Genomic DNA, 576,716 nt, shown 5'->3' with positions numbered 1-576,716 from the left:
GCAAAGCACAAACAAGCAAGTAAGATGTAGTCAGGTAGTAATGATAATGTTTAAAATAGGATAATGGGATAAAATAAATATGAGAGTAGGGAGGGCTACTTCAGATAGTGCAATGGGGGAGAAGATCCCTAAGAAGATGACATTTACACTGAAAGGATCCAACCCTCTCTTCTGAGGGAAGAGTGATCTGGGTGAAGTCTACGACAAACACAAAGGTCCTGAGGCAGAAACTAGCCTTGTGAGCAGTGTGGCTGGAACAGGGAGAATGAAAGGTCAGCGGGGCAGGAGAGGACCGGCCTACCAACTAGGCCACAGTATGGAGTTTGGATTTTGCAATAAAGGCAATTGAAGTTTGGGAGGGTTTTAAGCATAGCAATGATATCTGATTAATGTTTGTTAAGATCCCTTTGACCGCTGCGTCAAAACTAGATTCACTGGAGAGATGGGATTGATGGCTATCCCACTAGAAATAATAAAGATTTAGACAAAGATGGGAGAAAGGTTGTCATGATTTTTTCTATTGAAGTATAGTTGACACATGATGTGACATTAGTTTCAGTGATTGAACTTCCCTGTGTGTTATGCTATGCTCACTACCATCTGTCACCATACAGCACTGTTGCAATACCGCTGATTATGTTCCCTAGGCTGTGCCTTTTATCCCTGTGACATTCATTCCATAAACTGGACCTTGTGCCTCCCACTCTCCTTCCCCCTCTTTTCCCATCCCCACCTTCCCTTCAGGTTGTCATTTTTTTTTTTTACCCTTACCTGCACGTGATAATCTCTTTCCCCTATACATTCAATCTATTTACTTTTAACTTGAACTGAATCTTTTATTTTGTTTCATTATTTACAAACCCAAATTAGAATAGAAACTACGGTACGGAGTTAGATATTTGACCAATTAACTCTGCTTGGTTTTAAAGCTAGGTATTTAAATTGGGCATTGGTAAACACCCTTAAGCTATTTTAATTTGGAACGCACTTGTGAGATCCTTCTGTTTATGCTTAAATTCCAATTTGCCACCTAGTAAAACTTTCCATTACAACCTTCTTCTAGACTGATGCACACCAAAAATTCCCATGACATTGGTACCCCCATTAAACAGTTGTCCATCTACTTTCAAAAGTATGGCTACCTGGGAAAATAAACCTCTGTTCTATGTAAGCCACTGTGGTCTGGTCTCTGAACCTTGTCGCCACTCACAATCCTAATTGATATCATCTGTCTTGAACACTGTTCAGACATGTCTCTACCTGCTCCCACTCTGAAGAACAGTCAGTGACATATGGTGGGGACTTTCCAGAGCTCTGCCAGACACTATTTCAAGGCTTTCACACATTTACAAGGCAGCAGGTGACACCTGGGAAGACTCTGGGCATTTTCAATTCCTCCTCTTCAACTATTTCCTCACTTGTTGTCAGATTTCACATCTCACCAACAAAGCTTATTATTCAAGGTGGATAAACTCCTCCAGGTGAAGTGAGAATATCTTGACCTTTCTCTGTGAAGCCTTCCTGGAAGCTTAAACAGTGTTGCTAATGGATGATGAGATGATCTACCATGTACTTGGTTCCCATAGATTTCTTAGGTTTATGTGAACAAGTCTTCTCTCTGACCTTGGTAGTTGGCTGGGCCAAGGAGATATAAACCAAATGAAAACACCAATGAACTCGTAGTTTCTTCGTAAGCCAGGGGGTTCTTTGGGGATAAGGGATTGTTTGATTATTTAGTTTCTTTCTTTCTTTTATTTTTTTTTAAAGAAAGTCTTTTTTTTTTTTTTAAACCTTTATTTATTACTTCTTAGAGACAGAGCATGAGCGGGGGAGGGGCAGAGAGAGAGAAAGGGAGACACAGAATCAGAAGCAGGCTCCAGGCTCTGAGCTGTCAGCACAGAGCCAGATGCGGGGCTTGAACTCACAAACTGGTCAGATCATGACCTGAGCGGAAGTCGGACACTCAACCAACTGAGCTACCCAGGTGCCCCTTGTTTGATTATTTAGTACAAGATTTTTTAAAATAGAAGATTTTAGAGCCAACAAAGATCCTACAGGCCATCCAGTCATTTGAAAGATGGAAAATGTAGAGTAGAACATTTAATTTATTTCCTATGATTGTGGAGCTATGTAATTGCAATGCCAAGGCAAGGCAATCTCATGAATATATAGTATCTGTTATGTACTAGGAACCATAGTAGGTTTTATACACATGTTCATCTTATTTAATCCTCCCCATATCTTAGAAAACTAATGTGACTTAGAAAACTATGATGCTAGTGTCACCATATTACACATGGGGAAACTGAAGCCCAGGAAGCTGAAGTAACTTGCCCAGAATTATGAAATCTTCAGATTATATAGTAGATTATATTATTATTTGTAAATATTCACTTACCTCTCCCCATAGTGAAGTGTCTTTCCATACACCATAGATGTTGAGTTTGGCCATTTGACTTGCTTTGGCCAGTGGAACATCAGCAAATATGGCATAAGTCGTCCAAGAAAAAAATTTAAATGTGATTGCTTGGTTCAGTTTGGTTTCTTGCTCCTGTGTCCTCTGCTCTGAGGAGTCATGCCCCAATGGTTCCTTACCTGCTAGCCTGAGTCCTAGAATAAGAAATGGACTTGAACCCTACCACTTTCTGCAGAAGAGCTATAACAACTGACCTGCAGCCACTACCATGTAACATGAAAGAAAAGAAAGGAAGGAAGGAAGGAAAGAAGGAAGGAAGGAAGGAAGGAAAAGAAATGCTTTTGGAAGCCACTGAGACCTGGGGGCTGTATGTTACACAGCATGACCTAGGAAAAGCTACTGAATCCAGATAGATAGAACCAGAGCCCATACCCAGGCCCCTCAACCTCCAAACTCTATACCTTTTTTTCCACCACATGTTCTTGTCTATCCACACCAGTATTTTTTGGCCTCAGGCAGTAGGTGCTGATTTTTCCGACCCATGTTTTTAAGCCCTCTGCTTTCTAGCTCTCAAGACATTTCCTTTTATCATTTTCCTTAGATTCAAATCCTGCTCTTGCAGAAACCCTGCCATCAGCTTTCATCAAATGATGGACCTTCCTAGATCACAAAGAAAAAAAGGCTATCATGCATGAACTCCTTCACCTTCTCTCCTACATTTCCAGATTAGTTATAGCATGGTTAATCCTTTCTCCTTGCCTCTCAGCTCTATGGAAAAGCTATTCTATTTCTTGCCCAAGGCTGACCTCTCCACTATTCTCTTAATCCTCCTCCAGAATCTCACTGCAGGGATAATCTCCTCTTTCTTGTTTCTTGGCTTCTTTTCCTTCTTTTCCCTCTCTGCATTTTTTTTTTCCCTGTCAGCCTACAAACATACAAGTCTCCCTCTTTTTTCTAAAACAAGACGAAGACTCTTCCCTGATCTTTTCCTCTTCTCAGGCTACTTTTCTATTTCTCACCTTCCTTTGACACCAAAATCCTGAACAGAATTGACTCCCTCAGTAATTTCCCTTCCTCACCATCTTTGTTTCCTTGTCACCAGATCACTCAGCCGCCCACCGACTTCCAGATTCTGCTCACACTGCTGTGGTGAAACTGCCTGTGAAGAGCACATCAATGGCTTCCTGACTGTCAAAGTCAATGATATCTGGCCAGTCTTTGGATCACCTTTTAGGGTTGACAGATAAAATACAAAATCCCAGTTAAATCTAATATTTGGGACATTTATATATCCTAAAAAACTTGTTTATCTGAAATGCAAAGTTAAATGGGTGCCCTATATTTTTCATTACTAAATCTGACAACTGTAGTCACTTGCCTCTCTTTCAATTTTATCTTGATGGCCAGAAGTCTCAAAGATTTCATCGATTCCCACTCTGTCCTTTGGTGTCACATAAACTCGATATATATATTTTTTATTCTGTTCCCTCCTCCCCATCCCATTATCACTGTTCTAGTTCATATTCTCATCATTGCTTATCTAGACAGGTATAGTGGCTTCCTCCTGCCCATTTCTCTATCTTCTGGTCTTGCAACCTCTCCTGGCCATACTCTGCTCTGCAGCCAAAGCAATCTATTCATTTCCAGGTATCCTTTCTCTTACCTAATAATACAGTTGGCTCCCGTTGTTCATAGGATAAATCCAAACTCCTTAATATGATATTCAAAGATCTTCAGAATATTATTTCACTCTATTCTTTCACCTTGACCTCCTGACACATGCTACTCATGTACATACATAATGCGGACATTATAGCCACAGTGGATGACTCATTATTCCTTAGTCACAACCTGTCCTTTATTTGTCATGTATTTCCTTGACAAATATTACAAAAAAAAAATTTGCCATCCCTTCTAACCCAACAGTCTTATGCCTCCTTCCCTACACACATACTCGGTTTCCCTAAAAAAGTTTTACATACCTTGCAAAGACCAGTTGAAATGTCATCTCTTCTGTAGAAGCTCCCCTGATTCCCTCCAAAAGGTGTTTTCCCTGGATAATGTGGCACATGGTAGTTTCTAGTTCAGATTTGTCAATGAGTGGGTGAGTTTTCTAAAATAAGTTCATATAAATGAATCCATCTTATCTGACTCTTAAATAGCAAAGAGAATTTGTTCCACTAACAACTACTAGATACTTGGTCTTAGCACTCATGATTAGATGGCAATAAAGAATATATAGTTTAATGTAAACTGAGGGGGGTGATTTGCCTCTATCTTCTGTCACCCCAAGTTGCTGAGTTGAATTGACTGCTCTGGCTAACTGAGAAAATGTCCCTTTCATTCTGTCTAGCTCCACAGGTGCACTGCCTAAAGCTATCAATTTGGTCAAAGAGGGCAACCACCCAAGGCATTAAATCGCAGGATGATAAATGGGGTCCATTCTTGGGCCAACACCTTAATCAGTTAGTAATGCCCTCCTAAAGTGCTATATTGAGACAAATTCTAAAACTACATCCAGATTTATGGAAAAAGAGTGGCGTGACTGATTAGTTTTGGCTTCCATGGACCTGGAAAAATAAGTAGCACTTACATCATAATTTTGCCATCTTATCAAAGGTATTTGAATAGTTGCAATCCCATTCTGCAGTCAACAAGTAAGCTTCAATAGTTATGCTTTTAATGTGAAAATGAATTTATTTGCCTAAAATCTTAGTGATATTTACATTTCCTTTACGTGGCATTTTTGTTTATTAGAATTTATAGCTCTGATGAAGAATATATGATTAGAATATTTAATTTAAAGAAAATCAACAAATACTTTTTGAGCATACAGCGTTAGGTAAAGAAGCATGAAATATAATCTCTGCCTTCAAGGAAATCACTATCTGGATGGGAAGACAAGCTATGAACCCACTAAAAGGTTTCTTAAAAAATTATATGAGTTAAAATAACAGTACAAATGAAAATGTAAACCACTGCTTGGTTAATCACCAAACAAGCACTTTGAATTAGAGCGAGGGAGAGAGCTTGAAGATATTTGTTCCAGCCTTAATCACTCCTATCATTTGAAAAAAATGATTGGTGAACTTGAGTCCTTTCTAGAAAATGTAAGATGTGCCATGCACAACCTGTATCTGTGAGATGTAAGCACATACCTGTGAGCAACAGTAGGCTAATAAAGAGATTCTACTTTAAACAGATTGCTGTTTGCTGCTGGTAATGGCTAATTTAGATTTCTTTTTCCACTCAAGAGTTTCTCACTGGTTAGTCTTTTTGGTGGATATTTGCTGTGTTCTGACACTTCGTCACCACATCACTACATGTCCCTTGGTTTTTCATATAGTGATATATATATGGGGCCCCCTACTTTCTACTCCAGGGGTAGAACTTGGGTCCTGACACCTAGGTCTAAGCCAGCTCCATTCCTTGGTCACAGTAATTTGTTCAGGATAGACATGTGACTCACATCAAATTAATCGGGTTCAGTGAAAGTTCATTGAGAGACTTCGCTTGCAAGGCCAAGAAGAAGGAGGCGTTCACACTTGCCCATCAGGCTTGAACTTGAGAGGCTGTACTTGCTCCATCTCCCTTGCCATCACTCAAAGCCTAAGAATGGAGGCACCACTCTTAGAAGAGGGTTGCCAGGTCAAGAGTCAGGATTCTCATACCATCCATCTTTTGTATTGAATCCAGCTGCGCCTGAAGCAAGATTCAACCTTGGAATTTTCAATTATGTATACCAATCAAGTCCCTTTTCTTGCTTAATCCATTGCAAGTTGAGTTTCTCTCATTTATAACCAAGAATCCTGGGGCATCTGGGTGGCTCAGCCAGTTAAGTGTCTGAGTCTTGGTTTCAGCTCAGGTCATGATCTCACAGTTTGTGAGTTCAAGTCCCGCGTCGGGCTCCGTGCTGATAGTGCAGAGACTGCTTGGGATTCTCTCTCTTCCTCTCTCTCTGCCCTTCCCTCACTGAGATTCTCTCTCTCAAAAATAAACATTAAATTAAAAAAAATATATATAACCAAGAACCCTTAATGTTAACATCCTTAGCCTCACTTCAATATAACATCTTGAATATAACAGCAACACACTTCTCACACTACTCCCTTTTATATATTCTTCCTAAAGTTTGCTCATCCACTAACTTACTCAATTCCCATCACATTTTTCTGAGGTAGAATAGGACAAGCATTATTGATCCCAGTTGATAGAAACATTGACTTTAGCCCAAAGAGGCTGAGTTACTGACACTCCCAGTGGAATCCCCAAATTAAAACAAAATTCCCTGGACTAGAGTCCAGGTCTTCTGATTCATAACCCAGGATCTTTTGCTAAATCTTCACCTTTCCCGAGTTTTCTCCCCCTTTTTATTTCCTTTTGCACCTGAGAGTTTTGTAGTATTCTTCTCGGAATTGTGATTCTTGGTTTGATTTTGGTAGAAGAGAAACATTTTCTCTGTTGAAAAATCTTACAGAGGTTGTTGCAGGACCAATATTTTGTTGATCAGGACTTCTCCACCCAGAAAATTGCCCCTGTTAAGGGGTAATTACAAACCTATCTGATGCAGCTTAATCTGTAATGGTAATTGATGATGATGGTGGTGGTGGTGGTGAAAATGATGATGACATGGCATTGGAACGAGGAACATCTCCAAATGGGTAGCAGTGTCTGAGGAACCAAGATCCAGAGACTGACCACATTTGCAACTGGCATTGACCACCTCTGACAACTCTTTGTCCTTAGCAGCTTTCAGCCTGGAAGTCACCCTTTGTGCTAAATTAAGATGTTCTCAGGCTGAGTGATGGAGTGTAGCATCGCTGGAAATCAGACCCCCAGGTGCTGGAAGCCACTGGAGCCTGGCACATAGGCAGAGCCATTTGGCAGTACAATGTCCCCCTTGGGGAGCAAACTGGAAGCAAAATAAATGAATTTGACAGTATGTGCTGTTGCCAAGCATGAAAATGTTTCCCATAAGCAATCACTTGCAAGACAGTAAGAGAATTCTGTCCTCTAAAGAAGGGGTCTCCAGTAGGAAGAGTAGAACCCCCTAGTGGATCTCAGGGTTTTCCTAAGTAGATCTTAGATAACAGAGTGTCTCATCCTTCAGCTTCTTGACACTGAGAGCTAATTCACCTCTAAACCAACAGAAACCACCACCCACCCCATTTCCCCCTTCCTCCAAACTTTGATAGGTGTCCCATAGGGAGGTTAATTCAACCCCTTCTTCTGGGCCTCTTGGGAATCCTAACTCAAGACCTCTGCATTTCCCTCAAGCACCTCCCACACCTCCTTCTATCCATCCCAAATCTTCATGGATTAGTATTTACTATGCCCAAAACACTGACATCACATAGTTTATAAAGGCAATCTTATTATTTTTAAGACGATTTGCCGTAGTCATCTTCAAATTGGCTACGAACGCTCAATTCATTCATTTCTTCAACAAAAATTTATTCAGCATCTACTGTGTGCAAAGCACCATCATTTCAGCAATTGAGAGTTCCAGCTATGACAGGATCACTGTCATAACACAGTACTCAACCCATGAATTGGCACACAACAGCATTCAATAAACATTTGCCAAATAAACAGATAAGAGAATTTAAATAAATTGAACATAAGCTCCAGAAGCTTGCAGAAAGTGCCCTGCCATATAACACTGAAGAAGAGTATCACTAACATCCCTCTCCACTCTAAAATTCTATGAATCCACAGTTCTAAGCTTTGGTTAGAAAACATAGACATCACAACGTTAAATGAAAGAGCAGGAGATACCCCAGAGTATTCAATAATAAGGCCCATATGAGAAACATCACTGAAAGTGCTAGGGACACCTGGGTGGCACAGTCAGTTGAGCATCCAACTGCAGTTCAGGTCATGATCTCGCAGTTCATGGGTTTGAGTCCTGTGTCAGGCTCTGTGCTGGCAGCTCAGAGCCTGGAGCCTGCTTTGGATTCTGTGTCTTGCTCTCTGTTTCTGTCCCTCCCCCATTCGCACTCACTCTGTGTTTCTCTCTCTCAAAAATAAATAAACATTAAAAAATATAAAAATAAAAAAAGAAAGTTTTAGAAGTGGTCTGGGGAGGGCGAGATCTCTGCAGCCTGGGGAAGTAAGTTAGGGAAGAATATGTGGAAGAGATGGGACTTTTCACAAGACCTTGAGGAAAGGGGTGTTCAGTACAGGCACAGAGTAGGGAAAGCTGGAATTTACTCAAATGGAATCAAAGAGCCCAGGCTCTAGGGGTCCCAAGGGCACAGAGCTTTCTAACTGAGAAGAAAAAAAAGCTAAAATGGATGTAACTGTTCTACAAGTGGGAAGCATTGTTCTACTTACCTTATTAAATATCTTTGCAAACATTCAACATTATTAATTGAGCACCTAATATATGCCAGGCACTCTCCTTAGATGCTAGGGATACTGCAATGAACAAAATAGACAAACCGCATGCCTTCATGGAGCCCCCATTCTAGTGGGGAAGGCAGATAATGTGTAAAATACAGATTTAGTGGGCTGGATGGTGCTAAGTACTATGGAGAAAAAAAAATGGGGTGCCTGGGTGGCTCAGTCAATTAAGCATCCGACTTTGGCTCGGGTCATGATTTCAGTTTGTGAGTTCAAGCCCCATATCAGGCTCTGTGCTGACAGCTCAGAGCCTGGAGCCTGCTTCACATTCTGTGTCTCCCTCTCTCTCTGCCCCCCGACCCCACCACTCGCACTCTGTCTTTCTCTCTCTCAAAAACAAATAAACATGAAAGAAAGAAAGAAAGAAAGAAAGAAAGAAAGAAAGAAAGAAAGAAAGAAAGAAAGAAGAAAGAAAGAAAAAGAAAGCAAGCAGGCAAGCCAAGAGCAGGGATGGATGCCTTGGAATGCTTGGAATAGAATGGAGGTAATAATCTTCAATAAAGTAGTCAGAAAGGCCACGCTGAGAACACAATATTTGAATAAAGACTGAAGGAAGTGAGGAGTAAGACTTACAGGTGAAAAGCATTGCCAACAGAGAAAACAAGTGCAAAGGCCCTGAGGTAGAATATGTCTTGTGTGTATGAGAAACAGCAAAGAGGCCAGTTGGCTGGAGCTAAGGGAGGGAGGGAAAGATTAATCACAGAGAAGTTCCAAGAGGTAACATGGGCCAGATTAAGAGGGACTCGGGTGATTACGGTGAACTTTATTTTGTTTTGTTTTACTGTGGTGAACTTTGAACCTCAGTTTGACTCATGAGCTACCTTCCATCTATACTTTTTTACAAAGGACAGAACTGAAGATCAGAGAGGTGCTGTGACTTGCCCAGGATTGTCAAGCTAACAGGGAGCAAAGACAAGGTTCAAACCCAGGCCTACCTGGCCTCTTCCACTTCACCTGCTCTCAACCTCCACTCTGTCTTCATGATCCTTCCATGCACACGTGTGTGCACACTCACACACACCCCACCCCTTTCAGTTCTGAAACACACCAAACTCTTCCTTGCTCAGTGCCTTCATACGTGCTGTTCCCGCTGACTAGAATGCTCCCTACCTGTACATCTACTGTACTCTATCTGAGCAGTACGTCTTTTGGGCCTCAGTTCCAATTTAGCAACCCCAGACAGGCCTTCCCTGATCCTCTAATGTAAAATGACTCCTTCCCCCGGTACCCTCTCTTTCAAAGCCCCAGTCTTCCCTTCCTTCATAACTGCGTATTTATTTCTGTGTTAGTTTAACTTTCATCCCTCCTCCCAGATGATGTCTGTACCCAGTGCCCAGCCCGGCGCCTGGCACGTGGGAGACACTCAACAAACATCTATTGCATAAATGAGAACAGCAAAAGGGTAAAGAAGATGAAGGAGGAAGCACCCAGAGAGGTTTCCCGGCATTTCTGGCAAAGAAACTCCAAAGGCCGCAGAGAGAGATTCAGGGTTATCTGTGGACCTGGCTGCTTCCTCCTCAATGTTGGAATGAGATGCTGCAGCCCGTGTCTGGCTGCTCCACTATCTAATACATTCACCACGTGACTCACCCCACCAGCAGCCTCTGGAATGAACGTTATTTGGAGTAATTGGACAAGCACTTAGAAAATGCTAAGGTTTATTTTTAAATGTGATTAGGACCTGTCTCTTGCTTTCCGGAAAATCACGTGCGCTCCTCAGAGATACAAAATACTCACAATCGTTAAGCGCTCTTAAAACTGACTTTTTTATCTTGTCTTTACAATAAACTTGCTGAGTTGATTTAGGGCAGAGCATAACCATCCCCATGTGACTGATAGAAAAACTGACACTGAGGGGCAATTAAATGCACCATCTGAGGCCAAATAAATGGTCGGTGGCAGAGTTAGGGGCTGGTCTCTTTAAACCAGACAGCAGCTGCGGCCATCCCTCTCCCTATAAATTGCGAATCCCTCGACCCATGCAAATAATGCAGATCTTTCCCCAAACAGAAAAATAATCTAGAAAAAGGGAGCCACTGCCTTCTTGATTTTGGTGTTTTATGTGGCAGCAGGGCAACCAATCGTTCTAACTAGGCCACGGGAAGCCTGTTTCTCTTTAAGAACCCATTAGCAAGCTGGCAAAATCTCATCCCATTACCATGTAAATAAATAAGGATAAATTTTCCCACCTCAGCTTCCCCGTGCCCAACCAAAGCTCTCCCCCTTGCACATTTTTGATAACCTGCTCGTTCTGGAATACCTCGCAATTAAAGATAGCATGCACTGGCAGTCAATAATTCATCACGGAGGAGAAAAAAGGATGAGATAATTAACATTCTCTGGCTGGCTTTGGCTAGGAAATAGCTTAGTAAGCACAAGGACATTTTTTGGGCCATTTCCATCACGAGGGTAGAATAAATAAAATGGATCCTTTCGTGCTCTGAACCTGAAGAATCCTCGTTGGGCTGGTTGGCCCCAGGGCTCGGCTGAGTTGGGTTCAGACTCTGCATAGATGGCCCAGCAAGCTGCCAGCAGGTGCGGCCCAGGGGCTGGGGCAGGTGGGTGTGTTACGAGAGGTGGGCAGAGGGTGTTTCCAAGCTGTTGCTTCTTAAGCTTCTAGCCCACACCCCAAGTTTCAACTTTTCAGTGAACTGCTCTTTGACCTCTAACTTTTTTCTCCTCTGCTCTCCTTTATCAGAGGGATGCAACCTGAGCCTTCCTTACTTTGTCTTTCTGTAAAATGGGAAATATAATGCATAACAGAAAGGGTTATTGAGGATTGAACCATCATCTTTATCATCCTCCTCGTCATTATCATCACTAGACTTTATGAATCGCTTATGATGTGTCAGGGTTTACGCAGCACTAAATGTATTCTATTTGCATTATTGCATTTGATGCCCAGTGGGATAAATGGTCCCTCTTTGAACCTCAGACAAAGTAAGATGGAAATAGAGATTTTAAAATTCTGTGTCACACAGTGGGAAATAAACTAATGAAACACATAACCCCAAGGGGGATGGGGCAGGCAGTTGGAGAGGATTTGGATATATTTATGTACGACAGAGCCATAAATGGGTGCTGGGATATACCTAACCTTTATGGCTGACGTCAGGAGGAAATGGTTTCTCTGTCTCTTACCCAAGATCAAGGGTGGGTACAACATGACTGTGCCCTCTGGGTGCCCATCCCATGGGACCTCTGTTGGCAGCAGAGTATCAGCCTGCATGGACCATGGGTCTGTCCCAGTATGGCAATTCCTATATTTTATGTTGTTATGATTCTTAAGATAAAAAAATTTTGTGCAGCTCTGGCTCTGGTTTCTATGCTGATCCACTGACCACTAGCCTGATCTCTTTGTTCTCTCTAAATTCTATTTTCTTGATCCAAGTAGTGAAATTTCAGTGGCAATTTACTACAGCAAGTCAGAAAGGAATTGTCCTAAAATGTCTGAACACTTTAACCAGTAGATTCAAAGTTCCTACTTTGTAGATTCATTCCTACTTACACACCTGTCTCTGCCTTCTTCCCATTACGCGAGGCAGAAAGATCCTCCTCCTCCAATCCAAGGCTGATCCCCACTGGCCCTCGGAATCCCACCACCAACACATGCCTCCTAAGAGACCTGATCTCATCCTAAACTCCCCCTCCATCCAGACTTTGATCATCCTCCAGCCTCCCAGCTGAGTCCTTCCCAGAAACAACTAACCTTATTCATGTCTCTCTCTCTCTCGTTAAAAAAAAAGTCCTCCCTTAATCCCCCATCCTTTTCTGACTACTGTCTTATCTCTTTCCCCATCAAAGCCAATGATCTAAGAAAGTAGTCTTCCATGTGTTTCCAGCTCCTCACTTATTTCTCCCTGCAAACAGGCTGGTTCAGTCCTGCTCAGCCTCTGAAACTGCTCTCATCAAGACTATATACACTGTTGACCATCAAATCCAACAGGCACTTTCTGTCACCTTATGGATCACTCTGTGGGGGTTGACAGAGATAGCTTCCTTCTTGAAACTCTACCCTTGGATTTTCCATCACTAGATTTCCTCCTATTTCTCCAGGTCCACCTTCTCATTTTCCTTCAAAGTTTTCTTCTGTATTGGGCCCTCTCCAGGCTGTTCTCTCCCACTCCACACTCCCTGGCTAGGACATCCAATGGGATCATCCAGCCCCCCGACCAGTGACTCTCCATCCAGTCCATGTCTGCGTCCTGGATGTTCTCTCCTGCACATCCCCACCTGGATATCCCCCAGCCTCTTGCATTAGTTTCCTATTTCCACAAACATAATAGTTTAAAACACCACAAGCTTATTATCCAAAATCAATCTCAGTGGGCTAAAATCAAGATGGCGGCAGGATGGCATCAGATGTCCCTTTTGGAGGCTTCATGAGAGAATCCATTTTCTTGTCCATTTCAGCTTTGAAAGCTGCCTGCATTCCTTGGCTTATGGCCCGTCACCACTCCAACTTCTGCTTCTGTGGTTACATCTCCTACTCTGATTCTGACCCTCCTACCTCCCTTTTTTGAGGACCCTTGTGATTGCTGCATTGGTCTACCCAGATAATCCAGAGTAATCTCCCCATCTCCAAATTCTTAAATAACTCACATCTGCAAAGTCTTTTTGCCACATAATGTAACATAATCATAGGTTCTGGAAGTTAGGATGTGGATATCTTTGGGTAGCCATTATTCTGGCCATCACACCCCTCAAACTCACCATGTCCAAACCTCTTGCATACCAAGATGCCTCTGTTTTGCTGATAAACCATCATCTGCCCCACAGGGCCAGCCAGAAGTGTGGCATTGTCCTTGACTTTTTCTTTTCTCTCATCCTTACATCCGATTAATAAGTCAATCCTATCTCCCACCTAAATTCACTTCTCTCCACCCCTACTACTGGTACCTTGGTTTGAGCCACCATCACTTCTAATCTGGATTATTACCACTTTAGAGGTTCACTGGGAATTGGTAGTTGTTCCATGTGTTAAAGGCAAAGAGAACAAGAGGAGGATGGCAGAGATGAGGCTGGAAGGTAAGCGAAGAAAGATAGATCGCGAGGGGCCTAATAGTTGCATTAAGGAACATGGATCTTATCCTGGTAATAGTGGTGGTGGGGGTTGAGGGGAACTTTATGATTTTCAAGAAAATTAATATTTGTGTTTTCAAGAGAACACTCTGTGGACAGCAACTGGAGGCAAGAATGGCAGTGAAGAGCTTGTGGAAAGATGTCCATAGCATACTATATTCTTTCAAATGTGTATAATCCATAAACATGGGTAGTAAACATTTTAAAGAACATAAACCAAATGTTAGCAGCTGTTATTTCTAGATAATAGAATCACAAGAGGATGTTTTTCTTACTCTTAATTGCTCTGTAATGAACATGGATGATAGCAATAGCTATGTCTCATTTCCTCTGCACCCTAATATTGGTCAGCAATAAGTCCATCCAGTCAGTCACATTAGTCCTTGCAAATGGATGCTAGGCTGAGTATATACATTATCTCTGAGTATGCATTATCTCTGTCCCTACTTTTACAGAAAACAGGCTCAGAGAGGTGGTATAGTTGATCCGACTTAAATCCTTTTAATGTGTTGCCTCTCTTGGGTAACAAACACCAGTAAAGCAACTAGAAGCCCTGGTTTCAAAGTCAGAGTCTGGTGTCTCATCCGTGTGGCCATTTAATAGCTGTGGAGCAGGAGTTTCTTAATTTCTGTGAGTCTTGGTTTCTCTTATCCGAAAATTGGGTGTCTTAATAGTACCTGCCTCCCAGGTTAATGTGAGTGAGGATCCAGTGAGATATTGCATGTGCAAAGCTTAGAACACTGCTTGGCAAATCGTGCTCAGTTAATGTTAGCAGCTGCTAGTATTATCACTATTATTACTATTACTATTATTATCCCACTGTAATAGCACTGTATTACATATAGTTCTTTAATTTGGAGAGGAATAAGGGCAAAGACTTTTTCCTAGGATATATTAAACCATGCTGGTTCTGAGTTCCACAGGAGTGGAGATACCGCCCTAATGATCTTGGTATTGTCAGCACCTAGCAGAGCAGATGCTAATTTGGACAAATGAGTATGTAGATGAATAGGTGGACGGGCAGAGACAAATAGTCAGGTGGGAGGTAAATAAATGAGTGTATTACTGATGGGTGGATGTGGGGAGAGAGGACCTGAAGTGACTCAGTATGTCAACTGGCTGGATGGGAAAGCAGGTTGTTGATTGGAGGAGCAGAAAGGTAGATGAATGATGGTATGGGTGAGTGGATGGTTGGATGGATGGATGGGAGGAAGAGAGGGTCGTAAGTGACTTAGCTGTGAGTAAATGCTTGGATGGATGGGAAGGCTGGTGGTTACAAGGAGGAGCACACCGCTGGATGCACGATGTGGTGCGATGGGTGGATGGATGGATGGATGGATGGATGGATGGTTGGATGGATGGATGGGTGGATGGATGGATGGTTGGATGTTTGGATGGATGGGTGGATGGATGGATGGATGGATGGTTGGATGGATGGATGGGTGGATGGATGGTTGGATGGATGGATGGGTGGATGGATGGATGGGTGGATGGTTGGATGGATGGATGGATGGGTGGGTGGGTGGATGGATGGATGGATGGGAAGAAGGGTCTTAAATGACTTAGGGTGTGAACGAATGCCTGGATGGATGGGCTGCTAGTAGGGCAGGTGAGTGGATGGACTGATAATGGACAGAGGCACGGATGGCTGCCTTCTGTTTTGTTTTGTTTTGTTTTGTTTTGTTTTGTTTTGTTTTCCCTCTTCACCGCAGCCCACCTTTCCCCAGTTCCAAGGCCCCAGAGTCACACAGACCGATCGCGCCAGGGCGCCACCCCCCCCCCCCCCCAGGGGTAAGCGACCCCGGAAAGCTCCCGGGCAGCCAGGCAGCTCTGAAGGCCTGGGGAGTCTGGCGGCGGCGCTGGGACCAAGGGGCGCGGGGCCAGGGTCGCCACCCCTGCACCGGCCTAGCTCTGGGTGAGCGCTGGGCTCTTCTGCATTGACGTCGCCGGCGGCAGGGCCCCAGGCTCTCGGGAGCCGCGGTGTGACGCTGCACATCCAACGCGGCTGCTAAAAAAAGGGCGGTGACTCACTGCCGGCCGCGGAAACTTCCAGGAGCGGGGGCTGCGCAGGGCGGGGGTGGTGGCCAGTGGCGGCGGCGCCCGGGGCGCCAGGCAGCGGCCAGGTGTATCTCGAAAGCAAAACGGCCAGACCGTGAGCACGGGGTTGGAGGGGAGGGGAGCCCAGGAGTTCCCGAGGGCCGCGCCAGCTCCCAAGGCTCCGCCCGACCGCCAGGCCCGGGTGCCACCGCTCAGAGTCAGAGCCAGCCCTAGTCAGGATGAAGAGCTCTGCGTGGCAGGTAGCAAAGTGGCGGGTGGCTCACACTGGGTGCTCTGCTCTATGTCCTAACTCGCTGTGGATCTTAACTCACTTAACTCTCAAAATCCCGCTTTGCAGATCTAAGGCTGGAGAGGGAAAGGGACTTGCTAGAGGTGATACAGCTGGTATGACCAAGTGTCTCAATATATGAAATACAATTGTAAGTTGACAATGTAGAACCCCTGCTCCGTGCCCAGGCCTGTGCTGGTGACACAGAGAGGGATGAAAATGGTCCCTGCTGGCAATGGAAAGGGCTCCAGAAGTGTTTACTGGGGAGACCTCAGTTCCATCCCCCTCCCCCCGCCCCCAAACATCTCTCAGTCCTACTCTGGGCAGAGAATAGTGGCAAGGGGGCAGAATGAAGGTTACAAAGGTGACTTGAGGCAGATTTAATGCATTCATCCACCAGGTAGTTATTAAGCACCTACTAAGTACTGGGTAAGCAAAGTAAACCTGACTGGTCTGTGTGCCTTCATGGAGCATGTGCTCTGTAGGGAAAATGGGGAAAGGAGGAGTGAGAAGTGCTCAAGGGACACAGTATGGAGAGGGAGCAGCCACCTAACCCAGGCAATCAAGGAAGGCTTCCTGATGGAAGCAGCCTTGGTACCAAGGTGGGAGGATAATTAGAAATTGGGCATATGGAGAGGGGGAGGGAAGAGCATTGCAATATAAGAACAGCTCATGCCTAAGCCCAGAAGTGTGAGATTATGGTAGGTTTGAAGGACTGAAGAACATTATGTACACCTGCAACAGTGAGGGCAAAGGAGGAATGAAGAACGGTGGGGAACAGGTGAGGAACAGGACATGAGAGCCAGGTCTGGAAGGGGAACAAGTTAAGGACTCGGGGCTTAGCCAGAGGGCAGACCAGCTAACAACTCAGCACACCACAAGAAACAGAGTGAAATCAGTTCTGTTTGTACCAGAGGACAGGATGGACGCCATGCGGGTAAGAAAGGAACACCAAGGAAGGCTTCATGGTGGAGGAGGTGGTTAACATGGGCCTGGTTGATAGATTTTCTGTTCAAAGGAAAAGGAGAGAGAGAGAAAGAGGAACAGTCTGGGAAGTGCCATGCATGGCACAGAACCTCATCCAGGCTCTGTTATAGACCCTCTTGAAAGGTTAGGGAGATGCCCATGAGACTAAGGCCAATGCAGCATCATTTCTAGGGCCTGGGGTGGGATGAAGTGGCCCTCTTTGAGCCCCATGGGAACAGAAGACACATCCCTGGTCCTTAACAGGCTGCCATTCATTGGTGTCAGCAACCGGAAAACAGAATTGTTTAATTCTTCAACGATATGCATGAAGCAACTGTATGTCAGGTTCTGTGATGGGCACTAGAAATCCACTGGAGAACAAAAGCAGACATGTTGCTCACTCTCATGAAGACTAATTCTGGGAGGGAAAATGCTAATTTTTTTTTTTAAAACCCAAAGAAATAAATAAAAAAGACCCAGGCATAGGTATGTGGCACTATGAGAAGGCAGCAGAGGATTGCTCTACTCTGGACAGCCTGGGCAGGAATCATTAACAATGTGACAAGTGAGCCTGGCTGTGAAAGATGAGAAGTAGATAACAAGGTAGAGATGGGAGGGAAGATTGATCCAGGTAGAGGGACCAGTGCATGCAAACCCTGCTCTGGGGGAAAGTCGGGTGACTGACATGGAGAATGAGGGGAAGCTTGGTTCAAAATAAAGCTGATCAGCAGTTTTTTAGACCACCATACCAACTGGGGATTGTATCCTAGAAACAACGGAAGGTGTTGAAGTATCTAGAATGGGCAAAATTGGGAGCAGAACACTCCAGGTGCTCTGGGTACACAGAGAACCAGGGAAGAAACAGATTCTTCATCTACTGACATTGCTCTTTACTCACCTCACCTCATTTAACTGTGACCATAACTCTGCAAGGTTCTCATCTCCATTATCGTAAGGAGACACCTGAGGCTCAGAGAAGGTAAGTGGTTTGCCCATGTCCACAGCTTGTTCAGTGGACCAAATGAAAGTCTCTATAATCCCATATTCTTTCTAATGTGGATGAGATTAGAAGGTAGGGCCGGAAGTTAGTGCAGAGTAGGATTTGGATAGCCAGAAAGGAGGTAAAGAGACTTTTACCAGGGGGCAAGAAGTCACGAGCCATGTACACATGAGACTAAAAATGGCCTAAGAAGTAACGTAGGAACTGCTCTACACAGAATATAATGCAGAAAACGCAAGGGGGCGGGGAGAGATCAGAAGGAAATATACAAAAAGATTGCTCTCTCTGAGGATTATGGGTAATTTTTATTTTTAAATTTTTGCTTGACTATGTTTTCTAAATTTTCCATAAGGAGTAGCTGTGTTTGTGTATGTGTGTGTGCGTGTGTGTGTGTGTGTATAAATAGAGAGAGTAGCAGTTATATTTTAGGGGGATCAGGTAAGCTTTTTTCAGTTCTTGCAGGCAATATTTACATCATATTAATTTTTTCATCCCCCTTGGAACTGTGAATTCACCTGCAGTTGCCTTCACAAGCCATAGTACCCACACCCTCACCCTACCTGTAGTCAGAGCCAACAAATTCCTTGGCAAGTTTTAATTAAGCTCTTTCAGTGTGTCCACCCCGCATAGGCTTGATGGGGGAATAGATACAAGAGCAGTATAAACCAGGGCCCCTTGCCAGAGCAAATATTTTGATACTGAATGATTTGGCTGCATCTAAGCAGGCGAGACCTGAGAACACTCACTCGCAAGGCTGCCTCTGCTAACCAAATGGCACAGCATACTATGATGTTATAATATTAGGTTCTTAATCATGGAAACACTGGCGTCTGTTTCAGCGGAAGCTTCCTCCCAGATGGTGCATCCTACTGTTTTTGTCGTCTGGAACAGTGTGAGGTTTCTTAAATGGCTATACGCTTCCAAATCATCTTCCACACAATGGCAGCCTGTTAATTAAGTGGTCCCTTTGTGATTGCATTTGATAAATATGAGATGAGAAGGGTTTATCGAGCTGTGAAGAAAAAAGCAAGGCACAGCAACAGGAAGAAGCTCCGGCGGGTGGAAAGGCCTTTGTGTGGGCGTCGTCCAGGGAGCTTCAAGGGAATTGGGGACAGCTTTGCAGGCACAGAAAGGAGAAGGCTGGGATTCACTCAGACCACACGCTGAGACGTCTGCCTAGTGGATGGCCAGCCAGATGCACATGGTGTGTGAGGCACTTTGTGGCAGAGGCGGGCAGGGAGGTGGAAGCCTTCCAGTTCTTTCTGAGTTGACTGATGTGAGGTTGTCAGTCACACTGCCAGGCGCTGTTTTGACTTCACTCATCAAGATTTGCACTGTGCAGCTCCAAAAAAGGTATCTGCTTTGAAAGTAGTGTTCTGCATTCTTGGAGCAGATGACTGGTGACAACATCCAATTAAATAGAAACGCTTGGCCGGGGAACTTGACTTGGAGGGTTGGTGAAGTTTCAGGTCTAACTTGTTAAACTTGGCCTTCCTCAAATACTGGACAACTTTCTCCAAAAACAGCACTTCAGGGAATCAAACCTAATTATAAGTGGCATCTTCAATTGGACATAGATCTCCATCAGCCACCTTCCTGCCTCGGGAAAGGCGTACATCAACCCCAGGCTAGAGAAAAGGATCTGTGATACCTGATGACTTCTTTGTCTTTCCCACTGGTTCAATCCTATTTCAGCCATTCATGCGATGAATATCTACGAGGCATTTACAGGGAGGAAGGCACATATCTGCGGAGGTGACGACTGGGCTGATGTGATTCTGTGAACCACTTGAGGGCAGAGGCTTTGGCTTTATCTTCATACTTCCGACACCTAGCAGAGTGCCTGCTGCCTGGTAGGTGCTCAGTAAAGGTTTGCTGAATGACTGCGTGAATGGATACTATTTGCCACACTCTCCTGTACTTAATACTGTTCTAGATCTTTTTTAATTCCCTCCTCCTGCTGTCAGTCAAGCTTATTTTTCTGACTCTGGTGGCTGTTGAGAACAGCTGTGTCTCAACTTTTGCTCTGTAGTGCTTCATGTACTCGGAAATTGTTAATAACTCACCTCTCAGCCTTCACTCCTCCAGCTCCCTCTGCTCTTCCTGTGGCATCAGTATCTGCTCCTGGTCACCTATAATAAGAAAAGTAATTTGTTTTGGCGTCTAATAGTCCTTTACAGCTTGCAAAGCTTTTCACTTGTTAAAGTATGGTTTCAAGGGCTGTGGAAGAGCCACTAATAAGCCTCAACATCACACAGTCTGCACCCCCCAAATACCACCCCTCACCCCACTCCTCCTCCCACCTTAAAGCCCAGCATCAGCAGCTTTACCTTGCATTCCACCATCAAAATAGGATTTGGACAGCACCTCCCTAAAACAGGGATCACATTGACGTTCACATTTGTTTACACTATAGTGTCAATTATACCACATCCTGGGCTGAAGGTGGGTTTACAGTCCAGAGGAAAACTGGAAAAACCACGGGAAAGCCCAGAAACTTTGCCCCCGGGCCAGACCTGCACAGCAACACATCTCTAACCATAGCTGAGAGGTTCAGCAGTTACTGACATATTATTATTGTTATTGTTACTTACTATGATTACAAAGACTGCTAGTGTTACCATTAGCATGTTTCTAGCATCTAAACACTAGGCCAGCAGATTTCAGCTTCCTTCTTGAAACGTAAGCTAGGCTCTTGATTATTATTTCACAGCTATTCATGAACTAGGCTGATCCTTTTATTTTAATTTATTTTAAGTATCAACAGATATTCTCTTAAAATATTCCCAGGCTGTATCAAAGGTAGAGGGTTTTTTAATTTTATTTATTTATTTATTTTCTTGCTTATTTATTTATTTTTGAGAGAGAGAGAGAGAGAGAGAGAGTGAGCAGGAGAGGAGCAGAGAGAGGTGGACAGAGGATCCAAAGAGGACTCTGTGCGGACAGCACAGAGCCCCATGCGGGGCTCAAACCCATGAACCGTGAGATCATGACCTGAGCCAAAGGCAGATACTTAACTGACTGAGCTAGCCAGGCTCCCCAAAGGCAAAGGTTTTGATGGCTGGTAAATTTGGTGGCTGCCCAATGGAGACACTTTTGCTTCCTGTCTTTTAACCATTTTCTTCTCCTTCCCAGGCATGGGAGAGCCTCGGTTTGGCAACTGACTTCCAGGGGACATTGTGAAAGCTGATTGACTCTTGGTCACGTGTTGCAGTGATGAGCCGGTAGCATCCTTGACTCTGAGCACCTCCCTCCCCCTACTGGGAGGTTACCCCACTTGTTCTTCACCATCATGGCCACCACTGGACCCTAGTGTCTCATTTCACACTACAGGCTCCCCCTGTAAAATAAAATTGATAAGAGGTTTTCTCACTGGTCAGATGCTCCTGCCTCCCATCCATTACTCAGTCTACTCGCCTGGCTTCTGATCTCCTACCTTCTGAATTTTGTGTACTTCTTGCCTCCTTGCCTGTGGTCTGTTGGCATCTCTCCAGGTGCTTCTGTGGTACATGCTGCCCTTTTGTCCGATTACCCCTTGCTTCCTTCCTGGTCTCCACAAGCCATGATGATCATGGCCCCCACAAAACAAATAGCAAAAATACAAAGCCATCACTTCCCTGACATCCCTTGAGAAGACAGAGCGGAGAAGTCTGGCTGTAGATTGCTGGATAAGAAATGGGTCACAACCTGCCCTCTAATAGGGCCTTGCTCATCCTAGTTATTCCAGTTCATGCCTAAGCACTTCCTACTCTCTGACACTTGTTTTTGTTCTGACTGGCCTTGCTGGTAAGATGGAAGACATTGAATGGCAAATAGCAAACCCGTAAGAGAACTGGAGTGCTCAGCTTCACCCCTCAGACTCGCTCCCAAGAAGGCATCGTCTCCTCCAGAAGCATGAAAGAGAATGTTACTGTTTTTGTTTCAGTAGACTTGACTTTTTAGAGCAGTTTTAAGTTCACAGCAAAATTGAGCAAAGTGCAAAAGGTTCCCATAGACCCCACACATGCACAATCATCCTTACCATCAACATCTCCCACCAGAGCAGTACGTTTGTTATCGCACATGAACCTACATGGACACATCATTATCACCAAAGTCTATAGTTTACCTTCTCGGTACTGTACTTTCTATGGGGTTTGACACATACACTGATATGCATCCACCATTGCACTACTGTGCAGAATAGTTTCAGTGCCCAAAAATTTCTTTGTGCTCTGCCTGTTTATCCCTCCCGCCCCCCAACCCCTAGAACACACCGACCTTTTCGTGGTCTCCATAGTTTTGCCTTTTTCAAAATCTCATATAACTGGAATCATACAGTATGTAGCCTTTTCAGATTGGCTTCTCTCACTTAGTAATATACGTTTAAGGCTCTCTGTGTCTTTCCATGATTGGTAGCTCACTTCTTTCTAGCACTGAATATTGTTCTGTCATCTGGATATAACACAGTTTATAGATTCATTCACCTACTGAAAGACATCTCAGTTGTTGCCAAGTTTGGCAATTATAAATAAAGTTGCTATAAATATCCATGGGGAATGTTGTTTTTAATTATATATATATATATATATATATATATATATATATATATTTTTATCAAGGATGACTTCTTGATGAACAGGGAGATATCACGTTACAACAAATATATGTGGCTCAGTATGTAGAATACATAGCCAACCCAAGACTTCCCAAACAGCTGTCATCAAATTCTCTCTAGAAAATCACTTAAAGAGCTTTTAAAAGACATAGATTTTTGAACCCCACTCCCAAAGACCAGTCCAGTAGGCCAGGAAAATCACCAGGTTTAAGGAACCCAGGCTTTAACCTCCAAAAGGAAGGAAGCAATGGAAAGTTAAAGTCTTGTTTGTACCGGGAAGATCATGCACAATGAGGAGGTTGGAGTCTAACATCCAAAACTCATTTGATGGAGACATTTTGTTCTTCTCTAAGCCTCTTGGGGAAATGACTTGGTGACTAAAAGAATTGTTGATATGTGCTATCCTCTCCCATTAAAAGGAGCTAAAAAAGCCCTGGGCACCAAGATGTGAACTATTTCCTTCAGGGTAGAATAGAGCCACTAAAAATAGCCTTGGAAAATAAGGAGTTGTAGAGGTTCAACAAGGAAAACAAATCAGAAATAAATTTGGCACCAAGAAAGAAAGGAGGAGAAAGAGACAAACTCTCACAGACAGTAGGGAGAAAGCGGCTATTAGCTTGGGTACATAAAAGCAGGTACATTTTTCCCACCCACAGAGCTGCTGGCTGGCATTCCTGCAGTGTAAATCAGTCCCTCCGGAGCAAAGGAAGATGAGTCAGAGAGTCAGCCAGGACAGGCTAGGTTATGCCAGGGTAACAAACAACCCCCCAAATCTCAGAGGCTTAACCACACAAAGGTTGTTTCTCACTTGCATTATCTGTCCAGTGTGTGTTTAGTGGAGGCTCTGCTCCTTGAAATCGCTGAGGGCTCCAGGCTGACAGACGCTTCATCACCAGTTATGGTTCCAGGACCACTATGCTAGGGATCAGGGGTGCTGCTCTGTCTGGCACTGAGAAGTAAATGGATCGGCTGGGGATGATGCAAGCACTTTCACTCACTCCCCACTGGCCAAAGCAAGGCATATGACCTGCCTGTGTTCCAGTGAAAAAAGGCAGTGAAATTATACTCTGTGTCTAGGAGGTGGAGAATGAGAACAGGTGTAACAGCTCTGCTGGCTGCTATATCCGATAGAGAAGCTGAGGGTGAGAGATGGTGGAGGAAAAAGGCTCCTTTGCAACCACCAGTTAGCGGTTGGGATTCATCTCTCTCCTTACCATTCAACAGGAGCAGGCCCATCCAATGCCCCTGAGGGTATCTCAGGTTTTGTTTCCTGCCTGCAAGGAAAGAGACAGCTTGGTGATGAACTGAACCCTGGAGTCATGCCAACCCCCCCCCCCCCCATGTCTGGAACCTACCAGTCGTGTGACCTTAGGCAAGTTATTTAATCTCTCGGGCCCTCACTTTTCTTAGCTGTCTAAGATGGATGACAACAGTGCCTACCTCACAGAGTTGTTGTGGGGCTTAAATGAGATTAGTCAAGAAAAGAGCTCCAGGCCACAGCTGCTCAAACTGGGCTGTGCCAGTAAACCACTCAAGGAGCTTGTTAACGTGCATTTCTGATTCAGAGGTCTGGGGTGAGACCTGAGATCCTACCCTTCTTTTCTTTCTTTTCTTTCTTCCTAAAGAGGAAAAAAGAGAGAGGCGCCTGGGTGGCTCAGTCGGCTGAGCGTCCGGCTTCGGCTCAGGTCATGATCTTACGGTTTGTGAGTTCGAGCCCCGTGTCAGGCTCTGTGCTGACAGCTCAGAGCCTGGAGCCTGATTTGGATTCTGTGTCTCCCTCTCTCTGCCCCTCCGCTACTCGTGCCATGTCTCTCTCTGTCTCTCATAAATAAATAAATAAATAAATAAATAAATAAAGTTTTAAACATAGGAATGTGCCACTCTAACTGTGCCCAGCCTCCACACGAAGCTTCTCATCACACGGGAAGATCTGAAGCAGCATAAGTGGGCAATTTCTTGAAAAAAAAAAAAAAAAAAAGGTGGGGGGGAGGGGCAGAGAGAGAGGAAGAGAGATAATCTTAGGTAGTCTCTGTGAGCAGCACAGAGCCCAACCTCACGACCCTGAGATCATGACCTAAGCCAAAATCAAGAGTGGGATGCTCAACCGACTGAGCCACCAAGGAACCCCTGAAATCCTGTATTTCTTATAAGCTCCCAGGTGATGCTGACGTTGCTGGTTCATGGGCCAATATTAAGTAGAGCACACAGTGCCCATCTGTGGCAGACTATACGTATTCTTAAAACTGAATTGAGAGATTCTGAAGGTTCTCCTGCCCTTGCCCTCAATGAATAAAAACTACAGCTGCTGGTTAATGCAAATATTGTGTCTGATGCTTCGAGGGACAAATGTACTATGGAAGTCTTGTGGCTGATAGAGCAAGAGCTAGAATCAGGAGGCCTGGGTTTGTATCCAAGCTCTGCCACTCAGCAGCTCTGTAGTTTGGACAACTCATGGAAACTATCTGAACTTCTATACCTACATCTGTAAATGAGCATAATAATACAGACCCACCATCCCTCACCTGCAATTCTACAATCCAAAGAGCTCTGAAAAACACAAGTTTCTTCACCAAGTTTGGCATACATTGATATGGCAGCAAAAACTGATCTATATTGACATGAGGCTATTTATAGCCTTTGTTATCCCTCTTTTATGGTTGTTTCTCCATTTCATCACAGAAATATGAATGTGTTTGGTAACAAGATGCTGCCACAGACCCTGCTGAGGATGTTAGATAACATAGAGCAGGTGAACCATGTTACCTTTCTAACAACTAAAATATTCTGAATTCTGAAACACACCTGGCTTCAAGGGTTTTAGAGGAGAAGCTATGGACCTGAAGTCCCTCTTTCTCCAGTAGTTGAAGGGAATAAGGAAAACAATGCATGTGAAACACCTAATACCATACCTAACACACAGTCATTGTCAGTGCTCAACAAAGAGTAGTTACTACTGAAATTATTGCTCCCAGTTCTTTCTGTGAACAGAGGGGAAGGGAATGTGGGAGGCAGTGCCTGTGCACCCCCTAGAGATAGACAGCACAATACTAAGTTTGTCCTTATGTTGTCAGCCCCTTGATCTGTCTTCTGCTTTCTCCTAAAAAAGAAAAAAAAAGTGCCTGGAATTGAATATATACAGTGAGAGTGTAGACAGGGAGAGTGAACAAAAGCAAGACTCAGGCCAGTGGAAAGGGTTCTCCCCTGTGCCTACAAAAGCAGCCCAGCAGGAACTCAGAGAGCAGCCAGGGACATCTGCTTTCCTTGAGGCCTCTTTGAATATACTGTTGAAGAGTCTCACTTGAGTGAAGCACTCAGAGGAAGGGAGGAAATGGGATCTCCAGTCCTTACCCTTGGGGGAACTCCAGGATTCCCAGGGCTTGGCTTTCTTATGTAAAAATTGGGTGGTCTTGCAGTCCTTGCTCTGACTGCCTGATTGTAGGGGACACATTAAAAACATCACAAATGTGAATGCACTTTGAAAGGGAAAATCTGTGTTTCAGGTAGACTATAATTATTCATTTGACTACACGCAGGAGATCGGTAAGAGGACTGACATCACACAGGGAACCCTGGTTAGCTCGTTCTTTAATCAAACTTCTGTTGTCAACTCTGATGGCGTTGTCCCTTGCACTTGGCTCCCTCACCTTTGCCAGAGCCATTTGTGCTTGTCAATTAAGGCCAGCGTGATTCAGCTTTCACGAGATGCAAATTAACTGAGCTGCTTCAGCCCCACCATCACATACAGACTACTGAAATCAAGGCTTTCGGATAACAGATACAAACAGGACACAGATTTGAGAATTTCTCCTTCCCACTTCTTTCTTTCGCTAGGTCTGCAGACTTTTGGGCTTTCTTGCTGTCTTCATGTCCCAGGTTGAGAGCACTGGCTTTGGGTTCAGATCAGAGTGAGAACCAATCCAGACTCCCCTGCTGCTTCGCTGTCGTTTGACATGTCACTGAACTCCTTGGGTCTCAGTGTGTTCGTCTTTAAAATGGGGATAATTAGAGCTACAGGGCATGGGTTGTTGTCAAGTTTAGGTATATAAATAGAATGTTAAATTTAAATTCCTATTGTCTCTAAGATTCAGTTAACGCTTTCACACTCAGTACCATAAAAGGTAAGTGCCCCTATATGCTAAACAGAGGTGCTAGTTCTCTGGGGAAGACTTAATAACCTATAGGGTAGCAGGACCTGTACAGCAAGAATAACTGATTGACAAGCAATGAAAGAGAAGACTGGAGGTTCAAAGGTGTGGGAATTGTCTAGAAAGGTTTCTTGTTGCATGTCCCCTCCCGAGCTCAGGGATAAGCACAGAGAAGTGTCCCTTCACAAGACAAATGTGTTGAAGGAGGGGTGAGTGTAGTCAAAAGAAACAGTCACAGAGACTGGGAATGCCTGGAAGAAGTGAAGGCAAGCATCTCACACCTGGCCAGGTCTTCACAAAGGTGCAGAATGGCAGGACCAATGCTATCCTGGGACTAAGGCCAAAGCAGTGAGAGGGCTGCTGGGATAGGATGGCATGCCTTTGGTGGCATCCATGACTACAGAGGTTGGTCATTACAAAAGACTAGAGGGGGGTGGAGTCACATGCCACAGTAGAGCCAGGATATAGGACCTGGTAGGGAAAAGCCAGCCCACCCGTCGGGCAAGGCAAGAACACAGGAGTTTTTCCAGGGGCTATGGGGATGCTGCAGAAGCCAGAGGGGCCTAAGCCCTCATTGGTGGGCCCCCAGTAGAAAGATGCTTTTGAGCAGACAACAGGGCAAGAGCTAAGAATGTTACAAGAGGTCTGCTTCAGTGTTCAGTCTGGACCTCTGAGAATTTGCAAGTATATGCATAAGAGCCACCAAGTGCACACCTGCCAAACAGAGCACTGATGGCCAATTCAGTCCCATAAGAGGGTCCCTTTTTCCTTAATCCCCCAGCCCCATCTCTGAAGAAGCCAGCCAGCCACAGGAACAGGAAAGAACATTAAGAACAAGTGAAAGAAGAGACCACCCCCCATCCCCACTGCATGTCCCTCTAGCCTGAGTTCAGGGTGCAGGCACTCTGAATGAGAGGGGATATTGAAGTTTTTAGTATAGCCTTGAGGGGACCATTAATACCTGAGTTGAGTGTGAATAACCAGAGCAGTACCTGTTTTTATAACCTAAACTGATTAGAAAACAGGGGATAGATCTGTCCAAGATGCCACCAGGGGGATGGCAAGGGGTCTGTAGCGTGGTCAGGAGCACTGCATCTGGAGGGCAAAAGAAATCCACTTCCTGTTAGTGCCCCCCCACCCCGAGTTCAGCCCACTTGATAAACTGGGTACAAATATCAAGTGCTTAACCCAGGTACTCGACTCAGCTGTCGGAGGACAACAATTCTTACTAGTACCTTTATCTTACTATCCACTGCTAACTGATTTAGCCCTTCTAGTCAATGCACAGAAATACAATATACTTAGTAAATGAGAGGATGGAAAGATTTCTTACCCTGTTTTTAAAAACTATTAAAGCTGCTGTCTTCACAGGAGAATTCAGAACCGTCTTCGGAAACAGGCCGCCATGCGGTCTGTCGATACACTGTAATTGAGACCTGCAAGGGCCCTTCTCACACCTCAGAACATTAAGGTGATGTTGTGTCTGCCACTGGCTCCAGTCACAGGGAGGGAGCGTAAGGTTGCTGGTGTGGCTTATTATCTTCCAGACGTCTGCTTAAGGTGTCCCCTCGGAACAGAGTCCCCAGCATGTTGAGAAATCTTCCTGTCATTGCCCACCGTCAAAATCTTCCCACTCTAGAGCTCATTTCTCCCTGCTCCTGCTCCCTGCTTATCTAGAATGCCTGAGAAACCAAGCCATTCACTGACATAACTTCAAGAGGCCAAGGGCCTGGATGCGAATCCTTGTTCTGTCATTTAGTCTCTGGGTTCCCCGTGCAGTTCCTTTCCTCTCACCTGGCTTCTGCATTCCCATCCGTAACATAGGAATGGTACCACCTGCCCAATTTCCCTCACAGGGCTACTCAATTGTAGTTGTGGATGTCGAAGGGCCTGGAAAGCTTTAAGGCGCCATAGAAATGATTATTAAGATGCTCAGGAGTGTAATGTCCTCATTCTTTCAACCTAGATAACACTGTATGAATAGGTTAGACTTCAGTGGACCTCAGAGATGGGAATCCTAGAAATGTGATGGGGTCAGTATAATACCCATTTTTGACAAACTATACTCTGTCCCACTAATTAAGGATCCAATCATGCTGCTCATATGAAAATCCCCCTAGACTCAGTGCTTGATCTGGCCTACTCTAGAATCTGCCCAAACTTTGTTGTTGTTGTTGTTTTTACCAAAAACAACAACAAAACAAAACAAAACAAACAAAACAAACAAAAAAATTATCAAAATAGGAGGCTTCTTTGGAACGTTCTCCCCCTTCCCTGTCAACATTGCCCGGGGTTGGGCACTCAGTGCCCCCAAAGCAGTTAATATTGTGGCTCAGCTGAGCCCTTCCTTGAGGTAAAGAAATGCCGTTTATTTGATGCCCCAGTGCGAATCCCCTTGTATGCCGATCTGGTCAGACTCACCTGTGCAGCACTCCACGCTGGACCAGAATGTCCTGAGGAGAAGCCTTTGTCCTCAGTGTTGACAAGCAACGCGATATCTCGAGCCAAGAAAAACATTTCCATCGGCCCCCAAGAGGTAACGTCCAAGTCCAGTGTGGCTCCAGACTGAATCGAGCAATTAAATCCACATCTGCCCTTGCCCCAAACCTCAAGAATGCTAACATCTTACATGTGTCAAGAGGGTTATTTATGAAACTATTTGCTTGTCAGCCCCAGGAGGACATTCTGTACTTTTTTGCTGGAATACTGTATATTTATGAACCATGGCTCGAAAACTAACTTTGGCAGGAATATTTATCAGAGAAACATTCTATCAGCCCCACGCAAAGCACAGCCTGTATTCAGTCACCGTCACACGGTGGCTGGGCAGGGTCCTGGTAGAGAGCTAGTCTGTGGCTGCCTGCTGCAAGAATGAATTCCAGATGTGTGCTTCTTCAGGGAAAGGATTTCAATTTCAGATAGGAGGTTTCTTTCTCTTTCTCTCTTTCATTCACCTCTATTCCCCCATTTTCAATCTCGAGTAATTAGCCTTGAACATTTATCACTGCAGTCTATTTGTTGCCTCCTGCATTTGACGCTTTAGTGCCCACTGCCCTGACCTTGTAAAGTTGCCCGGTTTGGAGAACTAGCCTTCTGATCGTCTAGTTTCGGTCTGGTTATCTGTGCCCAGTGTGTGACACATAGAAAGGCAGTTGGTTAGAGAACAAAGGGCTTGGTGTAATGTGGGACAGACTCTAATCTGGGACAGTAAAATACTCAAAAGGAACTGTTGACATCAGCCGTCCCCAAGACTGCACCCATGGAGTTAGTATACCTCCAACGTGTCCCCATGGTCCGCTTCATCAGCCAACAGAGTCTTCTGCTGACAGGAATGCTGAGCCTGTCCAGCATCACACTGGATTTCTTGCTCTCTCTTGAGCTTGGGCAATGAACTTATAATTCATTTCTTGTCTCTCTTCAGGATTGAAGGGTTCAAGGTGGGAGTGGTCTGTGAGTGTATTTTTTCCAGTGACAGATAAAGGTACATGTATCCAGAGACCTAGAGAGACCCAGAGTAACAGAGGGCTCTTCGCACTCAGAAGGCGACATGTGTGATTGATCCTTATAGGTCTCTACAATTTTTTCCTGTAGCTTTAATACGTATATTTTTCTTCTTAAAAGCCCCTGAGCCCTGATTAAAGGCTTATTCCTTAAAGTCTTGATCTCTAATGATACACCTAGTACGTATACTTAGAGATAAAGTAAAATTCTTTGGCTAGTTTCCCAACCATGCCACATAGTAGCAATACTAAATTATTATCGTTATTGCCATTTATTTGGCATTTAACACACTCTACTTCCGATTCTTAGAAATTGCAAAGATGTTATCATTCCTATTTTACAGGTAAAAAAAGAAAAAAAAAAAAAAGCTGAGACATGGAGAGGTTAAGTAGTTTCCTGACAGCCACATGGTTGATTACAAGTGGAACTGGTATCTGAGCCCAGAATGTGCCGGCTCTTTGATGGGAGAGAAGAGAAAAGAGATAAGGAATTAAAGGAAGGAGAGAGGAGAAAACTTGAAGCATAAAACAGAACCATCAACTCTGGGAAGTTTGGTGTTGTTTTACCCCAAGCTGCCCTTCCAGCCCCAGTTGACTTCCTCGAGGGATGCTGGCTGCCTGGAGGCCACGTGCCTGTGTGGAGGGCCCCAGTGTGGATACCCAAGGGGTCTCCCATGGAGACCTCAGGTCATCTTTGGGCTTTCTGGCAATGGAGACTATCAGCAGATCCTACATGGGCTTGTTCAGGGCCAAATCAGGAATCTCAAATCCCTGAAAACTTCTGGGGCTGGTCACTAGGACTCAAACTCCCCCAAATGTCTCTCCGTGCCAAAGTCAGGGCACAGAAATAAACTGTTTCTTTACTGGCTCCTCTCCTGCCCCAGCCTACCTTAGCCCACCCCACCCAAAGCTGGCACCTTGCCAGCAGGGAGCAATGCCTCCTGGGAGAGCAGGGTCACTGGGGCCTCAGGCCACAGTCTGGGCTCTGGAGGCTGTGGGAGGGCCCCCAGGGGTGTTAGGGCAGCCTGGACTATAAATCCCAGGCCTGGGTATGGGCACAGAGCCAGCAAACTCACTTAGTGGTGGACAGGGAGGCAGAACCGCTCTAGGAAAGGCCTTAGGCAGCCTCCAGAACTTGGTGGGAGGGGGCTTTACCTAACTTCATGCAAATATGATTTATTTCATGGAGTCACCAGCACCACATTTCTGTGGTGTAATGTGGGACAGACTCTAATCTGGGACAGTAAAATACTCAAAAGGAACTGTTGACATCAGCCTTTGGTGTAATGTGGGACAGACTCTATGAATTTGAAGGCATCCTTATGAATTTGAAGAAAGATTGCATGATTGTGTCACAAACACTCCATCCATAAAGTTATGCCTTAGGCCTGTTCTAATCCTTATTCTGCTGATGTGTGAATTTAGGCATATCTCTTAGCACCTGAAAAGTGGAAAGAACACTTTATAATCTAATAATCTAATAAAGAGTAAAAGATAGAAGTTGTGCATTTCAACTCTTGATTCAGACAATTTCCTTCACTTCATGGATATATGGGGCTTTGGATGAGTTACTTAATCTCAGTTTCCTAGTCCTAAAATGGAAATAATGATTCCACAGGGGCATTGTGAAGATAAACTAGAACATGAATCTAAACAGATTTGAACCTGGCATATAAATGCTCAATAAGTGAGCTTTCAAAAATTCATTTAAATTCCTAGAGACAAAATAAAACCATGGGAATGAGAATGTGCTTGAAACCTTGTATATTAATGTGAGGGATCATGAGTACCTATATACAAACAGGTAAATTAAGTTCAGAAGTGTTGCCACATTTGGCCAAGATGCATAACCAGGCACCAGTGGTTCGGGGAATGAACTCACATTGGAGATTATAAGAAATCTTCTCCCCGGCTGCTTATATTAAAGGGAGAGGGGGGCAGGTGGAGGAGCTCAAGGGAAGGATACACTGGCTTGGGCTGGTCAACGACAATGTTGGTACTATTAGACCTTCCCAGGAGGATGAGGCCTCCAGAACGTATCTTTGCCAAGCATCCAATGGCCCTCCCTTGCTTAAGGCCAAGAGGTCTCCAAGTTGGGAGGGATGAGTTTTCCAGATTTGGACTCCAACCCAGCTAGTGGGTGCCGGTGGGAAGAGTTTCTGCATTAAAGACTGAGAATCCTACGCCCAAATCCTCTCTTAGTCACTTCTTCTCTGACTTTGGGCAACTTACTGACCCTCTTTGAACCTCAGTTTCCCCAGGCTCTCAGGTATGGATAATGAACGCCTACATTTGACGGGTTTTGTAGGAATTAAAAGAAGTAACTTGTAGGTGCTGCACTTACTAAGTGCCTTACTTCTCCTTCCTGCACACCTAAGTGAAATGGGCCATTGGACAAATCCTGTAAAACAAGAGAGCCCTCCACCTTTATTAATGCCTTAATGGCTGAGTACTAAATACTGGAGACACAGGGTCAACTTCCTGTCAGGATGGCAGTGAGGCAAGAAGCCCTACCCCTTCAGCATTAGAAATGTCAGCCTAAATATTATTTTTAGTTTTTAATAAAATACATTGGTTGAAAATCAAGAAAGAAAATTTCTAGGTGTCAGGAAGAAAGAGAGAAGACAAAATTTTTTTCAAATGAAAAGAAATTATTTATTCACTCATTCAAAAATATGTCTTAGAGGTAGGTATTGTGTGCAAAATGGTGCTAGGGATATAGCAGGGTGCAAAGACAATGAAAATCCTACCCTCATGGAGGGAACATTGTTTTTTTTTTCAAATTTTTATTTAAATTCTAGTTAGTTAATATACAGTGAAATACTGGTTTCAGGAGTAGAATTTAAGGATTCATCACTTACATACATAAATACCCAGTGCTCATCACAGGTGTCCTCCCTCAACTAGCCCATCCCCCACCCACCTCCCTCCGTCAACCCTGTTTGTTCTCTCTCTTTTTTTAATGTTTATTTATTTATTTTCTTTTTTGAGAGAGAGAGAGTACAAGCGGGTGAGGGGCAGAGAGAGAGGGAGAAAAGGCACAAGCAGACTCTGTGCTCTCAGCACATGGAGCCTGACATGGGGCTCAATCTCACAAACCATGGGATCATGACCTGAGCCAAAATCAAGAGTCAGACACTCAACTGACTGAGCCACCCAGGCACCCCTGTTCTCTATCTTTAAGAGGGTCTCATGGTTTGTTTTCCTCTCTCTTTTTTTCCCCTCCTCCCATATGTTCATCTGTTTTGTTTCTTAAATGCCACATATGAGTGAAATCATATGATACTTGTCTTTCTCTGACTGACTTACTTCACTGAGCATAATACATTCCAGCTCCATCCACATCATTGCGAATGGCAATATTTCATTCTTTCTGATGGCTGAGTAATGATCCATTTTATATATATATATATATATATATATATATATATATATACCATATCTTCTTTATTCATTCATCAGTAGATGGATGTTGGGGCTCTCTCCATAGTTTGGTTACTATTGATAATGCTGCTATAAACATCAAGGTGCATGTACCCCTTTGAATCTGTATTTTTTTTATCCTTTGGGTAAATACCTAGTATTGCAATTGCTGGATCATAGTGTAGCTCTATTTTTAACTTTTTGAGGAACCTCCATACTGTTTTCCAGAGTGGCTGCATCAGCTTTCATTTCCACCAACAGTGCAAGAGGGTTCCCTCATTTATGCATCCTGCCCAACATCTGTTGTTTCCTGTGCTGTTAATTTCAGCCATTATGACAGGTGTGAGGTGGTATCTCATTGTGGTTTTGATGATGTGATGTTGAGCATCTTTTCATGTGTCTGTTAACCATCTGGAAGACACAATTCTTTAGGTATCTCTCCTGTCACAAGGAGAACGAAGCCCTAGGCTTGGGTCTGCCTGAGGAGCTATGGAAGCCCATGTCTACCCAGAACAATGACCTCAGGACTAGGAAAAATGCTCAATCAGCAAAGAGTCACGATGCCTGGTATGCCACTTTTCCAGAAGCAGGAAAGTAGACTTGTACACTCTAGCAAGATTATTCCTAAAGTATCCAGAAAATCCTTTTACCCAGAACCCCACACTCTGCTGCTTTCATTTAATGCAGGTTTCTTCATGTATGTCAGGAAATGACTATGCTGACTATTCCTTTTCTACATAGTCAGAGTGTTTAGCTATTTTTTCTTTTCTGCATTACTCACCTCCTTTGGAATGGAAATGGAGACCCCCTGGGGGCAGGATGAAACAATCTGTGGTTTTAAGGGATCATACGCTTCTCTCTAGTGTATCACTAAAGACTATTTACAAGGGAGGGAAATGGAGACAAAGGTTTTGGGGATGGAAAGCATAAACGAAAGTCACAGAAGGGAAATGGAAGGGGATCATCATACGACAGCTTTGGTGTGGAGAAGGGGTTGTTCACCTGGGAAGGGGACAGTAAACACGGGAGGACACTGCAAAGGGTCCTGCCCCATTTGAGTCATGCTGAATCAGCCAGCCCTCACACGATCTGAGGACACAATGCTGTTGTCTGAGCCTTGAAAGAAGGAGTATTAGAGTGAGCAAAAAGGTCTGATTATTAGGGCCATATGGATATGGGATATAAAGAGCAAGTCATTCCTCAGAATATGTTTCTATCAAGGAGAAAACTACAAAAGCTTACTAATAAGAATGTTGCCTTCAGGTTCATGAAAATGCCCCCAGCTTCAATCTCCAGTTGATAAAGAAATTTCCAAGTCATTGGTATTGAGAGCGGAATAATGAAAATGAAATAAAATACACAGCTTTGAACCCTAGCTGTACCATTTATTAGCAACATGGCACAAGCATGCCACTTCTTACTTCTGAACCTCAGTTTCTTCACCTATGAAATGGGAATGATAATAATACCCACTTCTTTAGGAACATTGTGAGAAAGAAACGAGGTCATGCACTTGAGCATTTACTAAGACAAGTGATGGCTCACCACATGCCCTAGATAAATAGTTGAGGTTCAGATTATGATTCTTATTATTAAGTCAGGATCAAGGCTATTTTCCTAACATGCCCATCAGCTGTTCTGTGACCTGAGACGACTTTACTTTGCAAATCTGAGTTTGCAGATAGAGCGGGCATGTGTATATGAGCTCTAGTTCAAGACAATGTGGGAGTGAATTCCCAGATCTGCTGTTTGCCAAAGGAATCAGTTGGGACCTACAATGTCACTTCACTGAGCCTCATTTTTTCATCTGTAAAATGGAAATTATGACATAGCCAACTCTCAGAAAAGATTTATTATTGTTAATATTCATAAGGCAGGGTCCTTCCTCTGCTCAGCTTCCCCTTGGTGGCCTCTAAAGGGAATAACCACCACCCTCACGGCAGGGATTTCGCACTCAGTAGTTTCGAAGCCTGCAGGCAGACTACAAACCGTGAGCAAAGGTGTGGAGTCTCTCATTTGTACATCCTGGATTCATTACTCATTTTCCAGGTCAAGAATTCCAGATAAAATGTTTCAGCCTTCATCTGCAGACCAATAAAAATATGGCGCGGATCCACAGCGCCTTCATAAACTGCACACTGCCACCAGAATAAAAAGTACAAGGAGACGTCCAGAGTGGGGGACAGATACGATGAAGGTGCCTTCATTAGAAAAAGCACATACTCCTCAAGTTCACAAGAATATCCCTCCAGTGAATGTAAAACTGAAAGCAGATCAACATTTGATAACAGTCAAGCCCCTGAAGCCACCCCCAGAACTCCCAGCGGAAGAGGCCTCGTGTCATATGTGCCTCAAGAGCACCGGGTACTCAGCAGTGTGGTGGCATGGAAACCCTGTGCTCCAGGAAGCAGTTTGGTCCTGATGCCAAGGCAGTTTCCGATGAAAAGATCCAACTCAGAGGCACTTGGGTGGCTCAGTCGGTTAAGCGAACAACTCTTGATTCCAGCTCAGGTCACGATCTTAGGACTCGTGAGACTGAGCCCCACTTCAGGCTCTGCACTGACACAGTGGAGCCTGCTTGGGATGCTCTCTCTCTCTCTCTCTCTCTCTCTCTCTCTCTCCCACCCCTCTCTTTCTCAAATAAATAAATAAAGCTTAAAAAAAAAATAAAAGATCCAAATCATTGTTACTGTACTTAAAGTATACTTAAAGATGAGAAAGTGTTTTCATTAAACTATATTTTAAATACCAAACAAGAAGGAGGAGAAGGAGAGAGGTTTCCCCCTTTCTCACTGTTCTTTGTACCTTTTTCTCCTTCCACCATGAGAGGGGGCACAATAAACCTCATAAACCCATTAAAACCATGTCCCGTACTAGGGACCCATCCAAACAACACTCAGGTTCTAATATTCGAATGGCATCGCCATGGTTGCTGCCTCAGAGCCACCCCACAATTCCCCTTTCTTACAGGGACAGCCCAAATGTTGGCAGCTGAAACATAATGAATGGTATTAGGGGCAATGAGAAAAAGCTGCCCCGAAATTACCTAAGGGTAAAATAATCCTGCAAAAACAACCCTAGCTAATTGTCCAGAAAGGAGAAGCTTTGTCTTCATACCTACTTCTCCCATCCCTTTTGAAATCCCTTTCAGAAAGATAGAGATATAAATATAGATTAGAGCTCAAATACATGGCAAGTGAATCAAAATATTTAAAGGGATGGATCTCTGATTCATACACCTCTGGTTACAACTCCTAATTGCTCCTTCCATGGTTAGTGGGCCTCTCCAGCAAAGCTGGGAAATTTAGAAGCTCCCAATGTGGCAGCCAGGTTCAGAAGTCCAGACTCATGCTTGGAGCCCCAGAGGCTGAAGAAGTAGTATGAACATGTTTATGGGGATGTTTGGAGACTTGGGAGTATTAAACCCAGAGAACAGGGAAGTCAGACTAAATAGTGGTTTAGAACCAGATGGTGAGGGAAGAGAGACCTGATATCAATTCCACCACTTATTGTGTAGAAAATGATTGGACTTCTCTAAGGCCCAGGCTCCCCACCCATGAAATCTCATGGGGCTATTGAGAGAATTAAATTAGAGTGTGGATATAAGCCATTAGCACAGGCCTGGCACAGAGTAAGTGCTCTATAATTTATTCATCCAACATGTGTTCAGCCAACAAATAAATAGTGACTTGATATTTTGAATGGAAATCTTGGGCCCAGAGGAGGCAGTGCTTGCCCAAGCTTACTCATTCCGTCCTTAGAACTCAGAGGCCCCAACCTCTGGGACAGTGCTGTTTCCCTGACCTGGGCGGCATAGTCTCTATCACCCATCCAACCCCAGGACTGGTCTCATCATGGGGAATCAAGACTGCACTATTTTAGAAGCAGTCACTAACAGGGCATGATCTTTGAGAAACCATGAAACCCAGGTGCCCCGGGATGCCTCCCTAATGGATTCTCCTATCCTCCCTCCTGATCTGAAGTTCCCCATTTTCTGTGGATTAGGCAATAGGGTAAAAAAAGACTAACAATTCCTGAATCCCATTATGTGCCAAATACCATTCTTGGCACGTTAAATATATCTTCTTGTTTATTCCTTGTAACACCTCTATGAGGTAAGTATTTTTGTCCCCAGTCTGCAGGTGAAAAAACTGAGGCACAGAAATGATAAGTGTTTGGGTTAACTGCCCCCACTGCCCAAAAACTGTTGAAGCCCTAACTCCCAGGACCCCAGAATGTGACCTTATTTGGAAACAGAGTCATTGGGAATGTAATTAGGTAAGTAAGATGAGGTCATTAAAGTGGGCCCTAATCCAATATGACTGGTATCCTTATAAAAAGGGGACATTTGGACATAGAGGCATGCCCAGAAGGAGAACGCCATGTAAAGATGAAGGCCGAGACTGGGTGAAGTATCTACAAGCCAAGAACGCTAAAGATTGCCAGCAAACCACCAGAAGCCAGGGGAGAGGCATGGAACAGATTCTCCCTTACAGTCCCAGAAGGAGCCAACCCTGCAAACATCTTGATCTTAGACTTCTAGCCTCTAGAACTGTGACATAATAAAGGTCTGTTGTTTAAACTACTAGTTTGGGATACTTTGTTACAAAAGCCCTAGCAAATTAATATAGTGACTGACTGTGGACCCACCTTGCCAGGCATTGTTCAAGCCAGAAACCTGGGGGTCATTACTGATTCCTCGCCCTCCCTCACCCACCCATCTGAACCAGCATCAAGCTGTACTGATGCTTTTCCTCCTTAATATTTCTAATTCATTACCTCTTCCCATCTCCATTACCACTGCCACCTTCATCCCTCAGCTGGATCACCACAATCACCTTACACCAGGTTTCCCTAAATCTTGCCCTATCCCAACCCAAATCCATTTTCTTCACTGTAGCCAGTGTAATCTTCACCAAATAAATCAGATCTCACCATTCCCCTGCTTAAGGAGGCTTGCAACGACTTCTCAGTCCTCTTGGGATAAAACCTAAACTTTTTCCTAGGCCAGTAATCTTAGTCTGTCACAATCCTACTCATGGTATCTTTGATCTCTGTGTTCCATAGAGATTCACCTTACTTTTAGTTATTTGAATTCATCAAGTCCTTCATTATCTCATGGTCTTTGCACATGCTGGTCCTTATGCTTGGCATGCTTCGCCACCTGCCCACCACCCACATTTTCCATCCTGCTAACTCTGACATAGCCTTCGGCTCACAACCTAAGAGACTCCTCAAAGAGGTCTTCCCTGACCATCATTCCCGTCTAGATTGTTTCTACCTTGTCATTCTCTGACTGGGCACCATGTTCTTTTTCTTCAAAGACCTTACTATAATTTGTATCTGTGTATTATTTAATGTATTATTTAATGCTTCCCAAGGGGGCTTTATAAGAATAGAAACCCATTATATCCCCAGTGCTTATTACACAGTACCTGGAATATTGTTGGCACTCAATAAATATTGCTTGAATGAATTAATGAAAGTTAGCACTGGCATTCAAGCCAGGTCCTATAGGATTCTGAGGCTCTTCCACCATAGGACCCAGGAAATTGCCTCTTAAAACATGGTTAAAATTAACCTAGTATATTATTTGTGCTTCTGATTTGTACAGTAGCTTGATTTACCATACCCTTCTATTATTTTTAATTAAAAATAACTATAAAAACTGGATTAAATTCAAAGACCAAAGAAGAGTCTATTGGATGGTACCAGAGAACAGCCAAGGCAGCCAGAACTGGCACAAGATATCAGAGGAAAGAGACTTCTAGAGAAATGAGCCCGACATTTTGCTCTACTTTCCACATTAAGCAGTTTGCTGCATCCTAAGCTGGATGGGAGTGACAAGCCAGGAAACCCGGCAGAAGGCAGCTGGTCAGAAGCTAAAAACCTAGCTCTCACAGAGTTGGAGAGACAGGGGTGGGGTTCAGAGGGAGCCCTGGTGAAAGCGCCAGGCTCTCCGTTAAGATCAAGAATAAGAAACACCTGGAAATAGGCTAACTCTCATTAACTCTCTTCTCCATCCCTGGTTGGATAGGCAGGATCTGTTCCTCCTATAACTGCTGGTTAAAAGAAAACAAAGTTTTCCCCGGAGAAAGATGACATCATTGAGAACCTCCAGAATTTCTCACACACTAAGTCCAGCACTTCCTTATTGCAGGCCTGGGAAGGCTGTCATCTTCAAAGAAGACAATGTGAATTCCTTGGACAGGCCCAGGCAGATCCCAGGGGCAGAGCACAGGGTGAGGAGAAGGATGGCAGGTGACAAGAGAAAGCTGGCAATTTGAGGTTGTCAACAGAGCTCAGTGGCCTGGAATCTCACTCTGAAGACAGAAAGCTGCCTGCTGGGCAAGCAGCACACAGACTTATGCAGAACCTATCCAAAGAGCATGCAAAGCAAATGTCAGCAAAGGAATGACTTCCCTCTAGACCAGTGATGAAACTGGCTGAAAGTTATTAGAATAATGTAATACTACAGTTGGAAGGGCCCTTAAAATTTGTCTAAGCCCAGCCTTTAATTTTGCTTTCTTATTTAAAAAAATTTTTTAAATTTATTTATTTTGAGAGAGAGAGAGCATGAGCGAGGAGAGGTAGAAAAAAGGAGCGAGAACTCCAAGCAGTCTCCTCACTCCTAGCACAGAGCAAACTGTGAGATCATGACCTGAGTTGAAACCAAGATTTGGACGCTTAACCGACTGAGCCACCCAGGCGCCCCTAAATTTTTTGCTTTAATGAGAAAGGTCCTGAAGCCCCAAGATGGAAAATGATCCTCCTACAACCAAACACAATAAATGGGATCCTTTTTGAACACAGACACCTGGGTTGCCCATCCAACCAGACTCCCTCCCACCTCACTGAAGCTCTGATTTCAGACGACTCTAGTCAGCAGCCCATCAACACTACTAACAGCTTCCACAAGACTATAAATGTCATGTTAGACATCAGATGATAAATGCCTTATCTCCTCAGCGAAGAGAGCCCTGATGGGGAAATACAATGGGATTCCCATGGAATTAAATTCTTTATCTCCCCCAAGAACACCACAACAATTTCCCATTTACAGTGTTTTCCTAATAAATACAAAGGAAATAATAATTCACTCCTATTATTTAAAATAGTCATGATGTCCTGGCTTTTATAAAGCCACGTGGGGCAGGATGTTTTCTATCAAGTAGCAGCTGGGCCTTTGAAAAGCACAAAGCTGGTGCTTCCATCTGTGTTGTTACCTTGAAAATAGAAATGGAGTTTCAGAGCCTGGGAAAAGGGCTGCTGATGAGGTGGCAAGAGGGCCAGCTTCTATTCCTTGCTTTGGTACTCTCTGGTCTGGATGCTTTGGGCAAATCCCTTATGCTCCAAATAATGCAAACTACTTGTAGAGTTCTGAGCTAAGAGCTGACAAGCTTCCTCTCTTGTCACCTTCACAATCTCCTGAGGTAGGGACTGAGGATATGGCAGCTCACAGGGCTTTTGACTTGCTTAGGGCCATAGAACTGGTATGACAGCAGGGACTCAAACTCAGGTACAGGGCATTTGGTTCTAGAGTCAGAATCTTTTTTGCTGTGTTATGCTATGTTTGTTTTTGTTTGCTTTTATCAATGTCTTGTTGCCTTAGCTTTCTCATGTGCACGCAACCCTAGTGTCAGCTGAAGCCACAACCATCCCGCAGACATCTAAAGAACCTTGACTCAAACATCTCCTTATCTACTACTGCCTGCTGCAGACCATAGTGTCTCCAAGTCCTCAAAGGCATGCCTTATCATGGGTATCTCTGACTTAGGTCGATAAGTACTGCCCCTATCCATCCCACACCAACATTCCCAGGTGAGAAACTCAGATCCTATGCATCTAAGCAAGAAAAAAAAAGGAAAATTCTACTAGGAGCCCATGAGTTTAATGACTTTAAATATTTATTTATTTTTGAGAAAGAGAGAGAGGGCATGAGCAGAGGAGGGTCAGAGAGAGAGGGGCACAGAGGATCCAAAGTGGGCTCCATGTTGATGATGTGGGGCTCAAACTCACAGACCATGAGATTATAACCTGAGCCGATGTCAAACACTTAACTAACTGAGCCACCCAAGTGTCCCAGGGGTATAGCGACTTTAAAAACAATTTGAGAGGTCACAGAAGGAGTCGTAGCCCACAGTTCAGCCTCACCCTCACTCCACCCCATCAGGTCAACTCTCTCGACTTTTCTCTCTCTTTCCCAGACGCCCTCTAAAATATCTATATTACAGCAGTTCCGGCCCTTTCTCAAAGACCTTGATGTTGGCCAACATTCATGTCAAGGCAGACATATCCAACCAAGCATCATCATCTCAGTAATGTCAGAGTTTCTCTAAACGGGAGTCTCGGGAATGTGCTAAGAACACAAATCTTTTTCTATACATAACATGCAAAATGAAAGGAGTTAAGAGAAGTTAAAGGTGCTCGAGCTGGATTCTCTGAACCCAACAGACCGTGAACGATTCTCAAAATTTCCAAAAGCTAAATACTGTGCATTTATCTACAATGAAGGTACATACAATGCCAGGTATCCTTGTCTTGAGCTAGAATTATACCAGCTCTATGTGGGATCTGTGGTTTTCTCATCTGATCAAAACCTCCGGTAGACAACTATCTATGTTTCTAATTAATTAAAACAACTCTCATAGATCCTGCATAGATCTTTTATCACCTAATGTTTGTTCATTCACTCATTCACTGAATATTTATTGATCCCTTTTTCTCTGCCAGCCTCAGGTATTAAGTGGTAAATAAGGTGATGTGCCTGCCTTCAAGATGATGACAGACAGTAAACCAACTTACATAATAGTGTTAGAGAGTGACTTGGGGACTTAGAATTTGGGGATACAAGCCTGAGGAAGTCCTCTGTTCAAACCCAGCCTGAAGATTTCTAATTATTCCCACACGTCTTTCTGCAACAGTTTTAACCTGTTCCAACCAAGAATGCGTGCCCAGGTGAGAATTAGTGTGGGTCTTCATTGCATTATGGACATGAGAATGTTTTTGGGGGGGATACATGGCACTACTTCAGCAAATGCTATAGACGACACAGTTATACTGCTCATTCAGTATCTGATTTGCGGACAATACAGCTTGGAATTTAATTTAGACCTGGGTGCCAAAGTCTCTTCCACAGAAAAGGAAGGGGGTCGAGGGAGATGGCTTGGAAAGAGCAAAGTTCCTCCAAGTTCCTTGCTCATGCTTTAATCCCCACAGAAGCACAATTAACCAGGCGGCCCCTTAGTGCTGCTTTCATCACCCTCACTCAGAGACAAGGCTTCTATGGGCACAATCAAGTGCTTTCAACACTTAAGTCATGGCTTTTCAGTGAATGTAGCTTGTCCATTTCCATTTCATTCAGAACACGAGGGAAAGAGATTGCTCTTTGGCAAGTGGATAGGAAGTGGGGGGCGGGAGGGGGGGAGACTCAAGACCAGAGAGAATCTGTATTCCAAGAGCATGTATGTAACTCTGCCAAGATGTTTAAATATACCAACTGTGAACAGCCTTTTAAGATTTCATAGACCCATGGAAGGTAGAGTTGCAGAGGATCTTAGAGATCTAGGAATCCAATTCTGTGCATTGACATAGGGGAAACTGAGTCCTAAAAGGCAAAAGTGCTCTTTCTAAGGCCACATGGTTACTTGCAAAGAGTCAGGACTAGAACCCTGACCTTTTTGGCCAGTGCCCTTCCTGTCACACCAGACTGTTTCCATATTCCCTTTCTTCACTTACCCTCTTCCATGTTTTTATAAATCTGTTCCAGCCTGTAGAATCCTCCCTTTCTTACTGACCCAAATATCCTCTAATTTTCAAATAATTATCCTCTATTCCATGGCTCCAAGAAGGTAACCCAGTTCCATCACCACCAACCCAAGAGAATCTTCCATGGGGAACTGGGGCCTCTCAAGAAGCTGAAGTCTCTGAACATCCCACAGCCTGCTGTCTTCTGGTATACTCTGCTCATAATATATTCTTTGAGCTTATCAAAGTAATTTGTAACTTCTGTAAGAGTTCGGTTCAAAGAGCGCATTTTTGACAAGCTTCTGAGGACATTCTGCTCATCTCTGAACCAGTCCTGTAGCCACAGGAATGTGACACTCCGTTTGGTCAGGCCTGGGTCACATGACTCCCTGAACAGCTCTACATGGCTACATGGCAGAAATGACTATAGTACTGGATTCTTTAATACCACGTTTTTATTGGAGAATATGCCAAACAGCTCTTAAAAGCACGTTGGAGTGTGGAGTGGCAACTCCAGCAAGAAAATCCAGGATGTGTTGCCAGGAAAAGAGGAAATGGATGTTGGGGAGAGAAGAGAAATGGAAACCCATCACAGGCAATGTTCTCCCATCGTTTCATGTGTATAAACCTTGCTTTTCCAAATCAATTTTAAGTTCTTTGAGGGTGAAATCAGAGTTCAGTATCTAATCACCATGCAATACATTCTTATTGAGCAGCTAAAACCAAACATTTATTGGGCACCCACAGAGAACAAGATGTTATAATGCTTGCGGGGGTGGGTCTTAAAGATTAGACATTGCCTCAGATTTCAGACTTCAGTTTAGTGCAGCAAATGTATCCTGAATATGTACCATGTGCCAAGCATGGTGCTAGTGCTGAGGATACGAAGTTGAATAAAATATAATCCTTGCCAGTCATCCAATGGGAGCAAGAATGGTAATATCATCAATCACTGAGTGTCTATAATGTGCCTGTATTCCACCTACCTTAATCTTGAATCTTAGCATAACCCATGCAACGTATTTTAGTGTGATTGTACATAGACCAAGAGAATGACATCTGAAACATGACAGTCAAGGTTGGAGGCTAAATAAAGTGTTAAAAATGTCCAAAGTCACACTGCTAATATGTGGGAGTGGGGAATTCTGGTTGCAAGGTGGCTCCATTACTCTGCTCATTTAGATATATAGACATTTACATAGTGGGGGAAACAGAAAAGGCAAGTTCACTGCAGAAGCACTTTTCACAATCTCTCCTTTTTGAAGTATTCTAAAAGTCCTTAAGACCTTATTGCTCACCACCACACACACACACACACACACACACACACACACTCACACTCACACACACACCTTAAATTTTACTTTTGAATACATTGCGTCTTCAACCCTTTATGAATTATAAAACCATTCAACCATTAGAGGAGCTCAGTGACAGATAAATACAATGTGTTAGAATTACCATTTTGGTCATAATTCTTTTTTTTCCCCTTTAATGGAGCATACTCTTTGTGGCCACCGAACACTACTTCGGGTTGATTAAGCTCTTAGTATTTAATAAGTTTCAGTAGGAAATGAGCAGAATTATTACAGTATTTTGAATAATGAGCTATTAATGTATTTTTAATGACCAAGATGTTCTGACAAGAAACTTGTTGATTTTTGTCACTGTAACCTTATTGGGAAAAGATCTACATGCAGACTGGATGTTGTCTTATTATGTGAAATGGCCTAATGTTTTAGCATATTCGGAGCACTCTTTCAGAAGCCAGCTTGATTTAGGGACGCTGTCACAGAACGAGGAAAGAGTGGAGAGATGAGAATTGAGTATGAGCTGTAACATTTTTATAGTATTCCAACCATAAACAAATATATTTCCTACAGGGATTTCACTCTGTCTCTTTTGTTCTTTGCTTGTTAGTAGCTATTAACCCATTTTACAGATGGGCAAAGTGGAAAGGCTTGTCCTGTGTTTTTGTTTTCTCTCTCTCTCTCTCTCTCTCTCTCTCTCTCTCAACTAGAAAGGTTATTTTTGTCTGGGTCGGACTTTCAGCAAATCACAGACAGTTCACTGTTTTTTTTTTCTGTTTTTTGTTTTTTGTTTTTTGTTTTAGTAGAGAGATTATATAACCTCTCTGGGTCTTGGTTTCTTCATCTGTTAAATGGAGATAATAAGGTGCATTTGTTTCAGGATGTCACAAGAACCACAGAGAGAATTCATGTAAAGCACCACTATTCCCCAGACCAAGTCAATTAATGTCCCCTGCCAAAGATACTACTCTTTGCAAAAAGTTGGTCTTTTACAAGCCTCTAATATCCTATTTGGTTTGCGAGTTCCCTGAGGTCAAGGACTGTATCTTATCCATTTTCCTTTTGAGTTTTTGCATTTAGCACAGCATTGAGCACAGAGCAGGTGATCAATAAATATCTGTCAAAGATTCCCTCCAAGGTGCCCTCTAGCCCTTACTTGCTATGACTACTTCCAACAGACTTCTCAAGGACATACAGAAGGTAAATCTATACCTGGAGTCATCTGCTTCTTTTGCAGAATCAAGGCCCAAGAAACCCAGGCTTCAAGTTAGGCATGAAATTGGCTCATTCAATGATCATTCACTATGATATCAAAACTTTTCAATTCCATGGTGATAATGAATTGAATTATAAGAAATCTATAGTTAGACATCATCTTTCCAACAAACTGTAACTGCAAATGCTTCCTGGGACAAATTTGAAAAGTAATGTTAAGGAGAGTTGACTCAAAAAGAGAAGAAAGAAGGCAAGTATCTGTGTATTTGTAGGTAGCGTTTTATTTTAGATGTCATTTTTGGTAACTAAGTCGACTGGGATATTTAAGGTAAAGAAGAGTAAGGAAAGGAAAGACTATTTGTCATCTAATAGAACCTTGATGATGAGGAGGAGGATGAGGATGATGAGGATGGTGATGATAGTAGCCATTTTTTGAGCAATTACTATGCAGGTAGTATGTTGATCAGTTTATATTCACTGTTTGATTTCATCATCACAGTAGTAAGAGGCAAGTGTTGCTGTTCCCATTGTATAGATAAGAGGAATTAAAATACCTTGACTAAGTCAGTAATCAGTAACTAGTAGAGGCAGAATGTGAACCTAGTTCTGATGACTTAAAAATAGCATATTTAACCAATTCTCTAGCCCAGTCCTCAGCTTCTCCCTTCTTCTAATGCAAACAATAAATTAAATACTAATTTAGCCAGAAAGTAAAGTTATTACTATATGTTAGGGGAATGAGGAAAACCCTATACTCTACAGACAGATTTACATAGCAATACTAATAACAATTGCTAGGGCTTTATCAAGGGCTAAGTATGGCCAGAAATTTTAGACAGAGACATTACAGGTATTTTCTCTTACCTACAACTCCGAAAAGAAGGTATAAAAGTCCTATTTTACACATGAGGAAACTAAAGCTCATGCCACAAAAACAACCCCCTCCAGTTCCTGGAGGTAATAAATGGCAAAGAGCAGATCTGGAATATAGATCACGCTTTTTCCTTGGACCTCCACTGTGCCAATATTACACCCGGAAAATCCCTTATTATATAGAAAGAGTGGTTGAGGACAAGCTATGGAAAGAACATAATAATTCAGCTTGCTTTTCAAGGTCTGAAAGTCAGGATGGTTTGTTTTGTTTTGTTTTGTTTTGTTTCTGTTTTTAAGAAAATATTCAAAAGCATCTCTCAAATGTTTGGGATTTGGGTAAGGAATGCCCAAACATACTTGTTCCCTTGAGAGTGCTTTTCTCTGTCTACTAAAACCTCCATGTCATTTTAGGCAAAATTTAATCCATATGTTTCTGATTCACATCCTTAAACATATCACCATGGTTTGTAGCACCCATTTGAAGTTTATGACTTTTGGAGTTGCTCCGGACTACTTGTCTATAAAGCAGTTAGTTACACTCCCCATAAGGGCAAGGACTTGGCCTTCAGAGAAAAGGGGATGTGCTCCAAAACCCAAGGCTCTTGTGGTTTCCAAACCTGGCTGGTGTCTAGAAGCTTCAGCCCGGTGACACTTTGTCCACTGCCTAGAATTAGACTTTGCTTCATCTCTCTTTCCTCCAGTACTATGTTCAAAACACAATATAGTGTTTCCATCTCATTTTTCTCTCCCTAAATTATTTTTAACAGCATTGAAATTGATTGCATACATAAGAGAAATGCTTTTTTAATATATAAAGAATTGCAACTATATTACAAAATAAAACATTGTCACGTTCTTTCAAGTTTTCTTCCAATTCTTTTTTATATGTATTCATGAATTTTTAGACAGCTGTGATCAAAGTGGAGATATGATTTTATATCATGCAAATTTCGTTAATCACAAATATGGTTGCTACTTGGTCTTAATTGTTTTTAATGTCTGCATTGTATGCCATTGACTTGACGTCCCATAGCATAAGTTCAGGAGTTTTAGATTCTTTCATATAGTTTGAGACACATGCATAAAGAGTTAATACAGGCTTCCAGTTATGGAATAAATAAGCCACGAGGATAAAAGGTATAGCATAGAGAATAGAGCAAATGGTGTTGTAATAGAGTCATATGGTGACAGGAAACAGATACACTTATGGTGAACATACCATAACATATAGAGTGGTTAAATCACTATATTATACACCAGAAACTAATGTAACATTGTGTATCAACTATACTCAAATTAAAAAAAAAATTTTTTTTAAGAGCCAAGAAAAAAAGTTAATTCAGAGTTCCATTTCTGGTATGGCAAATTAAACTCCTAGCAGACTGACCATCCTGAAAAATAACAGCTATAAACTCTGGAGACTGCATGTACAAACAACTATCAGTAGGTGAAACAAAAACAGGAATATTCTGGAGGAAGATCAAAGTTTGCAACAAGGGACCAGCACCAAGAAGAGTTTCCACTTTTGTAACTTCAGCTTAGGTGAGACCACAGGAGTGGTGTATGTACCCTGAAGCAGCTAAAACTCCAAAGAACCCCCCCCCCATCTTGTTAGCCTGAAAGGACAGAAACTAGGCAAGAACAGCTGGTAGATGGTGAAGAAAATAAATAGGGGGGCCTTGGCGACTTAGTGGGTTGAGCGTTCGACTCTTGATTTCGGCTCAGGTCATGATCACACGTCGGGCTCAGTGCTGAGCACGGAGTCTGCATAGGATTCTCTCTCTCCTTCTGCCCCTCTCCCCTGCCTGTGCTCTCTTTCTCTCAAAAAAAAAAAAATATTTTTTTGAAAAACAAAGTTAGGAAAGAGAAGGTCAGAGAAGGGGTGCCCCCCAAACTCTGTGTAAAAACCCTGCCCTGTCCCAGGCATGCACTAAGCAGATGCATAGCATCTTGTGACTGAACTGAACCAAGAGCACAGGCAAGAATTTGCACTGTGGGTTTAACTGACTTAATGGACAGCTGAAACAGAAATATCTACACTCGGGGGATATGACAGACTCCACAGTCTTCACGATGCAGTGTTTGTAATATCCAGGATATGATTCAAAATTACTCAACAAATGAAAAACCAGGAAAAACATATTTTGAATCAAAAAAGCAATGCTAAAGGTAAGCAGGAGCATTTCAAAGTGACAAAGGGTCACGTCATCAAGACACCACGGTAATTTTAAATACATAAATGTTTGCTTCTAAAATTCAAAATGCACGAAGCAAAAATTGATGGAAAACTCCACTTTCTTACTTTTTTTTATTGCTTTAATGTTTATTTTTGAGAGAGAGAGAGTAGGGGAGGGGCAGAGAGAGAGGGAGGCACAGAATCTGAAGCAGGTTCCAGGCTCCATGCTGTCAGCACAGTCCAACATGGGGCTCGAACCCACCAACCGCGCATGAGACAATGACCTGAGCTGAAAGACCGAGGCTTAATCTACTGAGCCTCAAGATCATGACCCTTGCCAAAGTCTGAGGCTTAATCGACTGAACCACCCAAGTGCCCCATCCACTTTCTTACTAACAGATAGAGCTAAGCAGGTGCTATAGGGAGGCCCCCCCAAATATCACTGGCTTAAACATAAAGCTACTTGTTGCTTCACCCTCCCCCGGGAGGAGTGCTTTTATTCCCATGGTGCATGAAGGCTCACCACATCCCTGCTCCCTGCAGTGAGAAGAAATGGAGAGGGAGAACACATCTTCCCTTTAAGAGCATAACCAGAAGTTGTACCCATGTTTCTGCTCACATCTCATTGATCAGAATTTAGCCACGTGGATACTCACAGAGGCAAAGAAGACAGAATATAACATCTGTATTCTCTGTAGCCAAATGCCCAGCCATTCTCTACTACTAGAGAAGAAAAAACAAGAATATCAGGATACGGCTGGAAGTCTCAGATACACCCGATCTTCATGATGTCTTTACTTGTATTTTTTTTAAAAATTTATTTATTTTTGAGAGAGAGAGCACAAGCAGGGAAGGGACAGAGAGAGGAGGGGGTGGACAGAAGATCCAAAGAGGGTTCTGTGCTGACAGCAGCGAGCTTGATGCAGGGCTCAAGCTCACGGGCTGAAGTCAGACACTCAACCGACTGAGCCACCCAGGCGTCCTGACATCTTCACTTGCAGCAGGAAGGAGTTCTTTGAACTACCACAATAAGAGGTTGTCATGTCGGAAGATCCTAGATCTTAAATCCCAAGAGACTTTAGGGGATCTGCACGTGTAGCTCCCACTTTGGGTTTGAAAGGCAGAACCACATTTCACAGGCCCCCTCAAAAGCCTCAGGAGGATGTCTGGCTTGCTCACTTTGCCTCCTCAGTGCCTAGAACAGAACCTGACATATAATAGAGGTTCAATAAAATGTGTTGAATAAATGTATACATGTGTCTTGACTTCATTTCCTCATTGTTTGGGAATTTCTGGGTCTGTTCCACTGAAAACATGAGTTAGAAGTCATTTGGGGCCTGATTTGACAAGGAATGTTAGGAATTTGCTGAAGCAACTTAAGAGCTTTGAGAAAGTGGGCAGAGCAAAAGGGAAGGATCTCAACCCCCAATCAGAAGAGCCTTCAGGTAAACCCTGAGCAGTCTTGTCCCTTCCTTCACAAGTGTCCATGGTGTGATTGCAGGCCCTCTCATCCAAACGTGTCTTCCCGACTGGCTGTGCAGAAGCCTGAAATTCTGCCACTCCGTATTCCTTTAGGTTAATTGGACCCCCTGTTATAAAGTAAGCAAGCTATTTGAGAGGTCACTATGACCCATTAGACCACTGCTTACTAACAACACCTTTCCAGAAGATGATTCCATCAGGTTATATATAAGCAAGCAGGGACAATGGGAAGCCATTTTTTTTTTTAACTTCGGGGACATGCCCAGATCATGAGGAGTTGCCAGAAGTGCAGACCAAAGTGAGGAGAGAAGGTGAACAGACCAGCCCAGCCAAGAGGCAGCTTAAGGACACTGGCCCAGGGATGCTGGGGGGGGGGGGGGGGGGAGCGGGGGAACAAGAGCCCTGGGATCACAGGTATGGCTCCCCCCTAACTTCCCAGATGGTAGCAGGTGCTAGAGAAAGTTTTGTTGAAGAGGTCGGCAAGGTATAATATTTACTGAATCACTTAACTTAATGAACACTTACCACATGCTTACTATGTGCCAGGCACCATTCTAAGTGCTTAACAAATATTAACTTGAATTTAACCAGCACAACGGCCTTGTCAGAAGAGTTTGTCAGAGTTTGAGAGCCAACTGCACCAGTTTTTGGCTGTGTGACCTTGGGCCGGTGACTCATGCCTTCTGAGGCTCATTTTTAATCCTCAATAAAAGGAATACCACAGTGAAAGTACCTCGGAGTCATAGTGAAGAACTATTAAGCTAAGAGCCATAAAGGCACGTTATAGACTGTGAAATGTCTTGCAAATCATGACTATTATTATAAGTAAGCCTAGAATGGCTCAGGCTCTGGAACAAATGATAGCCACAAAAAGTCAGCCTCATGGTACCCACGATTGCCGTCATTTTTTACATGCCCTGTGGACTCTGGAATTGCATGACTTCGGTCAAGACCCCGTTCCCAACGCATTAGCAGCATGACTTCAGGCAAGCTGCTTTCTCTCTCAGTGATTCGTGTTCTCTTCTATAAAACTAGAGCTAATAATAGAGTCTACTTCATAGATTGGTTATGAAAACTTTAAAAAGTTGATGAAAATAAGGTCCTCAGGACAGTGACCTGGAGTAAACGCCTCATAAATGGTACACCTCTGTTCTCTTAAGCCTCACAGTATTATGAAGTAAATATTACTGATCCTGTTGTCCTTAATTTCCAGAGGGAAAAGTAGAGGGACAGGAAGGTGGGATCACTTGCCCAAGGCCACATACCCAGGGAGTGATGAAGCTGGGGTTCCTGCCCAGGTCTGTGTGACTTGGGTATTTTTGTGGTCGCGTAAGCAAATGTTCTCACTGTCTATGATGGCACACCAGAAATGCCCAAGGGAATTCTTGAGCCAAAGAAAAAAGAATTAGATGACAACAACGTGGATGGAGCTACAGAGTACCATGCTAAGCGAAGTAAGTCAGAGAAAGACAAATACCACATGACTTCACTCATATGTGGAATTTAAGAAACAAAATAAATGAGCAAAGGGAAAAAACGAAGACGGGTGCACAAACCAAGAAACAGACTCTTAACTATAGAGAACACACTGATGGTTACCAGAGGGGAGGTGGGCAGGGCAGTGGGGGAAATGGGTGATGGGTATTGGGGAGGGCACTCGTTGTGATGAGCACCAGGTGTGGTATGGAAGTGATGCGTCACTAAATCCTACACCTGAAACTAACACTATACTGTGTTAACCAACTGGAATTTAAATAAAAACTTGGAAAGAAAAAGAAAAAAGAATTAGAAAGCTAGATAAGAAAGAGAGGTGACAAGTACCTGACTTCCCCTTACGTGCTAAGTTGTTGCAAAAGGGAAACACAAACTTTCAAACGTAAGTGCTGGAAACTGGAGAGGTTCCCGGAAGCCACCTGATCCCACCTCCTGCCCAGTACAGGCATGGCTCAGCCTGACAGATTAGGAACCAAGCTCATCTCCCCTCTGTCTTGGACCATGACCCAAACCTCGCAATTGGAGACAATGGAGTTCCAGCCCATAGCATGTGAATGGAAGGAATGTGTCCTTCTTCCAGGCATGGCCTCTAGTTACCTCTTCCCCTAACTACTTGATGCTGTTGAGCATGCGGACCTAAAAAAAACACATATTGAAGATGATGAAACCACAAGATGAAAGGGGCCTCAATCCCTGAACCACTTTCTAGAGAAAGCTGCCTTTCCATCAGAAATACCCAGCTGAGATGTTACATAAGGAAAAAATAACTCTTTCATGATTGAGCCATTATATAGTTTGGGTCTGTTGGTCACAGCAGCCAGCATAACATGAACCAGTGCAGGGAAGAGGAGGGGGGGTTTTCTAGCATCCTGACTATCAGACACCCAGCCTCTGCCTAAGCCCTTCCAGTGGTAGGGAATTTATTTCTTCCCGAAGTATTCATTCACTCTTTGTTCCGGCGAGAGCTACTATGTGCCGGGCCCCGTGTTAGGATGAACAGGGCACAAAGATCTCTGCCCTTGTGAAGCTTACTGTCCAGACTTGTAGGCAGAAAATAAACAAGTAAGCAGGCAGTAAGAGTGACATGTATTGAATTTGGTAAGTAACTTGCAGGAGGTGAACAGAGTAACTGGGCAGAGGATCAAACTGAAATGGGGGCCACGGGGAGTTGTTCGTGGAAGTCTTCACCAAGGAGGTGACTGAGATAAGACACAACAATCGGCAGACATCCCCGATTGCTTAAAAAAAAAGAGTTGGGTCTGGGACGTCTGGGGTGGCTCAGTTAAGTGCCCACTTCTTGGTTTTGGCTCAGGTCATGATCTCACGTTTTGTGAGATAGAGCCCCACATTAGGCTGTGTGCTGCCGGTGTGGAGCCTGCTTGGGATTCTCTCTCTCCCTCTGTCTCTTTCTCTCTGTGCCACCCCTGCTCTCTCTCTCTCTCTCTCTCTCTCTCTCTCTCTCAAAATAAGTAAATAAACTTTAAAAAAAATAATTGGGTCTGTTGTGGTTTTGCTTATATGAGCAGGAAAAGGTGCTCCACCTCTGGTCCTAATTATAAAGTCTGGAGTCCCGGAGAAGTCTATTTTTTTCCCCATTTCCAACTGACAGCTTCTCTAACATCCAGCATTTGCAGACAGCTGTCATCTCTCTCCTGCCCCCCCGGAGTCCCTCCTCCCTGCTGGCTCCCTCAAGCAGCCCCCACAGGATTTGGGGGTATCAAAAGTTACCTGCGGCAGGTATTAAAAAAACAGCAAGTGGCTGGCAGCCAAGATCCATGAATGAGAGGGTCCCAGAGACCCTGTGGGCCCTCCAGGCATCCTGGGGATAACTGGTGCCACTCCAGGGCCGTTACTTGTCATCTCCCTGGGGCCCGCCTGCTAACTCCTGGCTCGCGTCAGGCGTTGATTCTCTGACATTGTGAAGGGCCAGGCGGGGTTAGAGCCTTCAAGGACTCCCGCTGGAAGCCTTCTCTGTCTCTCTCTTAAAACAATTTATTTTTTCAATGTTGAAACCACATCCCTCCCCCCTGGTTTGAACACCAAAACAGACCCAGCTGTCCCCGACACCGGACCGAAACCGCAGGCATTTGGCTGGAGAGCCAAACAGGCGGCAGGATTTGCTACTCAGTCTTGCTCCTCCAGATCCCTGCCAAGCTCCACTCAGGAGGCAGGGAGGCCATGTCCTGCAAAGGCTGAGCCTTCCCCTTGCCAGAATGAACCAGGGCAACAAGTCTGCCCTGCCCTCCAGGGAGCCCACAGGAACCAGCAGCTGTGGATGCCCGGCTCCTGGGGCTTCTGACTGAGCTGACACCCACCCCCTGCCCCACCCCCACCACAAATGGTACCCCCCGGCCTCTGGGGGGAGGGGGGAGGCTCCTGGACAATCAAAGAGACTGAGGCCCTAGACCCAGACACAGTGTTGAAACTGTTTGCCTGCTGGGTCTGGAGATTAAAAACAACTGCTGCTCCTTGCTTTCTCACACTTTCCACTGAGGTCACTTGGGGCAAGACCGAGTGGAGTCTTCCAGAGGGTGTGGCTGCATCAGGGAAGCAAACAGCGGTGCTGTAAGCACAGGACACACTCTGCCCAGCCCCCTCTCTGGCAGGGAGGTCAGAGCAGAACCATACCTCCAGCAAGACGGGCCTCCTGCGGCCTTCAAGCCACTTTACCTGCTTCTTGGGGTCTCTTCCACTCAGCCTGACCTGTAGATATGGTTGTCCTTTCTCCCCTGCACACCGCCTCACTCCAGTGCTTGGAGGGGCTCACTCCTCACGCAAGTTCAGGGTCAGCCCTGAGAGTGAGCCCCCCTTAATTTTTGCACCCCATGCACCTCGTTCACCTCCCCCAACTCCGGGTTTTGTACTGGCCACCCAGATTTGGCTTCCATGAAGTTCCCTGAGGAAACATTTTACTTCTTTGATCTCTCTCATCCCCCTCTCCATTGGAAAGAACTATAAATGGCTGCATACTCCTGTGCAAAAGAAAAAAAAAACAAAAAATCTAATCCAGCTTGAAGAGCGAGAGCTTTGTTTGGTTGATTTTTTAGCCAGACGGTCCTTTATTTTGTTGTTGTTGTTGTTGTTGCTGTTGTTGTTGCCTGGGCTTAAAATTCAGAAGAGTACAAATGAATAAAAAACTCACATTTCCGGCTTGTCCTGAAAACACAAAGAATCTGGTCCTCTGGCTGGAGCAGAGCCACTGGGGCCCTTTCAGGCCCTCTGGACTTGGCCTGCACCCTCTCTCTCTCTCCAGCCCATCACAGCCCCACCTGTGCCAATTCACCATTTATATTACCTGCTCAGCCCCCATAGGCATTTGAGGTTGCAGTCTTTGGTCTAAAGACACATTATGGGGGGGCACCTAGGTGGCTGAGTCAGTTGAGCGTCCGGCTTCAGTCCAGGTCATGATCTCACAGTTCGTGAATTTGAGCCCTGCATCAGTCTCTCTGCTGTCAGCACAGAGCCCGCTTCGGGTCCTCTGTCCCCCATCTCTCTGCCCCTGCCCTGCTGGTTCTCTCTCTCTCTCAAAATAAATAAATAAATTTAAAAAAATAACAGAGTAGCTCGTCTCTGATGGTGCAGTTTCTGGCACCAGCAACTGGCCAGGTTGGGAAACTGGGGTGGGGAGAGAGAAAGGGGAGATGTCCTGATGTCCTTGAAAGCAGGCCATGGAAGCAGGTCCCCATCCCACCAGCCAGGGTGCATGAAGGATTGGAACCTGCAGTTTGGAGGAAGAAACATGTTGTGTAACAGCATCAGAAGAGCTGCTGGGATCAAGGGCCTCACATTTCGACGAAAACAGCACTGACCAAGGCCCCAGAGGCCAGCCTGGCTACCCGACATTTGCCCCCGACTCCTGTGTGATGTTGAATACAACTCGGGAGCTTCATGCTCCTTGGCTTTTATTAAGGACAGTCGGGCTGCATTATTTGGAAGGTCCCTCCCAGCTCTAGCTCTCTTGAATGTAATGTTCCTCTTCTCCCATGGAATTATTCTGGTAAAAAAAAAGAATCTGAGAACATTATTCAGCCCAGCTTAGAAGAGTGATTACATGAAGATCAGAAACCACATTTCACTGATAGTATGGAACTTTGCAACTGCTTCAGTGCCCTATTCATCCTTTCATGATTTCTCAGATTCTGCTGAGAAAATACACTGAGAGGAACTCAGACAATAGCCTGACTCAACACCCTCTTGCCATAACAATCACTTGTCTGCCTGAGAATTCACTAGGTGTGAAATCTAGTTTGCTAAAGACTAGATCTCTACCTTGAAGACCCCTGGGGGGAAGAAAGCTCCCTGTCCATGCTGGGGAGGCAATCAGAATGGAATCGAATGCAACAGACATCGACAGATATCCAGGCAGTACTCTGTGCAGTGTGAACTGTGGGAAGAAATCAGGAAATACAACCAGAGGTCAAGCCCAGTCCTTGTCCTCAAGGAGAATACAGCAGGGCAGAAGGCTTAACACACTGCCCACAGAATCCAAATGTACAACAGAGTAGACAAAAGTCTATCAGCGTTAGAGAGTGCTAACAGGAGTCACAAAAGGAAGGAGTTACCTAAGCCTAAGGAAGTGAAATGTAGACAGGTAGTGAAGGATGAAGAGTTAAGGATGAACATCTACCAAGGATGAAAGCTTCCTCTCACCTGCCATTGCCCTAGACACTGGGATGTAGGGGCTAACAGGACAGATAGGAGTCCTGCTTTCTTGGCCCTTACTTCCTAGTGGGGAACATCGACAAGTACACAAACACATAGGATAATATCATATATTGTTAGTACTATGAAGAATATTAAGTGAAATGATTACCATAGACAGCAACTATGAGATGGACAGGGACGACCTCTCTGAGGAAGCATTGCGTCGTGACCTGGGGAAGAGCACCCCAAGTCATCTGCAGACATTGCACATTGCCAAATATCCCTAGGGGGGCAAAAGTGCCCCCGGATGAGAAGTGAGAGACACCCTACTATAGCTCACACCATAAGGTTAGTGGGGCTAATGGGTTTTTCCCAACCCAAGAATCCTACATCCAAAATGGTTTTAGCCACAATATCAGGACCAACATGACTTGGTCCCCTACAGAGAAAAGAAAGGTGCCCTCTTGCAAATTGTTGTTTTCCCTCCATATTCTCTGGCATTCCCAGGCTCCTTCCATAGCCCCCCATTCTCCGCTTGAGTGATTAATATGGAGTAGGGGGCAGAGTGTGATGGAGGCTAGTATTGGGTGGGATAGTCCATCCTAGGGCTATTGGCCCCCAGTCAAAGGGCAGGACAATAGCTCTAATTTGCTCTTTTTAATTCTGAGACTACCCTCCTACAATACAGGCTGGATAGACGTGAGAGCATCAGGAATTTGTGGCAATCACCCTTGTTTAAGGTCAATTTTTCATAGCTCCTTTTACCTATGTCTTTATTTCTATTGTGTTCTGTAAAGATGACTAGAGAGGAAAAGAAGATATGATTTGACTCAACAGCTACAAATCGAGCACCTACCATTGTCTCCACTACACCAGTCTTTCCCATGGACACGATGGAATAGAATCCCCAAGTGCTTTTGAGGAACTCCAAGCCCAGGGTAAAGCTGGTCTGGGTTCACATGAGACCCCAGAAAGGACAGGCTGCAGGGAACACTGAGGCCAGACCCTCAAGGGCCTTGAACTCCAGTCTAAGGAATTTTAACTTCATCTTAGAAGGTAGAGACGATAGGGAGCCATGGAAGACTCTGAAAGCAGTGAAGTGTCGCTGTGAGATGTGTGCTGGGGGCCAGGCAGGGAACAAACATTTCTACAGGAGAAGAGTGAACAGTCCAAGGACTTGGGCCTCTTATTCAATACTGAGGAGCTATGGGGTTAATTACCTGCAGCAGAACGGACCTCTTCACCCTGCATTTTATCCCAACCCTGTTTCTCAGCTGCTGTTTGGAGTATCTCAGCATGAGGGGCACAGGGGTGGGAGCCAGGAGCCTCCTTGGGGAAACAAGCATGATCCAGCAGTTTCGACATTGCTCAAGACAAATGCTTGCCCCCAAAGGGTCACAGTGCCTTTCCTCTGAAGGGAGTAGGAGATAAGGCTGCCTCAGCGTGGCTCAGAAAACAGATCCAGCCTTGGCAGTACTTGAGAGCATTTTGGAAAGTTCGGACCAGGTTTTGTTTTGTTTTGTTCACAGGCCCTTAGAGTAAAATGCAGAAATCGCCTCTGTGGGCTGAGAGCCCCTCTGGCTCCCCAGCTCCCACGAGCTGCCGAGCTGCCGAGGCCCTTGCCTGGCCCACCAGCCCACCCCGCATCAGCGTGATGTCTTTTTCCCAAAGCTGAGCCTACCTACCACAGAGGGACCAGCGCTCACGCTCACCGGGTCAGCTGCAGGCAAAGGGGCGGGGTGACTGGAGGCTGCTCTTTTCTCTGCCCGCCAAGCACCCACTGCCTTGCACCTATGTTTTCTCGGGTAGACATCCAGCTCTTCCCACGGGTGGCTTCTTTTTCAGGAGAGTCTCTCCTCTACCATGAACTAACTCTATGACCGTGGGAAGGGTCCCTTCCTCAGTCTGAGCCTCAGTTTGCTCATTAGTAAAAGGGGGATGCCCTGCCTGTTTTCTAGAGTCACTGAGGGGATTAAATCAGTTCACGAGCCCCCCAGTATCTTGTGATGGGCACATCAGTGGAAGGTCTTACAATGATACAGAAATGACTCACACAGTCAGAGGCTGGAGCCCTGCCTGGTGGGGCAGCAAGCACCCAGGAGGTCTCTGCAAATAGGTTCAAGCAACAGGTGTCTGTACTGGGAGCAGCTCCGTACCTGCCAACTCCACTGGCAAAACTTGCTCTTGGCTCTTCCCACAGAGAGAGGTCACATTCCATGGCCCGGCAGCCCGACACAAGGAAACAGCCCTGCCCAGCCACACTGGAAAGTGAACATCCAAGGGGCTCCATTTATTTATAAAGGTTTACAAGCCTCGAAGTTCTCTTGTTTGCTGCCAAGGCGAGAAAACAGGGGAAGAAGGAGACGGGGTCCAAGGGAAGCATGGAGACTCTCCTTGTTCTGAGCTGTTAAACAGAGGCACTGTCTCCTCTGGCTGAAGCCACTAGCTTTCCCTACAGGCCAGCTAGTGCCCTGCTGTGTTTGTAGGAGTCTGACTGAAAAGGAGCCGGAAGCCACATTCCAGGGCTCTTGTTACATCAGCTATAGTAGTTCCTAGACATGTCGTAACAAAGTATCACAAACTGGGTGGCTTAGAGCAACAGGAACTTACTGTTGCACAGCTCTGGATTCTAGAGGTCCACAATCAAGGCGGCAGCACGGCCATGTTCCCTCTGAAATGTATGAGAAAGGTCCTCCCTGGTCTCTTTCAGCTTCTCATAGCCCCAGATGTTCCTCAGCTTGTGTTGTCATACCTTCAAACTCTGCCTCCGCCTTCACCTGGCTTTCTCCCTGTGTCTTCACAGCATCTTCCATCTACGAGCATCTGTGTTCAAATTCCCCCTTATTACAAGGACACAAGTCATTTTGGATTAGGGCTCCCCTAAGGACCTCATTTTTACTTGGTTGCTTCCATAAAGGCTCCAAGTAAGATCACATCCTGAGGTACTGGGGATTAATATGTTTTACAGGGTCACAATTTGACCATAATGCCTGCCATCCTCCCTCTGTGTATCTGGTATGAAAAAAAAAAAAAGTGCAAAGATCTGGCTTTGAGTCCCAGTTCTGCACATAATCGGCTTCTTGGTTTTGATGAATGATTTTCAACGTGGTTACTCATCTTGACGACTTGGGGAAAAGATTAAGTGAGATCACAGAAATCACTAACTTTATAGTTTGAAATGACCTCTGAGATCATCCAACGTTTCCCAAAATGCTCACAAGAGTATTGACCCTACAAAATAATTTTAGGATAACAATGGGGAATGGTGCTATGAGTCCTTCTCAAGAGATTCTCTGTGTATTAGCAGGACAAAACCCCGGAGAAGTCCTGCAGTAAAACAAAACAAAACAAAACAACAACAAAAAAAAACCCACAAAAAAACAAAAACAAAAACAAACTTTTTGTCCCAGCATCTCCCAAACTCATTTCACCATGGATCCCTGTTATTTGGGTAATCCCTGGTAACACACTCTTGACAATGATCCACACTTGAGAAATGTTCGTCTTTAATATTTCTTGTTCATTAGAAAACCAGGAGTCAGGGATGGCTGGGTGGCTCAGTTCAGACTCTTGACCTCGTCTCAGGTCATGATTTCAGGGTTCATGGGATCAAGACCTGCATGGGGCTCTGCACTGTCAGCATGGAGCCTGCTTGGGTTTCTCTCTCCCTTTCTCTCTCTGCCCCTTCCCCACTCACATGCATGCTCGCTTGCTCTCTCTCTTTCTCTCTCTCTCTCTCTCAAAAAAAAAAAAAAATTGAATAGACTTAAAAAAAAGAAAAGAAAAGAAAAGAAAACCAGAAGTTAGACTTCAATCACCTTCAACATAAACTACCTGTTCCCAAATCTTCATCTCATGCACAGCTTTGAGAGGAACCCAAAGTGAGACAGATCTTTGTTTCCCAGAATAAAAATGGCTTCACTGTTATTTAAAAACTTTTCAAAATTTATTTTTAATACTATGTACTCATTAGTAAATTTTCCAACAACACAGGAAAGAATAAGGAAGGTAAGTAAAACTTACTTTAGACCTTCCCACCCCAAAATAACCAGCTAACATGAGATCTTTATTACTTCTGTCGCCTTTTGATTGCACACAGAGGTGATGGGTCTCAGGAATGGGGATAGGAGCTGGTCTCAGAACCAGTGAGCTCAAAAGCATGTCCTAAAGTTAGTTCTTGTTCAAATTTTATGCAAGTCCCTTGGCCTCCTTGTGCCTCAGCCTCCCCTTGCCCCTTTAGGGGAAAATGTGTCAATGGCAGAGCCCAAAGACTGGTAATATTAATGACTGTCATTTATTCCATGCCTGCTAGGTGCACACAATATTATATTACATGTTACTGCATCCAAGAAATTAACCTAATCTCCATACCTACCCAAGGAGGCAGGTAAGACCACTGAGGCTATGCGAGCAACTTGATTAAGGTCTTACAGCTGCCAGCAGCAACAGGGTTAGAGTTTGAACCCTGGAGTTCTCTGCATAGCCATGACCCTATGACTCTGTGCACCACATGTTACAGACATCACTCATGTTTTCTCACGTCTCAGTTCCTGTTAAACGCCCTTGTTATATCTGGGATAATTTCAGCCCAAATAAATTCAGATAAAATGCATCCCATTTCTCCAAGGTAGAACCTAGAAAAATCAAATAAAATTCCAGCCTCTCCTGCAACATGGATGAGGGCACGTGTCTCCGATTCTGCCAATCAGGCACAGCCCTATGAACTTCAGTTCTGAAGAGAGCAACTCAAGGAAAGAGACTTTCCAAGAGATGTATTTGGCTGGCAAGAATGCTGGCGACGGGTCTGACTTTTGGGGTGACAGAGTTTGCATGGTTGAGATGTGGCACAGTGGCAGTAGTGTCTCCTTCGAGGGCATGATGAGACAACAGCAGGTACAGCGGTCCTCATCATGGCGGCTCTATGGAGTGTGACATTCATCGTTCCTGGAAACTGAGCCTTGAGCCTGGCCGTCCAATCTGCCTAACAACTCAAAGACCGCCTAATATCCTTTTGATGACTAACTTCTCTGCCCAATTAGCCAGAGTGCACTTCTGTTGCTTGCTATCAGAAACCCTGACTGATAGGTGCCGCATCAGTGTGAGACCTACCTCTCAAGACACAGAACCCTAAAGGCTTTATGTGTCTACAAAGTAATGAACAGAGCTAGTCACTTTCTGAGAGATTTGATTAAAGTACACAAAACAAATTCATTTTGATCCCAAAGGCAACTTGTGGGCAAAGTTGTACAAGCTGGTTTAAGCGATACCAATCCTATTCCCCACCAATGGTAAACTCTCCAGTTCACATTGTATTTTGTTCCTGGAGTCTAGGTGTCAGAAGCCACGGGATACTCAATTTGTCCTGAATGAGTCTTCTGAAAGAAGTGTAATTGAAATCATATTTGTCCTTTAATCCAACAGTCCTCAAACTTTGTTCTCATAAAGTTAGAGATTAGAGCAGTGGCTCTTTACACTCTGAAAAATAGTGAGGACCCAGGGGCACCTGGGTGGGTCAGTTAGTTACATGTCTGACTTCAGCTCAGGTCATGATCTCAACGGTTTGTGAGTTCAACCCCCATGTCGGGTGCTACACTGACATCATGGGGCCTGCTTGAGATTCTCTCTCCTTCTCTCTCTCTGCCCCTGCTCACGCTCTCTCTCTCAAAAATAAATAAATGAACATTAAAACACACACACACACACACACACACACAAATAATATTACCACAAGGTATTTAGCAGATACTGATTAAAAAAAAAACAAAAACACAAAACTGAGGACCCAAATATCTTTTGTCTATGTAGGTTGTGTCTATCCATACTTAATATATTCTAAATTAAATCTAAAAAATATTGAATTTTTTATTTATAAATTCATTTTCAAAAATAATAAAAACATTACATGTTAACATAAGTAACACATTTTTGGAAAATACTGTATTTTCTAAACAGCAACAAAAAAGTTAGTAGGAAGAGTAACATTGTTTGACATTTCTGCAAATCTCTTTAATTGTCTGGCTTAATAGATGACAGCTGGATTTGCCTAGTTCCTTCCACTCTTAGCCTGTTGCATGTCACGTGCCATGCAGACTCTAGAAAATCACACCATACACTTATGAGAGAATGAGAATGGGAGAGAAAACATCATGTTAACATTATTATGAAAATAGTTTTGACCTCAACAACCTCTTGAAAAGATCTCAGGAATCACTAGGCAATCCCAGACTGCAATTTGAGGACCACTGCTCTAATCTCTCTAAACCTTTTCATACCTTACATCCCTAGGTTTCAAATCCAGGATGCAACTGATTCACGTGACAGGTCATTTTTACATCCTGTCAACCTAACAATGTGGTCCCATTCTTCAGAATTATTTTATTCACTAGTCCACAATCTTTCCCTTTTTATTTTTTAAGTTGATTTATTTATCTTGAGAGAGAGAGTGAGAGAGAGAGAGAGCATGAGCAGGGGAGGGGCAGAGAGAGAGAGAGGGACAGAAGCCCAACCGACTCCATGCTGTCAGTGCAAAGCCCAATGCAGAGCTCGAACCCACAAACTGTGAGATCATGATCTGAGCTGAAATCCAGACACTTAACCTACTGAGCCACCCAGGTGCCCCCACAACGTTTCTATATTGAGGTATAACTGATTATTAAAGCTCTGCTCAAGAAGTCAGGAAGCCTGCTTCTGCTGCTAACTGACTTGGATAGGTCAGTTGTCCCCTCTCTGGGCCTTAGTTCTACACTTGCTGAATAGATACTTGTTTGCTTCATAAGACCACTTAAAGATAAAATTGGGTAGTAAACATGAAAATGCTTTGAACACGTCTATGTAATACTATACAATTTTTATAGTATTTTAATACTATTTTAATACAATTTTAAATGAATGTATTATTTGGGATGCTTTGGGCTGTCAGTAATATGACTCAAATAAGCTTGAATTATTGACTCATTGAACTGAAAGTCTAGAAGTGGCATGAGTCTCAGGCATGGTTTGATCCAGAGGTTCTTGAAGGAGTCTGAGCTCTGACTCATGTTTTCTGCCATTCTCTCAGCTCTGTCTTATACGGTTTCAGTGTCAGCTAGAACCCCTCCTGTGAGTAGTAATGGTCACTGGACTTCTAGTCCCACCATCTTATGTTACACCACCTGAGGTGAAAGAAAATGTCAATTCCAAACACTTCCATGAAAGAGAGAGAAACTTCCTATCTCCGAAGTCCTCAGCAAATGTCTCCTCTTGGGTCCAAAGTGAAGTGCTCACCTCTGAACCAATTGCCAAAGTCTGGTTAATAAAATAAGCTGATTGGCACAATCTAATCAATGTCCATCCTGGAGCTTGGGGTAGGATGACTCACCTAAACCACTTGGCTTAGAAATTCTACATTCTGTTAAGAAATAGGAAGGTAGGAATAGCTGTTTGGAAGGCAATCAGTGAATGTGCAATACAACATCACAGATCTGCATTTGTTGACCAAGGAAGATGATCACAACATACTATACAGTAAAAAATTAAAGACTGTGTCTACTATCACCCCATCTTACAAAATAGATATGTGTGTGTATGTGTGTGTGCATGTGTATACATACTATATATGGGGCGGTGTATATATGCTTAGCGATAATGACTGAGGGATGGAATTATGGGGACCTATGCACTTCTGCTTGTTTACTCGTTTTTTGTGCTCTAGCTTTTATATAATAGAAGGTAAAATGGCAGTACAGGAAAATGTCTAAGATCCTGTAAAGATGTGAAACACAACCACTGGCCATCCCATTCTCCACTCCTATGAGTCTTCCATTCTGGAACCTCAGGTTGACCTCAGCTACTGAGAGGTGTGTCACCTAATGGAGCCCTGGATAAAGGGCTGAACCAGCCTCAAGAAACTTCTCCCATCTGTGTACACTTTGTTTCAACACCCCTAAAGAATCACAAAACCAGAATCTCTTGACAGAAAGCAGAAAGAACAGAAAGCAGTCTATTTTCATTCATATGCAATTCTAATTTTCACTGGATCTCACCCCTCTCCTCCCCCTCTCCCCAAGCCCTCCATGAGCTCCCATGACCTCATCATGATATTTAGAATAATAGTCTTTTCCCACAGGTCATCAGCTTCTAAAATAAATATATTTCCATCAACGGAAGCGCACAGTCACCGAAATTATTATACCTCGGTTCAGAGTCACAAGCTCATTAGAGACTGATTATTGTGCTTTTCCAAAAAGAATGGCAGCGGAAGAAGCCGGATGATTCTTTCTTATGTAACTAGGGAAAGAGATGCATAGGCAGATTAATGCCTAAAGCAGCCTTTGGAAGAAGTGGCAAGAGAGCCAATAGGTAAGAAAATAAGGGAACAGCAAGAAAAACCCCATTAACGTCTTGGTAAGACAAGACGTTAGTGGCCTCTGAATAGCCCTGGAAGACACCAACAGCAGCGAGGCAGCGTGGTCACAAGGAAGAAAATTCAACCCTCCACTGTCTCCTTATCCGTCTTCCTGGCAGCCATTATTAATCCATCCCAGAATCCCCTCCCAGTGAGCCCAGATATGCCAGAGAAACAGCACCACGCTCCAAGCAGCCACTCCCCATTTATCAATGAGCACATGAAGCTATCTGTCATCCCTGGGCTAACGATTTCTAAAATGCCCATAGAATTCTGACACTCTGATTTCCTTTAGCTGACCCAGGCCTACTTCATTTGTTAGATGCTCACACCTGGCATTTAACAATCAGTCATAACTTTATTAAAATCATCACAAAACAATTAATACTTACTGTGTGCTTATCTTTGAGAGGACATTGCAACAGTGGTGACATGTCTGACTTTAGATGTCAGAAGAACTGTCATGTGCAAGAGACAGGCAATGTATTCTGTGTGACACCAAGAGATGGGACTTGGGCCACTCGGTGCAGGTTACAGGAAGATTAATGGTGGTGTTTGCAAGGCCATGGGCTGACCTATAAGAGAGCATTTCTCTATCTCTGGAAATATTGCAGGCAAGGTGGGCTCAGCCATGGCCCGGGGGGGAGGGGGAGGCTGTAGAACACAAATCACAAGGCCAAACCTCTACAAGGGTCAGACAGGTAATATAATTATGTGAGGACCCTATAATAAATGTATATACCTATATATTAGGTATATTATATACCTATAATAAATGTAGGACGTGGTAAGGTTGATAATGACCAGAGAACACATGTCTGGTCTGATGGGGGAAGCCACCAGGCTGCACCAAAAGTTGTCCTGTGTTTACCTCCCAACCCTCCAAGTGTCCTATATTTTTTCATATGAGCCTCCCTCTTGTTGTTTCCCTAGTAGGCAATTAGCAGTGTCTATCACAGATGCTTGATAATGAGAAGATGGTATAAGTGGTGGGACAAGATGCCATGGGAACACAGAGAAAAGAGAGGTGCGATGGGGTTGATGGGGACCTTCTGGAGGATACGGCATTAGCTCTGGACTCTGAAGGAGGTTGGAGTGCAACATGCAGAGGTAAAAAGGAAGGGCCCTCCAGGCAGGAAAATAGCATGAACAAAGGCACTGGGGTAAGAAAATATTGGAGCAGAGGGAACAAGAAGAAGGAAACTGCAGGCATGGGTCCCAGGCTGATCACAAAAGTGCTGAGATGCTTTGTCAGGGAACTTGGGCTTTAGGATGCAGTTTAGGGGCCTTTACACTGCTCCCCACTCTTCAGCTTTCCCATAGCAACCCTCCTGGTCTCTTGCCTCCCTCCTATTCATCGCTGCCCTGGAAGTGGACGGGAAACAGGCACAACTCATCAGGGGGTTTGGAAGGGGAAATGGGTGTGGTGGCTCAGTGCCTATGGACATGCCTGCCCACAGAGCACCTGTACTGTGGCCTGCTCCCACCACAGTTTCAGAGGCAAAGGTCCTCTCCACAAAGAGGCACATGGTGATCCTACTACACCTACAACCAGATAATTCAGCCTAATCTGGGGATGGAAGTGCTAGAAAACCTATTGGTCAGTACAGCTCAAAGTTACATTCTCCAAACAGCCTCATCGAGAAGAAAGGCAAGTTTTTGATCCTCACTTGCCTGATTCCTCAAATGGTCTAGAACTCAGGCTTGCAATGAAGTTGGAGACAAAATATGACCAACCTTCTCAAGCCCCAACAGCAAACCCCTCCCCAGATCTACTGAATCTCAGAGGTTGAAACCCAAGTATCTGTCTTTTGAAAAGATTTCCAAAATGTTTCTGATACATAGTCCTGGTTAAAAATTCCTGACCTAAGTACTGGGGAGCCATTGAAGGTTTGTGAGCAGGAGACATATGGCAGAGATCGAGAGTTGCCTACTCAGGTATCGTATCTCTTATCATCCTTGTTAACAAAACCTCAAATTTTACTTAGAGTAGAAATGTGCCTCCCAAAAGAATTACATTTCCCAGGCTTCCTTGAGGATAGATACAGCCATGTGACTAAGTACTAGCCAGTGAAACGGAGGCAGAAATATTGTGATGATAGCTTCTGGGAAACTTTCTTGAAAGGTGGCTGGCATGGGCCCTCTTTTCAATCATATGTTTCACCTCTTTTTCTAAACTTCTGCCTCAAATTACGGATGTGATGGCTAGAACTCTAGCTGTCATCTTAGACCTTGGGTACAATGGCCATACCCATAGCCTATCATCTAAATGCTTGAAGAAACCTGAGCCTGGGTTGCCATGGAACCATCATACCAGAGAAAGAAATAAAGTCCTATCTTGTTCAAGCCTCTGTTGTTTTTAGTTTTCTGTCATCTTCTGCTGAACTTAATCCTAACTGGTACTGAAGGAATATGAACCTGAACATATTTTAATCACATCACTCCCTGTACTGAGTATATTTAAATTAATCAATCAATAAATTAAGGGCCTATGATGTGCCAGGCCCTGGGAACAAAACGAGGGACAAAGCAGACTACGCCTTGCTGTCTTATTGATTACTATCTATTGGAGGATGTAGGTGATAATTAAGTAAATAAATAATAATTACAAACTGTAAGAAGAGCAATAAAGGAAATAAATATGGTGCTGAGATAAGAAATGGGGGAGGGGGCAGTGCTCCAAAGACCTGTAGGAGATGTGGTAGTCAAACAAGCCTCTCTGAGGAGGAGATATTTAAACAGAGACCTGAAGAATGAAAGGGAACCAGCCCTGTGAACTGAGGGAGGAGACTTGCAGATAGAGGAAATGGTGTATGCAAAGGCCCTGGGGCATATGCAAAGACCCTGGCCTGAAAAAGAAATTGAAAGCAGACCAGGGTAGCCTGTCCACCATTGGAGCAAAGACAATGATTCTCACAGCAACTGATACTGACCCATTGACAAGAGGGATAAATCTACTTGAACTTGTCCCCTGCAAGCCCTCGTTTTAACATTTTACACCTTATGTGAAATAACTTTCTGAGTATAATGGATACCTCTGTGAAGCCAAATGGCATGAGTTCATGGCCAAAAGGGAGGGGCAAACCAGCTTTCGTATATTGCCGAGCTGAGGCTGGTAGTGGAAAAACAGATGGCTTTCCTGTTGGGAAATAAACTTTCAAGGAGACAAGAATATGTCCTTTGAGTTTCTTCATGAGCCCACAATGCTCTGCTTTCTTAGCCAAACACTGCACACCCCAGGAACCTCCAGATCCCAAATATTAGCAGCTTTCAGGCATTTCCACTGGAAGCACAGTACACAATGACAGCTTTTCAGAAGGGATGGGAAATTTAAAAAAAAAAAAAAAAAAAAAGCAGGTGCAGTGCTCGTTAGAAGGAAGAATGGTCAAAGAATCAAAATTTCCTGGCAGTTTCTCCACATCAAGTTGCTCATATGACCTCAAGCCAAGAATTAAGTGAAGGTTACTTTTAAAAGCAAGCTGAAGCTCCCAAGGCATTGGTCCTCAACCCGGTGAAGCTGGGAGCACCGGGGCCTTTGCTTCCAATGTAAACAGTGGGCCTGTCTCCAAAGATTTGAATGAAGTCAGTCATGGATAGGACCCAGAGATCTGCCTTTTCAACAGGCACCAGGTGTTTCTCCATCACTGAGAAACACCACCCGCCTTGGGTTGGAGGAATGGGCAGTTAGGAAGAGGGAGCAGGACGAGTAGAAAGTCAGAGGTTCAGAGACTCCTCGGAAGTCTGCACAATTCTGAGCTGCATTCACATTGGGCTGGGATCACACCTTGCTCAAAACCTCAGGCTCCTCACTTCCCCCTCAGCCCTCCCTCTGATCGCTGCTAATACCCTCAACCATCTGCCATAGCCTCCTGGCAAAACCCCAGCCCTGAATTAACCCAACTTCCTGCCACCCCAAGCAGCTACCTCACTTTGACTAAAAAAGAAGACACAGACAAGGCTGACTAGTCTTACTCTAACTTTCAGGCCACAAACCTCCAATCCCCACTGATCACCCAACTAAGGCCAATGCAAGGGATCGCATTGCTTCTCTCCTATTCAGGGACCTTGCTGACACCTTTTTCCCTGTGTGTTCCTATGTGACCAGCCTTTCCTTCTTCACTGGACCATTCCCTAGGCCTGCAGCCTCATTGCAATATGTCCCATTGCCCTGGCACCCGCATCTGCCTCCGCCTCCAGCAACTGCCATCTTTCCTGTCTCCCCTAGGGCAAACCTCTCGAAAAAGTTGTCTCTGCTCGCCACCTTCAATCCCTGCCCATGCATCGTCCTTGTCATCCTCTTCAGCCAGGCTTCCAGCTCTCCATTCTGCAGAAACATCTCCCCCAGAGGTATCTAGACACCTCCATGTCACCAACCCAATGGGTGGCCAGTCCCTAGCCCTCACTCGCAAGTGTTCCTTGAACCACCAGAAGCATGTGGCACAACTGACCACCTCTCCTTTTATTTTCACTAGGCATCAGGGCCCCCATTCTCCCCTGGGGTTTCTATCAACTCTGCACCTCCTTCTCTATTTCTTTTACTGCTGCATCCTTCTGACCTCTCTGTTGGGAGACCCCCAGGGGCTCTGCTTTGTGCCCTCTCCTCTCCAACTTCTCTCCTCGCTCTCTGGATGATCTCCCCCAGTCCTGTGGCTTTAAATACCATCCATATGCTCGCTCCCAAACTTGTGTCTCCTGCTCCAGCATTTCCTTCGAATTTCAGACTTGGATTATCTACAGACTTGGATTATCTAACGTCTCACTCAACACCGCCTCTTAATGCCTTTTAGGCATTTCAAATGTAAAATGTCCAAAGCAGAATTCTTGATTTTCTTCCCTGACTCTCATTTAAAAAAAAAAAAAAAAAAAAAAACTCCTCCTGCCGTGCTTTCTTGTAGCCCAAATGGCACCCCACTCACCCAGGTTCTCAAGTTGAAAACATGTCACCCTCGACACGTCTCCTCCCCTCACAATCCACACGCAGTCCACCAGCAAGTCCTGTTGGCTCCAAGAGCAAGACATGGCCCAAACCTGACCACTTTCAGTGCCTCCACCCGACCCCATAGGCTACACCATCACCCCTCCCTCGGACAACAGCAGGAGCCTCAACTCCTCTCTCTGCCTCCACCCCTGCCCAGGCCCCCAGGGCCTGTTCACACAACAGCCAGAAGGGTCTCCTCCAGCACTGAGTCAGATCGTGTCATTTCCTTGACCAAAGCCTTCCAACCTTTTCTGATCACACTTGGAATAAAGTCCAGGGGTGCCTGGGTGGCTCAGTCGATTCACCATCCGACTTCAGCTCAGGTCATGATCTCATGGTTCTCAGGTTCAAGTCCCACGTCAGGCTCTGTGCTGGCAGCTCAAAGCCTGGAACCTACTTCAGATTCTGTGTCTCCCTCGCTCTCCGCTCCTCCCCCGCTCACACTCTGTCTGTCTGTCTGTCTGTCTCTCTCTCTCAAAAATAAGCATTAAAAAATTTAAAAAAAAAAATCCAAACCTTTAGTGGGAACAACTAGCCCACACGCAAGGCCCGACCTGCCTCATCAACCTCCTTGTTTTCCACAATCCTTGCTTTCTCGGCTCCAGCCTCAGCCCTTCTTTCGGTTCTTCAGGCAGCCCCGCTCATTCCGCTTCAGAGGCTTTGCCCTCACTGGTCCCTCTGGCAGAAAGTCTTTCCTCTCAGCTGTTCCACAGCTCACCCCTGCACTTCGTGTTTCAGCACAGATGTTACTGCCACAGAGGGCCTTCTCCCCACCCCACTCTCTTCTCCTTCACCTTGCTTTAATTTTCTTCATAACACCTACAATGACCTGTGGTGAGGTGAAGAGTGGCCCCCAAAAGTAACACCCTAAACCCTGGAGCCTGTGAATATGTCATGTTATGGGGCAAAAGGGACTTTGCAGGTGGGATGGAGAATCTTGAAATACTGGGATTACCCTAGATTATCCAAGTGGGCCCAATGTAAACACAAGGATCCTCGTAAGAGGGAGGCAGGAGAGTTGGAGTCAGAGAAGGAGCTCTGACGGCAGAAGCAGAGGTCTGAGTGAAAGCGGAAGGAATAAGCCAAGGAATTGGAGCAGCCTCTAGAAGCTGGAAAAGGTGAGGACACATGTTCTCTCTTAGAGCCTGTTAGGGAAACACACTTCTGCCAATACCTTGATTTTAACCCAGTAACGCCCATGCCAGACTTCTGACCTCCAGAACTATAAAAGAATAACTTTGGGTTTTTTAAGCCACTAAATACATGGTAATTTGTTACAGCAGCAACAGGAAACTGACACACTAAGCGAAGTTATACTGAACGTTGTTCGTTTATGTACATGTATCTCCCCACAAAGTGTGCACTTCATGAGGACAGGGATTTAGTTTGTTCTTTGCAGTATTCCCAGCACCTGAAAGTCTCAGCCAGCATCCATAATATTTACTGAGTGAATGTGCAACCAATCTGAATTGGTCTTCCTGTTTTCAGTGATGAAGGAGAAAGAAGGAAGCTTGGAATTAGAAGCCACTAAGGGCACTCCAAAGTCTCCAACTGTACTGAAAGCACACTATCAAGTCATATAGTCTTGGAGTTCATGCAGGTGTCCTTTTCATCTCTGGGATTAGATGAATCCATAATCTTTCTGCCCCTGCTCTTGTTGTATCTGAGCTCATTAAATTCCTTTGGTGCAATTTCAACCTCTCACATTGCAGGCGCTACTTATCCCACCATCAGTACCCACCTATGATGGCATGTGGCAGTTCTGGCTAAGTTAGTAACTATGAACTAAGAATTTGAAGTGGCTTTTGTAACACCCAAGAATATTAACATCAAATGCTACTTTTCTTTTTCAACGGCTGCTTCTACCTCTAGAATAAGAGGAGATGCATCCAGAAGCATTTAACAGAAATGGGTTCCAGCTCTGTGCTCAGGAATTTTCTACCACTTGCATTGTATTTCTTGCTCAGGAGGCTCACTGATGGCATTTAGCTCCTCCACTGATATGTCTGAGAGATAAATGGGTAAATAACATTGTAATTCACCACATGGAGAATCATAGACTATAACTGCACTGCACATATCATATCATAGCTATCAAGGACTCTTTGTGAGCTATAGGTAACCCTACTCAAAGTATCTACCCACGGAATAGGAGGTATTGGCTCGCATAAGTGATAGGTCCTGCAGGACTGCTAACTTCAGGCATGGTGTCATGGCCCTTGGAACCTGGTCCCTCTCCAGCTCTTGGCTCTACTCTCCTTCATGATTTCTCCATTCTCAAGTTCATCATGGTGTCAAGAGGCTTATCCTTTTCTGGCACATATTTTTCCTGCTTCAAACCCAAATGGAAAAGAGAGCCATGCTTCTTGCTCAACAAATGTCTTTGGCCAGAAGTAAGTCACATGCCCACCCTAGCCCATCACTGTAGCCAGAGGGGCAAGAGGTCAGACCTGAATCCCACAGCCTCATCCAGGAAGCCAAGGATGAAGTCAACATCATTTTACCCAAAACACATAAATTGGGAGTAGACTTTTTGTCAGGAGTTCTTAGAGTAAACTCAGGTATAATAACCAAAAGAAGGGAGAATAGAAGCTTGCTAACAGAACAAAGACCTCCTGTAAACATCTCGGACCCATTTTCCATTGGGTTACTCAGTTCTTGCTAGGTTCCCCCAAGGACGGGGAGCTCACTACCTTGTGAGAGTGACCTACTCAACTTTTTGTGCTAAACTTTTAGAAAAATCATCCCTGTATCAGGTCACATGTACCTTCCACAGGCTATCTGACCTCATTCCTGCAACAATACAGAAGGAGAAAATCCAGGCACATTACAGCCCTTTAGATACTCAAAGACAATTTTTGTAATCCTCTCAAGCTCCCATTCTACAGGCAAAACATCCCAGTTCCGTCAACTGTTCTAATGGCATTTCACCCTCCTCCTTGTGGGCTCTGACTTGTCAACACCCCTCTCGAATTAGAGCAAAGCCATCACATCCATCTATTCTGACACTACAGAGTGGAATCATAGCTCACGTAGGAAGTGAGCAAACCCTGAATGCCACCTAAATTACCCTTGAAAAGAGGTGTCACTTTGGAGAACAGCATTATCACCTCTCAGGAAACCAACACCTACAGTTTTCCGCCAATGCTAGAACAGATCATGCTGCTTGATCACAAATCAATTGCTTGCACTTTAATACGTGGTATTTGTACTTTGTACCTATATAGAACAGAGTCAGACTTAGTACAGGCAAGTAGTCATACTTTGAGAGACACAAAGGAGATGAAACTAGCAAAGTGAATATAACAAATCCCAGCTCTTACTCAACTGAGGCACACACACTCACTGAATGGCAGGGCAGGCAAAGCTTCCACGTAATTTAAGTTTCTCTCTCTCATACTCTCAGTCTATATCTTTCCTGCCTTCTCTCTTTTTCCCTCCCTCCCTCTATAGTTGTGCTGCCCCATCAGAGTCCATAGACTTGAAATTAGATTTCACTAGATTTCCATTAATAAAATCTCAAATTATTAGCCACACCATATTTTTAGCAGTCATTTTATGTTAGCTCATATTAGACTTACTCTCAACCAACTTCCAGGATATACAATCTTTTAGCAGAAGGACAATTATCAGGTCACACCTTCCTAATCTGTTTATGTAATTGGTTCTTGAAATCTCAACACTGTACCTTAACATTTACTCCTGTTCAATTTCATCTTGTGGATTTTACCCATGATTCTTACCTACGATGATTTGGGGATCCCAATTCCATCACACCATGCATTCGTTACCCTTCCCAGGTTAATATCAGGGACAGATATGACGAACTCTCGTTCAACCCAAATGTGGCTAGAAGCATTAGACCAAATGGGGGAAGCCTGAGTGCAAAGCCCTGAGGCAAACCAGGAACCTCTTCGTTCATACGTGCCAGGTACAGTGGCTCACCCAGCAAAAAAATGGACCATCCTTGTCACATATCCCATCTCATCCAAAAGAGACGCTACCAAAGTTCTGCTGAAGCCCAGCTCACTGTGATTGTCAGTCCCCAGAGCCACCGGTCTCATCACACCTCTAAAACCAGCTGAGACAAATCTGGCGAGAACCAGGCTGAATCACAGCAACCTCTCTTTAATCCAAATGCTCATCACTGTCTTTGCAAAAACACATTCTAGAATTTTGCTGTCAATTGCAAACAAGTGGAGCCTATCACCTCTTTTTCATTAAGTTCCATTAAAAAAATCAGTGGTCCAAAGTTCCATTCGGGAGGAAACCAGGACTACGAGAGCTTGGATATGTTCTAGGAGAAAATGAGAAAGGCCAAAGCCGGAGCTGAAGGAAGTACGATATCATCTAGTCTGTGGCAGACTGTACTGTTGTTCCCAAGGATCCCCAGCAAAAGGATTAGACATCTTCATCCTCGCCATGCGACTGGCAGTGCCCTCCCATGGGAGGAGTACACTTCCCTGTCCCGTTAGCGTGAGGCTTGGTCGTAAGGCTTGCTTTGGACGATGGGATGTGAGCAGACACGACGTAGGCCCTGTTCCAGCAGAAATTTTCAGAGCCACTATGTAACTCAGAGTGTGCCTCCTCCAGGGCTACCCTTCCACCCCAGCCCCCTGCGACACACAGCCTCACCTCAATCAGGCCCGTCACAAGGGGCAGGGGTGCCTCCAAGACTCTCCCTTTTAAAACGGACTAGGCCTTGAGGCCTGCCTTCCTCGGATCCCCTTGGTTCATTTCCGCCAGTATAATTACTTCGTCAGGGCTCATGGGATGCTGGAAGGAAAGAGCTTGATGTAGATCCGGCACCAGCCCTGGGTAAGTGGATTTCGTATTTACTAGCAAGGAGCTTCCTGGAACGGGCCAGGAGACGGGGCTATTTTGATCCAGGCAGGCGGCAAATCACAGCAGACAGCTGCCCACCCCTCCTACTGTCAGGCTGCCCTGTGAGATGTTCTCACTCTCCACAGTCCTGCTGCTGCTCCTACAGAATGTCACCCTAACTCTGCGAGGTTCCAACAGAGCCGGGTTCCGTGACTCGCTTGCATAATGTCCGCTGCGTCCCCTCCTGTTTGCACTTTCCTTCTGCCTGGAGTTAAAGAAACCAGAAGTAGAAGGAATTCATTTCTAGTGCTCATCTGGCCCAGTACCCTTCTCGTATAGCAAGGCTGAGGCACAGAGTAGCTAAAAGACATGCCCAAAGTGAGCAGTTAGGGGCAGTAGCCCAAGCTTGTGGGCCCCAAGTTCAGGATGCTTTCCGTTTTATAATGAAGTGTCAACAACAGCTCAGAGCTGGAAACCAGCTATGTCTGCACAAATTTCTATGGTGTCAGTAACACACACGGAATTTATAAACATACATATGCATGTTCTTTTTAAAATTACAAAGAGAATCATACTTGTGTTTCTGCAACTTGTTTTTGTTTTGTTTTTCACTTACAAATGTTTTAAACGCCTTTCTTCCACCATAATTACAGCTAGATCTACCTCCTTGTAAATTCCTGGTCTCCCTGCTTCAGTTCTTGCCTTCTCATCATCCCTGCTGAACACAGCAGTCCGAATCATCTTTTTAGAACGTAAATCAGATTCTATTACCTCCAGACTTAAAAACCTTCAGTGGCCTCCCATTACTCTTAAAACAAAGGCCAAACTGCCCAATCCGATCCCTGAGGCCTTATGTGTCTCCCTTCCAGGCCTCACCTGGCAGCCACACAGACATTGTGTAGTTCCTTAAAGGCACTGGGCTCCTGCCCCCACCTTGGGGTCTTCTAGAATGTTCTTCCCTTTCATTGAAACACCCCCATTCATGCACATACATGTATACACATGCATACATATGCATGCGTGCTCACATTTGCACATGTATTCACACACACACACGCACGTGCACCTCATCTAGTCTTAAAACTCAGCTCAAACATCACTTCCTCTGTTTCCTGCCCACCCCTCCACTTCCAGCCTGCTCTGGACTGTACCAGATACATTACTACTCACCCTTTCCTTTCAGTCTTTACCCAGGTGTATAATATATATATATATATATATATATATATATATATATATATGTATTTGTGGAATTATCTGATGAATATATAATATATATAATACTATATATATTCTCCCCTGTGAAGTGGTAAGGTCCACGGGCGGAGTCAAGGCCAGCTTTGTACATCATTGTATCCTCCACACTTACCTCAGTACCTAACAAATAGTAGGTATTTATGGACTGAATGAATAAATGGAAATGTCAAAGTAGAGGCTTGTGCAAGTTCTGTAACGGAAATATTGTCGCCGGAAAAGATGTGTCTGCACCTTGGAATCAAGAAGGCAAGTACAAATTGCAGGCCTCCGATGCAAGTTTGAAAGAAATAGCACCTTCTTTATGTTTTTAAAATCAGTTAATTTCGTCCTCCGAGCCCTCAATCTGCCAGGCTGGAGATGAGGGACTCCAGAGTACAGCACCCCTAGCCCCTCGACTCCTAATGTGAATACAAACAGTTGGATGCCATGATGCCCTGGAAACAGAGAAAGGATCCATAGTGTTCAGTCTGTCATGGGAACCACTGAGGTCTTCAAGGTGCACCCCTGAGGTGACTCCCTGATACAAGGCAGCCCGGCTTGCTCTCCTCATCCTGTGTTCCACAGAACCCCAGCGCCACCCAGCTCTCCAGTCCCAGGCTCCTGCCTTTCTGGGCGCGCCAGGTCGTCTTCCGCACGAGGTCTCCCCATCTCCTTAGGGAGTTGCCACAGAAAGGCGTACCGGTTCATCCCCAGGAGACTCACTCATCTCCTCCCTTTTCTCCTCCCCAAAGGACACCTCATGGTATCTCTTCACAAGATGCAGATGAGCTGTGGGCTGCAGGCTGCTTCTGTTGACAGGAAGCCCTGAAGCAAGAAGCCCCAAAGGGCCAAACTACCTGCTTAAAACGAAGAGGAAGAAGAGAATTGAGGAAGTTCAAAAACAAATTAATGTTCCAATAAATCATCTTGCCTCACAAATCACTTTGATGACTTACACGCCCCCACTTCCTGCCTCAGCCTGAGCCAACTGTCATTTGCAAGAAGGTTCTGATCACTGGGGCTGGGACCTTGGGTGGAAGAGGAGGGGTGGAGCAGGGCAAGGGGGGCAGTAAGGATCTGAGGAAAGGGAGAGATTTGAAGAGGGACTGGGATGGTACTAAAAAGTCTGAGAGGCAGGAGGTGGGGCATCTGGTGGCACATTTCCCAAAGCCCACATTAGGAGACTGCCCCCCAGAGACCGTCACAACCCCACCTCTCCCCCTTGTACTGCTTTAAGGCACTCTTCTGAGACCTTTGTCATAGAAATGCTTTCACCTCCAGGCAAATTCAACTCCAGGGAAGACAAGAACAGGACTCTTCCACAAGATGAGACGTGGGTGGCAGGTAGAACTAGCCCTCCCAGTATAGGACTGTGAGGTGGAACAGACCACAGGCCAGCTCCTTGACAAGCAATCAACCAGAAGGATCTTCTCACCCCATGGAATAGCACAGAAAGCCCCTGCCGACCTGAAATGCACCAAATGGGGAGATTCTTCCCAATAACCTATGGCCTCTGAGCAGTCAGAAGACAAGCCAAGGGGTGGACTGTGAGACCATGCCCTGAAGATGAAAGGGTTAGTCAGACTCCCGGGAGCCTGGGTGATCACATCCAAAAAGCTCTCACCTAAGCTCTCTGTTCTCTCTGGCAGCTCCCAGCCTTCCTAGGAAGGTCTGCCCAGCTCCCAGTCTGGCACCAGCTCTTGGGCAAACCACAGGAGGCTGGGATGACTTATGTCCTTAGCTGATCTGTGGCAGCCACTCAGTTGGCTCATGCCTCCAAGGCAGAAAATTCCTCCCCTAGTTCATTGGCACTGGTGTCTGCCAAGAGGCTGGGAAGGGGCATGCTCTGGCCTTCTGCAGGGCTCTGCCTGGCATCTGAGCCCAGACTCAGGCTGTGGTCAATGGAGCCACTGATTTCACGGGACCTCAAGCTCAGTCCAAGACATCATCTGAGGTAGAGTATCTCCTTACTACTGGCCTTTCGGGGCCGGAAATCTCCCATCAGGATCCTGATGGTGATAAGTGAGGTGATTCTAAGAGGCTCACCTCACCTTGTCCTAGACAGAGATAAGAACCCAGAAGACTAAACACCAATGCCTATGTCGGCCCTCAGTAAATGCTCAGAGTGTATGAATAACTGAGGAGAATACATGGCTTCATATCAGTAAATGGTAATAATCTGGGTGCCTAGGTGCCTCAGTCGGTTAAGCCTATGACTCTTGATTTCAGCTCAGATCATGATCTCACATTTTATGGGTTCAATTCCCAAGTCGGGCTCTGTGCTGATGGTACAGAGCTTTCTTAGGATTCTCTCTCTCCCTCTCTCTCTGCCTCTCTCTCATTATCTCTCTCAAAATAAATAAATAAATAAACTTTAAGAAAGGAATGGTAATGATCTACACTGTTCCAGAACTATTTTCTGTGCTGTGAGGGCTACAAAAGTAGTTGTGGATACTGCTTAGGTGAAGAAACCAAGCTCATGCAATAAGTGATGTTCATTCAGTAAACATTTACCAAGCACCTACTCTGATAGGTCAAGACAACATCTGTGACCAAGAAGACGTGGCTGCCTCCACAGAGCTTACACTGTCATGAAAATAACAACAACAAAAAAAAAAATAGAGTAATTTATAATAAAGTGTAATGCATTTTCCCAAGTGCTGTGAAATGCAAAAAGAAAGGAGCTTCATTGGAACATACTATTCAAGAAAAGGCTACCAGGGGGAGGCAGAAGGAAGAAGAGGAGGGAAGACAGCAGCCATGTCACGAAGGCTTGGAGCACAGGCCATAGGTGGACAGACTAGCTCAGAAGCAGGTGCAAACACGGGCACGACCAGCGCCTCACATTCAAATCTCAGCTCCATTACCTGCTATTGTTCGATTCTGGATACTTTCGCATTTGGAGCCTGAGTTTCATCCTCTGTGATAAGATGGTGATAATAATAATACCCTCTCACAGGGTGGCTGGGAGAATTCGATGAGATAAGTAATGCAAGGAAAGATCTTAGCGGAGTAAGTCTCAATATGCTCTAATATTGTTATTATTGCAAGAGCTCAGCTGAGGCTGATTCCAAGTCATCCTGACGGAACAGTCAGGGGACTTGCTGACAGGCTGTGTCTGGATAATCGAGGAGAAAGAACCAGCAACAGTTCTCTCATCACTGATGAACAGTGTGTTAACTGCAGCAAGCCCCGAATTACAACAGAACGCCTGGGCTTGACTCCAGGCTCTGACATTTCGTAGCAGGATAACTCTGGAAAGCCACGTGAGGCTCTGAGCCTCAGTTTTCACATCTGTACAAGGGAGATATTATTGACTGCTCTGTGCGCCTCACAGGGTGGCGGTACTGCAGAGCAAGCAAAAAGTGGGTGTGAAAGTCCTTTAGTCAGATTATAAAGTGCTCCTGATGTGAGACTTATTATTATCCTGAAGGATCTAGCTTGGGGAACCAGAAGTGTATAATTTGGACTTAATCGCCAACACAGAAAAGAAAGTTTTAGATTTTTTTTTCATCTTTTATCTGCTTCTAAAGTTTCTAAAACTGTGCTCCTCAAACATTTTTTTTAAGGGAAAGAGGTCAATTTAAATTTTTTTACTGTTTATTTATTTTTGAGAGAGAGAGAGAGGCAGAGAGAGAGGGAGACACAGGATCCGAAGCAGGCTCCAGGCTCTGAGCTGTCAGCACAGAGCCCGACATGGGGCCAGACCCCATGAACTGCAAGATCATGACCTGAGCCAAAGTCGAACGCTCAACCGACTGAGCCACCCAGGCACCCCTAAATTTTTTTACTGTTTATTTATTTTTGACAGAGAGAGAGAGAGGCAGAGAGAGAAGGAGACACAGAATCTGAAGCAGGCTCCAGGCTCCAACACAGCCCGACACGGGGCTCAGACTCCTGAATGGTGGGATCATGACCTGAGCTGAAGTCATATGCTTAACCGACTGAGCCACCCAGGGGTCCCCATGTTTTTCAAACTTGACTGTGTCTACAACTCACCTGGGGAGCTCAGTAAGTGCAGAGTCTGATTCAGTCTAAGGTAAGGCCTGAGTTCCTGTATCTCAAACAGTGGTTTGCTGCCACTGGCCTGAGGACCACACTTTGAGTCACAGGGTTCTCTGGAAGACCACGCAGGCAAAGTGGTCTCTTCCCTCTGTGTGAGCTGACAGCATAATCTAAGGAAGAGGTGGGACCCTGTGAGTGTCCGGAATCCACAGCTGTCAGGAGCCCACCAGCCATCCATCCTCTACTGACAACCACTCCATGGGGTTTGCTGAGAGTCAAGCACCATTCTAAATGCTTGACAAATATCTACTCATATAATCCCCACGATATCTCTACGTGATAGGTACTCTTTTGGCCTCTGTTTTACAGATAAGGAAACTAAGGCCCAGAGAGGTTAAATGCTTTTCCCGAGGTCACACAGCCCATGATCTTCATACCTCCAACTCCAGAGTTGAGCCCAGAGCACAGGGTAATAAAACACAGCGTAGTCTATGACCAGCTGCCCCTCCAAATCACAGAGCAGAAGTATAGCTGTTGATGTATCATCCACTCCTGAAGGCTGGTTACAGCTGAGTCATTCAATAGTAGCGGCCTAAAGAAAGAGTCCCGGATCTGCCCCGGTTCCTGCCTTGCCCGACGTTCCTCTCCCTTCCATTCTCTGAGCTGCCCAGGATCTGTCCAATAAATGCCTTCCCTCTGCATATCACGGGGCTTAACAGCTTTGGCACTGAGGCCAGACTGCCTGGCTTCAAACCCTGGCTTCACCACCTACTAGTTACCTCACTGCTCCAAGGCTCCCTTTTCTCATCTCTAAAATGGGGCTGATAATAATGGCAACCCCAGAGAGTGACTGAGAGTATTAAAGGTGACCATGCATGTTGAGCACTTAGTGCAATGCCTCATCCACAGCATGGGTTCCATACCTATTCCTGGTATGATTATTAAGGCATGAGTAAGAACCAGCCCGCAGTCCCCATACTGTGAAATCAGCCTGTCACACTACAGCTACCTGACCCCTTTCCTCAGATGCTGTGAGAGCCACCCAGGTGTGAGGCCTCAGCCAGTGGGAATGAGCTGGACTTCTGGCAGGAAGTTCCAGGCCTTCCACCTGCCAGCCACATTCGACATCTCTTAGAAAGTGCAAAATGTGTCACATTTATGGAGGCTCTTTATCGCACATCAGGGAAGCGCTTTGCACAAATGTTTGAACCAACTTTTCATGACTCTGGCCCCGGGCCTGCTATGAGTCAGCCTTGCAGTCCCCACTCAGTTCCACGGAGATGGTCCCGAGACAGAGACAACGGTCTCCCTCACTGCCTGCCTCCCATGCCCTCCTCCCATTCCCACCTGCTGTCACCTGCCATCGCCCTGAATCACCCAGGAACCTAGGATGAAAGAGAGAGGTGCTGAGTGACGGGAATGACAATTGCCAGGGAGCCACTCTGGCCCTCAAATCCTCCAGGATTTGTTAACTGCTATTAAAAAGATACTCCAAGTCATTACTGCAACATTATGGGGACTTAGCTGATTACAGCTAATCTCGGACTCCCTTTGTGTTTCTAATGGAGGAGAGCTGCTTCATGTGAAAAATCCCATTTTGTGCCTTTCTTCTAAAATTTAGTTTAAGAAAAATAGGGGCAAAATGTGATATTCAGCCATTGAAAATGAGCAAGATAAGGGTTGAGGTACAGAGCAAGTGAATCACAAAATAGAACTTTTTCAGTCGGGTAGACATGAGAAATGACAGGCACCCAGGGTAAGTTAAGGAGCAAAAGATATTGAATTCCTTGGTGAGCAAAGGTCCCCTTTTGATTCTCTTTTATGCCCTCTGATTCCATCAGTCAGAAACTCCCCTTTAGAGCTTTAACACCCTCTGACAAGGGTACTCTCCCTTTTTTCGACAAAGGGGGGGCCGGTGCACAGTGACAGGCAACATAGCACAACCTACTCGGGCTACAATCCCAGGTAAGGCACACACTGACTCCAGGACCATAAGCGAGTTCACCAACCTCTCTGTGGCTCGGTTTCTTCATCTGTCAAATGGGGGTAATGACAGTCCCCGTGTCATAGAGTTACCATGGGGATTGAATGAGTAACTTCATGGGAAGCAGGCTTGGCCCAGAGCCCTTGGCTGATGTGAGCTCCCATCACTTGGCAGCTTATGGTATCTGACTGAAATGTAATAGCTTTGTTCTCATTGTACTTATTTTTAAGGCTCTCTGTTGGTTGGGAGACACATTTTGGTTTGCCATTTTTAATAGCAATAGAAAACGTATTTGTAAAAGAGATGTACTTAACAGGCAGCCAAAAATAGTATACCAACAGGAAAACAGACATATGAGGCTGTAAGACAATTGTGGGAAGTGATACTTGAGAGACTGAATTTTGGGAAGCCCGGTCCAGTCTAATCCATTGATATTACAGGTGAAGATTCGAAGCCAAGAGGAAAAGTGACATGCCTGAGGTCACACAACAAACTGGCAGCAGAATCCAGGACCCTAACTCCCAGCCAAGTGTTTTACTCAACACACTATATTCAGGTCACTAGGCTGATAGTATCTTATGAAAGAACAAATTAAAAAGGCACCTTGGGAGCCCTGGAACTGGGGCCATTATTATGGAAAGCCTCAGCTATGACGAACCACTTTGCTTAAATAAATAAATAAACAAACAAACAAACGGAACTAGTATGATTTTCAGAGCTTTCAAAGAATTCAGGCAGGATGCAAAAACAACTCAGAACCCAGAATACCGTTTTCATTGGATCATGTGTAATAAGATATGCCTTTGGGTTCCTATTTTTCTTTTTCTTGTAAAAACATACTCCGTCTAAGGTAGAAAATACTGTAATGATTTTTCTTCTATAAAAGCAGAAAGGGCAGGCCAGGGAGCATTTGTCTCATTGGTGAACAAAGGCTGAATTTACATGGTCTAGTGTAACCGCAGCATAACAAGGTTACATCACAAGGGGAAAGTCAGTCCAGTGGCAATTGGAGAGCAAAAACCAAATTGCTTCCCAGCCCTGGTCTGAGTGGTTACCGGCTCTAAAACTGAACCATGAACTCCCAACCCTCCTTATCCTTTCTCTTTAGTAGGCAGGCCTGGGATTCTTTTAATTTCCAACTTCCTTTGACACTGATTACATGCCAATGCTCTAGAGACCAGGGGATCGGCTTCATTCTATCAGTAGGACTGAATAACCCCCTCCACCCACACCCACTGCGACTGAACTTCTCTGCCTCTGAAAAGGTCCTTCCTTCACTTTAGGAAGATCAAACTTACATCTTATGAATAGAATCTGGAGCAAAGATGAGGAGTTTGAGGTAACCAGAAAAAAGAATCTCCCTAGGAGTGCATTCTTCAATGAATATGAGTGTCCTCCAGGCATACTGTCTAACCATGACTCTACCAGGATCACAACCCAAACATCTTCAAGGGCCAGGGAGGTCATAGAAGTGACAGAAGCAGGGGATAAGGGAGACCTGAAAAGGCTGTGTGTGCTTCTCTACAAGGACACAGCAACTCAGCTCCCATCACCTGTTGCTCTCTGATGTGGGCCCAGTGTTGCCAGATCTTTTCAATACTGAAGAGAAGCCAGGAATCTAGATTTTTATGAAATGTTTTCTGATTTTTAAGTGTCGATGACTAATTTGCTTTTTTCTAAAGTTCAGTGTGGGCTCAACACAAGCATCTGAGCAGCAGATCCAGCCTGCAGGCACCCCTGCTCTCTGTCCTTTCCTTAGGCCACCTCATTCCTTCCAGAGCCTTAAGCACAAAGCATGAGCAGTGACTCCATAGGCCACACTCCTGCCCGGTCCTCACCAGTGCTCTAGATCTGCATTTCTCAGCTCAGGCCCTCCTCCTGTGTTTTTGTTGGCTTGTTTCTTTTGGACCAACATTTAAGGCATGGATGAAGAAGGCAATTAAGGAAAGAGAAAAAGAGAACCCAGTCAGTGGCATCCAACATGGCAGACGTCAGGATGGTCTTTTGTTCTTCCTTATAACCCCAACCCTGAACACAGTGTATGGTACACAGTAAGTGCTTAATAAATGTTAATGACTGGATGACAAAATGAAGGAATGAACTGGAGGAAAATGGAGTCACTGTGTTGTCCTTAAGGAATAATGACCAGGGTCCAAAGCAGAAATTACCAACCCCTATAATATGATCAGGGATGAAAAGAATGGAGCTTATGAAGTCAGAGGTCAGACTAGGGGAGAAAAGAAAGACAGAAAATTTTAAATCCCATAGCCTGAGTCAAAACTGAGATATATCATTTGGCACAGAAAGCCTGGATTTGAGTCATTGCTCTGCTAATTAGTAGCCATGCAATTTGGAGAAGTCATGGAACCCCACTGGGTCTTGATTTCTACATCTAGACATGGGGGCCAAGATTTATCTAGCTCCTGGAGGTGACTTGGGGATCAAATGAAATAATGGATTTTAAAATGTTTCTGTAAACTGAAAAATACCCCAGACATGGGAGAGGGGGGCAGAGGAGTCAAGTCACGTAGAAGATGATGAGTCAGAAGGACAGTGCAGAGCCAACATGTTTCTTGGGCTGTCTGCATCATTTAACGTGTCAAGACGGCTGTTGGCTTAGCTCTTGGCTTGAGTCATCCTGATTAACAGGTGCCTGGCCAGCCAGGAGTTTGACTGCAAGCTGATTGGATGACTGAGTGGGGAGGAGCTCCTGAACTTGGCTAAGGACTGGGAAAATCTAAGACGGCAGCCAAAAGAGAAAGCAACCTTCCCTGTCCAGCCCAAGGATGACTGGGTCATCTATGAAACTCATCCTACAGTCTGTCTCCCAGGGTACACATGGAACAATTCTTTCAGGGTCTCAGTGTTGATGAAGAGGGCACTCCAACAAACAAGCTCATTCAAAGTGTGAATTGTTTATGTTCATAACATGCAAGTTTACACAGATCCACTAACAAAAATTACATCTGGCAACCACTTCTAAACAATTACAGTAACTGTGGTTTTAAGAAGTGAGCAAGATAATAAAATAGAGCAGCCATCCTCAAGCCTGCTGAGAATCTCTCCTTGACCCCAACGACTGGAAGCTAGATAAATGGTTAAGACTGTGAACTCTGGAGATGAATAGACCTGGTTCAGATCCTAGCCCTATCACATTGGGCCACTTACTTTTCTCTGACTCTGTTTCCCCTGGAGTAAAATGGGAATGATAAGAGTAGCTACTTTTGAGAGACTTCGTTAGGTTTAAAGGAGGTGATCTTTTCAAGGGACTGAGCACAGTGGTTCTCTCAGAAAGAGCAGTCTAACAGTGGTAGACAGCATGTTTACTTGGATAGCCACTTTGCAATTCTATTTTATATCTAGTTCCTTTCTCACTGGGATCTGGGGGATTTGAGACTGTTAAAGGTGGAAGCACCATTTAATTAAGACTTGAGGACAGAGGGTTTTTTCCTTGGAGCAGAGGGTATCCTGCAAGTACATAAGAAGCTCTTTGGGGAGACAAAAAGGATCCCCAATTACTAAAGCTCTAGGCCACCCAAGAGCTCTTCAACTAGAATAGCTCCGTTTTGATCTAATTTTGTACACTGGAGCTCCTTGTAGGATTTTGCTGGATGAAAAGCTTTTCCTAGTAAAAGTAATTCAACCTCTTCATTATACAAAGAGAAAAGCTGAGACCCAGAGAAAAGTGACTTGCCCAAGGATACTTGTGACTATGTAATAGACACAGGACTGGCTTTTATGTCTCCGTTTGTTCAGCATAAATAACAATTAGTCTGGATTATTAGTTCTTAGATAATTAATGCCCCCAATGCAACTATTCTGTCCTTAATGAGATCAAGAGTTACACTCAGTCAAATACGCTCCTTTTCCTTTGAGACATGGGCTAAAAAGACATTATTTCACATCCTGAGAGAAGGGGAATCTCACTTAAGCATATATACCTTGTGCCTGCAATCTGCAACCCACACAAAGACCTTTACCCTCTGTTGCTTTGCTTTGTCTTTTATTTCCAAACAAGCAAAAGAGCAAACGAAGCCAAATTAAAAAGAGACAGGAGAGAAATCAGGAGGAAGTGAGAAAGCAGAAAGCATAGAATCCCAAATTAGAAGAGTTCTGGACATATACGGTGTCTAGCCCCCCAGGAACACCACTAAATTATCATCATTCCGTCCTCGTGTGCATCCTCAGAGCCAACAGCTGACTGAGTGTCTGAGCCAGGCCCTGTGCCAAGCACTTTGCACATGTTGTCTCATATGAATCTCTCAAGAACCCTATGAGGTATCATTATTCCCATTATAGAGGTGAGGAAAGAAGTACAGAAAGAATTAAGTAAACAGCACAAGATCACAAGACGGGGGCGGAGTCCAAATTAGAATCCACATCAGTGCAACTCCAAAGTTCTTGCTCTTAACTGTGGTATAAAGTGGATTCTCCCTACGGCTACATGAAACTTACACAAAGTCAGCTGGATATGTTCAAACAAGCAAGGAAGCAAAACAACCAGAGAGAGAGAAGTCATCCAATAGTATAGGTGGTTTGGGCTGTCCTTTTAACCACTGACCGTGGACCCCAAGGTGAGTGTCAGATAGAAGCTGTGCTCTGATGGTCAGCCCACTGCCACCTTTTATAGCATCATCACCACTGCACACAGAGCGACTCTAGATACACTTTTTCATTTCATCCAAAAGTAAGTCAGCTGTGACATCTGAGGCACCAAGAAGCAGAAATGGTCCAGCCAAATTCCTGGGGGAAAATGATTGTGTTTTGACTCTTTCAAACTCCAACAAAGGCAAGTCCTTCCGAGAGATGTTCAAGGGGAATTTCTACCACGCCCAATTTTTCTCCTTGTGTGCTCATTTTAGGACCCAGTTCCCTTAGAAGTTATTCCTCCTGTCACTAGACCAACAGAAAGCCTGATGGAAGGCAGGAGCTTCTGGTCCCCACTATGCCACCAACTCGGAGGGAGATGCCTCCTCACTGTCTGTCAAAGTTTAGAGTAAGCTGATCACTGAGGAGCCAAATGATGAAGACAGCTGGACCTGGTGTTTGGGGCTGGCCTCTGAAGACTGCAGGAACTGAGTTAAACCAAGTTGAGCTGTACAAGGGGACTGTCCAGACCCTCAGGAGATTCCAGGTCTCACACCATGGACACCCATCAACCCCACCCCCCAGGATCTCCATACTGTTTGGCAGCTGGGCTGGGCCTCTTCTTAGCTCAATGGCGGAAGGGGATAGCTTCTCGGCCTGGAGGCACTGTTGTAGCTGGGCTGGGGCTCAGATTTTGGCCTGAGGAAACGAAGACAGGCTGCAGAGCCCCTCTCCATCCACTTTAGCCCCTCCACTGCTCCAGCAACTGGCCGCCTGCTAGTTCATAACCTCGCTGACAGAAGAGGTGGGAGAGCCAAGAGAAGGAAAGAAATCCTTTCCAGCCGACTAGGATCTGAGCTGTTGAATCCAGAAGTTTATTTTATTAAAAATAAAAAGGGAAAGGAAAAAAACTTGACCAAGGATGGTTATAGGGCGTCTGTGCTGCCTGGTGAAAGATGAGGACTTCCTCTCTAAGACAGTGGTTTTGTCTTCATCATGCCAAACAACCAGCACTTTGGCTTTGTTTTCGTTAAACGAATTGACCCGTTTTATTTAAACAAATAGATCAATTGTTTGAGTGCCAGGCAACAGAGACTTCATATTCTCCTGCAACTTAGCAAAGTTTCTCACATAACAGTTTTGCACTCCTGACTGGGCTGATGAAACATACAACTTAATCAGCCAGCACCATGAGCCAAGGTGACTGCTGAAGGAGAAAGTCCAACACAACAGCCTATGTGTAATGAAGGTCCAAGCCCGTGCAGCTCAGGGGAAAACAATGCCCTTTGGCACTGGCTTCTTTAAGTGGCTACATCCTCTCCCAGCAGAGTTTCACTTGCAAATACCAAGAGGAACCAGAAGACAATTCTAGACCATTCTGCTGCTGACACTGTACTTTGTTTTTTTTTTTTGGTTTAAGTTTCTATTTACTTTGAGAGAGAGATAGAGAACAAGCAGGGGAGGTGTAGAGAGAGAGGGAGGCAGAATCCCAAGCAGACTCCCTACTGTCAGCATGGAGCCTGATGAGGGGTTTGAACCCATGAACCGTGAGATCATGACCTGAACCGAAGTCAAGAGTCGGACACTTAACTGACTGAGCCACCCAGGCACCCTGGCACTGCACTTTGGAACACAACACCCGATACTCCCTGACTTCTGTGGTCTGCCTGCTGGAGAGGATCCCCTACCCCTAATCAGATGTGCTCTGCAGACCAGCCTTCTTAAGGAACCAAGCCCCTCTCTGTCTCCAAAGTCTAAGGCAGGTATGCATTTGCTACTGGTATACTTATTCTTTAGTTTTAGGAAGTAATGTGTGTATGTTTGCATGTGTATATGTGTGTACACGCATACATGTATGGTTAATATTAATAATAATATTATATCTAGCTTGTACATGTGAATTGTAATACAACCTAACCTTCATCACCTATTGCCTTGTTTTGATTCTCAAACTAGTTCATGGATAAGTTTCTTCTTCTCTTATCAGGCTAGGAATATCTCTTGTCTCTCTAAATCTAGAAAATTCCAGTGGATCTTAAAGAAGAGGTCTTAAAGTTTTCTTTTCCCATCCAATGCTTAGCTCCCTGTCACAGTGCCCAGTATGGGACCAGTTCCTAGTTGGTACTCAGTAAATATCTGGCAACTTAATCAGGAAGTTGGTTAAAGGCTGATGGGGGCTTACCCTGATCAAAGGCAGCTTCAGATCCTTGGCTCTGCTTCCTTGACTAAACTAGAGCCACAGGGACCATCATTATCAGCTAACAAACACACACAGACACACACACACACACACACACACGTAATTAATTGAAAGCTTCACAAACACAGGTTGGAGTATCTTCCCTTTCCCAGGGCAGACCCTGAGTCAAGGACTCAAGGGCAGTGGTCCATTTGGGAAGTGTTCCCAGGAAGCACCCACAGGGGACTGGGAGAGTAAGATGAAAGGGAAGGCAGCCAAAAGAAGACGTGTTAATGAGCAACTGAATCATATTCCCAACGGGGACCTCTGGGAAAAGATGGAGAGCATGCCTCAGAGTTGCCCCCACCCAAGGGGTATTTTCTACCAACTCCCATCTGTGAATTGAAGTCTTCTCCTGCAGTATCAATCCCCACACTGCCCTGCTCACCGGCTGAGTGTGCACCTGCAGCCCAAGAAAGCCCTGAGGCAGAGTCACAGGTACGTGCAATAAGAAGAGAAGCTAGGGAGCAAGGGAAGGATGAGCCTGGGCAGGTAGGAATGGGGCATTGGTGACAGCTGGTACAATTGGACCCCCCCACCCAGTGCCTGTAGGAGTGCCTGACACACAACTGATGCTCAAAAACAATATTGCACAAATGAATGCATTTATTCTATTGGTTTTATGAAACTTTTTTTTTCAAAGAAAACACTTTCTTCAAAAGAAACCTTATGAGCAAAGTTCAGGATGTAAAAGATTAAAGAGGAGTTGCTTGATTTAAGGACCAAATCCCCATCACTCCCCCACTATATATACACAGTTGTGAGGAACATCGAGGGTGCCTCCTAGCACAAGGTGGAAAGCCCCAGTTTAACTTATCCTCCTCATTTTATAGATGGGACTACTGAGGTGCCATGTACTCTGGTGACACCATGAGTTAGTGCCAGAAGCCAAAGGCAGCCAGAAGAGCTGATCAAAGGGGTGGGGGCCACCCTGAGCATTGGCTGGGTGACAGCAGGACCCTCCTCTGGAAACACCTGGGAAAGCCTTGCTGAGGGCTGGGATACTCTTCCCACAAGACTGGGGATAGGGAAAGGGGAATGATCTGCTGCAAAGTCATGATACCTGGACAGTCTCCAAGAACACAGTGATTAAGTCAGTTGTCATTCACATCCCCTCACTCCAGACCAAATGTTAGCAACCAAGGGGGATGTCAGCACTTTGCATTATTGCCATTGTCGAATCTGCTTTCCACTGCTACCAGAAAAACTGTCACCTCGGACAGGCAGACCCTGTTCTCCCATGCAAAATTTGGTCCCCTCCTCCCTGAGAAGGTGTGCCAAGTAAACACATCTTGAAGGGGTAACCAGGAGCAAAAATCCTGAAGAACTTAACAGGACAAGTTTGTGCTAAAAAGCCAAATTTGAGGCCACTAAACTGGAATGAACTCATAGGTTGGACAGAGAGAAAGAAATTGAGATGTGGAAGGAAAGAGTTCAGCATTGGCTTCCAAGAGGTTTTGGATCTCCTGTGGCAAAGTTTGGATCCATGCATGGCGCCCACCGCTCTGAGTCTAGGTCTCTCGTTGCCAACACTAAAAACTCCCAGCTCAGCCACTTGCCTTCCAGTCTTGATATCAGCCTGAAAACCAGGTGGACAGCCAAAGCCACCTACCAGATTTATGAGTGTAAGTGGGAAATCCCTCTTCCTTAGTCTCTCAAGGACCCAGGCCTTCCTTCTGTTGGCAGGAATGCTTCAGTATGAACCCCATCTCAGTCTATTCTCCAACGAGGAAAATTCAATGGGTCGTTCCAACCAGGGAAACTTGCCTAAACTCCTCACTTTCATACAGGAAAATCTGAGGCCCAAAGAAGGAGAAGTGACATGCCTAACATCTCAGGGTTACTTAATAGAATATCTACAACTAAAATACCAGTTTCTTCTAACTCCTAGACCAGGGCTCTTTTTTCTATACTAATTTGGAAGGCAATCTACATTTTCCCTTTAGCCCTGCTTTTCCTTTTCTTTTCTCTTCGATGGATTGATTGATTGATTGATTGACTGATATATAGCTCTGGGCCTGGCCCATAAACTCTCATCAAATCTTTGTTGTATAAAGGATTGTATGAATATATGAATGAATCTCCCCTCTGAAGGAAAGCTTAGGACTTGATTTAAACACCCATTTTTAGACCTTCTAAATAGTGCAAACAAGCATGTTGGGCAAACCACATTCCTGAGAGAAGTTGAGGTTGCTGGATGGAAGTACGATACGGTTCAGAGTTCCACATTAGAGGGAGTGATGGAGAGTCGGCACCATTTGGCAGCCATTATGAACACCACTGAGGCCGCACCTCCAGGAAGGGTTCTCAGATCCCCACCCCGCCCCGGCTGGTGGCCCCAGGCTGGGAGAGGTCCATCAAAAGCTTGCCTCGTGGCAAGCCTGAAATTATTTCCAGTGCTAAAACTCTGCAATTCAGTACACCAATTGACTAAAAATTAGGAGATCTCTGCTACCGTCTATGATCATGTCTACACCCTGAAAACACTTAGCCTGATAAGGTGATTTAGGTTATTTTGATCCAAAACAGCCACAGTGATTCCACCTAAGAGAAGTCTCCAGACATCAGTCTGTCTCCATTGCAGCCTGAGCTTGCCTTTCTTTGGCTCTAGCTACTTATCATTAGCACTAGAGCATTGCAAAGCAAACAGTAGGCTTTATCTTTGTTTATTTAAATTTTGCTATTCACTAGCCATTCTTTTCTTTTCAATAAAGTAGACTCACTGTAAACACACTTTTTTTTCCCAAACAACACAGACGTTAACCATGAAGAAAATTAAAAAAAAAAAAAATCATCACTAATGTTTTTATGAGCATCTTTCCTTTCATGTCTGACTCCATCATCCAATATTTCCACCTCATCCTGGTGTTTCCAGTCTCCCAGAACTACCTTCCTCTGAGCCTTTTAAATTACCTCATTTAATACTTATGACATCCCTTCAACTTGGCAATTATTATCCCCATGTTACAGATTGGAAACTGAGGCTCAGAGAGGTTGTGACCTGCCCAAGGGCACACAGCTAATAAGCAAAGAGTTGGGTTCAAATCCAAGTTTGCCTTATTCCAAAATTCAAGACTAAAAACATAAAGTGACCATTTTTTATACCTTTACTATGTACCAGACACTGTGCTAAGTGCTTTATGTATACAGTATCTCAGACCTTTATAGCAAATTGATAAAGTAGACTTTATTCTGTTGTTGGGAAATCTAAGGCAAAGAGGGGTTAAATGACTTGCCCAGAATCACACAGCTGGTAAAAGGTGGAGCCAAGAAACAAATTTAGGATTTCCGCCTCCTAAGTCCGTGCTCTCAACCAGGAAACTGCACGGTACTCTCCATGCCACCGATCGAGACAGATTTACACAGGTATGGAGTCAGACTCTACACACTGTCTTCTGTAACTTGTTTTTCTCTTAGGTAAGGGTAGTGGGATTTCAATCTTTGCCTTTAAACTTGAAACGGCATGGCCCAGTCCTACCCCACCTACCCACTCCCACCCCCTGTGGCTCTCATACCCGACCACAGCCCTCCCCCGGCAGCTCACCCCAACTACATTGCCCTCAGTCACTCCCCAGCCCCCACCACTGGTCTCATCTTCAGACTGTCCTCTTACACTTATGACTTAAACCAGGAACTGCATAGGGATCCACTCATCCAGACCTCTGGATTCAAACAAGCCCTCCTCCCGTGATGTGGCTACTTTGACTACTGCAGTGAAGCACCTTGTCCCCATCCCACCTGCTATCTGGTTCTCAAACCCGGAACACCAGCCCTTGCTGTGCGAGCACTGGCCACCTTCCCTAGACTGGCTCTGGCTCAGCAACAGCCATTCCATCAGATAACCTCCAAATTCCCTGCAGTGAAGAATAACATCCAATGTTAACACGTCCACTTCAATAAGCGGATGAGAGTTTCTCGGTAAATTCACACGAACTACTCTACCCTGAGGTAGAATTCTGTCCCTCTCTCTGCTTGAGGCACTCTCGCTGTGTGGCTTTGGACCTGTCACTTCAGCTCTCTGTCAGAAGTTTCTTTATCTGTCAAACAACAGGTAGAAACAGATGGTCCCCATCCCCTGAAAACTCTGAAATGCTACTATCCTATGATTTTTTAAATGACAGGTCTGGTAGATATTACTCCCATCAGTGTTTTTGTCCAGTTATTAACCAAACTAATGAGACCATTTGTACAATCCAACTAAAAAGTTCAGTTTGGGAGAGAAGGGAAGAATCAGGGTGATTGGACATTCCAAGACATCACTGGGGCCAAACGATGTTGATGGTCATGTGCGGGCAATGGTGAAACGAAATCAGGCAGATCTTCACATAAATGGGGTGCGCTTTGGCATAAAGAAGCACTTTTGGTGAGTAGGAAACTTATCTATCTGAAGCCAAGATAAAAATCTACTTTCTGAAAATGTTTTGTTTTGTTTTGTTTTGTTTTGTTTTTTAAGTTTGGCTCAATCACTTGTTTTTCTCTGTTCCTTATGTAATCTTGTGGGATGAGGCATCAGAAAGTCATAAATCATTCATGGGGCTCTGGGAAAAAAAATCACTCATGCAAAGCAGATACAACTTAAAATGAGAGAAGTTTTTGCATGAAACCCCCCAAAAAACGTAACTCATACGGTTCGTAGCCCCTGCTGCTCACTAATCCCATAATCGGTCTTTGGCTTGGTCACTTATTTCTGGCCTCTTATTGTTCTTCATTTTAAACAGAAACTAACGTAAAGATATAGCTTGTCACAACTGTACGGCATTTTTCCAGGAGTCTTAGAAAAGACGTTGTAGTTGTGGCCTTTGCAGGGCTGACTGAAGCTGGCAGATTTTACTCCCTGCTTAAAGAAGTCAAGCGAGCCCTTTGTCCAAAAATCTCTTTTTCAATATGCCAGTCAATGTTTTCCATAATTCTTATGGGTTAATTAAGTTCCCTTGGTAAAATATAACTCTTTCCCAAAACCCACATTAAAAAAAAAAAAAAAAGTAGTCCCTACCAGCTAATTCCCAAATACTAATGCCTTAAACCTTAGCTTTATAATTTCTAATATGGCAGCTAGATGTGATGAGGTTTCTAATAAGCAAGCAAATTTGGGTGGTTTTTTTTTAGACTTCTTTCATACTCATTAACTCATTCAAGGTTCTCAGAAGTAGCAAGGACATGTATGCGTTCATTCATTAATTCAGTCCTACAACAAACTTTATTGACTGCCAAGCATATGCTAAGGTGCTAAAGATACAGACAAGATAACATCCCTTGCCCTCAGGCCAGTCATGGTATATGCGGTGACAGACATGTAAAAATCATCAGAGGGAGACAAACCGAAATGAATATGACCCTAAAAAGTGAAATCCTTTGCCCTAAGTCAAAGAACTGGAAAGTTCCAGAGCAGAAATTTCCTCCTAGGTCTCCTAAGGCTAAATTCAGATTACTCTCAAAGAAATCCTATAGCTTCTTGTAAACGGACACATTTTGTTGGGACAAAGTGAAGGAAAGAAAGCTCTCAAACTGAGGTCCTGCCTCTTAGAAGAATACTCTGAGTTAATTACCTTAGGAACAAGCAAAACTGGGAAAAAATTCTCAGCAGAACAAGTGAGGGAAGCATTCCCATTGGTCAAGGTCACAATGTCTCCCAGTCAGCCCTGAGATTATGTCCAACCTAGCACAGTGTCTGGCATTGGGTTAGTCCTCAAAAAATGTTTATTTGTTCTCTTTTCAATTAATTCAAACTAGTCTATGCTAGCGTGGCTATGTTACCAAATGACAGACAGTTGCTCCCCCTCCCCTACAAAACTCTTGAGATCTCGGTAACATTGCCTTGAACCCCCCGTTCCGCAGTGTGAGAAAGGCTTAAGCCTTCCTCAAGATCTTTGCTTTTTCCTGGTATTAAGAATCTTACCATCTGATTCACTGTTACCATCATACCAGCATGTCTAAAGGCACAGTCTTCTCCCCATTTTCAAAGAGAAATCTATTTTTGTCAACCATTTGCTATGCTTTCCAAGAATCCACTGAAGATCAGACAGTTCTGGAGATAGTGATACCGTGCACAACCCAGCACAGCTGTTTCACCATCTCACTGGTTCTACCACTGCCTCTCTCTCCCTTTCTCCTATTTCCCTCTTCCTTTCCAGAGCAAAAAGTTCTTCCTCTTTGCTTAGGTATACTGTCTACCCAGAGTATCAGCTTCTACTGTAAGTGGGCCTATCAAGTGTTCCCCCCCACCACCAAGGTGAGAATCTCTTCAGAAAGAATTCTCTAAGACAACAAAAATGTTCTACCTCTCATTTTACCCAAAACTGAAATCAAAGATGTAGACCATTGCCCACTGTTTTTGATATTTCCTGGGGCCACATGATGAAAGGTGGCAGAGTTCCTATCATAGTCTAGCTCCTCAGTGCTCTCCTGGCTCAGTCTGAGGACTGAGCATACCCACCTGCCTTTGGTTCTCTGGCACCACATGATTCTTGTACTCTGAGTGTGACATAATATTTTCTGGATCTGTGGCAATAAGCAAAAGAAAAAAATTATTAAACACCTACTGTGTACAAAGCACTTTGCTACAGACTGGAGAGAATAAAGAATCATGGCCTCTGCCCTCAAAGAATTCATAAGCTGAGCTCTGGCACAAACTTACCATGTATTCTTAGGAAGTTGACAACTTCTAAGGTTCCATTTCCTCATCTATGAAATGGTGATGTTATAATGCCTAATTGCAAAGGGTAAATAAACAATACACACATACATGTACACATACATGTACACATGTACACATATACACATGCACATATACATACACATAAGACAAAACGTGTAAAGTGCTTAGTTTGACACATGACTAGCAATAATAATAAATGGAAGGCAAAAACATAAATCAATACTGATTGCTAAATGAAGCAAGAAAACATACATAATATAAGGTTGACTTAAATGAGTTTTATAGAAAAGATACCAAGTGCTAGGGTGGTATGTGGGAGGGAAAGTCTCATTCTAGCTGAAAGGATTGAGAACGACTATTCAGAGTGGATAGAAGTCAAGCTGAGAGTGCAGAATTAGCAGGATTTGGACAAAAGGTCTTGGGGAGTTTCTACAAGGAGTTGATAATCAGTGTTAAAGAGCTGTATATTTCTTGTAATATTTTAGTCTTGAAGGATAACGACGTTGGCTTCTACCAGTTTAGGTGAGAAGCTTTGTAGCTGTCTTCAGAAATGATTTGGTTGATAGAACTCTTCAAAGCTTTATGGCTAAACCTCTACCTGACCCCTGGGAAGTCTATGGGTGGCATAGAACTATAAGACTGAAAGATTATGTAAACCAGTACTCATCAGATATCTCAACTGTTATGGTACAATATCCTTCTCCAAAAGTCATCTAATTATCAGTTTGCATACTTCCAACAACAAGAAGTTCATGCCAATACAATTTTGGCCACAATTAACATATTGAAAAGAACCATATGTAGGGAAACACAGCAGATATATGGAGATCATGATAAGGACATAGTCTCCAGAAAATACAAAGTTTAAAAGAAATCTGCATTTTGTTACTAATTTGACCATGAGCAAGCCACTCAATTTTTCTGGGCCTCAGAATACCTCTCACACTGCTTATAGCTCTAATGTCCTAAAACATTTGATCAAAAAAGTAATGCAAGTAAAATATCATATTGTAGAGAAAATCAGCTGATGTCAAACATGCAGAACTATTTTGAGACTTTTCAACTATAAAATAAAGAGATTTTTATTACCACTGTGAAATTACTCAGTTTCAGTTCAACAAGCAGCACATCCGTCTCTATGGATATGGAGATGAGTAACCCCACCTTACCTACCCCACCCTGCACTAACCATGCCTGAGAAATCTTGTATCCAGATATGGATACCACGGTTTAATAGGGTTACCAACACGCTCTGGCTTAGCAAGAAGCTGGAACTATTACTAGAATGGAAGCTGTCATCTAATTGGAAACTCTTCTCAGAGGTATGTGGAAAGGACTAAAATTCTATTAAACTGCTGAGGGTAGAACATATACCCACAAGTAGAAATAGCATGGAAATGGATTTCAGTGTCATGTAAGGAAGAGCATCCCAGTGGTTAGAGTTGTCCAGTTAGAAAAGTTACTGAGCCTCCATTGCCAGAAATGTTGCAGAAGGATCTGAAGAACCAACTCTCAGAATAGCTATTGCAGACATTATTGCATGGGCTAGGAGGTGAGCCCAGAAAATGTATACATGTCCTCACAGTTCTGAGTACCAAGGCCCCTCCATACACAGTAATATTTACCATGATTCATTTATTTATCTGACAAATGTTTAGTGACTGGTCTTGACTTTGGGACCAGCATGGCTGGGTTGAAATTTCAACTCTGCCAGTTTCTCATTCTGTTTCCTCACCTATAATATGGGAATAATAAAAGTTCCTGCTCACAGAGTTGTTCTGAAGATGAAAGTAAATGATTTATGTAATGTACTTTTGAACAGTGTTTGACACATGACACACATTTAATTAATATTAGACATTAGTAGCAGTGGTATGTCAGGCACTGAGCTAGACATTAGGTCACCAGGTTAAGAAACACACGAATCCTACCTTTCTGGAGTTTAAAGGCAGCCAGGAGGTGGGAGAGTATAAAAGATATTAAACTAAAAGTCACCAGAAAAATATAAATATAGCTTCAAACTATGATATTTGCTCTAAAGGGAAAAAAGAGGATGCCATGACAACATATGACAGAGGAGAGACTTATTTAGATTGGAAGCTGCAGGAAAGAGTTCTTTGAGGAATCGATATTTAAGCTAAGTTGCAATACATATGTATCCCAGCACTAGTGGTTTAAAGGGGGGCCCTGATGCCTGACTTCATTTTAGTCAACAGAGAAATGAAGCCAGCTATCTGCAAGGGTAGACAGGAGTCACCTGTCAATTCGAGTCTCAATTTTTGCATCAGCCTCAGATTAAGCAGTGTAAGTGTAGACAGGATTTCTTTGCTTTAGCTAGTTTCCATTTGATTTTTCTCTGAAATCTATAAACTCATCAGTGTATCCATCCATCCATCCATCCATCCATCCATCTTTACATCCATCCATCCACCCATCCATCTATTTATCTTTGGGGGATTCAATGATATGTAGTCCCCAGCCTCAAGGAACTTGTGTAAGGGGGGCTTGTATATGCACAAGTCTCTATAAGCAAAGACATGTTACCAAGGTGGAGGGAAATATTATGGAAGTTGAAGAAGCTAGAAATTCAACACAGATGAAAGGATGAAGGGAAAAATTTTGGGAAGGATGCCATGTTGAAGCATGTTAAGGAAGTTTAAGCAAAGTGAATTTGAAGGAATCAAATCTTAGCATTTGGGTTTGAAAATCATGCATAAGCAAAAAAAAAAAAATCATGGCTAAATGATGGTCATCAGGGACCATGTTGGAGAATGGCATACTGTCTCTCAAAAAATCCAATATAGTCAGTGTTTTCTCTAGTCCTGAAATCAGTTTCTGTTGCTTCAACTGATCATCAAGTGAATTTGTGAGTTTGCTTTGAGGTACCATATTGTATTTTAAAAAAAGGAATGCTTAAATGTTGGACTCACACTTAAAAGTGTGAGGTCCATGGGCGAGAAGAGTAGGAGCAGTCACTGCCATGCCTCCTGCATCCTCCATTTACCTACATCCACCACTTACCATGTGGAAAGGGGGCAGAGCTAGCAGTACCTTGACTATTAGCTCACTCTTTTTCTGCCCCTGTCAATCTGACAATTTGCCTATCTCTTGTTATTTTTGCCAAATAGTTAAATTCGCATTCATGAAATAGAAATAGGATGCATATCCAATGTAACATGACCTGAAGTCAGCAAAGAGCTGAGCTCTCAAGAAATAGCTCAGTGAAACGATACAGCCAAAAGTTGGGTCTTTATTAGTTTCCTAGGGATGCTGTTACAAACCACCATAAACTGAGTGACTTAAAACAATAGAAATGTACTTTCTCACAGTTCTGGAAGCCGGAAGTCCAAATCAAGGTGTCAATGGACCTCATTCCCCCTGGAGATTGTGGGGGAATTATGTTTTTGTCTTTTCCAGCTTCTGGTGGTTCCCACATCCTTGACTTGTGGTGAGACAGCTCCAATCTCCACCTCTGCCTTTGAGTGGCCATCTTCCCAGTATCTTTATGTCTCAAACCTCCCTCTCCCTTTTCTTAAAAGGACACCAGTCATTGGATTTAGGGCTCACTTGAAATCCAAGGTGATCTCATCTTGAGATCCTTAACTAACATCCTCAAAGAACTCATTTCCAAGTAAGTCACTTGCCTAGGTACCTGGGGTTAAAACTTTGACATATCTTTTGGTTGCCAGCATTCATCCCACTATAGGGTTTAAGAAAGAGTAATAAAAGTGGGTTGAAGCTCTATTTTGACAAACTTCGTATGTTAATTTCAAACATCTTTGAGGGTCTAGTTTTTTGCAGAACTATGATGTTGACAATCTTTATTTCCACAACTATCTAAATACCTTACAGTGTAGGTCCCCTCCTCTGCCTCACTACCACTATCTGACACCCCAAAGTCCTCCTCCTCTTACTTTAGTTATTCATCAGATCCCTGCAGTACAAGCCTTGGCATACTTCCATCATCTTCTTTTCCATGTCCTAATAAAAATTCCAATCCTATATTCCATCCTCTACATGAGTGATGGTTAATCAACTAAAATAATCTTTATTAAGGCACTGGCTCATCTACATTGTTAAAACCTATACACATAGCCTTTAAAATGTGATCATGTTAATACTAGCTCTCTGTGGAGATACACCTGCTGCTAGATACATCTGAAGCTGATAAAGAAGGAAGAAATGCCCTTCTCCTTGTCCTGAGATCTCCCACCATTGGCTAAACCCAACTAGAAGCCAGCCAACACAGGAACCTGGGAACAGCAACTAGCAGACATCTGCTCCTTTGACACAGAACAGAAGAGGAAGGAGAAGACATGGATCTGAGGACAAGCAGGTCCAGGACCAGCCTTATAATTATCATCCCCACTTTACAGAGTAGGACATGGAGTTCAGCAAAGGTTATTAATTTCCCACAGTCACACAGCTAGAAAGTATTAGTGTGGATTTTGAATCCAATCTATCCAAATCCAAAGCACGAGGGCTTGCTATGCTCATTCTCACTACCATCATGGACATTTCAGTTGCTTTGTCCAACTGCCTTGGTCAGAAGATAGCTTGGGTTTCTGAGGGCCTGTTTCTCGGCTATCACATCAGCAAGAGGACCTTCTCTGGGTTTGAGATTTGGATTTTGTGAAGGATATAGATCTCCATTCAAGGAAGAACTCACCACGCCCCCTGCTGCAAGTGCTATCAGCTCAGCTGCAGAGAGCCACTCTGCTCAAGACAATACCCTTCCCTGGCAGCCCATATCCAGTGACTGATAAAGGCTCAATCCTTTTGGCCCACTTGCAGGACAATGGGAACAAGTATGACGGGTCAGCCTTTCCCACTTCTCAGGCCTCTCCTTCCTACAGGTGTTGATCCGTAACACCAAACCCTGTCTCCACACCTGCTTCTAGAGAACCCAATCTGTGACAGGCTTTGCTGTTATTAACATGCTCATTGTGGCCCACAACCCCTCAATCTACACATACTAGTTGATGATGCAGCAACATCCATCATAGTGGAAACAGTGGGTGGTGATGTCACCTCTTTTCCTCCTCTTAGACATTATATGCCCTCACTAAGATGTTTCCGGTTAAACTGACAAGCAAGTGGAGATACTATCAGATGGTGAGGTATTTGGTCATCTTCTTGGTGATCATCCTTTGCTGGTTCCTCCAGGATGAAACACCAGGGAAGTGTTTGATCCAAAGGTCTGAGGAAACACAACCATCAACTCTTTAACCTCACTTCCTATTCCTTATGCAGAGGGCAGGAAATGTCTTCTGAGCCAGTTACTTGATGGCATTCCTTAGCACTTCTGGGATATTGGGGTCTACCTAGAAGTAGCCAAGGTTGGGCTCTGCCTTTCTGCAGAATTTCCTTCTGAAGAACCCAGAATGCTTGGAGAAGTGCTCTTCTCTGATTTCTGACTGCCAGCCACCTTCAGTTATGGTAAAGGCCTGGAGCTTGAAGGAGCTCCCAGAACCAATCAAGTCCACCTCTCTGCTCTTGAAAAAAAGATGCCTGTCTCCAATACATCCACATTTTTTCCCTTTAAAATGAAAGAAATTCCCTGTTTTGTTGGTTTTCAAATCAAACAGAAATGAGCTACAGGGGCTCTGTAGGATTGGGGCTGACCTCCCCCACATACTGTTTTCTTCCTTGCCAACTAATTCTTGCCCTTAACCTTCTTAAGTGTCAGCACAGCACCTATTATTCATGGCTTCATTGACATTTCTTCTCAGTCCCCGAAGCTGGTGGTGACTCATCCTCCCTTGTCATCAGGAGGGCATCACTGGGCTGTACGCAGTACGGTGCATGAAGTTCATGTTAGCTCTTCTCTGATGCCTTTCAACAAAGGCTCTCTAAAACTTTTTAATTTGATGACCTAAAGGCAAACATGAAGATTTCCAATTTTACAGCCTGTGGACTTAAATTAAACAACCTACTTGGGTCACACAGGGGCCGGGACTCACGTTGCTCTTGTGGAGCAGAGTCACCAGGTCCATGGAAAGTCAGTTTAGCAAATATCTAAAATGTCCGTATCCATCCAGGCCTTCCCTAGGGAGGGAGTGTTTGACTTACCCACCCCCTGAAATGCTCTGAGCATGGAAGGGGAATCGTCCTTCAATGCAAGCCTCTTTCTGCAGACAGGGTCCCTGGGTTTTCCACGGGATATTCTTATTTTGCTGAAAAGGACGGTGCACTTATTGGACTAAGTAGCACTGAGAAGGCTTGCTCCCAGACAGAATGTGTTTCTCCACAGCACTCGCCGAGTCTTCTAGGATAGCAGTCTTCTAGAAGGCTGCATCCAACTTCCTAGCCTCCTGTCTGTTTAGTGGAACAGATTCTCCTCACCCCCATTTTTAGAACTTGAATAACAGTGATGCTCAAATAAGAAAAGGGGGCCTTTGGCAACGGGACTTGGTTGAAAAGTGACAGCAACCCTTTCTGTAAAAATCACACCCGGGACCTATGTGAAGAAAAGGTTTAACACACAGGGTAAAGGTTTGTTGTCTTATAGATGTTCCACCTTAACAGCAGGCCACAGTTGTCACCTTTGCCCTCCCTTCCCCCATCCTTTATTTCCCACCCCTGTATCACCCAAGCGCATAGCCACAGCCCCACTCAGCACAACATCTGAAAGAAGTCATTGACAATCCACACTTGAGCTCAAGGCCAGAAAGAGATGGTACTCTGGGGTTCACACCATGGCACAAATATATGACTTATGGACTATACCTAGTACTCAGATGCATTGGTTTGGTCCATTCAGTATCTTCCTTTAAAATTTAAATGCACAGGGGGTCCCTGGATGGCTCAGTCAGCTAAGTGTCCAACTCTTGATTTCAGCTCAGGTCATGACCTCACTGTTTGTGAGATTGACTCCCACATTGAGTTCTGTCCTGACATCGTGGAGCCTGCTTGGGATTCTTTCTCTCTCTTCCCCTCCTCTGCTCATGCACTCTCTTTCTCACTCCACCGTTCTCAAAATAAATAAATAAACTTTAAAATTTAAGTGCACATATAAAACGAAGAGATTTCACATAAAAATGCAGTTTTCTAATTTCTCTTGAACAATAAGAACATCTTGCTACACGATGCTAGCATTCTTGTAAAACCGCCCCTTTACAAGAAGCACTCACTCACCAATTTGCTTCTCTCATACCAGGCCACGTTCACCTTTCTATATTCCTGCCTTGGTCCCTGCAGGCATTCAAGTTTGAGTCCCTTGGGTTAAGTCAGAGGAGAGAAAGGAAAGAGAAAGTCAAATGAAGAGAAGTTTCCCTGATGTCTTAGTTCAAATGCTTTCTGATACGGGTAACAATATCCGACTAAATTTGCTTAAACAATAAGGACTTGTAATACTTTAACAGAAAGTCTACAAGTTGGCAGTTAGATGCAGGGTTAGATCTGTAGCTCAACAATTTCAAGTCTCTGTGCTCTTGGCTCTTGACTTTTTCCTCATGATGGCAAGATAGCTGCCACAGCTTCAAGCACCACGTCTTACCCAATACCATACAAAAGAAAGAAAAGAGAGACCACTGTTTGTCCTCATATATCTCTCTCTTATCAAAGAGCCAAATCTTTTTAGATGATTTTAAGAGAATTTGCCTCAGGTCCCATTGATTGGAGGTAAACCACATGACCACACCTACACCAATAATTGGAAAATGGGAATAGAATGGTCACGTTTGAGTGAGACCAAACATGGCTCGTGCCTGGACCTAATGGAGGGGTCCACCTTAGCACAATGTTGCCCACACAGATATGCTAAAAAGGAAGATTGGGAGAATAGTAGATATTTGTAATACTTACTACCTATGAAAGGTGTGGCCATCCAGGGCACCCCAAAATTCTTCTATACAGGTCCCATATCAACTGGGATGCTAGGGAAGAACTGAAATGTGTCTAAGCACCATTGGCCACTCTGGTGTGTAGTGTCTTTAGACGTTGTAAGAGAAGACTGGAATGCAATGCAAAGGACTATTGGTCCCTTCTTCTGGACTCTGTGTATGCCCAGCTGACAGTAAGTTCATTACCTTATGAACCCCACCACCACTATTTTCCACCATCTTTGCCTGGTCCGTGGAGGGCAGCTTCCCATACTGACTCAGTCCCAGAATTTGCTCTCCAGGTTTTCTTCCCCCTAAGGGGTACATAAAAAGGAGAACCCCTTGGGAGCCAGTCTGGGAATCAATCCTGCAGCTAGAAGGGCAGTTCATCCAGTTAAAACTCTTTCCCAGAGGGACTGATGATGTGGCTTCTGGGATGGAAACCTCAGGTCATAAATCAAGGCTTATGGTCCCTCGTCACCTCCTTGGATCACTCAGTCCCAGGCAACCTCAGAGCCACAGACCCTGAGAAACGGTAGCAAATAAAGCTTTATCTCCTGGTCCTATGTGCCCTCCCCACTTATAACCCACTCTGCTAAGCTTGAAAGGCTGGGCAATGCTGATGGCCCAGAAGGCCCTGGGACAATAGGAAGACCCTGTTGAAGTCCCTTCCTCTCCATTGCACCAGATCAAAATGTCATGCAGGAGCTGGGTCTGAGGGAGTCCTTCACACCCTCTGGCTGTGAGGCATCCAACCTATGTCCAATAACACATCAATTAGCAAATTTCAAAAACCAAGAAAGAAAATAATTATTTTCATACTCTATTTTGACATCAAGCTCTCTAGTCTTCTTCTAAACATGTTCAAATTTTTTTTTTCTTATGGGATTGTCCTGATGGCCAACCCTGAGCAGCCACTAGGACAGGGGTCATGAGAACAAATATCAATTATCATAATCACCATTTTATTGACTACCTATTGTGCAACAGGCACCATCCTAAGCACTTTATACCCATCGTCTCACTTAATGCTCTCAATAGGCCTTTGAGGCAGGTACCGTTTCTGACCTCATTTGATAAGTGAGGAACCCAAAGCTCAAAAGGAAGGTGCAACTCCCCCAAGCCAATAAGCCACAGGGTCTGGTTCAAATGCTTGGGCTTTTAATAATGTCTACATTATTCAGTCAGTCTAGGAAATGACGTTTTAATGGTGGCTGCAGTAACTACTCTTTATCTCAAGAATAAGGATGGACATTATACCATTAAGATGATTGTCCTCCACTTCCTGACTGTTTCTTCTCTCCCCATACTCACTTCCTGCTCTCCCTTACCCTCTGACCTCCCCTGGGAATAGTTCAAAACTCAACTGCTGGGTTTGGCGCTCTCTACCTTAGACAGGCAGGTTCTGGTTTCTCCAGCTTGATCCCTTCAGGCCCTAAGAATCAGAGGTAGAAACCAATGGGACCAAGGGTCAGGCAAGTCTCAGGCAACGCTGACATGTTAGAAAGGTCAAGACCAGCAGTAGAGTCCAAAGAAGAATAGCAGCTTATACCCAAACCATGTTCAGGGCCAGGGGCCAGGGGAGGGTCAAAGGCCAAGAGAAAGAACACAGGGTCTGCACTGGGCAACTGGTCTCTGGTCCAGGGGATCTCCTGCCCCAGGTAGGAACAAGGGTCCAGGCACACATGTGAGCCAAATGAGAGCCTGGGGAGCTGAGGAGAACTCACACTCAAGCAAGAGGGCTTTGAAGTAAGGGGCCAATAGAAAAAACCATCCCAGGCAGTCTTGGCAGGGGGCAGTCAACTGAAGTGTTATTGGCTGATAATAACGTGAAATCCATTCCTCCCCGGTAGCATATATCACAGTGAAGTAACATGCTTGCACTATCTCTAATACTTAGCACAGCCCCCAAAACAGTAGGTATCCGTGAGCCCCCATTTTACAGATGAGCAGACTGAGGCTTGGAGAGATTAGGTGACTTGCCCAAGGTCTTTTAGAAGAAGAGGCAACATTGGAGCCCTGGGCTTCTGGGCTCCCTAGAAAATGTTGTTTCCTTTCTAGCATGCATCTTACCCAAGAACTGTAACTGGGGCCCTCAAATACTGGGAAATTAAAGAGGCCATGCCTGCAACCAGTTGTCAACTAAGATCTAGGTACTGCCTGTATGTCAGGCAGTGTACCCAGTGCTAGGGATGCAACAGTAGATGAGACACAGAGTCTGCATTAAAAAAACTCACTGCTCCACCCCTATCCCCAACCAGACTTTGCCACTGTCCCTCTTACCCAGCAAACAGCCAGCTGCCTCTCTCCACCCCCTCTCTCCAGAAGGTAGGTTGAGTCTAGCATTGCATTTTCCCCATACCTCTTGCTCTGCTCATTACAGACACCACATTGTTGACAGAGGCAGAACCACTGGGCCAGCAGATTACACTGTATCATTATGAATCTAAACTGCATCCTCCGTGACCAATGGCCTCTCCAGGCCCAGAGAGGTTTCTGTTTGTTTGGAACTGGGAGGATTTGCTGGGATTAGCATAGAGATTGCCTGTGCACTGGGGAAGGGGGCCCAGCGGCAGTGGATGGACCAGCTAGAATACAATCTGTTCAACTCCTCCCAGCAAACAGCAGCCCTGGAGTGACACAGCGCTTCTCTGCTCGGCAGCAACAGGCGCCTGCCTCTAAGACAGTTCAATGGTGGGAATGACATCTTTTGGTTATCTTATCATTCTCCATCGCTGAAGCTCCTTAGGAATGACTTCAGCCCCTTCTCCAGCAGTTGGGGCTATAAATAAAGATTCCCCAGGGATGCTGAATTCTGCCCTTCATCCCAACTGCCTCTGTGACTCATCCCACAGGCGGATGGATTCCTCTTCTATCTTCTTGATTACAGGGAGGGGGAAGTGAAAGTCTGTGCCTCTGGGTTTGTGTGTGTGTGTGTGTGTGTGTGTGTAGATGTGCACGGTCATGCTTGTGTGCATGCTTTGTGCATTTGCTTAGGTGCAGTCTGTGTGCATGTGTGCCTCTGCATGAAATTCTTTGTGGACAAGTGTCTACCTGTGATTCACTATTTAATTTTAAAGGGTAGACAAGAAATGCATTCTCGTATAGGTTTTAGCTTCGGGACTGTTAGCTAAGACTCCATATTAAATCACCTCTACTAGTATTTATAAAGGCCCTTCTTTGTTCACAGCCCTATGCTAAGCAAGAAATAAGACATAAGAAATAATTTGCATATCGTCTTCATGGACTATATAGCTGCTTAAAGCAAATAAAATCCCTGAAGAGGAAGCAGCAAGTGAGAAAACAGCATTTCATGGGGGGGAAAAAAGCCTCACCTGTAACAGAAGAATCAAGAGAATACTCATTTACTGAGTCCTTTCTCTGTGCCAGACATTTACTAAGTGCCATATAATTTATTCTTCACAACAACAAAGAGAGTTTCTTATCCTAATTTTCACAGATGAGAAAACAGCCCTAGAGAAGTTAAATAATTTGCTTGAAATCATGCAAACCTAAAGGTCCAAGGTAAAATTACAATCTAGAGCTTTGGGGCAGAATCTTAGAAGTTATACAATCTAAACCATCATCTAATGTTTGCATCTACCTACAAAATCCCCCAAAACTGGTCATTTGGCCCCTTTGTAGGAGAAACTCAACTCTTAAGACAATCTGTTGCATCTTTAAACAGTGCCAAACTGCTGCAAAATTCTCCCCAATGTTCAGTTCCAACCTACCCCTCCTCATTCCCCTCTCCCCACTGGAACTCTCTTATGCCCTCTGGGGCTAACAAAGCAAGTCTAATTCCTCTTCCTATCACTTCTCTTCAAGTAAAGGATGACAGTCATCATGCTGTTTCCTCACTGAGCTGGACCTTTCAGCCATTCCACACTTGAAATAATTTTCAATCCCTAAATATTTGTTCATCACTGTGTCCATGCTGGTATCCACAGTGCTGACACATTTAGGTTAAGTAAACATCAGTTGAGTGAATAAAGAGACGAACAAGCTCTTTCAGCATAGGTGGTGCCATGACTTGTTTCATTAAGTCTTTTGTCTTAATTGAGCATTGCCTGATTGCCAAGAACAGAGCCTATTCTGGCTAGTCCAAGTGAAAATTCAGGTTTGATGGAAGGATCCAAGGGACTCTAAAGAAAAGCTAAGTGTAGGAAGGTTAGAGGGCCTTGTGGACTGAGAACAATATCAGAAAGCTCTCTCACTCTCACTCTCTTTTTCTCTCTCTTTCTCTCTCTCTCCCTCTCCTCCCTTGTGTTTTCTGCTGTCGACCTTCTCTTTGTGTGTCTGCTATGTTCTTCTCATGGCATACTGGTTTCTTCTATTGCTCATGGCCCAACATCGTCACTGTCCCAGAGCCATATTCCCATACGGCTCCATATCGATCAACATCTAAATGACAAGGACTCTGGGTTCCAGTAGAGAGGAACTTACTGGTCACACCTGGGTCAAGGGGCCACTTCTAAACCAATCAGAGATGGTTGACAGGCATCAGAGAGGGATCACCTAGTGCAAACATGGATCCTTCAGCACCTCTTTAGCAAATTTTCCAAGAATCTGTTAGAAAGGAGGGAAGGTTCTTTGCATAAGGAACATGGGTGAATAGAAACGCTGACCTCTCTTGTACCCCTTTAAGTACCAGTACTATAAATTGATCTGAAACGTTCTCAGAAGATGAGCTTCTCTAAGGATTCTGTCAAAGAAGCATTTTATCCTTAAGAAGTCCAAACATGGGCTCTAGGGACTAGGAGATTTCATAACTTCTTGCACTTCTGTATGTCTGTTTTGGGGCCATGGAGCCCTGAAAAGCCTTCCAGGTGGCCATAGGTGACCTGGAGAGAGCTCAAGATTCCTTCCTGCAGGAAAATGTTCTACTAGAGTTGTTAGTGGCTCCGTAGCACATTGTCAGTGATCTGGGCCATCTTAGAAAATACAGATCTAATCAGCAAGTGCTGAACAGATAAACAACCCATTTTTTTCCCTGTATACACAGAGAAGATGTGTGTGTGTGTGTGTGTGTGTTTGTGTGTGTGTGTGTGTAATGATGAGGGCTATGGTTAGCAGAAGACTGGAAGAAAGGGGAATGTGACTTTTTTTGTTAGAAAAAAATTAAAATTGACTGAACGGTAGATTGGAAAGTTCCTTAGAGATCACTTTGCAATCTGGTCATCAAACTATGTTCCTCAGACCTCTATAGTTCCCCAGAAGTACTTCAAAAACAAACAACAAAAAAGAGGTAACAGGAAAGATTGAGTGGTCAGATTTCCACCACCACTACCACCACCTGGCCCACTTCTGGCAACCAGAGCTATTCTGTTCTTAGTATGATATGTTGGGTTTCTGTATGTTATTTCACTCTTTCATAGGTGAAGAAAATGACTACAGAGAGGTGGAATGACTGGCTCATTGTCACATGGCCAGGTAGAACCTGAGTTGGGCTAGTTCCTAGCTGTGGTGACTCCCAGAGCCTTCTTTCTGTTGGCATGGCTCATATTGAGACAAGAAGGAGAGCGATAATTTTTGACAAGGATACGTATCATGACAGCTAACCATCTGTGTCTTCCACCTGCAGCTAAGTGCCAACCATTCATTCCTGACACATTTCCATTGCCCAACAGCCCAAACATACAGCTGTGCTTGGTAGTTCTCAAGCAGCAGAACAGTGATGGACTCATAGCTTCAGGGCTCAAGCCCCCTAAATGGCCAAACTCACTCCTCTGGTGTCTGTCTATTTTGCAATTAGCTAATTCATAAAGGGACCCTGTAACAGTTAGGGTAATTTAATTGCAATCAACAGAACCCAACTCTAACTAGCTTGTAAGAGAGACTGAGTGAGACCATTGAAGAGTTCTCCAAGCAACAAAGTCAAGGCACCATGGCTGGAATGAATGAAGGTCAATCAATCTATCCAACATGTGAAGTCCTGGAAAAGGGAGACACAAAGATAAGGTCAGTTCACATGACCACCTCCTTAGTGACCACTGAAGTTCTCTTGTGCAGCTGCTGGTTCCAGGCTTTCTGGGCCATTATACTTATTGCTCTCCTTGAGCCAAGTCTTAGATAGCATTGATCCAGGAGTCACAGACTCTCTAGCTCACAAATGGCTGTGGTCTTTCTCCCCTTTCCCAGATCTGATTCTCATCATGCTTCCACCACCCCAAAATCATAAGAGCAAACTCTTATCAGACTCTGAAGCCAAGTCTCCTTATGTTCTCAGCATCCTGTAGCGTAGGGTTATGATTCTTTTATTTGACTCACATGTATAATTTCTTACCATGTCTTCTCTTCTAGGAACTTGGGGGAGGTTTCCTGGGAACAAGATAGAGGGAAAGATGTCAAATGTATAGCATCCAAAATTATCCCCTTTCTTTGACAGGCCATTCAAAAACTGGACTCAAACTTAGAATCTTTGTTCTCCATCTCATTTCAAGAATTTTAGCCTACAGACAACAGTCAGCTCCAACATACTGCTTCACTGGCTCTCCAAGAAGGCCAATGGGGACTTTACACAAACAGAGTCTCTGCATCAGAGTCCCTGCCACAGACACAAATTAGACCCACCCCATGGACTTTGCGGCAAAAACACTTAAACACATAACCTCCAAAGTCATTTCTAGCTCTAAGGGTCCATGATTCCCTGATGAAGCAAAGGGAATTTATTTCTAAGAAGAGGGTGATGAACATCCTACTCAATGAACCATAATTCACTCTGCCAGATCCTGGAGACATTCTGGCTGATCATTGAGAGTGCTCCCATGGTACTGAATTTCTGCCATTTTCCTGGGAGTTTATGACATCAGAGACCAAGGTCTGATCTGACCCTTGGAGGAAAAATGTAATCTAAACTATGAGGCAATAGACCCATGGCTACCCTCAGAACTAAGCACATCATTTTCTGGTTGACTTAGGCCAATTGACTAGCAGATGAGGGGTTGATGATGGTTGATTGAACTGACCACTCATAACACAGAAATGGTCTATGCCATCCATTCACAACAAGTGGCCTTCTTTGTGACCAAAAGTCAAGAATAAATTAAATTAAAAAGAAAGAAATTCAATTATGCATGTGGAACTAAACTGTGCTTTGGGGTGAAGGAGCTAAAAAAATTGGTTATGCCATATAACTGAGGAATATTTTCCCAACCGCCAAATGATAAGTCATTATGTTTTGGGTTGTTTCTCCAAAATGGGAATAATTTTTCACCAAGCCGTCCACATGGGTCCTTCTTTAAAAAAGAAAGAAAAATGTGTTAGCCATACAATTTGTGACCACTAGAAATATTCAAATCTGCCACTCTTCAATCCAGAATAGTATTTGAGGTGGGCTTGCCATGTTAAGGAGAGGAAGGATTCCCAGGCATGTTCCTAAAGTAGAAAAAGACAGATGCTTTGGCACATAAGCAACTGAATCGTCAGCTCAGTTACACAACTTACTGTTATGAGTGACAGATGCTGGGATCTCGAAATCAATTTCCTTTGGCTCATTCTTAGTAGCTCTGTATACCTGGAGTGTTTGGCTTGAGGTGTTTCTGGCTGGAGAATGAAAGTTGGAAGCAGAAATACTACATTTCAGTTGCCCTGTCATCACAAGAGGCAGAGACCAAAACTTAGCACAGCACACACTGACAATGCTGAGTAAGATCAGATTCATGACTTTCAGAACACAAAAGAGACTGGGATAGCTAGCCAGTAATCCAAAGCAGAAACTGATGAGAAAGACAGTAATAATAAAAATAACAGTGAACTGTATTGATTGTAGAAATTTCAGTCAGATGCCTAACCAGCATCTATATTTCCCTTCTTCTTTCCTAAAACAACCTCAATTTTGTTCAGCCCTCCAACTTCCCTCCTTGCAGCTTCTATACTCCTGACTACGCTCCTTAACTCCCAGGTGATGCCATCAGTTAATTGTTTCTTACAGTAATTAGTCAGGACAGGCATGTGACCCAATTCTGGCCAATGAAACATAAACAGAAGTTCGCTGATGGGATTGGGAAAAAAATTTTGTTTCAAATAGAGTCACAGTTCACTGACACATCTAGATAGTGCCCGTTCTATTGCCAGCTTGATCGTGGAGCCAAAATTTAGGATCATAAAACAGAAATATGAAAGGAACCACGTTCTTGAGGACGTCACTGAAGAACTAATTTAACCAACTTTGAAGACATTCTCTCCCCGAACTTCTGGTTACATGAGCTGTCACACTTCCTTTTAAAGCCACTCTGAGCTGGAAGTTCAATTACAGCCCAAAACATCTCAAGTTAGAGAATGCTTACCATGTGCCAGTCACTGTGCTTAGTACCCTGCAAGAATTATTTCCCTTAATCCTTGTGGCAACTCGGTGAGATAAATATTATCATCCTCTCATTCTATAGTTGAGAAAATGAAGTCTTGCAGAGATTAAATAATGTGTTCAAATCAGTTGGTAAGTGATGGAGACTAGATTCAGAATTTAAGCTGTTCAACCCCAAGGCCTACACTTTTAATCTCCATGCTATACAATTCAGAAAAGGGAAAAACTTGTTCCAAAGTACCAAATGTCAGTATCATTCAGGGATTGAAAGTGACATCCAGTGCTTCTTCAATGCTCATATGGACGGTGATGATTTCAGAGATCAGAAGCTAGTGTGGTCTCTGCTACCACCATTTAACCAAGACATCCCTTCTCATGGGACCTGCAGTCTGGTTTAAATGACTGACCCTTCTCTCTAATCATTGGCCACATTCTCTGGCTCTTTATGCTCATCTCCCTTCCACATTTTTCTTCATTTCTGCCTTTTTAGCTCACTAATTGACTTTTTGCAGCCATTGAAGAGAGACATGTGATTCTCCTGGAAAATCCCCCATGGCTGGGGCAAGATCATTGCAGTGAGAAGTTCTCATCAGCAAGGAAATTAGGCTGTCTGTTGGGGGTGTGGAGGATGAGTTGGCAGGTTTCCTATGTTAATTGGTTTCAGTCTTGATTCAGTGGGTCCCCCAAGCCAGGTGATAGCTCAACAGTACCCAGCAGTTGCAGGCATGGGAGGATGGCAAACACTTGAAGCTGCTTCAAGCTAAGGGAGCTTTCACCAGGAGCTTTACCATAGGGGCCACACAGGCCTTGTTGTGTCTTTGAGTAAGGGGACAGACTAATGATGGCAATGTCATCATGCTAATAAGACAAACAGGAGTGAGGAGCCCACCCTTGCATTGTGTTCAGGAAGTGAGAAGGTAGTAGGATGTCATTTATGAGGATGATCTTGTAATTAAGCAGATGTGGGTTTGACTCCAAGTTTAGTTACTTGTTAGCTGACAAATGCAAAAAAAGTGAGTAATAAAACTTTCCAAAACCTCAGTTTTCTCATCTATTAATAACAAGGGTAAGATGGTTGTAAGAATTAGAAGTGCTGCACATTATTCCTGACACACAGTAAATGTTCAATGCTTTGAAGATAATGATTTTGGCTATAAAGATAATGACGGTAATGATGAAAAATTGAATAGAGAACATGTGTTAATTCTCATGGTCAAAGTTTCCTTCTTAAGGACAACTCCAGATAGACCCCAGACTTATTCAGAGACACTTTCTGCTTCTATTCTGCCCCATGCCCCTACATTTCTTCCTTCCATAAAGAAAGCACAAATCAGTGCACTTGAGCTTTACCTAAACAACCAACTGTCTCTAGTGTGGCTGGCTACAAAGATGATTTCTTAAAGTGTCAAGCTGTGTTAATGGTTGAAACCCACCTCATCTCAGTAGAGCCAATTAGTCAGGCTACATACAGCATTGGAAAAGGTGAACCCACATAGATATGGTTAGTTTCAAGAGGGAATGTTGGTTACAAGGTAACTGAGCCTCAGTATTCAAAGCTATGGCAATTGTCTTATCAGGTTCATGGTGAAAAGATTTGGACCATCCTTATTAAAATATCTCCTCAGGATTCTATTTCCATTTGCCATTGAGTCTTGTATGGTTTTCCCTTGGCCAAAATATGTATGTCTTATCTGACATGATTTTAGGAAAGATTTGTACTCAGGTTCCCTACATCTATTGGTAGAAGTAAAGCCATGTGCAGACTATCATATAAGCAATGCAGGAGCATCATATTTAATTGGCTTCAGTTCACCTACTTGTTGTGCCTGGATGTGTAAAGCTAAAAAATATAGAAAAGGTGATCTAATGCAGAATTATAATTTTGCTCCATGGAACCCTAGAGGTGTGGTGAGACACTACCAAAGGTTTGAGGACACAGGAGCACTGGAAATGCCCACCCCTAACTTCAATCAGAGCATTTATTTCTGTTTTCCATATTTGGCTTCCACATAATTTTACTTAAAACTTACACACACACACAGTTTAGAAATCACCCTCCTGATTGAATCCAATCATATTTTAGGAGAGGAAACTGCAGCCCAGAGAAGTCAACTGACTTCCCCCAAGGTTGCACAGCTAGCTACTAATGGAATCCAGACCAGAATTCCAGACTTAAAGATCAGCACTCTTGCCTAAGGAAAGCTATTGAAGCATTGTCCTGCAAACATGCACTTCCAATCTTCATGATTGTCACTGTAAACATCAACAAACCTACTGTCACACACTTGCCTAAGAGTGCATGGTGCTGTATTTGGCCCCTTGAAGCTTAGGGGGCAGAGGGTGGGGATAATATCATGGAAGGCTTCCTGGAGAGCTAAAGTCTGAACAAAGTTTTGAACAGTGCATATGAGTTTACCAGATGGAAAAGGCAAGAAATGGCAGCATTCCAAACATTGAAGCTCTTTGATATTGAGAATATTATAAATGTCAGGCATATTGTTCTTACCAAATTACCATATGTATCAGTCAGAGTCCAGTCAGGAAACAGGAAGCACATTAGTATTTCAAACACAAGGGATTTAATCCAAGGAACTAGTTACAAAGTGTTGGAAGTGCTAAAAGAACAAAAAAAGGAAAGGGAGGTTAGCCAGAGACTAGGAGTCACAGAAAGCAGCTACTTCTCAGAGGGACAGACATGATAATGTGTTATCATCCAAGTCCAAGAATGCACTTAGGACTATACCACTGGAGGTGCCAGAAAGGGTGATAAAGCACCAAGGAGGGTCTACTGGGGCTGTACTGAACCAACAAGGAGGACTCTCCCAGACCAGTGCTGAACTATTGTGGCTGAACTGTTAGAGGTGCAGTCACCCCAGAAGATCCCACAGGAAATGGCGAGAGATAGAGAACGTGCCTTCCCACCTCCTTCCAACTTCCAGCTTCCTACCAGTGCTTTGCATTGGCCAAACCTACCAAGGGAGACTGGGATCCATGGTTTGCAGGGGTCCAGGCCCTGTGATGCACAGTAGAACACTAAAGTGCAAGAATGGTGCTGATAATAAGCAATCAGATAACCAGTACATCACATTTTCTAAATGTAAGGATCTTGCCAGCAACTTCCCCATAGTTCTCAAATTCAAAGTGTGTTCTCCTTCTCCCCCACAAACGCAAACTGACACACGGCTGTATCCTCAATAACGACAAGGCTTAGAACCCAGTGGTGGGCATTTATAATTGTTTGTCTGCCCAGTACCTGAAGCCTCTTTCTCCATGGGGGGAATTCTCCATTGTACAAAGATGAAACTCTAGATCCTTGATTTCCCAGCTTCCCCTGCAGCTAAAAGGTGGCACATGACACAGGATCCTCCAATCAGGTACATCTGCTCTTGGACTTGAGTGCCAGTAACCCAAAGTAGAGACAGGGAGGTTTCATCCTGATGAAGAAGTGGCTATATCGAGTTTCCAAGGTCTATAATAGTAGCCAGTGGTTGCATCTCGGGTACAGTAACATCCAACTTCTAGTGGCTATGGAACTGTGCCTTTACTGAACTCATTCTGTCATGTGATCTGGCCTTTATTTCCTACCCTTGCTAGGCATTCTGAGAACTAACCAAATTTCTTCAATAATTTCATTTTCTGCTTCAGCCACCTAGAATAATTGTCTATTGCTTGCAACCAAGAATCCTGGCTAGCATAAACTCCTTCATTGTTTTCTGACCAGAGAATTTATATCTTGAGTCCAACACTTATCACTGTCCAAGGGTTTTAGGGAATTTTATCTCCTACAATATCCAAGAGAAATAGGCAATGGTAGGTAAGTAGGCTCTGGCATAAAACCCTCCAGAAGTCCTGAGGAGCTGGGCTATTCTTCCAGCCTCCAGCATCCAGAGGTGTAAGAACATACTATCTTCAGCCATGATGATCTTGTGGAAGAGTTCCTTGTCTCTGGGACAAAACTCAATGGCAGAGTCAGGTCATCTTCCTGCCTCTCCCACAAAAACATTCCATCCAGGAAGTGTTTATCTCTAGTGCATCTCCTGCCCTCTCCCAGGCCAACTACAGTCAGAAATGATTGACCTCTCCCCCTTTGCAGTTTTGGAACCTCCAACCTCCTTGCAATATGAGCCAAGGATTTCTGAAGGGTAGTATACTTGCCCTGCCCCTCCTATTCTAAATCATCGTCTATTTAATTAGTCATCTACTACCGCATAATAAATCACCTCAAAACTTCATGACTTAAAACGACAATAATTATTTATTGCCTCTCATGGTTTCCGGGATCAGGAATCAAGTCAAGACACAGTAGGAATGGTTTATTTCTGCTTCACAGTGTTTGGCGGCCTCAGCTAGAAAACTCAAAGACTGGAGGCCGCACTCACCTGAGGGCTCATTCACTCAAATGTTGGGTGATAGAAGCTGGCTGTAGGCTGGGGTCTAGCTGGGGCCATTGGCTTAAATAGTCCCACTCATGGCTGCTCCATGGCTCAGGCTTTCTTCAACATGGTGGCTGGGTTCCAAGAGCCAGGTCTTCTACAGTCTATTGCCTTCTACAGTCTAAACTGGGAAGTCACATGGTATCACTTCCACCACATCCTGTTGGGCCAGGAAGTTATAAAGATCCATCCTGTTTCGTGAAGAGGGAACAGAGACCCCATCTCTTCATGCAGGAGTATCCATGTCACATTGTAAGACAAGCTTGTGGATTGGGAGATATACTGATGTGGCCATCTTGGGAAAATAGTTTCTGCCCCAGTCACCTTCAGTAATCCCCAAGTTAAGAAGGTCTCTTTCAACTCATTCCCTTCGGATCATGCAACAACCCACTCTGCACCTGTCCTTCTAAGTATACCCACCCTCAGTGAGTACAGAATGCCCTATGCCTACCCACCTTCTAAGAGGGGGACTGCATTCAGTGAGTCCCAGAGGGTCTTCTGAATCCTTCTCCTGAAGAAAAAGAAAGGCAAATGTCATTTTAATGTGTTACACACGTGAACCTGAAGCTCTTAATTTCTAGAACTCCTTAGAGCTCTACACTGCATTAGAGTTCACATTGTGCTTTTGCTTTCATAGATTCATTTAATCATAAACTCCAAGACAACTTTTCTGATGAAAAAAGTGAGTAGGAGCACCTGGGTGGCTCAGTCAGTTAAGCGCCAGACTCTTGATTTCGACTCAGGTCATGACCCCAGGGTCATGGGATCAAGTCCTGTATAGCTCCATGATGGGCTCCATGCTGGGCATGGATCCTGCTTAAGATTCTTTCTCTCTCTCCCTCCCCCATCTCTCTCTCTCCCTCTCTCTCCTACTCATTCTCTCTAAAATAAAAATATATATAAAAATACATTTTTAGGGGCGCCTGGGTGGCGCAGTCGGTTAAGCGTCCGACTTCAGCCAGGTCACGATCTCACGGTCCGTGAGTTCGAGCCCCGCGTCAGGCTCTGGGCTGATGGCTCGGAGCCTGGAGCCTGTTTCCGATTCTGTGTCTCCCTCTCTCACTGCCCCTCCCCCATTCATGCTCTGTCTCTCTCTGTCCCAAAAATAAAAAATAAAAAAAAGTTGAAAAAAAAATACATTTTTAAAAAGTCTTTAAAAGAAAACAAATTTGAGTTAGCGATACTAAAACCCAAATTGGGTTCCAAAGGGAGCCAAAAATAGTAGCTATCCTTTGAAGATGCTTAGTTTGTTCCAGTCACTGAACTATGACCTTTAGAGATATTATTTAACTTGATCAATTAACCAAATTGATTAATCCAACACATGTTTTTGAGTATGTACCACGGTCTCCTGGAGCTTATCTTCTTTGAGGTGTATGCTACTAGAGCCAGGAGTAAAGCCAGCTCCGTGGGATTCCCAAGCCTGACACATTGACCACAAAGCCGTAGAACCCCATGCTGGTAACATAGACCCCATGCTTGGGTCTTCCGTGACCCAAGGGGCTTGTGCCAGGTGTTCGCAGGTTCCGCTCAGGCCACAGGGCTCAGCAGGTAGAGCTAAGAGTTTAGTCCATCTTGGTGATCTGCAGAGACAACTCAGAGGAGGGAAATGGAGAAGTTCTAACAGGCTCAGGCTCAGTAGAAAAGACACCGGTCAGGCTTGGGTTTCAATCCCAGCTCCACCACTTACTAACTGTGTGACCTTGGATGAATTAGTCCCTCAATTAAAGACAAATTAAGGAGAAAGATCGTTTTACATCAATTCAGGTCAAATTTTGCTACAAAAGATGCAAGTTTATGTCAAAAATAAACTGATGAGTGCCAATGTATTTTTTTTAACGGTCCATTTTCAGGGCATTTGGAATTTCAGAATTATGCAGGAGGATAGTAAACAAGATGATTTTAAATAGTGATATGGGCAATGAAGACAATCCAAGAGGGAAATGCAGTCCAGAGTGAGGTAGGGACACAGCAGCTCAGGTAAGATGCACACTCATCTAAAGTCCCCTGCAGGTGCCACCACACACATCATCTCCCGTCACCCTCTCGCTTCCTGAGAGGTAATGTTGTCACTTCCATTTTGCAGACAAGGAATGGGAGAACTGGTACCATTAAGAACATTATTCTAGAGATGCCTGGCTGGCTCAACCAGTAGAGCATTTGACTCTTGATCTCAGGGTTGTGAGTTCGAGCCCCCACGTTGGGTGTGGAGCCTATTAAAAGAAAAGAAAAAGAAAGAGCCTCATTCTAGGCCAGCATTTCCAAAACCTCCACAAACAAGTATGATACATGGTTTTACCACATACACTCATACCACTCTGCTTGTTCTTAAGCTCTTCTTTTAATTATACCAGATTTTTAAACTATATAAATTTATTTTTAAAAGAAGCATTATCAAACCACCAGAAAAGGAAAAAATAGTATCTTTGTAGTACATGTAAAACACAAAGCTCTTAACAGTGCTCGGTATTTGCCGCAGCACCATGTAAGCATTGTCTATGTGGATTATGATTTGAGAAATGCTGACCTAGGCCAACACATGGGCCCAGCCCAAGTCCAATTCTCTTTCTCCCCCCTGGCACTGCCCTTCTAGGCCAGAATGGCAGCTAGGACCAATGAGACCCATTTCACTGACTCATCACATCTCAGAACCAATGGGACCTTCGCCTTCCTAGGGATGTGTCCAGAATGGACTCTGAGGGTCGAAGACGTGCCACCAGGCACGTGCTAAGTGCTTTACCAATAGTGTCTTGCTGAAGCTTCACAACCCTGGGGTAGATGCCACTATTACCTCTGTTTCACAGAAGAGGACACCAAGACAAGGGGAGGCCAAGTTCCCATAGCTACCAGAGGCAAAGCTGGAATTCGAACTCAAGTCTCGGGCCTCCAGAGCTTGCCCTTGGTAGTTACAGTCCCAACCTTCCCTAATGTCATCCCCATCCTCCCTCAGGCATTCCAGAGCGCTCTCCTGCACGTCTGCACTAAAATCCTGACACAGTTCACAGTTTGTGAGTGCTACACATGTGTCTTCCTCACCCACCAAGCTATGAGCTCCTAAAAGACACAGCCCATTTTTTAATGCTCCCAGAAGACTATAAGATCGATAAAAGCAGGGATCACTTCTGTCTTGTGCAACTCTGTGTTCCTTTCACATAGTGCAGTGTCTGATACCCACAGGTGCTCAGTAACTACTCATTGAATGAGTGAATGGACAATTGGACACAAGGATGGCTGGATGTCCACCCATGAATCTGGTGTCTCGGCACCCAACACAGTGCTTGGCACATAGAAGGATCTCAGTAAAGATTTGTGGAATCAGTAAAAGACACTCCTGTTACTTGAAGATTAAGCACTACTAAGATTTTATAATTCTGTTTTCTAGAATTGAATGCATTTTAAATGGGCATTCTCCTGCCGAAGTAAATAAATAAGCAAACAAGCACCACTAGACAAAGGAAGAAGAGAGAACACTTCCCAATTCAGTTACTCAAGATCAGTGGAGACAAATGTAAAACATTAAAAGCCTTGGATCTGAAACCAAACCTGAGCCGGAAAGGAGTCATCTTTTCAGCGACATGTTTCCACAAGAATGCTCGCCGTAATTCCCAGATCGTGCATCAGTTCCCCAGAGACTGATGGCTCCGACCAATTTTAAGTGATTAAATGTGTTCCTGGAATTCTCAAGTGTTCCTTCTGACTCAGATGGAAGGTGTGTGCTTGGGGAAGAAAGGACACATCTGACGATTTATTATTCAGTAAATGTGGGTGTGGAAGGGCGTGGAGACAAGGCAGGGGCACCACGAGTCCCTTATTTTGCAGGGTTTGAAAACGTAATATGATATGAAACCAAGTGCATATTGAAGAGCACATTAAGTCCTCTGTCAAATCCATTCTTGTTTTACGATGTGATCATCTCAGGGTAACAGACTCATCAGCCTCGCTCCGCTGGGATCTTAAATGTAACCACCCCCTCGACAAAATTCTCAAGGGCAAAGAGCACTGCCTGGCACAGGGCAAGAAAAGCTTCTTATTTCTCCAAGTCACCACTACAGAAGGATACAGGACTGTTGGGTGTATTCAGTGAGATCATGGACAAAACACCTAACTCAGAGTCAGGCACATCAGAATCCAAGAATTCCCTTCTGCGATCATAAAAGAGCTCCACGGAAGAATTCTGTCCAGGTCCCAAATAATTATTTACATAGTATGAGGCAATTTAGAAATTGCCTGCATTTCTTTCCTTTCATTTTTTTACTCCTCAGCAACACTTTAAGGCCAATGGGCAATGGCTGTATTGTCTCCATGCAGCTGAAAAGGAAATCAAGGCTCAGCCAATCAAGCCACTGACCCAAAGTCACACAGCAAGGAGGTAGGAGAGCTGGAATGGAAAGGCAGCTTTTGGGACTCTCAGAGCTATTCCCCCGGACTCCTCTGCCTCTCTTACTGGCATATTTGGCTTTATTTTGAACCAGCCACATGCATGGAGCAAGTGGGTTGTTACTGAAGCAGATTTTTAAAAAAAATTTCTGCCCAAAACATGTTTCCTCCAATGGCCTTCCAAGGACCTGAAATCCCTATCCACCTCTCTTCAAGGTCAAGTACCAACACACAACCCTTCACAGACTTGTCCCATTAGGGTCTTCAAGAGAACCCAGGACTGACTCTGTTGGTGGACATTTGAGTCAAGATTTTGCTTCCAGACTCCCAGGACCTTCATCTTTAAAATGAAGAGTCTAGATCACATGATCTTCAAAGTCCCCTCCCGCAGGGACATTCTCTGTCACTCTGATCTAAGCAGGCGTCTTAGGAGTTTGGCCACCTCTTCCTTGTCCACTCATAAAAGGCCCAATATCAGAATAAGGACAAGGGGCACTGGCGCCTGAAAAGAAATGTTCCTGCCAGAGTCTGGCATGCCTGAGAACTAGGGGCTGGAACAGCTCCTGACTCCAATGCCATTAAGCTAATAACGCTCCCCGCCCCTTCCTGCTCCCTCCCCGTCTCCTTGCTCAGCCTGGCAAGGCTGGCAAAGCACAGGCAGAGAAGTCCTGGGCAAGACTGGTCTGTGGTATCTCTGTTGGCTCTGCCTATGACCACACTCAACAAAACCAGTTGTCCTGGTACCTGTGACCCTGCCAAATGCGTTTGGCTGCTTCTGGATTGCCAGGGAGAACCGCTGAACTACGGCCCCTTCTGGCCTCTGCCACAGCCACCACCCTACAAGTTCACTGCTTTCCTCAGAAAACAGACAGGGGACAGAGAAAGAGAGAGACAGAGACAGAGAGAGAGGTTTGGGAAGGGAGAGAGAAAAGACATAGTGACACAGGAGGTAACCATAAGGCCTAAGGACAGAGAGAATTATCCCCTGGATTTAAAAAAAAAGTTTTTTTAATGTTTATTTATATGATAGAGGGAGAGAGCACAGGCACAAGCAGGGGAGGGGCAGAGAGACTTGGAGACAGAATCTGAAGCAACCTCCAGGCTCTGCACTGTCAGCACAGAGCCCAATGCGGGGCTCAAACCCACGAGCAGAGCAGTGAGATCATGACCTGAGCCAAAGTCGGAAGCTGAACTGACTGAGCCACCCAGATGCGCCTATTCCCTGGATTTTAAAAGCCACTGAAGGGGCGCCTGAGTGGCTCAGTAGGTTAAGCATCCGACTCTTGGTTTCAGCTCAGGTCAAAATTTCACGCTTCCTGGGACAGAGCCCCTGCTTGGGATTCTCTGTCTCCCTCTCTCCACCCTCCCCGATTCATGCTGCCTCTGTCTCTCTCAAAACAAATAAACTTAAAAAATAAATAAATAAATAAATAAAAGCCACTGGATCATGGAACTTGATTCCCAGAAGGGGTGTATGTGTGTCCCCGAGTGTGTGTGTGTGTGTGTGTGTGTGTGTGTGTGTGTAACAACTGAAACTCTGAGAAACATCTAATTCTTAAAAATATTTAGTGGTTTATATCTCTGACTTATTTTCATAACCTAGGGGTTAGATCAAGAATATAAACATTAGGGGCTGTTAGCACCTCAGACATATGTTTAGAGATTCCAACGGTGATTTTTAAATATTTATTTATTTATTTATTTATTTATATTTATTTATTTTGAGAGAAAGCAAGCATGAGTGGGGAAGGGGCAGAGAGAGAAGAAGAGAGAGAATCCCAGCATAGAGCCCTATATGGGGCTCAAAGCCATGAACCCAACCATGAGAGCCAAAACCAAGAGTCAGCTGCTTAACTGACTGAGCCACCCAGATGCCCCAATATTTTGTTATTGTTTTAAATTACTACTTATTGACTGTTTGCAAGACAGCCATCACTATCTAAGAGTTTTACTTACATTATCTCATTTAATCCTTAAAATATTCTTTGGAATTATCATGGCAATATTGACTGCTTGTTTTGGGGGGGAGGAGTTTCCTCACTATCTGATGCTAGTATCAATGAATAGAAACTAAGGTAGAGTCTTGGGAGGGGGATCATTATGAAGACAAATTTGAGCTACTCATTTTAGTTCAGAAAGGAAAATAAGTATTAGCCCAAGTGCCAGCTACAATTGAAAACTGATAATAACCTAGAGGCTGGGGTTGAAAAAGATTCTGAGATTAAGTCTGAACTTAGTGGGAAAGAGTGACATGATTGACAGACAATGCCTGTCATGGGATCTGGAGAGAGAAGTGTCACCACATGTGACAAGTATTTGCCATCCCTGGTAAAGAACAAATTCCAGATCTATTCTCCTGTGTAAGACCCCTGTGTATGCACAGCTCTAGACAGCACCGTTTATATAGATTTTTATGTAACTGGAACCCCTGGAATTGTGCGGTCCATAACCTGCACAACTGTACCTGGCAGCTCTGCCCCTATTATCTCTCATGGAGACAGAAGCTGAGGTAGGAGATGATGACCTGGCCTGTAAAGATGGATCCTTAAAGGGCACGTTCTTTAGTGCAAAGAGCTCCAAATGGGAATTAAAGAGCCCGTGGCTCTGCTCTTAACTTGTTGTGTGTCCTGGGGCAGCTCTTCTCCTTTTCTGGATTTCAGTTTTATAGCTAATGAAATGAGCTGTTTAGACCACAGAGTCCCTGAAATCCCTGCCAAATATGTATGTTGTGAATTTTGCTGATTTTGCCACCCAACATTTTCCCCTCTTGTGACATCATAGCCCAATTTTGTTTGGGGGAGCTGACCTCCCTACTCTCAACTTTTAAGCTTTATTCCAGTTGTGAGCACATTACTAAACTAAACCAAGCAGTGCATCTCATCCATTCCTTAACCCCCACCCACAGTGACTGGTTCAGAGTTGGGCCTATAATGCAAACAGGGTCAGTGAGACTCAAGTCCAGAGAATTTTTTAAACTGGCACAGACGTGGGCTTTATCTTTTCTACTGGATGGAAACCTGGAAGGATGTAGCCCCAAGAAGTGTTGCGAGAACATGAAGGGAAACCCTGTTTAAAAATAAACCCCTTAAGAAAGAAGCAATTTTTTTAAAATGGAGAAATTGTATTCTGGTTGTACTGTTTGAGCCCTGTATCAAGTTTCACCTGAAGCCAGACATTCTCTGACATGAACCAATGAATTCTTTGTGTCTAAGTAGTCTGGCATGGACTTGTCACTAAAAGAATCCTAACTAAAAATGTCTGAATTCATGAATCTATAGCGTGAGTTTTGCACCCTCTAACTCTGGCCAAAACTGGTTTTGGTATCACTAACGAGCCCAACAGAAATGGGAAGTCTGCATGATGCTGGGAGATGCTCAATATGCCTTCCAAATTCCATCTAAGTGCTTCTCCCACACACACCACACACACACAATGGGACTGGAGGAATGAAACAAGTTATTACCATGCTTTCCAAGAATTTCCCTTCCAAGTGAGTGCTCCCATCAAAGCAGTTAACCGGGGAGGGAGGCTGTGGATTTATTTCTTAATGTCAAAAACGCTTCTAGTACTCTTTTCTGAAGTCGTCCAGATCCAGTTTGCAAAACCTCCTAATGAGAACACTTTAGATCAAAATTATAACAAACCTTCATTGACCACCTATTAGGCGTAAGGGGTTATGACAAGCCCTGGGAGATGAGAAACAATAGCAAAAACATTTACAAGTCAGCAGGAGAAAATAAGGCAGATGCCCAATCCATCCAAACATTGCATTCCTGCTGGCTCATAAGAATAGTTTTCAAGTGGTAAGTGGTTTTCTAGGCAAACCCTTCTGGTTTTTCTCTCCATCCATCCCATTTTGGATCCTTATGTGCTCTGGTGAATACCTGTGAGGCACCTCTTTTCAGAGAACTGGCACTTCCCTCATCCGTATGGTCACCATGGAAGTCACCCCAGAAGAATGTGATACCCCTCCCCTTCCCCTGGCAAAGGTTGATGGCCCTGGGCTAGTCACCTACCCAATCTGAGCCAATCACAGAACCCATTGCTTAGCAACAGCCAGCTGGCCCAGAGGTGAGCCTCTGGTGACCCACGCAGACTTGTCTGAACCCTTCTTTGGGAGTTTGGAGACAAGATGGAAGGAGCCAGGCTTTTTGTGGCTGTCTATATTCTAAGATGTAAAAATTAGGATTTTTTGTGTGGTTGTGTTTCTCATGATGTGATGTGAAAAGAGGTTTCATCCTGTAAAAAGAAACAAAGATGAGATATGGTATATGAGAATTTATCCAAAGGATCTTAAACCCCTGGTTCCATTTGCTACTGAAGCCCAGGTACCTGCCAGGTTTTGAATTGCTTATTATACTCAATTCACTTATAATAAATTTCTGTTTTTGCGTAAGCTAGTTGCAGCTGGTTTTCTATCAGCTAGAACAAAGGGTCCCTACAAACATGTGGGCCTGATAGGTCTGGTGTCTGGTTCCGGTTTAAGTCCAGCCAGCCAGCCAGATTTGGTCCCCTCCCTAATTCCTGCATTTGGACCTTCATGCTTGTAAGCATTGAGTCCCCCTCCAACTTGATGCCTTCCAGGCTCTCAGGTAGGGCTTCTCCACCATCATCCCAGCCCGTAAAATCCACTCTGAGTCCCCTGCAAAGGGAGGAGAATAAGACAAGAAATTCCCAAGAAACTACCACACCCAGCTAAGGGTATGGACTGTGCTAGGGCTATATCCAAGGTGTGGTAGGAGCACGGAGGAGGAAAGAACAAGCAAATCTGGCTACAAGGACTGGGATGGGGGGAGGGGTGGGGGAGGTCCTACAGGGACTTAGCAAACCCTCAAAGGCTGGGTGGGATTTTAATAGGTGGAAAAGATTGGGATTATTATTGTGAAAGCAGTTTAGAAAGAAACAAAAGAAACTAAAGAAACAAAATGGGCCAAAATTTTGTGGGAAAATGGATAAATACAACTTTAGTGGAGCTCTAAATAAAAAAGCCTCCCATCTTGATTCCAGATTTGGATCCAATTGACTTTCCCCTTTCAAAATTATTTATTTTTTAGGAGAGGAGGACAGCTGATTATATGTCTATTTTAAAAAGGAAAAAAAAACCTTCAAAAACTATGGAAAATTATTCAATCACCTATAATTTCTCCACTTGCTTGATATAATCCCAACTAATATATTTGTATGTATATTTGTTATCTCTTTTGAAATCACTAAACATTTGTATATTATAAAAGCAGACTTTAACTATTTGTATAGCTTGGCATCTTGGTTTTTTTCACTTTCAATGTTTTTGGAAAGATTATAATTTTTTAATGCTTATTTGTTTTATTTCAGAGAGAGAGAGAGCACGACACAGGTCGGGGATGAGCAAAGAGAAGGAAAGAGAAACACAGGACTCAATCTCACAAATTAACCAAGAGGTCATGACCTGAGCCAAGATCAAGGGTCAGTTGCAGGGCGCCTGGGTGTCTGTCAGTTAACTGTCAGACTCTAGATTACGGCTCAGGTCATGACCTCCCGGTTTGTGAGTTCAAACCCTGTACCTGGCCCCATCCTGGCAGTGTGGAGTCAGCTTGGGATTTTCTCTCTCCTCTCTATCCCACTGCTCACTCTCTCTCAAAACAAATAAATAAATTTTAGGGGCACCTGGGTGGCTCAGTGGGTTAAGCGTCCGACTTTGGCTCAGGTCGTGATTTTGCAGTCCATGGGTTTGAGCCCCAAGTCGGACTCTGTGCTGACAACTGGGATCCTGGAGCCCACTTCGGATTCTGTATCTCCCTCTCTCTCTGCCCTTCCCTCGCTAGCTCGCTCTCTCTTTCTCTCTCTCTCTCAAAAATAAATAAACATTAAAAATAATAATAATAATAAACTTTAAAAAAAAGAATCAGTAGCTTAACTGCCAGAGCCACCCAGGTGGTACCCCTGGAAAGTCTACCATTAAATATATACTATATCATGATTTTACATCATTGTCCTTTCAGTGGTTGCATGGCTGTAACCATGTAGATGTACTCTAATGCTTCATTCAATTCCCAGTTAGCAGACATTTAGAATGCTTCTAAGTAGGTATGAGCATGTGTATATATGTGAATTTGTGTTTATATCAAAACTGTGATCAACAGATCTTTGTGAATTTGCTTATTTTCTTTTTTTTAATTTTTTTTAATGTTTATTTTTGAGAGAGAGAGAGAGAGAGAGAGAGCAAGAGCTAGGGAGGAGCAGAGAGAGAGACACACACAGAATTAGAAGCAGGCTCCAGGCTCTGAGCTGTCAGCACGACTCGGGGCTCGAACTCACGAATTTCAAGGTCATGACCTGAGCCAAAGTTGGACGCTTAATCAACTGAGCCACCCACGTACCCCTTGTTTGTTTATTTTCTTAAGGTAGATTCCAAGAAGTGGAATTGCTATGTTAAAGAATACACATTTTCAAGTGTTTTGACATCTATTGTCAAACACCCTTTAGAAATGTGCCAATTTACATGCCTACCAACACTGTATGAGATGATCGATTTTCCCTCCCCCTTTTCAGAATTTTCATACTTAGTTTTATTCCTAGCTGCCCAATAGGTAAAAACTAGATATTGTTGTTATGTAATTTATACTTATTACTACACAGATTTGTATATGATCATTGATTACCCCTATATTTTACTTAAGATTTATCCATTCATGTTCCCTTCACATTTTTATTTGGATGTTATTCATCTTTTCTTGATTGATCTATAAAGATTTTTTGAATATCTAGAATATTATCTATTATTCATATAAGTTGAAAATGTTTTTAATATATCCTTTGTGTTTTAACTTGATAATGTAGGAAGATTTGTTGTAAGTTCCACATCTTTATTTCTATTTGTACTCATTTCTTTTGTGATTTTTGATGTTGATTGTTAAAAATAATTTCCCTAACCCTAAAAGCTAAAAATATGCACCTATACTTTCTTCTAATATTTTTTTGATTTTTTTAATGTTTATTTATTTTTGAGAGAGAGAGACAGAACACGAGTGGGGGAGGAGCAGAGAGAGAGGGAGACACAGAATCCAAAGCAGGCTCCAGGTTCTGAGCTGTCAGCACAGAGTCCGATGCAGGGCTTGAACTCACAAACCGCAAGATCATGACCTGAGCAGAAGTGGGACGCCCAACCGACTGAGCCACCCAGGCACCCCTCTTCTAATATTTTTATGATTTAGATATTTACACTTAAATCCCTAATTATCTGGAGTGTATATTTTATGGGAGGTAGAAGTAAGGTTCCGACTTTATTTTTTTTCCAAATATCCAAAATCGACACTTGTGAAAAATGGAAATGTCACTTTTACTACATATTCATTCTTATGCAGAGTTGGATTTGGTTTTAGATGATCCGTTCTAGTCCGATGATCTGCCAGTCTAACCCTCTGCCAGTCACATTGTCAAGCACTTTAATCTGGTAGGGAAATTCCCTCCACATAACCTCTTTTTCCCAATTTTCTTGGCTATTCTTAAGCATTTACTCTTCCAAAAGCACTTTGGAATAATTTGTTAAATTCCCTCCAAATCTCATTGATATCTTTTTTATGTAATTGCCTTAAATTAATAGGTTTAACCGTGGGACATTGACATCATTACAATACTTCCAGAAGCATAATACAGCTTTCCATTTATTCAAGTCTCCTTCCACGCTGCTCACGGAATTTTTGTCATTTTCTCCATAGAGGTCCTATACATTTCTTGTTAAAGTTATTCCTGGGTATTACATATTCAGTTGCTATTGTGAGTGAAATCTCTTTTCTATTATATTTTATAGCATGTTCATGCTGGCAGAGAGCAAGTCATTGATATGTGTGTATAATATATATACATGTGTATTTATATATTTATGTATTTATGCTATTGGATCTGTCTGGTGAAGCAGGAGCCAAAGAAGTGATGAACCTTTACCATTAATAGCCCCCAAGAAAGACAGAGGGAAAGATGTCCTAACTTCTGTCTCTCTCCCTGAAGCCATGCCCCCCACTGACCAAACCCAGCTGGAAGCCAGATGACAAGGGAGCCTGGGAGCTGCAGCCTGGAAGATGGGATGTCAGCCCCCTGCCATATGAAACAGCACAGGGGAAGTCATGGGGGCATCTGGGACAGACCAGAGCTAGGTACCTTCTTAGGACTCCTGAATCTAAAAATCACATCTGCTCTCAGATAATGATTGTTTCACTCCGCCGTGATGGAAGCAAGAATGTGCATTGGTTGGAGAACAATATTGAAAGAGGAGGAAAAGATAGTTTTAATTGAATTATTGAAACAAGCTTATCGCCTGCCAAGGTTACCACTCTGAAGTACAAAACCTACATTTGGACGTACTGGCATGATTTTTAACTAGGTACCTGAATGTAGAAATATTTACTATGTAAAATACATGTGTTATTCCAACAGGCTCCCAAGGAGTGGAGATCAAAGATGGTTCACTCTACAATAACCCAGTGAAATCTTGTTCTTCTCCCTTGTGCCTTAGAGCTGCGTGCTCACCTTTGTCAGGGGGAAAAGTGAGATGTCTCCGCATCCCCCCTTCCTCCAGCACCAGCCAAGTAGGCCAAATAGAGTCCCAATAGGAACAATACTTTAAAAATAAATAAAGGCTTGCTAAATACCAGCATGAACTAATGAGCCTGCTGTAAAATGTCATTTCAGCTCTGTAACATTCAACTGTCTTAAAATCATCCAGATGTTACCTTGAAAAAAAATTCCAAAACCTTTCTAGAAGCTTCTTGAGGGATTTCAAGTTTTTCTCAGCTTTCCTTAGCACCTAGTAGATGCTAAAAGATTGAAGTGAAGTTGAACCTACTTAAATACAAATGGTTGGCATGCTAACTCTTGAGACCCCTCCCCCACACACACACTTTAACATCCTATCCTGGTGACAGCTCCCTGGTCCAGAGTTTATTCTCCTTGCTTGGCCAATAGCATTGTTGATGGCAGAGTCTGTGCTTTCTCCATGTTTGCATTCCCCACATGATCTAACATAGCCTGGCACCAAGCTCAACCAACGTTCATGAAATAAATAAAGGGCAGGTAGAATAGGGCCTCGGTGTCCCTGTCTATAAAATGGGAGCCTTGAACATCTGCCTTCTCAACAGTCTGCATGATGGAGCAATTCCTCTCAGTCTCTCTGGCTGTGGGAGGTGAGCAGTGGGGGTTTTCCCTCCTTCCGTGCCACCCACATGTGTCTGTTCCCCTCCCGATGACTCACCGAGGAGCCAGACACCATCGCTTTCGGACAGAACATGTCAGGTACTTGCTTAGGAACGGCAGGCCATAAATCTGTGCTGCGTCCCCTGTGGTTACCTAGGGAACACTGGGGCACAGCCAGGAAGGGGGATGCTACAGACAGAGAGGGCTCTGGCCAGTGTCCCAGCCCTCTCAGCGACAGCCCAGCGGCCACTTCCCAGTCTCCAGTCTGGAATCAGTGTCCTGTCCCCTGCAGAGGGCAGAGGTGGCCCCCAGCCAAGAGGCCCAGAAAAGCACCAAGACCCCCCTACCAAACGTTTGAAGAAGCAGAAGGGATCAGTTAGCAAAATGACTGTGACAGCAGTTAGGACAGCTGGAATCTGGTCTCGCATCTCAGTCCTTCACCATTACACAATCATGGCACATCCCTCTTCCTCTCCCTGTGTGTGTGAAGATTAAATGAAACAATATATTAAACTGTTTGGCGTAAGTCCCGACCACAGCAAACAGTTAATAGAGGCAGCTCTAAGTTTAATCATTATTATTGGTATCAGTTGTACTAGTGGTGGTATATTATCCTCACTGTGGTCTCCCAAGTATTATCCCATTTTACAGATGTGGAACCTGGGTTCAGAGAGATCAAGCGACTTGTTCAAAAGTCCCAGTAAGAATTGGATCCACCGGTGACAGACAGCTAGCTACTCTAATGTACGGGAATTATTCTGGTGACTCCTGTGGGAATGTGTGAGGACAGATGACATCACTCAGTCCCATTCCTCTCCACACCCAGACAGGTGCCCTCCCTGTGGTCACAGGAAGTCTGGACCACCTCCACACCCTGCACCAAACCTCAATCCTCTCATCTTCAAATCCTGTGCCGAGAGGGTCCTCGAGCTCTCATTGACTCTGACAGGGTCAGGGTCTCCACCTCTAGAGCCGTAGGGGAGTGTAAGTCTGGGTCTGGGAGGTGGGGAGCTCAGGACAGCTCTGGGTACAGGGGAGAAGTTGAACAGAGGCTCGGGGCCCACACAAGATGCACTCAGCTGTGCATGCATGCACGGATGTGTGGGGCGGGGGGCATGTGTGTGCACACCGGCACATGCATGTGTGTGTGTGAGTGTGAAGTCTAGAAAACATTTGCCAGTACACCTGCAGTGAGGTTCTCTCTGGACAGTGGAATAAAGGGTGATTTCCCTTTTGTCTTCTGTACCTTCCCATAGTTTTACCATAAGAACAATTCACTTCGATAATTTTTTTAAAAACTATTTCCTTCTGTTTAGGGATTAAATAATACAAATAATATATAGTTATATTAAGTAGATTTATTTTTAAAGAGTATTGGGCTAGACTTTAGAGGACTCAGTCCTGGTTCTAGCTCTGAGCGACCACAGTCACATCATTTGTCTGGCCTTGGTTTCCTCATCTGTGAAATGAGGGCAGTGCCATACAACCTTTCCAGGCCCTTCCAGCTCTGTTTCTGAATGTCTCCCTTCTTCTGTGTACATCCAGCAGGCAGATCAGCTGTGTTCTAGCTGGGATCAGCTTGAATACAAAGAGGATAATTGTTTCTAAATAGATGTCCATTCTGAATGCAAATGGGCATGCTTATGGAGTTGAGAAAATTTTCTTCAGGGGCACCTAGGTGGCTCAGTCAGTTAAGCGTCCGACTTCAGCTGAGGTCATGATCTCACAGTTCGTGGATTTGAGTCCTGTGTCCGGCTCTGTGCTGATAGCTCAGAGCCTGGATCCTGCTTCAGATTCTGTGTCCACTACCTTTCTCTTTGCCCCTCCCCCACACATGTCTCCTCTCTCTCTCTCTCTCTCTCTCTCTCTCAAAAATAAACATTAAAAAAAATTTTTTTTAAGAAAAACTTTCTTCACAAGTTCAATCTGCTCCCCAGAGCCCAAAAGAGGGTACCCGTACTCAGTGGAGACCAGCTAGCCTACTGAGCCACGGAAAATCTCTTCCTCCCTTAGAAGGAAGAAGAACTAACATTACTGAGTGGTCTTACTATGCGTCAGACCCAATACAAAGTGCATTACACAGTCTAATTTAAACTCCTAGCACTCGTGGTTACAACATTTGGGCAGCAAGCAACTAGGTACTGAAGTGTTAATTACCACACTGTCATTAAATGCTAGTTTGAGACCCACCTCCCCATAAAGACCCTTAACGGTAAGAAATGCTCTTTATTCATCCAGGACCTCACTTCACACCTACTGGATCAAAATATCTGGGGCTGGGACCCAGGAATCTGCATTTGAAGGCTCACTCTAGATGACTCAAGCCCAGTAAAGATTGAGCATCACTGGCTGTCTAGGCAAACCTTTGCCTGCTCTGTGGCTCCATATTTCTTCCTTTCAAAATTTCTAGGCTTCCAACAGAGCAGCAGCAGGAAGGGGTAAATTGGGCAGTCCCCCAGACTAAGCAAAAGAACATTTCTAAAGTTTTCAGTTGTCAATAAAAGTATGAACTTTTATACCTGGAGCTGGTCCAGCTGTTTTAAGTTCTCCAGCTTCATTTGAGAGAAAACAGCTCTAGAACGATACCTTTTTTTTTTTTTTTCTCCTTTCCACTGCTCCACTCAAACGCCGAGATTTAATTGAAAATATGTATTCACTGGAGTTTGTTTCCGGCCCTCTTCCCACCTTCTCTTCTTCCCTTTCTCATGGATCTGGTCCTTTCTGCAGTATCGAGGGCAGGTGGAGGTTCATATGGGTCCCCCTTCCTTCCCTGCCTTTCTAGGGCACAAATGGTCAGCCTCTGATGTGTTGGTTTATAGCCTATGAACCTCTTCGGTCTGATACACAAGGAAAATTCCTGTTGACACTAATTGTATCAGTGGCCAAGAATTATAGGCCAAGAGCCTGCTGTCCTGCCTGCTGGCAAGCTGATTCCCTTTCCTTCTGCACAGCAAGCTCATGGGGCCAATGGCCTGCCACTCCCCACTCCCCGATCCCACCAGTACCCTCTCTGGCTTAGTCTCCAACATCTCCAGGAGTTCTCTGCATGAAGAAATATTTCCAGCAAGCCCTGTTCTGGGTGTGGTACAGTTACTTCCAGAAGCTGCATCTCAAAGGCCAGATACAATATTTCCACCTACCTGATAGGCTTCTTGTGTTAAGGTGAGATGGGGCATGTAAAGCCTGTAACACAAGCCTACCACACAGTAATTTCTCAACAAGTGATAGCTACTGTTATTTACATTATTGTTACTTTTCCAGCCACTGTTTGTTCAATGCGACGTGTATCAGAAAAGAAACAAAAAGGAATTAGTTATAGCAATTGGCAAATGATGGTTTGAAAGTATCACTGAGAGATCAGCTAGGAAAATCTGTACCTAAATACTTCGGGTACTGAGAGATCTGGTGTTTTTTTTTTTTTTTTTTAAGATGACGCAAAATATCAATAATAACTAATATTGATTGGGAGTTTTCTAGATGCCAAAGTCTCATTTAATCCTTATAATAATTTGATAGGATAAAGACTATTAAAATCCCCATTTTACAGATAAACAGATGGAAGCTTAAATAAATGAAGTAAATTTGCCCAAGGTCACAAAGCTAAGAAGTGGCAAAAACTAGAATTTGATCTGATGTTTAATAAGCTACTCCCTGAGAGGCATCTGGGTGGCTCAGTTGGTCGAGTGTCTGACTCGTGATTTTGGCTCATGTCTTGTTCCCAGGATCGTAGGATCAAGTCCCACATCGGGCTCTGTACTGAGCTCCGTGGAGCATGCTTAAGATTCTCTCTCTCACTGCCCCCCCCCACCCTGCCCCTCTCTCCTACTCTCTCTCTCTCTCTCTCTCAAATTAAAAAAAAAAAAAAAAGATTATTATTTTTTAAAAAAATTAATGTTTGTTTATTTTTGAGACAGATACAGAGCACAAGCTGGGAAGGGGCAGAGAGAGAGGGAGACACAGAATCTGAAGCAGGCTCCAGGCTCTGAGCTGTCAGCACAGAGCCCGACGTGGGGCTCCAACTCACAAACCGCAAGATCATGACCTGAGCCAAAGTCAGATGTCACTGAGCCACTCAGGCGCCCCCACAAAAAACCAATTATTATAAAAAATATAAAATAAAATAAGCTACTTCCTGAGGTTTAACTGGCATCTATCATGCTCTTTAACATCTATATATTCTCTCTCTCTCTCTCTCTCTCTCACCAACAGTTGGTTGCCATCATGGGATTAATAACATAACCTTCTCAGTCCTTAAAGACAATGATTAAATCAGGTTTCCCACCCTTTCACTTGGAAGAATTAAGACTCAAGCTCGAGCTCACTTGAGATTCCCAAGGAGTTAGGAGAGATGTAGTCCTTAAATCCAACCCCAGAAGAGGGCCCATGCTTGTATTGTGTGGTAACACATGGCCCAAAAATCTTCTGCCTCTCTAGATCTATGTCCCTGGCCCATGGAGGTTTGCCCAGAAACTCCTGTAGTTTTGCTTAGCAGTGAGGTCAGCTTGCAGCTAAATTTGGGTTATCTGGGAGGTGAAAAATATCAACTCTGAGTCAAACTGCCTCTGATCTAATCCCATCTCTGAGCAATCTGAAGCAAGTTTATTGTGTCTCTTATCCTCAGTTTTCTCATCTGTAAATTGGAGCCAACAATGTCTTCCCCAAAAGTGTTGTTTGGAGAATTAAATGAGATGATGCCTGTGAATTAGCTTGGCACATGCTTGGTACAGAACTGTACTCATGGTTAATTAAAATAGGGCCATAAGAATAACGCAATGTTTACCTTAAAATGGATAGCACTCCAGGGGCGCCTGGGTGGCTCAGTCGGTTGAGCGTCCGACTTCGGCCCGGGTCACGATCTCGCGGTCCGTGAGTTCGAGCCCCGCGTCGGGCTCTGGGCTGATGGCTCAGAGCCTGGAGCCTGCTTCGATTCTGTGTCTCCCTCTCTCTCTGCCCCTCCCCCGTTCATGCTCTGTCTCTCTCTGTCTCAAAAATAAATAAACATTAAAAAAAAAAAAATGGATAGCACTCCAAAGGGCTAGAAGATATTTGGAAGCCCCTCCAGAAACTTGCAATCCATACCATGTGGTTCCCATCTAGAAGTTTCTACAAAATCTTCCCCATACCCTACTCACAAGCACTTACTAGAGCAGTCCCACAAAAGGAAAAAACAAAAACAAAAAGAAGGTCCCTCCTCTTTCTCCCTTCATCTTTTCAGGACTCCTGAGGCAACCTTCCAAATTTGTCAGTTTGGCGTCCAGTAAATAGCTAAGAAACGCTGGGCATTTCCTGTCCCGGCATTCTTCAGTACATGGCAGAGATAGGCAAAGAAAACTGCCTCTTTCTCACACTCCTGTCTCCTTTGCCATGCCCATGGAACCCATAGTGATGCCACACCTCTATCCTAAATATGCCCACCTCACCCCTGGGCCCCACACTGCCACCTCTGTCAGAAAATGGAAGTGGAAGGCAGAAATCGCCCTCTGACATCACATTCTTGCCTTGCTCCCCAGGGGCCGGGTCTGTCCTTTCCAAAGCTGAGCTCTAATACCAGATACAATTTTTAGATGCCCCCAAGGAAAAATGTTCTCACCACTTCCTTTAGACCTTTCTGAACTTGGTGGTCACCGCAAGTGAAAATCCCCCAAAAAAGGTTGGATGCTTTGGTTCAAACAGCACAAAAGAGGAGAAGAATGGAGACCTATGCCATGTATTTATTTGTTTCCTTATTTAACTCACATTCATGTTCAATGTCAAACACAATTCTCTGTGCGTCGTTAGATACACATTCCCATTATTCATCTTAGACCATGAGCTCTGGGAAGACAGGATAAGGTCAGCGTCTACTCATTTTACTCAGTTCAAGTTTTGCTCCTTGATGAAAAGTAAAACCCTGGGTTAGTTCTGTTGCCCAAGAGTGAAAGAAGTTACAGTGAGATTGAGTGGGAGAGAGGCTCAGCAAACAAAAGTAAGAAGTAACAGTGTGGAGATCAATTGGAAAAGGGCCCTGTCAGGAACTCGGCGCTGAGAACACTCCTATAAGGGATTCAGGAAAAGTGTGGAGTAAAGCAACATGTCCACAGCTCTCAGGAGATCCTCAACAAGGTCTGGGGCCCGAGACGTTAAAGAACCAGTGGTAAGGAGTAGCCCTTTTCTTTATGAAATTTGGCAGGGGAGGTGACGGGGATAAGATTAATACATATAAAATCACAGAGGACATCAATAATAATAGCAGATGTTTTTGATTGTGTTTTTTATGAGCAGGTCCCATCCTAAACTTTACAGACCATAGTTCCTTTAAGTCTCAAACCATCTAATATGTGCATTATCTCAAGAAATAGGAAGCAATATCCCCAGGTCTCAGATGAAAAAAATGGAGGCTGCAAGAGGTTACATGCTTGCCCAAGATCACACTCTTTTCAACTAAAGCCGAGATTCAAGCTCAGAGCCTGTGTCAGGCTGCAGAAACAGTCACAAACAAAACAAAACAAAACAAAACAGTCATGGGAATGGAGTAAAATCTCTGGGCTACTAAACCTGGCTATGTCTTAGTAAATCCCTTCCTCTTTCTGGGACTTCATGCTCCCACGTGTAAAATAACAGTGTCGAAGTAGATCAAGGGTCAGCAAACATTTTCTATAAAGGGTCAGAGAGCAAATATTTTACCTGTTGCAGCTACTCAATTCTGTCATTGTAACATGAAAGTACCCACAGACAAAACGTAAGGGAATGAATGTGGCTGTGTTCCAATAAAACTTTATTTACAAAAACAGGCACAGGCTGGATTTGTTCCACCAGTTGTAGTTTGCTGACCCCCGAACTAGATGATCTTTAGGGTGCTTTTGAATCTGACATTTCAGAAGTTGGTGATCCTAACTTCTGTTGTAGAAGAGCCCAGAGGGGCCAGTGACTTGAAAAGTCAGCGGTAAGGAGCCTATTGCCATAAATTTTGTTTTGTGATATTTTGCGTTAACCTTTGATGGTTTTAACAAATGTGGTTAGAAAGTAAATCCTGGCAGTGGCAATACAGAGGCAGCTTGGGAGAGCGTTAGCGCCAGTAAAACCTCCATCAACTCCCTGCCCTCAGTCTTTGTTGTGGACAATGGCATCAGTCCTGTGGACAGCACAGCACAAACACAGCCGCCACCCACCTTCAAATCAGATTGCAACCTAAAGCCTCTTTCTGGAGAAATTCTGGGACCACCACAGATTCCTGGGCAAAAGGATGGGCAAAGCCCAAAGCCATGAAGGGACAGGCAGAGTCATTTGGGAAAACAGCACACATGCTCCCTCACCTTCAAGTCTGCAGCACCTGTTTACCTTGTCCCACCAGAGGAGTTGCTGGGGCATAAGAAAGAAGGGTTCCCTGGTTCCAGAGTCAGCAGGTGGTCACGTTCCACCTTCTGGCACCCCCTGTGCCCTCACGCCCCAGCCCCCAACTCAGGGTTCCTGGGCTCTCCTGGAGCATGTGGTGTGAATACAGCCCCTGGATATGACTTGGCAACTAACCTTCGCCAGCCTGCTGCAAAGGGCTGCTACTGAGCTCTCTCTACCTTCCCAGGAAATGCTGTGCCACGAGAATTTCTGGGCTAGGGGACCCCACACCAAAGACTGACAAACTGTAATTACCAGAGAGGACAGGTGTGCCCGGGAGGGCCAGGGCAGGAGCTGAAATCTCTCCCTCCTGGGAGCCTCTGACCCGTTGCCTTTGGAGGCAGAGGAAGTGCTTCTGCTACAGCCAGTGTCCCCTGCCCAGAACAAATGGTGCTTCTCATTTCTCCCATCTGGGCCACAGCAGGGGCAAAACTTCTCCTCCAAGTCCTGGAGACCCAAGTCTACCTCACTCCTCCAATTCTTTTTCATTTTTAGCCAGTGCTAAAAACGGGTGCGTTGTATTAACCTGCTAGCCCTGCGGCCTGGGGCGGCTATTCTGAGACTCAATTTCCTCGTCTATTAAATGTCAATAGTAATAGCGTCCACCTCATAATATTATTATCAGGATTAAATCAGATGATGTATAGAAGGCATTTGGGGCACCATGGCTAGAACCTAGAAAGCCCTTAATAATCTTGGCTGATATTACTCTTACTAGGTGCTAGGCACTTTACACCCATTATCACATTTAATCCTCACCTCAGCCCTGTCTGAATTAGGGACTATCATGACCTTCATTTCACAGATGAGGAAACTAGGGCTCAGAGTGATTAAGTGACTTGCCCGAGGACACACAGCTAATAAATTATGGGAACTGGGACATACCCCGGGTCTATCTGATGCTAGAGTTCACTTTATTATCTTGCCCAAGGTCATATTAATAGCTGTTACATGAGGGAAGCAGGGTTAGAATCCAAGTCGGCTCTCAAATCCTCAGCAGACCAAGTGCTGGCCTTGGAGACCAGGAAGCCTGAACTAAGGAGTCCCTCCGCAGAGCCCTCTGCCCTGGAGAGCTCTGCCTTGCCATCCCTTCCCCGACCTCTGCTTTGCTCAGGACCCTGATCACATTCTGTTTTCTGTTGTAATGTCCTTCAGGGCTAACACTGAGCCTTCTGCCACTTTTTCTTTTCCTTTTCTTTTTTTTTTAATCAGTCTGGTGCAGAGAGAAGGATGCAAGCTTTGGAGCCAGACAACAATGCTTTGAATACCAATGCTGCTTACTCAGTGAATGAACCTCTCTGAACTTCAGTTTCCTGGCTTGAAAAATGGGGACAATTCTTGCCTTGCATTGTTGTGAAGATTTGAGTAAATGCACGTGGAGTGCCTCGCACAGTGCCTGGCACACAGCAGGTACTCTCTGAGGGGTGCTTTACCAAATCATCCTCTCTCACAGCACCTAGCTTAGTGCTAGGTTATTGCTTGCTTGATTTAATTCATCTTTGATTTGCACACAGCACCTAGCATGGTGCCCTACACAGAGCAGATGTTCCCATACATGGATGGTTGAGTTGAAAACTACACAGAGAGGGGTGCCTGGGTGGCTCAGTTGGTTAAGCATTCGACTTTGGCTCAGGACATGATCTCACATCTCGTGGGTTCGAGCCCCACATCTGGCTCTGTGCTGACAGCTCGGAGCCTGGAGCTTGCTTCAGATTCTGTCTCCCTCTCTCTGTGCTCCTCCCCTGCTTGCACTTTGTCTCTCTCTCAAAAAATAAACAAACATTTAAAATTTTTAAAAAAGAAGAAAAGAAAAGAAAACTGTAGAGAATTAGAGAGGGAGTACCATGTAAAACTGCCCGGTCACAGGTGAGAGGTCTCCTCCCATAGAGCCTCTAAGCTGATCTCAGAACCTTGCATAGCCTTGGTCTCCCCACAGGTCAAACTCAATGGCAGCTTCTCCTAGAGGGCTCACAAAAATGGGAGCTTGCGACATCAGAGGTTTGTAATGTAATCAGATGGATAATGAAAAGGTTCTTCTTCCCCAAGCCTCGAGTGAGTCAGAGCTCTATGCTTGGCTTTGCCCCAGAGAGTACCGAGAAAATGAAATATAGCCTGTATCCTCATGACACCTAAACAAATGGTCAATTCCATGGGTCAGATATCAGCCAGAGGGGTTAAGAGGTATCTCCTGTGAAGGGAGGGGAGGAGCAGCAAGGAAAGGACCATTAGCAAAGGTTACTTAGTGGGGTCCTGGTACATGGCTGCTTTTAAGACTAATACCTACCTACCTGTTTGCCTTTGGATGGGATGTTTGTTTTGACTTCATGAAAGACACCGGTAAATGACATCATGTCTGAAATATGCATAGATTTTGAACCTTTTGATCTGGCTCAATAATCTCTTCCACATTCTGATACCTGAACCAAGTCATGAGTGGATATCATGTGTGGCTTCCCTTTGGGGCAGAGGAAGGAACACTGTTCTGTGGGCTGGGGAACTGGAGTTTGATAAGCAGCTCGGCACATGACTATCTACGGGAGTTTACCGATTCCCTCTGCCTCCTAGACCACCACAATGGGAAGATGGGCAAGGGCAAGTTCTGATAGCTCTTGAAGAGCTAAATCACCTTAAACCTGTGTTTCTCAGATTTTTAGAATCTTCAGATACCCACTTCAGCAAATTTAATTGAAATAGGGGGAAAAAAATCTGTTTTCAGCATTGCCCCTACCACACATTTCTTAATTTCAGGGAACCTCTTGAAACCGTGTATTTTGTGCATGTGAGAATCTCTGCATTTTGGTGGGTGGAGACGATTAAAGCCTTAGATTAAAACCTTGGATAGGTGTGGGTTAACCCCCTGCTCCCCAAATACATACATACATGTATTTATATATTTTTATTACATGTTTATAAAATAAAAAAAGAGGTTAAGATGCTACCTCTAGGTTGAGGACTTAAATGTAAATCACCCTGAGCATTCTTCTGGCTCCCCACCCCTGAATATCAGGTTTTAGTGATTATCAAAGGTAGACAGTGGGAAGCCCTAGGTTCAAGCTTCTGGACGAGAGTAAACGATGGCATCAAACTTTACCTTTCAATCTATAGCTGTCACTACTTTGCTCTGCCACATGTCTACTAGCCACATGACCTCAGGAATGCACCAAATCTCTTGGAACCACGGTTTTCTTATCTCTCAATGGACAATGGTTACACCAGTCTCAAAGGATTGTTGTGAAGAACAAACAAAAGCAAGTAAATGCTTGGCTCTCAGTAGGAGCTCAATAAATGTGAGTTCCCTTATAGTACTAGTCACTCAGGTCTCAAAATTTTCTACTTGGGAGATAGCTCTCTCTACAACAATCAACCCACTCCCTTCCTCAAATGTAAATTGGTAGAGTCACTTTGAAAAACAATATGGAGGTTCCCCCCAAATTAAAAATAGAACTACCACATGATCCAGCAATTTCACTACTGGATATATATCCACAGCAAATGAAAATAGGATCTTGGGGCACCTGGGTGGCTCAGGCAGTTAAGCATCCGACTTCAGGTCATGATCTCACAGTCTGTGAGTTTGAGCCCCACGTTGGTGTCTGTGCCAACAGCCCAGAGCCTGCTTCAGATCCTCTGTCTCCCTCTCTGCCCCTCCTCAGCTCACACTCTCCCTTTCACTCAAAAATAAATAAACATGGAAGAAGAGGAAGAAGAAGAAGAAGAAGAAGAAGAAGAAGAAGAAGAAGAAGAAGAAGGAGGAGGAGGAGGAGGAGAAGGAGAAGAAGAAGAGGAGGAGGAGGAGGAAAATAGGACCTCAAAGAGCTACCTGCACCTCCATGTTCATGCAGCATTATTCACATTAGCCAAGGATGGAAACCATCTAAGTGTCCATCAACTGGGGGATGAATAAAAAATATAGAGTACACATGCACAATGGAGTATTATTCAGTCAAGAGAAAGAAGGAAATCCTGCCATTGCTACAACATGGATGAAACTTGAGGCATTATGCTAAGTGAAGTAAGATAGACAGAGAGAGACAAATACTATGATATCACTTATATGTGGAATCTAAAAGCCAAACTGATAGAAACAGAGTTGAGTGGTGATTGTCAGGGGTTGGGGATAGCAGAATGGGAAGATGTTGATCAAAGGGTATGAACTTCCAGTTATAAGATGAGTAAGTTCTGGGGATCTAAGGTACACCATGGTAATTATAGTTAATAATGCTATATTATATATTTGAAAGTTGCTATGAAAGTAAATGTCCTCATTGCAAGAAAGAAATGGTATTTATGGGACATGATGAAGATCTTTGCTAATGCTATGATGATAATCATTTTGCAATATCTAAGTACATCAGTTCAACACATTGGATACCTTAAACTCATACAATGTTATGTCAATTATTTCTCAATAAATCTAGGGAAATAAATCCACCCTCTACAGTGCTTTCAGGGGAAAAGGGTGACACAGCTGCTAAGCGCTCAACTCGCAACAGACCTGTAGAGTTGAGTTCAATTCCTAGCTCCTCTCCATGATGGCTATGTGGACTTGGGCAGAGCTGAACTTCACTGTACCTTGTCCCTTCCACAAAATGGAAATGATGATGAGAACAGCCCTTCTTTCTTATGATTATCAGAAAATGCAAAATGTACTTAGCATACTGTCTGGGACATAACAAGTGTCGAAAAAATGTTAACTAATGTAAGGCTCTCCCTCAGCACATTTCTTCTCTCCTAAGCACCATATGCCCACCTTTGGAAGTGTATCCCTATAACTGTCCAACATGGATATCAGACAGACAAGGAAAAAAATCAATAAATAATCTGGATTTCCCAAGTTCCTTCCTCAGATGTCTGGAGGTCTCTTAATGCTGCCACCACCACCATCACCCTCACCCTCACCCCCAAATAGCCCATTGGCTTGTTCCTCATTTCTTTCAGGTCTTGACTCCAACATCACTTCAGTGACATCCAGGGAACCCATTTATAATTCCAAATACCCGCCCCCACAACACACACACACACACACACACACACACACACACCATTCCATTTCCCCTCCTTGCTTTATCTTCTGTTACACTTGTCAACATAGGACACACCTCGCAATTTGCTTACTTATTTGTTTATTGTCTGTCTCCTCCCAGTAGAATGAAGCTCCTAGAGGGCAGGGGTCTTTGTCCACTTGCTTCAATTGCTATGTCTCCAGTGCAGGCAGTGGGTACCCGGTTAACAATTTGTTGAATGAACAAGTGAGTGAGTGAGTGAACAAACGAATGAACGAAGAGAAGCCTCTGGGCTTACCAGGGAGGTAAAGGCTGGGGGTTGGTCTCAGATCCCACTCAAGTCCCTCTCACCTGCTGCCTAACCTGGCAATTCTTCTTTCAGGCTCCACACAAGTTGCCTATCCCCCTAAGTCTGGGTGCTGATTCCAGACGCCCCCCTCCCCCAGGAGCGGTAAGCACCCCACGCCGCTTTTGAGACCCAAGGGTGAACAGGAGGGGCAAGAATCCCAGCGGGCCACCTAAGGTTGGGGACGGGGCTCCCCAAGCTCAGGTCACCCTTCCTCCCCCTCCCATCCCTTGGCTCGCGTAGGTCGGTGGGGGAGGGTGGCGGGGAGCGCGGCCGGCCCAGGGCTGCCCAGGGTGGCGGCGTCGGGGCTGCGGGCGCCTTCGCCGGACCCGCATTGCCCCCTAGTGCCGCGCGGAGTCAGGGCGCCGGGCTCCCCCGCCTGATGTCACCGCCGTGCAGTCAGCCCAGAGGCGGCTGGTTGCGAGCAGACCCTCCTCGGCGCTGGCTGCGCTGGGCGCCGCTGCCCGCACACCCGCCGCCGGCCGGGCCGAGCCGAGCCGGGCGCCCCCCTGCCCGCCGCCCCTCCCGCGCCGCTCCCCGCCTGGCCGGCCCGGCGCGCCTGACGTGGACCATTAAACTTGGAGCTGCCGCCTCGGCCCCTCTCTCCTCCGCCTCCCTCTGACAGCCGGGCGAGCGGGCGGCTCGGTGCAGGCAGGAGACGCGCCGCTGGGGCTGGGCTGCCCGGGGGGGAGATGAGTCCTCGCCGGGAGGGCGCCTCTGGGAAGAAGACCGCGGGCGAAGCAAAGTTGCAGGGCAGCTGAGGAGCTCGGCCGCAGCCCTTCCAGCCCCGCTCACCCCAGGCTATGGAGGGCCGACTCTAAAATGAATCCCGATCTGGACACCGGCCACAACACATCAGCACCTGCCCACTGGGGAGAGTTGAAAAATGCCAACTTCACTGGCCCCAACCAGACCTCGAGCAACTCCACACTGCCCCAGCTGGACATCACCAGGGCCATCTCCGTGGGCCTGGTGCTGGGCGCCTTCATCCTCTTTGCCATCGTGGGCAACATCGTGGTCATCCTGTCGGTGGCCTGCAACCGTCACCTGCGGACACCCACCAACTACTTCATCGTCAACCTGGCCATTGCCGACCTGCTGCTGAGTTTCACCGTGCTGCCCTTCTCGGCCGCCCTGGAAGTGCTCGGCTACTGGGTGCTGGGACGGGTCTTCTGTGACATCTGGGCCGCCGTGGACGTCCTGTGCTGCACGGCCTCCATTCTGAGCCTGTGCGCCATCTCTATCGATCGCTACATTGGGGTGCGCTACTCTCTGCAGTACCCCACGCTGGTCACCCGGAGGAAGGCCATCTTGGCGCTCCTCAGCGTCTGGGTCTTGTCCACAGTCATCTCCATCGGGCCTCTCCTTGGGTGGAAGGAGCCCGCGCCCAATGATGACAAAGAATGTGGGGTCACTGAAGAACCTTTCTACGCCCTCTTCTCCTCCCTGGGCTCCTTCTACATCCCTCTGGCGGTCATTCTGGTCATGTACTGTCGCGTGTACATCGTTGCCAAGAGGACCACCAAGAACCTGGAGGCCGGAGTCATGAAGGAGATGTCCAACTCCAAGGAGCTGACCCTGAGGATCCACTCCAAGAACTTTCATGAGGACACCCTCAGCAGTACCAAGGCCAAGGGCCACAACCCCAGGAGTTCCATAGCTGTCAAACTTTTTAAGTTCTCCAGGGAAAAGAAAGCAGCCAAGACCTTGGGCATTGTGGTCGGTATGTTCATCTTGTGCTGGCTACCCTTCTTCATCGCTCTGCCGCTTGGTAAGTTGGGGACTGGCGGACGGGGAACAGGGCGTTTTCAGATCTGGGGTTTACTGACGAGCTTACTGTAAAGTTTTTCGTGGGGTTTGTTTTTTATGCAGCCTGTGTGTGTTTGGAGCCTGGGGAATACTGTTTGTTCTGCAAAGGCTTTGCAGATTGGGTAGCTGGCTAAGAACCAACTCAGGTGTTAGTGGAACACACGAAGTAAGGCGCTAGTCTCTTGAAATAGAACCACAGGAGGAAAACCTGGTATGTGGAATGACTCATTCAACAGCATCGGTTTAATAATTAAAAAGGACACTGGACTTGAACATCACACCAGCGTTATCTCAGTAGTAATGATGTGCGGGCTAAGGCAGCGTCACTAATGCAGCATACAAAATAGTTTGTAGTTACCGCAGACGCGGCATTTGGGAAGCAGGCAGGCGGCTCGTACGCAGAAAGGCAGTTTTCATTCAGCATTTCCAGGGCTCTTGCAGAGACCCACGCTCCCCATGAGCTTTGCAGAGGTTGCGTTCTCCCCTCCTCCCTTTACCGCTTGCTATCACCTCAATGCACTCCCTTCATTATGAGTTAATAAGGGCCTTTTAACAGCTGCACGGCCCCATCCAGCCTTTGAGTTACTAAAGCTTGAGATTTGAAAGAGAAGGAAGACACCCGGAGGGTCACATGTTTTCAGTTTTTACCCAGAAATGTTCTAACTCTGGTGATTCATGGAATACCCAGATTTAAATTACAGTGGTCCCTCACCTTCAGCTACCAGACACCAAATCCTGCTAGGATGAAACTGAGTTCTTCCTCTCCTATAAAAATATGTCCATCTTCTTTTGTTTAATGGTCTAAGTTGTTCAAAAAGCTTCCTGATTTTTTCCCAAGAAGACAAGATCTGGTTAGGAGGTAAATCTACAGGAAGGTACTGTGACACGCTGTCCACATGGCTTGGGGAACACTTGTCCCTTCTCTAAGGCACTGACCTGCTTTGGGTTCCTCTCCTGTCCCTGGGAGATACTCTGGAAAATGAATGGAGGGAGGTGATCATTGCAAAGTCATGTGCCATGATATCAGAAGAGGTAACGGCTGCTACGTGCCACAACCATATATATGCCTGCAATCACACCCAGGGCTCAGTTAGAACTGAACATAATCCCTCAAACAACTAAAATTCTGAAGGCACACTGCTTTTAAGAGAAAGGGGCAAATGGAAAGAAAGCAAATTGAGATTAGGAGTTTCCATTTTCCAAAGATGAAGAAAAAAACCTGTTTAACCTACTCTCCATGTTGTCATTTCCAAGGCAGGCTTGCAAGTTAATGCCTTTCAGAAATAATTTTAGTGCATTACGTGGAAAGCGTTTGAAGCTGTACTCCACCCCACCCCCCTCCCAGGAGTGGTCACATCTCACTGCAGAGAAGCTTTTTTTTTTTTTTTTTCCCCAAGGTCTTGGGGTCCTTTTGCAGGCTTGTTGGGTTAAAGTGAGTAATAGTTCACACTGCTTTGGATCATGGTTGTACACGGAAGTGATTTGGTCATGTATTAGCTATGTGACCTTGGGCAAATGAACACTCACCTGTGAGCCTCAGTTTCTCCATCTGCAAAATAGGGCTAATTACTATTTGCTCCATGGGGTTTGCACTAATGTATGGAAAGGGCTTAACACAGTGTCTGGTGCACAGCAAAATCTCAGTGAAAGTCAGCTTAGTACTACAAACCAGATCCCAGTCGTCCCTCAGCTACAGCTGTGTTTTCTCTTTCTCTACTCATTTGACCATCCCACACCTGTGACTAAAGGCTCAGAAGAGAACTGAGTCCTTCTCCTTTCTTCTTTCTGCCTCTGCCCCCCCAACCTATAGAGACTAGGACCAGAGCATCCTCAGGAAGGAGAAGGCCCCAGCAGGATGCAGGGAATGGATCAAAGGTGCAAGCTTTGACTTTAGGGGGCAAGAGAAACAGGTCCAAATAGGTGAAGAGGCTGCCCACATGCTGAAATGGAAAGAGCACTGCCCTGGGGTTCAAGAGCAATAGATTTCTAATGTGAGCTCTGCCATCAATCAGCTCTGTTATCCTAGGCCTGTTTTACATCTCTGGGCTTCAGATCTCACTTTCAGGGAACAAGAGGGTTGGACTAAATCAAGGGCTCTCAAACTTTAATAAAGATCACAATCATCTGTGGAACTTGATAAGCATTCAGCTTCTTAGATATAACCCACAGAGAATTTGATTCAGTACATCAGATAGGTCTCGGGAATCCTCATGTTTAACCAGCCCACCAGGTGATTCTGAAGAGGCGGTCCACAGACCAGGCTTTGAGAATCGCTGGCCAGGGGATCGCTCAGTTCCCTTCAGGCTCCAACATCCTAGACACCAAGGTTTAAACGCGACAAAGCTTAGCCCTTCCCCAGACACATGGTGGTGCAGGACGGTGTGACTTCTCTGTGGGTCCCACTCTTCAAACTCATCCTCAGTTTCATGTCATTCACACTATCCCCACCTTTCCTCCCTTTCTGTTTATGACCTTCTGAGGCCTTAACCCTGGATTCCATGGCTTGCCCTCAGAGCTTGTTTCTCCTCTCCTTGCCATGAAACCTTTCTGCACATCCCTGCCACTATCTCCCGGAGATCTCCTGGTGTGCGGTCCCTAAGCTACTTCACCCACCTCGTCTCCCCTGGCTGCCCAACCCTTGGCAGGTAAGAAATATGGACTCCAGGCCTTGGTTGGGATGGACTCTGAAAAGTACTCAAGAGCTTCAAACAGAAAAGGTGCTTTATCAGCATGTTTTTAATAATTTAAGAAGAGCATCCCAGCAACATAAAGATGTGGGTTTCTACTTCCCCTGAGTTCAAATAACACCCAAACAAAATAAGCATGATGTAGAACAATAACTCTTTTGGAATCTGAAGAAGGTTCCAAATTCGAAATTTTCCATGAAATGCTTTTCACTCACAAGGAGAGAAAGCAGATCTAGGGGAAGACAATCATTGGCAAACAGAGAAGTGCAGGTAGGAGTAACTTGCAATTAGCAACAGACTTCCAGGTGCCTGGATGGCATGAGATTTCCATAGCTGTGTTTGTCTTCTCTGTGGGAGAGAAGGGTTGGGATCCCTCCTGGGAAGGAGGGAAAATAGTCATGCCCTCTGCAGGGTCCTGGTCAGGGGCCCCATTTGTTTTCCTTCCTCACTTATTTTTATTTTTGGAAGCAGGACTGGGCTGCCCGCAGGGGTGGGTCTCTCGTCTCCTGAGGAGTTCTCCCCACCTGTAACACCCTCCCTACCTCTTCCCCACCCTTCCCCTGCGGCCTCAGGCCAACTTGGGCCAGGGACCAGCTTTTCCTTACTAGGGAGCAGAGATGGACGCCACCAGACAAGGACCTCTTTATTCAGGCCCTGGAATCGGGCCTTGGAGGGACAGGAAATAATTGGAATATAATATAGTAGCATTTCTACGCAGTAGGCCATGTGCAAGATGTCCAAGGAATCTTCGGCTCCCAGGCATTATAATGAAGGCTAGCTCCCACCTACCTAGGGAAGACCTGGCCAGGATCTTGAGAAGTGGCTGGGCTACTGAGGGATGTACATTGCCTTGTGGGGATACATGGGGGGTTGGGGGGAGGGGAGCAGGAAGTACTGGGCAGCCAACTGGTAGCTGGGCTTAGTGCGTTGTTTAGAAAACACTGGAACCTTGCCTCGCTCCAAATCTTTCTTCCGTCTTTTAAAATGCTGAAAGGCACCAGGAAGCCATTATTGAACTAACTGCTTTCCCCTCCAAATAAATGAAGGTCAATTTCAAAGAAACAGTTGTGTTCTCATAGTACTGGGACCAAATAGGAATCTCTCTCTGCACTGATTTGTTTCTGTACTCCTCTCATTCAAATTGGGGCTGATGAATTCCTGCCTCCCACAAGAGCACTGGGGAGGGGGAGGGTCTCAGAGATGACTCAGGACAGGGCCACCGCCACAAATATACACACTAACCCTCCAGCTCTGAGGTTTCAAAACACAGGGATTTGAGTTGCTCACAAAGAAAGCAATTGGTTTAAGTGAGGGAGAAATTTTTACACGCAGGGAATCCTTTCTGGAAAAGGAAAATATATTCGACCATTTATGAAATCATCAATAAAGACTTCCTAATGCATCTACTCTGTGCTACATGGCCCCTGCCTGCAGGATGTTTACCACCTCGTGAGATCTTATTTTTATGAAGCATGTACTATATGCCAGACATTCTGCTAGGCCCTCTACAGACATTATCTCATTAATCCTCACAGCTACCCTGACAGGGGAGAGTAATTGCTCCCTCTCTACAGATGAGTAGGTGGGAGGAGCTCAGAGCTGGAGCTGAGCTCAGAGAGGTTAGCCTTCTTGCCCCAGGTCATATAGCAAGTAAACAATAGAGCCAAGGGGTGAATCCCAGTCTGTCAGGACAGGCACATACCTGTTCCACTGCACCTAGGAGATATCTGGCCTTCTTGCTTCCCAGTCCAAATCTGCTCTCATAGCAAATGTGCTCCAAAACTCCAGAGCTGCCATGTCAAAAGCTGGGTATTATATTTCTGTTACAAAACCTGCCTTTCTTCCACTCCCCACTCACCTCTGCAAAAAAGACACCCAGAAAATGTTAGGGAAGGGCATCCACACTCTAGCTCAGGGCTAGATTTGCTCTGTACCTACTGCACCATGTAGGATGTTGGTCTCCCAATGCTGGACCTTCCATTGCTCCAGCCAGAGGAAAATGTGGGACCTTACCCTTTATCTGAGAATCTAGCTCTATGTCTTTAGTCATTCATTCGTTTGCTGAATAAGTATATATTTATTGGATGTCTACTGTGCATTGTGCTGAAGGTACAGTGGTGAGCAAAACGGCTATGTTCCATGTTCTCGTAGAATTTAGTTCTACAGGGGAACGCAGACCATTTGAAAAACACATGCACACAAATAACACGACACAAATTGCAACAAGTGACTTAAAGGGATGAGATGCTATTAGAAGTAAATAATAGGAGTCAGCATATCACAGGGGTCCCTGAGTGACATTTAGGCAGAACCTGAAAAGTGTGGAGGAGCTAACTCAGTACAGGCAGCAGATAGAAGAAGAGGGTCCAGGCAGAAGGAAGAGCATGTCCAAGAGTCCTAAGGCAGGAAGTGGTGGGGAAGTAGCAAGCTTAGAAAGTAGGGGGACCAGGTACAAGTCAGGGCTGGAGGTGTGGGCAGAGGGCAGGCCACGCAGGGATTTCAGGCCACATCAAGGACTTTAGATTTTATCTTAAGGCCACTACTGAAGGGTTTGAAGCAGACAAGAGATACCATCTGAGTTATGTCTTGAAAAGATGACTCAGGCCTCCGTATGGAGCACAAATGAAAGGTGGGGCAGGTAGGAGGCCACAATCCCAGTGAGAGCTGATGGTAATTTAGACCAGGCTGGGGGCAGTGAAGGTGGAGAGAAATGGACAGATTCAAGGACTTGGGGATGGGTTGTTATATGATTCAGGAGGTTAGTGAGAACAAGAAGTATGTCTAGAATAACTCTGATGTTTCTGGGTGATGGAGGTTATCATTTGTTGAGATGCCAGCAAAACACCGTCAAGGGGATTCCTCCTAGGATCTTCCTCAGACGCCATTCATCAAGGTTCATAGGACAGCATGCTGGGAGTGATCTGCCAGACACTCTTATGTGTTGAGTAGACAAAATGTCTCAACCCAAAAGCAGGGAGCTGTGACCAACAGCTAACCAACTATTCATCAGAAATATCTGACAGGGGGCTCTTTCCAAAAGCCTAGATTCTTGAGCTCCACCACAGACCTATCGTATCAGAATTTCTCATGATGGGGCAGAGAATTTCAATTTTTAACAAGTTCCCAGGTGATTTCTATGCAGCCAACATAGCACCAGTTCCCCCCAACCCACACCTGGGAACCCCTGGAATGAACACCCTGTGAAGAGCCAGGAAAATTTGGTTATGCTTCCCCCAGTGCAGTCAGAAGCATCTCCAATCCTGCCCAGTCCCTTGGGCTAGTCCACATGGAGAAAGGCAGAAGGCTGATGAGAAGGAAAGTGAATTCTTTAAACTAGAGCCTCCCTGGAGAAGAGGAAGAGAAGGAGCACCGTAGAAGCAGCTCTTCAATGTATTGGGTACACTGCCCAACACTGAATGCTCTGTGTTGTTCATAATTCTCACAAACCCCTCTGCAGAGCAAGCATCATCATCCCTGTGTTTATAGGTTAGGGAACAAGAGTTCAGAGGGGTTTGGTAATTTGCCCAAGGTCACACAGCTAGTAAATGGTAGAGTCTATCAGACTCCACATTTGGCACTCAATAAACATTTATTATATTATCCCTGTTGTTACTACAGTGCTTCCTGAACATTTGTCTGGGGTCTGGTGCCGAAGGGTATAAAATTTTTACTGGCTCATGACAAGATGAGAAAAAAATTAGAAAAATTCTGTGTTTTTCCAAATGTATTCAAAATAAATGACTGTCCTTTTATTCTAAAGACTATGTCCTTTCTATTTTGGGACACTGAAATAGCATTTCTTTGATGGAATGATGGTAGTAAATAGTGATGATGATGATGATGATGTGTGTGTGTGTGTGTGTGTGTGTGTGTATGTTTAATGACCTACTTGGCAAAATAACAAGTTGGTAGCCCTACATCTGTCCCCACCAAAATTTTTTTTGAAATTTTACTGTGAGGGTCCTAAAGTCTTGGAATCACGGAAGATACCACGGTGGTTAGACACAAGACGTATTTGTGGGAGAAAACAAGCAGTAAAGGAGGGAAGGAGGCAGAAGGGAAGGAGGGGATAGATAATGAGTTAGCCTCACCTTTGCAGTGGCATTCAAAGGACTGGCAGAAGGGCAGGCAGGGGGGAAGAATTATGTGTGAAGGGTCATGCTTATCAGGTAACTACAGGATGGGGGGCCATTTGTGGAGGCACCGAATCCTGCTGGGGCAAAACAGGCCACAGAAATGCCAGCAGGTGCACATGTAGCTGCATTGCCATCACAGCTGGGCCTATTCAGGTCTGTAATGCAGGAAATGCCTTTACCTGAGTGTGTGTGTGGCTCATAAAAATAACTGATGGCAGCTGGACCCACTGGGAAATTGCTTTCTCTGATATCTCCAGGATGTTTCCACAGTCACTGTGCTCCAGACCATGTCTGATAATAATACTACTAATACATCCCATTTATTGGATCTTGCCATGTGCCACGCTCCCTGAGCTACACTGGGCTAGGGGTACTTCTGTACGTTCTCTAATGGACTCCTCTCCAAAGGCTTACAAAGTGAGCACTGCTTTGTCCCCATTTTACAGATAAGGAAACTGAAGTCCAGAGAAGTTGAGTGATTTGCCTCAGGCCACGCAGCTGATGAGGGGTGGAACCTGGATTCACAAGGAGGCAATCAGATAATGCTAAGGAGTTATCACGGGGGGTACCCTAAGTGTGGAGCTCTGAGCTTTGATTTATGGAACCTCACAAAGGAGTTGGGGAAACCAAAGTCTATTCAGAGAAGGAGGAAAGGAAGCAAGTAGCTGCCTATCATTCAGCAACTGAGAGGCATCGTGTCCTAGAGAGAAAAGTAAAGAAATCTAAAAATAATTGGGTCTTTCCCCTAGCAAGATGTCAAAATTTCTCTTTTATTATGGGTACTTCAGACATTGTGCAGTCTCACAGCTTATGACTGGTAATTTCACATACTTTTTCTTTTTTTTTTTTTTTTTTGAGAGAGAGAGAGCACGAGCTGGGAAGAGGGACAGAGAAAGAATCTTTTTTTTCAATCTTAATTTATTTTTGAGAGAGAGAGACAGAGCACGAGCAGGGGAGGGGCAGAGAGAGGGAGACACAGAATCCGAAGCAGGCTCCAGGTTCTGATCTGTCAGCACAGAGCCCGATACAGGGGTCAAACTCATGAAATGTGAGTTCATGACCTGAGCCAAAGTCAGACTCTTAACCGACTGAGCCACCCAGTTGCCCCAGAAAGAGAGAAATATTAAGCAAGCTCCAGACTCAGTGCAGAGCCTGACACAGGACCCAATCCCACAACCCTGAGATCATGACTTGAGCCAAAATCAAGAGTCGGATGCTCAACTGACTGAGCCACCAGACAGCCCAGTAATTTCACATACTTTTTTAAGATTTTTATCAAATTGGGGAAAACAAAATTTGGAAGATTTTCTTTCACAGTTTAGTTTCTGGCTTGGATATATTTCAGAACGTGATTTGCCTCTGCCACCCACATACATGAGGTCCCACACTGTAGGACTTCTCATATCATGGCTCAGACTCTGGCCCTACCTCTTGATGTCACATATCCAGGTGAGTCAGCATCGTGAACAAGAGAGTATTTCTAGGAGCTGTTTTTCCACCTTGCAGTAAGTGGCTAGTGATGACCAAACTATCCAGAAAAAAAAGTCTGCAAGCCACATATATTTATTCACTATATACATTCAACCCAAATGAATGGGTTGCTTAGTAGCTCCCCAAAATGCTCATGGCCCCTATACTCCATGGCCTCCCCGGGCAAGGGGAAATATGATAGAGGGAAGTGAAAGCAGAAACAGACAGCAGTCCTAATCAATTGCAGTTAATAGATCTTACTTTTGAAAACTTTACAAAATCGTACAATATAAGGAAAATTCCTGGGGTCTCTCCCAGGGCCTTGAAGAGTCCCATAAAGAGAGGACCCCTGAGGCTAAGCAAGTGCTGTTCATCCACCCCAAGCACCGCAGGCATGGCTCTCCCTAGCAACCTGGTGACTGACAACTTCTCTCTCCTCTACAAACTGTACACAAGAGTAAGCAGTGACCACATCTTTCCTCTCCACCTAACACAGGTGCTCACAAAGCTAAGTGAATGAGTAGATAGCAGCACTATGAGTTTAGCAGGAGAATTAGGAGAGTCCTATAACTCAGATAGAATTAGTTGCCATTTCCCAGGCTCAGTCAGCTAAGCGTCCGACTTCGGCTCAGGTCATGATCTCGCGGTCTGTGAGTTCAAGCCCTGCATCGGGCTCTGTGCTGACAGCTCAGAGCCTGGAGCCTGCTTTGGATGCTATGACTCCCTCTCTCTGCCCCTCCCCTGCGCTCTCTCTCTCTCTCTCTCTCTCAAAAGTAAATAAAACATTAAAAAAAATTTTTATAAAAAGAATTAGTTGTAATTTCCCAAAAACACCTTGCCTCTTCCTCCTCCTGTGCATTTGCTCAGACTGTTTCCCTCTACTAGAAATGCTCTTCCCATACCCTCTGAATATCCAAATCCTGCCCACCCAAACCCTAGTTCTGTGGACACCTCTCTCACAGAATCTTTCTTGGTCCCCATGCCTTTCCTGGCAGTGATCTCTCCCTCCCTCCCTCCCTCCCTCCCTCATTTATGATGCCTGCCACATCTGTCCATGGGGATCAGCACTGATGTGCACATCTTTGGCAGTGCTATCAGGCTACGAACCCCTGGAGGACAGGGTCCAGGTTTGACGCATCTCATCCTCCATACCTAAAGACAAGTACCTAGTAGACTCTGTAAAATAGTGATTGCAGGGGCGCCTGGGTGGCTCAGTCGGTTGGGCGTCCGGCTTTGACTCAGGTCATGATCTCATGGTCTGTGGGTTCGAGCCCCATGTCGGGCTCTGTGCTGACAGCTTGGAGCCTGGATCCTGCTTCAGATTCTGTGTCTCCCTCTCTCTCTCTGTCCTACCCCTACTCATGCTCTGTCTCTTTCTGTCTCAAAAATCAAAATAAACATTAAAATTAAAAAAAAACATAAAAATAAAATAAAATAGTGATTGCAGCCACGATTCACACAGTGCTTTCTAGACTTTATCCACCATTTTCCCATCAGACAGGTATTAGGGTTTTGCCCATTTTATAAATAAGGAAATGGGCCTAAAGGGGTTAAGTGACTTATCTCATTCCTAGCAACTATTACAGGCACATTGAAAGGAGATTGTAGTGACTGCTCTCGTAAAACCAAAATACCAATATGGGCCTGGTGCTGGGGTCAATGGGGAAAGATTGGATATGTGAAGGCTAGAGTGGACACAGACAGGAGCTTGAAAATTGGACAGTATCTTCATCCTTTATTAAAAGGTTATTACTCCACCCACCTCGGGGGGAGACCTGTCTATTGCCAATCGGCCCCCAATTCCACCTTACTAGCCCTTGTCATGCTCCTCTCACTTCTTGGAGAGATATGGTCAGCATCAGTCCCCGCAGAAGCAGGGGAGGAGGAGACGATTCTGGTGACTTTATATAGCAGGGCCAGAGTAAGACCTTAGAGAGGCCTGAGGTGATGTGAAATGAATGCTGCTGTCGCCTCCATCTGTAATTCTAAATTAAAACACATACAGGGGCGCCTGGGTGGTTCCATCGGTTAAGTATCCAACTTCAACTCAGGTCATGATCTCACTGCTGGTGAGTTCGAGCCCCGTGTCGGACTCTGTGCTGACAGCTCGCAGCTCGGAACTTGGAACCTGCTTCAGATTCTGTCTCTGTCTCTCTGCCCCTCCCCTGCTTGTGCTTTGTCTCTCTCAAATATAAATAAAAAATAAACATTAAAAAAAAACACATATACATGTGTGTGCACACATACACATACACACATGCACACAGGGCCCTACAAATAAATGTGAGGCCTACAACATTCTGATGTACGCCATGAAGACTACTTTGATTTCTGGAATAGCAAATTACTTCCCAAAAAAGTGGAGATGTCACAAGTCTGCCAATGCTCTATAGACTCACTGGGTCTGCTTGACATGTAATGCGGCATTGCTCTATAATGGAACAACCAGACGTCCCCATCCCCATTATGTCTGTTACCAAACCATGATGATGGTTGTTATTATTATCATAATCCCCTCTTATTCTCAAATGTGTCTCGATTTGAATGATGAAAGTACTTCCCTCTGTGAAGTTCCAGAGGAAGAGTGCGCTTGCCTCCTGGTCACTGAGGAGCCTGAGGTGGGGACAAGAGAGACTCGGCACCCACAGCCTCAGCCATCTGGAGAAAGATGCATAATGACAGTGCAGTGAGCCACAATTTAAGGAGGAAAGACGCAAATTCTCATGTGTGTTTTTTGTGGGGAAACAGGAGTTACTGTAAAGGTTGATTTGCAATTTTTGAATCTTCATCTGGCTGACATACACTAGTGACGGAGGTGGGGTCTGGAACCATGGCTGGCTGACCCTAAATACTTAGCAAATGAAGGAAAGGATCCATCTCACGCAAGACAAATGATGGGATCTGAAGGACACACATTTCCAGAATGCAGAGACGAGAGAAGGGGTAGGCTGAAATTATAAGATTTGAGGGGCAGGGGGGAAAGTGAGCTGTGTCTGAAGGACTCCTAAGACTGGAATTTCTAAGAGGGAGGGGCATCTTCACTCTATCCATCACCCCCACTCCTGGTGTGACAGAGCGTGGGTCAGCCCAAGGTACAGTCCTCACTGGCAGGCCTGTGTCAGCAGGATGTCTGACCACACCCACCAACAGCCCATCTGAGCCCCACTTGAACACTCAAGCGCCCTTCTGGTGTGAGCACACAAATTGTGCTATAAAGGTTTCACCAATGAACAGTTTGGACCAAAATGTTCAGAAACAGAATGTTCTAGTACACCCAAGGCGACCATTCCTCACAGAGCCCCATTTAACTTTTTCCAGGGGTATCTGCTCACAGCACCTTGCTCCCCTGAAGCTGGGATGCATTTGGGGCTGGCTTCGCATGATTTTTGAAATTCTTCTTTAAGATAGAGTTTCTTGCCAGGCTGACGTGCATTGCTTACAGGCTGAGCTCAGCACCCTGGCTATGCCCCAGAAGGAGGTTAAAATGGGACCAAGGGCAAGCCGGGCTTACTGTCATTCACAGGCATGGGCCCCAGGGCTCACACTACCAGCACAGCCGGGCAGAGTTCCAGGGAGGCAGCTGGTGGGGGGAAGGAAGTTCCACCAACTGGAAGCACAACAACAAAAAAACTACATCTCCAATTTATATATTCAGGCCATAAATTGCCCCCTGGCATCAAGAGAAAGTGGTAGGGCCCCTTTCCCTGCTCCCAAGTACACCCTTGCAGTCTCCATTTGTGACTCCTTGTCCGAAGCCCTTCAGAAGTTACCTTAACACAATGGTTCTTGGACTTTCTTGCTCTCTGGGCCCCTTTTGGCAATCTGGCGAAGCCCCTTCTCACCATAGACACATAAATAAGAGACAGGAATGCAAAGAAAACCAATTATGTTGAAATAGTTATTATAGTGCTGAAAACAAACAAATTTATGATGGAGTAAAAAATGTTCTTCTTTATTAACATATTAAATAAATGAGCTCCAGCAGCAAGTCAAATAAATAACTACTATAATTCTGAAGTAGTGACAAGTGGTTCACGGTATCTGCAAAAAATGTAATATGATATCACAAATCTGATTTCTATTGGTGACAAATCCTGATAATTCTCCTATGGTTTGCTGCCCACATTCCTACTGAAGGAAGTGCTAACTTTCAGCCAAAGGTTAGTTTAAAAAAATTTAAAAAGTGACTCTTCCCATCCAAGTTCACAGACACCCCCTTAACCTCAGAATAAGAACTCTGCTACACAATATTATAAAGATGTACTTCAGGATGTTAGGCTCTTTAGACATTTTTCTGTATCAATTTAAATGCACATGGACTATGCCATCATGCTTTATAGCTATTTTGCATAACTACTTGCAGCAACTTTTTATTAGCTAATTTCTTTACTAAAAAATAACACATAAACATTTAAATTAGAAAGAAGAAAAAAAAAAAAGCAATGAACAAAACTCTTCTGCCCTTGCCAGACCCAGGTCTGACTTTATCCTGGACCCTCAGTCGTTTTCCCAGAAGGAAACACTATTACCCCAGGTTGTGTGTGCTTCCAGAAATATTCTATTTATTTATAAGCATACATTTGTGTCCGTGTGTGTGTGCATAAATTTGAGTGTATGTGTGTATGGGATATGTGTTTCTACCCCGTTTACTTTTACAAATGATATCATTTTCTAAAAATTCTCAGAAAAGGAAGGTTATGATCTGTACTTAACAGGGTGTCCTGGGCATGTCAGTGTATAGAGTTACTGCTTTCCTTTCATGGCTGCATAGTAACCCATTTAAGGGTGCATCCTATTTTACTTACCAGTTTCCCCAGTGATTGACATTTAGGTTATTTTTGGCCTTTTACTACAGCCAACACTGTTGCAATGAATATTTTTGCATATATGTCTGTGCCCACATATTTGGGATAAATTCATAGAAATGGAATCATTGGGGCAAGGAATGTTTGGTATTTTAGGTTTAGCCTGATTATGTTCAATTTTACATAAATAAGGAATTTTAAATATAATAAAATGTACAGTGTTATTAAAACAAATAGGTTAGATCTATGTCTACGAATCTATTATTTAGGAGAGTTATTCATGACATTTAAATTAAAAAACTAACTCATAGAATTAACTTGTAATCCCATTTTTTTTTAATTTTTTTTTAACGTTTATTTATTTTTTTGAGACAGAGACAGAGCATGAACAGGGGAGGGTCAGAGAGAGGGAGACACAGAATCTGAAACAGGCTCCAGGCTCTGAGCTGTCAGCACAGAGCCCGACGCGGGGCTCGAACTCACGGACTGCGAGATCATGACCTGAGCCGAAGTCGGCCGCTTAACCGACTGAGCCACCCAGGTGCCCCTGTAATCCCATTTTTAAAAGCCATTAATCTAGTCACCTCCAGGGGTACAATGAAGGGAGGAAGAGTGGATTATTAATTCTTTTATATACCTCTGTATTATTTCACATGTTACAATGAGGAAATATTCTATTTGTGATTAAGAAAGTGTGATAGAATATAACTTGAGTTTCAAGAGTTACCATGGGGCTATTTAATTTTTTATGATTTTAAGAGAAAAAGTATCAATGGCCAAAAGGAAAAAAATGTTATTTGTCATTTTTAATCTAATTTTAGTTTACATATACTTACTATATTTTTTCTTGATAAACATATATACATATATGCGTGTGTGTGTGTGTGTGTGTGTGTGTGTGTATATATCCTATTATGTGATCACAGCTCTAGAACACTTAAAAATTACTTGTCCCCTTTCTCTGTTGGATACAGACGTGCCTAGTTCCACACTTCAAAAACATGTTGTCAAGTTGCTTGTTGATTTTTGGTTTTGTATTTTTTTCAAAGTGAGAATTTATCACTCTTCATAGCAAAAAATAATTTAGACACAACAGCAAGATATAAAAAAGAAAGGAAAAGTCACCCATAATCCTTCTCTCTATATCATGTTTTAATATTTTTCCTATAAGACTTTCCAGAATTTTCCATATGAGTGTGTGTGTGTGTGTGCGTGTGTGTACACACAGATTTGATCACCTAGTATTTTAATCACTAAGCATCAAGTGCTGACTTCTTTCCATTTCAATAAATCTGAATCTTCTCATTTTTTTAATTTATTTGTCACATTTTTTAAAGCTGCATTTCATTTCATAATGGGCAGTACCATCATGTACTTAATCAATCCACTTATGACAACTCATTTATGTAAGTAGGTGAGACACACACAAGGTATCACATTCAGAAGGTGTGGAGTGAAAAGTATGTCCCTCTCACCTCTCTGGCCCACAACCATCCACTGACCATCCCTGGAGGCAGCTATTGTCAATTTCCTGCATAGCAAAATATATTTGTATGTTCTTTTTAATGGAAATCACATACTAAAAACATTATTTGGCACTTTGATTTTTTTCACTAAATAATGTACCTTAGAGATCTTCCCACTTCAATATAAATACAATAACCTCATTCTTTTTAATAGCTGCATAGTATTCCATTGTACTTTTTTTTTTTTTCTTCTAATAAGTAGTCCTCTACCAAAGGACATGTAGGTTGTTTCAAAATTTTTGATATCACAACGCTATAGTAAATATTCTTGTACACACTTCATCATTTTCTATATCATCTGTAAGATAAACTCCTGGAAGTGGACTATTTGGAGTAAATTTTCAAATTTTTGTAAATATTGCCAGGCCATCCTCCTTAGAGCTTGTACCAATTTGCATTTCCATAACTGATATTTGAGAGTGCCCACATATTTGCCAATAGTGTGTTATCAAACTTTCTGATCTTTGCCTCCTGGATAGGGGACACTGGGGGAATGAGGCTAAGCAACTTTTTGTGTGTGTAGAATAACCCATCCTCTCTTGATGTACATTTGTTTTGAGTTTTCAGCCATAACAAACATGCTATCCACATTTTTCCTTTAAGATCTTTTTGCACCTGCCTTAAGGATTTCCTTATAATAAAGCCCACGTTGAATGGCTAGATCAAAAGGTAAATTCAGATGAAAGGCCTCAGTCATGTATTACCCTCTAGGAAGGGTGTGGCAATTTGCACTCCCACTAAGTGTGTTTCAGCACAGCTGAAGAAACTGCTTTTTATACTGATAAGTTCTCATTGCCAGTGGAGAAGTTTCAGGCATCTGCATGACAAATCAGCTTCCGCACAGAGGTGATAAAATGGCTTAAAAGCTTCAAATCCTTCCAATGAATTTGGTGTCAGCTTCCCAAGTTCAGGGCTAGCAAGCTGCCCTCTTGTAATGCAACACCCCATCCATCAGTGGAGCCAGAACAGGCAGTAGCCTTGGAATGTGTGTATTTTACCCAGAATCTGAGAACAAAAAGCAGTCACCCACAGTGTGTAAACGGATTTGATCTTTCACAAGGCTGCCAGGCCCACCACTATCCACACCAGTGGTTCGAGGCTCTGGGGCTCCTGATTTAAATCCATAACAATATTAAAGAAAACATTGCCCCCCACCCCCACCCCCTGGCTCCAGGAAAACACTAGAGTTTGAGGTAATTGGAGGATGAGTTAATAAGGAAGGATTCCTCTGGGCACCCAAACTTGCCCCACTCCACCATGGGGGCGTGTGCAAGTCCAGAGAATGCAGTGGACAGTCTACATTTAGACCAGAGCATGGCAAATGCACCACATTTTAGTTGCAAAATTCAAATTGGCTCTGGAAGATGCCAGCCTCACAAATTGGAAATTGAATTGAGCGCTGCTCAAGAAGTAAGGAGATGGCCTGTGGAGCAGATTCTGCCGGGAAGGGAGGCTTTTCGCAAGGCAGTCAATGGGCCCTGGTCAGCCAGGGGTGAAATTTAGTGCTGACCTTGAACTGCTGATCTGGAAGGAGAGGCAGGGTTATTTTCAGACTGTACTAAATCTAGAGGTGTTGGAACCAGCATCTAGGACAGGGCAGGGATGGGGCGAACTTTGACCTACTGCCACAGGGCCGGAGATCAAGGAAAGGCGAAGCCAGGTGTCTGGGACCAACCAGTGATTCTCAGAAAGTGCAGAGGCCTGGCACCTTCCCTTCTCTGGGACAGCCTTGTAGCCCTTCATGACTCCGTTTGAGTGGCAGCTTGCAGTGCTAGAAAGAACAGAGACATTGAAATCAGACAAATACAGGTCTGGAGTCCTGGCTCCACAGCTCATTTCTCCAAGCCTCAATGAATTCATCTGTAAAATGTGACTGAAATCATCTGCTGATAGGATTGTAAGTGAGAAATAAGAAAGGATGAAAGGACTCAGCTAAGTGCCAAACACTGGTAAATATTTCATAAACATCAGCTACTAATGTATGTGAAGCCTCTAATACACTCTCCACTTTGGAGGAGATATTTAATAAGTTCCTGTTTGTTCTTATCATGATTATGACTAATTCTACGAAGGAGCTAGTATGCCTTATGAGAAAACAAAAACAGGATCGGTTCCTTCACGTTAAAAGGTTGGGTGATCCCTCTGTTAAGAGGAAAGGAATAAAAAACTAAGTAAATAGAGTGCCAAGTGTGATGGTCATGTGGTCAGAAAATATTAGACGACATTTACATTTCTACTCACGTTTCACTGTTTTTAAAATTGTTTTGATATTTAATTATGAGATATCTCCATCATTCCGAAAAGTACAAAAAATAATCTTTTGTACTCCTCCACCCAGATTTAACAAAAGTTAACATGTTGCTGAATTTGCTACATATCTTTTTTTCTTCTTTTAAGAAATAAAATGTTACAAATACATCTAAAAGCCCCACTTCTTGCGGCGCCTGGGTGGCTCAGTTGGTTAAGCATCCGAATTCGGTTCAGTTCATGATCTCACGGTTCTTGAGTTCGAGCCCTGAGTCAGGCTCTGTGCTGACAACTCAGAGCCTGGAACCTGCTTCAGATTCTGTGTTTTCCCTCTCTCTCTGCCCCTCCCTGCTCACTCTCTGTCTCTCTCTTTCTCAAAAATAAATAAACATTAAAAATTAAAAGCCCCACTCCTCTTCATGTTCACCTCTCTCCTTCTCAGAGATCTTCCAGGATACATGTATAGGATTAAATAGACTCTCTCCCCTACACTTTTTTAAATGTATACTCTCAGAAGCAAGAAAAGTTTTCAGACTGGGGCTCTGGATTATGTCACCCCTGATTTCAAATTCTGTTCCTGCTCCTTTACTAGCTCTGTGGTCTTTGGCAAATTGCTCGACCTCTCTGCTCCTCCTTTCCACTCTAAAATGGGACAAATAACAGGTCCTTCGCTGGGTCCTTGTGAGGATGAAATAAGATTATTCATTTAAAGCAATTGTTCTTGGGGCACCTGGGTGGCTCAGTCGATTAAGTGTCCGACTTCGGCTCAAGTCACGATCCCACGGTTCATGGGTTTAAGCCCCGCATCGGGCTCTGTGCTGACAGCTCGGAGCCTAGAGCCTGCTTCGGATTCTGTGTCTCCCTCTTTCTGCCCCTCCCCCACTCGCACTCTGTCTCCCTCTGTCTCAAAAATAAAAATAAACATTAAAAAAAAAACTTAAAGCAATTGTTCTTTACCAAGGATGATTCCCCTCACCACCTCCCCCCCCCCCTCCATGGGACATTTGGCAATGTCAGAAGACATTTTTGACTGTCACAACTGGAGTGTGCTACTGGCATCTAGTGGGAGAGGCCAGGGATACAGCTAAACACCCTATAATGTACAGGACAGAGAACTCTCTGGCCCAGGATGTCAATACTGCCAAAGTGGAGAAACCCTAATGTAAAGCATGCTGTCACTATTTTATAAGGGCTCGAAAAACATTTGTTAACAAACACAACAAATTGTAATTTTTTATTTATAAGACATTAGGCCAGGAAAAAAAAAAGACATTATGCTGGACACTTTCACATACCTTGTCTCACTGATATAGTGGGTTGCCCCTTCTTGGTGAAAAGAATGATAGAAGACAAGCGCTATTGTTCCTGTATGTCTGAGAACATCTATCCTATTAAGCCAGTGATAAGGTCCTTAAAAAATGTAAATTTTCAGGCTAATAGATTAGAAGTTGTTACTTAGAGCCTAACCCCTCCTTGCTCTCTGTGAAGAACAAATTGTATCAGCACATTCAGCCACAACCACAAATATCCCTTCAACCTAAGCAGGCCCAGAGATTGGCATGGCAAACAATAAATAAGGCATCATAATTAAGCAAACATTTTTGGCCCCTATTTACAAGGACTGGTTCCCAACAGCTCAAAAAACCACAGAAGCAGAGTGAAAAATGGGCAAGAGCTCTGCTTCTCTGCTTCACCTCAGACTCTGGAGGACTCAGAGTATTATGCCTGTAGCCATCCCAGGGATCGGGGCAACTGTCTGTGTTGGTCAGAGAGCACCAGTTATAAGTGACCTTATCCAGTGGGTTTCCAAATGTGGCCCCCAGCCAGCAGCACCAGCATTGTCCAGGAACTTGTTAGAGATGACATTTCTCGGACCCCACCCCAGACCTACTAAATCAGAGACTAGGGTTGCAGCCCAGGTAGGTGAGATGGGGGTCTCCCGAGCCCTGTAGATGATTCTGGTTCATACTCAGGTTTAAGAACCACAAACCTCGTAAGACTGGATGCCCCCCTTCCCTGTGGATCCATTTCCTTTTGCCTGCGGCCCTCCCACTGTATTCACACAGCTCATCAGTTCAAGGAGTGGAGGAGCTGCTACTTACTGGCACTTTCTTTGGGCTGGATGCTTGACACACAGCCTGTAACTTTCACAACAAGAATGTGAGGAAGATACCAGTATCCCTTTTTCCAGATGAGAAAATCACAGCCAAGAGAGTGTAAACAACTTGCCCAGGTTCATACCTATAGAAAAGGGCTGGAACCGGACTCTGTGTGTCTGCCTGATGCCAGTCCCATGCTCTTAATGATGCCAGCACACTGCCCACTGATGTTGAAGAGAGACAGAACACAAACACATCAGCCCCACCAGGGCCAAACGTTGAGCCCTGCCAAGTTTTTTTTTAGTGCCCCTCAGTCACCTGTCCTGCGGTTTACCTGCCCACAGGTGATACGTGCACCACCTTCCCACCCTCTCCACCCTCCCCCTACCCAACTTAATTTAATCCCCAATGTCCTGATACTGCGCCCTAGTGGCCAAGGCTCCCCACACTGCAACTGTCTCCTAGCCTTTGCCTGACGTCCTAAGACTTCAAATCCCCACTCTCCCTCTTACTAGCTGTGTAACTTTGACACTGACTGAACCTCTCTGTGCTCCCCTTTCTCATATGTAAATCAGTGATAATAATGCATTAATATCAAGGTTGTTAAAAGGATTAAAGGGGATAACAAGTGTGGAAATATCTAGCCTAGTGACTGGTGCATGGTAGAAACTAATTAATTCTTGGTTTTCTCCCCATCCTGCTCTACGGACCAACAACTATCAAAACTGCTCACTCCCAGGATTGATTTTCTTGAGTCCCATTTATTGGCCAATTAGCTAATATTATGAGCTAATCTTCACTAAGATGTTAATTCATAATAATAATGGTTTTCTGTGTTTGTCTCCACAATACCATTGGCATCTCAACCAGGGGCCCTTAGTCTTCGAAATTGTGCAGTTTGGAAGTGATTAATGGTGGAAATATTAGGGAACATGGAAGCCCAGCAGGGAGCCTTTTCCCATCCTTCATATCACTCCCATACAACTGCAGTGAGCAGGCAATCCCAGAGAAATGGGAAATTTGATATCAGAAGGGAAATATGCCTTCAAGTTTACACCTGGCTTTGAAGAAAAAAAAATCAACCACAGGCATCTGAATATCAGGATAGGTGGGAACCATGTAAAAAAGAAATGAAATCAAAGACTAATGGGTCATTTGCCAACATTTAATACAATTGCTTGGGATCTGAGTAGTTGAATGTAATAAAGCTTCATTAAAAAGTAGTTATAACAACTAATAAGACCCTAATTAAATTAGCTTTAACTGGGCAAGCTGCTTGTGAGGTCCTAATTAGGTTATTTGCTTCCATTGGCCTAGCCTGCAAACAAAAGAAGATTCTGTTATATCTTTAGTGATGCCTAGAAAGCCAGATCTCTGGCCTCATTCAGGAAATGGTAAGAGGCTCTAAAGTCTGGGGGCAGCCAGTCTCTGACTATCAGTTCTCCAAAAATCATGGTATGTGGCCACAGTGAAATCCCTTAATAGGTCCCACTGCTTTTAGGAGCCAGACAATTTTTAAAGATGGAAAGGGCATTTAAACACAGAAATTCCAACAATTTCATTTTACAGAAGAGGAAACTGGGAAGTGATTTGTTCAAGGTTCCCCAGCAAGGAACAATGTCCTGTGTGCCCCCCCACCCCAGTCCTCTTCTACCATGGTCTGGAATAGACACAGAACTTGGGCTGCTGGTACAGATTTTCATTGGGAAAGAAGAGGGAAACAAAAGTGCTGGATTCTCAGAGGCTGCAGTCACTAAAGTGGGGTGTGTGTGTGTGTGTGTGTTGAGAGGGGTTCAATCCCAGGTCAACTGCTGACATGCTTATAGTGTGGGTGGAGCTCTCTCCCAAACTGTCTTTGCGTTGCAGCCCCAATGCTCTCCCTAAAATGCACACTCAGTCATGCCAGGATGCTGCTGAGCTACCCACAAAGTAACTTCGACAGAAAAGTCTGTCCACAATTGGGCTCCAACCTACCTCATTTCTCAAGACTGAGCTTTGTGCTCAACAAACCAGAATTCCAGCCCTGTGCCTCACTAGCAAATTACCTGGTCTCTCCACTTTCTGCCTATAAAATGGGAATGCCATTTTACTTACCTCATGAGGTGAATAGGAGAATTAAATGACACTAAAGCAGATAAACCACACGTGACTCATGCTACTACTCCTCCAACCACACAGGAGCAGTCCCTTTTCCCTGAACACGCCTAGCTTACTTTGTACCTTCGCACATGCTGTTCCCTCGGCCTGCAACACCCCTCACCCTCTTCTCTGTGTCATAAATTCTTCCAATTCAACTGTCCGGCTCAAATGTCACTTCCCCTTTGCAGACTTCCACTGCTTCCAGGCAGAGGCTACTCCTTTCCTGGGCTCTCTCTGCCCTCACTCCCCCCCTCGGAACCTGGAATAGGTGTTTGATGTCCCAGGAGACTTTGACTCACCAAGCACGTGCCTGGCACACAGTCAGAACTCAGTAAGTGAACTCAGGAACTGTGAGGAGGAATGTTGGTTCCAGTATCACTTCTGCTTTTGTCCCCAAAGTTGAAATAAAAACAACCTCTGTATATAGACACACACACACACACACACACACACACACACACACACCAAGATAGTAAAGGTAGTTGCTTGTGGTCATTTTTATTTTCTTCTCATGCTTCTCTATGGTGATATATATTCCTCTTGTAGTAAGAAACAAAGCAATAAGGCCAGTTCTTTAAACTGAGTGAGCCGAAAGCATAAAGGAGGTACGTGAAGTGCCAATTTCCCAAACATGTCCCTGAAAAAGTTGGGAGTTACCTGAATTTCAATGTGGTGCAGTTCTAATTTAAGGGATCATAGTCTCCGATTTTATCCTTCGTAATTCTGTGACAGGAACTAGTTTGCTGACCAGAAGGCACATCACTTTCCACATATCTTTAACGCAACTATTTTGGGAACTATGAGTTTTTCCAGACAGAAATGGATAAGTACTCTGATGACCAACACAGGAGCCACTGGCCACCTGGGGCAAATCAAATTTAAATTTGTTAAAATTAAATAAAACTACAAATTCGGTTCCTTGAGCACATCCGTAGCCACATGTGTCTGCTGGCTGCTACACTGGACAGAGCAGATTTGGAACATTTTCATCACTACAGAAACTTCTACCAGACAGCACTGAGTTAGTATGTTTCTCAGCTTGCTGCACACATGGCTGATGAAGTCTCAAGTTAATCACCACATCCATTTGTCCCATGTACATATTCTTTCCTGTTTAAATGTATATATTTGTGGCAAGGTAAAATGATGCAGCAACTTTGGGAAACAGTTTGGCAGGTCCTTACCAAGTGAAGCATAGAGCTGCTTTATGACCTGGCAATCCCACTCCTGGTATATATACCGAAGAGAATAGAAAACATATGCTCAGGGCACCTGGGTGGCTCAGTCCATTAAGCATCCAACTTGGACTTAGGTCATGATCTCACGGTCCGTGAGTTCGAGCCCTGCATTGGCCTCTGCTCTCAGCACAAAGTCCACTTAAGATCCTCTGTCCCCCTCTCTCTCTGCCCCTCCCCTGCTTGCGCACCTGTGTGTGAGCGCCCCCGCGCACTGTCGCTCACAAATAAACATTAAAAAAACTAAAAAAGAAAACATGTGCTCATCCAGAAATCTGTACACAAATGTTTACGGAAACATTGTTCGTAATAGCCCAAAAGTGGAAAGAAACCAAATGTCTGTCAACTGAAAAATGGATAAACAAATTTCATACATACATACATACATACATACAATGGAATATTATTCATCACAAAAAAAAAAAAGGAAAGAAGTACTGACTCATGCTACCACATGGATGAACCTTGAAAAGGATATGTGAAGGAAAGAAGCCAAACAAAAAGGTCATGTATTGTATGATTCCATTATATGAAATGTCAGGAACAGACAAATCCACAGAGAGAGAAAAGTAAATTAGTGGTTGCTGGAAGCTGAGGAGAGGAGGCATGGTAGTGATTGCTAGTGGGTACTGGGTTTCTTTTGAGAGTGATTAGAATGTTCTGGAATCAGATAGTGGTGATGGTTGTACACTAAAAACCACTAATTGTACACGTTAAAATGGTGAACTTTATGGTACGTGATATGTCTCAATAAAATTGTTATTTAAAAAAAATACTCTAGGGGCGCCTCTGTGGCTCAGTCAGTTAAGCGTCCAACTTCAGCTCAGGTCATGATCTCGTCGTTCGTGAGTTCAAGCCCCGCATCAGGCTTTCCGCTATCAGCGCAGAGCCTGCTTTGGATCATCTGTCTCCTTCTCTCTCACTGCCCCTCTCCCACTTGTGCAGGCGCTGTCTCTCTCTCTCTCTCAAAAATAAATAAAGATTTTTTAAAAATCCCAGATGTTATGTCATAAAAAAAAATACTCTACTAATTGGAAAACAACCTAAATGTCCATGTATAGACAAGTGAGGAAATTAGCCTGTACATATCTGTACAGTGGACTTAGATGCAGCAGTTAGAAAGGATGAATTAAATGTGTATACTAATTAAGAACTATCTTCCAAATGAATTGCTCAGAAAAGGGGAAGTGAGTTTCAGAGTGTTGCATATAGTATGGAATGTTACCAAAAAATAAAAAAAATTCCAAGTATTCTATTTTCTGTGAGTATATATGTATGAAAATATATAGACAAAAAACATGGAAGGTTATGCACCAAAAAGAGAACAATAGCTTCCTCTGAGGGAAGAGCTTGGAATTAGGGGTGGTGGTCAAAAGGTATGTTTTTAATTTTTACAAAGAAAAAGCATTCATTTACTATGTGTGTAACTAACAATTTTAAAGCTCTATTGAAACTAAAGTATAAATTAGATCATCTCTGTGGGGGATAAAGAGAAATATAATAAAGAACAAGTTTCAAAGAAATAAGAAACTACCTAAGTATAATCAACTCTTTGTTAATCGAGGTCTCATATTCTCCCAGGGGAAAACAAACGACTTTTAAACTTTGCCCAGCCCTGAAAAAACTCACACGGGGCTATTTCCTCTGGTTTCCCTGCTGCAAGAGCTCCAGATCTAAAGTCCCTAACACCCTAGCTCCAACCTGATTAAAAGTTGTTAGTTGGATGACTTCATCTCTGTCACCTGTTATCATCTCTCACTAACCAGATCTATCTAAGTAATGCCTGGAAATCCTTTCATGCTTCCTGTAGCCTGGGTCTCTGCAGAAATGACTGAGGATGCCGCATGTGACCTACGTAGGAGGATTTTTTTTTTCCAGGGGTTAGGGAAAAGAAGAAATTTCCTTTTCATTTCATTTTCCCCAATTTTTTCAATCTCTTCTTCCCTAGATCATAAGAAAAAATAAAATAAAATGAAAAAGAACCCAATAGAATACTTTCTCATTTTGCAGCTAAAATTCTGTGGTGGTTTTTCTTCTAATCAGTATATTATTACCTGGGTGGCTGACCTCCTACCACAACTGGCTCTCATTTTCATTCATTCTTTCTCTCTGACGCTTGCACCCCAATTTTATTTTTCTGGGTTCTCTCTTCCTTGCACACTGGTAGCTTTTATCAGTGAGGTTCTTCACCCAAGATTTGCCCATGTATTTACATCAACATACACTTTTAATTTACCCTGGTGAACTTCTTAAAGCACACAGGGCCTGTTCCCTCTCAACATTTCAAACAGGGTTTTGGTGGTGGTGGTTTGTTTGTCTGTTGTGACAATACACTTCTAAAGACACCAGTTTCCTTGAGATGCCCCATTTTTTCCAGGGGAGGGCACTGGCAATCTGCTTTCTCTCTAGCCACCATGTCCTGGCCTGAGTGTCATGCCCCTGTGTTTTCATTTCTTACATATCTGGCCATAGGCAGGGTCCTGCAGGCTGCTCATTCTTTTAGACACAAATTCCATCTGCCCTGTCTCTTGAAGGATGATCAAAGTAGCACAAGGGCTCTATTAATCAGTCCATAATTGTACAACACACAGAGAATCACTCATGGCCAAAGAAATATCAGAATAATGTTGGGAAAGCTGGTCTATCAACATACCATATTACAATTTTGCCAGTGCCCTAATAAAAGATGATTGTTTGCTCACGATAAATAAATCGGAGGCCTCTAGTGAGTATAAGATTCACAAAGCTTTGCAATTAGCACCCAGGGAGCACAGCCACCATTTGTATGACATGCCAAGCACTGTGCTACATGTCTCCCATACATTGTCTCCTATAACGTTTACAACAACCCCAGGAATGGGAGGAGAGGCTTATTAGTAACCTAATTTTACAGATGTGGAGATTGAAGTTCAGAGATTGAGAGGCTTATAAAGATCACACAGCCAGATTCTATCAAGTACCTACTCTGTGTCAGGCACTTGAAAGCATTGTAGATATAAATTTTTTTTAATGTTTATTTATTTTTTGAGAGAGAGGGAGACAGAGCATGAGCAGGGGAGCAACAGAGAGAGGGAGACACAGAATCCAAAGCAGGCCCCAGGCTCCAAACTCTCAGCACAGAGCCCGATGTGGAACTCAAACTCACTAACCACGAGATGATGACCTGAGCCCAGTCAGACGTTAAGCAATGTAGCTGTAAAAGTGAAGCAGACAAGAAGGTCCCCACCTTCATGAAGCTCCAAAGTACACACTTCAGGGGTGTACGTGGGCAAATAGAATGTATATAAATGAACCATATGATATCGAGTCATTGTAAGTACCATAGAGGGAATAAAATGAGGGGGTGTGCTAGAGAGGGACAGGGCAGTGACGATCACAAGAAAGCCTGAGAACATTGAGAGGGAGGGCTGCTGAAGGTCGTGGATGAAAAGCTGAGTGACGACAAGGAGCCAGCCCTGCAGGGACCCGGGGGTGGGGGGGGGGTGCGTTTCAGGCAGAAGGGACAAGAGATGCAGAGGACCTGATGTAAAAATGTGCTTAGCATGGCTGAGCAGAAACAATGGAAGCCAGAATGCTGGGATGAAGAGAGAGAAGAGGAGAGAGGTGACAGGTGACACCTGAAAGAAAGATAGCACAGACATTTCATAAGGCCCTGTAGGTCATGATAAAGATCTCAGAGTTCTCACTATGTGCAAAAGAAAGTCACGGAAGGGTTTTGGAAAGGGAAATAATATAATCAGGTTTATGTTTTTTAAAGATTTCTGTGGATAAACAGAAAATGCATTGTAGAGGCTCAAGAATGGCTGTGGGGAGCCCACTGGGGAGGCTGTCGCAGTGGTCAAGGAGAGAGAGGTGAAAGCTGCTTGGGACTGTGCTCTGTTCTTACATGTAAAAACCTAGGCTATCTAGAAACAAGTGTCATCCAGAATTTCTAGACAATTCTCCATCGTCCGCAATACGTTGACTTGAGACATCTTTAGGCCTCGTGTGCCAAGGGCGTGCCACTTACTTTTCTTTTAATTTTTGTAGCCAAATGTGATCTGACGTGCACACAGTAAAGACCAGTCAAAAGGGCAACACCCTATCTGCTTTCACAAAGTGACCGCATGCCTGTAAGCAGCATCCAAGACAAGAAAGAAAAGATAATTCACATCCGGAAGCTCCCCGCAAGCCCCCTTCCAGTCAGTCGCTGCCAATCCAAGTGTGTTTTGCCAGAATGACATTTTATACATCAATTTTCTCAGCCTTGCTTAACCAACGACCCCTTTTTCTAAACTGAAAGTCACATGCCCTCTACAGCTGGAAATTCATATACCATCAGCCAAGATTTGCACTTTGTATTTTGTGTTGTGTGTTATGAAAACAACAGGGTTTCACACACAAAAAATTATAGTGTAATATTGAATATGCTTTTTTCAAATTTGACATAAATTCCCAATCCCACATTCTGTTAATCCCCCTCTTAAGAATCACATAGTTCAAGTTCTGGAAAGACTGCAAGTTGCCTTGGGGCGCCTGGGTGGCTCAGTCGGTTAAGCATCGACTTCCGCTCAGGTCATGATCTCATGGTTCATGGGCCCGAGCCCAGTATCGGGCTCTGTGCTGTCAGCTCGGAGCCTGGAACCTGCTTCGGATTCTGTGTCTCCCTCTCTCTCGGCCTTCCCCCGCCCCCACACTCTGTCTCTCTCTGTCTCAAAAATAAATAAAAAACATTAATTAAAAAAAAATTTTTTTAAAGGACTGCAAGTTGCCTTGTCAAAAAGAACAGTCTGGACATCCAGGAGCACAGACAGTAGACCTAGGATATAGAATGAAGACATGATTTCAGGGCTGTGTTCAGGAGATGAGACACCGACAGAGAACTAATATTTACTGATTTTACTCATTTTGTCTCTGGCACTGAGGGAGGTATTTCAATGTGTTATCTTATTTAACTTTCGCACCCCTTTGAGGACGGGATCATTGTCTCCATTGTATGAATAAGAAAATCAAGGCTTAGAAAAGTAAAACAATTGGCCCAAGTTCTCAGGGCTTGTAAGTGACAAGAGCTGGGCTTGGAACCAGTTACTTCTGTTCCTGTATTCCACACTCATTTTACTCAACCCCAGCAGCTTCTCTCTTGCTTTTCTTCCTTTGATCTGTACGAAATAAATTGAAAATGCTGGTCTCAACACTCGGTTGCTGCAATAAGCCTCATTTCTTCTAATGATTTCCTTTTTCCATTCCTTTTTAATACATTGACTTTCAAATTAACAGTGAAGCTATTCGTAAATGAAATGGGAACCCTGGCTATTACTTTGCTTCTTTCCAGAAAGCAAGGGCTCTTTAAGCCTGATCAAGTTTAATGCTTGCTGTAAATCCAGGAAAGAAATGAATGAGCATAATGTAAATCGCCCAGCCCAGAGTCTGCCCACGCAAAGGACATGGGAGCCACACAGCGTCACCATATCATCCATTATTGAATAAGGGAGCCAACAATTAACAAAGCAATCTAGATTAACCATGTTAACATCTCTGGGAGAGCGATTCATGTTCTTTGGCTTTCTGGAAGCTCTCCCAAGCTCAAGCTGTCCCTGAGTTCTTAGGCTTTGCGTCATGAAGGGAATTGATCTGATCAATTTACATTGCTGCTGCCTAATTAGTAAGCATGGCCACACTTGCCCATCAGTTTCACAGAGATTAAACTTGGGACCCTGACTGCAGACTAATTTTCGTAGCTGAAAGTCACTGTACCTTTCATCTTCAATCCATACCAAGTTCCCCAGAGTTAATCATAACAGGACTTGAGCCCAGAGCCAGAGGCAGGTTTTCAAAGCCCAGAGAGCTGGGCCTATGGGCTGCTGCACGACAAGGCAGGTTTCTTGGAGAAAGATGCTAGGGTTAGGAACCCCTGCTTTCCTGCTTGCACCAAGGGTCCTCCTTCACAAAGCATGCTCACCCCCGCCCTGTCGTTTGAGTTGCCCCTACCTCAAGAAGGAAAGAAGGGACAACTTTCATTTCAGACAAGAAGAAAGGAAACTTCACACATATGGTTCCTTAAGGTCACAGAGTTCCTCAACTCAGATTAGTCATCCTTTTTTTAAAGGTAACTTTTATGGGGGAGCCTGGGTGGCTCAGTCCATTGAGCGTCCGACTTCGGCTCAGGTCATGATCTCATGGTCTGTGAGTTTGAGACCCGTGTCAGGCTCTGTGCTGACAGCTCAGAGCCTGGAGCCTGCTTCGGATTCTGTGTCTCCTTCTCTCTCTGCCCATCCCCCGCTTATGCTCTGTCTCTCTCTGTCTCTCAAAAATAAATAAATAGATGTAAAAAAAAATTTTTTTTTAAAGGTAACTTTTATTGAGGTTAGTTTTGTCCTTATCACAAGAAGCTATAATGCTTGTTGGAGAAAAGTTAGAAAACATAAAAAAACAAAAAGTCAATAAAAGCCACCCTTCAGGGGCTCCTGGGTGGCTCAGTGGGCTAAGCATCTGACTTTTAATTTCGGCTCAGGTCATGATCTCACGGTTCGTGGGTTCAAGCCCCACATCAGGCTCGGTGCTGGTGGCATGGAACCTGCTTCAGATTCTCTCTCCCCTTCTCTCTCTCTCTCTGCTCCCCCCACCCTCTCTCTCTCTCTCTCTCCCTCTCTCTCTCTCTCTCTCTCAAAAATAAATAAAAACATTAAACATTTTTTTTAAAAGCCACCCTTCAAACATAATCATTGAAATATTTAATGCAATGAGCACTGGGTGTTGTATGGAAACCAATTTGACAATAAATTATATTTAATATTAAAAAAAGAAATATTTAATGCATATTTATTCAGCCACTTTTCTACAGGATGGCATGTCACATACTATTTTGTAACCTCCTTTGTCTTTTCACATATCATGAACATTTTTACAATGATATTCACTATCTTTAACAGTCAAGTTGTATGGGTCATGAAACTAGTCACGTTGGATATTTGGGGTTGTCTCTAATTTTCAGTTATGATAAATAATGTGACAATAAAATCGTGTATCCAAATAATAATCACTGACATTTATTGTGTCTCGGGCATCGTACTAAGGGTTTTGCGTGTATTATGATCTAGATGGATACATAACATTACCTCCATTTTACAGATGAGGAAACTGAGGTCTAGAGAGGTTAAGTAACTTGCCGACAGTGACATAGATAATGACCCCAGAGTCAGCCCCCTTACCTTCTAGAATTGTAATTTCAGGGTAACCAAATACATAAAATTACAAGGTCTCTGAGTCCTAGGACCCAACTGCCCTCCGGCAAGCATATCCCAGTTAACACTCCCACCATCAGGGTCTGAATTCCCATCCACTTGCATCCCATCCACCAATGCAGGGCACCATTAACCTTTACTGTTCATTAGAGAAATGAAGCCCAGACTTCCCTCTCCGAAGCATGCATGCCACCTAATTCCTGATCGATTTTCTTTAAATCAATGGTTCTTACCCTGTTTTGGGCACATGGAACCCTTTGAGTATCTGACAGAATCTATGAAGCAGCTACACAGAAAATGCCCATGTGCTCATCAAATAACCACTGATTTTACAGGGATGCGCAGACACAGTTAAGCAGTGCTCTGCTTGCTAGAGGCTTGATGCATCAGCAGCATTGAAACTAAAACTAACCACAGCACGAATAGACCCAGTCAAATGCTGGCTTGGCCAGATTTTTCTTTTTAGCAATCCCGCAGAATACAGAACCAGATCAGAAGAGGCGGAAATAAAATGCCCGGGCACTACGATGGTGCATTTGACATGTCGGGGCGGGGGCAGGTAGGGAGGTCAAGACTCTCTCCTGAGGTCATGCTATTCTCCGCCAAAGCAGCAAGACCTCAGAGCAGGTGGACGGGCCAGCACCGGGCTGCTTTCACCACACACTTCAGCAGCCTCCAAACAATAAAGGAGGGATCATCCTGCCAAATGCGCTTCTTCACACGCTGGTGTTTTTCATGCTCTCTCCTCACATCCTGCCCCTCTGTGGTTTGGAAAGCTTCGTCCCAGATCAGTCAAACCTCCACCAACCCTACCCACCCGCTCCTGTCACAGGCAGTGGATTAGGACAAGAGGGGAGGGGACATGAACGCCCAGGCCTCACCCATCCATCTGCTGTGAATGCCACTTTGCCAGGCAGATTTTTCTAGGAGCCCTCCTTGGCCTGAGCACATGTTTCTGGAAGTAATGGGACCGTTTTTCACAATGATCCATTGAAGTTCAGTGACATATTCAGACTTGGAAAGGGAACATCCGGTCCCAGCCTGCAGGGAAGGAACTGGACAGAGGAATTAGCACCTTTAAGTGAGTTGCCCTTTTGGGTGACACGGTGGAAAATTTAGCTCCACCTGGATGGACAGGTGGGACTGCCAGACCACACAGAATGCAGGCAGCTCCTCGAGCTGACACCTGAACTGCCTCAGGATTGCCACCCAGCCACAGCCGGCTTTGGGGTCTCATTTTGCACAAGACCACCACATCTTTGTCAGAAATACGTGACAGAAAAGGGGGCTGTTCTGCCCTTTATGGCCTTGGCTTCATTCCATCTTTTGGTCTCTATTTATTTATTTTTCTCCTCCTATGAAAATGTTGCCCTATTCTCTCCCTTTGGCTCCTAGCGTTGACCCTTCTTTTTAAAAAAATTTTTTTTAATGTTTATTTATTTTCGACAGAGAGAGAGACAGAGCATGAGCAGGGGAGGGGCAGAGAGAGAGGGAGACACAGAATCTGAAGCAGGCTCCAGGCTCTGAGCTGTCAGCACAGAGCCCGACGTGGGGCTTGAACTCAACAGACCTCGAGATCATGACCTGAGCCGATGTCAGATGCTCAACCGACTGAGCCACCCAGGCGCTCCTGGCATTGCTCCTTCTGCAGATGATAGAAGAGTCTATGGTTTAAACAGCCCTTTTCCCCCCACCTTCTCAGGTCCCTGGGACTTACTTTTTACAAAGCCAGGAAATGACAGAAGGATGACTTTTCAATTCTAAATAATCACAGTTCCTCCCGGATTTGGCAGAGAAGATGAGTCATCTGAAAACTAGTATATTCACACCCAAACATGGGTCTTCTGCCCCCCCACACACACACACGCACCCATACCCCATGCTCCCCTGTGGAATCTGCTCCACTTTTTCTTTCAGTCCTTGGATTTTTGGTGGCTTGCCTCACAAAGTCCAAACAGCAGACGAGGGGAAAGCAAGAACTCGTGGGTTGTAATAAAACTCTACTGTCTAATAGCTCTGTGACTCTGAGCAAGTTACTTCTCTTCCAAGCCTCAGTTTCAACACCTGTAAAATGGGGACAATCACTGTATGTCCCACACTGAATCGTTTTGGGTATTGAATGAAATAATGCACATCAGGGGATAGATACAGAGCTTGCGACCTACAAGCTCTCAGTAGGTGGTACCTGCCATTGTCATTGTGGTTAAATTCAGATCACCACCACCTTCTGTGTTTTCTTTGGAACCATTGTAAAGACTGAGTCCGTTTCTAACCATCGTGAGAGTCAGCATGCATTTTCTATCTTCCTTGTGATCAGGATGCCGTGTAGGAAGTCAGGCCTCCTCTCAAAGACTGAATAACCTTAAGTTACAAGCTCTCTAAAACACACTTGCTCTGTTGCCTTTAAACCTCATTGCACCCTTCCCACAAAGTATATATATATACTCCCCTGTCCTCCCAGCTCCTGTCTCCTCAAAACACGTGAGGAAGGAATCGTTTTGCAGGAAAGTTCTCTGAAAGCAGCGAAGTCAAATAACACCTCCTTCCCAAACTATCACCCACCCACATCTCTCTGTCCCTACGTGTAACCAGCACCTCCTGGTTTTCCTCCAGGCACCTTCACACCGAATGTTCCAGGGAAATAACAAGTCTCCAGTTTGTGGGAATCCGCGCTGAGGTAGCAGAAAGATCAGTTGCTCTGGTGTCAGGCCTGGAACTGAATCCTGTCTCCACCGCTCTGTAATCTTGAGCAATTTCCTCAGTCACTCTAAGCCATAGTTTTTTTATCCACAAAATGGGCATAGTAATTGTATTCACCTCATAGGCTTGTGGGGACTGAATAAAATAATCGTTGGAATTGCCTTGCTTCCCCAGTCAGTGCTAATCTCCTGGATTAAATTCTCAACTGGTTCCAGGCACTTGGGAAGTGTTCAGTAAAGACTTGCTACAAAGTGGAGCAAAGCAGGGGCAATAATCTAAAAACCTACATCAAACCGAACGGAGCATTTATTTACATGGGAAGAGATGGAAGGCATCGTATTTCTGAAAATCTAGAATTTCTGTGAGGAAAGGAACTGTCTTTGGGAAAATGTCTTAATTAGAGCCGAAGGTGGAAAGTGAAACCCATCTCCCCAGTCACTGTCCCCAACTGAACCCTCCCCGCTGAGGCCAGAGCAACCGGAAGAGAGAAGAGAAATGCTAAATGCTCGCCTTAAACAAGAAAGAAAGAAAAGAAAAAGCAAAGAACTTGGAACTCTTGGAGTAACCTGGGAGGAGAGGGGCTGAGACAGGAGGGGCCAAGGAGGGGAGCGGGGAGCCCAGCATTAAGCAGGGCTTCAAATGCTTGGTGTGTTGGTATGGGTGATTTTCGTCTTGTGGGATCATTGCCTTAAGGTGGTATATGCAGAACGGGCTGTCAAAGGAAATGGAGCCCAAGAAGTAGGAGAGGAATGAATGAAGTTAGTCCCCTGTTCCACTCTAGGAACCCAGAGACTTTAGGGGAGGATTTTGGACTTTCCAAGGTTAAGGAAAAGGGACACTCAAAATAATCCCCCCTAGCTTTCAAAGGGCAGTAAGACTCCCAGCCGACATCTGGGCTACACAAATATAAACAGCACAGGCAGTAGATATTAAACCCACCCAGTCCTGTCTTCATAGCAATTCGCAGAAGACATTCTCATGTGGCCTCAGTAAACCCAGCCAGCTCTCTGTCCTCCAGGTACTTCTACCTGTAAAGTTTCCTAGCAGTAAGGAGCCTTTGAGCCCTGAGAAAGGGCTGGAATTTCAGGGTCATTGTGTGGTGTACCCATGAACCTAGATCAGGAAGCAAGATAAAGTCCCATTTTGCTAAAATCTCGAGTGGCAGGCCTTCAGCAGCAAAGACTAATCATTTTATTATACCGTATTAATGAGACCAATGATGTGCCTGGCTCCCACAATACACAACGGCAGGAGAGGGTTCTGACAAGAAGACAGGACAGCCCTACAGACAGTGGAGTAGCATCATCACCCACTCTGTGATTGAGAAGCTCTGAAGGCCGCAGGACCCTGCAGAGAGGAGAATGTCCCAGACCAGACAAGTGGAAAGGAGACACAGCGCTATCCATGGGTCCCAGTCCAACCTGACCCTGCAAAACCAGTTTGGAAAGAGGGAAAAGTTTTGATCACCACCAGCCAAAGGACAGAACAGAGAGATGAGTCAGAGAGAGGAAGGCAGGGAAGTCAGCAGACAGCTGCCGAGGGAAGGGATGAAAGCCATCGCACAAGGCCTAATGGCCTGAGCGGCCCACTTCCCCATCTGATTCCCCAAGGCCAGTAATTGTCCCTGCTCTCTCATGGAGCCTTTCATCCCAACACACCAAGCCTCTCCGCCAAGCGGCAGGTTCACATGTGCCTCAGAAAGAAGGATCAAGTGTGCATGGCCTGTTTGTTCTGGGCTCAAAGACACTCTGGCTGTAGGTATATATTTGTACCTTCTCCCCCAATTTTCATTCTACCTCTAAAACCAAGTGAACACAAAGCTTAGAATCTGAGAAGGAGGGGGTTAGCTAATGCAACCCCCTCATTTCATACTTAAATGGGAGCCCAGAAAGGTGATGGTCTGGCCTAAAGGTCTGCCAGCTACTTGCCCTATGTTGGCTCTTTTTCTCCTATAGGCTAAACCTTTCTCTCTCTCTCTCTCTCCCTCCCTCTCTCTCTTCTTTCCCTCTCAATTTCTCTTGCTTTCTCTCTTTCATTACAAAAGCAATGTTTGTTCATTGCAAAAATAATTTTAAATACACAGTGAAAGTCTTCCCATAAACCCATCCTTCAGAAATATAACCACTAAGAACAATTTGGTATGTATTCACCCAGATTGTTTTTTCTGTGAGCATGCTAATACACACTCACAACACACACACACACACACACACACACACACACACACACACACCATTTCTTTATTAAAAGTCAGATCAGATCATAGAGGTACCTGGCTGGCTCAGTTAATTAAGTGTCTGACTTTGGCTCAGCTCATGATCTCATGGTTCATGAGTTTGAGCCCCACATCAGACTCTGTGCTGATAGTGCAGAGCCTGCTTGGGATTCTCTCTCTCTCCCTTTCTCTCTGCCCCTCCCCCACTCACTCAAGCTCTCTCCAAAATAAAATAAAGTAAACTTAAAAAAAAAAATCAGACCGGGGTGCCTGGGTGGCTCAGTAGGTTTAGCGTCCAACTTGGGCTCACACTTCGTGAGTTCAAGCCCCGCATCCAGCTCTGTGCTGACAGCTCAGAGCCTGGAGCCTGCTTCAGATTCTGCGTCTCCCTCTCTCTCTGCCCTTCCCTGGCTTGCGCTCGTTCGCACTGTCTCTCTCTTTCTCTCTCAAAAATAAACATATTTTTTTAAATTTTATTTAAAAAATCAGACCATAGTAGACACTGTCTCCTGAAATTTGATTTTTTTTTCTAGTTAATTCTGTCATGGATATCATTCCGTGTAGACTTAGCTTATCATTTTAACAATGTATGATTTTTCATTGTGTGATGATACATGGCTTATTCCCCAACCCCTATTGTTAGAAATTTAGATAATTTCCAATATGGGGGAACTTTACCACAGTTCTTTATACTTTTATTTTTCCTCCCTTTTAAGAGTTCTTCTGTAGGATAAATTCCTGGACGTTGGAGTACTTAGTTCCAAAGCTATGCTCATTTTAGTTTTATTAGATAATGCCAATTTTCCACCCCAAGTCTACACTCTCACCCAGAATATACGAAAATGTCTGCTTTCCCACACCTTTGCCAAATTGAGCATAAGCAATATCTTAAATTTATTCCAAACTAATAGACCTGAAATATTTTGCTGCTGTTTAATTTACATTATTTATTTTGTGAAGGAGTTTTACTATGTTTTCATTAATTCACTGGCTGTCTGCTGTACTTATTCTTGTTATTTGCTTATCTGTAACGATTTGCTTTGTTTTCTATTGAGTTGTTTTTTTCATGATTGATTTGAAAGAGAGGGTTAGAAATATTATTCCTTTTACTGCCATTTGAATTACAAATATTTCTCTCAGTTCTTCCCTTAGCTTTGTTCTCAAAGTTTGCAACCTTATAGAAATGTCTAGGCAGACTCATCAATGCTTTTCTTTGCAGATCCTGGATTTGTGTCATCCTTAAAAAGTTCTTTCTTATTTCAAAATAATAAAAATATTTACTTGCATCTTCTAATATTTTAATAATTTTTATACTTAAAATCTTGGATCTAGCCGGGTTTATTTTGATGTAAGGATCTAGCTTTATTTGTCTCTAACTAGCTAGCCTTGTATCCCAATACTGCCTATACAAGCATCTCTTCTTTCCCATAAACATTGAAATGGCATATAAAATTCTCATGGACACTTGGCTCCTTTTCCAAACTGTATCATTGCATTGATCTATCTGCCTTTTCTTGCACTTCCTGCCCTGGGATTTATTAAATTACTGTGGTTTTATGATAGGTTTTAATATCTGTAGGAGTGGGTTTACCCATCATCCCAATACCATCATTCTTTATTTATTTCAAGTGACTTGGCTATTTTTGCATGGTTATTCTTACACATTCCATATGCTTCTATATATTTGGATCATTTAATACCCCCCCAAGACAAACAAGCAAACAAAAAACCATCCTGTTGGCATTTTAATGAAGTTGTCTTCAATTTACAGATTAATGTGGGGAGAACTGAAGTTATCATCAAAAGAGATTTCCTGTACTAAAGCAAGCTATGTCTCCCCATTTGTACATGTCTCCTTTTTACTCCCCTTTATAAAGCTTTATGTCTTCCTTCATATAGATCCCCTAACACTCAGTTTCTAAAAGTGCTCTTCAGGGAAACTGCTCTTTCCAGCGAGGTCAAAGCATGGATCACATTCAGTCTGGCATCAAAGGTAGCTTCTTAGGTGCTGTGAAAACCACACCACCCCATCTGCTCTCAACTCCGGGCCTAAACCAGGAGGTAGCTTCCCTTCTGGAAGATGTAATGTGCCAATCAAGTAATCAGTGGGTAAGCCCTGTACTAGAAGTATAGGACACAGACCCCATCTTCAAGGAGCTTTGGCTCTGCCTAAGGAGACAAGAGGCACATCCCTTAAGAATGGCATTCTGTACTAAGCTATGTGTTGCAGACTCTGTTCTAATGGGAAGTAAACAGGAGGCCTGGAGCAGTCAGGGAAGATTCCAGGAAGGAGATGGGAACTCAACTGGGTATTGGCATGTGGTTACCATTTAAATAAATAAAAGGAAGGAAGCAAGGTATAAGCAAGGGAATCACCCTATAATCACTTACTCAGCACTTGCTATGAATCTGAAACTGGCCTAAGCATATGAAGAGGAGATTATGTGCCCAACAAATGTCTTTACACATTCACTATAAGCAAGCTCAGCGTTAGGTGCTAGAGAAACCAAGATGAGAAGGATTGACCCTCGCCTCAAGAATCTTGTAAATAAGGGAGACAGACTCTCAGCTAAGTCCAACAACTGTTATGATAGAAATCTGTGGAGTGAAAAGCAAACACTCTTAATCTAGTGATTGTGCACCTCCTGGGTGCTCATGGATGGGATTCAGTGGGCCTGTGAGCCCCTCAAATTATATGGTGCTAAGTTACCTGCATAACCAGCATCGGCAGATGACAAACCACTTGGGTAGAGTGACACAAAACTCTTGGTTGCTAGATCCTGGAGTCTTAATGGCTAAATAAAATATACATAAAGACACCATTACAATAACAAGTAAACAATTCTAGACTTCCCCCACCCCAGAAGTGTAAGTGTTCTAAGAGTCCAGAGGCAATACTGTCTTGTGGAAGCAGCCCAGCTTTGGGACCAGGCAGATTTGGGTTTGAATCCCAGCTCTACCATTTAATGGCTGTGGTGACACTGGGTGTGTTCTGTACCCTCAGAGACTTGATTTCCACATCTGTAATTGAGAATTGAAAATTAGAGAACCCACCTCTCCCTCCCACCTATTGTGAGGGTGAAATGAGGGAAGGTGTACAGGTCTCCTGGATCTTAGCAGGTCTTCATGGACTGCTCATTCCCTCCGCTTGCTTTCACACTTCTAAGGAAGCCACGCAGTGGGAGGCTGTGGTTGTGTGTCGGAGGATTCTGAGGGAGGCTTGGAAAGGATGGAGAGGAGAGGGGGACAGTGAAAGGCATCTCAGACCAGTGGACAGTGTGAATAAGGGGAAAGAAGCCAGAAAAGTGAAGTCATGTTGTGAAGATTCAGTCCATTGCAGCCCACTTGAGAAGGTCTTAAATTCCAGCCTAAGCAGTTTGAACTTTATCCTGTAAACCATAGGAGTCGCTGGAAGGTTTGGGGCAAGACTGTCAACGCCATGGTGAGGTGGCTCTCAGCCCAGCCTCTGCTCATCCATAAATCCCAAGATACCTAGGAAAACAATTTTAAAAATAAAATTGTAACAGGAGCTAAGGCAACGCTTTCCACCTCGGGATCTTGTTAAAAGCGGATTCTGACTCACTGGCTCACCGAGGTTCTGCATTTCTAACATGAACCCAGGTGATATGGATGCTGTTTATCCATAAACCTCATTTTGAGTAGCCAGGGCTAACACATTTCAGTTTTCCTATAACACATGTTGGCTGAGTGCCTGTCATGGTCAGGCAAAGTTCTAGGCCTTGGGGGAAAAGAAAAAATCAGACATGAACTCTCTTTTCTAGAAGCTCACAGTCTAATCAGAGGAGACGAGTAATTCAAGGTAGGAAGTGATAAATGCCATATTTTAGGTTCAGAGAAAGTGCTTTGACAAATCGGCAAAGAGAGATTGTTCCCAGTTGAGGGAGAAATTGCCTGGTGCTTAAGGAACTGAATAGAAGCTTCTTTTTTATTATTATTATTAAACAATTTGAGTAAGAACCCAGACTTCAAAGTTGGATTTTAATCCTTACCAGACACATGATTTTGTTAATCTCTTAAACCTCAGTTGCTTCATCTGTAAAATAAATGAGATACAGTAACAGCAGGGCTGCTGGAGGATTGCACCAAGTGTTTGTAAACATAGTACCTAATAACTGGTTCTTAGGTTACTGTAAATGGGGGCTCTGGTGACTATCATTGTTCTCATCATTTGCTTTAAAACTTAACATGTCTAGTGGCCCCGAAGATATCGTATTTGTTGGACAATTTCATGAACTCATTCCAGGGTTAAGTGTCCAGTGAAAATGGAAAAACCTCAAAGGGAATTTCCACATCCAAGGAAACCTCCTTTATAAAATTGGTGCTGAAAGAATTAGCAACTATTTCAAATGTTTCAAGTTTTTATTGAGCCAAACTGTTTCAGCTGGGGAGACGCAGCTTGGCCATAGGTGTAGCTAAAAGCTCCTAAAAAGAGCCATGTTGAAAAGGAGTTCCACTCTATTTACAAGCTGATCAAAATGGTTTTACCACCCACTGGCTCCCCTGAGGTCATCCGCTTGTCTGATGCTCACTGTGAAATAAGTCAAATCAAACCTCTAATCCTTGAGTCTCAGAATGTCAGTGCCCTGGGGGATGTTACAAACCACCTGGCCCCTGGTGGACCCGATACATGCTACATTATGTCCCCATGCCCTGGGGCAGTCTCCGAGGCTGCCGGTTGGTCATTCCTCCAACCACTGTTTAATGATGCCTACGGATGTAGGAATACATACAAAATTAAAAGGGCCCCCTTTTCTGCTCTGCAGTAAGGGAATAAGGGCAGGGCATCCACAGGTATACCAGGAACTAACAGAGGAGGCTGCTGGGCTCAACAACAAAAGATGTCATTTCATACTTCTTTCTTCCTATTACCAGTGGGGGGGCCTTGGGCAAGTGCCTCCTCCACCTGTACCTCCAGTTCTTCATCTGCAAAGTAGGGGTAATCCCACTTTGCTCATAGGCTATTACAGGAATTAAATGAAATAGAGCAAGCAAAGTTGGCTGACACGTAATAAGGACCCAATAAACACAGTGTCTTTTGGTTTACTTCTTATTTTTAAAATAATATTCACTGGCTTTTTCCCAATTGCAAAAGTAATTCATGTTTATGGAGAAAATTTTTGGAAAACACCAAAAAACACACAGAGGGAAAATTCACCCGTGAGTCTACCAACAAAGGGTAAACACTGTTGAGGTCTCCTTCCCTGTATAGCCTTCAGTCCTTTATCCACATCCACATGCATCTTTTGTTTCCCCATTTGCTGTACTGGTGGTGACTGACAGCTTCTGTGAGAGGCAGCCTGGGTTCAAATTCTAATTCTATCACCCATTAGCTCTGAGACATCCAGCAATTTACCTTCCGTTCTCCTGAGCGTAGTAATCACGGCCTCCAGGCGGGGAGCATGCGGGTTGGCCACCGTCACCTGGGAGTGCTGCAGACTACCCTGTGGAATGGCGCCCCCTAGCGCTGCGCCCGGCACAGTCATGCCGAGCTGCCTTCGGAACAGAGCCGGTTGAAGGCAAGGGAAGGTCAAAACATTTACCCAGTGATTGGCGCAGAGTTAAGAGCTTGTCAAACGGTAGGTACTCTTCTACAAACGCACCCCGTGGTTTTGAAGACTGGAGGTTCCCAGAGGGTTGAGACCTTGTGTTCACTGTTCAGTTTTGTTGAATAGCACTTTAAGGACCACTGGGACCACATCCAGCCAAGAAATGCTTCTCCCTGAGCTGATCCCGCTCAGCCTTAGCTTTTGATCCTTACACTCCACAACCCCTCTACGTGGCCCTTGTAGCGTGGCTGGGCTCACTGAACTGTCTGCTTACCGCTCTGCCCCTCCCCCTCGGGTTCCAGCTCCTACCCTCCCCACCTGGGTGGAAGTGTTCAGAAGTGTTGTCCCATTGGATCTGCTTAAAAGGCCTCAGTGGGAGGCCAAGAGGCTTTAGAGTAGAGCCGCAGGGTTTCCCAGGGCGGCTCTTAGACTGCTGCTCAAATTAACTATGGATTTGAGTTGGTGTGCAAGACAGCTTGGCAGGACAGCTAGAGATGGCCCAGGAAACTCTGAATCACATACTCATTCAGTCCATCATGGAGCAAATTTTAGTTAGCACCTACCATGTGCCCGGCGCTGGGTTCTCCCATGAGAAAGTTGTTCCTTCAAGCCTTTAGATTCCTCAAAGGGGAATTCCTCTCAGTTTAGCAAGTAGTTAATACCCCACAACCCCCGCCAATCTCCCTTTTTGAAAAAGAGAGCATGCCTCAGGCCCACCACTGTCTGGAGCGATCCAGAGATACTAATATCATTTTCTTTTCATCTTCTGTTCCCCTACCATGACATTTTCTTTATAACAGATTTGAAAATAATGATAAAAAGCTTCCTAAGAAAGTTTAAATTGAGACGCCAAAAGTGAGTTGATCTAGAGAAAAGCATTAAGCAGCCGGTGGTCCAGGCAATTGAGTAACTGATGCTTGGGAGCCCTAGACTTGGGATGGTGAGCCTTAACCTTTTCACGGCTGCTGACGCCTTGAAGCCCATGACGACAGCTATGGGTCCTCCCCCAGAACAATGTGTACAATTTCCGCATGTTCGAGAACCACGTGGCGCCCACCCTTGGGCCTGCATTGGAAAGAGCAGTAGGGTGGGCGGTCCCACATCAGCACAGTAGATCCTGTCCTCTCCGTCACCCTCCCCATCTTTGCATGCTGGTACTGGCAGTAACCACAGCATCGGCATTGGCAATGGCAGTTGTGTTTGAAGCAGTCGGAACAGCTGTACTTACTGGGTACTCTCAACATGCCAGGCACTTGCCAAGCCTAAGTTCATCTCCTCCGCACAGAAAAGAACTATCACCATCCCCGTTTTCCAGGAAACTGGGCCTCGCCGAGCTCAAGGAGCTCAGCTGGGAAGCCAGAGTCAGCACCTGAACCCAGATCTACTTATGTCTGCACCGGTCCTTAACGCCTGACCTCCACAGCCTCCACAAATGTTTGTTGAATCAAATGAATGACACTTGAGCAGGTCCTGGCAGTCGTTCTGCTCGTCACCAGCTGAGTGACCTTGAACAAGTCACTCACCCTCTCTGAGCCTCCGCGAAGGAAGGTTTCCTGGCCCTGTCAGGCCGTGATCATGATGGTAAAATGCAGGGCAAGGCGCACCACACCATTTCATGAGCAAGAGAAGGGGAGCCAGGCTCGGAGGCACGTCCCACAAGCTGGTGGCCACGTCGTAGAGACTGGCACCACCCTGACCTGAAGCAGAAAGAGCAGGCTTCCAGGAACCCACATCTCCTGTTGATATTCCCTTTCCCTCTCCTCATGGCTTTGTTGGCCCCCAAGGTCTGTTTGGATATCCCGGTCCTGATCCTTATTTAAGCCAACGAGGCTCAGTGCCTTCCCTATTACAACTTCTTGGCTGTAACAGGGCCCGCCTGGGTAGCAAACAAGACCCCTCAGCCCTGTAGCTTCTGTGCAGCTGGGGGGAGGGGAGGAGGGAGCAGCAGAAATATGCTTGGAATCAGAGAGACCCGCCGTCCAGTCCTTGACCCACACTGCCCCTCAGTGGTAAGTCCAGAGAAGAGGGCACATCCCAGCGAGGCTGAGCAGGGCTTCCAACCCCAGCTTCAACAAGACTCTGAATTTTAAGGCTGGAGAGAACCCAAATGAAACCACTCCCCTAAAGGAGGGAAACTGAGGTTCAGAAAAGGAAAGCAGCCTACTCAGAATGAAATATCTAGTTACCAAACACTGGTCTCACACATAGACTTTCTGTAATTAGATTTCCAGTCCAATCAGTGATTGACAGGAATAAGAATTATTTGGTTAATTAGCATTAATGCAAAGTTGACTGGGTGGCAGGTTCCTGGTACCCTGAGTGCTAAAAAGGACTTGACATGTTTTATCTTCTTAGTTCTCAAAATAACCCAGAGGCATGGCACTATTATTAGCCCCATTTTATTGATGAGAAAACTGAGGCTTAGGGACAGTGTGAAACTTGCCCAAGGTCACATGGCTGCTGGGGAGACAGCCTGGATTCTATTCTAAGGAGTCCAATTCTAATAAGGAAAGGGAATCTGTCAGAAGCCACTGAAGGTTTGCTCAGGGTGGGCATGCGATCTACGGTCTTCACGGGGCCAAAATAAAACAGAATGCAAAGGAAACAAGAGGGCAAAGTCATTATTCAGCTTTCAGACAAGCAAAGATTAAAACCTGACCAAACCCAGAGTTGCAGAGATGTAAAGAAACTATCACAATCATATACAGCCAACAGGAAGGTAAATTGGTACAATTAGTTCAGAAGGCAATCTGGCTAGCTTTCAGCACTTAAATGTGGCACTGAGTCAGTGATTCCTCGTGTAGGAGTTTATCCCACAGAAACACTCAAACATGGAAAAAGCAAAATGCATGAGGCTTTTCATTACTACAGTCTGTAACAGACAAAACTTGGAAATCACTACTTGACTATCATTAGAAAAGAGTTAAGCCTGGAGAAAGTTAAACTACTATATATCCAGATGGTAGGATATAATGTCCCGACATGGGGAAATGTCTTAAATATTTTCTAAGTGAGGAAAGAAATTGGGGGAAAGATATGTGTATAACTCCCATTTAAAAAAAAAAACAATTGAAAAGGATAAAAATAAAAAATAAAACTGTGAGCTCTGGTCCCCTCTACCTGAATGGAGAAGAATTTTCACTTTATAATATGTAGATTTTTTTTTTTTTTGGTAATGTAATTTTTAAAAAATCAGCATGGATCACTTTTTCATTTTACGTAAGTGAGGTTTTTCTAATAGACTATTTTTAGAGCAGTTTTAGGTTCACACCCAAATTGACAACAAGGTATTGAGATTTCCCATACACCTCCTGCCCCCCACATCCACAGGCTCTGCAATTATCAACATCCCTTATCAGAAGTGTACATGCGTTACAATGGATGAGCTTACATTGGCACAACATTTTCACCGAAAGTCCATAGTTTACATTAGGGTTCACTCTTGGTGTTATACATTCTATGGATTTGGACAAATGTATAATGACATGTATCCACCATCATAATGTCATACAGAATAGTTTCACTGCCTTAAAAAACCTCTGTGCTCCCTCTTTTTTTTTTTCTTTGTAATAAAAATACGCAAATCTGGAGAGGAAAAGAAAAGAAATGAAGAGGTGGTTCTTGCCCAGAAGGAATTTTTTTTAAGATTATTTATTTATTTTGAGAGGGTGGGGGAGGGAGGGGCAGAGATAGAAGGAGAGAGAGAATCCAAGCAGGCTTGGTGCTATCAGCCTGGAGCCCAGTGCGGAGCTCGATCTTACAAACCCTGAGATCATGACCTGAGCTGAAATCAAGAGTCAGATGCTTAACCTATTGAGCCACTCAGGTGCCCCTTGGCAGAAGGAATTTAAAGTCTGGGTGTGGGCGAGGACTCAGTCAGCCCTGGAATGGCTTAACAACATTAACAGGCAAACCATAACAGAATGAGATGTGATTGTATACCTTCTGTGGGGTACAGAATAAAGAAGTCAATCTGAGTTGGGTGAGGTTCATCAGGGAAGAGTTCTTGGAGGAGGCTCATGCCTGTGCCAGGATATAAAGTATTTGTGGAAAATGGCCACTATGTATTATTTTCAAGGTGCCAGACCCTATGTCTAGTATTTTACAGGGATATTTTCATGTATTCAGAATATGGAACAGATACTGTCCCCAATTTATGGATGAGAATATTGAGTCTAAGAGGGCCAATTAACTTTTCTAATGTCAAACAGCCAGTACACACAAAAAAAGTGATTCAAAACCAGGTCTGTGTGATCCCAAGCCCTGTGCTCAGGCCACAGAATCACACTGCCTAAATCAGCAGAAGGATGATGAAAGGCAGCCAAAGAATGGAAGGCAAAGAATGATCTTCTTCTCAGAGGAACAAGTGGTTCAGGGAGTCCAAACTCACAATGTGGCTGTAAATAAATGCAGTGAAAAAAGTCAGCAGCATCCCCTTACTTTTGGCTGAACACTTCTCAGAGCCATAGTCCTTGAAGAGTACTTGGTAAGAAAATAAAGGCAGAGATCCAGCCCATCATTGTCCTTGATACAAGGCTTCCAATATGATGGAGGTGAAGAAGCACCAGATAGAAATGCCACTTGGGTGTAGGGGGACAGAGTGACATTTATGCCTCTATCATAATGCTATGTGTGTTGTGTTGCAATGACCTGTTAACACATCTCTCTCCCCACATGCCTGTGGGCTGCCATGGGGCAGAGACCACACCCCAATTCATCTCTGTATCCCCCTCACCTTGGCCTCATGCCAACATCAGCAGGAGCTCAGTGTTTGTGGAATGAGTGAATGAACAAACAAATGAACAGGTGTATACACATGTAAATAGCAGACACTATCATATGTTGATGTCCTGATGTATAAAATAGGACCGACAATAGTACCTTCATCAAGGGATTATTGTGATAATTAAATGGGCTAATGGTATAAAGAGTTTAGCGCAAGGCCTATACAGAGCACACACACAATGGAAACAGTGGGTCTGAGGAATATTAGCCATTAGCCTTACTGTTCCGCATATCCTTTAAAAGAGCCAGTCCCTAAGGATGTGTCCCCATTAAGCCATTTATTGCCTATTTTACTATCATCTTCAATGGGGCTCGTAAGCAAAGCTATGAGTATGTTTTCAGCATGCGTGCTCTCCAGCTCTTCATCCTCCTTACCTTTGCCACGACTGTCTATGCGTCTGCAGCCTCTATCCCAGGTCCTAAGTGTCCTCATTAAGACCGCGTGCCTACATGAAAAGATGCTCAACATCACTCCTCATCAGGGAAATACAAATTAAAACCACACTCAGATACCACCTCACGCCAGTCAGAGTGGCTAAAATGAACAAATCAGGAGACTATAGATGCTGGCAAGGATGTGGAGAAACAGGAACCCTCTTGCACTGTTGGTGGGAATGCAAACTGGTGCAGCCGCTCTGGAAAACAGTGTGGAGGTTCCTCAAAAAATTAAAAATAGATCTACCCCATGACCCAGCAATAGCACTGCTAGGAATTTACCCAAGGGATACAGGAGTACTGATGCATAGGGGCACTTGTACCCCAATGTTTATAGCAGCACTTTCAACAATAGCCAAATTATGGAAAGAGCCTAAATGTCCATCAACTGATGAATGGATAAAGAAATTGTGGTTTATATACACAATGGAATACTATGTGGCAATGAGAAAGAATGAAATATGGCCTTTTGTAGCAATGTGGATGGAACTGGAGAGTGTTATGCTAAGTGAAATAAGTCATACAGAGAAAAAACAGATACCGTATGTTTTCACTCCTATGTGGATCCTGAGAAACTTAACAGAAGACCATGGCAGGGAGGGGAAGAAAAAAAAAAAAGGTTAGAGAGGGAGGGAGCCAAAACGTAAGAGACTCTTAAAAACTGAGAACAAACTGAGGGTTGATGGTGGGTGGGAGGGAGGGGAGGGTGGGTGATGGGTATTGAGGAGGGCACCTTTTGGGATGAGCACTGGGTGTTGTATGGAAACCAATTTGACAATAAATTTCATATTTAAAAAAAAAAAGACCACATGCCTACACGTACACACGCTCATCAGCATTTATCCTCTAGGGTAACGCGCAAGGCTTCCAAGCTTTTCTAGGTTTCCCTCTCTCCAAAATCTATTCTCCAGTTTCCCACATTGTCAAGACCAGTGCCTATCCCCTTCAGACTCAGTGACAGTCTTCCCCGTGGACAGAGACAACTCATTCCATGATGGATACTAGCTGTTCACACGCCATGTATTTGGATTTCAGCTGGGGTCTTCCATACAGTGTCTTAGTCCAAAGGAGCATGTGGGATGGTGGGGTGAAAATCTAATGGTGCTGGCCTTGTCACATATCAGATCACGAGGTGGCGCCCTCTTCTGCCTCATCTGAAGCGAATGCAGAATGTGGCCCACTCCCACATTTCCCCCTGAGTTGGGAAAAGAATCAGTGTAGTGGGGTGCCTGGCTGGCTCAGTCAGTAGAGCACGCGGCTCTTGATCTCAGGGTCATGAGTTTGAGCCCACGTAGGGTATGGAGATTACATCAATAAATAAGCTTTTAAAAAAAGAAGAAGAATCAGTGTACCTTGTACATATAATTAGCACTTACATCAAGGACAGCTGGGTAGATTAGTCGGTTGAGCATCCGGACTCTTGATTTCAGGGCTCAGATAACGATCTCATGGATTGAGGGCCAAGTCAGCCTCTGTGCTGACAGTGCAGAGACTGGGATTGCCTCTCTCTCTCTCTCTCTCTCTCCCTCTCCCCCGCCCCCACTCTCTCTTTGTCTCTCTCTCTCTCTCTAAAAATAAATAAGTAAACTTTTTAGGGGAACCTGGGTAGCTCAGCCAGTTAAGCATCTGACTCTTGATTTCAGCTCAGGTCATAATCTCATGGTTTCGGGAGTTCAAGCCCCGCATCGGGCTCTGCACTGACAGTGGGGAGCCTCCTTGGGATTCTCTCTCCCTCTCTGCCCCTCGTGCTATCTCTGTCTCTCTCAAAATAAACAAATAAACTTTAAAAAATAGAGCACTTACACCCGGATACAGATTACCCTCTTTCTAAATGTAAACCTTTGCCTGGCTTAGCCCTGCACCAGGAGCCCAGCCGTCTCCCCACCCTTGCCCACCACCACTGCCATCCTTGGCTTGCTAAGCAGAAAACTAGGAGGCTCCCTATAACAATAGGCAAACCTCAAAGAATCAAAAAGGAGAAGTGCTACAAGGGGGAAGCTCAAGTGTAGCCCCAAATCAAAGGATTTCTATCCTGTGGCTTCTATGCCACTGCCCCTTGGCACTTTCGGCCACTCTCTGGGACTCAGTGTTTCCATCTGCAAAAGAGGAGCTTGGATTTGTGATTGCTAAGACACTCCCCACCCCCATTCAGATATTCTAGGAGTGTGTGCTCTTCATTCGCCAAATGGAATCAAAGTTGATCCAGAAGACCAGACCCTTGGGAAGCTCACAGTTTAAACAGAGGAGATAAGACAGGAGTATGAAAGTCACTGTACCACCAACTTAGTGGCAGGGTTAGGGAACATAGTTTGAAATAACAAAATGTCCTGTAAAGTAAATTGCATATATCAAAACATTTAAAGATACATATACAACAGAGAAAAAAATCTGAAGGTATGTGCACCAAATGTAATTTCTCTGCATTGCAGGGTTATGTGTGCTTTTAAAATTTTTTTTTCTTTTTTTCTTTTTTCTTTTTGTATTTTCTCATTTTTCCACCAAGGGTATTATTAATCACCTTTAAAAAACATATTTTGTACTCAAACAGACTTAGTTTGAATCCCAACTATACTACAAACATGCTGTGTAACCTGGGGCAAGTCATTTACCTTCTCCAAGTCTTAGCTGCCTTGCATTTAAAATGGAAATTGTTTTTAATTTAATATGCCATAAAATGTTTTTGGACCTCAAATTTGAGGGATGAGTTAATCATGTTTCTCCATCATAGCACCTCATTGTAAGGCCTCTCTCTTATTTCATTGATTTATTTCCTTTTATTCCCATTTCCCTCTGCCTACCCCCTTAGGCAACCATTTTGTGTTTGACATTTTTTGAAAGTGTTTTTGCAAAATGTGTGTGGTGGTTTGGTGTGTTACTTAAATAGTATTATGCTGTAAATCTCAATTCTGTTTCCTACTTTGTTCCTAAAGAGCGATGTTTTTAAGCCTTTGCACATTGCTATATGGACATGCCATTTTTAGGGCCTTATCTACCTGCTGCAATAATCTCTGTGCTGGGCTTCTACCCCAGGCTACCTTTCCATAATTCTCAGTGAGGAACACCTATGTTCTCTCCAGCTGTCTATCACCATAAGCAACGCTGCTCTCAGCATTCTTATAGGTGTCCCCTTGTGGACCTGTGTGAAAAGTCTTTGAGATCTATACCCTGCAGAAGAACCGCCAGGTTAAGAGGTATGTGTATATACTTGATGAGACCAAGTGGTGCCAGAATCTTCTCCAGTACAGCTTCACAGCCTGTGCTCCCCACCAGCCAGGCAGAAGGCTCCCCATGTCCCCACACCCCTGCCCACACTTGGCACTCTCTAGTTCCCTGATTTTTGCCACCCTAACAGATACCTTATATCTCTTTGTGGTTTTCATTACTATGCATCCTACTCCCTAATATTTTGAGTACCCTGGCATACGTTAGCCCTCAGGTTTCCCCGCTTTGTAAATTGCCTGTTCACATGCTTAGCCCACATTTCTACTGGGAATGCTGTTTTTCCTGTTGATTTGCAGGAGTTCCTTATATATTCTAAATACCGATCGCTTGACTGTCTTAGACATTATAAATACCTTCTCCCACCCTTGCCTTGCAGTTTATCTTTCTGAAGTGTTAAGTCATTTTCCTTTCAGCCCTAGATCAAAAAGATCGTTCCTTTACTTTGTCTTTTGAAGTTTTACCTTTCACATTTAGGTCTTTAACACCTCTCGTATTTGCCATGGAAATCAATCGGTGTCAGCTTCAATGCCTCTTGTAGGGCAAAACAATATAGTTAAAGCGCCTAGCACAATGCCCCAAGAGCTGTGCAGTTGCGTGTGGTGATTATTATCACTGGAGTACAAAGTGGTAAGCGATGCCCTGGGATATCTAGAGAAATGGGAGGTTGGGTGCTGGTCAGCTAAACCAGGAAAGATTTTAGGGAGTTTCGGTGCTGGTTAGCTCAACCAGCCCCCCAAAAAGAATGTCGGATTCGCTCACTTGGGAGAAGGGAGAGGCGAGCGCTCCAGGCAGCGAAAGGTGGCCTGGGCAAAGCCCTGGCGGCGGGAGCGCTTCCCGGGCGCCGCGTTTAGGCGGAGCCCTCGGAGGAGAGGACCTGACTACTCACAAACTGCTGTCTGTCTTTCTGCCCGTGCCCACCCCACCCCTTCCCCTGCAGGCTCCCTGTTCTCCACCCTGAAGCCCCCCGACGCCGTGTTCAAGGTGGTGTTCTGGCTGGGCTACTTCAACAGCTGCCTCAACCCCATCATCTACCCGTGCTCCAGCAAGGAGTTCAAGCGCGCCTTCGTGCGCATCCTCGGGTGCCAGTGCCGCGGCCGCCGCCGCCGCCGCCGCCGCCGTCGCCTGGGCGGCTGCGCCTACACCTACCGGCCGTGGACGCGCGGCGGCTCGCTGGAGCGCTCGCAGTCGCGCAAGGACTCGCTGGACGACAGCGGCAGCTGCCTGAGCGGCAGCCAGCGGACCCTGCCCTCGGCCTCGCCGAGCCCGGGCTACCTGGGCCGCGGCGCGCCGCCGCCCGTCGAGCTGTGCGCCTTCCCCGAGTGGAAGGCGCCCGGCGCGCTCCTGAGCCTGCCGGCGCCCGAGCCCCCCGGCCGCCGCGGCCGCCACGATTCGGGCCCGCTCTTCACCTTCAAGCTCCTATCGGAGCCCGAGAGCCCCGGGACCGACGGCGGCGCCAGCAACGGCGGCTGCGAGGCGGCGACCGACGTGGCTAACGGGCAGCCGGGCTTCAAAACCAACATGCCCCTGGCGCCCGGGCAGTTCTAGAGCCCCCGGGGGGGTTGGTGGGGAGGAAACCATCGTGGGGGGAGGGCGGGCGGAGGGGGGGAGGGGCGTCGGCGCCCGGAGGCGCGGGCCCCGGGGGAACCGGGGGGAGGGGGGCGGGGAGAGGGGCAGCTGCTTTTCTGGCAGGGGCATGGGTGCCAGGTACAGCGCGGAGAGCTGGGCCGAGCATGCTGAGAGCCTGGGGGACCCGACGCCGGCCGGGATTTCCGTCTCTCTCTCTGTATATATCCAAACGAGTCCCTCTGTACATGTATTTAACCGTGGGTACACGTGCGTGTGTCTGTGCGGTGTCCGTGTGGTCTGCATGTGTGCGTGCGTGGGGCCGCCCGTCTGCGGGGGCAGAGCGAGTGTGCGCCCGGGAGGCAGCGGGGGCGTCGTTTGTCTCCGTGACTTCGTACCTCTCAAGCCCCTCCTTGTACTTCACAGAATGATGGCACTTGGGCGGGGTTGCAAACAAATCGGACATTAAAGGTCATTTCTCCTGTGCGCCTTTGAGTAGTTTGTGATGCGGGCGGTAGGCAGGATCTGGAGTCTCCTCTTCCTTCCCCTTCAGGTTTGTCCCCGTCAGTCCCACCGGTCCTGTGGACAATAGTTGTTCTGGAGCCCCTCGGCCCCGCTGCAGCCTTTGCCATTACTGCCCTCCAGGGCTGAACAGATCTGACCCTGTGGCTGAAAGTGAGCCCGTGGATTTGTCCCATAAATCCTGCTTGCCTGTTTTTGACCCTTAGCGGTATCTAATCCTCCTGCTGTGGGCAACACTGGGCAAGCTCTAGCCTGGTCCCAGGGACCCCAATCCTAGCTGGAACTCTGTGGCCAGGACAGTTGGTGGGCCTGTCACTTGAGACGGAATGGGACCCCAGGCAGAGAAAAGGGCTGGTTCCTTTCACCTCCTCCCCACATCCCTCTTAGGCCAAACACTCCATTGTTTACCTGTGTCCATGGAACCGGTAAAGAAACCCAGACTGGGGGCGCCTGGGTGGCTCAGTCGGTTAAGTGGCCGACTTCAGCTCAGGTCATGATCTCGCGGTCCGTGAGTTCGAGCCCGGCGTCGGGCTCTGTGCTGACAGCTCAGAGCCTGGAGCCTGTTTCAGATGCTGTGTCTCCCTCTCTCTGACCCTCCCTCGTTCATGCTCTGTCTCTCTCTGTCTCAAAAATAAATAAACGTTAAAAAAAATTAAAAAAAAAAAAAAAAGAAACCCAGACTGAAGAATTTTCTGGATAAGATATGGATCTATGTGACCAAGCAACACACATGAGCACAAGAACCCTCACAAGCTCTGCTGGGGAGCCTGCCTGAGAAAGAAGCCCTGAGGAAAGTCACACAGAGAGGTGGGAGCCTGGGAGCCGGTAACCTCCGTTCTAGCCATTCTACTGATTTACTGTATGACCTGGAGAAAGTCACATTCCCTTTCTGGATCTTGGTTTCCCATCTCTGTAGTGATGGGATTGATTTTTAACATCTTTCCTGCCTCTGAAAGCCTCCAGTTTGCTAACAACAACAACAATAAATAAAGGATGGGGAACAAAACAGAGAGCATTTTTCTTCCCTGAAATTCAAAAAAAGCATGACAGGAACACACCTGCCTCAGTCCCTTCTTTTCCCACTTTGCTTTCTCTATGCTGAACTTCATATTTTTTCAAATGGCAGGAGCCTTCTCCAACAATGTTAGCACATCAATCATGTCTTCTATAGGCGATTGAAACAGAAAAGGCTTAGTGAAAAAGGAGCAAGCAATAGTTCATGTAACTGAAAAGTGTAGCGGTATCAGGCATGGCTGCATCCAGGAGTTTAAACAAGACTGTCAACTTGTTCACAGGTTCTGATGCTTTTATTTAGCTTTCAACTTTTAGCTCTGTTTATCTCTCCCTGTTTCTGAAAATAGCTTTCTCACACCATTGTTACAACTTAAACCCCCGCAAAAGGAGAAATATCTCCCACTAATTCTGACACGAAAGAAAGAAAGAGTCCTGAGAGGCTAGGTATTCTGTGTCAGAGACCCCTTTGAGACTCTGTACAGTCTCAAGAAAGCTGTACATTCTCCTTCCATTAAAAAAAAAGTATCTATAAATATACATATATAATATTTTTACACAGTTGCAAATGACTCATCCCTGTTTAAGATCCCATGAACCAAGCATGATGCCCTAGATCCACAGGTTATTTGAGCAAAATTGGAGTTTAGAATTCTGTAGGCTAATCCCTCATCTTTACAGATAGGGATACTGAGGTAAATAACTTGACTATGTGACACTAAACTAGGACCAGGACCCCAATCTGCTGCCTCTGTGTCCATACCTTTTATACTCCCTTGTGTTGCCATGTTGGGGTTGAGTACGTCCTCTAACAGAGAGCAGATTTTTTCTTGTCTCAATACTGATAAAAGAGTCCTAGAAAAAGAAGAGCCTGGACCCAATTTCCAGGGAAGAAGAAACAGTTTGGAGCAGTCCTCTGAAAACATCTTGTTAGCAACACAGATCTTCCAAAAAGGCTTTACACAGAATCCTGACATAACTGAGGCCCAGAGTGAAGAAGGAAAGGGACAGCAGAGCCTCAGCCCCTTGAGTGCCCTCCTCCTGAGCCCCTCCCTCTGGCCTGCACCAAGCACTCCAAGGCTCCACAGAATGAGGCTTGGGAGTCACTGGTCTAGTGCAAGCGAGTGGGACTCGAAGTCAGTAGGACCTGGGTTCGGGTCTTGGCTCTGTGTGACCTTGAGCAATTCACCCTGCCTCTTTTGGTCTGTTTTCCCGTCTACCAAATGGCTGTGCTCATCACAGCCTACCAGGAAGCACAAAGGATTCAATGAGATAACTGTGGTGTAAACCCCAAACTATGACTCACTGGGCAGGTGCAAATTATCATTTGGACCACAGATACCTAAAGCCACAAGCACCAAAGGCATTTCCTGAGCTGCTTGGTTCTGATGACCTCACACATCACCAGTGTTTGGAGGCCACCCAGGTGACACAGGGACCTTCTTCCAGAATAAAGGCTGACCAAGCAGTGGCTTACATCCTCATAGGGTGCTGGGCTCCAGATCTGACCCCAGCCAGAGTCTGCATTATGCTACCTCTTCAGGTCACCTCACTGTGGTCAGGCCCAGAGAAGGCCCAGAGTTCAAGAGCCCTTATGGAAGAAAACAGGTCCTCTTTACTTGGACCTCCCAACTGGCAGCAAAGCAGTCCTGCTTAATCCTCTCCAGCCACCCAAACATTACTAGGTCATTGTCACCACTGAGACATGCATGGGAATGCATCTGCCAACCTAAGTAAAGAGGCAAGTGGCTTGGCAAGATGGGGTAAGAGTTAATCCTCCAGATCTACGTTCAAAGCCCACCTCCGCCATTTAGTAGCTACGTGACCTTGGGCAGCTCACATCACAGGTGTAAACCTCAGTTTCCTTAACTCTAAAATAAGGATAATAATAGTACTTACCTCAGAGGGACATTAGGCAGATCGAATGAGATCATGAGTATAAATCAACACTATGTCAGTCACTTGGAAACATCCAATGAACTATAGCTACTCTTAGCAAAGGTATTAACTATTCAATACCTCGATGTATGACATTTAGAAAACCTGAATTCATGAACAAAGAAAACAAATTCAGTGTTATTCATCAGAGTCCAGTGTTTTAGGACTCAGGGTCCACCTTGAAGAAGAAAGACACAAGTTTATAATGGAGCAAAAGAATTTTGTATGCTACAGCAGGAAGAAACATGTTACTCAAAGAGGAGAACAGCCCAAGTTTGAAAGGAAAAATGAAATTCAATAAAAGTTATAGAACATTCCAGGGTGACAGAGCCAGAATGGGTGCACGAGAGAAGGCCGGATGTCTTAGGGATTGTGCATCCTGTGATGGGAGGTGGGGCGGGAACAGTGGGTGGCTGGGGGCACACAGAGCTGTGTTCAAGGCTCAGCTCTACTACCTGCACCAGGTACCTTGGCCTCCCTGAGGCCAACCGTCTTGTATGTAAATTGAGAATATGGTTAGCACGTACCCCACAAGTTGGGGATAAAACAAAACATGAAAGAGCTTGGCTCAGAGTAGGCACTATTTTTAGTGTCTGTGTGTGACCTTATATATCCCCATTCCAGCAGCTTCCCCTTTTCCTGCATCAGCAGCTCCTTTAAGAATCTGATGAAGGAGTGCCTGGGTGGCTCAGTCAGTTAAGCGTTCAACTTTCGGTTTTGGCTCAGGTCATGATCTCACAATTCATGGGTTCTGGCCCGCATTGGGCTCTGCAGTGACAGTGCGGAGTCTGCTTGGGATTATCTCTCTCTCCCTCTCTTTGTCTCTCTCTCTCTCTCTCTTTCTCAAAATAAATAAATAAACTTTAAAAAAAAAAAGAATCTGATGAAAACTTGGGGCACCTGGGTGGCTCAGTCAGTTAAGCATCGGGCTCTTGATTTCGGCTCAGGTCATGATCTCACGGTTCATGAGTTCAAACTTCGCGTCGGGCTCTACACCAACAGTGGGGAGCCTGCTTGAGATTCTCTTGTGTGTGTGCTCTCTCTTTCTGCCCTTCCCCTGCTTGCATGCTCCCTCTCTGTTTCTCAAAATAAAAAAGCAAATAAACTTAAAAAAAAAAAAGAATCTGATGAAAACCAGAGAAGAGTGTACCAGTCCAAGTTTCACCTACCATTCATGCCCCAAATCTCCCAATGTACACATGGAACCCAGATTATAAACTTCTCAACAGATTCAACTTCCCCAATTTATAGAAGTGGTCGAATCCGGAGACAGGTACACACAGAGATGAATGTCTTCTCTCTCAGGGAGTCAACCCAGATGACAGGTGGGCAGGCCACCCACCAGGCAGTCCCATTTGAGTGTGTAACAGGAGTCAGGGATCCAGCACCTTCCTCACTTGGTGAGACCCTGAGTGTCAGGTTCCACTTTCCATCTGGAGCTTAGCAGTGATGGTTAGGTTCTTGGAAGGGGTTTGGATGGCATTTGGGCAAAGCATTGAGCATCACTCCTCCTGATGAAGAACTGACCTTATCCTGGCTGCTGTCAGCCTCTTGGTGACAAGAAATAGAACAGCAACCACTCCTCACCTCAGATTCAGGGTCAACTTCTTCCTGGCCCCGGAAGCAGACATGGCGGCCTCTAGCCACCCTACCTCCTCTCAGCAGGTCCCTTCAGGACCCTCTCCATTCTACCTCACCAGCCCAGGGAGACTTTATTTAGTCTGGCTGAGGGTGCGGGGAGTATATGGAGGGAGGTCTGCATCAATGTGGAAGAACTTGCATCCTTCTGCAGTTTCCCCATCTTCTACCTGGCCCTGCCTTCTGAATATTAAAAGCCAAGAATTTGACACTGTTTTCTTTGGCTTTCCCTAGAAAACCTTCCCCTAGGTGGCAATGGGCGGCTTACTCCTAGCTGGCTTGGCTAGAGTCAGAGTCTCAGTTTGCAAGTTAATTTGCTGAAGTATGGGTGTTGGGACGTGAGACAGGGCACAGAGGTGCAACTGCTCCCCTTTTGTCTCCTTCTCCCCCTGCACCTTTCCCCATTCTTCCCTCCCCTGAAGCCAGGCTGCCTCTGCCATTCCTCAAGTTGGGGGAGCCCACCTCCTCACTCAGGGCTTCTGCACTTCTGGTCCTCTGACTAAAGTCCCGTCCTCCCTCACCTCCCTCACATCTGTGCTCAAGTGTCACTTCTCATTGGCCATCTGATTTCTCTGACCGTCCTATTAGAAACCAACCTTCCCACTGCCAATGCCTCCCAGCACACCGTGTAGCCCCTCCCACTGTATTTTTCTCTATAGCACTTGCCACTACTTAGCATGTTATATATTTCATCGGTATATATGTTTGTCTCCTCACACACACACTAGAAATGCATACTCCACGGGGGTGGAGGTTTTTGTCAACTTGTTCACCATTGCAGTCTCAGCCTCTAAAGTGGTGCCTGACACACAGTAGGTGCTCAAATATTTTTGAATGAATGAGTATATATATCCCTAGCATGAGTATGGATGTCTGTAATAGGAGTACAACAGGGAACTAGGGGGGCTCATGGCAGGGACCCCTACCTGATGATGGAGGAAGGGGCACTTCTGATCCCTTCCTGCAGGAAGGTCCCCTGCAGGAAGTGGCAGCTGAAGAGTGTCATGGGCCCCCACCGCCCAACACCCAATGTGCTTCCATTGTTAGTGTTCTCACACGCCCCTCAGTGGAGATGAGAAACTGAAGGCCGGGCCCCCCGTCCCCACTTCTTTCTAGGCCTCTGTCCTCAGACTGCTGCTCAGGAACACTGAACCAGAGACGAGCTGGCCAAGCCCTGCCAGTCTGTGCCTCCAGCTTTTGTTTTCCCCCAATGCACAGTCCTCAGGGACAAGCTGCTTTGGGAGACAACTTTATCGGGACTAGTAAGACAAACAGCTTTGGTTCTTGCTAATGGCCTCATTCAGAGAAGTGGCATCTTTATAAGAGGACTGCTTGGGAGAAGAGGAAAGCACTAAAATCTGGTGACTGTCCTCCTGTGTCATGTCAACCACTACAGTCAGAAGCATATTATGTCTCCATCAAGTGTCACCTGAGCCAGCAACCACGTACGCCTGTCGCCTCCACATGCTCCTGCCTCCTGTGCATTATGCTCTCAGTTATTTGTTCTTCCATTTACTCCACAAAAGATCATTGAGCACCTACACAAAGAGGAAGAAAACCCAGCTCTGCCCTCATGAAAACTTCAGGCTAGAAGAGGAAAGTGGACTCAAAATGATGTATATATCGCGTAGAAAGAGGTCCCTGTGACGCAAGAGTTAAGTGTAAGGACCACAGAGCCAGACAGAACCAGGTGAGGACTTTTATTCCCCCATTTATCAGTTTTGTCTACTTGGGAAAATCACCTACTGTCTCTGAGGGGCAGTTTTCACAATCTGTAGAATCGGAGAATCCTACCTGTCTTCGAGGGGTGTTGTGAAAATCAGTTTCAATAGGCCATGTGGTATGTTTAGTACAGTGCCTGGTAGAGGGTGATTGGTCAATAAATGGCAACTGTGATTACTAATATGCCACTGGAGCCATGGAAATAAAGGGTTCAGGAATTTGAGGGAGAAAGGGTTCACATCCACATGCGCAGAATCAGAAACGCTTCATGGAGGAAGCGGCATCTGAGCTGGGTCTGAAAATGTGGCTAAGTAGAGATGAGGAAGAAGCAGGAGCAGAGGAACCCATCTGCTGTTCTGTAAGGAAGCTGAGGCCACATGTAGATGTTTCTGCCAACCGAGGGCCCAGCCAACAGCCAGCCTCAACCACCAGACTGTAAGTGATTCTTGAGTGAGAGCCACTCGACTGAGCCCCATCAACCCCCAGAATCGTGACAGATAATAATAAACCACTGCTTCTGTTTTCCACCACAAGTTTCTTACACAACAACAGATGACTAGAAAGGAAAGAAGATCTCAGATTTCCACTCAGGCCATCTGACCCTGGAACCCCTGCTCATAACCATTACCCCTAGCATCTAACCAGTGCCCAAAACATGTTCGTGTTCTCTTGACACAGCTAATGAAATGCTGAGCCAGATTTCAGATCTGGCACCTCCTGATCTTGACTTGCCAAGGAGACAGAGGATGATAGGGAAGACTAGGAAATTAGGTCAGGAAGGGATGTGCTTTGTGGTTTGATTCTTTTTCCCCAGATTCATTGAGATACAATTAACAAATAAAAATTGTATGTATTTAAGGTGGACAACTTGATGTTTTGATACATGTATGCATTGTGAAATGGGATTACCCCCCTCAAGCTAATTAACATACCCATCACCTCATGTAGTTTACCTTTTATGTAGATGTGTCAAAAACACTTAAGACCTACTCTCAGCAAATTCCAAGTATATGATGCAGTATTAGTAACTATAGTTACCATGCTCTATGTTAGATCTCCAGAACTTACTCATCCTGCATATCTGGAACTTTGTACCCTTTGGCCAACTTCACCCTTTTCCCCCTACCCGCCCCCAACCGGCAACTACCCTTCTACTCTCCATTTTTATGACTCCAACTTTTGAGATTCCACATACAAGTGAGATCATACGGTATTTGTCTTTCTGTGTCTGGCTTATTTCACTTGGCACGATGTCCTCCAGGTTCATCCATATTGTTTCAAATGGCAGGATTTCTCTCTTTTTTAAGGCTAAATAATATTCTTCTGCATACATCTACCTGGTTTTATTTTTTCCCCAACTAAATTAGGGGAGGTAGATATGTGCTCCCCAACCTCAAGGATCTCCAAAGTTTATTTACTATTGTATTAGTTTTCTAGGGCTGCCATAACAAAGTACAGAAATTTCTTTCCCATACTCCGGGAGGCTAGAAATGTAAGATCAAGGTGTCAGCAGGGTTGATTTTCTCTGAGGCCTCTCTCCTTGGCTTGTAGATGGACGTCCTCTCCCTGTGTCCTCCCATGGTCCTTCCTCCATGTAGGTCTATGTCCAAATGTCCTCTTCTTATGAGGACACCAGCCATATTGGGTTAGAGCCCACCCTAACAATCTCATTTACATTATTTAACCTCTTTAAAGACCGTATGTCCAAATATAGTCACATTCTGAAGTACTGGAAGTTAGGACTTCAACATGAGTTTGGAGTGGGAGGGATACAAGTCAGCTCACAACAAGCAACCCAGAACCTTAGGACTAAAGCCGTAATGCTACAAGAACACATCAATGGGGGTGCCTGGGTGGCTCAGTCAGTTGGGTGTCAGACTTCGGCTTGGGTCATGATCTTGCGGTTTGTGAGTTCGAGCCCTGTGTCAGTCAGTCTCTGTGCTAACAGCTCAGAACCTGGAGCCTGCTTTGGATTCTGTGTCTCCCTCTCTCTCTGCCCCTCCCCTGCTCATGCTCTGTCTCTCAATAATAAATAAACATTATATATATATATATAAAAAGAACACATCAATGAAGTGGGCATTATAATTGTCTCATTTTTAGGCTTAGAGAAGTTTAAGTTGTCCAAAAGGATGTGGCCCCCAGGAGGCAGAGGCAGGATTTGAATCAAGCAGCCTACTAATCTTACTCTGCGCATGCCCAGCCTGCAGAAACCCCCTTTGTATGTGGGAAGAAGTGCTTCTCACCCTTCTGCTTCTCCAAGTTCCTTTCTCTTGCCCCCAATTCTGCCCTCTCTCTGGTCTGGGGCTTTCAGAAAACAAAGCCAGGAAACCTTGCATGCTGTTTCTGCTTCCCCCCACCCCCCACGTCTCATGTGAGGGAGGGAAGCACAGAACCTGCTGCCTGCTTGAACGTAAGGAGAGGGATGGGTGGGGCAGAGATGTGGATGAACATCACAAATTATCATCCGTCACTCACTACCCAGATGTCCAAGCCATCACCATCCAAAGGGTGAACCCAGCTGCGAAGATGTTCTGCATGTGTATGTGCACACGTATGAAGGACCAAGCATGCTGACTCGGCCAGGTGTGCAGGGGTCCGGCCCACACAACTAACCCAGCCCAAGGCCATGGCTCTCCAGCTTCTGCAGAGCAGGGCTTGATAAGGAAGTATCTGTTGCAGCTTTCAGAGTGGAAGCAGCCTCTTTCCTTCCCTCCTCACCTGATCCCAGGATGAGCTTGGCAGATTTCTCAGGAAGGGGCTCCAAAGCTAGAAGCTAGTGGCTCCCCGGACACAACAGAGTCTGCAGGGCTTCCCCCAGAGAGCCCCAGGAGTGGGCCAGCCCCCGGCTGTGACCTCTCCAAGGAAACACCTTGGAAGGTCTTCCCTCTCCCCACCAGCACCGGGAACTACCTGCAGGGAGATGCCAGGGGGCCCAAATGCCTGCTTTCAGGATCTTCCTCATGGCAAGGTTCAAGCTCCAGGTATTCCAGCACGGGTGTGCTGGACCTTCAGCATCGTTCCTAAGGTCCCCAGGGACAGGTATTTTTCAACACCATTCACCATATACTGCTGAGGGCCTCCTCCAAGCCAGACATGCTCGAGGTATGGTGATGAACTAGACGGAACCACCCAGCCCCTCAGCCTCGGTGATGGGAATGTGGCAGGAGTTGCAGTCAAACCGAATCTGGGATCCATGGTGTGATTGGGCCCACCACACTGGTGGTGGTCCAGGGGCCCTCCCAAGCGTCTGATTGCATAACTTGGCATGCACAGAATCAAAGGAGTCTGCAAGAAGGCCAATTATGTAGGTGGGCATTTAGGGGCAGAGGGACAATAATCCCTTTTGTTCCAGTATCCCCAGTCTTTACCTTTCTCTCTCTGTTGACCCCCAACCCCCGCCTCCCAGCTACCAACCTACTTCGTTATTTCCCTTTTGTGCTTACATCCATGTCTCCACTCTGTGCCCCACGTTCCCTCTTTACCAGCTACAAGGCTGATTACCAGCATGTCTTTCCAATTTTGCATTCAGTGACATCACACTGGTAGCTTCAAGTCTGCTGCCATGGGAATATTCTACAGAAATCGGCAAACACTACCGATCGGGGCTTTGGTTTTTGTTTTTGGAAGGCAGTCTACCTGCACACCACTTTTCATCTCTGAAGAAGCTCTTTCCTCAAAGGACTGTGGGGCACCTGGGAACCTGAACAATGCTGCCCCTGGGCCGTGGCAACAACACCTGAGCCAGAAACAGGGGCATTCTGCTTAGAACAAAGCATGGCTGGGGCACTGTGAGACCCAAAGGGAAGACACTTCCAGCAGGCCCTTGAAGATTTGCAGCTTTGAGAGGGCTGGGACATAGCCCCAAGGGAGAGAGCTGCGTGGGAAACACCAGGAAACTGAGCTCCAGTGGTTACACTTGTGGTTCCTCTTTCAGGCAGCTTGCAGGAAGCAGTTAGTTATTAAGGAGGTGGTGGGAGATGAGGAATTCACAAGAGCCCCCAGAAATATTTGAGAAGACATTTTAAGAGGGCCCAAGGTTTGGGGCACCTGGGTGGCTCAGTTGGTTAAGCCTCCGACTTCAGCTCAGGTCATGATCTCGCCGTTCATGGACTTGAGCCCCACATTGGTCTCTGTGCTGACAGCTCAGAACCTGGAACCTGCTTCAGATTCTGTGCTTCTCTCTCTCCCTGCCCCTTGCCCACTCATTCTCTCTCTCTCTCTCTCTCTCTCTCTCAAAAATAAATAAGACATTTTAAAAAAATTTTTTAATTAAAAAATTTTGGGGGCGCCTGGGTGGCTCAGTCAGTTAAGCGGCCGACTACAGCTCAGGTCATGATCTCGCGGTCCGTGAGTTCGAGCCCCGCGTCGGGCTCTGTGCTGACAGCTCAGAGCCTGGAGCCTGTTTCAGATTCTGTGTCTCCCTCTCTCTGACCCTCCCCCATTCATGCTCTGTCTCTCTCTGTCTCAAAAATAAATAAACGTTAGAAAAAAAAATTTTTTTTAAGAAAAGAAAAAAAAAAGAAAAATTTTGGGGGCACTTCGGTGGCTCAGTTGGTTGGGCATCTGACTTCAGCTCAGGTCATGATCTTGCGGTCTGGGAGTTCAAGCACCGCATCGGACTCTGCTGACAGCTCAGAGCCTGGAGCCTGCTTTGGATTCTACGACTCCCTCTCTCTGCCCCTCCCCTGCTTGTACTCTGTCTCTCTCTCCCTCCCTCCCTCTCTCTCTCTCTCTCTCTCAAAAATAAATAAATGTTAAAAAAAATTTAATTTTAAAAAGAGGGCCTGAGGTTTGATAGGTGGGGACTAGACAAGAACATTGACTCTTCACACTCATGTGGCCTAATTTGCACCCTCCCAAGGTGGGACTAGAGCTAGTCACTTTGCAAGGGGAAGGGTGCTCAGAGGCTGGCTTTTATAGCTAAACTGCCTGCTTTGGGTATCAAGAGCTGGGGCATGGTTCTCAAACTCAGAGTAGAAGAACCACTCAGGGGCTTAATGAGAATACAGACAGACTCACCCCTGGCCTCCTCCCACTGATTTAGTAGGTGACGGTAAAGCCCAGTAATCTGCATTTTCAGCAAACGTCCTGGGTAGTCATTTTGAGAAGCACTGCATGCACCCCCACAGTAAAAGACTAGCTTTTGCTCCCTCAAGATCCCCTACAGGGTCTCCAGTCTTCTGGGAACCACTTGCTAAACACGGAGTTGAAGGAGCAAATTCCTCTCTCCCCAGGCCCTGATAGGGCAGCTTCCAGTACTGACTTGCCTGCCATCTGCCTTAAACTCAGGATGGCTTCAGAGACGGTAAGACTTCCATCTGACCCAGAAGTTTAAAATGGTTGACCTCCTCACCCCTGCCTCCAAGCGAGGAAGGAGCCAGGCCTGGGGGCAAAAGGGCAGTGTTGTTAAGAAGCTCCGGAAACCCATTTCCAGAAATCAAACAGCAGTTGTTCTCACGCTTTAGTTTCAATCATGCCGAGAGGTTTCAATTTCCTCCTTTTGCAGGCTCACAAATATTTGGCATTGGGTTTCTGCGAGTTCTGTGACTGCCTGGAGATCTGACCACTGCCCTCCCCACCCCACGCCCTACCCCCGAGAGAGGTGCGAGGGTCTCTCCTCCGGGCGCCCCGGTCTCTCCTCCGGGTTGCCTCCGGGTGCAACCAACTGCACTCAGCAAAGAAGACGAAGCCTCCCTGGGCTTCTCCTTGCGGCCCAGAGCCGGGCATCCTTCCTCCCTACGTGCAGAGACTGGGAAACAGTTCTTTAGACACTGCAGTGACCGCGACCGCTCCACTCTCCCTTCCCCTGAGCAGGTGCTTGGAACCGGGCAAGTTCGGCGTTGAGGAGGACCCCGGCGCCACCTGCCGTCCACCGCGCCTAAGCGACGGAGTGTAAAAGAACAACGCTGCAATTCAGTTTGCACTGCTCTGCCCACTTCCTCTGAGCCCCCATTGGTGTTTCGGCTGCAGCCAGACATTCTAGAAATCTGAGTTAGGACAGAGAGAAAGACATTTGAAGATGCCACACAGCTGACTTTGAAGATGAAGAGAAGGGGACCAAGAGTGGGGAGACATAGGCTGCCTTTGGAAGCTGGAAAGGACACAGAAACTGTTTCTTCTAGAGCCTCCAGAAAGAACTGCGACACCTTGACGTAAACCCAGTGAAACTTATTTCAGACTTCCAACCTCCAGAAATGTAAGAGAACACATTTGTGTTGTTTTATGCCAGTGACTTTGTAGTGACTTGTTACAACAGGAATAGGAAACTCACGTGCATCTTAGCAGGTATCACACCCTCAAAGCGGTTAGAGACTTCATACTCACAGTCCTTTGCAACGCCGAGGGTCTCTATATGACTGGTCCTTCCCCTCTCCAGGAGGAGACAAGTCAAAGAGGCAGAAAGTGCAAGTTAACACCGATTTACTGTACTTCTCCCTTGTGCTAGAGAGCTAAGTCCACATCCGAACCCCTTTCATGGAGAGCTTTGAGACTAGGCGGGAAGATAAAGCCCAGGCCGCATTTTCCTACCTGGGTTATAGGGAGACGTGCCAGGGACTCCACACCGCTGTAGGGTAAACGCCGGGCAGCTCCTGGAGCAGCGATTTCCTGGACAAGACCAGGTTTGAAACATGTCTAATATAAATCTAGATTTTAAGATAAAACAAGGGACTTCAAAGAAATTTTCCTCTTCTTTAGCCATCTGAAACTGTGTTTCCCAGATATGCATTCACTCTGACCTGCGGTTAGGGACATTTTGGTGGACAAATCCAAAAAGTTATAACCTAAGGACAGGTGATGTTGAACCAATGGTGGAAAGTGCAGTTAGATGAACCTCGACTACACAGCGGCCTCCAGGCAGAGGCTGAGGCAGGAGCATCTGAGGAGAGGGAACTGCAGCCCACCTCGAAGGATGTGAGAAGGCAAACGGTAGGGGAAGGGAAGGTTTTCCTGGAGGGAGAGACACCCACAAAACAACCTCGCTGTTTGGCTACTGTGTCATTAGAAAAACCATGTGTTGGGTGCCTGGGTGGCTCAGTTGGTTAAGCGTCCGACTCTTGATTTTGGCTCAGGTCGTGATCTCATGTTGCGTGAGTTCGAGCCCCACATCGGGCACCACACTGACTGTGTGGAGCCTGCTTGGGATTCTGTCTCCTTTCTCTGCCTCTCTCTCTCTCTCTCTCTCTCTCAAAGGAAAGAAAGAAAGAAAGAAAGAAAGAAAGAAAGAAAGAAAGAAAGAAACATACATGTGCAGAGTGGCCTGGGTTCTGAACAACTCTAAAATTACAGCAGGAAATTTTTTTTCATTGACTATCTATTGAGAGTGTAGAGACAGAGGCAACCTCATACAGTGCTAGGGGGTGGTGTGAAGGCACCTCCAAACATTTTGGAGGGCAATTCGACAATGTCTAAAACATTTTTAAAAAAATTTTTAAATGTTTATTTACTTTTAAGAGAGAGAAAAAGGCAGAGCACTAGCAGGGGAGGGGGGGGAGAGGGGGAAGGGCAGAGAGAGAGGGAGACACAGAATCTGAAGCAGGCTCCAGCCTCTGAGATGTCAGCGCAGGGCCCGATGCGGGGATCGAACCCACGATCTGTGAGATCGTGACCTGAACCAAAGTTGGACACCTAACCGACTGAGCCACCCAAGTGCCCCTAGTGGCTAAAACTTTTGAAGCAAACACCCTTCAGCAGAGTACATGTAGGCCTCCCACCACGGACATAGTGCTCTAAGAGCACAACAATGTACAAGGGTGTTGCTGCGGCATTGTCTGTAGGAGAGAGAAACAGAGCGATAAACCATCTATCCTCATCTCTCCTCAGCTGTGCAAGAAGGAAGCCGATGCCTGTTATGTTCTTCTGGTCCTAACTTTTTAAGATGCCATAATTGCTCAGGTGATGTGCTTTGCACTGGGCCTACTTCATGATGATTTAAGGGGAAACACTGAATGGGCCATAATACTGAACCTCAGAAATGGCAAAAATCATGATGGGGATATGCTAATGATTGTACTTTGGGAGATGGTAAGTACACTGTTCAATTACTTCTGTTAATTCTCGGGAACTATAGCCCATCAAACCTTTAGAAATTATAGGCTGTGAACAAGGTTCTGGTTTAGACTCAGATTGTACCAGCCCCCATTCACCCCCACCCTGTCACTGGAATGGAGCCAGTGGAGTGAGCCAGGGAGGCCTGTGGTTTGGAAATTAAAGCTGAGCAGACAGGAGTTGGCTTCTGGTCCAAGGCTTTTTGAGCTGACCCTGAAGGTAGTTGGGGACTCTGCTGTGATTCCATAGCAGAAATCCTCAGCAGGAGGAGGGATGGCAGTTGGCAAAAATAATGCCTGGTCAATCTCACTGCCTCCAGAATCCCACCTTATCTTCCAGAAGTGAAAGGATCTTCTAGAAATAGGTCTTCATGAGTTGTGCTCTCACTGCTAGCCTAGTTATCTTCCCAAGAGGATGCCACTGGCAGGGTCAGTCTCCAGGGAGAAGTGAGGTCAAGATATTTCTCCAAGCACTCAAAATTTTTCTCGTCATGCATCCTATTCCAAGAGCCCTCAGGGCAGTGATTACTAAGAAGCCCCAAAATGAACACCATCTCTAAATCTAAGATCCAAAGGGCTGTTCATTTTAAGGTGTAACAAAAACAACTGTCTGTGCTTTAACCTTTAGAAAAATCTTCCTAGATAAGACAAAGCATTATGAAGGGTTCCCAGTGTCCTTCAGACTGATGCCTTGAAAGCCTGGGATTTTAGAGTAGACAGCTGGATTCAGTAACCAACCAGCTATGTAGCTTCCTGGGGGAAGGGGATGATCTGTAAGAAATGCTAATGCATCACTGGGATAAATTAGTGGAAAAGCTAATTGGTCTCATTCCTGCTCCAGAAGACAGTTTTTCCGTGGGGAGATTAAAAAAAATAATAATCCACTCTTTCCTAACACAGACCTAACTCTGTACATGTTCGGTCGGAGTCAACAAAACATTGGTAATCATAGTGAAAAGCATATTTCTTATAGTTCTATTCTGACTGTGTTTGGAAACATTCTCCTACAAATGCTTCTACTCCCTTCATTTTTCTTTTAACGTTTATTTATTTATTTTGAGAGAGAGAGAAAGACAGTGCATGCATGCTAGCAGGGGAGGAGCAGAGAACGAGGGAGAGGGAGAGAGAATCCCAAGCAGGATCTGCACTGTCAGTGCAGAGCTTGACATGGGGCTCAATCCCACGAACCATGAGATCAGGACCTGAGCCAAAATCAGAAGTCGGATGCTTAACAGACTGAGCCACCCAGGCTACCCTACCCCCTTTAAAAATAAACTTAAAAAGTAGGTGTTCAAATACTGATTATACTTTGGCTCAAAACGTGTCTCAAATCAAAATACAACTTTGTGCAACCCCCTAGCAGAGCCCGGCCAAAAGAAAGTCCTCATTAATTGAACTCAGCTCCTAGGATAGAATAGCCCTGCTTACAAATGTGGAAGAGAAGGGCAGTTAGAAGCTGGTTCCAGGCTGAGGGACAAGACTGGGAATGCAGGCATGGAGGGTCCTTGTCATACCCTGGTACGCTGCTGTGTGTAATCGTGGTTGTCATAGCCAACCCCGTCCTCGGTTCTCCCAGACATGTAGAGGGGAATCCAAGTTCTGAACACTGATCCAGCAGGAGCCGCTAACTTTGGATGAGAAAACTCCATCTAAAAAATAGGCACCACTTGGGGCACCTAGGTGGCTCAGTCTGTTAAGCATCCGACTCCTGATTTCACCTCAGGTCATGATCTCGCGGTCCATGGGTTCGAGCCCTGCATCAGACTCTGTGCTGACAGATCAGAACCGGGAGCCTGCTTCAGATTCTGTGTCTCCCTCTCCCTCTGCCCCTCTCCCGCTCATGCTCAAGCTGTCTCGATCTCTCAAATATAAATAAATGTTAAGAAAAAAATTTTTTAAAAATAGGCACCAATCCATGGATCTCTTCTGCTCTGAAGTCAGAAGAATGAAACATAAATAGTTGATGCCATTTTTTGCTGTTCCTTCTTGTCCACACCAGAAAATAATGCAGTTCTTTTCTTCCCAAGTGCCTGCTGGTAAGGGGTGATTAATTCATCTGAACCATGTGGGTGGGCTAGAACAAGAACATGCTGAAAACAATTGACGTTAGGCTCACAAAGTCAATGGGTGCTTCGCAGTAGCTGAAATTCTGAAACTAAATAATGCGTACTGTGGGCCTGTTGCTGGGGAGTGGGTGATTTATGTAATTACATTAATTTTGCACCCTTTAACCTGCTTTCCCAAAAGTTATCTGGTTCAGAGAAACCACAAACGAGACTTAAAGAGAGAATACGTCCATAGAACAACAAGAGATGCTCTCTTGAATTTTTTCTTGGAACGTTAATTCTGCTTTACTAGTGGACGGAGGCACTACTCGGTGATTCATGTTTCCCTGAATTTTTATTTGTGGAACATCAGTTCTTCCTCATCCTCACTAAATAAAATCTGAAGGGCAAAGTTTGACAATTCGCTTTCAGGGTGAATGTGGGCAAACAAATATTTTCATGTAGTACTCATGGGAATGGAAACAAGACTTCTTAAGAGAAGGTACACATTAGCTACCCCCAGGCCAAGGAATTGCAAAAGCTGATTGCCTAACTGGTAAAAGGAGGAAGGGGAAACTATAGAGGGGAAGCACAATGTAACACTTTGATAAATTGTCCTCCTGGTTTATTTATATAATTAAGTCAGTGTATTAGCTAGCTCATGCTGCCATAACAAAATATCACAAACTGGGTGGCTTAAACAACAGAAATTTATTTTCTCACAGTTCTGAAGGCTCAAAGTTCAAGATCAACATGTCAGCGTGGTTGGTTTCTGCAAAGCCTCTCTCTTTGCCTTGCAGATGGCTGCCTTCTTGCATGTCCTCACGTGGCCTCTTCTCTGACAGTGTGCATCCCTGGTGTCTCTTCCTCCTCTTATTAAGGCCATCAGTCCTTCTGGAGCGAGGCCCTACCCCTGCAGTCTCATTTAAGCTTTATTACCTCCTTTAGGCCCTATTGCCAAATACAGTCCCATTGGGAGTTAGAGCTTCAACATAGGAATTGGGGGAGCATGTAATTCAGTCCATAACAGTGTATTGAAATCTTTTGGAAGGATACACAGCACACTGATGTTAATGTGACTTTGGGGGAATGACACCAGGAATCCAAGTTGGGCCTGTTCTTCTACTGAATTTTTAAAATGGTATTATGTTAAAAGACGTTGGTGATAAAGGGATATTAATTGGAAGGGATGTCAAGTTTTAGCCCTCCCAGTACCTCTCCAGAGGTCCCACCCAGCCCTGAGTGTTGACAGCCATGTGCCTCACTTCTAGGCCCCATGGAGAAGGAAGTCTACTTCAGCAGGCGCTAGCATCCCATGTGGTCCCCAGGGACCCATCAGTGAAAAGGGAAGGAAAAGGACCCCGTGGAAAAATAGCATTGTCCTGTGACGTGTCTGTAGGCCAAGTGCATCTTTGGGACCCCGCACTGTATCTTCACCCTTTGGCCCCTTCTAAAGCCTGTGGGCTTCTGCAGGCTGTCACCACCCACAGGCTTCCAGCTCTGATAGCAGAAGGTCCAGCAGAGTGGCCACTGGAGCAGGGCATGGAGTGTGGGGGGTGGGGGGGCGTTTGGTGTTGAAAGGTCCTTCACAGCCTCCACCACCTCTCCAGTCACTTCTCATGCCACATTCTTCCTATAAAGTCAGCACTGCTAGCAGAAGTCCCTCTCGAGCACTTATGCAAGAAATCTGAGGAATGCAGAGCAGTGGCTTTAGTCCCTGAATTTATATAAACCACCAATTGCCTGTGGTTGTTAGCCGCTAATTATTAGGTGTTTTGTCCCTGTCAGCATTTTCATAAACTGTTCCTTTCTGTGAGACATGATAAGCATTTAATCAACGCTGAATTGGAGGCATGTGTACCAGAGCCGCGGTGAGCGGGTGGGGGAGGGGGGGACTGTGAGGCTGTGTGTGGTTTTGAAGCTAGGAGCCAATCTGGTACTAAGCACACTGCATTGTGAGACACTGAAACAGTAAAGGTAGTAACAGCTGCCTTTTTGTGTGCACTTGAAATTGGGCCAGGCACGGCGTTTAAATCCTCTATATCCTCTATCCCTTGCCAAAAAACCTTGAATGGGGCTGTTATAGAGGAGGGGCTCAGAGAGGCTCAGTCATCCAGCCAGAGAGAGGACTGTGTCAGTGAGGGAGTGAGTTTGGCTGCACATAAGACAACACAAGTAATGGTGGCTTGGACAATCAGAAGATTTTGTTTTTCTCTCATGTAGGAAGTTTGGAGATAGGCAGTCCAAGGATGGTGTGGCCACCCCATACTGCCAGGAAAGGCCCATGTCCCTCCTAGAGTTTGCCTGTACCATCCTTCTAATGTGGCCATAATGTCCCTCTTCCACTCCCAAAGAGGAAAGGGAGCAGGGCAAAGGCACATTCAGCTGATTCTGTCCCCCTTTTAAGGAGATTTCCAGAAAGTTCCATCTGTGTACTTCTACTGTGTCACATGGGCACTCCTTTCTGCAAGATGGCTATTATGCATCTGATATTGTGGAAAGTATTTACGTGTATTATTCTGTTTATTCCTCATAACAGCTCTTTAAGGAAGGCCTTTTCAACCCCTGGGTCCTAGTTTATTTTTTTTAAGTGGGCTCCATATCCAACATGGGGCTTAAACTCACAACCCTGAAATCAAGAGTTGCATGTGACTGAGCCAGCCAGTAGCCCCCCCCAACTGCCTGGATTCTAGTTTAATCCCTGCTATTAAATGCCTAACTCATCCCAGATAAATCTCTTTCCCTCTCTGGCCCTCAGTTTCCCTTCTCATCTGTTTATGAGGGATTAGACTAGAGTTAGGAGTTCTTACTTGGGGTCTACAGACCCCACAAGGCCATGGATAACATTCAGGGTGGCGGGGTGTGGGGGGAGGTGGGGCACCTGGATGGCTCAGTCAGTTGAGCGTCTGACTCTTGATTTCAGCTCAGATCATGACCTCATGGTTTTGTGAGATGGCGCCCCACATCAGACTCTGCACCGACAGCACAGAGCCTGCTTGGGATTCTCTCTCTCCCTCTCTTTCTGCCCCTTCCTCACTCAGGCTCGTGCTCTCTCTCTCTCTCTCTCCCTCTCAAAATAAATAAATAAACATTTAAAACAAAATCAGTGGGGAGGGGCATGAATTTGAATGGGGAAAAATATTACATTCTTATTTTCACTGACCTCTAGTTGAAATTTAGCTGCTGCTTCTATTGTAATTATAGGCAACAGACCACAGTAATATTGGCAGAATCTGTGACTTTTTCACCAAAAAAAAAAAAAAAATCACAGGACTTTTATAGCATGTTATAGTTGTTTTAGATATGTTAAAATATTGTCTATGTTCATCACTACAAAATTATGGTAGCTATTATACCTACCATATTTAATGTGTTAATTATATACATACATATAATAAATGTGATCTATATTACAAAAATATATGTTTTAATAATCCAGTAACTGTATTTCAATATGATTTATTTTGTTCATAATCCTGCGTATTTTGCTTAATGCACTTAAAAACATTTTTCTGAAAGGGGGGTCCATAGGATCAGCAGATCCCCAAAGAAGTTCATAGAACAAATAAAATGAAGAACCCCTGAAGTATGCAACCTCTGTGCCCTTCTGGCTATAAATGAAACTCTGCCACGAGCTATCACGGTCACCCTGAACAAGTCCCCTCAGTTTTCTCTTCTGTGGAATGGTAATAATATATGCATTGCCTAGCTTAGAGCTCTAGGAGAACGAAAGTAATCTACGTAAAGCACACTCAACTGCAAAGCTCATGCATGTTCAGTTACACAGGGTTACCTGCTGAAATGCTAACTAAATGCTGAGTGTTGTCAAATTATCCAACTTTAGACCTATTTTCCAAAGATACTGATATTTTTCTGTCATCTCTGGGGGAGTGTCCTGCTATGGCATATATTTTCTATTGCCGGATTGGGACCAAACTAGTATAAAATTCAATAATAATGAGGGAAGTGCACCTTAAGTGCACCTGGTTGAAGCTACTTAAGACCACAAGGAGATAAAATGAGATTTCACCACTAAGTCGTATAGCTGTAATTATACTTAGACTTTTTGAAAAATTTGAGCCAACATACCATGGTTTAAAGAAAGTCATGGATCACCAGTCATTTCCTTTGGAATCTCAAAACATAGGGATAGTTGGACAAGTGATAGGAATGTTTGGGAAGTTGGTTTCTTTCGTAATCTGTGACTTTAAAATATCTGTGAATACTTATTACATATTTATTCATCCAAGAAGTCTTCCAAGGTGGCCATAATTAATGTTTTAAAAGCAAAGTAAAGATCTACAAATATCTTGTTAAGTTATATTCTAGAACGGACCTCAAATTATGTTTGGGACATTACTGAGTGCTTTCACAGTCTTGAACTCAAAAACAAAAGGTACTGTGAGGTAGTCAACTTGGCCAAGAAAGACGCTTCCTAAACAAGCTAGTGTTTTGATAAATTTCCCCAAGGATTTATGCAAGTATGTGCTCCGAGATGTTTTTATTGGGGAGAATATTTGGTTTGCACAATGGAAGCTGCCTTTTCTTCTGGCTTTCAGAGAATTTTAGTCTGATACTGGGGTTTGAGCTATATAGAGAACCCAGCTAAAAGTTAGACTTGCGGAAGATTTTTATGGTGCTAAAAAAGAAAAAGAAAAACTTTATATTTTTTAAAAAACCAGCAGAGAATAAACCCTGGTTTTTTTTAAATCATGAGACTAACAAGAGATCATTCATTCATTCACTCATTCATTTCTTGACAAGTGTTTCCTGACTGCTTACTTTTTCTTTTTTTTTTTTTTTTCAACGTTTTTTATTTATTTTTGGGACAGAGAGAGACATAGCATGAACGGGGGAGGGGCAGAGAGAGAGGGAGACACAGAATCTGAAACAGGCTCCAGGCTCCGAGCCATCAGCCCAGAGCCTGACGCGGGGCTCGAACTCACGGACCGCGAGATCGTGACCTGGCTGAAGTCGGACGCTTAACCGACTGCGCCACCCAGGCGCCCCACTGCTTACTTTTTCAAGGCACTGTGCCAAGCATTCAGCACACAACTGATGTGGCCCCTGCCCTTGTGAAACTTAAACGCTAATGTTGATGACATTAAACATTTTTAAAGACCCACTCTGTTCTAAGTACTTTACATATGCTAATTTATTTATACTTCCCAATCGCCCTAGAAGGAAAATACTGTTATTATCCCCATGTTATAGTTGGGAATCGGAACTTTATTGAAGTTAAGGGGTTTGTCCAAGTTTACAGGACTAGCAGGGGCTGAGCTGCTATTCAGTCTTGCCCAGTATGATGCTACAATCTGTGCTCTAAAACACAGGTCAGCAAACTACAGCCTTCCAGCCACGTCCAGCCTGATACCTGTTAATAAAGTTTTATTGGAACATAAAAATTCTCATTCTTTTACATGGTGTCTATGACTGCTTTCATGTGACAACAGTAGTCCAGCAGTTGCAGCAGAGACCGTATGACCCAGAGGGTCTAAAATATTTACTCCCTGGCCATTTACAGAAAAAGTTTGCCAACTCCTGCTCTAATACTCTGCTATACTTCCTCTTTAGGAAAAGGGGGGGGGGGGGGAAATAAGAGGTAATTAAAATACTTGAAAATATTTTTTTAATGTTTATTTATTTTTGAGACAGAGAGAGAGCATGAACGAGGGAGGGTCAGAGAGAGAGGGAGACACAGAATCCAAAGCAGACTCCAGGCTCTGACCTGTCAGCAGAGCCCGACGCAGGGCTCGAACTCACGGACCATGAGATCATGACATGAGCCGAAGTCAGACGCTTAACCGACTGAGCCACCCAGGCGCCCCTTGAAAATAATTTTTTAACGTGAATTTCACTCCACTGTGAAATGGAGTGCTGTGAGAGAATAACTGGAGGGAGAAGAGGAAGTTAGAGGCATCCTCTTTAAAATGTGAGCCCCAGAGTACGGGCCTCACAAGCGGAGATCTGAATCCTGGGATAGAGCTTCTTGCTGAGGAATTTGTACACTATTTAGCTGTCCAAATATCCACTGTTTCTACTTTGACCTGAGCAGAGGATGATAAAGGAACAGTCCCCTTTCCGGAGTGCAAAGGTTTCTTTCTCCTTCAAAGGGAGCCTGGGAGGATTCAGTGACAGATGAAAATGTTCAGCACAGTGCTTGACACCCAGCTGGCACTCCACAAACGTCCCCTTCTTCTTCCTTCTGACACCTGTCCTTGCCACCTGCTGGACCAAAATTGGCCCTCTGAACTTGCAAAGGTTTGTACAGCATGAACACAATGCTTTATGCTTTAAGATGGACATTGACATTTAATATAGCAAAGTGAGGTTGAAAGTGTGGTTGCTAACTCAGAATAAATTATTTGGTCCAGCTGATGAGTCCCAGGGGAAAAATGTGCTAGGTCAGTCATTCCATTTGTAGTTGGGGCACAAATACCCTTTCTTCATCCAAATGACCAAGGCTGTAGGCATAAGGAGGTTGGACAGTCAGGCAAGTGGATGTGGGATGCTTGCCTTGGCGGTTTTCTGGATGACTCACCCAAGATATTCAGTCTCCATTTTATATGGGACCTTCATCCATCCATCACAAGCATTAAAGGCCTCATCTTTAACCAGGCTCTGAGCCATTTGCTTGCCACTAAAAAAAACTTCTGAGTTTTCCTGCCAAGTGTATATCCACATATATTTTTATACATATAAATCACCTTCAAAACCACTCATTTTTGCATTTAAGGTTACTATATCTGCCCACTCCTTTTGTTCTTTAGAAAAACATACACTTTGTGGTTAGACCTAGCCTTATGTCCTTGTTCTGTTCTACTAGCTGGGTGACCTTGGGGAAAAATTTTAACCTCTTTGAGCCTCAGTCTTATTTGTAATAATAATACTTACCAATGTAATCCATTTATACAATATTTGATTGTCTATTGAGTGCCAGGCTCTGTGCTAGGCTCTAGGAATTTCACAGCAAAAAAAGACAGACAAATCTCTTGTGGCTGTTACAGCCATAAAGGGAGTCATAATACTCAAGTAAGTACTCAAGATCATTACAATGTTATTAAATGATCTAAAGGAAATGTACAGGGTGAAGTATTAGAGTGAAATACATAAGTGATATTAAGGCAAGACCTGAAGAATGAGAATTGTGCAAAGCATAGGAAGCTCTCTTAATGTCTTCAGGCAGGGGGAACATTGAGTACAAAGGTCTGGAGGTGGGGCAGATACTGTTGTGTTTTAGAACAGAAAGTAGTATTGTATCCAAAAGGGAAAGTGGTACAAGAGGAGGTCAGCGAGATGAGTAGAGACCAGATCTCATGGGCCTTATGAGTCATGATAAGGAATTTTGGGTTTTATTCTAATCAGAGTGGGAAGTCAATGAAAATGGTTAAGACTTGTACAGGATTCAGGGCACCTGAGTGGCTCAGTTGGTTAAGTGTCCGACTTCAGCTCAGGTCATGATCTCACAGTTCGTGAGTTCAAGCCCAGCATTGGGCTCTGCACTGACAGCTCAGAGCCTGGAGCCTGCTTTGGATTCTGTGTGCGTCTCTTTCTCTCTGACCCTCCCCTGCTTGTGTTTCTCTCTCTCTCTCTCTCTCTCTCTCAAAAATAAACATTTTTTAAAAAGTCTTGGACAGGATTCATGTTTTTAAAGATGAGTCTGGCTACTGCATGGTAAAGGAATGAAGGAATTATAAGAAACAACAGCAAAGGGAGGCCAGGATCATTGCAAGGATTACCTACAATTACAAATGTAAAATAATGAGCACAACCCATGACACATATAAGTTCTTTACGAAAGTCAGTTGGCTGGTGTTCTAGAAAGTTTAAGCCTCATACAGTAGACACTAACCTCATGTGGCTATTGAGCATTTGAAATGTGGCTAGTGCAATCATGGACTTAAATATCTCATTTTATTTTAATAAGAGGAATTTTAAAAATTAATATCTAATTCAGTCATTGGGAAGTATTTTTGAAAAAATTTAGATGTATGTATCTATTTAACCATAATTTTTATGAAATCTGAGTACAGATTCAGGTATTTTCAATGAAAACTTAATGTCTAAATTGAGATGTGCCCTAACAGTGGAATATATATATGATCCCAAAGACTTAGTGTGAAAAAAAGAATGTATAGTATTCTCTTAATTTTTATATTAGTTACATGCTCAAATGAGAATATTTTGGACACATTTTGTTAAAGAAAATATTGCTTAAATTAATTTCACCTCTTTTACTGTTTTTAATGCTGCTACTAGAAAATTTAAAGTTACATATGTGGCAGTCACATTTTATCACTATTAGACATGCTGATCTAAGGGAAAACAGAAATCCAGGAATTTAAATGCACAGAATGTTAGCTTTTGGTTATGTCTCCTATCAGAAATCTCAATTTGAAGATTGGAACCAGGAAAAAATAAAAAGCAATAGCACCTTTTGGAAACACTATAGGACTATAAGATCTACATCTTAATTTTGTATTTTATGTGATATATCTCATCCTCAAGGAATTCTTGTGGCATCCCTGGCTATTCCTGGATGTTGGACCTTGCTTTGGCAAGTTCATGCACCCCAACTCTGGGGAAATGTGGAGAATAGAGCTCAGGACTTAGAAGATCCCAGAGCAGGAAGCTTTATCTTCAAAGCTGGGCTCAGTAAGCCCCATAGTATGAATATATTCGCTCTGGGCACAGAAAAAAACTGAGTCAATATAGCATAAATATCTAGCTCCAGGGAGAGTAGATGCACAGAGCCTCCCAAAAGTTTAGCACAGTGCATACATAACAAGTCATCAGGGGAGGCAGAAGTGATTCCCATCTCTTCCTGAAGATTCTCCACAAAGCAACTTATGTTAAAGTTTGTATGAAAGTCTGTAGGAAGTGCTTTAGGTTTGTTATTTTATTTAAGCTTCATGAAACCTTATGAGGTAGGTATCAAGGTTCAGTGACTTCTCTAACATCAGATCACATAGATGCTGAGAGGCTGGGCAGAGAGATTCAGACCAAGGAAGTCTGACTCCAGAGCCCACACTCTTCCACCATACTCAACAGCAATCCTATTGTCATGCCAGTGACCCAAAAGATCACCTTGAGCATAAGACTCCTTCTCTTGTATCATTCCATGCCACCGAGAAATCACCCAGCTGCTCCCCCAGAAAGAAAAGGAAAGAGAAAATGGCTCCTTTGCTATTCTCCTGATTCATTATGTACATGCCACAGGGTCTACTATGATGCCTAGCATTCATTCATTATTCATTCATTCATTCACTCATTCATGTTCAGCTTCCATTCTTTCAACAAATTTAGGGGCTCAATCCTCTGTCTGGGGAGTGTTAATGAAAGCTTCATAAATATTATCACTATTAATATTGATGATCATGAGTAACCCTAGTAAAAATCAAGTACTATTAGTAATTGATCATAATATTGATAATACTGTGAGAACATCATTAATAATAATGATTACAATAACGGCAAATGTTTATTGAGCACTTACTATGTTAAGGGCTGTTACAATTAAAGTATTTTTTTCTATATTGAGCACTTCACTTGTGTTTTAGATAAGACATGACCATTTAATTCTTACAATAATCCTACAAGATAATTCCAGAAGTCTCAAAACCTCTTTATACAACTCATCAGAGCACCAGATTACGCATTGTTTTAGCCATAAATTCTTTTTTTTAATTAATTTATTTTTTGATTTACATCCAAGTTAGTTATCCATAAATTCTTGGAAGAGAACCATTCACCCATGTGATAACAGGATGTTCACTGATCCCTTACAGCTGACAACAAGACAGACATGGTCTCTGCCTCAGGAAAATAATAACAGAACGGACTTCTCAATGAAAAACATTTCTTTTCCTTTTATAATAGTGGCTGTAAGCACAAAGACAAAATTTCCACAGTTCCAGGATCTGATTAGTAGGCTTCCATTTGTAAAAATTTGTTTCTTGCTTTGTACTCTATAGCAACATCCAGCTACTTGTCGTTTCCAAAAATAGTCCTGATATTTTTATGATGTCCTTCAGCCTTTCCTGTTTTTTTTTCCTTTTAATTAACTAGTACTCTTTCAACAGCATAACTCAAATATCTTATTAGTGAAGAATTGCTAAAGTGGGCCAATTGGGTGTTGGCCCTTGGTTAAAAAAAAAAAAAAAAAAAGACTGAGGGGCACCTGGGTGGCTCAGTCAGGTAAGTATCCAACTTCAGCTGAGGTCATGATCTCACGGTTCATGGGTTCAAGCCCCATATCCGGCTCCATGATGACAGCTCAGAGCCTGGAGCCTGCTTCGAATTCTGTGTCTCCTCTCTCTGCCCCTCCCCTGCACATGCTCTGTTGCTGGCTCTCTCAAAAAAATAAACATTTAAAAAAAAAATAAAAAAAAGAGTGGATTGCATCTTCCTTCAGGCTCAGTAGTGCTTTTATCTTATTTCCAGTCTCCCCTTCCCCGACTAGCCTATGCAGTCTTGGGAATGGGAAGGGCAGGGACAGTGTCTTATTAGGTTTCCTGTAACCAGCTACAGTCACAAGACCTGTCACATAATACTATTGTCTCTAACACTCATTAAACACTATGTGTGTGTCAAGCCCTGTTCTCCGAGATTTCACCATTTCTTTCTCCCAAAACTTAATGGTGACGTATCATTGTTACCCAACCCAATTTTTATATTTGAGGGAAAATTTATATACTAAAGTTTAGAAGAAGCATTTGGGGCTCCTGGGTGGCTCAGTCAGTTAAGTATCCATCTTCGGCTCAGGTCATGATCTCTCCATTCTTGAGTTTGAGCCCCGCTTAGGATCCTCTGTCTTTCCCCTCTGCCTCTACCCCGCTCGCGCTGCACTTTCTCTCAAAAATAAATAAACATTAAAAAATAGAAAGTTTAGAGGCATTAAGTAATTTGCAGCAAAGTCATACAGCTAGTCAAATGGCAGAGCCAAATTAGAATTCAAATAATCAAATAATCCACCTAAAGCATTTTTCACAGCATGTGACACTTAATAAACACATAATAAATGTTAGTTACGAGAATTATAATTCAAAGTTGGACAGCTAGTAAAGTAAAAGAGCTGATATTGTGACTCAAGTTTATTTTATGTATTTACTTATTTATTTTGTTCCAAAATTCATAGCTTTTCAATTACACCAGAATTTAATTAACAGGACTTATTTTTTTATTATTATTGAAGTATAGTTGACATACAATGTCATATTAGTTTCAGGTGTACGGCATAATGATTCGACAATTCTGTACATTACTCAATGCTTACATAACTGTAGTCACTGTTACCAGATAAAATTATTGCAATATTATTAAGTATATTCCCTATGCTGTACCCTTCATCTCTGTGACTTATTTACTTTATAACTGGAAGTTTGTATCTCTTTGTACCTAAGAAGACTTCTTAAAGGTCATAAAAGGCCTAACTACCAAACAGTTTTTTAGTTCCTGCCATATTAAAAAAAAATTTTAATATTAAAAGGTTTCCAAAATCTGGACAATTCTAAAATTGTCTATTCTATTCTAGAATTCTAAAAATTCTATTTTTAATGGTTTTTGTATATTAAAGCTTTTGATGTACACAAAAATATGAGGGTATGCATAACTTCATTTAGACACAAATTCAAAAAACAGGTTAGATATCCTTCCTGATAAAGTCCCTCCCAGCTATCTCTGCAATAGGTTCTGTGAGTTAAAGAAAACTAAGTAATCTCTGCTGTTATTACTGATTACCTGTCTGGCTACCTTGAAGGATATTTCAATTCTGTATTCCCAGCATAATGTGTGGGGGTCTAATAAACATTTAGTAAACATTTCTTGAAAGAATGCATTGGACAACAGTTCCCTTTGATTCCAGGACCCCTTTAACACTCAATATTAATGAGGACCACAAAAAGCTTTTATGTGGCTTATACTTACCAATGTTTACTATACTAGAAATTAGAACTGAAAAATATTTAGTATTTGTTAATTTAAGATAACAATACACCTATTATATGCCAACATAAATTATCTTGTTATAAATCATTATATTTTCCAAAACAAAAAATGCTATAGTGAAGAGTGGCATTGTTTTATTTATGCAAGTCTCTTGCTTAACAGAAGACTACTGGATTCTCAGAACTCCTTCTGCATTCAAGCCGTTGAGCGATCACATGACACAGCCTCTGGAAAACACTGTATATTCATGAAAGAAGTGTGGGAAAGGCAAATTTAGTGTTATTATGAAAACCGTTTTGATCTAGCAATGGACCCCTTGAAAGGCACAGTTTGAGAATCATTGGAGAGAAAATTTTATTTTGGACAGGGTTTATGCTTCAGGATTCCTTTATACATTGTTAGCATAAGAGGTCAGAGGGACGGAGTAAATGGAACAGCTTGGAGACAACCTTTTTGCCGCAGGTGCTGAGTAATGCGGACTCTCGCCGTAACCCAAGATGGTAACTTCCGCCTGCATTTCAGTCCGTACAATGGCGTCATACACCGCGATAGCGACGTGCTTTCTCCCTGAGGGTGCCACTACACTTCCCAGGATGCTTTGCCAACAGTGATGCCATTGGTTGGCTCCGACGGAAGTGCACTTGGGTGAACGGAAATAGAAGATTTTAGAGGCTGGGAAGGTGAGGACGAGAGGAGCTGGGGAGCTGTGAGTGCCACCTGGGGCTGTCCGCTTAAGGCGTTGGGGGACTCAGAGAACAAACTGTTGGGAAGCGTAGGGTGGCCTCTTCTTAACCCCGGGGACTCAAACTCCTGCATTCTTCCACTAGACCTGGAAGCAGGGGAAACAAAACATTGTGTGGAGGCTAAGTCTTAGTATTAAGGTCTTGTTTTTTTTGAAGTTTTCTTGGGACGAGCTGGGACGAATTCGGGCTCTTGTCGCGACACAAGGGGCTTTGGCGTGATTTTGCTGTGACCAGAGGGGTGAGGGGTGGAGCTGCTGACGGTCTGACTCAGCTTCTACAGCAGTGGTTCTCAATTGGCTGTACATTAGAATCACCTGGAATGCCTTTTTAAAAAAAAATACGAGTATCCTGGGCCTACGCCAGACGCCAAAATCAGAATCTGTGGAGGGTAAGATCTGGGTAGCAGTACTTGCTAAAGCGTCCCAAGTATTATTGTGTTTAGCCAAGGTTGAGAACCACTCTTTTCGTGCCTGAGTCCTGATGAGGACCAGCTGCGCCACGATTTCCTTTACAGTATAACCTGCGTGGGCTCTACAGCGCGCACTTGGGTGAATTTGACAATCGATGTTTTGGCACTGACTGCATTTTAAGCACCGTCAGATACTTATTCTTGAGCTTCGTATCATGGTGCTGGAAAGGCCCGTATTTTTATTTTTATATTTTTATTTATTTATTTTTTTATTTTTTTACGACCTGGCTATTCGTTCTGAATAAAGGTTAGGGGCGTTTCATTTTTCTTACTTTTGTTTTAGCTTATGCCTATTTTTTACAACCCTGACAAAATTTGAGCAGTGGAAAAAGGAAGAGTCACATTAAAATCGTTCTCTTTTGTTGCTTATATGAAGTTCTGAAAGGGGTGTCAGTTAAAATGATGTTTGGCATTATTTATGGGCTTATAACCAAATTTTTCTTTATAATAATTTCAATGAAAGGAAGTTAAGGTGTGTTTTGGGGTTTTGAGGTACAAATTTGTTTAGGTGTAATAGGTAGGATCTTTTTTTAATACAGGTTTCCACTGCTGTCTCAAAAGTTGAGCGTTTATCAAACCTTTCCTGAGCCAAAATGGCATAAAATAAAGATTATCCACACACCCACCACCCCCTGCTTTCCAAAAGGTCGAGTTATACCAGTTTGCTTTTACAAAGACCTGCATTAATATTTACATGTTTTCACTAAAAGAAATCTGAAGGGGATTTTCACTTTTACGAAAAGAGCTATTGCCATGCTAATGTACCATGCTAATGTTAAAAGCGAAGTGGCATAAGGCAGACTTTTGGAAAGTGGTGGATACCTGTATAAGCACCATTACCTAACATATTTTCTCTTTTCCCAGAACTTCAGCTTCATCTTCCTCACTGATCCAGCATGGGGGAGAAGTCAGAAAACTGTAGGGTTCCAGATGATCTTTTCAATGGTTTGAAAGTTACAGATCCCCAGGAAGCAGAGTGTGCTAGCCCTCCAGTTTCTAATACCAAAGATCACCATTTCCAGAGCAAGTTGCTCAAGGATGTTGAAGCCCATCCCCAGGAGGACCAGGGAGAAGAGGAGTGTTTTCATGACCCTAGCACCTCATTTGAAAAGGAGGAGCCAGGAGTGGACAGGGTTGAGAACAAACCTGATGATAATGTGAATTCCTCTGAACTAGATGAAGAATACCTAATAGAACTGGAAAAAAACATGCCAGATGAAGAGAAACAGGTAAATATTTATTGTGCACTATCTGCCACGATAAACTGCTTTTTAAAATGAATAAATGTGTTTGATACTGTATCACAGATTGGGTCATCTGTGCTGAAAGAGTTACTTGCCCATCTGTGTCCTTATTGCTTTAGTAGTGACAGAGCTGAGATAAATCAGTAGCACGGAGTGTGTCTGCTTAACAGATTTCCTTTTTTTTTTTTTTCTTTTTTTTTTTTTGGTCAACTTTGAGTTCTTCTGTTTGCCTCATATAATTTTATAACATCTGTATATACCTTTTGGCTTTTTTTTTTTTTTTTTTTTTTAAATGGCCTTATTGGTGGTTGGCTGCTGAAATTCCTGTAAGGGACGTTTTTTGGTTAGACTTTAGAATTATGGTATGCTGCTTATTTGTATTAATCCCTTGATAGCAAAAAAAAAAAAAAAAAAAAAAAAATATGACTGCCTGAATATTCTGGTGGTGGTTTGGTTGCAGAGGGCAGTGACTGGGCCCTGTATTGTTTACATAACATTCTTGAGAAATAGACTTGTATATGATAGTAGTTATCATTTGTTAAGCACCTATAATTTGCCAGCCACTAAACTTAGAAAGTTGTGTTTTCATGTGATCTTTACAACACACCTATGAAACATATACTGTTAGCATTTCCCATAAGAGAACAGAACTTAGTAACTTGCCCAAGATCACACGTGTAATAAATGGCAGAACTGATTCTCAAACCCAGGTCTGATTCCAAAGTATAATGTAGCATTTAATAACAAAAACAGCTGTCTTTCTACAAAGCAAATACACTAAAACAATGTACATTTTCCTGCTTCTTTGCCCCTGGGCCACATCCTTAACTGGGCAAGCCTTCACTTTTGGAGACAGAAGTCTTGGTATCGTCCACATATCCTTCCTTCTCATCTCCTAATCGAGGTCATCTGAATAGTTACCATAATATCTGAGTTCCTTGTCTGCAAGGAACTTGAATGAGATTTGTATCTTAGGCTTCTGAACAACTCACTCACTGAACAGGTTATGATACATTGGTAATGGGCAGGGATTCTGAATGTGCACTGTAACGGTGGGAACTGGGAAATAACGTGACATGGAGCATCTTGTCTCTCCTTGGGCATTTTTCATTATTAAGCCTATTGGTTTTATTTTATTTTTTATTTTTTTGAGAGAGAGCACATGCACACCCATGCAAGTGGGGAACAGGGCAGAGAGAATCTTAAGCAGTCTCCATGCTGTCAGAGCCTGATATGGGGTTCCATCCCACAACCGTGAGATTGTGACCTGAGCCAAAATCAAGAGTCGGACGCTTAACCGCCTGAGCCACCCACACACCCCAAGTCTATTAGTTTTAACGTGCATGTGTTAGCTTTTGTACTAGTGTGATACGATAAAATAGCAATGGCTTAGAAGAGAAGGACAAAGGGCAAAATGAACCAATTTCATAAACTACCTCAGCAGAAATGGCTCAGAAAATTAAATCACATACTGTTCAATAATTAGGGAAATGATTTTCCAGAAAGTGTTTGATTCATATCACAGGTGCAGGCTTTTTAGAAGCATTGATTAAATGTCTGTGTTAAAACGTTAGCAATGCCTTTCTGATACCTTAATGTGTTTTACCCTGATGGTGAATTTTCTACTGTGCCATTGGTTTGACAGTTGTGTGATTTGACTCGAGATGTTACATACTCTGCCTCCCATTCCCAATTTAGTAAAACTTTGTGTCTCCTGGCCAGGAGTCACATTTTAAGTTCTATAAATATTTAAAACAGATTACTTTTATTGCCTCTAAGTTGAATATTCTAAATGGCACAATGACTTTTAAACTTTTTTCTTCCTTTTAAAAGTTAAGATATAACTTACATATAGTGAAACTGTTTACATTCTGTGTACAGTTCAGTGAGTCTTGACAACTGTATGCACCTGTGTAACTCACACCCTTATTAGGATCCAGAACATAACCATCGTTCCAGAAACTCCCATTGTGTGCATCACCACTCATTTTGTCCCTGCACCCCCACCAACCCAGGGACCCACTGCTCTGATTCCTATTCCATAGGTTGGTTTTTTCCTATTCTAGACTTTTGTGTAAATATAATCACTTTTCAGATATAAACATTTTGTATTTTATATTTGTGTATCAACTTGTATGTTTTTATAGCTTAATTTGAAAATTTGTAACAATATCTCTTAGAAACAACATGCTGTGGTGATAGCCATTGTTATTTTATAGAAATGTAAACCATTAATTCCACTAAGGAAACAACCTCCAAGAGTGCAGACTACCTTTACCTAATTGTGGTACTACTCTCTTGGGTATTTTTCTGGTGTTTTGATAAATATCTTTATGAAATTATTAAGAAACCAGCAAAACAGATGAAGAAATCTCTCTTCACAGCACACATGGTTTGCTTTTATAGGTCACTAGGAACAGGATACCCTTAAACTTGATTCTTTTAAAATAGAGTTGAGATAATTCAACGACAACAAAATAAACACAAATTGCCAAAAAATGTGAACAGATTTTTAGCCTCACTAATAGTGTTTAAGTGCAGATTAAAACATTACGTCTCGATTTATCTGATGTCAGCAATGAGAGGACACAAAGAGTGCTTGTGCTAATTTTGGGAATTTAAAGTGCTATGTCATTTCTGTGGGATATAGGTATCACATTTTTAATATGAATATTTCTTTAGACCAAGGCTATCAATAGAACCTTTTGCAGTGATGGGAATGTTCTATGTATACTCTGTTTAGTATGGTAGCTACTGGCCATGATCAACCACATTTTAATAGTCATCAGCTGTGGAGCATTTGAAATGTGGCTAGTAGAGATGAGGAACTGAATTTTACAATTTTTAGTCATTTATTTTAAGGAAGTTATTAGAGATGTGTACAGATGTCTACATAAAGATGTGTCACAACATCATTCATAATTTTAAACATTAGAAATGATGTTCAACAGAGGGTATATTACTTTAAACAGTTTTGCCATTTTTATGCAGTAGCATGTAATGCAGTCATTAAAAAGAAAGATAAATCTTAATATTGATATGGAAAAAATACCTGTTAATTGAATTAAGCAGGTGTGAAATATGGCTTATAATAACAATTATGTACTTGGGTTTGTCCCAGTTCCTAGCAGAGTTCCTAAACCCTTGGAATTTCCTAATAAGAAATAAGAGTGTGTTTTGTTATTTATAACCAGCCCCTTTCAACCACACACATAGGAGCTTTCCAAAAATCACCTCAAGAATGAGGTCTGGTTGTCAGAGTTTGGAGCTTTCAGCCCCACCTCTGGGGAGGGGACAGAGGCTGGAGGTTGAGTTAATCACTAGTGACCAATGATTTGACCAGTGGTGCTTATGTACTGAAACCTACATTAAAACCCCAGGGGCGCCTGGGTGGCTCAGTCAGTTAAGCGCTCAGGTCATGATCTCACAGGTTGTGAGTTCGAGCCCTGCGTTGGGCTCTGTGCTCACATTGCGAAGCCTGGAGCCCACTTCGAGTTCTGTGTCTCCCTCTCTCTCTGCCCTCTGTCATCCTCTCTGTCTCTCAAAAATAAATATTTTTTAAAAATTAAAAAATCCATTTTAGTACTATGAGTGTGCAGATAGAATTGAAGTCTGCCTTAAATCTTTAGGAAAAGACCATCTAATTCTAAAAGTAGCATGCATTATCAGTCATAGTAACAGCCATGTGCTAAACTAAATAAAATACCCTAATATTGTGCACTTACCAAAGTACTCAGCTAGTTTTGTTCTTCTTCTTCTTCTTTTTTTTTTTTTTTTAATGTTTATACTTTTGAGAAAGAGCACAAGCAGGGGAGGGCAGAGAGGGAGGGACACACGGAATCCGAAGCAGACTCCAGGCTCAGAGCTGTCAGCACAGAGCCTGGCACAGGGCTCAAATCCCCAAACCATAAGATCATGACCTGAGCTGAAGTCAGACGCCTAACTGACTGAGCCACCCAAGAGCTCCTGTTTTGTTCTTTGATCCTAGGTATCTAATTCTTGTCTTCATAGAACATTAAAGAAAATCTATGTTTTGCTGTCAGCAGAAAGGAATGTGTTCACACTAAAATATAAGTTACTAACCTTCATTATATAACAACACTAAACAGTGGGGGAAATTTGGAGGGACTTAAACAATGGAAGTTACTTCATTTGATTTTATAAATATTAAAATATTTGGGTATCTTTTAAGCTTGATGATACAAATTTCTATGCTGTTCACTCAGTTCAACCTCATTTGAAAGTATTTAAATCAGAGTACATTTAAATATTTATTTTCATTATTTGGTTCATAGACACTTGAGTTTTCCTCTTACCCCCTTTTTCTTAGGAAAAGAACCTCAAGCAATTAGCAAATTCTAAATCCTGTTGATGAAAAGTTGGGCTTTCTATGATGTAGTAAGAGATATGAGATATCTGTTTATGGCTGGGTAGGACCAGAAATGCACTTTTGCAGAATGTTTAAACCTGTTTGCTATAATATGGAACAGAAACAGGTATCCTTCTTAGTCTGTCTAGCACTGGTTAAAGTTTTTCTCAGGAAGTCTTTCATATTATAACTGTTCACTATCTTTTCCTTATAGCATCATAATTTTCCTTTTTGTGGAGTGAAAATTGGAGTAGCTACTAAATGTATTAAGGGTAATCCTCCAGAAATGCACTAGGAGATGTTATAGTCACAACAACTTCCATTTGGTTTTGGAAGTTGCTAACATAGCATAATCGATGTTTTTAAATCAAACAAACTGATGGGGTGCCTGGATGGCTCAGTCGGTTGAGCATCCAACTTCGGCTCAGGTCATGATCTCGCGGTCTGTGAGTTTGAGCCCCACGTCGGGGTCTGTGCTGACAGCTCAGAGCTTGGAGCCTGCTTCAGATTCTGTCTCCCTCTCTCTCTACCCCTCCCCCGCTCATGCTCTGTTTCTCACTCTGTCAAAAATAAATAAACATTAAAAAATAAACAAACTGAGTATAACTACGATTTGTACTTGAAACTTATGTTTTGGCATTTGAATAAAACAAAAGTACTCAATGAAAAAAAAAATTTAAACAAAAGGGTTCAGAGAGCTTCTGAATTGGGTGAACATGTAGAGGTGCAAGGAGGGTGACATACTCAGAGAGCATGGAAGCTCAGTGCCCCTTCCTGCATACCGTCTCTTCTGTCTGCCTGTGCCCAGAGTTACAGTCTTTTTTTTTTTTTTAATTTTTTTTAATGTTTATTTATTTTTGAAGGGGAGAGAGACAGAGCATGAGCAGGGGAGGGGCAGAGAAAGAGGGAGACACAGAATTCAAAGCAGGCTCCAGGCTGTGAGCTGTCAGCACAGAGACTGACTCGGGGCTTGAACTCATGAGCCGTGAGATCATGACCTGAGCCGAAGTTGGACGCTTAACCGACTGAGCCACCCAGGGGCCCCAGAGTTACAGTCTTTAGAATAAAACAGTAATCTAGTAAGTGAACTGGTTTCTTGAGTTCTGGGAGTCTCTTTAGCAAATTAATTGCAACTGAGGAAGAAGTCATGGGAACTTCCAGTCTATAGCCCAAGGGTCAAAAGCAGAGGTGACAACCTTGACTGGCGGTTGGCATCTGAAGTAGGGGTGGGGTTGGGAGCAAGTCCTTAATTTGTAGGATCTGATGCATCTCCAGGTGGAGTGTGTCCAAAGTGAGTGAAAACGCAGGGCAGCATCTGGTGTCTGCTGTAGAGTTGGAGTTGTTGGTGCAGGGGAAACTCCCACACGTCTGGTCACAGAAGTGTTCGGTGTGTTGGTAGGAGAGGAGACACGCAAGAGGTGTGTTCCCTTTACAGCAGGTTATAGAATAGTCCATGATGATTCCTTTTGAGTTAAAAACCTGTGTAAAAATGTGTTCAGACATGAAAGTTTGGAAAGATACGGGATGTGATTATTGGGAAATTTTTGTTTATGTTTAATATACTTTTTTGAAGTATAGTTGACATACAGAGTTCTATTAGGTTTAGGTGGACAGCATAGTGATTTAACAGTTCCATACATTACTCAGTTCTTGCCATGGTAGTGCTTACCGGTAAGTCTGTCAGCATACAAAGTTATTACGGTATTATTGACTGTATTCCCTATGCTGTGCTTTTCATCCCTGTGACATATTTTATAACTGGAAGTTTGAACCTCTTAATCGCCTTCACCTGTTTTATTCTCTACTTTTTTTTATATACAGTAAGTGCACATCACATTTATAATCAACAACACAAGTAATTCCATTTTGAGAATATAAATAAAAATTGATTCTTTACCACCAGCATGGATTTTTTACCAGAGCACAGAAAGCTGACCTTTGAGGATTTGGAAAGAAATGCTATTATAGGATCTGTGTATGTTTCTCTTCAGGTAGAATCAAGTATCAATAGCTAAAGCCTGTTATTCAAGCAGACTTGACTTGCCCTGTGGCTGAGCAGATAATCCAGGGTCAATTGGAGTTCCAGTTCTCAGCAGAACTCCTAAATCAGTAATGGAGAAGGGGAGGGAGAGGAGGCAAAAACAAGAGTAATGGAGGAAGAAGGCAGCTAAGATTTTTAAAAACAGGCAAAATCTTTTAAGGAAAGCAGTGTGTGTGTGTGTGTGTGTGTGTGTGTGTGTGTGTGTGTGTGTGTGTGTGTTTCAGCAGTATATCTTAAGTATTTGTGAAAACCTAAATGTTGACATGACTATCCAGAGGAATGGGATTTTAGCAAACATTTGAGATGTACTGGAACTGTGAAGCAAATAAGTGCTTCTCAAAGGTGTGGCTGATGTAAAGGACAAATCTGGTAGCAGATGAGAATTGTTGTTATGAAATTATGATACAAAGATGCTTTATAGTATCAGAACTTATAGAACATACTGCATAGGGCTGATCCTGTGAGAAAATCACCTTTTCTGGGGTACTTGTCACGGTGGAGTTTAGTCGTATGTAAATTCCCTAGATAATTCTTACGCGCTCACTGAAGTTTGAAGACCACTGTCTTAAGGCCTTGCACATCATCTTCCTTCACTCAATAGCTGTTGAATAAATACTATGATTATCTCTCCTGTGAAGGTCAGTAATTGATCTTACGAGTTACAGAGTTTATCTCATTCATTTATTTATTCCAGAAATACTTGGATTTCTTCCACATACCACGAATTGTTTGAAGCCCTTAAGGATACAGTGGTAAACAGGATGAGAGGGTTTCTCTTCTCTCCTAGCTGCTATATGCTAGTTGGGAGGTATAAAAAATTTTTAAGATGAAGTGATGTAGGGGTGGGGTTGAAAGGATGGGGAGGACTACTTTAGATTGGCTGGTCAGGAAAAGCCTTCTCTGGAGAGGTTGTAGATCAGCAAAGACTTGGAGGGAAAAAGTCAAATGTGTGACAATCAGAGAGGGAAATGTTCCATGCAATGGGGCAAAGTAGTATACAGCATGATTTCTTAGCTTCAGCTACTGGGTGGATGGTGATTCCATTTACAAATATGGAGAAGATGGACTTAGAGTTCATCAGGGCTCTAGTGATGTAATTCTTGCTATAAATGAAAAGTTTATTTGTAAGCCAAAGTGCAGATGTAGTTACTTTAATGGGTTGGCTCCCTCCTACCAGTTGTTTGCCCATAGTATTCATTTGTAAATAGGTACACCCATAGATCCATTTAAGTACAGAAGTCTGTGTTTGGTAAATGTGGACTCAGAGCACAAGATTTCTGGGATTTTAAGGTGTATTTTGAGAGGAAGAGAAAGAGAGTGAGCGAGAGAGCTCTTGGGGGATGGGGGTGGGGCAGAGAGAGAATACGAAGCAGGCTCCATGCTGCCTGACATGGGGCTTGAACTCACGAACCATGAGATCATGACCTGAGCTGAAACCAAGAGTCGGGTGCTTAACCGACTGAGCCACCCAGGCACCCCAAGATTTCTGGGATTTTAAAACATTTTCCTTAGGCTCTGAAGACATAAAGGATTATTCTTTCCTTCAAGACTTTATCTCTAGCCAGGGACCATTATTGAAGTATTGTTTGAAACAGAAGTTCTTCATCAGTTATTTCCCTCTCATTTTTCCTTAATCTCACAGTACTTAATCCTTTTGATTTCCATGTTTCTGCCTTCTCATTGCGTTATTTTCATAATTGTTATCAATGCTGCTGTAGCAGTGGGCCTGTTTGCAGGGAACATTCTTCTGGTTGCTTCCAGAAAGTTTTCAGTAACTTTTCTATAGTGCCCTGTATGTTCTGTTAACCTTATGGCAAAACTCTTTCTGATTTGTTTTTTCCTTTTTAATGGGCATCCTTTTGAATTAAGGTTGCCATATTTATTAATTTCTTAAAGTTTACTAGTATTGGATTTAACGAACACTGTTAACAAATGATTAAATAAAATCCTAGAATTTAAGAATTGGAAAGACCTTAGATTTCTGATCCTGAGTTTAAGTCAGGGGAAATAACTTTTCCAAAATTTTTACTCCCAAAACATTTGGAAGTTAGTGGGATAATTTTAGATTCTTTGCTGATGAAACAGTTAAAGTGGCATTCAGTGTTCCTTGTGTTTATTAAGGAAGATCACTTTATGTAGATCAATGGTTCTCAAACTGTATAGTGCCTAAGAGTCACAGGAAATTTATTAATCATGCAAAGCCCTGAGAAGTGTCTGATAGCACAGACTTGTGAGGTAGCAGCCAGGAATCTGCTTTAACAAACATCTCCAGGTCATTTTGTTATAGGTAGAACTGTGGTCACTCTTTGGGAGACAGAAAGCCAGATTGACAAATACGACCAAGCTTCCAAAACGCAAGTATAACCAGTATACTGACTGCATCTCACATCAGAAGAGTTGACTCATGGGATGTTTTTCTTTTATCTTCCTCTTTGCTCAGGTTCTATAAAAGGTTTGTTGGGCTGAATTTAAACAGTACTAAAATAAGGAAATTTATTTCTATTAAATTGAATTTTGGGAAATAGAACTTTCTGAACTAAGAAACAAGGAAATATTTCCAAGATTAGTTCCTTATAGGTCAGTCATCTATCCTGAGAAAGATAAGACTTAGTGAGAGGTCAGATTCTCACTACAGCTCAAATCCAGAGAACCTCCCTCCAGACTCCCTAGAAGACTTCTAAAAGTAACTTGTGGAAAAAACAAATATGTCTGTATGTGTAAAGCAAATGATGTCTGATTTCAAAGAAAACAAAACTGAAGCTTGTCTTTTTAATGATAAAGGAATTCCCTTCAGGATCATTTGTAGGATGGGTGTCTTCAGTCCTTTCAGTGTGTAGTTGTTCCACCCCACCTAGATAAGACTGAAGCAGCAATGGTACTTGTGCCTCCATTTTCCAACCCTTTAGTAAGTGTGTGGCTTTTTTAACCTTCTCTTTGACCATTAAGTGATCTTTGAACACAGTGCTTGACTTAAAAGTTTATTTTATAGCAATTACTTTACAAAACTGCAGGGGGAAGCAGAGACCTGCTGATAGATTTACAATATGGAAATTAACCTGCTGGTGTGAATCTCTTGATTTTCTCCTTTTTATGTATTAAATCTATGATCATTGCAGGATTGTTAAATGATTTTTTTAAATGTATTTAATGCAAGTTTTTTATCATTTAATGATAGAAGGAGTATACATTTATAAGCTCCAAATTGTTTCTTTTGTATTCACTGATCTTAAGAATAGGGAATATTCCTGGCTAGCACTGAAAAGGTGGTTGTTTCATGATTAATAAGGGAATTAAGGAGCACCTTCTGACATTTACCAGTTTACACCAAAATTAAAGTTGTATCAACTTCAATTCTCTAGGTTTGAGGTACAGTTGGAAAGCTATTCCTCACACTGAGATTAAAGAGGAATTCACCTATATCTTCTTCCAATACTTATATGGTTTCACTTTTTATATTTAGATCTCCAGTCTACTTGGAGTTTGCTCTTGTGTAAGATGCAACATATATTCTAGTTTTATCTTTTTCCAAATGACTACCAAGTTGTCCCAGCACCATTTTTAAAAGTCTACTCTTGCTTCAATGATTTGATTAAATTTTAATATCAACTCAGACTGAGTTTGTATTTTTTTTTTCCAAATGCTCACCTTCCACCTGTTAAATTATCAGTTAAAACCTAACTTAGTTTATAGTGGTATCATTAATCAAAGTAACCACATTTAGACATGGGTTAGATCACCGTTGAAAGATCTCAGTAGCAATGAAATTTTTTTTTTAATTTTTTTTAATGTTTATTTATTTTTGAGAGAGAGAGCAGGGGAGTGGTAGAGAGAGAGGGAGACACAGAATCCAAAGCAGGCTCCAGGCTCTTAGCTGTCAGCACAGAGCCCGACGCGGGGCTCGAACCCACGAACCATGAGATCATGACCTGAGTTGAAGTCAGACGCTTCATGGACTGAGCCACCCGGGCGCCCCTCAGTGGTGATGAAATTTAAAAATAACTGGAGAGCAGTACCTGGGTGGCTCAGTCTGTGAACTGTCTGACTTGATTTTTGGCTCAGGTCATGATCTCACGATCATGAGATCGAGCCCTGTGTCGGGCTCCGTGATGGGCGTGGAGCCTGCTTAAGATTCTCTCTCTCCTTCTCCCTCTGCTCCTCCCTACCTCAAAAAATAAGAAATAACTAGATAATTGATTAGTTTAAAAGTATAGAAATGTTTGTTGGGGTCGTGTTTTGCAATATAATACTTCAAAGTTGTTTTGTCTTTAAGAAAATACAGTTCTCTCTATTCTGTGAAATTCTTTTACCCTATAATCCAAGAACGTTGTTCCCTGGAAAATAGAATAAAATAAGATCCTAGCATACCTATGTTTGTGAAGGCAAAGAATAGATGTTAAACATTTGCAAACTGAATTGGTCTGTCTGCAAAGAACTCATTTTGCTAATTCAGTGGAAAATGGCCTTGGGTTACCTATAGAAAAACAACTGAAGATCTGTGGTGCGAGTCCCTGATTCAGTGAGGTAGAGGTTTATTGTTTGTTTGTTTATTTATTTATTTATTTATTTATTTTTAATGTTTGTTTATTTTGAAAGAGAGCACATGCCTATGAGCAGGGGGAGGGGCAGAGGGAGGAGAGAGAGAACTCCCAAGCTGACTTCTGCTGTCAGTGTAGAACCTGTCATTGGGCCCAGACTCATGAACCATGACATCGTGGCCTGATCCAGAATCAAGAGTCAGATGCTCAACCAACAGCCACCTAGGTGCCCAGTAAAGGTTTATTTTTAACATAGTTCTCAAAACAACTCGAAGTGAGTTCTCTGGGACTGGATGACATGTTCTAAAGCACTGTCATCCTCTTTACAAGTGTCTTAATTCTTGATAGCAAGGGGATTAAAAATATTTTAAAATTTAAATTTAATTTTTAAAAATTAAAATTAGTGCCTTTTATGTTAGATAATTTTTTAGTGTACCATTGTAATATTTCTAATATTTAAACTGTTTCTTAGCTAAATTTATTTAGTGGTTGCTGTATAGATTTATATTATGCATCTTATTAGAGTCTAGTTTAGTTTAATACTTTGTAATTCCAGTAAAATATAGAAATTTTGCTTCAGGATAACTGTTTCTTCTTCCTTGGTGCCACCATTGTCATATACATTATATCAATTATATGCTGTAAACTCATCCACAAAGTATTGTAATTAGTCTTTCTTGTCTTTTAAAGAAATTGAGAAAATAATGTATTTCTAGAACCATTTCTAAATTTTTTTAACGTTTGTTTATTTTTGAGAGAGAGCACGAGCAGGGGAGGGTCAGAGAGAGAGGGAGACACAGAACAGAATCCGAAGCAGGCTCCAGGCTGTGAACTGTCAGCACAGAGCCCAATGTGGGGCTCAAACTCACAGACTGTGAGATCATGACCTGAGCCAAAGTTGGAAGCTTAACTGACTGAGCCAACCACCCAGGTCTCCCTATAGAACCATTTCTAAAGCTTTTCATTTCTCCATGTCGATTTGAGTTACCGTCTGGTATCATTTCCTTCCAGTCCAAAGGATTTCCTTTAGTATGTCTTGTAAGGGAGGTTTGGTAGCACTATTTCTGTCTTTATCTGTGAATGTTTTTATTTTGCCTTCATTTTGAGGTACGGTCTTGCTGCATATCTAATTCTTGGTTGACAGTTTTTTTCTTTCAACATTTTGAGTATGTCATCACACTGATTTCTTTGGCGAGAAATCAGATAATAATAATAGTGTTGTTGTTCTGAACCTGATAAGTTGTTTTCCTTCTGTTCGTTCAGATTTTCTCTTTGTCTTTCAACATTTTGACTCTGGTGGTTCTAGATATGGATCTATGTACTTGGGGTTCATTGAGCTGCTTGGATCTTTAGATTAACATTTTTCATCAACATTTTGAAGACTTCAGCCATTATTTCTTCAACTATTTCTTCTGTCCCCTTTCTGGGACTCTCAACACATGTATTGTGAGGGCTCTTCATTTTTCACCATCTTTTTTCTGCTCTCAGTTCTTCAGATTGGGTGTCTATTGCTCTACCTTGAATTTTATTTAATTTTCATGCCAGTTCAAATCTCCTTTCTATGAATTTTTCATTTCAGTTATTGGACTTTTCAACTTTTTCCTTTTAAATAATTTTTGTCCTTTTGTCATGGTTCTCTTTTTTTATTTTTTTTATATTTTATTTTATTTTATTTTATTATTTTATTTTATTTTATTTTCAGTATATGAAATTTATTGTCAAATTGGTTTCCATACAACACCCAGTGCTCATCCCAAAAGGTGCCCTCCTCAATACCCATCCCCCACCCTCCCCTCCCTCCCACCCACCCCCCATCAACCCTCAGTTTGTTCTCAGTTTTTAAGAGTCTCTTATGCTTTGGCTCTCTCCCACTCTAACCTCTTTTTTTTTTTTTCCTTCCCCTCCCCCATGGGTTTCTGTTAAGTTTCTCAGGATCCACCTAAGAGTGAAAACATATGGTATCTGTCTTTCTCTGTATGGCTTATTTCACTTAGCATAACACTCTCCAGTTCCATCCACGTTGCTATAAAGGGCCATATTTCATTCTTTCTCATTGCCACGTAGTACTCCATTGTGTATATAAACCACAATTTCTTTATCCATTCATCAGTTGATGGACATTTAGGCTCTTTCCATAGTTTGGCTATTGTTGAGAGTGCTGCTATAAACATTGGGGTACAAGTGCCCCTATGCATGAGTACTCCTGTATCCCTTGGGTAAATTCCTAGCAGTGCTATTTCTGGGTCATAGGGTAGATCTATTTTTAATTTTTTGAGGAACCTCCACACTGTTTTCCAGAGCGGCTGCACCAGTTTGCATTCCCACCAACAGTGCAAGAGGGTTCCCGTTTCTCCACATCCTCGCCAGCATCTATAGTCTCCTGATTTGTTCATTTTGGCCACTCTCACTGGCGTGAAGTGATGTCTGAGTGTGGTTTTGATTTGTATTTCCCTGATGAGGAGCGACGTTGAGCATCTTTTCATGTGCCTGTTGGCCATCCGGATGTCTTCTTAGAGAAGTGTCTATTCATGTTTTCTGCCCATTTCTTCACTGGGTTATTTGTTTTTCGGGTGTGGAGTTTGGTGAGCTCTTTATAGATTTTGGATACTAGCCCTTTGTCCTATATGTCATTTGCAAATATCTTTTCCCATTCCGTTGGTTGCCTTTTAGTTTTGTTGGTTGTTTCCTTTGCTGTGCAGAAGCTTTTTATCTTCATAAGGTCCCAGTAGTTCATTTTTGCTTTTAATTCTCTTGCCTTTGGGGATGTGTCAAGTAAGAAATTGCTACGGCTGAGGTCAGAGAGGTCTTTTCCTGCTTTCTCCTCTAGGGTTTTGATGGTTTCCTGTCTCACATTCAGGTCCTTTATCCATTTTGAGTTTTTTTTGTGAATGGTGTGAGAAAGTGGTCTAGTTTCAATCTTCTGCATGTTGCCGTCCAGTTCTCCCATTTGTTAAAGAGACTGTCTTTTTTCCATTGGATGTTCTTCCCTGCTTTGTGAAAGATGAGTTGGCCATACGTTTGTGGGTCTAGTTCTGGGGTTTCTATTCTATTCCATTGGTCTATGTGTCTGTTTTTGTGCCAGTGGTTCTCTTTTTTTAATCATTGTCATGCTTTCATTTAAGTCTTTAAACACAATTTTCTTTAGTTCTTTGAACATGTTTATAGCTGCTTTCAAGTCTTTGCTAGATCTAAAATCGGTGATATTCAGATATTTCTGTGTACTGCTCTTTTTGTTTTGGTTTTTTTTCCTGGTTGTGGGTCAAATTTTTCTGTCTCTTTGTATACTTTACAATTTTTTGTTAAAACTGGACGTTTTAAGTAGGGATGTAACAGCTCTGGATTCTGTCCTGTACCACCACCTTCCCTGCTTGCATTATTTTTCCTGTTGCTTTTTTGCAACTGTTGCTTTTTACCTAGTCTCAAGCTGTACAGTCAATTTCTCCTGGTGTCTGTGTGGCCACTGACAGCTCTGCTCAGCTGGGTTTTGTTTTTGTCCTTTTCTTGCTGGTAGTTTTAAATATGGCTTTCTTGGGGTTGCTCTTGTTTCTGTACAGCTTAGTGGTCAGTTGATAACTGGTCAGAGATTATGTTCAAACAGCTCAAACCAACAAGGCTTCCACCTACTGATCTGTGTGTGGATTTAGAAGTGTATTACAATTTTAGGGAATTTTCAGGTCAGCCCAGCTGGACCCTCTTGTGTCTCCTCAGCATAGGTGCACAGGTTCCTGATAGGACAAGCGTGCATGAATAGCTTTGGTCCTCTTCATTGCTACCAGGCATGCGCACCATCTCCAGTCCATTAGGGGTACAAGGAGAGCTTATCAGGTACCTCTGTGACTGCCTCTTCTGTCTCCCTGTTACATTTCTGCTTGGTCCATGGGTCCCTTATTTGCCCAGCCAGGGCCGCAACCACAAATTAGTAGGACCCCTGACCTTCCCTGTTTGCTTACCACTCAGATTGCTGCTTATTTCTGACAGTACCACTGGGCATGGATTATTTCACCTCCAGTTTGAATCAGCTCAGCCTCCTCAAGCAGTGGTACTGCTGGTTCTTCATGGCCTTCCTTGCTCTATTAGAACTACGGTGTCAAATGATGGGAGGAAGAAGGGGAGCAGGTCCTTGCAAGGAAGCCACAGATTTCACGGCTATTTTCTGAAGTTCAGTAGTTTTTCACTAGTGTTACTCACTTTGCTGTAAGCTTTTAGTCGATTTTTAGGACACTGAAACGGCTGCTGTTAATCATTTTGTCCAGTTTATAGTTATTTTTTACGTTTGCCACATCAGAAGTCCCATCCAGTATTGAGTTTTGATCTGTTCAAATATTTATACATTAAAATTAAACCAGAAAGGATGAGGAAAAAATTAAGCCTTAAAATGGATTACAAATAGAATGAAATTAATGTGATCAAATTGATCACATAGAAAAGATGATTCCAGTAACGTTAAGCACAGTACTCTGGCTGTTCACCCTTAGTAGGATATATTTTAAAGTTACAAAGAACTGCAATGAGGGGTGCCTGGGTGGCTCAGTAGGTTCAGCATGCAAGTCTTGATTTCTCTCATGGTTGTGAGATCGAGCCCTGTGTCAGGCTCTGCGCTGAGCTCGGAGCCTGTTTGGGATTCTCTCTCTCCCTCTGTGCCCCTTCCCTGCTTGTGCACATGCTCTTTCTTTCTCTCTCTAAAATAAAAAATTAATTTAAAAAATTGTTTTAAAGAACTACAATGAAATCTTGAACTTTACATAGTAGGTTCATCATAGGTACTGATATTCATATAGTAACTTCAGAACTTTTCTGTTAATTTTAGGATAGAGCAAATGAGTAAATATATTGCTGTTACTGGGAACCAGAGTTTTCAGTGTGGGAGAAAGTGAGGAAGAATCAGGTGGTGTTCACTTGTCTGACTGCATACAAGATTTCATGTTTATGTATTCTTTGACTTGTGGCGTTTTTGTTTTTTTATTTTTTAAAGTTGTATCTCCTGGATTTCTTACTGAGAGGACCTAAAAACAATGACTTGCTAATAACAGGGAACGTACTAGCATCCAGATCTTGGTTTCTAAATACCATTCCCCATCAAAAGGATCCAGGACTCCTTGGAAAAATGGCTGATTCCAAGGCTGGAGCACGCATAGTACAAAGTATCCTATCTGGAACACAGTATGCACTGGCAGCAAAGTCCACCCATAGGAACCCCTGGAAGTGAGCTGGGAGATTTAGGAGCCTGGTCTAAATCCTGGAGCCCCTTGGGAGGAAAGGTGCAATCAGCCAAGGGCCTGGACAGGGGCCCTGGACAGGGCCCCTCTTGCCTTGGTCTGAAGGCTGCACAATGTTTTATTACCCATTGAAGCATGAAGTAACATTCCAAACATTCTGCAGTGTTTGTACACATATGTATTATATAATTATATAGTTATGTAATATATACCAAATTAGAGGTGACAAGGTACAGTGCATTCACAGAAAGGTCACGCAGGGAAGGAAGCGAAAGGTGGCTGTGCTTGTGTGACTTTGAAAACCCAGAAAATTTTGTTTTTGGGAAAACAGTTGGGAAGAAAATACGGAAGAGAAACAAGTGCATTCCAAGGTGGGGATGCATATACAAAGGAATGGAATGAAGGATAAAAGATAAGCGTGGTAGGTGTTGAGAGACAGTGAAGAGATCAGATTGTCTAAAGGAAGGACTTGTGTTGGGTGGTAATGAGAGGTAAGGTGGAGTAGATTGGAATACAAGTTTGATGTAGTTTAAAAAAAATAGAAAACCAAGAGATGTCTGATCTTGATTTTCTTACCTGTAAAATGGGTCATTTAATACTTTCATGCTAACATCTGAGAATTGCCCTGCAAAAAGCAAATGAGCTAATGTACGTGACTGCAGATTTTAAGAAGTAACGTGCTATATCCTGATACAAGTTATATTAAATTTTGAACACCAGGCTGAAAAGTTTGCAGTTGGGGTAATAACTGCTGAAATAAACTCCATTCATCACGAGCATTATCTCTTTGGGGTTTTCCTTGACAGCTCCTGTAATGATTTACAATGCAGAATAATGTCACTGTTTCTTCCTGAGTTTTCCATGATGGGGAGGAGTACTGAGTAAAGAGCTCTGTAAAATGTCTTTGGTTTCCATTGTTATGGAAATAAAATTCTAGAGCAGATATTTCTCTGTGAAGCCTCTGGAATGTGTTAAAAGACCTTGTGGAAGGGCACCTACCTGGCTGGCTCAATCAGTAGAGTATGCGACTCTTGACCTCTGGGGTCGTGAATGTAAGCCCCACATTGGATATAAAGTTTACTTTAAGGGACCCCTGGGTGGTTCAGTTAGTTAATCGTCCAAGTTAGGTGGTGATCTCACATTTTGTGAGTTCGAGCCCCTCCGCTTTGGGCTCTGCACTGATAGTTCGGAGCCGGGAACCTGCTTTGGATTCTGTCTGTCTGTCTCGCTGTCTGTCTGTCTGTCGCTCTCTCTCTCAAAAAAAAAAAAAAAAAAAAAAAAGTGCATTGTAGACACATATGACAGGGCTCCTAACCACATTATACGTTATACCAGAACCTGATAATTTGAACCTGATAATGCTGCTGAATGTCAACACCACCAGCTCATTTATGTGTGTATGTTCTTGGCATTTAGCATGCTAAATAAGACTCATGATACAATCTGTGCTTGGATTCCAGTAATATTACAGTATGCGTGCCGTCTTTTGGAGAAAGAGAATGTTCTGGCAGCAGCATAAACCCTAGTCTTTGTACTGGGATCAAGATAGTCCCTTGGCACAGCTGGGAGTAGTGTAGCTTTCTCCTAAATGTACTATTTTTAGCTGTTTCCAAGGAGATATTCAGCATGATAGTGATAATTGCATTAATCCTCAATTTACACAATCTGTGGAAACAGCAGCTCTTTTCCAGTGTTTACTACTTAATGGGTCACTGAGTTGTGATTTGTCAGCTGAAAAAATAAAATGCCTTCCTTTGAATAATTGGCTTCAGAAATTTGATCTGGATCTCTTCCCTCTGCCAGTTCAACCTTTAGTCCTGGTTACAGAGACACTGAGCATAGCATAATGTTTAAACTTGTGGAATCACTATGTTGTGCACCTGAAACTTAATGTAACACTGTGTGTTAGCTACACTCAAGTAAAAAAATATAGTTTGAAAAAAGACACTGTGAGCTTTTCCCAGACTGCCTGCTCAGGCTTGCCATCATCATTAATTCCTTCTGGTATACCTTGGATCTAAGTTTTGCCTACTGGTATGTCAGTGTTCTAAATTTACCAAAGAGTGATTAAACTCTTAACATACGTGCGCGTGCGAGTGCACACACACGCACACACACAACACCCCACACGAGTCTGATCTGGCAGTCTGAGTGATTCATCTGTGTTCATAAAACATTCCTGATGAGTTTGCAATGGAGAACAGATTATAGCTTAGAAAGTAGCTTGAAATTAGAGTTAAAACAGAGGAGACTGAAAGTTCAGAATGGATATTAAACTCTAGTAACTTGATGAGTTGTTCTTCTCTAAAGAATTTTTGTTTTTGCAATAGCCTTTTAAAATATATTAAAGACCTTTAGGACCTATGATGATGTATACCATACCATATTCGTACGATTATGTAATTTTCTCTTTTAACTTATTAATATGCTACCTTACATTAATATGTATCCTAATGTCAAACTTTTCACCGTTAGAACCTAATTGGCCAATTATGCATTTTGTGTGTATGAATTTAAAACTGACCATGAATTTGCTATTATTTATAGGGCTGTAATTATACCTTAATTAAAGTTGTTTTCTAATCTTTTTTTCATACCCCCTTCACTCATGTCTCCCACCCCCTAACCCCACCTCTGGCAATTGCCAATCTATTCTCTGTTTCTATGAGCTTGGGATTTTTTTGTGTTTTATTGTTTAGGTTCCACATATAAGAAAAATCATATTTATCTTTTCCTTCATTTAGGGTAATGCCCTCAAGATCAATTTATGTTATTGCAGATGGCAAGATTCCATCTTTTTATGGCTGAATAATATTCAGTTGTGTGTATATATACATCACAATTTCTTTTTCTTCTTGTTTTTTTGTTTGTTTTGTTTTTACTAGGCAAAGAACTTTATTAACCTTGTTTCAAACTTTATCCCCAGGCTTCTTCAGCTTAATTCACTGCAAAGAATGAATTGCATATGAGCAAAAACTAAAAAGAACTGCATTGTCCCAGAGGCTTGGGCTTAAACATATTAGAGATCCATGAACAGAATTTTAAAAAGCAGTCATAAAATAGCAGCTCCCAGTAACTTCTTCAAGTTTTATCTTCTCCAGAAGCTGACTCAGTTCAGTTTGCTTCATTCTTGGAAGCTTCATCAAAAACTTTCCACAGGATCTGGAACTTCATCCTCCTCCTTCTCTCTGGTAGCTAGTGGTTCTTCGCCATCCGCAGATCGTGCGGGCAAAGCTTTAGCCCGTCTCTTCTTAAACTAGTCAGACCATCTGCACCGCGCTGGTTTAAGATCCTGGGGAGCATTTCTGTCAGCTCCTTTGTCTCAGCATGCCCTGTGATGTTGAAAAGTGTTCACTGCCAAGAATGGCTGGACTTTAGGGTTGTCAAAGTGGATCACTATACCTTGGTTTGTGAACGTATTCACTTCTTCAGTACCAGAGATACTGTTTACCCCCAACTTCTTTAAGGAGAACTGAAGTTTTTTATCATCTGTCGCCATTCCGTGGTCCCCCTTCTTTCAGTGAGCTGCACACTCTGCTTGCAGTTTGGCAAGTTTACCCTGGTTCGTGATAGTTTCTTTCATCTTTTGGGGGCAGAAATGGAACCGAGCAGGGGACTAGGGTTAGCGCTCAGGGAGTCTTGGGCAGAGCAGCTGAGATAAGGTGGTCACACGTGGGGGTGCAAGGTGGCAGCTAGAAGGAGACTGGAATGAGGCCCAATCCACAATTTGTCCCTTCATCCGTTGACTGACACTTAGGTTGTTTCCGTATCTTGGCTATTGTAAATAATGCTGCAGTGAGCATAAGGGTGCATATATCTCTTCAAGTTAGTGCTTTCATTTTCTTTGGCTAAATACCCCGAAGTGGAATTGCTGGGTCATATGGTAATTCCATTTTTAATTTTTTAAGGAAACTCCATACAATTTTCCATAGTGATTGTGCCAGTTTACATTCCCACCAACAGTGCATAAGGGTTCTTTTCTCCACATCCTCAACATTTGTTTCTTGTTTTTGTTTTTGTTTTTTTTAAGTAATAACCATTCTAGCAAGTGTGAGTGGTATTTCATTGTGGTTTTTATTTGCATTTCCCTGATGACTAATGATGTTGAACATCTTTTCATGTACTTATTGGCCATCTGTATGTCTTTGGAAAAAAGTCTGTTCACATCTTCTGCCCATTTTTTAATCTGATTGGTTTTGCTATTAAGTTGTATGAGTTGTTTATATAGTTTAGATATTAACCCTTTATTAGATATATGATTTGCCAACATTTTCTCCCATTCAGTAGGTTGCCTTTTCATTTTGTTCATGGTTTCCTTTGCTGAGCAGAAGATTTTTCAGTTTGATATGGCCCCACTTGTTTATTTTTGCTTTTTTTGCCTTCGCTTTTGGTGTCAGGTTCAGAAAATCATCAGCAAGATCTATGTCAAGGAACTTACTGCCTGTATGCTCTTCTAGAAATTTTTTATGGTTTCAGGTGTTACATTAAAGTCTTAATCCATTGTGAGTTAATTTTTGTGTAGAATGTGAGATAGTGGTCCAGTTTCATTCTTTCACAATGTGGCTGTCCAGTTTTCCCAACACCATCTATTGAAGAGACTGTCCTTTCCCCATTGTATATTCTTGGCTCTTTTGTCATAAATTAATTGACTGCATATGCATGCATTTATTTCTTGCCTCTGTGTTCCATTGATCTATGCGTCAGTTTTTATGCTAATACCATACTATTTTAATTAGTATAGCTTTGTAATATAGCTTGAAATCGGACCATGATGCCTCCAGCTTTGTTCTTCTTTGTCAGGGTTGCTTTGGCTCTTCAGGGTTGAAATAACTTTTTTTGAGTATAGTTGACACACTATGTTATGTTAGTTTCAGGTGTACAACATAGTGATCCACCAAGTTTATACATTATGCTATCTATGTTCACCACAATTGTAGCTACCATCTGTCTCCACATATTGCTATTATAATATCATTGACTATGTTCCTTATGCTGTGCCTTTTAATCCTGTGACTTATTCATTCCATAATTGGAAGCCTGTATTTCCCTCTGCCCTTGACCTGTTTTGCCCAACCCCCTACACCCCTCCTCACTGGTAGCTGCCAGTTCTCTGTATTTATAGGTCTGATTCTGCTTTTTGTTTGTTGATTCATTTGTTTTTGTTTGTTTAGGTTCCACTTATGACTGAAATCATATGGTATTTGTCTTCCTCTGTCTGACTTATACCACTTAGCATAATACCTGCTAGGTCCATCCATATTGTCTCAAATGGCACTATTTCATCCTTTTTATGGCTGCATAATATTCCACTGTGTCTATATAACATATCTTCCTCATCTATTCATTTAGGTTGCTTCCATATCATGGCTGTTTTTTGAAAACCTCCACACTGGCTGTGCCAATTTACATTGCCACCAACAGTGTACAAGGGTTCCTTTTCTTCACAAGTTATTTCTTATCTTTTTGATTTTAGCCATTCTAGCAGGTGTAAGATGATGTCTCGTTTTGATTTACATTTCCCTGATGATTAGTAATGTTGAGCATCTTTTATGTGTCTGTTGGCCATCTGTATGTCTTCTTGAAAAAACTTTTAGCCGAATTTGTTACGGAGTTTTCTTTGCTTCCAGCATCCAACTCCCCTTCCTAGCTGGAAGAATTCTTCTGCATTGTAGTCTTGTTCAGTGGCCTTACCCCGTGTTCCTCATTCTATTCTCTGACAGCCAAGGCATGTGAGCTATGCTTGGCTTATTGGATGCTCCTAAGCAATACTTTGAATTTCGATTGGGGCAAAGAAAAGGAAATAGTTAGGATTTATTTGCCCCTATTACAGCCCTTCCACTAAAAGACAGTTAGGGAGGCCTAACTGAGCCTGGGTGGCTCAGACAGTTAAGCGTCTGTCTCTTGCTTTCGGCTCGGGTCATGGTCTTGTGGTTCGTGGGTTCAGGCCCACATCGGGCTCTGTGCTGATGATGTGGAGCCTGCTTGGGATTCTCTCTCTCACTCTTGCTCTGTGCTCCCCCGCCTGCCCGCGCCCCCCCCCCCCCCGGAAAATAAATAAATAAATAAATAATAAATAAATAAATAAATAAATAGACAGTTAATGCTTTCTTGCTTCTTGACTTAACAGAGCTGCCTTGAATCCTGCCCGTTTTCTAAGCCTGTGTTTTTAGGCCTCCCAGTGATTCTGTGAGTACCAGTATCTTTCCAGTGAATCTTCCCTCTTTAAAATTTTTTTACCTGGGGCGCCTGGGTGGCTTAGTTGGTTGAGCATCTGACTTCAGCTCAGGTCATGATCTCACATTCTGTGAGTTCGAGCCCTGCATCAGGCTCTGTGCTGACAGCTCAGAACCTGGAGCCCGCTTCAGATTCTGTGTCACCCCCTCTCTCTGCCCCTGCCCCCTGCTCATGCTCTGTCTCTCTCTCTCTCAAAAATAAATAGAAACATTCAATTTTTTTTTTACCTAAGATACAGTCTTTTTTGCTTGCATCCATAAATTGTGATACCATAGAGAACATTATGACCTCTCTCCTAGGTAATACTAGGTAACGAAGTGTGACCATATTCTTATATTTTGATTCCCATCACCATCACCCATATTATTTTCTTGTATTCCCTTAGAATAGCCCTGTTCCAGATATGTTATATTTTAGAATGAATTACTGTGTCTGTCGTGTATCTGACACATAGTAGATACCATAAAAATGAGATTGATTTTATACTCATCTTTTAGTTTCTTTACTCAGCTTCATCATCTAGAGTATAATAATGTATTTGGGAAGCACCCTGGTTTCAACAGTGTATTTACAAATCTATAGACATATTTTTACTTTGGTTCCTAATCTTTTTTTATATATACATTTTTTAAAGCATTTATGTATGTATGTATGTATGTATGTATGTATGTATGTATGTATGTATGTATGTATTGTGAGGGCCAGGGGGGAATGAGAGAGAATGGGTATCCCAAGCAGGCTTCACACTGCAGCACACAGCCCAACACAGGGCTCCATCTCATGAACCGTGAGATCATGACCTGCGATGAAATACAGAGCTAGACGCTTAACTGACTGAGCCAGCCAGGTGCCCCTCTTTGGTTCCTAATCTGAAGAGTCCTAGTTGTTTAGGTTCCATGCTTTTCCTGTGCATGAAATAAGCTGCTAACTGTATTTCCTCCCTTTGAAGTTTTTATTTAGTCAGGAGCTCTCGTCATGATCCCAGAGTCATGGGTTCAAGCTCTGTGTCAGGCTTTGTGCTGAGCAGAGAGCCTGCTTAAGATTCTTTCTCTCTCTCCCTCTGCCCCTCTCCCTCAGTTGCATGTGTGCACTTGCTCGCTCTCTCTCTCTCTCTCTCTCTCTCTCAAGCTCTTTCAGAAGGTGGCAGGCAGTCACTTCTGCCAGTTCTGCTTGTGCCGACCGTATTGCTAAGATGTTTAGGGCTGGAAGCAAAGCACATGGGGATAGCGTGTGCCATCTTTGCAGAATAACATTCACTCTGCCTTTGAGTATGATGGGTGCTTGGCCATCTGTGTGAATTTCTGAGTTGTTAGAAGCAGCTCAGAAACTAAAGATTTATTTATCTCGGTTTCTTCAGACTTCTTTGTGTTATCCTGTTAACAGAATATTGCCCTGACCCTGCAGATGGGCTTTGTTCCCTGTAACACACTCTACCAGCATTCTATAGGTCATCTTTATCACGTAAACCACACTTGTAGTTCAGTATATATTAAATTACTTATTTTGCAGAAAAGTAATAGCTCGTATTTATTGTGCCCTTATTTGCCAGGCAGTGTATTGGGTGCTTTATGCACCTTATCACTTTAATCCATAAAACTATAAAGCCTCATTCTTTAGAGGAAGAAACTAAGGCTTAGAAGGATCGGGAACTTGTCCAAAATACATTTAATAAGTAGCAGATTCAGAATTTGAATTTGCAGAGGTGTGCATGCCAGTGGGTATGTTGTTTAGTTTTATTTTGAGTAAAGAGAAATTAAATGATACCTAAATTACTATTACATGCAAAATATTTAAAAACCGGAAACCCAGGTTTTGTGTTTTAAATATCAAGAATGCAATTGATGATTTGCCAGATGGTCAGGTGTTTTTCTGTATCTGTTTGAGATTTAGATAAAACTGACCCAGTTTTCAAAAGTCAAGCTGAAAAAACAAAATCAGTTACTTCCTGTTGAAAGCCTAATGAAAACTAACCTTTTTGCTCACTTATAACATTGTGAGAAATGATGTAATTGATCTCTTGCAGAAGAGAAGAGAAGAGAGCACTAGACTAAAGGAGGAGGGGAACGCGCAGTTTAAGAAAGGAGGTAAGGTCGGGTGACTGGGTGGCTCAGTCGGTTAAGCATCTGACTCTTGGTTTTGGTTCAGGTCATGATCTCACAGTTCATGGGATTGAGCCCTGCGTTGGGCTCTGCACTGACAGCACAGAGCTTCCTTCGGATTTTCTCAACCCTCTCCCTCTTTCTCCTTTTCAAAATAAATAATAAACATTTAAAAAAAAAAAAAGAAAGGAGGTAAGGCACCGATGTCTAATCATTTGCGTCCTCATTCTGTTTCAGAGTGTGAAGAAACACCGGAGAACATTTGGGAACACCTAGCAGACCTAAACTACTAACAATACAGTGTTGCTTCCCAGCACCTTGAAATTTTGTTTTTCACCAGGTCCAGATCATTCTCACCTGATAGTGATCAATTACCACATGTCTCTTGGCACAGGCATACTTTTTCTTTTCTGTAATCCACTATAGATCTAAAAGTTAGGAGGGCAGACTCTTCAAATGATGCATTGGAAAACTATCCTGCAAGGTTAAAAGGCTGCTGCCTTCATTAATGTAAAAACAGGATCCCTGTTCCTCAATTGTAATGATGCTGTAAAAACTGGCCCCGTGGTTCCAGTGTGGCCTAGGGAAGTATTTTGCTTATACTTTGGCTGGTCTTTCATGTGCCCTTTTCTTTGGCTGCCTTAAGTAGAGAGATGTTCTCCATGTCCTTCATGTCCTTCTGCATTTTTTACATTTGCTTAGGAATAACTTGGGTTCATTCGGATATTTTGGGGGAACTATGTGATCTTACAGTAGTATTCTATCACATGTAAAATGTGTATGCTTTAGAAAACTAGGAGTAGTAACATTTTCCTCTCTAGTTATTTTTAAAGTTAAATTTTGTTTTCTTTCTGTTTAGTCATCATCACTTTTTTTTTTCTAAGAGAACTAATGTTTCTAATTTTGAAAGCATATCTCTTTGTATTTTAGTGTTAAATATTTCCAACCTGAGAAAGGAGTGAACAGACAATTTTCTTTTAGTGCCCTGACCATGTAATTCTGTGCATAGCAGTGAATAAATAAATTTATCACCATTTTCTCTTTAGGTCTTTAGTCAACCACTGATTTTTACATTGTTGCTTTTAGCTCCATAAAATGTGTCTCCAAGCATTTCAGAGAAGCAGTTTTGGCTGGTGACTCCATAAAAGCACAATGTCTTTAATGAAGATACATACAGAGAATTTTTTTTTATCTTAAGCCATTAATCCCAACTTTAGTCTCTTTCATCTGTCCAGTTCTCTAATCCCCTTTCAACATTCCTTACTAAGTGGGTAAGCCAAATGAAAGTTAAACATACAAAACATTCTGTTTGAGACTTTTGTTCTGTGAATGGAAAGCTATGCATTCTGAGATACTATGGCATACAATAATAGCAGGGACAAAATCTTAATGACCTCTTTTACCTTATCTTCAGATTATATAGAAGCTGAGAGTTCTTATAGTCAAGCCCTTCAGATGTGCCCATCCTGCTTCCAGAAAGACAGGTCTATTCTGTTTTCAAATAGAGCTGCTGCAAGGATGAAACAGGTATGTGTTTTTAACCCTTTTTTTTCTTTTTTCTTTTTAAAAGTTTCTATTTATTTATTTTGAGAGAGAGAGCATATGCGCACAAGGATGGGGCAGAGAGAAGGAAAGAGAATGCCAAGCAGGCACTGCACTATCAGTGTGGAGCCCAACCCAGCATGGGGCTCGAACTCAGGAGCAATGAGATCATGACCTGAATCGAGATAAAGAGTTGGACACTTAACCAACTGAGCCACCCAGCTGCCCCCTGACCATTTCTTTTTAAGAAGTACATGAACTTGCAGTGTTTCATAGGGTAGCTTTTGTTCCGAAACTAGCATGGGGGCTACAACTCTTGATCTCAGGGTTGTGAGTTCGAACCCCACCTTGGATGTAGAGATTACTAAAAAATAAAATCTTTAAAAAAAAAAAAAAAAAAAAACGAACAACTAACACAGGGGCTTAAAGTTGCCTCCCTTGTCCTGCCCATGTATTTCCCTGATGTAAAGGGCACAGGGAAGATAGAAAAGTATCTGGGAGTGCCTGGGAGGCTCAGTCAGTTGAGCATCTGACTCTTGATTTCGGTTCAGGTCATGATCTCATGGTCATGGAATCGAGCCACGTGTCCAGCTCCACGCTTAGCATGGAGCCTGCTTGGGATTCTCTCTCCCCCTTTCTCTCTGCCCCTCCCCTGCTCGCATGTGTTCATTCTCTCTCTCTCTCTCTCCCTCTCCCTCCCTCCCTCCCTCCCTCTATCTCAAAATAAATGTTTTTGTTTGTTTGTTTAAAGGAAAACACTTGAGTCAGATTACTCTTAACATTCCTTGTTGGAGAGGTTGATCGAATGCTTTCATGGGAGGAACACTGACAAATTCTCCACCAAACTAGGGCAGGTTACTCAAGCAAAAAACCAAGTAATATATATCCTGGAATAGCTGCAGCTGTTTATTTTAGGCCTCTGGAATTCTAGATAAAGACTCAAAGGGACAGGGAAACACTGATTAAAACTCTACACTTCGAAATGCTTATTCCTAGGATTCTGATTTTCTGTCAAAAGTATGGACACAGGCAGAAATCCAACAGTTAAGATGAGAGGCCCCTAAAGTGTGAAGTAAGTGTCCGGGAAAGTTCAAATGCATTTTGTATCTCCAACGGTTTGAGAACTTCGAACCACAAGAGTGTAGAGAAGAGTACAGTTCTATTTGTTTCGTGTTATATTGGTATTAAAAGTTAGATTTCTTGTTGATTTATCTGCTATTACTGTTTAGTCAACATAGTCTATTTTAGTGGATTGAAATGATGTGAGAGTTTTGAAAAAAGCCGTACCGATTATTTAAAATTCTGGCTATTTATATCCAAAGCTCAAAGAGCGGGTTATTTAGCATACCTTTAAGCAACCACAAAACATGGTCAGGATTGGCTTAAGTAGTTTTTTGTTTGTTTAGATCAGGTATCTATGTCACTTTATCTTGTTGCCAGAAATTCTCCAGTGCCTCTACCAAAGTCACTTCGGATGAGTAAGGGTGTTTGTTTTGTTTTGTTTTGTTTTAAGGGGGTAGGGTGGGGATTACTTCAGTAATTAGACATGAAAAAAGGTGGGGGGTTTTTGGTATGTTTAAACCTGTATGTTTGATTAGTGGATTCAATTTCCAAGGTGATTTTAGAGTGATTCATGTGGCATGGGAAAAGAAAGAATTCTAGAGTATGCAGACATTTTTTGTTCGAAGAAATAAAATAATTTAGTTTACTTAGAACAGTATTCATTCATATATTTCTACCATTGACCTGAATTCACACCTAACAGTTTTTACTCTTAGCTGGAAAAATCTTTTGCTTTTGCTTCCTGGAGACATCTTGCCACATTCTCAGACTGGAAATTGTCATTGTGAAATAACATCAGGGTTATCTTGAATTTCAGAGAAAAGGCATCATACCCATTTGGCTCCTGAGATTTGGAATTCTTTGTTTCCACAGTTGCCAAGTTATTAATACTGCCTAGGTTGAACTAGTATCATTGACCAGGTTCATGGAATTAGGAAAAGGTATGGTCTTGCTAGTCTTTTGTCTGTCACATCTGAGAAGAACTCAAAAGAGAGTTGTTCTGTGACTGTTTCCTGTACAAAGGATAGCTTTGTTAGCACAGTTGTTTATTCTTTTAAGTTGTACTCTTAATATTTTACGATTCTAAAATTAGAAACATGAAAACTTCCAGGATTAATGCACTGGAAGTGATATAAGGAGCATATTCTGAGTTTTTCAAGAAGTGGTGGGTTAACTGCTTTTAGGATTTCTGAAAGGTAGGCTCAGCATCCCTGACTGAACAACACTGACCAGGCTTTACATTTCAAATCTGGTGAGTAAAGGCCAGCTGGAGTTAGGGCAGAGTTTCAGCTCTAGGCCTGGCTACACAAGAGCAGACAAAGCCCTGCATTTTTAAAACTGTCCTTATATACAATGTGGTGTGTGTGTGTGTGTGTGTGTGTGTGTGTGTGTGTGTGTGTGTGTGTGTGACTTATGTAAGTTATGAAACGATGGCAAATAGGTTCTGAGTATTTAATTGCATGGCACTTAAAACAATTTTTTTTTTAATGTTTATTTTATTTTTGAGAGAGACAGAGACAAATTGTGATTGGAGGAGGGGCAAAGAGATGGAGACACAGAATCTGAAATAGGCTCCAGGCTCTGAGCTGTCAGCACAGAGCCCCATGTGGGGCCTGAACCCACAAACCGTGAGATCGTGATCTGAAGTCAGATGCTTAACTGACTAAGCTACCCAGGCGCCCCTAATACACAACACCTTGGACTGCCACTCTTAGCAGCAGACAATACCTGGGTGCCCTGAGGTGTTAGTAGACTATAAGCCTCAAACAAAGGATTCCAGAGTAAAATGCCATAATTCCTTGATCTGCAGGGGCTGGTTATTGATAAGGTGCATTGCCACTTAGCGGTTTTTTAGGGGCACAAAGAATACCACCAATATACACATAAGTTGTAAAGATTTACTCCTATTTTAGAAACTTTAAAATATGAAATTGTGGGGGCGCCTGGGTGGCTCAGTTGGTTAAGCGTCCGACTTCAGCTCAGGTCATGATCTCACAGTCTGTGAGTTCGAGCCCCGCGTCAGGCTCTGTGCTGACAGCTCAGAGCCTGGAGCCTGCTTCAGATTCTGTGTCTCCCTCTCTCTCTGCCCCTCCCCTGCTCATGTTCTGTCTCCCTCTGTCTCAAAAAAAAATAAAAACATTAAAAAAAAATTTTTTTTAAGGGTGCCTGGGTGGCTCAGTCGATTGAGCTTCCAACTTCAGTTCAGGTCATGATCTCACAGTCTGTGAGTTCGAGCCCCACGTCGGGCTCTGTGCTGATGGCTCGGAGCCTGGAGCCTGCTTCGGATTCTGTGTCTCCCTCTCTCTCTGCCCCTAACCCACTCACAGCCTGTCTCTGTCTCTCTCAAAAATAAAAAAACATTTAAGAATAAAAAAAAAAAATTTAATATGAAATTGTGTGTTTTAGATTTATGCAAATAAGGTGAGTTAGGGAAATACTGACTTACACAAAAGTATACAGATATCTTTACTACGGGACTTCATAGAGCTTTTAATATGTAAATTGTTACGATGAACATTGGAAGAGAGATAATATAGTTAGGGACTCCCAGATGACTCTGAAACCTTTTTTGTTCCTTGTGGGTAAAATGCAAAATAACATAAAACTGACCATTTTAACCATTTTAAACTGTACAATTCAGTATGATTAAATATATACACAATATTATGTAACCATCACCACTGTCTAGTTCCAGAACTTTTTTGTGACCCCAAAAGGAAATCCTGTACCGATTAGGCAGTCACTCCCCACTCCTGGAATTGTTTTTGATTGAATTCTGAAACCCAGTTCAATAGAAATTGCTCTGAAATATTGTGTAAAATATTTAGTGTTTTCTCCAATAGCCATTATAGGAAGTATTGAACATTTATTTGAATTAAAATTTCTGAAATATTGTAGAAAACTTCTGATTTGGGGAAAATAGACATTGCTTGAAGAGTTAAATAAGTTAGTGTCAGAGCTGGATTTCCAGTCTAGTTCTTTTGACATCCAGTGTTCTTTCCACTATGCCATTCTTCTAGATTCAGCAAGTTTAATTAGTTAGATATCTTATTTCATGAATTGTTTTGTATTTTTATTTCATCAGTGGATAAATTAAGATTTACAACTGAGACTAACGATAAGCCACAGTGTGTGTCCATAATGCATACTTTCTGGAAGATACCACTTTGGGTGTGAGAATACAACAGCTAGCCAAAGAGGAGGGTTATTAATAGTTATTCATATGTCAATCGTTTGCCCTGCTCATTGATCACAACCTTTTCTCAATATCAGCATTGTAATGTGAAGTGCCTTGCAAATATAATAGGTCAATTGCAACAATCTTTAAAGGTGTTAGGAAGAAACTATGAATAATTTGTTGCTAGACAAATCTTTTACATCAGAGCTGTCACCATTAGTTTGAATTTTAGCTTGGAAATATCATGCATGTTTTCACATGATGTCTTTGAAGAGTATTGTGCATCTCCACAAGCAGTTATTAATGATCAGTGTATGTTATTGACTCTTTGAACTATTAAGATAGAACTAGAGTGACACATTAATGTTTTGTTTACATTTAGGACAAGAAAGAGATGGCCATCGGTGACTGCAACAAAGGTACAACTTTTTAGTCTTGTTGTATGTTAACATACGAAAGCATTAATTACCTCAGCTGAACAAATAGAGTCAGTCAGATATGTGTAGTTGACCCTTGAACAACACAGGTTTGAACTGCATGGGTCTACTTATACGTGGAGTTTTTTCAATAAATACAGTAAAGTGCTCTAAATGTATTTTCTCTTATGATATCTTAATACTTTCTTCTGTTTAGCTTTCCATTGCTGTGAGAATACAGTATATAACATATATACATAGTATGTGTTAATCATCTGTTTGTTACTGGTAAGGCTTCTGGTAAACAGGTCAGCACCCCTGACCCCCACGTTATTCAAAGGTCAACTGTACTTGTACATGTGTGTACCCTTATTCTGGGACCTTTAAAAGAAGAAGCTTTATAGTTCAGCCTTCTTGGAGGTACTATATAGCAGTCACCTTAGTATACATGCTTTTGAATAGATAGTTCTGTCAGTTTATCCTGTGTTAGTAAATATGTGAAGAAGAATTCAAAGAGCTACCTTGGCAACAGAAACCCATGGAACAGGATTCACTTCTGTAGTGTCTGAATTACTTTCTGAGGAGATTGAAATTGAAGATTTTAACTGCTGCTAGGGCATCTGGATCTGTGTATTTGTGGAGAGAGAGGCAGCACAGTGGGGGGCAGCTTCTATTGGGGAACTGGTACTCTCTTCACTTGTAATAATTCCTCCAAACCTATTTGCCATCATTTTAATTACATTTTCAGATTCTACACAGTGAACCGAGACTTTACTGTCTGCTACCTGGGTTCCATTATGGTCTTTTCATCTCACCAACATATAGACACACTCCCAGCCATAGGATCACTATTGGGTTGTTGGTTGGTTGGTTGGTTTTTGTTTTTGTTTCAAAAATTTCCTAACAGTCCAGACAGTTGGTTTGGAGAATACACATGATCGCTTTTCCTTGCATCCTACTACTCTCATGAGTTTCTAGGTAATTACTAATTTGGGAAATTTTTTCAGTTTTCCATATTTGGATAGTATTTTCTTTTAGAGAATTGAAGAGTTAGAAGGAAGCTTGTATGTTATCTAGTCCCACTCATGCTCAGCATGAATTCCTCTCTTTTTTTTCTTCACATTAATTAATCACCTTCTTTACTGGCTTTCTTTTCTTTATACTTAGTATTTCCGTATACTTAGTATTTCCTTCTTAATATACTGAAGGAAAGTGTTACTACTTTGAATCTAGCAAAGTACTTTCGACCTATTACTGTGTTGGGCTAGAACTAATTCTGAATATGCTGTTTTGTTTGGAGGAAGGTATTTAACCTTAATTTGTGTGAGATGTGTGGGTTAGAAGGATTTAAATTAGGAACAGTTTGCTGATGTTCAGATCTCCTTTTTCTGTAACCACTCCACCTTTCAAATGGCTGGCTTCCCTCAGATATTCCCTTTTCATAGTCTTTGAGCACTCTCTGAAGTTACCTTATTTTCCTCCCTTCACTTATCTACTAGAATAGCTTAAAGCTTCATGTGAAGGATCTTGTCTGCTTGTTTACCACTATACTCTAGAGATAATACTACATGAAGTGCATATATTTGGTACTAAAGAAATAGTTACTAAAAGCATGAATGAGTAAAAGTTGAGTATATTACTTGAAGAGAAAAAAGTTCTAGAGCCATGACATTGCTTTCTAACAGAAAAAGAAACAAAAGAATAGGAGAAAGACAGTATATAGTTGATCCAAAACATGGGCAGAGGATTTTTCAAAGGGCAATTGTTGTTGGATAAAGGAAAGGGTGTAATGGGGCACCTGGGTGGCACAGTCGGTTGAGCGTCCGACTTCAGCTCAGGTCATGATCTCACAGCTCGTGAGTTGGAGCCCCATGTTGAACTCTGTGCTGACAGCTCGGAGCCTGGAGCCTGCTTCGGATTCTGTGTCTCCCTCTCTCTCTGCCCCTAACCCACTCACATTCTATCTCTGTCTCTCTCAAAAATAAACATTTAAAAAAATTAAAAAAAAAAAAAAAAAAAGGAAAGGGTGTTATGCACCAGTGACCTAAAGGTGTTGGAACACAAGTTTGAAGGAACAATGGGGGTTTAACTAAACATGTAGCCTCAGTAGTTAAGGCATAACCTCAGTCAATTGAGGCCTAGAAAAAAGGATCATAGCAGAATCTGACACCAAACTGTTCCTTCAACTCTTTCATTTGTACCTTCAGATTCTTGCTCACTTTGGCACTGTGCACATGGGCTCTGTGTTCTGGCCTGTTCTGAACTAGATGAAGGACGGGTATGTGAAAACAGGACTTTGGGTATAGACCAGGGTTTAGTAAACTATAATCATCAAGCCAAATACAGCCTGCCACCTGCGTGTGTATGGCCCATGAGCTAAGAATGGCTTTTACATTCTTAAGTGGTTAGAAATCAGAAGGGAAATATTTTGTGATATATGAAAATTATGAAATGCAAATTTCAATGTCCATAAACAAAGGTTTATGGGAACACAGCCATTTATTTATAATAAATATATTTATACATTGTCGTTTCTTTTGTGTTACAGTCACAGAGTTGAGTAGTTGCAAAAAAGATGGTCTGTCCCGTAGAGCCTGAGATATTTACTGTCTTGCCCTTTATAAGAAAAAGTTTGCCTGTGCCAGGTGTTGCCTTTGACAAATGATTCTTCCTTTTAGACCTTCGGAGGATGGTTAATAAAGAAACATGATATAGCTAAGGATGTGCAGGCCCTTTTTCCTCATTGTAACAATGATTTCTTCTCTTTTTACAGCTATTCAGTTAAACCCCAGCTATATCAGGGCAATATTGAGGAGAGCGGAGTTGTATGAGAAGACTGATAAGCTAGATGAAGCCCTGGAGGACTATAAATCCATATTAGAAAAAGATCCATCAATACATCAAGCAAGAGAAGCTTGCATGGTAAACCAATTTTTTTTATTTATTTTATTTATTTTGAGAGAGAGATAGCAAGTGGGGGAGGGAGAGAGAGGGAATCCCAGGCAGGCTCTGTGCTGTCAGCACAGAGCCCAGTGCGGGGTTCAAACTCACGAACCATGAGATCATGACCTGAGCCAAAGTCAGGAGTCAGACGCTTAAGTGACTGAGCCACCCAGGTATCCTGGTAAACCTAATTTTTTTAAGTGGTTTTTTTTTTTTTTTTTCTGTTCTGTGTATTGCTACTCACTGAATCTTAAATAATCCTTTGGGACCCAACTACCTTCTGTTTTTTATATATTTATATTATATATTTTTTTTTCACACTTTTGTCATTTTATTCACCAATCACAAATACGATCTAAGGAGTCAAAGTGATCATGATTAATGGACTAGCACCTGGAACAAAATATATGGGAGATCTAACTTTGTGACCATGTGCCATTTAATCCCCATTCTGTTCATCTGTAGGGTTAATAAGAACTCAGTTTCATTGTTGGACTAGGCAGATCTTGTCCACTGTAGTTGTACAGTTTAGTCCAAAATGAATCTTAGTGTTATAGATCATAAACTCTGGTTTTCTGTCCATCTTTTTCAGTCACTGAGTTTCTAGTTATTATATGGCCAGCATGTTTCCAATTAAATATATTCCAAATTAGCCTCCTTATCTTTCTTAAAATTACTCTTATTCTTGTCCATGGCACCGTAGATCCTTTTGCTTCTAATAAACATCACAGTATTTTTAGGTCAGTTGTCAATTAGCTCCATATTACTGGAGTTCTCCCCTTAAAAATAACCTTGGATCTGTGCCTTTACCTTTAACACCGCTCTTGGTCTCTAATGTGCAGAGCAGTACACCCTCTAACACACGTGCTGCAGAGTTGGATGTGTCTGTATTATCGCCCTCCCAGATAACAGATGTTCAGATAGTTTGAGAAACACTGACCATTAAACAGTCTTCTTCGCTGCCAAACTTCCCAGCTGGCCACAAGGACAGAGAGGTCTGTCGTGTGCACCAGCACACAGCACAGGTTGCAGGCCTCCAGGAGATGAGACAGCAGGGACGTTTTTTTCATCAAAGGCAGCATTTTAAAATGGGAAGGTTTAGATGAAAATCTAAGTCAGACCCCTCTTAAAAATTGGGAGGTGTGGACATACTGGATCTTTCTTGAATTCCTGTGTCTTGGCATTCGGCTAGAACTCTTCATTTCCTTGCTGACTATGCTGCTCTCTATTGCCTTACACTGATTGATTTCCTAGGTTACATTTCCTGTCTGGATGCTGAGAGCATTTGAGCAGGGCCCCGCCATGTAGGACTTCCCACTCATTTCACGAGATCATTATTCCACCAAGCAGACCTGAGAGATGTTGACCGATCTCCCTGCATTAATGTCCTAGGTGGTTTGGGTTTTGTTTTGCTTTGTGTTTTTGCACCCTCGAGAGGAATTCCTTCAGTAATAACAAATTTTTTATTTATCTAAAAATGGAGCAATGAGAAAAAGACTGATTCGGATCATTAAAATACATAAGTAAATTTGACGCCACTTTTAGTGCTTTATGTGACTTTTAACATCTCTGGTGGTAGTATTGACTTAATTTGACATGCAGAAAAGGAATAGAGTTCTTAAAATCTTGGCTAAATTCTTGGTAGCCTTTATCCTTGGCAAATTAGGTTTAAACCATCTGTAAAAGGAAGCCTTTTATATTAGCTGTCATATGCATAAAGAATTTATTTTATTTTGAATTATTATGACTGGGTTATCGCAGAGTACTTAGGGGCGATCATAGAGCTAAAAGCAGCCATCTGAGACTCTGATCTAGATCAGTGATTTTCAGCTGGCATGATTTGGGATGGGTTGCCAGGGACATGTGGCAATGTCTGAAGATACTTTGGTTGTCATGACCAGGATGGTACTCTTGGCATCTAGTGGCCAGGGATGCTCTAAACATCCTGCACAAGATGCACAAGACAACCCCCACAACAAAGAATTACGTAGTCCAGGATATCATGTTGCCAAGATTGAAAAAACCTGAGCGAGTTGATCATTTAGGAACATCCAATACTGATCTGACCCCTTCTTAGCAAATTAGATTATATTAATAAAGGACTTCAAGTTAAAAAATATAAATGAACCAAAAAAAATTTTTTTAATATATAAACTATAATCCTACCACCTAAATATTACCACTGTAAACATCTGGTATGTGTTCTTTCAGAAATTTTTTTATGTGTATATTCACCAAATTTTTATTGAGATTCTTCCCAGGCCACTGGGCCAAGAACTGGGAGTATAGCAGTGAACCAGACAAAACTCCTTTGTGTAGCTCACCCACAAATATTTGTGGGGTTTTTTTTTTTTATTTAACAGGATCATATATATGTACATCACCTGCTCTGACTTTCACATTAAGTGTGTGTTGCTCAATTTCAAAACAAAGCCAGAAGATTTTTCACCAGCTCTTCTTGTTTCTCCTCTTTTCCCCTCAGAGATTACCTAAGCAGATTGAAGAACGTAATGAAAAGCTAAAGGCAGAGATGTTAGGTAAGTTTGCGCCCCTTACTTTCCCACGGCCCTGGTAGCTGGGAGGCAGGATGCGGGACAGCAGGATTTGGTACTTGCTGGAGGAGAATACAACAGTGAGAAATAGCTCTGGGGCCCTTCATTTGTTGTGTGAGCCAAACCATGGCCCTAGTGAGTTTGAGCTGTTTTGGACTCCAGGCGGTTTAGAGTGGTTTAGAGAGGGTGTCAGCTTTTCAAAAACTAAACTTCTATTTAGTTTTTCCTGCCTTCAAGAATGTAAAATGTGATTCAACCTGGCATCCCACTAACAACTATTTCAGATCATGAATTTCATGAAAAGAGTTGAATTTCTTCATGGAGTAAATGACTTATGTTTTTCATTTCATTAGAGTATAGTCACTACCAGCCGATACTGTGTCAGAACTAAGGGAATTTTTGTTTTGAAAATGGCATAAGAGTCCCTTCAGTGTTTGAGAAGACATGAGAAGTCAGGAATGAGGAATAAATGGTGAGGAGAACAAAGGAGTGTGAGTGAAGCATACGTCAAATGGATTCATGGTTTATTTCTCTTATTTGCCGAAGCATTTTATAGTTGGGGTCAGAGAAGCCTTCCCATGAACAGCCTGTTTGACTCAAGGGAGTCAAGTTTCCTAGACAGAGAGCTCTCCAGCACATTCTGCTTATAACCTGTCTTGTATTTCCCTGCTCAAGATCTGCTTTGTGTTTTACCTTATGAATATTTTCTAAATCTACTATGTGAATTGAATTTAATATATTGCCATCAGGTGGGCCTAAATGAAAAATCTTAAAATAAATTGGACTTGGCCATTTATGGCCACTGCATAGGTGTCAGTATCCAGAGAATGAGAACATAGTTTCCAAAGGATCAGTCTGATAGCAGAACTGATTGAGAACAAGCCATTAAACCTGGACAATCCAAAACCTCTCGCTCCTGCTAAGAACTGTTTTAGAGTTGGGGACACTTCTGGAGCATTCCCCAGTTTTTCCAAAAAAGGCTCTTTCTTTCCCTAATTTACACCTACTTGACAGTTTTCCCTAATTGACACCTTGTTTGAGCAAAAAAAAATTATTTTAGAGGTACTCTTTCTTCAAAGAAAAGGGAAAAGAGAATTTTTCACCTATTCTAACAGTGACTCTTTGTTTTAGAAAAAAGCTAGTATCTGTACTTAGCTGAGCCAGATTCAGGCTGGAGGAGATTTGGGGTGGCCACAGTGCACTTGGAAAAGACCCTTGTTGTTCTTTGGGTCTGTTTCTTTGAGCCAGTTTGAAACCGTGAAGGGATGGATGTAGATGGAATCTTATAGCCATTGTCAACTCCCGATGGAATCAAAACTTCCATTTCTCCTTGCCTGGCTGGCTGAGTCCCTCTAGATTCTCATGAGCCAAAATTTCTGTCTCTGTAGCTTTGGGTTTTACTTATATTGTCCCCTTCGTTTGAAATATTCAAGTTGAATTCATTCTCAGTTGCTTCTGTAATGACTTCTCCCCTCATCGGATTTCAGCAGTTTAAGTTGCTTGGTAAATCATATGTCAGTTTGTTGTTAAACATAAAAAGTATGAATAACTAGACTCCTTTACCTTCTTACTCAGTAGAAGGATCATGAATAAGATACTGCCTCTAGGTGTTCCCCACTGTAGGAGAGCCTAAAAGGGAGAGAGCACTCTTCAAGTGGAATCACAGCCCCACAAGAGCATTCCGGACTTCTTCCCTCCCCCTTACAGGTGCCATGGCTGTGCTTCCTCTGCTGGGGGGTCCTCGGGAGCCACTCACGGCAGAATAATCTCACCCCTAGACATTCTGAGCAAGCCTTCTGCAGTGGACCACACAATTTTTAGCGCTGGTTTCTCTGGAATGCTGGCTTCTGCTAAAAACTGGCAGTTAAAGATTTTAAAAGCCTGCTCAATACCACTTGTCATTGGCATTTACAAAGTGAGGTCATTATTTAACAAAATGAGCTTTTTTATTTAAGGTTGCTCAGTTATCTCTGACTTTTTCTTTTCTTTTTCTTTTGTCAGTAAGTTGACTGCCTTTTTGTTAGAAAAAAGAGCCATAAAGCTGCCTCCGTGAAGGAAAAAATCCTAATTGGACTAATGAAAGGATGAACATCCTTGCTTCTCCCTTTCTAGCCTGTTATTGAGAAAATTATTAGAAAAAAAAGTACATAAATCATTAGAACAACCCCAGTAATGCTTCCCTCTCATAGGCACCTGCGGCTGCTTCCTGCCCAGCCACTGTGGCACACCGCCTGGGCCTTGTTCCCATCCAGCCTAGCTCTTCCACTCATACCATCACCTCCTTACACCCTCTTGGAACATATTTCTGCTCTCCTGATTCCTGAAGCTTCTCAGGTGTTCACTCCTGGCCACTAGCAACCTAACGAGTGCACATTTGTGAACTGAATTAAGAACACCATCTTGTATGATGCCGTGATCAAGAGCTACGTAAGGTCACTTAGAAGTAACCTGTCCGTTGTCTTTGCAAAGATTTGACACGTTCTTTTGGCTCTTTCCGTGCATTAGGTGCTTCTCTGCTCTGCATAGTAGAGGGTCCTAGAACCAGCTCCCTCACCCAACGTCATAAGAAAGCCTTGACGTTGTCACTGTCTCTTAAAACTGCTGAAGTCATAGGGGCGCCTGGGTGGCTCAGTTGGTTGAGCGTCCAACTTCGGCTCAGGTCATGATTTCACGGTTTGTGAGTTTGAGCACCACGTCAGGCTCTGGTGCTGACAGCTCAGAGCCTGGAGCCTGCTTTGGATTCTGTGTCCCCCTTTCCACCCCACCCCTGCTTGTGCTCTGTCTCTCTCTGTCTTTCAAAAATGAATAAACATTAAAAAAAAAAAACAAACTGCTGAAGTCATACATGTGAGTATGGAAATCCAGGGTCGTTTTTTCATATTTCTTTTCATGCCACTCTGCCTGATGCTCGTTAGAGACTCCACATGCAGTGTGCTCTGGCCACATGAGTGTCTCTAAACCAATCCCTTGCTGTCATTATTCCCTCAGAGAGTATCAGTTTGTAGATTTTCACTGCCCTGCTTTCTGCCTCATTCCCTGGTTGCTGCTTCTCCAGCTCCTCTCAAGAGAGTCACTCCTGGGGCGCCTGGCTGGCCCAGTCGGTTAAGTGTCTGACTTCGGCTCAGGTCATGATCTCACGGTTTGTGAGTACGAGCCCCTCATCCAGCTCTCTGCTGTTAGCACAGAGCCCACTTCAGGTCCTCTGTCCCCTTCTTGTTCTGCCCCTCCCCCACTTGCATTCTCTCTGTCTCTTTAAATAAGTAAACTTTAAAGAAAAAAAAAAGTCACTCCTGCTTCTTTGACAGTTCTTGGGAAGGCTTATTTCAGCCTCCGCTTTCACCCAAAAGCTAATGTAGGTATTTAATTTGGCTGTGAATTATTTTATCTTCCATATTCTGTGCTTGATTTGCCTTTTGCTCAAAGGAAAGCAAGAGGCAGCTGCATGGCTTAGTATTCCTGCCTCATAAGAGGAAATGCAGTGAGTGGGGATTCAGTTGTGTCCTGCTGGGCCCAAACCCCAGCTGTCTTTAAGGAAGTGAAAACAAATGGCATTCCTGGCCCTCCTCAGGGTGAATGGACTGCCACACAGTATCTCCAAGGAGAAGTTATGTGTAAGAGTCCATTGGGTTATTGTGACACAGTGTTGCTTGGAGGCATAGAAACTAACACTTATCAGATCTGGATCCAGTGACAAGCGTTAATCTCTAGTCATAAACATTCCTGTCTGAGCACAAGCAATTTGGGACTCTTCTCTTTGCCTGCAGTTAGTCTAATAGATGAGATCCTAACACGGACATGTTGACACGTCCCAGCTGAGTGATGGTGCCAGATCTGCTCCAAGTGGAAATAAGAAAATCTGACTGATTACTGCCTAGATAGGGAAGGCGTACAATTTGGCAGCCAGTGGAAAGGGTGGCAGATAGGCTAATGTGGCAGATCCTGTCCGAGAGGCCAGGAAGCTGCATTAGTCTCTGAGCATCCAACCGGACTCTAAACAGCAGCAGGGAAACTCCTGAGGGTGAGTGTGAGTATATTTATGAGCATGATCTCTACCGAAGGTGCTTCTCTACTGTAACCATAAACAGCAAAAGATGCATTTTTCAATCATCTTTCAACCAAAAAATCATTGGTTCTACCATAATGTTTTGCTCTGTTCCCTTATATTCTCACTGGCCTCAGTCTGATTTCAGAGCTTTTTTTCTTCTTCCTTTTTAAGATTTTATTTTTAAGTAATCTGTATACCCAGTGTGGGTCTCAAACTCGCAACCCCGCGATCAAGAGTTGTACGCTCCACCAACTGAGCCAGCCTTGCACCCCTCAGAACTTCTTTACCCAGCATTATAGGCATTCAGATATTTGTTCAGTGAATAAATAAATGGCTGCTTTCCCAGAATGTTGCACTAACTTTCTGTCAGGACCACCTCCAGGCTCTCCTTTTCATTCTTCCTTTGCCACAGCATTATTAACCCTTAAAGCTCAGTTCTCAAATCTTCAGTGGCCTTCCCCGTGGCACAAGAACCATAGACTCTGGCCTGGCTCATAAGAACCTGCCCGAGCCCACTGGACACATTGCTTGCCCTTGCCCACCCCTCTCTAAACATTTATCCAAACCATTTTTGCCAGCCCTGCCCGCTCCCTCTGTCTCAAATGACTACAGTCCTGTCTGTCCTCTGATGATGATTTGCATGGACACTCTTACACGAGAAGCTCTGGCAGGGCTCCCCCCTCCCCACCCCCAGGAAGGAATCTTCTTACTGACTCTCCTGGCACTCGTATCTCAGCTTCCCTGTGAACTGGCTTATGTGTGTGTGTGTGTCTTGTCTTCCCCATCGTATCTCAGCTTATTCTGGTGAAGTGACTGTCTCCTGTCTCTGCCTCCCTACCACACAGCGAGATGCCACACTTGTGAACTTAGGACTGTTGGTCAGATTCAAGTCTGGGAACCTCAGGTCGTCTCTAACATGGAGACTTTTTCATCGTGTCTTTATCAGGTGTCTCAAGCACTTTGTGTGCATTGTCTCACGTAGCAGATAGAACTTCCCACATTCTGATCTGGAGATCACATAGTAAAACTATTGCGGAATGTTAGAAAGGCCGAGAACGGAAGGAAGGAGAATGATAGCCTGTGTGCAGGCTGAGTCCTCAGAGAAACAGAAGCAGGATCGGATTAGATGTACAAGAAACCCATCGGGGAAACACCTGGAAGGGGAAGTGGGGCAGAGGGGTGGGAGCTGTCAGATGGCTGTGGAGGATAGAGGGAAGCGGAGTAGGAAGTCTCACCCAGCATGTAGTGCTCAGAAAGTTCCAGCAAAGCCATTGGGGAGCCCCACTCACCTGTCAGAGCACCTGGTCTGCCCCTACCGAGCTCAGTCGGTCATTGACTGGGACATGCAGGTGTCGGCAGAGGGCATCTGGGGAAGCACGTTTTCATGAGTGCCGTCCAGAGAATCAGTTAAGCTAAAAGTACAAGGCTCACTGTGGTGGGCACCTTCTTCAGCAGGGCAAGCAAAGTGAGAACCTGCAGAAGGCTCTAATTGTCCCTCTCCATCTGCAGTTTAAAGTCCTGTCCCCTTGCCATCCACGGAACACAGTGGCATGCCAGCGTCCTGCCCCTCTCAGTTCTTCAGCGCGCTGCAGTGTAGTCTCTCCTGAGGTGCCTCTCACCCCCGCACAGGCGGAGAGCTCCTCCCCTGGGGCTCGGGGCGCACCTCGCTCCTGTGTCTGCCTCCCCACTAGACCGAGAGCATCTCCGAAGTCTGTAGCTCCCATTGCATCACATGGCAGAGCCCGTACAGTTGGCGCTCTCACGGGTTGCTGTGCAGTGAGATGGGCTTGCAGCAAGACCTCCATCCAGGGGGCACCCGGGGCTCAGTCGCCAGTCCAGAGTGGCCCTCTAACAGAGGAGGCTGCCAGATGGCGCTGCTACTTTTGGGAAGCGTGGTGTGACCATCCCTTGAGATTCATTCTCCTTTCATTCACTCCATGTCAGAAGAGCCAAGGGTTGTGCCAGCAGTGACCTTTTAGTTGGCTTCTTTAAATGTGTGTTTCCCCCCTGCCCTCCTTCCTCAACCCCAGGACAGACCGCCGAGGTCCTGGGTGACTCATGCTTACCTGAGGATGCCCCCTCCTTTGTTTGTTGTGGCCCCTACCTGGGCATCCATCCACTTGAGGCTGTGCTCTGGACGGCACCTGGGTGTGGGGATGGGCTGCCAGTGCCTCTCCTCAAACAGGCGTACTCAGCATGTGTGATCCAGGTTTAAGTTTGGGAAGCCTGTCTGGAGACTGGTCAGCCTGGGTCTGAGAGCTTCCGGGGGATAAGTCTTAGACTGAGACCAAAAGTTCTTTCAACGAGTTACTAGAAAAGGCCTTGACATGTGAAGGCCATGCATCTGTAAGTTCTCTGCTTGGGCTTTGCTTCAAGGTGGGAGGCCTCAGAGAGAGAAAGCTGCTAACAAGTGGGACGGTGGGAAGGAACCCATAGCTCTGACAGTTAGGGGCTTCTTCCCCTTTACCCCCACGCTCCTCTCCATTGGAAGTGTACCTGCAAGAACAATTGTTCAGAAAGAGTTGAAACTGTGTATTCACCTGTTCCAGCCAAAGATTTTCCAAAATGCTCCTACCTTCAAATATTCCATCCCATTGCCCCATAAGTCCCTATAAATCTCCAGCTGTTGACATACAAACTCTGTGGCACTCTTATATGTAGAATCCACATAAAACTCCTTGTTTATACCACGTGTCTCAATTTTGGTTTTTGAAACGTGAATGTACCTGTGATTAATGAGTAAAGCCCGAATCTTAGGGAGAAGAGACTGGACTATTGAGGTGGGTGGTGCCATCAAAGGAATAAGAACCCCTGTTTCCTGAGAAGCAGCGAGTTTGGTGTAGAAGCTAAGGCTTTCCCTAGTAAAGCAGGAAGCTCTTCAGTGTGAACCCTGGCTCAGTAGAAGTCTGCTGAGTGGAATTGGATGCAGCAGGTGGCTGCTGCTTTTTCCACAGAGAACAGACTTGGAGGGGCCACCACCCTTAGCACCAGGCCCTGGGGCTCGGCAGTATGCTTTCAGCCCCCCTGGGAGCAGCAGTCGCTTTGGCCATCACTCATCCCAGGGCCTGTGTCCTTTGTTGGTCCTGGCCTGTTTGGACAGGAAGATCATCTACAAAGTACAGGCTTGGGGGTGGTGCCTGGGTGGCTCAGTCGGTTAGGTGTCCAACTTCGGCTCAGGTCACGATCTCACAGTTCATGAGTTCGAACCCCACATCGGGCTCTGCACTGACAGCTCAGAGCCTGGATCCTGCTCTGGAATCTGTGTCTCCCTCTCTCTCTCTCTCCCCCCCCTCCCCCACTTGCTCTCTCCAAATAAACTTAAAAAAAAAAAAAAAAAAAAGGCTTGGGGATGGGTGGCCCTAAAGTGTGACCACACTGCTGAGGGGGCTAAAGTTTTCATAATTTTAAAAGCGGGAGTTTCTTTAACTGAAGAGAGATGTTCTTTATATTTTGTAATCAGATAGGAAGGCAGGATCAGTCAAGGTCTTCCTGCATCTGTTTATTCCCCATATTTATTTGAATTTCCACTTTTACATTGCAGGTAAACTAAAAGATCTTGGAAACTTGGTTCTTCGACCTTTTGGACTCTCCACCGAAAATTTCCAGATCAAACAGGATTCCTCTACTGGTTCCTACTCCATCAATTTTGTTCAAAATCCAAATAATAACAGATAACAAAGTTTACAGTAGCTTTTAAAGCTGGCTTGGAGATTGTATGCTGCTCGCTGTTAGCAAGGGGGAAGGCCCTGCCAATATTTAACTTTCAAAAGCATCTTATCTCAAAGACAGGCTATCTGCTAGGGCCCAGTGCTCCCTTCTCCCTCTTGTTTTATGATCCAGGTCAAATGCACTTCTGATGTAATAAGCCTAATTTGATTTCCGTTTTAAGGTGGTGTCTATGCATCTGTTACCCTTGATTCTGGCTGACCTTTGCTTTGTCCGGGCAGAAGCCTGCTTGTCAAAGCTGACCTCCCCGAGCTATACACACAAGCCCAGCCAAAGTGTCTCCTGGCCCGAGCCAGGTTCAGAGACTACCCAGACATGATTCATGAGGCTCCCGCCTGCTGCCCCCTCTCCCTGATTACTCACATTGCTCAGGCCGCCGGGCATGGGCTCCAGCATCTCCTGGTTTCCTCTGTGGTAATAAACGCTTTCTTTGACGGTCTGAGCTGGCTTGTGAATTTTGTCCCCATAATGACAGCTAAAGCAGAAGGCTCCTCTGGCTTCAGGCTCAGTGTTGCTGAATGTTACCAGCATCCACAGATCTGCCCACAGTCTTAGTTGTCACCTCGAAGATGATCTTGAAGAACTGACCATTCCGCCAGGTACTAGAATGCAGAAACCACCTCACACAGTGTCTTGGGCCTCTTCATGTTTGTGCAGATCATGATGAGATCAGTGTTTTTGCCCAAGCATCAGTCTTAACAGTTTCAACTTAAAGTAGCTCCATTCAAGAAGAGCGGTATGTGAATCCCAGACAAAACCATATTCTTTTAGACTACACGAACCCAGAGGTTTCAAAGGTAGGTTTGGGCTTTCTTAGTCATCACTGATTGTTGGTGAAAGCTTTCAGTTCTGGTTTGAGTGTCAAAGGCAGTGACTTGCAGGTTTCATCTCAGAACTGAAGTGCCCATATAATTCTGTAAGTGACATTGCAGCAGTCCTGCTCCGTGTCCAGATGTGCCACAGCTCTGATCTGTTCCTCAGAGCCCCTTAGAGTGCAGTGCGTTGGTCGGTTGCAGAATGATGTGCAGTGTTAACTCTGTGCTATGCTAAGCCTCTCTTCCAGATTTTGAAATGGAATTAAGGGGGAAAGGAGAGGGGGAGAGCGTGTGGTTACTTTTGCTTTGCTGTCTTTATGATAAATCAATCTGGCATCTGAAGTTCTCAAAAAAGTGTGTGTGAGGAATCACAGCGATTGTGCAGGAGCTTTGGCCAAAAGGCCTGTGTCTGGCTCTCGGTGGTGATGGCGTCCTGTGCAGCCGTTTTGCCAGAGCAGCGATTCCCAGGTCGCTCACCTCAGGACCCTCACACTCCAGAGCGTTTGAAGAGTGTTTGGGGTTATGTGGATTTTATCCATTGATGTTTACCAGATGAGAAATTAAAACTGAGAAGTCCCGTAAATACTTAGTTAATTCCTTTAAAAATAGCAAATATATTTCTTGTTTATATATATATATATTTTTTTTTAAAACAATATTTTTAGAAAACTGTCTTCCAAAACAAAAACATGACATCATTTTACATTTCTGTAAATCTCTTTCACGTGTGGCTTAGTAGAGGCTAGCAGGATTCAGATCTGCTTCTGCACTCAGGTTGTCACAGTATCCCGTCATGTAGCCTGGTGAATCCTACACCGTGCACACCCATGACAGTGTGACAGTGAGAAAAGCAGTTGACCTACCTCTTAGTATTAGCGAAAATAGCTTTGACTTCTTGGAGACCTGAAAGGGTCTCAGGAATTCCTGGCAGGCCTCAGGGCACTTTTTTTCTTCTTTAATAGAGCTCTACACCCAACATGGGGTTTGAATCACAACCCCAAGATCAAGAGTCGCATGCTCTACCAACTGAGCCAGCCAGGCTCCCCTCAGACCACATTTTGAGAGCTACTTTGCCAGATTCTGACTTTGGGCTCAACAGCTGAGACTCAGCCAAGGTCGGAGCTGAGATTCCTGAGCACCTGTCTGAACCTCCAGGGAGTGAGGAAATAGACATGTTTGCCTAGATACAGCCTTCCTTAAGACATTGTCATTGCCACGGGCTCCAGAGGTTTTTGTTTTGTTTTGTTTTGTTTTTGTTTTTGTTTTTTTAGTCTATTTTCAGAGAGCACAAGCATGAGCAATGGAGGGGCAGGGAAAGAGGGAGAGAGAGAATCCCAAGCAGGCTCCGCACTTGGGACCAGTGCGGAGGCTCCACACTCCGAACCAGACGCAGGGCTTGAACTCACAAACCATGAGATCATGACCTGAGCTGAAATCAAGAGCCGGACACTCAACTGACTGAGCTACTCAGGTGCCCAGGTTTTGCTTCTTAGGCCTTCCTCTCTGCTTCCTCTCCCTTCTCCACCACCTCCACCCTGCTGAAATCTCACAATGAATCTTGAAAGAAAAGAAAGAGAATCTAACTAGGTGTGAAATTTTTTTTTAAATTTTTTTAACGTTTATTTTTGAGAGAGTGCAAGCAGGGGAGGGACAGAGAGAGAAGGAGACACAGAATCCGAAGCAGGCTCCAGGCTGAGCTGTCAGTGCAGAGCCCGATGCGGGACTCAAACCCATGAACTGTGAGATCATGACCCGAGCCGAAGTCAGACACTCAACCGACTGAGCCACCCACACACCCCTAAGTGTGAAATTTGGAGGGTTTTTTTTTTTTTAATCAACCACAATTATTTCTCTGTTTACAAATCTGGAAGAAAAAATAGATTCAACCTTTTGAAAATAGTTGACATTAGAATGAATGGAATAGAATTGAAGCATTTGATTCTGTATATGTTCTTATTCCGACAATATCATGATGGATCAAAATAATTTTGGATCTCCTTCAACAGTTTCCTTGAAGACTATTAAGATACATTTTATTTAAATAGTATCTATTCCCTGCCTCCATGAGCTCCTGGAAGGTAAGGGCCATGTTTATTTTTTTAATAGCACCAACACCTACCGCTCTACCAGAAACCCAGTTAATTGGTATTAAAGAGCATTCTATAAGAAGTGTTTTCAATGTGAATAACCATCACAATCCAGAAGTCTCCAGTATCTGTACCCTTTGATTAGTACCTGATTTTTAAAATGTCTCCTTTACTAACCGTTATATGTTATCTCAAGGTAAGTAGAAACTAGTCATTTCCTCAAAATCTTAAGATCCAGCAAGTGTTTTTAATGTCAGCCAGGTTTATGTGCTATTTTTCACCTTCCAAAGAATATGGTGGGAGGCAATGAAAGATAATAGCTTGGTTTCACCTAGTCGAGACCAGTGGATTGATCTGGGACTTCCCTGTGTATTGCCCAGAATGGCCTTAACACCCTACAGTTAATGGTCCCAGAACTTTCTACAGTAGTGTTTTTATTTGGATAGGTGTGCAGTTCTGGCTAATTTAGAGGGCTCAGCTAGGATTTCTCAACAGTGAATCCAGTACTTATACACTGTGAAGCTTAAAAAGACACTTTGTAAAGAAAGTCACTTTAAGCCAGTGGGGAGCCCATCTTGTGCAGCCATGTAAAATGTCCTGAGATGTTGAGCATTCAGTCTGGCTTGTAAGCATATGTCTTCTCATCTGTAAATTTTCATTTTTGCATCTTTGTCTTGAGACTTTCAGAAATCCCCCACCTTGTTCTGTAGTTTCAGCCTCCCCACCCTCTCCCAGATCACATTTCCACTGAATCTTGTGTTCTCTGTATTTCCATACTATGTCTTAACCACCCCTCTAACTTTGACATGAGCGACTTTTCTGTTCACAGGAGGCTCACCCAGGAAACTGGGACTATTCCTACAACAAAGTCCTACTCATCTAGTGCTTTTTCTGTGGAGTGCACTGTAGATTAGTTCCTTTTCCTCATGTCATGCATCTGAGCTATGGTTATATTCTGTTCTTAAGATCCAACCTCTTTTCCTAAGAACTCTGACTTTCTGTATATGATTCCCTTCCATCAGAAGCACTGCCCCTGGGTTCCCTTCCCCCCACCCTTTTGCCCCTTGTCTCACCCCCCAGAACTCCCTATCTTATTACAAGTTATTGTGCTTGTAGGAATAGAGAATATTACACCATGCCGAGATGTGGAGGCTGGGGAGTGGCTGAGCCTACTAGCTAATGACCTGAACATCGTGGCACTGGGCCTACATTTGAACTTCAGTAAAATGGCAAGACCTCACACATTGGACCTTCAGAGTTAACTCAGGTATAGTCAAAGGCATGAATGCTTGTTCAGTCTTAAATGACGAAAGTCCCTATTTCTCGCAACATTTTGTGTCGTTAAAAGTAGGGAACTGCTCTTGGAAATGTTGTTGGGCCTGGTGATTATTTCTGGTGCTGTGGGTCGCTGAGCTGGCCTCTGAGCCTACTGGAAATGTAATTGAATTCCTTTTACACAGCTCTGAAGCTGGAATCCAGACTGATTTAGAAAGACAGAGGGAGGGATTTTACTGAGTAAAATGTCATGGGCTAGAGAACTGGCAGCAGGTATTAAATGTAAACCTGATTGGGAGACGTATTTGCCGAGTTGTCTGTCTGATCCTAAGAGCTAACCAGACCTGTGAATCCTGTCTTTTACAACCTGTTTAGCAAAAATTGAAATGTCAAAGGGGAAGATCAAGGAGGATGGGAACAGATGTGCAGGTGAATGGCTGCTTTAATATCCTTAAGGTCTTTAAAGGGCAAGGTCCAGTAACCCTCTAAGACCAGGGTGCCAATCTGAGAAACCTCCTAGGACAGGAAGAATCAGTGCTTTAAGCCTCTGTCCCTTTTCCTCTGTTATCTGAACTTTCCCTTAAGCTTGCTGTTGGCCTACAAGGCAGCATAGAGTTGCTGGAGCTCAGTCTTCCAGGGGCAGCCCTGGGGGTCACTGCCAGCTCGGCTGTTGCCTGTTCTGTGTCTGTGTTGCTGTGATCACTTCCTGTCGTAAGCCAGCCTTTCCCTTCATCGCCCCCTCATTTCTGAAGGCATTGAACTCTTCCTCTAATATGTCTTTTGGGGTGTACTGCGTGCTTGATACCCCCAAACCCTGGTAAAAATCTTGGAACACTTTTAGCGAGGTGTGTATGCTCCTTTTCACCCTGCAACCCACTCCCCCCCCGCCCCTCCCCCCTACTTCAATAGTTATGAGCTTAGTTAGTCCTTCTATCACCTGCATTTCCTTTAAAAGAGGAAGCATGTGCACATTGTACCAGAAGGGGCTAGGAAGTCTGTGCCTTCAGGAAACTGTACAGTTAAAAGCCGGACAGAAAAAGGAGGTGATCGTTTCCATTTGCTTCCTGCTGTCTGCCAAGAGCTGCCCTGAGTCCCCACTAGAACAAGCCCATTAGTGCTTCTGAAAGTGAGCAATGGACTGCTTGCTACCAGTCAACCCGAGAGGTGGGGCTAAAATAACCCTAGAGTATCAGAACAATTGCTTCAAACCCTTCAAGGGGCAGTCAAGAAACTAGTAACATGAGTATATGAAAACTAGTCAGCATGGCCCTCATACTTCAGAGCATTAAACGTTTCAGTCCTCCTGGCTACAAGCTGCTAATTGTTGAAGCTAGGGTTGGATACATGGGGTTTGTTAGTTATGCTAGTCTACTTTACAGATGTTTAGAATATTCTATAATAAGAATTTTCCAACTCTGTGAGGTCTGCAAACTAGGAATAAACTCCATCACATAGGAGTTAAGCTCTATCAGCCAGAACTAGAAATATGACTCCTTACCTTCTTTTTGCTTTCACTCAGGAGGCAACTTTGGAAGCCCACACTTCCCTCTTAGCTAAAGCACGGCATGGCCTGCTGTCCCATTGCCCAGGAAGCGCATAGCTAACCACTCTCAGCCATGATTTGGCCCCAGCTCCTAGAGCTCTGGCTTGCTGAAAAAATACAGCCCAACCAGATGGGAACTCCTGCCTGGCACTGGGGCTTCTAAGCCATCAGGCATCATGGCGGATGTGAAGGGAACCAACTCAGAAGCCTCTCCGGGAAATCAGTGCCAAAGGTGAGGAGCTAGATATGAAGATACTGGAAGCTTGTTGTCCCCCTGTGGGATGCTGTGTCAGGTGGATGTCTACATCAGGCACCCTACCTGAACACCCACCTGGCAGCCACCTAAGGCCACCTGAGCACCCAAGTGCCCTCCAATTCCCCAAATGTAACAAGTTAGAAATCCACAGATGGTAAAGTCTTCAGGCAGACTAAAGACAGAAGTCCTCAGGGAGGCCAGGAATGGGAAGCAAGGGAATGGAGTGAAGTAGGGAGAACAGTGTTTACATTTCAAAGAATGTAGGCTTTGTTGGACGGTCTCTGGTACTTGGTCTGACGTACACAACATTGTTTTGTGGAATAGTCTGACTAGCCCAAAATAGAATACGCTATTTACAACTTTTCTTCACGAAGTTAACTGGGAGAGAAGGTCGGGTGATTTCCTGAGGCAGCATGACACTGATGAGGTCCTGCCTTGGCAGCGCTGACATCAGAGGTCAAGAGTAACTGCCTTGTTTTCTACAGGTGTTAGAGCAGCTTCATTTAAACATGTGAAGGACCCCCAGCCCCATCCCTGTCTTCCACAAGGTTGCTTTGTGTCTTACTGAAGCCCCTGGCTGTGCTTTTCTGGAACAGTGACACAGCAGACACTCCTTTACCTCAAGGTACTTCAGACTGATGATATGGTTCACCTGCTTTAGATCACAGATCTGAGCTGTCCACTCAGGAATCACGCACTGAGCTTAGAATTCAGAAGCACAAAATTATAGACTAGTTCACTCAAGGGAAAAAAATTCCATCTTCCATGGTTTTGGCCAGTGAGGTTACCGTGTGAGTCTTCTGTCAGGAAGGTGACTGGTAGACCTTAGATTAGAATCCGTACCTGTAAAGCAGCTTATCTGTATAGAAACATCCTCTTAATGTCACCATCTCACTTTGCCTCCCTTGCGTCAGAAGGTTGCTTCTACAAATGTGCTTCACAAAGGAATTGGGAAAGGACTAATCCCAGAAGTATGCTTAAGTACGGTGACCTAGCAGCTTGGGTTTGGCCAGCTCTTTCTTCCTCTGACACAGTATTCCTGACGTATACTCTTTCCTTCCAGGTTCATTACCTTCTTGATATGATACCTACTTGTTTAGGCCATGAAATTTCACTGTGAATAAGCAAAGATTTGGCAGGATGTTCACCACTAGAGCAAGGTATGCTTAAAGAAAACACAGCTCTATTCAAAGCACTGAGGGAAGAATCATTACTTGAAAGAAGAAAAATGAGTTCTTAGGTATAAAAGCAGGAAAACAGCTTAATTTTATCTGTAGGGCATATTTGCAGTGACATACCCAGCATGTCCATGGAGGTACTGGTACATTCCATACAGGATTCCCGGGCATGAATCCAAACTTACATTTCCTTATATGAAGACCAGAAAGGTCCTGAGTTGTATCCATGGGTTTCATCACTCATCCCCTCTCCTTTGTTAAGAGGGGCGTCTGTAAACATACTGACACATGTATATAACACGATCTGGACTGTATTGGGGCGGGGTGGATGTCATGTGGCGGCCTTCCAGATGATGTGTGCATGGCTTCTTTACCTTGGTTCTCTCTAGTTCCATTTCCATTAGTAGGAAACTTCAGGGGGGGATACAAAATATAAACAGAGCCATAATCCAGTGGCCTCGTCTTTACACTTACATAAACTGAAATGGGAGAATATTTGAGCCTAAAGATTCTGTATATACTCTGGAATAACAGGCAGCCTTCTAAAGAATTGCTTATCTCAAATGAGGGGGTGAGACACAGTAACTTAAGTTTTTGGGTCTGAAAAATCTCAGCTCTCTGGTAGGCTTTAAAAGGCTAATTTTTTCCTGAAAACGAGTGTTTCTGCTCAAACACATTGGACATGCTAGGCCTTTTATTTTTTTAAGTTTATTTTGAGAGAGAAAGAGAGATCACAAGTGGGGGAGGGTCAGAGAGAAGGAGAGACGGAATCTCAAGCAGGCTCTGCACCATCAATGCAGAGCCCGATGCGGGGCCCAAACCCACAAAGCGTGAGATCATGACCTGAACCGAGATCAAGAGTCGGACGCTTAACCGACTGCGCCATCCAGGTGCCCCAGACATGCTGGGCTTTTAAAGAAGCAACCATTTATCCATAAGGGCAGGACTTCTTAAAATTAAACCTACCAGTAGATACTTAATCACATCCAACTCTGAATGGTAGTAAATTTGTTTCCATCAGAAAAGAAAACCGTATACTCCTGAAAACAATATTACAGTATATGTTAACTAGAATTTGAAGAAAACCAGTAATGTCTATGTACAGGGTCCTAATTAAACTATTCACCCTTCTTCTATCCTTTGGTCATAGAGGGTCCCATAAAATCTCCCGGTGATTAAATAAAAACTTACAGGCTGTTCGCCTAAGGAGGCAGTGTTACTTAAAACAGCTCCCTAAAGAACAACAGTGGTTGAGTCCTAATAGTTAAAAAAAAATCTAACTCTTAAAAAGTAAACAAAAGTTTTTAGATAACTAAATTTTAAAAAATCAAGACTTTATTGGATAAATGTTACACAACATTCTTTAACATTGAAGTCTTAGCATACTTTAGATGAGAAACAATTTTTGTCATTCAAGTCTACAAAATGAAATAGGCTTGTGAAGATTTGAAATACAAAGGTAGCATGAAGCAAAGCTTAAATATTAAGCAACTAAAGCAATGAAAAGTGAAATAGCAACATGGTATGTCTAGGTTTTAAACACCACCAAATTTCATTTATTAAAAAATGAAAATGTGGTTTATAACAAAATGCCTTTGAGAGTTTTGTCATGAGAAAAAATAGATACTTAAAAAGAATTGGGAGAGATCAGGTTTTGCCTTTGTATTATTTCTTGGTCATTTCCATCACTGCGCAAAGAATTCTAAAGCTTAATTACAAATCCTTATTGTGCAACCCACCATGGCTTAGAGTTCTCTGGTTCTTAAAGTGAGCCTGAAAGGTACTGCTGGTGTTCAACATCTGAAAGAACAAGATGGACCGAAGTCTAAGAGGGCGCCACAGAAGTACATGTAATCTTTAGAACTCCCTGCTGCTAGTTCCTGAGCTTTTTCAGATTTGATCAAACGTGTGTAATGACTTCATGGAAGAACTTTCCAAAAAGACTTTAGAATGCACTCCAAACTTAATTATTTGCAGTGTAATCAAAATTTGTTTAAGCTCACTAGAAGACTGTTCACCTTTTCTTCTTGAGTTGTAAAACAAGTCCTAGTCAAGTATATTAAATGTTTCCCAACTCTTACCCAGACCCTTTTCTTAATCCTGAGTGTGGGGTTAAGTAATTCCAAACCTATACAGTAAGATTATGGAAAGTCTGAACACTGGAGCCAAATGTTCAGTTATGTTCCTTCAAATGAATTTTGTATTTTATTTTTTGGCATTTTTCCCTTTTTTTTTGTATTAAGTAATCAATATGGATTATCTTGTAAAAAATAAATCAGCATTGCCACTAAAAAACTTCAGTATTATTATTAAAAGTACGGCACCATCAAATATAAAATGCCTTAAAAATGTAGTAGTAATAGGTCCATCTGGTTTTCTCATGTTTTCTCCATTCATTAAAAAGAAAAATTAAAGTTTTTCATAATATGTATTTTCCAAAGACCAAAACAACAGTATGGTCTCCATTAATAAGAATTCATTTTCCATGCGTGAAAGCTCTTTATGGGTCTGTTCCTACTACGTGTTCCCAGGGTCAAGTCCCACCTGACACCTGGGAGAATGAGTATCTTGCACTTAGAAGGAAGGGCTCTCCATGAGAGAGGTCCACATCACAATTCAGGGCAAAAGCCTTTCCACCTCAGTAGGATTAAGAACTAGCTCTTAGAGTATACATTTTCACTCTAAGATCAACACTAGCCTATCCACTTTGAGTCAGAATTTAAAAGGTAAGAATGCTGTTATGAAAATGTGCACAAATGTTAAATACTGGTGGCAAATAAATACATCTTAATATGTTCTAACAAGCAAACGTATATTCAAGATAATACAGCCCTGCTTTATTAAAGAAAGAAAAAGGTCCAAAATCTCTTTGCTGGGTGGAGTGGGGCACTTTGCCATCCTTTTAGCAGGATGTTAGATCATCTTTTCTGTTGTTTCCACCAGCACCTGAAGGAAACCTTGGCCTCACCTCGGCATATGTGACTATTGCTGTTTCACAGGAGATCCATTCTAGAAATGCCTTTGCTCATAGCTGAACTGATTAACAAAACCTTGAAGAAAGCACAAAGTTTTAGTTCAAAAAATAATCCAGCTTCTCTGTCATCATCCCTTGCCTTCTTAGGCCTGTCCAAACTGTACTGGTAAGAACTTCACATTCAAAAAAAGTTACGGTCAGTGATTCTTCATACATAAAATTCAAGTGATTTCCTTGCGTGTTTCGTATCACTTTTCTCCTCCTCTCATGCATAACTTACTGCAATGGTTTATTTTTTTATAAAACATTCCCCTAATGCCTTTTCTTCGATTTAATATAGCACAATTTGCAAGTGCCCCTTTATAGACTGTTGGGTTTTAACCACTGCCTTAACATTTACTTCTTAGTGCAGCTTTAAAAATCTGAATCTCCAATTTCATTCAGTCCTGATGCTCTGGTGTTCTGTGTCACTGTGGTACAGGTCCATGAAACCAGCAGCCTGCTAATGTCTTTGTGCTGAAATACAGTAAAGAAAAGGAAGAAAAGGTAGTTAAGCACAAGTAAATAGGAGAAAAATTATGTCCTTGTTGTTTAAATTCAGCCCTGCATAGATTATAGGATCATACTTTTTTCTTTTAAATCAGCTAAACTTAACCAACATTTGAGAAAACAATTTACTTCCACTTTAAACCAGCAGAAGCGTTCATTTTATTTCCAAGGTACATCTGGCCAAATTCCAACACAAAACTTGTCACCTTCACACAATCTGCACTTGAGTATATTTTTTAAAATACCTGATGAACATTTGCCTAATAAAGGGGGGATTTTAGCTTTGTTCTTTGTGCGGCTTTATGTTCTTTACCTCACCAGAAACAATACTAAACTCTGTGAATCCTCAGCTGCTGTGGACCGCTCTGAAGCACTAGAGGCCTTCCTCTAGCACAGGCTGCCTACACACGGGAGCAAATTTATATAACAAATCAAGCTACGTGCAAGTCAGCTGCACAGCATACTGTCTACATATGTATAAAGAGCAAAAAAGGGGGGTGGAGGGTGCCTTCCCAGAGCTACACACAGCACATCAGAAGGCATCAAGAGCGCCATTTCGCTACTCAAAGGCCACTTATGTACACTCATTAGATACGGCTTCCCTTATCACACCAGATCATGAGCAGAGGCCCTCTTCACCATACCTCCAAAAAAAAGCAAGCCTGAGCAAAACATTTATAAAGGGCAAAGCTTATAAAAATGATTGCCAGGAAGCACGACCAGAATTTCTGCCCAACATTATCAACTTCCCTTTAATACCAAGTGGTAAGAACCCCATTGAAACCCTCTATAATCCCTGGTTAACGCCTCTCAAGCCTGGGAGACTAGTACCAATAAGAGCCTCAATTCCAAAAGAGGTGATTGTGGAGAGAATGACGACTTTTTGGTCAAATGTACTTTTAAGCCAAAGGTCTATGGTGTTTTCAGTGGAATAATAACTGACAAAACAAACACAGAATGCAGGAAAGGAAAGAAAAACCACCCCCATCCTTCCCAATGTTTAACTTCCAGATATTTCAAAGTAGGTGTCTTTCCCACTCTTTGCTAGCACTCTTGCTCTTATGTTAAGCTTCCCAGTGCTGCCTCACTGACTTACTAGATCAAGGCCTATAAAATAAACTTACAGGGCATTCTATCATGCTTTTTCGCAAGCAATGAAAAATGGCTTCTACACTGCACACATCAGAATGGAAGGTGAATGTAGTCTTTGCTTCTAAAGAAACAGAATGATTAACACTTTTAGAACTGACATTGAACTAAGAAAAGTTCATCTGTTAAAACCAACAATCGTAATACTATTTAGACCCACACAGAACTCTGGAAGTAAACTGAAAGAGAAGAAAAAAGTAAACAGTCAATCCCATGTACAATTTCATTTCCTTCTATTTATGACTCAATGTTTGGCTTCAACCTTAGGCCTAATCAGGTTGACAGGAAAGCCAAGGATTGAAGCATGTCTTATGATTCCTATGAGAGGTACAGAAAATTAAAACATGATTTTTCCTCAAGAAATCACCATAAGGGTAGCTACCATCCCTGCAATCCAGGTAAGAGTCCAAAATATCCCAGCCTCCATCTCTGATCCAAAATGTACCATTGTGACTCAGCTTGCAAATTATAGCTTATCTACAGTGATAACAGCCCAATTACAGCTCACCACCAGCTGCACACACCAGAGGGTTAAATAGCCTTAATTCAAGGAAGCAAAAAGAGATTGTAAGTTCAGAAGCAGTACATCAGAAATCCTTAAACCTTCCCAGCTGTAGAAGAGTCCCAAATAAGCCGTTAAGGCGTTATCCAGAGAAGTTTCAATAAATGTACTTAAAAAGATTATGGCCACATTTCAGGATTATCTTTTGCCCCCCTCTGAATTTTGACTTTCCTTATGTAAATGACAATGGTTCTGAGGTTAGTTCGCTAAGAATATATATATGTTCATAGATGTATATATATATATTCTTATATATACACACATTAAGAATGACTAAGAAGTTAAATGAATATAAAAGTGACAAAGACTGAGATAGTGAAAAGATAGAGAAATCCACTATTTGGCTTTCCACGAAGACTCTGTTGCTAGTTGACAGAATTCTACAACCTGATACTCAACTTTTACTGCCCTAGGAGAAACTCGTTTCACGGAAGCTCACAGGAGGCTGGCTCTACTTGTTTTTAGCACAGCTGGTAATACCAATTGAAAGTTACTTTCATTCAGTAAAACGGTCACCTATATGAGATACACCCAGCTACAAAGGTCAATGAAAACTCAGGAAAAAGAACTAATGAACTCTTTTATGTCTAGCCTAACCTACTTCAGAATGATCAAGTGGTGACATGATGCCCTCTTCACTTTGTGGCAGGGCTTAGCACAGACAGACCTGCCCGTTTCACTGTTAACTTCAATGCTCCCAGTCTGAATCCACAGTGGTCTGTCAGACACTGTAAGGGAGCAGCAGGACTCGTCACTGTCTGATGTAATAGCTGCCATTTGTTGAGACCTATGGTAGAAAAAACCAAGTTAACAAAAATAGAGCAGTCATTTGAGTTCTTTTAAATCCATTTTACAAAAAAAAATTTTAAAAATAAGACCAAAATTCAGTTGAATTTTCATCATGAATGTATTCTGGATAACTTGCGGACTTCACAGGAAGTGAAGCTTGGATACTAAAAGAAAACAGATTTGAGGTGTGTACACACCAGTATTGGCCAGGAGAGGGCACTCTCCAGAACAAGTCAATTCAGCAGCAAGACGCCTTGGGCGCACACACTAAGATGCTGCCCTCCAATACTAGCTCCCATGTAATGTTCCTGCTAAAAAATTTCTTCTAGCCTACCCCTAACCTAGGGCTGGAGTAGTCCTGATCGGCGAGGGCCGAAGTTGTCATCCTTGTCCATGTTAACTTCATTAATGAGTTCAGAGACCCTATTTTGCAGAATGACCAAAAACTACCTGAATCCTTTTGTCCTTTTAATGTCCGTGACCTCCTATGCATACTACTCAGGACCTGGCATTCCTGTGTGAGTTAATACCTGCTCGAAAGAAGTCTGAGAAGATAAGCTTTCTCACTGGGGCTTTTAGAACAGAGATTTCAAATACAAAGAATAACTCAAATGAAGGATTGCTCTTCTAAGCCTTATTTTTAACATATTTATTTGTCTGCTTCCCTATTTTAAGTATAAATTCATCGCATCCATAAAGTCAACTCTAGGATCACTTATTTAGATGATTTTCAGTCCTTATAATGATTTTTAGAATGCTAAGGTACATCAGAAACAGTAACAATCAAAACTTTTAAAAAGGCTTTTCTGACATTGAAAAGGAGAAACCTCATACACCTGATCTATAATTACTTCTGAATTTTAACTCAAAGGAGAACAATTTTCTTAAATGAGATTTAATAAGGTTATGTGCCCTTTTGTTCATGGGAAACAAATATACTAAGTATGTTTTATATATTATTAATTGTAATCCAACAGCAATCACAGAAGAAAAAAAGGAGTCTTGAGTGCACAAAAGAATTTAACTTTGAACCTCTCCCTCCAGAAGTAAAACTTGTTAGGTTTTCAACCATCATTCTAAATCTCTTGGATTCTAGTTAAGAGAGTCAAGAAGCTCTATCAAAAAATGATCTCTTGCTGTGCATTTGCCCCTCCCACCCCCTGAAACACCATATAAAATATCAACATGCCAGTCCCAGTCCACAGAACCTGGCTAAGAAGTCTTTTGTGCTAATATTTAAGATGAGTTTCCCCTCAGTGCTTTTAGGGCCTTGGGTTTCTCTTTAGAAACGGACCACACATACATGATCCATTAGAAAGAGCCACGGAGCCCTAGCAGTGATACCCACATGAAAGGCAGCAATTTCACTTGAAATTACTTATTTTGTCCTTTAAGAAAAAGCTTATTTGCAACAATGGCAACTATTCCTGGGAGGCAGAACTATAAATGGGCAGATCAGAATGGGGGGAAGTCATGAAAGAAGGAAGTAGAGGTCATGCTCTTAGAGCAAAGTTCAGCATTAAAAACTAACGAATTAAGATTATATACTTGTACCTGTTATCTTGCTGAACACTCAATATAAGTTTTCTTTGAATATAGTGTAGTATCAGGGCACCTGGGTGGCTCAGTCGGTTAAGTGTCTGACTCTTGATCTTGGCTCAGGTCATAATCTCATGGTTTGTGCGAGAGAGCAAGCCCCGCATTGGGCTCTATACTGACAGCACACAGCCTACTTAGGATTCTCTCTCTCTCTGCCCCTCACCCACTCATTCATTCTCTCTCGCTCCCCACCACCCCCCCCCAAAAACAACAACAACAAAAAACACACTGTAGAATCATGCAACATGAACAAATAGGAAAAGCACAGTGTCTCATTTTACAGTAGACATTCTGTTTTTCTAGCCTTGGTGCTGTTTTTCTAACCAGTTATAATAGGGTTTTCGACAAACTGCACACAGTTCTTCCCAGCATACCAGGACTCACACTAAGATGCCACTCCCAGCCAGATTCCCTGCTAAAAACTAAACGGGGGGGGGCAATCATAGGTTTGTAATTAACATCTCAAAATTGAGCCATGGGTAAAGATAACTACCTTCTGGAAAATATGGCCACAGCACACACAGATCAAGGCCTTGGAATGTGTGGTATTTCCCTCCTAAAAAGTGGAAACTATCTACTCAGTCATACCAGTAGCAATAAACAATAAAAAGGAATTTTCAAATTAACAGCCACTTTTTACCATTTGGCAAAAAATATTAAAACACCAGGGTCCCAAGGGAATATGGCATTTGTGCAAATCAGCTAACTGACTCACTTAAAAGCTGACATGCAAAGCTTTGTGGTTCTGATGCCTTTATAAAGCTCTCCTAGGAGGACCTCTACTCACTCCACTGAGCCCCACCAGTGCAGATAGTTCCCACACGTCTTTGAAATGATTTGGGATGTGCCAGGCTTCTGAGATGGTGATTGGTCATTAGTATATACCTGTCGGAACCAGAATTACTTTTCCTCATTCATTCACAAGTAGACATCATTTCTCCTTTGTCAGGCCCTGTGCTTGGCATAAAGGAGAGAAGTGGGAGAGGAACAGACTGGAATTTATGCAGTACGTAAGTGAATGAGGGGAGGGTTGAAATGCAAGGTTAATGCAGTTTTCCCTTCACTATAAATCCCTGTTGCTCCCCACAAATGCCTGTTAGAAATAGTTCAGCCTACTTCTAGATATTTATGGATGATCATACTATGATTGTTGAAATCTCAGGTAATAACACTGTTATTATAACAGTTTATAAATGAATGTATGTCGCACAAAGCTTATTTCAAAAGCTACCAGAAATGAAATTTCTATGCCATACACAGCAGTGGTTGTGGAAATGACAGCAAGTTATTTCTATAGGTCTTGTGCTAGGCACTTTATGGCTTTAAATTCTCACAATTACCTTCTGAGGAGGTACTATTTATTCTCCCCATATCACAGAGGATGACAGTAAGGTAACCTAAGATCACACAGCTAGCTTCTAAGGGACAGATCCATGCCTGCCATTGAATCCAGGAAGAAATCTGGCTCAAGACCCTGTACTTTCAGCCATGTCCCTGAAAAGTGAGAAAGAATGCTTCTTGGCTCTGGGGGTCTGGCCGGCTCAGTCAGGAGCATGCAACTCTTGATCTCAGGGTTGTGAGTTCGAACCCCATGTTGGGTGTGAAGGTTACTTAAAATCAAATAAAACTTAAAAAAAGAATGATTCTTTGCTCAATACAAGCCTGGTATAGAGCACTGCTGGTCACTGGCAAGTTATATACTCACAAGTATCCATTTCTATATTTTACACTCAACAGGATAACCCTCACATTCTTATAAAAACATTCTCTCCAGGCAAGCAAAAAACTGTTTTACTAGGGGAAAATTATATCCCTTCTAGACTTTTTCAGTAACTTTTAAGTGAATCTTTGTGTTATAATGAGTACATGTGTATAATGATATACATTATAATTACAACTTTTTTAGTTTATTTATTTTTGAGGAAGAAAGAAGGAATGAGCAGGGTGGGGGGGCAGAGAGAAAGGGGGATAGAGGGTCTGAAGCAGGTTCTGTGCTGACAGCACAAACCATGAGATCATGACCTGAGCCAAAGTCAGATGCTTAACAGAGTGAGCCACCCAGGTGCCCCACAATTTTTTTTAGTTTAAATGAAAAGGGAAAAAGTGTTATAATAACAGCCTAATGCTTTAGCTATGGCATAGGTAGTTTTCCTTCTAGATACAGGCACTAGGATAGAAAAAATTATGAGTTTTAAATCATAATTTCTGGTTAAGACTTAGATTTCTAAAGTAGTAAAAAGCAGCTACCTGTCACATTCTTATGATTACAAGGAAAATGCCATATAAATTATGGCTGTGTTTTCAATGTATTTTTAATGAGGCCTTATACAAATGTCAGGAATTTAAAGAAAAAAATTTTAATTCACATTTAAACCAAGTTTTAAGACTAGGTATTTTTTAACTGGTCTGTTTTGAACATCAAAGTTTTAAGAAATTGTTTTATAAACCAAAGTGTCCAATAGTAGAAGGCTATAAACTGGACAACATACACTATAAGCCATCGAACTTATTCAGTTAGAAAATAAGAATCTGACTCAGAAATTCAGTATTTTGATAAATCCTTGTAATTTTTGATTCTATGGTTTCTTTTCCTTTATACCTCCCTGTATCCAATCTTAACTTGTGCCACAATAACACAGAAATCTTTAAGAAAAATTCAAGTTCAGCAATTGCTTTTTTCAGAAATTAGATGCATTAAAATTTGATTCAGTCCATCCCAAACTGGACTTAAAGGCAGGATATAAAAACTAATTTACTTTAGCATTTCCTACCAGAGTGTGGTACACAAAATCATCTTAGAATTTTAATAGTATGTATGTCAAGGAGTATGTGTTTTTCATTAACTGTACTGACATAAAAAGTGTAAAAGTGGGGGTGCCTGGGTGGCTCTGTCGGTTGAGCGTCCAACTTCGGCTTAGGTCATGATCTCACAGTTTGCAAGTTGGAGCCCCGCATCGGTCTCTGTGCTGACAGCTCCAAGCCTGGAGCCTCCTTTGGATTGTGTGTCTCCCTCTCTCTCTGCTCCTCCCCTGCTCACGCTCTCTCTCTCTCTCACAAATAAAGATTCAAAAAAAAAAAAATTTTTTAAGTGTCAAAGGGAGTAACAGTAAACAAATTTGAAAATATGGCAAAAAGTGTGATGGTATGTAAATAATTTAAGTTTTGGGGGCGCCTGGGTGGCTCAGTCGGTTGAGCGTCCGACTTCGGCTCAGGTCATGATCTCACGGTCCCTGGGTTCAGGGCCCCACGTCGGGCTCTGTGCTGACAGCTCAGAGCCTGGAGCCTGTTTCAGATTCTGTGTCTCCCTCTTTCTCTGACCCTCTTCATGCTCTCTGTCTCAAAAATAAATAAATGTTAAAAAAGAATAATAATAATAATAATAATAATAATAATAACTTAAGTTTTGGAAGCTAATTAATTCCATTAGTAAAATAATTTCAATGATTTCCATGTTCATAAAATTGTCCAAAACAACTGTTTTTGTCACTGGGAGGGAATGGTTTTAACTTAAAACTTACCCTTAAGTGATTTTAATAGGCAAATGCAGTCACACTAACTCATCTAAAAATTTTACCACAAGGCAGTTACAGCTCTAGCACTAACCAGGCTGATCAGGAAGGAATCCTGGAAGCCAGGCACCAAGGTGCATGTTCCAGTCATGGTGCTTGACCAAGAAAAACACTCCCGTGACTTACTGTTCTAGAAGCTATTTGGAAATTATCAGTCCAGATGTAAAAGATTTCGATCAAAATCCAAATTACAAGTGGAAAGATGGTGATGGGTACACAATGTGAATGTACTTAATGACACAGAGCCATACACTTTTTTAAAAAAACGGTTAAAATACATTTTATGTGAGGTGTACTTAATTTTTAAAATACAAAACAAAACAAAAACCCTAACAAATTATAGTGTTCTGTGTATATGAAGGAAGAAAATAATTTCCACCTAAAGTCACAAGGAAAGGTAAAAAATCCTTGAGTCTATACTGGGGCTCCTGGGTGGCTCAGTTGGTTAAGCATCCGACTTCAGCTCAGGTCATGATCTCAGTCCATGGGTTCGAGCCTTGCATCGGGCTCTGTGCTGACAGCTCAGAGCCTGGAGCCTACTTTGGATTCTGTGTCTCCCTCTCTCTCTGCCCCTCTCCCGCTCATGCTCTGTCTCTCAAAAATAAGTAAATGTTCAAAAAAAAAAAAAAATCCTTGAGTCTATAAATATGGAGTCTCTTGAGTAGAGACTAAACAAGAAGACTTGCTTCTCTTCTTGGTACCAACTATCCATGGGAGAGACACTAAGACATCCTGGAAAACTAACCCTACAGAGACCATCTATATCACTATGACTTTAAACCTTCCATTCCTTCATTCAGAATAGCACAACAGAGCACATAAATTGCTAAAGCTTTCTTTCTTTAAATTCTATGCACTCTGTATAGTGAGGGCATACACGAACTGTAAACACAGACTATGAAGGGCCTATTAACTCAGTCAGAACCAGGTAAAAGTAAGTAATTCAGCTTAGCTGTTTTTATTTTCTCCTGGCAGTTGGCATCACCAGCTCCTCCTGGTTCTATTTCTGAATTCCCTGTATCAGGCATCTCAATCAGAGATGATCCTCACTGCCACCATCCTAATACCATCCCAAAGCAAACGCTAAATTTGCCCCAACTGAGGGTCTTCATTCTCTTCTAGCAAATCCCCTATGGAGGCCTTCACTGGGCCCAAATCCAAACAATATCCTGAATCAAAACATTATCAACTTTTCTAGACATTTGCCAGTCCCTTCTCTGCTAGGAGTACTAAACAAAAATGAACCAACACAGCAGAAACCATAGAAAAATTCACAAGTTAAAAGGAAAAATCTAATTTTAGATCCAAATTATAGATTTCTTAAGGTACAGGCATACCTCGTTTTATTGCGCTTCACTTTACTACGCTTCGCAGATACTGCTTTTTTTACAAATTGAAGGTTCAAGACTTCAGTGGAGGAAGTAACTGCAGATGTGGCAGAAATAGCAAGAGAACTAGAATTAGAAGTGGAGCCTGAAGATGGGACTGAGTTGCTGCAATCTCGTGATAAAACTTTAACAGATGAGGAGGTGCTTCTTATGGATGAGCAAAGAAAGTGTTTCTTGAGATGGAATCTACTCCTGGTGGAGACGCTGTGAAGAGTGTGGACACGACAACAAAAGATTTAGACTATGACATCAACGTAGCTGATAAACGGACTTTGAGAGGACTGACTCCAGTTTCGAAAGTTCTTCTGTGGGTAAAATGCCATCTAACAACATCACATGCCACAAAGAGATAAATCGTTCATGAAAAGCAGAGTCAATCGATGTGGCAAACTTCACTATTTTCTTATTTTAAGAAAATTGCCACAGCCACCCCAACCTTCAGCAACCACCACCCTGATCGGTCAGCAGCTATCCACATTGAACCCAGACCCTCCACACCAGGAAAAAGACCCACTGAAAGCTCAGATGGTTAGCAGTTTTTGGCAATAAAGCTATTTTTTAAATTAAGATATACATTATTTAGACACAATGCTATTGCACACTTAACAGACTGTAACAGAATAGAAATAACTTGTATATATGCACTAAGAAACCAAAAAATTAATGACTCACTTTATTGGGTGGTCTGAACCGAACCCAGTATCTGAGGTAGGCCTGTTTTCTAATTCCCAACTCAGTTATTCTATATAAAGAACTTGTATATGTAGGTAAAGGAATGCAAATGTGTATCTTTCCTTCAACATAACCAACGTTAAGTATGACCTGTTCAAAATAGGGGTGCAAGTCAATATTTTTGTAAGTTAGAAATTCAAACCCACTAATGAAGATACACATTTAATTGATTTTGGTAGCACTTTCATTTTCTTTGCCTTCAGTCTGTCTTCATACCTATATTCTTGTCTATTCTACTTAGTATGAACTTAAAGTTACTATTCATAGATTTTTCCCTTCAAAAGCACATAGGACATACATGTCCATCCGGTCATATGAGTGGGCTCCAGACTAATGAATTCTACTTTCCCTATTTTGCTGATCTCTGGTTCCACATCTATAAATGAGTCGAAAAGATACCCCTTTTAGATTAACACTTGGCTGTTCTGGGAAACTAGAGAAAAATACTCTGATGCTTTAAATTTCTGACCAATTCTAGAAATAAAGACATCTTTTGCTGTTACACCTCTTATTTTTACTTGGTTTCTCCCCTTGTTAATCCTTTATTCTAAGCCACTTTTTTTTAGACCACTGGAGATGTGATTTGGCCTAAGCCTAGTTTTCTCTCTGCCAGGGGAAAAAACCACTTTTGGTTATCTCCATACAAAGAGTACATGCCTCCTTCTTGACCACTTTAAAGAAAAATGTAAAAGGAAAATGGCTACAATGATCCAATTCACCTCTATCTCCATCTCTACTGGATACATTAAGCTGTTTAAGAAATTTCTATTTGGTATAACGTACAGAGAAAATGAATCACTGTGCTGTACACCTGAAACTAATGTAACACTGTGTGTCAACTATACTCAAAATTTTTTTCAATCTCCATTTGAATGAAACACTACTATGCAGCTGTTGGGTTAGTGTTTAGAATATACAGATTTTAAGATTAAGCAGTTCTTTAAAGTTTCTTCCCCTATGGAAACTTCAAATGAAATGTGCCACAGTTAAAACAGAGGGAGTATTTGGCAAGATAATTAGAGATCATGCACATTACTGATTATATTTGATTATATTTCAACATTTCCCTCAGTGGTATGGACTACATAAAATTCGATGTTATTTTACTCAACAACCAGGACTTTGTTACTCTTTTTCTCCATGGCTTCTGAAATAAATCAAATTCGGTTTATGCAACCAGAGCACATATGCCAAAGCTTCTGACTATTTATTAGCAATATCCACAGTCAAACCCACTGCGTTAAGATAAAACTCACCTGGATCATTACATGAAGCCTTGAAATTACATATTTTAAGGGACTTTTTGCTTTGCCCTGTTTAAATCTTTCTGAACCTTAGATTTCAAACTTTCAAAAATATCTGAATGAACAAGTTCATTAATCTGAAACAAATACCCAAAAAAATATTTTAATTCCTTAAAACCCCTCAATCACGCTATGAACGTCTTTCAACCTGTTATAATCAAAGAATTTTAAAAATAGTATAGTTGTTTCTGTTTGCAGGAAAGAATATGTTCTATTCAAGTGCAACATTGTTTTTTTCAATTGTGTGTTTATTATAATCAAAAAGCATTGACTGAGTTCCCCAGAAGAAATTCTACTTGCTTTTGCAGAAATCAGTGCATAAATCATAGAAGTCCATAACCTTAAGGAAGCTGACAGATTATGGATTTTAATCTCCATTAATTCCATAGGTAACTAAGAGATTTCAAATTGGATTACTTAGAATTACACAAAAAGTTGCTCTACTTAAAATTTTCAATTTTCCATGTCAAATTGATATTGCATCAAATTTAAAGGTAAGTTAGACACACACAAAAAAATGAAAGCAACTTGAAAAGTCTTGGGATAAACTTGCCTCCACAGGCAATCAGATCTATTTTTCACTAACAATGAAAAGCTAAAAATGGAAAGTTAAATCTACATGGACCATGTAGAAAAACAGTGATCTAAATTACTAGCCCCAAAAGCAAGGATACCTGAGGCAGAAGACCAGGTGGAAGAGAGACTGGTTGTAATTACAAGAACCATGTGATGAAACATTAAGGCTAAAAATGAGGAAAATTAAACCCACACGTTTATGAGAAATTGGCGGGAAGAGTGTCTCAAATCTAGAAGCACATCAGACCTATATGCTATAAAACTTCATTTTAAGATTATGAGGATCACTTACTTGAATTTCATCTATACTCAGATATTTTCTCTGATAGGACAAATACGAAAATAAAAGTTTGATTTTTTTCATCTCCTCTACACACTAACAAATAATTTTCTACCATCTTGAAATTTTTCAAAGCTTTTTGAGAAACACACACAAATAATTTGGATTTAGTCGATTTTATTTACAGCTTTTTTTTTTTTTTTTTTTACATTTCAGAGCATTACACAATTACATTTTCTCATTTTCTGACCTGCAAACAGATACCTTAAACGGAAATATCTTTTAAAAATTATCAAATTAGGTACATCCAAAATGCAACAATTACACATATGACAATTAATTCACAAAGTGTAATTTACCAGGACGTATCCTAAGAATTTAGGAACAGCCAGTCAGGAGAAATCTGACCAAATTTAGCAATCAACTATTTACACATCCAAAGACAAACCTACCTAAACTCCCAAACCAGAAATTTGAAAGTTTTTGTTAAATCCCCATTGGACAAAAGAGAGTGATGATTCAAAAACCTAGTCAGCCTTGAAAGTCTTAACCCCAAATACCGGGCTCTTTCCCCAGTCTGCAACTGAATAGCAAGCATCTCAGTCTGTCAAACACCTAAGTATCAAACTCTTGCGCCATTATGCACATAGAAAGGCTAAGTGTTCATTAATTAAAAACAAGACGTCATTAAATATCCACACTATTACCACCCCCCGCCCCCAGCTCACCAGCCCTTACTGCAATCCCAAATATGCAACCTGTGTCACATAGTGACAGGCTCTATCTTATATATATATATATATACACACATACATATATATGTGTATGTGTGTATGTATGTATATATGTATGTATGCATATACACACATATATGTATGTGTGTGTGTATATATAAATATACACACATACAGTACAAGGTACAAATGGCAATTAACAGTCCCTGCAAAAATTCATTTTCAGTTGAGGCTATGGCTCCTATGCCTTGGGATGGTTTGACTTCAAAACTGAAAAATACTGCTGAAATCTCACTTCCTTAAGACAAATTGATTGCTTGTTCAATTTTAGCTTCTCAGTCTAAAAATGGCTATAAGGTAAGTATAAAAAAGCAGCCAACTGAGTACAATTTCTCTCTCCGATTTGGCCAAGCTATTTTGTAGAAGTTACTCCTAACTAGACTAGAAAATCTGTGGCGCCTTCCGATGGTTCTTGCCTACCTTACTGTCCATGTTCACGTTTCAAACTGTGTCAACAGAGCCCGCACTTCAGGGGTCAGCTGCTTGGCAGCCTTAGCCGCCTCTGTGATAGCCTTGCGATACAGGCCCTTTCTCTTCTTATTAAAGCGTGACTGGAAGTTTTCTAAAAAGGGGGAGAGTTGCGAAAGAGCAAGAAAAGAGGTTGTTGGAGACCCAAACCATGAAATACGGGCCTCCTGTCGGACTAAAAGGCCGCTATCTTTCCGGCTCACAGTTATAGTAAGAATACGGGCTGGCCACCAAGGAAAGCCATAGATCTTGGCCCAAACAATGTCCCCTACACATATGGTCCTGCCATCTGGTGTGACGCATTTAGAGACGTTTTTGGAAAAGACTTTCATTTTCAAGGAATTACTGAGCTTTTTCTCTTCCTTTGAAGAGGAGGAAGTGGAGGAGGTGGAAGGTGCATGCATACTGCCTGGAGGAAAATCAAAGCTTTCAGAAGAACTACACTCAGAGTTGGAGGATTTCAAATCATCTGTGCTATCAATGCTACACACGGAAGCACTGGAAGAGTCAGGTTTCTTTTGATTTAGGGTCATGTAAACAGAGATACTGCTTTTGCTGCCCTTTTTGCCCAGTGTCTGTGGTTCATCCCGCTCACCAGGCACAAGCACGTCATTGGTGTCCTGAACCTCACTGCTGGCCTCTTCGGGGCCTTTTGAGGGACTCTGATTTTCTGAAGGGGCCTCACCTGCTGAGCGGGTGGAGGTGCAGCGAGACTGGGGCTTGGGTGCCATCTTGCCACTCCGCATTTTCTCAAGTCCTGTCTTCAAAGAAGAGTCATTCTCTTCGTTTCTGTACCTCTGTGGTTTTAAACGAACCCGGGGTGGAAGGGAACCTGAGCTAGGACTCTGATATCGACGTGTGAAATGGACTTTTGAGTGTGCATTTTTGGATGTAGAGGTTTCGCTCTGCTTCTTCTGTGCCTTTTCTTTGGCAATTTTCAACACTTCCCGAGCTTTTGCATGATCCATGTTCTTACTCTGGAGCACTTTTTTAGTACTTAACTGAGCTTTTGATGTATTTGCCTGAGCAGAAACTTTGACTACTCTGCCTCTGCTGTGAGCAATACTGGAAACCTTAACCACAGTATTTCTTCTCTGGCTTTCATTTTGGTTTTTCCCATCCACTTTATGGTCAGTTTTCAGTTTTTTGTTCACAGTAGTTACACTTTCATTTTTCCGTTTCTTGTCTTCGTATTTAGAAGAGTCACTTGCACTGCTACCTTTTCTAATTTCCTTTTTTTCAGCAACAACACTGTTTTTACATTTGTCACACAGGACTTGCCTGGGTCGTAGTTTAATAGCATTCATTATTGAAGTAGGCTCTTCCCTGTACATTTTTCGTTTGGGTCGCTTGATTTTCCGAGGAGGTGGCTGAGGTATTGACTGGTTATATGTGTCCCTGATAAACAAAGGGGGAGGATAAGGTGCTCCTTCATGGAAGAGAGGTGGTGGTTTGCAAGTCCACAGGCTTTCAGCCAGGCTCGGCTCGGGAGGCGAGACTGGAGAAGAGTCGTCAGGAACAGCACCGCTCACTTCACGCTGGACTTCCGCCCCCTCTTGGAATGTATTACTTTGGAGCTGCATGGCTTCAGGTTTGTCCTTATATTCCCTTTTGGGAAATACTGTCACAGGGATCCCATGGGGCCCAAACCTTGGAAAGAAATGACAGAAAAAAAGAAGTCATTAAGTAAGGGTCTAAGATTCAGTTTCTTAGACTGCAACAACACCTAATGTTTGTTTGTATGGCTTTCCTGAAAACTATTTCATATTAAAGAATAAAAACAAATACCAACTGACCACCTCACCCCCAAAATCCCAAAGCCCTTCAATTTTTCATTGGTCCCATATCTTAGGGCTAAACAGATTCTATGTCTAGGTATAAACTCAAACGATTGTTCTAAGCAGTGCCAGAATAACTGAGATTATTTAAAATAGACCTTTCAGTCTTGGATCAGAAAGGCATTCACTCTATCAGATAGCTTAATATGAAATGACATTGGATATTACATTCGCTGGACTACGGACAAGTCTAGTAAATGCGACTATGAATCTGCAACATACGTCTCTCTCTCTGGTTATATGAGCTTTCAAAAGCTTCACAAAACAAATTCAGCCTTAACTACCCCAAAACACTGAATCAGTAAAACCCCATCTCAACTTTGTTTAATCACTAAAGACTCAAAGACAGCTGTGCTCCTTTACTCATCTTGCACCCTAACTCTTCAGCCCTTCATCTACCTCCTGCCCCGCAAAATCATAAAAATATGAGACATTCAGATGCTCAAGTTAGCACACAAGCAGACAGGTATAGAGCTGTGGCTTTCTAACTGTTTAAAACACACATCACACATTTAAAAAGTATTTTCACACTGCAATCTAAAACATTTATGTATACATGCATGTATACATATATAAATAGACACTTATGCCACAGTTTCACTAAATACTTTTAACCTCATATTATGTGCTATGACACATTACATGGATTTTAAAACTGGTCCCGACCAAATTTGCAAAGCACTGGTACAGAACACGAATCTCTACAATTCTCCGTTTCTAATAAAACAGGGGTCAACATGACCTTGTTTCTCATGTAGACTTAGAAATCACTGTGGTTTAATCCTCCTGGGCTAAACATCAAGAACTCTTAAAGCTAAACTTGCCACACTCAGATTCCTGCACATAAAAATAAAGTCACACTACCAAAAAAACGTCATCATATACATGTTAACACATTACTTTTAAGCACTATTTGATGCTGTTTGAATACCAGTGAATACAATTCTAATGTCAATCCTTTAAGGCAGAGGTGCTTGGAACCCACGGACCGGCTTCAGGCAGCCTGAACTCATAAGATGCAAATGTTTTACATGTCTGTTTTTCATGAGAATGAGTCTTGGTTCTCATACTCTCTACTCTCTAAAATGTCCTTATGTCCCCCAAAGGGTTCATAATATCTCTGTTGGGAAGAAATGTTGAGATTACATTCTTAGGACTATAAACACACCCAAACGCGGACAGGGATATAGTAAGAGCCAACACCACTAAGTTCTATCTGGTTCTAACACCCAAATCATTTTCTTCCTGAAGTCTTCTATTTGGTGACCACAAACCAACAGTTTGAGAGAAATACTTACAAACTACAAAGGAAGAGGAAAGCTTTTACCTAGGGTGGGACAAATTTGAATCTGGGCTAATCCACAAAGGACACTCTCCTCTATCAGACTCTGCCAAGTGGCTTTCTATTCTAGTATCTGGTACTTAATGTTGGCTTCCTATTTACTTGCAAGGCACTCTGGGCATTTAGCCTGTTCTCTTATATGCTCAATGACCACTTTTTCAAGATGACAGAACAAGACAGGTGATTCTTGGATTTTATCATAGAGCTATATAAAACAATGTAACTTATCTAAGGTGAGATCCACAATTGGTATTAGCAATAAAATTTCTACCACTTAAGAAGCTATCATTTTGCCCCCCTGCACTCTCACATGGTGTTTTCACAGTGGAACAAAAAAAACATGCCATTCCTTTATTAGGCATAACTAAAACCATAATCATCCTAATGTCTGAGGTAAACTTTCACACCTGTTCTTACCAACTCTATATCCATAGGTGTTACTAAACCTCACTAGATAATAGTTTTTGTGTAAATGGGTAACACTATTTCCTACCACTAAGGATTCAGGTAAGGATTAACAGGAAAATGCCAGCCATTTTTCTTGACTAAAATTTACTTCATTTAATTAATTTGATCCTATTTTCAACTAATTTACTAGACTTAAGGAACATTTCTATAACCTTAATTTATAATCTCAAAGTGGGATGATCTAGCCAATTATTTTAGAACTTTATATCAAATAAGCTGTGGAATCTGATATTTTTCCTCAGAGAGTTTAATAAAAACATTAACTTCATACCTGGGGTTTTTCCCTCGCCTTTCCCTCTTAAGCATATAAAATACAAGCATTAAATGTTTTTTTTACTAACACAGGAAGGCACTTCATTGTGTAATATGGCACTGAAAGAGGGGGTGGGGGTGGGGGGAGCCAAGCTGGTAACTGTGAGTGGTGCAAGACTGGCAAAAGCAGAAAAATATTTGTTAAGGAAACTTTCTCCAAGGACCAGAAAGATTAAATCACTTTAAGAAGAAAAGGGGTATCAATGTACCACTCCATCTCAGTTGTCTCCCTAACATGGGCAACACTTAGTAACTAAGGGTGGAGATGCTGGTTGAGATATCAATTTCTAGGATCACAACTATGATTTAAATTTTTAAAATCAGAGTGTAAATATATGAAACTGCAATGAATCCGTTTCATCTATGTATGTATATACAGATGCTCACATAAAATATATTTGTAACTATGCTCAAAAGTTTGAAAACCACTAATTTACGATACTGTAACCTTAATAAGAATATAAAGTAGCTACAAAACTATACCCTCTTGGGGCACCTGGCTGGCTCAGTCAGTAGAGCATGTGACTCTTGATCTCAGTCAGAGTCATGAGTTCAAGCCTCAGGTTGGGCATGGATTTAAAAAAAAAAAAAAAAAAAAAAAAAAGGTCATGCCTTAAAAAAAAAAAATCACAAAATCTAATTTCTCAAAATCTGCAACATAATACTCTGTGGTGGTTGAAAATGGAGATTCCTAAGCCCTTGCCACAAGGCAATCCTAAGACCCTCCCCTAGGGTGGAAAGCAGAATTTAAATTTTTAACAAGAACTTTTGCTTTAGCTTTTTCTAAGGTGAAGGTATTTAGGTCTCCTTTGAGTGTTCAAAGGGTGACCTCAGCAGAGAAAGACTTCAATCACGGAGAGGTGAAGGCTGACTAACATCCCTTGCCTGAGCTTTTTCTAAAAGAACTTTTCACAAATACTTGAGTAATAAATAAGACACAAAGCATCTTTCCTCTTTTCCTCACCCCTTCTTTGTGCAGCACGAAGGTATTAATGTATCAGGGACTCATCCTAACCCTTACCTATTTTCAGTAATCTTTAACCACTACCCAAAAACTCTAAAGGAAAAATATTCAGGTATTATAGCTTAATTAAAAATAGCGCCTGGGTACCTTGGCTGGTTCAGTCAGTAAAGTATCCCAACTTTGGCTCAGCTCATGATCTCATGGCCTGTGAGTTCAAGCCCCTGCAGTGGGCTCTGTGCTGACAGCTGACAGCCTGGATTCTGCTTCAGGTTCTGTGTCTCCCTCTCTCTCTGCCCCTCCCCTGCTCGCTCGCTCTCTCTCGCTCTCAAAAATAAGTAAACCTTTAAAAAAATTTAAGAAAAAAAGAAAAAGCTACTGGGGCACCTGGCTGGCTCAGTTGGTGGAATATGTGACTTTGGATCTCAGGATTGTGAGTTTGAGCCTCATGTTGGGTACAGAGATTACTTTAAAAATCTTTTAAAGAAATTAATAATAAAAATAAAAATAATCTTTTAAAGAGGTGCCTGGGTGGCTCAGTCAGTTCAGCACCTAACTTTAGCTCAGGTCATGACCTTGTGGTTTGTGAGTCTGAGCCCCACATCGGGCTCTGCACTATCAGAGTCTGCTTGGGATTCTCTCTCTCCCTCTGCCCCTTCCCCACCTAAGCTGGCTCTCTCAAAATAAACTTTAAAAAAATTTGGTTTTTAATCTTTTAAAAACTTTTTTAAAAAATAAAAATAGCTTCCGAGGAAAACCAGGTGAAGTACACCAGAGACCTCTCTGAACTATCTTGGCAAATTCCTGTGACTCTATAAAATTAAGTTTTAAAACTAGTTATCTTCTTAATAATTTTGGAGTAATGAATGCCAAAATCTTGAGGAGGGAGAATACTGGTGCTTGTTATTTTGTGTCAAGGCAAGAAAGAAAGGAAAAGTATCCTCAGCTAATGTAAAGGTGAAACCAATGTAATATAAAGTATTTAATACAGCAAAATTCAAAATGTGACTATTAGAGGAATGATAAGAATGTTTTCTAATATTTGGGTTCTACTTTAGAGGTCTGAATTCCATGGAGGATTCTAGCTTTGACTTAATGAAGCTCTTAATCACCCACTAATAAAATTATGATATTTGCTTGCTTAAGATTTCTAGCATTACCAATCAATCCTATACGTAAATTAGGCATCACTCCTTAGAGTAAAAATTATCATTCAAATTCCCTTTCCACAGGAACACTTCAAACAAAGCAAAAAATGTTTACCAACAACTCTTACCTCTTATTCTGAAAGTGTTTTTTAAATGCTGGTATTTTGTTTATCTGCATTAACTTCACAGCAACCTCAATCACCTCATCTCTGACCTAGGATTATACTCTTTTCCTTCCTGTTTACAACAGCTTAACAGTGCACAACTGATTCTCATTTTCTTCCTTCAAATTCTGGTTGCCAAGCTCCAACTGTAGGAGGAAATTCTTTTAAAAATATTGTACAGTAAAAATAAAGAAACAAAAAACTAAGGTATTACTATTTTAGGCAAGCAAACAGGGGTCCCGAGGAATTCAACACTCAGAAAATAATTCAGGAGGTTAGCTGAGACAGACCCCAGTGTTCTGGCTGAACCAGACCTCCCTCCAAATAAACAGAAAACAAAAAGAAACTTTTCCTTCCCAGAATTATGTTCTCTTAAAGAATCTACAGTAGGGAAAAATTATATGCAGTTAACCACTTGAAAAATAATAATCCTGATTTATTTCAACTCAAGTAGATGTTTTCAGAAATTACTTCTTCCTTAAATTAGCAACAGGCTAACTCATAAAGGAGGAAACCGTAAAGCACGATTTTGGTTCACATTACATCTCTGGAGATTGGTGATCATGTCAAAATTTAATCTTAGGACAAATGAAATTAATAAGCTGTACACAACAGAAAATTTTACAAAATAAAAATGTGCCTCTAAGCCCCCCAAAATTAAAACTTCACGCCTGTACACACAGTTCTGGGTATATATCCAAAATAACTGAAAACAGGGTCTCAAAGAGATAATTGCACACCCGTGTTCATAGCAGCATTATTCACAATAGCTAAGAAGTGGAAACAATCCAAGTGCCCATCAAAAGACAGATGGGTAAATAAATGCGGTATGTACATACAATGGAATATTATTCAGCCTTAAAATGTAAATTGTCACATGTTACAACATAGATAAAGATAAACCTTGACATTATGCTAAGTGCAGTAAGTCAAAACAGATACCATATGATTCCACTATAAGACATCTAAGTCGGTCAAATTCAGAGAAACAAAGTAGAATGGTGGTTGTCAGGGGCTGGGGGAAGGGGAAATGGGGAGTTATTTCATGGGTCTAGAGTTGTAGTTTTAGAAGACTGAAAAGTTCTGGAGATCTGTTTCACAACGATGTGAACCTACTTAACACTAGTTACGGAACTACACACTTAAAACTGGTTAGGATGGAACACAATATGCGCCTTTTAAAATTTAAAAAGAATTTTTAATTATATATCTACCTAATACAGAAGGGAAAAGTTTGATGAGCAGTATATTTTCATGGTAGTAATGGAATGATTAGTGCAAGGGAAAGAGTCACTACACTGAGGAATAACAGAACAATACCTTGACCTGAGGACAATCCAAGTGAACAGCACCAATGAGGGCAAATAAGGATTATGTGCCTGCAGACATGGCGCCCTGAGAACACCACCCTGCCTGTATAGCTTGAACCTCACGTAAGCAACTATCAGACAAACCAATATTGAGGAACAGTCCCTATTACATGTAGCCTATATTATATGGCAACTAAATACAATACATGGTCATTTACTGGAGGAGGAAAAAAGCTTTAAAGGACATTATTGGGAAAAGTGACAAAATGAAATATGGGCTGCAAATTAAAGTCCTCTGTGAATGTTTCCTGGATTTGAAAACTATATTGATTTAAGAAATGAATGCACAAGTATTAAGAGGTAAAGGACAATGATGTATGCAACCTACTCTCAAAATAGTTCAAGAAAAAAATACATTGAAAGAATAATAAAGCAAACATGGCAAAATGCTAAAAAATTAGTGAATCTAGATAAAGGGCTTATAAGAGTTCTCTGCTGTGTTTGAAATTATTTTAAGATAAAAAGGTTTTAAAAATTAATTGGGGCACCTGGGTGGCTCAGTCGGTTAAGCGCCCGACTCCGGCTTAGGTCATGATCTCGCAGTTTGTGAGTTCGAGCCCCGCATCGGGCTGTGTGCAGACAGCTCAGAGCCTGGAGCCTGCTTCGGCTTCTGTGTCTCCCTCTCTCTGCCCCTTCCCCACTTGCGCTCTGTCTCTCAAAAATAAATAAACATTAAAAAAATTTTTTTAATTAGTTTTTAAAAGGTATAATCTTAAATTTAGTTCACCTCAACTCCACCAAAACATTTAAGCAAAGAAGGTACATAAAAAAGAAAAATTGGAGGCACCTGGCTGGCTCAGTCAGTAGAGCACTCAACTCTCGTTCTCAGGGTCATAAGTTCAAGCCTCACACTGATTCGGAGCCTACTTAAAAAAAAAAAAGAACTTGTCCTACTTAAGCAGAAATGCCAACAAATGCACTTCAAGTACCACTAAGCACAAAATCTATATTCAGATACAACTATGCTAATTATTCACAGTATAAAACCAAGCCTCAGTCCTAGAACCCAACTTCAGTAGGCAAGACCAGAATGTAATACTTGTTGCCAAAAGAAACTACAGACTTGAGAGGGAAGAAATCACAGTGGATTAGTGACCAGGCAATGAGCTTTGTAGGAAATGGCCTACACCGAGAAGGACCTAGACAGATTTACTGAAGAGTGAAACAGGGAGTGGTAAAAAGTGGTTACCCATTTGTGAATGCTGGTAACCAATTTAAGCTGGTTTAAAAAAGTGAAACACTGGGACGACTGGGTGGCTCAGTCGGTTAAGTGTCCATCTTCGGCTCAGGTCATGATCTCACAGCTGGTGGGTTTGAGCCCCAGGCCAGGCTCTGTGCTGACAACTCAGAGCCTGGAGCCTGCATCAGATTCTATGTCTCCCTCTTTCTCTCTCTGCCTCTCCCCCACTTGTTCTATCTCTCAAAAATGAAAGAAAGGAAGACAAAGAAAGAAAGAAAAGAAAGAAAAGAAAGAAAGAAAGAAAGAAGAAAGAAACAGTGAATAGGTGTCACAAAAAAATCAGCAGATGGCAAGATGCACTAGGAGTCACCACAGAGCAACCTGATTCCCTATTCCATAGGAGAGAGGTAAAAATTCAGCTTACACAGGCAATAACAAAGATAATCCATCTGGCGGAAAGAGAACGCATGCCAGAGACACTGTGCATGAGGGAGGGCACTGCTATGAAAGTTCGGTGACAGGATGGTGAAGGGAGAAAACTAGTCACTTAAAACAAAACCAAGAAAGGGGCACCTGGATGGCTCAGTCCACTAAGCATCTGACTTTGGCTCAGGTCATGATCTTGAGGTTCCTGAGTTCCAGCCCTGAGTTGGGCTTTCTGCTGTCAGCATAGAGCCTGTTTTGGATCCTCTCTCTCTCTCTCTCTCTCTCTCTCTCTCTCTCTCTCTCTCTCACTCTGCCCCTCTCTCTTGCTCTCTGCCACTCCCCCACTCACACTCTCAAAACTAAACATTTTTTTTAATTGCCCCCCCGCCCCCCCCAAAAAGGACAAGACCAATGAAGGCTTCTGATTGTACAGTGATGGGATCAGAAGGGTCTCCATCATTTTGATAAAACTTTAGCTCAGAGACTACCTGGGTGGCTCAGTCAGTTAAGTAACTGACTGTTGGTTTCAGCTAGGGTCATGATCTCACAGTCACAGGACCAAGGTCCAGCTCCCCCCCCCCGCCCCACCCCACCTCTGCTCTTCCCCTGCTTGTGCTTTCCCTCTCTCAAACAAATTTTAAAAAATAAAAACAGGCTCAGCCATGCTAGTCTGGTTCTATCATTTAATAAGTGTAAAGAAAAGCACAAAATTATATTCTTTTCCCTCACTGAAATATGTCATTCTCAAAGCTAAGCCCTATTCAATGTTTTAAAAGCATATAGAGTAAGTAGAAACACTGTAAGGACTAAATTTCTCTGAGACTGTAACTTTTTCTTCATGACAAAGCCCAAAATTTCCTCAAAAGCCATTTGCCCCAAGCGGCAGTGCGTAAAAAAAAAAAAAAAAAAATACACGACACCATATATTTTGCAAGCATCTCCTACTTACTCATTCCCTAGTAAAATGTAAATGTCACTCTTCTTTATTAAAAAGGCCAAGTTATACGTCACAGATATCACCTGAAGCTTCTACGGTCCTTTTAAGGTGTTTTAAAGGTAAAGATTACACTGCAACATAACAGGATTTAGGGTGAGTGTCTAGTCAAACAAACCCATATTGCTTACATCTGCCACTTAGTTAACACATATAGCACTTACTATATGCTAACAACTATTCTAATATATACTTATTTTCACTAATTGATTTCATCACCACAACGCTTTTAGTGAAGTGTTAGACCTGTCCCCATTTTAGACAGGGTTAAGTGATCTTCCCACGATCACACGGCTGGTACGTAGTAGAGCCAGTACATGAATCCGTGCAGTTAACCAAAGTCAGGTTCCTCACTGCTGCTGCTACGACCACCATCTCCGTTTCATCAAGTTACTTATCCTCTTTCTTCCACCTCCACTCCCCACTAAGGGAGTGGAGGAGCTGACAGCTCCATACGCTCTTTTCAGAACCCTGTGGAGATAGACAGGCTTCCCAGTTCAGAATTTTTCTGGTTTTTGAGATAACAAGCAGCCTATCATCAAGCATATTAATACTTCAGCAATGAAATGAAAGAAAATTCACACTAAATGGGATAAGTAGATGTAAAGGTTTGATAGATAAATAGATGAAATAGTCACCAAAAAAGTAACAAAAAAGTTCAGTTTTAAGAGCTTTTTCGATACTGGAACTGCAGTTAAGTAACTTCAAAGAACTGTCATCTAGATTGAGAATATGCATAATCGCTCACCTTAGGGCCTAGAACATAATAAGTAGGCACAATATATGGTAACTATTAAAGTTAAAATGTATTCATTTTATTAAATATAAGTGAATATGGATCATGTTTTTAATTAAAAACTACAAGTATTAAAAGAGCAATCTGCAGGGACTATGGGTACCCAAATGGGCAAGGAGGGAGGGAGGATGACTTTAGCAACAGAAAAACAAAACATGCACCAATTATGAACTAGAATCCCAGGAAATATCTTTTAAAATTAACTGGTAGGGAGAGAGGCTGCATAAAAATTTTTAAGTAACATCTAAATTAAAAAAATATACTCAATCTTTGAAAAGTCTATTCAACCCTCTTATAAAATATGGATAGCTTTTGGAGGGGTCAGGGAGTTAAACACTAATAATTTCGATTTTAAGCTCCCAATCATGTACCTTCAACCAATCCTCTAAAAACCTACCTGGATAACTAAGTTTGGAAATAAAGATGGAGAGAACTCTGGATAGACTTATGCTTCAGTCTTTTTTTTTTTTTTTTTAATTTTTTTTAATGTTTATTTATTTTTGAGAGAGAGAGAGAGAGACATAGTGCAAGCAGGGGAGCAGCAAAGAGAGGGAGACACAGAATCTGAAGCAGGCTCCAGGCTCTGAGCTGTCAGTACAGGGCCTGATGCAGGGCTCGAACCCACAAACTGCGAGATCATGACCTGAGCTGAAGTCAGAAGCTTAACTGACTGAGCCATACGGGCGCCCCTATGCTTCAGTCTTTTTCAAAGTAAAAATAGTAATAAAATCTGTATGGTAGTCAAATTATTTAACTCCTTAATAGTAAACTCTTGATTTTTTTTTTAAATGTTTATTTTTGAGAGAGCGTGCACAAGCTGGGGAGAGAGACGGACAGAGGATTCGAAGCAGGCTCTGTGCTGACAGCAGGGAGCCCAGTGAAGGGCTCGGAACTCAGGAAGCATGTGTCAAGTCGGCTGCTCAACACCAGTCAAGAGCAGACAAATCTTGACTTCACTTTTATACATCACGTGGAGCAACACAGTTGACATTTTCCCAAGAAAATGAACACTGGTATCAAAGGATCCTTTTCATTAATGTGAACACTCATCAGTTTGCAAACTTTGTATTATGAATTCTAAGTACTTTTAATATCTCTTTTGTATTATGTCTAATGGGGTCCACCACACAGAGGCCTAAATGATTTCTCAACAGACTTTTTTAAGACAATTTATTCAATTTATTTTTCTATTCGTATTTTACCAAAAACCGGCTGTTCAACAAATTACAATATTTTAGTCTTCAAATTATTTTCCAATTAAGCTATTCAGTAGTTGGCAAAACATCCCAGGACCATATATGAAGTAACCCCATTTCCAAAAATGCCCAAAGTATTCACTAAATTGGAGTGAAGAGCAATCCCGCCCCCCCCCTTTTTTTTTAAGAGACAGAGCAAGCCAGGGAGAGGCGCAGGAGAGATGTAATTTCAAGAAGGCTCCACTCCACCCTCAGCTCGCAGCCTGATGTGAAGCCCTCGAACCCGCAACCCTAAGATCACAACCCTAGGTGAAACCAAGAGTCAAACACTCAACCAAACCACCCAGGCGCTCCAAGCAATTCATTTTTTTTTTTTTTAAGTTTACTTATTTGAGAGAGAGAGCACACACGTACAAGCAGGAGAAGGGCAGAGCAAGAGGGAGAGACAATCCCAAGCAGGCCCTGTGCTGTCAGCACCGAGCCCCGACACGGGGCTCGAACTCACAAACCTGAACTGAAATCATGACCTGAGCCTAAATCAAGAGTCAGATGCTTAACTGACTGAGTTAAGTTAACTCAGTCTCAGTTAACTCAGATGCTAACTGACTGAGCCACCTGGCACCACTCACCCCCCAGCAATTCATATTTTAAAAGCAAGCAACTATTGCCCGGTTGAGAGAAGAACAAGGAATCTATCATTTCTACCCACCCCATCAAAATCTTAAGCTAAATGGTAATGATAAAAACAGTGAAGTGTATTAGACTTAGACCATGATTGTTTTCCAATCTTAGAGAATTGCATATTGTTCAAAAAGGGCATCTGTAAACTACCTACTAATATCTACCACTTAGAATTTCAGGCAATTTACTTAATCTCTCTGTGCCTTAGTGTCTTTATCTGTGAAATGGGGATTAGCGGAATTTACTTCATTGGATTTTCCAGAGAGTCAAGTGAAAACAATGTATACAAAGTGCTTGGCCTAGGACCTAGTTTAAGAGTGGGAAATACATAGTGGCTACTGTTAATTACAGAAAGTAAAGATTGGCAACCTTCCTAGAAGATGGGAATATGCAGACAGTGAAATCAAATATTTCGGAGGTATGAGTTTTAAAAAGCTAAAAACCACTATTCTATTTTAAGGTGACTATATAAAACTGGTCCAAGGAAAAAAGATAAAAGTTATAGACTACTAAATTTCTAGTGGGTAACCAGATTTAGGATACCTATTTGCCAGTTCTATACTAAGGATCTAGATTTGCCACCCAAGTGGCCCATCTCCACATGTACTGCTTACTTTGTAATTACATCCCAATCAAAATTAACCAGTAACTTTTAAAACAGGTTTAACAAATTTATGGTCCTACTATTTTGGCAAAACCACTCCTTAAATATTAGTTATCTCCAAATATGGTACAAGAATCACCTGCATCAGAATCATCTTGGTTAAAACTGCAAATTGGAGCTTAAGCACATTTGTTTGGAGAACCACTGCCCAACATGTTTAGCAAAAACATTCTTTTAAATCCACCCAGTGTAACTTAACCTCCACTTACTCTCTTGCAAGATCAGACACTAACTAGAGCAAGCTCTGTTCTGCTGGTAATGTGTGCCTGAATTAATCTGGAATTTAGGAAGAACAGGGCCAATATCAAGAAATAAGGATGTACTTCATAGGCACAAATAACTATGAAGAACTTTTTTTTTAATCAATGTGACATCAACTCAGCCATAACAGAGAAGATGAGCACATACTACACAAACTCTTTAATAGCTCCCCACAGAAAAACAGATCTTAGGAAGATTAAGCCGATTTTCATCAACAACTTTGCTTTAAAACAGTATATAGTGAAGTATGGTCTGTCTTACATATAAAAGGCTGAAAATTAGCCTCATTAGAAACCCCAAGTCCAATAAAACATGCCTGGCATAGTTTGTGTCTACATCTAGTTTATCTAGTTTATAAAATTTAGCTTTAAAATCTGTTTTTAATAGCATGATGTTACAGGATTCTTTACACTCAAACTAGGTTTTTAATGTCCAACAATTATCACCTCTTAAAAAGAAAATCCTTGCAGTCCAACATGCTATGGAAGAGCGCACTCTCAATACAACATATATATTGATTTAGCAGTGGGTGTCCTAAAACTGTCTGGGTCAGAAAGTAGTTGGCACTTGCCTCTGTGCTATCTTACTATGGGAACCTTTTATCAACACCTTGGGATATAAGCAGTATAATCACCAAAAAATAAATAAATAAATAAAAATTTAAGTGTTTTAAATATGTACAACTCAACACAAGCATTCAAGCATACTACTTCAGGACCTAAATTCTCAACCTGGATGCTTAATATAAGCTACTAATACCACTACTCACTGCTTCACCAGAATGGCTGTATATTTTTCCCACCAAAAGTAGAGCTATTGCACCATACGTTTCATGGTCTCTGTAAAGAAAGAAAATCATTGTCTTGGTTTATATTTCCTTAAAAAAAAACAAATAAATTTTCTACAAACTGTTTTAAGAACTTAGTGAAATCTGAAGTTTTTTAAAGAAATCACCTCAATTCTTTTTAATGCAACAGTACCCCATAGACACACACAAGTCAATATTTGTAAAAGGTCAAGTCTAAAATGTAACTAGCTGCAACTTTTAATAAGCATGTACCACAAAATTAAAATGCACAGGGTTTTTAGGCATAAACATTTACTTCATGACTCCTTAATTCATATCAGATCAAATAAAATGGAATTCAGAGAGATTTTTCAGGATTTCAAAGTAGCTTTAGAACTACTTTTTAAGATGTGGAGAGCAGTAATAAACAATTTAAATGATCCCTCTGTGTAGTTAGAAACCATAGGTCCCGGTATATACTGTTCCTTCAGGTAGGGATTGAGAAGGCTGAAACTACGTTTTCAGAAACTGGGGCTGCAGCCTTTTGCCCTCTGCAGAAAATCTTCACTGGTTACATTTTTCTATATTTGGAGTTATTAAAGTTGGAAGTGTGTTTAAGCGATAGGTCTACAGTGTGCAAGCAGGCAAGTGATACCTGTATCATTTCTACTGACCCAAACTAGGGAAGAGAGGCTTTCGAAAGAGGTCCTCAGGGGACTCTGGCTGTTGCACCTTCAGTTTGCTCCTGAAGGAAAAGAACTACTTTTAAAAATCATGAAAATTCATCCAATGGGATGCAACTGCAAAAAAATCCAGAATGTGGAAAGTTCTGCCAAAGTCAACAGTTTAACAAATAAACTGCAAGGGAATAAATTGAAGAGAACTACCAAAGAAAAACTTATGAAACTCATCAACCAACTACTAAGTATAAACTTTATTTGGATCCTAATTGGAACAAAACTTAGATACTGAGATGTTAATTTTGAGATGCACTATGAAATTTTTACACTGACTGGCCACAGGATAATAGAAAGGAACTGCTGCCATTATTTGGGCTGTGGTAACAACAGTACAATTATGGTTTTAAAGTCCTTATCTTTTCAGAGATCTATACCAAAATTCTTATGGTAAAGAAATAGGTTTAGAATTTGCTTCAAAATAATCCAGTGGAGGTGGGCATATGATGAAAGGAGTGTGACTAAGAATTGATAAACGTCAAAGCAAGAATGATACGTACAAGGAGGTTCATTTCCCATAATAAAATACAAAACAAAATTATGGTACAACCACTGATTTATTATTCTGTCTAAAATAATCACTAAGACAGTTTAGCAACCTGAAGGAATGCTTATTATATAATGCTAAATGAAACAAATGTACTTATGTCAAAATTTCAAAAGCTTAAGGTTAAGGAAGAAAAGGGAGTAAGAAAACCAAACTGAATTTGTGGGTTAGTTGATTATTTTTATCTGCTAGTATTAGATTATTGTCATTACATATTGCTAATGAAATCAGGAGTAGGCATGTAATTTAAACTACCTAAGAGAGCTGGGTATAAAACAACAGTGGAGGAACCTAGAATAAACTAAAGAATGCCTTAAAGGGTATTCAGTTTCATAAATCCTAAGCTACATAAAAGCAGTTTTTAACCAGATATTCAAGTATCTTCATTTTTAGGGTGACCATGTCATTTAAATAGTAGCCAAAGCAAGCTACTTTGAAGATATGAGGAGGAAGTAATCAAACTGGGGTGGTACAGGAAAACCAGACCTCCTGGTCACCCTATTTATTTTACAAAAATACATAAACTGAGGCATGAAGTTTGTTTAATGTTTGGGTTTGTGAACTGCCTAAAGTCAAAATGAATTAGCCTCACAGACTACAGACTGGAGCCCAAAGAAGCATAAAGATTTGCCCAAAGTTACAGTGTTAACTAGAAAGCCTGGCACCAGGAGTCAGACCCCAATTACTCTGACACTCTGCCCAGATCAATCTACTTTTCAGTAAGTGGTACTACCACTTTCTTTTTTCTTTTTCAATCACATGTGTCCTATTCCTTTTCTCCACAAAAAAGATTCTCCTCAAAAATGTGTTCTTCAATCAAATAACTAAAAATAAGGCAAAAAATAATACAATGACAGGAGGGTGAAGAACATCAAATGCTTACAAAAGCAGACTCCAGATCAATCCATATATATGAAAAGCTGTACACTAGGACTGAACACTTTTCTACACAGTGAACAACTCTTCCAACGTTAAAAGACATTTCTGTACCATTCATATGTCAGAATAAAATAATCAAAAGCATTAACTGGCCCTTTTAAAGATTGAAGAAAACCATGCACATACATTGAGGCACTTAGGAGTCTCCCAAATGTAATTCTTTCCTGACTGTCTCCTTGAACAAGAACCAAGACTTAGAGACTGCTTTGTGTTCTGCAATTTACAGCTAAGGAAATGGGGAAGGTGCAGAGCAGAAGGGTCTCATGGCTATTACCTGACTGAAGAATCTGCTTGGCTCCAACACTCATACCCTCTGTATTATCCCATATAACTACTGAAATCAAGATAGGCACTAAATTTCAGAAATCTGCAATTCTTAACTTACTGTTTAAAAGAAAATTTGCCAGCCCAACTGTCTAATATGAAAATAGAAAATGTATAGGCTTCAGAATCAGATCAACCTACACTTGAATCCTTACTTTGCCATAGGCGCAGTGACTGGCCAAATTAAATGAACTTCAATTTCCTCCTATATAAATGAAAAATACCACCAGAGTTATAAAGACTAAAGCAAGTGGTACAATGCCTGGTACATAATAAGCACTCAATAGGAAGTTCTTGTTATTTTTAGCCAAAGGTTTAATTAAACAGCCAATTCAAATAGGATACAAACTGTTTTTAAAGCAGCTGATTACTATAGTCATGGTATAATCTATGAACACTATCTCCTGGATCATCAGTTAACCCCAAACTGCACATGCAAGTATGCAATCAAGGTAAAGCACAGATTACAAAATATATGGACAGATCCATTTTTCCAAATTATATTATGAAAAAGAGATACCCAACTAGTCAATCATTTGTCCAATAATAATTCCTTCAAGTGCTAAATTTTAAAAACTCTGTTATTTCCTCACCAATTCCACAACGGCTACCTCCCATATATAAGCTTCCAGAAGGCAGGGACTGTATCTCATAACATTCAAAACACTAAGAGGTGCCTTAGTCACAGATGTGTTCAATAAGTATTTGTTGAAAGGTTGATATGGCTTCCTTAACGACCTTTTAAAAAAAAACTTCAATGACAGAATCCTTTCACTTTAAAACATTAAAATGCAAAAGGTTTGCAATAAAAATACCTCCTTCAAGCAAAGAAATTGCTGTCTATAAGAAGCATGGTTAGCAAAGTAGAACTCAAACAACAAATCGCAATTTCCTATCAAAGAAAATTTTTTAAAATAAAATACCAACACCATGAGCACCTCAACAGAGAAAAGCACTATCCATTCCATTGCCAGGAACAACTTACCTTTTTGCACCTTCCTTTTGCAGATTTGAAATCCAGATTCTCACACAATCACTGGCCTTCATTTCTGTTTGATTCAATAGCATACACACTACTGAGTCTCTCTCCTTCACTATTAAACACATCAGTAGAAAGCACACTGGTCTTATTCTGCTTTCTAACTATGAAAACAAAAGTGCAAAAAGTCCTAATCCAAAATTCTCAAAAAAAGAAAAACCAAAAAAAAAAAAAAAATTTTGAGATTACACAATGTACAGAAGTAATTAATTGTAAAGGCTCCGGCTCCCATCTTCCCCCCTGCCCAAACACCCTACTTCAACATTTCTTTTTTTTTTTTTTTTTTTTTTTACAAGCGCTTTCAGTATTTTAAATGGTTTTTTTTTTTTTTTCTCCCAAATAGGAAAAGGACTCTGGTATCTTGATGGGAGGACAAGAAATTTAAAATAAAACATATTAAAATAAGCCATTTCCAAACAGGTGAGATACCCATCAGAGTGTGTGCTGTTGCAGGAAACAGAATGGAGAGCCGTGAATGGGAGTCTCTGCACTTCATATCTGCAAAAGAAGAGAATAAAAAGATTAACTTTACTCTAGACTTAGAATACCTTCTTTACCTGTTTAAAGCAATGCCCTTAAACATTTTAAATCAGAGATGAAAATGACTAAGACAAAGGCTTATGGGCGAACTCAACCTTCTTGCCCTTAATACATAAATTTATACTATATCTACAGTATTAGAAGTCAATATTTGAACAGTTTTATACCACACCATCTTGATATTACAGGGTAAAAAAAAAATCTCTCTTCTTTAGGCTTTTCTTAAAACCATCACTTCAATTAGACAAATGTGCTTCCCTATTGCACAGTTATCTAGTGAGAATTAGTTCTAACAGTAAGAAAAACAGTCTGGAGGTTCATTTCTAACAAATACTCTTCCCCCTATAAGGAGTGACAGTTAACCTTCTGGGGACCCCAACGCACAACCCCTTTCTTCAACCTCGTTAAAGGTTAAGAAGAAAAGTGTCCCACAAGCAACGTCCCCCCACCCCCGCACCAGGTTCTCCGCAAAACTCCCGCATTTCGCGTTAACCCACCAGCCCCCAGAGGGGGTACACCAGGGCCACGTCAGGGACGGAGCTCGGGGGTGAGGGATGAGCTCCGCGAGCCCGTCAGGCACCCGCGTCCCCACCTGGTGACACACCTGCCCTCGCAGGCGCCCACCTGGGGCAGGGACCGCCCTCTCCCGGGCTCGCGCTGATGCCCCACTCGGAGCGCGCGCCCCGCGCCGCACGGGACCCGAGGGCGTGCAGGCGGCGGGAGCCGGGGATGCAGGGGTCGTCCCGGCTCGCTCCCTCCCTAGGGACCAAGCGGGCCTGGGGGCGTGCTGGGGCGGGCGCAGTACCTTTTGGACAGATCCATGAGGACACCGGAGAAGAGCTTCTCCCCTAGACGGAACGACACGACGAGCGCGTCCTCAATGATGTGGTCCAGCGTGACCCGCACCTCCGAGCCGGGAATCAGCTGCGACACCGCGGAGTCCCCGCCCGCCGGCGGCACGAGCGCCGGGGCTGCGGGCTGGGGCAGCGGCGGTTCCTGGCGCTCCTCGGGAGCGGGGGGCTGCTCGGGCTGCGGTGCAGGGGAAGGTGGAAGCTCGGGCCCTCCCTGAGGCGCGGCTGCCGCCGGCTCCGCCACCCGAGCGGGCAGCTTCTCCTCAGCTTCCAGCTCTGGCCCCGCCGCCTCCGGGCTGCGGGAGAGCTCCCCCGGCGGCGGCGGTGGCGGCGGGAGCGGCGGCTCGTCGGCCTGGGGAGAAGACTGCTGCCCGTCGGCCTCGCCGTCCGGCACAGATGCTTCAGTCGCCGTGACCGGGAGGGGGTCAGTGCCAGCCTCGCTGCCGGGGATGGGCTCCATCTCCGGCTCGGCCTCGCCGGCGCCCCCCTCCCCGGGGGACGCTGCAGTCGCTGCCGCCTCTGCAGCCACGGCCGCCATTTTCTTCCTGGCTTCTCCCTCCTCCAGCTCGGGCTGCAGCGGCGGCAGCAGCGCTGCTTGGTTCCCTGGGCCTTCCCCTCCCTCCCTTGAACAGTTTCGTCCCGCCCTTTTCTGCTGCTCGTTATTGGCACCGCGCCATTGGTTGCGCCCTATACCCCTCCCGCACTTGTGATACTCCATTGGCCAGGTGCAGGCGTCTATCACCCAGTCAGTCCCTCCCCTCCATGCAGAGTAGGAACTTCTCATTGGCGGGATGAGTTGTCAAATGTTGAATCTTAGAGGAGGAGTGAGGGGACGAGGGAAGTCACAAAAGCTGAGCCACATACTTGTCGCCTCTTTCTATTGGCTGGAAGAGGAACTAAAGTTTTATGGTTGGTCTACGCTCTTGCCCATTATCAGTCAGGCTTTCAGAGGTGGGATAAAGGAGAGAATCACGTAGCGTGCTAGTTCTTTCAAAGGCGACCGAGGGGAGGAGTAAGGGGAGTATGCGAGGGGAACAGCTTCCCAAGAATCCCTGCGCGGAGGCCCTTAGAATAAATGTTATTTCTAGGCGCGGACCTGCTTGCGGCCGCGTGTACGCACGACAAGCTTCTTTGGAAGGCCATCTAAAGTTTGAAAATAATTCTTCAAACATGTTTTGAGCTCCTACTAGGGTAGGAACCGTGCTAGGTGTTGGAGATAGAATGATGTCAAGACATTCTCCATAACCCCGTGACAGACACTCCAGCCCACACACAGGAGTGTTTTCCTTGACTTCTCTCCACTTTCTAGGAACAATGCACCTACTTATTTCAAAGTAGGAAAATGCTAATGAAAAGAGGAGGGACACCATGCACACTGTGTTCAGCTGATGAATGTTCCAAAGAGCAGTCCTGAGGCATTTAGGGGCTTACATGTGAACATTGTTTGCTGTCTCCAAATACACTGGAAAGTGGACGCACCTGGTTCCTTGCTTAAACCTTTTTCTTTCCTGGTCTCTCTGCCACAGGCTCAAAAACTCTTTTCAGTGTCCTAATGCTCCCACCTTAACGCTCTTCCTGTTTTAAGTCTCTTCATTTGTTATGTCTAGAAGAATCTACTGAAGCCATTTATTTCAGATTGCACCTCAGAATCAGCCTATTCTCCAGAAGAGGTTGTAGGCACTGCGATTGCCAACAGAGGGAGGAAAGAAAAGTTGACAGTATTAAGGGGAGTAAAAAAATGAAATTCTAAATAATCATAGCTAACAATTATTGAGCACCTGTGTACCAGGCCCTAGTACAAACCCTTAATATAGCATCTCATTTAAGCCTTATGCTACTTCTATGAAGTAGGTACTATTACACCCATTTTAGAGATAAATTGAAGCACAAAGAGGTCACTCAGCTAGTAAATTTCAGGGACAAAATTCCAATTTTACATTGAAAAGGACCAAAAATGGAAAAAACTAAATATCACCATATGTTCTATTTCAAGTCACGGGGCTCTTGGGAAAGCCAATAGGAAATCCTAGTCAGGGCAGGTTTAGCATCTCCAAAGTAGCAGAAGGAAATGAAATTACTGACTGTCCAGTCTGTGTCAGAGATTTTTCCCATAAGCTCTCATTTAAAATCCTGTGAATTAAATCCTCTCCCTCTTTTCCAGATGAGAAAACTGACCCTTAGCCAGGTTAAAGATCTCAGAGGTCACATGCCTAACAGCAGGTCCAATCTAACACACCTCTGCCAAGGTGCACGACTATTCCACTCACTCATTCATTGAACAAATAATTTATCTCCTGCAGGCCAGATGCCTGCAGTAAACAGACATGGATCCCACCTTACAGGGTTTTCACCACGACCACTTGGTCTATAATTCACTATAGTCAATTAAGTATTACATATAATTCTATAAAACTCCTAGATCCATGCTGAGTTCCCACACTGTATAACCTCTCAGAAGAAAAAAAATGCAGCTCAGGTCCTAGGACCTGATTAACTCTTACAGTAATTCATCGCAAGATGCTGCAGTGAATCGCTTAAATTAAGCATTTATGGCAGACTGCCGCATACCAAGTCCTCCCTCTAAATCACCGTTTTCATCCTGCAACCCAAGAGCCTCTACTGGGTCTCTATGTTCACATCAAGCGTAACCCCTTCTGCTTGTCTGTCAAGGCCCTCTCTGTTCCTCCTCTATCTTTCAGGTTTGTTTTGTAGTACTCCTCAAGCTTGTTAATACTGGGAAGATCTTTCATCCATTTATTCAACAAATAAATATTGAAGACCTACTATGTGCCGGTTACTGGGCTTACCAGGCCGAAGGCATGTAGAAAGAACATAAGAAACTTAATGCCTGGCCTCCTGGGGCTTATTTTTCTAATTAGGGAGTTAGAAAATAAGCAATGAGTAAACAAGATGATTACAGATTGTGAGAAATGCCATAAAAAAAACAGGCTGAGTGATAAGCAATCATTTCTAGCAGAGGGGCAGAGAGTGTCTTCTTTAGATAAGGTGGTCAGAAAAAGTCCCTCTGGTGATAAGACATTTTAACTAAAATGCAAAGGATAAGACAGAGCCAGTTATTGACTGTTGTATGACTTCAGCAATTGCTGAAGTCCTTAGGCCAAAGGGGGCTTAATTCATTCCAGAAACAGAAAGAGACCACTGTTGTTGAAGAGGAATGAGCAAGAACATAGCTTGGTGAAATAAGATTGGAAAGGAATACAGAGCCAAATCATATTTTATGTACTGAAGATATAAAAACAAGAGATTCTACCCTCAGGGAGTTTCAAGTCTATTGGGAACCTAAGCTGTTGTATCCTAGTCAACCCTGCATTCAGCCTCTTCCTGGCATAGAATCAGCATAGAAGAAGCCCTTGGTGTTTATGGAATGGATAGCCACATGGTATCTGAGATTAGATGGATGGTTAGATGAATGGATGAGGGTTGGATGGATGGTTGAAAGGTTGGATGATGTCTTAATCCATTCAGTCTTCTAGAACGAAATGCCACAGACTGGGTAGCTTACAAACAACAGAAATGTATTTCCTACAGTTCTGGAGACTGGAAGTACAAGCTCAGGGTGCCACCATGGTTTGGGTGATAGCCCTCTTCCAGGTTGCAGACTTCTGATATACTCGCATGGTAGGAAGGGACAAGGGAGCTCTCTTGGGCCTCTTTTACTTCTCTCATTCATGAGGGTCCCACCCTCATGACCTAATCACCTTCCAAAGACCCCCATCTGTTAATACCATCAACATGAGGGTTTAGGATTTCAACATATGAATTTGGGAGGGACACAAACATTCAGACCATAGCAGGTAGATAAATGGTGATTAAACAGATCACTGAATGGATGGACAGATAAATGGCAGGGATAAGGAACATAGCTGACTACTCAAGTGGATCTTCACTGTCACAAGAAGACTTTGATCTTGAGCTCTGTGGGGTACTACAGTTCAGTAGCTAAAAACTCAAAGTGGAAGTGAATGAAACTGTATGTGACTCCCCAGTTGGCCTCTGACTAGCTATATGATCTGGGCATGATCTTAGGCTAGTTGATTAATCTCTGTTTCCTCATTTACAAAATATCTAAATAATAACTACATAAGGGTGTGCTTGTTTTTAAGTGATATATGTAAAGTGTTTAACATAGAACCTAAATCATAGTAAGCACACTGCCATTATTATTAGCAACTAGATCTAGAAATTCAGTCTTTTTTAAAAAGCATTATTTATTTTCTTTAGTAATCTCTGTACACAATGTGGGACTCAAATTTACAACCCCAAGATTAAGAGTTGGATGCTCTTCCAACTGAGCCAGCCAGGTGCCCTTAGATATTCAGTCTTATTACATCTGGTGTTAATCATATTCTAGGGGCTCTGACTCCCACTAACCAACCTTGTGAAAGACTAAATAAAACCCCAAACACTGGGGTGTTGGTTCATGGAGAGTTTTAAATATGGCTAATTGTGGTTATTTTTTTCCGGGCTTGGTTTCTCAGGAAATCAAATTATAGACAAAAAATAGCATGGGGAGCAGAGACCCACCACAAAAGGAACTAACTCACTGAACATGGCTGCAAAACCATGGTCACTGAATGAATTGCTCCTCCTTTTCTAGAACGATTTCTGTCCAGTAACCAATATTTCTCTTCTAAAATCAAATCACCTACTCTCAGATCAAGACAGTGATTGATAACTAGTGACAAACATGTCAATCATTGGCTCTCTTTCCATGCATCTCAGTGGTTCTAAATGTATCAAGGGATCTCTCTGAGAATCTGCTCAAAAAAAGATATTTTACATATTGTATGACTCCATTCACATAAGGTACCAAAACAAGCAAAGCAAATGTATGCTCTCAGAAGTCAGGATAGAGGTTATTTTTGACCAGGGAAGGGGAACAGGACAGTTCAGCTAATGACTACTACAAGCTAATATGAGTAGGGTTTTCTAGGATTCTGATAAGTTTCTGTTTCTTCATCTACCTACTTGTTTCACAGGAATGTTCAGTTTATAAAAGTTCATCAAGCCATGCACTTATGTGTGCTTTTCTGTATATAGATTTATATTAGTTATCTACTACTGCTAGTGTCTTAAACATCATACATGTATTTTATCACAGTGCCTCTGGGCAGAAATTCAGGCATAGCTTAGTTGGATCCTTTGTTTAGGGTCTCTCTTAAAACGTAACCAAGATGCCAACAGGGGCTGCAATCTCACCTGAAAGCTAGATTAGGGAAGGGCCTACTTCCAAGCTCACTAACATGATTCTTGGAGGAGTCAATTCCTTCATTGCTGTTGGCTAGAGGCTGCCTTCACCTCTTTGTCACATGGGCCTGTCCATAGGACAGTTCATGATTTACAGTTTGCTTCATCAGAGAAAAATGGAGCAAGCAATAGAGAAGTCACAGTCATTTATAGCCTAATCTCAGAATAGGCATCTCATCACTTGTGCTATGGTCTATTCAGAAGCAAGTCTGTAGGTCAAGGGGTGCTTGGGTGACTTAGTGGGTTAAGCATCCAACTTTGGCTCAGATCATGATCTTGTGGTTCGTGGGTTTGAGCCCCGTGTCGGGCTCCGTGCTGACAGCTCAGGGTCTGGAGCCTGCTTCGGATTCTGTGTCCCCCCCCACTCTCTCTGCCCCACCCCCTCTCACGCCCTATCTCACTCTGTGTCTCCAAAAATGAATAAGTGTTTAAAAAAAAAAAAAAGAAGCAAGTCAGTAGGTCAAGCCCAAACACTAGGAGAGAAGATTATGCAAGAGCATGAGTATCAAGAGGCAAGGATCACTGGGAGCTGATTACCACACAATTTAAAGATTTTTTTTTTAATTTTTTTTTAACGTTTATTTATTTTTGAGACAGGGAGAGACAAAGCATGAACTGGGGAGAGTCAGAGAGAGGGAGACACAGAATCTGAAACAGGCTCCAGTCTCTGAGCTGTCAGCACAGAGCCCGACGCGGGGCTCGAACTCACAGACCACGAGATCGTGACCTGAGCCAAAGTCGGCCGCTTAACCGACTGAGCCACCCAGGCGCCCTTTAAAGATTTTTAAAAATGACAGGTGCCCGGGTGGCTCAGTTGGTTAAGTGTCTGACTTCGGTTCAGGTCATGATCTCACGGTTTGTGAGTTCAAGCCCCGCGTCAGGCTCTGTGCTGACAGCTCCAAGCCTGGAGCCTGCTTCAGATTCTGTGTCTCCCTCTCCCTCTGCCCCTCCCCAGCTGGCACTCTGTCTCTGTCTCTGTCTCTGTCTCTCTCTCTCTCTCAAAAAATAAATAAACATTAAAAAAAATTTTTAAGATTTAAAAAAATGAAAATGAAAAATATTTGAGATATTTCCCTAAATCTTCCCCCACCCCACATACTCATCCACAGACTGTGTTAAAGCCTCTTGTTCTATGTAGATGCTGTACATCCCATACCACCAGCCCCTTAGTAACAGATGCACACCTCAGATAGGCAGGTGGAAGAGGCCATCATATTACAAAGGTAAATCCTAATATTGAGAACAGTCCCTATAAGGAGAGCCATCATTGATCTGTGAGTACCTCCTATGTGCCAGATGGAGACAGCAGCCAGGTAAGCCTGGGGAGGATAAGTACATCAAAGGTGGGTACTGTCCTGAGACATCTTCGTCTACAGTCTTGGGTGTTTTTTCACATGCTCCCCCTCCCTTCTTTGTATATTTTCAACAGCTGCCATGTCAACATAGTTCCTTAAAATTGCACTTCAAGGACACTGCTTTAGAGGGGGTGGTTCTATGTTGACCATCTTGGTTTGCCTGGACCGAAGGGTTTTCTGGAATGTAGGACATTCAGCTTAAAAGTGGGACAGTCCTGGGGCGCCTGGGTGGCTCAGTCGGTTAAGCGGCCGACTTCGGCTCAGGTCATGATCTCGCGGTCCGTGAGTTCGAGCCCCTTGTCGGGCTCTGTGCTGACAGCTCAGAGCCTGGAGCCTGTTTCAGATTCTGTGTCTCCCTCTCTCTGACCCTCCCCTGTTTATGCTCTGTCTCTCCTTGTCTCAAAAATAAATAAAACGTTAAAAAAAAATTAAAAAAAAAAAAAGTGGGACAGTCCTGGGCAAATGGAGATAGTTGGCCAGGATTCATGCTGGGTGTCTTGCAGAAATGAATGCTGATCCTTGCAAGAACCCAGAAGGAAAGGGAGCCTTGGAGAGGTCAAAGAAAACTTCTAAAGCTGGAAAATGGGATTAGGATGGGCACCAGGTCTCTGAGTCTCCAAAGATGTGCTCTTGGCAACTTTGATCTCTTGGCTATTTCTTCTATTTCCTTCACCATCCTCCAGGACAGGATTTTTGGATAAAAGGCATATCAGTGTGCATTTTTTGTCCAGCCTTCTAGTTGCAAGCCCACAAGTTAAACCTGACCTTAGATTCTACCTTGATTGTATCCACCCTCTCAAAAAAAATTCTAAGAACATTTATGTATTTGATTATTTCTCTCAGTTGGGTTCTTCTATCATTTTAAAGGTAGCAGGTCTTAGATTATGAGACTCTCTTTTTTTCAATGTTTATTTAAATTTTTTTTTAATGTTTATTTTTGACAGAGAGAGACAGAGCATGAGCGGGGGAGGGGGAGAGAGAGAGAGAGAGAGAGAGACACAGAATCTGAAGCAGGCTCTAGGCTCTGAGCTATCAGCAGAGAGCCCGACGCGGGGCTCAAACCCACAAGCCACAAGATCATGACCAGGGCTGAAGTCAGACACTTAACAGACTGAGCCACCCAGGTGCCCCTTAGATTATGAGACTCTTAAAAAGATTTCATTTTATAGCTTCCTTAGACTAGTGCTTATCCAAGTAATGGTATTTAATCTCTATCATGTGCTTACTTCTTATCAGGCATGAAATCACTTAAACCATATTATATCCTAATTAGGTACATTCCATAATTATCACCATTACAGATTAGGATACTGAGGCACATCTAGGTATTGGATGGGGTGCCTGGATGGCTCAGTCAGAAGAGCATGCAACTCTTGATCTTGCGGTTGTGAGTTTGAGCCCCACATTGGGTGCAGAGATCACTAAAAAAATAAAAAAATAAAAATAAATAAAAATAGGCATCAGAGATCAATACCTATTTGCTCATTGATTACAAGGAGCTCCTGACCTTATGTGAAGATTTCTGAAAAACAGGTGGAAACGTCAGCTAAAGAGGTACATGTGATACGAGGGCCAATCTTGAGAAACCACAACCCCCAGATCATTTTGATAGAATTGCTCCTCTGTCCTCATTATTTACCTCTGTTTCAGTTTCCTCGTTTGTAATACAGGAATGATCATCATCATCTCTACCTCAAATAGCTGCTGTGAAGATTACATTAAATTGGATCATGTGGGGCACCTGGGTGGCTCAGTCGGTTAAGCGTCCGACTTCAGCTCAGGTCACGATCTCACGCTCCGTGAGTTCGAGCCCCGCGTCGGGCTCTGGGCCGATGGCTCGGAGCCTGGAGCCTGCTTCCGATTCTGTGTCTCCCTCTCTCTCTGCCCCTCCCCCGTTCATGCTCTGTCTCTCTCTGTCTCAAAAATAAATAAGTGTTAAATAAATAAATAAATAAATAAATAATTGGATCATGTCTATAGGTGGTAACAGTTCTTATTATCCCTCCCAGAGGTCTGGAGGCCTGGGTGGGAGCATGGAAGTCATTTGGTTCATCCGAAGTAAATTCTGAGCCAGAAGCCAGGGACCAGGCACTAGTGTTAGCATTTATTTTAGGGCTATTCCAGTGTTTACCCCCAGCCAGTGCTCTGACTACATATGCAAATACAGGTCTAAACTGCTTTGGTACATTCTTATGCCAAATTCCTACTCTGTTTTATTTGTAGTTGTTTGTTTTAAAAACAGCCCACATGGTTTAGGAAGGAATGTGTGCCTAGCTATACCTAGGAAAAAAAAAAAAAAGACCCTTGTGATGTCTGTCTTGTTCATCACTGCATCTCTCCCATGTGTAGCACAGTGCCTGGCACATGGCAGGCTTTCAAAAAACATTTGTAGAATTCATAAACAAATGACTAGGCAAGTGAATAGTTATTTCCAGGGGGTAGAATCAATGTGGGTTTTCTTTTCTTTTTGCTCATCTGCATGTCCCAGTTGTCCTAATTTTCTCGTTTTTCTATAATGCACATGTATTTAAGAAATGTTTAAATCCTTACTTCAGCAAATAAATATATAACTAAGTGAATTTTTTAAAAAAGGCTAGGATAGTCTTTTAATAGGAGGATTCCTTTTTTTGTTTGTTTTAATGTTTATTTGTTTATTTATTTTTTAGAGAGAGAGAGAGAGACAGAGTGCAAGCGGGGGAGGGGCAGAGAGAGAGACTGGCACAGAATCTGAAGCAGGTTCCAGGCTCCCAGCTGTCAGCACAGAGCCTTAGGTGGGCTGAAACTCACCAACTGGGGAATCAGGACCTGGGCCACCCAGGATGACCTGAGCCATCCTCCCTCCCAAACACGGAATCTCTGGACAGGGTGTGCAGAGCAGTAGGCCTGAGTGGGTTGCCCAGGAGCTAATGGGGAGGAGGGATAAGAGAGTCCGCATCCTAGATCCCAGAGGCTTCAGCAGCCTGCCCTTCTCCGTTGGGTCACAACACACAACATATTTTACTTTGGTGTGCATGCTGGGTGAAGGCGAGAAGCAAGTCCCAGAAGAGTTTTTCAGGGACTCTAAATGATTCATAAGGAGTTCTCCTCGGGAAACGGAGACCTGGGTGTTGGGTGCACTGAATTGGAGGTGGCATAGCTCCTGACCCCTCCCCACTCCACCAGGCAGTGAACCTTCAGAGGTGACCCCCTTCTGTAGGAGTTTTTGGCCCCTGTATCCAAATCCGAATTCCTTGCAGGCTTAGCCCACTCCCACCCTGGTCCGTGGTTGCTGACGAAGACGGGAATAGACAAGCCAATTTAGTTGTCGTTCTCTCTTTGTTCCCTTGACCTTGAGGCATCTAACGCAGCAGAGCCCGCGGTGCCGGGAGCCTGGCAGAGTTCTGGAATGAAAGGCAGGAGACCTTGGAGGGCTCTCGGAGCCCACACTCGTTTTCTCTGCTTTGGTCACCATAGTGACTTCTCTCTGAAGCCCCAATTCTGTGGGTTTTGCTAGATATTCATTCATAATAAGGCCACCCCTGCGTTTTCCGCCCACTGGGGAATAGAGCGCCGCGTGCATTTGTAGTCACGTGGCTCATGCGCTGGGCCTTTAAACTCTGCGTGTGTGTGTGTGTGTGTGTGCGCGCGCGCGCGTGAAGCGGCGGGGGGCGGGCGCGCGCACTGCGAGGTCCTCTTCTCTGTGGAGGGAAGGGTCAGAGCTGGGAAGGAATTCAGATCCCCTCTGGTCTTGTTCTCATTGTTTACAGAGAAAGGACCTGCCCAAAGTTTCCTAGCCTTGCGAGAGACGCCCCCACTAGAACAGAAGTGTCCTGACTCCTGGCCCAGTGCTCACTGCACTCCATCACACAGGGACGTGCAAGGCCCACGGGCTCATCCCAGATTTTCTAACTTCTTGGCCTTTTGTGCCAAGCACTGGAGTCACACTTCCTGACACCGTCACTAAAGGATCCAAAAATTTATGATAACCAGATCGTGAACCTCTCTAGTGAAAGGCCAAAACTAGAGCTCTGATAGTGAGACAAAGCACTTCCATTTCCAGTACAGATTTGCAAGTAAATTAGCTCATTTGATACTCTGGATTACCCTGCAAAGTGACTACTATTATTCCCTTTTAAATTGAGAAACTTGTGGCTTCAGATTGGTAGTATGAATCAACTAGGGAGTCAGAGGTGAATTTGAATCCTAACTCTGCAATTTGCTAATGATAAAGAATAGCATAAAAGCTCATCAATATAGACCCTGAGTTCAAATTCAATGAGATCCAGTGTCCCTGTCATTTCCCTGCTGTGTGACTTTAGGCAAGTTACTTAACTTCTCTGAGCTTCTATTTTCCATCTGTAAAAACAGCTTAATAGCACCTATTTCACACTGTCTTTGTGAGGATCAAATAAAGCAATACATGGAAATCACTTAGCACTGTACTGGATACTTAATAAGTGGTTTCTATTATTCCAAAATTAGAAAGTACTCTCCTACAAGAACTGCTGGTCACAGACAAAAAGAAAAAAATCTACATCCCACATCCAGGCTCACCCAGAGCCCAATACCTTCCTTTGTGTCAGCCAAGGAAATGAGTACTTGAAAAAAAGACATCCCAAAGAGAGGAAATGAATTTGAAAGATGTTTTTCATAGCTTGATTTTGCATTTCTAAAAGATTCAGACTTCGGAAGGGAAGGGAGGAATTGGATTCAGTGTTTCTCTATAGCTTTGCTTCCAATACTCTCCAAAACTATGCTGCCCAACAGGGTGGGCCCCCAGCCTCTTGTGGTTATTGAACACATTAAATACACCTGCTCCAGATTGAGATGTGCTGTAAGTATAAAATGCATCCCGGATCTTAAAGACTTAGTGGGAAAAATTTTAAAACACTTTTAGAATTAATTTCACCCATGTCTTTTGATGTTTCTAATATGGCTATCAGAAATTTTTCAGTTCAGTATGTGGCTCAACATTATGTTTCTGTAAGACAGAGCTGCTACAGGTAGAACACGGAATCCCAGCTCAGGCCATCTGTGTAGGGCACCTCCCGTGTCTCTCTCCTTTAATTCTTACAACAATATTGTCTGGAAGGTATTGTTATTTACATTCCACTCCTGAAGGGCAAATTTAGGGATGCCAACCCTTCGTTTTACCAGGTAAGGTCACCAAACCCACTATTACTATGTACTAATATCATTCCACAAGAGAGGGACTTCGTAATACCAACAACACTGAACATTTCAACTGCATCCAACAGTACATTGCCCCCTCAGTAATAAAAGTAGCTGGCATTTCTTAAGAGCTTATTATTTTAAAGGCACTGAGCTAATATATGCTTTAGCTTTTCAGTTCTGTAAAACCCATGAGGTCGGTTCCATTATCATCCCCATTTAAAAGATAAAGTGAGTGATGGGGCACCTGGGTGGCTCAGTCAGGCGCCACAAAATCAAAGACTCTTGATTTCGACTCAGGTTATGATGTCGTGGTTAGTGAGATGGAGCCCCATGGTTGGTGAGATCGAGACCCACGACGGGCTCCATGCTAACAGCACTGAACCTGCTTGGGATTCTCTCTCTCCCCCCGCCCTCCCCCCTCAAAATAAATAAATAAACATTAAAAAAAAAAAAAGATAAGGAGACCAAGGCTCTGAGAGGCACCGGCTAATAAGTGGGGACTGTAGGATTTGAACTCACATACGATAAACTCTAAAGCCTGTTCTCCATCAGTTAGTGCCTGCCCATAATAGTCCCAGGAAGTGACTGAAGTTTGCATTTGGCTATAAATTTGATGAGGTGTTTTTGTTTTTGTTTTTAGAATTCTATTATACATTCATACCCTCTCCCTTTCAACTCCGCCCCAGTCTGTACTTGAATTTGGGAAAAGATAATTACAGTTGAAGTGACACGGGTATTTAAAAGGAAATCAACACATCTGCCTTCATCCTGCATGAATATGGAAGAGGATTTCTATCTACCCAGCCCTTCTCGTGTTCTCTTTCAATGGAAAATGTCAGCAAGCTCCGGAGACCAAATTGAGCCCGCGGGGAAGGCCCTGGTGCCCCACTTCCAGTGAGGACCAGGCTGTAGTCGGGCTGCTTGACTCCTTCTCATCCACAGCTTGATCTACACCTTCCACACAGTGGGAGCTCAGATGCTGCGAGGGGGTCATCGCTCTACTCCACCAATTTTCCACCTGATAGGGGATTTAGAACCGAGTTTCCCATGGCTGAGTTACAATTCATTTCTGACTTGGCCATCTCCCAGCTTTCAGCTTTCAGTAGCACAGCCCTCCTGGAGATCACGCCTGACTTCTAAAGCTGAGGGGAAACCTTCTCAGCATTAACCTTCTCCAAGTCGAAATTCAAATCCCTAAATTGTAGATTTGCAGGGTGGGGGATTAGGGAAACTGGCATTTTGAAGCTACAGGATAAGGGGAGGCCATAATAATCACGTCTTTCAGTCATGTTGGGCTTTGTGACTATACTGACTATTACTTGCTAGGAGCTTTGCAGACATGGTATCACTCAGTCCTCATAGCAACCTACGAGGTCCATCTTAATCATCATACAAAGGGGAAAACGGAGGCTAAAAGAAGTGAAGTGACTTGCTCAAGGTCACACAGTTGCTAATGGCTGAGCCCTAAGACCCCAAACCTGGTCTGTCAGACTCTATAGCTTAGAACTGTGGACTAGTTTGGGGCACCTGGGTGACTCAGTCGGTTAAGCATCCGACTGCAGCTCAGGTCATGATCTCACGGTTTGTGAGCCCCGCATGGGGCTTTGCACTGATAATGCAGAGCCTGCTTGGGATTCTCTCTCTGCCCTTCCCCTCCCACTCTCTCTCAAAACAAATAAACTTAAAAAAAAAAAAAAAAACATGTGGTTAGTTTGCTCAAGTTCACATCATAGCTGGTAAGTGATAGAGCCAAAATTCCAGTGAAGATAAAAATGAGAGAACATGCCCTTCCCAGCAATCTTGTAGAGATTTAAAAAAAGATAATACCAAAAATGAGTCAAGGTGAGGTGAGATGAGCATTCTTTCAAGCACTCAAACCTCTGCAATTTGATATTTCCCTTTTGAAAAGCAATTTGATAATTATACAAGGACCTTAATTTTTCTTTTTTATGTGTTGCCCCCACCCCTGCACTTAGAACAGTCTCCGACAGTCGTAGTCCTCAATAAAGATTTGTAGAAGGAATAAATTCACTCCTACCCTGACATTCCCCTAAGGCCAAAGTGCTGTTAGGTTCACTTAAAATCAGTAAATTCAAAGAAGAGAAATGGAGAAGGGAAGGACAAGAACTTAATTTGAGATTATGTTTGATCCACCTGGCAGCCAGTATAAGAATCGTTGCCAACCAACAAAGGGTCAGGACACCCATAATAGATCATTCTCACTGCCAATCTTACCAAAAGAATATTCCACTGTTAGCCAAAAATGCTAATAAAAATAATTACCATATTTGGAATGTTTATATGCCGAGGACTCATGTATTAATATCATTTCGTCTTCATAATAGCCTTATAGATAGGTAGTATTATTTTCATTGAAGAAACTGGGTCTCAGAGAGGTTAAATAAATTGCCCAGAGCCACCCAGAGGGTCGGTGATGGAGCCAGGATTCAGCCAGTACTAGGGTTTTCATTCCTGGCTAAGCATGAGAAAATGGAGATTTCTAGACCTCCCCTAAAGTCACCAACTTGGGACTTCCTGGATTGTGGCCCTGGGATGTATTGAAAAGTTTCCACAGATGACCTGAAACCTACCAAAAGTTAAAGACCTAGACCTAGTTCAGTCTTAACCCAAAACTCACCTTTTAACTTCTCACTGGCCTTGGATCCAGTACTAATCAGTCTGCCCCAGAAGAATCTTTACTTGGGAGAACCACTGATGGTCTTTGTGAAGGCTTTGGTCCAATGATCAGCTTTCAGGATGAGACTTTGTCCACAGAGTAATAGACAAAAGCACACAGGCTCAGAGGATTCTAACAAAAGGGCTTCAAAAAGTCAGGCAATCTAGTATCTTCTCACCCCAGGTACATGCCTTTCACTTACCCCGGAGCCCTGTGCCCTCCTCCTTGCCTCTTTGGAGCTCTTTGTTTCCATCCATTCATCTTTCGGATGGCAACTTCCTGCCTGATCATATGAACTATGTACCTCACACACAGCTCTTTCTGTTTATTTGTGTGATTATTTACTTGTTTCCCCTTGCATGAGACCAAAGAAAGCAGGGACCAGGCCTTGTTTTGCTCACCTTCAAACACTATCCCTAGGCCTAGCATGCAGTAGGCACTCAGTAAATAAGAGCTGACCTTTACAGGTCTCCTACCATGTACCAAGCTCTGTAGTGAGCACTTCGTATATATGAATCCTTACAACACCCTGATGCCCACTTCACAGATGAACAAACGAAGGTATGGAAAGACTAAGTGGTCACTTAAATGTCTAAATGGCTGAAATACACCAAGTTAGTCTGTGGCAAAGCCCAGATTCAAACCTAAGCAGTAAAACTCCCAAGCTGAAACTCTTGATTAATTCATGTTCTGGTGGTTGACTGATTGATGGTTCATTAACGGCCTCTGGAGCCACCACACCCACAATTCATCTGCTGGAGACCAGAGCTAATGCCTGACCCCACAGGGCTGATCTGAGTATCCCAGCAACGTGGCCGGAGTACCAGCCCTCAGAGGTGCAAGGTATGCTGGGAGAGAACAGGCTTTGGGAGCAGCCTTGAGATTGCATCCTAGTTGCATTACTTGCCTTTCTGGGCCCCAGTTCTCCCATCTGCTGCATGGGTTAATAATTGCTGCCCTCAAGAATCTTATGAAGATGAGATGACCTAGTATACATGAAACAGCCTACCATGATGCATCATACCCAGCAGAGGGTCCACCACACATTTGTTTCCTTTCCTGAATCAATCTCTCTTTCTGTCATCTCAGCCCAAAGCCTATTCTAATAAGGCTCTAGCTTTTTCCAACAAACATTCTCCAGCTGAGATTCAGAGGCAGCTGTGTCCTCTGCTCCTGTCTGCCTGCTCCCTCACAGAACACTCCCCTGCTATTTCTAGCTCCTTTCTCATCAAGGTCCTTTCCCGTTTTCCAAGGTAGCTAGGATACAGACTTGTTAGGCCTGGCCCTGAATTCCCTGCGGAGGCTGGTGCAGGGCCTTTGGGCAGGTGGCCACATGGGGAAGCTGAAAAGGACAGAATCAATAGAAACAAATTTGTCCTGACAATGAGGGCAAGGCCCACCATGCCCTTTGCTTTGACAGCATCTCAGAATCAGAACGGGGAGAAAAAGGTCTTCTTTCTCTCTTTCTTCTTCCCTTCCTCCTCCCTCCCTCCCTTTTTTCCCTTCCTTCCTCCCTTTCTCCATTCCTTGCTTCCTTCCTTTCTTCATTCTGTCTTTCCTTCCATCCTTCCTTTTCTTCTTCCTCCTTCCCTTCCTCCCTTGCTTTCTTTCTAGATAAAGGTCAGTGTTTTTAAAAGGACTGAAGGTTTGGGACTCCAGATGACCTGATATTGACGAGGACCCATGACAAACTAGGAAGAACAGTGTCTCGGGAGGAGCAGGCTATTATGGCATGTGTGAGCATAAGAAAACATCAGAATCAAAAGTAACTCCCCGGGGTGCCTGAGTGGCTCAGTAGATTAAGCGCCTGACTCTAGATTTCAGCTCAGTTCATGATCTTGAGGTTTGTGGGATCAAGACCTACATCAGGCTCCATGGAGCCTGCTTGGGATTTTCTTTCCCTCTCTCTCTCTGCCCCTTCCCCACTCATGACCTCTCTCAAAATAAATAAACTTAAAAAACAAAGTAACTCCCCATGTGTCTTTGTTTGAGTAAACTTCCTGCTTGGCAATGAAGACAACTAGCAGAACCTGGCCTACTAGGGCAATGGACCACTTATTTCTGGAGTCCCTCCCGAGCACCAGTGAGAACGGAAGAATGGGTATAGAGAGAGCTCAGGCAAGGACCTAGATTCCAATATCCTCTCCTTATAGGCGGGCCTCCTGATTTCCTCTTCTTTTTCTTTTCTGATTAAAACATTTTTCTTTTTTTTTTAATTTTTTTTAATGTTTTTTATTTATTTTTGAGACAGAGAGAGATAGAGCATGAACAGGGGAGGGGCAGAGAGAGAGGGAGACACAGAATCCGAAGCAGGCTCCAGGCTCTGAGCTGTCAGCACAGAGCCCGACGCGGGGCTCGAACCCACGAACCGTGAGATCATGACCTGAGCCGAAGTCAGACGCTTAACCGACTGAGCCACCCAGGCACCCCTTAAAACATTTTTCTAATGGACACATGTACATAATGAATAATTCAGACCACTCAGAAGAATAGAGGGAAAGGTATGCCTTCTTTCCATCCCAGTTCTCAAGTTCTCGGGTACAACTATTGGTTTCTTCTTCATCTTTTTTAAAGTAATTACTACACCCAACACAGGGATTGAACTCATGACCCTGAGATCAACAGTCACATGCTCCACCAACTGAGCCAGCCAGGTGCCCCACAATAATTGTCTTCTTTCCCCCAGTGTATTACATACCTTCAGATCTCCTAGTCCAAGCATTTAACTTCTCATGAATAATGTCAATCACCAAATATGTATGGAGCTTCTTCCGTGTGGCAGACACTGGACTAGACACTGAGGATACCATGATAAGTACAGTCCCTGGCCTCAGGGAGCCTACAGGCTAGTACATCAATAGACAGGTAATTTCATATGCATAATTATTGAACTATAATTGTGAGAAGCATCATAAAGGAAAATCACAAGCATATAATATGACTGGCCAAGGAAATGGCATTTAAGCTGGTTTCAGAAGGATGTGTAGGAGTTAAAACAAGAGGGAAAAAGTGTTCCTGCTAGTGGAAACAACATATGCAAAGGCCCTGCAGAGGGAAGGTGTTTGGCAGGAGGGACTGGGAGAAGGCAGGTGTGGCCTCACAGAGTGAGAGTGTTTGTGAGGTGAGGTTAAAGGGCAGGCAGGGCTGGCTCAGCCAAAGATCTAAAAGCTCTGGCAACCAGCCCAAAGCTTTCCTGAGTTGTCATCATAACAAGTCCCTGTGCCAAGCACTTTGGAGAAATCAAACACCTTCCAGAAATTATCTGAAAAAATAAAATATAGACAAATGAAACGAAGGCCAACAGCCCTTGGAATTGGAGCCAGGTGGCAGAACAGTCCTCAGGTGGGCTAGGAGCTGGGCAGGAAGGTTTCATGAAGCTGGAAGTGGAGGGAATGTGGTTTTGGAATCAAGCAAAGGTATCATGAGGTTGTGGAATAGGGGCTGACATGATGAGAACAATTTGCTTGATTTTTTTAAATTCAAATTTCTATTGAGATAACTGTAGATTAACATACAGTTAAGAAATAATACAGAAAAATCCTTTGTACACTTCAATGGTAGTATGTTACAAAACTATAGTATAGTTTTGTATACTATACAAAACTCTTGCTTTGACTCCTACTTATTCTTCAGACACCAGCTTCAATGCTATTTCTGTGGCCAGCCATGTTACATGCCTGTAATTTTCCTTTATGGCACTTTTCACAATTGTAGTTGAATAATCATGCATGTGCAATTACTTATCTATTGATGCTTTCTGTTGATGTCTATTGAAAGGGTCTTAAAGAGATATTTGTACCACCCATGTTCATGACAACATTAATCACAATAGCCCAGAAGTAGAAGCAATCCAAATGTCCACTGATGGATGGATGGATAAACAAAATGTGGCATCCACACACAGTGGAATATCATTCAGCCTTAAAAATAAGGGGGCATTATACTAAGTGAAATAAGAGAGTCACAAAAAAGACAGATACTATACGATTCCACTTATATGAGGTTCCTAGAGTAGTCAAATTCAGAGAGACAGAAAGTAGAATGGTGGTTGCCAGGGGCTGGGGGGGAGGAGGCATAGGGTGTTATTCTTTAATAGGTACAGAATTTTGGTTCAGCAAGATGCAAAGTGCTCTGGGGATTGGTTGTATAACAGTGTGAATGAATGTACTTAACATTACTGAACTGTAAGCTTAAACATGGTTAAGATAGTAAATTTTTTAAAGCTATTTATTAAGTTTATTTTTGAGAAATTTATTTTTTTAAGTTTTTGAAATTTATTTATTTTGAGAGAGAGAGAGAAAGAGAGAGCAGGGGAAGGGCAGAGAGAGACAGGGAGAGAGAGAGAATCCCAAGCAGGGTCCACACTGTCATCACAGAGCCTGATGCAGGACTCAAACCCACGAACCACAAGACAGTGACTTGAGCCGAAATCAAGAGTTGGACGCTCAACTAACTGAGCCACCCAGGTGCCCCTATTTATTTTGAGAGAGAGAGAGAGAGCAGGGGAGGCTCAGGGAGAGAGGAAGAGAGAATCCCAAGCTGACTCCATACTGTCAGTGCAGAGCCCTACGAGGGGCTCGAACTCAGGAACCATGAGATCATGACCTGTGCCAAAATCAAGAGTGAGATGCTTAACTGACTGAACCACCCAGGCACCCCAGTTGGTAAATTTTATATGCGTTTTACCACAATTAAAAAAAAACTATAGTATAATATCACTATCAGGATACTGATGGTGACACAATCTGCTCATTTTGTTTAGATTTCCCCAGTTTTACTTGTACTCTTATTTTGTGTATGTGTATTAACTCTATACAGTGTATCACTTGTATAAACTCCTGTGTCCACACCACAGTCAAGATGCAAAGCATTCCATCACCACAAGGTTCCCTTGTGTTGCCCTATTGTAACCACACCCATCTCCTTTTCATCTCCCCTCTTCATCCCTCCATTCATTTGTCCTCCATTTCTAAAATTTTATCATTTCAAAATGTTACATAAATAGAATCATGCAGTATGCAATCTTTTGGAATTGATTTTTTTTCTCCTAAATTCCCTGGAATACATCCAGGCTGTTGCATGGATCAATAGTTTATTCCTTTATGTTATTACATAGTATTCCATGATGGGTATGTACTTCAGTTTGTTTGACTGTTCACCCCATTGAAGGACATCTAGGTTGATTCCAGTTTTTGTCTATTATGGATAATGTTGCCATGAGAACTTGTATATTGGCTTTTTGTGTAAACAAAAGGTTTTATTTCTTAGGGATAAATGTTTGGGAGTGCTATCGCTGGGTTATATGGTAGTTGAATGTTTTTATTATATTTTTATGAATCTGCTAAACTGTTTTCCACAGTCAGTATACCATTTACATTCCCACCACTAATGCAAGAGTCACCGGGATGCCCTGTATCCTCACCAGCATCTGATGTCATCACTAGTTTTTATTGTAGCCATTCTGATAGGTGTGTAGTGACATCTCATAACAATTTCAATTTGCATTTCTTAATAGTTAATGATGTTAAATATGAAATGTACTTGTCCCCTTGTATATACTTTTGATGAGCTTTTTCTTTATGGCTTTTACTTCTATTCTCATTGGCGGATTGCTTATTTTTTCACTACTGAGTTTGAGAGTTCTTTCTATATTTTAGGTATTAGTCCTTTGTCAGATACGTGGTTGCAAATATTTTCTTCTACTGGGTATTTTGTCTTTTCATTGTCTTCACATGGGCTTTTATATAGCAGAAGTTTTATATTCTAATGGGATCTAATGTGCCAGTTTTTCTTATTATGAATCATGCTTTTCTTTTTCCTAAAGTTTTATTTGTAAATAATCTCTACATCCAACATGGGACTAGAACTCACAACCCTGAGATCAAGAGTCACATTCTCTACTGACTGAGCCAGCAGGCACCCCATGAATCACACTTTTTTTTATGTCAAGTCTAAGAACTCCTTGTCTCACCCTAGATACTGAATTCTCACCTATTTTTGTTCTAAAAGTTTTATGGTTTTACATTTTACAGTTAAGTCTATGACCCATTTTGATTTAACTTTTGTATAAGCTATGAGGTTTACATTGAAGTTCATTTTTTAACTTATGAATCTCTGTTAGTTTTGCTTGACTTTTTATAAGACACATTTATTCAGAGTCATGATCAGACTATTTACATTTAGCAATCAATAGATTGGTTGGATCAATGGATGCAAAAAAAAAAAAAATCTACATTAAAACCTTTCATTGCAATGCTCCACAGAGCAGAGACTAAAATAACCTGTTTTATACTTAGTCACAAATAGCGCTTGATTTTTTTTTTGCCTATGCACATGAGTATTGTCTAAAACACGTCTTCTTCTTTGTAGCAGCCTTGTCACCACGATGGTTGGCTGCGTTCACAAATCTGTTGTAACCTGTAGCTTCCCTGTCACTTCTCTGGCTTCACCGCTGAACTTTACTTCTTGGCTGAAATTAAAACCTTCTGCCACTGTCACAGCTATTGCTGCTGCTGGAGCTACCATAGTCACCTTGGTTTTGTGGTTTGGCAAACTATTGGCCTCTACCAAGCTTTTACTTCCAAAGTTCCCTTCTTTCATGGGACCAAAATTTGATGATTAATTGTAATGGTCAAAATTATTTCAGCTTCTGCCACCTCCCAAATTCCTTCCATTATTACCAAATAAATATGTTGTAGCTATCCACACTGCCACCATATCCACCACCACCACCATGGCTGCTACCAAAGCCACCTCAGCCCCTGAAATTTCCTTCATGACCGAAGCTCTAATGCCTATCAAAACCACCACTGGGTCAGGGCGCCTGGGAGTCTCAGTCGGCTAAGCATCCAACTCTTGGTTTTGGCTCAGGACATGATCTCACGGTTTTGTGGGTTCGAGCCCCGCATTGCAAGTTCGGAGCCTCCTTGGGATTCTCTGTCTCTGTCTCTCTCTCTCTCTCTGCCACTCCCTGACTTGCTCTGTCTCTGTCTCTCTCAAAATAAATAAATAAACTTAAAAAAAGAAAAAACAGACTGGGGTGCCTAGGTAGCTCAGCCGGTTAAGTGTCTGACTTCAGCTCAGGTTATGATCTCACGGTTCTTGAGTTCAAGCCCTGCATCAGGGTCTGTGCTGACAGCTCAGAGCCTGGAGCCTGCTTTGGATTCTGTGTCACCCTCTCTCTCTGCCCTTCTCCTGTTTGTGCTCTCTCTCTCTCAAAAATAAATAAACATTTAAAAATGTAAAACAAAACAAAACAAAACAAAACCAGAAACACAAAAATCACCACTACAACCACCATCAAAGTTCCCACACTTACTTCAAGCTCTTTGGCTGAAGGAAACACTAGCCATCTCTTGATTATATAGGGTTACCTTACTTCATAGTTGTGGCCATTCACAGTATGGTATTTCTCTTTTTCTTCCAGCTTTCTTGAGATATAATTGACAAATAACATTATGTACGTTTAAGGTGTATTATGTGATGATTTGATATACATATATACTGTGAAATATATATTTACCACATTAAGGTTGGTTACCACATCCATCACCCCAAGTGTATGTGTGTGTGTGTGTGTGTGTGCCAAGAACATTTAATTTCAATTTCAAATATATAACACAGTTTTGTAAACTAAAGTCACCATGCTGCACATTAGACCCCCTGAGTTTATTCATCTTATGACTGAAAGTTTGTGCCCTTTTCACAGTATGGTGCTCCTGAACGACAACCTTGCAGTTAGTTATGGTCCTCAAAAGTTCAAAAGCAAAGCCCCTCTTCTTGCCACTGCCTTGGTCAGTCATGATTTCAATCACTTTGATTTTCCCATTATTTTTTTTTCTTTTAAGTTTATTTATTTGGGTAAGCATGAGCCCTGCTTCTGGTCAAACATGAACTCCATGAGCCCCACTTCTCTCTCTCTCTCTCTCTCTGCCCCTCGCTCACCTGTGCCCTCTCTCTGTCTCTCTCTCAAAAAACAGTTTATTTATTTATTTTGGGAGAGACAGACACAGAGACAGAGAGTGCAGAGGAGGGGCAGAGAGAGAGGGAGAGAGAGAGAATCCCAAGCAGGCGCCACACGGTCTCCAAAGAGCTCGATGCAGGGCTTGATCCCAGGAACCTGAAATCATGACCTGAGCCAAGATCAAGAGTCTGACAGTTAACCAACTAAGCCACCCAGACACCCTGATTTTCCCATTCTGTTTAAAAAACATCTCTTAGGTGATGGTCTTCAGTGTCTTTTTGAGTGCTGCCAATGAAAATCTTTTTCTCAGTTAAGTGGGCACCTTGCCTTTGAGAACCTTCTCTTAAGACAGTCCATTTTGGTTCTACAACACTTCCGTCCACCTCGTGTGGCCTCACATTCATATCTGCATTCACCTCTTCACAGTGACAATGCAGGTGTCAAACCCAACGCTCCCCGAGTGCTTCCTGAATGGGCCTCGCCCTACCACCAAGTCCCTGCATGGTCCCCACAACTCAAAATGGCTCCTCACACCCTCCTGAGTTGTTTCAAAACCCCGCCTCCCATTAAGAGCTTCTGCAGCTGCCGCTGTTCTGCTCTCGGGAGCCTCTGACTAAACAGCAGCAGGAAGGAGCCTTTAAGGATGCTCACTGGGCAGTGGCCACCGACAGAAAGTGGATTTGCTTGATTTCTAATTATCACCTCTCTCTTCCCCACTACTTATTCCCAACACACTACTGTTCCCCTCCTCTGACTCCTTTAGAGCATGCAGGAGTAGGTTCACATTTATCTAAAACAAATGTATTTTAACTCTGCTAAGAGATATTTACACAATTCGCTAGGTGTCCCCAAAACAAATTTGGGAACCATTGCACCAGAAGCCTTTGGGAGTTTGGTGTATTGTTGCTTTTCTGATTTATTTGTTGATGCTAGTTTATAATTAATGATGCTAGAAGTTACCATGTATGGTGTCCAGGCATGTGCCAATTACTTTGCACTATTCATCTCTTTTTATCTTCACAGTACGCCTGCAAGGGAAGTACTTTTATGCCTATTTTACTAATAAGGACATTGAAGATGAGAGAAGTTAAGTAACTTGCCTAAGAGGAGACCCAAATTTTGAACCCACTCTTTCTGATTTTAAAGCTCATGTTGAAAGTGAAAAACAACCCACAGAAGAGAAGAAAATTTTTGCAAATCACATGTCTGATTAGGGAGTTGTATCTAGAATATATAACACACTCTTAGAACTCAACAGTAAAAAGACAACCCAATTTAAAAATGGGCAAAGACATTGAGTAAACATTTCTCTGAAAGGGTTATGCACATGGTCAATAAGCACAGAAAAGATGCTCAATGCCATCAACCATCAGGTAAATGCAAAGTGAAACTACAAGATAACACTGATACCCACTAGAATGGCTTTAATACTTAAAAGACACAGAATATGGGGCACCTGGCTGGCATATGACTCTTGGTCTCAAGGTTGTGAGTTCAAGCCCCTACTTTAAACACACACACACACACACACACACACACAGAGAATAATAGGTTTTGGTCAGGATGTGGGAACACTGGAACCCTCATACACTCTTCATGGGAATGTAACAAAGTACAGCTGCTTCGGAAAACAATCCGGCCATACCTCAAAAGTGTAAAACATGAGTTACCATATGACACAGCAATTCCAAGCCTAGGTAAATACCCAGGAGAAATGGAAACATATGTCTACACAAACGTTTGTATGTGAAAGATCATAGCGGCACTATTCCTAATCTCCAAAAAGTGGAAACAGCTCAAATGTCTATCAACTGAAGAATGAATAAATAAAATGTGGTATATCTATACAATGGAATACTATTTGGCAATAAAAATAAATGAAGTATTCCATTTGCAGCGACATGGATAGAGCTAGAGGGTATAATGCTAGGCAAAACAAGTCAATCAAAGAAAGATAAATACCATGTGATTTCGCTCATATGTGGAACTTAAGAAACAAACAAAAAAATAAGCAAAGGAAATAAAAAGAGACAAATCAAGATGCTAGCACTTAACCATAGATAGAGAACACACTGATGGTTACCAGTGGGGAGGTGGGTTGGGGGATGGATGAAATAGGTGATGGGGATTAAGGAGGGCACTGCTCCTTGATGAGCAGTGAGTGATGTATGGAATTGTTGAACCACCGTATTATACACCTGAAATTAATATAACACTGTATGTTAACTATCCTGGAATTTAACATATACACATTCACACATTCATACATAAAGTACTGATACATGCTATAACCTGGATGGACCTTGAACACATTATGCTGACTGAAAGAAGTTAGTCACAAAGGACCACATATAGAAAGGCTTCATTTATATGAAATGTGCAGAATAGGCAAATGCATAGAGACAAAGCAGATTAATGGTTACCTAGGTCTGGGGGGAGGGGAGGGGTTGGGGGGAAAAGGCTAGTAACTGCTAATGAGTTGAGGTTTCTTTCTAAGATGAAAATATTCTAAAATTGATTTTGGTGATAGTCACATAGCTCTATGAATATACTAAAAAGCGCTAACCTGTATACTTTAAATGGATAAGTGGTACTTGAATTATATCTCAATAGAGCTGTTATAAAAAATAATAAGGTATGTGTTACCACATGGCTTCTCAGGGACTTAGTTCCTTATTCAGTCAGACCTTCAACAAATATTTATTAAATACCTACCATGTGCCACGCACTGTTCTGGCCACTGAGGATACAGTGGTTTATAAGGTAGACAAGGGCCCTGACCTTAGAAGGCTTATATTCTAATGAAGAAAGCAGAATATAAACAAATAAATTTTAGAGATATTGATACATGCTATAAAGAAATTAATGGGAGTTTTAAGATAGAAAGTGACTGGGATAAAGAGGAAGTGAGCTATTTTATTTCTTTATTTTTAAATGCTTATTTATTTATCTTTGAGAGGGAGAGAGAGTGCGTGTGAGTGGGGGAGGGACAGAGAGAGAGAGAGGGAGACAGAGAATCTCAAGCAGGCTCTGCACTATCAGTAGCTGATGCAGGGCTCAAACTCATGAACTGGGAGACCATGGCCTGAGCTGAAACCGAGAGTCAGATACCTAGCTGACTGAGCCACCCAGGTGCCCCGGTGAGGTATTTTAAATAGGATTGCCAAGCAAGGCTTCTTTGAGGAGGTGGGCTTTGATTGATTTATTTATGCATGCATTCAGCAGACTCCTCCGAGCTCCCACAGGCACTATGATAGGAATTTCTTCCATTGTTAACTCAGCTTCAACCAATGCTTTTTCTGATTGAATGATCTGTTTTCTTGCTCTAGTCAGTGGGCACTGAGTTGTGAAATGTCTTTATGGCATCTTTCCCTTTCTCTGTCTGGTGGGAGGGAGGAAGGGAGGTAGTGAAATTACTTCCCCCTGGGACAACAATGAAGTAAAAATCAGCAGTTGCAGAGAAAACCAGAATATAAAGCCAAACGTTTTCTCAAAGTCTGTGCCATGGACTAAACACATTGGTTTTGTTCAAATGCCTGGGAATTCCCCTCATTCTCCAACAAGCTGGTTGACAAATGAGAAATAGCCCCAAGGGGTAAAACTTAGGGGGAGAATTGGTCAGGTTGTGACGTCTGTTCAGTCCCAGTGGGCCCTTTTGAACAGCTCTGTGTGAGTTCGTGGCTTTCCCTATCAGGAGTCTAATCCTAGTCCAATAGTGCATGTAGAACTGGGTACCCTGAGATCCCTGACCTCTGAAGGCTCACCACCAAGTTGAATGCCACCAGAAGTGCGTTTTTCTGAGCTTAGGTACAGCAAGCAGCTCCTTTGCCGGGATCTGAGGCCGGGGGCACAAAAAGCAGACTGACCTCAGAAGACAATGGGGAGAATTGGTTGCCCAAATTCTGGCCCTAGTTCTGCCACTGACTAACCCTGTATCTTACTTAAGTCCTACCACTTTGGGAGGTCCTAGTTTCTCCATTTGTGAAGTGAGGGGATTGGGCCAGTGTTCTGGGATAACTAAGACCAGATCTACATTCTGCCATACATACCCCTGTCATGGTGGACGTCACTCATCCATCATGGCCCTCTTGGGAATCAGTCTCAGAATCCTTTTCAACACAATATTCACCACCACCAATAGCTACCACCAATGGATCAGGGGTGGCACATAGTTTGGCACCTACTAGCCATGGCCTGAACTGGGTCACTTCTAAGGGCCTATCCAGCTCTGATATTCTGATGAGTTTGAACCCTTAGGTTTGTAATCACATCAGAAGTGAGGCATGGGAGTGGTAGGAAAGGGAGGGACATGGGCATTAGAATCAGAAAGTCCTGGGTTTGAATCCCAGCCATGCCACTTACTAGTGATGCAATCTTAGGTGAATTAGTTCTCTTTGAACTTGAGTTTACTTTTCTCTATAAAATGGGATCAGAGTCTCTAATAAATAAGGGGTCGTACAAATTAAATTAGATAATGCTTGTACTGTACCTTAACATAAACATAACACTAACATAAACATAAACAGACACACTCAGCGTATGTGCACACTGAGACACTTGACTTCTAGCCTGCTAGTGCTACTCTCCCCATCCCAGACAGCTGCATGACAAGTGGCTTCTGACTTGTGTCACCTAGCATGCCCTCCTCCCAGGCCTGTCTTTTCTGCCATTGTCAGATTGTTCTCTGCTCTCCCAAAGCTCCCTGGGGCCTGCTGGCATGTCAGGGAACTCAGAGAAGCCTCTCAGTCTTCTGGGTGAGGTAGAACCATCAGAGAACCATCAGAGTGAGTGAACCGTGGGCTTTCCTCTTGGTTTTCATTCTTGGCCTCTGCTTAATGACAACAGGCATCAGATGTTGGATTCAGGTGGGAATATAGTTTCTTAGAAGCAGGGCTGTAGCTGGGCTGTTTTTTGTCATTTGGTATAGGTACAAGAGGCCACTGTGAGAAAACTTGGTTTGTAACTTCCCTAGACCCTAGATGGCAAATTCATGGCCCAAGAACCACCAAACCCTAGCTTCCACCCTCACCACCACCATGCTGTCTTCAACCTGGGTTCTCAGGGAAGTAGACTCTGAGACAGACATTTGCATGCAGGAGATTTACTGAGATGATGTCAGGAACAGCAGCTGTGGGGAGGGAGCAAAGCAGGATGGGGCAGGGGAGAAGTTGAATTAGGATGGAGCTCAGGAGCCAGAATGACCTATGCAGAGCTGTCTCTTATTGTGGACCCCCACTTTAGCCAATGGGGCGGCACTTGTTCAGCCAAGGGCCAGTCCTGGAAAGGGGCTCATCTGAGTTGGCCCCAACAACACTCCAGCACTCCCAGGAGCTGAGCGAAAGAACAGTTCAGTCCTGAAACCATAGGCTTGCAGCACCCCCTCAGGATGCATCACATGAGCTCATCAGATAGTGTATTCTTCCTTCTGGGCAATACAGGTCTTCAGAATTCTCCTCCAGATTGTGCTCCAGCCAGCCATCAGCAATCCACAAGGGCTGGCATGCCAGAGGAAACATCTTTGTCATCTCTATCCTAATCTTAATTCTTCATTTTACAGAGAAGGAAAGGCAGTCGTCCAAGGCCACACAGATGAGTTAAAGTCAGAGGCAGGACTGGAATCCAAGCACCTTGACTCTGAAACTAATGCTCTAGACCTGTCCAGATTTAGATTTAATCAGAGTTAAATAAAACAAAGAATTTAGTTCTTAATTTGCACTTGCCACATTTCAAGTGCTCAATAGCCACAAGTGGCTGGTGGCTACTGTACTTGAAGAGTATAGGTTATTACAACAGTTCCATTATCATGGAAAATTCTGTTGGGTGGCACTGCCCTGGGCCCTACCCATGCTGTCCCTTTGTTCTCAACTTCAAAAGTTAGAGCATCCCCCAAACACCTTTGTTTCCCTTAGCAACCCATCTATCAATAGTTAGTGATGGCAAGTTATGATAAGGGATATCTAAACGTGGATGTTAACAAAAATATCTACCCAAGTGCAAGCTCTCCTGGGGCTACTGGAGACCCAGAGATGGATTGTTTTCTTCAAAAGGAAATCATTGTTTGTCAGGAGAGATGGGCAGTTCATATTTCATTTACTCACTCTTTCATCCAACACATTTTTATTGGGTTCATTATAGATAAAGCCAGGTACTGAGCTGGGTGCTGGGGATACCAAGATGGATTAGACACGGTCCTTACCCTCAGGATGTTCATAGTCTGGGGCGGGGTCGGGGGGGGCATACAAGATATAGCTTGACGGGAGCATTCAGGAGAGACACCTGAAGAGGTATCTATATGAGCTTGCTAGGTGGGTAAAAGCTTCCACAACCACAATGGATAGGTGTGGGGTGAACTTTGTGTCCCAGGGGACCTCTGGCAATGTCTGGAGACATTTTTGATTGTCATAACTGGAGGAAAGAGGTGCTACTGGAGTCTAGTGGAGAGAGACCAGGGATGCTGCTCAACATCCTACAATGTACAGGACAGGCCCCTACAACAAAGAATGATCCTACCCCAAATGTCAGTAGTGTCAAGGTGGAGAAATCCTGGGTTGGGGCTACATTGGAGATCTGATCTTGATCTGATCTTCATTCTTACTGTCAGGAACGAGAGGGGAAGGTGAGCAGGAACACTCAGGAATTGATAAGCCAGGTTGGAGGACCTCAGGAAGACACTGAAGAATCTTAATGGACTCAATGGCAGGCTTAGATTGGCACTTTAGAAAGGCCTTCCTTCCTTCCTTCCTTCCTTCCTTCCTTCATTCCTTCCTTCTTTCTGCCAGGTAGGAAATGGGCTTGAGGTGCTTGGAAGCTGGGAGAGCACTGGGGAGGCTGTTGATGGTGGCAGCCACAGAGAGCATCAGAGAAGGGGTACTGGAGAGCTGTGGAGAGGTGAGGGGGTTGGTGACCAGCTGTGGTAGAACAAGAGAAGACCCAGCACTTGCCACAACTGTGACTGAAAAACATTTTGTGTAATTAGCTGTTTGATGTCTTTCTTCTCCCCACTAGACTGTAAGCTCCAAGAAGGAAAGGATGTCATAGCTTTTCATCCACTTCCTGGCCTTGTGCATATTTATTCTTTTGAGTCTTGGTTTGCCCATCTGAAAAATGCAGATGATACTGGTATCTTCCAGTAATTCCATCCGGGTATATACCCAAAAGAATTGAAAGCATGGAACTGAACAGATACTTGCAGAGCCATGCTCATTGTAGCATTATTCACAGTAGCAAAAAAGTGGATGCATTCCAAATGTCCATTAATGGGTGACTGGGTAAACAAAATGTGGCATATACATACAATAGAATATTGTTCAACCTTACAAAGGGATGAAATTTTCATACATGCTGCAACATGAATGAACCTTGAAAACATCATGTTAAGTGAAATAAGTCAGACACAAAAGGACAAATAATTTGTGATTCTACTTACACGAGATACCTCGAATAGGCAAATTCAGAGACAGACAGTAGAATGATATTTGCCAAGGGCTGGTTGCACAAAATGTGGATGTACCTAATGCTACTGAATTGTACACTTAAAAATAGTTAAAATGGAGGACAACCTACTAAATGAAAGAAGATATTTGCAAATGATGTATCTGATAAAGGGTTAATATCCAAATAAATAACTTACACATATCAACACCAAAAACAAACAAACAAACAAACAAAAACAAATAATCCAATTAAAAATGGGTAGAGGACACGAATAGATATTTTTCCAAAGAAGACATAGAAATAGATGGCCAAAGATACACGAAAAGATGCTCAACATCACCCATCATCAGGGAATTGCAAATCAAAACAACAATGAGATATCACCTCACACCTGTCAGATGGTTACAACCAAAAACACAAGAAATAACAAGGGTTGGCAAGGATGTGGAGAAAAAGGAACCTTTGTGCTGTGTTGGTGGGAATGTACATTGGCACAGCCACTGTGTAAAACAGGTTTTCCTGTAGAAAAAATAGAGGTTCCTCAAAAAATTAAAAACACAATTACCATATGATCCAATATTTCCACTGCTGGGTATTTACCCAAAGAAAATGAAAACACTAATTTGAAAAGAAATATGCACCCCTATGTTTATTGCAGCATTATTACAATAGTCAAGATATGGGAGCAATGCAAGTATCCATCCATAGATATATAATTTATATATATAATAATAATTCATATAGATACAATTTATAGATATAAATAAATATATATATACACACCCAATGGAATATTAGTCACAAAAAAATGGGATCTTGCAATTCGTAACAACATGGATTGATCTAGAGGGTGTAATGTTAAGTGAAATAAGACAAAGAAAGATAAATACCATATGATTTCACTCATACGTGGAATTAGGAAACAAAACAAATGAACAAAAAAAGGATACGAACCAGAAAAGAAAAAAGAAAAGAAAAGAAAACAGACTCCTAAATATAGAGAACAAACTGGTAGTTTTTAGAGTGCATGGAGGGATGGGTGAAATAGGTGAAGGGGATTAAAAGTACACTTGTCCTGATGAGCACTGAGTAATGTATAAAATTGTTGAATTATATTGTGCACCTGAAACTAATATAACACTGTATGTTAATTATACTTGAATTTAAAAAGTAAAAAAATAAAATAAAATAAAATTGTTTCAGTAGTAAAACCAAAATAGATAAAATGGTAAATTTTATGTTATATTTTACTACCACCACCACAGCAAAAAGAATTAAATGAGATCATTTTATAAAGCCTCTTAGGACAGGGTCTAATAAATATTCATTATTATCACTTTTTTCCTAGCGGTATTCTAATAAAGGGAGGAAGCCGAGCTAGGGAAGCAGGAGCAGGCAAGCAGACCAACCCCGCCTATGGTCTGGTCAGAGACCCTTTCACAGCTGAGGTGACACTGGAATTGATTTTTCTATAGAGTTGGAGGGGGAAGCTTGGGGAGGCCAAAACTGCAGCTCCTGTGAGCCTGAAACCACCAGCTTGTAAATCTCTAGAAAAAGGCTCCACACCCTTAGCATGAGCTGCTGGTGGTCCCCCTGGGTGAGCCCTTCCCTGAGACTGTCTGAAGTCCTTTGTCTTCACAAGGCAGGAATTTCGGGGTGGGAGGCATTTGCATTTGGTCTCTTGACTGATGACCTGTTCCAGCAGCTGCTAAACCACTGATATCCTGAAACCCCAGTGCACAGGCAGAACATAAGTAAGCCTGGACTCCCCAGTTCTCTTGTCATAGTGTTTTATTCCTTGCATCGAGGGAAAATAGAGCACCTGCTCTTAGGGGTATTGGCTGCCACCAGATCTCCTTTGTCCATTCTTTACATATATGATTTTATTATTTTTTTAAGTTTATTTATTTGAGAGAGAGCACGTGCATGCATGAGAGCAGGGGGGAGGGGCAGAGAGAGGAGAGAGAGAGAATCCTGAGCAGGCTCTGCACTGTCAGTGAAGAGCCGGATGTGGGGCTTGATCTCACCTACCATGAGATTGCAACCTGAGCCGAAATCAAGAGTCAATCGCTTAACTGACTGAGCCACCCAGGCTCCCCTGCATATATGATTGTATTTTATTTTATTTTCCTATATATATGACTTTAGAGAAAGGCCTTAAGGAGTCATCTTAGTCTAACTGACTCATTTTATTTTTTTTTATTCTGTTTTTGTTTTTGTTTTTGTTCTGACCCCACTCATTTTATAGTGAAGCCAACACAACGCCGGTGAAGTTAATGGACTTGGAGTGCAGGGAACGTTGTTGGAATCCCAGCCAGCTACTTCTAAGCTTTGCAACTCAGGCAAGTTTTTTAACTTCTGAAGTCTCATTCGTCCTCAGTACAATAAGGATCATCACCTTCCTCCTGGAGATCTTCTGAGGAATGAGGGCCATAGCAGAGTTCAAACCTGCTGGCAGCCACATTGCCTCAGAGAGCCCTCTCCACACCAGCCACACGTCTTCACACTCTCAGTCACTCGCCTGTTGTTCTCGCCCCCCTGGTGTTTATCCTCCCCTGAAATTGTTTATGTGGGTCCCTTTTGGTTTCATTCTTCTCCCTTCCTCTGCTAGAGCCCCGCAGCTAGGGCTGTATCTGGCACATTATCAGCATTTAATAAACGATTGTGAAATAAATGGCACTCTACAGTCACTCTGGGATTAGACCAAGCCCTGTTTATTCAAGTCACCACACGACAAATGGGCACTTTAGGTAAATTATTTCAGTAACTTTTGAGAAACCGTCAGCCTCAGGGAGATGTATTTAGCTATGTGGACCTGGAGTAGTTCGTATCTCCAGGGCCTCAAAAGGAAGAGTAAATAAAATGAGGGCGTTTTGTAGCAGCACCTCCTTTGCTGGAAACTAGTGTCCAGGCAACCCCCAAGTACTGAGGGTAGAAGTAGGGAGAAGAGGGACGTCTGGGTGGCTCAGTTGATTAAGCATCTGACTCTGGCTTAGGTCATGACCTGATGGTTTGTGAGTTCGAGCCCCATGTCAGGCTCTGCGTTGACAGCTCAGAGCCTTGGAGCCTGCTTGGGATTCTGTGTCTCCCTCGCTCTCTGCCCCTGCCTCTCTTTCTCTCTCTCAAAAATAAATAAACATTAAAAAAAAAAAAAAAAGAAGAAGTAAGAAGGAGATAGACATGGGGAGGATAAGATAGAGTGGGGAGAATAAAACTGCCCAGGGTTAGATTGGCTTTTCTAGGATTTTCACTCTTGGCCACATATGACGTTGTTGTGTTGAGGTCTTAGAAATCACTGTGTTGAACCAAGGCAGCTTAGTAGTGAACTACATAGGCCCTGGGCCCAAAACTAGCTCCATCCCTTACCTCCTGTGTGATCTGGAGTCAACTTCTGAACCTCCATTTCTCCACGTGTAAAATAGGATGAAAATAATACAAGGTACTTTACAAAGTTATCCCATGATTAAATGACATCAGTCACATAAAGGTCAGCATGGTGTGCTGTTGAAATAAATTTCTAGGTCCAACATGAAGCCACTCCTGCCTGGGGGGCTAAGTCAGCAAACCGAAATTTAGGTTAGTTTTGTGTCCCTGTAAATGGTCTGGCAGACCAGAAAGGCAGTATGCCCAGGCAGCCAATCCCCAAAGGCCAAGCTAACTCTGGGCTCTACACTCATTTCCTTGTTCCTTATTCGTTTTCTATTTTTCTCTTCCTTGTTCCTTATTCTTTATCCTATAAAAGCTTCCTGCCTCCTGCCTCATTTTGCTGTTCTCTGGACCCTCGGGAACAGAGAGTACCTGCTTCATCAAGTGTTAAATACATTTGTTTGTATCCCCTAAATTGTCTCCTTTAATCATCTTAAGCAGTGATCAGCAGAGGGGAGCAGCTGAATAATTCTTAGCTACACTTTCATACAAATGAAATGTTGAGATGAAGCATAGAGACTGCCAATTAGTGTCAGAGCCTAGGCTGGAACTCACCACTCTTGGTTCATGTTCTTTCTACTATCTGTGGTGGCTGCCATTTCTTGTCCCCAAGGGCCTTAGCTCTAAAAGGGGAGCCTGTATATGTAAAAAAATAAATCTCCAGAACCTACAGGATGACAATTGAGACTTAGTTTGTACAGTACCTTGTGATTACAGGCTCCTCATAAAGAACATCCTACCCAGTTAGTCAAGTGCTTTCTCATGCGCAAGACACTGGTTGAATGCTTTAAGTGAATTATGTTATTTAATCTTTAAAGCAACGCTAGGAAATAGGAGCTGTCATGACTCCCATTTTGTAGATGTAGAAACTAAGGCCATAAGAAGTTTAACTAGTTGAAGGTCACGTTAAGAAAGTTCTAAGCAGGCTGGCTCAGTCAGTAGAGCATGTGACTCTTGATCTCAGGGTCGTGAGTTCAAACCCCACACTGGGCGTGGACCAGTTAAAAAAAATAAAGAAAAAAAAAAAGGAAAAGAAAGTTCAAAGCAGAGCTATGCAGCTTTCCCTCCTTGCCCACCACTAATTGAAGTTTCACTATTAAAGTGATCCTAAGGATCATAGCTTCACCTCCTGCAAAAATGCAAGACTATAATAAGGCTTGCCAGTTACATACATTCAAAATTCATGAATCTGTTTCCAGTAGAATCTGAGTTGAAAGGAATATTAGCAATAATAATAGCTAATCCCTGTGTCAACTATTGTTGTAAGTTCACTTATCCTTTAAAATAAGATGACAAAGGGGCGCCTGGGTGGCGCAGTCGGTTAAGCGTCCGACTTCAGCCAGGTCACGATCTCGCGGTCCGTGAGTTCGAGCCCCGCGTCAGGCTCTGGGCTGATGGCTCGGAGACTGGAACCTGTTTCCGATTCTGTGTCTCCCTCTCTCTCTGCCCCTCCCCCGTTCATGCTCTGTCTCTCTCTGTCCCAAAAATAAATTTAAAAAAACGTTGAAAAAAAAATTAAAAAAAAAAAAATAATAAGATGACAAAGTAGGTCCCATTATTATTTTTGTCTTACAGATGCAGAAACAGAGGCAGAGAGAAGTTAGGTGAGTGGCCACTGGAATGATGTAGCTGATGGCTAATGAATGGCGTGTTCCTCTTGGCCAACTACCTGCCTCTTGGCCAACTACGTGACTACCAATAGGTCAATAGCCTATTTGTAGGCTCAGGTGAGCCTTTGGGAATCTGAAAAAAAAAAAAAAAAGCCATAAATACTTTCCTGAGACACATAACTCTTTGTGATTTTAGGGGGTTCCCCAAACCTCCAATACTTATCAGAGAACCTCCAAAAAGTAACCTCAGCTCAACCCAAACCCTCTACCTCTTATCTCCCTACAACATCCCCATCAATGGCCTTCAGTCTCGCTTGACCACCTCCAGGAGTGGGAACTTTCTACCTCCCCAGGCAGCTCATTCTTCAAACAGCAAGATTCAATAAAAACTTCTTCCCTCTGGTGAGATAATGTCTGTCTCCCAGAGACCACTGCACAGAGCCTAGCGCCTCAGAGAACAAGGCAGCTCTCAGCTCCCAGACAGCCTCTTCCTGACAGCCCTGGGTCTATCCCACCCCACCCCTCCTTCCTGGAAGGCTTCTAACAGCAGGGGGTCCCAGACCTGTCATGTGGCTGCTAGTTTCCTCTGCAAAGTCTCCCCCTTTAAGACAGAAACACAGAGACAAGAGTGATGCTTCCTCAGAAACTGTCCTCATCCCTCCTGAGAGGGCGGGTATGTGTGGAGGAAACATAAAGCCACCTACAGCCGCCTCCCCATCCAAGAAGTACAGGTGCAGATACCTTTCTACTGGCTGGGTATGCATCCTTGGTCAAGAGAGGGACTGGACCCTCTGGGCCCAGAGTAGTCTTTCTGCAAAATTAGGGTATTGTTTAGGTTGGGGTTGCAAACCCAAATGCTCACTGGGCCAAGCTAATGATAGAAACATTTCTCTTCTGATTTCCTTAAATCACGCCACTCTCTCAGTCTTTCATTTCCTATTTCTGATGGTGCCAGATAGGCAAACTATCTAAAATAATAAAAATGAAAATGCCAAGGATGAAGGAAAATGGAAACTGGCACTTGGTCTCAGTGGAGGGGACAAGAGGGAACTGTAGTCCACTCCCTGTACACAGGAGCTGCTGACACTCACCACCAACAATTGGTGCCATGTGGACACACAGGCCCAGGGTTAACAGATCTTAGTTTTCTAAAGAAGCTAGACATGTGAATTTTTATGTGAAATCTCCCAATTTTTAAAATGTTGGCTCAAATATTTCTTAAACAGTGGGAGAGCCAAATACAACATGTTCTGAACTATGAGCTGCCAATCTGCAATCTCTGGAGTTGGTGTTTTTAAAGCACCCTTTTTGCCGGAACATTCTGTGTGAGAAGTGAAGGAGGAAGCGAAGAGGGAAGGAGGACATGAAGGAGGGAAGGATGGCAAGAGTCACAGAGGAATCTCTCTGAGACTTGGCTCAGCCTCTGCTGAGCCTCCAGACCTCTGCTTGTTGAGCAGAGGGTTGAGGGAGAGAGAGAAGGCCCAGCCTTTCCATTCTGTAAAGCTTTGTTTAGGTTAACCATGCTTTCCTCTTGCTTTCAGTTCTCACTTGGGAGAAACACAATGGCCCAGGGCCTCAGGAGTGTCTGAACAGGTCTGAACAGGATGCTCCAGTTGTGGTTGAAGTGGTGGGTCCTGGCTCCCAGGGCTGGTGGGGGGAGGGGAGACTCAGCACACTAGGCCTGAGCAGGGCTCCAGGCCTCTGCCTCAGGCTGGACCGCTCCCTGCTTCCTGGCTTGCTTCTAGCTCCCTGGGTGTCTTTCCTACTGGGCCTCTGTGTCAAGGAGGGAGTGTATAGCCCATGGTCGGTGTGGCTGACTGCCAGCCTGGCAGATGGCCAGAGCCCAGAGCTCACCGGGAAGGAGCATAAACAAGGCCCCTGGTGGGCAGCTGTGACCCAGAATCTTTCAGCAGAAAAACAGTGAGGAAGGAGGCAGAATCCCAGGGGGACCCTTTCCTCAATATCCCAGGCTGCCCAGGATTCAGGCATCAGCCTGGGACAGTAGGGGACTCCCTGGGGCACTAGGCAAGCAGCTGTCACAAAAAGGGCTGCATGAGTCCACTTTTAAGGTGTCTTTTAGCTCCAACCTTCTGAAACTCTGTGATTCTATGACTGTATGTTTCAGCTTTCCTTGCTGTAGACTTTGCTGTCTATAGAGGACATCTGTGGTTTTCCCTTGCCTGGAATCCACTCCACTCCTATTAGTAGCATCCTCGTCATCTTTCCAGAAACCACCCCTCCTCCACTCTTAGTCCATACAGTTTGGGTGAGGCTGACCTGGCCTTTCTACCCCCCTGGCTCCAGGGTAGGCACGCGTGCCAGGCCTGGTGTGGCTCATCAGCCAATTTCTTCTGCTTGCTGGGCCAATGAGACTCGATCCAAGGAATTTTGCTTGAACTCTTGGGAAAAAAGGAACTGCCAACAGTTGGTTTGGTGCACATCTGGAACTGCTGGAGACCATCTGGTCATGACATGGGAGGAGCTTTCTTGAGAATGAAGCCATCACAGAAGACAGCATGGAATGAGAGGGAGAGAATTAGAGCTGGGGAGAGTGGAATGGATTAATTAATTAACTGATGTATATAAGAGAGAGATCAAGACCTGAGATGACAAAATGGGTTGAGCCCCTGGATTCAGCTTCAAGACAAAATGGGTTGAGCCCCTGGATTCAGCTTCAAGACAAAATGGGTTGAGCCCCTGGATTCAGCTTCAACTGATGCAGTATCCCATCCCTGGACTTTCTTTTCTTTTTTCTTTTCTTTTCCTTTTTCTTTTTCTTTTCTTTTCTTTTCTTTCTGCAAGCTCTACGCCCAACATGGACCTTGAACTCACAACCCTGAGATCAAGGAGCACATACTCTACTGACTGAGCCAGCCAGGCACCTCATAATCCCTGAATTTTTCAATGATATGCTACTGTAGCACCAAAGTTATTTGGGGTAGAAGGCATTTGAATTCCTGATATGTCTTATCTCCCTAAATGCATAGCTTCTCAAAAGAACTCATTGTTATAAATCGCCTCTGGGAAGCAACCAGGAAAGACTAACTCAAGACTAGAATCACCACACCTAAACAGACATTATCACAAAACTATCATCTCATCTGTTCTCCTAAGGGCCAACTTATCTTCCCTCATGGTCATTTGTTTTCCTATAAACCCTTCTCCCTCCTATCACCTATGAGAACCCAAATTCTAACCACCTCCTGGAGTCATTTTTTCTGTGGTCAGATCTTTTTTTCAGTTTAATTTGCAGACCCCAACAATGAGCCTAAGAGGGTATAGGAAAAGTTTTTTATAAGCAAAAAATCTCCCTCTGACAACAGCTTCCATGACTGCAACATTCCACACAAGTCTATGAGTTACTCTATAATTTACCTAAGAACTAAATTTTCTCATCTATTTTTTAGGACAGAGAGAAGCCAGAAGTGACCTGGGACTCTGAAGACCTGCGCCGGTTGACTGAAATCAGAGTGATTCGCCCATGAAGACTCAGATGTCCTGGCTACATCCCTGCCCTGCCTGTACTCCCAACATATACCCTAAGCAGTCATGGTCAGTGCCCAGACCTGCAAAGCAAATGGCACAGGTCCCAGTGTTGCCCTTTGTTGATTCATTTGTGGGGCGCCTGGGTGGCTCAGGTGGTTAAGTGTCCGACTTCGGCTCAGGTCATGATCTCATGGCCCATGAGTTCAAGCTCCTGCATTGGGCTCTGTGCTGACAGCTCAGAGCCTGGAGCCTGCTTCAGATTCTGTGTCTTTCTCTCTCTCTGCCCCTGCCCTGCTTGTGCTCTCTCTGTCTCTCAAAAATAAATAAACATTTAAAAAAATCAATTATTGATTCATTTGTTAATTCACCACTCACTTATGGAGCACCAGCTGTGTTCAGAAATGAAGTTCTTTCTTCAGAGATCTTAGGATTTGATGAAGAAAACAGACCAGTAAAAAGAATTTAATCAGAATGTGATTAGTGTTATGCCAAAAATAAGCACAGTGAAGAGGCCTCTGCACCAGGAAGAGAGCAGCAGGCATGTCAAAGAAGCTTCCTGAAGGCGGTGACCCCTGAACTGAATTCCATATGTTGAGGAGTCAGCTGGATAGAGGGTAAGGAAGGAAGTGCTTTCCAGGTGGGCAAAAGGAACAGCATGAAATACAAACTCAAGGAGACAGAAGAGGCTGTGGTCTATCAGAGGAACTGTCTGGCATAGAGTTGGAGTGGGGACAGGTACAGGGGGTTCCCATTAGGGACATGCTAGGCTGCTGTTTGACATGTTGGCTTTGCTGAGGACAGCTTCCTGCATGTACAGACGCAAGATAGCAAGCATTGTAGCTCAGCCCCAAACCTGAGCCCAGAGCAAAAAGCCTGACTCACGCCCATGGAAAAGAAAACAAGCTAAGAGATCCCCAGCCAGGGTCCTCAGTTAAGGGGGTGCAACAGTGTCCTTGAGTACAAGTATCTCTGAGCTTCTTGCCCACAGAGAAGGCTTGGACCTTTCTGTTGATAATAACTGCACACCACTGAAGGCAGGACCCAGAGCAAAGTCTGCCATCTTCTCTCCACCCCCTCTCCTTCTAGATTCTTCCCTTCTCACCTATGTCCTTGAGCCCTGGGGGGCCTGTGGGAAAGGAACTATCCTGGGTAAAAGTAGGTCTTTTGGAGGCAGGCGATCCTGGGTCCTAATCCTGGTTGAGCCATTAAGTGTGACCTTCTTACTCAACCTCTCTGTGCCTAACTGTTCCTCTGAAAAATAAAGCTAATAATAGTACAGATTAAAGAAAGCAATGTATAACAGGTGACACAATCACGAATTCATTCATTTACTCTTTTTTTATATTTCCCGTTCCTTGGGATCCAGATTGTTCTAGGTGTTCTGCTGATACTTTCCATCACAGAGCTTTGGTCTCATCTTGGCCATAGGGGTGGGGCAATGACCATGCCAGCCAACCATGATATCCCCTTCTTGGCCAGGAGTGATTGGTCCCTAGGGTGGACTCAAGACTCCCACAGGCCAACCAGAGTCTGCCTTGGGGAAAGATCTCTTCTCCCTGACGTTCCTGGGCTAGAGAATAAGGATTTAGAGAAAGCCCGTCTGTCTGTGGATGAGATTACTTCTTATAAGGGAATAGAGCCAAGATGATGATGCTAATGATGATGAGGACAGTGATGATGATGTAGTACACATCAGTATGCACTGTTTCCAGCCAAATCCACTCCAGGACTTCCCAGTTCCAGGAGCCAAGTCATTAGCATTTTCCTTAAGCCAACTGAATTAGGTTTCCTTTATATGCAGATACAAAAATCTTAAGTCATTTGTCATGAAAAGGCCAGAGCTCAGTATTGGCCACGGAAGAAGAGCTCAGTGATTGGTCACACGAAGAGGGTGAAAATGACCCCGTGCTTCCTTTGCCACCACCTACCTCTTTCCCTCCCCAAACACAGACTCACCCCTTTCCTTCTGGCCTGGGGAACAGGCTGCTGACTGTTGGCCTTCTCTTTGCAACAATGGGCTGGGGATGAGGGACATGGTGACAGAAAGGCCAAACCACACAGTATCGGGCAGTCAGGTTGGGAGCTGCAGAAGCCTCGCGCAAGGTCCCCAGCCTGGCCCCCGAAGGTGGTCTGGATTGGCTTCAGGATAGAGTGGGCATAAACTGAAGTCTGACTGGCCTAGTCTGAGTCACGTCGCTACATTTATGTGGCCTCGGTCATTTTACCTTTCTGGTTTCTGTTTCCGTAATATCAGGACAATAATAGCCCCTTTCAGAGAAGTTGTGAGGGCTAGATGAGACAAAAAACAAAATAAAACAAAACATTATTAATGTTGTTACTATATCCAAGCAGTGTTCTAAGCACTTTACAAACTATTAGTTGAATTAACCTTGACAATAAACTGAGGAGGTAGGTACTATTATTGTTCTCACTTTACAGATGAAGGAACTGAGGCACGGAGAGGTCAGTTTCACAACTAGTATTTCATAGAGCTGGGATTTGAATCCAGACCTGCTGACCGACCATATGCTCACCCACCCAACAGTAGTGGTCCAAGGCAGGAAATCAAAACTCACAGCAGAGAGCTCAAGAGAAGTTAATACAGGCAGGGGAGCCTGGGTAGCTGAGTCGCTTAAGCATCGGACATTTGATCTTGGCTCAGGTCATGATCTCCCATGAGATGGAGCCCTGAGTCAGACTCCGCTGACTGACGGCTGGCTCAGAGCCTGTTTGGGATCTTCTCTCTCTGCCCCTCCCCCACACGTGCACATGAGCTCTCCTCTCTCTCTTTCTCTCTCTCTCTCTCAAAATAAATAAGTAAAAAATATATATATGGGCAACTATTTAATGAGGCTAGCAGGGATGGAAACCAAGGACAGGTGGGGCAACCTAGGGACTAACACCTGTGGGAGATCACTATTTGCCCAGGGCTGAGTAGATGTCACTTCAGCCCAAGAGCCATGCTGCCCGGAGCTAGGAGGCTGAAGGAAGGGCCATCCTCTGGAGTCACTACCAGAGACTGCGGAAGTGCTGGTGCTGGGGATACATCCTGACATCCGCCCACCCCCAACACCCCCCCCCCCTCCCGCCCCCAGCTCTCTAATCTGCCGGGACCTCCCATTGGCCGAACCTCACAGAAAACGAGTGGGTAGGGCATCCTGGGAAATGTAGTTCAGTCCTAGATGCTGAGCCCAGCGGGGGAAGGGCAGAGAATGGATCTGAGACCAAACAGTAAATGACATGCATACATGCTGTACAGCCTCCTCATCAAAATACAGGGCACATGGGGCGCGTGGGTGGCTCAAATAGTTGAGCATCCGACTTTGGCTCAGGTCATAATCTCAGGGTTCCTGGTGTGAGCCCCACGTCAGGCTCTGTGCTGATAGGTGGGAGCCTAGAGCCTGCTTCAGATTCTATGTCTCCCTCTCTCTCTGCTCTGCCTGCTTGGGCTCTGTCTCTCTCTCTCTCCCCAAAATAAATAAACATTAAAAAAAAAAAGAATTAAAAAAAAGAATCAAGAGGCTTCAAAGGTAGAGAACAGCAACAATAACAAAAATTCAGGGCACATAAGGATGATTGCGCCATAAATGGGAATGGAAGATACACACTGTGGGGGCAAGAATTTAGGTCCCTGACTCCTGGTTCAATGCCGTGGCAAGCCCAGGAGTGGAACCCAGCAGCTGTGAGCATCCTGTGACACTGAAAAGCAAGAGGAAGAGCAAGTGGGACTCCTGATAATACATCCTCCTCTTGGCCTTTGCACATCTGGAAGCTTCTACAGAGAGCTCTGCACAGCTGGGTGCAGGACCTGCCCCAGGAAGCAAGCTCTCATTCTCTTTAAAGGGGGAGCAACCCGAATCACCTCAGCAACCACTTTGGGGTCTGAGAAACAGACGCAATTGCTGCTGGAAATCAGGAGGCAAATAAGTGGGTGAGGTGCCTCCCAGCTCCCCACGTCCTCCTTTTACAAAGGCCATCATCCCTGTCCCTGCAGGGCCTTCTCGTTCCCCTCCTCACTGCGGGCCCCTGCAGGACCTCAGTGGGCAGCTGGCAGGCAGCTACCACCTGCTGCCCTTGAAGCCGGCAGGATCCCACAGGTGATGGCATGAGCAAGGGCAAAAGATGCAGGTCAGAGTGCAAGAGAAGATGTGGAGGCTGAGCCTGTCCTGCTGGGATGTAGTAGAGATGGTCACAGGAACCCTGCCCTTTGACCTGGAATTCTGCCTCTAGGAATTTATCACACAGGTAGCTTTACCCAAGGGCACAGAGACTTCTGGACAAGGTTACTTACTGTAGTGTGGGTTGTGATTAGCAGAAGACTGGGGGGGAAAAGCAAGTGGCCAATTTGATTAAACAAATTAGGGTGCATTGGAACAATGGAATGCTCTGTGCTCTTACAGGGAATGAGACCCTGCTGAAACAGGCTGATCTCCAAGATAAATTGTTAAGTGAAAAAAGCAAGGAACAGAACAGTATGTCTCGTATACTCACGCTTTGCGTGGGGGAGAGTGTTTTTATGTATATTTATGCAAGCATCTATTGCTACCCAAACCCATTTGGTTTCTGAATTCAGATAGTGAGGGTTCCGATAGCAGGGGATGCTGCATTATTGGAATCTTTGACTCCTGCATTTCGTTTCAGATAGCAAATAGCAAGCGTTTGAGAGCAAATAGCTAATCTGAGAGGCTATCTGAGTCCGTTTGGTTCCTGAGTTGGAGAAGTGCTTGGATAACCTGAGTAAATAGTATGGATATCTCTATATGTATAAAACTCTCATGTCCATGTATATGTGGACTCTCTCTGGGAAGATACACAGGCAGTGGATTAGTGGTTGTTATTAGGGAGGGTAATTCAGCCCTGAGGGAATGGGGTAGAAGGGAGACTAATTTTTCAGTTTACATATGTGTTGTGATGGTTTTAAAACATAGCCCCAACATTCTTTGACAGGTGGGGTCTCTGTCCCCTCCCACTCAATCTCAGTGGGTTTACACCTGCCTAGATCAATAAAGAACTGTAGAGGTGATGCTATGTGACTTCTAAGCCTAGGTCATAAAAGGTCATGTGGCTACATCTGGTTCTCTTTGTTTGCTTCCTCTGAGACAATCTCCGCCTCCAGCTCTACTCATGTTGGGAGAAGCCCAAGCCACATGGAGAGGTGCCATGTAGACACTGTGGTCCACAGTCCCATCTGAGCTCCAGCTGATAGCTAATATCATATGTCAGGTGTGTGAGAAAGCCATCTGAGATGTTCAGCTCCCGTCGAGCGTTCAAATGACTGCACCTCCAGCCCCTGTGTGACCACAATGCCACCATACCAGAGATCCCAGGTAAAAACCACCCATCTGAACCAAGTCACACACAGAACTGCAAAAGACAGGAATACAATGCTGTTTTAAGCTGCTAAGGGTGGGAGTGGTCTGTGTGGTGGGAGTTGATATTAACGGAAACATATATATTAGCATACATACCACTATTCAAAATTAAGAGTATTTTCCTTGTAAACATACAAAGGGCAGTGCTACATGTTTACTCCTCACAAGGTACCGCCATTGTCTCCACTGCCAGATGAGAAAACTGGAGCTCTGAGAAGTTCTTGAGCTAGTTGTCCAAGAACACAGCGCAAAAGAGGCAGCCCTGGGATATGAAACTAGGAGACCTGCCAGCCCCGGGGTGTTCACTCCTGGGACCCTGCTTTCCTGGTTCACTGTGCTGTGTGCCTCACTTTCCTCAGGGAGGGGGTGTGGAATAGGTGAGGGTTCGAAAGGCCCAGCCCACTCCAAGCCCCCAAGCAGGTGCAGTGACACAAAGGGGTGAGGGTGAGCAGACATGGTGGTGGGGTCTGTTGGGAGCTGCCTCTACTAGGCTCTGGGAAAGCCAGCCCAAAGTTGCCAGATCTTTTAATTTTTTAAAGGCAACTAGAAATCAGATTTTTATGTGCAATCTATTCCTATTTCATTGTTGGCAACTCTTTTTTTTTCTTTCTTTCTTTCTTTCTTTTTTTTTTTTAACTGTGCAGACTGAAAAGCAAAACAAAAACAAAAGCCTGCCGATTTGTCTTTCTGGACTTGGAGGTCTCCAGGGAATTTTCAACTCAGACATCTTGATTTTCAGCAGAACCTCTCTGGGGAGAGACTGCAAATCCCAATCCCAAGCGGCTCCTATCTGAGAAAGGAGAGGGTGGAGCCAAGGTGTAGATGCCTCAACCTCTCCCGACACTCCCCTCCCCTCCCCTTGGTGGAGAGGGAGCAGGGGGTGCTGGGGAGCAGGGGGTGCTGGGAAGCTGAGCCACGGCGAGCCCGGGGGAGCTGGCCGTGCAGGAGGGCAGCCAAGCCGCCCTGAATCCGCCTCCTGAACCGTCCGCCTTCCCAGAGCTGTCAGTCAGCTCCCTGGGCACTCAGGGAGACTCAATTTCAGTTGCAATGGGAAACCGCCCTGGCCCCTCACCAACTGTTTCTCCACCTCTTCTGTTCACCCACTGCTTTTCTAATGGAAACCCTGCCCCTGCCTACTACCCCAGTCGACCATCCTTAGCAGAGCCCGGATTGGGCCAGACATGGCTGCCTCTCTGGGCACCCCCCCCCCCCCGCCCCCCAGCTACCTGCAGTGTCTTCCATTCCCTCCAGAGCCTGAGGCCCATTCTGTCTTCAGCTGACTTGTCTTCCTCAGATACAGCCTGGCAGAGCAGGGCGGCATGATTGATGAGCTAAGAAGCTCTGGCTGGCAGGCGGGTGGGCAGCCAGGCAGAGCCACGGCTCTCAAAAGATAGCAGAGCTGCCCGGTAAGGGGGGGCGGGGAGCCCACAGCTACCAACGCTACCATTGCCCAAGCTGTCACGGCAGTCACTCTGGGCAGAGCAGATAACCACAAGGGCCATTGGATACCGTGCGTCACACACAAGGATCCTCAGTCACTGAGAGTGCTCCCTTCTTTCCCCACTTCAAAACAGAGACCCAAGAAATTGAAGATGGTGAACTTCTGAAAGCTGGTATTGTCTGTCATTCAGTCATGCCACTCTGTCCAGGTGTTTATCATTTGCCCAATCATTCATTTGTTCATTCAAACATGAGGGTTTGCTGTGGGGATCAGTGTAGCATTGCAGTTGCTAGTGTGGTCTTGGGGGGGGGGGCGGGGCGGGCGGCAGGTTGTTTGAATCCAGGCTCCATGACTTCCTGGCTGTATGACCTTGGGCAGGTCACGTCACCTCCCCAAGCTTCCATTCCTCTCTCAGGTTCTGCTACAGTGAGATTCAGTCAGGTCCTACATGCAAAGTGCTTGGAACAGAGCCTGGCATATAAAAGAGGTAAATCTTTTCATTCATTCAACACCAAGTAACTGAAGGCTTGTGGGGCTATAGCTAGGATTGAGGCAGACGAGTGCTCTCATGCTATTTACCTTTGAGAGAAAGAAGACTGACAATAAACAAATAACTGAGCACAAGGAGGGAACAGCACATGTAAGGATCCTGAGGCAGCAACGAACCTTGGAATTCAGGAGAGAGAGACGGAGCAGTGTGGCTAGCAAAGCAAAGAGGAGTGCCACCTAGGTGGGTCTGTCGGTTAAGCATCAAACTTCTGCTCAGGTCTTGATCTCACAGTTCATGGGTTCAAGCCCTGTATGGACTCTCGGCTGTCAGCACAGAGTCCACTTTGGATCTTCTTCCGCCTCTTTCTCTGCCCCTACCCCACTCTCTCTCTCTCTCTCAAAAATAAATAAACATTAAAAAAAAAAAAAAAAAAAAAAAAAAGGAAAGGGGACAGCGTAGGACAGGAGCTTGGGGCCCAGCAAGGACTTGTAGGCTGGGATAAAGATTTTATTTTAAGCACAGTGGGAAGTGACTGTGCTTTTGTTTTTGTTTTGCTTTTCAATCTGCACAGTTAAAAAAAAAAAATTACTTGCCAATATTTAAAGCAGGGGAGTGGGCTGATGGGGGAAATGGAAGAGAGGGCCGCAGAGCTCTCATGGAGGCTGGCACCAGGGCAGAGGTCATGGCAGATCCGGGATGGGGTGAGAAATAGAGGGGACAGGTCTTTTCCTGGATAGCCAGAGGAGAGAAATGGAAATCAAAGTGTCCACAATGTTTCCTGGGCATTTTGTTTAAGCTGCTGGATGAACAGTGGTGCCATGAACTGACATGAAGCTGACTGGAGAGACAGTGTCTGGCAGGTCTATGGATGATTAGTATTTTGCTTTATTCAGTGAGTCAAGAATAAAGGGTAGGGGTGCCTGGCTGGCTTAGTTGGTAAAGTGTGCAAGTCTTGATCTCAGGGTTGTAAGTTCAAGCCCCATGTTGGGTGTAGAGATTACTTTAAAAAAATAAAATCTTTATGAAAAAAAAAGAGGGGTTCCTGGGGGGGCAGTTCAGTGTCTTACTCTTGGTTTTGGCTCAGGCCATGATGTCAAAGTTTGTGGGTTCGAGGCCGCATTGCGCTCCATGCTGACACTGACAGAGTAGAGCCTGCTTGGGTTTCTCTCTCTCTCTCTTTCTCTCCCTCTCTCTGTCCCTCTCCTGCTCAAGTGTGTGCTTGCTCTCTCAAAAATAAATAAACTAAACATTAAAAAAAAAAAAACGAATAAAGGGCACAACACTTACAGGAAGTCAGGAAGTGGTCTCTGTCTTTAAGAACTTGTGGTCTATTTGGGGGATCAGGGAAATGAGCAGGCAGTGATGATCCATTGTGATGCCTGCTGTGATGGGGAAATAAAGGGTGAGCACGTATCCAAACATGAGGGAGGAGTCCTAGGTTGATCTGCTCCAGCCAGGCCCTGTTTCCAGCCTCCCTGCTTGCCTTCCTCCCTCCAATGCTCCAGTATACAGGCCTTTCCATTCTCGTAACAAGCCATTTGCTTTCCTGCCTCTGAGCTATGCACATGCACCTGCAAGAGTGCTGCCCCACACCCTTCTAGCTCAGCCCTGTTTCTGTCCCTCTCATGTTCATTGCAACTTAAATTATTGTATTGTTGTGTGTGTGTGTGTGTGTGTGTGTGTGTGTGTGTGTGTATGAAATTGTTTAATTGGCTGTTTCCTCCCCAAAGAATCCATAAGTTCCCAGGGGACAGAGACAGAGTGTGTCTTGTTCACTCCTGGATCCCAAACCCTGGGCACAGCCTAGCATATGGTAAGTGCTCTGTAAGTAGAGAAGGAAGGAAGGAGGGAATGAAGGAGGGAAGGGAGAGAGGAAGGAAAGGAGGGAGGAAGGAAGGAGGGAAGGGAGAGAGGAAGGAAGGGAGGGAGGAAGGAAAGGAGTAAGGAAGGAAGGAAGCAGGGGAGGGAGGGGGGAAAGAAAAGAGGAAGGCAGGCAGGCAAGGCTTGAAAAAGAAATTGAGTTAAATGGGCAAAAAACAGGGGAGGTAAGACTATTCCAAGCATAGGGAATGGCTTGTGCAAAGGCTAGGAGGTGACAAAACACGGTGTCATCAGAAAACGTAAAGAAATGGAAGAACTGCAGCCATCTGTATTTGCTCTGTGCCCTCAGTCTGGCAGACAGGAGGTTCTCAGTAAGCATGGAGGTCTCTTTGCTCTCCTCCATGCTGTGAATAGACAAGCTGTAGCAGAATAGCACAGGGCCTGGGAACTCGTAGGGTAGGACAGCGCCTCATTTGCACACTGCCACCCCCTGTCCACAGTGCCTGGCATAAACTGGCACATGGTAGGTGCCCAATAGTTGTGGAGGTTGAATGACGCTGGAAGGACATTCACCCCTCAGCCGAGAAAGTGACAGGATTGGATAATTCCAGAATGTTAGCTCCAGCAAGGCGTTTACAGCTTAACTTGTACATGCCACAAATGAGGAAACTGAGGCTCACAGAGGGGAATGGATTCACGCAAGCTCACATAGCGAGTCAGTGGCAGTGCTGGGATGGGAGCCCAGGTGTCCTGATTGCTGATTCAGAGCCTCCCTCATCCTGTCCCCTCTTCTATCAGTCTGCCTCCTTCCCTCTTCAGCCTCTGCCTTTCAATATGTCAGAAACCAGCAGATTGGAGCCAACAGGAAATCCCTGAGTGCCTTTTACCAGGGTGAAGGCATTATGTTACAGGGAGGGCAGATGGGGCGACCCATTAGTGAGCTAACACTGAGTTCCTGTGGGTTCCATTAGTGCCTCAGATTAACCCATTAGCACCCAGTGGAAGCCAGAAACACAGGGACCCCAGAGGGTTGAGTCACAGAGTAAGCCAGCTTTGATGAGGCTGAGGAGCAGAGTTGAAGGGATGGAAAAAGGGCCTGTCCTCTTTCCTTGGAAAAGTTTTTCCTTAGAGAGGGTGCCAGATAGTGTTAGGGGTGACAAAGAGCAGGCAGGATTCAGAATTGAGGTACTTCAGAGCTCGAGGGAGCCAGTTGAGCTGACCCTTTGTTCAGTGAAAACTGAACAGCAGAGAGAAGGAATTTGTCTCTAAGTCACTTATGGAGAACCCAGGGTTCCTGCCCATCACACTACATTACAGGACTCAAATGTGCTTTTTTTTTTTTTTTTTTTTTTTTGGTCAGGGGGAAATCGGAAGTTTATTCTCCCCCTCCCCCAGTCTCACTGATTGCCAGTTTATTCTTAAAGTCAAGATGTTGCGATTCCCTTAAATCCTCCATTCAGTATGAAAAACAAGCTTTAGGGGCACCTGAGTGGCTCAGTTGGTTAAGCATCTGACTTTGGCTCTGGTCATGATCTCCAAATGTGCTACATTTTTAGCTATGGCTAAAAATACAGCCACCCATTATGAGGACATCATGCTAACTGCTTTATATACATCATCGCATTTTATTCTCCTGGTAACCCTGCGGAGATCCTAGGGGCACTATTACCCCAATTTATATGGCAAAACTGAGGCTCAAGTTGGTTAAGTAACCTGCCCAAAGTCACACAGCTAAATCATGGAGGAATCAATGTTTGGACCCAGGCAGTCTGATCATCAAATCCTCACCTTTGTAATCTACCATATCCCGCTGAGCAGCAGAAGTAGGCAGAACCACTAGTTAATAAATATTGTCTGCAAAGCTCTTCCCACCAGTCATGCTTTTTAATTTAACCACTTGGAGATGATTCTATCATCCCATCTTCCAGGTGGAAGATGCCAGGCCCAGTGAAGCCAAGCACCCCACCTAAAGTCACCCCTACAAATACTGTCAGAAGCAGGACGCGAACCCATTTATCTCACTCCAAAGTGGGCCACTCCACTACATGAGCGTGACAGCCCCGCACTAGGACAACTGTGAAAACTCATTCAACGAATGTGCTACTGAGTGCCTGCTCTGTCTGCCAGGCCCTTGTTTCCAAGACCAATGGGATCCTAGCACTTCTGCAGCTTATGTTCTACCTGGGGAACAGGACAGACAGACAAGCAATTCCAGTAGGGTAGGGATGAGCATTGGATGTCACGGCGTCATCTAGTCTTAGGGGATAGAGAAGACCAAGCTGAGTCTTATGGGCCAATTAAGCATTTGTCCAGACAAAGAGAGGAACCCAGCCCAGCGGAGGCCCAGAGGTATAAGAGAGCTCCAATCTGAGCCACAGCTGGGGCCAGAGCTTTAGGGAGAGTAGAAGGAGCAAGGCAGAAGTGGAGATTCAACAAGTGACTGGAGTGTGGACTTTATGCTCAAGATAAGACATCGGAGGGACAGAGGGACACTTTGGAACTGCTGCAGGATATGATGCATTTAGAAAGCTCAGGATCCAGAGAAAGGGTATGGGGTGGGAACAGATGCCTAGAAGCTGGCTTGGTGGAGTTGCCAAAGATAAGGAGGGCTTTGGTGCTGCATTAGATCTGTGAGGCCAGTTTCCTGCTGGGATGACAGGCAGATGGAAGCGTGGGAGTAGGGGTGATGAACCATGGAAGAGAAGTATGGAGAAGTCAAGTTCTAAGGACCTGTTGAGTATGAGATGCCTGAAGGGTATCCAGTCAGCTCTGTCTAGAGTCTGGCTAGAACTTCTGGGCTGAATTTCAGGCCTTCCTGGTCTTAAGGTTTAGCAGACTCTAGACCTTCCTGCCATGTTCCTCAATGTCCTCATCTGTAAAATGGGTAATAACACTATGTCATAGAGCTGTAAAGATTAAATGGATATCAAGTATATATAACTAATGTATACAGCACTTTACATTGCCCCAGGCACATGGGGATGCCTAATAAAGGTTGGTCGAATAAATGTATGAATGGATGGTTCTTTGGGCTGTGGCTGCTAGAAGTTATTTAGGAACAGAGTTGATTTAAAAACACAAAGGACTTTTCCTCCCTCTTCACTATTCAGCGCTGGGTTGGGAGGGTCAGGGAGAAGTATAGTAATGCAAATGTTCATGTGATCGAGTTAGTCTTTATCGAGAACCTATCTCCCTGTGGTCAGATACCACTGGGAAAGGAGACTATAACTTTACATCAGGTCAGGGAGCCGGACACCAAGCATTTTAGGTGATAAGTGTCATCAGGGAAATGTAAGAGAAGCTGAGGCTTTTGCACCGGGAGAGGACCTTGACGTTTCAGTGGCACAGAGCCGGGGGGGGGGGGGGGGGGGGGGGGGTGGGAAGGAACCACTGAGCAAAGGCCCTAAGGCTGCAGGGGATTTGGTTTCACTTACTCTGAAAATACTTTCAAAGTGCCTCCTGTGTGCCAGGCACTCTGCAAGGTGCAGAGTACTCATCAGAGGGCAATACAGACACAATTTCCTGCCCTTGTCAACAACAGTGTCACCTCTGGCCCCTAAGAAGACCTTATGATTACGAGGAAAAGTGCCTTCTTTTGGCTCTAATAAGGTGACATTGAACCAAATGTGGGAGGTGAGGGACTGAGCTTCCCAGGCAGAAGAGACTACCAGTCAATGGCCCTGTGGGGGAATGAGCACGGAGAAGGAAGAAGGGGAAGGAAGGCACATGTGGCTGAGTGGACTAGCAGGAGAGGAGTCCAAGAGGCGCTATGGTCTGAATGTTCTGACCCCTCAAAATTCATATGTTGAATCCTAATCCCCAAGTACTGAGTGCTGATATTAGGAGGTGGGGGCTTTGGGACGTGCTTAGGTCATAGGGCAGAGCTTTCATGAATGGCACTAGTGCCCTGAGAAAGGGGACCCCAGAGAGATTCCTGGCCCCCTGCTGCCATGTGAGGATACAGAGAGAGGTCTGTGACCCCTACCTGACTGTTCTGGCTCCCTGGTCTTTGGACTTCCAGCCTCAAGAACTGTGAGAAATAAATTTCTGTTGTGGATAAGCTGCCCAGTTTGTAGTATTTTGTTACAGCAGCCCTAAACAGACCATGATAAGAGGTCTTGAGCCCCAGGTCATTAGGCCTTGCCGGCCACTGAAGGGACTTTCACTTGGAGACAAATAGGAGACACAGCAGGGTTTGAGCATAGGCGTGGCTTGACCTGACAGGTCACTCTGGCTGCTGTGTGAATAGACTGAAGGGGCTGGAGGAAGAAACAGAAATCAGCGATGAGGCTGTTGTGATAATCTAGGGGTCAAGTGTTCAGACCTATTGGAGACAAGGACTCATTTGGAGTTGACAAGGACTCCTGAGAGGCTGCTTGTGGCCATAGAAGGGAGGAGAGGAATCAAAGATGACACCATGTTTGGGCTTGAGTAATTGTGTTGTGGATGCCATTGATGGCAGTGGGGAAGACATAGGACTGGGGACGTGGGGAGAGAGTCCTATCAGCACGAAAATAGCAGAGGGCCACTTCAGTGAATAAATGGTAGCTTTTTTTTTTTTTCTTTTAAGTTTATTTATTTTGAGGAGGAGGGGCAGAGAGAGAGGGAGAGAGGCTCCAAGCAGGGTCCATGTTGTGAGTGCAGTGCCAGAGCCAGACGCAGGGCACGAACTCACAAACTGTCACATCATGACCTGAGCCAAAACCAATAATCAGACACTTAACCCACTGAGCTACTCAGGCACCCCTAAATGTTAGCTTTGAGATGACTACTAGACATCCATGTGCAGGGGTCAAGTTAGTGGTTGGACCCCAGAGAAGTCAGAACTGAAGACATCAATGATGGTGTGATGGCCTGTGAGTGCTACTTAAAGTCACAGCATAGGACAGGATCACCTAGAAGTGCCTTGATTTAAGGAGTTCAAGGACCATGTGTGAGGAGAGGGAGTGGGGTGTGCCATTTTGATGCCTAGTAGAGGAACCTGTTTCGGAGAATGAGAAGGGTCAGCCAGTGAAGTACAAGGAAAACCAAGACATTTCTGTGGGAGAACAAAAGCTTTTCAAGAAAGCATTCCACTCAAGGGGAAGTAATACAAAACTAATACTAGGGCGAGTCTGGGAAGGATATAGCGCTGGAAGGAAGGGAGAAGGTGACTAAAAGAAACAATAGGTTGGAGGTCCAGATGAAGTTACGAGATGCTAGAGGGAAGGGAAGGGAAAAAGAGGGACAGGAGGTGCTGGTCAAAGAGAATGAGGACCTCTTAGGGGTGCCTGGGTGGCTCAGTCGATTAAGCATTCCACTTTGGCTCAAGTCAAGATCTCGCAGTTTATAGGTTCAAGCCCTGTGTCAGGTTCTGTGCTGACAGCTCAGAGCCTGGAGCCCACTTCAGATTCTGTGTCTCCCTCTCTCTCTGCCCTCCCCTGCTCAGGTTCTGTCTCTCTTTCAAAAATAAATAAGCATTTAAAAAAAATGGTAATGCTGGTGATAGGGGTTAAAGATACCACCATGGGAGGAAGTGGCTGAGATGGGTTGAGGGTGACAGGAGGAAGGGAGATGTCTGACCAGTGAGAGTTGCTTTAATGAAGTTTGCAGGAGAAAGTAAGGTAGGGACCAAGAGCAGGCTGTCCCAAGATGGGCCACTTTGGCAGACTGGTGATTATAAAGATTTATTTTTTTTCATGTTTTATATTTATTTTGAGAGAGAGAGAGAGAGAGCAGGAGCAGGGGAAGGGTAGAGAGAGAGGGAGAGAGAGAATCCTAAGCATGGTCCATGCTGTCCCTGCAAAGCCTAACTTGAGGCTAGATCCCAACTGTGAGATCATGACCTGAGGCGAAATCAAGAGTCAGAGCCACCCAGGTGTCCCTGGCATAGTGGTGATTTTAAATAAAAGTTACCAAAGAGACAGCCTGTGCAAGTGAGACACCCAGACCCTTCTCTGTCTGCCTTAAAGCAGGAAATAAAGCTACCACGTGAAAGGCACTCTCCCTATACCAGGAGGTAAAGAGACAGCCTTATCCAGAGATGGGAAATTTAGAGCCCAGAAAGCTGTATGAACAAGCCTGTTACTTCTCACTAATTTCCCACCCCAGTCCGAATTCTGTTTAGCATTCCTTACTAAAGCTCCCAAAGTTAAATTTTGTCTGGTGGATTCCTCAGTCTTATTCCCTTTGTCTAAAAAGTATGCCTTAGTCATTTCTTTGGGTCTCAATTTCACTATTGGGCCTCTGAGCACACGTTATAAAACTGTGGTGTTTTGTCTCCTGCTAATCTATCCCATGTAAATTTAACTCTTAGTTCAGCAGTTAAAGCTTGAAGGATAGAGAATGTTTTTTTCCCTTCAGTAACAAGCGGGGTTGTGGGCCGTCTAGACTGGTAGTAGTAAGTCCACAGGACTTAATGAGTAGAGAAGGCAAAGGGAGGAGAAATGGGTTACAAAGCTCCACGAGGAGCAAGCAAGAGAGTGCCCTTACCCCCCACCTCCACGCCCCGATCTACTGCAGTGTGTGGGAAAGTTAACAGCTTCCCACGAAGGGGTTGTAAGGTTGGGGTCCTGGGTGGGGTGGGCAGGTTTCAGGGCAGGAAGGTGAAAGCAACGTGCGGAGAAGCTGAGTATCCATCAGTTTGCTGAAGACTGTAGCTCCGGAGGGCACGAGGGAAGGGTGGTCGCGGAAGGGGGGAAATCTGGGTCAAATCAGTCGTGCAGAGCCTTGTGGCAGCCAGGGCCAGGTGAGGGACGATGGACGCCACGGGAAGCTCGGGCTTGTGGAGGCGTAGGATCTAACAGTTTCACCGACGAACTCTGCGCGCACCTATCCTCAGCCCCGCCCTTAATAAATGTTTGCTAGTCGGTTTCTTATTTCTGCAGGCTGCAACTGAAAGGAGCCTGCTGAACTCCCTGGGGCCGGCCCTCCCGGCTCCCCCCAGGGGAACCGGCTGGGGCGGGGCTCGGATTCCAGGGCCCCACCCGGGGCTGCCCCCCCGCCTCCCGGCCGCTCCCCCGCCGCGCGCGTCCCTGCTGCTCTTGGAGCCAGGGGAGCGGGCGTGTCTTCGTGCTTTGCAAAATAGAAAGACAAAAGACAGCCGGGCCGATCCCCTGACCCAGGTAGCCCCCGGCAGAGCGCGCTCCCTCCTTACAGCCGGCGGGGCTCGGGGAGGGCAAGCCCCGGGGCAGCGCCGAGGCGGGAGCAGCGGTGGGCGAGCCGAGGCCCCTCCCCTTTCCCGCCCGAGAGAGGCCTCCTAGGCCGCCCCTTTCCCGGCCCTGGGACCTGCAGCCCCCGGGGCCCAACTGAACGGAAGAGGCCCCAGGGGCCCCAGGCGCCTCACACCCGGGAGCTGGCCCGCATCTGCCCGCCGGGGAGAGGCTCCACCCCACCCCCACCCCCGACCTGGCTGCCCGCCGGGTCCTAGGTGGCCTCGGGCAGGTTGCCTTCCGTCTCTGGGCCTCAGTTTTTGTCATCTAAAAAGAGGCGGCTGGGCTCCATTTCTCCAAGGCCCCTCCAGGTTAGAGCGGTCTGTGTAATGACGCGCCTTCTTCGGATTTGAAAATACCTTCCCTCAAGGCCTTCAAGTGGACCCTGGGTTGTTTTGGATGCCATTTATCCATCCTACCTCCTTGGGGAGAGAACTGTTGCAGGGAAGGGGTACCCTCCAGTAGGGGTCTGCACATTTTCTCCCACGCTGCAACCCCGTCCCCCGCTTTCTATAAAGAGGCAGAGAGTGAAAATTTTAGTGTCTCTAGGCCCTACTGTCTCTGTTGTACTCAATTCTGCCCTTGTAGCGAAAGCAGCCTTTAAACAAATGAGCCAGGCTGTTCCCATTAGACCTTGTTAATGGCAGCTGAAATTTGAATTTCTTATAATTGTTACAAGAAATTTTATTCTTTTTTATATATTTTTTAAAAGCGTAAAAGCCGGGGCGCCTGCGTGGCTCAGTAGGCTAAGACTCCAACTTTAGCTCAGGTCATGATCTCACTGTTCCTGAGTTGCCCCGCATTGGGCTCTGTGCTGACAGCTCAGAGCCTGGAGTCTGCTTCAGTTTCTCTCTGTCTCTCTCTCTCTCTCTGTCTCTCTCTCTCTCTGTCTCTCTCTCTCTCTGTCTCTCTCTCCCTCCCTCCCTCCCCCCCTCTCTCAAAACTGAATAAACATTAAAAAAACAAAAAACACCTTAGAAACCATTCTTGGCTTGCAGACTGCGCGAAAACAGGCAACTTGGCCACAGGCATCAATTTGTAACTCCCCCTGTTTACAGCTCAGGCTTTGTCTTGTGAGCTTTGGGGCTGGTTCTTTGGCGTTGCTGGAGCTGTTTTCTCATCTGCCAAATACTGACAAATTGCAGCATGACTGTGGGGATGAAGTCAGACCACAGATGAAGCTACTGCATGAATGATGTTATTCTTCATGTGGTAGCTGACATGTGTCCCCAACAGAACATAGGGACTCGGAGGACAGGTCCCACACTCCCCCCATTTCCTGAGTGCTTACTATATGATAACACTGTGCTAGGGCTCACCTTGCAATATCTCATTTAATCATCTCAGGCCTAGGAGATAGAAATATATTCCCATTTCACAGATAAGGAAACTGAGACTCAGAGCTGAGATTTTTTTTTTAAGTTTATTTTAATAATCTCTACACCCAATGCGAGGCTCAAACTCAAGACCCTGAGATCAAGAGTCGCATGCTCAGAGCTGAGGTTTGAACTGGGTATTAGGTTGGCCTCTGGGGCCTCTATACATCTTCCTGGCTTTCCTGTGAGCAAACTTAGAGGTATTTCATCTGGCTATGTGACCTTAGACAGGACACTTTATCTTTCTGGATATCTGTAATCTCTTTGGTCAAGGGACAAGAATTAACACCCTCTGTGGGCAACTGTCATTCATTGTCATTTTTCAGAAGAGAAAACCAAGGCTTGAAAAAGTTAAATGAGGACTGAAATTTGGGCCTATCTGACCCCAAAATGAGCTCTTTCTGACGACAACAGCTAGAGTAACTGGTTGCATAGGCCCCAAATCCAGGAGTCTTCTAGGACTCTTCCCTTCCCTCAACCCACGTCCAACATATTGGCAACTTATTTTCATTTATCCTTGAAAATATACCCCAAATCTCTGGGGCTGCTGTCATCTTTTTTTTTTTTTTAAGTTTATTTATTTATTTTGAGACAAACAGAGTGCAAGTTGGGGAGGAGCAGAGAGAGAGGGGGGCAAGGATCCGAAGTGGGCTCTGTGCTGACAGCAGTGAGCCCGATGCAGGGCTTGAACTCACAAACCATGAGATCACGACCTGAGTCAAAGTCAGACACTTAACCGACTGAGCCACCCAGGCACCCCGGGGGCTGTTGTGATCTTTTAAAAGGGCAGATCAAGCCTCACCACATCTCTGCTTAGAACCCTGGAAGACTTCCTAGTTGACTTGAAATAGAATCCAAATCCTTACATCAGCCGCAGGGTGCTCTACCATCTAGTCACTGCCTGTCTCTGCCCTGACCCCCCTCATGCCCTCATTCCCTTTGCTCCAGCCTCAGTGCCTTTCCTTTTGTTCCCCTGACTCTCCAGGGTGTCAAGTCCTCAGCAGTCCCCTGAGCTCTTGCAGGTTTTCAAATGGGAGATGGCCCAGTGATACCTCCCCAGCCAAGCTTCTCTGGCCACCCCACCCACCCACCCTCTTATCACAAGACCTGTGTTGTCCTCTTTCTGGCAGTCGTGCTATCTGATATTCTGCACACCTGGTCCCTCCCCCACTGGAATGTAAACTCCATTCCAGCAGGAAACTTGTTTGCTTGTTCTCTCCTCAGTCCCCAATGCTTAGCCCATGTCTGACATGGAGTAGGTGCTCAACAAATATCTGATGAGCTAATGACTCATTGTCCCTGGATCTCTATTCTCTCAGTGGGAGATCATGAACTTGCAACAGAACCTTTCAAGAGAAATTGATCCTGATCATGTGCCTGGCCCTGTGTTAGTCAGGCACACAGTCAGGAGGCAACCACAAAAACATACCCAGTCCGGAGTTGGTGATTCACTGGCCCCCTGGGCAGAGAGAGATATGTGCACACACAGGAAGACCAGACACTGTACATATGCCCAGGATCTGCTTGAAAGCTGTCTGGGCTCAAAGGTAGCTAGAGATATGGCCACACAGCTCCCACATCCTATAAGAAATCCACATCCTCTCTCTGTCCCAGAGCTGGATCTCTCCCCCAGACTCCCTCTGCCTGGAACAGCCTTCTCCCTGTGCCCCCAGCCCTCCTTGGCTTTGATTCATTCTTTGGACCCAGTTTCTACATCACTTCCGCTGGGAGGGCTTCCCTTGCTTATCAGACCCCACCTTGATGGTAGCGCATCAGTCGGCCCCAGTCCCACTTGGCACTGTCCGCCTGTTTCCCTGTCTATACCTCACACACACTCTATAGGGCTATTTCTTCCAGGGAAGGAGGGACCTTGGCCAGCACATGGTGTAGTACAAAGCACAAAGTGGGCGCTCAAAAGTATCTCTTTCCTGAATAAACAAATACTCACATAAGGAATTTCCTGGGAAGGCACAATTTCATCTTTCCGAGGCCAAGACAAGGGGATGAGACCCAGAGCCCCTCCATCTAGCCATGGCTGACTCTGCTAACTCTTTGCGGTTAGCCTGGCCCACCTTCCCCTCTAGGGGCTCTAGCATCCAGCCCCAAACTGATGCTTTCTCTTCTCCTCCTTTTTCTTCTCCTTCTCCTTTTTTTTTAAAGTAAACTTTACCCCCACATGGGGCTCAAACTCATGACCCTGAGATCAAGAGTGTCATGCTCTACTGACTGAGCCAGCCAGGTGCCCCATAAATATGGTTTGCTTGTTTTGATTTACTGTTAAAAAAATTGTTTTTTTAATGTTTTCATTTTATTTTTGAGAGAGAGAGAGAGAGCAGGGGAGGGACAGAATGAAAGGGAAGCACAGTATCTGAAGCAGACTCCAGGGCTCTGAGCTGTTACAGAGCCCAACGTGGGGCTGGAACTCATGAACCACAAGATCATGACCTGAGCTAAAGTCGGACACTTAACCTACTGAGCCACCCAGGCACCTCACTCACTGATTTACCATTTTTTTACAACAAAATTTTAAGTAAACTCTATGCCCAACATGGGGCTCGAACTCATGACCCCAAGAACAAGAGCAGCATGCCTATGACTGAGCCAGCCACCCACCCCTTGATGCTTTCTCTTGTTAATTGTTTCTTGAAATAGGGCCGCTGTAGTACACATCGCAATGCATGACGGGTCTCCCTCCCTCTCCTCCTGGAGGTCAGCTTCTGTTAGCACCTCCCTGTACCACTCTTCTCTTTGTGGTATGGTGTCCTAGAGAGGCTGCAGCTTGCATCTCCTGGCCTCTCTAGCCACAGAGAAGGGAGAACATCAGTTTTGGCCTTAGTGGCCTCACTCTGTAGCTGGGTCCAGGCAGAGCAATGGAGGGGGTGAAGGCAGAGGGCCAGGATGATTCATCCCAGGCTGGAAGATTCCCAGGCTCCAGGGCAGCTGGGAAACCCCCTGCAGAGAGAACAGACAGTGCCTGCTGTCCTGCATTACAAGGTCTTTTCTGGTCCTCCTGGCCAGATCCCCAGAGATGCCACTGACAAAGGGTGGGAAGACTCTGAGGCCCTCAAGAGGAAGGATCTTACTCCAGTGTGGGACCTGGTGAAGGGGCATCCTTAATCTGGCTCATTCTGCCAGTTCTAGCTCCAAACCTTCCCCACCAAAGGGTTGTGAGTAAGTGGAAAAAAAAATCTCAATGGCAGCCTCTCTCTGCCCAAACAGGATTCTACATCAATATTAGGTTAAGACAAATGTCAGAAGCACCCAAAAATCAAACCTGACAGGGTTCTGGGAAAGAGGCAGAGCTGGTTCCCCGATCCAGGGCCTGCTGGAGGCTCTTCTTGGGGACTGCCATGTATAGGGGCCTCCAGTCTGTGTGTGTGTGTGTGTGTGTGTGTACATGTGTGTTTTCAATATAGGGTTGACAGCTCCATTTTGGATTCACCACTGAGTTGCAAGGAGAGGGGCAAGATATCTCCTAGTAAGGTTCAATTTCCTATTTCCTATATCTTAGAACAGGGAAGGCAGATACTCAGCATTCACAGCTACCTCACACCTCCTTCCCGAAGCTCCTGACCTCATTAATTATTCATGGCACCTTGTCTAACAAGCAATGCATGTTCACACTCGAAATGAAACCTATTTGCCACCCCTGCCCTAAACGTAGCTTTGCCTTAACCCTACCAGCCTCACAAGGTAGCTCACAGGAACGGTGTCCCCCATTTTGCAGAGCACAACCCGTGTAGCCCTCCGCGGTGGCCCAGAGTAGAGAGATGGCCTTAGAGGTTCAAGGGTACGGGCCTTGAAGGGTGAAGTGCAGGGGTGAGGGTGTGGGGGCTTTGATAATCTCCCAGGCTGCCTCAACCTAGGCAGTCCTACTTTACCTCTTACACTTTAGACTTCCCAGTAAGACTTCACTTGAAACAGAGTGTCCCTTTGCTAACCACAGTGACTCTCCCTGTGAAATGTGTTCTTGAGGGAGGGGGCAGTGAAACCTCAGGCTTTAGCATCTGAATACCAGGCCTCTCACTGACTGAGTGACCTTGGGCGAATACTACTACCTACCTCACTGTGTAGCTGAGAGGACTAAGGGAGAAAAGGAAGCCACAGCACGGCCACATGGCCACCACCTGATCCATGGCAGCGTGATGACAGCAGGACCAGGGAAGAGGACAGTCTCTTCCATTTTTGATGGCAGTGAGCCTAGGGCAGTTTCTCTCACCCTCAGCACTGTTGACATCTGGGGCCAGACCATTCTTTATGGTGGGGGCTGTCACGTGCCTTGTAGGAGGTTCAGCGGCCTCTACCCGCTAGATGCCTGTCTCGCTCCCTCCCCACTTGTGACAACCAAAAATGCTTCCAGGGACTGCCAAATGCCCCAAGACAAAATCGCCTCTAGCTGGGAACCACAGCTTCTCTTGCTGCAAGAGCCAGGAGGGTACTGTGGAAGCAGCAGGGACCGGAGGAAGGAATGTGGAAGGCAGCACAGCCTGCCTCCCCCTCCTTGGAAAACTCCACAGTCAGCGCCTCTTGCTGTGTCCCTGGAGACCCCTTGTTTCTGCTGGAGGCTTCCTTCTGATAAGGCTGCAGTAAACTGCGTGTATGTGTGTGAGTGTGTGTGTATGTGTGTGTGTGTGTGTGTGTGTGTGAGAGAGAGAGAGAGAGAGAGAGAGAGAGAGAGAGAGAGAGAGAGACAGAGAGAGAGGAAGGGGGTGGGGGCAAAGGGAGGGACCCAGGGAGGAGAATGAGAGACTGCAGAGGAGGGAGAGAGAGCTATAGAATGCTGAAAGCACCTCAGGTCCCAGGTCCCTAGTGTCTGAACACACCCACACAAGATCCAGGCCTGGGGGTCTCTGGCAGTGGAGTCTAAGGTCCTTCACCCCTCCTGGAAGTGAGCTGAGGGAGATGACTCAGTAGGGCCCATACCCAGGCTAGAAGATGTGGAGTGGGAGGGAAGGCACCCAGCCTGGTCTCGGCTCTCCCAGCCTCTCCCAGACAATCCACCAGCAGGTCCTTCCCACCATCTACTATCCACTGTGGCCCTAAGATTCATCAGAACATGACTCTTCCCTGCCCCATTTCAGCAACCATCTCTATATCTGGAGACCTGGAGTCACTTCCTAGCTGGCCTCCTTGCTTTCACCCTCATTCTCTCTATCCTTTATTCTCCACAAGACAAAAGGCACGACCTATTAAAAATGCAAATCGGATCACACCGTCCTCAGGGTCAAAGCCCTCCAATGACAGCCTCAGCCCTCAGGATCAAATCAAGTCTCTGGCACAGCCTTGGAGCCTGTGTGGTCCCTGCCCTCTCTCTGACCTCAGCCCTTCTTGCTCTTTCTTTCACCCCACCCTGTCTTTCCTTCTATTCCTGCAATATACTGAGATCACCCCCCACCCCAGCTTTGGTACAAGCTGAACTTTTGCCAGAAGTTTCTCTGCTCGCTATTCACAGTCCTGTGTCCTAAGCATTAAAGTCTCTACACCAAAAATTCTTCCCAGGCCTTCCCTGCCCACTAGTCTGAAAAGGACCTCCTTAGACACTGGCACATCACGCCCTTGTGTGGTGTTCCCAGCACTTTTGACCTTGTTCCTTTGTTGTTTGATTCTCCTGGCCTGGGATCTCTATTCCCGGAAGTCAGGGACCTTGCCTATTGTTAATTTCCATATCCTCGGGACCTGTGTGTCTGCACATAGTAGGGGATCAAGAAGATTTAGAATAGACAAGGAACAAGTGATAAGATGATCTGAAGAGCCCCTTTTTAAAAAAATTTTTTATTAATTTTTTTTAACATTTATTAATTTTTGAGAGACAGAGAGAGGCAGAGCATGAGCGACAGAGAGATACAGAATCTGAAGCAGGCTCCAGGCTCTGAGCTGTTTTGTTAGCACAGAGCCCAACGTGGGGCTCGAACTCACCAACCGTGAGATCATGACCTGAGCCAAAGTCAGATGCTTAACTGACTGAGACACCCAGTTGCCCCTCAAGAACCCCTTTCTACCCTATGGCTCCATCTCATTGCAGGCTTTGTCCTCTGCCTCAGGGAGGCTCACAGGCTGAGGCTGGCCCAGCCGCTGGTGATAGGGCAACAGATGCTGACCCCGGCAGCCCTGTGAAGGTGCCAAGACGTCGTTGGTGCAAATGCTATGCTGTCCCAGGTCACAGTGGGGAGGCCACGTGCGGGGTTTGTTACACCTTTTCTGTAACTCTGATGGGCCAGTCATGGCTTCAAGAGTCCTTTTCCTCCTTCCAGCAGTCCCTTTGTGACTCTTTCTGTGATTGCCTCGTTGTTACTATTATCGAGCTGGCTTTCCTCCGAGGAAGGACACTCCCCGGTATAGTGGCAGGCCAGCCAGCCCCCCAGAGATGAGTGTGGACAAAAGGGGCAGTCCCTCTTCCCTGGACCAGACCCCCATGGGCCTTAGCAGGCCAGGCTGCAGAGTGCACCACCAGAGGGCGCTCCAGGTCACGGCATCTGTGGCAGCCAGAGGCTTGGGGCGGGAGAAGGGAGCAGTGCCTGGGGCTGTTAGCCAGCCTTGGCTCTGTCCTGCCTGCTGGGGCCTCTCTCTCTGTCTTTACCCAGCTTCCCCCACCCTTCACCTAAGCTCCTCTGCCTCGTCTCCGTCAGCAAACCCGCTGCGCACCCTGTTCTGTGGTAAGCCCTACAGCCAGACGCCAGGGTGCCTAGCCTGAAACACAAAACCAGCCCCCAAAATAGGGAAGATTGCTGGGGATTCAGGCTTTCCTGCAAGAAGTGGAACCGAACATGGTCCGTGGAGAGGGGCCCACGTCCCCACATGCCCTACTCCAACCAGTTCCTTTTCAAGCCCCTCACTGCACAGTCACAGGCCATGTGACTTTCTGAGGTGGAAGTCGAGGCCATGAAACACAGTGTTAAGTCTAGGATCAAATCCTGACTCTATGATTTGAGAGCTGGATCACTGTGGGTGTGTTCCCTAACCTCTCTGAACTCAGGCTGCAGAAGTGCCAGCCTCTTTTTTTTTTTTTTTTTTTTTAAGTTTATTTATTTTTGAAAGAGAGAGGTAGAGAGAGAGAGAGTATGTGAGCTGGGGAGGGGCAGAGAGGGAGAGAGAGAGTCCCAAGCCTCCAAGTCCTCCTGCTTCCTGTCCTGCCATCCCATCATAGTTTCTTTACTGGGAAACGTGCTGTGAAAGAGAAGCCAAGGGTTCAGCGCCACCCTGTGAGCAGCCTTGAAACTTGGGCTTACTACTGTCTCTGAAATCCTGTCATGAGGTTTACAGCTCCAAGGGCAAGGCTGGGATGGGGTGGGGATCATGGAGCCAGTAGTTCCCTACGTAGAAAACCCCAGAACCTCAGGGAATAATTAAAAAAAAAAAATTGTAGAGGGTCCTTCTCCACTGCTATCAGTGTGGTTTTAGTGAGGTTATGATAAAGGCTGAGTCTTATGCCTGGCTTGGGACCCCCAGCCTACTAGTCAAGGACAAAATCCTAGTAATGATTAGATTGTTACCTTGGCCAAGACTGGCAGTCTCAGCATATCTACCCAGGAAGGCCACAGCTAGGACAGGTCAACTCCACCAGCTTTCCTTACTGGCGCAAGCCCCTAGCTCAGGTGGACAGTCGCCCCTATACACATGTGCATCTCTCCTTATGTGTACATGCACATCCCTCCACAAATACCCATCTGCATGTACATATATGCACATAAACAGGCATGCATGTGTTAACTGACACACGTACACTTACATACATATACCTACATGACTTAATACACACATACAAACAAAAATGCACACACTCACACACGCCTATCTTCATGTTCAATACATATTCCTACTGTTGTAGATCATTTCCAAAGATGGCTGCCATTGATTCTTTTCTCTTCTGCCTGTGCATCCTTTCCCACCTATCAAAAGGCAAATTCTATTTCCCTCCTCTTGAATACTTGTGGTAGAAGTAACATTCTGAGAGTTCTAAATCCAGGTTTTAAGAGGACTGGCAAAAAAAAAAAAAAAAAAAAACCCAAAACAAAATAAAACAAAATGACTGGGAGTTTTTGCTTCTACCTTGTTGGAAGTCAGCTGCCATTTAAGAAATTCACCCTTCCTGAGGCCACTATGCTGTGAGGAAGCCCAAACTAGTCATGTAAGGAGAGAGAGGAACTGTGCAGAGGAACACTGTGTCAGACGTGTAAGGGAAGCCTTAGACCTTCCAGCTCAGCCCAGCTACTCGTGGAATATAGCTTTGTGAGTGACCACAGAAGATGCCATGTGGAGATGACCACCCTGGCACACCTTGCCCAAATTCCTGACCCACAGAATCATGGGAACTGATAAAGCTTTGTTGTTTTAAGCCACTATGTTTTGGAATGGTTTGTTATGCAACAATAGGCAATTGAAACACCCATACATATTGTATACTTACTTATGTTTATATACACACAGACTCATGTACACTTACAGACATGCTCGCATACATACACACACCTTTGTACTAGACACTATTGACTGTCTACCCGACATCCATTCCCATTTGTCTTCCTTTTTAACACTGTTTTTTTTCATGTTTATTTTTTTTTTGAGAGAGAGAAAGAGTGGGGGAGGGGCAGAGAGAGAAAGAGAGAGAGAGAATCTCAAGCAGGTTCCTCACTGTCAGCACAGAGCCTGATGTGGGGCTCGAACTCATGAAACATGAGATCATGACCTGAGCCGAAATCAAGAGTCAGATGCTTAACCCAACTGAGCCACCCAGGAGCCCCTGTTTTTATTTTTTTAAGTAATGACCTCAAGATGAAGAGTCCCATGCTCTACCCACTCATCCAGCCAGGTGCCCACACATTTGTCTTCCTGACAAAACTCTGTCAAATGACTGCCATTCCTCTGAGCAGCCTTGGGCTTTGAAAAGCTAATTCCATCCTTAGTTCCAGGAGGAGGCCTAATTAGTTTAAGTGGAATTGGTGGTCTCAGTTCTCTTAACAGAGATTGGTTTAGCTTTGACCATGTAACCAAGTTCTAGCCAATGAGGCATGGTGGGGGGAGTAGGATTGGGGCTTCTGGGGACAACTTCCTCCTTCTTAGGAAAGTCACCCCAAAAGCAAAGATGCATTTATCTGTTACCGGATTCTTCATGTCTGAGTGTGTGATTTGGAAATATTGCAGTCACTCTGTGACCAGAAGGATATAGAATCAAGCATAGTGGAGAGGTGGAAAGAACAGGTTCTTAAAGATATTTTGATCAATGCAATCAGTCATCTTGAGAGTCCTTCCTCCCCACGTCTGGAACTCCTGTTATGTAAGATAATAACTTTATTTATTGTTTGAGGGTTTTTACTTGCTTTGTTTGTTTTCCACTTGTAGTCTACCGCATCCAACCAACATCTCCCTTCCCTTCGGTAAATAAACACTCCCACATGCCAGTATACAAACAGGTCCAAGCCATTCACAGAGAACCACAGCTAAGCACATGTGCTCTGTGCTTCGTATGCATACATACCTATACACAGGGAAAGCATGCATCCTCCTACACACAGACATAGGGATATATGTATATATGTACATACATATACTTTCTCACACATGCATGCGATTTCCACTGCAGTATCACAGATGTAAATGCACCTGGGCAGTATGCATTTTTGCACACATAGGCACACAGACACACATATGGGTCACATCGATGTCAACATGAATTTACCCATTCCTTCCCACATCTGAACAGCCATAGTGAACATACCCACAGCTCCAAGGGTCTACTTGGCTGGGAGCAAGCTGAGAAACCACTGGCAGAGGCCAACAGCACCTCACCCAGGACTGACAGAAAGTTCTGGAGAGAGTTAGGAGACAGGGACTTGCAGACCAGAACACGGCCCAGGAATCAGGAAGTCAGTTTCAGGTGGCTTGACTGTGCACAGCAGCCCCATGGTCATGGGAGCTGAACTAAATACAGCACCGGGGAAGGCCGGGATGAGTTTGTTTCCACCTCAGAGGGGAAGAAAACCTTCCCCCCACCCGCCCAGCACTTCCTTCCACATTTGCACAAAACCTGCTTCGCCCTCCAAGGAGCTCTCTTTGTTTACCTCCTAGGCAAACAATTGAATTGGTTATTGCACAAAAGTGAGCTCTCACTAATTACACCACTGTGTATTCCAGGTAGAGAGAATAGTATGTGTAAACGCAAGGAGGTATAAAAGAGCACATAGTGAGTGTGTGTCTGTGTGTTGGTGGGTGGTGTGTGTCCAGTGATGATGAGTTTGCAGCAGAGAGTGAGGGCATAACAGAAAATGAGCTTGGGGAGCTGGGCAAGGGCCGTATCAGGCCCCTGGGTTTACCTTTAAACTCCCAGGGTGCCTGGTGCCATGTGACTTTGCACTTAGAGCTTGATAAGGCACATTGATAATGGAGATGTTGTGGAAGATAGGTAGCAATAAGTACCTTTGCTTTCTGGCTTGTGGATGAGGTTATTTGGGATTTATTCTCTAAATTCTCCTTCTTTTGTATCTTCTCATAACCCAGAGTAGTTACCGAGAGTATTCTTGTTAGGTTAGATTTTATTATTTGACAATGTAAATTCATCTTTCAGAAATTTCATGTTGCTAAGTTTAATAAAAAGCAATTTCCAGGGGAGTCTGGCTGGCTCAGTCAGTGTAGCATGTGACTCTTGATCTCAGGGCTGTGACTTCAGGCCCCATGGTGGGTGTGTAGAGATTACTTAAAAATAAAATCTTAAAAAAAAAAAAAAGCAATTTCCAAAGTAGCACATATAGTAGAATCACACTGTGAATAAAATGTTTGTATGTATATTTATATGTGCCTATCATAAGTTCTCAAAGGATATATATACCAACTGTCAAACAATAGTTACATCTGAGTGATAGGGTTACAGATGCCCCTTATGTTCTTTATTATTGTATTTTATTTGTTTTAAAACAAACTTTGTTCTTTTTAATTTTTTTTAGCATTGTATAAGCTTTTTTTATGTTTAAAATATTTATTTTTGAGAGAGAGAGAGAAAGAGAGAGAGAGTGACAGAGTGCAAATGGGGGAGGGGCAGAGAGAGAAGGAGACGCAGAATCTAAAGCAGGCTCCAGGCTCTGAGCTGTCAGCAGAGAGCCCCATGTGGGGCTTGAACCCATGAACCGCGAGATCATGACTTGAGCTGATGTCTGATGCTTAACCGACTGAGTTACCCAGGCACACCATTAAAATTTTTTTTTTTTTAATTTTTGTTTATTTATTTTTGAGAGAGAGAGAGAGACAGACAGAGCTTGAGTGGGGAAGGGGCAGAGAGAGGGAGACACAGAATCCAAAGCAGGCTCCAGGCTCCAAGCTGTCAGCACTGAGCCTGACATGGGGCTTGAAATCATGAACCACAAGATCGTGACCCAAGCTGAAGTTGGACACTTAACCAACTGAGCCACCCAGGTGCCCTGACCCTGAATGTTCTTTAGACTTTTCTGCATTTTTCTGAATTTTATGCAAAAAGCATTGCTTACTTTTATCACCCTGAGAAAATGATTTCAGACTTTAAGAAAAGTTTAATTTACGTTTTAGCTAGAAGTATAAAGGTGGTTGTAAGAAACTGGGACTAAAGAGAAAATTTCAGGGAGAAGCAACTTGTTCATGAGAGAATGTTCTCGGTGCCTTCAGGAGGCCTGCCCTGCCCTTACCAAGAAAGCCTTGGAGCCCACCCTCTGAACCAAAGGCAGTCAAAGAGGTAAAGAGGGTCATAGAAATAGCTTCATCCTCAAGGGATGGCTGGCCTAGGAGTGAAATATGAGCCATGTGCACATGAGAAGCATACCAGGCAGTAAATGAGAGGTGAGCTGGAGGGAGAACTCACTTGGGGGTCTGGAGATGTGAGTTCCATTTCCATTCTGGCGCCCAGTGACCTTGGGCAAATCTCTTCACCTCTGTGAACTTCAATCTCCTTATCTGTCAAAGAAGTTTAATGATAGTAACTGGGATGCTATGATGATCAGATAAGATAGCTTATCAGTAACCACATTGTGAACTCTGAGGTGTGGCACAGGTCACCTTCCAAGGTGCAACAGTGCCTCCAAGACAAAGGAATCCATCCCTGTGGTGCAAATTCGGACCTAAGCAATAGGCGAGTGGACAATTTGGCTGCAGGGCCACCTTTGGGTGGGCCTTAAAAATCCCACTAAGCAGACTGCAGCCTGCACAGCTCTTAAAATTATGGGATATAAAATCAGGGAGGGCACTCTTGCCTCAGCTCAAAGACCTGCACAGCTGGTTCCTCTCTGCAGAGAAGTATACCCCAAGGAGAAAAAAAAAAAAAAAAAAAATGAGTAGTCACTTCTCGCCCTTCTCTGAATGTCCAATCCATCCCCGAATTTAACTGCCTGCTCCGGATAATTACTTTTCTCCTCCTTATGAGCTTAGAGGAATAGTAGTTCCCAATAACTAGAGACTTAATAAGGCTAAATTATAATGAGTGTCCTGTGGAATTACACACCGCATTAACACCAAATGAGTTCATTAGAAATTCATTAGGAGTGATTCCTGTGACCACCACAAGAATTAATCACAGTTAGCCAGAGGCAGGAGAGGGGGAGATGAATAATTGCATAGGGAACTGGATGAAGACCTTTTGGCACCTGACTTTGGCCCGAGGCAATACTTTTGGAGGGTCATGGGGTGCTTTGGTAGTAAGTGTGGAGGTGAGGTTGTTTGGATGTTGTTGGATCTACCTCCTACGCTTTTTCCTCCTCCTTCCTGGCTACAGCCCCAGTCAGGATTAGACTGGTAGATGTGGGAGTGAACAATCTTCTTCTCCAGTCCTAAGGAATCATGGAGAGGACTTGTAGTTCTTGTAAGAACATGCATTCCCCTTTCTCTGTAAGAGCAGGTGCTGGTCTGCTTTCTGAGTGCCTGTATGTATGGAGTCATCCAATCCTCCCGTGGCCCTATGAAGTGGGTTTAATTGTTGGCCCCATTCTGCCACTTTGGAAACCCAAGTGCAGAAATTAAGTGACCTGCCCAGGTGACGCAGCCAATAGTTGGCCAAGCTCGGAATTTGAGTCTTGAGTGGTGTGCTGTAAGGATGGATGATGGTTGAAGGTGGCACTGGTCTTTCCTTCTTGCTCCGTGGTGTTAAGTGTGATCTTGAGGGCTGGTGGTTTAGCTTTTCCATCCTTTCTATGAGCTACCCCATACTCTCCCAAGAAGTTACTTTTCTGTTTGTTTACCACTAAGAATCAGCATTTTTTTTTTTTTTTTACAGATTTTATTTTTAAGCAATCTCTACACCCAACATGGGGCTAGAACTCACAACCCTGAGATCAAGAATTGTGTCCTCTACCAACTGAGCCAGCCAGGTGCCCCAAGAATCAGTGTCTGTTACCTACATCAGGAAGAGTCCTGATCAATGCCTGAGTCAATTAACAAGTACTTGTAAAGTCCCTACTACACGTCTGCCCTGAGTCAGCTGCTGTACAGGTCACAGAAAAGCATAAGGCAGACTTCTTGCCCTCCAGCTGCTTCAATCTCAGACGGAAAAGCAAGGGTAATAATTTAATCCCGTGCCCTCCTCTGCAGGTTTTAAGTGGAAGAGAGTGAGACCTAGGTGAACTGGACTGGAAGGAGAGAAAAGCTTCATGGAGGGCACAGCACATGAGCTAGGCAGGACCTTGGGGGAGAGGTCACTGTTGTGGACACTATCTAGGCAACTGCCCATTCCACAGTCCCTTTTTCAAAAACTGTCACTCTCCACCTGAGAAGTTGTCCCTTTGGTGGGATGGAGTGTCTGCACCCTCCTCTATGTTTAGAGAACTCCCCACTGCATGGGTTCTGGTGGAAGATGGGGTCAAGGCCACTTCCCAGTACAAAGCTGCAAAGGCCAGATACGCCATGGTCTTATCACCAGTGGCAATGAGGTACCTGTTCCTGACTTGAGCTCAACCAATCAGACATTCCCACAGGTACATTTCCTCTGCAGCTTGTGATGCAAAGAAGCAGGGACAAGAGAATCCATTCTGGTGGGGGTAGGGGAAGGCTTGGCGGGGGGCATACCCACTGCCCAAGGGAATGGTGGCTGCAATGCCAGTGAGCTGTATCACAGTTGATAGGGGTGCAAACTGTCCAGTCCATCTTTTGGTGGTACAGGGAGCAAGATCCCAACAAAACCACTACTGTGATGTATTTGAGGCTGTTGTTCTTCTAGCTGTTTATCCTCTTCTGTCCCCGCTTGCTTTCCAAGCCTGAAAATTCTGTGACCTAATCCATATCCCTTCAATAAATTTCATTTCTGCTCATATCTGTTTCCATCGCTTGCAGTAAAGACCGTTGCCTCTGTGACCACAGATGATCAGACCATGGGCAGATACCTGACTCACGATAGACCAATCACAGTGTCTCTCCTGAGTTAGCTTCTGTTGGTTGCTCTGAAAGCCCTTTTCTCTGTGAGCACTGACAGGGCAGAGAAAGGACAAGAGGGGAGAATCAAGTAGACACAGGGAAAGAAGCTGCATATGATAATGGAGAAATTGGTTCTGATGCTTTCCAGTTCCTCATGCTGTCCAACTCCATTTCTACCCTGTGGGTTCTCCAAGTTGGCCCCACATCCTTATATTAGGTTGAACCACATACAAAAAACTGTTGTTTTTAAAGGTCAAGAAGATCAAATATTAGCAATTGGGTATGGTTTAACCTAATAGGTCCCTTCTTTTGGCCTAGTCTAGTTCAAGTAGGTTTCTTTATTTGCAACATCAAGGACTGTGTCTACAACAGTCAGATATTCCATCAGCTCAAAATTGAGTGGAACAGTCAGAGACACAGAGCAGAGACAGAAAACAAGGGTTTGCCCTGTTTGGTGAATACTGTCTCCAGTGAGGAGGCTGTCCTGAAGACCAAAGGTTGTCTAGGATTTCCCATCTCATCTCCAGGGACCATCTCTGAGGTCACTGTCCTGTACTGGTTTATGACCCATGAACATCTACCAGAACTTTAGCCCCATCCCATTTGCCTCAAATAATACTCTTCATGTTAATTCATGGTCTTGAATAATGCTTTTGTTTTTGTGTTCTCCACATTGTGGTGTTTCCTATTCATGTATGTACTTTTTCTTACCTAACCTAATCGTCCAACAATAAAGACTGGTTGACTAAGTTGTGATATATCCATAATGTGGATTAGTATATGGTCATTAAAGTGATGGCTGGGACTGAGGTGGACTTGGGTGGTGGGGATGATGTAGGAGACTTGATAAGAGTTGATAACCACCCAGTGATGAGGGGAAAGACTAGTGAGTGTTCAATACCCGACTGAGGGAGGATCATGAACTTGTAGTGGTGTCACTCTCCCTTCCCTGCACTGTACCTTTTCTTCTGATTGTAATCAGCAATCCTGGAGATGGGAGGTGAAAATACAGGGATTTTTTGGTCCAAGGATGGGGCCTGGGAAGCCAACCAATGAACACTGAGGGTCCTGGCAGAGAAAGTGATGCATCAATGAGCTGGATAGGAAAGGAAGTGAGGCTAAAATTAGGGGGGTGCATGGGGGAAAGGGGAATGAGCTATGAGGCCGAGCTTCATTTATTGGGGTGGGGACTGTTTTCTCTTGCTGTGCATCTCTGCTCCTTAACACGTAGACTGGTGCTCAGTAAATGTATATCGAATGAATTAATTGATGAATGCGTGGGTCATAATTTTGACATTAGAACCAGAGACCGATATTCGGCTTTTCATCAGGGATCTGGCAGGATCCATAGTGGTGTTAAGTACCACTTCAGGTCAGAGAGAACTGAGTTCAAATCCAAGTGTCATCAGCAACAAGCTGTGTGACCTTGGACAAGTCATCTAACCTTTCAGGGCTTAGACTTTCTTTTCTGTAAATAGGGATAATAACAGCTCTCTTGGAAGTTCCAGATGCCATGTGTCAAACACTTGACACAAGAATTAGTTGGTCCTGGAGGCTGCATCCAAACCAATTGCTGTATTTAGAGGACATGAGGGCAGGAGAAAAGAAGACGAAGACGAAGAAGAAGACGACGACGACACGAGGGCAGGACCTGAAGCCAGGCTATGGTCTCTAATTACCACCTGAATGTGACATTTCTGAGGCTCAGTTTCCTCATCTACATGGTGAGGATATTATGAGGATACTACCTAACCAATTGGTTGAGAGAATTGAGCAGATAATTCATGTAAAACATTTAGGACATCACAGGTTCGGGATAGATGTTGGCTCCGGGTAGGTTTCTTATCAACTGAGATGGAGAAGTTCAGGGGAGGAGGAGGCTTTGTTGAGGGTTGAAGAACAGGGGTTTTAACCATGTTAAATCTGAGATGGCATAAGACGTGAGGTGGTAGTCAGTTGGACATAAGTCCACAGAGGAGGTCTGAGACGGAGAGAACAGCTGGAGTCATCAGCATATAGATGACACTTAAAGACTTGGACTGGGCAAGCTCATCAGGGAAGTGAGTGCTCAGAGAATAGACAAGAATGAGGACGGGACCCTGGGGCTTCTGACACTTAGCAAAGAGGGAGTTGATTGTTACTGCAAAGCTGGTGGCCAGGCACAGCAGCACTGAAGCTACACAGCTAGCCTGCCATAGCAACATTTACATAACACTCTTACCTACAGGCAACTCTTAGAGATGTTGTGGGTTCAGTCCCAGACCACTGCAATAAAGCGAATATCAAAACAAAGTGAGTCAAATTAAGTTTTTGGTTTCCTAGCACATATAGAAGTTATATTTACACCGTGCTCTAGTCTATTAAGTGTGAAATAGCACTATGTCTGAAAAAAAAAAAAACAACAATGTACATATCCTAATGATAAAACGTTTTATTGCTAAAAATTCTAACCATCGTCTGGGCTTCCAGTCATAATTACTGATCACAGCTCACCATCAGAAATATAATGGTAATGAAAAAGTTTGAAACATTGCTAGAATTACCAAAATGTGACACAGAGACCCAAAGTGAGCAAGTGCTGTTGGAAAAATGGGGCCGGTAGACTTGCTTGACTTGGGGTTGCCCTGACCTTCAATTTGTAAAAAGTGCAGTATCTGCAAAACACAATAAAGCAAAGTGCAACAAAACAAAGTATGTCTGTAGTCTGTGCCAGGCTCTGCAGAAAATGCTTTCCAGAGATTAACTTATTTAATTAACTCATGGGAAAACAAAAATACAGGAAGATACATGACTTGCCCAAGGTCACACAGCCGGTGAATGGCAGATTGGGATTCAGACCCAGGCCTTCTGGCCTCAGAGTCTCCATCTGTTCTGCTTCCAACTGTGGGTAAACAAAGTACTGACTGGAAGCTCCAAGGGAATGCTGAGTCCTGAGAGGAGAGCTGGGAGAATCATCATGGAATAAATTGCCCTCAGAGATCCCATTTAGCCTTGACACTCTAGGATGAACCCCAAGAAGCACTTCAGATTTTTGGTTGAGGAAAGAAGAGGAAGGAGGTTTGATTAAGGAATGTGTAACCCTAATCAGTCTCTTATTCCGTGCAAGGCACTGGAAGGTTCTGAGGTGGGGGGGGGGGGGGGCTAGGAGGAAGGCTACTGCTCCAACCATGGACTAAAGCATCTGCATTTCCCACTCCCTAGGCTAGCTACTCTCAGAATAATGGTGGCTGATTTGAGGTAGGAGCCAGAGTGCAGGTGGGAAGTTGGAGTGGCCCAAGGGATTGGCCTTGGAGCCCTACTTGATCTCCATTGGGGTAGAGTCTCTCTCTGTTAGTTCAATTGCCCCATAAAAACTCACTGAGATAGGGAGGCAGTTTGAGTTCATTTACCGCTCTTGGAAAGTTCTCAGTGAGTGTCTGAACAAATACGTGAACCCCAGCTGAAGAGGAAAAGAGGCAGGGCGCAGGTGGAGAAGGGGTGAAGGGTCAGACGCACACATAAACTCCAGTGAAGGGGAGAGGAGGAGCACAGCTGAGTCAGGCATCCGGGTGCCAGTGTTGTTCTTTCCCACACCCCCCACCTCGCCGGTCCTGCCCTTGATGCTATTTAGGAGAAAACAGTTTTGACCATGCAGAAGGAAGTCAATGGGAGAGGAAGCTGGAGGGCCCTGGAGAGGCTGTCTGGTCCATCCTGCCCACATCCCCTGGCCTGCAGCTCCTCAGGGTAACTGTGCAGCACAACCACTGGGGGTGTGTCAAATGCAGATTCCAGGGCCCCACCCAGACCTACGAAGTCAGAACTTCTGGGGGTCAGAGCCCAGGAATTTCTTTAAAAAAAAAAAAAGTTTATTTATTTATTTTGAGAGAGAGCGAGAGAGCGTGCACGCACGAGAGAGAAACAAGCAGGGGCGGGGCAGAGAGAGAGGGAGAGAGAGAATCCCAAGCAGGTTCTGCACTGTCAGTACAGAGCCCAATGTGGTACTGATCTCATGAACCCTAAGATCATGACCTGAGCCAAAGTCAAGAGTCGTACATTTTAACTGACTGAGCCACCCAGGCACCGGAGAGCCCAGGAATTTCTATTTTTCACAAGTCTTCTTCTCCCACACCCTTAGCAGTGTATGATGAGGACCACACTGTACAGAACACAACCTCACAGCCTATTGTAGACTGATCTGAACAAATAAAATGAAATCAGTGGTATTCCAGTGTCTCTCACATACACATTCACAAGGAAGTATGAAATGTAGCTTCTATACGTGAAGGGATTACAATCTAATTGGGCCACAAAAGACATGCTTTGTGAAGAATTAAATTAATGCTACAATAAATAAATATTAATTCAAAACAACAAGCAAATTCAAAAGGCTGGACAAATTGCCAATGAGTGGGCATAACAGTATCATTCAACGAGCACTTATGAAATACTAGATCCTGTGCTAAGCACCTTATTTATGTACTCATTTAATTTCATTAAAACTCTGGAAGATGGCTTTTTAAAAATCCCCATTTAATAATGAGTAAGTTGAGGTTTTGGCTTATTGGTCAATTCTTCTCAGATCAGCTTTCCCTGATCCTTAGGAGGTGGTCAGGCTCACATCTCTATTTTCTTTTTTTTTTTTTTTAATTTTTTTTTAACGTTTATTTATTTTTGAGACAGAGAGAGACAGAGCATGAATGGGGGAGGGTCAGAGAGAGGGAGACACAGAATCCGAAACAGGCTCCAGGCTCTGAGCAGTCAGCACAGAGCCCGACGTGGGGCTCGAACTCGGGACTGTGAGATCATGACCTGAGCCGAAGTCAGACGCTTAACCGACTGAGCCACCCAGGCACCCCACATCTCTATTTTCTACAATATCCCCATGTTATGGCCTTTATCTCATTTATCACACTGGGTTGTAACTCCCTGTTTTCTAGCCTGAGTCCCCCATGAGACTTGAGGGCAGATACTTGGCAGTTCCAGAGTCTAGTACATACTAGGTGCTCAGCTAATGTCTGCTGAGTGAATGAAAGCAGTGTGTCTGAAGTCTCTGAGCTAATATATGAAGACTAATGCATATGACTGTAAAGTCCAGGTCTCCCCGTGAGCCATTACAAGCAGATGGTACACACTATGGGGATTCCTGCAAGAGACATTCTATAGGTTGGAGGAATCAGGGAAGGATCCCTAGAGGAAGCAGAGTTGGAAGGACAGTTAGAATTTGGAAAGACAGATGAAAGGTGAGCAGTCAGTCCAGGCAGGCCAAGGCACGAAGGTGGAACTCTGCAAAGTACACACTTCCTCCAAGACTAGAGACCTCAGAGGAATCTAGGAGACTATACGCCATCCCCTAAGCCTCCCTAGCTTGCCTGTCAGCTGTCACCTTCTACCTAACTTACATGCCAGTTACTGCGGTGAAATTATTTTCCTCCAAGGTTTATGGGAGATGGCAATTGCTCCATGTTTTCCCATGCCTAGACCAGGTGACATAATGTACTCTTAGTTGATTTATCCATTTGGAATGTCACTTAATAATGAATGGGGGCACACCTGGGTGGCTCAGTCAGTTAAGCATCCGACTCTTGGTTTTGGCTCAGGTCATGATCTCACAGTTCATTGAGTTCAAGCCCTGCATCAGGATCTGTGCTGACAGCACATAGCCTACTTGGGATTTCTCTCTCCCTCTCTCCTTGCCCCTCCCCAGCTTGGTCTCTTTCTGTCTCTCAAAAAATAAATAAACATAAAACACTTTTTAAAAAGTGAATAGGATATTTTTCAGTTTCCATGAAGAAATAAGATCCATTAATGTCCATGGAAAAAAATCAAGATAAAACAGTATCATGGGATTTCATTTTTGTTAAAAAGAAAATATATTTGTATGCATGTGGGAAATGTCTAGAAGGCTATATATTCTGAACTTAACAGCAACTGATTCTTGAAAATGAGATATAGTGGGATGTGGGACTTTCACTTTTATTTTACAAAGTTTCTGAGTGTCTTTTTTAAATGTTTATTTATTCTTAAAGGAGAGGGAGAGAGGGAGAGAGGGGGAGAGGGGGAGAGAGAGAGAGAGAGAGAGAGAGAGAGAGAGAGACCACAAGTGGGGGAGGGGCAGAGAGAGAAGGAGAGAGAGAGAATCTTAAGCGTGTAGCCTGACATAGGGCTCAATCTCACCAACAGTGAGGTCATGACCTGAGCTGAAATCGAGAGTCAGACATTTAACCAACTGAGCCACACAGGTGCCCCTGAGTGTTTGTCTTTCTAAACAATGAGTATGTATTAATTTTACAATTGAAAAATAAGGCCCTTTGGTGGGATTTAGGTAGTTTTTAGTTTATTTGTCCTTTGTTCCTCCCAGTTTTCCTACTGTGAACATCAACTACTTTTATAATCAGAAAATTAAAAGCCCTTTACACCATAAAGTTTATTAAAAAGAAAAGAAATAGATTATCAAGATGACATAGTTTGAGATGTTGGGGGATGGTATGTTTGGGGAAAGTGCCAAAGATGGTCTAAACTCTGCGTCCCAAGAAATTCAGCACCCAGACAAGCTCGATGTCACACCAATACAGTCCCAACTTGGCAAAACATGTTAAGAGTTATAAGAATTTTCCAGATCCCATAATTTTGGAATCCCATCCTGGGGCTTCTGTTTAAGGAGATGTTTTTTTAAAAAAATCATGTGAAGGGGGGGTGCCTGTGTGGCTCAGTTGGTTAAGTGTCTGACTTTGGCTCAGGTCATGATCTCACTGTTCGTGGGTTACATCCCATGTCAGGCTCTCTGCTGTTAGCACAGAGCCTGCTTCAGATCCTCTCTCTCCCTCTCTCTCTGCTCCTCCTCTGCTCATTCTCTCTCTCTCTCAAAATAAATAAACTTAAAAAAAAAAAGGCAGCTTTATAGAAACATGGGACTGTGTTTACAAACTAATGCTGAGCAAAGAAAAACAGAATGGAATCTTGTATTTACATGGTGATCATGGCTATTATTTATGTGCTATACTTAGGGTCAGTAAGAAAGAAAGCAAGGATGAGAGAGGAAACAGAGAAGAGCTGAAGGCTTCTGCTCATCCTAGAATAGCATCGGCCTGTGTTCTCCAGCCCTCCTGTTTCTTTAAATATCCAAATCCATGGGGTGCCTGGGTGGCTCAGTCAGTTAAGCAGTTAAGCATTAGTTGGACTTCAGCTCAGGTCTTGATTTCACAGTTCGTGAGTTTGAGCCCCGCATTGGGTTCTGTGCTGACTGCTCCCTGGAGCCGGCCTCGGATTCTGTGTCTCCCATTCTCTCTCTGCCCCTCCCCCGCTCGTACTCTGTCTGTCTGTCTCTCTCTCTCAAAAATAAACATTAAAAAAAATAAAAAGAGAAAAAGAAAATAAACATCCAAATTCTATTGTTCCTTCTGGACCAGCATTGCCATCTACACAAACATGCACCAGACCCCAGCTGCAGAGCTCACACCTTCCTGGAGCCCTAGGTCACACATCTGCATCTGTCTCAGGACTAACATGCTGCCTGCTGAGGGTTCTCTGCAGGCAGGTGTTTCATCTCGGGACTAGACACGGAGCTCTTTGGGGAAGGGTATATGTCTCATGGATCTGTGTTTCCTCAGTGCCAGCCCCGCATGCAGGAGGTGCTTGGTGCACTTTGGTCGATGGATGAGAGGGTGAATGAGTAAATAAGGGGTGACGAGAGTGTGGCTGGAGGGCAGAGCAAGGAGGAAGTTTTGGGGGTGGGATGGCAGCGGTGGATGAGGCCTCAAAGGCCACGGCATTGCCCTTGTCCTTGCTGGGAGCGGCAGTGGGCTTACAGCCAGCTCTTCCCCAGGGTGACTAACCTCAGGGCTCTGCTCCTCTTAGGTCCTGCCCACGTTGTAAAGTGGCAAGTGCTTCCTCTTCAGGGGCTGGAGGGAGAGGTGGGGTGACTTAGGGGCTGAGCCCGAGCATGTGGAAGAGTTTATAAGCTGGGGCACCAGGCCCCTCAGCACCACGACTCTTCTCCCTCATCCCCCTGCCGTCTGCCCTCCAGCTCTCCAGCAGAATGGCCTTCAGCGGCAAGTACGAGATCGAGAGTGAGAAGAATTATGACGAGTTCATGAAGCGTCTTGGTGAGTGAGTGCATGAGTACCCCTTCCCAGGGCTGGTCTGTCACAGCCAGCTTGGGGCCAGGAACCCAAACTCTTTGAGGCCCAGAGGAGTGGAGTGACTAGTCGAAGGTCACATAGCCAGTAGTTAGTGAGGTGGAGACCTGATTGGCTTATTCATTCATTCAAATGTATACTGAACACCTGCTATATTCAAGGGCCAACCTGATGCTACTGATGGGGTGCCTCAAGGTCACACTGTAAATTAGGGACAGAGATCATTAGAATCCAGGGCCCTATGACGAGATGATGAGGGGGGCCACCACATCCTGCCTGGGGAGAAGTAACCAAAAGGTCGGTATAGAGACCAGGCTTGAAAAGCCATGCATTCACTTGGCCATTCAACAAACACAGGCCTCTCTTCCTGTGCTAGGAACTACGGGAAGAGATCAAAGATGCCACTCCTCTCACCGCTCCATTTGTGGCACTGGGTGTGAGGAACCCACAGGACAGCGGTCCTGACAATCCTGCAGAAGTCTTGGTGCACTATCTAAGTCTGAGGCAGCGCCATTGTCACGAGTCAAGGGACAGCCCCGGGGATCTCTGCCCTACCTCCCAGTGGCCAGAGAGGCCCTGAGAGCAGGGCACAGGGGAGACAAGAGTCCTTCTGGGTCAATTATTGCGAGTGGCCCTGAAGGATTGGTGCCTGGCTTCCCCTACAACAGTCTCACGTGGAATAGAAGGGAGCCAGTCTGAATGCTAGACCTGGTTCTGCTGCTAGCCTCCACTGAGATGCTGAGAAGCCCCTTTCCTGGTCCAGGTCTTCATCGTCTAATCTGTGAAGTAAGAGCCTTAGGAGACGGTGTTGGTGGTCCCATTCGTTCAAGGACTTTGTGAGCTTGGCAGTCTGTGTATGCTACGGTACTATCAGAAGAGCAGCTGTTATTTATTGTCAATTATATGCCAGAAGTTTTACAAGACACTATCACTTTGATTTCAACCTTGCAACAGCCCTGTGAAATGGGCCTTATTATCCCCACTTTGTTGATGGAAACACTGAGGCTCAGAGAGGTAGTGACTGACTCATCCAAGCTCATGGTTCATGGTAGAACTAGGATCTGTGTTCTTAACCATTGCGCTAGCCTGCCACCAGGGAGGAAAGCCCTCTCTCAAAGCCACAAGCTGTAAGCAGCTCTTACACAGCTGCTCTACTTGTCCCTGGGCCAGGGCTCCCCAGCGATGTTATCGAAAAGGGCCGAAACTTCAAGATTGTCACGGAGGTGCAGCAGGACGGGCAGAATTTCATCTGGTCCCAGCACTACCCGAGCGGCCACTCCATGACCAACAAGTTCACCATCGGCAAAGAATGTGACATGGAGACTGTGGGGGGCAAGAAGTTCAAGGTGAGAGGCCACTGGCCGCCATTTCCTCCTTCCCCAAGCCTCTGGCTAACTTCTTGGTCTCAAGCGTGTCCCCTGGGGCTATACCCCAAGCTGAGGCTCTGTTCTCAAGTCTAGCCTCCAGCCCCTAAGCACTTGTGTTACTTGGCAACTTAACCACTCCTGGTTTTTAATGCTACCCCCATAACAGACACTGTAACAAAATTGTTTAAAATTGTTATCATGTGCCAAGCACTTAATATATCCCAGACACCTGCTGAATACTCCACATATGTTAATGCAGTTAGGCCTACAAAGTTGCTACAATTACTATCCCATTTTACAGATGAGAGAGTTAGGCTGAGCCATGGGGTTAAACAGCTTGCCCTCTTGCCCCGGTTGCACAGCATGGGTGCACATTCACACCCAGGCAGTCTGGCTTCAGAGAGCATAACCATTTTTTCATGCTGCCTTCCAACGTAGCCTAGAGATTGACAATCCTAGAATCAGACTCATGTGGGTTTGAAACCACAATCTTACATAAGAAAGAAGTAAAAGGTGACTGTCCTCATCTGACCCAGCCTGGTCCCTCAGGTCTTCCGTGCATTCTGGGTCCCCTCTCTCTATAGCCCCAGTCATGACTGTGCGTACTTTTCCCTTAGGCTGCCCCAGTGGAGAAGAAGTAGTCATAACGTTCATGTTCTGTCACTTGTGTATTTAAAAAAATTCAACCATTTCTCATGGTTGAATGAGTCAGCACATACTGATTTGCCTTATTCTTTTTAATGCTTGCATAGTATCTTACAGTATGGAAAGCCTACCATTCATCTAACACTCCCTCGTTGATAAGATATTTAGGTTACTTACCAGTGGACAGTCCAGACTAGATATTTAGGTTGTTTACAATTACAAACGAAGCTGCACCCACATCCTTGGCTGACATCATCGTTGTCCTATCAGTGAGGATCGTAACTAACTCTGTGGCTAACAAGGTGTGCTCACCATGTGCCAGGCACCATGCCAAGCACTTTACACATGTCATATGAAATTGCTTAGTCCTCGTAATAACTCTGAAGTAGGTACAGTTACTACCCCCACTTTAGAGGGGAGAAAACTGAGGCACAGCAAGGTTGAACGACTCGTGCTTGTTACCCGTATCTTCAGACATAGGTCATCGTATATCTATCTACAAGGCAAACAATGCCAGAGGGGGCTGCGATGGCTGTAGGTAGCCCTTCCTCCCTGGGGGGCTGGCCTGCATTTGGGGGTGTCTGCCAACTCAGGCTCAGTGTTATGCTTCCCTCCCAGGCCACCGTGCAGATGGAGGGTGGGAAGATAGTGGCAGACTTCCCTAACTATCACCAGACCTCGGAGATCGTGGGTGACAAGCTGGTGGAGGTGAGTGTCCTGCTCGTTCCTGGGATAATGATGAGAACACTCTTCTGCCTCCAGCCATGGCCCCTGAGAGCCAGGCCTCTGGGTCCTGGCTCTGTGAGCACGTCCCGTGTGCCAGGCTCTGTGCTGAGCACCCAGTGTAGGTCATCTGGTTTGATCTTCAGAGCAACCTGTTAGGCGGGGGTTCTATCTCCATCTTCCAGGTGAGGGGACTGAAGCACCGGGAGCTAAGCGGTGAGCTGGAGGGCACCTAGCTTCTATGACAGTCCTGGGAATTGACGCTTGGCAGTCTGGTTCTGCCACTGCCGGGGCACAAGTGTGGAAGCCCAGAGTTTAGGTGAAGGGGGGAGTCTGGGTGGGCCCTGCAAGGGCAGCCACCATACTGCTCCACATCCTCCAGGCCCTTCTGCTAGACCTTCTGATTTTTCAAGAGAAGCTGGAAATTTGCACTTCTTTGTGAAATCTCCAGACTATTAAACATTGGCATTGAATTAATCCTTTTAAAAAATGCAGGCAGGGCTAACACACACATCTGTGGATGGCCCCTTCCCACACTTGGTGCTCTGTAAACACAGATTGGAGGCCGTTACTTCTTCCCGGGGTTCCAGAATTTTCCCCAGGTGAAAGAAATGGATGTGAAATTAAAAGCAAAAGGCAGGCATTTCCACACTTCATTCCCCACCTTGTGATCCTATGTCTTGGGCCAGAGCTCCCTGGGGTCCAGTCTACCCTCCCCAAGGCTCTCCAGAAGGGAAGTGATGAGGGAGGTAGGGTTTGCCACCTCCTTGTTGCCCCCTTCTCCTCTCTCTTTCTCTTTCTTTCTCTCTCTCTCCCTTTTTTCTTCATCTCAAACCCAGCCTAGAGGCCCAAGAGACTCAATGACCTCTCATTATTCCCATTTTACAGACTGGCCATAGAGGTTCAGAGACAACATGTAACTTGTCCAAAGCCACACGCTAGTTTGTGCTGGAGGCAGATTCCACTGGCTGACTTCTAGACTAGGTCTCTGCCAGCTCTTCCCAGGCTGGTGGGTCTCTAATTTTTTTTTTTAATCTAAAAATGAAAAAGATGCCCAGTGTTTTAAAAAATATATAAAAGATCAAAAGTGATTATCCATTTTTTCCTGGATGGAAACTGATCTCTTAGAGAATCTGGTAAAAGCTTTGGACACATTTTTACATGAAATGTCAGCCAGTGGGTTCTGACTCCCAGAAGCAAAGCTCCCCAAACTGTGAGGTGTGTGGGGAGAACTGAGGGCAGAAACCCAGAAGCAGGTTTGTGCCCAACAAGAGGATCTATCTTCCCAAACTGAACAAACCTGTCTCCTGATTCCTAAGGTCTCCTGACCATGGAGCCTGTGTGGTGTGAGCAGTGCTCAGAGATCAGGGTGTCACATGTGTACACACACACACACACACACGCACACACACGTGCATATGCATGTATGCACCAGGGCACTGGCATGCACACATACAAATGCACATGCACACAGGCCAAGCCCCACAGAGAAGCTGTCTTGGTGGGCACATCTCCCATTTCCAGAGGCTGGAATCATCCTGGACTTCTCTGTCCTCCACCAGCAGGGAGTGCCTTGGGTGGGCATCCGTCCTCCCCCTCCAGGCCACCATCAGCAACGCTTGCCATGTTCTCACCATGGGTCTAGACCAAGTCCCAGCCTCCTTCCTGCTTGCAGCTCCCCCTCTGCTCCATCCTGCTCCATGTACAAATCACACATCACTTCACACTGCTGCCCTTGACAAAACTCCATTTGCCACCTTCCCACTTCCCGTGAGAAGGCAGCCTGCTCTGTTGGGTCTCAGGACCAACTGATGATATGTATGTGCCCCACGATGTTGGGTCCCTGATGGCCTCAAGCCCAGGACACAGCACACAGTGGGCCTTCACGGAACAGCATCCTCTCACCTGCCTCTCTCAAGAAATCTTACACTTTCTTGGGGGCAGGGACCCTATCTTCCCATTACCGAACACAGGTGCCCCATAAATGCTGTGTGTGCAGAGGCTGTGGCCTCTTGATCTTGACCCCTCTAGACTTCAGTTTTCCCATCTGTACAATGGGCACAACCCTACACCATTGTTGGGAGGATTAAATGGGATAATGCAAGGCAAGTGCCTGAAGCGGGTGAACTTCAATGAACAGACAGGTGGAAGGTTATACTACAAAGAGCCACATCAGCCCTGACATCTGTTTAGCACTTTCGCCACATTGAGTCTGCACAGTGACTTGTGTAATAAATTGGGAAACCGAAGTTCAGAAGAGTGGTGCAACCGCTCACTTCTACTCAGGGCTGGGACTGAGGCCAGTCCTCCTCCAGCTGTGCCCCATGTCACTTAGCAACCCCTGCACTGACTCCCTCTGTTCCCACTGCTTCTTTCAGATCTCCACCATTGGAGGTGTAACCTACGAGCGTGTGAGCAAGAGACTGGCCTGAGCAAGCAGGCGGGGCTCCCAGGGGGCTATGAAGCCAGCAGTGAACGCTGGGATAAGAACAGACATTGTTTGCTCCAAACCTTTGTCTTTGTTTTTTGTTTTCTGCTGTCTGGGGGCAGTTTCTAGCTCGCTGGGGGTGGGAGAGGACTCAGGATGGCTGCATAGGCCAAACCTTGGCCCTGAGACCCTGTGCAGTCTGCAACATGGCAGGGGGAGGCTTGAATGTGGACTGCAATACTCCTGACCCCCCTGGAAGTAGCCAAAGGTGGTGTTCAAGAAGCACGGTGGGCACACTTCCATGTGCCCTCACCCTACCTTGCCACCCACCTTTCTGTGGGTAGGGAGACAGGGCTCCTTTAGACAGACAGATGTCACCTGGGAAAGGTAACACACAGACTCTCACAGGGGCCACAGGGCAGGTGTGTCAGACGGTGGGTAGGAGTAGGTGTGGCACTTCCAGGAAAGGGCCGTGGACCTAGGCTCCAAGGCTGGCAGACAAAGGAGGGACACACCAGGGCTTAGCCAGGAAGGTGTTTTGGCATTGCCATGGCTCTGCTGTTAATTGGCCGTGGAGGCATCCTTCTGGGCCTGCGTACCTAGTGGCACAAAGGGGGACCAGAAGGACCAATGAGGGCTGAGGAGAAATCAGAGAGTATGAGATGGCCAAGGGGCCATGGGAGGGGCAAGAGGGACTAGAAGGGGCTGGGATGTCCTGGTTTGCACAGTGATGCCCTGGAAAAACTGCGAGGGGCTTTGGCTGGCTGGGAAATGTGGTCAGAAGGGTCATTCTGACCTCCTGGTGGGTGCCTGGAGCCCAGCCCAGGATTCTGAGGCAGCATCTGGGTCATCTCTGCCTGATTTTGCGTCTGTCTAGGGCATGGGAGTGGAGGACTGGGGTCGGCTTGCCTCCTGGCTAGATAATCCCTAACCCAGAGCACAGAACGGACCCTTTTCCATTCTCCTCTCCCCTTGGCAGTGTTCCTCACCTTGACTTCTTACCCCATATTTTTCTGTATGACAATTCACTTATTTTTGCTACAATAGAAACTTTACATCACTTCTATATATGGAAAGCCAACATCATTTGTCATGAACAGATGAAAACTATCAAAAAAGCCAAAGCTGAACAACAGTGAGATCCTGTTGCCAGCCCAAAGCCCTGAACCTATGGCCTCCCTCTGTGAAGAGAGATATGTAGCAGACACAACAGCATCAAAGGGGCAATGTTTTCCTTGACTAATCAGAATTACTGCAAGGCTACTAAAAAGAGAACATACTCACTATGAGAGCCGATTATCTAAATTATCTAGAATGTGCAAGTCCCAGATATGGGGCATTAGAAATAAGGTTTGCTCAAAGCCTTACACAGGGTCTGGCACACAGAAGGTGCTTCATAAGTGTCACCTGACACGTGGCCCTTCCAGTCCGTGTAATGTACAACCTTTCACTGTCATGGGCCATCCTCAGTCTAGACAGATGGCATGGCCCAGCTTACTGGCAGCTCCCTCCTGCCTCCTCCCACATTCTGCCCTGAAGCTTGTTTATCTTCCCAAGAACAGCATTCAGCCTCCCCCACCCCCCACCAAGCCAGGACCCCTTGCATTCCATCGTTTTGCCAAGACTTATTGCTAATTAAGTGAACTAGGTAAGCATTAAATTAAACTAGCAGTGTTGCTGTTTCCCCTCCAGACTGAATAATTACTCATAATGAGCTTGGATAATAAGTCTCTAAATAACAGACAGTTAGCCATAATTAGGCTGAAAATTGAGAGATTGAGAGAAAGCGAGAGGAGGAGGAAGGGAGATGAGAGAGGATAGAAGAGAAAAGAAGAGAGAGGGGGCAGGGGGAGAGGGAGGCAGGGAGAGGGAGGAGGAGGAGAAGGGAGAGGAGAGAGAGTGAGTTTGTCTTTAGATTGGTAACTGATTCAAGGACAAATTCAAATTGTTAGCAGGAGAGAAATTCTTAAGCCAGTGTCATTATAGATTCACAGACTTGGAATAGCAGGACCTCAGAGCCCAACTAGTTTAAGCTCTGTATTTCACAGATAGGGAAACAGAGACTCAGAGAGGGGAAGCCATTTGCCCAAGGTCACACAGCAGAGAGTGAGTCTCTGAGGAGAATGTGGGGTTGGGCGTCGCCAGCTGATGGAGGCTATGGCTTCTCAGGCCAGCTTTGGAGGGTAAACGGAGTGAGGTGTGCTGGAGCAAAGCATCCATTTTGCTGGCATCTCAGCAAGGAGGCTTCCTCAGCCAGTAGGAGGGACATTGGTTAAGAGCTTTAGCGCTGGAGACACGTTGCCAGGGTTTGAATCTCTCCTCTACCACTTAGAAGCTGTGTCACCTTGGGCTAAGTTCATCCATTCCTCTGAATCTGTTTCCTCACCTGAAAATGGGGATAATAATGTACTTAGCTCATACAGCTGACATGCTACAAGCATTTGCTACAAGCAAATATTAGCTGCTGCCACCGTGACCACCATCACCTCCATCATCACCACTGTCATTCTCAACCAGTGTGATGAAAGGGCTAGCTGCCTCCTTCACTAACTCAAGGCACGTGGGCAAGCTGCTGGATTTATGTGTCTTATCTTGTCCATGTGTAAAATAGGCCCCTAAGACCTCCCCTTCCTTCACAGGGGAGTTGCAAGGATAAAGTGTAAAAACCCATGTTCATTGGCTTCCAGAAAGAGAAGCCTCTATCATTTTCCTGCACTGGTTGAGATGCTATAGTTTGAGATGCTGTTTGAGGCCCCTCCACAGGCCTCAGTTCTGCTGCCCTTTACCCCAGGCATGACTTTCATCCTGACCCTTGGGAGTCATCTCTTTCACTCTGCCAGGGCAATGGTCTCCCTCCACCAAACTCATCTGGTGGAACAGGAACTTTCAAAAGCATCTTTAAATTTGTATTTATTTCTGAGAGAGAGAGCCAGTGAGTGAGCGGGGAAGGAACACAGAGAGAGAGACACACAGAATCCGAAGCAGGCTCCAGGCTCTGAACTGTCAACACACAGCCTGATGCGGGGCTCGAACTCACACACCGTGAGATCATGACTTGAGCTGAAGTCGGACGCTTAACCGATTCAGCCACCTAGGCGCCCCTCGAGAGAAGTTTTTAAGACCACCACTAGGTGGCGCTCCACCACCCAGCTGCTGCCCTGAGATCACCAAAGTGTGAGTGTATGTTGCCGGTTGGGGCAAGGGGTGGGCAGTGAGATCCTGAGTGATTGGGCTTTTGTGGCCGTGTGTATGTGTCATCTAGGGGTGACATGGCGTTGGAGGTCACATGGGCTCCTCAAGCATTTCTAAATGTGAAACCCATTTCTACCACTCACCCATATTGAGACCTTGAGCCTTCCTCAGCCCCAGTATCGTCATCTGGAAAATGGTGATAATAATATTAGCTCTGGGTGATGCTGTGAGGACAAAAAAAGAATAGGGGGAGTAAGAGAGCATGAGGAAAGTGTCAAGTACAGGCCTTGGAACATAGTAAGTGCTCACCAAACAGCTATTAAGGGACTCTCTTGGTGGTTCTACTGGGAGAATGGGCACACACAGGGTCAGAGCACTTACAGCGGGGAGAAGCGTGCAAACCTGGCTGTGCATGAGCATCTCCTGAGGGTCCTGGTGAGAGGATAGCGAAGGCTGCACCCCAGACCTGGAGAACTGTCACTGTGAAGTGCTCCCCAGCCAGGCATAACTTTGGAGACTGACTACTCCAGTCCCAATCCTCCTTTTGCAGAAGGCACGACCTCCTGTGTATCCTGTCCCTTGTATCCCGGGCAAGGGCAGCAGCCTGAAACACTGGTCAGAACTGGCCCAGTTCTTCCTTAGAAGTTAGAGCTTGGTTGGAAGAAGTGAAGCTCAGAGACTCACCTGCATCCCCAAAGAAGGGAGAGGCCGACTTATTCACATTCTTTCTCACAGAACTCACTGTTGAATAACGATACCATATATTCCATGTTTTGTTATCATAAATCTGAAATGTAGTCCAAGCTGATACCCTTCCCACCTTATAAATGAGGAGACAGAAGTCAGAGTGGAGAGGTGGCTTTTTCCAAGGTCATCTAGCTAAGAGCAGACAAACTCAGACTGGCCTAATGTTCTGGTCTATATACCAGAAGTAGCATGCTTCCAGCCCAAGAACTACTCTAACTTACGATGTGTTTTATTGGTCTTCTGTTGTGTTAATAATTTTTTTAATTTAATTTTTAAATTAAATGAAAAGTTAATAGGTTTCCTAGAGGTTCCTGAAGGTTCCGCAATGTGGAGCTTACACCCTTGAAAGGCAATAATTGACCAGAACGGAGTAGGAGCCATATCCTCTAGGGAGACACTGGTTTCAACACAGTACTGACCACATCACACCCTCTCAATCACCCAGCTGGATTCACTATGTTACCTGCCTGGTCCTGGCGGGCATCTGGACTTGAGACTCCTGCAAAATGCTATGGCCTTTCTGCTGAAATTCAAGTCACAAAAGTCTTCCCTGAGGAACAAAAAATGAGGTGAATGAGGGCTATTAGATTCTTTCCTAGGCACTTAGGGCCAGGGATTGCCAGAGCCAGCCCAGAGACAGGTTAGGTTCCTCCCCGGGGGATGCTCTGGGAAAGCCCCAAGCCTGCTCCCACCTTCACAGATGGGGTTCAGGGAACTCCTCCCAAATCAGAGCCTGCTGGGGACAGACAGATGGAGCCATAAATCACATTACTCATGGTAGATGTGCAAGAAGCTGTTTCTATGTCTCTGTTTGCTGGTGAGCACACTCTGAGAAGGCCTGCCACCCAGTACATCAGGAGCATGGACGCCTGGCAACTCTTATGAATCCATATCCATTATTCTGTCATGTCTTCCCCACCAGGTGAGTGAGATGGCCCGCTGGGACAGTCATGCTACCTTTCACTCATCCAAAACCCTTGACTGAGGTACTACAAGGCAGCAGGGCAGATTCAGACTGCCTGGGTTTGAATTGTGTCTCCTTCCTTCCCCATTGCTGTCCTCAGGCAAATAACCCGTCTCCCCATTCTCTGATCTGTAAAATATAGCCAATAACAGTTCCTACCTTGTAGGGTTACTAAGATGGTTACCAAAAATATGAGCAAATGCCTTAGTATAGCACTTTATACATACATAGTAAATGCTCAATAAATGTCAGCTGCTATGATTACTGCCACCACTACCAGGTGATAATATTCTTTATATTCTACTGGGGGGAAAGTAGCTTAGGGCACAGCCATCAAACCAAGTTCACAAACTAAAAAGATCATTTCAAATGGCTTGAACAGCTATGGAGAAAAGGAAGAGTAATGAGTGACTAGGGTTGTTACAGAGACCTCTTTGGGAGATGACACGGGAGTTGAGATTTCTTAACCTTGTACTGTTGTTGTTTGGGACTCGACAGTTCTTATTGTGGAGGCTTTCCTGGGCTGTGGGATGTTGAGCAGCATCCCTGCCCTCTATCCACTGGCCCCCAGCCACCACAGTGGGGACAACCAAATATGTCTCCAGGCATTGCCAAATGTCCTCTAGGGGGCAAAAGTGAGCTCTGCTGAGAATCACTGATCTAAAGGATTAAGGGAGAAGAGTATTCTATTCACATGACAGAACAGATGGCTTTGGAGAGATGGACTCTAAACCCAGAGGGCAGTGGAACCTTGACTGGCACTAATCCAGGCACTGGTGATGTTAAACCTGAAGGGAAGCCGGTTCTCCTAGGAAAATGGATCTGCATGTCCAAATCTTTCACACAGAAATACTGCATAAAACACAGACAACTAAATATGGAACAAAGTCTAGGTCTGGAACTCAGATGGTGCAGAAATTCAGCCGGGGATGCGGTTTCCTTACTCTCTTTTGGGCCCACAATCCAGGGTCTGCACATTCAGTCCTTTATTGGAACTTCAAAGAAAACCTGCATCTGAATCCCTGGGAAGCCAGCTAAAAACGCAGATTCTCAGGCCCCACTCCTCTTGGAGATTTCAGGTCATTCTGCAGCTTGCTCACGTTTGAAAATCTCTGGACTGAACTAGATGTCAGCCCTGGCAGGGCCTTTAAAGCCACCTCTATGCTTTTCTTTTTGTTTGTTTTTATTTTGAGAGCGAGATAGTACAAGTGGGGGAGGGGGAGGGAGGGAGGGAGGGAGGGAGAGAGAGAGAGAGAGAGAGAGAGAGAGAGAGAGAGAGAGAGAGAGAAAAGAGAATCCTAGGCAGGCTCCTCACTGTCAGCACAAAGCCCAGTGTGGGGCTTGAACTCACGAACCGTGAGATCATGATCTGAGTCGAAATCAAGAGTCAGATGCTCAACCGACTGAGCCACCCAGGCACCTCAATCATCTCTGTGTTTTTCAAGCTTTCCGAACTACTGCCCAGCATGGGAACTTAGAAAATCTAACACAGAACACCCATGTGTGGGAGAGGTACAAGCGGATCCCTCTGGTTGAAGAAAGGCAGGGGCCCAGGGCCTCTGTGGCTCAGTTTCCCTCTAGTGCTCGAAAACCACCCATCAACTCAACCATCTCTATGGTAACAGGTGGAGAACCTGAAGCCTAAAGACAGAGGCACAGTAAAGTGGGTATTCTTGGTAAACCCAGAATTTGCCTTATTGTCGAGTCCCCGACACCTAGACTAGCTTCCTGCCTTGCCTGACTTGATCATGGCAGATGGAGAGTACTGCCCCCAGCCCAGCCCTGCCTGCCCACACACACGGTTCCCAAACACCTCCTGGGGCTGGACGTCAGCTTCATGCCCTGGGCAGCTCTCCCCACACCTCCCCTTCCTAACTAAAGGCATCCGTGCTTAGTGAGAACCACTCAGCTCCACAGGGACACCAGATCTCCAGGATGGCTCTCCTGCAGGAACCTGGGTGGGTAGAGGGCAGGGCTCTCTTCCTGTCAGAAAAGAGTCTGACACTCTCCATAATTGCAGATATATAGTCCATCCATTCTGTGATACACATATTTTTACGTGTTAACGTTCCTGAAATAAGAGTACACTATTTAATCAGCAGTATCTTAAACACTATGTCATGGCTTAGTTGGTGAGTTTTTCTTGAATTCTCTCACTGGTGCATAAAATAATGGTACATCTTAAAGTAGACCTTGTGTTTGGCTTTGACATGCTTTATGTTGCTTAATCCTCATGAGAACCCTGTGAGGCAAGTGTTCTCACCCCCATTTTAACAGGTGAGAAGACTAAGGCTCAGAACAGTTGAGTCAACTCCCTCCGGACAGCTAGTAAGTGGTTGTGGTGAATTTTACGTGGTAGCTTGGCTAGGCTATGGTGTGTGGCAGTTCAGACACTAATCTAGATGTTGTTGGGAAGGCATTTTGTAGATGTGATTAACATTTAACAATCAGTAGGCCTTAAGTAAAGGAGACTCCTCTCCACGTGGGTGGGCCTCATCCAGCCAGGTGAAGGCTGTTAAGAGCAAAAAACAGGTTTCCTGGAGAAGGAATTCTGCTTCAGAGACTGTAACAGAAATCCTGAGTTTCTGGCTTGCCCTACAGATTTTGGACTCAACTGAAACATCCACTCTTACCCGAATTTCCAGCCTGCTGGCCTGCCCTACAAATTCCTAACTTGTCAGCCCCCACTGTGTGAGCCAATTCCTTAAAATAAATCTCTCTGGGGTGCCTGGGTAGCTCAGTCGGATATACATCCAAATCTTGATTTCGGCTCAGGTCATGATCTCGCAGTTTGAGGGTTTGAACCCCGTGTTGAGCTCTGTGCTGACAGTATGGAGCCTGCTTGGGATTCTTTCTCGTTTGCTCTCTCTCTGCCATTTCCCGGCTCATGCACGCACGTGCCCGTTCTCTCTCAAAAATAAATAAACATTAAAACATAGCAAATAAATAAATCTCTCAGATATGATGGGCTGTTTCTCTGGGGAACCCTGACTACTAGCAGTAGGGCAGGGGTGTTAAGCTCTACTCCGGGTGTCCCCAGAGAGGCCCAGCTCCACCGGAGCCAGTCTTGTAGAGCCCACCCCCCCACAGCCTCTCGGCGGGAGCAGAGACACCGACAGGGCTGGCTGAGAGTCGAAGGCCAGGAAAAGAACGGAGACCAGGAGCAGGTGATCTGTTTATTGCAAGACGCCTTCTTCTGCGTGCTGGGCTGGCTGTGAGGCTCTACTGGGGGGCCCTTCACAAGCCCCAGTCCCAGGCCAGACAGACACAACAACTTGGAATCCAAACCAGTCTCACATAAATAGAAGGAGGTTGGCAAAGGAAAAAGAGAAAAGCAACAAACAAACGCGTAGTCTTCCCACACTCATGTGACACAGCGGCACCGGTGCCTTATTCGCGTTACCTCTTCTTATTCTGCTTCCACACCGAAGCCTTCATCTGCTCTGAAAATCACCTTCGGATCCAATTCAGCAGCACATGGCCGCCTTCCTGATAGTCCCCGAGCCAGTCTCCTGCACTGACGGGCAAATAAGCCAAGAAAACCAAAATGGGTTCTTCTTAAAACAAACAAAAAAAATGTCTCCGTTGTTCTTTACACCTCCCAGTTCTGATGGGTGAACAGTGTATCCCCCCGACTCGGAACAAACCAAAAAAACACAACTAGCACAAGCCATGAGTCAGAATAAAAACATATTGCACATGGTTATGAGAGTCTTCCTGAGGGCCCTCTTGCTGTAGGTGCCCAAACACTGGCTTTCGATCCAACCAATTGCTTGCCTGTATTTATGATATACACCCCTGTCCATGCCCCGCTCCCTGACTCCAGCTGGCACGAAGCAAACATTCCACATTAGTAGCCTTTCCTATTAGCCAAACTCACACACCGTAAGCACCTGGTGGAGCAGGGTTAGGGTTGTTGGTTGTAAACCTCTGTCTACCTTTCAACCACCTTCTCCTCTGGGTGGCTGTCAAAGTTCTACAGGTGAACACAGCATCCAAGATGTGGAATCTTCTTGAACTGAGAGCCTGGGGAGTTGCTCTCCCCAACCACCTGCTTGTTGTTACAAACTGGGTCCGAACCTACAGCCCTTGCATGGGACAGGCAGTGTGGCGATCAACATTTTTTTTCTCCTAAGGAATTTTCAAGTATCGTAAAATCCCTGATACACTATGTAAACAAGATATCTTACTGAACAGAAAGCTAGGTCACTTCAGGAAGCAGCAGCATGTGAGATATCTAAAAGGCCTAATAAGGTTTTAGGTCCGACAACAAAGGCAAGACAGCCGCCCGCCGTGCCTCAGAAGGTCGACGCTTAGGCATACACACACACACAGCTCTTCTGTATGGAGGCAGGGAAAGAGCACCCAATGCAGCACCTGCTGGGGTCCTGAGGATACATCATGCAGTCCCCTTCTTTTTCAGTGTAGCTGCCACTGGCGAGAAGTAAAGAAGTCTTTGATGCTAAAAACCAAACATGCTCATGGACTGGCAGTCTGCATTCAGTTTCCAGTCTCCTGGCCTCTCACCAAGTCTTTCTCAATTCAGGGGGTCCCTCCTCCAGAGGGTGGTGGCCGAGCCATCCCCCTGCACCCCAGCTACATATGTGGAAGACGCTTTCCAGAGGAATGCTCTCGGGGGAGGTTGTCATGGACTGTTTTTCTGGGGGTCAGCTTTATTTAAAAAGAACATGAACCCTCTCCGTTCAAGGGTAACAATGAGGCTCTGTGGGGATGGCCTCCCCACTGCCTCACTCCGCTGAACTCCCCTCACCTGTGTCCTCGTCCTCTGCCCAGGTGGGTCTCCAAGGGCTCCCTGTGTGGCCCAAAGGTGCCCTATCTGTCGAAACAGCCCGTGGGGAACGCGTGGCTTCCGCTGAAGTAGCTGCTTCCATAGGTGGCGGTGAGGCAGTGCCTGGGCTCAGCTGCGATGGCCATCTGCATGCTGAGGGGCGTGGGGAGGGACATGGGACACACGTCCAGGGGCTGGAGGGTGGGGTACAGGGCATGGAGGGAGGAGCCAGAGCCCCCTGAGAGCAGGCTCCCAGAGCGATGAGCCTGCAGCGAGTCCCGATAGGCCAAGCATAGGTCCTGCACGGGGGTCTGAAATGGCGCCAGGGCTGGTGTCGTCGGCTGGCTCAGGGTGGGGTAGGTGGGCGGCTGGAACAGCACCTGGGTGGTGGCAGGGGGCGTGCCAGGCACCATTGCCAAGGCCTGGCTCTTGACCGCAACAGCATCCTTGAAGACATTGTCATAAGCTCTGAAAGGAAAGGACCCGGGTAAGACTTGAGGTCCGAGGCCACAGCAGCAGACACCTGAGTGTGCCCCTCCCTCCCTTGCTAAGTGGGATTCGAGATCTGTGTGCTGTGAGCTCAGGGTGGTACCCAGCCCACACCCACTGCCTGTAGCATTGCCTCCGCTGTCCTCTGACTAAACTCAGGCCTCACACCTACACCTGGATCTGCCTCCTACAGAAAACCCCTTCTGACCCCAGACTCTAGCCTAGCTGTCCCCCAAAGCCTCTGTACTGCCCTATCTCGGCGATCAACCCCCCAGATGATAACTTCTGTGTTACCACCTAGTCCCTTGTGTCGAGCACAAGCTCCAGGGGGAGGGGGCCCTCTGCTCTTGCTCATCACTGCATCCCCGGCATCTGGCACAGGGCCTGGCACTTAGATGAGCACCTCTGCCTTCAAGGCACCTGCAAACAGATCCCAAGCAAGCTGCCCCTGGGGTCTAAGTTTCACCTTCTGGAAAGGGAACCAACAGGTTTATTTCCATAAAAAAAAAAAAAAAAAGCTTCCCATAAAGCTTTTTGAAATAACAAATCTATTAGAGGCTCAGGTAAGACAGGAGCAAAGGGAGGCTGCAGATCTGAGAAGGGGATCATCCCAGAGCCACAACCATGGTGAAGAGGCAGGGCTGGTGGCCAAGAATCTGGGGGCACCTATCTGCACTCAGACCAGACCATACGCTCTGTTTCTGGGCACCTTCTACAAGCAAAGATTTTAAAACAAGGCCCAGAGAGCAGGGCAGACAGTTCACACAGGGATGAGACAAAGGCAGCTACTAGCACAGTTTCCCATATCAGGAGGCTGAGAGGCAGCTCTCCAGGGGCCTGGCCCCATGGTCAGTAGGGCCAGCATCCAGAAGATGCTGCCATATGCTGGGGGGAAGAGGGATGGGCAGCAGCCAGGCTGGGGTTCTCTGTCCTGTCTCCTCCTTGTGGTCACCAGTGAACACCTGCACCTTCAATATCAGTTTCAGGGTGTTGGGTCTGTGCTGCCTCTTTGTACCCTCTGATACACTGAACATGTCCTCACCAAGCTTCCCAGGGACCCTTGCGAGGAAGCCATGCCCTCTTATATAGCTGGCTAAGAGGTCAGCTTTGTGGCCACATCTGATCAAAGTAGGTGATTATAAGTCTCTCAGTGTAATCACCCATAAGACTGACTGGCACACGGGGATTCAGAGCAAACAGCCCAGACACTCAGAAGGGTGTGTCCATCACCTTCTCTTCTCCCCACCTCCTTGACCTTAAAATCACAAATTCAAAGCTACCCAAAATAGGAAGGACCAACTCTGCAAACCTCATTCTATCAGGAGTCACAATGGCCCACTTCCTGTGAGACACTAGCTCGGGGAACTACCCTAACCCTCTGACTTTGAGAGATCGCCTGAGGTGGGTCTCCAGAGCAAGTGCCTCGATTATTTTGGAAACAAAGAAAGATCAGGGATGGAACTTACACCAGCAGGATTTCAATGCATGTGCTGAGATGTTCCAGAGAGTAATTTGAGATCCTCTGTAGGTCTCTGGTCCAGTAGGGGGAAAGCTGAAGGCAAATCCTGGAGGCCCCAACGCAGGCTGCGGCCACCACAGAAGGCTGGAATTTGTAGAAAATATGATCTGAAAGAGAATCACAGAAGTCGGCTTCATAGAGCCTCACTCTGGAGTCCCAGTGGCCCTCCTTCCTGCCTTGTGCTTCCTGAGAACTGGCAGACAAGTAATTAGGTTCAAGGCTGTTCATTGCTGCATACACACACAAGATGAAAAATTAGAAAGAGTATGAAGTTCCATTCCTGAATCTTAAACACCTTGGCTCTCGGTCTGGGATTTCTGGTGTCAGCCTAGAGTAATGATTTTTCAAAATTTCGCCCTAACTTCTGGGGGGCTGCGAGGGGCTTGCTGATGGGCTACAAAGAGAACCACAAAACATGTGTCTCTTCTTTGGCTGTTAGTGGCGAATGACACAGCATTTCAAAAGCTTCTGTTTTGGGGCATGACTACAGGCTACTTATTGATGGTAACAAAGCCTGGCTTACAGTGAGCACCCAATAAAAATTTGTTGAATGAATAAATGGTCACAAATATTTGATATACATAACTAAAACCAGCACCTGACTTAGTTTATGGAGGAATCTTCCCCCACCCTCAGCTTTTCTGACATATGATTGGCAAATAAAAAAACTATGCACATTTAAGGCGTACAACATGATCTTTTGGTATATGTATATGCTGTGAAATGAATCTTAATGTCCTACTAAGATATCTGGCAACATGGCAAAGTCAGGCACTACTTATGTGCAAAGGCAAACTGTTCAAATTTCCACTCTTTGTGTGAATGACACTGGTTATTTGTGCATTATCATTCTGTCTTACATTGTTTATGATTTTTGAGGACTTCCACATTTGCCTGTGAAAGTCTGAGTCAAGGCAGGTGGCATTACAGTTACAGGCACAGTTACAGAGTCAGACGCCTCAGATTCAAATCTTAGCAATGACCTTGGGTAAGTTACTTCACCTCTTGAGCATCAGTTGAGGAAACGGATTGGTGAAACAGGAATAACAGAAGTGATTTTCATGTGGAGTCATTGTGAAATTCAATGACATAATATACACAAAGCACTAAAATAAGGTGCCTGTCAATGGTACATGCTCAATTAATGCCTGATATTGTAATTGTTTATATTGGTTTTTTAAATTTTTTTTTTATGTTTTTATTTTATTTTTGAGACAGAGAGAGACACACGGTGAGAGCAGGGGAGGGGCAGAGATGGAGACAGAACCTGAAACAGGCTCCAGACTCTGAGCTGTCAGTGCAGAACCCGACATGGGGCTTGAACTCACAGACTGCAAGACCATGCCCTGAGCCAAAGTCAGGCGCCCAACCAAGTGAGCCACCCAGGTGCCCCTGTAACTGTTTACATTGTTACTTGGGACCATTTTGGTTTGTGGTGGGTTATTCGGTATTGTATCAACAGTATTTCTGACCTGGTATTTTACCTAGTACCTAGATATTAAGACAATGGGAAGACTGGGATTCACATGAGGTCCCCAAACAGGGTAACTTTATTGCTGAACTTTATTACTAAAACATACCCCCTCCCTCACCCTATCTGTATGACGACTGCTCTTCCAAAATGACCTACTTGCAAATCTGTCCCATTTGGATCACTTGGAATGTTCCAGGTTACTGTAAGAAAAACTACCAGGTGATCAGTAAGTTTGTAGGGTGCCGGCTGCCTGTATGTATATCAGCTGCTTTATTTCTCCTTTACATGGTGTTCGCAGTACTTTGGGAGAATCCTAGCTCCTTCTCTGTGTATCCCCTGAGAAGTGGGAGTGATCTGGGTGGATGGGCCCCGGTCAGCAAGGACTCCCTGGGTGGACACGCCTCTCAGATCCCGGCCTCTCTGTGGGTGGGGAAGGGGCTAACGGGTCCCGACGTCGGGCCGCACCTTGCAGGGTAACCTCTAGGAAGTAGTGGGCATACTCCTTGAGGCACTCTTTGGTCTTGCGGGGGCAGGTGGCGGGCCAGCTGTGGCAGTGCCGGTCCTTCTGGCTGACGGAGGCCGAGAGGTAGTAGTCCAGAAAGTGGGCGGGCGTGGGCAGGCAGAGGTTCCAGCTGAAGGCTTCCAGGAGCAGCAGCTCTGTGCTGAGCAGCTCCTTCTTGGTGAGGGTGAAGTTCTGGCCGTTCAGGACCCTCGTACTGTTTATCTGCTCCAGCTTGGGCACATGGTCTTCCCTGTCCTCGAACTTACCTGCAGGAGAAGCAGACGTTACTGGAAGACAGCACTTGCCTGCACCCAGGAAGCAAAGGCCCACCTCACGGTGCCTGGACAGTGCTGGCACAGAGCACAGAGAGCCAAAAGGCCCCACTGCCAAGCGACTAAAAGCACACATTTTGGATCCGCCAACCCTGCGCTTAAATCCCCAAGTCATCACGTCCAGCTGTGTGATTGTGCACAGGTGACTGTGCACAGAGGCCTTTCTATGCCTCAGTTCCCTCATCTATAAAATGGAACCTAAGGGTTTTGTCAGATACAACGAGAAAATGTACACCACATGTTCAGACCAGCACGTGGAACAAAGAAGGCACTCCACGGCAGTTAGAAACAGCAGTGAGGGCCTGGAGGATGAGGGAGCCCTCTCTCCATTCCTGCCTGGTCCTCACTAACACAATGTCAGGACTGGTCACGGGGTCAGACAGCCACAGTCAGAATGACCTTGCAAATTTGATCCTGTCCCCCCACATGTAGAAAAGCCCCTCAATGGCTCTCCACTGTCCTCAGTACTGGGTTCAAACCCTGTCAATAGCTTTTCAGCTTGGATTCCCTCAGAAACAGTTTGCTTAGGAGGTGAGCCTAGGAAAGACTGGTAAGTGGGAGAAGACAGGAAAGGGAGGAAAGCCAGAAAGGGAACATGATCTTGAAGTTATCCGTACCCCTGTGTTCACTGCAGCATTAATTACAATAGCCAAGACTGAGAAACAACCTGAGTATCCACTGATGGACAGAGAAAACGCGGTATTTATGTACAATAGAATAATATTCAGCCATGCAAAGAAGGAAATCCTGCCATTTGCGACAACATGGATAAACCTTGAGGGCATTATGCTAAGTGAAATAAATCAGGCAGAGAAAGACAAATACTGCATGGTCTCACTTACATGCAGAATCTGAAAAAGCCAAACTCAAAGGTACAAAGAACTGACTGGTGACTACCAGAGGCAGGGATGGCGGAAACTTGTGAAGGGGGTCAAAAGGTACAAACTTCCAGCTATAAATTGGCCCCGGGGATGTAAGGTACAGTATGGTGACTAGTTAACAATGCTGTACTGTGTATTTGACAGCTGCTAAGAGAGATCTTAAAAGTTCTTATCATTAGAAAAACATTTGTAACTGTGTGAGATGATGGATGTCAACTAAACTTACATGCGTACAAAAGGTACATATATCAAATCATTTTTATACACTTGAAAACTAATATGACATTATGTGCCAATTATATCTTAATGCAACTGGGGTGGGGGTAACACTATGGACTTCTGAGGTGAGGCTTTAGAGAGGCCATGCAACTCCCACCTTCTTCCTCCCTTGGAGTGCCATGCTGAGACCATCATGTAAGGAAGCAAGCCTAGCCTGCTGGAGGTGGAGAGGCCACAAGAACAGAGGAACCCAGGTGATAGCCAGCGCCAACTCTCAGACATGAGAACAAGACCATCCAGGACCTTCTAGCCCAGCCCCTCCAGCGCTGTTTGAATGAGCATAGGTGAAACCAGCAGAGGAAACCCCATGCAACCCACATTGCTGTTTTTTTGTTTTGTTTTTTAGTGTTTATTTATTTATTTTTAAGAGAGAAAGAGGAGGGAGGAGCAGAGAGACAGAGGGTGAGAGAGAATCCCAAGCAGGCTCCGGGCTCTGAGCTGGAGCCCCTCCGACATGGGGCTCGAACTCACAAACCAGGAGATCATGCCCTAAGCTGAAGGCTGGTTGCTTATCCGACTGGGCCACTCAGGCTTCCCACATATCACTGTTGTTTAAATCACCAAGTTTAGGGATGATTTGTTTGGCAGGAATAGATAACTGGGATATACTCCTATCCGTGGGCAGTGGCAAAAAGATGTGAAACCCCACAAACAGGCATGTCACACGGCTCAGAAGGTTCCTCTGAAGGAACAATGAGTAAATACTGGAAGATTCTGGAAATAAATGCCATGAAATAAAGCCACATGGAGTTAGATACAAACAAAAATTAAACACGAGTCTTGAGTTATCCTCAAGGGTCAAGGGAACTGAGGTGTTTACAGAACAATCCCCAGTGGTCACCAGTGGTGGAGAGCTCCAGTGGCAGCTCCCACTGGGGAAAGCTCTGCAGGTGGGGCGGCTGCAGGCCCCCCAGCCTAAACCCACCTCACCCTGCAGAAACCACGCACACCTGGCTGAGGCCTCTGTCACTGCACTCTCCGAAAGCCCCGTGCCCCCCTTCCCCATGAGCCTTCATCTACCCAGCGTGGATCACCCTTCCCCTTCCCCTGTTCACTCTGCCAACCTCTCCCCACCCTTCACCCTTGAAAGCCTTCCCCGACCACTGTCCTTGTTCTGGCCAAGCCCCACATCACATGGTGATCCCTGAGGCCTGGCTTTGGTGTGGTCGCCCGTAGCCTCCGAGCCCAGCCTAAGCAGGGGCAGAACACTACTGAGTGAGTGTTGGAAGAGGCGGTGGGGTGGCCCAGCTGAGCTCAGAGAGCATGCAACAAAGGGTCCGCACACCTGTGCACAACTGTGAGTACCCTGTGACCCAGTTCTCACCAGACTTTCATGCTTCTTAGGAGAGATGAGGAAGTAGCCGCTTCAGGCTGCCTTACAGCAGATACAACACATTTCTCAGGAAGGCCTCAAAAAATGTCACCAAGAGGGGCACCTGGGTAGCTCAGTCGGTTAAGTGTCTGACTTTGGCTCAGGTCATGATCTCACAGTTTGGGAGCTGGAGCCCCGTGTCAGGCTCTGTACTGACAGCTCAGAGCCTGGAGACGGCTTCAGAGTCTGTTTCTCCCTCTCTCTGCCCCTCCCCCACTCATGCTCTGTCTCTCTCTCTCTCAACAAACAAACAAAAAAAATGTCAAAAAAAGTGTCACCAAGAAACGAAACATTGGACTCTGGGAAGCCAGTGTCTCTATTTTCTCTGCAAGCTTTAAAAGAGTCCACTAAGTGGGCAAAGTTGGTGTGACGTGAGGCTCTGGTCTTTGATGGGCAGGAACTGAGCAAGTAGAAATATACAAAGCAGCAAAGAGTAGAGACTGATGGCTGACCGGCTCCTATGCAGCTTACAGCCACCCCAGAGCCTCGGCTGCCAGAGCCCTTATCCAGCAGGGCCTAAGCCTGGCATAGCACCGCCTCCACAGCTCACACCTTCCCTGGTCTTGCACACCTGGGCAACTCAGGCAGGACAGGCAAGATCAATGCTGTCCAAGGCGGGAGAGCCTCCTGTATGGCTGGAAATCCTGGGGTGCGGCTGGCTGACCAGGCCTCTCCAGCCCCCATACCCTCCCTAAATGCAGGACCTCTCCTCTGCCTGGGAGTGCTCATCCCTTCACTCACCTTCCTGTGTGTCCTTCAGCGCTCAGTTCAGAGGCCACTGGCTGTCATTAAGGTACTTCTCATGCTCAGATTGCTTAATATCAAGTATTGATATTAATGGCTAGCACCTGACCAATAGGTCATTAATGGGCCTAAGCCCATGAGGACAGGAACCGTGTCTGACCCATTTGCAGCTGTGCCCCCAGGTCCCACCACGGTGCCTGACACAGAGTAGCTGCCCAATGAGTATTCGTTCAAAGAATGAATGGTATTCTCTCTCGTTTTGTTTTGTTTTTTGAGCAGGGGAGGGGGCGAAGTGGAAGAGAGAGAGAGAGAGAGAGAGAATCTTTTTCTTTAAGTTTATTTATTTTGAGAGAGTGAGAGAGGGGCAGAGAGAGAGGGGGAGAGACAGAATTGCAGGCAGGCTCGGTGCTGTCAGTGCAGAGCCCATTGTGGGGCTTGAACCCCACGAATCTGAGATCATGACCCAAGCTAAAACCAAGAGTAGGATGCTTAACTGACTGAGCCACCCAGGCGCCCTGTGAGGGGGGAGAGAGGGAGGGAGGGAAGGCTCCACATTCAGCACAGAGCCCGAGGTGGGACTAGATCTCATGACAATGAGATCATGACCTGGGCTGAAATCAAGAGTCAGACTCTTAACCAATTGACCCACCTAGGTGCCCAGGTACTCTGTTGATAGTTGAATTTAGGGCCATTTAAATTGTTCTCAGATTATCTGTATTCCCTAATTTTTTCTCCCATGATCATATATTCTTTGTACAACTTAAAAAGAAAAAATTTTCTTGCACAATTGTCCAGTTTTACCTGAACCTTATGCCGAACTAAGCCAACACTGTTAGCAGGCACTCAGTAGATACAAGTAGATACAAGTGCTCTTTTCTTCCCCAGGGCAGAAGGTGGCAAGGTGAAGGTCACAGCCTGGCAAAAACATGCATCATACTCAGGGTGGCATTAACACTCTTCCACACCATTTCTGGCAGCCAGCAATCTATTCTAACTGGCAGATGTGCTCAGTGAGATTAGTTTCCTCCCTGCCCTCAGAGCTTTTCAAACCTTTCAGAGCTCTGCCTTTTTCCCAGCCACCAGGCCCAAGAGGATTAGCCTCAAATGGAAGGAGCTATGGATTACTGAAGAAATCTGAATTCACCTGCTCCCCAGGCTGGAGAAGCTTCTTGGGGACCCACCACACTGTGGGCCAGGGCCAGGCAGAGTGGGGTCTGAATCCTCAGAGTTGGCGCTGGACCTAAGAGCACCAAGCTCCACAGGCCGTTTGTTTCCTGTTTAGGAATATGCCCCCCATGGAGATGAAATGGCCACGCAGAATGGGAAGCGCTTCAGTAGTACCCAACACACACACATGGGCAGTCTTTGTGCTGGGTTGGGCACTGGATCCTCCCAGGCAGGTTGCGTTCAGATCCCCAGAAGCTCAGAGAACTTAGCTCCACACATCTAGGAGCGACCTTACAGTCCCTGCTCTTAATTGCTGGCCAGCAGACCCCAGCTTAGCAACTATTCCCAAGCACAATACATTTCACAGCCAGAAAAGATTTTATGAGTTTCCTGGTGTTGCACGTGCCTGGCAGACATTTCCTCCCCTCCTCCCATGACTGTGAGCAGGCCAGCCTTTTGTCCCCATTGCTGCAACCAAGCACCGCCACTCAGCTGCCTGCTCCTTATCGACAAGCTGCACTGACGACAGATGCCTGGAAGTCTTCAGGCAGGTCCCCTGGGAGGTGTGGGGGACAGAAGTCGGAATCTTTCCAAGTCACACCAGAGCCACAGATTCTCTTCAACTCCTTTAATGTACTTTTTGTTTGGAAATTTTTCAAATACACAGAAAAGATTAAATAATGAACACAGAGGACCCTTCAGCCAGATTCACCAACTGCTGACTTAGAGCCACATTTATTCCGTGTGTGTGTGTGTGTGTGTGTGTGTGTGTGTGTGTGTGTGTATAAATACTGAGTTTGCTGGACTATTTCTTTTTTTTTAATTTTTTTTTTAATGTTTGTTTATTTGTGAAACAGAGACCGAGCATGAACGGGGGAGGGGCAGAGAGAGAGGGAGACACAGAATCTGAAGCAGGCTTCAGGCTCTGAGCTGTCAGCACAGAGCCCGATGCGGGACTCAAACTCACGGACTGTGAGATCATGACCTGAACTGAAGTCGGAAGCTCAACTGACTGAGCCACCCAGGCACCCCTTGCTGGACCATTTTTAATGAAGTTGCAGACGTGACAAGCCAGCCCTGGACAGTGTACAGCCCTGAAGTCATTTTCCTACATAATCATAATGCTATTACCAATTCTAAGAACATCAGGATTAATGCGGTAACATTCTTTTCTTTAAAAAAAAATTATTATGTTTATTTTGAGAGAGAGAGAGAGAGAGAGAGAGAGAGAGACAGAGAGAGAGAGAGAGGGAGGGGCAGAGAGAAAGGGAGACACAGAATCCAAAGCAAGGCTCCAGGCTCTGAGCTGTCAGCACAGAGCCTGACATGGGTCTCAAACCCATGAGTGTGAGATCATGACCTGAGTCAAAGTCGGATGCTCAACTGACTGAGCCACCCAGGCGCCCCTCTTTCCTTTTTTTTTAAAAAAAATTTTTTTAATGTTTATTTAGTTTTGAGACAGAGAAAGACAGAGCATGAATGGAGGAGGGTCAGAGAGAGAGGAAGACACAGACTCTGAAGCAGGCTCCAGGCTCTGAGCTGTCAGCACAGAGCCCGACGCGGGGCTCGAACTCATGGACCATGAGATCATGACCTGAGCCGAAGTCGGATGCTTAACCGACTGAGCCACCCAGGCACCCTCTTTTTTTTTTTTTTTTTTTTTTAAGTAAGCTCCACACCCAGCATGGAGCTTGAACTCACGACCCTGAGCAATCAAGGGTTGCATGCTCCACTGACTGAGCCAGCCAGGTGCCCCGGCAATAACATTTTCTAATATTCAATCTACATTTGACTTCCCCTAAGGTGCCCAAAATGTCTTTTATTATAACCTTTGTTTTTTTTGGATCCAGGTTCAACAAAGCTCACACATGGTGTTCCCTTATATCTTTGAGTCCTATTCTTTGTTTTTCATGACACTGACTCTAGATAAACCCAGGCCAGTTTTCTTCTAAAATGTCCTATATTTTGGGAGCACCTGGCTGGCTCAGTTGGTAGGGCATGCAATTCTTGATCTCAGGGTCATGAGTTCAAGCCCCACATTGGGCCTAGAGACTACTTAAAAAAAAAGTCCCATATTCTGGACTGTTTCCTCATGATAAAACAGTTTGGGCAAGGAAACTACAGAGGTGATGTTTTGTCCTTCTTACCGGATCACATCAGGAGTTATATAACGTCAGTTTGTCCCGGCAATAGCGATGCTACGTTTGATCGCTTGGTTAAGGAGGTGACACCAGATCTCTCCATTTTAAAGGTACCATTTTCCTGTGAAATTAATAAGTAATCTGTGAGGTGACGCCTTCAGACTCTCTGAATATCCTGTTTCCCAACAACCTTTATTTTTTAAGTTTATTTATTTAGAGAGAGACAGAGACAGCGTAAGCAGGGGAGGGGCAGAGAGAGAGGGAGAAGAGAGAGAATCCCACGCAGACTCCACACTGTCAGCACAGAGCCCAATGGGGGCTCGAACCCACGAAACTGTGAGATCATGACCTCAGCCCAAACCGAGAGTCGGACGCTTAACCCACGAGCCACCCAGGCATCCCCCCACCAAACTTTAACTGAATGATTTGGCGTCCAGGAAGAATTCTTTCCTGAATAAGTAAGTAATTACACTGGGGTTGAAAAAGAATTTTTAACAATTCTATCATTCTATCTACATTTTTCTTTTTGGATGTTTACATTGTTCCAAATTTGACCAGTGGGAGCCCTATCATCATACTTATAAGATTAAAAAAAAATCCTAAAACTACTGAAGCGCTCAGCCTGCGTCTGCAGCCAGGCACAGGCACATGAACCCTTAGTGTAGGTGGCAGTGGTGAACCTGCAAATAATGCCCTACAAGACCCTTTGCACACCCGGCTGACCGAGTCCTCTTGCTACTCTGATGCACAGACAACCGGGAGAGCCCCAGCCATTCCTGGCATGTCACACAATTACTGGACTGACCACCACAAGTCCAGCCAAGTGGCCTGACTCAACCAAAGTGGCAAGACACTGTCAGTCCAGCAAGCCTCAGGAGGGACTCTCACAGACTGGCTTTTCTTTCCTTTTCTTTTTTTTAATAGCATTTTTGTTTGTTGTGGTAAAATGCGCATAACATAAAATTCACCATTTTAACCATACAGTTCAGTGGCATTCAGTACATTCACATTGTTGTGCAACCAATCACTAGAACTCTTCTCATCTTGCAACACGGAAACTGTACACCCATGAAACCCAGTAACTCACTGTCCCTGTGCCCCCTCCTCTGGTAACCACCATTCTATTTTCTGTCTCTATGAACAGACTACTCTAAAGACTGGCTTTTCTTCTTATACCTATGGTCCTAGCATTCAAGCCTTCACCAGACCAAACAGGATTCCTGACTTTTCTGAATTCGGGCTGAGAGAAACAGTACCTTTAACTGCTTAAAAAAATGTTTTATTTTAGGGCCACCTGGGTGGCTCAGTTGGTTAAATGTCTGACTCTTGATTTCGGCTCAGGTCATGATCTCACGGTTTGGGAGTTTGAGTCCTGCATTGGGCTCCGTGCTGACCACACAGAACCTGCTTGGGATCCTCTGTCCCTCCCCCAATTCACACTCTTCCTCCCTCTCAAAAATAAATAAACTTTAAAAAGGTTTTATTTTGGAAAAATTAAAATACCAAAAAAAAAAAAAGAGATGTTCTAACGAACCCCTAAGAATACATCACCCATCTCCAACAATCATCAACATTTATACTGCCTTCAGAAAAATTCCTAAACAAAACGGTGCAGAGTAGGATTCTATAAAAAGTCAGTGCCGCCCTATCTGTGATGTCCAGGCCCAGGGCTGCTCACAAACTATTACACAGTCTGCTTCACATACTGCTTGCTGTGAACTCCCCCATAGACAGCCCTTCATGCCCAGCAAGACACCTCTTTACACACTCATCCGGGGTTACCTGCTGCCCATTCAGGAGCTACACTGAGGCTCAGGGATGAGGCCACAGTTTCCTGGCTAAAGAAAACCAGGTTTTAAAGCAACAGCTGGTTCCTCTTCTTCTCTAAAGAAATGCAACGCTTTTAAAAACAGGCAAAGCTACTGTTCCCCAAGAAGGGCCATTCCCCTATTTTAAAGTTTTCCCCTCTCTTTTCATCTGAGAAAGAGAAAAAAGTGTGAATAGGAACTGAGGCCCCATGGCTGCCCCAAAACCCTCAGGAGCCCTCTGTCCTACTCTGTCAGGTGCTGATGGTAAAGGGAGGTGAGGGAGGCAGGTCAGGGGATAAAGGGCCACTCCACTGGCTTCCCAGCCTTGGCTGGCCCTCCGGGTAGGCCTGGTATCTTCGGAGGTGACTGTGGGAAGGACCAGGCAGTAGATAGAGATGGCTGGAGCCAAAGAGGAAACAGGAAGCTGTGGTGGAGAGCTTTCTCCCAGTACCCAGGGGAAGAAGTATGGGCCCATTTGTTCCCAGGCAGGACCAGGCTGAATGGAGACTTTTCTGATGCTAATTCTTTCTTCCTCAGATTCTTCCTTCCTTGGGGGAGAGAAGTGGCTATCAGGAGAGACATATATTTAACGTGAGCTGAGAATATTTTTTTTTTTTTAATTTTTTTTTTTCAACGTTTTTTATTTATTTTTGGGACAGAGAGAGACAGAGCATGAACGGGGGAGGGTCAGAGAGAGAGGGAGACACAGAATCGGAAACAGGCTCCAGGCTCCGAGCCATCAGCCCAGAGCCTGACGCGGGGCTCGAACTCACGGACCGCGAGATCGTGACCTGGCTGAAGTCAGACGCTTAACCGACTGCGCCACCCAGGCGCCCCAGCTGAGAATATTTAATGAGGGCTGAGAATGTTGTGACCCAGGGGAGCCCAGATTCTGGGGGAGGTCCTGACTGGAAACAGGTTGAGAATGCCCTCTCCAATATCATGTGTGATTTCGGGCCATCACTTAGAAACCCATACCTCAAAGAGTGGTAGGGAGGCTCAGGAGATAGCACAAGTAACGTGACTGGCACAGATCCTAGGACAAAGAAAGCACTCCATAAACAACAGCAGCTGCTGTTCTATGATTTATGGAACATGGTACTTATTCTTTGCACCCCAGACCCAGGATCTTCTTCTCAGGTCCTGTTAGGTAAGTTCGGATGAACCAAAGTTGGTAGCTAGTGCTGCAAGACATTTTATTACAGGCCCCGAAAAAGGGGTAGAAATAAGCTCAAGAAAAGGCTCCCCAACCCCAACTCAATGCCCCTGGCCAGGCTATGCTGGACTCTAGAGTGGCTCCAGCCTCCTTCCCCTGGACTGTGACCTTGAACTCCACCCTGGTGCTGCAGGTTCCAAGGTTCACATAGAGGGAAGCAAAGGGGACCACGGGGTCCACAGCCTTTCCCAGATGGGTCCTCTCCACAGGCGTGGGACTTTCCCAGGTCACCGAGCTAGTCAGCAAGAGACAGAACATGCATGAACCAGGACATGCATTCTGGGTGCACAGGGATTCTGCTGCCAGGTGCCACCACAGTCCAGCAGGCACCAAGAAACACAGGCAGCACCCAGGGAGGGGAGGCCTCCGTGTCATGGACTCAGCACATTCTGGTAACACGCCGGGAGGCTGGGAGCGTTTCCCACTTGGAATCAAGCTCAGAAGGATTGAGTGAGCTGCTCCAATCACCCAGCTGGTAGGGGACAAATCAGAATTGGAAATCCAGCAATCTGTTCCATGAGGTCAGGGGTCACGTGTGTCTTGCAGAACATCACAGAACCCCTTTACGTGGCACAGCATCTGGCACAAGGTGAATAAAGAACTGCTTTTTATTTTAAATGATGAATAAACGGCGCCACAGTTCAGAGCATCTCAGAGTCATGAGGATCCCTACAATCCCACAGAGTCTCCATAACGAGTACATCTGTTTGGGTGCAGGGATTCCCACAGATGTGGGTGTGAGGCCAGTTGTGCCCCCTCCCCACCTCACAGTCCCGTTCTCCACACACACTCTTGTCTTCAACCTCCTCTATGCTTATGCTAGTTTAGCAGTTTAATCTCAGAGCCTTTCTGCTACAGATCAGTACAACCAACAGGACCTACTTTTTCCTCCCAATGAGAGGACTGAAGTTGAAGAGTGTATCTCTAACGGGACACTTTCTGTAATAAAGGACCACCCTCTTCCCATCCACCTAAACGAGCTTTTTCATTAAAAAATTCTTTGGCTTGGGGAGACTGGGTGTCTCAGGCATTTAAGTGCCTGACTCTTGATCTTGGCTTAGGTCATGATCTCACAGTTTGTGAGTTCAAGCCCTGCACTGGGCTCCGTGCTGACAGCGTGGAGCCTGCTTGGCATATTCATTCTCATTCTCATTCTCTCTCTTTCTTTCTCTCTCTCTCTCTCTCTCTCTCCCCCCCCCCCGCCCCTCTCCTTCTCTCTCTCAAAATAAATAAATAAACAGATAAACTTCAAAAAATTCTTTGGCTTTTTGTATTTTACTGGAGGCCAGAAGGGGGCTTCTTCCTTGTCTCCCTAGAGCACACTGCTCATATGTCCAGCAGGCAAATGTCTTCCTGAGGAACCATGGGAGACAGATTTTGAGTGATGTGACAGAGAAGCCAGGAAGCCACTCTGAGGACAGCACCCTCTGAAAGGCTGTTTTACTTTTTTTTTTTTTTTTTTTTTTTTACAGAGGGCAGGGGGCACTCTGATGAACCACCCGTGGTTCTAGAGAGGCCCGGCCATGCACTGGCTGTGAGGGCTGGGCAAGCCGATGGGGCAAAGGTGGCTTGAAGGCTCAGCGTGTTGGAATGGTGCCCAGTGCTCCCCCCAAACAGTGGATCTTGCTCTTGTGAACTTCTGTTGACTCAGGGCCAACCGTGCAACTGCAGTCATAGGGACCATGACAGGTTAGTTTCTGGATAGAATCTGATACGGTGGAGACAAAAAGTCAGGGACAGAGTACAAAAACCCTGCAGCTAAAGGCAGTGCTTGGGTGCTCTTTGGGGGAGTGGGAAGCTGTGCAGACCTCTGGGAGCGCCCCTCCCACTCTGCCCTTACCCTGCTGCAGGGATCTGGAGATTAGGAAATGTCCTGGAGAAAAAGCCTCTGATCTTAGCCAAACCGGGCAAAGGGGCCAGCTGGGTAGACCTGGCGTGCAGGTGGACCTGGGATCTGCCCTGGGTGAGTTTCACCCTTCCTTAGGACACAAAGAAAGGTCCTTACAATGGCTTACAGCCCCAGGGAGACGGTGTGAGTGGAAGCAACGTCTACAGTCCCGGTCGCTGAAGAAGACTCCACAAACTCGTACTTCCTCTGTGCTGAGTACAGTGAAGCACAGATCAGATCCCCGTCCACAAGATGCCTTACGGTGCCTCCCTCCTCCCCAGGCCTGTCTCCTTTCTCCCCTAAAAGCAGGCTGTTCCATCCATGGCTGTATCTCCAGTCTCTGGCACAGAGTAGGGCTCAATAAAATGTTGAGGGAAACAAATGAATGAATGAAAGCACACGTCTGACTGGCTGAGTCAATTGCTCAGTCCAACTTTGGAAACAGAGACTAGAGGTGAGGCTGCGGGTGGTTGCTGTCTTCAAGAGGAAACTGTAAAAATGCCTCTCAGGTCAGGGTGGCATTTAGCCAGCTGGGTCACACACTGGCTTCCCTTCTGGCTGTGAGAACTTCCTTGTCTCAGGACAGAGCAACTGGTACAATGACTTCACACGGTGGCAGCAGATCCTGGGTTCCTTTGTGCTCCTCTCTACAAACAATTTCACTATCTAGGGGCACCTGGGTGGCTCAGTCTGTTGAGTGTCCGACTTTAGCTCAGGTCATCATCTCGTGGTTCGTGTCGGGCTCTGTGCTGACAGCTCAGAGCCCAGAGCCTGCTTTAGATTCTGTGTCTCCCTCTCTCAAAAATAAACAAACATTAAAAAAAAAAAAAGTATTAAAAAAAAAAAGAAACGAAACAATTTCACTGTCTAAAAGCAGGGGCTGTGGGGTGGGGGCCCTTTGTCAGGTACACGGCTGGCAGCTGGGGCCAGGACTGAGCACGTGCTTCATGTGAAGGAACAGAGTTCTCTCCACGAATGGAGGTCACTGCTCTGCAGAATGCTCACTCCCAGCTCACCGGGGGTTGCTGTGGGCCAGGCCCGACGGGGCTGTGGCTGCACGAAGAGCAGACAGCACGCCTTTCTGGGCTGGAGTATCACTGGCATGGCGATCAGGGGTCCTGGCTGGACCTCTGCTGCAGCACAGAGGAGGAGGAGGAGGAGGAAAGGCAACTCTGGCCACTTCCCTCAAGGTTAGAAGGTGAGCTGCTTCCAGACCCGAGACATATCCCTGAGGACTGAGGTGTTCACCCAGGCTGGCTAACATGTGGCTCTGCAGGCTCAGGAAAGAGAGCCAGGAGTTTCCTAGCAACCTCGATGCCTGCTAGCCGGTCTCCCAGCTGCAGAGGCAGAAGGAAGAAATCCAGCTGTAGGACAAAGGCCGCTGTTGTGTGGTGGCTGAGAGCAAGGACTCAGGGAGACGGCTACCTGGGTCCCCATCCACGTACCCTTGGGCAACTCACCTTAGTGGGCCTCAGCCCTCCTCTGTCAAGTGGAGAAAATAATACTGCCTATTTTATAAGACTGTTGTGAGGACCAAATGAGGAAATCCATACAAAGAATCAGTGGTCTGGCATATAAACAACATACTAACCATTCCCTGATCACTGGGGCCAGGGTCTGCCCTCTACCCCCAAGTTTTGATTACAGAAAAAAAAAAATGTAGTGATTTTGCAAGTAATTTTTGTTTTATTCTTTGTATTTTTCTCTATTTTCTAATTTTCTACAAGGAACAAATATCACTCTCCCGCTTGGAAAAAAAAAAAAACAGTTTAAAATTCTCAGAAGACACCATTGATGGGACCCTAGAAGTCAGAACTGGCAGAGTAACTTCCAGAGAAGGTTCCAGAACATGGGTCTGTCCTAATCCAAGACTATCTCAGTATGACTGTGCTTTACAAGTGCCCACAAATCACACTTTCCTAGAAGAGTTCCAGGAACCACAACATGTCAAGTGACAAAGAAGACACTTTTCCTGTCTAGACACTGAAATGCTTATAATTAAATCAAAGACTCAGGAGGCAGGGAGAGGCAACAGATACTCCTTTAAGACAATCTCAAAAATCCGGGCAGGGGCACCTGGGTGGTTTAGTCTGTTGGGTGTCCAGCTCTTGGTTTCGGCTTAGGTCATGATCTCACGGTTTGTGAGATCAAGTCCTGCATCAGGCTCTGCCCTGACAGTGGGGCCTGCTTGGGATTCTCTCCCTGTCTCTGTCTCTCTCTCTGTCTCTCTGTCTCTCTTTCTCTCTCTCTCTCCTCCCCCACTCATGCTCTCTCTCCTCTCTTTTAAAATAAATAAATATTAAAAGTTTATTTATTTTTGAGAGAGAGACAGAGCGCAAGCGGGGGTTGGGGGGCAAAAAGAGAGAAAAAGACAGAATCTGAAGCAGGCTCCAGGCTCTGAGCTGTCGGCACAGAGCTGGACGCAGGGCACAAACCCACGAACCATGAGATCGTGACCTGAGCCAAAGTCGGACACTTAACCAACTGAGCCACCCAGGTGCCCCTAAAATAAATAAATAAACTTAAGAGAAGGGGAGGGGAGGGGAGGGGAGGGGAGGGGAGGGGAGGGGAGAGGAGAGGAGAGGAGAGGAGAGGAGAGGAGAGGAGAGGAGAGGAGAGGAGAGAAAAAAGAAAAGATCCAGGCAAACACACCTAACATAAAAATAATCTCTAATCTCACCACCCAGGGGTATAACGGCTGGCCTGTTTCTTTGGGTCTGAAAGTGGTTTTAAAGCCAACCAAAGTTGCCCTGCCTGTAGTGTCACCACTCATGCTGACTAGGTGGTGGGTGCTCAGTGAAGGGCAGGCTGCTGTGACTCGAGGAGTGAAATGTCTCTACCATGGACAGCCTGAGTCTCTGAGGTGAGACAAGGAAGAGATATAATCTGGAAAAGTCTCCAGTGGCTCTCCCAGGGGGCAAGAGGACTAACGAATTAGGACCCTAAAGTTCTTCTTCTTCAGCATTAACAGAAGAATGCATATAACACAATCCTGACTGTAACAAGGGAGAAGGTACTGGTAAGACACAGTATTCACTACAGAGAGGGTTCAAGGTTAAAGTAAATAAAAAGAAAAGAAAGATAAATGCCTAGCTCTCAGCAGCCAGGCTGCAGATAAGTGTGAAGAGCAGACAGGGTGCTTGACGTCAATGTCTTGGTCATCTTCCCGCTAAGATGTGGGCCAGGCTATTCTCCTGAAAGTAAGGACATTTAGATTTTCTTAGAAGGGTCACTGGCTCGTTCCTGGCATGTCTCCAGAGACCTGCTGGGTCTCTGGCTTGAAGGCTGCTTCTTTAGGAGATGCCTCCAGATCATAAGCAACATAAGGATGGGGATTAGATTTGTTTTGTGCCCCCAACTATCTCCCAGGCTCAGTGCATAGGAGGTAAAGGTGTGTGGAATGACTTATCTTCAGTGACAGGGACTATAGATATTCCTTCTGTTTGCCACTGCCTCCGTGGGTATATAGCTTCCGGTATACAGCAGAGGTCCAATAAATGTTTTGTTTTGTTTTGTTTTGTTTTGTTTAAATGACTTACCTGTGTGGGGTCATGGGCTCCTGAACATTGCATCTTCAATTAACCCATGCATCTTAAGACTTCCCTCTTACTCTCCCCAGCCACAGAAAAACCCTACTTGGATCCCAGAACCCCAGGCCCTGGAAAAACAGGCCTGAGCACTAAACTTGCTAAGGCAAACTGTACAATTTCTGAGTTTCCGGCCCAGCCAGTTTCCTGACCAACATGTCACACAAAATCCTTCCCCTGAAAATAGCTCTAAGCCTGCCAGTCTGCAGAGATGGGAACAGGAAATGGAAAATCACCATGTCCTCACTCACAGCACTGCAACATCAGGGCCCCAAGTCCGGATGTATTTGGTGTGGCCCTCGGGTGACAGACCACTTTTTCCAGTCCAGCCCATGCTGTGGGGCCACCACCAAGATGCTACTGATTAGAAGAGGCACCATTGACGTTGCACAGCCTTTGGAGGAAATAATAAACGACTGTCAATATTAAGTGCACACATCAAATGTAAGACGAGTCTTCATTTTCTGAAATGGGAAACCATGGCAGGAAGGGAATGTAGGATTCCTCCTAGCCACTCCCCCGTGAATTACCTCCTGCATGGGGGCAGCCATATTTCCTTGCAGATTTGGGTTTAATCCTGTAAATGAATCTCCTGCTTTACTTTGTCTAAAGTACACCCGTGAAAAAGGCCACCTGGAAAAACGGCCCCCTTTGCATCCACTGCCCACGATTAGTACCCTAGGGGCATTTCGACTATTCCCAGCTTGGGGAGAGCTGGTGTGTTTAACTTCTCCCCCAGCAGGAAGGTACTGCCTTCCTTCATCCCCTCCACCAGGAGGGATTAAGACTGCTTTCAAGTCTGCAACAGGGAGACCCCATCCCACCGCCCCCCTGCCCTGCTCTCAAAGAAACTGCTTCTCAGAAGCAGCAGTTGCTAATCAAAGCAGGGGGAGGAAAAGGGAAGGATGCAGGGGTGACTGAGGGGGGAGTGAAGGTGCTTTACTGGGACAGAGATGGGCCACTCCTAGAATTTCCTGAGGCCCAGAGAGCACAAGCCCTTGGTAGGCAATGGTTTTCACTGGTACCTTCGCTAAGAGATGAGACTATTCATTTCTGGCTTGAGGAGTCTTTTTTTTTTGGCTTGAGGAGTCTTAAAAGCAATTGGTCTGGGGAACTCATTTCTCATCTGGGCATCCTGGACAGGGCAAGGCAGCAGGAGGGATGCAAAGGTACTTCCTGCTAGGAGCACAGAAGGAAAGCCATAAGTAGACACTGGTGGGGGGTCGGCATGGGGGAGGGACACTGCTCCTCCACTGATGGTTTCTTGAGGTAGAGAAGTGTGGTTCCTAAGGCTCCCACAAATTAAGTTCAATTTAAGAAAAGGGATCTTGTCATTCATGAAGCAATTTAGTGCTTCCTATCAAAATCTTACATGCATACAACGCACACACCTTTGTCCCAAGCATTTCCATCTCTGGGCATTTTTCTCACACTTCCTTGTACAAAGATACAGGGAAAAGGATAGTTGTCATACTGTTGACAGTAGTGAAAAAACCAGATGGCAATCTAAATGGCCACCGACAGTGGAGTAATCAAACAGACGTCAGTGTTTATGATATAGAGAACTCTGCAGTCAAGGAAGAGTAAGGTAAACCCAGACAGACTGACAGGAAAGATGTTCTTGACGTGCTACGAAGAAAGCACTCTTGGTATTAACCCACCTGTGTAAATACACAATTGATTCTGGTTATTTGCAGAAGCTGTGTTCCATAAAGTCACTGGGAAAGGCGGAACTAGTGAACCCAGAACCAGGCTCCTAGGGAAGTACAGAGTTAGGTTCCTGTGAGCCACTGGTCATGTTTTCACCAATCGATCAACACAGAACCTGGTTCTGTGTATTTCTGTTCAATATACTGTTGATTCATTATCACCAAACCCACAGCCTGCAGCACTGTAACTCACGCCTGAACAAGCCTCATCTAGCACACAGGTTTTTTCTGAACGGCACATCATGGCCTTGCACTCAAGAATGTGAGACAGCACTTCAGCACTATGCTTCTTGGGGGCCGTATTAAGCAGTAAAACCACCAACAAGCAGAAAAATGAGAAAATGTGGCACTAAACACACTGAGAAAAGGACCCTTGTTTTTAAGCACGAGAGCTGAATCAAGAAGGCAGAGCGTTGTCTTTGTTCCTCAGCTGGGAACGTGCACACTGGGTGCCTCTGCACATGTCCACGAATGACCGCCAAAGTTCTGTGAGTATGGATTTTGAGATTACAAATAAATTTTAGTGAGGAGCACCTGGGTGGCTCAGTCGGTTAAGCACCTCTCAACTTCGGCTCAGGTCATGATCTCACGGTTTGTGAGTCTGAGCCCCACAACACTCTGTGCTGAGAGTGCTTGGGATTCTCTCTCTCTCTCTCTCTCTCTCTCTCTCTCTCTCTCTCTCCCTCCCTCCCTCCCTCCCTCCCTCCCTCCCCCTCTCCCTCTGCCCCTCCCCTGCTCTCTCTCTCTCAAAATAAATAAAAAAACCCACAAATTTTAGTCAATTCGCAAGTATGGAATCTCTGAATTATGAGGAATTACAGTAGATCAATTTTGGAAAAAGACATAAAAAAACTACTCCCAGAAGGTATTTTTGGTGAGTGGGATAAGCAGCAGATTTTTTACTTTATTCTGTGAATCTCACTGTCCAAATGAGTATACTATTTCTAATTTTGGGGTCACCTGGGTGGCTCAGTTGGTTGAGCATCTGACTTCAGCTCAGGTCATGTTCTCACAGTTATGAGTTTTGAGCCCTGAGTTAGGCTCTGTGCTGACAGCCTGGAGTCTGGAACCTGCTTTGGATTCTGTGTCTCCCTCTCTCTACCCCTCCCCTGCTCACACTGTGTGTGTGTGTGTGTGTGTGTGTGTGTGTGTGTCTCAAAAATATAGAAACATTTAAAAAAATTAAAACAAAATTTGCAGTGGGAAGGTGAGCCTTTCTGTAGGTACCTGCATCACAGCATGACAGATTCACTGTGAACTAAAGGATACTCTGCCCCCACATTTGATGCTTCCCTCTTCTGGGGAGGAGGAGGGCTGAAATGAAGGCTAGCAGAGGACTCAGCCTCACCTACAAAAGCCTGAAAGTCAGAACTTTACCCCAAGAAACAAACTTGTCACCCTTAACTTTTCCCACTTCACATACCAGAAGCAGTCAGTGAGGGGCAGGATGGGGCTCACAATCCAGAAGAGAAAGTACGATGGAATGGGGGAAAGGGAGGGAATCTTGCAATTCTGTTTACTGGGCAGTTTATATGGGTGTAATCTAGGATTCCTTTTACCACCTTGTCAATAAAAATAGATTTATTTTCCCAATTATGAAAACACATAAATATGTTTGGGTCTGGAAGTATACACACCAAACTGTGGCAAAAGGCCTATGGGTTTGGGGAAAACAATTTTTTTTTCTTTTTTCTTTTAGAGAGAGCGAGAGAGAGTGTGAGCACACACACACAAGTGGGACAGGGGCAGAGAGAGGGAGAGACAGAATCCTAAGCAGGCTCCATGTTTGGCATGGAGCTCGATGCAGGGCTCAATCCCACACCTCTGGGATCATGACCTGAGATGAAATCAAGAGTTGGACACTCAACTGATTAAGCCACCCAGACATCCTGGAAATGAATTTTTATACTACTGTATCTTTTGGATTTTTTAATAATAAAAATGTATCTCATACCTTTTTGATTGTAATAACAACGTCTCACATTTAAGGCCATGCTGCCCTACCAAAAAGGCCACCCTGGTCATGCCTCCTGCCTTTTTGGTTTTCTTCCCCACCCTCTCTCCTTCTCAGGTTGCTTCATGCCCTGGCCAAGCACTCAACACCCAGTCATCTCGGAGCAGCAGTAGCTAGGCAAAAGCAAAACTCTGGGTTTCCTTAAAAAGTTCAACACTGAAGAGCCAATTCTAATCAGCAATTCCACTCTTAGGTTTATGCCTAAAAGAACTGAAAATAGGTGTTCAAACAAAACTGGTACTGAATGTTCATAGCAGCACTAATAATAATAGCCAAAAGGTGGAAACAACCCAAATGTCCATCAACAGATAAATGGATAAACAAATTGTGGTATGCCCATACAACAGTGTTATTCAGCCATGATGAGGAATGAAGGACTGATGTGCGCTACAACTTGGATGAACCCTGAAAACATTAAGTGAAAGAAAGCAGACAAAAGGTCAAGTACTGTAGGATTCCTTTCACACGAAATGTCCAGAACAGGCAAATCCGTACAGATAGAACACAGATTAATGGCTGCCAGCGGCTGTGAGTGGGAAGGAATGGGAAGTGGCCACTTAATGGATACAAGTGTTCCTTTCAGGGGGGATGAAAATGTTCTGGAACTAGAGAGAGGCAACAGTTGCACAGCAGTGTTAATGGATGTACTAAACGCCATGAAACTGTATGGTTCACAATGGCTAAAATGGTAAATTTCATGTTGTGATATGAATTTTACCGCATTTAAAAAACAAACAAAACTCCTGAGCTGTGTGATCATAGGCAAGTTACTCAGCCTCTCTGAGCTTACGGAATGGGCAGATGACAGCACAACCACATAGGCTGGTTGGGAGGATTCCACGAGACATGGGTGTTAAGTGCTTGACACACGGCTGGGTGTGGAGAAAGGGGCTAGTAAGTAATAAAGCTGCGGCCACCAGGATGACAGTTACGGCAAGCCGACAAAGCCCATTCACCTGGAAGTTGTGGGGCCTCCATGCTGCCAAATTATCCTTTTAATTAAACAGCCATAACAACAACAAAAAGAGGGGCTGGGAAGCTGTAAAAGATGAAAGATTAAAGAAGACAGTGGCTCTACTCTATTTACAGGATACTTACATCTAGATTATATTTATGGTAGGATTCTATCCCGTGTAGGTTACGTGAACAGTTAACTCAATCATAGGAAGACCAAGTCCACCATGGAACAACCTATAAGCTCTTGCTTTTCCGCCTCCTTCCATGGGTCTGACCCTTGACTTCCACTGGTCTGACCAAGATATGGACCCTTGACTGACCCTTGATTTATGGGGGCAGAGGGGCTGTAGGTAGGTGAGAAGGTTCCATCTGTGCAAAGGCCCTTATCTGGAAACAGCTCTAAAAACTGAAAAACTGACAGGTGGGTGCAAGAAATGTTACTCTTCTTATCTAGGAATTATCTGGTACAGAATTAGCAGAACTCAAAACTTCCTGAGGCAAGGTGACCACCCCCCCCCCCCTTGTGGCTAATAGTCAGCCTGGGGAGAGGGGAGGGAGCAATGAATAGGATTTCAGGCTGTCATGGAAACTTTTCTTTCCTTGGGCCTCTGAGCATATGGCAGGTGTCCTGAAAAATCCGTTCCTGCTGCCCCAGGCTGGCTGCTGCCCTCAGACATGTGGGTGGGGGTGTCTGCCTCTCTGTCTGAAAGGCCCTCTTCCCTCTGCCATGACGGCGGCAGCACAAAGGAGTCTCCAGTGTGCGCCTCACGTCCCAGCTCCCCAGACAGACGCTGGGGGACAGCCTCCATGGCCTCATGGAAATCTAAGTCCCCTGCCCCCATGGGGCCTCGATGCAGCCCATAGATCACAGACAGCAGCAGGCCAAAGGCCATGGCGCGGACTTCTCCTAGGCCGCCTGAAATGTGATGCCCGTTCTGCCCTCGGCCGACAGGGATATCTTGCAAGCCCTGCATCTCTTCCCAAGACGGAAGAGAGCTACATGTTGTTTTGGGACTTTGAGGTAGCAAGCAGACTGGATTCCCACCCAGCAAGACTGACTTCTCTGTAGAACACAGGAAATCCAGCTGGCCCAAGGTAGAGCAAATCAAATTGGAAGACTGTACACCCAAAGCAGCCAAAGGGATTAGAATAACAGGTGGAAAGTGCCATGGTGGAAAACAATACAGAATATTTAAAACTCTATAGCTGTGCTTCTGGACCTGGGTGATCGTGGCCACAGGGGTTCAGGGCAGCATGCCGAGGACAGAGCCATAGGAGAAAATGGGTACCATCCTCTTGTGGCATCGGTGGGACTCAAGGATTGGAGAGGGGCCGATATAATAAAACAGGATGATAACATATTGTAGAGGGGAATGTAAACTCTGACTGAATTGTAAGAAGAAAATACTAGATGTCAAGGAAATGTCATGATTGTAGCTAGCCACTTTGGGGCACATCACTCCTTTCCATTAAGGGCACCTTGGAGAGGTGTGAAAGCCCAGCTCGGAAAGAACCTCTAGCTTCATTCATTTCCTTTATTCCACAAATATTTTTGTCCGGTCTTATGATGTACTAGGTTCGTTTCCCTCCCCAAAACTTACTGTTTAGTAGCGGGGGTGGGTGTTAATTAAGAGTGCATGATGCCATGGAAATATGTATTTGCTGAGTGTGTGGGGGAAGGCTTTCTCAAGGATGTGGGGTCTGAGTGACATTTAATTGGGTCCAGACAGGTGGGGTGGGGAAGCTTTCTAGGCAGAGGAGACAGCATGGGCAAAGTTCTGTGACAGGAGGGGGCCTAGCTGGAATTCAGTGCCTGAAGAGGGGAAATGTATGAGGTCAGACAGACAGGACCTTGATAGACGATCCCTATCCTCAGACTGTTGGTAAACCAGGGGGCGATTTTAAGCAGCAGGATGGCATGAGAGAACTGTGTTTTAAGCACATGACCTGAGCAGCATAGTCAGGCGGTAGTCCCTACTGAGGCAGACAGACAGACAGCTATGCTGTGTTTTTTGTTGGGCCTCAATGGAAGATTGAGGCCTGGTGTCCAGGCCTGGTGACAACACAATGGGTCTTGGTTGGCCCCAATCAAGCAGTCACATTTCTACATACGTCTAAGAACAGTGGTTGTTAGGGTTTCCCCTAACATACATTCCCCTAATAGCACATTCAGAGGCCCTATGCCCCTGGTGACACTGCCTTAAGAGTACAGGTTCTGGCACCATGCAGTTCTGGGCTCAAACTGTGTCTGCCATATACTAGCTAGATGACCCAAGGCAAGCTTCTTAATCTCTCTATGTCTCAGTAAGATGGGGGTACTATAAGTATCTGTCTCTCTGTCTCCTTGGGTCATGGTGTGGATGCATTAAAATCAACATGCTAAAATCCTTATCACTTAGCCTGGAACACTACAGACGCTAAAGAAAGTGTTGATTATTATGACTATAGTTTGCATTCGGCAAAGGATGGACACAGAAGATGTGCAAAGACCTCAGAAATGTAAAATGACTCAGGAGCACCCAGGCTCTAAGGAGGGGGGCGGGTGGGTGGGAAGCAGCAGTTTCCACATACTTGCGAGCAGGAGGCAGGACACCGCCACGGCATACAGCTGCTTGGAGGTGGTGATGTTGTAGCGGTCCAGGAAGTGGTCCAGCAGGTAGACAGCCAGGTGCCGGGCCGCGGGGCACAGCTGACAGTGGCTGCTCAGCAGGGTCAGGATGTCCACAAAGAACCGGCGGCTCTTCAACAGTGGGGAGTGGGCTCGGAAGGCGGGCAGCTTCAGCTCCTGGAGGACAGGAGGGACAGAAGGGGGGTCAGGGCTGCCTCCTGAGAGCCTCGGATGCCCCAGGAAAGCGAGACACGGGGGACTGCCTGCTGGCTGGTGAGGGGCAGTGATTCCCTCCAGACCCTTCAAGTCCCAGGATGGCAGCCCCTCTATTCCAGAAACTCCTGGACCATCTCCCATCTGCCCTCAGTGAGCACAGGCTTGTGAAGTGTCAAGGATATGATGACAGAGGCACATGAAGGAGATAATCGGCACCAAAGACATCAGTCATTCCCTGGGGAAAGGATTAGTATTTGAGATATATAAGCCATAAAAGAATATAGGCCTGGAGGTCAGAGACCTGCATCCCAATTCCAGTTGCACTACTCAACCAAGTCATGCTAGCACGGTCACCTGCCTTCACCTTTGCCTCTTCCTCAACAGCTGAGGGGAGAATTAAATAGAAAATGAATGTAAACACCCAGCACACAGTGACCTCTCAGGGACCCCAGCCTAATTGCCTCTCTGGGTGGGATTGTGAGAGATGAATTTTAAAAAATATTTAATATATGGGGCATCTGAGTGGCTCAGTTGGTTAAGCACCTGACTCTTGATCTCGGATCAGGTCATGATCTCACGGCTCGTGAGTTCGAGCCCCACATCGGGCTCTGTGATGGTAGTACAGAGCCTGCTTGGGATTCTCTCCTTCTCTCTCTGCCCCTCCCCTGCACTCTCTCTCTCTTTCTTAAAAAAAAAAAAAACCAAAACATTTAAAAAATATTTAATACACAAAAAGCTGTTAAAATAATAGTACAAAGAACTCCTGAAATACCCTTCACCCAGGCTCCTCAGTTTTCATTTTACATTTTCTCTCTCTGCATGCACATACATTTTTTTTCTAAAAGTAAATTCTAAACATATTTCCCTCCACCCAAGGAGGCAACTTTTACTTTGTAATTTGTACACTGCCATGTTATCCAAATTTATTTCTCCAACATAAGCCAGCAAGAGAAATATCAAGCCAACCAAGATTTTTAATGACAGGAAAAATTTTCTTATATATCTACTATATTTGCAATTTAACCAAAGTAGGCCAGATATGATTTATTTAGGAAATGCCGTAGCTATATTTTGTCAAGTAGAGAAACTAAAGAGAAGCAAAATTGAGGGACAGTGGGAAAGGGGGAACTGGCAGAAAAGGAACTGTGAGAGCTTACTAAAGGCAGGTTCCCTGTGGGTGAGATTAAAACAGACTGGAGCCCTTTGTCTGTATCATGCCACTTTCTCAGCCACTTTCTCAGTGTGACTCTACTGAGATAGCAACAGCTCTGGGACAAGAGATATCTGTTCATTCATTCATTCATTTATTCATTCAAAATATATTAATTCAGGGGCACCTGGGTGGCTCAGTCGGTTAAGCGGCCGACTTCAGCTCAGGGCATGATCTCGCGGTCCGTGAGTTCGAGCCCCACGTCGGGCTCTGTGCTGACAGCTCAGAGCCTGGAGCCTGTTTCAGATTCTGTGTCTCCCTCTCTCTGACCCTCCCCCGTTCATGCTCTGTCTCTCTCTGTCTCAAAAATAAATAAACGTTAAAAAAAAAAAATTTTTTAAAAACAAAATATATTAATTCATTCATTTAACTTGGTAAGTATTGAGTGCCTTCTATACATCAGACATTATTCTAGGCACTGGGGATATAACCTAGAATAAGATAGACATACATCTAAATGGAAGATTAAAACCATCAAACTCTTACAAAAGGAGCAAATCTTCATCACTTAGGCAATGGTTTCTTTGATGTGACTAGAAGCAACAGAACTAGAAGCAAGATCATCTAAGTTGGACTTCAAAATGTAAAACCTTCATGCTTCAAAAGACAACATCAAGAAAGTGAAAAGACAACCCACAGAACGGGAGAAAATGTTTGGAAATCATGTATCAATAAGAGGCTGTATCCAGAATAAAGAATTCCCACAACTCAACAATAAAAAGACAACGCAGTTCAAAATGGGCAAAGGACTGAATAGATATTTCTGCAAAGAAGACATGGAAATGGCCAATAAGCACATGAAAACATGCGCAACACTCAATCATTAGGGAAATGCAAATCAAAAACCACAGTGAGATACCACCTCACACCCATTACAATTGCTACTAGAAAAACAAAATCAGAAAATAAACACGTGTTGGTGAGGATGTGACAAACTGGAACTCTCATCCACTGGTGGTGGGAAGGTAAAATGGTGCAGCCACTGTGGAGAACACTCTGGCAGTTCTTCAAAACGTGAAGCACAGAGGAAGCACGTGACCCAGCAATTCCAATCCTTGCTGTATGCCCAAGAGAAATGAAAACATGGACACACAAAAACTTGTATAGGAGTGTTTCTAACAGCTTTATTCATAACAAGATAGGGAAACTGAATGGACCCCATGAAAGACTACTTTTTTGTTGCCTCTATTCTTGCTAGGACCTATACCTCCACTCTACACACACTTTATGGTACAGATAATGTATGTCCTCCTTATAAAGGGCATGGAGTTAATGATTTCTTTGGAGTCATTCAGCGCAGCAGATAACATCTAAGGAGTGATGAGGTGGGTCCTCGTGAACCATTTTCCAAGACCACTGACTCAACAAGACCATTGGCTCCAGGGCATAAGTGACTGATGGAGGACACCTAAACACTTCTCTTTATTGCTGGATGCCTGAGAAGACACGTACATTGACCATAATCCTCAATGAAAACCCCAGACCCCAAGCAAACATGAGACTCACACCTCTTTCCTTTCTGAGTCGCCCACTCTGTCTGTATCTGCTTTACGTCCTCAATAAATGCTGCTCTCACTTCCTCTCGGCTTGTGCTTAATTTCTATCCTGTGAGAAGCCAAAGACCCTCTTGGCTGGTCCTGCGGGATTTCCTCTGCGTCCTCGGACGCAGCCAACCTGCATCACTAACAGTCTCCAAATGGAAACAACCCAAATGTGCATCAACTGATGAATGGAAAAACAAAATGTATCCATACACCACGCAATATTACTTGGCCATAAAAAGGAAAGAATATGAACGACCCTTGAAAACATTATGCTAAGTGAAAAAAAGCTAGTCATAAAAGACCACATATTGTATGATCCCATTTATATGGTATGTCCAGTATAGGCAAATCCATACAAACATAAAGTACGTTAGTAGTTGCTGGGAGTTAGGGATGGGTGGACGTTAATGGGCGGGAGGGGGGGGCGGAGGGGGGGTGACTGCTAATGGTTTCTTTTTGGGATCATGAAAACATTCTGAAATTAGATAGTGTTGATGGTTGCACAATGCTTAATATGCTAAAGGCAACTGAATTGCATACTTTCAAAGGGTGAGTTTTATATGAATTATATCTCAATAAAGCCATCTTTTTACCATTCTCATGGAGTTTCTAGACCAGTAAGAGATGGGAACCAAATAATAAGGCAATTACACAATTCCAAACGGTGATCAACACTACAAAGGAGGGGTGCCTGGGTGGCTCAGTTGGTTAAGCATCTGATTCTTTGTTTTTTTTGTTTTTTTAATGTTTATTTATTTTTGAGACAGAGAGAGACAGAGCATGAACGGGGGAGGGGCAGAGAGAGAGGGAGACACAGAATCGGAAGCAGGCTCCAGGCTCTGAGCCATCAGCCCAGAGCCCGACGCGGGGCTCGAACTCACAGACTGCGAGATCGTGACCTGAGCTGAAGTTGGACACTTAACCAACTGAGCCACCCAGGCGCCCCTTAAGCATCGGATTCCTGATGTCAGCTCAGGTCTTGATCTCAGGGTCATGAGTTCAAGCCCCTCATTGGGCTCGGTACTGAGTGTGGAGCCTCCTTAAAAAACAAAAACAAAGACGAAACACTACAAAGGAAAACCCTGAGCAGTGAACGCCCCCATCTTCTCAAAGGGAGAAAGGCCTTCCCTGTGAAAGTGAAGCCTGCGTTGAGATTTCATGCTGGGATCTCTCCTCTTCTGGCTTGTTCCCCCACAGAGCTCTGAGCCTAGGACATCTCTCTTGCTAACCCCAGGGCTCTGCTCATGGAAGATGCTCCAAGGTGAATACTCTCTCTCCCTCATGTTTACACATAAACTGGAGTTTGACAAAGTCCTGAAACCCCAGGCTTTACTTAACCTGCAAGGGATCTGAGACCACAAGACTTTTAATGTACCTTTTTCTCAACCTGTCTTTTTTTTTTTTTTTAAAGTAATCTCTACACCCAACATGGGGCTCGAACTCATGACCTCGAGATGAAGAGTTGCAAGCTCCACCAACTGAGCCAGGCAGGCACCCCAGTTTTTTTCATTTAAATCAGAGACAATCTTTTATTGTCAGTTTAACTTTTTTAAAGAAAAGATTTGACTTGTGTATTATTCATCTTCATTGTCTGATGAATTTATGGGCCACTGTAGGATTTCAAACTCCTTGAGGGCAGGGTCTGGGTCTGCTCTGGCTCATCCCTGTTTTCTCAGCACCCTGGGGTGTCCGAACATCATCAGGTACCTAATACTAGCTGTGGAAGGAATAAAGGCAGGGAGGGGGAGAGCTGGGGAGGAAAGAGGAATGAATTGCAGTGGTGAGTGGAGAATGCCCTCAGCCCATCAGTAGGGAGCAGCAGTGGGGGCTTCAAGGAGGAGAGATCGATCCAGCCAGGATTTGGAAGGATGTTTAGGAAGTGACTGTTGAAGATACAGGAAGGGAGGAAGCTCAGCAGGAAAAACTGCATTGGCAAAGCTACACAGGTGTCCCATCCAGGGAATCGGGGCACTTGAACAGCCAGACAGGTAGGGTGTGCCCAGACAAGCAGGTGAGGACGGCGGGCAGTCCCACCTTGTGTGCCCTGCTAAGACATCTAGCCTGCTCCGCGGGCAACAGAGAGCCCCTGAAGGGCTTAGAGCAGGGCATAAACACTGGTAGGGTGGCTACCCATGAAGATCTCTCAGCCAGGCTCCTCCAGGGCTATGTCCAGACACCTGGTAGCAGCAGCCAATGCGGGGCTGCAGCTGCAAAAGCAGCCTCCTCCTCCGGCAGCCCCCACAAGCCTGCAGGCTACTTGGGTATTTCCTCTAAACAGCCGGCTCTGAGGCTCTTGACAAGACGCAACCACAGTCACAGATCCTTGGTGTTCCGTAGGCAGCAGCTGCCGGAAATGAGACAAGTGACCTTTGGCCCAGACTGCACTGCCCCCATCAAGGCAGTTCAGAGTCCCAAAACACAACAGGTCAGATATGCAGAGTCCTGACTTCCCTGCCTGCTCAATTCGGCCAAGCTTAACTCCTTCTGCACTTTCTCCTGTGTCAACTGGGAGAAGAGAGCTCCCTCTGTATACTTTCCTGAGGAAAGGGTCCACTGGCGTGAGCAGATTCCCAAAGGAAGTCATCCATGCATAAAACAGAAAGTTATGAAGACGGCACCTGGGTGGCTCATTGGGAGGGTTGAGCTTTCGACTTTGGCTCAGGTCATGATCTCGCGGCTCGTGAGTTCGAGCCCTGCATTGGGCTCTGTGCTGACAGCTCAGAGCCTGGAGCCTGCTCAGATTCTGTGTCTCCCTCTCTCTCTCTGCCCCTCCCCCACTCACGCTCTGTCACTGTCTCTCGAAAATGAATAAACGTTAAAAAAAGATTAAAAAAAAAAAGAAAAAGTTATGTTCCTTTGGAACAGGCAACAGTACGGGTCACGAAGGATTTGGCAAATAGGGGTTCCCAGAAGTGGCCGAGTGTCAAAAGTGGGCAGGATTCTGAAAGTAGAACAGCCATCTGCGATGCTCTTCACCCCCATTTCTGCTCATTCCTCAGATATTGGTTTAAATGTCCCTTCCTAAGTTTTCTCTGACTCCTCATCATTCAAAATCAAGCCCCCCTTGTTCTCTTAGCATGCTATTCTTCACGGCCAAGTATGTACTTATTTACATGTGTCTTCCTGCTAAACTCTAGCTCTGGAGGGTGGAGGTCAAGTCCACTTTGCCTATACCATTTGCCCAGTGCCCAGAGGGAGGTGCTCAAAAACTATCTGCAGGAGTAAAAAGGAATGGATAGTCATGAAAAGGCAAGGAGGAGGGGCACCGGGGTGGCTCGACTGGTTAAGTGTCTGACTCCAGCTCAGGTCATGATCTCATCGGTTCCGGAGTTTGAGCCCCACATTGGACTCTGTGGAGCCTGCCTGGGATTCTCGCTCTCTCCTTCTCTCTGCCCTCCCCTATTAATGCTCTCTCTCTCTCAAAATAAACAAAACTTAAAAAAAAAAATTTTTTTTAAAGGCAAGAAAGAAACTTAAATGCACATTACTCAGAGGAAGAATCCAATCTGAAAAGGCTAAATACTATATGATTCCAACTGTATGACATTCTGGAAAAGGCAAAACTATGGAGAGGGTTAAAAGATCAGTGGTTGCCAGGGGATGGGTGGAGGAGGGAGAGAACAGGCCAAGCACAGAGGATTTTCTAGGGCAATGAAACTACTCTGTATATTATAATGATGGATACACATCATTATACATTTGTCCAAACCCACAGAATGTACAACACCAAGGCTGAACTCTAATGTAAACCAAAGACTTTAAGTGACAGGGGCACCTGGGTGGCTCAGTCAGTTAAGCACCTCTTGATTTCAGCTCAGGTCATGATCTCATAGTTTGTGGGTTCAAGCCTGGCATCAGGCTCTTCACTGGCAGTGCGGAGCCTGCTTGAGATTCTCTCTGCCCCTCCCTCTCTCTCTCAAAAAGAAACATTAAAAACAAAAGACTTTAAGTGACACTTATGTGTCATGAGGTTCACAGACTGTAACAAATGTACCCCTCTGGTGGGGCATGTGGCTATGGGGGAGGCTGTGCATGTATGCGGGGGTAGCTGGTACATGGAACATCTCCGTACCTTCTGTTCAATATTGCTGTGAACCTCACACTGTTTTAAAAACATAGTCTTTAAAAAACAGAATGAATAGTGTAACGTACCACGGTGCATCAAATACACTCCTCTCCCCACATATTGTGTGGGGCACAGATAGTTAAGTCAGGCAGTTCTGGGGTGGAATCTCAGGTCCACCCCAGTTATTAACCTTGGGCATGTGAATTCAGAACCCCAGTGCCCTCATTTGGGCCCTCATCAGCCCAGCTGATTCCTTCTGTAACCCAATTAAGGGGGAAAAGGCCTTCATTACAAGGGCTTTGCTCTAAGGATCCACATTCCTCCCCAGGGACTTTTGAAAAATGGGGCACATTTGAAAAATGGGGGTCACACTGCCCTAACTGTAAAATATTTGGCACTTGACAGCAATCAGTAAGCATTAGTGGCCTTTCCCTCAAGCTGGGCAATCAAACTTCAGATAAACTGAGCTTATCTGCCTCTGTCAAAGGCTCTCTGGACTCTCAGAGGAACTGTTGGATGGAATGCTTTGGTGGGTGGAGGGAAGCTTTCTACCTGACGGTTTATAGCTGGGCCTGGGGGCCTCTGCAGAGAAGGAAACCTACCCATCCCCTTGTCCTCCACAGAACCCTGAAGTCAAATGGAATGAGGAGTCAGCCTCAGCTTCTGGTGCTGAGAAGGGTGATTCCTTGGCAAATGAACAACAATGTGGGACGCCAGCATGCCTACCCTGTTTAGTTTGAGAGCCCAGCTGATTCCTTCTGTAACCCAATTAAGGGGGAAAAGGCCTTCATTACAAGGGCTTTGCTCTAAGGATCCACATTCCTCCCCAAGCACTTTTGACCTAAGTCAGCTTAAAGGCCACAGCAGCCCGGGTGCATGAAGCCACCCCTCCTGGTGAGGGGCCTGGATTCCAGAAACAAAAGAGCAGCCTGCGAGGGGCGGCCTGTAAAGCCCTCCCGGATTAGGCAGGCACTTGGCAGGCACTCAGCAGCCAGTGTGGGCGGAAAGGGGCAGGAAGGGCAGGAACGGGGCCAGGCAGAGTGACCTTCCTCTCGGCAGGGCAGGGGCAACATCTCTGTGGCCAGCAGAAAGGCTGGGAGGAGGGCACAGAAAAGGAGGGGTAGCAGGACAGGCAGAGGCTTCCAGAAACTCTCCCTCACAAGCTGCTGGCCCTTTATCACCTGAGCCAGACAAGAGAGCATGAGTTCCTCAGCCATAACCAGAGATGAGCAGGCTGGGGCACAGGGACAAGCGGCCGTGACGGAGTTCAGGTGCAGGGAGTGCAATCCACCTTACCAAAAAACACTTCTGTTATCAAAGTTTATTTTGGTTTTTATTATTTATTATTATTATTATCTTTAATGTTTGTTTATTTTTGAGAGAGAGACAGAGCACGAGCAGGGGAGGGGCAAGAGTTAGAGACTGACACAGAACCCGAAGAAGGGTCCAAGCTCCAGGCTCCAGGCTTCAGGCTCCGAGCTGTCAGCACAGAGCCTGACGCAGGGCTGGAACCCACTGACCGCGAGATCTTGACCTGAGCCTCGAGATCTTGACCTGAGCCGAAGTCAGACGCCTAGCTTCCTGAGCCACCCAGGCGCCCCTATTTTGGTTTTTAAAAGTAATGACAATGGAGGGGCACGTGGGTGGCTCAGTTGGTTAAGTGTCAGACTCTTGGTTTTGGCTCAGGTCATGATCTCACAGTTCAAGAGTTCAAGTCCCATGTCGGGCTCTGTACTGACAGTGCAGAGCCTGCTCTTGAGATTCTCCCTCTTCCTCCTTCTCTGCCCCTCCCCCACTCACACTCTTGCGCTCTCTCAAAATAAATAAGCTTTAAAAAAACAGTAACAATGGGGGCGCCTGGGTGGCTCGGTCGGTTAAGCGTCTGACTTCGGCTCAGGTCATGATCTCGCGGTCGTGAGTTCAAGCCCCGCGTCGGGCTCTGTGCTGACTGCTCAGAGCCTGGAGCCTGGTTCAGATTCTGTGTCTCCCTCTCTCTCTGCTCCTCCCCTGTTCATGCTCTGTCTCTCTCTGTCTCAAAAATAAATAAACGTTAAAAAAAAAAAATTAAAAAAAAAAAACTAACAATGGACAAGAAGAAACTATTAGATATACAACAAAATGTTAACAGCAGTATCTTGGAGGGCTGAGATCTTGTGTGATTTTTATTTTCATGCTTTCAACACTGTGGATTTTTTAAAAAAGAAACATTCAAAGTAAAAAAAAAAAAAAAAAAACCAAACTCACAGAGAACAGATTGGTGGTTGCCAGTGGCAAGGGGGAGGTGGGCGAAATGGGTGAATGGAGTGAAAAGGTACAAACTTATAACTGTAAAGTAAATAAGTCCTGGGGATATAATGTACAGCATGGTGAAGACAGTAATATCATATTCTGCATTTGAAAGTTGCTAAGAGATAAATCTTAAAAGTTCTCATCATGAGAAAAAAATGTAACTACATGAAGTGACAAATGCTAACTATACTTATTGTGGTGATCATTTCCCAAAATGTACAAAGATTGAATCCTTATGTTGTACACCTGAAACTAATATAATGTTATGCCCATAAAAAAAGAGTGCTTCAGGGATGAAAAGTACAGCATGGGAATACAGTCAATATACTGTAATAGCATTGTATGGTGACAGATGATAATAATACTTATCATGGTGAGCACAGCTTAATGTATAAAATTGTCAAATTACCATGCTGTACATCTGAAACTAGTAACATCGTATGTCAACTACACTTTAATAAAAATAAATTGAAAAGTAATATTCAAAAAAAGACTGAAATTTTAAAAACATTCAATGTATAGACATTTTATTACTTCAATACTGTGTTTCCAGTCTGAAAAGAAACAGAGGGAGGGACTAGATACCCACTGTATTAAGGCCCAGCTCAAAATGTATCCCCAAGGATTCCCTGGTAACTTCACGTCACGTCTTTGAGAAAGTCATCCCTTTAATAATAACATGCCCCATGTCAGCACCGTGCTAAATATCCCACTTCGTCCTCACAAGATGCAAGGTCCCACCCAGGTCCAACCCAGAAGTAGTGACCTTTTTTTCTTTTTCCGTTTTACTAATTATAAATGACATATTCACTGACAACTTTTCTAAAGTAGAAAAAAATAACAAATATCACTTATGATCTCTCATGAAAAGTCCTAGTAAGTTTTACATGGATTCCTTTTTTTAATGTTTATTTATTTATTTTTGAGAGAGAGTGCACATGCACACAAGCGGGGGATGGGATAAAGAGAGAGGAAGACAAAGAATCCCAAGCAGGCTCTGCCCTATTAGCTCAAAGCCTGATACGGGGCTTGAACTCACAAACTGTGAGATCATGACCTGAGCTGAAATCAAGAGTCAGATACTTAACTGACTGAGCCACGCCTTTACACAGATTCTTCAGATGTTTTCCTCTGTGCAAACTTCTACAAAACGGAGTCATAATCTACAAGTATGCCCAACTCCCCCTTCAAGACAGCATCAGAAACCATATTTTCAATGGCTGCTAGCATTTTGTCATCATAAGGTTGTGTCATGATTCCACCAGATCCCCATTCTGGCATTTGGGCCATTTCTCATCCTTGTGGTCTCTGTTCTGGTCACTCACCAGACAGGCCTTCCCCGACTGCCCTCCCATAGCAGCCTGTGTGTTCCTACACTGAGCAGTGACTGTCCAATAAAGGGTTTATTAACTGGACTTCTCCTTCCACCCCGCAGAATGTGATCTCTGTGAGGGAGGGAGTCATTTTTCTCTCCAGGTCTGGGCTGTACCCCTGGTACCTGGCACACAGTAAGGGCTAAAAAATATCTGCTGAATGAATGAACGAATGTTTGAATAAATGAATGGAGTGTTCATGATGCACACAGGTGCCACCTCAGCCAACACCAGCTGCGGGAAAGCTTCTCCCTGCCTGTGGCCATCCCTGCCCCGCCCCAGTCTCCCTTAGCCAGCCCTGCATCCTTCCCTGGGAAACCAATGCGGGGGACACTGCCCCCTAAGTGGGAAATTCCACCATGATGTGGGACAGTTCTGTGACCAGAGGCACCATTCTAGAGGAAAGGAAGGTGGTACATGTCCAGAAACGCTTGCGTCCTTTAGGAACCACTCTCCTTGCTGACCAAGAGCTCTGTCTGGGGGTTCCAAGGCAGAAAGAGGATTATTGAGAGGAACAGCTTTCCGAGAAAGGCTGAAGACAAGTGACTCACAACACCTACAAAGCCCAAACTGGAATACACAGAGTGGCGGCAGGGCTGTGTGGACAGGCTTCTGAAGATTCCATGCACGTGTCTGCTCCTCCAGTGCTCTCCCCTTTCTCACAGAGGCACTGACCTTGTCAGAGGTAGCAAACACTCTACACCTGGGCTGGTCTCAGATGTGCCTGGAAAACAGGTGAGGCCAGGCTGAATTGCAGTTCAACAGGCCCCAAGCCCACAGCCAGGACTGCTGGGCAGGGACCCTGGCTTGTCACTGCTGAAGGACAGATGGGGGAGAAAATTCAGCTTGTGCTCTTCACACACAGGCTATGCCGGCATTTTGAGGCTAACCTCAGAGGAGTTTGAAGGTCATGTGCACCGTAAAAGTTCAGCTGGTCACCCTTGTTTTCTCATATGAAGGGAGGAAGGGAGGTCTACATTTTGTAGACTTGGTGTCTTGTACTGTGTTGTTTTCTAACTGCCTTATGGTTTTACTTCTCATCATTCACCTATTCTTCCTTCAGATCTCAGCTTAAAAGTCACTTCTGAAAACAGTGCTTCCTGGTCATATGCCTTTCAGATATTCCCCAAGCACCTAGAACTTTTCCCCACCTATCCATCCATCCATCCATCCATCCATCCATCCATCCATCCATCCATCCACTTTGAGTGTCTTTCTTCACTCCTCAACGATAAACATCATGAGAAAAGGGATGGGTTTGTCTTGTTCAGCTCTGTGACTCCAATACTTGACACAGAAGAAACACTCAATAATAAACAAAACGTCCAAACTTGGAGAATGGCACATACTTGAAATGAAAAGGGAAGTAAAAATGGTTTGCTCAGGATCTTAGAGGTTGAATAAAACTATCATAATGTGCAAATCAAAATACTCCCCAAGACCAGGAGGTGTAAGAACCTGGGGATGCTGAATTCTAGGGGAAAGAGAAAACTGTCCTTGCCTTGGGGTGCCTCAGTCTACCCAATAGCAGCAGGGGTTGAACACAGAGGAAAAAGGTGGTGTTTTATAAGGGACTGGGAACTTCAAGAATTCTAAATTACATACTCTACTCTCAGTCATTTCAAAGGCAATGTTTCCCAGTGTGTGTTCCATGACACCCCAGGCCCAATTTTTATACTCCCTGAAGAACAGGGATCTGTGGGCCATACTATATACTGCATACAACTTTGTTCCTTCCTTAAAAGGAATCAGATATTAGCTCACTGGAATCCCTGAAACATTTGTTCAGGAAAAAAAAACTCACATAATTTTAGGAAACTCTAGGTTAAATCTGTTTATCCACAGATGACCATCACCACCATCCCTTTTTAGGGGGGTTGGGGGCAGAGGAACAACATCCCAGAGAGCTTGTTCCGGGAGATGGTGATTTAGGGTGCTGGCAGCTGGGCACTGGTGTGCTGGGGACATTAAATTCCAATGCATCTGCAAGGTGAGACTCCAGAGAAAATCCCTGGCTCAACTCCCAACAAGTTGATGATGCTAAGCCGAAAGGTTTACTGAAAAGCTCTCTGAGATGAAAAGCCACAGTTTTCACCTGTTGAATTGCCCTGGTAAGAATTTCCACACAGCCATGGTGTTCAGAGCCTAGGAGAGGCACAAGACGACAGAGATGCCAGCTCACCCTGGAAGCCAAGAGCCGGGTGCCCTGCCTTGTGGGGTCTACGGATGGGCTCCAAATTAAATCCCCTCAACTGCCCTGTCTCATATATATATATTACATATGTGTATATATGTGTACAATACACATATACACATTTATATATATATGTATATATATACACACACATTTTAATATATTACATATGTATTCACAATTTTGGCAATTCCCAGTCCTCTCTAAACACAGACTTGGTTCCTCCCTGGAAACCACCTACTGCTATGTAGACTGAGGCACCTGTCTACTGTCACTGTCACACCAAGGCAAAGACAGAATTCAGCATCCCCAGGTTCTTATACCTCCTCTCTGGTCTGGTCTTCATGAGTATCTGGAATCACTCATTATGATGAACAGCTTTATACAACCTTCCATTTTATATACATGCATATATATATATATATATATATATATATATATATATATATGTTTTTAAAACTCTGTGTATTTCCTTTGCCAGATACCATGTTCCATGCATTGTCCTCTCACCTCCAACAAGCTCACATGGTGGGGATTATCAGCATCCCAGTATTCAGGACAAGGACAGCTCAGAGAAGCTACATAACTTGCTTAAGGTCCCCCAGTTTGTAAGTGATGGATCTGAATCTGGGCTTTCTGATTCCATGCTCATAACACTGCTTTGCAGACTCTATGGGATAGTTTAGGTTTGTGTTTTCCTTCCAAAATAATGTTATATTTAACAGGTTATAAAATATTTTATTACTGTAGGAATTTTAGAAAACACATATATGAATACAAAGAAAATTAAATTCACCAGCAATCCCACCACCAAGAGACAAGTGTGAGCATGTGCACGTGTTGGTAGACACGCCTCCAGTCTAGCTTCTCTGCACACACATGCCCCCACTTCTCCCTCACACTGTACTATGGCCCTACTGACAGCTGTAACTCAACCTGGGCTCTCCATCGCAGCACTCAGCCTGTTGAGCTGGGCACAGTCAGTGGCACCACCAGGACTGGCTGATGCCCAGAAAAATGAGGCACAGAAGTGCAATGGCCAAAGCCGCCCTGTGGGTTAGTGGCAAATACTGGACTTGGACATCAGAGGGACTGGCTGGGCCTGGGGTGTGGTGCTGCTTTGAGTGTGACAACCACTTTGTAAGTGGCCCAAGGTGCAGAGCAGGGGCAAGTTGCTCTCCCACACCAGCCGCTGAAGGAAAACCACACTGGTCTCCTTTGTGCTTCCCACCATGCTCATCCTCAGTGCTGCCAACTGCTGCCTCCCTAGGGAGGCTGGGCCTCCAGGCACTGGGCCAGCTGGTTGGGAAACAGCTCGAGGGATGGTGTCTGCCTGAGAACAAAGAGTAGCAAGACATGAAGAAACATCATGTGTAACCAAGGTGACCAACAGGAAGCGGAGACTTACAAATTGAAAGGGAAAAAGAAAGGGGAGGTGGGTAAGTTGGCTCTTCAGAGGCCTCAGAAGTACACACCTCTGACCCCAGAGGCCCTGCACAGTTCAAGGATCACCCTCCTTCCCCTCTCTGCCCCAATTGCTTCATAAAGCCCAAGAAGGTATTTTCGGTAAAGAACCAACATCGCTGCGAGAACACTATTTCGACACCCTCGAGAGGGTGGCTTGCAGCACATAAAGCCAACAATGCCAGTGACATCCCCTCCTGCTGACCTCTGGCCTGTCTTCCAGCAGAGAGAAAGGTCATCTCCAGCCACCACATCTCTCACTGGCCCCTGAACTCAGAAAAGGGCCAGCTCCGGACACGCCTCTTTGTTCCCAGGAGCCACAGCCACTGGCGTCCAGAGCATACTCTGTGACAGGTCTGGCTGTAGCTACTGGCATCCAACTGCGGCCAAAGGCATGTGTGTCTGCCTCTCTATGGTCCTGCCCCAGAGACCTCCCAACACCCCCAAAGACAACACTCATGGTCTTTTTATAAACTGTCCCCCATATTCTTCATTTCGGCAACTTCCTGATTTGACCACATCCTTCACACCTTACCTTCTCAATGGGGGGTGCCCCTCATTCTCCCACATGCTCTGTTATGTAGGGACAGGGGTCATGATGCACCCCCTTCCATGGTGGTTCTCTGTAACAGGTCCAACCCCTGGATCTCTCCCCCTTCCCTCCTGGGTCACCATTCCTAAGCTGTGGCTCCAACATCTCTTCACTCGACTCTTCCTGTTCCCAATTTCCAGATTCCTTCTGAGGGATTTTCCTGGGAACCTCGACCCTACCATGCAGCCTGAAACAGGTCAGTAAGGTAACCACTACCACAACCACTACCTCCATTCCCCTGCTGATATACAGTCCAGGGTTTCTACAACTATGGTCATTTGATCCCAGACATTGGAATCTTCTGAGAATTCCCTGAAAAATGGAGGCTTCCCCCTGTCCTGAGTTGGATAATGTCTCCCCAAAACCCCTACCTACCCAGAACCTCAGAATGTGACTTTTGGAAACAGGGCCTTCACAGATGAGACCAACTTACAATAAAGTTGTAATGGATTAGGGTGGGCCCTAAACCAATGACTGGTATCCTTATAAGAACAGAAAAGAGAGACATCCAGACATACAGGGGAAAGACTAGGCAAAAGCAGATACAGGAGGAAGACGAGGTCAAGATGGAGACAGAGAATGCATGAATGCAGCAATAAGCCAAGGAGCACTCCAAAAGTGTGAGAGAGTAAAGTTGTACTGTTTTAAGCCACCTAGTCTGAGGCAGCCCTAGCTGTCTGCTGCATTCCCCATTTCCTGACTTACTGTATCTGACTTCCTGGAGACACAGCTGGGCATCTATCTGTGCTTTACGTGCACGTCATCCGAGCCTGATGCTTCATTATATGCTCCATAAAGGTAAAGAATTTTGTTTTGTTCACCACTTATATTCCCAGCAGTTGGCAGTGTTTAGCATGTGGTCAGCTGCTAAAAATAGGTGTTGAATGCAAGAATGAACATGCACTGATGTTCAGGAACTACTAGTGCCGTGGTCAGTGGTCAGGACAATTAACTCGTCTTTTTTTTTTTTTTTTTTTTTTTTTTGAGAGAGAGAGAGAGAGAGAGCGAGCGAGCCAAAGCAGGGGACAGGGACAGAGGGAGAGAGAAACAGAATCTTAAGCAGGCCCCATGCTCAGCACTGAACCCAACGTGGAACTCAAACTTGAACCGTGAGATCACGACCTGAGCCAAAATCAAGAGCCACCCAGGGGTCCCTCCTTGTCTTTTCTTTCTTAAGCAACATTAATAATCAATGAGATAATATGAATCAAGGATTTAACACTATCTGGCTTATTGTAGGCACCCAATAAACATCAACTTGGTGGGTAGTGGGAGTCTTTAAAGAGGACACAGAAACTAGCATATGCTAGGAGTTTTCTAAGAATGATGTTCACTGTGACAAAGGCCCATCATGCTCAGCAATGGAAAAACGTAAGAAACTTGAAACCCTTCTCCCCTTTGTTAACTGGTCCTTTGACTCTATTTCCTCAAACTCTCAAATCTCTCCACTTCCTGCCCTGGTTCAGATGCGATTTCTCTGGACCACCACCAACACTGGAGACACAGGTCTCCAAGGCCAAGGCCATTTCCCAGTGATCCAGCACTCCCTCCTCATACCACTGTGCGTGCTCGCAGGATACATGTACACATCTGGGAGACCCACATCCCCAGAGCCAATGCTCCCGGCCCCTCTCCTGCCCCTCCCCACTCACTAGACCGCCCTTTGCAAGTCACTGTGTGACCATCACTCACTGCCCTGTGCCCTGAGAGATGAACTTCCTCCACGCCTCTCTCTGCCTAGCGAGCTTCTGCTTATCCTTTGAACACAGTCCAAACAGCACCTCCTCTTTGAAGCTTTTCACGTGTCTCTAAGCAACGGGATGTCACCATCTGTACAGTGGTTCACAGTGTGAGCTTTGGAGCCAGGTTGCCGGCCTTCAAATCCTGGCTCTGCCATCTTCGTAGCTGCATGGCTTTAGGTAAGTCATTTAACTCTCTAAATTCTCCTGAGTCTCACCTGTAAAATGAGGATAATTACAGTACCTTCTGGGGGGGCTGCCTGAGGACTTTGATAATGGAAGGAAATGTGTATCAAGCAAGCGTCCATTAATGTACATTAATGTGGACTATCATTACTGATGTTGAGGCCTCCAGGGTGTGGTTGAGTCCACAGCCTCTCCTGGCAGAGCCTCCCGTAGGTCTACAGGTTATACGTGGGGCTCAGTAAATGCTGACTGAAGGGGCTGTCTGCCAGTAAGGCCATGGAGATGGTCCAAGGAAATAAGCCAGTATTCTGCCATCCCCACTCATGGTCTAGAAAGGTTGCCTGTGGCCCTGGGCTTCCTCCTTTCTCACCAGAATGCTGAAATCCCTTCCTCCCAAAGCAGGCTTCCAGGGAGGTTCCTGACAACTGGGAAGATATCCCTAGTGGTCTGACAACACTTCTCCCACAAACCACTTCATGGCCAATCTCAAAAGTAACCATACAAAATAAGCCCTGAAGTATTAAGAGATAACGCCTGCAACTTGCTTCCAGAAAAAAAAAAAAAAGTATTAAGATGGAAGAAGAGAATGATAAGGCAAATGTGTGAAATGTTCACAATTGTGAACCGTGTTGGCAACTCTCCTGTATGTTTGATATTATTTCAAAACAGAAAATGAACACAAAAGGAGAGACTAACGAGATCTATCAACTCAGAACCAACAGCCTTGTCCCACTAACCCCCGCCTTCTCACGTCCCTCGAGGGGAAGTTCGTGTTACCCCATCATTGACTTCAAGGCTGGCTGCAATTCTTTTGCCCGTCCTAAGTCACACTCTGCACAGCAGATCGCACGGTCTCAAAGCCCCAGCTCTCCCACTTAATAGGGAAGTCCTGGCTGAGCATTTAAGCTCTCAGAGGCCATTTCTCTACCAGCAGGGTGGAGTTACTGGGAGCCATGCTACCTGCCCCAAAAGCCTGTTTCAACAGCGAAATCCAGGAAGGCAGTGTGTGGGCTGTAGGACACAGACTCCAGATAAGGTGTCTGTGATGTGCAGCAGTCACTCTGCTCAGAGCTGAACAGACACGGCCCTGGCCTGCCCTCGCGGGCCTGCTGTCTAGGGGGGAGGCTGGTTCTAAATCAGATAATCCCATTAATAAGTGTAGAATTACAAATCATGCTGAGTGCTGAAGCAATAATGCACGGTGGTCTGAGAATGTAACAAGGGTCCCAGGCCCGACCTTGTCTGGAGGGGAGTAAAGAAAGGCTTCTCTGAGGAAGCGATGTTTGAGCTGACAGCTAGCTAGACAAAAAGTAGGTTACAGCACACTAAAATCCCACAAGAGTAGGGAAGTATATAAACCAAATTGTTAACAGAGAACTCAAGTTAAATGACACCATTAGTAAGGAACAGGCCAAATCAAGGTAGGGGACATTTATCAGAACAAATGACCTGGTTTCTCCAAAAATCAAGGTCATGGGGAAAAATGCTTTTAAGGGAGGGGGGTGCAGGGAAGGGAGGCTATCAGACAATTAAAAACTTAAAGAGTAATTTAAAAAAAATTTTTAAGTTTATTTATTTATTTTGAGAGAGAGAGAGAGCAAGCAAGGGAGGGGCAGAGAGAGAGAGAGAGAGAGAGAGAGAGACAGAATATCCCAAGAAGACTCTGCACTGTTAGTACAGAGCCTGATATAGGACTCAAACCCATGAACCACGAGATCATGACCTGAACCAAAACCAGGAGCTGAATGCTCAACCAACTGAGCCACCCAGGTACCCCTTAAAGAGTAATTTTTAAGAAATGTAATACATGGACCTTATCAGGATGATGATTTGAATAAACCAACTATAAAAGCCATTTTTGAGACAAGTGGGGAAGCTTAATATGGACTGGGCAATAATAGATATTAATGAATTGTTAATTTTGTTAGGTGTGATAGTGGCATAGTTGTTACATTTAATTTTCAATGTTTATTTTTGAGAGAGAGAGAGAGAGAGAGAGAGAGAGAGAGAGCGCGCGCGAGAGAGAGGGCTCGAGTCAGGGAGGGGCAAAGAGAGAAGGAGACACAGAATCCAAAGCAGGTTCCAGGCTCTGAGCTGTCAGCACTGAGACTGATGCAGGGCTTGAACCCACAACCCGTGAGATCATGACCTCAGCCAAAGTTGGACACTTAACCGACTGAGCCACCAAGGCATCCCCAAAGTTGTTACTTTAAAAAAAAAAAAGCCTGTTAGCAGATATTTATATGTAAAATCACATGTTGTCTGGGGAACAGATGAAACAGGTACTAAGCTAAGTGGAAAGTACATGGGGATTCATTTTACTATTCTCCCTACTTTTGTGTATCTTTAAAAATTTCTATCATAAAAGTTAAGAAAAAAACAGAGGTACACTCCAAAGAATTAGACATGCTCTGAGCTGTCTGGGATTTTTGCAATGATCAGAAAAATCAACTGTCATCAAGCACAAAGCTGTCTTCCACAATGTCACATCTAATGACTCCACAAATTTTAGTGTGTTAGACCAACCACAGTGAAACCAATTCCCTTCTGATGGGCATTTAGGTTCTTTCCAACTTTTCCATACAGCAATTGAATCTAGTTCCTGATGCTTCTCTTCTAATGACCATCCCTTCCCATTCTTGTTCCCTCAACCCACCCACCCACCCAAGTCACTGGATGATCATTTCTGGAATAAGTAGCTCGTGGTACCAGTGTGGATGTCTCTATCATAAAGGATGTCCAGGCTCTGGCACTACCTGCTCCAGTGACCTCTAAGGGAGCCAATGCCTCTGGACAATTCAAATTTGGCCTCAGAAGGAGTCAGTTCTCAAGTAAGTGCCACTTGGAGGTAGGAGGCAGCACACACTGAGGGGGCTAAGAGGGAGCACTAGGAGTTTTCTGGCCAGGGCCGAAGGCACTTCAACAACCCTTACCCAGCCCAAGATGGGTCCCAGGCTGGTTCCCTGCTGCAGATGGGGCCCCTCAGGTCTGGGAAGGTATCAGAGTTCCCTCCTTATTCTCCTCCAGTGCTTTTCCCACTCTGGGTTCCCATTCCTTTCAAACACAGCCAGGAGACACCATTTTGACCTAACCAAATGGCATTGATTTTTTTCAAAACAGTAATACCTAGGTTTAGCAAAGCTGCTGGGAAGCAGGCACTCTCCCACACCACTGGTGGAAGTGCAAACAGGTGCAACCTTTCAGGAATTAACCGGTGATATGCAAAGTTCTCAAAATTATACCCTGTGACCAACAATTTCATTTTAGGAATTTATTCCCATGACCATACTCACAGACAGACTTGGATCAGTACCGCAGTGCTATTTATTTATTTATTAAAAAAATTTTTTTAAACATTCATTTATTTTTGAGAGAGAGAGACAGACACACAGAGCATGAGCAGGGGAGTGGCAGAGAGAGAGGAAGACACAGAATCCAAAGCAGGCTCCAGGCTCTGAGCTGTCAGCACAGAGCCCGACGTGGGGCTCAAACTCACAAACCATGAGATCATGACCTGAGCCAAAGTCGGATACTTAACCAACTGAGCCACCCAGGCACCCCCCACAGCGCTATTGAAAATCAAATGGTACATGAGAGGGGCTCCTGGGAAGCTCAGTCAGTTGAGCGTCTGACTTCTGCTCAGGTCATGATGTCACAGTTTGTGAGTTCAAGCCCCGTGTCCAGCTCTGTGCCGACAGCTCAGAGCCAGGAGTCTGCTTCAGATGCTGTGTCTCCCTCTATCTCTCTGCCCCTCCCCCGCTCGCGCTTTCTCTCTCTCAAAAATAAATAAATATGAAAAAATTTTTAAAAAATCAAATGGTACACGAGAAATGCCTCAAAGGACAAGGGAGAAATGGATGAAAGAGCTGTGTTGTATAAATAAACAAATGGAATATTACTTAGCAAGAAAAAGGAATAAACTCCTAATAGCTATAACATGGATGCATCTCAAACATATTACGCTACGGAGAAAAAGGCAGACAGAAAAGAGTACGTATGTATAACTCTATGTATATCAAACTCTAGGAAAGACAAATACAATCCAGAGAGACAAACAGTAGATGGCTTGCCTAGGGCTGGGAGCAGGATGGAGTGAGTGACTGAGAAGGGGCACAGAGGAGCTTTCTAGGTCAATGGCAATGTTGTACATCTTTTCTTCTTAAGATTCTGTTTTTAAGTTTATTGGGGCAACTGGGTGGCTTGGTCGGTTAAGTGACTCTTGATTTCGGCTCAAGTCATGATCTCATGGTTCGTGGGTTCAAGCCCCACATCAGGCTCTGTGTTGCTGGTATGGAGCCTGCTTAGGATTCTCTCTCTCTCCTCTCTCTCTGGCCCTCCCCTGCTTGTGCATGTGCTCGCTTGCTCTCTCTCCCTCTCAAAATAAGTAAATAAACGTAAAAAAAAAAATTTTTTTTTTTACGTTTATTTGTTTATTTAAGCATTCTCTCTATATCCAATGGGGGGGGGGGCTCGAACTGATGACCCAGAGGTCAAGAGCCACGTGCTCCACCAACTGAGCCAGCTAGGTGCTCTGGCAATGTTCTGTATCTTAGTTACATGAATGCACACATTTATCAAAACTCACTATACACTGTAAACTGCACACTTAAGATCTGTACATTGTACCATAGGTATAGCTATCTGGGTGGCTCAGTCAGTTGAGTGTCCAGCTTCGGGTCAGGTCATGGTCTTATGGTCTGTGAGTTCGAGCCTCGCATGGGGCTCTGTGCTGACAGCTCAGAGCCTGGAGCCTGCTCCCGATTCTGTGTCTCCTCTCTCTGCCCCTTCCCAGCTTGCACGCTCTCTCTCAAAAATAAATAAACATTAAAAAATTTTAAAAAAAGATCTGTACATTGTACTCTAGATTATAACTCAGTTTTAGGAAATGAATAAGCATTCCACCTAAATATCCAACAAGAAGATGAGCCAATCAAATCCTGGTGTATCCACACAGGAAAACGTGATGCATGATACTGTAGAAAAGTAGTTAATGATGTAGAAAGCTATTTGGTATATACAGTGAAGGAAAAAATTAAGTTATAGAACCATAATATATATTTAGATAGAAAATGACCAAAAAGAAATAGTCCGTCCATTCATTCAATAAAAACTATATACCTTCATAATTACCATGAACAGAAATGCCAAAAAAAAAAAAAAATCCCTTCTGGTCACAGAGCTTCTGTTCATTGGTTTCACAGAAAATATTTAAATTATTAAAATATACACATTAAAAAATCAAATGGTACAGCACAGTATAAAGTACACTACTTGTGTTCGAACACACAAACATATACCATATTTGTGTTTGTTTACACATGGAACAACTTTGGAAGGATGCACAAGAAGCTGGAATTGGTGGCACCTTTGAGAGAAAAACTCACAGAATGAGACAGGGTGAAGAAAGCCTATTTACTACCTACCCTTTCATATAGTTGGATTTTTTTTTACCATGTTCTCATATTACCTATTCTAAATAAGCACAATTGCCTGTTTCTAATTTTTTTTTTTTTTTTTGCTGGTGTCCAATAGCCAGGATTTCGGTGAAGAATGATACAGAAATGCATGAAATGAACAGAGTGTTTTGAGGCAAGGTATTTTCCATTTTTACTAAAAAAAAAAAAGCAAAAACAAAATAAAACTGTATCATGATAACATGCACACAAAGGAACAGAAGAACCTAAACCAAAATATCAACAGAAATGACTTCCAAATGGTGAGACTAACTTTCTTTGCTTGTATTTATTTTTGCAGTTTCCTAAGCAAACAAGCAAAACAAAAACGAAAACAAAAAATCAAAAACAACCCACCCCAGTCTGTGTGTGTGTTTAATAACATTTAAAAAAACAAAAAGAGAGAAAACAGCAGACCCAGTGTCACCTCTTTCTGCCAGGTGCTCAGATACTCCAGACAATCGTTGGCTGTACTCCCTTTACCCAAGGGGCAGTATGGTTTAGAAAGACAAAGAAGAAGTCAAGGGCAAGGGCACAGGGCCAGCTCAAGGCCTTAAATGTCCTCTCCTTACTTAGCATACGCTTCCCCAGCCAACCAGGGTGCCTGCCAACCCCCTTCTCCACCTCAAAATCAAGGCCCCAAAGGCCCATACCCATGTATTTTCTCCTGGGACACCTGGGAGGCAGGTGGGGCAGGGATCACACTATCCTGAGGTGCAGATGAAAGGAAGCCTGCAAGATAACTTGCATCTTCCACAGATAAGGTACACAGAGACCAAGTCTCAGGTGAGCACTGTGGGCACACTGAGCACTTCTGTTGTCTAAGACCAGAGGGGCTCATGAGAAAACACCCAGTTCTGATTCACCTTTGTCCCCAAGCTTCCTGTAGAACACAAGTAGGGATACTGGAGTCTGGGTGTCTTAAAGCTGGATGCCACCATGAATGACATCTCATCCAGCCCCCCAACCTCATTTCTCACTCCATCTTCTGTCTTCTGCATACAACCCCAGGGGTAGCCCAGATCACCCTTATAAGTGGGACTGTAGCAAACCCCTCCTTATACTAAAAGCCTCACCCTTCCCTCCAGAAAGGGGCCCTGAGGGCCAGCTGCTTAGGGTCTCCCTTGAAGACCACAACCATAAGGCAGCCTTGTCAGTAGGCAAGGGCTTCTCAAAACCAGCCATTTGGGGTCTGAGAGGCTTGAATGACACATTTCTGGAACTGAGCTGGGCAGACACGTTCTGTCACCAGTGTCTAGAATATTTTCTTATTGATAGATCTGGTTTTATCTCATGATTTGGGAAGAACTGTCCCTTGAGTGTGCAGAAACCCAAAAGGAGGGCAAGAGAATAGAAAAGCCAATTATGGGGTGACCTAGTCAAATTGTGGAGCATGGGCTTGGGTCAACACTTTTTATAAAGAGTCAAATGTTCAACCGTGCAGTGGAGAAATTTGAGGAATTTAGGGAGAAGAGCGAGAAGGAAAAATATTGATGTTGGAAGTGCAAAATAAAAGGATGTGAAAGCTTTAGAAGCCATTAGAAAACAATGTGGCTTTAATCCAGGGGTGGCAGACCGAGCTGGGGTGAGATTCTGTCGTGTCCAGCTGTCAGAGTTCAGGCAAGAGAAGACGGCCCGGAGGGGTCCCTACTCTGCCCTGGCAGGTCAGAACACCATCATGTCCACCCCAGGGAGAGGCAACAGCAAAGGCCAAATCACTTCAAGGTGAGAAGCACCATATACAAGTGAGGTGCCAGAGCCAAATAAGGAAGGCCCTGGCCTGGCAATCAGCCCTTCCAATGCCCAAAGCAAGGCCAGAGCCCATGGCTGCTGGCTTCTCAGGGTGGCTTAAAGAAAATCCAACTTACAGAGTCATTGTAACACCGACTAAAGCCAAAGCCTACAATGCCACGGATGGAAGAGCCTTGACTCCCCTGCCTTGCATTTCCAATCTTTGTTAAAATGGACGTTTTTGCAAATGAATCTACGGTCAAGCTCTGATACAATGATCTATTCGCTCTCAACAGAGTCACTCATACCCTCTGAGTCTTGTAGTTTCCCATCTGTAAAACAGGGTCAATCCCAGCACTAGGGCAGATATGAGAAGTGAGATAATACATGGAGGACATGCTTGGCACACTGCCGGCATCAGGAAGTGCTCAATAAACAGTAGCCGCTAACATTATCATCGCTAAATGTCACTTTTGTTGGTGGTGTTTAGGAAGATCTTTGTATAAATTCAATCACAAATCAGTAAAAATGTCCTTGATCAGTCTACCGGTTCACGAAATGTGGTCTCACACAGCTCAAGTTCTCTAAGTGTGGAAGGAAGCAAGCTTCAGGAAGCAGCTGATTGCTCTGCAGATCTGGAGCAGGGCAAGGAGACCCCCAAGGTGCCACATGACCCCAATCCTAGGAGGAGGTGAACAGGATGAAGGAGGGAACCTCTAGCATGCAGGCTCCCAGGAGCCCCGGAAGATAAAGCTACCAGGTCAAAACAAGTAGGGCTTGTCGACATGGTTTTGAGAGGGTGGGATCTTAAATTTTAAACTTATTTTAAAGCTAATTTTAAACTTAAGGTGGATTCACCTTTTGGGGGGGAAAGGGGAAGGAGGCTCTCAGCTTTAATCTGAATATTCATGAGGACATATACCTGGTCACCAGAAAACATCACCAACAGTCTCACTGTCCCCACTGGCGACAATGATCATCTGTGATCATGTTCTCCTTCCCTCATGTTCAATGAAGAAGTTCAAGGGCACAGGTGTTACAAGTAAGAAACCTGATTCCCCTGTACTGGCTGGCAGCCCTTCACCCCAACAGAAAGTAGCTGGAGAAAGGGGTTCCAGGTTTGCTCTAGAAGAAGCAATGGGGCAGGAAAGATGATGAAGGGAGCAATTTAAGTCTGAGCATGGGATAAAGGTGGCCTGAGAGGGAGACACTTCTCTAGAGCGATCTGGATGGAAGGAGGGTTCCATGGCTGCTTAGATTTTGCCGAGGGCACCTAGCTTCTGGGTCCCAGGTACGTGACTTTTGGCCAACTGAGGCCTCTCCCAGCCTCAACCCCATCACCATCCAATGGCCCAAAGGGATAATGATCCTTGTCTTAATCAGGACTACCTGTCACACTTGTGAAGCGTTCACAAGGTGGTCACAAACCCCAAGCCTTACTCTGCATACACCCTATGTGAAAGGGACTATCAGTTTCACATTCAGCTTCCACTCAGCAATCGGTAAGTGTGAGGGCACAATTCCTGTCATGTGCCTACCACAGTTCTTAGGTCCTCTCATCACTCCTAACATTCCTATCAAATTCACCCCCCAGGCTACAGAAAAGGAAACTAAAGAAGATTCATTCTTTTCACCACTCCACTCAGATCAGGGAGGCTCCATTCTAGACACGGACACCTGGCACTGAACAAGACAGGCACAGGACTATTCTTGCAGAGCGTACATTCTAGTGTAGGGGAAAAGGTAATAAACAGGCAATAATTCCAGATGCTGGTAAATACTATAAAGGAAACAAAATAGGATGCTTTGATAGACACAGAGGAATAGTATTAGAGAAAGGCAGACTTCAAATAGAGGGAACAGCCAGTGCAAAGGCCCTGAGACACAAAATGAGCTTGACTTATTAAAGGAAGAGAAAGGAGGCCAATGTGGGGAGGCCAATGTAGGAGACAAGAGATGAGAGCAGGTGGAGCCCAACTATTTCAGATATTACAGGTACAGGTAAGAACTGGTAATTTTACTGAGAGCAATGGGATGACAGCGGAGGTCTTTAAGCAGGGAACTGACACGATCTAAGTTCTGGTGGTGGTGGGAAGAATGGACGGTGGAAGCCAGGTTCAAAGAAGTTTAGAGAGGTCATACAAGCAGCTCGGGGTTTCACCGCCATAACTAGTGTGCATCTGACACCACAGTTCCTTTCCACAGTGTCACATTTTACACACTACAGTGTAATGCTATTCTGGAATGGCACATCTGACAAAGTGGGGCTTCCACTAGCTGGGTGATCAAGCCTTGCTTCCTGCATCAGTCAACTGAGCATAACCACGCCCGGGTCGATGATGACAGTTCAACGGCACACACACAAACACGCTTTGTGTTTATCTGGAAACATTTGACAAACAACAGTGTGTACTGTGTGCCAGACACTCACAAAATTGTTCTACAGTGTTAGAAATGTAGTACTAGAATAGATGTTGACTAAAAAATTACTCTGGGAAAAATGAAAGGCCAGCCCTCATTCCTTAAGAAAGAAATTCCTTAAGAAAGGTGAGGCTGGTATGGCTGCTGGGTTCCCCTTAGCTCTCGCTTTTCTCTGCAAACTCTCCATAAAACCAAATTGTCTCAAGAAGCATCTGGGGCGTCTGGGTGGCTCAGTCGATTAAGCATCCAACTCTTGGTTTCGGCTCAGGTCATGATCTTAAGGTTTGTTAAGTTTGAGCACCGCTTCAGGCTGTCATCCACTGTCAGTACAGAGCCCACTTTGGATCCTCTGTCCCCCTCTGTCTCTGCCCCTCCCCTGCTCACATACACGCTCTCTCAAAAAATAAACATTAAAAAAAAAAAGCATCTGCTTCTTTGAACAGCGAGTGGAAATAAAGGAGGAAAATAGTTAATATGGGGGGGGTCATTTACATTATAAACCAAAGTAACCTGGGATTGCCCTGATAAGACCAGCTTCAAGGTCACAGAGGACCCTAGGCATCAATCCCTGAGTTTTCCATTTCTATCCTGTAAAGCCTCGACAAAGCTCTTCTCCCTCTGAGGCAGGCAGCCCAACAGGAAACTAAGAGCGATATGGCTTGGGTGAGGCACAATTAATGGGGGACCGCCTGCCCCTGCTCCTCTGAGTGGCTGGAGGGGTGTTCAGAACACTCATATAAAAGACTGGGGATTCTCAGGTGACTGAGCTGGTTGAGTTTATACTGCTTTCAGAAATCCTTCCTGCTAGAAAGAGACAAATTATACCAGTCATTGCTCCCAAGCTATGAGGAGAACTGATAACCACTCAAGCCTATGATCAACAAGGAAACCCAATTTCCATGGCAGTTCTTACTAGTTCATTTAGCCACTACCTCCAGAAAAGGACCAGGACTATACTGCCTGGCCTACCAACCCACTATCTCTGCCTTCTAACACTTTAAGACCTAGATTTCTTCTCCAGATGCTCAGAATGTGTGGCACCTTGGCCATTCTGCTCCAGGGAGAAGACCAAAAAAGCTACAGCCTGGGTAACCAACACAAGACAGAGATAGACTAACAGGTACAGGCAAAAGAAAAAAATATTAATTTGGCTGGAAGACAGCCAGTCCCTAATGAGGGGGCAAAAAAACAACAACCCTGAATATCTGGTGACTTTGTAAGGAGAACTCCACAGACACTGGATGCAAATGCACTACCTGTGTAGGGACCCAGGTACCCCACTAGGAAGACCTCTCCTTCCCTATATTGGGTTGAATTGTATCCACCCCCTTCCCACCAAATTCATGTCCACCTAGGAAATAGGGTCTTTTCAGATGTAATCAGTTAAATTAAAATACTGTATTAAAGGAGACCTTATTCCAATGACTGGTGTCCTTATAAGGAGAAAAAACAAACATAGAACGCTGTGTGACAACCAGCTCAGAGTTTGGAACGAGGCATCTACAAGCCAAGAAAGGCCAAGGATCAGAAAGACTCTGCCAACACTTTGATTTTGGACTTGTAGCCTCCAGAATTGTGAGAGAACACATTCCTATTGTTTTAAGTCCTCTCCTCAAGGCAACCCTAGAGAACCAATATACTCCTCTATTTCACACCTGTTTCCCAAACCACCCTTCTCAGTCTCAGCCCAAAGGCAGAAGGCAAGACACACAGGCCCTTGCCTCAGTGGCCATCAGCACTTCCTTTGAGGTGAGGGGAGGGCAGGGATCCCATTTCAGCTGCCCCCAGAGGCAAACTGGCAGGGGAGTGTTTGTTTTCTCCTCACAGCCTCCCAGTTTTGTCGCCTCTCATTTAGACTGGTTTTTCTTAAAGTTTACTCAGTTCCATCCTAGAGATTTGTGGGGTTTTTTTTGTTTGTTTGTTTTTGTTTTTGAGGGAGACATAACTTCTATATACCTTACACTTTCGCTTACCTAACATTTCTTTCTACTGAGTCACAACTTTTACTATCTTAAAAGGAACTGTTAGGTCATTACAATCAATGGGAAATCAGCATCATTTATCCTATGCAGAACTTGCTGGATTTTCATTTTTTAAATTTCACATTAAAATGAATACACAATAATTGTTTCTTTTAAAGGTACCACTTAAAATAAGCTCTTGTGGCAATATTATGGGAAATATAGCTTTAAGGACTACAGTCGCGATCTCTTGAGTTCCTAACCAGTAAACCAGTTAAAGCTCTCCAATCTCCAGTTTCTCCCCCACAATTTTCCGGGAGAAGGCTAAGGGCAGGAAGAAAGCAAGGCCATCAGGAGATCCAGTACCTACAAGGGACGACCAGAGGACATCGAATGGAGACCCAAAGGCACTTTAAATACCCAGCCACACAACCGCGGCAGGGAGGAACTGACCTTCTCGCGCAGGGTGCAGTGGACGTCTGAGGCGACGCGCCCTTCCCACCACGGCTCATCCATCATCGGGTATGCAGCACAGAGATCCGACGCTACCGGGCTCTCAGGGCGCACCCTGCGTGGACACGGGCAACTTGAGCAGCTGCAGCACGCCTCCCCGGCTCGGACCCGCGGCATCCCTATTCTCGCTCGTCCCCGGCCAGGGCCCGAATGGGCGCCCCTTCCTACCCCGCTGAGAGGAGCCGGTGGTCGCCTCCGGTCCCAGCCAAGGGTGCGGTGCCCCCTTGCCCTCTGCTCGAGGGAGCCGGGGCCACCTGGAACTCTGCAACAACTTGCAGAATTTTTATCTTCCTTTTTGCAAAAGTTGCGCAGAAAGTTGCCGACTCCGCTAGCTCACCCAAGGCTGGAGCTCCGGCAGCGGCCACCGGCTCGCCGTCCCCAACTCCTCCCCCGCCGCCCAGCCTTTGTCCTGCTCCCACATCCTGCCCTCGAGCCGGGGCGAAACTCACGCATCCCTCTTCGGGCGTGGGGGGCTGCGGGTGCCAGGCCCCTCTCAGGGCCAAGCCGGCGGTGCCCTCGGTTGTCTGCACGCGGCTGGGCGCGCGCGCGCGGGGCGCCCCACGCTCTCGACGTTCGCCTCCGCAGCCCCGCTCGCCCTCGTCGCCGCCGCGCCCCTGCTTGCGCTCGGGTCCCGCCGCGGCTCGCAGCCTCCCGGCCGCCGGGGGCCTCCCTCCCTCGCTGGGGGAATTGGGGGCCGGGCCACGCGCATGCGCCGGCGGCCCGCACCCCGTGGGGCGGGGGGCTGGGAATTGGAGTCTTTCTTTCGCCGGCGCTGGCTCCGCTTCCTGCCCGCCCGCCTCCCCCGCTTGGGTGGAAAGCTTCCTCTCACCTTCGCGGAGGCTCTGGGTGGCCTCCTGGGCTCCTCGCCGGCTTCCGCGGGGAGCTCAGGGACCGCAGCGCCACCTGCGCGCACCACGCGTGAAGAGCGCGGGCAGGATGCCCCCAGAAAGTTCTGTCTCCCGCGTGCGCTGCTGTGGCCAATTTTACGTCGGTTCCACCTGTTTTTTCTTTCTTAATTCTTCTTCTTCTTCTTTTTTTTTAAAACTCGTCTCGAGATGGGGAGGTAGATTTCTAAACGGACAATTCCCACGAACGCTCCAGAAAAGCCGCTCTTGGTTACCCACGAGTCCTGAATTCAAAAGGAGGCTCAGTGAATCAACTGGTATTTATTGTGTTCCTGCAGAGTGTAGATCTGCGTCTTGGAGTGGTGGAAAACCAACGGTACCGTGGATGGAAAGCATTGTCTTTTTAATTCAGCTGATTGTTTTCGGAAAGGCACTCCCTTTAATCAGCTGATCTATTGGCACCACAGTGGGCTGTCCTCTTGGCTGATGGTTTTTTTGTGATACTTTTTGAGATTCGCAGACTTGTTTCAAACCCACCTACAAACTGGATAATTTTTGCCGAGTTCCTCACGTGTTCTAAGACGGGGAACCCTCTTGTGTAAAATGGGAATAAAAATTGCACCAGCCTGTTGAAGATACTGTATTATTAAAGAAGATAATTCGTGTGAAGTGATAATTGCCATGTCAGGTATAAAAAGAACACTCAATAAATAGCCACCACTAAAGCGCCTTTAGTTTCTGACTGGTTTCCTGAAAGCACATACCCACCTGGAAAAAAATTTTAAAGTCAGCTTTGACAAGCTTCAACTGGAGCTTAACAATTTTAATGTAAAATATATATAGTGTATAATACGTATATTATACAGTATATATACTCTTGTAAAAGTGTGAAATACCTAGGAATAAAGTTACTGAGAAATAAAGGCTTTTAATGAAGACATTATAAAAGTTGAAACATAATAAGAAAGTCTTGAAGACATAGAAGGTGAAAATACCAACTTTACCCAAATTTAGTCCTTTAATAAAATTCTAATGATTGTAGGTAGATGAGGCTGGAAAAGATAACATGTAACACTTTCTGTAACATTCAAATGGAAGAATATCCATGAGAAAATCTAAGAATTTTAAATTTAAAAAATGGAGGAGATAGACCTATATTACCAAATCTTAAAACATATTGCTAACCTGGGGTGCCTGGCTGGCTCAGTCGGAAGACCATGCAACTCTTGATCTTGGGTTCATGAGTTCGAGCCCCACGTCGAGTGTAAAGATTAATTAAAAAAAAAAACAATAAAACATAAATTTAAAAAAACATATTGCTAAGGTATAATTATAATAGTGTGGTGTCAATACAAGAGTGGATTGATAACCATCAGTGGAATAGCTGAAGTCTAGAAACGTATACAACATACTTAAAACCCAATCTTAGGATAAATGTGGCATTTCACTTTTGTGTGGAAAAGGATAAATTCTTCAATAAATTAGGCTGAGGAAATTAGTTAATTTGGGGGTAAAAGTAAAACTAGAGATTTATTTCAATCATCATTCAAATTAATATAAGAACCTGTCAAATGACAAAACTAAAATAGTGATGCCTGGGTGACTCAGTCAGTTGAGCGTCTGACTTCAGCTCAGGTCATGATCTCACCGTTCCTGAGTCTGAGCCCCCACATTGGACTTAACCACTTCAGATCCTCTGTCTGCCCCACCCTCTCTGCCCTTCCCCCACTCATGCATGCATGTTCTCTCAAAAATGAATAAACATTTATAATAAATGAATAAACATATATATATACATGTACTATATAATATATATATACATATATATTATATACATACATACCTGCCAAATGACAAACCAAAACAATTTAGTAACAAGTCTGATGTCCTTTATTCAAGGGAACACAGTCCATGGATTGGGAGAGTGCAGTGTCTCACCAGCAGTGGAGACCTCTTCCAGAGGGATTTTGGGCAAGAACAAGTTTTATAGAATGTTACAAGAGGTAATGCAGAAGCAAGGCATGACTCATTAAGAGGTTAGAGATTTCCTTATAAGGCTAGCAGGTCCTATTTCCTAAGGTAAGATAAACTAGCTAAAGCTAACTTGGAGATGTGTGATTGGTGTATATTAGGTTTCCTTGCCAGGTGTTTCCAGAAAAGTGCAGAATGACTTAGGTTTAGATTTGTGATGTGGCACAGACTACTAGGGTGGCCTCTGTTTTAGGGGTCCCTATCTATAAATTAGCTTTATCAAGCCCAAAGAACTACAAACAACAACAAAATAGAAGACAATTAAGAGAAAATATAGGTGCATTATTTCAGAAGAGAAAGCCCAGATATAAAGCACAGGAAGAAAGCCAAGGATGAGTATATATATTCGAGTAAATATGCAAGAGTTAGTTAGATATATCAGATGTCACAAAAAGGGCAAATGACAGATTGGAGAAAATGTTTTTAACAAATGTGACAAAAGGTAGATCTTACTATCTGAACCTCTCATAAATGATTACCACATGAAACATATCAAAATTCAGAATTTCATGTATGCCATGAAAGAAGGAATTCAAAAGGATTAGTATCATTTTTAAAATGTTCATACTGGGGTGCCTGGGTGGCTCAGATGGTTAAGCATCCCACTTCGACTCAGGTCAAGATCTCGCAGTTTACAGGTTCAAGACCTGTGTTGGGCTCTGTGCTGACAGCTTAGAGCCTGGAGCCTGCTTCGGATTCTGTGTCTCCTCTCTCTGCCCCTCCCCCACTTGTGCTCTATCTCTCTCTCTCAAAATAAATAAATAAATGTGAAAGGAAAATTTTTAATGTTCATACTCCCTACAAACACATTAAAAATTTTTTTAGAAACTTTGTGATACATCTTTGTTGAGGATTTTTAAAAACACAGCAGGCAAAAATTAAAAAATAAAATAAAATAAAATAGGGGCACCTGGGTGGCTCAGTTGGTTGAGCATCCAACTTTGGCTCAGGTCATAATCTCACAGTTTGTGGGTTCGAGCCCCACGTCGGGCTCTGTGCCGACAACTCAGAGCCTGGAGCCTGCTTCAGATTCTGTGTCTTCCTCCCTCGGCACCTCCCCCACTTGTGCTCTGTCTCTGTCTCTCAAAAATAAATAAACATGAAAAAATTAAAAAAAAAAAATACAGCAGGCGAGGGGTGCCTGGGTAGCTCAGTAGGTAAAGCGTCTGACTCTTGATTTGGGTTCAGGTCATGATCTCATGGTTTGTGGAATCGGGCCCCAAGTCAAGCTCTGTGCTGACCGTGTAGAACCTGCTTGGGATTCTCTCCCTCTCCCTCTCTCTCTCTGTTCCTCCCCCACTCGTGCTCTTTCTCAAAATAAATAAAAATTTAAAAAATCTATACATAACATGTGAGTGCTTGCTTTGGCAGCACATATACTAAAATAGGAACAATGCAGAGAAGATTATCGTGGCCCTGTGTAAAGATGACACATAAAAATATAACATGCAAGGTTGACAAATATATGTTTGGGACAAATATATGTTTGGTGTTGTTGGGAATATAATCCTATCTTACTAAAAGATGGTCTTACTAAAATTTTTTAATATATCATTTGATCTAATTATTCCACTTCTGAAATTTCATTTTATTTTATTTTTTAATTAAAATTTTTTTTTAACATTTATTTATTTTTGAGAGACAGAGCACGAGTGGGGGAGGGACAGAGAGAGAGAGGGAGACACAGAATCTGAAGCAGGTTCCAGGCTCTGAGCTGTCAGCAGAGGCCAACGTGGGGCCTGAACCCACGAACTGTGAGATCAAGACCTGAGCCAAAGTCGATGCTTAACCAGCTGAGCCACCCAGGCTCCCCTTTAATTATTTTTAAGCTTATTTATTTATTTTGAGAGAGAGACAGAGCGTGAGCGGGGAGGGGCAGAGAGAGAGGGAGACAGAGAACCCCTAGCAGGCTCCGAGCTGTCAGCACAGAGCCTAAAGTGGGGTTCGAACTCATGAACTGTGAGATAATGACCAAGAGTCAGATGCTCAACTGACTGAGCCACTCAGGCACCCTTCTGGAAATTTATTAAAAAAAAAAAAAAAAGCAGATGAGTGTAAAGATTTCTTTACAGGTGGTTTTATCACAATGCTTTTTTACTGTAGTGAACTATTAGAACAGGTACTGGTTAAATAATAAATCATGATTAGAACAGGACTGGTTAAACACACATGCAAAAGAAACTGAAGAATATTTATAAAAGTATTAACTGTGCAATCAGTGGTAGGATTATGGAAAATTTTATTTTACTTTTTATTCTAAGATATCTGTATTTCTAAGTTTTCTACAAGAAACATGCATTACTCTTATAATCAGAAAAAAAGTAAATGTTATTAAAATAGAATCACATGGTAAAATTACTAGAGTGGCCTTCCATTGAATAACAACTCACAGGGGTGCCTGGGTGACTCAGTCAGTTAAGCATCCGACTTCAGCTCAGATCATGACCTTGCTTGCAGTTCGTGAGTTTGAGCCCTGCGTCAGGCTCTGTGCTGACAGCTCAGAGCCTGGAGCCTGCTTCGGATTCTCTGCCTCCATCTCTCTCTGTTCCTCCTCTGCTCTCACTCTGTCAGTCTCTCTGTCTCAAAAATAAATAAGGTTTAAAAAAAAAATGACTCTCAGTATTGTTTTGCTTTTTGTTGTTGCTGTTCTTTATTTTTTTAAGTTTACTTGTTTATTTATTTTGAGGGGGGGAGGAGGAGAGAGAGGGAGGGAGAGAGAATTCCAAGCAAACTCCACACTGTTAGACACCCCAATGTGGGGATGGATCTCAAGAAAAGTGAGATCATGACCTGAGCCAAAAGCAAGAATTGAACACTCAACCAACTGAGCCACCCAGGTGTCCCTGTTCTTTATTTTTCATAGCAGTATTATAATATTTCTATGCAGGGTACACGAAGGGCCTTTATTATTCACTAATTTGGAGTCTCTCTTTTCCTAAACTTCAGCTCTCAGTTGTTAGCAGTTCTTTTTTTTGTAATTAATTTATTTATTTGAGAGAGAGAGAGAGAGAGAGCATACATGCATGCATGTGCAGGAGGGCAGAGAGAGAGGGAGAGAGAGGATCTCCAGCAAGTTCCACATTGTCAGTGCAGAGCCTGACGAAGGGCTCAAACCGTGAGATCATGACCTGAGCCAAAATCAAGATCAGACACTTAACTGACTGAACCACCCAGGCACCCCTCAGTTATCAGGAGTTCTGACAAGTGAGAGAGAGAGGGAGGCAGAAAGTTGGCTTTTCTCCAGGAGTGATTTTCAAAAGATTGTAAAAACCATTCATAGTCTGCAGTCCTTTGTGTATCATTTCAAAGACTCTTGTTTTCCTAGTATCTCTGAAGAATAAAAATACATTGCACTGATGGTTTTGGTGGTGCATCGCTGTCCGCAGGTAGAAATGATGTCAGTGCCCTTAGCCTCTTCTGGGGCCAGCAGGGGAACCGTGCAACTGAGTTCCCTTTCCCACCCCCTACACCCCACCCATGCCAAGAAGTATTCATTTGTTCACTCCTTCATTCATTCATTCAAAACCAAACCTTTATCAAGTGCTTACTATGAACCACTGAACCCCCTCTTACCCCGAATTTCTGAAGCTCACAGGCTGGAAACCAAAGATTTAGGGCAAGAGCATCCTATCTACTGATAACTGGCCCATATATAAAATAAGGGCAAAAAAACTTCTCTGACCTTTCCAATCTTCCTCAGAGGACAAATCAATCTAATATCATCACATGCTCAGTTTAACCTCCCTTTCTCTCTCTCTTTTTGTTTTCATATGATACAAGGTGTCATTTTACAAATATATACTATGGTGAAATGTATGTGTTCTCCCCCTGGTCCCAGGCCTCATTCTCCTCCCCAAGTATAACCCGTGCCTTATGTTTCCTTCCAGAAGTGATCTGTACATTTAATAACATAGACATTTATACCTTTTTCCTCTCACATGGGTGGTAGCATATGGTATACATCCCTCTGCACCTTGTTATTTCCTTTTGGTTTCATGGCCGTGGCTGTGGAGCTGCACAGTTATCCCATGTCCCAGGGAATGGATCTACCGTGAGATATGTAGCTGGTCTTCTTCTGCTGGACATTTAGGTTGTTTCCAACCTTTGCTGCCATAAATACCCTGCCCTGCAGTGGCGGAGGAGTCAGTGATGTAAATTTTTCAAGCACTCTGTTTTTCATGGGGTATATACTTTGAGTGGTGTTTCCATTGGGTTTTAATGGTTTGCATTGCTTCATTTAGGACCCAAATCATGAAGGCTGGCTCTGTTTACGGGAACAGAAGGAAGCCATCTGGGCCATAAACCTTGAGACATAAGCTTTGTTTACCACTTTGGTCTTTAACCAGAAACCAAGCCAACGCCTTCAAACTGTTTCTAGCTGGGTGCTCTACATAGTCAGAAGGACGTTGGCCAAATCCTTCATGATCCTTAACTAGAAATTCTTGAGATACAACTCTACAGATTAGGTCTCAGAAGCAGGCAGGAAGAATAAAAAGGCAGCATTTCGCAAACAGAACTCAAAACCTAGGACATTTGTAAAGCTGGCCCATATCACTGTTTTTAATTAAAAAAGAAAGGTAGGAGATCAAAAAGTAAAAAATAGATCTCCCTCTCAATGGAGGTCCGTTCATGGGTGTGTGATCTATGCAGTTGCACAGGCCTGTGATCAGAATGGCCTTGTGCTTGGTTTAACGCTCTACCATCACCACTTGAAATGCTTAAGAATTTTATCTTTGAAACTGTGTTTGTAAATGAAGTCTGAGGAGACAGCGGAACATGCGCATGAGCCAGCAAGACTGTCTGCTGTTCCTTGCCGCCCTTCGCATCTGATGTTATCCATGTCCCAGCCGCACAGAATTCCAGTGGACCTAAGAGGCATGGGAGTTCCTGGAGACAACCCCGAGGGGCCATGCTTTTCTCTTGAACTAGAACTTGGTTTGAACACAGAAAGAAGGTACATCCATTTCCTAGGGCTGCTGTAACAAAGTGCACAAACTGGGTGGCTTAAAACAACAAATTTATTCTCTCTAGTTCTAGAGACAAGAAGTGTGAAATCAAGGTGTCTGCATGGCCAAGCTCCCTCTGAGACACTGGATAGAATCCTTTCTTCTTCCTTGCCTCTTCCTAGCTTCTGGAGGTGGCCATCGATCCGTGGTGTCCCTTGCCCTGTAGCTGCATAACTGCACTCTCAGCCTCCACCTTCACAGTTTTCTTGAAAGGACACTGGTCAGTGATACAGGATCGAGGGCCCACCCGACTCCAGTATGGTCTCGTCTTAACTACATCTGGAATGACCCTATTTCCAAATAAGGGCACATTCTGTCATATTGGGTGTTGGAGGGTCACGATTCAACCTATAACAGAAGGCAATGGCATTTTAAGAAACATGAATGACTAAGGATCCCTCTCAAATCCTTACTGGTGTTGCTTCCTTATATTAGGCAACCACATTTCTTGACACCAAAGAAAAGGAAGGGATGGGGCAACCCATTGTCCTTTTCCTTTCTGCCCTTCCTTACTCATCAACAAGCCAAAGGTAGAGTATTGATAAGATGTGCATGTATCAAGAAGTTCATTGCAGCATTACTCACAACAGCCGAGACACGGAAACAACCTGAGTGTTTTCGGATGGATGAATGGATAAAGAAATTGTAATAATATGGGGGCGCCTGGGTGGCTCAGCTGGTTAAGTGTCTGACTATTGATTTTGGCTGAGGTCATGATCTCATGGTTAGTGAGTTCAAGTCCTGCATCGGGCTCTGTCCTGATAGGGCAGAGCCTGAATGAGATTCTGTCTTCCCTGGATCTCTGCCCCTCCCCCACTTGCTCTCTATCTCTCTCTCTCAAAATAAATAAAAATAAACTTTAAAAAATGTTTAAAAAGAAAGAAATCATAGTGTGTGAATACATACACACGCTGGAATATTATTGAGGCTTAAAAAAGGAGATCCTGCTGTATGCAACAACATGGATAAACTTGGAGGGCATTATGCAAAGCAAAATAAGCCAGTTACAGAAGGACAAATAAAGACATGGTATCATTTCTGTGTGGAATCTAAAAAAATCCAATTCAGAGAAGCAGAGAGTAGAACAGGGTCAGGGAGGTGGGGAAAATGGGAAGATGTTGGTCAAAGGGTACAAAGTTGCAGTTAGGTGGGATGGATAAATTCTAGAGCTCTAAAGTACTGCTCTGTGATTATAGTCAGGAGTACTATAGTGTGTACTAAAACTTTGGGAAGAGTATAGATCTCAGGTGCTCTCACCACTAAAAAAACAAAAAAGGTAACTCTGTGAGGAGATGAATATGTTAAGTAGTTTGACTGCTGTCTTCGTATCACAGTGTATGTAAATATTAAAACATCATGTTGTGCACCTGAAATATATACAATTTTTATTAAAACATGAAAACAAAACAACAACAGCAAAAAACAAAGAACAGAAACAAACAAAAAGAAGTGAAATAAAGGGCTGCCTCAGTGGTTCAGTCAGTTGAGCGCCCAACTCTTGGTTTCGGCTCAGGTTCGTGGGTTCTCACAGTTCGTGGGTTCGAGCCCCACATCTGGCTCTGTGCTGGCAGTGCAGAGCCTGCTTGGGATTCTCCCTCTCTCTCTGCCCCTCCACTGCTTGCACTGTCTCTGTCTCTCTCAAAATAAATAATTAAAAAAAAAAAAAAACCTTTAAAAAAAAGAAAAAGAAGTGAAGTAAGAGCAGTTAACTACCTGCGGCATTTCTACTGTTAGTGTATGAACTAAATACATATCCACATAGGAGCCATGAAACGTGAATTGTATAATTTCAGGGATCCTACATATGAGTTAATACTCTCATTATTCCATTGAAAAGTGACACTGCAGGGCACTTGGGTGGCTCAGTCAGTTAGTTAAGTGTCCTACTTTTGATCTTGACTCGGGTTGTGATCTCAGGGTCTGTGAGATCAAGTCCTGAGTTGGGGGTCTGTGCTGACAGCACGGACACTGCTTGGGATTCTCTCTCCCTCTCTCTCTCTCCTTCCCCTGCTTGCACCTGTGCTCTCTCTCTCTCAAAATAAATAAACTTAAAAAAAAAATGTTTAAGGGGAGCCTGGGTGGCTCAGTCAGTTAAGCATCCGACTTGGTTCAGGTCGTGATCTCATGATTTGTGAGTTCAAACCCCACATCTGGTGAGCTCTAGCCCCACTTTGAGCTCCACACTGCAGAGCCTGGTTGGGGTTCTTTCTCTCTCCCTCTCTCTCACTCTTTCTCTCTGCCCCTCATGGAATTCTCTATCCCTCCCTATCTCTCTGCCCCTTGCTCACTCGTGCCCTCTTTCTCTCAAAAAAAAAAAAAAATTGTGTTTTAAAAAAAGAAAAGTGACATCGCACAATATAAAGATGAACAGTAAAACTCATGTTAATATTTAAAATATTTATTTATTTAGAAAATTAAATAGCAGCTCAGAAAACCCATGACAAGTTGAGAGATGGACGAAGAAAAGAAAAGCCTTTATATTTTACCGCTTTTAACAGCACATTTCTCTGCTTTTTGAACAGGGGACCCCCCATTTTCATTTTGCACGGGGCCCTGCAAATTGTATAGCTGGCCCAGTTCCCACCTCTGTCCCCTCTGAAGTCGAACTCAGAGGAAACCTACTGCTATGGTCTGAATGTTTGTGTCTCCCTCAAATTCGTACGTTGAAACCCTAACACCCAACAGTGATGGCATCAGGAGGTGAGGCGTTTTGGGGGGTGATTAGGTCATGTTGGTGGAGCCCCCATGAGTGGGATTTGTGCTTTATGAGAGAGACCCAAGGGAGATCCCTAGCCCCTTCCACTGTGTGAAGACACAGCGAGAAGGAGCTGGCCATGACCCAGGAAGAGGGCCCCCAACAGAACGTGACCACGTTGATGCCATCTTTATGTTTGGGTTCCCAGCCTCCAGAACTTGTGAGAAATATATTCCTGTTGCTTATCAGTGGCTCAGTCTGTGGTATTTTGTTATAGCACCCCAAATGGACTAAGACACCCATTTATGTTTCCTCCCCGAGATATTCTGTGCCATATCACTCTTAATCTGAACTCACCCCTCTCCCTCCACGGGCAACACGTGGGGGAAAGTTTTCCCTCTTTCTCCCCAACATTACTATTTACCCTCACACAGTGTGGGCTACTTGAGGACAGCAAGCACAGTGCCTGATTTCAAGGAGGTGCTCAATACAGGTTTGCTGATTTAATTTATAAATGAGGGGCGTATGGATAGCAGCACGAACAGGGCCTGAAGGAATCACCTGACTCAGGCTTCATTTGGTAAGGAGTTACTGTCCCCATTTTTCATACGAGACCAAGAGAGCTGTGTGACCGCGGACATGTATGCTCCTTGAGCCTTACTGTTCCTATTAGTAAAAAGGAGGAACTATTCTTTCCCTAAAACTGCTGTGACGTGGGGCGCCTGGTGGCTCAGTCGGTTAAGAGTTCGACTCTTGGTTTTGGCTCAGGTCATGTTCTCACGGTTCGAGATCCAGCCCCGTGTTGTGCTTTGCGCTCACAGCTTGGAGCCTGCTTGGGATTCATCCTCTCTCCCTCTCGCTCTCTGCCCCTCCCCCACTGTCTCTCTCTCAAAATAAATAATATAAACTTAAAAAAAAGATGTTGTGACTGAAAAGAAGAAACATTCAGGGAAGTACAAACTACTCGCTAATGTTTCCCCTTCAGAATAACAACCAACAGGCTAGAACCTTCCTAGAATAACAACCAACAGGCTAGAACATTCCTAGGGTGTTGCTCTTTAGAGCCTGAAGCAAGCACTGTGTAAACTCACTGTGGGGACTTGGCGAGCAGCCTTCTTTCCGTGGGCCTCAGTTTCTTCTATCAAAGGAGGAGATGGAATGAAATCGTGGGGGGCGCACAGACCCAGGGACATAATGAGATCCAGAAGACAACGTTTAAGCGAGACAAGCTTGCTGAGGTGAAGAAAAGCCTCACAGCTCTCCTGGTCTACACCCCACCCCCAGCTCCAGCCCCACCCCCACTTTGAAAGAGATAGGGATAGGGAAGTATTTCTCTCTTTGAGGGTCAAAGGCCCAGGTGCCAGGGAGGTACAGGGGAGCAGGATAGAGTGGTAGGCTACCTGTGAAGCAACAGCCTGTGGCACATCCAGAACAAGAAGCCCTTTCAACACCCTCTGATGGTCCCAGCTTCAGAATTTGGGCCTATTGCTAGATTGTTAGATTTTTCAAAAGAAGGAAGAAATTGAGATATTGCTTAATTTTAAAACACTGGCTTAAAAAAAAAATGCCGTGTGGCCACACCCAGCATCAGCCCTAGTTTGTGGACTCTGGGATAGGTGCGTGGTAAGGAGCCTCCCAGACTGACTAGGAGTCTGTGGGGAACAATGGAGCAAGACCCTAAGAACAAGCCAGTCTCCAGGAGGAAATAAAAGCAGCCATTGACTTCAAAGCCCCTGAGCCTGCCAGACCCCCCTCCTCCGACAGACAATGAACAGGAAGGAAACTGAGACCGGGACAGTAAAAAGCAGCCAGACAAGCTTGTTGGGGCCTGCAGGTGGGGCCTTCAAGATGGGAAGGTCCTGACTGCCAGCAGCGGGATGCCAGCAGGTCACCTTCTGTGAGGTGCTCCTGAAGCTTCCAGGTGTGCAGAGACCTGAGCTGAAGGGCCAAGAATTAGGGTAGCAGCCGCCGTCTGGGGGCCCTGAGGCTAGAGGGTGGGAGAGGGGGCTGGGCAATCTTCTATTTAGAAATGTTTTTGATCACACAAGTATCACTCTCCTCCTAAGCGTGATTAAAATATAATTAAGATCCTGGGGCACCTGGGTGGCTCAGTCTGTTGAGCGTCCGACTTCGGCTCAGGTCATGATCTCCCAGTCTGTGAGTTCGAGCCCTGCATCGGGCTCTGTGCTGATGGCTCAGAGCCTGGAGCCTGCTTCTGATTCTGTGTCTCCCTCTCTCTCTGCCCCTTCCCTGCTCATGCTCTGTCTCCCTCTGTCTCAAAAATAAATAAAAACATTAAGAAAAAAAAATTAAAAAAAAAAAAAGATCCTGAACAATGCCACCCTCCTACCAGAACCAGGCAGCCATGTGATATCAACGTAGTGGCATTCTTCATGTGGTGGGGGGCACATAGACAGTGGGGGTCAAGGAAAACCAGATCAGAGGCTCCAGGTAGCAGTGCTGGAGGAGGTAAGAAGGGGCCAGATTCTGAGCATATTTCGAAGTTAAGGCTACTAGGAGGCCCTGCTAAGGGACCAGATGTGGGATGTGAAAGAGGGACATCAGGAAGACCTCCAAGATTTTTGTTCTGAGCCCCTGAAGACCGAAAGTGCTCATTTACTCATACAAAGATCTGAATCTTCTCACCAGGGATGTTTCTGATGTATTGCCCTCCCCCCACCCTAGCTCCACCTCCTGCCGGCTGGGTTAAGGCTGGCTTCAGGCTGGCTTCTGAGTGACACTGCCTCAGACTTGGATCTTGGCCTTGCTTCTTTACAGTTGCTGCTCTCAGCCAGTTAATCCCAATTCCTTATTGGCAAAACAGGGATAATAACAGCACCTCCTTTACAGAGTTACATGAATATCAAATGATACGATGTCTGGTGAGTACAGGGCACTGAATGGGTGTGAGGCAAAATTCCCATATCGTCATTAAGTTGTAATCATATGTATAAATAGTTTTGTGACCTGCTCCTGTGCCCCAGGTTACCTTGTTAGCATTTCTCATGAGATACCTTAAAAATATCTTTCAGGGGTGCCTGGGTGGCTCAGTTGGTTAAGAGTCCGAATTTGGCTCAGGTCATGATCTCACAGTTTGTGAGTTTGAGCCCTGCATCCGGCTCTCTGCTGTTAGTGAGGGGCTTACTTGGGATCCTCTGTCCCTCTCTCTCTGCCCCTCCTCACTCACACTCTCCCTCTCTCTTTCCCTATCAAAAATAAATAAATATTTAAAAAAGACATCTTTCAAAAATATTTGTATTGACTACATGATATGTTACCATACAGATAAATATTTATTTAACCAGTTTTTTATTGTTGGATATTTTAAATTATGACTAACAGCTATTGGTAACTTTTGCACTGCTTCTGTTTTTTCTCTGTGTATTATAAACAACACTGAGGTAAAAATCCTAAAAACAGGGGCACCTGGGTGGCTCAGTCAGTGAAGCATCTGACTCTTGATCTCAGCTCAGGTCTTGATCTCAGGGTTGTGAGTTCAAGCCCCACAGTCGGCTCCATGCTGGGTGGGAAGCCTACTTAAAAATTTTTTCTAAAAACATACTTTATTTATACTTCTCCAATTGTATCTTGAGGATATATTCCTAGAGGTGAAATTGCTGTGATAAAGAGTATGAACAGTTTTATGGCTTCTGAAATAGATAATAAATTAACCTCCAGGAAGAGTCTACCAAAACACATTCCTGCCAATACAATGTTAAAAAGTGACCGTTTCCCGGGCCCTTCCCCAAAACTGAGTCACCATTAATCAAACAAAACAAGGAAAGAAGAATATATTAGATTTTCCCCCAAATTGATTATGAAATGGAATACATTGTTTTAGTTCACATCTCTCTGCTCTCCAATGAGAGTGGAATTTAAAAATGTGATTATCAGTCATTTGTATTTTTTTAAGTTTTTAAAAAATTTTTTTTAATGTTTATTTTTATTTTTCAGAGAGACAGAGCACGAGCCAGGGAGGGGCAGACAGAGAGAGGGAGACACAGAATCTGAGCTGCTCACAGCCCAATGCGGGGCTGGAACCCATGAACTGTGAGATCATGACCTGAGCTGAAGTCAGACATTCAACCAACGGAGCCACCTAAGTGCCTCTGTCATTTGTGTTTTTTCTGCAAACTGTCCTTTATCCCTCTTTCTGTTGGCATACTCGAGTTTTGCTAAAGGAAGAGCTGGCTGTGTATTAAAACTAACAAGAATTGGTCTATTGAATTTGTTGCAAATATTCTTCCTGCTGTCTTTAAATTTTATACTGGGTTTTTATAACTTACAGGACATATACAGTCAGACCTCTTTTCCCTTCCTGAGAGATACGCTTCCAAAACCTTTTGGCATACCTGCTCAAATGCACCTGGGTTCCCAGCTTGATGGCCAACCTCTCCCCTAGCTTGATTCATGACCATCAGCAGGTGACATCTCTCAGGTCATAGCTTCCCTGCCTGTCAATGGGGGGTAGACGTGGTTAGACCTCTGAGCTCCCTTCCAGCTCTGGCATTCTATGATTCTAGGTTTAGAGCTAGAAATTTGGTTGTGAGCTCAGAGCTCATTGCAAGAAACCTTTACTGCTTATTATGACACTCTCTGTCTTAGCTTGGGCTGCTCTAACACCATTACCATAGGCTTGGTGACTCAGACAACAGACATTTATTTTTCACAGTTCTGGAGGCTGGAAGTCTGAGGCCTAGGTACCAGCATGGTTGGGTTCTTGCGGAGGGTCCTCTTCCTGGTTTTTAGACAGCCATTTTCTTTTTATATCCTCACGTGGCGGAAAGAGAAAGCTCTGGTTCTTTCATCCTCTTACAAGAGCACCAGTTCCACCATGGGGCTCTATCTCTATGACATCATTCATAGACCCAGTTACTTCCCCAAGGCCCCACATCCAAAAGGCATCACGTTGGGGACTGGGACTTTAACATATCAATGGGGCGGTGGGGGGGAGGAAGCAGATACAAACATTCAGCCTACAGCAGTGTCTTAATTGGTCTTCCATTTTTGATCCCTTCAGGCTCCAATCTTTTTTTTTAATTAATTAACTTAATTTACATCCAGGTTAGTTAGCTTATAGTGCAACAATGATTTCAGGAGTAGATTCCTTAGTGCTCCTTACCCATTTAGCCCATCCCCCCTTCCACAACCCCTCCAGTAGGCCTCTGTTTATTCTCCATATTTAAGAGTCTCTTGTGTTTTGTTCCCCTCCCTGTTTTTATATTATTTTTGCTTCCCTTCCCTTATTTCATCTGTTTTGTATCTTAAAGCCCTCATATGAGTGAACTCATATGATATTTGTCTTTCTCTGACTGACTAATTTCGCTCAGCATGATGCCCTCTAGTTCCATCCACGAAGTTGCAAATGGCAAGATCTCATTCTTTTTGATTGCCGAGTAATACTCCATTGTGTATATATACCACATCTTCTTTATCCATTCATCCATCGATGGACATTTGGGCTCTTTCCATACTTTGGCTATTGTTTATAGTGCTGCTATAAACATGGGGGTGCATGTGCCCCTTCGAAACAGCAAGCCTGTAGCCCTTGGATAAATACCTAGTAGTGCAATTGCTGGGTAGTAGGGTAGTTCTATTTTTAATTTTTTGAGGAACCTCCTTACTGTTTTCCAGAGTGGCTGCACCAGTTTGCATTCTCACCAGCAGTGCAAAAGAGATCCTCTCTCTCTGCATCCTCGTCACCATCTGTTGTTGCCTGAGTTGTTCATGTTAGCCATTCTGACAGGTGTGAGGTGGTATCTCATTGTGGTTTTGATTTGTATTTCCCTGATGATGAGTGATGTTGAGCATTTTTTCATGTTTCGGTTGGCCATCTGGATGTCTTCTTTGGAGAAGCGTTTATTCATGTCTTTTGCCCATTTCTTCACTGGACTATTTGTTTTATGGGTGTTGATTTTGATAAGTTCTTTATAGATTTTGGATACTAACCCTTTATCTGATATGTCGTTTGCAAATATCTTCTCCTATTTTGTTGGTTGCCTTTTAGTTTTGCTGATTGTTTCCTTTGCTGTGCAGAAGCTTTTTATTTTGGAGAGGTCCCAATAGTTCATTTTTGCTTTTGTTTCCCTTGCCTCTGGAGACGTGTTGAGTAAGAAGTTGCTGCAGCCAAGGTCAAAGAGGTTTTTGCCTGCTTTCTCCTCAAGGATTTTGATGGCTTCCTGTCTTACATTTAGGTCTTTCATCCATTTTGAGTTTATTTTTGTGTATGGTGTAAGAAAGTGGTCCTGGTTCATTCTTCTGCATGTCACTGTCCAATTTTCCCAGCAACACTTGCTGAAGAGACTGTCTTTATTCCATTGGATATTCTTTCCTGCTTTGTCAAAGATTAGTTGGCCATACATTTGTGGGTCCATTTCTGGGTTCCTTGTTCTGTTCCCTTGATCTGAGTGTCTGTTTTTGTGTTCAGTCTCCAATCTTAAATGGGCACTGGTGACGTCAACCTTCCCAGAAGGCAGTTGTGAACGCTACTCAAGGTCTATAGACTGGACCCCCACCTCCTTGGCAGTCCTTGATCTCTCCCCTGCTCTCCAGCCTTGTTGCCTACTGCTCTCTGTCAAAACAAATATTTGTGGTGCTCCAAATATTTTTGCTCATACCATTGCCTTTGCTGGGAATGCTCCCACAGTATAAATTTTACATGGAAAAATATTACCTAACTTTTAAACCCTGGTTAAGCACCACCTCCTCCTTCAAGTCTTAGCAACCATTTCCCGACCCAAAGGAAATTTTCTCTCTTTTGAGTCACAGTATTTTTCACGTGCCACATGTGCTATGATTGTTGATATTAGGTCTTATTTCCTGAACAGAAGTACACAAACTTCTGAGGCAATATGGCAAGCCACTAAATTAGTGAGTGCAAACTGTCAGTCTATATGATATTTTTAGAATTGGGAAATGTCACGTAAATTCCCAATTCCATTTCTCTTGAAAAATCAGAAGATTTGAATTACAGTCCTACAAGGCAGGGTTCAGGAAACTATGGCCCAAGGACCAAATCTGGCCTGTCGCTTGTTTTTGTAAATAAAGTTTTATTGGAACACAGCCACACCCATTTGTTTATATATTCCCTGCGGCTATTTTTGTGCCACAATGGCAGAGGTAGGTAGCTGCCACAGAGATTATATGGCTCACAAAGCCTATTTACTATTGGATCTTTTACACAAAAGGTTTGCTGAGCCCTACTGTAAAGCACCAAATGTGGGCCACCATAGAGGCTCCCTTTAAATGGAGCACACATCTCCAGTTCCTGCCAGGAAACCCCCCCACCCACTCGTAGATCAAACCTGGCCAGGTGCAAGTATTTCTCTTACCCTCCAAGACCTTTCAATCATTTGCATTTTTCATTCTTATTAATCCTCTAAATCACACCCTCACACAACATGAAAACCATTATGCCATATAAGCAAGGCAATCTGTAAAACATACCTAATAACATTATACTGCCAATATGAAATTTGATGATCAAGACTAAGAATAATCTTCAGTAACTGGAGATGAAGTAACTACTGATGAAGTAAGTTCTTGCAGTTCAAACCTTAGGGTCTAAAGTCAGATTTGCCTGGGTTGAGATTCCAACTGTAACACAGGTAAACTGAGTGACCCCAGTATACAAGACTGCCCTTTACTTTTCTCACCTAAAAATGCGGATAATGGGGTACATGGCTGGGGCCTAGAACTTACTTTAAATATACACATACAGGGGCACCTGGATGGCTCAGTTGGTTAAGCATTCAGTTTCAGCTCAGGTCATGATCTTACAGTTGGTGAGTTCAAGCCCCGTGTCAGGCTCTGTGCTGACAGCTCAGAGCCTGGAGCCTACTTCAGATTCTGTATCTCCCTCTCTCTCTCTGCCCCTCCCCAACTTGTGCTCTGTCTCTCTCTCTCTCTCTCTCTCTCTCTCAAAAATAAATACACATTAAAAAAATTAAAAAAAATACATACATACATAAGAATCCTGTCTTAAAAAAAAAAAAAAAAGGGATGGGCGCCTGGCCGGCTCAGTCTGTAGAGCATGTGACTGTTGATATCAGGGTTGTGAGTTCAAGCCCCATGTTGGGCATAGAGCTTACTTAAAAAAAAAAAAAAATGAAAAACATGCAGATAACAATAGTAACTACCCCTGGATTGAAGAAAGGATGAATTAAATTCCTTCAACTAGTATTTACAAATACTGACTGTCTGGCACTGTGCTGGGCTCTTGGGATACAAGAGTGAACAGAAAGGATAGTCTCCCCTCACTAAGAGCTTACCCTCTAGAAAGGGACATGGGTCAGGCAGCAGATACCAGAGCCCGTGATACCTCTGCATTTAGCCATAGCTGTGTTGGGAAGTGCTGACTGGCCTCTGGCTGCCAGACCCTTCTCCAAAGCAGCCAGGCAGCCAGAATTAGCTTGGCCCTTAGGTAAACCCAACCTGGAAGTCAGGGAATTAATGCCCCAAATGCAGCCCTCAGCCAATGGGGAATGGGAGCCAGTGGATAAAGGTTTCCACCTCCCACGCTCGTGTTTCAGCAGAACAACTCTGTGAGGTGTTCTACAAGCTTCCCAGAGGTGTCTCCCCCACAGTAGTAAGGCTAACACTCTTAGCTGACTTTGCATCTTCCTGTCTCTTCCCACATCCCTGTGCTCGCTTCAGCAGCATATACACTCAACCTGCACCCTCACCCCCACTCTGGCAATGTCTTCCAAATAACCAACCCACAGTCAAATCCTTGTCTCACTCTGCTTTAAGGGAAACTCAAAGTAGAATGGACATTAAAAAAGAAGAAGAAAGAAAAAATACAAGAAGGTAGTGAGAGCCATGCAGAGAATTAAAATAGACATGAACAAAGTAAGTAATCAGAGGCATGGAAAGCCTCAGCTAAGACCTGGGGACAAGAAGAATTCAGCCATGCATGGTCTAGGGGAAAGAATAATCTGGAATGGAGGGAACAGCTGGTGCAGAGGCCTGAAGCAGGAGTGTGGTTGGCATGATAAAGAAGAGGAAGGAGAGTGAACTAGGAATTTAGCGGGTGAGGAAATGAGTGGAGAGGAGGCCAGATGGTGAGGGACATCATAATCCAGGAACATCATTCTAAATGCCATGGAGGAGAGGTCATGGGAAGGTTTTAAGCAAAGGAGTGACATGGATTGATCTGCAGCTTTGTGAGTGTAGGTTGGTGGGGAGGGAGTAAAAACGGGACTCCCAGCCATGACGGTGGCTCGGACTAGTGTAGTAATAATGGGAATAGAGAGAAATAGAAGATTTGGGATATGTTTTACAAAGAACAATGGCAAACACAAATAGGGCCTACTGTTTGTCCCATGTTCTTCTAGCAACCCTCTATATATTAACTAAATGTTCACAAAATCCTAGGAAGATGGGTGTTATTCTTAGTCCCATTTTATAGATAGGAAAACTGAGGCATAGAAAGATTGAGTGATTTGCCTAAGGTCACCGGGCAGGAGATTTGAACTGAGACCATCTGGCTCCACAGGCATACTCTGCCTCACTAGTGCCTACTGAGGGATCGGATGTGGGGAGGAGGAAGCCTGAAGGGAAGCAGGCCCCCAGAGTTGCAGACGTTCTGTTAGAACTGTTGGTCCCCCCAGCCCCCAGGCCTCCACTGCTGGTGAAGAAGGGGCCACTGACATCGCTGGGCTCCAGGCAAGAGCCCATCCGTACCTGTCCCTACCACTCACAGCCTCACCACTGCCATCACAATCTGCCTCACGACCACGTTGGGGATTTGAGCCCTCTTCAGCCCAGGCCTTTCCTCCCTCCCCCAGACTCAGATCCTCCTGGCAGTGCCCCCTCACTTTCTCCCCATGGCCCACAGGGACCCCACCCAGCCATGGGCAAAGCCCCCCATATCATCAGACTCCTTAGTGTCCCCTTCACCTTTTGGCTGTCATTCCTGGGCTGGACATTCAAATCACTTCTAGCGCTTGGAAACACACCAGAGTCCAGGCACCCCACTGGACTAATTAAATTAAAATCTCTGACAGTGGGGTGCAGGCAGTAGTATGGTATCCTGGTTCCCAGTTACTTATTTGTTATTAGTACTTTTATTATTTTATAAAAAAATTTTAATGTTTATTTGTTTTTGAAAGAGAGAGACAGAGCACAAGCAGGGGAGGGGAAGGGAGAGGGAGACACAGAATCCGAAACAGGCTCCAGGCTCTGAGCTGTCAGCAGAGCCGGACATGGGGCTGAACCCACAAACCGTGAGATCATGACCTGAGTCGAAGTCAGACGCTTAACCGACTGAGCCACCCAGGCGCCCCTCCAGTTTTTTAGTTTGAATGTTTATTTATTTTTGAGACAAAGAGAGCGGTGGTGGGGCAGAGAGGGAGGGACAGAGGATCTGAAGCTGGCTTTGCACTGTCAGTGTGGAGCCCAGTGCGGGGCTTGAACCCAGGAACCGTGAGATCATGACCTGAGCCAAAGTTGGATGCTTCACCGACTGAACATCCCAGGCGCCCTTCCCCAGCTGTTTCCAATTTGTGCCTCCAGAACCAGGACCCAGACCCTGGTTCTGCCAAGCGCTCAGCTTCCCCAGCCGCTGTCTCTCTCAAGTGGTGGTGCTGCCATTCCTGCCTCTGCTCCATGGGCCTGGAGGTGGGGGGCTCCTCCTTGCTCCCCTTTGTCACTGCCAGACCTTTCTCCACCGTCGTTCCTGTAAAACCTTCTGGCTTTGAACCTCCTGTCATGGGAGCGCAGCTCTTGTCACCTCTCCCATTCAGTCACATCCCGGCCAGCAGGTCACCACCTCATTGCTTGAGGATTTTAGCTCCTGGCTCCCCGTCATGCTCTCTGACCAGGTCCTGTTTTAAGTCTTGATGTTTTCAATTCCCAACAGACACATGTACTTTCCAACATTCTCATTCCATGGCCTTCTGTCTTCCAATCACCTTGCCTTGGCCACCCCATGCTAGGGTCTGGCTCCATCTATAATTTGAGCTTCTAGTTCACTCCCTCTAGGACTCAGCCCCCAGTGATCCTTGAAGGCCGGGATCCTGCCCCCTCTCCACTGACTCATGTCCTCTCTTCCCACATTGTCCACCTTTGGCCCCAAGCTCAATCTGTCAAACCACTCCATTGGATCTACCCTTAACCCCATTGCCTTATGATTCGTAGCATCCGCTTGGCTAAACTTCAACCCCGGTTAAACCCACCTGTCTGTTCCGTGCCAGCTCCAGTGCAGCTGAGCATGACTGGACAAGAAAACAGCCGTGCTCGTGGCCTTCAGTGAAGCCACCATCATTAAGCACAAGTGAGCGCTCCATTCTGCCAGGTTAGCCCACTGTACTATCGGCTGGTGGTTCTCAAAGGTGGTTCCTGGACGGACAGCGTCAGAAATGCAGTTGTCAGGCCCCACCCCCCACCTACTGAATCAGAAACCTGGGAAGGGAGGGGGGCAGGGCAGCAGTCTGCATTAGTAGTCGTCCAGCCTGATGTGCGTGTTCAGATTTAAGAGCCAATGCTCTAGTCTGTCTCCTCTCCCACCCTCCTCTTCTGCCTGCAAAGGCGTGATATGTTCTCTCCCACCTCACGTGCAGTTTGCTTCCTTACTCAGTAAGAACTGGAAGAAATCAGAGGAACTTCCACAACATGTGCCCCTCTTACTGCACGCAGGTCCTCACACCCTGCCTGCTCTCTCTTAGGAAGGATGTACTGGCTGTCGGGGCTCCTGAGGCCATGGCCCAATGACTGCCCTGGTTCAAGCCACCACCAAATCTTGGCTGGATTTTGGCAAAAGTTTCTTAACGAGTCTCCTTATATCAGTCCTTGCCCCACCACTTTGTCCTCCATACAGCAGCCAGAATCTTCTCATCGAAATGCAATTCACATCTCTCCTTTGTCCCAAACCCTTCAGTGGCTCCGCATCTCTCTCAGAGTAGAGGCCAAGTTCTACCTATACCTACAGGGCTCTACGTGATCTGCCCACCCCTCTGTTTCCCCCTTTGATCTCATCTCCTGCCATGATGCCCCCTCCCTCCACCTGCTACCACCACACTGGACTCCCTGTTTTCCTCAGATATTCTGCATATCCTCCCACCTCAGGGCCTTTGCACTTGCTGTTCTTTTTGCTACCAGATATCTGGTCAGCTTTCCATATCCTTCAAGTCAATATCCAATGTCACCCTCTCAGGGAGCCTTTCTTGGCCATCTATTATAGTTTTAATTCCCAATTACTGACACTTCAATCTCTCTCCAGTGCTTTATTTTTTCTCCTAATATTTAGCACTAATAGAGTATATATTTGACTTTTCAATCTTGTTTACTCTGTCTCTGAGGACAGGACATTTTACTCTTTTGTGCCCAGCTGAATGTTTGGCATAGAAAGAGACTAAGACCACCAGTCTTTTTGACTATTTGCTTCCTGTTTTCTCTTTACCTAAAATTTGGCTCCTTTCTGAGAATGTTCTCCCATTATCCTTAGGTTGGGTTTGTTTTCTGTTCCATTCCCCTTGTACCAAGGGTCCTGAAGGGGAAGTGGTGGGTGACCTCCTGCGCCTCATTGCCACACCCAAACCATTCTCTCTCCTTCCTCCATAAACCCCCACTGCTTAGAAATTCATATCCTCAGACTAGACCATCTGGTCACAATGTCCTGTGGCCCCAGGGCATTTCCCCTCATTCCTTGAGAACTTGAGGCCTTGTCTCACTGTCACTATCCCTACCACTGCCTCATCATAATTCTTGCTGATTTTTATTATCCTAAGTCATTTTCCAAGACCCAGGACTCTCAGGTCCTGAGGTCTTCTTCAATGATGTTGCCCTCCACACTAACTCAGCCCAGACACAGACTTTGTTATTACTAATAGCTTTAACCCATCCATTTCAGGCATTACATGCTATAACCATCCACCAATCTTTCCAACCCACCCCTCTGGCCCCTCAAGTCCAACAACCATTTCATCTCACTACACCCTCCATCCATTGATCTCCACCTTTTCACTGTCCCCAGCACCTGCTATCAGGCCCATACTTGCTTCTGCCCACAGCAGATTCCACAGCTTACCAGTAAACTTTTAAGCTTAGCTTAAAAGTTAACTCCTCAGCTACCTTTTCTCATTTTACGACTTCTACATGGCAAAATTCCAGCCTTCTGGAGAATGTAACAGTCATTTGCTCTACTCCTAAGCAACTAGGTGCTGCAATAAAAAACACAGAACCATGCTGGAGACCTCACTTTATTTTTTTATTTTTACTTTTATTTTTTTGAGGGGGAGAGGCAAAGGGAGAAGAAGAGAGAATCTTAAGCAGGCTCCATGCACAGTGCAGGGCCCAACCTGGGGCTTGATCTTATGGCCACGAGATCATGACCTGAGCCCAAATCAAGAGTCAGATGTTTAACCGATTGAGTCACCCAGGTGCCTCTGAAGGCCTCATTTTGAATTATCAATAATAGCTACATGCATTTTGTTCCCTATGGGAAGGTACCATTATAAGTGCTCTCCGCAGAAGAAGTCATTTGATCCTCATGAGGATTATTATCATCATCTGCATTTTCAGGATGAGAAAACTGAGGCACGGAGAGGTCCAGGGACTGGCCCAGGATCACACAGCTAAGTGGGAGAATTCTAATGGAACCCTGGGCAGTTCAGCTCCAGACTCCACATCAGAACCTCTACGCCAGCGCTCAGGGCTGCTAACGCCCAGCAGGTACAGCACATTTCCCCGTAGGCCTGGCCTTCTCAGGCCAGACAGGGCATCAGATCGACCTCAGACAAACCGGGAGGGCTTGTTAAACACAGATGGCTGGCCCCATTCCCTGGGGTTCTGAATCCCTGATAAGAAGGGGTGGGCCTGGTCATTTGCATTTCTAACAGTGCCCAGGTCAGGCTGTTGTGCTGGTGTGAAGGCCCCGGTGAGGACCCTGGCCACTGTTTCACACCTTTGCTCAACCTCCAACACCTTGTCCCCATCTTCACTCTTGACTGATACCCTGGCCTCCAACCTCCCTGAGAAGACAGAAGCCTTCAGAAGAGCATTTGCACAAGTCCCCCATCATTCTTCCTCACCTTCCTGCTGCCTTCCCTCCTGTTATCACAGACCAACTGTCTCTCTGCCAGGTTGCCCCCATCAGTATAGAAACATGCTGCAACATTGCCTTAGGCAAAAATGACTTCAAATCTCCCTCTTTGCTACCTCACCTCACTGCTTTCAACAAACATTCAACAGAACTTCTCAAAACAGTTTTCCACCAGCATCTCTTCTCATTTTTTAATACTTTATTGTGATAAAATACATATAACAGAGAAATTGCCCCTTTTAAACATTTATGTATGTATGTATGTATGTATGTATGTATGTATGTATTTTTGAGAAAGACAGAGAGAGTGTGTGTGCAAATCCCACACAGCAGGTGGAGCCTGACTCAGGGCTCAATCTCATGAACCGTGAGATCATGACCTGAGCTGAAATCAAGAGTCGGCCACTTAAATTAGTTGGACAAAGCCACCCAGAATATGCCCTTTAAAAGATTGTTAGTGTATGATCCAGGGGTGTTAATCACATCCACACTGCTGGGCAACCATCATCACTGTTTCCAATTTTTTTCCTATGTATAGGAAATCCCAAAGTCACAAGAAAGCTACTGGAGCTAATGAACAGATTCAGAAAAGGTCCAGCCTCCTGTTGTCTCTTGAATCTTCCCCAGCCACGTTTTACCTCTATTTCTCCTCCTAAATGGCTCTTTCCAAAATTTCCTCTGAGCTCCATTTTGCTAAAGCCAACAGTCAACACTTGGTCCTCATCCTACCTTTCCTGCTGTATCGTGACATGGTTGATCATTTCTTCCTTTTTGCAACAGTATCTTCACTTGGTGCTGTGGACTGAATATTTGTATCCCCCTCAAATTCATGTGTTGAAACCTAATCCCCAATGTGATGGTATTTGGAGGTGGGGCCTTTGGAATGTGATTAGGTCATGAGCATGGGGCCTTCATGAACTTTAGACTGTTGCCCTTCTGAAAGAGACCTCAGGGAGCTCCTTGTCCCTTCTACCATGTGAGGACACAGCAGAAAGATGTCTGTCTATGAACCAAGAAGTGGGCTCTCACCAGATACCAAGTCTTCTGGCACCTTGATCTTGGAGTTTCCGGCTTCCAGAACTACGAGATATGCATTTCTATTGTTTATGACACAATCAATGTATGATACTTGGCCATAGTTGTCCAAATGGACTAAGATACTTGGCTTCCCACACCATAGTCCCTTGGTTCTCTCCTGCCTCTGTGGGAGACAGGCAATATGGCCACAAGTCAAAGAATGCCACCAGCCACAGAGGCTGGAAGAGGCAAAGACCAGGTCCTCCCAGAGCCTTCAGAGAGAACATGGTTCTGTTGACACTTAGCATTCAGACTTCTGAGTTCCAGAACTGTGAGAGAACCAATTTCTGTTCTTTTGAGTCACCAAGATTGTGGTAATTTGTACAGCAGCCCTAGGAAACTAATAGGACATCTAACAGACAACTCCAAACTGATGTGTCCAGAACAAGGTCTTCGGTTACTTCCTTCCCTGAGCCCTTACCCTCTGAACCTGCTCCTCCCACTGCCATTTCAGGAAAGGACAATTCCCAGCCTCATAGTTGCTCAGGCCAAACTCTTTACTTTCTGTCACACCCCATGTCCAAATCATCAGCAAACCCTGTTGGCTCTGCCTTCAAAGATAGCACCAATCAGGTCACTTCTGACCTCCTTCCTTGCAACCACCTGGGGCCAAGCCAAGATCATCTCTTGCGCAGGTTTTGCAACCATCTTCCGTCTCCCTGATTTTGTCCTTGCTCCTTACAGTCTAGTCTCAAAACAGTAGCTGGAGTGATGCTGTAAAAATCTAAGTTGGACTTTGCCACTCCTTTGCTCAGAACCGTCCAAATGTCCTCCAGCTCACTCAACATAAAAGCCAAGTCCTTACAAGGTCTTACAAGGGCCTACATGATCTGGGTCCCTGTAACCTCTCTGTCACTCCCCCCGCTACTCTCCCCCTACCTCATCACTCAGCTCCTTGGACAAACCATTTGCTTGCCACTTCAGGAACTTTTCACCGAGAATGCTGGGAGTCTAGGAGGGAAGCTGATAGAATTTCCAGGGTACATTTTGTGCCGTTAGAGATTTGAAGACATGAATTTAAGGTGAGACCAAATTGGGGTGCCTGGGTGGCTCAGTAGATGAACTTCAGGAGATGACTTCAGCCTAGGTCATGATCTCATGCTTTGTGAGTTGGAGCCCCTCATCAGGCTCTGCACTGGTGGTGTGGAGCCTGCCTGGGATTCTCTCTATTTATCCCTCTCTCTCTGCCCCTTCCTCACTTGCACTTCCTCACTCTCAAAATAAATAAATAAATACACTTTAAAAAATATTTAAAAAAATAAAGTGAGACCAATTAAAAAAATAATAATAATAAAGTGAGGCCAATTGGTACAGTTTGTTCTCTTCAACATTCAATTGGGAATAAGTGAATGGAGAAAGAAGAGGTTTGGGTGTGGCCAGATCAAAGTTTTTCTAGGGAAGAATAATAGGAAGAGAAGATAAGGACATTAAGGTTGTTTGTGTAAGGGAGTGATTATAATGTTGGACCATGAAATCTACACTGGATAGGAAGGAATTACATTAGATAATGCAGAGGAAACACTTACTAGGGGTCCTGGCACATTGTAAGGGCTCAGTAAGCAAGAGCTAGTCTTTTTTTTTTTTTTTTTTAAGTAGGCTTCATAACCAGCATGGAGCCCAACGCAGGGCTTGAACCTTGAGCTCAAGACCCGAGATCAAGAGTCAGACACTTGATTGACTGAGCCACTCAGGCATCCCAGCAAGAGCTAGTATTAGCACAAGCATTCATCCTAAGTATACTAAAACCTGAAAAATACCTGGCAAAATTAACTACAGTACTATACTCTGCCCAAGTACTTGTGATTAAGCCTCAATCCCACAAATAAGAGATGGCTTTGAAGATAGAACAATAAAATCCAAGACAAAGATAATAATTAACAAATATATATGTATTTTAGGTATAAACAAATAAAAAGTATATTTTTGAGTTCACCACTGCCAGAGCGAAAAGTCGTAATTGCTTTCAACACTAAGAAATTATAAGAAGCAGCATGCCAAAAGCACATCCAAACACATCCTTCACGTTAAATACATAAAGCCTTGCTTACCCTGAAATGGTTCGGCCTGATGCTATGGTGGTTTTCTCTTTGATGTATGCCTCATCTTACAAATCGTTACTGACTTGCTTTCAGCGAGACATTAATGCTGACACAGAGAGTGCTTTTCATCTGTTACCCATATCTGCCAAGTGCAAGCTGTGGTTGACTAATTGGAAACACACAACTAAATGGAATAATGTTATCAATGTGCTCTGGGTGCCCAAGGCCACGGCCCATTTTCCTTCAAGTTTCACTATTATTCAAAAATTTGGCTAAGAATACATTTTATTTCTATGTTCACAATAGACAGAGATGTTAATAAGTAGAATGTCAAAGTCACATGTATTTTAAAGGTTAAAGCATATCAGCAAAATTCAGGAGCTGGGCCATGGAGCAAAAAAATCAACAGATGGTAGTTGTGGTAGGAGGCTCCATCTGCCAAACCGAGGTCCCGCTAATTTAGGATTAAGATGAACTCTCTTTGTCAACACTGTGATAGAGGGAATGGTCTCAACCTTTTTTTTTTTTTTTTAAGATTTTATTTTTAAATAATCTCTACACCCAATGTGGGGCTCGAACTTACTACCCCGAGATCAAGAGTCTCATGCTCCACTGACTGAGCCAGCCAGGTGCCTCTGATCCCAAGATTTTTGAGCTAAGCACGCAGGTGGATGGGGTTGCCAGTTGCTAAAATAAGGGAGTTGGGCCAGAAGCAATAGTTGTGTGTTCAAGTCTTTGATTTTATACTTCTAAATGTAGGAGCCTCAACTTTATTATCTGCAGAATGGGTGTGATAATTGAATTTTTCTCAATTCTATCATTCATTTCATTTTTTAATGTTTATTTATTTAGAAAGAGGGAGTGTGTGTGGGCATGAACACAGGGATGGGTGGTGGGGAGGGGCAAAGAAAGAGGGAGAGAGAGAATCGCAAGCAGGCTCCACACTGTCAGCACAGAGCCAGATGCAGGGCTGGATCCCATAAACCATGAGATTGTGACCTGAGCGGAGATCAAGAGTGGCTCGCTCAACTGACTGAGCCACCCAGGCATTCCTGTCCCCCAAATAAAAGCTTTAAATAAAGTGGAAACAAGAAGTTGTATACGAGGCATTAAGGAGTGACTGGACCCTGGGGTCGAGATGGGGTGGGGAGGAGGGGCAGCTGCAGCCTGCCAATGTCCCACTGCCCAGGCCAATGTGCTGCTAGGATTTCATGTAGCCTTCCACAGAATCAAAGCCTGGCAGCACAGCTAGAAAAAGGAGAGGGAAAACATCTCTTCCCTGCTCCACGGGGTTATTTATCTATAATTTGGTGTAACTAGGTTCAAGGATGGCATTTCTCTGGAGCTGGTTCCTACCCCACTCCCTTTCTTTTGTGGATCACTAGGAAACCTACTTGAGAACACTGCCAGATTTGGCCCGCCCAATCAGCACTCTGCTGGAGGACCTGGGACCTGCATTTATTTGTTTACATGTCCATCATTTATGTAACACCTTTGTTAAAAATGTTGCAGGTGGCTCTCCATCACTATGTGAAAGCCAGTGTCAGGTCAGTGGTCCATGATGTCATACGTGATCTGCTGCACCGTTATTTCCCTGACCCTCTGCTCCTGTCACAGTGGCTTCTTGGCCATCATACCGTGAATGCTGCTGTCTCAGGTCTTTGTATTTATTGTTCCCTCCTCCTTAACTGTTCCCCTTCCCCCCCCACAACACCCTTAGATATTCGCATATCATCTTCGAAAAGGTCATTACTCAAGTGTCACCTTTGCAATAACACCTTTTCTGAACACCTTGCCAAAATCGCAACCCACCCCCAACCAGCTTCCTATTTCCTCCTCCACTTTACTTTCTCTCCATAGTAGGTAGGGACAACCAACATACTATTTTACCTATTTACCTGATTTATTGCCTATCTCTCTATCAGAACATAAATTCCACAAAGGCAGCAATCTTTATTGTGTTTGTTGCTTTACCTGCTGTGCCTACAACAGAGCCTGGAACATACAGGTGCTTAGTAAGTATTTATTTAAATAACTAATCTTTCCATGTTTAGCATCTCCCTCTTCTTCAAGGTAGGACTACTGGGCCAAAGGGATGAATTTTTTTCTTTATAGTTCTTCACCTCAGTTGTTGTGTGTATCAATGGTGTGTTTCTTTTTATCTTTGAGTAGTATTCCATGGTATGAGTATATCATGATTTGTTCAACCATTCACTCATTGTAGGACATCTGGGCTGTTTCCATTTGGGGGCTATTATGAATGAAGTTGTCATAAATAATTGTGTACGGGTTTTTGTGTGAACACAAGTCTTCATTTCTCTGGGACAAATGCCTATGAGCACAATTGCTGGCTTGTATGGTAGTTGTATATTTACTTTTTTTTTTTTTTTTTAAGAAAGAGAACATGAGCAGGGGACAGGGGCAGAGAGAGAAGGAGAGAGAATCTTAAGCAGGCTCCACACACTCAGCACAGAGCCTGACATTGGGCTTGATCCCACCACCATGGGATCATGATCTGAGCCAAAATCAAGAGTTGGATGCTTAACCCACTGAGCCACCCAGGCACTCCTAGACAAGATACTTCTGAAGCATCCAAAATACTACTTGTCACAGTGTTATGCACAGTTCCAGACTCAAGCTGTCTGGGTTTTTGTGTTGGTTCCAGCACTTATCAGCAGTTCCTTGTGACTTCGTTTTGTATCATTTCTTCATCTTTAAGAATGAGTCCAAAGATAGTCCAGTCAGCAATATATAGTGTTGTGAGGATTGAGGGAGACAGCCATAAAAAGTACCCAACAAAGTATTTGTCTGGCTCAGAGTAAACTTCAGCAAAATGCTCAAGATTGTTTTCTGCAGTGATCTCATGGTTTTGAGATTGAGCCCTGAAACGGGCTCTGCATTGGGTGTGGAGCCTGCTTGAGAGTCTCTGTCTCCCTCTGCCCCACCACTGTGAGTGTGTGTTTGCTCTCTTTCTCTCTCTCAGAACAAAACAAAAAGAAGTATTGGATGCTTAACCGACTGAGCCCCCCAGGAGCCCCATATATTTACTTTTCAAAAGACACTGCCAAGCTGTTTTCTAGAGGGACTGCCATTTTACATCTCTACCAACAATGTAAGAGTGATCCAGTTTTTCCGCATCTTTGCCAGAATTTGGTTATCATCACTGTTTTTAATTTTAGCCATTTTGATGCCTAGTGATACTGTAGGTTTAATTTGTACCTTCTCTAATAGCTAATGATCTTGAACATCTTGTTTTTGTATGTTTAGTTGCCATTTCTTTATCTTCGCTGAAATGTCTCTTAATGTCCTCTGCCCATGGTCTAATTGGATTGCTTGCTTTTTAGTATTGAGTTTTAAGAGTTTCTTCAATATAGAGTACTAGTCCTTTGTCGTAATTGTGCTTTGCAATACTGTCTCCCACTCTATAGGTTGTTTTCCCATCCTCTTAATGGGGTATTTCACAGAGTAAAAGTTTTTAGTGTTTAGTTTTCAATTTTTCCTTATATAGGTCAGTTTGGAGTCAAGTCTAAGGATTCTCTGACCAGCCATATCCTAAAGATTTTCTCCTAAGCTTTTCTCTAAAAGTTTGAAAGTTTAAAGTTTTACACTTAAATCTGTGATCAGGTTTGTGTTAATTTTTGTATAATGTAGAGTCTGCATTTTAACAAGCTCCTCATTGAGAACTGCTGGGGACAAATTTGTAGGATTTCAATAGTGATGTGAAGGTAAATGTTTCACAACACGCTCCAGATGGGGAGGGGAAATTTCTGTGGTACAAATACAGCCTTCATAGCTGACTTCAAGCTACCAGTACTATGCCACTGAACACAGAGTCAGGAAGAGCTGCTCAGAAGCACACTAATATGTAGTATTTCCAAACTTACAACAGATACAGGTAATAATAAAATGTAGTAGGAAGTATTTATTACCTTTGTTTTGTTTTGTTTGTTTTAGTGTAATTTATTTAATTTTATATCAAGACTTTGGAAAGTTCTAAGAGTTTATCCTACTTGTAAGCTAACAAATTGTCAGTTTCATGGATGCCAGCAAAATACATGAGACTCCCAGGTCAGAAACAAAGGCCTTTATTACTCACAGCAGCTGCAGTAATCAGTAATCAGCATTATCTTGCACTAGTTCCCTGAGCCCCGATTCCCATGGGGGGATGCAAAGTGGGCCAGCTGCTACTTACGCTTGCTGTGGGTTGAACATGGGAGAGGAAGCCTGAGCTTAGGGACTTGAATCTCTTATGATAACTTATCATCTTTTGTAATGCTCAGAGGTAAACATCATTTTTATTATTCTGAATGATAAGCAAACCTGCCCTTTCTTCTGGAGGTAAATGCTAAACAACTCTGAAAAGACCACCCGGAATGAAGAGTCAATGCCTCCACTTGCGATACCAGCTAAAATGAGAGAGAACCATGAAGAATTGGCTCCCAATGGTTTACATAATTTAATTTTAATAATGGCTGTGTTTACCAGCTCACAAAATTCCTGAAAATTTAACAATAGGCCCTCAGAAGCCAGTACTATATTTGGCCCCAGCACACAAATGTGTTTTGAGGAAGAAAAAAGGAAAGGGAAGAAAGGACAGATTCCCTCTGGGTTGATTTTACCAGCTAGGAGCCCAGAAGGCTGGAAATGAGGCCTCATCACTGGAGGAAGCTGTTTTCATATTTTGTTTCATTTTGTTTTCCAGAATGGTTATGATTATCATGGAAATTATAATAATGGTAATTAAAGTAAAAATAGCAACTATTCTTTATTGGCTGTTAAGTTTAGGTCATAGATTTTGGGGTTTTATCTCATTTAATCTTCATGATGGCCCTATGGAGTAAGAATGATCACTTATTGTCATTTAATAAATGAAAAAAACAAAACTCCCAGGGGTGAAGGAAAAATACTGGGCTGGGACTGACCTTTTCTGGCAAACTCTAGTTCTGAGGAGTTGCAAATTCACAGTCCCAAAAGCAGCTTTTCCACTCAGAACTCACTTCAACTGGCATTATTTGCATTGCCCCTGCCTTCTCGCTGCCCGTCATAGAAGCAGCGCTCTGGGGTGTAATGGTGGCAGGGCCAAGAGTGCAGATTTCTGGTGTTTATTTGCCAGTGAGGTCCGGTGTAACCTTGGGCAGATTGATTCGTCTCTGCACCTCTGTTTCCTGATCTGTCAAATGGGCTATTGATACTGTTCTGCCAATCTTGCACAATTATCCTGAAAATCAAAGATGCATCCAAATTGGCTGGGCTTGGAGCTTAGGCTTCATGACTTTGTACCAGCCATAAAATCTCTGGTCCCCTAAATTTTTTATTTATATTGTGAGGGGGGCACATGTGGCTGCTATGAGGCTGTCAGATTCTAAGTCTATAAATGAGATAATAGTTCCAGGAGGGCCTGGAAAAGCCAGAAAGCAGCTCTCAAACATGAGGTAGTGGTTTTATTTTCCACTGCCCCACTGCTTTTATTTTTAAGTTCATTTATTTATTTTGAGGAGGGGTAGGAGCAGAGAGAGAGGCAGGGAGAGTACCCCAATCCCAAGTAGGCTCCATGTTGCCACGGGCTCAATCTCATGACCATGAGATCACGACCTGAGACCATGACCTGAGATCGTGACCATGAGATCACAAAGAGTTGGATGCTTAACTGACCAAGCCACCTGGGTGCCCCATGTCTTACCTGTTTTCAGCTTCCTGTGGTTGTGCAGCCTCTGAGCTCAGAGAGAGTCATGTGAGCATTTGTGATTTGAATCTTCAGACTGCCAGTGATGTAGTTCATGTGGGGCTGGCCTCCTTAGGGGCAGATGAAATCTTACCCCAGATGTTAGGGAGGAGGCATCTGGGAGGAGCATGGATGGGGGGAGGTGAGGGGGGTGGGAGTGGGGAGTGTGTGTGGGCTCAGGCATGAGCTGCCTCTGGGCCCCTCAACTCAGGGTCTGCTCAGAGCTCTGCCAAGTGGTCAGGCCTGGGTGCTGGGCCCAGAGTTGCCAAGGGAATAGCTGGAGGAGGGCATTCTAAGCCCAAGGACCAGCAAATGCAGGGCCTAGATGGGGGAATAAATTTGGCAGGTTCAAGTGGTAGCAAACCAGCCTGGCTGGAGAGACAAAGGGGAAGAGGTCATAACCTGCTCTAGGCAGCCACACTTACAAGAAGCCAAGGAGCCTCCAGGGGGCCAGGTGAGGGATGTTCTCCAGTTCTTTTCACCACCCAGCTCTCAAGCATGGTCTGGGAGGCATTGGCCTTGGGAGGGATCCTCCTATCTTCCAAGGTCGCAGATACTCTCAAAGGAGTGGATCAGTCCCCCGTAATGGGGCCAATAGCCAGCAACATCCAGCTCTGGCTGTGCTCCGAGAGCTCTTCCTCCTCTCCAGTTGTCTGCAGGATGGGGCTGGGCCAGAGGGAAGGTGGCTGGCAGGACTCAAGATGCAGCCTTGAAGACTTTGCTCTTGGTGCCTACCCATTAGAGCCAATGCTGCGTTACCTAGGTCCCTTGGTCTCTATTTGTCAGTTCCAGAAACCCATTCACCTTAGGAGAAAGGCTTCTGGCAGCACAACTGGTATATCATAAAATCGCAGAATATCCAAACTGGAAGGGAACTCGGAGGTCACTGAGTAGAGCCAGAGAGATGGCTGTAAGTTACAACAGACTCCCAAGTGTCTTCCCAGGCTGTAGGCAGTGGGGCTCAATTAAGCCACACAATCTGTAAACCCATCTGGGGAGTTCACAAGAATTCCCAATTCCCAGGCTGCACTCCAGATTGATTGTAACAGAATCTCTCTGGGAAGAGGATTCACATTTTTAACGCCCCACCCAGGTGATTCCAATGTGCAACCAAGGTTGGGGACCAGGGCTGTGGTCACTTGATGCCTTCTGGTGCTGCAGTCATTATAAGTGGGGTCTCTGTGGTCAGACAGACTTGGATTTGAGCCCCTGCTCTGCAACTTGTTCCACTGAGTGACCACAACCAACTTTCTGTGCCTCTATTTCCTCATCTGTAAAAAGTGCATCATAGTAACACACCTATCTGATGTGCTGTTCTCAAGGCCAAATGTATTAATCCATGAAAAGCACATGGCACAGTGCTTCATTCCTTGTAAAAGGCCAACAAATGTGTTCATTGTCATTACTTTCCCAAAGTCAAGCATTCCATTAGAAAGCTCTTCTTTAGGTTAACTTCAAATGTTATTCTTATGGCTGCAAGAGTGATCTCAAGCAAGTTCTCAAACCCAAGTTTGCTTCTATCACCCGCCCACTTAAAATCATTCTGTGGTTTTCCGTTATTCTCGGGGTCAAGACAGAAGTCTTCAGTTTGACCCACCAGTCTTCAAGATCTGGGCTCTTCCAGTCATCTCCTCCTCTTACACCTTTCCCCTGCCCCATGGCCTGAGGGAGGGGACTTTTTTGATTGCCTCCAGCTGCCAGGTTTTGTCACACCAAGTGCCTTTGCATGTGATCCTCTGCCCTGGAATGCCTTCTCCTCTTGGCTGCCCACGGCTAATTCACCCTGTAGCTCTCATCTTTGTCTTCTTTCTACCAGTTCAAGTTCTCCCTGACCTCTCTTATCAGAACAAATCCTCACTGCCATTCTCATGGGACCATGTCACAACTGACATTTCACATTTATTTGGTGGTCATTTGTCCAACATCTATCATCTGTGCTAGACTCTAAGCTCCAAGAAGACAGAGACCATATCTGTGTTTTGCTCATCCTAGTATTCCCAATGCCTAACTCAGTGCTTGGCACAGAGCTGAGGGTCAATAATTATATGTTGAATAAATAAACTGGCCAAAAACAGTCACAAGATGAAGTGCAATAGTTGTTTAAGTCTGCCTTCTAGAGCTTCTCAAAGCACCCTTGACCCCAGGCCCCTTTGCAGAGGTGGGCAGACACTGTCAGGACTCCTGTTCCCCTCTCCTCTCTATTCCTCATAAAAGGTGGCTATTCCAGACACTCCACACCCTGCCCTGGGCAAGTTCTGGTTGTACAGTGCCTGAAGGGGACAACAACTAGGGGATGGGGAGCCTTTCAAGAGTGATTTGCCCATACAGTTCTACCAAGTGATGAGGCAGTGAGAAGTGGTTCCAGATTTAATGCCCTCCTTAGCCTTTCACCTCCAGGGCGCTTGGTCTCCATGTAATTAAGCTCATACATTAAATGAGTTTTATTTGATAGGAGAGCCCCAAGTGGAATATGGACTTTTTATACGAGGAGGCCATTTTGGATAACTGTCAGCCTCAACTTGAAGATCAAAGACCACATGGGATAGGGCATGAATAGGTAAAATAGCCTTGCTAATTTACAAGGGCATCAGTGAAAATAAATCCCAGAGATAATTCTTCCTTCTTGTTTTTAATCAGGGCCAATGTGAGGGAAAAAATTATGAAGTAGATGAAGAATGGCTTTAAAAAAGCGATTTGGCCAGAGCCGTCTTTGTGTTTTTTCTGAGAAATTTTTTTCTAAGCTCTGTCTCTGAAGCCGGGAGAGTGGGAGGGACGAGGCCAGAAATTTCTCCAAGGTTCTTAGGAACCAGGGAGCATAGCATTGCCCTCAGGCACTGTGGTTGAAGAGTTAGACCTTCCAACTCATCCTCAGAGCTTTATATTCTTTGTCCATCTGGGCCTAAGGACAGCTGTGGGAGTGGCACCAAGAAAGGGGATAATGAAAAATGAACACCCCCCATTAAAGAGCAGAATTGGAGCCTTCCTGTTTTAGTTTTTCCCTCAGCCAGGGGTCAGGGATTGGCAAAACTGGCTGTGCCATAGGGCCAGCTAACTGGCCTGTTAACAGGCCAGACAACTCCTCCCCTCCCTGGGCCCTGCAGGCCCCACTAAGGAAACTGCAAGGAGGCTGGAGGAGGTACAGCTGTCTCAGCCCCTCCCATGCCCCCACCTGCCCTGGTGGGTTCTGACTCCCCAGGTCTGACTCCCTGCCTGACCAGGGGACCACTGGTGCCTTGACCTGGCAAGTCCTCAGGAGATGTCTGCTGAATCCATTGTAGACTCGATCCTTCTTTGTAGGAGGGCAGTGTCTGGGGCCCAGCCCCCTCACCACTCACCAGATCAGGGCACTTCTCATTCCCTGGCTCTCCTTCTCCCAGGGGACACACAGTGGCAGGGAGGGCCCACACATGGATCTGCTGGTGGCCAGTATCACTGAAAGCACACCCTCTGGATTCAGATGCCCTTGTAGTCCCGGCCTTGCATTTACCAGCTAGGCGACCTTGGCACTGACCTAACCTTTCTAAGGGCTCAAAATTCTCCATCTGTAAAGTGGGGATGATGATCCTCATAGCTGCTCACTGGGATGTTGAGAAGCTGAAAAGATACAATACATGGAAAAAGCCAGCCTAAGGCTAATGTGAGAGAAAGTGACTTGTCTTCCAGCTCAGGAAACCTAGTACCAGCAGTTGGTTGAAACTCTTCAGTGGAAGAAGACTGAATATGGAAGTTCAGCCTTTCAGAACATGCTGGCCTGATTCATCCAGCTGTTTTAATTTATGTTTCATGAACTCTTCTCCTTAGCTCTGCTTCAGAGACAGAAACATAGATGTTCAGTGCCAAAATGGATTCTGAGACCATCTGATCCAACCCTTCCTTGTACAGATGGTAAAACTGAGGCCACCAGATGGGAAATGACTTGGCCAAAGCCACTCAAGAAATCAAGGAGGAGCTAAGACTGGAACCCAGATTTCTTGTTTCCCAGACAACTGCTGTATTCCTGCACTATCCCTGCTATCTCTGCAATTTTGAGCGTATGTGAAATCCTTTAACTGAAAGTGTTAGGAAGGCACGCGGCTCTTGTGTTTTATTCCTTTTCTTTTCCCCAGTGGAAGGTCATGGCTGCATAATACCAATGGCCAGAATCTCTCTTTTTACCCTTTGGCTCTGAATCTAGAAAACAGCCTAGAGAAAGATGAGAGAGGCTCTTCAAGCCTCTAAGCCTCAGGACTGGAGGTTTGTGTGGTAGACGTTCTCCCCCTAGTGGAATGAGCGAAGATGACAGGCGGGAAGTGGAAGAAAAGAGAGTTTCCCCTTCCAGGGCCTGGCTGTCAGGCATCTGATGCTGCCAGGGTCTGTGGCCTCCCTCACCTCACTGTAATCACAGCACCGTCAGATCCCAGGTTTACTTAAAATTCTGATATTTTGTTCATTGTAGAGGGTTTTTTTTGCATAAATTTTGATTTATTAAAATATTACCTTAAAATACTATTCGTATTTGTTACTGAGGTTTTTGGCACCCCCTTAAATTTTGTGTCTGAGGGTAAGTGTCTCATTTGCCACCCGCCCCTAGCCATAGTCCTAATTTGGATGTCAGCCCTGGGAGACCCCGCAGACACATGACATGCAACCAGCCTCACTTGTCAGAGGAGCCGTGAGGTCCAGCCAGGGCCAAGGCTGGCTCGTCAGGGCGGCGTGGGCCTGGTGCTCTTTGCACCATGATAATCAGAGCTGCAGATCGTCCAGGCTTTCTCCAAAGGAGATGGTGACAAAGACTCTTTCTTGGCTCAAACACCACTCACACTACTCGGAGCCCTCTTCTTGACTAGGCCTGTCAAGCTCAGCCTATAAAGACTTGAACGAACATTAACACAGTTTCTAATAGCTCAGGGTCAGGTCCCTAGGATGACCCTAAGACCCCCTTAAAGTGGCTGATTGCGAAAACTCTAGGAAGCCAAAGGAATGTGCTATTTATTCCAGCCAACATGTGAAGATGGCACCCTGTGTCTCCCAGTCTCTGTTGGAGGGTAGGAACCCAATTTCAATAAACACCACTTAGCAGACCCAGGTGGGTGTCACATGGACCAGCTCCCTTCCTCTATTTTGTAGTTTTCCACTTCCCTGGTCCCACAGAGCCCCCCATCCCTATTCCCTCCATCCCCCTTTAAAACACTTAGTCACCTCTGTACAAATCCAAGTTGGGTTCAGTTCACGTGGGACACTTTTCCCTATTGTAAGATTATATTACTGATTAAAATCTATCTTTACCACTTTAACTAGTAGCAGCTTTCTTTATCTTTAACAGTGGCTGCCTTTCAAAGTGTGCCTCTTATGAGAAAAGAACTGGGGTTCAAGGGCAATTTTATTGCATTAAGATGCACCGGGTTCTAGGTCTTCATCAATGCCTACAAACGTGAAGGTGTAAAGACAGGTCCTGTTTGCTGAGGCCCACAACGAGCAGCCAGAGGCAGGAGGAGGGGCTGCTACCCCAGCGTGCCTGGGAAGGCCACCTACTTGGAACGCCTTCCTCACTTGGGCCTCCATCCTGCATCATCTGCCTAAGGACTTCAAGCGGCCCCCCACAGAGGCAGCCACCTCAGAAGTGGGAGTGGATAAGCCAGCCCTCACCCTCACCATCAACAGGCTGCCAGCAACTCTCTCAACAGTGTCACCTGCTCCTGTCCCACATGCCGCAAACCATGTGATAGGTGCTCCTATCACACCATTTCCAGCAGCCCCTGGACCACATCTAAGGAAGGTCTCTGCCTCTATCTGCCCCACCCCCCACAAAGAATGCTAAGATCCCCCCTTACCGTCCCCCCCCTCCCCATCTCCACGGCCCTCCCTGGGGATTTCCCTGGCAAGGTGCCAATGGGACATGGGTTAGGTCAGGCCCAGAAGGGGCAACCACAGGGCTTTGGGATCCTGCCCATCTTGCTCAGGCTGGATTTATTACTTAGACTATAAAGGGTTAAGTCAACTGCCTTCAAATGACTAAATCCCTGGGGGAAGGAAGAGGAAGTGGCTAAAGATGCTCCTAAAAAGTTTTTTTTTTTTTTTAAATAAAGGAAAAGAAAAAAGAACTCTTCACAGACAAAGATAACCTTCCACCTTCCTTCCTACGGGGGTGATGGGCAGGACCACAACCCATACACTAATCCACTCGGGCCCAAATCCCTTCCTGGGTTTCTTAAACCCATCCCAATCCCCTACTTTTTGTGGCCCAGAGAGAATGGAGCTATTTTAAGTAATCCTCATTTTATTTAAGGAGGGGCCACCCATTTCCAGGACCACCCCAGGCAGCCCTGCTGGTCCCACCTTTCCAGCTAGAGGTCAGTCAGAGCAACCTGCCAGCTCCATCAGAAACTTCTCTTCAGCAAATCACCTGTGGGGCTCTCTCAGCACCAGCCACTTCATATTGTAGCTTTTTCTGTCCCTCAGATCCCTGTACTTTGGAAACCCCTGAGGAGGGGGCAAGATTCACTTACACGTTACTCCTTCCTGCCATCTTCTCAGGCACACTTGCCTATCCTGGTGTATCCGCCTGATTGAGAAGTGAGCCTATAGGTGATTTGTAACTAACAATAAAGTGCTTAAGTGTGAGACTGGCTTACTCATGCATTGAGCAGATTCAAGGTTATCCCCATATTAATGTCAGCTCACTCTTGGATTTCCATGAGATTTCCTGAGCAGAGTGAACTCTTTGCCATGGCCTGTGAGATTCTGTATCATATCCAGCCTCACACCTCATGCCTCCTGTCTCCTTTCTCACTTCACTCATCTCTCTGGCCTTCAGTCAGTCCCTGAGATATTTTCAACTCTTTCCTGATGCAAAGTCTTTGCACCACAGCTCCTTCTTCCAGGAGGCCCCTTCCCCCAGACCTTTGTCTTGCTCTGTCTTCTGCTTCTGGACTCAGCTTAAAAATAACTTCTTCCTGGGGTGCCTGGGTGGCTCAGTCAGTTAAGCATCTGACTCTTGGTTTTGGCTCAGGTCATGATCTCACGGTTCGCGAGATTAAGCCCCGCGTTGGGCTCTGCACTAACAGCGTGGAGACTGCTTGGGATTCTCTCTCTCTTCTTATTCTTCTCTCTCTCTCTCTCTCAAACTAAATAAGTAAACTTGAAAACAAATAACTTCTTCCTGGTGCTGACTGGGAGGGCACTTAAGAGAGCCTTGGGGAGTGGAAGAGGGGGAAATATTCTGTTCGTGACTTACATGGAAGTTACAAGCTGTGTGCATGTGTAAAAACTCATTGAGCTGTCCACTTAAGATTTATAGACCTTATGTAAGTAAACCTAAAAAAGTAAAATCTAAAAACAGTTTCAACTTCTTCCTTGTCTCATTACTATAGTAGTAATTCCTGTTACTCTTGACCATGGCATGTGTGTCTCTATCCTGGAACAATAATTATATTCTTTGATTGCTTATTTGTAAGTTGTATCTCCTACTAGAATGTAAGCCTCACAACGACAGAGCCTCTGTCTATCTTGTTCACAGAGGCACCTTCCAGAGCATAGCATGGTGCCTGTCACACAGTGGACACTAAAAAAATTTAGTGAATGGAGAGGTGGGAGGATGAATAAAAAAGCTTGGATTTAATGATGGAGGAAACAATGGGCAGAAGAGGAATGTCCGAGGCTGGGAGGTCCCACTCCCACTCAGAAGAGAGTTGAGGGGTCTTATTCTGGAAGTCCACGATCTGGTTACCTCCCTGGAGACCCAACACCTGCCTGTCTATACCTCATTGGGGTTGTCCTGGTCAGCATAGATGAGGAAGCCTGTGAAGAGGCTATCGGTCCAGTAAGGGTCGTAGAAAAGCCCATTCTGCTCTGAGTAGAAGATCTGCAGCCAGACCTCATCACCCTGCTTCAGAGCCAGGATGGTGGAGCCCGAGGCCACATCATGGTTGCCCGTGTTGGCATCGAAGGTCCGGATGCGGTACTGGCCATTGTGCACCAGGCCAATGGCCAGGTGCTTGTTGGCCAGGGTGATATCGTAGGTGAAGTAGTAGATCCCCGGCACGCCACAGACGAACTTGCCACTGGATGCGTTGTAGTGGCCGCCCTCGTTCATCAGGATCTTGTCAAACTTGATGGGCAGCCTCTCCCTTGGGTAGCTCTTGGTCACTGCTACTGAGAAGGCAGACTTGGCGTGGCCACTGCCGCAGCTGCAGGGGCCTGGGAGGCCCGGCTCCCCCTTCCTGCCCTTAGGCCCCTTCTTTCCTGGTGTGCCGTGCTTCCCCGGGGCACCACTGACCCCCTTGGGGCCGCGAGGACCGGCCCGCCCAATGGCCCCGGCTTTGCCCTTTGGTCCTGGCTTTCCCCGGTTACCTGTCCGGCCAGGTGGACCTGGAAGACAGAGCAGCTGGTGTTATGGAGGGGCCTTCACAGAACTAGGCAGAGGCTGTGGGCCTTGGCTTTCCATCCTTGGAGCAGGAGCCTTTGGGTAATGGAAAGAGCAAGAAGGCTTTGGAGTCACATAGAAATGGATGCAAATCCTACTGGTATAACCTGGGGCACTTCTCTCAGTCTTATCTGGAAAATGGGAATGGTGATACTTACCCTCCAGAACCACTGTGGATCAGGGCAAAAAAGAATAACTTATAACAGTTCACCCCTTTCCTTCTCCTTGCCTTCTAGGGAAGAGTCTGGTTTGCCTGCCAGACCAGTCCTTCAATGGGCTGTGTTGGTAATGGGTTGACAAAAGAATTGGAAGAAGCCTCTTGACTTCAACATATCAATCTTAGTAAGAGCCCTGCCTAGTACACAAGGTCCCTGTCCATAGTGCAAGAGTTTAAGTGCAGCACTGCTTATAATAGCAAAACTAGGGACAACTAAATGCCTGTCCAAAGAGAAATGATTCATGGGGCACCTGGGTGGCTCAGTTGGTTGAGCATCCGACTTTGGCTCAGGTCATGATCTCACAGTTCGTGAGTTTGAGCCCCACATCAGGTTCTCTGCTGTCAGCACAGAGCTTGCTTCAGATCTTCAGTCCCTGTCTCTCTGCCCTTCCCCAGCTTGTAAGTGCTCTCTCTCTTCCCTCAAAATAAATAAACATTCAAAGAGAAATGATTCCAAAATTATGGTCTACCCATACTGTGCAATTCTATACAGGAGTTTTAAAAAAGTGAGGCGATTTATGTGTACTATTTGAAAACTTCTCTAAAGTACACTGTTGAGAGGAAAAAGCAGGTGACTGAAACTTTTTTGTTGAAAGGAAACCACAACACGAACTAGTTCTACAACCATTTAAGTGCATAGGAGAGTTGCTGGCCCATAGTAAGTAAACACTCACAGAATATAGTTGGCATATCCTGAAGAACATTCCCCAAGTAATGTTTCCCTGTAGAATGACCCTTGGTTTTTTATACCCAGATTTCATAACATGTGCATTTCTCTCAATACAGTATTTTTGGCTAATGATTATACAGGAAACATGTCTATTTATGTCCCCTAAATTCAATACATCATTTTAAACAAAACAAAAGTGGGTAAAGATTTGAGTCATATCTAAATACAATTGTATAATTGGTACAATTGGTAGACTGGCAGAATTGGGTGTAGGTGTTTGAAAAGTTTGCTGAATGTTAATCGAGGGCCTGCTTCTGAAGTTTGCTGGTGCCAGAAGTAATCCTAGTATTATTGTACGCAGGTGACTGTTTGTAACCACCAAATGAACTGGGTGATCAAAAAGCAATGCTGTAGGCATTTTTCATTCTAAAAAGGCACTTTGCTTCTTATATGCATATATGTAGGCATTTCACTGTGTCTTAAACTTTTGAGTTAACATGTAATGCATTTAAATTTTTCCTATTTTAAGTAATTGGGAAATAGATTCCCAAAGAGCATTTTCTCACTGAAATTTCTCATTTAATTTTCAGGAGCAGATTGCTTAATGTTAAGGGCCTGGCAATGAATGCCTGGTATTACTATGCACATATATAAATTATGTAGAAAAAGGCCAGGAAGGATATACATCTAACCAATTAATAGTAATTACCTCTGGAAAGTGAGGAGAAGATGAGAAGGGTAGGAATTAAGGAGCTCTCTTGCTTTATTTGTATTGTTTGAATATATTACAATAAGAATTTATTTGTGTATTACTTGTAATTAAAAAAATTTTACATGGGAAAAAAGTCAGATTATAAAACTGTCCCATGAAAAAATAAAAATAAGCAAAACTTATTGCTTTAATAGTGGGAGAAAGGTGAGGAGGAATAAAGACTGAGTCATTTTGAATTGGAGATTTTGGGGTGAGACAAATAGATAAGAAAGCTTATCAGGAAGTTCTACAGTGTGTTATGTGGTGTACCTCCTTCTTGATACCTTTTCAAGAAACTTCAAGAAAAGCTGGTTTTACTTTTTAAGACCTTTTTGGAGATGGATTTGTATGTGTATGTCAGGGAGAGGTGGTTGGATGATATCCTGTACTTGTCCCAGAGTGGCCCAGCTTTGCAGGTCAGGACTCTCTGTCTCTTAACACCACCTTCCTTGGTGTGTTGCCTTAATTCTCAGCAGAGACTCTCTGCATGGGCAGGAGAGATGGCCAAGCCTATATCCTCATGGCTCTTGATCAAGGAGAAAAAGTCAATAGCAGAGATACCCTCTCACCTCTGGGACCTGTAAGATGAATGTCAGGGAAAACTCTGTCTGGCCCTGCTTGGAGCACCAGTCCAGACTGAAGCTACCACTGGGGTATCCCATGGAATGGGATACCATGACATGAGTGCTTGACACACTGTGATACCTCCCCAAGTCAAAGCCATTACCATTATTTATGTAGTTATTCTGTGGGGAAGGAGGTGCTTTGGAGGAGTTAATTTAGTATGGTAGGAGAAGGTCTAGATTTGGAGTCAGGTACCAGCCTATTATATGATCTCAGCACATCAGTTAAGGGGAGATGACCATTTATTGTACATCTACTTGATGCTGATGCCTCACACGTCATATTTTATCATCATCAGACCCCTATGGGGTAGGTGCTGTTATCATCTCTATTTTAGAGATGAAGCAGCTGAGGAATGAAGAAAGGTTAACTAATTCACCAAAACAGGTCCCCAAGTTTGTTTCCAGAGTTCAGGTCTCGCAGCCATGACGTGCTGTTCTCAACTTAATCACCCTTGACCCTCAGTTTCCTCATCTGTAACATGGGGATGGTAAGAATACCTCCTTCATAGCATGGTATGGACAATCAGTGGAGCAGCATACTCAAAAGTGCTTTGTCAACGTTAAAATGCCATACAAATAAAAGTTATTATGATTCCCCTACTGCTTAAAACATACATTTAGGGATGTTGCTGACATTAAAAGTTCTGAGACAAAGAATGTCAAGGCTGAAAGGGCCTGTAGAGACTGTCCAGTCTGCTGGCTGCCTGGCATCTCCTCCTTCATGACTTCGTGTGGTCCCAGCAAGGCTGTCAACCACAGTGACCAACTCACCACCCACTCACACACACCAGGGGTGGGCACATGACCCAGTCCTGGCAGATCGTAGTACCTCACCTCCATGGCCAAAAGGATTGGTGGTCCAGGATACCTATATGATTTAGAAGGATTGGTCATGCTGAGATTTGCTCTGTGGATCAAACCATGAAGAGTTAGACTCGAGCCCATTGGTAGCCATTTCAAAACTTCCAGCCTTTGTGAAAACAAAACCCACACACACAGATAAGCAGAGCCTTGACAACAGCTTTGAGCTCCCAGACCCAGCCATTGTTGAAGCTTGGCTCCTGAACTTCCTGGTTGCATGAGCCAATAAATTCCATTCAAGGCTATGAATTGAGTTCTGTCACTTGCAGCCAAAGGTGTTCTGAATCATATATCAGGAGACTTGTTTAAAGCAACTCAGCAAGTCAATGGTGCAGCTGGCGAAGGAACACAAGATCTGATACCTACTGTTCCTTTCAGGAGAATACACTGCTCTGTTTTTTAAAAAGACATTAATTTGGTTTATAATGAAATGGGATTCATACCGGTTTTCATAACTAAACTCCCTCTGTGCCAGAGGATGTCAACCCCAGGCAGGAATAGGAGAGACAGGCACTGGGCCTCTTACCTTCCTCTCCGCTGTCCCCCCGGTCCCCATCCTGGCCATCCTGGCCATCTTTTCCAGGAAAGCCCATTCTTCCCACCATTCCTGAGGGCCCTGGGGCTCCCGGGGGGCCAGGCGGGCCTTGGGGGCCAGGCAGGCTGCAGACAAGTTGAGGGGAGCCCTTTTGGAAGTCCCTGCGGGCGAAGGCACCAAGCAGCGGGTCAGCTGCACAAGGGAGGGCACAGGCCAAGAATACCCAAGGGATCATGGTGGTCACCTGTGGAAGGCAAAAGAGCTGTGAGCTGATTGGTGGTCAGTCAGAAAGGAAACCAGAGGAGGAGGGGAGGCAGCCGGAAGAGACTCTCTCCTCCATCATATACAAGTGGCTGGACAGTGTTCTCATGTCTTGAGGACATATTTGGATGAACCGAGTCACGGACGCAGAATACACTTTGGAGAAGTCTTGGGGGTGAGGCACTCATCATCGCACTGCTGTCCTTCGGTGTAGCTGAAACAGAGGCAGGACCTAACAGCCCAGTCAGGCCGATTGGGAGGAGCAGTGGGCGGAAAGAAACAAGCTAGGATTTCATTCGAATCCGTGGCACAAGTAGAAATACTTTGAATTGTAGGTGATGATTTGCAACTATGCTGCTTCTCCAGGGGGACTCAGAGTAGCACATGGCCGGGTGGGCACTGAGGCTCTGGTTCTGAGTCAAGGTGCCCCAGACCCGAGCAGCACAGCAGGCGATGGTAGCAGCCTCTCTTCTAAGTGCTTCCTGTGCACCAGGCATGGGCTAAGTGCTTTCTGTACGTTACTTACCTCAGAGCATCCTTGCCAGAGAGACACAGGTGAGGCAGTGGATGCCCAGAAATTTTAACAACAAGCCTAACTCCTGCAATTAGCAGGTGACAGGGCTGGGGTTTGAGCCAGACGGGCCAGATTCAGAGTGTGTGCCACTCTGCTGCAGGCTATAATGCATACTTTTTTTTTTTTTTTTTTTTTTTTTTTTTTTAAGAATTAAATGAAGGGACACCTGGGTGGCTCAGTCAGTTAAACGTCCAACTTTGACTCAGGTCATGATCTCGTGGTTTGTGAGTTCGAGCTCCACCTCGGGCTCTGTGCTGACAGCTCAGAGCCTGGAGCCTGCTTCGGATTCTGTGTCTCCCTCTTTCTCTACCCCTTCCCAGCCTGTGCTTTGTCTGTCTCTCTCCCAAAAATAAATATTAAAAAAATTAAAAAAAGTGAAATAATACACTTACATTGTTTGTGAAGTCAAATAATATTGTAAGTCACACACAGCATAAAACTGTGATCTCCAGTCCTACCTATCCTTAACCTCACATCCTACCCCAAATCCTTTCAGCTATTTCTTCTTGTGTATATGGTTTTTTATTAACCAAAAAAAGTTTTTATTTTTATTTAAAGACCATTTTAAATTTTTAAATGTTTATTTATTTTGAGAGAGCGAGCAAGCGGGCACGAGCAGGGGAGAGGCAGAGAGAAGAGGGAGAAAGAGAGATTCCAAGCAAGCTCTGTGCTGCCAGCCCCCAATGTGGGGCTCGAAATCACAAACCTGAGCCAAAATTAAGAACCGGTTGCTTAAGTGACTGAGCCACCCAGGCGCCCCCCCAAAAGTTTTTAATTAAGTAGGTAGCACGCCCAACATGGGGCTTGAACTCACAACCCTGAGATCAAGAGTCACATGCTCTATCGACTGAGCCAGTCAGGTGCCCCTTATTTATCAATTTTAGACATTATCTTCTGAATTTCATTTATAATAGATGAAGAATATGCCCCCTTCCAACACCCTAGCCCCTATTTCTTCTCCCACACGTAGTTAAAATATAATTTGTGATAAAGTCAAAATTTACACTCTGGATTATTATGAGTATTGTTTATTGCTAAGCTAAGCACTGTACTATAATTATATGTCCTTTCTTGTACATTTTTTCCTTACTGGAGATATTAACTTCATTTTTTCCTTGGCTTAGTTCCCTAAGTCACTATTTTCCACACTATCAAATATATCAGATAATTTGTTCCATTTATTTTCCTGATGATAGAAGTCCCGGAGCCCCCCATCCTCCTGTTTGGATCCCCACACACGCTAACCAGTTGCCATCCTAGCTTCTTCTTTATGATCATTGTGGCGATCGTCTTTGCCTCTCTCCTGGGTTATATCTCCTGTTTTAGGAATCCTAGGTCTTTCTCTCTTTGTTTAATTAAAAACAATTTTTAAAAAATCCCTCAGTTTGGTGGCACCCATCCTGTAAGAGCTTCCTGGAAAAGTGGTATGGGAAGTCATCTTTAAAGAAATGTTGCAAGTCTCAATGTATTTTGATTTTACACTGTGTCCTCAAGGCTGGTGGCTGCAGTAGCATGATCACCAGAAGCCAGAGTGTTATATGCTCAGAAATGATGCACTCCCAGCCCCACACGTAAAGACGCAGATGCTTTGGTCCAGAGCAGGAATAAGCAACTTGACCAAGATCTCTCAATAAATTGGCTCGGTCACTTTGCAATCAACAGCCTCTCTCTCAAGAACGAACTTTCCAGGCATGATTTCTTCCCGTGGGGATGAGCTCCAAAGTGTAGCTTGCTTTGTCACCTTAGGCAAGACCTCTTCCCTCTCTGGGTCTGTTTTCCCACCTGAGCAATAAGAGGTTTGAACTAGGTCAGTGGTTCCCACACTTCTGCGTGGGTCAGACTCACCTGGAGGGCTTGTTTAAACCTGGCTTGCTGGGCCTCGCCCCCAGGGTTTATGATTCAGTAGGTCTGGGCTGGAGCTGGAGGATTTGCATTATAAATGAGTACCTGAGTGATGCTGCTGCTGGTAGTTCAGGGACCCACTTTGAGAATCACTAGACTAGATGGTCTCTCAGGTCTCTTCACCTCTGGTGCTGAGCCTTTCAGACTTCAACCTGCCCTCTTGCAGATATGTAACCCTTACTGGCTCCACTGTGACTGCACTGCTTTGGGCTACCTAACCAGAGCCTTCAAACAACAGGTGCTGTGGTGCTGGCAGGCCCCCTCTCCTCCTGGGCCCTCAACCTCCCTTTCCTTCCAACCTTGCTTTGCCCTGGTCCTAGGAGCCTGTCCAGACTTCAGGCTGCCTCTGGAAACAGGCTGACTCTACCTCTCCTCCTGGCCCCTCCAGAATCCTTAACCCTGGGGACAGATGAAGGGGAGAGAAAACCAGGCCTCTTCTGCCAGGGAGAGGAGGGGAGACCACAGTGCTGTACTGCCCCAGATGCAGGGGCTGTTCTAGTTCCAGCCAAGGCTCACCTTGTTTGGACCTCAGATGGTTTCTCTAGATAGGTGTCATAATGGTGCCCTGGCCAGGTAGAGGTGATTTAGTACTAGATGCTGTTTTCAATAACATTATGTCATATAATAACAAAATTATTGTCTTTAAAATTTCTTTAATCCTGATTAAGTCAAGAAAATTATTTCAGTCTGGTAAATTATTTCAGTATCTTTAATGCCTCCCTAGCCCTTTCCAGTAACCCTTTTTAATCAAGAACACTGTTATCTGTGGCATTGCACACCCGTTCTTAAAGACTCTCGAGCAGGCCCTCCCCACCCCCTCCAAATATGCACAGAGACCTTGGAAAGCCCCAGACAGGAGCACAGCACCAAGGACCCTGGGGAAGGGCATCTGCTGGAATGGAGGGAAGTCCTGAGGCCCCACGTGGAGAAGGAGAACTGGACTGGGGCATAGGTGAGCTCTGGGCAACCTGTCTCCAAGAAGGGGGAAAAGCAAGACTTAGAAAGCAAGTGTAAGAGAGTGTTACAATCGAAACTTCCACCTGGGCACCAGGACTCATGAGAGGCTGTCTGCTAAATGGAGTGGTCAGGCCAAAGCAAAGAATTGACAAAGGAACAGTGTGAGCCCACTCCATGATTCCTGGTGCTCTTGGCAGATCAAGGATTTTAAAATATGACCTGTGTCCCTGGGAGGGGGAGGGAGAGTGGCTGTGCCTCTGAGGGCTGTGTGAGAAAGCTGGAAGGTGAGAGACAGGCTGGGCAAAAGGGGAAAGAGAGCATGGGAAGGGGGCCAATTGCCTTCTCGCCTCCCCAGGAGATGGAAGGCAGTAGACATTCCCCAGTGGGAGCCAGCCTGGGCCAGAGGGGTCTGGACAGAAAGTGAGGGGCCCCAGCAGTGATAACCATGCAGGGCAGACACCGGAAAGCCAGAGGCCAAGGGCGAGGCCTGGACTTGCCAACAAACAGAATGTGAGTGCCCGCTTCAGGGCTGTTACGGTCAGAGTCCAATATGGCAACCCCAGGGAGCCGGCAAAAGGCACCCCCGAAAGAGGCAGCTTCAATGTCTGCCAAGCCCAGAGAGGCAGAGCAGTTCAGTCCCTGTGCCTGCCAAGAAGCATGAAGAGACTTCCTGCTTCCTGTCCCCTTATCTCTCCTTCCTTCAGCCTGGAAAGGGGTGAGCTGAGAAAGGGAGCCCTGCCAGCTTCACATCTTTGCTGAGCAACAAGAGGAAGTGTCACCTTTGAATAAAGATCGAAGAGGGGCGCCTGGGTGGCTCAGTCGGTTGAGCCTCCGACTTCGGCTCAGGTCATGATCTTGCAGTCCGTGAGTTCGAGCCCCGCGTCAGGCCCTGTGCTGACAGCTCGGAGCCTGGAGACTGCTTCTGATTCTGTGTCTCCCTCTCTCTCTGCCCCTCCCCTGCTCATGCTCTGTCTCTCTCACTCTCAAAAATGAATAAATGTTTAAAAAATTAAAAAAAAAAAAAGATCGAAGATTGGATTTGATGGGAGTGGATTGCCAGGGCTTCCCTGGCTTCATCACAAAGGGGCAGAGGAGACAAAAATCAAGTTGCAGTTTGATGTGCCTCTGGTGTCACATGTACTCAACATGGTTGGCCTAAATGACAGTAGAGGAGGTTGGCAGACCCGGTGAACACGGTGGAAGTGTCATATGCATGATGTACTTTCAGAGAACCGTGTCCCCAATGCTCCCAGGCCCCAGGTATCTCCATCTCCTCTCCTGGTCTGCTTGATGAGAGTCTTGGAAAACTGTCATTGTTACTTGTGAGCTATGACACATCTGGGCGCCCACAAGAGAAACTCAATTCTCAAAGCAGGTTTGTAATGGTTTGGAAAAGTTGCAACGGCAAACATTTTGGACCAGGGAGAGGGAGGAAGGAAGTGGGTGGGAGTGAGTCTCCCAGGCAGATGAGAGTCGTGCAAACAGCTAGATGAAGAAAGGCAGGAAGGAGAGACAGCTAGATGAGAGAGGAAGGAGAGAGAGGAAGCATCTGTTTCAGTTTGCAGCCCCCTTTTCTCTTCTGATGATCACTCTCAGCCATACAAGCCCAGAAAGAGGGAGCAGGGTCTGCTGTCCCGCCTACCTCTGCCTCTTTGGACAACAGGGGATCTCGCTTGATGACAGCTGGCCCAGAGCAGGCCCCAGTGGCTGGGTGGAGCAGCAGGGCTCTGGAACAGGCAGGGAGGAAGGGATTTCTCAGAGCTGGAGGCTGGTGGTTCCCAAAGTCTGAGCCAGGAACTATTTTGGAAATGAAGGCGGGGAGACTAGATTCTGGAGGGAGAGGAGAGACTCTTTGCCTCTAGCGCACCTCCAAGAAAAACAAGGCTCCAAAAAGTCCTGCTCCCAGACAGTGCCCTCACCCTCCTGAGTCTGGCCCCCATGCCTACTCTCCACACTATGGTGGTAAGCAAACCTGGGGGCTAGATGCTTGGAGGGGAGCCAGAGCCCCCAAAGAATCCAGATAGGTTACCTCTTCCAAGCTCTTTTAAATAAATTTAGAAACTTGAGGAGGGCCCCAACGGACCAACCCCTTTAGTTACAGACAGGGAAACTGAGGCAGAGGTAAACTGACTTTATTAGACACCTACAATGTTCCAGGCACTATGTGAGGCTCTTTGCATGAATTATTTTATTTGGCATTTATAATAAATTCTATGAGGGTGATAAACTTATTGTCCCATTTTTCAGAGGAAGAAACAGAGGCTTCGAGAAGTGATATGATTTACCCGAAGTCACACAATTGGAGCAATGGGGACTACGTTCAAACCCATGTCTGAGGGATTCTGAAGACTACACTTCATCTATTATACCTCTCTCCCTTCCCCCTGCTATTTTTGTGTTTTATATAAGAGGAAACTGAAACTCAGAGAGGCTAATTTGCTCATATTTACACAACTAGTTCATGGCAGAAGTTATATTTGAACTTGGGTTTGGCTGACCCTAATGCCCAAATGCTTTCCATTATGTCAGCATTTCTTAGATTTTCCTCCTAAATATTCCGAATCACAGAGGAGACCTTGAAGCATTTGCCAAAGCCACACATAGCAATGGAGAGATTTCTTTCATATCAGTTTACACACACACACACACACACACACACACACACACACCTGTAAACACACACATACACACATACACCTGTGTATATATAATACATGTGTGAAAACGTACAAGTGATGCTTTCTCTCCTCAGGATACTTGAGGAAATCGATGCTTGGGAAAAACCTCCTGTCCTTTGAGAGGCCCACACATGGCTTAGTCAAGGTGATGGGGTGGGGGTTGGGGGGTCCTTGGCCCTGACGTCAACAAGTCCCTTTGGAGTGTTAATAGGGTGTTCCCATGAGCTGAACCAAAAAACCAGCACAAAGCACAGCCCCAGCCCCAGCGGCTCACTCCTTGCTTAATCCCAGCAGGAGCCTCCTCGCTGGTCTCTTGCTTCCCTCCACGCCCCGCCCCCCCAAACGTACTCACCATGTGAAGCCAGAAGGACTGTTCAAAACCATAACTCAGCCACATCACTTCCTGGAGGGTCTTACTCCAGTTGTTGCCGGCTGCAAATAGCAAACATTGGAAACCCTGACGTGGCCCACAAGGCCCTAAATGACCTGGCCTTCGCTGTCACCGCCCCAGTCCCAGCTCCCCCTGCCTGTCCTGCTCCCCCTTGCCTAGCCACCCCACCTCCTTCAGACCAAGCTCTGTTCTGCCAGCCTAGGAGCCGCACCCTGTTGGCTCCCTGGCTCTTTATTCCTCGTGTTTCAGCTTAAATGTCACTTCCTCCAAGGCCTTCCCTGACATGCCCTCTCAGACAGCTCTCCCTCTGGACTTCAGCTCGTGTGTGTCTTTCTAGCCCTTACAACAATGCATGTGTATTCGTTGTGTTTGCTTGCTAACCTGCTTATTGGGCCTGTTTTCTCTCTTAGTAAAGTGGAAACCCCATGGGAACAGGGACCCCAGCTGGTCCTTCTATATCCCCAGGTCTTCCAACTTCCTTGCACACAGGGAGTGTTGGAGAAATCTTTTCCTGATTAATGAGTGAGACCCACACTCTACCCTCAAGAAAATCCACAGCGAGGAGAAGACAAGGCGATGGACTAAATCCAAAAGGAGTCCTTGGATTCAAAAAAGTTTTCTCCCTTTCTCAGTTTTTCCAACCCAAACCAGATCTAATTCTGATCCCTTGTTCCTCCTGACCTCCTAGAGCACAGGGGGCCCCCACCCTCACTCTGGGGAGAGACCTTGCAGAACATTTTACACACAGCAGGTGTTCCATAAGTATCTGTTCAATTGATCAGAGAGAAAAAAAGTATTGGTTCTTCCTCACCTTTTTAAAAGCTATCTTAGTTCCTAAATTCTCCTTTCTGGTGGGAGCTGAGTAAGAAGGCTGCATGACAGTCTTCCTGTCGTAGAAAAAAAAGATACATTAGTAGGTCAACCTCCCAGAATGAAATCATGAGGTACTAAACTTGGATGAAGTTCTTCAGTCTGGTTTTAATTTGCTCAGTCCCTGGGCTTCTCATGTCTCAGTTAAGTCACCAAAGATTCAGATACACATGTTCTAGGAAAACACTAGGAGCTAATGTAGGGGGATGAGCCTTCCTCCTTTTTTCTGCCCTTGGCCCCCAGGACATCAGCCCTTGGTTCACTCCCAAGGGCCCTCAGCCCAGACTGTGCCGAGAAAAGGGCCACAATTGGGGACATCAGTGTCCTGCTGACCACACCGGAGTGGGACACTGTCCTGAGCATTTAGCGAGGCTGCTGAATTCTGAGCCATCTTGCCTGGGAGACAGGAAGATACATATTATGCTTAAATAAATCTGGCCTGTTGGTTATCAGGTTTTGACACACTGACAGGTAGTGGTAGTAATACACTCTGCAATTAAGGGCAATGGGAAACCAGGGGCAACTGGGTGGCTCAGTCGGTTAAGTTTCTAAGTTTGGCTCAGGTCATTATTTCATGGTTCGTAGGTTCCAGCCCCATATCAGACTCTCTGTTCTCAGCAAAGAGCGAGTTGTGGATCATCTCTCTCTGTCTTTGTCTCTGCCTGTCTCTCTCTCTCTCTCTCTCTCTCTCTCTCTCTCTCTCTGAATAAATAGACATTAAAAAACAAGCCATGGGAAACCCACCCACTTAGTTCTTCAACTATCTAATGGAAGTAATAATATATCCAACTCCTGGAGTTTTATAGGAACAATGAGGTGCCGTACTCAAATCTTTGAGCCCAGTATGCGGACCCTAACTGTTCAGCAGTTGGAGAGAACTTTGCCCCAACCTTAACTTCCTCCCTGTGAGCTCTGCCCCAACCCTAACCTCCTCCCTATGAGCTCTGCCCCAACCCTAACCTCCTCCCTGTGAGCTCTGCCCCAACCCTAACCTCCTCCCTGTGAAGTCCACAGACAGTTGCCTGCCTCATCCTTCAAGGTTCAGTTGTACTACTGTCTCCTCAGAGAGACCTGCCTGGTCACGGAATGAAAGTATCTCACCCACCTCTGGTTTGCTTTTCCTTCAAAAGCACGTGGATCAAGTTGTGATTATATTGGTTTCTCGACCCATTAACTGTGTCTTCCCGCTGGTGTGGAAGGTCCAGGAAAGCAAGGCCCTGCTTGTCTTGCTCTTTATTATGTTACCGGAGCCCAGCACTGTGCCTGCCCTGCACATAGGACATGCTCAGCCCAGAGTTGTTCCACAGCCTGAACAACACACTCCTAATCAAGGGCAACAGGATCACAACTGTCATTTGCTTTGTGCAGATGACAAAGCCACACTTGGCCAATGAAGGAAATAGGGAGAGATGACCGGTTTTGGATTGGAAGATGTGGGTCCTAGCCCTAGTCTTGTAACTTACTGGTTATGTGACTATAGGAAGTCATGTCCTTGTATTTGAGCTTCCATTTCCTCACCTATAAAATGGAGGTAGTAACACTCACACTGTCTACCTTACAGCGCTGTTCTGAGAATCAAACAAGATAGCGAATGTTGAAAGCAAACATGATACCAAAGTTAGAGCCTGAAGTTGTAATTGCCACCGCCTGTCTCTGAACTAAGAGCAAGCAGTTCTGACCTCCCACTAGGAGCCCCTGGAGTGTTTGGGGGAGTTCTGGGCGGGGGAGGGTATGTGAATCCCACCCAGCTAGCAATTCTCCTAGACTCTGGGGTTAAAAGGGAAGGGCTGGTGGCTGCAATGGGGTGGGGCTTGCTTCAGGCTGAAGCTCCCTGAAACTTCCCTTTGATGGGAGTGAGAATTCTATAATGAAAAACACCCCATGCCCTCTCTGAATTCCAGGAAGCAAATTGCAAACAGCCCTCTCCAGCTTCTCCGAAAAGTTGACAGACGGCCTGGAGGAGAGGGGCTGGCAGCAGCTCTGCACACAGTGCTCACGGAAAAGGCCCCTTTCCTGGGATTTGGAAGCACTCCAGCAGCCACAGCCTAACACAGAAGGTTAAAAGGTATGGGGTCCACTTGCCAAGAAGCCCCAGAAACTATTTTATCTGCTGTTTTCTTCCTCCTCCACTCCCCGCTTCTGGCTCAGTGTAGAAAAAGAGATCCGAGGACAAAGCGTGACCTAATGAGATCCCAGGGGCCAGGATCTCGCAGGGCTTGCCCTGCCGAAGGCACACGGGAAGTCAGCCTGGCGACCACTGTGCTCACACCAGAGGTAGATCTTCTGCTATACACACCCAAACCCTTGCAAACCAACCAACATGGCATGTGATGTGACGTGGGGGGCAAGGGGCCCGCCCGCGGCCCCGGGCCCCCGGCTGCTTCACATTGGGCCGCAGCTGCCTGTGCAATGAGGGCACAAAGCCATCAACTTTGGAGCTGCCCACAGTTGTTTTCTGCCATGGAGACCAAGGACTCCAGTGAGCTAGAAGAATGCAGCTGATGTGCCAGATGTGAGGGGAGGGAAGGAGGCCTGAGGGTGTTCCGAGCCCTGTATCCAGCTTGTCCTGAGGGCCAGCCTTCAAGTGGCAAGCCGGAGTGCCGGGGAGCGTGTTTGAGCAGCGCTATCCAGTAGGAATATGATGTGCGGCCACCGTTCAGAATGGGTCTCATTGCCATGTTCAAAAGGTAAAAAGCAGCAGTGAAATTAATTTTAATATTTTATGTAGCCTAACATCTCAAATATCATCTCAACATGTAATCAGTGTAAAAATTATTAATGAGGCATTTCACATTTGTAAACTAGCACACAGTGTTGGAGTCCCAGTGTGTATTTTACACTTGCAGCACATCTGAATTCAGACTGGCCACATTTCAGGTGCTCACCTGCCACGTGGTGGCTACTGTATCAGCTCAATACACAGCCGCTTGAGTTGAGATCCCATGAACCAGCTGTGGGACCTGTTACAAATTACTTCTTCTATCTCTCTCAGCCTCCTCCTCTCCAAAATGGGGACAATAATAATAGTACCTACCTTAGAAGGTTGTTATGAGGTTAGAATGTTCCTAGAACAACGCTTGGCATGTGATAAGGGATACAAGAGCATTAGCTATTATTGTTATTTCTTCTCCTTCTGAAGATCAAACAAGATAATGGATATTGAAAATAAAGCATGACTCAAAAATTAAGACCTTGTTTAAAATTGTAATTGTCACCAACTGCAACTGAACTCATGAAGAAAAACAGTCCTGACCTCTGAGTCCTGTGGCATTTCAGGCGGATCCCCTGCCTTCTTCTATTTCTCCATTTTCATTTAAGGTGGTTTGTGTTGTGTTTCTGTCAGTTGCCACCAAAAGAGAGGAGGCTTGACCTTTGCTCCCGCCCTGGCATTGCGTCCTGAGGGAGGGATGGGGCTGTCTGCCTTGGCCCCATATCACTGAGCTACCTGGTGTGTTCATGCTCCGTAATACAAAGAGGTGAATCGATGGGATAGTGCTCAGCTCATCAAGTGACAGGAGGCCAAATGGGGTGTCATGAGCTTGGTACCATGGCTTGGCACATGGATGCTCAGTAAATGGTGTCACTTACTCTTATCGCCTAGGAGGCCAGACACTGAGGTTCCGGAGATGAAAAGATGTGACTGTCACTCTCATAGGGCACATGGTCTGGTTATACTGAGGGTCCAGCCTGGCACACCCGTGTGATCATTTGGAAAGCAAGCCTTGAACCTCCTTTGTCTTTAAAACAAGCTATCTCTCCAAAGGGCATCCAGAACCATGCAGAAGGCAAGGGAAGGAAATTTGGGGGCTAGATGATCCCTTGGAATAGTATAGAAGGCACCACACTTGAAGACCCAGGAGCTGAGGGAGAGGAACAAATTCTGAACTCTGAAGGGCTAGGGAGAAAAGGCCAAGTTGTCCTTGACTTCTCTGGGCTTTCTGTCTCCATGGAGTTAGTCCCAGTCAGGCCCTGACAGGTATTCACAGTAACTCTAAAGACCTGACACGGGGCTGGCCTTCAAGAAGCACAGAGCTGGTCTGGTGCTTAGGAGTCATGTTATAGATGTTTGACCTTTGTTTTTTAACCCCTCTGGGCCTCAGTTTCCTTATGTGTAAAATGGAAAAAAAACATACTGCATGGTCTTGTTTAAACCATTTGAATTTGAAAAAGCATGATAGAAAAATATTTATTGTTTCGTTTTATGTGTAAAATCTGAAATAATTCAAAATCCCCAAATTAAAAGTTTGTCAAGAACCCTGGAAGGCAGTGTGAATTGTAAATTGTAAACCGTGCTTATGCCAGAGCCACATGACAGCATTATTCTAATAGGTAAACAGAAATATCTGCATTTTGAGTTACACAAGTTTGAATTGTTTGAGGTCTTTAGGCATGTCTCCCTGAGTTATTAGATCTCTCATACCTCTCTGGTAGAATAATTGTGAACATCAAATGAGATAATGCAGTAACCAGGCAACAGTAAGTACTCCTTAATGGTAGTATTATTCTGATACAATGATAATAAGTGAAAACAATGTGAGATATGATATAACGATATTATGGGAGGCTAAATGAGCAGACCTGGGTCTTCTGCTTCCTCCTCTGTAAAGTGTGAGAATGGGGAGTTGAATGATTGGGAACTTTGGGGTAAACAGCTGGAAGGCAGTCATAACAGCTGATATGATTTTACAACAAAGCACAAATGCAAAGGTCCAGGATTTCTGTATGTGTGACCTACTTTAAAGTTTATTTATTTATTTTAAGAGGGAGGGAGAGCAAGAGTGAGAGCGAGAGAGCACAGGCACACAAGTGGAGGAGGGGCAGAGAGAGACACACACAGAATCCGAAGGAGGCTCCAGGGTCTGAGCTGTCAGCACAGAGCTCCACTCAGGGCTCAAACCCACGAACCTTGAGATCATGACCTGAGCTGAAGTCGGACACTTAACCCACTGAGCCACCCAGCTGCCCCTATGCGTAACCTACTTTAAACAGGATTATAAACTTTGAATTTACTCATTCAGCAAATAGCTCTTAATTAACACTGCAGTGTGCACTGACCTCTGGTTGAAAGGCATTAAAAAGCTAGGGAGGAATGTGGCACCTGGGTGGCTCAGTCTGTTGAGTGGCTCAGGTTATGGTTTCGACTCAGGTCATAATCCCAGGGCCTGCTTGGGTTTCTCTCTCTTTCTCTCTCTGTCCCTCCCCACCCCCTCTCAAAATGGATAAATAAAGCTTAAAAAAGTAAAAATAAAAAAGCTAGGGAGGATGGCCCTGCCACTGAGGGAACGATAATCTAGACCTGAGGCTTATCAGTGGCCTTAGGTAAACCACTGACTGCTGCTTTTTTGGTTTTGTTTTTCATTTGAAATTGTTGTCAATGTAAACCGTGGGAGGTCTTATCTTAAAATCAAGATTTTTGGGCAAGGGCATCAGAATTTGGCTGGAGCCTGGTGCCTGCAAGGGAATGCTCTCTCACCGGCACGAGCTGCCCTGCCTTCTGCCTGAGCACCAGATCTACACCTGTGGCAAGAAATACGGGCAGCTGGCCTGCACTTCCCCGAACTGCATGTCGTGCCCAGCACCAAGAACCCACCCCAGCTGTTCTGCAAACTCACCCTGCAGCACATCAACAAGTCCCTGGAGCACCCGTTCAGGCCTACCCAGTGCCAGCGGTACCAGAGAACTGTGCGAAGAGTGCCAGGAGCAGCACATGGAATGTGTGCCCGTCTGCCTGCCTCTTGCACAAAAGGAAAAGGAGGGAGACCAGCTGCATAGCTCCGGGCCACCCCGTCCGAGAGAAGCCTTCTGGGAACCCATGTCCAGCGATCATGGAGCAGCTGTGAGAGACAGCGAGGACAGCACGACACACCTGCACCTGCCTGAGTTGTTCACCAGAAAGGACCTGGGAGGGACTGAGCATGGGGACAGCACCGATGACTTTTTGCCAGAGGAGGAGGGTGAGAAGCCAAGGAATCCAGGGGAGAAGAGCCCTGGGGCCAGAGAAGAGATGGAAGTAGACAGGGACAGGGTTCTCAAGCACTGGGAGAAGAGCTCAATGGAAGCTCAATGGGCTCACGGAAGTTCAAAAGTCATCACCATAAACTTGGGGCACCTGGGGTGGCTCGGTTGGTTGAGCCTCCCCAACATTGGCTCAGGTCACGATCTCATAGTTCATGAGTTTGAGCCCCACATCAGGCTCTGTGCTGTCAGCGTGGAGCCTGCTTCGGATCTTCTGTCCCCCTCTCTCTCTGCCTCCCCCACTTGTTCTCTCTCTCTCTCTCTCTCTCTCTGTCTCTCTGTCTCTCTCAAAAATAATTAAACATTAAAAAAATATTTAAAAAGTCATCACCATAAACCTAAGAGCTTCAGCACTTTTAAACAGGTTAATGAAAGGTTGTTGGAGAAAGCAAAAAATAAAAAATAAATCAAGATTTCCAGGTGTTCTTGAGAATCTGGATTATTTCCTTGAAAAACATTTGGCAGGGCACCAATTGACTGCCCTTTGAGATGAAGTGTTACGGGCTGAAATGTGTTCCCCCAAATTCATATGTTGAAGTCCTAGCCCCCAGAACCTCAGAATGGGGCTATATATTTGGGGATTGGGCCTTTAAAGAGGTAAAGGAAAATAAAGTCCTACGGATGGGCCCTAATCCACTATGACTGGCATCCTTATAAGGAGATTAGGACACAGCACACAGAGGTCTGACCTTGTGAGGGACAGAGAGAAGGTGGCCATCTGCGAGTCAAGGGGAGAGGCCTCAGAAGGAACCAGACTGGCCCTCACCTTGATCGTGGACTTCTAGCCTCTGGAACTCTGAGAATAACTTTCTGTTAAGTCACCTGTCTGTGGTATTGTGATGGCCGCCCTAGCAGACCACTACATAGGACCTACATTCTGTGCCCACAGTCCTGCCACTCCCAAACAACATGCATTCTGCTTACTTCGGTGTCACCCGCGGCCCCTACTGGCATCTGAGCTGGCAACCTGTGGCCTAGAGGAAAAGGGTGTTCTCCATGTATGTTATGTGTTCTGATTTCAAAGCTTTGATGTTCCTTTTTTCCTTTTACTGTCTTTACACTTCAGGAAGGCTAATACTGTCATCCTCACTGGCAGAAGAGAAAACAGGGCTCAGAAAAGTGAAGTCATTTTTTCCCAGTTAAAGCTGGGAGGGGACCCAAGCCTGCTGACTCAGGGACCAGAGCTCATGTCCCTCTACCATGAGCTGGGCACAGGACCCATGAGTATAAAGCCTTAACTAACAGGGCAGCTATGTGTGTGTATGTGTGTGTGTGCGCACGTGCACGTGTGTGTTAATAGAGGTAAGCCATTCACAGCAATGAACAAATCCAAGGAGGATTATTTCCTTGGAAAAAGACTTGGCATAGAATTCCTTTCGAAAGTAAACCTAGAATAGAATTTGAGCCGAAATCTGCTTTATGCAGGAGTTCATCTCACAGAGGCAAACCCGGCTGGCAAGCCTCTGATGGGGGGAAGGGTGAGGGAAGCCGTGAGCGTGTACATGGACTATCAGCCTATGCTGAACATTCGGGAGCAGACAGCACTAGAGCCTGGTACTGTAGGAAGGAAGGTTCAGTCCCCTATGTCCAATCAACGGATGAGGAGGAGCAAGATAGGGAAGAAGAGGGATTTGCTGAGAAAGCAGTCACTTCCTGGGGGAACCTGCTGACTATTTGATGGAGGCAGAATAGTTTCAGAGATGACCCCAGACTTGTGGAAGAGACCTCAATTTACTCGTACAACGACACACTGTGATGCCTTTATGAGAACAAAGTAAGTCCAGACGTGCAGATGGAAAGACGGCCAACATACACAAAGTGAAAAAGGCAAGTTGCAGCATGGAATGTAAAGGATGATTCTCCTTGAGCTAAAAAAAAAAAAAAAAAAAAAGGGGACACACACACACACACACACACAGAATTTGTGAAAGGACACAGCTTCTTGATAAACAGGTTACCTCTCAGAATTAGGAGCAGGTGTGTGGGCTTTTACTTTTCACTCCCCCCCCCTTTGTTGTACTGTCTGAATTATGATGAGCATTGTTAGTTTTATGTCACTTAAAACAAAATGTAACCCTAACATTTAAGGATCAGAAGGTAGGCAAGTTTGGTGTCCCTGCTAGGAGATGGGGAGAAGTCAGACATTTGGGAAGAAGCAAACTCAGTGGCACACTTGATGCGTCAGAATGAAGGGTAGTAGTGATGTTCTAAGAGGTGTGGGGGGTCTGAGGAGTTAGCAGTTGAAAGTGGACTTAATGGACACAATTACCAGATAACAGAGTAAATCAGGAAAGAACTGTGCAGACGGGGGAGGGGGCAGAAGGGGGTGGGGAGAGGAGAGGACAGACTTTGAACAATGCTAACTGAGCATCAGCCATGGGCTGACATATGCAGGATTTGTTGCTATTGCTGCTGGTTGGGTGGGGGTAGGAACAGGTCTGGGTAGGATCAACAAGGTCTCTGGGAGATGGCGGGTCTAAGATGGGGAAATTTTGAAGGGTTCAGGGAGGAGAGTCTTGTGGCCAAAGAGTAGAGGACACTGAAATTGTGCAAAGGCTTTGTGGTGCTGGGGGAGAGAAGCGGACTGGGAGACCACTGGGGGCCATTGCAGTCCTTCAGCTGAGAGATACAGTCCTGGAACAGGACGGCGTCAGTGGGTTGGAGAAATAAGAACACAGTAAGACAAGGCTTGGAGACAAGTAGTTTGGGGGAAGAGGGAGGGTGAAGAGAGTTGTAAAGAATTGGGTGCAAACCTCAGCTTGCCATTTAGTACCTTTTGAACTCAGTTTGCCCATCTACATACATATTTAATTAATATAAATGAGATCACACACTCCATAAATAACAACTATGATGGTTAGCTTGGGGCATTGGACTCAGACTTACCAGGGTTCAATCCCCTTTACCACCAGTTACTAGCTGTGCAGTCTTGAGTAAGTCATTAACGTCCCTGAGCCTGGTTCCTCTTTTGCAGCTGGGGATAACCTGTCGTCATGGAAATGAAACAGCACACCAGAGGGCTGGCAGAGCCTGGCACAAAATAGGCGCTCAATCAATGGTAGAGGTATTACTATCAACAGGTAAGCCATTGAGCACAGAGCCTGGCATACAGTAAGCTCTCAGCACATGTTAATTCATGTTATACTTCATAAGGCAGAGGTCAGGAACTGGGAATCCCGGGGCTGCCCGGCCTGCAAAGAGGGGACGTTTGCAGCTCTCCACCTCCCTCCCGCGGACACACTCCCCATGTCCCCTCTCCAGCACCGGATCCTTCCCCTCCCACCAGCGCTTTCCGACCCCGCGGGAGGGCGTCGGAGGTGCGGGCGCGGGTAGCTCGGGTAGCTCGCCGATACTCACCCTAGCAGTCTCGGCCACGTCCAGGGGCTTCCGGAGCCACGAAGCTATCGGCGCTGCTCCGCGTCCCCGCCTCCAGCGGCAGCAGCTCGGCCAGCGCCCGCCCCAGGCATACTTTTCCCATCCCGTCATGGGCTGGAGCATTTGGTTCCCGGTCACGTGGGCCAGCCCGCAGCTCGGAGCTCTCCTTCTGGCAGCCGCATCGGTTTGGAAAAAATTTCAGCGCTGGTGACAACTTGAGTGTGTCAATGCATGTCTGTGTGTAGAACTTGTCAGTGTATTTGAAGGTTTACATGCACGAGAGTGATTGCTACTCAGGCGATTGCAAGGGCGTGGGTACTTGTGCCTGTGTCTCAAAAGACATCTGTGTTGCTTTCACGTGAGCATTCATCTGGCTGTGGATCAGAGGATGCTTGTGGGCGTGACAGCTTATAGCAGCGTAAATTCCTCGGTGTACCGAAGGGAGTGTACCTAGTTGAGAGTGATTATGAATCGTGTGTGCATGTTTAGTTGTATGTGTGTGCATTCATAAGCGCATGTGTCCAAACGTGCATCAGGGCTCCTGTATGTGCGTTTATAAGCACATGTCCAAGATTGCAGCTCCGTGTATAACTGAAGTGTACTTCATTTGCTGGGTGTACACATCAGTGGCTGGATATCCGTGTGTTGGGTACATGTTTAAATGTGTGTATGAGTGTGCACAACCACATATCAGTGTGTATGTGCATGATTTTCTGTGTGGCACCTGTTTGTGCAGTGGCTCACTTTGTATATGTACACATGCCTTGGTGTAGATTTGTCCAGATGTGAGTGTGCATGTACATAATAGTGCCCCTGTGTTCCAGCCCTCATCTCCCTCCTCTTAGAAGCAAAGGCTCACTGGCTCCACAAACTCTCTGGCCTGGAGTCAAATTGCCGAGTGTCTCAGAATAGACAGAGTGATCTGTTTAGGTTGCAAGCAGATACCGGAGGAAAGAAAAATCATAGAGGTCTGGCTTTAACTTTTTCCTGTTCTTTCCACTGTTCTTTTCTACAAGCTACCACTATTTCACTCAGCTGTCAGAGCATCTGGTTAGCAGATGATACATGACCCACATTCAGAATTTTAATGCAGGTATGCATTTGACCTCTGCGGATTCCACCACCTAAGTCAAGTCAGTACTTGATGGATGGTGTTTTATTTTCTGAAAAGTAGAGAGTAATGATTATATTATTGTATTCTCTTTCCCCCTGAAGTTGGAACACTCACCCATAAAGGTGTTTGATAAGCCACTGAACTATGTAGAGAATTATTACTAACATTACATAAATATTGTCTGAGGATGAAAGTTAGTGGGCTCAACAGATATTCATTCAACAAACAGTTGATAATATCGGTTATGTGTTATGAGTTAGGTGCTGGAGATGTGGAGATAAACCAAATAGGTTTGGTGCCTGTCCTCATGGAACTTAGAGTCTAGTAGGGGTGACACAAGTGGCTACAAGTGAAATGAGTGTTACAGAAAAGGAAAACACTGAATATAAACCTGGGTGTTCAGAGGAAGGCCTGGGTTGAGCCCTGAGGGAGAACTGAGACTTGTCTGGGAGTAGGGGAAGTATGAGGTCTAAACAAAAGAAAGATGACCTATGAAATAGGGTTTAGTGTGTTGATTCATAGATGGCTGGAGAGGGGACCTCTGTTCACCACTCCCTCTAGGTACCTTGGTTTGTTTCTACATATTTCAGGAATCAGAAAAGGTAAGGAAACCCACCTTTGAATGATGCATGGATGCCATTCTCAACCTAAAAGACTCTAGGGTAGAGTAGGAATCTCCATGTGTTACCCATGGGGTTCCACTGCCACAGAGGTTGAAATTCCTGACACGCTCTTGTCGGTAAGGAAATGGTTAGAGAGAAGCACAGGAAGAGGCAGTGGTGCCACACTCAGTACCAGGGAAGCACTTAATGGATGTTTCCTGGCGGAGTGAATGGGAGCGGATGTTCTTCCAACTTATGGAGGAGACCTGAAACCTAGGAGCCTAGTGGTGATGACTTCATGTGGCAGGAAATCCAAAAAGTTCATGAAATGGTTGTTCCAGGAGCTGCAGGAGCTGCCTGAAGCTGAAATGGCGCTCAGAACTTCCTCCTCTAGCCTGTTTCTGCCTTTAATTCAGTTGGCAAACATTTGTTACCTATTATGAGTGTGGGGACAAAGAAGTGAACTTCTGGTCTAGGGAAAATGAATCAACACAAATTGGTCTAAGAGGCATAATGCAACAAGCGCTGCAGGAAACATACAGTGTACAAAAATGAGGATTTTCCTGTTTGTTTGGTTCAGTTCAATTCATTCCATAACACTATTCATGTTTGGAGAACATGCTCAGCATATTGAGAAGATGAGTGACCTTGTGACATTTATGGCTATAGAGTGCTTACAAACCAGCAGGGGCAGCCATGTGCCAGGTGGGAGATTGGCTTGTTCCACATCTGTCCAAACCTTTCTTGGTGTGTCTTCCTATACTACAGAAGCTGGAAAGCTAAAAACTCACTTCCCAATGTTTCTACTGCTGGGGTTCCCATTGTAATTTATGTTTAGCCAGTCCTGTGCACTTGTGTAAACCTGAATTCAAAATTGAGTTAAGAAAAACAATTGAGTCTGGGGGAAAGGAGGCATCAGTCTGAGAGGGATCCATTGTGCTGGTGGTGAGCTAGCATATGTATTATGGCCCTGGAGTGTGGGCAGTAACTCCTGGTCCCAGATTACACCCCAAACTGTGTATTCCTGTAGCTAGAGACTGGGCCGGCGACTCCCTGAATGCCAGCTTCCAGATTGTGGTAGGAATAGTAGCTTCCTTGGGGGGTCAGTACTGTGTAGTGTTCTGGGAATCATTCTCGGAGCACCAGGCCAGAACTTGCTCTGCAAGGATTCTGAATTTACTTGATTCTCTTTATTCATGTGTGTTTTCTTAAAATAGCTACAGTTGTGTGCCTTCACGAGAGCCCTGATATGTCATGCTGTGAACCACAGGTGCTGAGAGTGTCAGAGAAGGCACATGAGTGCCCCCTCTCCCCCTTCTCTCTCTGCCCCTCCTCCACTTTTTCTCTCCTCTCAAAATAAATAAATAAACATTAAAAAAAAAGAGTTATGAAGGAAAAGAAGAGGGAACCATGAACCATGGGAGAGAACAGTGGTGTAGAGTCCCGTGAGAGAATTTACTTCACTGGGGGGTCTGGGAAGATCTCATGAATAGGTGACATCTAAGCTGACTTATGAAGGATGAAAACGAGCCACCCATGCAAAGGTGGCAAAGGAGGAGTGAGAGAGGCACAGGGCAGAAGGACCTGTATGTAAGAGCTACACTAGCTGTTCCCAACACCTTTATAATACTTCCTTGTGCAATGGTCATAGGATAAATCCTCAACCCGTCAGCCTTTCTGTAGCCTCACTAACTGGAAGCCTCTGTGGTTTGACATCTTCCTAGACACTTCTATTTTTCCTGTGTCAGGATCTCTCAATCTCTGCACTACTTACATCTGAGGCTCAGTAAGTCTTCACTGTGGGGGACTATCCTGTGCATTGTAGGATGTTTAGCAGGATCTTTGTCTTCTACTCTACAGATGATAGCAGCAATCCTTCCACCTCCAGTTGTGACAGCCAAAAATATCTCCAGACATTGCCAAATATCCCAAGGTGGGTAAAATCGCCCTCCATTGAGAACTACTGCCCTATGGGTAGCTCTGCTTTGGTCAGAGTCATCTTTTTGCAGACTCCCAACTACTCCTTCAAGTTTTATGTGTCTGTACCTCCATTTATGCAATTCCCTCTAACTAGCACCCCTCTTCTGTCTCTCCACAACCTTACCCATATGTCTACTAGAGATTCATGGCTTTTACCTGCCCATTATTCCTCTGTCCATTGGGGAATTCTATTTGGGTGATTCTCATATGTATTGGGCAGTAGAGAAAAAGTGGTCCATCTTAGTACTCTCCCTGCCCTCTAGCTGCAGGGGCAGGGGCATGTGGACCAGGTACCCCTTCCTTTTGTGCCCAGTTAAAAGTCCAAATGGTGGGCATGAGACTCAAGCAGAGATAATCAGTCTTTCCATGTGATTTCTATAAAGGAGTACTGCTTTTCTTTTTAATTGTTAATTGTAAGGATACAGCCCTGGGCTGCACTAGCCATTTTTTCTGCCATTTGGAGGGAGCCTGCTTGAAGGAGGAGTCAATGACATCAATATACAAATAGAAGCAGATGTAAGAACTGAAAGATGGGAGGAGTGCTCTGACTACATTATTGAAAACGTTTGTGCAGATATTGTGCTACAACATTCACATTCTCACATTCTCTTTCCTTAAGCTGGTGTGAATTGTTCCTGTCACTTACCATGGGAAGACTCCTACAGCACTATCCTTCAGTGCCTACTTCAAATCTCTTCTCTTTCTTAATTTTTTTAAATGTTATTTTTGAGAGAGACAGAACACAAGTGGGGGAGGTGCAGAGAGAGAGGGAGACACAGAATCTGAAGCAGGCTCCAGGGTCTGAGCTGTCAGCACAGAGCCCAACATGGGGCTCAAACTCACAAACCCCAAGATCATGACCTGAGCCAAAGTTGGATGCCCAACCAACTGAGCCACCCAGGCATCCCCAAATCTCTTCTCTTTCATGAAGGGCCTCTCAACACAGAACAGTCTGAAGAAAATGCTTTCTTTGAGTTCCTAACTAGTGGTTAGCTGGAGACAGCAGCCAATTCTGTGCTTCCCTTTCCAATTCTGAGTTAAGTGATGTATCTTAAGTTTGTAACTGTCATAATGGGAATAATTACAAGACAGAAATCAGCAAAAGCTAGAAATCAAGAATCTCTTCCTTCAACCCAGCCTGCAGCCTGATTACCAGCACACCACTGTCTAAATGTCTTCTCAACTGTACCACCCATTTGGACATTAATCACGTACAGATTTGTGAAAACTCTTGCCTTTTCAATATGGCGAACTTGGGAGAACAAGTGCCCCTGAGCTACACTGCATCTGAATCTTCAAAGGAGGGAAGGTCCTGAGGAATAATTTGGTCTTTGGTTTTCATTTCATTTCATGTCTTCATGCAGACAAAGAGGGCAGAGTCCTTCAGTGACTTGTGGTAGTGAGTTGTGGAATCAAGACAAAGAAAGTCCACAATCTTTTGACTTCCATCCATGATTAAAATGTAGGCATTCCTGGCCTTTCTTTTTGCCTTTTCTTCCACCCTTTCCTTTCTCCAATTTTGGTACAAAAGAGGGTTAAAAATGATTAACGAATCATTCCAAATAGCTAATGGCCAAGACCCAGATTGTCAATGTTTGCTTTCAACAAGGGGCTTTGGGGCTGTGGAGTTCTCCAGGATGAGATAATTCCAGATGGGGTCTTGCTAATGTGGCAGCACTGGGGAGACAGCTGCTGAAAGAGAGAACTTGCTGCCATTCCACAGAAAGATCGTGAAGTTGGACTGAGTGTTGGCTGCCCTGGGTACTATGTCACTTAGAATCAGACAAGATGATAGCTGAACTGCAAGGAAAGTTTGTAGATCTGTAAAAATTGAAAATACAGTTTATTTTTGACACAGCTGTTTTATTTCCACAACTCATCCTGGAAGTGTGCATGAAGTTATTCATTGCAACTGTGTTTGAACTAATAAAAGACTTAAACAATCTAAATGGCTAGCCATAAGGAACTAATTAAATAAGCTAATTAAATAATTAATCATTATGCATACGTACCTAGAGGCAGAACTCTATGTACTACTATGGAATTATCTGCAAGGTACGTTGTTTAGGGGGAAAAACAAGGAGCAGAACAGTGTGTATAGTTTGCTATCATCCAAGTTAAAAGAAAAAAAGGTGAGGAAAATGCACACAAACACACAAGGATGTATAAGCATAATCTGTCTCAAGAAAGATAGACAAAACATTGTGACCCAAGAAGTTGTCTCTGGGGAGGGGAACTGGAAAACACTGTTAAGAGGAAGAGATATTTTTCACAGTATGGGAAAATTTGGCTTTTTTTTTTTTTTTAATAAATGTAAGGTGGGTCCCAATCTTTTTTCTTCCCCCAAAGTTTATTTATTTATTTGGGGAGAGAGAGAGAGTGGGGGAGGGGCAGAGAGAGAGGGAGAGAGAGAGTCCCAAGCAGATTCTGCACTGTCAGCGTGGAGCCAGATGCAGGGCTCAAACTCATGAACCGTGAGATCATGACCTGAGCTGAAACCAAGAGTTGGATACTTAGCCGAATGAGCCACCCAGGCACTCCTCGAATAATTTGACTTAAAAAAAATTTTTTTTAACGTTTATTTATTTTTGAGAGAGAGACAGAGTGTGAGCAAGGGAGAGGCAGAGAGAGAGGGAGACACAGAATCCAAAGCAGGCTCCAGGCTCTGAGCTCTCAGCACAGAGCCCAATGTGGGGCTCGAACCCATGAACCATGAGATCATGACCTGAGCCAAAGTCGGATGCTTAACCAACTGAGCCACCCAGGCGCCCGGGAATAATTTGACTTTTTTTTTTTTTTAATTTTTTTTTTCAACTTTTTAAATTTATTTTTGGGACAGAGAGAGACAGAGCATGAACAGGGGAGGGTCAGAGAGAGAGGGAGACACAGAATTGGAAACAGGCTCCAGGCTCCGAGCCATCAGCCCAGAGCCTGACGCGGGGCTCGAACTCACGGACCGCAAGATCGTGACCTGGCTGAAGTCGGACGCTTAACCGACTGCGCCACCCAGGCGCCCCATAATTTGACTTTTAAACCATGGGAATTTAGTATTTATTGTATACCCTTCCCCTCAATAAAATTAAAAAAAAATACAGAATATACTGTGTTGCAGTTCTTGGAAATTCTTCCTTTGCTCTGATAGATGAGTTGGATCTGGGGATGTGGCAGAGAGTTGAGAGAGTTAATAATAGTGACCTCCCCAACAATTATATAATTTCTGTTAATAAAAAAACATTTCACAGAGTATTCTGTTCTATTCTTCCAAGTTTGGGACTAGTATTTCTCCCATCATACAGCTGAAGGAACGGAGGCACAGAAGCAGCCCATCTTCCCAAGGTTACACAGTGAGCGGGGGCCAGAGGTGCGATGAGAGCGCAGCCCTTGTCCAGCCCTAAGTTCTTCTACTGGGGCCACAGTCAGCGGGACAAGGGCTTCCACAAAGTCTTCGCAGGAAGACTTCAATCAGTCTTTGCAGGAAGGAAAAAAACCAGAGAATTCAGAGAGGCTCCTTTGGCCTAAGGTTTCAGGAGAGTTAAAGCCCCGGGCCTGCAAGAGTCCCAGCACAAATGAAGTCAGACCAAAATAGATACCACTTATGTTCAACAGGAAATGACCCAGAAAAGATCCAACCACTTTCCAGATGTAACTCGAGGGACTTCAGTTGGAGAGACATTTTGGAGTCTAATGCAAAAAGCTCTTGATGACGTTTTTCAAGTCAGTGTGGGGACCAGAAATGAACAGACATTTGATTTCAGGGACATGCCCTGCTAGGAAAGTCTAAGGATTTGCAGAATCAAGCTCTGAGAGAGAGCAGCATGGGAATGAGTAAAGAAACCAAGGCCTTGCCACGTTTTGCCTGCATAATTTGAGGGGGGATTATGAGAAATAATGGAAAGAAAAGCAGAACTCCCAGACTGAGGAAACAAGGCATAATTTAACTGCATAGGTGAGATTTAGCTAGTGGATAGGAAGTTCTTTTTTAATCTATCTGCTATTGTGCAGTGAAAGGAGACTAATTTCTCTAAATCTTGTATTTCAAAAGACTTCTACAGATTGCTTTGAAATAACACTCAGAAGACACTTAGCTCTACATGTCTTATTCACTTAATAAAAATAAAAAATAATAAATTTTTAATAAAATAAAAAATCCTTATGCGTGCTATTGCTTATGAAGAATAAAGCTTCTCTCTCTCCCTCCCTCTCTCTCTCTCTCTCTCACACACACACACACACACACACACACACACACACACACACAGTTTATGTGTAACTATCTCTTTAAAGATAGTCTGGTAACAGCAGCTGCCTCTGGAGAGGATATGTGGGGCTGAGAAATGAGGTGGGGGGCACGGCCTTCACTGTGCTTTTTCCATTTCTCACATGCCTGTATTCTGTACCAGAAATAAAACACACTCTTAAGAAATGGAGACATTTGGGGAATGCTCTGTTAACATGTAAGGAAATTCAATATTACCAAGGATATAACAGTCTGACATTATATGATGCATTAAGGATTTTAACTTGAATATAATCAAGCCTTCATAGCTAAATTCTGATTAGCAGAAAATAGAGAACAGAGGAACTGGTTAGATGATATAAGAGAAAACAATTCAGAGAATGGAACATTCTTTGAAACGCTAATGTCATTAAAAAAACTAAAAGGTGTTTCAAAAAATTAAAAAGATATTTGGGGGGCAATTGGAGGAACTTTGAATATGATCTTAGTATTAGGGAGTTATCGTCCAGAGATGCATGCTGAAGTATGACACACACACACACACACACACACACACACACACACACACACAGCTATTAAGCTATAGTTTCTTAGCTTCAAATGCTGCTGCTCTATGATGCCCAGGCTGGGACTCCACAAATGGTTTCTTCTTTGCCAGCTGGCCTTCTGTCGTCTGCCAACAGGAGGCACTAGAGGGAGACTGGAACTCTAGAGGAGTGGCAAGGATCTTGCTCTTTTCTCTTTTGCTTCCTGTTACAGTCAGTGTCACCCAAACAACAGTTCCTCACTCTGGCAATGACAGAATTATTTCCTATGGGAGCAGCTGGTTCAAGTTTACATTTTTCCTCACAATTTCAGAACCAGCCTCATTATGCTTCTTCAGACAGCCTGCAGATGCCTTTCCTGTCCCAGCTCCATGGTACCCTTTATCCAAGCTACCAAATTTTATTAATCCCAAGCTCTTCTTTCTTCCGGCCGTCAGGTTGGTAACTGCTTTCTATGTTTTTACTACAGTATTACTTTTGCTTTTCCAGTTTTCTAATACCTGGGTAACAATTCTTTATGTTAAATTCTCTCTGTGAGAGTAATCAGTAGAGTTTGTGTCTCCTGACTGATACAGAAATTGGTACCAGAATTCTCAGGAAACAGATGCCCAAAGATGCAATTTTTGCAGGTGTTTGGATACGTCTTTAGACTTGAATGTGATATTGAGCTTCTTGTCATGGCAATGGGATGCTGGTAACCCGTGGCACAGAGCGGTACTGATTAATCAAATTATTGGCTGCAGATTATTGTGACGAACAACTTCCTGAAGCAGGTGCCTTGCGAGATCAAGTGGCTGCTGGGAATAATGAGGACTTCGAGCTCTGTGGGGTGGGATGCTTTCTTCTAAGAATGCAGGAGTGCTTACACAAAGAAAACGACATACTCGGGTCTTCAAAGTCTCAGCTCAATTCCTGGTTAGGGGGAGTCCATGGCAGCCCTAGAAGTACCTCAAATCTTTTGTAGCTGCAAACTCAGACACAATATTTAATTGTGAGGGTTGCAGAATTTAAATGTAAATTGAATTCACAGTCTATGTCTTCCACTGAAAGCTTGGATGAGAATTGGGACAGTGTCTGATTCCATGACTTGGGATGAGGACATCTGCACAGGCTTAGAGGAAGTTGAAAATCTTAACCCCTAAGTCACTCTGAACCTTCCTTGTTGTCTTCACCTTCCGTGTCTGAGATTAGGCTTCCTTTGCTTAAATTCTGTGTAACAACCTCACCTGAGGCAGGTGCTTTTCAAGGAGTCGCTTTTGCTCTTCAAGATCTATGCCACTGCTCCTTGTTGCCACTAGGCCCATAACTAGAGTCAGATCCAGCGTATTACAAGGAAACAAGTTCAGAGTCTGATCCTGAAGGAAAGATTTTATCATCCAAGATAACGGCAAGATTTTTCTAACTTATATAGGCAGAAACCCAGTGAATATGTGTGGAATGGGAGTCTAAGAGCATTAGACCCAAGAAAGCAGAATATAACAGCCAAATGACTGATATGGGTGTACTTATCAGGGGTTCTCTAATGTGGTAACTTGTACAAAGAATTTGCTTATTTGGACTCAACAGTGACCTGAATATCAGGAGTTTCAAATCCCAGAACTTCCTTGGCATAATGTAGAGAAAGAAATTAAAAGATTTAGGGAGAGAGAAATGTTGGGGTAAATACACTGTGTGTGACCTTCAAATTCCCTCACCCACTACTGCCCCCTACGGTATGGTTGAAGAGGACCCAGCGGACACTCCTTCACTAAGGTATTGAGCAATACATTAAAGAGATCATCCATATTCTTGAAAATCTCTGTGGTGGTTGTTCTCTGTTAGTGGGTATAATGGTAGAAGATGCTGTCATTGATTCAATGCTGTTCATTAATTTCATTGGGTTTGAAGGGATGTAGAGTAGCAGAGGCCAAATGGCAGTGTTCAGTTGCTAGAAACAAGGCGGATGCACTTAACATAATACACAGCAGGGACAAAACAGCCCTCAGAATGTTTTGACCACCAGGGATCATTGATAGTAGCTGTTGATGGTTACTTTTATGTGCCAATTTGGCTGAGCAAATGTTATTCTGGGTGTATCTGCAAGGGTATATTTGGATGAGATTAACATTTAAATTGGTGGACTTGGAGTAAAGCAGATTGCCCTCCAAAAGATGAGTGTGCCTCACCCAATTAGTTGAAGTCCTGAATAGAATAAAAAGACCAAGTTTCCCAATCAAGAATGCAATCTCTAGCAGACTGTCTTCAGACTGGATCCCTTTGCTGCCTGTCTGGCCTACTAGCCCACCCTGCCAATTTTGGACTTGCCAGCTTCTATAATTATGTGAGTCAGTTTTTTATAATAAATCTCTTCCTATGTATATATACACACATCCTATTCTTTCTGTTTCTCTGGAGAACTCTAATGCAGTAGGTAGTTGGTATAGGGACCTAGGAACGAAATAGATGGGAAGTCTACTAAATATTACTTGATTCATACAATAGGAAAAACTCTAGGTCTGGTGCTCAGAAGTCTGACTAAAGTCACTAGACAGAGAGTCATAGCCTCTTCTCCAGCTTGCAGACGTAAACCAGCTGTCAGACCCAGAGCCCCTTGACTGAAGGACATGCTGAGTTGTCTTAAGAACTCAAAACTCCCACAATAGATACTATAAACCTTCTTTCAATACTTCCTCAGAGAGTTGCAGTCTTGAATGGGGTGACTGTATACTGCAAAAAAAAAAAAAAAAAAAATCCTCAGATCTGTTGGGGATTAATAAGCACTAGTCCTGAAATGGCACTAATTTCTGGGACCTCAAAACACTACGATGGTCCACCAGCCAACATGGGGGCTAATGGTGGTCAGGTAATGAATGGAATATTGGCCCGACTTAAAATTAAAGAAAGCCTGGTAGGTCTGTGAACCCAGTGGTTGTATCTCCAGTTCTTGAACATGTTAATTACATTACACATACATCATAACTGGCAGAATCCCCAAATTTCCTCTCTGATCCATGTACTGAGGGTTATTGTTGTAAAAACGGTCAAGTAGAAGACCCTAGAAAGTCCTCTCCTTACCAAGGCAGCAAGCCAAAAGCAACAGCACATCCTTATAGGAAATTGAAGAGATTCATGCACCACAGGCTTGGTATCTATCATGTCTCCACTTAAATTCATCTGTTTGTCCTGTGCCAAAGGTTGATGGATCTAAGACTTACTATGGATTACTGTAAACTTAACAGGTGAGGACTCCAATTACAGCTGCTGTTTCAGGTGTGCTATCTTTATGAGAGAAAATCAACATAACCCTTATGGCCCTTCATATACCATTAGTGATCTGGCAAATGTCCCCCCCCCCCATATCAATTTGCAATGATGACCAGAAGCAGCTTGTTTTTACCTTGCAGAACCAAGAGACCACCTCTACCGTCTTCCCTTAGGGCTACCTTAACCTACTGTCTGTTACCATATAATCTGCAGAGACTGGGGTCATCCTGACATTTCAGTATATCACAGTGGTCCACTTCACTGATGAAATGCAGACTGGATCTGACACGAAGGTAGTAAACAGTACTTGAGATGCCTTAGTAAAATGCATGTGAGGTTGGAGAGTGAGAGGTAAACCCCGTAAAAATCCAGGGACTCATGTGGCTTGGTGAAGTTTCTGATGTGCTAATGGTCTGGAGCATGTTGCAATAGATCTTTCGAGCTGAAACCCAAGTGGCTGTATCCTCTATCACCTACCACTGCAACAGAGGCATGATGCTTGGTGGGCCTTTTGGCTTTTATAGGCAATATATACCATATTTGAGTGTATCACTCTGACCCATTTACCGTAACACTGACCGTTTTGGGTGGATTGGAAAAGGCTCTGTAGAAAGTCCATGTGGTAGTGCTAGCTACTCTGTCACTTGAAACTTAAGATCAGCAGATCCAACGACACATAATGCAGCAAATCAGGATTCTGTGTGGAGCCTTGGGCAAATGCCAACAGGAGAATCAAAGCATATACCTCTAGGGTTTGGGAGCAAAGCCACACCCTCTTTTGAAGATAGCTGATTTCCCTTTTGAGAACCAGCTCCATGGGAGCTGTGTGATCCAGCAAGCCATTAACTGGACTGTGCACAGCAGCCATCAATCATCAAGGAGAAATGGCATACAAGGCAGAGAGATCAAGCAGGTCTAGAAAGCACAAGCAAGTGCACAAAGCAAGGGTCAACTCCTTGGACACTTACTCCTGTTACAAGGTTTCCTTTTCCTCAGTCTTTAACTTTGGCTACATGACCAGTTACTTATGACCAGCTGACTAACAAGAATTTTAGGTCTGGTTTATAGTTTATTTTTGCCCAATAGGCTGGTGCATTACCACCTCAATCGGGTACGTTTCTGAAATACCCTAAGGAGTATTAGAAATTTCTATTTCTAATTAGAAATTAGAAATAGTATGTCTACTATTTCTGAACCGAGCACTGTCCATAAGTATGATCTAAACTCTAGTATCCCAGGGCAGTTACTAATGGTTTGATGACTGTTCAGGACTTGGAAAGAACAGATTTATAAGACAAGTGACAAGATCTGGGGTTGAAGTATATGGATGGACCTCTTAGAATAAGCAGAGAATTGAAGATTATTGTGCTCCAGTGAATGTTCACCAAAGGACACTGTACATCCTAAGAATGTACTTTCTAGACACACAACTACAGGGGGACATAATTAACCATGAGCCCCAGCTGTTGTACTCTGAAATTCATCACCACACCTGGGCTGGTTCACACTTCCTGTGGGCTGCTTCCAGCAAATGACTGAGAGTAGCAGGAATACTAAAGTATATATGGGTCTCTTATGACAGCTGACCTTGGCTTGAGGGCTTCTCAATGGCCTAGCTGAACCTACATAAAGACAGAGGAGGCTCTCAACAATTAGGACAAGATGTATCTATTAGCCTCTTTTTCCAGTCATCCTAAGGACAGCTCAATGGGCCCGAGTACAAGAGTGGCCATGTTGGCAAGGTTGTTGGCTTATACACAGGATCAGCAACATGGACGTCCCCTCACCAAGACTGACCTACTGAGTGCCTGACCTGCCAACAGCAGAGACCAGAGACCAACAATGAGCCCTGATATGGGCACTTAGTGGCAGGTGTATTACATTAGATCTCTTCTATCATGGAAGTGACAGCAATTTACTCACTGGAAAAGACACATTATCTGGGTATGGGTTTGCCTTTGATACTTCTGTTAGCCTTATTAACTGTCATGGAATAGCAAAGGAGTACGTGCTGACCTATCCACCCACTTCAGGTAGCTTTTGATGGCTTAGAAAAGTAGCTAAGATGTCAAAAGATTCATATGCTCAAGTCAGTTTTAGAGAAAAAGCCATTTATATGTTCTTTTTCCTACCAGTTTATCAATGCCCCACCATTGTTCTGTCTGCCAATTTTGAGCCAGGAGAGGCACAGGGGGACATTTTTAATTTGAGCTACTAATCCTTTTTCTAGAGATGTTTAAGATCAGATATTTGGCAAAATCTATGATGCAGTTACATTTACTCTCAACCCATAATGTACAGAGAGTGACATCTGCTGGTCATAAAGATTACGTCTTCATCCTGATTCCTTTTGCAATTTTCCAATGACTTTAATTGTATAGTAAAAATAAAATTATCTCTTTCTTGGGAGAAAAAGAAACCAACACATGACTTATAAGTGCCAACACATGTATCTTTGTGGAAGATTTTTTTTAATTAAAAAAAAATCCAAGTTTCTTCTCCATTTAGCAGACACTAGTTTCTTTAATTTGATCAGGAGGAAATAAAACTGTTGAATTCAAAAATGAATTAAAAGCTCAGCTATTCCCTTTAAAATATCCTTTTAGTTGGAGCACGTGGGTGGTTCAGTCAGTTAAGTGTCCGACTCTTGATTTTGGTGCAGCTCACAATCTCGCGGTTCATGGTTTTGAGTCCTGCATCGGGCTCTGAGCTAATGGTGCAGAGCCTGCTTGAAATTCTCTCTGTACCGCTCACTCTTCTCTCAAAATAGATAAATAAACTTTAAAAAAATCCTTTGGGTTTTTGTTTCAGAGCAGAAATTAATGAATTTAGTTGAAGACAGAATTCTAGTGGAATTAATGAAATACTGGCCACCAAAGGTCACTTGCTTCTGGCTTTGTGTTCTAGTCCTGCTTTTTTGTATTGCTAGTTTCCACGCTTCATTACATGCACTTGCTCCCATCCTTCTTCCTTCCTATCCTTAGATACACATACGTATGAAACTTTATACATTCTCTTCCAGATTTATTCCTATATTAGCTTTGGAAATTCTTCCCACTGCTCTTGATGTTAGATTATACTAGGAAAAAAAATAGGATTGATATTATGCAACTACGTTTTTAGATGAAAAGCATATATGTATGTTTATTGATAAAAGTATTTTGATGGATAGCGATGAAGTCGAGTTTTGTGTAGAAAATACAAACTTCAATTTGCAGGTGGCACCTAAGTCAGATTTCATTCCCCTTCAGGACCTTTTCTCCCTATTTTTCACTATTACAAAAATGTTGTAACTACCTGCCTTATAAATAAAACTTTGCGAATATCCCCAATTCTTTCTAGGAGGTAAATTCCCAGAGGGAAAAAAATCCCCAAAGGGCAATGAATAATCAAGAAGGGAACTAAAATTAATACTACAATAATAAAACATTGGGAATAGGAGAGATGAACATTTTATAAATTCAATAATTACCTATTATCTAGAGGAGCTGATAAATTGGGGCGCCTGTATGGCTCAGTTGGTTAAGTGTCTGACTCTTGATTTGGGCTCAGGTCATGATCTCAGGGTTTGTGAGATGGATCCCTGAGCACAGAGCCTGCTTGGGATTCTCTCTCTTCCTCTCTCTCTCTGCCCCTCTCCATTTGTGCTCTCTCTCTCTCTCTCTCAAAATAAATAAACTTAAAAAAGTTAAAGCTGATAAATCAAAACTGGCATATGTTGGGGCACCTGGCTGGCTCAGTTAGTGGAGCACACAACTCTTGGTCTCGGCGTTGTGAGTTTGAGCCTCATGTTAGAGTTTACTTAATAAAAAACAAAACAAAACAAAACACAAAACTGGCATATGTGTTTGTTATAAACACGTTACTAACACAGAAGGGTGGAACCACAAAAAATTAAAGCAGAGACGGTTACAGTAATTGGGCAGGCAAGGAACTGTGGCTTTTCATTATAAGACCCATTTTTTAGCATGCTACTTTGATAAGATAATAAAGTTTTGAAATAAAAATGTAAATTTATTAAAATTAAAAAGCATATTTTACCAAATTATTATCCGGAAGTGTATTAACTTAAATTCCCATAGGGATTTTTTTGATGGCCCTGAATTACTATAGTGATTTCATGCCAATTTATTTATTATTTATATTCTGGTCTATTCAGAAGTTTTGAACTATGTTAGAACAATACACATAGCATGAGATGTAAAATAAGTGAGAAAACTGGGGTAAAGGAAAAATAAGATGAGGCCAGAGGTCCAAAGAATCCATCAGAACCATCTAGAAAGCTGGTTAAGAATGAAGGCCCTGAGCTTATCCCAGGCCTGCTAAATCAGAATCTCTAGGGTGAGGCTCTGGTATCTTCTTTTTAACAGCCTCAATGACTTGGGGTCCTGATACAATTTAAAAGAAGACAAAGAGTGACTAATAGGATATTAGGATATTTATTAATGTCATGATATTTAGAGCACGGGAGCTAGAGGAATGGACATTGTAAGACTAACTCCAAAGAAGACATTTAAAAGTAAATCTTATGTAAACTAGAATCATCCGTTCTCCCACTATAACATTTCATAATCCTCTTCTGATCCCATTAACCTCCCCATAACAACACTCACAGAGATGCAAGGCCTCAGTCTGTCATTTGGTCCTTCAACTTTTACTCTTAAGATGAAGAGGCATGTTCTGGGAAATCTTCTCTTTTCTCTGGCTCCATTCCTAGCCTAGTGTACCATTTAGCTGGATAGTCTAGTGCTTGTGAGTATTTATGTATCACATCATCAGGTTAAACACACACTTAGAATTAGAAGAATTCTATGTATCAACTAGGTGGTGGTACTTAGTCTTTACTGCTGCTTGTGTTTTTATTCTCAGAACAGTTTCACATGCCTCACGTGAAAGTGAAAAGTTAAACAAGCCGAACTTTTCCATGGGATTTGGTATACCATAAATAGAAAAGAATCAGCATTGCAGTTTAATTTTACAATGAAATTAAGAATATATTAAAAATTATACATTAAAAAATGTATCAGCTTATAGTGACTTCTGTTGTAGCTGTAGCTTTTGTTCAATGATGTCTGAGAAACGAGGAACTTTTTTTGAAATAGCCACACGGATGTCATCATTCATATTAAAGCAGCTTCTGGACTTTGTTTTAAAATGTAAAAGTGATGAAAATCCCAACTCACAAAGGTATGTGGTTGCAAATGGTACAAGGATTTGTAGAGCTGTCTTTGCCAGGCTTGGAAACACTGTGAATTGAGCACACCAGAAATCCTCAAGCTTCATGGTCTCAAATTCCATGAGGATTTGGCCACTAGCTCGTAATTCAGCAAGATCATTTTTCATCAGATAACCATCATCAACAAAATCCAGATTAAAAAGAAATGGATCCAGTATCCATTTACTTGCCTCATCAAGATCTCCAACAGAAAAATATCCATGGAAGAAGCTGTTCAACTGTTGCAGATGCAGGGTTATTTCTGCTCCAATGCTGGCTGCTTCATTATCTGAAACAATTATTTCTTCAAGAAAAGGAAAGTTGGTAAAATTTCTTTTCTCAATTCGCTTTAGCCAAAATGGAAACTTCCTAACAAAAGCAGATAACTTTTCTCTAGCTGATACTGTGTTCATCCCAGTCCTTTGCATAGATGCACTAAGTTCATTTAGGTGTTTGAATAAATCTGCAAGGTATGCTAAGTGAACTTTAAACTCTTTATTTTCAAAGCCATCAACTAAATTACTACTTTGGTGGTGAAGGAACTGATTTATTTCTTCATACATTTCAAAAATATGAGTAAGTATTTGACCTCGGGAAAGCCACCTCATTTCAGTATGGAAAAGGAGGACACTATACTCTATTCCAATTTCTTCAAAAAAAGCCTGAAAGAGGCGATGATTTGGAGCTCGTCCTTTGATGAAATTTATTACCCTCACCACAGTAAACAGAGCATCTCTCAGTTTTGTAGGCAAGGTCTTTGTGACAAGTTCATGGGGATTCAACAAGCAATGTGTGATCACGATATGAGGTACCTCTTTTTTCACACAAGCAACAAATTCTGAATTTTCTCCTAGCATAGAAGAGGCACCATCAGTACAAACAGAGCCGCATACATCAAGTGCTATCTTATGCTTCAAAAAGAAGTCTCTGAAGAGATTGAACGCATCTTTTCCTTTCATTGTTAACTGCAATGGTTCACAGAAGAGAAATTCTTCTACGATCTCTCTTTCTTTTATGTAGCGTACAAACGCCATTAGCTGACTGCAGTCATCCATGTCAGTTGTCTCAGCAAGCTGAACACCCACTTTGAGAGGACTGGCTTTGATGTCTTCTAGAACTTGCTGTAAGATATCCTGGCTCATTTCATCAATTCTAGAATGGATCACATCGTCTGATAAAGGTACCTGCTGAAGCTTCTTTTGTGCATCTGGTCCCAAAACTATTTGTGCTATTTCCAATGCACATGGTTTCACTAATTTTTCAGCTATTGTATGAGGATTCTTCTCCTTGGCACATAAATACGCAAACTGATATGATGCTTGTAATAAGGCATCCTCATGAGACGCAACTCCAAATGCTTTCAAGGTTTCTCTCTGATTCGATGGTGCTGGCATATGCTTCAGGCTATTGAGATCATGCCCACCTACACCACCATGCTGTCTGTTAAAATGGTCAGACAATTTCGATGGTCTGAGGTCAGCATTTGAAAATATTGAGTTACACAATACACATTGTGGGCGTTGAGTTCCATCAACCTCCGTTGTACAGGTGAACCAGTAACGAACATAGTCATCATCCCATTTTCGCTTCTTCGACATGGCACCCCAAAATTCTCAGGTAGTATTCCAGAGATGCTGCAGAATTTTGCTTTGGGAGTAAAATATAACCCACACATTAAAAATCAGTGGCTAACTGAATTAAAACAAAGCCACATCACATGCCATCCTGTCATGTGTACAATATCAAGAAATATCCTATAACATGTCCATTCAAAGTGAACCATGACAGCATCGCAGTCCAACTTAAAGCTATCAACTCACAGCTAATACCCTGGAATAAATGACTTGCCAGCAAGCTACGTATGGGAGATGTGGACTCACGTAATTTGTCAATACTCATAAATCCTCTATGGGTGAACTGCAGTTATGGCTTAATTTGTTCTCAATGATGTATGTTCCAAACAAAGTTGCTACATTTTGTATTCCCTGAAATGGCATTTCACTACCACCCCCTCCTTTCATTCTACACCAAGGACATACGACACCAGCAGTTATGAACAAGGATATAGAGAAGGGAATCATTCACTAAGCACTGTAAGGGCATATTTTGACACAGTGACTAGTTCTTTTTAGTAGTTAAGGATTAGACAAGTCTGTAAAACTATTTGATGCTTGAGTGGCTTTGACTCCAACTTAAGCAGAGAATTTCAAATGGGTCTGATTAAGCAGCCTTTGACACAGATTTGGCTCAGAGCTTCCTTGCTTCCAAAGTGTAACACACTACCAGTCCATGATTCATATTGTCCATGCACAAAAGCAAAACAAGTTGCTCAAGAGAAACACAACTATTCTTGTTACTGAGACTTCAGAAAAATGTCTCATAGAAGGACACCCTTTTTACAATAGGAATTTCATGATGCTTTTTCATAGAACTACCCATCAGTAAAAGCAGTCAAGAAAGAAGCTGAAACAATGGAATGAAAATAAGCAGTATTCCCAAGATTAAGATTTGTTTCAATCTGAGGACAAGAACCAGAAAGTAGCGGTTCCTCCTTAGTAAATGGAGGAATCAGCAAAGTTTTTTGTTAACATGCAAATTCGTGGCCCCACCCCCAGAGATTCTGATTTCCTAGCTCTACAGTAGGGGCCCAAAATCTGTATTCTACATAAACATTTTACATAATTTTACAAATAGTAACTAGAACAGTAATCTTTAATAAGAGATACTCATCATAATCACTGGAAACCCCTTTGAAATTATGTATCTCCCTGCGTATTTTAGAACTAATAAATCAGTTTCTCCAGAAGGACAAAAGACTCTAAATCTTGGGGCACCTGGCTGGCTCAGTTGGTACAGTATGTGATTCTTGATCTCAGGGTTGTGAGTTTGAGTCCCATGTTGGCCATAAAGATTACTTAAAAAAGAAAAGACTGTAAATCTTGTCCTGGTGATGTGAATACATATCATAGTAAATAGTCATATTTAGAGGAATAAAGACATATCCTTTGGGCCAACCCCTACCTTGCAGATATTCTAGGTTGCTAAGTAAAGTCTAAATGCTTTAATAGGCATTTAAGTTTCTGAGTTGATGACAGCCTCCTAAGAAAGTCAAAGGACCTAAAAAGAAAGAAAGCCAGGCCTTTTCTCTTTTTCTCCCTCCTTAGCAATGAGCAAAGGTATAATCCACAGATAGGCTCAAATATACCTTAGAAAAATAGTTCTGGGACATGTGGGTGGCTCAGTGGGTTGAGCATCCAACTCTTGATTTCAGCTCAGGTCATGATCCTAGGGGTGTGCAATCAAGCCCTGCATTGGACTCCGAACTGAGCATGGAGCCTGCTTAGGATTCTTTCTTTCTTTCTCTCTCTCTCTCTCTCTCTCTCCCCCCTCTGCCTCTGTCCCCCACTTGTGGGTTCTATCAATAAAGTAATAAAATAAATATATAAAAAAGAAAATAGTTTTATCTCCCAGATAAACAAGTGACCCTCTAAGTGTCCAAAGTCCTACACTACAGAATGTGGCTGAAATAACTTAACAGGGACACATTTAAATCCAAATGCCCATTTTGGCCATAAAAAAACCTCACAATAAGTTAGCCAAGAATATTAACTTAAAACACTTTCTAGTGGCTGTGCCACAATTAACTAGCTTTAAAATTTACTTCTATGTAAACTAATAAGTTGACATGCCATATAGCTGTCTGTTGAGTCAATTAAAAATCAGAAGATGTCTGCCACTCAATACAGACGATTTGAAGTTTAAAGGTTGATCTTAAGCTTTCTTTTGTCAAGTGATGAAGACTAGAGGGACAACTCTGTTTAGAAACTCTCCTAATTGATAATAAAATTATGACATCAGCATAAAAATGCTTATCTTTCTATATTCTCTTATATATATTTGCTATGTGTGTTTTGGGGAACAGAGGAAGTGAATGGAAAAGCTTTGCTTCAGTCTCATTAGAAATTATTACAGGACCAGTTAAGGGTCTATTCCAATCCACCCTGACTATGCTACCAAGTATGTTTTGACTGACAATGTACCTGTTTTGAACAAAAGAATTTTTAGAGAAATTCATTTGCAGCATGCCTCCTATCCCCCTCAAAAAGGGAGAATGGGTAGCAGGAATTTTCAAGATCCTTAAAGATTAATTTACCGCCCAAGAGGCTTTCTTGCATTTTAGAACCTCACAATTTTCATTTGCTCCTCTGTGGTATTTAGTAATCACAATATCCTAAAATATGTAAACGTTAAAAAGGCATCATCATGGTAAGAAATTATTGTTCATTTAAATAGATGTGATAATGGTATGCTTGTGTGAAAAAAAAAACCTCATTTATTGGAGATACAGACTTACTGGTTTACAAATGAAAAGACATCTGGGATCTCGTTTGAAATACCCTACTTCAGCGCGCGCGCGCACACACACACACACACACACACAGAGTGGGGTGGAGACAGAAGGCATAAGATTGGCCTTGAGTTGGTAACTGTTGGAGTTGAATGATGGGTTCGCATCACTACACTATTCTATTTTTATGTTATGTGGGGAATTTTCCATAACAGTAAAGTAAACAAAAAGAGCATTATCTTATTCAAATAGACATAATTCGTTTTTAGAATGATTCTTTTGAGAGTTTGGGAGTTATCTCAAGATGCAGAGTGAAAGATGTGATATAACAAAAATGTTTTTGCAAGTTCATGAGGCACAAGGGTATATATGAAAAGGTATCACAACAGTTAAAAGTGAACATTCATAAAACAGAAATCTTTGGGAAATGCTAAAATATATATTTCAGCAGTGACAACAACCCAAGTGCAACGGTAAACCTGTAACTCCAAACCAAACGTGACTCAACTTCTCTCTAGCCATCGCCCATGCCAGTCCAAGGGAGGTGGGGGTGTCCGGGGGACGGGATTCATCAGTACACTTTGCAGTTAAAGGCAACAGCCCGGAGAAAGGGGGCGGAAATGTAGTAGCTGAGCAAACACACTCCAGAGGCAAACGCCTAGGATCCTGGCTTTGTCACCTGGAGGCTGGGTCCCTTCCAAGCCTCGATTCCTTACGTGGGGATGACAATAGTACCTACCTTACAGGGTTGTTGGGAGCTTTAATGATTAAGCGTGCATGTAAAGCACACGCAGCTCGTAACTGGTAGGACCTGTTGGTGCATTATTAAGGACGGCGCGCTTGGGAAGCGGCCCGGGCGAGCTAAGGACGCCGGCGGCGAGAAAAGAAGACTCCGCTCGGTCTCCACCCGCCCGTCTCCGAGCCTGGGCGCAGGCCCAAGGGATGCTCGGGCTTCTTTTAGGCGCCCGTCTCCGGCTCCAGGTCGCTCTCCGCTAGGGCTGGGATCCAGCCTGTGGGCGCCGGAACCGGGCAGGGCGGCGACTCCTCTGGTCGGGTCCCCGAGCAGGAAGCTACGAGGCGCGATGAGACAGAAGCGTCCGCAGCGACCTCCACCCCTGCCGCGCCAGGGTTCCATCCGGGTTCTCCTTGTGGGTTCCCGCCTGCAGACAGAGCGAGGTGTCTCTCTGCACGCAGGCGCGTTGAGCCACCGGCGGAGGGCTCGGCTGACCTGAGTAGGGAGCATGCGCGTGGCCCTCTCCTTTTTTTTTTTTTTTTTTTTTTTTTAAATTGTGTACGGGGGGCGGGGGGGGGCCGAATTTTTTGTGTCTGCTAGAGAGGATGAATGTAGAATCTAAGGAATGGAAAGTATGGTAAAGTTCACATAGTTCTTCAGAGCATTAAAATAAGATTTTGTGTGCGTCAAGCTTTGGGTTTGGATTGTAACATTCAATAATTAGCATTTTCTATGTGTGAGCAAGGGGGAAAGGGAAGGAAACTCCTTGTACCCCATGTTAAACATTCGGGCAAATGCGAGGCTGTAAATTCCATTAAGATACTCACAGTGGAGATGAACTTCTAGAGCTTGCGTCTCGTTTGCCCATGAAGGTCACCCCTTCCCATAAATTAAAGCATGTGGATGAATTTCCTCAGAAAAATTCATTTTGGAGAAAAGATCTTCAATTTTATTTAAAATTCGTTTTAACATGATATTAAAGTTATGAACCCATATTAGATTTTTAGAGGAAAAATTCCAAAGTAGAAACTAGAAAACTGCAGAAAGAAAGACCTCCTTCCTATTTGGGGGATATTTCCTTCCAGAATTGTGACAAACTTAAAGAACAATTTAATAATCTTTCTATAGTCAGTCTTGTTAGAAGCATCCCATTAAGACTGGGGAAAGGGATAGTATCAGAGAATGTGGGATAGATGCATCAGTTTCAGGTGTTCAGGGTGAATCTGGTAGACTGAAGCCTGCTTGAGGTTTCTGTCAACAGAAGAAATTGCAAAAGACCAGTCTTTCTGGTCCAGAAAGCAGGGCTTTAAGTACTAGAGAAAGGAGTAGGCTTTAGAGTCAATAGATACTTGGCTTTATGTCCTGGCCCTAACACTTTTACTTATCAGGACCTGAGCAAGCTACCTGGACTTATTAAGCCCTTGTGCTTATTATAAAATAGAGAGATTATCCATTAGTCCATGAAGTTCTTTTGCAGAGATAATATACAAAAATTACAGTACATAGTTCCAGCACTCAACAGGCAGCTATTCGGGAAATAAAATCAAAGTTCACATAATGAATCATGTTCCAGGTGTTATCTTTTTTCCAAAATGAAGAAATAAGACCTGAGTTCAGATATTATAGAATTCTTCCTAAAATCAGTAAATTAGGTTTCATGGAAGAGGGAACAGAGACCCAGAAAAGTCAGGTGGTACATTTTTTGACTTAAAAAGATCCTGAAATTTTTTAATTCAAAATTAAAGAAGCTAAGCCCCCTGACAGTCCCATAAACTGCTTTTCTGTTAAATATTTGAAATAATGCTACAAACCACTCAGTTAAGTATTGTAATTATGTATCTTTATTACCAAAAGATAAATAAAATACAAAATAGACATTGTCACTTTATGGAACCACCCCATGGTAAGGTAGGAATATGAACACATAAGTCATTGACTTTCTTGAAATAGGTTAAGAATTACCTCCATTTGCATTGCTTTTTTAATTGCACAGTAGTCTGAATCTACACACTATATTCATAGTACATGACAATTCGATTGTTACTATTTCTGAGATGGTAACTTAAAGCTGTATCCTAATCAGTTTTGGTGAGCTGTTAAAAAGCCAATGTACTTCTATCAGGGGTTTGAAACAGGCTGTTTTCATTGAGCCCACTCTGTATTATTTTCATGATGGTCTTAGAAGAGCCCTGAGGATCATGGCGGTCTCAGTTATTAATAGCCCTACAAGCTATCCTTATAATTCTTCGAAGAAACCTTCAACTTCAGGTTTTGCTTTTTGCAAATTTTACAGACACCTGCTTACTATAGATATTAGGTATAATGGATATTCTACAATCTTTTAAAATTTAATATTCATGATTATTACATAAAGGCAATCACAATTAAAGCAACAAATAGTATCACAAACTGTATTTTCTATGATAGAGGAAAGGATTTCTGTGTTTAAAGGCTCAAGTCCAGAATGATAAAAGACCATCACAACACTGGCTCAAAGATGACAAAATATTATTTTTCTGTTATTCTGGAGGTAAGGTACAAGGAAATATTTTAAAAATAAAAATTTTATAACCAAGTAGAAAACAGAATTATTACTATACAGATTGACATGGGAGATAAAGTTACTCATATGTTCTACAGGTTTCCTTTCAGTAACCCAAAACCCAAGATAGAATAATTTTTTTAGTTTCAGACCAGGGAAACCTTAGAAGGCAAAAACAAAGGATTCTCAAGTAACTATAATTATAGTTACTAATAATTTGAAAAAAATGAAACCCTGATTTTGAGAAAGAGTAACTAATCTGCCTTCAAAATGCGTGTTAACTAGATAAAGGGCCATATGAATTGTGGAGATAAAGTTTAAGCCTTAATAATGTTGAGTAGAAGATATTCTTGCTAGGTAAAGAGCCAAGGCCTCTTTCCACATCACCTAATATAAGATTGGAAAAAAAATCTTAACATACACTTAATGAATTGCTCTTTGTTTTTCTTGTTTCTTCGGTGTACAAAGAAATGAATTTACTAAAAGACTTCTGGAAGCTTTATTAAAGTCAGGCAGCAAAAAGAGTAGTCAAGGGGTTTTCCACCTACAATTATCAGCAAGAAGCTGAAAAGAATGTATCTATGTGTCTATCTTGGGTGACTGTCTATAACTAGCTACTACTGTCCAAGGAAGGAGGCCATGGGGTCATCCGGCCTCTGACGTTTCATTCTATAGGCCTCCATTTCCTCTTCAGTGGGTTCCCGAGTTTCATATATGCTATTGTAAGGCCGCTTCCTCTCATCAATCTGCATAATCTCCTTGACGTGAAGAAGGCGGGCTTCCTCTGCATTCAGGGCCTACAGTGAAAGAAAAAAACATGAGTACCACCAATAGTAGCAGAGTGCCAAAAGACCCCACTGAATGTAAACTGCTATATGAAAAACCTAGATTATCTGAAAGAGCTTGAGAGTCAGCCAGACTACCTTCAAGCTACAACGAATCACTGTTTGGCTGATACAATATTTTCATACAGCAGGAAATAGTCTACCACATTTTCAATGTTAAAAAATTTTTACTTAATAACAAAGATTCAATGAGATTCACTTTACTAACATAAGTCCAAAACTGATACTTCTGGTGGAAACTACAACTCTGACTTTTCCCAAGGACTTGCTGACACAAATTTTAGAGCTAGAAGGCAATTCTTTCTGGACATATGTCAATAACTCTAAAGAACAGCTTTACAAAGAACATTTCTTCTGTACATTAGTGATTTTTATCAAACATTCTGAGAAGCAGGCAATACTAAGACAAAAAAAATCTCCATTTGCATTCTAGGCCTGATACAAGGTGACCTGAGCAAATCACCCAGACTTGGGATTTTTAAAATGAGCTTGGAGACAGGACTAGATAATTTATTAAGGTCCCTACAAATAAAGAATACTGTCATTGCTCTGACTTCATAAAGTACCTTTTTCAATTTTTCATGTTTCTTTTCTTCATCATCACTATCTGAACTGCTCTTTCGATGCTTCTTCTTCTTCTTCTTTTTCTTCTTTTTATCTTCTTTTAGTTTTTCCTGATGCATCTGATAGGGAGGATTGAAATATAGGGTTATTAATGCAAAAACAAAGTTCTGGTGCAAATTTTGAAGTCTGCCCTCCAGCACTTAAAATTTTTGGACACATGGGGTGCTGGGTGGCTCAGTCAGTTAAGTGTCTGACTTCAGCTCAGATCATGATCTCACGGTTCGTGAGTTTGAGCCCTGCATTGGGATCTCTGCTGATAGCACAAAGCCCATTTCAGATCCTCTGTTCCCCTCTCTCCCTCTCCCTCTCCCCATGCATGCGCACATTCTCTCAAAAATAAATAAACATTAAAAAAGAATTCAGGACAAATGATTATAGACTTACCTCCATGAGCGTTTGAGGTTTTTTTGCAGATTCTTCTCCAGTTATATCATTTATAATACATTCCTCTGAATTCTGTGGGAAAATATAGTCATTTGACTTGAGTAATCATAGTTACCGATCATTGAAGAAAAAGTTAAAATTTGAAACATGAGAAATATGTTTCATAGATTCTGACTTAAGAACTTTTGTTGTTTTACACTTGCAAGAACTAGAGCACAATTACTTACAGCAATCTCCTTCCCAGCTTCTCCAGTGCAATAGGAATACTTGAAAAAGGAGTGACAGCATTTGTATCCCCATCGGCCTTCTTTCCAGTAAGATCCCCAGATATGCTGCAGAGAGAGAGTTGTTACTTAAAAAGGAACCTGAAACTAGGGACTCTCATACACTGTTGATATGAGCATAAAATAATACAGTACTTTAAAAGGTTAACTTGGGAGGAAACTTATGGGGATTCCAGGGCTAGCTAATAGGGACAAGGTGGCCTGCTCTCAAGTGTGACAAGCAGGCATTAAATTATAATGGTCTTACATTTTATTCCTAAAACTTTAAAAAAAAATTAGGATATTTGACTTCTCTTTAAAAATTAAGAAGGACTGGGAAATTCTGGGCCCACATTCCTACTTGGCAAGAACTGGCTGTTGCTGACCAGTGGATGCCCCTTTCAGACAGTGTTTGTGTTCTCTAGTTTGTATAATTTGCCTGAGTCACTTCACTCATATGATTTAGTAGCCTGGCTCCTATAGGTAGTTCTGTTTTTGATCCAACTTAGACAATTGTAGTTTGGGTACACGTGTTTTATAATGTGATGCAGTATGAATTACACTGTTATCACTTATGTTCTTGTTAAAATATTTAACTTTAGTCAAGTCTTTAGATCTGAATTTGTTTATAGGAAATACAGAGGATAGAGGAATAACTCATATGACATCATACAAGTAATTGAACCAGTCAAAATAGAATGTGAGTTTACAAAATAACTGTCCTGATCTGTTTAGGAGTCACTGTCCTGAAAAAGGGGAGTTTCGATAGAGGGAGATAGAGAAAAAGAGACATAACAACCAAAATAAACTTTGACTGGATTCTGACTGAAGACAAAAACAAAAGCAAAAACAAACCACCTATTTAAGGGCATTTTTGTGTATATTTTGGTAATGTGATTAAGAATTACAGATTAGAGGATATTAAGGAGTCCATGATAATTTTCTAAAGTGTGATAATGTAGGGGAATATCATTAATTTTAGGAAATACATGATATAGTGTCTATCAGTGAAATATCATAATATCTGTAATTTTCAAGTATTTTAGTAAAAAAAAAAAGATACAAATATATATATGTGGGTATATGCATATACCAGCATGCATATACCCCTCCCTCTGTCCAGACAAAACATATATGGCAACATGCAAAATATTTCTGAATCTAGGTGGTGGGTATGTGGGTGAACATAATAGTATTCTAAAGTTTTTGTATTTTTAGAAAAATTTCAAAAAATAAAATTAAAATGTAAAAAAAAAAAAAAAAAAAAGGAAAACAAGCCCAACAATGATTCACTATGAAGCTGTAAAAAGAAAATATAACTCAGAGAAAAATGCTAACAAGGACACCACAGATGATTCTAGTTTAACACATACTGTGTGATTGTGGATCTTCACATCCTCCTCATACTTAGAGCAGGCGACAGCCCTCTCCTGTCCTTTGATGACTGTCCCATGTCTTGAGTACTCCACATAGTCTTCAGTCTGAGCTAAAAGCAATTCAGCTGGAGGGGCATCCAAGTGTTCTTGGCCACCATACTAAAAGAACATTGAACATTATTAAATACATTTTACAGCAAAGGTTTGCATTCAAATCTCTATTGATGAGTTTGTTTCTAATCAGAAACATGAAAGCAATATTTTTTATGGGCTCTGTTATACAAAGTACAGTGAAAAAGAAAAAGCCACATGATTTTTATAGGCAAATAAAAGATGTCTCAGTTGTTATTTATGTGTTGAGCGTGGCAGATTACCAAATGGCCATCAATTCCTCTTAACCTTGTATGCGTGCCCATTTGCCACATGACTTTGCTACTCTTCCCCTCAAGAGATAGACAGTCTGTTTCTCCATCTTTGAATCTGGGCCTGGCCATGTTACTTGTTCAGGCCTGTGGGAAACTGGGCAAATGTGATGCAAACAAAGGCCTGGAAAGCACTTGTGCAGTGGGGCATATTTTTGTTGCTAGTCTCTGGTACCCCAAGAATGCCATATGAGGCTGGACTAGCCTACCAAAGGAGGAGAGCCCACCCTGGGCAGACATGAGCTGTTCCAGATGAGGTCTCTTAGGACAATCAGCCTGCTAACTGCTAGAGACCAGAATGAGGCCATTCTAGATCATCCAGCTCCAGATGGGCAGGCCCAGACCAGGAGACCCAGCTGACATACAAAATCGTCAGAAATAACCAATGTTTCTTTTAAACTGCTATGTTTTTATTGTTGTTGTTGTTTTCCCGCAAAAGCTTCCTGATACAGCTAAACTGATAATGTATACACTTGATTTCAAGTCAATGTGAGGGTAGGACTGTTCCTAACAAACTAAAAGGGACTTTGTGTGCATTGTATTCCAAATGTAAATTGAATGATCATTAACTGGTCATTTCTCTTTAACGAACATTCTTTTTTTAAGCATTTTGGTCAAAATTACCTTTTCCAGGATGCTTTCTTTCTGCTGTTCCTTGAAGTCTTCTTTTTTGACTTTGAAGGACTTGTACAACAGCTCTAGTTTTGTAGGATCGGCCTGCAGATGCACTTCAGATCCCTTGTCATAGGCTTCCCAAGCAAACACTACAATAATCAAAGACATTTTAATGACTTGTCAGCTACGTTTATTGCATGCTTGTTAAAAACAAACTTTTAAAAATGCCCCAAATTTCTTTTGAGCTTATAAAAATACCTTGACTTAGAGCAAACACTTACACTGTGTCTGAGCCATTGAAATGGTATCTCCTGTGTATCTAACGAAGTTATCCCCTGCATAGCTCACTCTGTAAATGCAAATTTAAAAAACAAGTTGTTTCAGAAATTGCTTTCTTTAAGGAAAGTTCATTCTTTTCTGACCCAACCATAGATGATGTTTATTTTAACTCAGATTCAGTTTTATGATTAAAAACTCTCCCCCCACCCCTGCCCTACCTTGAAATCTATTTTTTAATGTTTACTTATTTTTGAGAGAGAGAGAGAGAGAGAGAGAGAGACAGAGTGCAAGCATGGGAGGAACAGAGAGAGGGAGACACAGAATATGAAGCAGACTCCAGGCTCTGAGCTGAGCTGTCAGCACAGAGCCTGATGCCGGGCTCAAACCCACAGACCGTGAGGTCATGACCTGAGCTGAAGTTGGATGCTTAACTGACTGAGCCACCCAGGCGCCCCAAAATCTATACATTTAACTTGATACTTACTCATCTGGATTCTTTCCTGCATTGGCATAGGGATTCTCTCTCATCGCTCTAGTTTTGGGATCATAGTAAGCAGAATTTGGATCTAAATTCCGCAAATACTAGAAGGGAAAATGGTTTAAGACTGCATTAATGTTTACTTCTGTCAAAAAAGATTTCAGCACACTAGGCAGATGAGTCAATCACGATCAACTGTGTGTATACATTTCCGGGTACAGAAGATAAAATACAGAATGATACCTAATCTTGGAATGACTATATTACCTATATACTGTCCAGATACCAGATGAGTAGACAAAATTTGGGGTGGGAAGACAAATATTTTTTGAGTGTGTATGTTAAGTTGGCAAGGCTTACTTTTGCAATATCTTCTCGAATCCTGAGATTCCGGACAGTAATTCGCCTCTTAGAGTCAAAGTTCTGTCCAGGCATGTCAATGTCATCTGCGTATTTATCTTCATCCTCATCTTCACTATTATGATCTTTTTCCTGAAGGAAGTGGAAAGGGGGAAAAACAAATTATAAGAAAAAAAGAGCAGCATCTAGTTCTTACTTTCCTTTAATCCAACTCTTATTCAGTTATATTCCTTAAAGCTATTATTATTAGTTATTGTTATTAGCCATTAGCCATCAGAAATTGAAAAATTTGCCAGACAAGGCAAATATTACCGTTTGAGAATTTGGTTCCTCTTCTCCCCACTGGTGTTTTGGAGAATTCTGCATTATGCAAGAAGAAAAAGAATTTGTTATTTTATTCCACTGAATCTACTGATTCACACTTTATTTTTTTATTGTCATTTTTTTTAATGTTTAGTTTTGAGAGAGAGAGAGTTAGAGCAAGCACAAGCAGGGGAGGGGCAGCGAGGGAGACAGAGAATCCAAAGCAGGCTCCAGGCTCCAAGCTGTCAGCACAGAGCCTGATGCAGGGCTCACACTCATGAAGTGTGAGATCATGACCGGAGCTGAAGTTGGATGCTTAACCGACTGAGCCACCCAGAAGCCCTTATTGATTCACATGTTAAATACTTAGGTAAAATAATATAACTTAAATCTAACTGAACAAATCCTCCTATTTCTCATTGTAATGAACACATAAGTTCTGAATACAAGTATGTACTTATGAATAATTTTATCAGACTGTCTACAAAGCCAGTAAATTTCTAGAGAATTTTCAATGATATAGGATTATAATCACACAAGGGTAGGAGGAACATCAAGATGACCAATGTAATCAATATATATTCATTTCTTATATGTTAACCTTTAGACACCATTTTTGCTAAACCTTACTAGTTTTCTATCAAGTCCAAAAAGAAAATGTTACAGGATCATGTAATAAGTATCTTTAGAACCAGAACAGCTTATGTAAAATTTAGGCAATGAAGGAATCTATTCAGATGACACCATACTGTAATTAAAGAAGGGTGAGATCCTTGGCACAAAGATACACTTTCTTCATTAGCAACTGGTTAGGATTTTCTCTAATTCTACAAAATGCCTATACCAAAGTAATCAGTATTTTATCATGTCCCTTTAAAAACCTTCAAAGGCTAAAAAGAGTACCTTATAGTATAGTGGAGGAATATGAAAATATATGTGTGTGTGAATCAATCTATCTATCTATCTATCTATCTATCTATCTATCTATCTATCCATTCTCCCTATATAAATAGAATGATAGATATAGATACATATACAATATATTGGTGAGAGCATAAATTTGAGCAGCTCTCCTAAATAGTATCTAAGTGATATGACATCAAAATATTAAATAAAATACTCACTGTGTCAATAACTACACATTAAGGAATTTATTCTAAGGGAATAATGTATCAATTATATAAAGAGATATGTACAAGAATGTGATTTATAGTGTCGTATATAGTATCAAAAATTTGGGAAAAAAATCAACTTAATAATAGATAATTGGTTATATATATTACTGTACTTGATGAACACTGAACATCCATTAAGGTGATTCTATCTGGGGCACCTGGGTGACTCAGTCAGTTAGGTGTCCAACTCTTGGTTTCAGCTGAGGTCATAATCTCACGGTCATGAGACTGAGCCCGTTCCTGGCTCCACACTGGGCATGGAGCCTACTTAGGATTCTCTCTCTCTCTCTTTTCCTCTGCCCTTCCCCTGCTCATGCTTGAACTCTCCCCCCTCCCCCAAAAACCGTGCAAGTGATTCTATTCAATCTGCAGGAAAAAAACATATAATTTGCTACCCCCCTTTCTTTTTTGCTGTTATTTTTTTTGCTGTTAAAAAGGGAGAAAGAGATGGGAATAACATTATATATTTGTTTTTGTTTGTATTTATGTAAGAAACTCTGAAAGTATCCACAAGAAAAACAGATTATGGGGGGGTGGTGAGGTTTTGAGATAGGATGAATGGAGGCAAGGATGGGAGACTTTTTACTGCATATCTTCTTAAATTACTCTGAGTTTTATATAATACCATGTGAATTTATATAAAAATAAATAGGTCTATATTTATTTAATTACACAGAAAACATGATCTCATTGCCTCTATCGTTTAACTGAAAGAGGTGATAATTAAGTATGCAAAGATGAAATCCACATAAAAAACAAGTTGTATTATCATTACACACATATATAGATATATGGGGGTAGGTGGAGTGGGACCTAGAAAGGCCTACCTCAAAATGTTAATAGTTAAAATAGGAGATACTGACTTTCTTCCTTATAATTTTTCTAAAATTTCTTTCACTGCGTATGTGTTACTTTCAGAATCAGTTTTTTAAATAAAGATTTCATTTTTTAAGTAATTTCTATACCCAATATGGGGTTCGAACTCACAAGCCTGAGATAAAGAGTCACAAGCCTTACTGACTGAGGCAGCCAGGCGTCCCAGAATTATGTGTTCTTTTAAATGTTCTTCAGTTATTTTTATTTTTGGTTTAGAGAATAAGAGAGGAGGAGAGGGGCAGAGAGACAGAGAGAATCTTAAGCAGGCTCTACACTCAGTGTGGAGTGTGGAGCCTGGTGTCAGGCTTGATCCCATGACCCTCGGATTATGACCTCAGCTGAAATCAAGAGTCAGACACTTAACCAACTGAGCTGCCTAGGTGCCCGTTTTTTGTTTTATTTTTTAAGTTTATTTATTTATTTTGAGAGAGAGAGAGAAGAGAGTGTACGTGAGCAGGGATGGGGCAGAGAGAGAGAGAGAGAGAGAGAGAGAGAAAGAATACCAAGTAGGCTCTGCGTTATTAGCACAGAGCCTGACACAGGACTTGGTCTCATGATCTGTGAGATCATGACCTGAGCCAAAGTCAAGAGTTGGATGCTTAACCAACTAAGACATCCAGGCACCTCTGTTTTTAAAAAAAAATAATTGTTTTTTGGAGTTCCCACAAGTTGCGAGTTCAACAACAAAAAAATTTATAATGCTGTACAGAAGGTTCAGTCTCTACAGTAGACTTTTCTCCTATGTATATAGTTAATATCCAAGTACTGAAGTGGTCAAAAATCATCAGTCCCCTGTATACATTTAAGTATGCTTACTGGGGAACTAAATTATACTATGTTTACGATAAACAACAGAGAATTTATTAGAACAAAAGAAACAGGCCATTTTCCTTTTTCCAGAATTGGTGGTAACAACAGTTATGAATTACCAAATGTTTACTTACTATGTGATATGAATGCTAAACCTCCTGAAGGGTACATGTTATCTCTGTTTGAGAGATGACAAACTGAGGCTCAGAGAAGCAAATTAATCTTTCTACGATCACCTAGCTAGACAAGGACAGAGCTGGATTTTAGCATCTATCTGTTAACCTGTGCTGTGAGCCTCAGGGACTGTTCGCTTGGTGCTTACTTAGGTCTGTTTCTAATTCATACTTGGCAAGAATTCCTTTTAGAAATTTAAACTCCAAATGTTTTTTATGTGTGCCATAAATTTGTTAAAAAAAAAACTTTTAATAAGCATAATATACATTAACTATTAAGTTGTCATGAATAAAAAATTGGCTGCAATACATCTTTTTACTATAAAATTTTTCTGGTCAAAAATTTTGTTTTATTCACCTATAAAATTATTATAGTCATTATGGAAAATGTAGAAAGCAATAGTAAAAATACAAAGAAAAATTTACTAATTCTACACTGGATGAGAATTAGTATTCTTATCTTTTTTCCTATGTGATATTACAATATTTTTTCATGTGTTATTTAAATGTAAGTGTTACCCACTGTTGTTATAAAGATTTTAAGAGCTATGCCCCAGGGGCGCCTGGGTGGCTCAGTCGGTTGAGCATCTGACTTCGACTCAGGTCATGATCCCGTGGTTCATGAGTTCAAGCCTCACGTCGGGCTCTGTGCCGACAGCTCAGAGCCTGGAGTCTGTTTCAGATTCTGTGTCTCTGTCTCTCTCTCTGCCCCTTGCCTGCTCATGCTTTGTCTCTCTCAAAAATAAACATTAAAAAAAATTTTTAAAAAAGAGCCATGCCCCATTCTATCATGCAGATGCAGGACAGTTTACTTCACCAATTCCCCGTTCCTATTTAAGCTATTTCATTTTCTTGCTATCTTAAAAAGTGCTACAATGAACATCTTTGCATATATGATTTTTTCCTGATTACTAGAAAATTTTTTAGGATTGAAAGATCTACTAATTTAATTCCAGAAAACGTATATAAATATTTTATGGCAACATTCTTTACAAAATGATTGTGTCAAGGTATATTCTCATGAATGGTATGAGTGCCAGTTTTACTCTTTCCTCTCAATAGCACTTCTCTGTCCCTAAAATCTTGTTTTTTTTTTTAATGTTTGTTTTTGCAAGAGACAGAGAGAGAGAAGAGGGCAGAGGGAAGAGAGAAGAGGGAAGAGAGAGGAGAGGAGAGGAGAGGAGAGGAGAGGAGAGGAGAGGAGAGGAGAGGAGAGGAGAGAAGAGAGAGAGAGAGAGAGAGCACGTGCACACAGGGGAGAGGGAGCCAGAGTATCTGAAGCGGGCTTTGTGCTGACAGCAGATAGTTGAATATGGGGCTCGAAATCATGAACCGTGAGAGATCATGACCTGAGCTGAAGTTGGATGCTTAACTGACTGAGCCACTCTGGCACCCCTGCTAAAATCTTTTCTAACTGGAGAGATAAAATGAATTCTTGTTTCAATTTTCATTTTTGTTTGCTAAGAGTTTGAATTTTTTTATTGATCATTTTTATTACTTACAGCTTGTTCCACTAATTTCCCTGAGGCTAATTCTTCTTGGAGTTTCTGGGCTTTCAGTGTTCGTTTTGCCTAATAAAAAAGGAAACATTTGAAATTAACTTTACAACATTCAAATGAACATTTAGTTTTTTTATATTTAAAATCAACAAATTTATTGCGTTCAGAAAGTTCACTAAACAAGGTCGTCTCTTTGGGATTTCTTGTAGCTCCAGATCTATGGTTTCTAAACAGGAGTTACAAACTCCTGTTTGAACCAGGCATTAATATAAACTGAGCCAAATAGCAGCAGTGATTAAACTGCAGAGAACAAGCTAAGTCCAGAAGGAGCAGCTGTCACCTGACTCCAGATGACTGACTCTTGCCAGGCAGACCCAGGATTACCATATCATTGTTCAAGAATAGATGAAACTTACATTATACGAAATCCCATGATTTTTAAATGTAAACTCTACTTAAAAAAAAAGAAAAAGGCAGTGTGACTATGGATTTTAAGGAATGGGGATGAGTAGGTAAAATCATAACAGAAAAAAACTGAAGTTGAATTAAAATAAAATTCGATTATCTGAAATGAGTTATCCTAGTCCCCTCTCACCTCTCTCAAATGCTATGCGAGACAATGGTAAAAATAGGTCCATGGGCAAGATGCAGTGTGTGTGTGTACGGGGGGGCAAGAGTTTATAACCTTAAAAAGCCAAAAGCTTTAGATATTAATCTGTTCTCATGCTTCCAATATCTTCTGCAACCTCAGGAATCAAAAAACAATATAAGAATCAAATAAGACACTGCTGCCAATAGGGCTAGCCCACTTCATCTTCACTATTCCATTAGGCCTACTACTACTATTATAAAAATGCTACCATTTTTATATTGCTTGAAGACAAAAAATAGAGTTGCTAAACCAGTGATACAGCAAAATGTACATTCTTTAAGGAATGTGGGAAAGCAGGGAACTTTGCTCACCAGATCAACTTTGGCGTATTCCTCTACAATTTTCATGTGTTCCTCTGGATTGTAGCCATTCCACCGGTCCCTCTTCCCATCATAGTCAAACATCAGCTGGGGCTGGACATGCTCATCTGGAGCTATATTAGTACCTGTAAATTTTGCTCCAACTCGCCTAGGTCTCTGGGAAATAAAATAAAATAAAATCTTTCCCTAAGTTCCTGTAGCCCAGAGGAAAATTTCAGATGACCTTTACAAAGCAAGGATAAACACACCATGGGAGTTTATGGTCTGTTCAGTTATCAGTTACTCTCCCAGCAGTAAATTCTGATGGTGCTAATCTAATTTCACTCAAATTAATTTTTTTTTAACTTGTACCAAAATTTAGGTAATTTTAGAAAAATAGAATTAATCTGACAAGGAAGAATAAAAGAGACTCTGACAAGTTTCTAAAATTCTCAAAGGTGAGCTCACCTCAAAGCAGTCTTTCTTTTTGTGTGTCATGGCCCCACAATTTTCACATGCTCCCTTGCGGTACTTAGTAGTTATGGAATTCTATAAATGGATACAAAGAAAAACAAAATATTCTAATTATCTGAATAAATTAGAAATAATTTTGGCTCTCACTACTATATTATCTAATGAAGTGACTGACTCATTAAGAGAAAAACGAGTTAGAGTCTCCATACTTTATAAATGAGAAAATTAAGTACTTTAGCAACATAAAATTTATAAAAGAAAACACAGACTAAAATAGTATGTATTGTGAATTTTAATCCCAGGTAAAAGATTATATAATCTGTTTCAATTTAACATAGTATCGAAGGTTCTTATATGAAGTTCTTAAAATAAAATCTCCATTTCCAAAAGGATATATAGAAAAGTTGCCCACATACCTCTTTTACACCCCTCTTGTACCATTCTCCAGATGAGCTGTATTGCTTCTGTTTCTCTGGTTGTGGTCTCTGGTGCTTTAAAGTAGGTCTTTTTGATGGATCAATATACCATGGCACTGAAGAAATATACTGAGGTATATGAGGGTTGATGTCTCTGTAATTAAAAAAATATATATATATTTTTAAAGAATAAAGTTTGGGGGGTGCTTGGGTGGCTCAGTTGGTTAAGCGTCTGGCTCTTGATTTTGGCTCAGGTCATGATCTCACGGTTCATGAGATCGAGCCTTGCATAGGGCTCTGTGCTGACAATGTGGAGCTTGCTTGGGATTCTCTCCTTCTCTCTCCGCCTCTTCCCACTTGTGCTTACTCATGCTGTCTCCCTCTCTCTCTCAAAAATAAACAAACATGTAAAAAAGGAAAAAAGTTTGAAAATAGTTGATATTACAATTACAAAGGTAGCCTTTATAGACTCTAAGGCCAGAGATAATGCAGTGGGAGGGAGAGGGAAGAGAATATGCTTGGTATCTCTATAATATAGAAGAAAAAAAAAGAAAAGTAAGCAAAGTAATTTATACTTTATTTTAGATTGAAAAAAATTCCAATATAGAAACTAAGAATAGTGATAGAACTGAAGTGAGGAGATAGATATGGAAGACACGGATGTATGTTAGTAAATAATGTCTTATAAAAGAGTAAGAAGCTAGCTAATAATGTCTAGAGTTGATTAAGACAATGATGTAGGTATATTATTTAGAGATGTGGAAGTATCAACCAGAAAAACTCAAAACAGAAAGATTTAGAAGATTTGCAGAGGTGGAACAAGGAGAGGGAGGGGTTGAAAGGGATGACTGCTGTTCATTGTAAGTCCTTCAATATTTTATTAAACCTTACATATATGAATTTGATAAAATAATAAAAACAAAAAGAAGGTAAGTGGTAAAGATAGCTTCCTGTCAAAGCAAAGGATGAAAAATTACTCAACTACGTGGACATAAATTTGAATTTTTAAAAAATGTTTATTTATTTACTTTGAGAGAGAGGGAGAGAGAGAGAGCATGTGCACAAGGGAAAGGCAGAAACAGAAAGGGAGAGAGAGAATCCCAAGCAGGCTCTATGTGGGGTCAGCGCAGAGCCAGACATGGGCCTCAATCTTACAAACCTTGAGACCATAACCTGAATGGAAACCAGGAGTTAGACGCTTAACCGACTGAGTCACCCAGGCGCCCCATAAATCTGAATTCTGAATGAACAGATCATGCAAATAATGAAAGAACTTACTTTCCTTCTTCATCAACTTCTGCAGGAGCATTTCCCAGTTTCCGCTGCTCTTCTAACTCCTTCTTCTTTCTCCAGTCCTCTCTGGTCATCTTCTTTGGTTCCTCCAGACTCATTTCTTTGGACCCCGACAGGGGGGCCGTATTAACTGCATCTACAGCTGCAGCTGACATGGTTATCTGGACCCCTCTATGAAAAGAATGAAATACATATTAGTATAAAGTAGGCCTTCATGAATTCATCAGTAAAACTATTAAAAGTACATCCCAATAACATATACTACAGTCTGGCTTATATATCTCATAAGTTCTTATAGTATCTGTAAGGGAAGGGTCTTGTTCCCCTCCACAAAGTCTCTATTTACCATCTGTAGTTCCTCCCTCAACTCTAATTTATAAATGCAGAGAAATATATAGACATGTACTCAAAATTTCATAAGACTCTTTCATTGACATTCCTGAATTTCTCTATGTGTGTTTCAGACTTTACGAACACATTACCTTACATGAGTAAACAATGTCCTGTTTTCCTTAAAGATGAAATGCCTTAAGAATTATCTATATCCGCTGACTCTATTTCCTCATCTTCTACTTCTCTCCTCAATCACTCTAATTTAGCTTCCATTCCCTACCTCTCTAAAGAATTACCACTAAGTTATCAATGATCAATGTACTAAATCCACTACACATTATCAGTTCTGTTCCTTCCCTCTTGAAATATTCTTATCCCTTGGCCTAAGTAACACTATACTCTCCTGTTTTTTCTTGACTCTTGCTGCTCCTGTCTCCTTTGCAGGTTCATCTAGGTCTGCCTAGTTATTTGATTTTGCATTCTACAGGGCTCAGTGCTAGAGTCTCTTTCATTACTCAGGACTCCATCAGTAGACTAGGTCATCTATTTCTAAGGCTTCATAGCCACAGTATGTCACTGTTGGCTCTCCAACTTACATCTCCTCTCCAGATCTTTTATCTGAGTTTCATATACATATATTCCAATTGCTTACTTCATAGCATCTTCACTTAGAGGTCTTAGTAATACCTAAACTCAACAAATCTTAATTGAAACTCATGATCTCCTCCATGAAATCTCATCTCCATTCACTGTTTCCTCTCTTTTTTTTTAAATTTTTTTTAACATTTATTTATTTTTGAGACAGAGAGAGACAGAGCATGAACGGGGGAGGGACAGACAGAGAAGGAGACATAGAATCGGAAGCAGGCTCCAGGCTCTGAGCCATCAGCCCAGAGCCCAGACGCGGGGCTCGAACTCATGGACTGCGAGATCATGACCTGATCTGAAGTCGGACGCTTAACCGACTGAGCCACCCAGGCGCCCTGTTTCCTCTCTTAATGAAAAATACCACTCATTCCTTTACATATGTGTCCCAGCTAATCTCCACACCTATTTCATCACTAAGTATTGTTATTTTCACCTTCTGAATAGCACTCAAATTTATCGACTTCTCTCTATTCTCAATGCTACCATTTCAGTGTAAGTTATTACTTTCCTTTCTTATGGGTCTTCTGTCAGTCTCTCCAATCAGTTCTCCACACTGCAGTGTTATTTTTTCAAAACACGTATTTAATCATACCATGTCCTACTACTGCACAAGCTTAAAATCCTTCAATGTGGCACTGTCCAAGAGAAATATAATGCCAGCCTCATACATCATTTTAAGCATTCCAGTAGTCATATTAAGATAGTAAAAAAAAAAAAAAAAAAAAAGCAGCTTCTCTTAATATAAGAGAAACTAAAGTAAGTCTTTAAAATCTGACAGATTTTATAGGTATTCAGACTAATCCCCAACAACACTGTCCCCCTAACAGCTGGACAGTGCACCTCCAACATCTGATAATTCATACTCTAAAAACCACTGAAGACGCACTCCTGGTCTGGCTGGGCACAAGTAAAGTGTCTGAGGCCTAGGACGGCGGCTTCTTTCTCGGTCCCCAATCCCCGTTTCCCCCTCGACCTGGCGTTCATCACTTCCGTAAGGATATATCTAAGAATTAGGAGCCTTCAGACTATTTTCCAGAGTTTTCTAGCTTCACTTCTTCTCGATCCCCAAATTCCCACATTTCCTCACCCAGTCCGGCCACAGCCGACCCCAAAGGCTTGCGACAGAGACGAGATCGGTCCGTCAATGTTTACTTCCTGTTGTTCCGCCCTCTCCCGGCAGCCACTTCGGTAGCTTCCGGACGAGAGGCAACATGCGCATTAACATCTTGTGGAGGGGAGGGAACTCAGGCTCCCACGCGACGTTGAAATCGCGAGATCTCGAGGTTTCCCCCCTCCCCCCCCCCCCCACCCCGCGCCCCAGGACTGTGAAGGGAGTTAGTTTCAGCAGTTGTTTTCCTGTTGCCTGCTTTTGAATTATTGTTTCTTTTAGAATCGCAGAATCTTAGGATGTTAAAAAAAAAAGTCCGTAGGAAAGGCAACAGCTTAAGTTTTTCTACAGAACTGTAAAATGAATGGGGAAGTTCGTGACGTATTAAGGGGAAAAAAAAAGGCAGTTACAATTAGTATTAATTAGTAGCCGCGTATTGTGTAACACGTTGGGGACGTGGTGAAGAAAAAGTGACTTTATGTCCTCGAATTTAGTCATGCAGAGTGAAAAAGACACTTAAAATAATTTCAAATAATTTACAGTTGTAAAAAGTCGCTGTGAAAGGAATACCAGGTGCTATGAGAACATAAGGGACTAATAGGTAATTGTGACTTTCTGCACCCAAGTGATCTTGTGTTTTACCTTTAGAAAAAAATACTATAAAACAATTTCTATTTAAGGAAACCAATAGTATCTGATATCCCAACCCTCCTTTTAAAGTGCACATATGAAGTAAGATAAAATACTGGAAAATAAGCAGTCATTTTGGTAGTAGAATTTCTTGTGTTTTCTTTGTGCTGTTATCTTTTCTTCCTCAAAGTAACATGTATTGCTTTTATTTTTTTAATTTTTTTTAAATGCCTATTTATTTTTGAGAGAGAGCACCAGTACAGGAGGGGCAGAGAGAGAGAGAGAGAGAAAGAGAGAGAGAGAGAATTAGAGAATCTAAAAGAGGCTCCAGGCTCTGAGCTGTCAGTACAGAGCTCCATGGGGGCTGGAACCCATCAACAGGGAGATCATGACCTGAGATCATGACCTGAGCTGCAGTGGGAAGCATAACCCACTGAGCCACCCAGGCGCCTCAACATGTATTGCTTTTAACAGTAAAAGTGAAAATAGTTAACATCCTTGCCTCAAAAGGAGCCAATCGTAATCTTATTTTTTTCTTATTAAAACTTTGCAGTGCCTAGAGTTGAAGAACGTAAATACTAATTTTGATTTTACAGGGCAGTAGGTGAAGGGATAGAAAAGATCAGAGAATGGCCTGAAAGCGAGTAGTCTCTGAATCACCTATGTTTTATTTTTATCTTTTAAAACAATTATTGCAATTTGCTTGGAAGGTTTGAGGCCTGTTTAAAACCACCAGGCACAAGGCATGAGGCTGGCTCAGTAGGTGGAGCATGCAACTCTTGATCTTGGGGTTGTGATTTTGAGCCCCATGTTGGGTGTAGAGGTTACTTAAAAATGAAGTCTTAAAAAAAAAGACCCAAAAAACAAAAACAAAAAAAACCAAACAGGCACAATCCAGGAAGCATATCTCCTAGAGGAATCATAAAATATGCTGGACAAGAAGGAAGAGTATTCTGTAAGGTTTGGGTTCCTCCTGGAGGATTTTGAGGAGGGTTGTAGGGAAGCAAGGGTCAGTACTAGATGGGTTGCTGTTTGTAAATCTCAATTAGAATTAACTGGGATTGATTAGGATCTAGGTGCTGTTATAAGGTGAGGGTGATTTACTAATTGGGTAATTCCAATAATAGTAGGGAGTCTGGGGCATCACTGGTGAGAAAGCAGTGATCACACAGAGAGTGGTTTATAGCATTTTACATTTACTGTATGACCTTTGGAGACCATGCTTCCTGTTGTAGGGGAAGACTGACCCTGGGGAGATAAATATCTTGCACCCAAAGACCTAAGGAGATAGAGAATCCCCACTTTGAAGCTTTAGTACTGTACAGATTGGTTTCAAAATGAACACTTTTGTGTGCTGATGATGTAATATGGAGCTGAAACATTTAGGAGGAGATACAGGGTGAAAATAAGGGGAGGAGTAGGAATCAAAGAAAAAGGACAGGGAAGGGGCAATAAAGGTATAAATGTTTTTTTGTCCTCTTTACCTTCTTGAGTTAGGATCTTTTTTCCTTGATGCCTAGCTCAGTGTCTAGCATTTAGTTAACATTCAATAAATATTTATTGAACGAATTAATCTTTCAATTCTGGTCCTGAAATGCTAGGGAAAAAGGGCCAATGAACTGACATATATTGAGAACTGCATCTATGCCAGGTGTAGTGTGAAACCTTTTGTGAAATAATGTAGGCTCAACTGCTCTCTCCCAACTTACCTCCAAGTTAGAATGTATCTGGTGACCTGTGGGGAGTAGGGATTGGATGACACTGGTCAACTTTGGTCTTTTGAATTTATTCCTTTACCTTGTATTTGTTCAATCTGTTTCCATTTACTATAGAAATAGGAAAAGGTCATTAATTTTTCCAAGAATAATTTCTCTCCTTAACTTGGAAATTAGAATTCCTTTTCTGTATTTTTATTATTCCCCAGATCTTTTTCTCATCTTTCTGCCCTCTCCCACCAGGCCCTTCTAGGCAGCTTTGATGACTGTATTGTTGAGATGTCAGAAGTTTAAAATAATCCTATTAAAAATAGAATTTGAAAGGAAACCTGAATTATGTATTCATGAGGATCATCATTTTGTTCATGAGCCAGATTCCTGACGCGGCATCTTAGCCTGAAATGTTAAGGGTTATTCTGCAATTAGGGAATAATCAGTCTATTCTTAATCACAAACCTAAAGGAATGACACAAACATTGCTGTTTGATTTATCTGTATTTACACTGCTTCTTAATTTTTAATTCTGCTCTTCTGGTGTTCCCTAGAGGGAATAAGTTGTTTTCCCACTCGACTATATGTTTGTTTTTTTCTTTTTTCATACATCTGTTGAAATACAACTGTATATATCCATAGTTCCTCAGTTATTTTTCTAATGACTGCAATGCCTTTCCTCCAGTGCTGCCTCTTCTTTTTTATTTGATCTGGTCAATTTACTCTTTGGACAAATAGTTAATTGAAGACTTTAGGAAAATACTTCTGTTGCCACTTTGCCTTGACTTTTTGAACCTCACAATCATTTAAGAACTTCCTGGCTGTCCTAGAGTCTCAGGAAAAAAAACCCAAATCTCTGTATCTTGATATCATGATAATCATTTACTTATTGGAATCGAAGACCATATTCACTCCCTTTCTATCTCTGTGAGGAGCATGTTAAAAACACCTACAACTAAAGGTGTCAGCAGGTTTGATTTTTTTCTTCCCAGGAAGCAAGCTACTAACTTCCCGGAAAAAGCTTTCCAGGCGGTGCGCGAGGAGCTTAGATTCCTCCCATTGGTTCTTCCTGGAGCCCCACCCACGGTCCCGCCTCCTGGGCGGATGAACCAATAGGGGTGTGAGTTGTGGTTTAAACGCCGGGTCTGGCGCGACCGCGGCAGGCTGTCTTGGAAGAGTTTGGCTGTTGGCTCTTACGTGGGCGAACCGAGTGGTCGTGAGTGTTGGGCGCGCGGGGCCCGCGAGGAAGGAGGTGGGCTGGGCGCTGGAGGTGGGAGGACCTGGGGCTTCCCGGGATCGTCAATAGCGCCCAGTTAGGTTGAGCCGCGGACTGGGACCGCGGACGCAGCCCTCGGCAGTTCGATTCTGATGAGTACTAGGACCTGTGCCAGCCCTAAACCGCCGACTCTTCTGGAACTTAGAGCCTCTGACCCAGGCTTCAGGAGTTAAGAGCTGGATTAAATGCCTGTTGCCTGAAGAACGGGCTTCGCTGTCTCCTTAGTTCTAGTTTTTGAGTGGCGTGCCCAGGGTAGAAAGTTTGGTTTTTGCTACCTACATCATCGCTTCTCTCATCTTCCTAACCCCCAGGGTCTAATATGTATTTCGCACCCGCAGCTGATCCAGAATGGCTACCCTGATCTTTGTTGATAAGGAAAATGGAGAACCGGGCACCCGTGTGGCTCCCAAGGACGGGCAGAAGCTGCGGTCTAAGCCTCGTAAGTAAACGGGCTGCAGTCGGAGTCACCGTTGAGTCCGGAGTCACCGGAATCAATTGTGGGCGTGGCTTGGAGTCGGGAGCAGAGGGGAGGCATCAAGTATTGGGGAATGCTCCTATTGCGATTTGCTTATGTTGGGTTTCTTTTATTTATTTATTTTTAACTCTTTACATGAAAGAGTATCTTAATTAAGTATCTTAAGCGATTATTTAAGAGCGTACAAAACTGAAGTACTGTTAGGCATATGGCCAAGCCACTGTCAAAAATTGGGATTGAGTCTGGGGATGAGAATTAGGCCAAGTTTATACACACAATCAGTCTTCAAGTTGGGCAGGTTTTACTGCCTGAATAATCTTATGGTAAGACTTTCTCTTCAGCAGTCAAAACTTTAGATGGGAGATCTCAGGTTTCAACACCACGTGTAGGCAAAATGTTTGATGCTCAAGCAACCTTGCCTAAAGTTACCAGAAAGGCTTTGGGAACTGTCAACAGAGCCACCGAAAATTCAGTAAAGAACAATGGACCTCTCAAACAGAAGCAGCCAAACTTCTCTGCCAAAAAGGTAGGTGTTGGCTACAAACTGGTTGTCTAAACACTTTAGCACTTTTGACTCTTAAAATGACTATAGGCACCCTGTCTTTCTTGTGAGTAGAAGGAAATATAGGCTACCAAACACTGATTAGCAGGAGGGAATCCTGTTCTCTTTGTGGACTTCCTCTGTGCCTCAAGATTAGAAGTCTCACAAGCAGCTGGTGAATGTTGTTGCCTCACCTGCTCTTAACTAGCGTTGAAGCAGATTGGTTGGTGGTATCTACTTACAGATACAGAAAGTACTGAGAGGGAGGGTACTTTGCAAGAGGTCACATAGCTAATATAATAGCTCATGTGCTGCCACCCTCCTCCCAGTCTCCTAGAGTGAGCACCAGGTACTCTACTTTGCAAACATGTTGACCTTTGTGTGTGTGCATGAGTAGCAGGTCAGTGCATCCCAGACTAAGAAGACTTTGCTGTGAAAGAGGACTTCAGCATGTAGATTAACACTTTATTTGAATAATTGTCTTAATGTATATTAGGAAGAACACTAATAATTTAGATCAAAATAAAACTTGTAATGTGGTTTAGGACAAGGTATGTTTTTTATTTTTATTTTTTTTAAATGTTTATTTTTGAGAGAGAAAGAAGGGGAGGGGCACATAGCGAGAGGGAAACCGAGAATCCCAAGCAGGCTCTGTGCTGCCAAGACAGCCTGATGTGGGGCTTGCACCCACGAACCATGAGATCATGACCTGAGCCGAAATCAAGAGTCAGATGATGCTTAACGGACTGAGCCACCCAGGCGCCGCCAAGATGTCTTTTTTAAAAACTAAGTTGAGTAAGAAATGTTAAATTCAAGTATTGCAAGGCTATGACAAAAATAATGAGAATGTGACATAGCACTGAAGTGTGGGAAACCCGACTTTAGAGATTTCCTCTAGGGGTGCCTGGGTGGCTCAGTCGGTTAAGCATCTGACTCTTGGTTTTGGCTCCAGTCATGATCTCGGGGCTTCTTGGGTTCAAGCCCCTCAATGGGCTCTACGCTGGCCGCATGGTTCTCTCTACCCCTCCTTACCCCCGTCTCTCTCTAAATAAATTAAAGAAAATATTTAGTATACACATATGATGTAAGATTAAATCTTACAATAATACGTAGGTTTCTGCTTTGGCCTATTGTAGACTGGCTACCTGCCCAATTTAGGCTAGAGAATTATCCAGGCTACTCAAGTCCTTGACTGTCTTTTGTTGGCTCTTACTCAGTGTGTATTTCAACTTAATATTAACTAAGCAAATCAGGTGACACTGATGGAAACACAAATGGAAAGCACACTTCCAAAAGCCAAAAATGGCTTCTAGGATTAGTTTCTATTTGGGTGACTCCTGCCCATTTTCTGTGTCAGGTTGAGTGATTGAGTTGATTAGCTCTGAATTAACTGTATTCTTGGTAACTTAGGCTGAGAGTTGCTGATACTTAAATAACAGACTAAACTCTTTAGCCGTGCTACTAGAATTGCTTGCTGAATTGTATTTGTATGTAATTAATGAGAACTAAGGATTACAGTTGCTTAGAAGTCCGTGTGAAAGTGGTGAAGCAGTCACATGTCTGGAAGACTTATCTCTTGTACTAATCTATTGACAAGGTTTCCACTCTCATTCATATTTTCTTGGGTGGTTTTAGGTAACTGAGAAGACTGTCAAAGCAAAAAGCACTGTTCCAGCCTCGGATGACACCTATCCTGAAATAGAAAAATTTATTCCCTTCAATCCTTTAGGTAGTATTTTTTTTTTTTTTTTTTTTGTATTACAAAAATGCTTTAGTCTTGAGTTTCTCTTAGAATCCTATTCAGCTCTAATTTGATATGAATAGACCTCTGACCCCAAATTGTAATAAGACTCTCTGAATCTGGTCTTTGCACAAATGTATTTGGTGGTGGATTTCTTTGTAAGGAACCTCTGAGGTCTGAAGGGGAATTGGTGCAAAGGTGTGGAGAACATTGTTCCCTACCTCAAAAACTTCCCACATAAGGGAGATAAGATGTGTTCACTAATAGTGAACAAGTGTAAAGTGGACATTATTCCTGGCAAGGGTTTTTGAAAGTGGGTTTTATGTCGAGTTGAACAATGTCTGAAAAAATCCACATAGTCTGTGAAAACGTGTTTCTACTCCTTCAACCTGCTATGTGAATCAAGTATTTTCTGTTACAGAACCACCTTTTCAAGCTTTTCCCATTTGAGGAGAGGCTACTGTATCCAGGTTTTGGGTGCAGTGGTTAACAAAGACAGGTCTCACCCTGAGGGAGCCCATGATTGGGAGGGAAACCCCAAACGAATCCTCTCACTGTAAGTGAGCAAGGAGAAAAACTGGTCTCTTAGGGGGAACTGAACCTCGCCTGGAAGAGTGGGGAAGGTTTCTTTTAGGAAATGACAGAAGTTGAGTTTTAAAGGCTATCTGGGGATAGCCAGGTGAAGAAGGGGAGGGGCAGGGCAAGAACACAGCACAGAAGTGTGTGCAGAGATCCTGAGGTAGAGCCGAGGACTGGAGGGGTTCTGGGAAATGAAGGCAGAGAGAAGGACAATACGGATGGAACTCGGGAAGGTCACATAGAGCCTTCTACATTTCTGAACTGGAACTTTTGGCCTTTCATCCAAAGGCATTTAGTCATCCTGTACACATCCAGCTTGTCCCTGGCTTTTATATAATACAATTCTGCAGTTAGTGTCCTCGAAATTGTACTGTGAGTTTGTGAGGATAGCTGGAGAATGGACTTGAAGGATTGCTGAGTCATCTCAAAGGGGAGGTGATTAAGTTTTGATACAATGTAGTGCTTCCATGCTAATGATTACAATTCAGCCATTAAGGAAAATGGTGAGGTAGATTTATGCATATTGATCAAGAAGGAGGACTACAATATGCTGTGTTTGAGGAAAGAGCTACTAAGTTGCCCCCCAAAATAGCATAAATTACTGAACCCACCTGCAGTGGATGAGGATGCCTGCTTCCCCTACAGTCTCTAACGGCAAATGTTTAAAAACTCTTAACCTTATCAAAAAGGCAGTGGGTATCTCATGGTTTTAAATTGGGGTGCATGTCCATGTAGTGAGCATATTTGATCATTGGCCTTCTATAGTTTTTTTTAACTTCCTGTTTGTATCTTTGTTTTCCTTTGATAATGACTTTTTCAGCAGCTTTTGTGGTTAAAGGAGATTAGCTTTATTAGGTTGCAGACTTTTTCTTCTGGAGTCTTTTGTCTGTTTATGGTTTCCTTTATAATTCATTGGTTTCAGATTAAGTAGTCACCATCCCGCAGTTCCTTTTTAACTTCTGGGTTTTAGCAGTCTTGGAAAGAGTAGGGTAATTCCTAGTATTTAGGCTTTAGAGAAGTTTCAGACTAGAGAAAATAATGGTTCTCCCCCATCTTTGTTCTTTTGAGGAAATGCTAACCCCCTTGAAAAAAGGAAAGACTCAATATTTAAATTCTAGTTTTGTTACTGTCAAGAAAAATCTACTGTATTTTTTTAATTAAAATTTTTTAGGGGCACCTGGGTGGCTCAGTTGGTTAAGCATCTGACTCTTGATTTTTGCCTTGGGTTATGATCTCATGGTCTGTCCTGGGATTGAGCCTCCATGGTCAGTCCAGCATGGAATTGGTTTGGGATTCTGTCCCTCCCTCTCCCTCTGCCCCTCCCTCACTCGTGTGTGCTTTCTCTCTCTCTCTCTCCCTCTCTTTCAAAATTACTTTAAAATTTTTAATTTTTTTGATCTTCATGCCCAACATAGGGGTCGTACTCATGACCCTGAGATCAAGAATTGCATGCTCTACCAACTGAGCCAGCCAGGTGCCCTAAGAAAATCTTTTTGAAATAATTCTAAGAAGTAAGACACTTGGATTATAAAGAGTGTTACTTAACACAATGGTTTTCGTCTTTTTTTTTTTTTTTTTTTTTTTTTTTTACGTCTGTGACCACTCTTAAAAGTTAGTGAAGACCCCAAAGACCTTTTCTGTGTTGTTTAAATTTCCTGTATTGGGAATTTACACTGGTTAAAAAAAACCAAACAAACCCTCAAAAAAAACCCCATTATGTAACTTTTTTTTAAACATTTCTAAAACCTCTAGAAGAATGACATGGTTTTGTGTATGTGTGTGTGTGTGTGTGTGTATACATACATATATTTTTTTTTGGTTTTTTTTTTTTTTTTTTTGGTTTTATATTTTTGAAAACTTGGTTAATTTAGCTTAACATAAAACATCTGTATTGTAAGTCTGCATTCAATCCATTGCATCTCTTGTTTTGGTTGAAGTACATGGAAAAAAATTTGGCCTCCTGAAGATATGTAGTTAGGACAGGGAGGAGCATTTTAATAGTCTTTTTAGATAAGTGTGGAGAGTTCTTTCCTACAACACTAACACCTAACAAGTGGCAATTTCTGAATGTATGGTTGAAATGTGTAATCTGAAACCCTGTCAGTGAACATTTTGTACTCCGAAAATCCATTGGGCTGTTCTGCATTTAAATGCAAAAATAAAAGATACATTTAATCACGCATTGATCATTTAGAAATGATGATTCACGGGGAAATGTAGATCATCCAAATGTTGAAGTGTTTCATTATGCAATGTCAAATATGCACTCATTAATGTCACCACTGATCTCATTGGAAAAGTGTAATATTAGGAAGTTGTCAAGCTAATGATTACAGATAAGTTTTTCAAAATTCTAGTGTTTTTTTTTTTTTTTTTCCTTGAAATTGTGTATTTTGTCGTTGGCAACAGATACTGTTTTCCTTGAGGTGATGGACTTCTTTATTCCTCTAAGGAAATGTGCTACAAATACCCAAGTCTAAGCAACTACAGTTTGTCTTTCCATTGTTATTTCAACTAAACAGTGTTTCAGGATAAAGGCCTCTAGTTTAGCTTGAAAACCAAATAATGGCACAAATCTTTTTTCTTTGAGCTCACCGTGGTACTTGAGTATGCAGAAGTGCTTTATGGAGTACTTCTCATTTCATCATACAGAATACTAAAAAGACATGTTCTTAAGGGTCGAGAGCTGACAAAATTAATACTTTTTACTGCATGTGGTAAAGTGATATGTGAAGCTGGCATTTTTTACTGCAAGCCAGTGGTATTGAAGAATATAAGGACTACAAAATACAGTTTATTGCCGCTGCCTTGATTTGTGCTAAGGCACAGCAAGCAATTCCATCCATTACTGCTTTTGTACCATCATTGCAAATGTCAGCACAGTGGAAGAATGTGTTAATGTTATTAACAACATATTTTGACCTCATGCACCCACTGAAAGGGTCTCAGATCCCCAGGGGTCCACTGACCACCCTGAGAACCACTGCTCTGATAAAGTGCTTTGTCTTTGTGACAGATTTTGAGAGTTTTGACCTGCCTGAAGAGCACCAGATTGCACACCTCCCCTTGAATGGAGTGCCTCTCATGATCCTTGATGAGGAGAGGGAACTTGAAAAGCTGTTACACCTGGGCCCCCCTTCACCTCTGAAGATGCCCTCTCAACCATGGGAGTCTAGTAAGTGAACAAGTGTCCTTCTAGAAGAGCTGCAAATTACTTGTGTCATAATACTTTCATTATCGTGGGGGGCAGAGTTGTATGGAAGGTTAGCCTACAGGTAATTTCTGTCTTTCAAACTTCAGGGATAGGGTTTCAGAGTAACGAAAACTCTCAATTGGTACTGTTTTCAGTCTCAAATGCCCAGCCAAAATCAAGTCATTCTGAAATGTAGACAGTCTTAGATACAGAAAACAAGATTAAGTTTAGCCTATGGCTTCTTAAGTTATAACTTGAAGTATAACAAACTTGCTTGGAATGAGAATTCCAAGTTATATCTAAAGCTAATCTAGAACCAAGACCCCTGAGCACAGTAGCATAGAATGACAAAACCTTACGGCCAAGGTTTGAGGCCTTGGTTCAAGCTGGTGATTGAAAACCATCAGTATGTTTTCTATTTGTTCTGATGGGATAGCGTATTCTATTTTATAAGTTAGTGATATTGTTGGCTCTTGTGTGGGTCCTTAAAAACAATAGTTTCAGGCATGTCTAAGATTCATTTCCTAATGAAGATTAATTCTGGGATCTTAGCCACATTCAAAGCAGTGTGTGGGTGTGAGAGTGTATGTGTATGTATGCATGTGTGCAATGTCTAACTGGGGTGGGGTAGGGATTCAATATGCAAAGGGGAAAATAAGAAGATAAAATTGACAACTAATGTCTATGTTGATATGGACGATGACATAAGGGTTTGCAGATATTGAATAAGAAATTCCTGTTTTCTAGATCTGTTGCAGTCTCCAAGCGTTCTGTCGACCCTGGATGTTGAATTGCCACCTGTTTGCTATGACTTAGATATTTAAATTTCTTAGTACTTAATAGTTTGTATGTTTTGTATTAATAAAGAAATTCTTTAATAGACTCTTCCTAATATTGTAGTTGGTTTTCTGTGGAATTTACTTAAAACAGTATGAAAATTAGTGGAAGTGTTTGATAAGGGTCTGTCATCGGACAACGGAAGTGTATCTGACTTGAAAAGCTTACCTTAAAACCTTTTGGTTTGTTTTAATCGTGAATTTAAAAGCTGCTTCCCTTCAGAAGCTGTTTTCCCTGAAACATACATCCCTAAATGTGTACTTTATTGCCTTTCTGTGGCTATTAACTAGTGACAGTTATTAGATCTCTTAATTAGAAAAGCCACTTCCAGCTCGTTAAATATCTATTGCTAAGCATTCTTTATTGCTGGTTCTGTTTGGTTTCTAATGACTTTAAATCTCAGTATTCAGTAATCAGAATTTGAAAGGCTCTAAATCTTCTGAGATCTTCAATTAGGTGCTTTAAAGATTGCAGCAGATAATTTACAGATGGTAATATCCACTCTTCACCTGTAGGAAACTCCGTTTAGTTGTTTACACTATATTGTGACCTGGGTGAAGTGTTTATAATAAGCATTATTGTGTTTATGACCCTATTTTTCATTTGAGGACAGTGAAGCTCAGAAGTTCATTGATAGGCTAGAGACATGAAGAGTTATTACTTTGATTCCAAATCTGTGATTGGAATCAAAATATTAGATTACAAACAGTTGCTCATGGATTTTCTTTTTGGGGGGGATGAGAGGGATGATCCCCCCCCCCCCCAAAAAAAAACAAATGTTGCCCCCATTTAAA

The 576,716-nt window shown here is 44.0% G+C and overlaps 9 protein-coding genes, 2 long non-coding RNA genes, 1 other non-coding gene and 3 pseudogenes across 50 annotated transcripts; 9 read left to right on the top strand and 6 right to left on the bottom strand.

Moving 5' to 3' along the window:
- Window positions 1-16,003: 16,003 nt before the first annotated feature.
- LOC107178969 lies at window positions 16,004-22,701 on the top strand. Its single transcript, XR_001509759.2, has 3 exons — window positions 16,004-16,200; window positions 19,891-20,048; window positions 21,331-22,701. It is a non-coding gene; the product is annotated as an uncharacterized LOC107178969 (long non-coding RNA).
- Window positions 22,702-32,427: 9,726 nt separating this feature from the next.
- On the top strand, window positions 32,428-36,282 carry LOC102954350 (annotated as a pseudogene).
- A 106,813-nt stretch (window positions 36,283-143,095) lies between these two features.
- ADRA1B (adrenoceptor alpha 1B) lies at window positions 143,096-194,379 on the top strand. The gene is made up of 2 exons (XM_007077658.3): window positions 143,096-144,289; window positions 193,753-194,379. Exons 1-2 carry the CDS (start codon window positions 143,341-143,343, stop codon window positions 194,358-194,360), a joined length of 1,557 nt encoding a protein of 518 aa, XP_007077720.2. The 5' UTR covers window positions 143,096-143,340; the 3' UTR covers window positions 194,361-194,379.
- Window positions 194,380-223,837: 29,458 nt separating this feature from the next.
- Window positions 223,838-270,101, top strand: TTC1 (tetratricopeptide repeat domain 1). Of its 2 annotated transcripts, none has more exons than XM_007077602.2 (8): window positions 223,838-223,928; window positions 225,325-225,689; window positions 250,123-250,183; window positions 251,613-251,725; window positions 256,363-256,399; window positions 259,170-259,318; window positions 261,822-261,876; window positions 269,478-270,101. In XM_007077602.2, the coding sequence occupies exons 2-8, from the start codon at window positions 225,357-225,359 to the stop codon at window positions 269,609-269,611; spliced, it is 882 nt and encodes a 293-aa protein (XP_007077664.1). In that variant the 5' UTR covers window positions 223,838-223,928; window positions 225,325-225,356; the 3' UTR covers window positions 269,612-270,101. The 2 variants fall into 2 exon arrangements, with proteins under 2 accessions (XP_007077664.1, XP_007077663.1); XM_007077601.2 differs by having other exon boundaries at window positions 223,882-223,954.
- On the bottom strand, window positions 244,726-245,667 carry LOC102960023 (annotated as a pseudogene).
- Window positions 270,102-279,096: 8,995 nt separating the features above from the next.
- PWWP2A (PWWP domain containing 2A) lies at window positions 279,097-406,552 on the bottom strand. Of its 18 annotated transcripts, none has more exons than XM_042993113.1 (5): window positions 313,069-318,673; window positions 294,235-295,199; window positions 289,345-289,432; window positions 282,652-282,837; window positions 279,097-280,306 (listed from the first exon to the last, which is right to left on the bottom strand). In XM_042993113.1, exons 1-5 carry the CDS (start codon window positions 313,896-313,898, stop codon window positions 280,258-280,260), a joined length of 2,118 nt encoding a protein of 705 aa, XP_042849047.1. In that variant the 5' UTR covers window positions 313,899-318,673; the 3' UTR covers window positions 279,097-280,257. The 18 variants fall into 18 exon arrangements, with proteins under 18 accessions (XP_042849047.1, XP_042849057.1, XP_042849067.1 ...); XM_042993123.1 differs by having other exon boundaries at window positions 282,718-282,837; XM_042993133.1 differs by lacking the exon at window positions 282,652-282,837.
- FABP6 (fatty acid binding protein 6) lies at window positions 354,986-396,891 on the top strand. Of its 3 annotated transcripts, XM_042993295.1 has the most exons (5): window positions 354,986-356,814; window positions 391,535-391,613; window positions 392,817-392,992; window positions 394,277-394,366; window positions 396,760-396,891. In XM_042993295.1, the coding sequence occupies exons 1-5, from the start codon at window positions 356,791-356,793 to the stop codon at window positions 396,811-396,813; spliced, it is 423 nt and encodes a 140-aa protein (XP_042849229.1). In that variant the 5' UTR covers window positions 354,986-356,790; the 3' UTR covers window positions 396,814-396,891. The 3 variants fall into 3 exon arrangements, with proteins under 3 accessions (XP_042849229.1, XP_042849215.1, XP_042849225.1); XM_042993281.1 differs by lacking the exon at window positions 396,760-396,891 and having other exon boundaries at window positions 394,277-394,958; XM_042993291.1 differs by lacking the exons at window positions 354,986-356,814; window positions 396,760-396,891 and adding an exon at window positions 359,839-360,603 and having other exon boundaries at window positions 394,277-394,958.
- CCNJL (cyclin J like) lies at window positions 380,565-463,441 on the bottom strand. Of its 8 annotated transcripts, none has more exons than XR_006220242.1 (8): window positions 462,590-462,676; window positions 462,081-462,195; window positions 433,152-433,365; window positions 410,449-410,751; window positions 408,457-408,616; window positions 406,484-406,969; window positions 400,145-401,298; window positions 396,988-399,195 (listed from the first exon to the last, which is right to left on the bottom strand). XR_006220242.1 is itself a non-coding variant. In XM_007077608.3 (6 exons), the coding sequence occupies exons 2-6, from the start codon at window positions 462,144-462,146 to the stop codon at window positions 406,546-406,548; spliced, it is 1,167 nt and encodes a 388-aa protein (XP_007077670.1). In that variant the 5' UTR covers window positions 462,147-462,195; window positions 462,970-463,441; the 3' UTR covers window positions 404,876-406,545. The 8 variants fall into 8 exon arrangements, 3 of the variants coding, with proteins under 3 accessions (XP_007077670.1, XP_042849152.1, XP_015390967.1); XR_006220249.1 differs by lacking the exon at window positions 396,988-399,195 and having other exon boundaries at window positions 399,855-400,225; window positions 401,212-401,298; XR_006220248.1 differs by lacking the exons at window positions 396,988-399,195; window positions 400,145-401,298 and adding an exon at window positions 380,565-381,087.
- Window positions 463,442-466,371: 2,930 nt separating this feature from the next.
- Window positions 466,372-466,483, top strand: LOC122232133. Its single transcript, XR_006209495.1, has one exon. It is a non-coding gene; the product is annotated as a U6 spliceosomal RNA (small nuclear RNA).
- Window positions 466,484-503,165: 36,682 nt separating this feature from the next.
- Window positions 503,166-524,724, bottom strand: C1QTNF2 (C1q and TNF related 2). 6 transcript variants are annotated; one of them, XM_007077613.2, is made up of 5 exons: window positions 524,663-524,724; window positions 515,232-515,307; window positions 514,382-514,461; window positions 507,649-507,901; window positions 503,166-503,942 (listed from the first exon to the last, which is right to left on the bottom strand). In XM_007077613.2, the coding sequence occupies exons 3-5, from the start codon at window positions 514,424-514,426 to the stop codon at window positions 503,329-503,331; spliced, it is 912 nt and encodes a 303-aa protein (XP_007077675.1). In that variant the 5' UTR covers window positions 514,427-514,461; window positions 515,232-515,307; window positions 524,663-524,724; the 3' UTR covers window positions 503,166-503,328. The 6 variants fall into 6 exon arrangements, with proteins under 6 accessions (XP_007077675.1, XP_042848979.1, XP_042848985.1 ...); XM_042993045.1 differs by lacking the exon at window positions 524,663-524,724 and adding an exon at window positions 524,192-524,264; XM_042993051.1 differs by lacking the exon at window positions 524,663-524,724 and adding an exon at window positions 521,995-522,082.
- On the top strand, window positions 517,950-521,426 carry LOC122240446 (annotated as a pseudogene).
- Window positions 522,214-529,123, top strand: LOC122240447. The gene is made up of 4 exons (XR_006220195.1): window positions 522,214-522,303; window positions 524,280-524,385; window positions 528,257-528,329; window positions 528,996-529,123. It is a non-coding gene; the product is annotated as an uncharacterized LOC122240447 (long non-coding RNA).
- Window positions 529,124-540,090: 10,967 nt separating this feature from the next.
- ZBED8 (zinc finger BED-type containing 8) lies at window positions 540,091-547,119 on the bottom strand. The gene is made up of 2 exons (XM_007077616.3): window positions 546,704-547,119; window positions 540,091-543,263 (listed from the first exon to the last, which is right to left on the bottom strand). The coding sequence occupies exon 2, from the start codon at window positions 543,212-543,214 to the stop codon at window positions 541,430-541,432; it is 1,785 nt and encodes a 594-aa protein (XP_007077678.1). The 5' UTR covers window positions 543,215-543,263; window positions 546,704-547,119; the 3' UTR covers window positions 540,091-541,429.
- A 1,401-nt stretch (window positions 547,120-548,520) lies between these two features.
- SLU7 (SLU7 homolog, splicing factor) lies at window positions 548,521-565,031 on the bottom strand. Its single transcript, XM_007077617.3, has 16 exons — window positions 564,924-565,031; window positions 562,841-563,026; window positions 561,563-561,716; window positions 561,141-561,221; window positions 560,685-560,849; window positions 559,725-559,793; window positions 555,198-555,245; window positions 554,886-555,017; window positions 554,532-554,629; window positions 554,050-554,117; window positions 553,778-553,917; window positions 552,729-552,890; window positions 551,320-551,424; window positions 551,093-551,164; window positions 550,651-550,767; window positions 548,521-550,036 (listed from the first exon to the last, which is right to left on the bottom strand). The coding sequence occupies exons 2-16, from the start codon at window positions 563,008-563,010 to the stop codon at window positions 549,857-549,859; spliced, it is 1,761 nt and encodes a 586-aa protein (XP_007077679.1). The 5' UTR covers window positions 563,011-563,026; window positions 564,924-565,031; the 3' UTR covers window positions 548,521-549,856.
- A 164-nt stretch (window positions 565,032-565,195) lies between these two features.
- On the top strand, window positions 565,196-575,977 carry PTTG1 (PTTG1 regulator of sister chromatid separation, securin). Of its 7 annotated transcripts, none has more exons than XM_042993010.1 (6): window positions 565,196-565,545; window positions 568,895-568,995; window positions 569,373-569,557; window positions 571,208-571,301; window positions 574,909-575,067; window positions 575,833-575,977. In XM_042993010.1, exons 2-6 carry the CDS (start codon window positions 568,905-568,907, stop codon window positions 575,907-575,909), a joined length of 606 nt encoding a protein of 201 aa, XP_042848944.1. In that variant the 5' UTR covers window positions 565,196-565,545; window positions 568,895-568,904; the 3' UTR covers window positions 575,910-575,977. The 7 variants fall into 7 exon arrangements, with proteins under 7 accessions (XP_042848944.1, XP_007077681.1, XP_007077680.1 ...); XM_007077619.3 differs by lacking the exon at window positions 565,196-565,545 and adding an exon at window positions 568,393-568,496; XM_007077618.3 differs by lacking the exon at window positions 565,196-565,545 and adding an exon at window positions 568,398-568,496 and having other exon boundaries at window positions 568,868-568,995.
- Window positions 575,978-576,716: the final 739 nt, after the last annotated feature.

This window comes from Panthera tigris, chromosome A1, assembly GCF_018350195.1.
Source record: "Panthera tigris isolate Pti1 chromosome A1, P.tigris_Pti1_mat1.1, whole genome shotgun sequence".
In the NCBI taxonomy this organism is placed as follows: domain Eukaryota; kingdom Metazoa; phylum Chordata; class Mammalia; order Carnivora; family Felidae; genus Panthera; species Panthera tigris.
Note: the sequence above shows the minus strand (reverse complement) of the source record. Positions and strands in the feature narration are given on the sequence as shown.

Coding starts and splice junctions, on each gene's coding strand:
- FABP6 (XM_042993281.1), top strand. CDS start 356,791: ATGCCACCATACCAGAGATCCCAG. Junction 391,614..392,816: donor CGAGTTCATGAAGCGTCTTG/GTGAGTGAGTGC, acceptor TCCCTGGGCCAG/GGCTCCCCAGCGATGTTATC. Junction 392,993..394,276: donor TGGGGGGCAAGAAGTTCAAG/GTGAGAGGCCAC, acceptor CTTCCCTCCCAG/GCCACCGTGCAGATGGAGGG.
- CCNJL (XM_007077608.3), bottom strand. CDS start 462,146: ATGATGGATGAGCCGTGGTGGGAAGGGCGCGTCGCCTCAGACGTCCAC. Junction 410,752..433,151: donor GTCCTGCCTCCTGCTCGCAA/GTATGTGGAAAC, acceptor CTTCTCCTGCAG/GTAAGTTCGAGGACAGGGAA. Junction 408,617..410,448: donor CCTAGAGGTTACCCTGCAAG/GTGCGGCCCGAC, acceptor ATTCTCTTTCAG/ATCATATTTTCTACAAATTC.
- TTC1 (XM_007077602.2), top strand. CDS start 225,357: ATGGGGGAGAAGTCAGAAAACTGTAGGGTTCCAGATGATCTTTTCAAT. Junction 259,319..261,821: donor AAGCAAGAGAAGCTTGCATG/GTAAACCAATTT, acceptor TTTTCCCCTCAG/AGATTACCTAAGCAGATTGA. Junction 261,877..269,477: donor GCTAAAGGCAGAGATGTTAG/GTAAGTTTGCGC, acceptor TTTACATTGCAG/GTAAACTAAAAGATCTTGGA.
- PWWP2A (XM_042993092.1), bottom strand. CDS start 313,898: ATGAGAAGTTCCTACTCTGCATGGAGGGGAGGGACTGACTGGGTGATA. Junction 295,200..313,068: donor CTCATGGATCTGTCCAAAAG/GTACTGCGCCCG, acceptor TTTCTTTCCAAG/GTTTGGGCCCCATGGGATCC.
- SLU7 (XM_007077617.3), bottom strand. CDS start 563,010: ATGTCAGCTGCAGCTGTAGATGCAGTTAATACGGCCCCCCTGTCGGGG. Junction 561,717..562,840: donor GAAGTTGATGAAGAAGGAAA/GTAAGTTCTTTC, acceptor TTTTAATTACAG/AGACATCAACCCTCATATAC. Junction 561,222..561,562: donor ACAAGAGGGGTGTAAAAGAG/GTATGTGGGCAA, acceptor ATCCATTTATAG/AATTCCATAACTACTAAGTA.
- PTTG1 (XM_042993010.1), top strand. CDS start 568,905: ATGGCTACCCTGATCTTTGTTGATAAGGAAAATGGAGAACCGGGCACC. Junction 569,558..571,207: donor CAAACTTCTCTGCCAAAAAG/GTAGGTGTTGGC, acceptor GGGTGGTTTTAG/GTAACTGAGAAGACTGTCAA. Junction 571,302..574,908: donor TATTCCCTTCAATCCTTTAG/GTAGTATTTTTT, acceptor TCTTTGTGACAG/ATTTTGAGAGTTTTGACCTG.
- ZBED8 (XM_007077616.3), bottom strand. CDS start 543,214: ATGTCGAAGAAGCGAAAATGGGATGATGACTATGTTCGTTACTGGTTC.
- ADRA1B (XM_007077658.3), top strand. CDS start 143,341: ATGAATCCCGATCTGGACACCGGCCACAACACATCAGCACCTGCCCAC. Junction 144,290..193,752: donor CTTCATCGCTCTGCCGCTTG/GTAAGTTGGGGA, acceptor CTTCCCCTGCAG/GCTCCCTGTTCTCCACCCTG.
- C1QTNF2 (XM_007077613.2), bottom strand. CDS start 514,426: ATGTGGCTGAGTTATGGTTTTGAACAGTCCTTCTGGCTTCACATG. Junction 507,902..514,381: donor AGTCCTTCTGGCTTCACATG/GTGAGTACGTTT, acceptor TGCCTTCCACAG/GTGACCACCATGATCCCTTG. Junction 503,943..507,648: donor GGGGGACAGCGGAGAGGAAG/GTAAGAGGCCCA, acceptor TCTGTCTTCCAG/GTCCACCTGGCCGGACAGGT.